Source organism: Pituophis catenifer, unplaced genomic scaffold, assembly GCF_029215685.1.
Source record: "Pituophis catenifer annectens isolate HBS135680 unplaced genomic scaffold, rPitCat1.0.hap2 SCAF_1, whole genome shotgun sequence".
Taxonomy (NCBI): Eukaryota; Metazoa; Chordata; class Lepidosauria; order Squamata; family Colubridae; genus Pituophis; species Pituophis catenifer.
The window spans coordinates 23,287,171-23,781,275 of record NW_027256881.1 but is presented as its reverse complement, the minus strand read 5'-3'; the positions used below and the strand labels follow the sequence as shown (position 1 = coordinate 23,781,275).

Genomic DNA, 494,105 nt, shown 5'->3' with positions numbered 1-494,105 from the left:
TCCCCTGACCATGTGACATTTTATTGCAATGGAAAGAAGGAAGGCTTGCCCTTCCAAGGTTTTGCATGAAAACAGCTAGCAGCCTCCTAGCTTCGGACAACGAAAGAAAATAAGCATTTTGTTTTGTCGGAGTGTGTAATGTGGTGGCAAGAGTGTGAACCACTGGTGGAATTCAAATTTTTTTACTACCAGTTCTGTGGGCGTAGTTTGGTGGGCGTGGCTTGGTGGGAGTAGCAGGGGAAGGATACTGTAACATCTCCATTCCCTCCCCACTCCAGGGGAAGGATACTGTAAAATCCCCATTTCCTCCCATAAACTGAGACTTGGGAGGCAGAGACTAGATGGGGGCGGGGCCAGTCAGAGGTGATATTTACCGGTTCTCTGAACTACTCAAAATTTCCGCTACCGGTTCTCCAGAACTGGTCAGAACCTGCTGAAACCCCCCACTGGTGTGAACTGCAATGGCCCCAAGCTATGGGTTCAGTTTATAGGCAAATTATTATTTTCCTCATTTTAGTTCCTTCTTTACAATTTGTTGTGAGGTGCACGTTATACCCAAATAAACTAAAATTGACACACTTCAAAAGCTAATTATTAAATAAAAGAACAGGCAGTTCTTCTTCAATCTTGAAACATTCAATGCTTGAAAAGCATCCTGGAATCATTACAGAAATGTTGCTTGGATATGCACCTGTGTACACAATTATGCTCCATTAATGCAACTGGGAAATGAAAGAATTTTTTATTTTTAAAGATGACCACTATAATGGGATTGGTTGTGATCCTTAGACAGGGTTTTTGATATTTTCCAGTTGGAACAACTAGCAAGTCAAGCTTTGAAGAACATTGTGGAAAGGCAATGTTTCATAGAGGGCCAAGACATTCTTTTGAACTTTTAATTATCAGGTATAAAGCTGGTAAACAGCTGCTTTTTATGGTATGTGATTGAGCAGGAAGTAGAATCAGTTGCTGAGACAAGTAACCTCCAGAAAAAGAAGTGTGGTAGGGTTGGGGAACACATTATAATGTTATATCCTATTTTAATGGGAAATTGTATCATTTTGAAGTATGGATCTGCCGGTGAAACCCTCTAACACCGGATGATAGCAGGAAAGAGGGGAGTGAAATATCCAGACTGTTAAACTCAGATTAAGCTGTGGGAATGTAGGCAATGCCAAATGATACTGAAAGACAGCTAACACGGCCAGTTCCAGTGGTGGGATTCAACCAATTCTGTCTGATTCGGGTGAACTGGTACGACCGACTGCGGTAAGCCCCGCCCACCCACACAAACGTAATGCCGTCCTATTTAGCCATGTTTTGGAGGCAAAGAGCATGCGTGGAAGGCCAAGCATGCGCGGAAGGTTGAGTGCGTGCTCACATTTGCGAACCGGTAGGAAAGGTAAGTGAATCCCACCTCTGGCCAGTTCATATTATAATCATTTCACAAAACTGGGTTATCTCTTCAAAGCCCATACATATTTAGTTCAATCTATCCTCCCATACACATTCAGTCCTCTCCAACAGATAGGACCGTTTAAGAGTGTCTTTCTTAATTCAACAGTCCAGTGCTCATAAGCATCATCTCTTTAAAATGAATACATTAAGATGCTGTTCATCTTATTCTCATTCTACCTGTTCCTTAACCTACTATCCCTGCTAGATTTGGTATCTGTTCCTAATCATTATGGCACCAAAATGCTGAATTGTGTGTTGTGAGTGACGTACAAATTTTGTCACTTTGTACTTGCATCATGCACTGGAGGGTGCAAGCTGTGATGTCACAACACATGTTTTATCACATGCTACCCTGCCACTGCCCCATGCCTGCCGGTCTTCTGGTACCTAGAAGACATAGTGTGTATGTCAAGTGTGGATGTGGACTTTAGATCACTAACACATTTTCTTGCAAGCCAGTTGCAGAAGCATGCAAGGAGGTGGCTACAACTCCTTCTAGTTTCTAATGATAATAATTGTTTCTGTTAGACTTAAGTTATGAGTCAGATACCTCTCCCAAACATGTGCTCGATAAGCAAGTCTACCATGCTATAGTATCATAAGGCAACAGTCCCCAACCTTTTTGGCACCATGGACTTGTTTTGTGGAAGACAATTTTTCCACAGACCAGAGGGAGAGGGATGGTTTCGGTTTCACTCACCGCTCACCTACAGCTGTGCGACCTGATTCCTAACAGGACAGAGACCGGTACTGATCCATGGCCCGAAGGTTTGGGACCTTTGTCATAAGGGACCTGCAATAGCTAACAGAAGCAAAAAATCTGCCTCTTCAGGAGGCAAAGATATCTTACAAGTTGGAAAGAGATGTGATGTCCTAAGCTTTAACTGATCAGATTTCTAGAAAAAAATAAATAGCACAATTGCACTGCCTTTTTGCTGTTCTCTTTCACAGCGTAGCACAAAGTGAAGTTCCTGTATTTCATGCTTATTATTTCCTGGGTTGTGTGAAAACTATTGCTTTTATTTCCTTACAGTTGTGGGGTGGGGTCTGATATTGGTAGGGGTATTTTTCTGTGCACTGTTAATATAGTATCTCTGGATCAAGAGAAAATCTGTACATTCTTTAATAAAAATGAATCACTGAAAGCAACAGACTCCTGTGCGTAATAACTACATAGGGAAGAAGCTAGGGAAAGCAGCCATGTTCGTCAAGATAGAAAACTATATCTACATTCTGCATCAGAAAAGCAGTCCTCAATTAAGGATCCCACTTTTCTTTTACAATATCTTGTGATCCTGGTCATGATAGCCTTAAAATGTACTTCCAAGCTTCTAAAGATGGCAGCCCATCTTTAGGAAAACAATAGCACTCTCTCTTCTTTATGTGAACTAGAATGTTCTGGAAATGCTCAGTTGAGTTTCTTTCCAAGAACATCTTTGCCTTGTAAGCACATTCTGTGCTCTCTTACAATATGATTTCCAGGCACTGGGTCTTCTTCTTAGTGTTTTAATAGTCTTTCTTGAAATCTGCCACATGTCTGCACATTGCTATTATTTATAGGCTGTAAAGTACTGGATTATGACAACACATTTTCCACACACTGATGATCATGGTGGAACGAAGCATCTCAAACTACATGGCTTAATGCAAGGGAAATACAATCTCAGTCCTACAATACAGTGTACCTTTGTGACTTCTTTTTTTTTCCGTCAAAGCTTCTATTCAAGTTCATATTCAGTGTTTCTTAGGGATTATATTTCAGAATGACAAAAGCTGCAATTGCAAGTCTTCGGAGGCTCGTGATACCATTACAGACACTCCACCCCAGCCTCATCACGTCTCCTTAGGTAACAAGGATGAGTCAGAAGAAATGGTGGTGTAATTAAATATTTATTTGTCATTTGACTTTTAATTCTTTTGAAATGTTTTTTCACCCAAAAAATACGTGTTTAGAGTCAAAAACACATCTTGTTTATATAAAATTTAAAATTTTATGAAGGATAAAGTTTTCCTCTTTTCTGAAATATGTCAATATGGGCTTCGTCAAATCACATTGAGTTGTGGTTTGGGCATGTATTAGAATATTTGCAAAGTGGATTTAATGTGCCTTAGTTTTAGTTTTAACTTAGTTTTAGTTACTCTCAATATACATTGGTGCTGCCATCATGCTGTGTGCCTCAATTTAACTCAGGGATAACTAGCCTATGGGTTTTCAAACAAGCACCTCAAAACAACTGAGGGGCTTACATGCTGAAATTGTTTATGCCCACTCTTGCCTCTTGGGGACATAAGTGAAATTTATCTGACTAGTTGTAATGATCCAGGCAAGTAATAATACTGGAGAAATAACCAACCCACCCCTCTTGCACAGAAGATTATCATGGGTTATTCATCTGCAGATGCAGTAGGTGGGTAGGTGGGATGAGCAACGCAGCATTGGCCTGTAACAAACAGAAGCAAACAAATTAAGGCTCCCTTGTATCCAGCTCAATTTCAAAATGCTTAAAAGTACCCCATCTAAAGGTACATAAATTTTATTAAGAATTAGCACTGGTTCCCAGGATCTATAGATTAGATTAAATAAAGTCCATTCAGAATTATTATAGAGTCTATGGCTGTCTCTCTTTTCTCTCTCTTTTTTTTTTACTAAAGCCTACAAAAGCATAGAAGTCTGTATGAAATAAGCCAAAAATAGACTTAGTTCAGCATCCTCTTTTATTGCTAGCTGTCTGTGGGTATACCACAAGAAAGATAATGAGGACAACCATCTTCTTTTTCTAAATCCACTCCCTTAAAATTGTATTTGGCAACATACTATCTCTAAACATGGTTCAAAATAGCTCAGGCCTCTGATAGATTGTTTCCCATGAGTTAGAAAACTACTTTAGCCAATAGTCATCTTGATATTGTGTGGCAGCAGATTCGTTAGAAATAACTGGTTGCCTGGTCTTCTTCCAGTGGGCACCACTGACTGCTACCACAATCTTGCTAATATTGAGGTAGGAGGAACAGGATGGGCTTCCAGCTTTTGGAACTGCTTTGTGTCTACCAGTTGCTCAAATTTTACCTCCTTGCTATATATTCAATTATAACTCTCATACATTCAACCATGGGTGTAAATGCATTCCCATGAGACACTAAACGAAACAACAGTCTGGTGAAGAAACACAGATTCACTTCTATCTTAATCCACATTACATTGATTCTTCACGCAGTCTTATGCTTACTAGTTTTCACACTTATCACCATATAGCTGTCAAATCCCCTAAAAGCTGGGCAACATAATGGAAGCAAGAATTGAAGATATCAGTAAAGTATCTTTAAGGATAATGAGCAAATACGGAATCTTGCAAACTGCAAAAGACAGTTATAGCCCTCATTCATTAGTGAATTCCTTAAGGTGTAGTATCAAAACATTTTGAAAATTCCTTCCAGGTTTTTTACAATCTGGACACGTTTATGAGGGAAACTGTTAATAGACTCTCCTATCTTACTATACCTAATAATTGTCTTAGCCTCCCCAATGCCTCTCACATCAGCTACAATGTAGGGATTGGACAACATAGAAAATGTAATACTTAGATTAAATAACAGTCCATAATAGGAAGGAGATAGTAAAATGACAACATACTATGTATTATAACTGACTTAATATGCTAAGCAAGTAAAGTTAACATCACTGAATCCAAGAAAATAAAACATGAAGACCATGAAGGCTGATGTCTATGCAGACTTGCAGCTATATAAACTAGGACAAAAAAAGGACAGAAGCCTTCCATCCTCTTCTACAAATTTTATTTTGAGGAAAGATTTTTATACTGATTTGAATTTGATTTATTCCTAAGCATTTTCAGAAATTTTAGAAAATGCTGTCACAGTTTTGCTGCTAATGCAGCTTGTATATTTTCAAAAAATCACTGCATTTTTAAAAATGCTTTGTCTGAAAATTATTCTGGAGAATATTTTATGGCAGGTAAAATGACAAACATTACCAAATAAGCATAGATCAGTATAACTTAACTTCAGCATGAGAAAGTTTTTGCAAACAAGATGCTGGATAGATCCTACAGAGTTTTTCTGGCCTAGTTACAGGTACATAACTGTACCTGTATAGTTACAGGTACTTATGTAAGCACTTTGAAAACAATGCAATGGTTGTCAAGAGTCTACATGGGTTTATCATAAATAAATATTCAGAGAGAAATATTTTCTCCTTCTTTAACAATATACCAACCAAGTTTATGACAAGATTCCATATAGTATTCTTTGTTGTTAAAAGTGATGTATTTAAAAATGGGACAGTCTAACTATGAAGGCTGCAGGTTCTACATCTCTACAAAATCTTACGTAGAGGCCAGATGGACAACTCATACATAGGATTAAATTAGTTTTCCTGCATCTTGCAGAGAATTGAATTATATGCTCCCCTTACAGCTCCACAATTTTATGATTCTATGTTTCTACCCATTTACTTACTGGGGATTGTAAATATTGCTGTAGTAGTATCTGAAGTTCTTCATTCTGCTGAGTTAGCCCATCAGTCTCTTCAATCAGCTTTGCCCTCAGAGTCAGAAAATGACTAGACAGGTGGAAAAAAGAGAGGAGTCCTTCAAAACAGTATGGACAACAGTGTTGTTGACTGCAGACTTTTGAATGGGCAACCTGTGAACCGCATGGATCTCCTACACCCCTTCCTCAGCCCACAAATAATTTCCAGAGCATCTCAGAGTAGATATGACCAAACATTGCTAGTGAAGCACTGTGGCAAAATGGGTGCCTCAGGTGTTGAGGAAGGTTAAGGCTCCTATATATCTATTAAAAAGAAAGTCTTATTTTTTTCTCTTTGGGGAAGATGAGAAGGGTAAAAAACTCAAGAGTGCCTTGAGTGAGAAGAGTGCCTCCTCACACACTTTGGATTTTTATTTTGCCCCATTACTCCAATACTATTGGAACATTATCAGTCAAACTCAATAGCCTAGAGGTGGAGTATGCAAGATGGGGACAGTTATGTGTCCTCAATAAAAAAAACATACAGCTTTTCCCTGTCATAGAGAGATGAACCCATTAAAACTGGGCAACAGAAAATCCATTTCCTGATAAACTAAACAAGTAAAGAGGAGAAAGCCAGTATTTTCTGTTCATCTTTCCATAAATTTGCCTTAAAAAAAACCAGTGGTACGACTGGGATTGAACTAGGATTTGATTAAAGTTCATTGAAACTGAAGAAATAAGTGTTCTGCTACCTCACCTCAAGAGACTACTCTCACCACAAGTCTCTCACACTTTGGCACAGATTGTTTAGCTCAAATGTGTCCAGTCCACTCCTTATATTTGCAGAGGTTGCCCTACTATCGCTAGGGGCATAGATGTGCAGATTCCATCACTTACTAGTATTTTTGCAAGGCAACAATCAGAGCATCCCACAGCTTTAGTTTTCCATCTGGGATAACATGAGCCAATGCATCCCAATATTCTGAATCTTTAGAGTTGTCCCGCTCTTCGCGTGTTTTCTTTATCTGTGGCCATTGGTCCCTAGAGGTGGAGGAAAGAGCCACTGGCTGATCATTTGATCTGACATAAACAACTTCCTACTGCGTTAGCCCTAATTCCACATCATATTCATATTCATATTCATGAGAAGACTTCAACTTAATTCTTCTATGCTATTCTCACCAATTCAAACATTTGCAGGACCAGGGGCTGAGTCACAAGGCTGTAGAATGTTGATCTCATAATGACCTGCTACTTTGACACACTATGCATTTGGTGGCTTGTCAGTGTTCAAATCTTGATGAAAACTTCATCAAATATAGCAATGATGGCATCCCCTCCAATCCAGACAGTTAAATGCATGGGGCATTTAATAGTTTACTCCCCGCTTGCCTCCAACCTTCCCTAATTTTTTATATAATTCCAGGCAGTGTATGACAGCACAAACACAAAAATATAAAACAAAACACTAGGAAATTACTAGACATTACTAAAGATAAAATCTTCATTAGCTTTCAAAAGAAATGTTCACCAGTCAACAATAGAGCTAACATATTCCAATCCTGTTAACTGATCAACTTTGGATGTTTTATTTTTATCTGTTGAATCATGAAAAATGTTGAATCATCTGGGAAGAAACATAGAATAGCATAGATAGGATTTTCTTTCTCTGTTTCAAAACAATATTTTTAATCCATTGGAGGCAGTACCATTTCTACTGAGCATCAGTAACTCCCCCAGGCCTAATTGGAGATGCCAGAGACTGAACTTGAGATTTTATGTGTGAAAACTTTGTACTTCTCCACAAAAATCTTTCCGTTTTTACACTTAGACTGTGTTGCTTCTCTGTGTCATGTAATATATGTGGGTATGTGGGTATAGGCATAATTTTGTATTTATTTATTTTGTCATGTTTATGTAATGTATATTGGAGATGGTGACCCTTTGAGAGCTGTATGCAATGAAATTTCATTTTAATGTATGCCGATTAGTGTACATTAAAAGTGACAATAAAGTTAGTATAATTTAGCCAAAAATGCCCTGGCAATATTTTTACTGCTAGGTCTCCACTATAATCACAAAGTAAAATATGTAATGTTTCATCACTTCATTACATGAAGGTGAATCAAGAGAGCACTAGTGGGTGAGATTAAGGAAATATTTATGGCCATTTGGTGAGATTAAAGAAATATTTATGGCCATTTCAGGTAGATCAGTGTAAGCCCCTCCCCTCCAGTCAGCCTTATCCGTTGTCATTTTGCTGTTGTCCTTTAGAAAGTTAGGCACAACAATGATCTGCTGGTGGCCTTTTATGCAACAGCCCTAGACTGTTCAGCTGGCAATACAATAATTGCAATCTATGGCACTTAACAGAAATAAGTATTACTGACTACATAAAGAAAGCAAAAGTAGGGAGAGAAAAACCTAAATAAAAGCGCTGCTTATGACTGAGCTTCTTTTTTGCCTGGGAAGTGTTTGTTTTTCAATCCAACTCAGTTTAATGACAGAATGGAGTATTGGAGGAAGGACATTGGAAGAAGCCTAAAGATGCAGTTGGTGATGTGCTAAAGAATAAGGTCATGCATCCTAATTAACACTTTGGAACATATGCAGAAGGGTCAGGAAAAAGGATGGAGTAATTTGGTACAGGCAGTTTTGTGTCAACTCAACGATGGTTGAACAGTACTTCAGTTCACTTAACGCTTAATAGGGGAAAGGCCCTATACTATAGCCTTTCTCTCAGTGGCATTGCTTATTTGGACAACCATTTAAATATGAGCCAGTAGTGTGCTGCAGCTGCTAAAAAAGCCAACACAGTTCTAGGCTGCATAAACAGAGGGATAGAATCAAGATCATGTGAAGTGTTAATACCACTTTATAATGACTTGGTAAGGCCAAACTTGGAATACTGCATCCAGTTTTGGTCGCTACAATCTAAAAAAGATGTTGAGACTCTAGAAAGAGTGAAGAGAAGAGCAACAAAGTTGATTAGGGAACTGGAGGCTAAAATATATAAAGAACGGTTGCTGGAACTGGGTATGTCTAGTTTAATTAAAAGAAGGGGTGACATGATAGCAGTGTTCCAATATCTCAGGGGCTGCCACAAAGAAGAGGGAGTCAAGCTATTCTCCAAAGCACCTGAGGGCAGGACATGAAGCAATGGATGGAAACTAATCAAGGAGAGAAGCAACCTAGAACTAAGGAGAAATTCCCCGACAGTTAGAACAATTAATCAGTGGAACAACTTGCCTCCAGAAGTTGTGAATTCTCCAACACTGGAAGTTTTTAAGAAGAGATTGGACAACCATTTGTCTGAAATGGTTTAGGATTTCCTGCCTGAGCAGGGGGCTGGACTAGAAGACCTCCAAGGTCCCTTCTAACTCTGTTATTCTATTCTATTCTATTCTATTCTATTCTATTCTATTCTATTCTATTCTATTCTATTCTATTCTATTCTATTCTATTCTTTGAACTTGCACCTATTCCAGGCTGTGTGTGAGCATCATATGCAGTACTATCAGGCCAACCTTTGGTTTTAATCCATTCCTCACCTTTTGGGCAAATTCAACAACCCTACCAGGACCCATTTTTTTCAGTCCAGACCTACCTTGGTATCTGGAATTCCTGCACAAATGCCTTGAGAGCCTTCAAAATGTCATCAGGATGCATATAAAGTGCAGAAAGGGACACTGTTGTAACTGTGGAGGCTTTGTCCTCCTCTTGTGGTTCTGCAGAAACCTCCTCCTCCTCCTCTCCTAGACTCTCTGCATCTCTAGATACTTCTTTGATAACTGTATCTGGCACTACAGCTTCAAAGTCCTAAAGGAAAATGAAGCATTCTGGGAGAATACTAGCCATACTGTACATCCCAATGAAATACAGAGAATATTCAACAGTCTTGAGAGAGCTGAGATGTATGTGTAAGGGAGAGTATTAAAGAAAAACAAAGAGAAGTAAGACATGAAAGAAAAGGTCAACATTTTGTGAAAAGCAACCGTAACCCAACATTTGCTGGTATTGGTTAAAAGTACAATCCACGACTGCAACTAAAACAATCCTAAAACAGAATGATTATTTTCGCCACTTCATGTTTCTCAGCCTCCATAGGGCAGAGATGGGGGGGGGGACTTTCAACTTCAATGACATCGCATAGAAAAAATCCATGGGAGGTGGGAGTAGACAATTAAGCCCGAACAGAGCTATGACTAATATGATGAAGCAAGTTTTGATGAATGGATTGAAAGTCATGTTCATTAGTTGAAGCCCCATCTTTATTACCTGTGAACCAGCCATCTTCTGAGCCTTGAAATTCCTGAAAAACTCCACCATTTGATATACATCATCTTCACTGTCAATGGACAGGGCCTGTAGGAAAGTATAAAAACCTAGCTAGTTAGGTGGTATAAGGAGTCTAACTGGACTTTAAGCTAAACTTAAAAACATAGGCTTAGACCTTATACTCCTGGCAGATTGTACAAATCTCTACCTTGGGGTAAATAGGAATAACTGCTAGAAGAAAATTAGTTACCAAGGTACCACATATAGGCCCCAATCTCAAAGGACCAAGTACATGCTTTCCCAATCACTTCTGCAAGAAAATTCAGGAACTTACGGTGAAGATGGAGTCCAGCTTCATGAGAATGCGATCAGGCCTCTCTAGAGGTTGCAGGAGACCCCGAAGCTTGCTCTCAATCAAAAAGCCCTGGCAAAGGAAACAGATACAGAAGACAAGAGAGGAAACATCAATTGTTGGCCAGACTAATTCCTAAAGCTGAATTTAGGACATGACTTCAAGAGGATATTGTGACATAACAAGGCCCCAGCCTCGGAAGCAGACATCTGCAGCCAGTGACGAACCCCATGTTTCCTCATTTTCCCAGCTCACCGACTCATCACATAGGAGCTCCAGAATGTGCTTGACAGACTTTCTTGAAATAGACCAACGTTTCTTTGATTCTGGTTCAGGTTCCACACCCTCTTTATACTCCTCTTCTGGGACCGCTTCATTCTCTTCTGGTGGTCTGCCCTCGGATGGGGAAAAGGGCTGCTGAAGTGATTGACTTGCTAGAGAAAAAAACAGAATCTGGGGCAGCAGCATAACAGAGAACTTTCCTAAATACATAAAGCAATTATATCAGATGTTCTTTATCCATTGATTTTTTTTAAAAAAAAATCAGAAGTCTAACATATGCCATTTTAACAAGTCAACATACAGCATCCCTCATGCAAGATGGCTGGGTCAGGAACAGTGCCTACATCTCTATAAATTCCATAACACCAGGCAAATTCCATATTTATTACTAGGTGCACTAGCCTAAGAAAGTTTCAGTCTTAATTAGTATTAAAAACAGCATTTCACCTTTACAATGTCACAAGTATTCATCAATTTGTAGGTACTAACTGACAAAACCCAAAAACAGGATTCTTGAGGAGGGGAGATGTTATGTGATCAGAAGTATGGGTTTAATAACTTCTCTAATTATTTAGAAAAGGGCTGTAAAAACTGAGTCCCAAAGTTGCATGCGGGCCCCGAAACACTGGATGCAGCTTCCATAAATTCCTTCACAAGTTGCCATCTTGCAATTTTTTATAAGGCCAGATTGCAGAAATTACAGAGAAGTTAATAGAGTTATCTAGCTTTCTGAACTGAAGGCAAAAAGGTGCTTCAGAGCATGTGGTAGCATGAACATGGCACTTCTCTGAAACCCTTTAAAGCAGCTGTACCTTTTTCTATGATCACCTAACTGCTCTTAAAAGCTGCCAAGTGATCCTGAGAAAAAATACAATTAATCTTTTGGCTTAAGGAGCTATAAAAAGGTGTCCATCTGTGTTAGTGAAAGTAAAGTATCTAGAACTGGCATATCCAGGTATGACTGCATAATCTGCATTATGCATATGTCACAAAATTAGTCTTCACAGGAGTGAAATTTGTAGTATTGCAATAGCAGAATTTGCCAATTTCTGAGAAAAAATAAATAAAACTCCCATCCTTCATTTCTGAGGAAACTATGCAATTGTCCTCATTTTTGTCCCCCCCCCCTCTTCCTGACTTTCATGCCTCATCAACTTCTTACTTGCTAAAAAAAATTCCATTTTTATAATGGGAAACAGAATCATTTAAACAGGCATTAGCAATGTGGCGCAACTTGCCTCAAATTACATCAATCATGCTGCCTTTCGGCTGAATTCCACAAACGTTTTGGAATTTGCTTACTATCAGGTGTGATCACCTCACGGGCCAGTTCATTGGCTGATTTCATCTTCTTAGTATGCATGATAGGTCCCACGTTGTGCAGGAACCAGGCATCTGGTTCAGACCAGGGCAACCCCAATTGCTGAGTATGGATGATACGGTCAGCATCAAAGGCTTTGCGAATCAGCGCCTTGGCCTCTTCTTCATTCATCAACCACACATCCAGGAAATGTTCAGCATCCACAATGGCAAAATGTCTGAAATAAGAAAACAGATGCATGAGTCAACAAACTTGAATCTATACTCAGAAGTAGCTTTTGATTAACACCAATACACAACAGTTTGGCTACAGATCAATAGCGAAATAGAAGTCCCAAAATTCAGATCCTGATGATGATGATGATGATGATGATGATGATGATGATGATGATGTCATCCATTCAGTCATGTCCAATTCTTGGCAATTCTATGGCCAGGTTTCTCTACATTTTCCAATCTTGCATTGCTTCTATTTATTGTTCTATGCTGTGGCTGGTGACAGATTTGATAGTGCAAACCCTAATATATGCAGCTAAATTGCCCAGATCATACAGTATATCATGCCAAACTCTACACCCAGGTTAACAAAGCATAATGGCAGCCACCTAACATGCTATATCCAAATAAACCACATATAAGACTTAATACGATTGAGTGGTTCAGACAATATGCTGAGCAAATGGCAGGATTCATACAGAAAGCTAATGGAAGCCAATATACTTGAACTGCTCTCATTTCTAAGCTTTATTGTACCTCAACAAAAAGAGCAACAACTGCGCTCACTTGTCTAATGTAGAGCAACTTAAAGAAAACAGTTGGTTTCCCTGGCATCATATGCCAGCAAAAAAAAAAAGAATAATTAATTGCTTTCCCAACAGGAAGAGGCAAGTTTTGACAGATGATTGCTCTACCTGCCTCAAGGATCAGCCACTGTTTACTAGACAGAATGCTACAATGACTGATCCAGAGACAATAGTGAAGGAAGACTTCTGAAGAGATGTCAAAAAAGCTACAAGAAAAGTAGTGAAAGGAAGCAGCTCTCATACGTGAGTTTTTAAACACACCTTGAAGTTTTGAATGCAGAGCCATGACTGACAGAACATGTCACCCGCCTCCATCCATGGGTGATGGTATGCATTGTGATTTAAAAGTCAGTTCTCTGAAAGCTTAGTGACTGGGCTCTTCTGTTATATTAGCTAAAATAACTTTTAAAAAGTGTAGTTTGACCAGAGATAGATATGCTTGGAATACCTTAAAGTGGCCTAGAGGAACTGGGCAAATTGTACTCTGACTTCATCATTACAAACATTGAGGTGGAGGATTGTGTCAGGAAAAGAAGAAAAATACTACAATACCATGGATTTGTTTGTCCGAAGGCAGTGGTAAAGGGTGCAAATGGTTCTCACAGAACCGCAAGGATGCTATGACAGCCAGAACTTTTAAAGACGAGTCTTAAGTACCACTCGTTCAGCACCTGTCATATATTGAGTCATTGAACAAATGGTTGTTAAGCTAGGACCACCTGTATGAGTTTAAACTGTCTTCATGGTGGGCTGGTGATGAGATGAAAGCAACACTGTGAGATTAGGTCTTTTAATGGTTAGGAAAATGTTGCGTTGCAGTTAACAAGTCATGAGGAAGAGTCATGTATAAAAAGAAGCTTATGTGGTTTGTGCTTCAGTATGTTGTAATATATGTGTTTGTGTGTGTACACAATTGTGACTTGTTCATCTAGGTTTACAGTTTAATTTATTGAAGGTAAACAAAAAGAAAAGTTCATCCTTCACCCCCTCCCCGCAACATGGATTTACAGGACTCTTGGTATAAAGAACACAATTCTTCATCTGTTCTGAGGGCAACATAACTGAGTGCAGAATTCTAGGCCAAGCAACAAAGCATCTCAAATTGCCTTCATCTGCCCCTCATTCCATGAGGTGCAGTCCCACCTCATTGTTCTCTGCAAGTCCTTGTACTGCTCCACAATCCGCTTATAGTCAGCTGTCAGTGTCAAGTTCTCCTCACGATACTGCTTGATCTGCTTGGCTAATTTCAGGCGCTGGTTATTGAGCACATCATGCAACCTGAGAAGCAAAGAGACAGACACATCTATTACAAAGAAGTATATGAATCAATGCCCAAACCAAATTACACCCACAACAGCCAGAGATAAAAAAAAAGGGCTTAAATCCTTTAGAACTCAAGGTTTAAAGTATTTCATCACTTTGTGGCAATAAGCGTTATTAGGCAGAGTTATTAATAATGGATTTCATTGTTCATATTTCATGGATTTTAGACACTACAATTTTACATTGCCCTCTGAGAATCTTCTGAGGATATGCATACAGGTAGTCCTCGTCTTATGACCACAATTGAGTCCAAAATGTATGTTGCTAAATGAAATATTTGTTACGTGAATTTTGCCTCTTTTTACAACCTTTCTTGCCACAGCTGTTAAGGGAATCGCTGCAGTTCTTAAGTTAGTAACATGGGTTGTTAAGTGAATCTGGCTTCCCCATTGACTTTGCTCGTCAGAAGGTCACAAAAGGGGATCACATTACCCTGGGACACTGCAACTGTCATAAATATGAATCAATTGCCAAGCATCCAAATTTTATTCATGAGACCGTGGGAATGCTGCAACGGCTGTAAGTGTGAAAAATTGTCATAAGTCACTTTTTTCAGTTCCATTGTTCCCTCCAACTTTGAATAGTCACTAAATGTTGTAAATCAAGGACTACCTGTACTTGGGTGCATTCTAGCATAAAGTTCACAATACAGGTAGTCCTTGCTTAATGACAGGTCACTTAACAACTGTTTGAAGCTACAATGGAAACCCCCCCCCCCCCAAAAAAATACTTAAGATCGAATTTCAAAGTTACAACTGTCAACACACACACACACCCCTACAGTCATGTGTTCGCATTTGGGTGCTTGGCAAATGGCTCACATTTACAGCTGTTTGCAGGGGTCCATAGTCACATGACTGCATTTTTCAACATTTTTGCTGTTTTCTGACATTTACTTCCTGTTTCTGAGGAGAAAATTCCCCATAAAACATATTTGCTTAATGACAGCTGTTTAATTCAATGACAGCAGCATTGGCTTAATGACAACCCACAAAAAAGTTCATAAAATTGGGTGCCATTACATGATGACTCATATAACAACCCCAACAACTACGACTGTAATTCCAGGCTCAATTTCAGTCACAAGCTGAGGATTACCTTTATTTGCACTTCCTTTCCAGAACAAGGAAAAATGGTGACTGCAGAAATGTCAGGTGCAAAAGTCCAGGGCCAGACGTTAAGTTCCAATTAAACTGATTGTCCCAAAGATTGTTTTTCAAGAGACAGCTGGACTTTCTTGTTTTTTCTTTGAAGACATTTCGCTTCTCATCCAAGAAGCTTCTTCAAGAAGCAGCTTCTTGGATGAGAAGCGAAACTTCTTCAAAGAAAAAACAAGAAAGTCCAGTTGCCTCTTGAAAAAGCACCTTTAGGACAACCATCACCTGGATGACTGAGAAGCTCTATAGACAATTAAACTGATTTGCTGCTCATGCCTATGCACAGGAATCTAGTCAACTAACAGTTAGTACTATTTTTGCGCTAGTTAAAGGGTTAACAGAACTCAAGAGGGTTGGACTTAATCTGCTTGTGGCAACATAGAGATTCTAGGCTGATTACTCTTTTGACTTAACCCCCAGGCTCTGCTACTCCTTCTCCTACAAAGAGGAAGCAATAAAAATATGAAGCAAGGAAGCTGTTCTGCTACTCTCACCTATTGAGCTTCCGCTTCTGTTGGGATTTGATTATGGTGTTCTCATCATCCCTCTTCTTCAGCACTTGGAAATTGTATTCTAGCTTCTCTTGGTTTAGTTGGTAGATGGCTTTCATTTGCTGGAGTTGCTGCTCCAGGATCTGGTACCACAAACAAAAACAATACACTAAGTCAACTTTGTAATAGCAGAGCTGCGCTAGTTTAGGACTGCAAAAATCAGGAGTGTAATAGGACTTTTACGGCAACAAATTTTATTAAAAGGCACGCATGCCTTTGATAAAACTTGTTAGTCAGAAAAAGATGCTTCTAGACTACTACTTTTTTTTTTTACACTGAGTGGCAAGCCAGGATTGTGATATAAATTCCACTCATGATTTTGCTACATGTGAATCAGGTGGAGCAGCAATAATGCTATCCCTTTAGTATTTTCATCACATGTCAACAACTTTGTCTACTGTATACTTTAAGGTGCCAATATGGAGCTTTCCAAGCAAACCCACTGACTAAAAATTTTAGCACCCTCGTCTGAAAACAGGTAACCAGCTTGGGAATCTGGAAAGGAAATAAAAAAGCAGAGCTATTGAGAAGAAACCAGAGATGAAAGTTCTCTTACTGAAGACAAAACACTGTATGAAGTTGAATAGTCTCATCCTTGCAGCAGAAGGGATATTAAATAGCACAATTAGAACATCATGATCCTGATCTTGAGCTGAGGAAGTTGGAAGTTCCAAATACAGGTACTTTACTGAAATCTATACATATTAATGGTTGTGCTAAGGATATCTACTTCTAGTGAACCAACCTGGCCAGTTTCTTGGTGTCCATCAGATGAAATAAGGAAACATACACTGAGGAATCTACCAATGGCAATATCAACTTCCCACTGCTCTTTGGAACAAATTCAGAGGTGGTATTCAGCAGGTTCTGACCAGTTCTGGAGAGCCGGTAGCGGAAATTTTGAGTAGTTTGGAGGACCAATAAATACCACCTCTGACTGGCCCCGCCCCCAACTATTTTCTGCCTCCCGAGTCCTAGCTGATCGGGAGGAAATGGGGATTTTGCAGTAACCTTCCCCTGGAGTGGGGTGGGAATGGAGATTTTACAGTATCCTTCCCCTGCCATGCTCATCAAGGCACGTCCACCAAGCCATGCCATGCCACGCCCAACAAGCCACGCCCACAGAACCAGTAGTAAACATTTTTGAATCTCACCACTGAACAAATTGTCCCACTTTATTCAGCATCCCCCCCAATGAGCGATTCACACCTGTACATCATGCTCCAATTTGATCTTTATAACATTGTACTCCTCAGCATCTTGCACTCGCAGTTGGTTCAGCTCCTGTTCATACTCCTCCACCTTCTTCAAGCGAGCCATCATAAAATCCAACTTTAAAAGGGGGAAAATATGTTAAGTAGGGTTCTAATTAAAAATAGCTAAAGTTTTCCCCTAGACTCCACTTGATTATATGCCGTGAAGTCAAGATCACACAGATTTTCTCCATGATGATCTGGTTCTAACCTTTGGCTCTTCTAACATACCAACACCCCCCACCACACACAAAACCTGCTGTGCTGCTTCATTGGAGGTATGTGAGAAGATCAAGAGTGTTACCCAGAGTATATTTTCCCAGCAGGGCCACCCAAGGCATGAAGGTAATTCCAGCTGCCCAGCTAAAGCAAGTAGGCACATGCATTAAGTAGCAACAATATAGGAAGATGCCAGAGGCACATAATCACTTCAGTGACAATGACAAAGGCATCAATTCATACTAAATAGGAGAAGACAGTGGTAAAAAAAAAGAGCCTTGGTACTACAGTGGTTTAAAGCACCCTGTTATTAACACAGCTGCCTGCAATTTACTGCTGGTTCGAATCTCTCCAAGGCTCAAGGTTGACTCAGCCTTCCATCCTTTCTAAGGTAGGTTAAATGAGGACCCAGTTTGTGGGGGCAATAAGCTGACTTTGTATAAATATACAAAAGTATGAAGGCTATTGCTTAACACACTGTAAGCCGCCCTGAGTCTCCGGAGAAGGGCGGCATATAAATCAAATTAAAAAAAAAAAAAAAACAAACCTATTCCTGTATTTTTACCAAGGAAATCACAATGATAGAAAATATAAAATTACTGGTTTCAGTTGGGAACTTATGCTTTGGAAATTTATGCTTGCTCTTTACAATATCAGAATTATTTTCTAAGTTCTCACATTTATTTATTATATGACTGTCTGTCTATTATCATCTATCTATCTATCTATCTATCTATCTATCTATCTATCTATCTATCTATCAGAAGCCAGCCATCTTGTGGTTCAAGGCAACTTGTGCTTAATGATCAGCTGTTGCACTGTTGATGTTTACTTGTTTGGTAATAAAATGTCTGCAAAAAAACAACCAAGAGAGCACCAGGGACTCCACACTAATACAAATATACAAATATTCTCTTCTATCAGCTAATGATCTGTTCTAAAATTTTTCTATACATTAGCATCCTATAACACCAGCTTATTCCCACATTGCCAAAGATAAAGGCAACCTCTCCTTCCTTTCAGTTTCATGCTATTTCAAAGATTTTAAAAGAATTTTCTAAGGTTTTTTTAAAAAAAAATAAATACGGTGTAGTCAGAGGCAATAACATTTACAACACATGTTTTTTGGGGGGAAAGCGCTTTTCCTATCATTGTGTGCATCTTCACACATGCACTTTGCGTAAAGTCTTCTATGAAAGACTTTTCATAAACACCATTATGAAAGACATAATCAAGAGAGCCTGATTTAAAATCAAGATTTTAAAATATAAAGTCACTCTAAATTACACTCTGGAAATCACATCTAGGCTCATTCTGCCTATACTTATTTATTCACCCTCAAGCATTGGCCATTAATCAAGCCATCAAAAATCTTGATATTGTCAAGAACTTTTCCAAAAAATATTTAATATTTAAGCTTTACAAAAGATTGTTACTCAAGTTTCCTCTGCAGGCATCTTCCCTTTTCCTCTTATATTCCAGCTGTTGCCATATACTTTTCTTTTTCATCAGCTTTTCTCTTGGGTTATCACTGCTCCCTGGATCCAACAGAACAAAAAACTCCAAATTACCTCTTGTCGGTTGAGAGCTTGAATGGCTTGCTCCCATTTCTTTTTGTTGCTTGCGAGAAGTTCACGACGCTCCAACTCAAAGGCTTTCTGGGAAAAAAACCTTAAGATTTAAATATCTATGGCGATTCTCAGTCATCCAGGTCATGGTTGTCCCAAAGGTGCTTTTTCAAGAGGCAACTGGACTTTCTGGCATTTCGCTTCTCATCCAAGAAGCTTCTTCAGCTCTGGAGCTGAAAAAGCTTCTTGTATGAGAAGTGAAACATCTTCAAAGAAAATCCAGAAAGTCCAATTGCCTTTTGAAAAAGCACCTTTGGCATAAGATTTAAACAGCTCTTAGTCTACGAATAAAGAAGTGAGCAATCTCAAATAAGGTTAGGAAAATCTCTTTATAGAGCTAACATTTAATGATAAAATTGATGCCAATTCCTACACTGTAACTTGAAGTACAATTGGGTTATACAAGTGGGCCTTTCCGAAGTGCTACTGCCAAGTAAGATCAAGTGAATCTCAAATGACAATATTTTTAGAACACTTGTTCAGATGCATGCTATACCAATTGAATCAATCAGTCAAGACTTCTGGTTCCTTCTAAATTGTTAATAGTTTTTGAAACAGTTTTCACTGGTAAAATGTTATGCTCCTTTTTCATTAACAGAATAATAGAGTTGGAAAGGACCTTGGAGGTCTTCTAATCCAACCCCCTGCTCAAGCCGTTTCATACCGTTTCAGACAAATGTTATCCAATCTCTTCTTAAAAACCTCCAGTGTTTTTATATGTTATAAAATAAGAATTTATTTAAAAAAAAAAACCTCCAGTGTTAAGAGGACCCACAACTTCTGGAGGCAAGTCATTTTACTGATTAATTGTTCTCACTGTCAGGAAATTTTGTCCTTAGTTCTAGGTTGGTTCTCTCCTTGATTGGTTTCCATCCATTGCTTCTTGTCCTGCCTTCAGCTGCTTTGAAGAATAACTTGACTCCCCAAAATACATTAATTCATTTTGTGTTGTATTCTTTTCCTATTGTGATCAGTTATTTACTGAATAAATACTGAATATTTTATCTATTCCATTCATAGTCAAGAGATTGTTTGTATTTGGCAAACAAATATAATAGTAAACTGATACAATGCATATACCTCATAAGCATTTCTCTCTCCGTTAAAGGATTAATACTTATCCCCAAATAATTGAGTTAATGTTGATTATTTAGTTGTGAATTCAGAATAGAGACCTATCATATGAATTATTCCTGTTTTTGCCTTCATATTACTCTGTATGTCACATACATAGATGGCATAATAATCATGTGCCCCATTCAGTGTCATATATGTGAGATGGGCAACCATATAAATTTAATAAATAAAAGTAAATAATAAAAATAAGACCAGGCTGCTAGTCTTAAATCCCAGTATTGACTATTCATTTTGCAACAAAAAACAAGAATCTGATAAAAACAATTTTCTTTAGTAGTGTCTGTAAGTTATTAATTTGCTATCTAGTCCCCTTAACTTTTGAAACTAAATTGAATAATTTAGCTCAACATGTAGAATTGATAAAACATTATTTCCTTAGTCTTTTACTATTTATTTTAAATTAATTTAATACTGTCAGTAGTTTATAACATTCTTCATCTATTTTAGATTAAGTTTAACATATAACAGGCTATTTATAAATTAATAAGAGACAAAATACATTTTATATACATTTATTGTTTCTTCATATAATGCTTTATATTTTCTTTCTCTTACCTCTTGTTACATGCACAACAAACAAGATTCATGTTTTGCTTAAAAAAAAAATCATACCTCTATCTGCAAAAGTTCTCGACGGTAGTTTTTAACGAGATTTCGGATCTGTTCTTCCATTCGCTCCAGCAGCAAATTAATGTCTTCATTCTGTTTCCTAAGATCCTTCACATACTGATCATCTTTACTCTTCAATTCCTGAAAACACAAAAACAATCAGAAAAGCAAAAAAAAAATATTCAGAAAAATAATTAATTGTGAAAAATAATTAATTGTGGCATTGTTCCACTGTTTACCTCTGTAAAACTGAATGCTGTTCAGCAAGCTAGATCAGGGGTCTCCAACCTTGACAACTTTAAGCCTGGCGGACTTCAACTCCCAGAATTCCCCAACCGGCTTTGCCAGGTTTAAAGTTGCCAAGGTTGGAGACCCCTGAGCTAGAAGATATGTTCAGTAATATAATCAGTCAAGGCCTAGCATCTGCATTAGCATAACATACGAAGCTTGCTTATTTGTGATCTAACTTTTTTATAGCTGAGCTGTTATAGCTTAGCTGTTATATGATCCCACAGTGTGTTTTTGGTGAGTTTCGTAGTTCAGTATGTAGTGCAAACTCAGTAAATAAGCCAATTCAGAACCAATTCAAGCTGATTATACCAATCTAGTTAATCTGCCTTCGCCCTCAAATTTCTGAGTAGAAATGCATATTATTTTAGGGCAGGAGACTACGCTACAAGGGATGATCTAAATGGACAGGGCAAGGATGAAATGGATGTGACTTATGATGAGGCTTATCCTGTACTGCAATACACCCTACTACAAAGAGACATCCTAACCCTCACAGGCACACGTTTATTCAGTACACATACACATCTATTTTTCCTCATACAGTGTAAACACACTTATGTGAACTGTATCTTCCCACCCTTCCATACAGACACAAACACATTTTCTTCTTCCTCTCTCACTAGTTCCCAATGCATTGATCAAAATTGGTGTTTTCCCATAAGCTTTTCTCTCCAACAACTGTGATCCCTTCTTTCCCAGAATTGGGGCTCAAAATCACCATGCTTAATACGGCAGCAAAAACAGTTATCATACTTCAAAGAAAATATCCTGTAGTTTGCCAAACAGCTAAACATTAATAAACTAAATGAAATCACTTGGGGGGGGGGGAGAACACAAATATTTTCAGTCGTCACAATGTGGTGGCAGATTAAATACCCTCAGCATTTATGGAAACTTTAACATTTATTATCAGAACTCAACAGCAATTTTGAAAATGGTTCTGGGGATCATAATCTCACCACTGGAAGCCACATGTAGCTTGTTGGTCATGGATACACCATTCTTTAAAGCACCAAATAAGGTGCTGTTAGCTGTTTAGTCCAATTGCTGCTGAGGATATTACTTTTAAAAATCTCATATTTCTTCCAAAGATCATAGGGCAAAAGAAATAGCTCCCATTCACATTGCCATGCTTATGCTTGCCATTTTTCCAGTAATAGTACCCAGCTGTGAAAAGCCATTCCCAGAGAGTATCATCTGGAATTTATAGTTTGTTGCGATGACAATCTATTTTATTTCCCAGGCTTTTCAACTTTTAAAAAATAGGAAATATATCAGATAAGAAGAAAAGATTTATTTTACCTTAGATATTGCTTATGAATTATAAGGAAGTGGGCCATTTTATATTTTATGGGGAACATAAAGACCACTGTTGACTTTTTAAGAGGGTGGGAAATGCACATAGGCACACAAATGGGTCATTAACAAACAAAAATATAATGGAGGGGAACATATGAGTTTCAGCTAGAATTAGTTACTGTACTCCCTCTTAACAAGGGGAAATAGAGTTGGGAGGTGTCTGAGAGTTTGCTTGTATTCTTCCTTTCAGTTATTATTTTATATATATAATACATATATGGGGTTTCTATCGAAGCAACCTGATCTACCCAAATATGGGAAGGAGCATACTGCTTCGTTTCGCCTTTCAGCCCCAATCCAGGAGCCCTCAGGCAGTCGCTTTCACGACAAACTATTTTCTGTGTTAAATTTATATTTACTGACAAAGAAATAAAGGGAGAAACAAAGAAATTGTGTGTGTGTGTGTGTGTGTGTGTGTGTGTGTGTGTGTGTGTGTTTTCTGAGGTTTTCGCGAGTGTTTGTATGAAGGTCTTTGGTTATTCGGGTTTTCTCCCGCGTAAAATTGAAGGTGTCTTGGCGACGTTTCGACAAAGTCTCATTCGTATGTATGTATGTATGTACCCGGTTTCCTCCAAAATAAGACATCCCCTGATAATAAGCCCACTCGGACTTTTGAGCACATGGCAATAAGGCCAAGCGCTTATTTCAGGGTTCAAAAAAATATATATAAGACAGGGACTTATTTTCGGGGAAACACGGTATGTATATAAAATATTCTATATGTGTGTGAGATCTTTTGAAATGCAAACTATTATAGTTTGCGCCTCACGCCTGGACTACTGTAATGCTCTCTACATGGGGCTCCCCTTGAGGAGCACCCGGAGGCTCCAGCAGGTCCAGAATGCAGCCGCGCTGGTGGTTATGGGAGCGACATGGCACTCCCATGTGACTCCCCTCCTGCGCGAGCTGCACTGGCTCCCGGTGGTCTTCCGGGTGCGCTTCAAGGTTTTGGTCACCACCTTTAGAGCGCTCCATGGCTTAGGACCAGGATACTTACGAGACCGCCTTCTGCCACCAGTAGCCTCTCACCGACCAGTAAGCTCCCATAGAGAGGGGCTCCTCAGGGTGCCGTTGGCCAAACAGTGTCGACTGGCGGCCCCCAGGGGGAGAGCCTTCTCTGTGGGGGCACCTGCCATCTGGAATGAGCTCCCCCCGGAGATACGGAGGATCCCAGATTTACGCACTTTCCACTTTGCCCTCAAAACATTTTTATTCCAGCAGGCCGGTCTGGCTTGACTCTCCCTTTTAATTTGCTTTTAAGTTTTATACAAATTGGGTGTTTTTAAATTTGTTTTTTGGGTCAAAATTATTTAATGTACTTTTAAATGGTTTTTAACTTTTGTATGATGTATTTTTATCTTGTGGCTGTTCACTGCCCTGAGTCCTTCGGGAGTAGGGCGGTATATAAATTAAATAAAATAAAATAAATAAATAAATAATCTTTCTCTTTAAAATTTCTTTCTCTAAATTCAGTGTTCTTCTTAGCATGGACCTTTCAACATGTCCCTGCAGCCATATTTGCTGAGAGCAATGTGATGCATGTACACTAAGCATGAATCCTACCTGTTGTAACTCACTAATGACCTTATTCTTCTCTTCAATCAGCAATGCACAGTGCTGCTGCTGTAGATTAAGAGCCTCCCAGAGATCCTGAGGGATGGTCTTCTGCTTGGCCTTGGCCCACTTGGCGGTGATCTCATCAAACTTATCCAAGTTGGCCTTGGCTTCATTTTCCAGTTTCTCAACCCTGAGAATAACAATATCTAGGAAGTTTACTCAAAGCAAGCTAGATGAAATTCAATTCTATTCTATATGAAGATTAAAAACTCATACATTTGTTGGGGATTGCTATGGATCATGAATAATCTGAAATGTTCCTTGGGACATTAGCTCTGTTCCTTCCTCAGTCTTTCTTTTTGGCAGAAAAACCAAGCTTCAAATTGAAAAAATTGTACAAAGCAGCCTTTTCTGTTTGTATTCTTTGTCTGCTGGGCCTTGTAGTTCATTCAAGTTCAGGCTTATGCATTAAAATGAAGTACAGATGCCATGTTTAATTTTTACTCAAAAGGAAGGATATCTGTGGGGGATGGGTGGGCATTACAATTGTTGAGGATGACAAATCATTAAAATACATCAACTACACATATATGGACAAAACACGCAAATATATACATATATAAGAGGCCTGAAAAAAATAAATAATATGAAGAGAACATCAAATGGCTTCTAAAAGCCATAGTTATTAATAAAAAGTTTACAATCTTCTTGAAGGCATCCTGCAGTGTACACACAATGTATTTTAAAAGATGCAGGGCTCTGGTTGTGCAGCTGTAGCTACCATCTTGACCATTTCCCCACCCCCACCCCCAATGCCTCAACTTAAGGAGAAGATGCTTTATTAAGACAACCCTAACACTGCTGAGCTTGATTTTTATCCTTCTTCCATGTCCTAAACACTTCACAGTTCCAAGGGATGCTAATACAGAGGTCTTACCTTTGCCGAGTCAGCTCTTCTTCCTCTGATCTCCTGTGTGCCTCCCGAGAATCAGCTGCCACCTGGATGTTTGTTACTAGCTGTGTGCCATCAAGCAACAATTTGGCCAATCTCTGAAAGAAAATATGTCAGAATCAGATTATACATTCATACAATATACCAAATTTAGTTATAGACTTAACCCATTTCAGGATTTGCAGAATATAATTAGTATTTAGGAACTGTCTCTCCCAGGTTACATCTACCTGTTCCAGAATGCAGGCAGGTCCCGTCTGCTAAGCAGTTTCATCTGACAGCACCATGGAGGCAAACATTCACTATCATGGCATCCTCTTTGCGGAACATTTCCCCACCCAATTTGAGATTGGCCCTGATCATACTGATTTTCTAGCAATCCCTTAAACCTTGATTTTGTCAGCACAGCTGAAGATCTCATGAAAGTGGGGGTCCCTGTGAAATGGCTACAGTGTATGTAAGATCTTGAAGACATTCTCCTATGGTTTTAGTTATATTTAATTGTTTAATTAAATATAATGGTTTTTCAAACTTTTATAATAGTTTGAAACTATGTCTCAAACTATTGAGACATCAAGTTCCTGTCTTATTCTGCCTTGTTGGACAGGCTATGGAATGAATAACTTTTCTCCATAGCCTGTCCAACAAGGCAAAATATGCCATGCATTTTTATTCACACATTGATTCCTTAATCCTCTACTAACCTGCCTACTGTCCTCTATTTGCTTGTGACTCCTGCTCTGTTCCTCTTCTACAAATTTTTTTGCATCTGGATCTTCCCCAAGGGCTTCCCTAAAAGAGAGAAAACAAACACAAATATCTATTTAACCTACGAATGGTTTACTACTATGGGTACCAATAAAAAGCGAATCCGAAGCAGGTTTCCAATAGGTTTATTTTTCCTGGTAAGGAAAAAGGCAAAAATAAAGATGTTAAAACTTGGGAGGGTTACTTATGTAAAAGATATCTCACCATCCCATTCCCTAAAATCCTGATATTAGGGAATTTTAGTGCATTCTAAAAGCCTTGTAGTATTCATAATCCATGATTTTTGTTCAATTTGAATTGGAGCGACCTTTTAGACGCAGGCAATGGAGGGGGCAATAGGGATGAGCCCCATTTAGTGGAAACCAAATAGACAAGGGTGGATTTGGGGGATGAGTGGGGAACAAATGGGATGAAGACCCAATGCCTGAGATTGGGATGAAGACCCAATTGGGATGAAGACCCAAATGGGATGAAGACCCAATGCCTGAGAAATGGGATGAAGACATAATGCCTGAGATTGCTGAAGCCTGACAGGGCACGAGGATTCACATAAATTCACGGTTACCTGGTGGAGGAAGCATTTATTATATCTGCAGCTGGACTGTGGTTTTGCAATTACGAAAAAGACTGGCAGATTTGCCTTTCAGGGTTCAATTCTTGCATGTACGACTATTCCCCCCCCCATCCCGCCCCCTCCATCAAACCGACCGTCGTTTCGCCTCCAGGCGGACGGCGATGCGAACGCGGCGGGCGGCGATGCGCTCCAGGGGGTCATCTGAGTTTAAATTGGCCACCTTGACACGCGGGATGGCGCCGCTGCCAACGTCCCGGCCGGCCCCGCCCGCCGCCTCCGCCTCCACGTCGACATCTGTCCCCGCTTCCCCTTCGGCTACAGCGGTGCTCATTTTGGCGGCGTTGGTATTCCACCGGCCTCAGCAACCGCCTTTTTCCGTTACCATGGAAACAGCGTCCCTAACAACCCAGAAGGAAGGCCTACCGCCTTCTACGGAAGCCGATTGAGTAGCTGCCTGCCTGTTATTCCTATAGAAATGAGATAACAAAGTCCCTGTTTCCTCTTGAATTCCTTTGCGGATCTCTGTAATTAGGCTGAATTCTGTAAATATTAATGCAGAAAAGGTTCAGTGATAACAGAAACGAGTTGCCTTTTTGGATCACTCTAATGATCACATTTAATGTGATAAAAGCCTTCCTAGTCAGCCGACTGTTCAACAAAAAATGGCTCTTCGAAGGGGAATCTAGGGATACCTGGAGATTTTGCTGACTGACACATCAAGGCCTTCTTGCTGTGGTGGTTATGCTGTCGGTTTTCTATGTTTTAATTTTGTGTTGTTAATGCAAGTCACTTGGATGCTTTGGAAATAGAACAGCATATAAGTGAAAGTGATACATGTCAATGGAAATAAATGGAATTTTCATTCAAGTCCTGGACAAGGGACTGTGGAAAATGAAATACTACTGCAGCAGAATTTGCTAGAGTAATGCTATCCATTCAAAGCCTCCTTTGTGTTATTTGTTCCTATAACAATTATTAGCAACTCCTCACTCACTATGCTGTGATGAAGAAACCAATATTACAATAATTACATTATTTGTGATTTCTCATTATACATATATATGAAAATAATACTACTTTAATTAATAGTACTATGAATTATTATAACAAACATGACTCCTTAATGGTCCCATCAACCCTTGAAGGGTCTATATTGACCACTTTGAAGAACCTTGCTATAGACAACTAAAGCTAAAGCTAAAGCTAAATCTACTTTTTAAAAAAAACCTTTTTCCCCCAGTTTCCAAGTCACAGAGAGTTTGGCACAATGATATCACTGGGAAGTTTTAGAAGGCTGCAAACAACCTGAGATGACCACTTGTTCATGGACCAGAGGTTGCCCAGCCCTAGTGTGAAAGCTAGTAAGCTTTCCTTTCCTTTTGCTCTCCTTATGATGTTATGTGTGATGTCATTCATAGTTAGAACAGGTTGCCAAGCATTTCTTCAGATACCAGATTGGAGTACTAAATTGTTTGGATAAGAGACGGTTTTGTGAACTGAACTGAAGATATCTCAACAAGCTATAAACCAAAAGCCATCTGTGGTAATAGATTCATTTTCAGTTTTATATTCCTTTTTCTGTTCTCCATGGTATAATATAATAATAACTCTCTCCATAATTAATGCAATTCTGGCAACACACAGGGAAGAGGAAAGCTGCTCACATCCTTCTCCAATTTGGTAAAACCTTCTCCAACTTGTTGTCCTTCTCTTGTGTTGGAACTTCAGGACTGGATTTGGGAGACGTAGGTTAAAAGATCAAAATACAATATTTTGATAGGTTTCTGAGAAGCTTGATGATTTGTGGAGGCAAAGTAACAGAAAATAGATATTATAATGTGAAATCTGCAAACATATGCATGTGTGTGCATATTTGGTTAACTGTGAAGGTTCCTGATTTTTATCCTTACTCTAGTAAAGGGATAATTTCTGCAATTTATCTTGAAACTGTTATACTCTTGGTAGTAATCTCAGAAGTAAGGCATAGCTTCATTTCTAATGCCCCATGTTACAACCTTTTGCTAAGAGAGAATCATAAAAGGGAAAGAGAGACCTTCCATTCTACTACTGGTGAAGCAATAAAGAAAGGATGTGAAGGAATGATTACATGAATGAAAAGAGGGACAAAGGATTTAAACTCTTTCTCTGTATTGGGGAAGAGGATATAAGATATTTTCAGACTATAATATGAATGTTATATTTGGGCTTCTGAGCAACAACTGAAAAATTTTCAATACAGTAGTATCACAAATGCATCTATGTGCCAATCCTGGCTTATCTGTACACTCTGACCTTTATCTCTCACTTAGTAAAACTGCAGAGGCTGACTTCATGTATTTGCTTTCTTTAACAAGATGCTCAATTAAGTCATAAAAAAATAATGATTTCATTAGCACAACATAATAGATTTGATTTTGACTTTAATTATTGTTTGTTTTGCAGAAAGTGGGCTATGCAAAGCCAGCCTGCTTGATTAGTTTAGGATTCAGCATGAAAAGGAAACTTAACGAACATATTTGTTTTAAAATTAAATTAAGTACATGATTACTCATTCTTTCAATGGGAAAGATGTTCTTTGATCCTCTTCCAGTTTTAAGTGTCTGACACATAACTATACTCTGATCCAGATTATTGAATGGTGAAAAATTTTAAGTATATTTTTAAAAAGGCCTGGTGGAGCAAACGAAGGATCATTTAGTTCAATATTCTACACATTGGCAGAGAGATGATAGCTCTTTTCCACTGAATTTCTTAACAAATGGTATTTATAGTGTGCTGTCTGTGATTCCAGAAGGGAAGCCAGAATTTCTAGAATCCAACTCTAAAAAAAACCACTGCTTGCAAAATGACTATGTTTTGCAAAACATAGACTTTAAAGAAAGGCTGCCATTTTAAGCAAAAAGCAACCAAAGGAATAAATTTATATAAGTGGACAAATGAAACAAAATGTTAAACAGTTATATTTACGTAGTTACTTACCAAGTACATCTAAATTATATTAAAATAACCAAAATACAATCCCCAAGGCATGTTCCAACTTTTGAGCACCCCAAATGTTTGGAAATTGAAAGTTGAAAAATTTGACACACCTTAAAAGGAGGAAGTAAAGGTAAAGTTTCCTTCAAATTGACCTCAGCTTTTGAAGACTTCATAGACTTTCTTCGCAAAGGTATAGAAATAGTTTGCAATTGCATTGTTTCAGGATTCCCACTACCCCACTGTCTTCCCAATCTATCATACAGTCCTGGGATTTCCTGGTAGACTCCCATCCAAGTTGTTTCCAGGGCTAACCCTGCTTGGTTTTTCAAGATCAGCCAAAATCAAATGTAAACAGATACATATAATCCAAGGAAAAATCTTGGTAGGAATAATTGCTTGAAAAATGACTACAGATTGCACTTTACATTCCAGGGAATCTGATTTGAACTCCAAAACTTTGCAAGCCAACAAGGAGCAAGGGAGGTAGACCTCTTTCAGCTAGAATTCTAACCATTTTACCTATGTAATAACTCCCCCCATAAAGTAGAAATCATCAGTTAAAATTCAGCATAATATTTTGATGGTGATTCACCATCCTAGCAGCAGCACAATATCTTAATCATAATTTTATCTTGATTTATGTTAATAGTAACTTGTGAGAAAATAATCAAATATTTTTCAAGCAGACACTCATTGGCTCCATCCACAGGTTTGCAGCATTTTTAAAGCTACAGAGAGATCAATTTGAAGCCAGCTATTAATATAATTTTCTATGTTAGAGGACTGAAGCTAAAGAAACCAAGAAAATGTATGTGAGGCACTTGAATTCTTTTACTGATTCATCATTTATTTTATTTATTTTATTTTATTATTCATATTTCTATGCCGCTCACTCTCCGAGGACTCTGGGTGGCTTACACCAAAGACAGTATACTAAATAGCATATTGCCCCCAACATTTTGGGTCCTCATGGGAGAGAAACCAATGAACTCATATCATCTTCTGATTGATTCTTTCAAAACTTATTTTTCTAAACTTACTTTCAGTGGATTCATTTTGCTGTTGAAGAGAATGAAGCTGGGAACATATAAAGACTGGCAAACTAATGCACCAAAACATTAATATGAAATTTTGAGTATTGGTACACTTGATGGAATTGAAAATCCATTATAAAGCCAGTCTGTTATTAATCCAACTCAAAGATCACCTGAAAAGATACAGGCTTTGAAACCAAAAATGAAACGTCCAATTTAATCTCTCTCTATGTTGAGCAATTTTCAATAACTAAATTGGGAGAGTGGAGAGGTACTTCATGAATGCTCAGAGTAAAAGCTTTGAAACTTTTTGGACTATATTCCAGTTCTCCATTCTCCATCTTTGATTTTAGAATTAATCAAGCAGTTCATTTATATTTAGGATCTATCAAGTGATCCCTCCCTCTCCAGTAATAGAATGATAAGGGTCAGTCATCTCTAAGATGTTGCTATGGAGACTAACTGCCGCCTGGAACCTTCAAAGAAAAATGACTTTGGAGTGAAGATGTCCCTTCCAAATGATCCCTTACAAGAGCTATGAAGACTTTTCCCGTTGTTCTTCAGCAACCCGCCACCGCCGCCCTCTTCGAAACAGCAACTCGCAACCATGTTTTGTCTCTTGCACATTCTTCACTCCAATTTGTTTGCCGCTTTCCCAAGATGAACCCAAATTAAGATTCAAGGTGAGTTGAAAGGGAAGGAAGGAAGGAAGGAAGGAAGGAAGGAAGGAAGGAAGGAAGGAAGGAAGGAAGGAAGGAAGGAAGGAAGGAAGGATCATACGCTGTAAAGCAAAGGCCTTGCCTCTAACATTTTTATTTTTACACTCTCTTAAAGGGGTGTTTTGTAACTGGCACCTACCATGACATCCACTTTGAGAATAGTAGCCTTTCTGGGAGTGTAATCACAGCATGATATCAAAATTCCAAATATGTGGCCTGTTTCCCCCAAAAAAACCCTATCTGTATTTTTTCCATATTTCAAAGAGTTCCATTTCTTCATATAGTTAACAAATTAAATAACCCCACTGAACATAACAGGACAATTTCCTAAAGATATACTTAGTATTTTAGAAGTAAATGTTTACAGTTGGTTGAATTATTTTCATATAATCTCAAGAGATATAATTTCATATAATTTCATATATAATTTCATATAATTCTCAACATTGACAAATGTATCTTTTCTTTTTATGTACACTGAGAGCATATGCACCAAGACAAATTCTTTGTGTGTCCAATCACACATGGCCAGTAAAGAATTCTATTTTATTCTATTCTAAGAGTATATTCCAATAGATTTGGTTCTTGATGAAATCTTGCAAGAATCTAGTCACAAAAACCTGTTGGCATAGCAATAGTTAAATCAATCAGCATTATTGTTATACTTAGTATTATATTAAACTGTGTTTTATAAGGTCATTCTTTTTCCCCCCTTAATCTTCTTAATGAAGTTCCTAACAACTCTATAGGCACATCATCTAAATAGGCTGTGAACCTCCAAACTATCTTTCTAATAAGATTATCTGGAGCAATTCTTCAAATGTGTAATTAGCTCATTCTATTATTATATATGTTACCACTACAAAACTCTTTGAAGAATATAATATAATCAGATTAGAACAAGGCTTTTAATATAATAACCTGGTATGTCAATTGCTGAGATCTAACTGTTGAGAATGGCCTTTCACTATATCTTACAGGAAACATGTATCCATGAAAAACAGGAATAGCTTATTTTCAATTCTGCACAGGAAATTTCATCAATTCTCATTCTGCATAGAATTTCCACAGATGAGATGAGTGACGTTTTTTAATTAGTATGGCAAGAGCAGAAGATGTCTGTTGCAGAGGTGGGTTTCAGCAGGTTCTGACCAGTTCTGAAGAACCAGTAGCGGAAATTTTGAGTAATTCGGAGAACCAGTTAATACCACCTCTGACTGGCCCCACCCCCATCTATTTTCTTCCTCCTGAGTCCCAGCTGATCAGGAGGGAATGGAGATTTTATAATATCCTTCCCCTGGAGTGGGGTGGGAATGGAGATTTTACAGTATCCTTCCCCTGCCACACCTACCAAGCCACGCCCACCAAGCCATGCCATGCCCACCAAGCTACACCCACAGAACTGGTGGTAAAAAAATTTGAAACCCACCACTGGTCTGTTGGCATCACTTAAAATTACTCTCCTACCAATAACATTGGCTTGTACTTGGCTTGCGTTTTTACAGTTGAGAATTTAAGCCTTAAAAAGATTTAACATATGCCATGGTTGTTAAGAGGAGATTTAATTCATACTGAAATATTACAATTGAGAATCTAAGCCTTAAAAATATTTGGCTTATGCCATGGTTGTAAGAGGAGATTTAATTCACGAATTAAAGCACTAAGGGTAAGGATACCCACATACACTTATAAAACAATGCTAAGACTTTTGAGGATTATTCAACCTAAGTGACCAAGATTGTATATTATTTTTCCCATATCAAAGAACCATGGAAATTGCTCTATTTTTGAAAGGTTTGTTTTTGTTTTTGTCTTATGTTCTCAGCGTGAATTTAATCTGCCTCCACTTTTAGGCCCAAGTCCAATTCTGTTAGGTAACTTCACACTGTAAGATCCAGCTACATTATTTCCATGGAGATATAAGATCTTCATCTTGAGAAAGGAAGCTGTCATCCAAACTATGAAATTTTATATTGCTGAATTCTACAAAACTGACCAAATATGACTGAAAATATATCTTGGTCTCTCCATTGGGGAACAGTGAAAAATATTTAAAAGGAGTTACCATTTGCTACGCAGCATGTTGGGAGAAAGCTGAAGCAAGAAAAATTGGTCACCCTAGAAACCAAACGTAAACAAATCTCAGAATCCAGATAATTTACCAACATCTGTCAGTATTAATGTTACAGTCAAGACAAGATATGAGATACATAATAAACTGCAGATTTTTTTGCTATACTGAATCAAGCGAGCAAACAAACTGAGACTCTGGGGGGGGGAAGCTTTCATGTATAATAAATCTCTGCAGTTGAGAACATTCAGCATCATCTTTGTAAAATCTAGCCTTCCTTGACACTGGCACTTTCCAGATGGGTGGAAAACTCAGAATCCTCCATCTAGGATATCCTTTGTTGTTGAGAATTCCAAGAATTGAAATATATACATCTGAAGTAAGTATAATTTGAACATACTTAATTAGATGGCTGGATGAACAGGCAGACAGACAGAAAGTAAGTAGCATTATACAAATTCAGTCTTTCATCTTTACAATTGACATGGCTTTCTCATATGAAAACAAGACCACTGAGGTCCCAATGGTGCTTTTTCAAGAGGCAACTAGACTTTCTGGTTTTTTCTTTGAAGACGTTTCACTTCTCATCCAAGAAGCTTCTTCAGCTTTTTGAGGCCATTGAGGCCATCATGGAGAGAGCCATAAGTAAAACAGCAAAGTCCTGTTCTGAATGTGTAGCTAAAGAAATAAACAAAATCTGATATTATAACATGTAGAAGGCAAAATAAAATAAGTAATGGGAAACCTGACAGTGAGAACGAAGCACCAATGATGGCACTTTTAAAACAAAAGTACAATTTCTTGAGAGCGTCTCTGAATTTGCTGATGAATTGTAATTGTGAATATGATAAAGCAAAACTGTGAAAGATAAGGATGTAAAGATATTCAATGCATTTAATATACATTCCATTAAAATTGGATAATCAAATTCATCTTAGTTTTTAACTGCCTTGTCCCCTTTTGAACTACCTTCTCAGACAATTTCCACATTGGTGTCAGTGAAAGAATCGTCACTAAAACATTGGCTTCACACCTCTGTAAATACTACAAAAAGGTCAAACTTCCCCGAGTCAAAGCAAATTCAGAGTGTCTATATGTAGTACCCTTGGCAACAAAATAAACAATTTTCCAGGATTTTTTTTTAAAAAAAACACAAAACCCTTCCCACTTAAATCTTCAGCTCTAGAGTTTCTTGAACCAATTCCATGTAGCTATTTTTCAATGTCTGTGAAGGTCATCTAGGTTCTAACAGCAATGTCATACTCACAACAATACACAGAATGACTGGGGCGGTTCCCATCTGTTTGTGTTCATGAAATATGGGGAAAGGGTGGAGAGGTTTGGCAGAGTTCCTAAGAAGGCTTGCCTGAATTTTCTCCCAGTTTTCTATGTCAGGAAAAAGAGATAGGAAAAGGCTGAGATTGGGCTACTGTACTAAAGTTCAGTAAATGCATTTAGCCCACCATCAAAAGAAGGCTAATGGGATACATGTTGTTTCTGGACCTCCAGGACATAAACACCCAATGATTCCTTGTCTCCAGCTGATGGGTTCCTAGGGTGAGGGAGCGGAAATGACTTGCACTAATGCCTGAAATACAGCCAATAGAGCATCAATCTAAATGACTAATTCTTTTGCCTGTAACTAAACATAATCCAAGAAATTTGAGTCTACAAATTGCATGAATTGGTTCTTTATTTAAAATTTTGCTGGAATATCAAAGTAGGACAAAGTTCAATAGTTATAGGCTTGTTGTTGTATGTAAGTAGAATTTGTGAGGTTTTGTTGTGGCCCACCAGCAGCCAGCAGAGCTGGCAGCAGATTCAAATAGTGAGGAGGTTGGGGAGGAATGTGGGCCAGTCCTGGAGTCTGGGGAAGGCTCGGATGAGGGCTCTGAGTCGGAGGCAGAGAGGGGGGCAAGGCCATCTGGTAGTTCTTTGCTGCCTCCGGAGTCTCGGGAGTCTGACATCAACGAGGCAGAAGAACAGCAGGAGCCTGTTCCCAGTGTGTGCATGCACAGAGCTGCCAGAAGACAGGAACAATTAAGAAAACAAGGTTGACTTGGGAGTAAGGCTTGGAGATGATTGGCCCCTCTCATAAAACATAAAAGAGAAGCGAACGGGACGTGAGCTTTTGCAGGAAGCAATTAGTTCATCTGGTCAGAAAAAGCTTTGGAAAAGTTCTGTTTGACTCTGTCTTGCCCTGCGTGTGGCAATTAGTTCTCTGGCAGCATTCCAAGGGAAAGAAGATGGGTGTTTGTAAACACTCCCTTGAAAGACTGTTTGAGAAGCCTTTCGGACTGGGAATGACAATAATTCACAGCCGTATGAATTAAAGAGGTTTGCTGGGACTAAGATTGTGCTGTATGCTTTCTAAGGAAGCCTATGTCAGAACAGGTTTACACTTGGATCAAAGCACAGAAGTTCAGCAGGGGAACATATTTCAAACTCTTCTTTCTAAAATAGCTTGGTTGATGGATACCATTTAACAAAACAATGACCTTTTAGGTTTACTGACATTGTTTCCTACATTCTTGCTCTACTACATTGTTTCAGCAGACCATAAATGCAACCCATTATTTAAAAAAAAATCTTGAGGAAGTTAATCATGTAATCTTACATGGTTGATAATTATTTTTTCTCAATAGAGGATTGACAGGAGGTCAAAGCCAGAGATGGACTATGCAAGCAAAGATCAAGAGAGCTGCTGTAGTAGTGATAAGAGCTCAGAGAGGTAAGGATGTGGTGCAAAGAATCACTCTCATACTATGCAAATCTGGTTGTAGTGTTGACCTTTGTGATATTATTCACTGTTTAAATGTGTTGTGTAAATCCATCTGGTTTTGTTATTTTATGATTCAGTGTATTGGACAACTCAGTAAATGGGGAATTGAGCAACCAGATTATGTATGATATGAGAACATAACCACTGAATCTGGGATATCTTCCATAGGTTAATTTGGAGTTCCACTCTTTTGTATGATATCATGACTATGCAGGGGTATCCAAAGGATATGGTTAAAGTTCAACTTTTTTTCCCAAAAGGAATACCGATTTAATTATGGATGGGTGGGAAAAGCAGGAAATCAATTTCATACTAATTTGACTTGAGGCCAATCTGTACCAGCAAAGCCTACCCTGCTGGACAGCTGTTGTGGGAAGGGCTGCTATGTATGCTGCTTTGAACTTCCAAAGGCAAGATGGAATATAAATATAACAAGCGAACAAGTCAATATCATAATTTTCAATGTAGCAAGGATAGAGGATTTTCCAGGATGAACCTTAACTTTGAAAATGTTGCAGGGGAACAGAACACTACTTGTCCTTTGCAAATTAAGGTATTATGTTCTAGGGCAAATGAATCAATGAAAATGTGAGAAACAAAGTGAAACCAAAGCCAGTACTAGAGCAAAAATGAGACACTGAAAGAAACTAGACTTATTTGACCGTCCCCAGCCATTGCCATATATTGCTTTTTAACAGGTTTATTGGATCACCTTTTTTAATACATTTTGCGGAAGGGCAGTGTGAATGTGTATTAGCAGCAAAACTTTTTTTAAAAAATCTCTACATTCAAATCTTAGCAGAAGGGGAGAAGCTAAAAGGTGGGAGAAGCTTTATCCTAATGATTGATGCCCTGTTTTAATGACTTGAATGTTTTATCCCCCCCCCCAGAGAAAAAGCAATGAAAATGGAGTGTTTGGTAAGTGCAGACTTCATGTTTTATAATTTTTTTTCAAGCATTTTAGGGCACAGTTCTCTGGGTTGCATCTGGTTGCCTTCTGTTAAATAAAACCATAGTTTCAGCTAAGCCCAGCCAAGTGTATACAGTATCCAGCATGGTTGTTCTTGGACAACATGCAATTCACTGACATCTTATTTGTAGTCTCCAGAGTCCTATTCCCCATTGGCATTTTTTAAAAAAACTCCTGGAAGGGTATTAAAAAGCAAATCAAAGAGGTCAGCATTTTAGAAGCTTGAGGCACTTATTTGACCTCTTAAAATGGATCCCGACCGTCAGGGATGGTTCTAACTGGCTTTACTACCGGTTCTCTTTTTGCGCAAGCACGTTGTGAATCTGCCCAGCTGAGGTGCGGCAATCCGCTCTGCTGCACCTCTCAGATGGGTGAAAAAAGAAGAAATATAAGGTCAGAATAACACGGGGGCGGGCGGGAGGGCCCAGCTCCCGAAGAAAGAGAACCGGTTCGGTGATGTAATAGCATCACCGCTACCAGCTTGGCCGAACCTGGCCGAACCGGGAGCAACCCACCACTGCCGACCATGCAATACAGTGAGCTTGTTACTTGACAAGTCATGCAAAGCCTGAAGTGGCTTTAAAGCCAATGAAAGTTCTGGATTCTTGGTTTACATTCACGCTAGCTCCTGAAGTTAGATTGAGGCATCCCATGAAGTAAGGGCTTAGTTCTCTGGGAAAGATAGAACAGGATGATTTGACTGTTGATCTGTGTTCCTATAAATAGGAAGGGGAGATAAAATGGGTGGGTCAACCCGGCCCTGGATTAACCGTCAAGCATAGGATACCAAGGAAAGGGAGGGCACCACATTTCCCCCTCACCCTTATTGCCTCTTTCTCTGCCAGACTCAACTTTAAATTTTTGTGTTTGAATTTTTCCCTTATAACAATTGTATTAAAATGCATTAAAAGTGTTTAAAATTTGCATTTTTCTATCTACCTAAATATAGGTAAATAATTTGCTGATATTGCTTACTGCTGTTTGGTATTCAATAAATCATTAAAAAGTTAAATTTAGTATAGTAGTGAATTTTTAATCTTTTAATTCTCCTTCAGCATTTATGGAGTTTTAGTGTCCCACCATTGTGGTACTGTGTTTTGGGTACTAATCCAGCCCAGGTTAAAAACAGACTAAGTTGTGTGGGTGAGTAAATCATCAAAAGCAGGGGTCATTTGCAGCTATGGTTGCACCTCTGGCAATCAGCTCTTTCTCCACAGTTCAGCTGGTAGAGTTCTCACAGCTTTAAGAGAAGGTGACCAGAGGAAGGGGGAAAAGGGAGAAACCTCCAGTAATGGCTCACTCTGTGTTTTCTCTGTTATCTTTCAGTTGAAGAAGGTGCTGGTAGAAAACCAACAGTTGAAAAATGCTGTAAGTGTTGCTCTTCTGTAAACTAATGTAAGATGTAATGCTTAAATTCTCTTATTGAAACTAAACCTAGAAACTAAACCTATAACTGAACTGAAACAAATGTACAATTTTATCCCCATCTTCTATGGCTTCCATCCTCCTCATTTTGTTGCTTTATTCTATCTATAATAAAATGAGCAGTGATTGTGGTAGGAGAATGTAACAATATATAATTTGCACACATCGTAAAAAACACAGTGATGTGGTTAAAACAATGCAATACATTTAACTCATAATCTTTATCATTTCTATTTCTTTGTGTTTCGGTTTTGTTTTTTGTTTTTTTGTACACACACACACTCCATTCATTCATTCATGAATTCTCTGGATTAGGTAGGAATGATCAAGTCTTTGTTTCTAACCCAAGGAATAAATGAACTTCTTCCTTCCTCAGTAAGGGCTCCTCCTTAAACTCTTGTTTCTTATACTAAAATTGGTTGGAAATGAAACTAACTTCCTTTCTAGAAAGAAGCTAAATTCCTTTGTGTATCTCAAACTTTTCTTCTACTCTGATCATGGTGATGGCTTGGCTTTCTGTTCAAACTATATTTACCATAACTGCTCCTTCTTTACATTTGCCACCTAGGCTATGAAAATAAGAAGCAGTTGCTTTCATTTCTGTGGGTTATACCCTTCAAATTGATACCTCAGACTTTCCTATCTGATATAACTACCAGTGGGCAAAAAAAAAAAGAAAGGGAGGAAAGGGAGGGAGATTTATCATTATTCCTTTGACTTGGGTCAGAAGAGAAAGCTAGCAGAACTTTTGTCAATAGAGGAGGAGGAGGGGGAGGGGGGAGGAGGAAGAACATCCCCTCCCCCACTCTCCTAGGATCTTAGCTCAGAGAATTTTTTAAAGATAATGAGGAGAAATCCTTGGTACATCAGTTCGAATCCCTACAGAAAAAGCAGGGTATGATACATATATACATACATATATACATACTGTACCTAAAATATATATATTTGAGAGACAATAAGGAAGTAGGATTATTGGATTGTTGTTGTTGTTGTTGTTGTTGTTGTTGTTGTTGTTGTTGTTGTTGTTATTATTATTATTATTATTATTATTATTATTGTCAGTTTGGCAAGTCAAGATTCAAAGTGAGTGGAGTGGCTGCGTAGGTTGTATATTATTAGTTGGTCTATTGTCATAGTTGGCAATGTCCAGTGTAACAGGAAAACCCATCTGGATGAAACTTTTGTGTCTCTTTTATAGGTTGTCTTCCTGAAGCAGCAGAATAAGGGTAAAGCTTTCCTCTATTTTGATTCCATAAAAAAGACACCTTCAGGCCAGGGATGGGTTCTACTTATCTTTACTACCAGTTCGCATGCACAGATTGCTGACGACGACATCCGGGGCGATGGGTGGGGCCTTCCGCCAGTTTTACTACCGGTTCTTGCGAACCAGTCCGAACCGGGGGCAACCCACCATTGCTTCAGGCATAAATTGATGTTTTCAAGTGTTCATAAAACAGTCAACCCCATAATCAGCTAAATGTTTTACAACCAGTTTTATTGTATTTTGCGTATATGACCATTGACTATTGAACAACTCAGAAATTAGTTCCAAGCATTAGTGGGCCAAGTATTTAGGCTTATCTTCTTGAATATTGGACAAACCAGGTCGACCCTTCATTATGTTATTATTTAGTAATTGTTCACTTCTTGTTGGGATCTTCAGTGTTGCAACTATTGCCAACAATATGCTTGTGAACTCTCCACACCCCCATTTTGGCCTCCCACAGGTTTTTCCACACTCTATTTTTTTTATTATTATTTTAAAGTATCATTTTTCTTGCAGAGAAAAATATTAGAAAAGAATCTGGCATGCAGCAAAACACCACCCTCTCCACAATCAATTTTATTTCCACAATTTCAGATGAGAACTAAGAACCATTACTTTTTAGAAAATAAAAAATAATAGGTTGATGCAATCCAGTGCTGCTGTAAAGAAACAGATGCCTTCACCAAAAATAAAAGAGAGGTACAACAGGATTGATAGTGAATATCACAGAGATGCCCAATATGGTGGCAAGGTGCAGTCTTGCAGCCTGTTTCAGATAAACCGGTGTTTTGTGTTTGGCTTTACCCATTAGGACAGCCAATTTATGAAAAGATACTTCTTATAAATGTAATACTAAATATCACATTTGTGATATTTGATACTAAATGATACTGATTTAGATACTAAATCATAAATGCAATGGGGAGCCACCACTGCACCCAAAAAACACTGGAAAAAGCTGGTTTAGGGAAATCAGATACCTTCTTTTTAACTTCCTTTGATGAAAATTCAGAAGCAATGCAGTTTACATAAAGCCATGAGTTTTGACTGATGGAGCCTTTTTCCTTTCCAGAAAAAGACAATGTGGATGACTGCAAGAGGTCAGTGTCAGTAGCAAATCTACAACCGAAGAGGTGAATCTCTGAGAAACAGCAGTCACCAAGTGTTCTTTTTCCCTTCTCTCTTTTTTTTAAGGTCCAAGGATAAACTTGTCTCTGAAATTGGGACTCTGTTGACTGAAATTTCATTTCTCAAAGAAGCGCGAGAACAACTGGTGAGCTTTTTGAATCAAGATGCCCATATGTCTTGAATTTATTCGTCTTGTTCATTTATGCCTCATGTTTGTAGAATATCTTGGGAGAATCCATGGACGACACACTTATACTCACTAACCCCATCTGAATTGTTCTTGAAAGGATCTGATTTCAAGACAGATGCTCTAAACTAGAGGTGGGCAACAATGGCCTCTTTGTGACTTGTGGACTTCAACTCCCAGAATTCCCTGAGCCAGCATGGCTAGCTCAGGAATTCTGGCAGTTGAACTCCACAAATCATAAAGGGGCCATAGTCCCTCATCTTTGCTTTAAACCAGGGGTGTCAAAATGGTGGCCCACGTATCAGATGCATCACATGCAGACCATGCCCACCCCAGCTCCATGAAGGGGAAAAACATTGCGATACATCACATGTCGGCAATGTGACACCATGAGTTTGACACACGTCCTCTAAACCATTAATTGCATCCAGTTTTCTGCTTCAGTAAGTGATGTGGCTCACATAAATCAAACTTTGTTTCCCACTTAACACAACTGCTCCAAACTCTCTTTGTTTTAGAGCACATTGTACAAACTCCCCAAAATGGAGCATAAGAGAAGAAATGAAAAGAAATAATAGTTTTGTAGTCTGGCACACACATCAGCCTCCTTCTCTCCCCTTTTGCAAATGCAGGAATCTGTGTCTGTTTGCTTGGATTTTTCACCTCTGCTTCAGGAGCCACACACAAACATATCTCTCTTGTCCTTTTCTTTTTGAGAGTGATAGGGGATTCCTTCAAATATCCCAGCCTCAATCTCAGTGGATGTGGTTTACTCTGGAGGAACAATGAGGGCTGTGCTGGGGAATATACTCTCAAAGGGGGAGGGCTTGCATGCTCAGCAGAAGGAAGGATTTAGTAAGATTGAAAGACTCAGAGTGACATTTATTTATTTATTGTTTATTTAATGGTTCGATTTATATGCCACCCTTCTCTGGAGACTCAGGGCGGCTTACAATGCGTTAAGCAATAGCCTTCATACTTTTGTATATACCTGCATAGTAGAGCTTTCAGCCCCCCTTAAGTGGTGTTCTTTTTATACAAAGTCAGCTTATTGCCCCCACAATCCGGGTCCTCATTTTACCTACCTCGGAAAGATGGAAGGCTGAGTCAACCTTGAGCCTGGTGAGATTTGAACTCGTAGTAATTGCAGGCAGTAATTGCAGGCAGCTGGCAGCTAAGTGCTACTTAACAGCACTTTAGTCCGCTGCTCCACCAAAGCTCCTTATATACAAACACATGGAGATGGACACACTCTAGCCCAGGGAGAAAAGAAATTACAGAAATCCCACTTTCCTCCAGCCCATCTTTCTTATTTTTAATTCTCATATGACATGTATTACTCTTCTTTGAATTCCAGGATCCATTTTTCACCTACTATATTCCATATTGCTTGGTGGTATTTGCAGTTACTCCCCTCCAAATCCCTGATCTTGGTGCTCAATTTAATCACTGTTAATCTTATCCTCATTAACATCAAAGGAATGATATGAAACAAAGTATAACAGACCAAAACTATCAGTGCCTTCAGGTATACCACTTTGTATCAGGTTTGGGGAGGTGTAAAGTGGACAATGCGGCTTTTAACCAGAAAGTTCATAATTTAAAAAGAATCCACTCCCCAAATTCCTCTCCTCTCCAAAGCAATTATTGGTTTACCCCCTAATCTAACAGTAACCTTGTTTTTGGAGGATTTGTTTTAATCCCCCATAAATTTCAGTCATCAATTCAAATATTTAACCCAAACCTAGGTGAAATACTGGGTAATCAAATGGTGAATGTCAAGTGGATTCAGCATGGTTATGATGATATAAATGTCTGCCATAAAGCTAAGTATTTTTTGCCTGTGTTGAAAGGGTCCAGCATAAGCGCCCCATATTAGCAGTGTTGGCATAGTGGTTAGAATGCACTCCTGCCCACTGCCAGGAATTTGATCCTGACCAGCTCAAGGTTGACTCAGTCTTTCATCCTCCCAAGGTGGATAAAATGAGGAGCCAGATTGTTGGGGGCAATATGATGACTCTGTAAACTGCTTAGAGAGTGTAGTAAAACACTATGATGTGGTATTTAAGTCTAAGTGCTATTGCTATTTGCTTAATAAATTTGTTTTAGATTTGAAAGGGAAGAAAGCACCACCCTTAGTTGTGATAGGAGCTGTTTCTGCATGAATAAGAGGGATGGAGAATTGGTGAACAAAGTATTTTCTCCTGAGTTCTTTGCTCTTGTGTTTCTTCTCAGAGGTGTAAGGACCCTGAATCCAGGAAAGAAACTACTAGGGCTCTTACTGAAACCATCCAGGCCAAGCTGGAAGTAGCCCATGCTAAAATAGAGGCTGCAGAGGCTAAGAAAGAAACCTTAGAAGCTCAGAAGATAGCTCAAGAAGCTAAAGAATCAGCAGAAGTAGCTCAGTCTCGGGAGGATAACCTATTGTCCTATGTTTCCAAAGTTGCTAGTTTGGCCTACCAGCAAGCTGCAGAGGCAGAATATGATTGTGCCCAAGCTCGGAAAGCCATGGCAGTAGCAGAGGCCATCCAAGTGGCTGCTTTCACTGATAGCAAAATTCGCCGGAACAACAAGGAGAAGTACCATCGAAGCCATCGGAGTCATGGGGAATGCCGATGTCATCATCACCACCACCACCACCATCATGGCCAACATGAGCGCCATAGTGATTATGAGACCCAAAGTGATCTCATCCACTCTGAACCAGAGACTCTGAGTAGCACCCGATAAAGCAGGAAAAGAAGGAAGCAGGGTTGGGTGGGGTGGCTTGATAGTTAATGTCATTTGAGGAAGCGTGCAGAATTAAAAAATTTTGTTTGAACCATGGACAACTGATTCATTTCATAGGTATGTTTAGCCTAATGAAGACAAGGTTGAAGGGGAACATGAGAGCAGTCTTCCAATAGTTGAAGGACTGTCACAGGACAGAAGGTGTTGATTTATTATCCAAAGCACCTGAGGACAGAAAAAGAAGCAATGGGTGGAGCTTGTCAGAGGGAGAGCCAATATGGAAATAAGGAGGAATTTCCTAACATTGAGAATAATTAATCAGTGGAATAGCTTGCCTCTCAGAGTTTGTGGGTGCTCCATTGCTGCAGGTTTTCAAGAAAAAATTAACAACCATTTGTCTAGAATACTATAAGGACTCGTGCCTGGCCAGGGGATTGGACTAGAATACCTCCAAGGTCCCTTCCAGCCATGTGATTTTATGATTTTAGCCTATAGCTGTGATGGCGAACCTATGGCACACGTGCCACAGGTGGCACATGTAGCCGTATCAGTGGGCATGCCAGCTCAGCTCTGGCGCACATGCATGCACCGGCCATCTGATTTTCGGGCCTTCTGGGCCCACCAGAAGTAGGGAAACAGGCTGTTTCCTGCCTCTGGAGGGCCTGGGGTGGGTGGGGAAAGCCCGTTTTTCTTTCTTACCTGGCTCCAGATCCTCTCTGTGTCTCTGCGGAGGACAAAAACAGCCTTTCCCACTCCCTTGGAGGCCCTCCGGAGGCCTGAAAAGGCCCATTTCCCAACTTCCGATGGGACAGGAAGTGACGTTTTTTGCTGTCCCCAGCCTCCAGAGACTCCTAAAGAGGCTCTGGAGGTTGGGGACAGCAAAAAACATCATTCCTGTCCCACTGGAAGTTGGGAAATGGGCCTTTTCAGGCCTCCGAGGGAGTGGGAAAGACTGTTTTTGCCCTTCCCAGATGCATAGAGAGGATCTGGAGCCAGGTAAGAAAGAAAAATGGGCCTACCCGGCCATCGCATGCCAGGAGCTGGGGGGAGGGGTTGTGTGCTCAGGGCAGGCGCATAGAATTATGGGTGTGGGTATGCGCGTGTGTGAACATCCCCCACCCACCCCTCTCCCAGCACGTGATGGCAAAAAGGTTGCAGTAGTGCTTCTATTTTTTAGATTTTATAATGAATTTATAGAGATCAAGAAGTCATGCTCCCTCCCCATGTCTGTATGTAATGGTTTTATAAATATATATGTCTATATTATTTATTTAAATGTATTGGCCACCCAACTGGGATGGATTTCAGTAGCCTACACGGAATGACTCAATTCGTCACCAGCTCACGTTCAAGTTTTTTTTAAAAAAATGTAAATAATTTTTAAAATAATTCAGGATTGAAAAACACTTTTAAGAAAATTGTTCCAAACTGCTACAGTCTAAAACAAACACTGAGAGACGGTAAAAATCTACAATTCTGTGGTTGTAACACAACACTTCTTTAAAAAAATGCAAAACTCACCCTATGAATCTTTCCAAACTTTTAGCCTCCCTGGGGGACAAAGGTTGCAAAAATGTTTATAAAACCCAAGGCCCTGTTTTGCTCTGCATTTCATAAAAGCATCAGTTGTTTATCTTAACAAAAGGCTACATCTTCCAGCCAAACAGCGCTTAGTCCCCTTCTCTAATCAAGACCAGTTATCTTAAAAAACAAGCTCAATTCTTAGTTTGTGCTTCAGGGGATGGGTTGATGATGTAGTTTGTTTGTGCCAACACCTGCAACAATTGCTTCGGTTAAGCCTCCTGCCTCCAGATCTGAAGGAGCAGAGAATGAACAATTACATCTTGAAACCTTTTTAATTGAGTGAATGTCTAGCAGGTGGGAATGTTCAGGAGGAAAATATTTTGAAAGTGGAACTAGGCCTTACAAGTTCAATTGCTAGCAAACAACTACCAAGAAATGGAGGAGAAGGAACTGCACCAGAGCAATGGTGTCTCTCCTCCTCCTCCTCCTTTTCCTATGCAAACTCAATTTAAATGAGTTAAATGATTTTAATTTGGTTTTAATGGAGTTTTAAAATTGGTTTTAAAATGAGAGTTTTAAATTTGGCCTATGATTTAATTATTTTAATCTGCTTTTAAATTCTATTTTGTACATTGTTTTTATTATGGCTGTTCACTGCCCTGAGTCCTTCGGGAGAAGGGCGGTATATAAATTAAATAAAATAAATAAATTTACTTTCCTTGCACTGGACATCTTGGTGGTTCTATAGAAAGGTTAGGGAAAAACTATAGATAGAGGCATATTATATGGTATCTTCTCTGCATATCACTCCGCTTTAAAGTATTTACTTAACCTATTGCAAGAAAGAATCAACTTGAGAAAATCAGAAATAATTTGGAGGAAGATCGGAGCTGATGGCCAAATGGAGCACAACTGATGGTTAAGGAGAACCCAAAACTTCCAGGTTATGGAACTCACCACTGGGAAAAATCTTGAAACCCAGAGCAGATAGCTGACAAAAACAGAGTGTTTTTAAAGAGTCCAGTATTGGAAAGTTTGAGGCAAATTATGACTAGAAAGAACATAAGCAAACTTTTAAACATTTGAAACATCCTGGAAACATTAGGGGACCTTTGAGGTAAAGCATATCAATTGTCCATTATTTGCTGTAAGGGATTGCTGGAGTTAAAGTGAAAAGCCATGGAGAACTTCAATTATTTCTAGAAGTACAACAGACAAGTATCTCCAGAATTGTATTTTTAAAACAATGTTCTTCCGTTTGAAAAGAAATATTTTACTCATTGACTTAAACAGTTTGTTTAATATACTTCTTCCATTCATAATTTTGTATCAAATAGTGATACTAGCCTGAGGCCTAAGTTACCATGCTGCTGAGTTTCTACAAGAGTGTTTTTTAACCTTCATGGCTTGAAGACTGACTTGAACTCCCAAAATTCTCCGCCAGCTAGTCTCCACATCACATCTACACATCTCCAAGCCACCAAGCTGTAGAGTGCACTGTTGGCAGCAGATACAGTTTTCATAGTATTACTAGATCTTAAACAATACAACCGAGAGTTTAAAACATCTAAGCGTCAACATTTTAAGAAAGGAACAGTAGAATAACTCTCTTAGCTACACATGTCTAAGGTTGACTTTTGCAAATATTTTGCAAGGGTTGAACAGGCTTTTCTGTTCCAAAGTTTCAAATTGTCTGTTACCACTTTCGGCTTTATAACCTATTCTGAAAGATTTGGGAGGAAGGGTTGCATGAAAATGTGTCTGAGGAATCAGTGATCAATCGACTCTGAGATTAGTTGAATGCATGTGATTTTTTTTTAAAGAAAAAGTGAGTGCTCAAGTGCATGAGAGTTTGTTATTAAATGTGGTAGATTGATTCCTATTCTAGGCTCTGTATAATTCTGCAATCTATGGAAAATGACTTCTGGGAGCCCATTTCCACTGGCCACTGACATTGTTTTAAGCTCACGTATACTGCCACTGTATCGCAAATATCACACAATTCATGATATATGTTCTATCAGCATGATCTACCATCTCTTTCCCTGACAAAAGAATTGTACATTTCAGCATGTACATAAACTCCAAGGGATCTGTCCCTGTCTTTTATAATTACAGTACAGTTCTTACTGTTATGCTAAATACTGCACTGTTTCATATGTAGGCCCCCTCCTATCCTATATAGATTTGTAAAAGGAAGAACTTTTTTTTTGTGCAACACAGAGAAATACAGAACATCTCAAATATTTTTATTATTCAGAATGCGACAATCATATCAGCTTGCTAAGCAAACAGGTTATTACATCAGTAGCTGCTCAGCTTCTTCCTGTATAGCATATCTTCAGCCGGGGAGCTGTCCTGCTGGTTTGATGGCTGCATCACACATAGCTTGCAATAATACGTTCAGCAACCTTTGCTATTCAAATTCTATGTAACGAATGGAAGGCTTAAGTGGCTTGGCTTCCTGTAACTTTGTTGTATACGTTAGGAAAGGTGGAGGATATAAATTGGAAAAGGATGAAATGGCGCCTCTCCCGGTAGCGTTACAGGCTGGATAGAAAAATTACAGTAGTTTCTACTGTAGCTCCTGAGACATACAAAGGCAGAAGTTTAGCTGTTCCTTTTTGATAGCATTGGCAATAAGAAAGCACAGTATCTGCTAGCAACTTCTGAAGTCTCATAATTTCTTCTCCAGTAAGTCCTTTGTTCACTCTTTGGTTGTCAAATTTGTCCTATTACTGCCTCAAGCACTTCACTCCAGCATCTTCAGCATGCCCGCAGTTTGTTTTTCCCCAGCTGGAAAAGCTACATTGGAGAAGACTATCTTCCGTTCCCTTGCAGGCCACATCATCCATCCAAATCCGTCCTTTCCCTGGGAGAAGAATTGAATAGACTCATTAGGCTACAACACAACAGCTAATGAGCTTCCATTTTTCCATCATATTACAATAGCGGTGAGAACATTCACCCTTTGCAACACCTAGATCTGTGTTTCTCAACCTTGGCAACTTTAAGACATGTGGACTTCAATTCCCCAAATTCTCCAGCCAGCCATCACTTTCTAATCATTCTGTTAGGAGATCAGACATTTTATCCTCTATCTATCTACAGTGCCCATCTATAGTATTTATCCACAGTATCTATCTGTCTATCTATCTGACTGGGCATTCAAAGTTAGAGCATTCTGGAGTGTTTCATGATTGGACAGCTACTTTTATATTTAACTTGGATAGTTTGTTTTATTCTGGTTTTAATTTTAATTTTGTAAGTTGCCTAGAGTTATACTGAGAGATATAAAAATATTATCCTGTCTTTAATTTGTTATTTCATATATTTTATTCCTTTTAGGAATAATCTGCCAAATTCACATTTTGTTTTTACTAAGATAGGGAAGGATTAGACTAAATTGCCAATCTTGATTATACCCATACGAAATGCAGCATTCTTTGCTAATGATTCAGACAATTGACCCCAGTCATGCTTACACCATTCTATGCAAGCTATGTATCTAATCTAGAGATTTACAAGCTAACATACTTGGGGATACAAGCTGGGTAATGACCTATACACCTATACACAATGCACAAGACGATGCACAAGTCTATAAATAAAATCAATTAGATCAACCAAACAAACCCAATGATAAATTGGGAAGCATTTTTAAGGCTGCCATCATGTAAACAATAACAACCTAATCAACTGTGAGTAGATAGACAGATACCATTTTGGAGACAATTTAATAGGGACATGAAAGGAGTCCCCAATCAGGCATTCCCTGGGCAATTATGTCACCGTTCAATCCTTTCAATGCAGAAGCACTGAGGTATTCCAAGCATGAATGTAGTAGTAGTAGTAGCAGTAGTAATATAGTAGTAGTAGTGGTGGTAGTAGTAGTAGCAGAAAACAGACCAAAACCAAAAAGACCTTTATTACTTGATTATTTGCTTAAGAGCGAATAACAAAGCCAAAGGGAAACAAAGCTTGAGATGGAATCCCATAGACAATATGGCCTTCTACGTGCAAAGAATTACTGAACTTATTTTTGCAAACAAGCTTTTCCAATATATTGATACAAAAAAATAGACGAGCCATGGCAGGAGTGAGTCTCTCTCTATATATATATTATGAAAGTTGCTATCTGACTCAAAATTCTAAAAATTAAAATGGGTATCTTCAATAACCATTTCTGAAAATGAATAAATGTGCGCTTTTCTGAGATAATTTTAAGCAAAATGCTCCTTTGCTTCACCAACTGGTTTCCAGCAGATCCTTCATGTCCAAGCTGCTCTGGCTTCAGGCCACACGTGGCTTGTGTCATTTTGCGGCATAAATAGGACCAAAGCCAAACCACAGGAGATGTTCAGTGATCTGTTACAGGGATGCTAAAAGTCATCCCTGAATGTCCCTCACAGGTTTTTAGGACAGGACCGCCCCATAGCCTAACAGAAAGATCTTATCCCAGGCCAATGCCAGTCTCTCCAATTCCCTGGAAGACATGAGTCAGGATTCTCCCTTTTCCAGCCTCTGACTCACTAGCTATAAAGGAGATTGTACACACAGTTCAGGGCTCTGTAAAAAAGCTCTCTGGGGAAAGTGGATAACAGGAATTAAATCCCAGCCAGAAAAAGCACAGTTTGGCTTTGGTGGGTCCAAAGGGAACAAGTTTTCAAGCATCAAAGGAGAGTAGAGCTGGAAAGTTTGTATGGAACAACCACAGGAACACCCAGCAAAGTTTGGAACTACAGCTGGACCAGGCATAATTATTTATCCAGCACATATCATGCTAGATTTCAAAGGCTGCCTGATATAACAGATTGCCATTGGTAGAAAAGTCACGATTACTACGGAGAATTAATGGGGTTCTTTGTTTTGAATGGTCAGTTGAGGGGATGTTTCGGGACTGTCAAGATACAGCCCAGGGGTGGCTTCAACTTACCTTTACTACCGGTTTGGAAGTAGTATGCACAGATTGCCAATGATGACATCCGGGGTGGTGGGCGGGGCCTCCCACCGGTTTTACTACCGGTTCTTGCGAACCAGTCCAAACCAGGCGCAACCCACCACTGATACAGCCAGTGTGCTTTCCAATGAGAGATGGGCAGGGTAGGAGATTCAAGGGGAAAGCAAATGAAGAGTTCCTTAATTCCCCCAATCAGGAGGAGTCTGGGAGCAGCTTTTCAAACTAACACATTTTATTCAAAGGCATAAGTTTCATGAACTACAGTTCCCTTCATTAGAAGGAGAACACCTACACTGATACAGAATCTCAGCCAGAACGAGGTGTTGGTTTAACCACTCTATGCATCCAATGAAGTGAAGTACAGCTTATAAAAAAACTTATGCCTGTTAATTAAATGTCTTACGCTGAAAAGCTGCTCCCAGACTCCTCCTGATTTTGGGCAACCATAGAGCAACATGGCTCCCCTCCTGTGATGTCTTTGTTCCCCGTGAGTATTGGCTGGAAGCTCCTGCAGGAAACAAGAATCTAGAGAAAACTAATATGCGACTGGAGCTAAGAATTAAGTGCCTAAACCTACAATGCCATGGGAGTATTGGAACGAGCAAGGTAAAAGTTGGTAGAGAATATTAGACATGGGGGGTGATCCTTTATTTCTTTGAAGCCCTGTTAGCTTGGCTTTGAGTAGTTTAATATCTTAGCCTACTCCCTGTTTGTTTCTTTTGCTCAGATGGCTAACTCAGACAAGCAGTTTTATACAACATTAACTTCAACTATCCTTTTAGTAAAATGAAAACCATTTCCTTGATCATTCCTGCTTTGGGTTTATAAGCTGTAACTGCATATTTTAAAACTCTTTGGACAGTTAACTCTGGGTATGAAGGTAAAAACTGGAGCCATCCCATTAAAACTTTATCCCTGGGAAAGAGAGGTTTCCTTCTCTGCCTGTCCAGATTCCAGGCATCTCCTCATCCAAGAACAGACTGTGTGTCAGGTTCCAAAAAAGCAAAAAAGACCTGTTGAGATTCTTCTAAGCAGGCATCTTTACTGTTCCTCATCTACAGACAGACATCTGGCCAAAACTAAAGCAGACTTCTTGCACCATAAAACATATATTCTGGTAACTATTGAGGAGGAGATATCTTCACCCTCTTTCTCTCAAATAAATGATCTAAACTGTATTGCTCTTGCTCCTCTGGAATGCACTCACATGGTCCTGGGAATCTGAACAACATTCCATCACACTGTGCCACTACAACCTGCTTGGGTGGGACCCTTTTATCTGGAGGAACTTTATTTATTTATTTATTTATTTATTTATTTATTTATTTATTTATTTATTTTTCGTATTAAATAGCATATTGCCCCCAACAATCTGGGTCCTCATTTTACCCACCTTGGAAGGATGGAAGGCTGAGTCAACCTTGAACCGGTGAGATTTGATCCGCTGATCTGCTGAACTAGCAGTCAGCTGAAGTAGCTGCAGTACTGCACTCTAACCACTGTGCCACCTCGGCTCTTGATAATCCAGCCTCCCCACCCCCAGCACTCAGATAGAGGAGGAGTGAGAGGATTCATAAGATTGTATGGTATCAGTGAAGAACACTTTGTCTCCCTTGCTTCCTGCTACAGTTACAGATAGCAAAGCTCAACTTGTACAACACTCTCCTTGTTCTGCAAAATAAAAAACGTTGACTGTTTTGAAATGTACTCTGCAAATTGAGCTTTTTGTTAGGTTTAGGATAAAGAATTTTGCCATATAAAGCCTGACTGCTCTGAGAGATACACCTTAAGCTTTACATGGATTCCTTATAGGCATAAAGACATTGGTGTTCTGGTATACCAGTCGATGTTCAAATCAATAGTCTGATATTTTCAACTGGTGTGAGAAAGTAATGTGGCAGCTGCTTTTCACCTATTTCTCTTTGCCTGACATGCCATCGGAAGAGAAAAATCCCATGTAAAAAGAGTGAAGCAGTGACATTTTGTGTAACCCATGGAATTCTGATGCAGCCACTTGCAAAGTTTTTGAACTGGGAAGTTGAGTAAAACAAAGAAACATGCTGCCAGTTTCCTCTTCTATTCCAAGTGACCAAAAAAAAATAGGAAATCTATCTACCAGAATTCTGTAAGTTTGGGAAACGTCTCTTCAAAAATAGCTGGAGGACAGCCATTACTTCCCTCTGTAGCACTTTTCTTTTTCTAAGATGCCTGAAAGATCAACAGATGTTTCTGGACCAAACTCTGCACCATGAGATGCTAGAATTAGCCTTGAGTTCAGGAAAGTTGTTGCTATATGATTGTTGCTAGTTTGTGCTATTGTAAATTAGCATTTACTATAGGAATCAAGCTCAAGTAAAACACATTAATTGTGTTGACTAGCAATAGCTAATAACAGCTTTCTTGTAATCTTAACAACCTATCCATAGTAGTGCACAGGTACCTCAATTATGTTTAGGCTTTACGTCTTAGGCTTCTTAGCAGTAAAACTGGATTCTCTGTGTTGACGTTTAGCTTATCTATCATCTATCCATCCATCCATCTTCCATCTATCTGATTATCAACAACCTATTTAATTTTTATGACTTGCATAATCCATTGAACTATAAACCAGTTAAAGAAGTTGAGTTTAAACAACAGGCTAAGCCACACAAAACTTAGACAAAGTTAAAATGAACTCATCTTAGCAGACCATGCAAATATATATATATATATACCAGCTCTTTCTCTGGCATGATTAAGCATGTTTTGTGATCACAGCCATGGGGCAAAGTGATTTTCTTTCCTATGCAGGCACACATACTGGTTGAAAACCGTAAAATGGCAGGAGACGGATCACATCCCTAAACATATTTCTATAAACTGGTCATATGAATATCGAAATGTCCGAATAAGAATGTTTTCTTCCTCTTAAAAAAAAAGCAATAAAAACCAGTGGGTTGGTGCTAACATTGCTTTATGCTTTGGATCCAACCGGGACACTGCCTTTTCCATCACATGGGATAGGTTTTGTGTGGAACAATTTTCCTCCAACACCTCTTGTGCCCCCCTCTCTCTGGAAAAGTATGTGGGTATCCCCTTGATCCCCACAAACACATGTGCAGTGCCAGCCCACCAGTTAGAAAGGCACCACGGGGAAAACCTCTGCATGCAGCTAAACATTTATGACAAACCATTATCTAAATTTATTATTTATTAGTTCGATTTATATGCCACCCTTCTCTGGAGACTCAGGGCGGCTTACAATGCATTAAACAATAGCCTTCATACTTTTATATATACCTGCTTAGTAGGGCTTTCGCCCCCCCCCCAAGCAGTGTTCTTTTATTATACAAAGTCAGCTTATTGCCCCCACAATCCGGGTCCTCATTTTACCTACCTCGGAAGGATGGAAGGCTGAGTCAACCTTGAGCCTGGTGAGAACTGAACTCACAGTAATTGTAGGCAGCTGGCAGCTAAGTGCTACTTTAACAGCAGTTTAATCTGCTGCGCCACCAAGGCTCCTTATCTGGGAATCTGGGAACTTGTAAAATTTTCCCCAGTTCCTGTTTCTCGTAATCTGGGACATTTAGAAAAAAAACATGAGTAATATTGGAGGATCACTACACTGACGTTTAGAGTTGTGCAATAGGCTTGCAATCTCAAGTGTCTTGTTTTCCTTAACTTACAAAAATAAAGCAATTTGTGAATGCCTTAAACATGCCAGGTTTGGAGTGAAACTTTTATTAACAGGAAGTTTTTATAGTGGGAAAATAATTAAAGCTCTCTGGGCCCCAAAGCAAAACTGTCATCTGAACTGAGCTGAGCTGAGCACACCGAAAGACAGCTAGAAGGCAGCAGAGTGAACATCAGGGGTGAAATTCAGCAGGTTCTGACAGGTTCTGGAGAACCGGTAGCGGAAATTTGGAGTAGTTTGGAGAACCGGCAAATACCACCTCTGGCTGGCCCCAGAGTGGGGTGGGATGGAGATTTTGCAGTATCCTTCCCCTGCCATGCCCACCAAGCCACACCACGCCCACCAAGCCACACCACGCCCACCAAGCCATGCCCACAGAACCAGTAGTAAAAAAAATTGAATTCCACCACTGGTGAACATGTCCTGTATCTCTTTGGGCAGGAGATCTTTGCCGTCGTATACGATACTATAAATCCCAAAGGTGCTTTTTTCAAGAGGCAACTGGAGTTTCTGGTTTTTCTTTGAAGACGTTTCGCTTCTCATTCAAGAATCTTCTTCAGTTCTGAAGTTCTGAAGAAGCTTCTTGGATGAGAAGCTGAACGTCTTCAAAGAAAAACCAGAAACTCCAGTTGCCTCTTGAAAAAAGCACCTTTGGGACAACCATGACCTAGATGACTGAGAATCTCCATAGACATGATACTGTAAGCTTATGCTCCTCCCCTCTCATTTCTTCATTCAGGAAGGAGAAGACCAAAAAGAAGTAGACAGCAATTAAGAACAATCCATCAAAAAACCACCAGAGACTCTAAGAGCTCCTCTTGTAAGTGTAGGGTGCACAGATGTGATAGTAGCATGAGAGCTTTTCCCTTCTTTGCTTCATCCTTCATTCTGTACTATTATCCTATTATTCTTTTGACCCCACAATCAGGCTTCAAAAATGTTGAGGCTCCAAAAATCTGGATGCCCACTAGACAATGTAGCAAAAAGATACAAAAACTCTAACTCAAATTCTTAGCTGCCATGAAATATGGACTGGGAAAAAGAACCACATCAGAATTTTTCTAGCCCAGATTTGATAGCTGTAGGGGTGGGATTTTGTGAAGATAAGGGCAAGGAATGGGCATCAGGGAAGTATAATGGTACCTGGCAGCGGTGAAATCCCCCTGGTTCTCTCCGGTTCGCCGAACCAGTAGCACCGGTGGTGGGAGGCTCCACCCACCCGCCGGGACATCATTATGTCCCCCTTTTTTACCATCTGTGCATGCGAAGGTTCTGTGCACGTGCATAAGAAGCACACACATGCTATGCACACCCATTCCCGAACCGGTAGCGAAGGTAAGCGGATTTCACCACTGGTACCTGGGATAGAAGTTGGGAGATGGGGTGAAGAGGGAATGGTTAGATAAGAGATCTCAAAGGTGTTTTTTCAAGAGGTAACTGAACTTCCTGGTCCAGAAAGTCCAATTGCCTCTTGAAAAAGCATCTTTGGGACAGCCATGACCTGGATGATTGAGAATCTCCAGAGACCAGGGCTGTCAAACTCCCAGCCCATGAGCCACAGGGCTGTCTTAATGCATGGGCCTGATGGACACTTGCCCATGGACCCTATGAGCATAGGGGCCCCATACTAATTTGTGTATGTTAACCCTTCAATGCACCTTGTATCATATGAATACAGCAATTGAGTATCATTGTGTTTTTCAACACCAATTTTGTTGGAAGTGCATTTACATTTTTATTCCTGTGAGTGGTTGTCGTAGGAGCCCCAGTACACTGCTTTGCCTGGGGCCCATAATGCTATTAAGACGGCCCTGATGAGCCAGATGCATCACACGCTTGCTATGCCCATGCCTAATTTAGTGAAGGGGGGAAAAGTCCCGCTACGTCACATGATGCTGCCATGACAACATGAGTTTGACACCCCTGCCATAGATGGTAAGAAAGAGCATAGTCAGCAGCTGGATAGTATTAGGTAGGGTAATAGGTTCAGAAGGGGCTCTCCCTAATTTCCTGGGCTGTAAAGGAGATGTTGGGAGAATTGTACTCTCAAACTTACAACGTTCTGTTAATGTAGCTTTACGATAAAGCAGAATTAGCCTATCTGTTTTCTATTTGATCTATCTGATAAAGCTGGCAGGAAGAGGCTACTATTGCACCTGCTTTTTGTTAATGTTGCAGATCTGGGATGGAAAACCTCAGGGACTCAGTTGATGTTAACCAAGGGACTGAGTTTTTTGCCTCTCTACTGTCCTCTGGTGGTCCTCCAGATTTGTCCAGCCTACAGCAGCCTAGTTTTATTAGCCCAATAATGTGTTGAATGGACTCAGTCATGGAGGTTCTTTCTAATCCTGATGAATTCCTTTTAATTGGAGATTGAATTGGCACTTCTTACACATTCTGAAATGTTCAAACTATTTTCCAGAGTTATGTTTTGGTGCCAGCAACTAAACAACTCCAAGCTTAAAAGGCTAAGTAGAATTGGACCTAGTTAGTACTTGGATAGGTCTTCTTTGACCTCTCAGGGACAGAGAAGTTGAAACACATCCCAGAAAATAAGAAAAAACTACTTCTGTATTGTTGCCAAACAATCCTACATGGACATTTCTATAAAACCACTATCTTTTTTTATCTTTTTATGATCCTGGGTTTATCCTAACAAACAACCCTATCTGGTAGGTCGCAGGCATCATATTCATGGGAAAATTTTCTTCAAGAAAATGAATGGAAGTGTGGAACTCTTCAGGCTGCAAAACCCAATCATTAAGGAAGAACAATTAGAAATCTCCAGAATCCCTGAGCAAGAGGAATGGGGCTTCTGGGCATCAGCTGACAAGCCCCACGCTTAGCACTGGACCGTAGAAAACCTGCTTCCCAAAAACAGCACTGAGGCAGGATTAGATGGCTGAGTTCCAGTGGTGGGTTGTCCCCAGTTCGGACTGGTTCACAAGAACCAGTAGTAAAACCGGCGGGAGGCTCCGTCCACCAACCCCAACGTCATCAGAAAGCGAGCATGCACACGCGGCCCCGTTGCGAACCAGTAGTAAAGGTAAGTAGAACCCACCCCTGCTGAGTTCATTAGATTTTTTTTCTTAGTCCCTTAGGAAAATATTCCCCCCACCCCTCTGAGTCTAGTGAAATTTATCCAAGTTGTCAAAGAACCCAGTTTGATAAACATCCTACAACAAAAGCACCACAAACTATTTGTTTTATTTGCATTAACACCCTTACACTAAATTGTTTAGATCGGTTTTCTAGACTGAATTCTACCATCAGTGCAATTTATTTAATCTCGGGAATGTATTTATTTTCTTACCTTGTCCAAATACGGCCATTCTGTAAATCTCTTCAACGCCTCGGAAACCCAGCATCCGACACACCACATCCCCATCTTTCTTGTCCCATCCATCGTCACACACAGTTCCCCAGTGTCGATCGTGAAAGACTTCCACTCGTCCTTCATGAGGACCAGAACCATTCATCAAGCGGATAATACCCTCTTCCAAAGTAACAGCTGTGCAGTCGTGAGACAGGGGAAGTAAATAAAAATATGGGATTAAAAATGATTTTCTGCTGAAAGCATTTTCTGCCTATTCTTACCAATACTGGTGAAATATGTAAAGCCTCCACATGTAAAGATGAAATATTGTAGAAATGCCATTAAGTATTTTAAGTACCACCTTAAAGAAATAAATAAAACTGTTCAGTGGTTCAATGCAATCAATTGAACTCTTTGCACAATTCATAATCAATGTATCTGTTCTTACATTCATATCCATCTTTTCTTTGAGATCTGAAGGTGATGTGTTTGAGAATCTCCCCTTACCAGTAGTCCTCACTTAACACATGGTTGCTTAGAGACCATTAGAAGTTATAATGGACCTTCAAAAAGCTATTTACGACCCTGTTCTGGAGTTCCAATGGCTGCAAACACCCCCTCCCCCATGGTCATGTGATTGTATTTTGGGCACTTGGCAACCAGCTTGCATTTACAGCCGTTTGCAGCATCCTGCAGTCACATGACCACAATTTTTGATATTTTTTGTCAGTTTCTGGCAATATATTTCTGGTTTCTGAAAAAAAACCTCCCATTGCTAAAATGGTTTGGTTTAACTTCTGCCGCATTAACTTAATGACTATTACAAAAAGATTCAGGCACAGTCACACGGTGATCTACTTAACAATCGCCACCAATTACAACCATAATTCCAGGGTCAATTATGGTTGTAAATTGAGGACTAGCTGTGTTACTCTGCCAAACAATAAATCTCTGAGATCGTTCAACTGAACAGAAGTGACAAGACAATCCATGTTTTTCCCAGCGTCCACTTCTTGTAACTTCTGCTGCAGGGGCAGGTAAAATAGCTAAGTGTTTTCTACATTTCCTTCAGATTCTGCCCAATAAGCTGTCACCATTGGCTGTTCCTGCCAGATGCTTCCTTCTAAATGATAGCACTTAGTTGGAAACATACTATAACAGTGTTGCTGCTCTGGCAACAGCTGCTCTTTACTCCAGAGTCATATCCACAGGCTCTAGTTGTGGGGTGTAGACAACTACATTCCTAGTGGGATCTTTCACTGGCCAGAACAGCAGTTTTATACAGTTTTATCTCCAGACTGATATATACAGTGGAGACATCCCAGAATTAAATATTAACCAGGACTACAAAACATTCTGGGAGGAAATACACTTTTTTCATGTTTGACCTAATAATAAATGGATTTAATTCGGAACAAAACCAGGATTAAAAGTGTCTGTCTTGGCCCCTCACCCTCACCCTGACTATTCCTAGAAGAGCAGCTCAAGTGCTAGTTAAGTGGAGGCATGAACTGTGAATTGTTAACAGATGCCTGACGGCCTGTCTTTGTTCATAGATGTGTTTGACTGTCTGTCAAAGTTACACCTACAAGCCCACAACCCAATCCCATGATCCCTTGCAGTTGCATCAAGCTTAGATTGGCTCAAAAAACCCAAATGATCTATTGTTTAATGTCTACACATGTATAAAAGGGTGTACTTTAAAAAATGTTCAGTATGTACACAGTATAGAATATACAAATTGCATATTAAAAACTATGCAATTGCAGATATTTTATGATGGCTGTTAGTCATATCAGGGGTGTCCATAGGGTGCGGTAAAAAAAGAAATCACAATAGTGGCCATGGTTACTGAAGTTCTGTCTAGGTTTTTTTAAAATGTTCATCACATATGTTAATTGAGTGGTGCAGTGCAGGGGTGGGTTCTAATTTTTTTTACTACTGGTTCTGTGGGCGTGGCTTATTTTGTGGGCATGGCTTGGTTCATGTGACAATTATTTAGGATTTAGCAGAGGTACTGGTCTACCAGGCTTTTAACTGCTTGCAGAGCTGTACCGATCTACCCATTTATTTTTTGCAGGCACTGGTCTACCCATTTATTTTTGCAGGCATTGGTCTACTCATGTATTTTTGCAGGCACTGATCTACTCATGTATTTTTGCGGGCACTGGTCTACCCATTTATTTTTGCAGGCACTGATCTACTCATTTGTTTTCTTTTAACACTGATCAGCTGTAGGGCGGCCCTTTGAAGCCCCGCAGCAAGAATTTAAACAGTTTTTTTCCCTCTAGCCATCAGCTAGGACTCCGGGGGCAGCAATAGATTGGGGGTGGGGCCAAATAATAGGTAAGAATAACGCGGGGAGTGGGGGGGACGTGGGGGGTGGGGGTGGGTGCAGGGGTGGGTGGGGGCCACAACCGGTTCGGTGACATCATATCGTCACCGCTACCGGCTTGGGAGAACTGGGCCGAACTGGGAGGAACCCACCACTAGTGTGGTGGCCTAGAGGTGGCGCTCTCACCTCATAATCAGAAGGCTGTGAATTCAAACCTAGGTAGAGATAGATATTTCTTTCTCTGGGCACAATGGGAATATATCTGCTGAACAAAACTCCTTATTGGCAACTGGAAGGGCATCCAGCCAGTGAACACTCAGTTCCATTCAGTTGCCCAGACTCTACCCTGCAGGAATTATGGGATCATAAAAAGAAGAAGATGATGATGATCAAATATGTTCTACACTTTAACAGTAACAGAGTTGGAAAGGACCTTGGAGCTCATCTAGTCCAATGCCCTGCTCACACAGGAGACCTGTACTAGGGATTCAAACCACCGAACTGCTGACCTTTCTCATCAACAAGCTCAGTGTCTTAACCACTGAGCCACCTAGTCATTATATGGTTTAGCCTCCACATCCCTTATCAACTTTGCTGCTCTTCTCTGCACTCTTTCTAGGGCCTCAGCATCTTTTTTGTATCATGGCGACCAGAACTGGATGCAGTATTCCAAGTGTATCCTCCCTACAGCAGTATAGAGCGGTAAATTCAATGTACACCCAATGGAGTTTCTCCATTGAATTTTCTTGTTGGAAGTGGGCAGTGAAAGTTGCAAATAGCAATCACATCAGTGGTTGGTTGCTCCCAGTTCTGTCCGGTTCTTGAGAACTGGTAGTAAAAACAGCGGAAGGCTCCACCCACCCACCCTGATGTCAATTTGGTGCACGGGAGCAAAGCGAGCACACATGCGCGCTCCCATTGCAAACCAGTAGTAAAGGTAAGTAGAACCCACCCCTGAATTACATGACTGCAAGATGCTGAGATGACTAGCCAAGCATGGTATGGCTTAGGACCTGGTTATCTACAGGACCGCCTGCTACCACCAATAGCCTCCCACCAGCCAGTACGCTCCCATAGAGAGGGGCTCCTCCGGGTGCCGTCAGCCAAACAATGTCGACTGGTGGCCCCTAGGGGGAGAGCCTTCTCTGTGGGGGCACCTACGATCTGGAACGAGCTCCTCCCAGAGATACGGAGGATCCCGGATCTGCACACCTTCCGTCGCGCGCTTAAGACTTTTTTATTTCATCAAGCCGGCCTGGCCTAAATCTTCTCCCCTTTTTAAATGTAAATGTAAATTTGTTTTTAAATTATGGGGTATTTTAAATTTGTTCAGCCAAATTATTTAATTCGTTTTTATTCTATTTTAAAGTTTTGTATTTATGTGTTTTATCCTGTGGCTGTTCACCGCCCTGAGTCCTTCGGGAGTAGGGCGGTATAGAAATTTAAATAAATAAAATAAATAAATAAATGGCGCACTTTCATGATCACACGACAGCTGGACCTTAAGGACCAATTGTAAGTACCCCCTCTTCAGTGCTGTTACTGAAGTTTGAAGTCTCTCTGAACGAGTAATTGTTAAGTGAGGACTACTTATGCTTGCAACTGTCCTGGGTGCGTGAGAAGGTTGAAATGGGACACAAAGACGAGATGAGGAAGCCGAGTCTCCTTTCACACTCACTTAATCTCTCCAACTTTTTAGCTCTTTTAAAAGTGAAAATGGACTTCTTTCATACTTAGAAATGTATAGCAGAAACTGCTGTTCCTGACATTCTATCTTATTGCCCCGTGAAAGCAACCATTTTATTGCACAAGTGAGTGCACTAATCTACCTCTTTCCGTATATTCCAAGAGATTCCCCATGGATTCTATTATTTTTATATATATATTTGTTTGCATAAAGCCTATTACAAACCAGATTTTTTCCCAGGGGAGAAATATAAGGAAAATACTTAAACAGTGCTTAAAGAAACAATATCTCAAACTGCTGCAGCTGTACAAAGAGAGCGTTGGCTTGGATAATTGGGACCATGTGTTTGTGAGGGAAGTGGAAGATTTATCCCTGCACAGAAGTAGCACTGCTTTCCATTTTCACAGCCCCACCTCCACCCAGGAAAAAAAACAAAACACATTTTTCCTGGGTCAACTGGGCCTCGGAAATGGACTTAAGTCTAGAATGTCAGAATTGAAATTCCTGAGGAATGTGTATGTGACTATGTCTTTGTGTGTTTATTTGTCAATAAGCCTCCTTTTACCAGGCTCAAAATTGACTCAGCATTTCATCCTTCCGAGGCCAGTAAAACAAGGACCCAAATTGTTGGGGGCAATATGCTGACTCTGTAAAACCGCTTAGAGAGGGCTGTAAAGCACTATGAAGTGGTATATAAGTCTAAGTGCTATTGCTGTTTTGTATTTATTATTATTATTATTATTATTATTATTATTATTATTATTATTATTATTAGTCATATTTCTATGCCACCCACTCTCCGAGGACTCTGGGCGGCTTACACCAAAGACAGTATACTAAATAGCATATTGCCCCCAACAATCTGGGTCCTCATTTTACCCACCTTGGAAGGATGGAAGGCTGAGTCAACCTTGAGCCGGTGAGATTTGATCCGCTGATCTACTGAACTAGCAGTCAGCTGAAGTAGCTGCAGTACTGCACTCTAACCACTGCGCCACCTCGGCTCTTATATGCATGTATGCATGAGAAAGAGATACGTCCGAATAGAGTATACAGATAGTCCTCAATTTACAACAGTTCATTTAGTGACTGTTCAGAGTTACAACGGCTACAGAAAAAAGTGACTTATGACCGGTTTTCACAGTTACGATCTTCTTTTTTTTTTATTTGATTTATATGCAGCATCCCCATGATCATGTGATCAAAATCCAGAAGCTTGGCCACTGGTTCATATTTATGACCGCATCCCAAGCTCATGTGAACCCCTTTTGTGACCTTCTGACAAGCAAAGTCAATGGGGAAGCCACATTGACTTAACAACCGTGCTACTAACTTAGCAGCTGCAGTGGTCCACTTAACAATGGTGGCAAGAAAGGTCGTAAAATGGGGCAAAGCTCACTTAAAAAATGTCTCACTTAACAAGATAAATTTTGGGCTCAGTTGTGGTCATAAGTCAATGACTACCTGTATATGGAGGAATATCTATCTATATAGAGCTCCGTTTTCACTGGCAGAGAGTTGCAGGAGGCCGTCGCAGCCAAAACCGGAGCTCGAGAACCCGTTTTCACTAGCAGAGCACTCAGACCATCACAGGCGCTGACATAAGTGATGTTGAGTTGGCCATGCCCACCTGGCCATGTCCTCCCCCGGCCCCCCAAGGTCAAACACAACCCTGATACGGCCCTCAGTGAAATTGAGTTTGATACCCCTGATGTAGAGTATCATAAAACTACAGAATCATCAAGTTGGAAGGGATTTTAGAGGTCACATTTTTGAACCTCAAATTCAACTCAACCTCACCAGCATCACCTGTCACTGGTGACCATCCACCTGTCACTTATGGACTTCAAGCAAAACAAAATTCCCCACTTAATGCAGAAGCTTGTTCCATTGGCAAACACCATGTACAGTCAGGAAGTTCCTCCTGTCTGAACCTCTCTCCTTCTAGTTTTAACCACTGGTTTTGTTCTTGCCCTCTGGACTATAGCAGACAAGTCTACTAAAAACTGAATTCCAAGCCATTCAATTCCATTTTAGCCACATAGTAACGTGTCTATCACTTCAGTTTTGGACTGCTGCTCCTCTCTGGTGGCTCAGTGGATCTGACTTGAAAAAAAACAAAGCTCATGAGAAGAGCCATGCTCTTGCTGTATGTGGTTTTGGGATCCAACTGGATTGGGGAGGGGGGGGAGAGAAGAGAACAAGCAAAAATACATAATGAGAGCCATGTGAGGCAACTTCTGATATCTTGCTGCACCACAACACAATGAGGACCCGGTTTGTGGGGGCAATAAGCTGACTTTGTATAAAAAAGAACACCACTTGGGGGGGGGGGATGAAAGCCCTACTAAGCAGGTATATACAAAAGTATGAAGGCAAATAAATAAATAAATAAATAAATAAATAAATAAATAAATAAATAAATAAATAAATAAATAAATAAATAAATAAATAGTAGCAATTACAACCAGAGCCCTGATCAGAAAATGCTTTACTGGAGAAACCATCTCCTCCTCCCTTATAAATATTAGCTGAATTCAAAATTATTATTTAAATCCTAGGAGTTTAGAAGTGTTGGGAAAATTATTTTTATGTGTTGCTTTATTTTTAAATTGTTGATTTATTATTATTATTATTATTATTATTATTATTATTATTATTAGATGTTAAATATTTATCTTTCTGTACCACAATCCTAAAGGAAACCTAATCTATGTGATAGCTAGGCATCAAAAATGATTTGATCAATCAATTGATCGATTCTTTGCACAACACTATGATTAAGGCATTATAGAATGTATTGTGTATAAAAAATACATTAGTTCCAAGGTTCAATTCTTGGGTCTCTTCCTCCCCTTTTTTTAAATCAGGAAGTGTTCTTTTATCAGTCTTGAAAATGTCTGCCATCTACTTATTTACACAATGGCTTATGAGAATGAAATATTCTTGCTTCACCAGCTTCAATCTTTACATTTATAGTAACAATCATGGCATATGGAATGTTGGACTTCGATTGTAAGAAGAACAGATGGTAAAAACAGATGTGCAGATGGTAAAAAAGGGGGAGATAATGATGTTCCGGCGGGTGGGTGGAGCCTCCCACCACCGGCGCTACCAGTTCAGTGAACCGGATAGAACCGGAGGGGATTTCACCGCTGCCTGTGGGAAAGTGAACTTTAGTTATGGGTGAAAGGACTAACTGCATGTCGAAAAATATAAATTTGTGTCATCAAGGCTTTTACAGGTGTGTAAAAATGTAGAAATTCATATGGTTCAATGAGTGATTATTTACTTATATATTTTTTATTTATCACATTTATATAGTCAACCATCTCACCTATGTGAGTCTGAGTGGTGTATAAAAAATAATGTAACAGAGATGATCTTCAAGGAAAAATAGTTCTATGTTCGGAATGAATGTAGAAAAATCTATTCTGTTAGATGACATGAATGGGAATAAGATCACAAAGGTTGAAAGAGGTGGAAAGTTAATTAAGTTGAAAGATTTTTAAGGTAAAACTGAAACAAGTTGAAACATAACGTTAAGAATTTTAAACTATGATGGGAATTTTGAGGAATATATGCAATAAAGGGAGAGAAAAATGGGGATGCCTGGACACCATAGAAAAAAGCACTGAATTGAAAATGAATATAGCAATCGAGAGAGATAGAAAAAGGAGTAGGGAGATTGAAGGAAGGGAGAAGGAGAGAGAGGAACAAAAGAAAGGGAAGAGGAGAGGAAGAAAGGAAAGGGGAACAAGAGTAGGAGGGAAGGTTAGATAGGAGGGAGGAAAGGAGGAGGGGGAGAAAGGAAGGGGAAGTAGAGAAGGAATAGGAGAGGAGGGAAGAAGAAGGTAGGAAGGACAAAAGAAGGGAGGGAGAGGAAGAGAAAGAGAAGAAAGATTGCTGTAAAACAAAAAAGGTGAAATGGAAGAAAGGCATCCCCGAACACGTTTAAATATATTAAGATAAAGATTGAATTAATAAAAAATAAAATTAAGGAGAATGTATATGATTAAGAATAGAAAAAATAGAATTTGAGGGCAAAAGAAAATACTGTTTAGAAAAATAAGAATAGAAAAATTAAGATTTGATTAACAAATATGGAAAAAGAACACTTTGGCAGAAACTGTAACTAAGTAAAATATATTTGGATATGATGAATTATATATGATATGATATAATATGGTCAATACTCTATTTCAAAAAATGGGGGGGAACCAATAAAACTTGTCAAAAAAAAAAAAGAAAAGCAAAAAAAAGAAAAACAGATTGCGACATTTAGTGATACCAGAATGAATGAGAATGGTGACTGCTGTGTGTATCTATTTAGGAGAAGATAATTTGTTTCGAAAACACAATGTATCCAGGGAGGAGAAGATAATTGCAAAGAACATAATCAAAGAGAGCAACGCTAAGGTTAAAAGGAAGAGAAAATTCAGAGCAATTATAAAATAAAAATTGCTTTGCAAAGTGGGTGGAAAAGGCTAAATAAGGAACATTCACCAGAAAGAATGGAACTCAAAATAAAAGTGATGAAATAATTTGGGATGAAATTGAAAGCGAGACAGTCCTGGAAAGACTATTTGAGAGATTAATATGGTGATAATGATGTTAAAGAGTACAATGGAAAAGAATACTATAAATATTCAACAAACATATTGAAAAGGACAGCATAAATGCTGTGGATATGTTAAAAATGGCAAAATTGCAGGAATAGGAATTATAAATGAAATAACATTAGAATAATGGATGTAATTTTTTAAAGAAGCTGCTATGTAATTTGTTTAATGAAGCCTGCATCTGTGGACTACTGGAAGAAGGCCATTACTGGTAACAGAGAAAAGTAATAAAAGTGTATGGAAGACTAGACAGGGATTACTTTGTTAAATGTAGCTGGGAAAGTATTAAGTAGAATTATCTTTGAAAAGTACAAGTTATAACAGCAATCACATTTAGGAAGTGCAGTCCAGCTTTATACCGGGCGATGAGCATACGGATCAAATTTTGCTTTTCAGTTGCCCATTGAGAAACATACGAATGTAATAAAATTTATTTACTGGTTAATTTAGTGAAAGTGTATAATTAAATAAATGGGCTTGACTTATCGACTGTTTTCCACAAATAAGGAGATAAAAGTTGGTTGCTGAATGAGATTTAAAGTGGTATTAGATGAAAACAAAGCATGCATAAGATTACATGGAATGCTTAGCAAATGGTTCCGTGTTGAGCAAAAAACAAGAAACAGATATGTGGCACGTTCTTAGTTGTTTAATGATTTTTGTATAAATGTATAAGGAATGCTTGTGGTGATATTTGTGATGTGCTCACCCGGGAATATATAGGTGTTCTGTCCCAGCTTCAGACCACATAGAACGCAGCACAAACAAAGTCCGTACAAACCTTAGTTTACTAATTAAGGACTACTAATGAGCTTTCTTAGTAGTTTTTCAAACACAAGTACAATTTAAATCAGTCTTTTCTGAACGAAGGCTGTTAATTTAACTTCATTAACAGCTGACAAGAGTCCAAGGAATAATAACTCAATTCTGAGGCACAGTCTTTCAGATAACCTTAAGCTTACTGTGGTTGGTAGAATGCCCAGAAGCAATTTGCAGGAAAAATGACAAGAGAGAAGCAAGAGCAGATCAGATGTTTCTGGAGTCAATACACAAAGGAATATGAACGAAGTTGTTTTCTGCAATTTGCCTCAGTCGTCGTCATTCCTTAAATAGGCTAGGGGACAATTAGCCCAAAGCCTTACTCTCGAGGAGACCTCCCTCTGAGGAGCCACTCCTGCCTTTTGGCAGCTCTGTGTGCCCGTTTTATTGAGAAGAGGCTCCTCCTCTTCTTCCTTTTCACTTATGGGAGCTTCTGAAGGCCCTGGCTGAATCCCCACCTCTGGCACCAAATCTTCTCCAGCCTCCTCATTGTCTGATTCGGGTGCCAGCTGCACAGGCTGCTGGCGAATCACCACATCAGCCTCCTCACTGTCGGAATCAGCTACCAGCTGCACAGGCCGCTGTGGGCCAAAACAATAGGTAGTCCTTGACTTACAACCACAATTGAGCCCAGAATTTGTGTTGCTAAGTGAGAAATTTGTTAAATGAATTTTGCCCTATTTTACAACTTTTCTTGCCACAGTTATTAAGTGAATCCCTGCAGATGTTAAATTAGTAACACAGTTTTTAAGTGAATCTGGCTTTCTCGTTGACTTTGCATGTCAGAAGGTCGCAAAAGGGAGGGGTTCACATGACCTCTGGTCGCTGTGACCCGTCATAAATGTGAACCAGTTGTCAAACATCCGAATATAAATCACGCGACCATGGGATGCTACCACAGTTGTAAGTGTGAAAAATGGTTATAAGTCACTTTTTTCAGTATCATTGTAACTTTGGTCACTAAATGAACTGTTTTAAGTCAAGGACTACCTGTATACTTTGTATACAGATAATGCCCCATTGTAGTAGGCTGAGAACGCAAATGTTTTGTAATGGATGTCCGATAGATGGTTTGATGCAATGCAGAGTACTGATCTGAAAATTAATGTGTGAAAAATCAAGAAAGTGAGATTTGACAAAAAAAAATAGAGTGAATGATTGCAAGTCACAGATAAATGACAAAATGAGATGGAATATTTGTTAAATACAGGGCAAAGAATGGAGAGATTTGAAGATATGCAAATGCAAAGTAATGAGTGGTCTGTTGTAACGAATGATGGTTGCTAAAATAAAAAGTGAAAATAGCTATGAGAATAGCTGCCATGCTGTATGGAAATGAGAGCTCTGAGTATGGCAAGAGAAACGTGAAAGCTGAATGCAGTTGGCAAAGAGCCGAGGTGGCGCAGTGATTAGAGTGCAGTACTGCAGCTACTTTAGCTGACTGCTAGTTCAGCAGATCAGCGGATCAAATCTCACCGGCTCACGGTTGACTCAGCCTTCCATCCTTCCGAGGTGGGTAAAATGAGGACCCAGATTGTTGGGGGCAATATGCTATTTAGTATACTGTCTTTGGTGTAAGCTGCCCAGAGTCCTCGGAGAGTGGGCGGCATAGAAATATAAACAATAAAATAAAATAAAATAAAATAAAATAAAATAAAATAAAATAAAATAAAATAAAGGAGGCACAGGTAGTCCTTGACTTACAACAGTTCATTTAGTGACTGTTCAAAGTTACAACATCACTGAAAAAAAATGACTTATGACTGTTTTTCACACTTACAACTGTTGCAGCATCCCCATGGGCACGTCATCAAAATTCAGATGCTTGGCAATTGACTCATATTTATGACGATTGCAGTGTATCGGGATGATGTGATCCCCTTTTGCCATTTTCTGACAAGCAAAGTCAATGGGGAAGCCAGATTCATTTAACAACCGTGTTACTAACTTAATAGCTGCAGTGATTCACTTAACAACTGTGCCAAGAAAGGTCGTAAAATGGGGGAAAATTCACGTAATACATTTCTCACTTAGCAACATAAATTTTGAGCTCAATTGTGGTCGTTAAGTCGGGGGCTACCTGTACTTAAGACTCGTGTAAAACAGGAAGAGACAGAGTTTGTAAAGAATGGGTGCTGAGTCCATGAGAAAAGAATACTACAATGAGTGACTAGTTGAGATATCTTTCTCATATAGTAAGCCTGAAAGAGTATAAAAAGGAAAAAATACTCATGATAGTAAGTTTAGAGAAAAGGAAGATTGAGAAAGCTGTGGTTGGATGGAGGCAGTGGTGGAATTCAGCCAGTTCGCACCACTTTGGGAGAACCGGTTCTTAACTTTCTGAGCAGTTTGGCGACCTGGTTGTTGAAAGAAATCATTAGGGCAGAGAACCGGTTGTTAAATTATTTGAATCCCACCACTTGATGTAGGAGATGTAATATTCAGAAAGGGAAAGGTGAGGCTTTTAAAGGACAAAAGGCAATGTATGAATTTAGTAGAAACAAGAATGGTGTGCAAAGACAGAAAATTACGAAGACATATAGTGAACAGTGTTGGTATAAAATGGTTTTTTCTGTTTCTTTTTCCTTATCTTTGCTTTACAATTTCTTACTCCTTTTCTGTGATTTGCATAGCATGGCTCCAAAGGAAAATAGCATGATGGGTACATATTGATAATCAAGTAATATGCAGAAAGGGCCACTTTGAGAGATTATATGTCCTATCAAAAGTCATAAAAAAGCCTAAGACCATACCTAGAATACTGCATCCAGTTTTTGTCACCACACTATAAAAAAGATGTTGAGACTCTAGAAAAAGTGCAGAGAAGAGCAACCAGGATGATTAGGGGACTGGAGACTGGGCATTTAAGGTATACGGTACCTGTTTCTCCAGCTTGGTCTCCCTTCTCGCCTTTTTCTCCCTTTGGGCCCCGCTCACCTGAAAATAGAAGAAAAAAGTATCATGTAGAAAATTATAAACTTAGAAATCAGTATCAGGACCATATGGCTCTCAGACATTTTGATGCCCAATAATAAGCTGCTTAAAAAGTGCTCTTGGCGGGCCCCCATTAATTGCAATGAGGCTGTCATGGAAGAACTGTGCTAGATTAATTAGACCTGTCAGTCTCCTAACCTGCTGTCCTTATTGATATATTGAAAACAAAATTGCTAAGTTAATAACCCATTTGTTACCCTAATTGCATCCATTTATTTATGTTCGACATGCATAGTTGGATAAAAAGCTAAAAAATTAAATCTTTGTCAAATTTTCTGTCCTGCAGGGCTCAGTTGCAGCTTATTTACTAGGGCTAACAAACAGTAAACGATTTGGACGTGTCCCATAATGGCACCCCAAATTCATCAGTCCAGTTGCCTCTGACCCATGAATGACATGTCACATCATTAATCGGGGTATAATTGCTTCATTCGAAAGCCATCAATGTATGGGAATGATCAAGAATGCTGCACGCTTCCTTTGAAACACTGTACCGGATCCATGTCCAAGTCACAGAATGGATCTTGATCTTTAAAAGCACTAAAGGTAGTGTCACCTATTTGTTTCATTTATTATTGTTGGTTGCACAGGCAGCAAGATATTTAGACTGGAAGTGACATTTTTGCCCAGCTACTGAGTCCTTCCCAAGGATCTGGGATAGGCAGATGTTGTATATCTGTTATCTTATACCTGCTTGACAAAATAAATAAATAAATAAAAATAAATAAATAAAGTATTGTCACAGGATGTAAGCTGTTCCAAGGAATGCTGCCTTGTGCAATTGACTGAGGGTGATTTTGTCAATGTCGATAATGCTCAAGTGGTGCTCCAGGTGTTTTGAGAGTGCATCCAAGTGCCTATCACCATTCTAGCCTTCCTTATCAATTATGATTATAAGGGTGACTATGCTGAAACAGAAAAATACTATGCACAACTGCCAAGGTTAATTTTTTTTTTCTCTCTCTCTCTGTAGTACTCTGTCAGTGCATACCTTAAGCCTGGAGAAGACTTCTGCATCATTGCATGTCAGGGAACGTATGAATCTGTCATTCAGAGACAGTTGCATAGCTGTTGCATTTATATTTAAACCCTCTAGCTGCTCCCTTTTGTCATTTGAATGTGCCGCCCACCTCCCAACAGGAAGTCAGATCAATCAATCAGCATGCAGGATGCAAATCTCCATACAACTCATAGTTGAGATTTGGGAGGTGTGCACATCAGCCCGTCTGCCACCATCTGCAACCTGCATCAGTCATTCATCAATCAACGTAGGTAGATGTCAACGCCTACTTACAGTTGTAGGCAAGTCTAAATCAAGCTTCAGGAATGTGGACAATTACAGATGAAAAGAAAATAAAGTTTAAATTCCTTACAATTATCTGCAAACTGGTACCAGGGTTTTGAAATAAAGAACAATAAAAATAAGCTAGATCAGATAATGAGGATGAATGGGTGGAGTGTCTTCTTTTAGGCTTGGCAGGAGATGCCGTTGGAGTGACAGGGCATGGAGCATAAGGGAGGCTGGCTGGAAGAGCCAAGAGTCAGAGCATCTTTGGCCAAGGACAGAGATGCTATTCAGCAGGTCCTGACAGGTTCTGGAGAATCAGTAGTATCCTTCCCCCAAGAGTGGGGAGGAATGGGGATTTTGCAGTATCCTTACCCTGGAGTGAGATGGGAATGGAGATGTTGCAGTATCCTTCCCCTGCCACGCCCACCAAGCCACACTCACTAAGCCATACCACGTCCACCAAGCCACACCCACAAAACCGGTAGTAAAAAAATTTAAATTCCACCACTGGCCAAGGAGTAAAACTAGGAAGGAACCTGTGGCAGTTGAAGCCAAAGAAGGAACCTGCAAGATGAGCAAAAATGAAAATTTGCCTCTGCCCTGGAATATAGATTGTGGCAAAGCAAGAGATTCAGGGCTGGATAACTTTGCAGGTGTGTGTTACGGAGAGAAGTTGTTAGCATTATGTACTGAAGATAAGTGTGGGAGAGGGTACAAACAAGCAGCTAAGTATTTTATATTATAAAGTAAAAATTTACATCTTTTAGTTAAGATCTGTTCGCAAATTGCATAGTTTGGTTTATTAGTGCACATATTTATGCCAGATCACGATAGATAGATAGATAGATAGATAGATAGATAGATAGATAGATAGATAGATGATAGATAGATAGATATAGATATAAATGCTTGGTCCTAAAATTCGTGTAAATACACCATGTACTAATCTTATGAAGCAATAAACAGATTTTATATACTTGTCAGCTGCATGTGTGAGTCTGGCCTCATCCTTATCCATTCTCACCCTCCAACATTATTTTTGTTGTTTTGTTATTAATAGAATAGAATAGAATAGAATAGAATAGAATAGAATAGAATAGAATAGAATAGAATAGAATAGAATAGAATAGAATAGATTTTTTTTATTGGCCAAGTGTGATTGGACACACAAGGAATTTGTCTTGGTGCATATGCTCTCAGTGTACATAAAAGAAAAGATATATTCATCAAGAATCATAAGGTACAACACTTAATGATAGTCATAGGGTACAAATAAGCAATCAGGAAACAATATCAGTATAAATCGTAAGGATAGAAGCAACAAAGTTACATTGCAGTATTCTTAATACTGCAATTAGAAAAAATGGGAACCGGCGACAAATTTTTAAATATGATTAAAACAATATACTCAGACCAAACTGCAAAAATATGGATAAACGGAGAGACAACAGACCAATTTAAAATATCTAAGGGAGTGAGACAAGGATGTCCCCTCTCTCCTATATTATATATATTAGCATTGGAACCACTGTTGAATGAAATTAGGAACGACAATGAAATAAAAGGATTAAGAACAAAAAACCAGGAGTATAAATTACAAGCATTCGCAGACGATGTAGTATTCATTTTAGAACGACCAAAACAATCAGGATTGAATTTACTAAGGAAGATAGATCAATATGGCGAAGTGGCAGGATTGAGAATTAATAGGCAAAAAACAAAACTACTAACCAAAAATTTGACAAAAACCCAAGAGAAAGAATTGGAAGAGACATTAGGAATACAAACAACAACAAAAATAAAATATCTAGGAATCTGGCTCACCAATAAGATATCATCCCTCAAAGAAGACAATTACATCAAATTGGCCAAACAAATCCAGAAGGATTTAGAGGTATGGAGTAAATTGAAACTATCACTACTAGGCAAAATCGCTTCAATTAAAATGACAATTCTACCAAAAATACTATATCTATTTAGAACAATACCGATAAACCCAGGAAAATCATACTTCAAAGACCTTGACAAAATGATATTAAAGTATTTATGGCAAGGAAAAAGAGCCAGGATTAAATTGAAACACATGCAGGACACTAAAGAAAGGGGTGGCCTGGGACTACCAGATTGGCAAACCTATTACACTGCAACAGCCTTAACTTGGATTAAGGATTGGATGACACTCAAAGATAAAAGAACACTAGCACTAGAAGGATTTGACTTGTCAAAAGGCTGGCACGCATTTCTATGGGAGGAAAAGCCCAGACAACATGAACACTTCAGGAGACATTATATCAGAGGAGCACTGGCAAAAATTTGGACTGAAATAAGGAGAAAACACTACGACAAAATCCCAAGATGGCTATCAACCATGGAGGCCCAAATCTACCCGAACACAATGGACACAGACAGGATGAAAACCTATGACGAATTGTTGAACACAGAGGGAGATATGAAAACAAGAGAGGAACTGAGACAACAGGGCACGGATATTGATTGGTGGCCGTATTTACAGATAAAATCAAGATATAAAAGTGATATGGAAAAATTTGGAATCCAAAAAGAAAGAAATGAATTAGATAAAATTATAATGCAATCAGATGACAAATTAATAACTAAAATATATAATTATCTATTAAAATACAAATTGGAAGAAGAAGTGGTGAAGGAAAATATGATTATTTGGGCCAAAAATTTTGGATATAATATTAACCTAGAGAATTGGGAAAAAATATGGAAAGTAAATACTAAGCTGACAATGTCCGTGCCCTACAAAGAAAATACGTACAAGATGTTTTATAGGTGGCATCTCCCCCCTGCACGGTTGGCAAGGATGTTTCCCAATACTAATCAGAACTGTTGGAAGTGTAAAATACAGAAGGGGACCTACTACCACATGTGGTGGTCATGCCCCAAAGTCAAAAAATTTTGGAAAACAATTCAAAGTCAGCTGGAAGAAATTACCGCCCAAAAAGTACCCCTCAGACCAGAAACTTATCTATTAGGTATACTGACAAAGGACTATAAAAAAGAGACACAATACTTGATAATACACATCCTAACTGCAGCTAGAATTGTCTTCGCACAAATGTGGAAATTGGAAAACACGCCACCAGAAGAAAAAATAATACAAAAAATTATGGAATGTGCAGAAATGGACAAATTGACCAAAGAAATACAAGGAAAAGAAGATACAGACTTTTACTTAATTTGGCAAGAATGGTACAAATGGTTAGACAAAAAAGACACGAAATAAGAGATTACCACCCAATAACACAAAAATAAAGAAATAAAAGGAAATATCGTTATATAAACATTGATACAAGATGAAAGATAATATATATAGATATATTGATATATAATTACCGAAGTAGCTCTACTTTCAAAGTTCAAGCTATGTGACTTGATTTCATTGTATAGTTAGTTTATGTCTAGTTTGTTTTAACGTTTATGTCTATATGTGTATGTTTGTTTACAATAAAAAATTTATAAAAAAAAAGAAGCAACAAAGTTACAGTCATATAAGTGGAAGGAGATGGGTGGTGGGAACGATGAGAAGATTAATAGTAGTGCAGACTTAGTAAATAGTTTGACAGTGTTGAGGGAATTATTTGTTTAGCAGAGTGATGGCATTCGGGAAAAAACTGTTCTTGTGTCTAGTTGTTCTGGTGTGCAGTGCTCTATAGCGTCGTTTGAGGGTAGGAATTGAAAGACTTTATGTCCAGGATTGAGGGGTCCGTAAATATTTTCACAGCCCTCTTTTTGACTCGTGCAGTATACAGGTCCTCAATGGAAGATTTAAGACCACCTGATTTCAGAACAAATCTGGGTGACTTACATTAAAAATAAAACAGAAAACAATAAAAAGAAACGCCTATGGATCCACATAAACATAATCCTGAACAAAATTTATAAGCAGCCTAAACCAGGCCCAGGGAAAACTGCCAAAATGTTAAGTACTTCCAGAAAACCATCAGGGTGAAAGTGAAACAGATTGGGGAGGGCGGGTGGGTAGGGATATCAACCTTTATTTTAAACTAAAAGTTTCTGTGTAGAGTTGATGTCTTCCAAATGGGTTGACACTTCTCAAAATTCCTACATTCCAACACAGTTCTATTTGAATGCTGGAAGGCCAGCACTTTTCTAGCAATAGCTCCAATGTCAAACTGCTGTTATTCACTTGGCAAGAAACACATTTTTAGTGGGCATGTTCATACCATGTGGGAAAGGGTTTTTTTATATTCAGTTTTGAATATTTAATACAACTAAAAAGCATAGCTAATTTCATATCCAGTGATAAGAGAATCAGATCTTAGCTGATGTTGAATGTGCCTGCTTGCTTGCACGCAGGAAATCAAACTATTACACTATCATTTAGGCATACATGCACACACACAAACACAGAGATTCATACATACACATCAATGGTGGAATTCAAAATTTTTTACTACCGGTTCTGTGGGTGTGGCTTGGTAGGCATGGCATGGCATGGCTTGGTGGGCATGGCAGGGGAAGGATACTGTAAAATCTCCATTCCCATGCCACTTCAGGGGAAGGTTACTGCAAAATCCCCATTTCCTCCCGATCAGCTGGGATTAGATGGGGGTGGGGCCAGTCAGAGATGGTATTTACCATTTCTCCAAACTACTCAAAATTTCCGCTACCGGTTCTCCAGAACTGGTCAGAACCTGCTGAATACCACCTCTGATACACGTATAGAGAATGAATTGGAGCTCTAGAAATTGCATCACCATCAGCATCCTAGTATTGTACAATCTCTCAAGTCAACTAAAAGACCCCATTTTAATGTAGGACATACTATATGCCATGTTGGACCCCTTTAGGTAAGTATAGAAAATGACTAGACCCTTGAGAAGGCAAATAGGTTGCCTCTATATGCACATACGTGAATGATTTGCATATTCTGGACAATCTCACAAAAGTCACAACCATTCAAAAAAGATCCTATTATTGGAAGGAAAATGGATAAAAATTGCTCAGATTTCGTCTCCCACAATCCCAGTTCTCTGTTTGGTTTTCTGTTTTTCAACAGGTGGGCTGTGGGATCCATGGTTTAGAAATCAATAGGCACTTTTATCGCGTAGCATATCAACTTTCCATTTTATTTTTTTAACTAAAAAAAAAAAAAGCTTTTTTAAAGCATTATTTTCCCTTCAAATGCTGGAGACCGTTGTTTTCACCAGGTCTGCTTTTAAGATAGACCATGGCTGGGCATAATGCAAATAACAGTTATATTATTTTATTCATGGGACGTTGCCAAAAGATACACGCTATCGATAGAAGCACAGAAGCTGAAACCTTGCCATTTTCTAGTGTCTGGAGGAACTAACTCAAGCATTATGAAATTGACCAGATGGGGTTGTCTGACTAGATCAGGTTGTACAGTTTAAGACAGAACTGGCAAAGCACCAAAAGAAGGTTAGAAGGGAGGCAAAAAAAAAACCCCACCCTTCAATTTCTGCATCTCCTAAAGTGTCTAGAAAAAACTTGATTTTTTTCGCTTTAAAAATAACCCTCTGTATTAAATATACAAAACCCAAGGCATGATAACTAGAACCCAGGCATGTTTGTATTAGAGACGCCACTTCCGAATTGTCAATTCTTTGCCATTTTTATTCTATTCTACTTTATGTAGGGGTAGAGTTAGCAAACAGGCAACTCCCTATTTTCTATCTTAATCTTGACCCTGTATTCCCTGCAGTGGTGGGATTCAAATAATTTAACAACCAGTTCTCTGCCCTAATGACCGGCTGGATGGGTGTAGCCATGGTGGGCATGGCAAGGGGGTGTGACAGGCAGCACTTGGCCTCCTGAACCCCCTGGGAGCAAAAAAGGGCTGTGGGGGAGGACGTGCCACCACCCCCCGGGCCCCATTTTGGGCCTAGTAGACCTCTCTGCAGCCTCCTGGGAGTGAAAATTGGCCACAGGGAGAGCCCTCCATCCCCCCCATGCCCATTTTGGGCCTGGGCTTCCCTGAAGCCTCCTGGGAGCAAAAACGGGCCACAGGAAGGCACCCCCACCCCCCACCCTATTTTGGACCTAGGTGGCCTCCCTGCACTTACTTGGGAGCCAAAATGGGGCACGTGGGGACTCCTGGAAGGGGTGGGGCAGGGAGGGTGGGGCCAGCCAGCAATTTAACTACTTAAACTACTTAAGCTGGCCCAAACCGGCTGAATCCCACCACTGATTCCCTGGTTGGGAGATTTATGCACTTTGGTTTTTCTTCCGGTCTGCTTCCTACAGATTGCAGAGATTATTTCTTTTCTACTCCTTTTTTTTCTATCATAAAACTAGACAGCTCAGAAATGCAGCTCTCATATTGGAACATATAAATTACTTATTATTTTGGACCTGAAGCGTTCATTCTGGATGCTATGAACGGGTTTAATTCTACTCTGGGTTAGCCCTTTGAGATTCAGTTTTTCAGACAAAGATGCACAACCCTGAGTTCTAACGCTAATTTTATTGTAAGTTTCCTTCCATAGAATCTTGCAAGACTGAAAGTATTTTGCCCTTCCTCTCCTTTTATTCTCCAAAACGCTAGGGAGGATCCCTTTTGAAATGCTTCCCATGCCTCCCCACTTTTGTGTGCTTTTACATCCCAATTTTCCAGTCTGCAGCATTACATAGTCAATACATATGCTTTGTTAAAAGTGAACCAGAATGAATGTATATGTGTATGTATGTATGTATCAGGGGTGGGTTCTAAATTTTTTTATTACTGGTTCTGTCGGCGTGGCTTATTTTGTGGGTGTGGCTTGGAGGTCATGTGATTAGGTGGGTGTGGCTAGCTGGTCAGAGTCATTTCTGGAAGGTCCTCGCACTTACGACCAGTCCTCGCACTTACGACCCGACTCATTTGTTTGCTTTTAACACTGATCAGCTGTAGGACGGCCCCTTGAAGCCCCGCGGCAAGAGTTTAAACAGTTTTTTTCCCTCTAGTCATTAGCTGGGTCTCAGGAGGCAGCAATAGATTGGGGGTGGGACCAAATAAAAGGTAAGAATAACGTGGGTGGTGGGGGGGTGGGAAGGCGGGGGGGGAGAACCAGTTCAGTGACGTCATATCATCACCGCTACCGGCTCGGCCGAACCGGACCGAACCGGGAGGAACGCACCACTGGTATGTATGTATGTATGTATGTATGTATGTATGTATGTGTATGTATATCAGGGGTGAAATGCTACCGGTTCACCCCGGTTCGGCAAACCGATAGTGATAAAAACTACTGGTTCGTTCGAACTGGTATTTCTGACAATCAGCTGTGCCGCATGGTTTATATTCACTAGAAAGCAGGGAATCCTGCTTTCTAGCAAAGCTAAATTGCGCAGCACAGCTGTTCCCACCCCCTCGCTGTTCTACTTACCTTGGGAAGTGTTCTTTTTCTGCGCGAAGCACGTGTTTGGCACATACTGTGCATGCATGCGCAGCATGCTTTTGGCGCATGTTTGGCACGCACCGCGCATGCACAGGCAGCAAACCAATGGCAATCCATGGAGGATTTCACCACTGATGTATATAGTGTGTATGTACACACACATACACACACACACACACACACACATATATATATATATATATATAGAGAGAGAGAGAGAGATTATAAAAGCAGCAATCAATGTACCATTGGCTCCAAAGCTGTCTACCATAAAAAAAACATTTAAGCAAGTAAATAGCAACATGTGTGATTTAAAACACACACACACACAAATATCTAGTAAATACCATGAATCTGAAATCTGGGTTTAATAACAAAAGATAAGATCTTCTTTGAACCCTTGTCTCCATTTGCCCAGCTTGACATTCCTGGGTCTGGGAAAAGTATTACGAACAACCCAGCTGGATTCCCTTCTTACTATTAAAGTTTATCTTGGCCTTGGGGTGTTACCCGTGTCTGTTTGCGTTGGCAGAGGAGCCAGCAGTCTGCAGAGTTCTTTCATTTCCCAAAACTTTTATCTCTCTTTCTATCCCCTGAAGACAGATTGCGAACAATCAAAGTGGCATTAAAAAAAAAATCAATGGCTAGTGACAACTTTAAAAGTAAATGTCTATGAACATTCTTAGTCACCCAGATCTTTAAAAGTAGTTGTGGTTTTTCTTGTCCAAAAGTATTGCTGAGTATGTAAAATACTCAGAAGAACTTATCTAAATCACCTTTATAGGAAGTGAGTATATTTGCTAATATTCTTATGTTATAAGGAGGAACTGAAACCAAAATAAAAACCGAATTGATCATGTTTCCCAAATTACCAATGAAGTTCAGGATATATCTATATTTCCATCCTGGGGTTCTCTAAAAATGTCAGAGTTTGCAGCTCCCAACCAGCACACAAGTAAAGAATTCGGCAGGATTCATGTATAAAAGAAACTTCTTTATATATAGTAATATAAAGCATGATGCATGTATACAATACCCATGTAGCAGAAAACAGAACCAGAACTCAGAATCCAGAATCACAGAATCTATATAATACAGAGGCTATATTGCAAGGACAAAGCAACTCTTATATACAAATCACTCAAGCTAAGCCATGCCCAGGCTCCGAGCCGTCTGGGTCACCAAATAGTCCCCACTGGTTGACTTGTTATCAGGTCTATTCCAATTCATTAACTCTCATACACTGACAAAAAACAAGCTACATAATCCCATGATGTGATTACAAAATCATGTCTGGGAGAAGGGAAATCGAAAGAACTTTTCTGACTGCTGGGAAGCACTTATTCAATCTGCTTAATTAATTCACTTAATTTTAACTTGTTCTTTATATTTCTGAATTCAAAAAGCTTCCATGCTTCACTTCCAAATATAGTGGCTTCTACAGATTGGAATATAGAATTTTATTCTAAGACATGGGAGCCATAGGCATATATGGTCCAATGACGCTACAGACTGGACAAAGTGGCAAGCGAAATGCCAAACTGTCATATGACAGGAACAGTGTAAAGAATGAGATTCTTTTGCTTGTGTAGATCTTTCTGACTTTGCCCTATGTTTTTGGTGCAAGTTAAGTACAATGAAACAGATTTAGGGAATGGCAATGAGGATACCCAGAGCATCAAAAACATAGACTTATGAAGGAATGTGAAGTGTTTTGCCTTGAGAAAACTAGACAGAAGACCTGATGACATTCTCCAAGAATTTGAAAGGAAGTTATACAGAGTCACAGATTAATCAGCACAATGCCAGAAAATAGGGCATGGAATTAATAGATCTGTGCTACTGCAAACATCCCATCTGGAATGCTTAAATTGGGAATCCTATGCAGTGCAGAATTGGACTTGAACTCTAAATGTCCCTATTTAGTTTTATGGCATTTATTTATTTATTTATTTATTTATTTATTTATTTGATCAAATTTATATGCCGCCCTTCTCCCGTAGGACTCGGGGCGGCTCACAGAATAGAAACAACACAACAATAAAATAGTGCTAAAACAAGCCAATTTAAAATCCCCAGACAATTAAAACCTCGTGGCAGATCAGATCATGTCTTCAGGTCGGCGCGGAAAGTGCGGAGGTCGGGGGCCGTCCGGAGCCCAGTGGGTAACCCATTCCAGAGGGTTGGTGCAATCACAGAGAACGCCCTCATCCTGGGGGCCGCCAGCTGACATTGTCTGGCCAATGGCACCTGGAGGAGGGCAGTCCTATGTGAGCGCACTGGGCGGTGAGAGGCCGGTAGGAGGTGGTCTTGCAAGTAATTTTATGATTTATTCTCAGGGCATTATTCCACAAAGAGGAATTATGCTAAGCAGATTCAGATCCAGATGAACTCGGTGCTCACAGGGATATTATGCATGGCAACCTCACCTTTTCAAGGGAAGCCATTCACCTCTCTTGCTTATTTCCAATAGATGTAAAATCATCTTATTTATCTGAACACTTTCTTTATTAAATAGCTGTTTTTCAACAGTAAAGTAGGGTATAAATAAGGACCCAGCACTTGCATTTCTTTATTATACAAAAATTCAAAGCCAATCTTTAGCAACATATTAGATCTCCAAAGAACTGTAGGAACAGCTGTCAAGCAAATTGGATGATAGTGGATTCAATGGACCATGTGATTGGAGGTGGAATCCTATGCCAAGAAAGAACAGCTGTGCAATTTTTGTCCCTTGCTCTTGATGGTAAACAGTGAGCAGACATGCAAAAATATGTTTCTGAACAAGATTATTTCAGTATAGTGGGGAAAAAGATCAATCCAAAATGAGTACAGGGTTGACTAGTTTCCCTATGAGGAAAGGATGTAGATTTTAGAAGTTTTTTAGTTTAGAAAATAACAATACATAACAGAATAACAGAGTTGGAAGGGACCTTGGAGGTCTTCTAGTCCAACCCCCTGCTTAGGCAGGGAAACCCTACACCACTTCACACAAATGGTTATCCAACATCTTCTTAAAAACTTCTGGTGTTGGAACATTCACAACTTCTGGAGGCAAGTTGTTCCACTGATTAATTGTTCTAACTGTCAGGAATTTTCTCCTTAATTCTAAGTTGCTTCTCTCCTTGATTAGTTTCCACCCATTGTTTCTTGTCCTGCCTTCAGGTGCTTTGGAGAATAGATTGACCATCTCTTCTTTGTGGCAGCCCCTGAGATATTGGAACACTGCTAGCATGTCACCCCTAGTCCTTCTTTTCATTAAACTAGACATATCCAATTCCACCAACCATTCTTTGTATGTTTTAGTCTCCAGTCCCCTAATTATTTTTGTTGCTCTTCTATAACACTATAGAAGATAATACTATAACAGGCAAGATGTTACTTACACAGATATGTGCAAATTGATGCAAGGTGTGAAGTACAGTAAGTGGATAGGATTTTTTTTTTTCTTGTAATCCTAGAATCAAGAGATTCCAAAAAAGGCAATTGGAAATACTAATTCATATAGCTCGTAGCAGTGGTGGGTTTCAAAAATTTTTGCTACCGATTCTGTGGGTGTTGCTTGGTGGACGTGGCATGGCCTGGATGGGCATGTCTTGGTGGGCGTGGCAGGAGAAGGCTACTGTAAAATCTCCATTCTGTCCCCAATCCAGGGGAAGGTTACTGCAAAATCCCCATTTCCTCCTGATCAGCTGGGACTTGGGAGGCAGAGAATAGATGAGGATGGAGCCAGTCAGAATTTTTACTACCGGTTCTCCGAACTACTCAAAATTTCTACTACCAGTTCTCCAGAACTGGTCAGAACCTGCTGAAACCTACCTCTGACTCGTAGACTTGAACTCTGAAAGAGGATTATAGAAACTCACAGAGGAAGAGGAGGAGGAGAGCACAATCAAATGCTACTCATCGTGATGATGGTGTTATTTCCATGCTTCAGTATATTAATTGCCAGCGAGGAACAGCAGGAGAGAGCCTTGCCCCCACCTCCCAAACCTGCCTAGGATCTTCTCACAGTCATCTGATTGGCTATATGGGAAACAGAATACTTGGTTAGGTGCACCTTTGGCCTAAAATCAACTGTAGGATTCCTTTTAAGTTCTCAGTTTTTTTTCCAGTGGGGGCATCATAGCATTCTTGAGCCAACAAATAGTTGGCTCAAGAATGCTGCAGTTTTCATTTTAGAAAATGCCTCCCTCTCAAGAAGTTTCAACAAAGTTGAATGTGTTAAATCCAGCACCTGCAAGGCCAGCTCTGACCACAAACAAATCTCCCTCACTGGCTTTCTCTTCCAAAAAAACCAGCCCTTGAAATTCAACTTCTTATCAGCACAAAAAGAGATTGTGCTGATAAGAAGTTGAATTTCAAGGGCTGGTTTTGTTTTTAAACATGTGGTTTGATTTGGCATGTATCCCCACATATATAATGAATAGGTTCAGCTGTTTTGTGTACCTAATAGCTGCAATGGGGGCCTATCAGGAAATTTTTATGTAGGGAATTCAGATTTACATCCTGGGAACCGAGCCAAGCCAGATGGTCTTTCTTTTCCCTAGTTTAGGAGTTCATTGCTAGCATGCCATCTTAAAAATCTTTCAAACACCCTCTCAAATTGTGTTCCTCATGCCCATTTGTTCATTCTTCCATCCCCCAGGTTTGTCAGTTTGCAGTACCCAGATTGCATTTTATGGGATTCCAGATGCTGAAAGCAAAAGGGGAGCAAGGAAGCTGTGTTGCCATCACCTTAATGAAGTGCTTAAAAGATAGAGGAGGGGGTTAGAAAGATGATCTATCTTACCTTTTCAGCTCCTCCTGCTGTTTTAAAGTGCTACACGAGAGCCATGATTTAGCTTAAAAGAGTAGGACTGGAAGCCTGCAAATAAATCAGAGACTACAACTCTGCCCAGCCTGTGTGTTTTTTTCAGAAGCTTCTGACAGGTTGATGTTGGAAGCAGAAAGTTGAACTGGGTGAAGCCATTTTGGTCTGATCCAGCAAGATGTTTCTTACATTTTTATAGGATCTGGCCTTCAACACCACTAAAACCTCTAAAGTGCTTTGTGGCCCATGCCACCCACTTGGGCTCAGAAAAAAAAGAGAGAGAGAAAATCCCAAAATATGCATTTAATTGACTGTGCGGTTAAAAGGGAATTGCTTGGCTCATATCAAAAGAAAATTGACTCTGATCTTATATTTTTGCACAAGTCACCTATCAAGTTGCTTGCTGGCAAGTACCAATGCACAGAGGAGAGGGAGAAGCAAGGGGGAGTGATCCCCTCCAAGAAGGATGTGAAAGCCACGAACTTAACCATAGCAACAAAATGCCACTTACTTGAATTAAAAAGCACCAACCCCTTGATTGCCAGTCAAAAAGTTAAAGAAATGTTGCCTGTTTTCCCGTTTGGTTTAATGGTTAAGGCATCAGGCTAGAAAGTGGTTGATTGTGAATTCATGTTCAATCTTAGCAATGAAAGCCAACTGGCTGATCTTGGACCAGTTACACTCTCTCAGCCCAACTCACCTCACAGGGTTGCTGTGAGGAAAACAGAAAGAGGAAGGTGGATATGTTCACCACGTTGAGTGATTTATAAAAAATAATAAAGGCAGGATACCAATACTTAAATAAATATTCTCCTAGTTTCGTCTCCATGGTTTTGTATCATGGCATCCAGAACATGGACCCTTTGCTAGATTAGATCAAGAATCCTAACCAGTAGGAAGGAAAGACTTCTGAGATGATGGGGGATTCATATGAAACTTCAGCAGGAATGGTAGAGAAGCCGTAACTTCTGTGCCTGTACATTATTATTTACAGAATACATCTAACTCCTTTCCAATAGCATATCAGAAAAAAAACCTGACATTTAATCCATAAGAAGGTAAAGGACAAATTCTTCTAGCAGTTCAGATGTGAAATAGCTGAGCTTCAGGAAGATATGTTTATTCTGAATCTACATTCTAGCTGTAAGAGATTTGTAAAGATGCAGTTCATGTGTACATATATCTATGTAGTATGAGATAAGAAGCAGCAATCACTTGCAAACAGAGCTAGCCCATCCCCAGTTCTCTGTAGATGAAGGTCATGTCATTGGGATATGTTTGCTGTATGTGAACATTTTTGTCTGGCATTTAATAGTTAGCTTCCAATAATATAGCAAACTATGTTGTTCCTAATTTATAACATGGAATCAAATGTAATATTTTTGGACAAAGCATGCTAATTTAAGTAATCAAAGCCCTCACAAAATTACAGCTGGGAATTCAATTTGCTGCCAGATTTGAACATCAAATTCCAAATGTGAATTTTTTTAGTATTTCACTCCAGGCTTTTCAACATAGGCAATAGTTTAGGCTACAGAAGGAGAGCTGTAGGCATAGGTTTTATCTGAATCAGAAATCAACAGCTTTCTTCACCTAGAGTTTTGCAGGAAAGACCAATTATGAAATTTGAACAAACACTTCTTTTGGTTAATTATGGTGGTTTTGTATCCAGTTTTGTTATCAGAACATCAACAAACAGCAAATACAATACCTGTCATTCCCCGGAGGCCAGGTAGCCCACGTTGGCCAATATCTCCTTTGTCCCCTTTTGGCCCTCGTTGTCCTCTTTCACCAGGATACCCTACATTCAAGATGAAAACAAAACAATACAAGCAGAACAAGTCTCAGACATTTGTAGAGTTTGCTTTTTTAAAAAAAACATGCATAATGCTTTACAAAGAATAATAAAAACTAGCAGCCTAGCCTGCATGCCACGTAGCTCTCCTAATTGTGGAACTACCAACTGCACTAAATAGGCTTGGTTAGTAATTACAGTTGGAGGTGGGAAATACTTCCAATGTAATCTATCGACATCCCCTGCATGGAGACCCAAACTCATTGGTAGCCTCACACTGCAATGAACAAGGACACACATTCCATTTTGCAGCTACTAAGATTGTTTCAAATGTTTATTCTAGTGGAGATGCAGCTCTGGTGGAAATATCCTTATCTTTGCTGAGTGAACAGATCTTCCTCCCCTTTGTATGTGTCTATGTGTTGACTTTGGGGCACCACCTTTGTGTGTTCAGGAAAGTTCAGGTACCAGGTCTGTGTGTTCAGGAAAGACATTTAAGCTGATAATTAAATTAGAATAATTAATCAATGGAATGGCTTGCCTTCAGAAATTGTGGGTGCTTCAGTACTGAAGATTTGTAAGAAGAGACAGGGAAACCATTCATCTGAATTGCTATAGAATCTTCTGCTTGAAGAGGAGGTTGGACTAGAAGACTTCCAACGTCCTTTCCAACTCTGTTATTCTGTTAAGCTATCACAATATTGTATTGTCTTTTTTACAACATAGTTTCTTCTGGTTTTTGGCTGCTTCCAGATCATCTTGATGATTTTTTTCCCCCATGTTTGATTTGTTTTATTTATATAACATTCAATTTCCATCAAACTGTGTGTGATCTGGGTGCAGTTATTTTTAAACAATCATAATCCACGTATTTGTTGTAATATTCATCACCATAATATTAATAATATAATAACAATAATACTTTACATCATCTTCTTTAACAACTCTCCACATTAAAACACTTTTTAGAAAAAGAAAAAACAATTACTACCAACCTGCCTTCCATTGAGGACCTGTATACTGCATGAGTCAAAAAGAGGGCTGTAAAAATATTTACAGACCCCTCACATCCTGGACATTAATTGTTTCAACTCCTACAATCAAAACGACACTATAGAGTACTGCACACCAAAACAACTAGACACAAGAACAGTTTTTTCCCGAACGCCATCACTCTGCTAAACAAATAATTCCCTCAACACTGTCAAACTATTCACTAAGGCTGCATTACTATTACTATTAGTCTTCTCATTGTTCCTATCACCCATCTCCTCCCACTTACGATGGCATGACTGTAACTTTTTTGCTTGTATCCTTACGATTTATATTGATATTGATTGTTTCCTAATATGATTTGATTGCTTATTTGTACCCTATGACTATCATTAAGTGTTGTACCTTATGATTCTTGATGAATGTATCTTTTCTTTTATGTACTCTGAGAGCATATGCACCAAAGGCAAATTCCTTGTGTGTCCAATCACACTTGGCCAAAAAAGAATTCTGTTCTGTTCTGTTCTGTTCTGTTCTGTTCTGTTCTGTTCTATTCTATTCTTTAACATTTCCTCTTTTTATATCTCCTCCTTTCTAACTTCTGTTTCTATTGTCTAGCCATTGATAGAATATATCCCATATCAAAAAATATTCAGTAATCTTGATGATTAAAAGGAGTTCACAAGAAGTGCAGGAGTAATTCTGAATTTAATTTTCCTTCAACAAAGGGATTACCAGAAGAGCTGGATAAATCCTCCTTAGGACTCCCAGGTAAGAGAACTTCTTAAACCCTGGACAGTCTCTGCTTTAAAACAGTGGCTGAACACTGTGAAAGGACTGTTCTCATATATCTCAAGGCAACTGATTCTCCACAACCTTTCTGTCTTAATTCTGCTGGGGCAGAAATTTCAGCCAATTGTGAGCAGTTAATAATGGCCTGGTTCTTTGGCCAGAACCTTTAACAACATATATAACATAAGCTTCTATTTAGCTTCCAAATCTCTTTCAGGGATTTAATTTAATTTCCCTTTACAAACATTGGTTTCAAAAGAGGGGAGAAGTGGTTTTTGAAACCTTCAGAGGCTCCCTAAGAACCCACAAAATAAACCCCACCCTCCTAATTCCACCCCTCCTTCAAGCACCAGATTTGCAAGCATCTCTCTCACGTCCCTGTTCCTGCAGTTGAAATGCATCTAAGAGTCGCTAATGATCCAGTGCCAATATAAACTGAGGATGGTTCGTAAATGCCACAATAATCTTTTAAATGTCTATTGTTTGCTAAAATAAAAACATGAAGAGGACTTGCATGCAATCAAGAGGAATTGCATATCATCAAATTAAATCAGGGAGCAGAGAGAAAAATTTGCTTCAAGAGCAAATGTGTATGATACATGATACATGCCATTATAATTCTATAACAGCAGAATTTTTAAAAACTCAAATTTTAATGCCACCTATTTTGCTCAGGAAACAGCTTTTTAATCAGACCAGTCCATTGAACCCTATGAAGGAATAACAGAAGGTCTCAGGATCTTGAGCAAAAAGGGATCTTCCCAGTCATCTTATTATCCTCTTTTAAGATAATATTATTATTATCCTCTTTTAGCAGACAATGCTTAGGGAGTTGTTGTTTTTTTTCCTTTTAGGATTTCCTAGAAGAAATCACAAGGACTGAGAGAGTTTGGGCTTTCTGGGTCTCTGCTATAGTCACTCAGTAACAGCATGGGATTCACATAAACACTTTGAATAATAACACACTACCTTGCAGTCCAGGCGTACCAGGTCGGCCAGGTTCACCTTCCATTCCTTCATTGCCTTGATCTCCTTTTGGTCCTGGTGGCCCTAGAATGTGAAAAAAGCATTGGTGTATGTTATAACTGTCAAAGGTTAGCAAAGAAACCATCAGATGTATTTGGGATTCTCAGGGGCAATCAAACTCATGAATGAACCTCAACTGAAGGTCCTACCAGCTGAGTACTGGAGCCTCATATCATCTGCGTTATCTTAATGGTTCAGCCGTCTGGAGCAACCACTCAGTTTCCTGTCCAATGCTAATCCATTTCTATCATATTCTATCAAGCTTTAGCCCCAAAGCTCTCTACTCATTTAATAACTAAGCTCCTGCTCTTTCTTTTTATAACTTGACCTTTCCCTGATGATTTGGTCTACATTCCCATCCTTAGTCCCTGTGATCCTTTTTTAGTGCTCCAGAATTTGTGGGATAGATAAATATACACTGCAGAGGATGTCATATTTTAGGAGGCTAAAACAACACTTGGATTAAGGCAGAGTGGGGAACGATGGCCCCTTTATGACTTGTGGACATCAACTCTCAGAATTTCTGAGCCAGCATGGAATTGAAGTCCGCAAGTCATAAAAGGGCCATCATTCCCCACCCCTGGTTTAAGGGGGTCAGAATCATATATTTAGAATTGTATATTTAGCAGCCTGAGGCAGGGGAAGGCTAAGGTGCAGGTTCTAGTCATTCAGGGAAACAAGAAGAGGGTGGGAAAATCAAAGAACAGCTGATCAAATCTGTCAGACTGATCTCTGTATTCCAATAGGACCATGGAGCATGCAGTACTAGCAGTGGTGGGTTTCAAAATTTTTTACTACCAGTTCTGTGGGTGTGGCTTGGTGGGTGTGGCATGGCTTGGTGGGCGTGGCTTGTCTTGGCTTGGTGGGCATGGCAGGGGAAGGATACTGTAAAATCTCCATTCCCACCCCACTCCAGGGGAAGGATACTGTAAAATCTCCATTCCCTCCCCATTCCAGGGGAAGGTTACTGCAAAATCCCCATTTCCTCCCAATCAGCTGGGACTTGGCAGGCAGAGAATACATGGGGACGGAGCTAGTCAGAGGTGGTATTTACCAGTTCTCCGAACTACTCAAAATTTCCACTACCAGTTCTCCAAACTACTCAAAATTTCCGCTACCGGTTCTCCAGAACTGGTCAGAACCTGCTGAAACCCACCTCTGAGTACTAGTCACCTAACTGACAAGGGCCAATCATTTTGCTCCATGACTTGGAAAATCCTCAGGCAGAGCAACTTGTTTCTGGTGTCAAGATACTGTCTAAGCTCCTGCTTGCATTTAAGCATTCACTCTCTTTTGCTCTCTCTTTTTTTAGCATTTGTTCTCTGCCGCCATCTAAGCTGGTCACAGTAATGAAAACATGAAAAGATAAACCAATATAAAACCATAACATTGTTAAGCTATAGAGCATAATCAGTGTAAAAGATTGACATCAGCCTTCTGAGAACACCATATATAGCAGGGGTCTCCAACCTTGGCAACTTTACGACTTGGGGACTTCAACTCCCAGAATTCCTTAGCCAGCGCACGCTGGCTGAGGAATTCTGGGAGTTGAAGTCCCCAAGTCGTAAAGTTGTCAAGGTTGGAGACCTCTGCTATATAGCACTACCACGCTTGTCACCAGTGGAAAAGGAGAGGAGCCTTACATCCTCCTTAATTCCAAAGAATTACAGTATGACAGCCATGGAAAAGTCTTATCTCTGTGTTCCTGCTTCCACACCATCTGGGGAGGTGGAATCAGAACACATTCTCCCAATCAGAGTGCACAAAATTGAAAAATTCCAGTCGGAGCAGAGATTTCTACAAGAACTGTAGAAAATCTGAACCCTAAAGAGCTTTACAGATAGTCCTCAACTTACAACCACAATTGGGACTGGAACCTCCAGTGCTAAGCAATGAGGTCATTAAGTGAATTGCACCCACTTTTATGACCTTTTTTTTTTTTTTCTGTGTTAAGCCAGTCCATCTTGGACCATTGACTTTGCTTATTGGAAGTTTAGCTGAGAAGGTTGCAAGTGGCAATCATGTGACCGTGGAACACTACAACTGTCATAAACATGCCAGTTGCCAAGCACCCAAACTTTGATCATGTCACCTCAGGGATGCTACGACAGTCATACGTGCAAGGACCACGTCATAAGTCACTTTTTTCAGATCTGTCATACTTTCGAACAGTCACTAAAAGAATAGTTGTAAGTTGAGAAGTACCTATATAGGTAATGTCTAGCAGATTGATAGGTACCTGGAAACTTACTGGAAATCAATGCAGCTCTCAAAGAATAGGTGTCATTCTGTCAAACTGTCTGACCCACTATTTCTGTGATGACGAACCTATGGCACGCGTGCCAGAAGTGACATGCAAAGTCATCTCTCCAGGCACGCCAGTCATCACCCATTGCTATTTTGGGTTCCGTGCGGGAGCACTGGAAACCAGAAGAGCAGCTCCCTGGCACGCAGATGCATGCAGGGTAGCTGAACAACTGGTTTCTGGCATACACATGCACGTCGGCCAGCTGGTCTTTGCACGCACATGCATGCCAGAAACCAGAAGACCAGGTTTCTAGTGCTTCCACGCGTGTGTGCCAGGGAACTGCTCTTTGGTTTCTAGCACTCCCCCGTGCACGCTCCCCCATGCGTGCACGCCACTCCCGTTTCGGCACTCAGTGCCGAAAAGGTTAGCTAACACTGCACTATTTGATTGTAGTTTCTAAATCATATTCATAGGCAACATCAAGTAGAGTGCTTTACCATAATCCTGTAAACCAGGGGTGTCAAATTCAAGGCCTGCGGGCCAGAGCCGGCCCACGGGGTGTTTAGATCTGGCCTGCGAGGCTGCCCTGGAAACAGCGAAGGACTGGCCCATGGTACCTTTGCTAGCAGAAACAGAGCTCGGGAGAGCTGTGCATGGCCCTGAGGTGCCCCCGACACCAGTGATGTCGAGGTGGCCATGCCCACTCTGGCTATGCCACCCCCAGCTCCCCCCCCCGGAGGTCAAACACAACCCTGATGTGGCCCTCAATGTAATGACACCACTGCTATAAACCATCTGCAGGGTGAGAAGAACTGAGCGATTGTTGTGAGACACCATGCCTTTAGTCCATTTAAAATGATAGCCAGCTTTCTCCAACTCTACTGAATTCAGCTCTACTGAATTCATCTTTCCAATAATCCCAATAATGGAATTAATTGCATGTAATTCTAGTTAAAATAAATCTTCTTAAAAATGTGAAAATATACGGAAAGCTGCACAGCAGATTTTAAGAATATTTGAACATTTTAATTCTTTATAAGTAGTGATTAAAAGTTACTTGTTCCTTAGCTCCTAGACTCACCTTCAAAATTTTACCAAAAAGGTTTTTTTAAAGCCATATTTGAAGAAAAAAAATAAAAATCCATATGTGAATGATTTGGGTGAAATACATTTATAAAAACATGCTGTGACAGAAAATCCATTTTGATATATATTTGTGTATTTTTGTGCATTTAAAAATATTACATGGTAGTCTGGATATTAGATTAAACGGATTTATGGGTAACATGTGTAAAATTGACACCATCTGGAAATAGCCCTACAAATATGAGAGAGGCAGAATGAATGATCATGTGTGAAACTGACAGAATGATATATCCATCCCTAAGAAATTAATGCCAATTCAAAACCCAAAGTCAACTCCTTGGTCATATTATGCAACATTGGCCGCTGGGAAGAAAGTGAGGGGAAAATGTATTACAGATACAAAACAAACTGAGCATTTGATGGGTTTAACTGTTCAATCAAATTGCTGGTATTTCAAGCATAGCTTAATTTAGAATTTGATCAGCATCTGAATCCATGGACCAGAACAACAATACTGGAACTATTTTGTCAAATATCCATAATTACATTTTGTTCTAGAAGAAAAGGCCAAACACATGAAGTCTCGCCACTAGGTGGCAAAGTCACCGTGAGCATGAAGCTAGTTGAAAAGGAAGCATTTCTCTCTTTAATTTTTTCATGTAGATTGAAACAGAATTTCTGTGTTCAGATCATATAGGCCGGGTGTCAGCAACCTGCGGCTCTGGCGCTGCATGCAGCTCTTTGGGCCTTCTGCTGTGGCTTCTTGTCTGATTGTGCTGAGCTGCACAATCATCAGAGGCTTTTTTTTTACTTTTAAAAGCATTTTTTCTACAATCTCTTCGGCTGAAAAAATGCTTTTAAAAGTAAAAAAAAAGGCTCTGATGATCACGCGGCTGAGCTGGGATCATCAAAGTCTTTTAAAAGCATTTTTTCTACAACCTCTTCAGAGCGAAGAGGTTGTAAAAAAAATGCTTTCAAAAGGCTCTGAGGATCCCAGCTGAGTTGCCTGATCGGCAGTGGCTTTTTTTCTTTTATATGCCTCTGACGATCCAAGCTGAGTTGCCTGATCGTCAGAGGCATTTAAAAGAAAAAAAGCCTCTGTCGATCAGGCAATTCAGCTGGGATCCTCAGAGCCTTTTGAAAGCATTTTTTACAACCTCTTCGCTGAAGACATTGTAGAAAAAATGGTTTTAAAAGTAAAAAAAAAAAAATTGGCCACGCCCACCCAATCACATTACCCCCCCCCAAACCACGCCCACAGAACCAGTAGTAACAAATTTTAGATTTCACTACTGTCTCATAGGTATTTAGTCATGGCCTTTAGTCATGAAGTGCCCTCAATTTGATAACATTGAATTACACCTGAATCCAAGAGGCATTTGCTGCACTCCTTACCTCGTATCACTGAGATATCCCTCAAAGCAATGGAGTGCTCCCAATCCTTGAGCCTCAGGTCCTCGGTCACGTTGTTCAGAATGGCCAGCTCATGTTTGAGCTGCTGTTCCATGGCGATGTGGACAAAGCGCATCTGCCGAGCATCTTCTGAGGCATTGCTGATAAGGACTTGCAGGTCCTGGATACGGGTGTGGTGGATTCCCACATCATAAGACAGAGTCCGGTTCATGCTACCCACATGCCCACCTACCTCTGTCAGTTGGTCATTCAAGCTCTCCACTTGAGATGCCAGTTTAGAGAGTAAGTCCTCATGGTGCCTCAAAAGCAAACTGCTACTATTTCCCTCTACAGCAAGCTTGTAGATTTCCATTTGTGCCATGTCATTTTGCTGGCTCAGGCTATCCCGTAGGCCAGAAAGGACTTGATCTGCCTGAGTTGCCTGGGTCTGCAGGCTCCTGAGTGCCCCTTCCAACTTCTGAAGTGAGCTACTCAATATTAGCAGAGAGTCAGAATGATTCTGAAGCATGTCCTGCAGGCTCCAAATTTGGTCCAGGACGTCTCCTTTGAAGGGTAACTGCTTCCCTGTTTTCAACTGAAGATTCTGAAAACTTTCATTTAACTGATTCACATTTCCCATTAGCATTTTCAGGTCTTCAGGAGATCGCTGAGGTCTGGAAACTAGAAAATGTAGAAAGGAGATAGCAGAAGTTAGAGATAAGAACAGAGCTGAATATTCTAGAAATGGCGGAGAAACAATTTGAGGTGTATTTTCATGATCATCAGATTCTTTTCCAGGACTTTTTAATAAAAATGGAAGAAGGTTCCTCCAAACTACCTTGATTTCTAAAACCACTGATTTAGGAGATTTTATGCTTCATACTTCACATACATTCAATGATATTTACCTTTGGGGCAATTTCTTAGCTTTTGTAGTTAGAAGGACACAATCTAAGATTTGGGTGGTATGGACAATTATAGTATGATAAAGCTAAGGTTAATGTAGATTTTAAAAATTATTATGCTAGAAGTGCTGTGAATATAGTATACTTAGATTTCAATAAGGCATTCGACAAAATAGACCACAACCTACTTCTTGGTAAGCTAGAAAAATATGGGATAGATATAATCACCACCAGTTGGATTTGTAACTGGCTGACAAATCATACTCAACAAGTAGCAATAGCAATAGCATTTAGACTTATATACCACTTTACAGTGCTTTACAGCCCTCTCTAAGTGGTTTACAGAGTCAGCATATTGTCCCCAACAATCTGGGACCTCATTTTACCCACCTTAGAAGGATGGAAGGCTGAATCAACCTTGAGCCTGGTGAGATTCAATCTGCCAAATTGCAGGCAGCCGGCAGGCAGCAGAAGCAGCCTGCAGTACTGCACTCTCACCACTGCACCAACGTGGCTCATTAAGTAGTCCTTAATGGTATTACACTTACATGGAGATAAGTAAGCAGTGGAGTACCACAAGGTACCATTTTAGGCCGAGTACTCTTCAATATTTTCATAAATGATTTAGATGAGGGAATAGAGGGGGAACTCATCAAATTCGCAGAAGACATTACTTCACATACATTCAATGGATGTATGGCTGGAATATACAATACCCCAGAAGACAAACTCAGGATCCAAATGGATAATAGGCTTGAACAATAGGCCCTATCCAACAAAATGAAATTTAATGTGGAGAAAAGCAAGATTTTACACTTAGACAAGGAAAACTAAAGGTACAAGTACAAATTAGGCAAAACCTGGCTCAAAAACAATAACTGTGAGAGGGATCTTGGAGTCCTAGTGGATGATGACTTAAATATGAGCCAGCAGTGTGCAGCAGCAGCCAAAAAAGCTAATACAATCCTTGGTTGCATAAACAGAGGCATAGAATCACAATTACATGAAGTATTAGTACTGCTTTATTAAACCTTAGTTTAATAATTAAGAATTAGTTATTAGAATAACTTAGAATACTGCATCCAGTTTTGGTCACCATGTTACAAAAAAAGATATTGAGACTTTGGAAAAAGTGCAGAGGAGAGCAACTAAGATGATTAAGGGCCTGGAGACTAAAACATACGAAGAACGATTGCAGGAACTGGGTATGGCTTGTCTAGAGAAAAGAAGGGCTAGGGGTGACAGGATAGCAGTATTCCGGTATTTAAGGGGATCAACATATTTTCCAAAGCACCAGAAGTCAAGACAAGAAGCAATGGATGGAAACTAATCAAGGAGAGAAGCAATCTGGAATTAAGGAGAAACTTTCTAATAGTGAAGACAATTAACCAGTGGAACAGCTTGCCTTCAGAAATTGTGGGTGCTTCATCACTGAAGGTCTTTAAGAAGAGACTGCACAGTGACTTGTCTGAAATGGTATAGGATCTCCTGCTTGAGCAGGGGGTTGGACTAGAAGACCTCCAAGGTCCCTTCCAGCTCTATTCTGATTGATTGATTGATTGATTGATTGATTGATTGATTGGTATGTCATATTGAGAATATGGAATAGATATAAAACCAGGTTGAGTCTGAAAATGCCTCTATGACTCTCAGCACAAGTGGCATTTTATTTACCAAAAAAATGATACCCTGTTTCCCCGAAAATAAGACATCCCTTGATAATAAGCCCAATCGGGCTATTGAGCGCATGCGCTAAAATAAGCCTCCCCCCGAAAATAAGCCCTACCCAAAAATATTTAAATGCAGAGCTGGAAATCAGGTAAGACGGCAAGAGAGCCCCATCTTGTTCCACATGCCCCAAAATAATAAGACCTCCCCAAAAATAAGGCCAGGAGCTTATTTTGGGGTTAAAAAAAATATAAGACAGGGTCTTATTTTCAGGGAAACATGATAAATAAACATAAATGGTTAACTTACTGTAAGATTTCTTTTACACTGGATCTTGTAGTTACAGTGATTATCATCTTAGTAAGGAGAAGAATTTTCTATCCCTGATACAAATCTGTGCTATCTCATTATCTGGGAATTTAGAGACATTTTGTTTTTGCTGTTTACATAGTAAAGGAGTGTTAATATCTACTAAAATGTGAGAATGCAGAGACTCTCACTTTTCTTTTGCTGATTCATACTTTCATACAAAGTCCGGGTCAGAGTCTTTTAACTTCTTATTGCAAGAAGTCTTTGATTAACACAGCTGCTAAATAGTTGTAGCAGCGGGAATCTTCTTATTCTGAAGCTTGTAAACATTTGAGTTTGTGCTGTATCACAGAATGAAAAGAATGAGCTTTTCTTCTCCCTTTAATTGGAAAAAGATGTGTTATTTTTTATTGATGTGACAAGCTGCATTAAGGGCTCTTTTTTAAAATAAATTTGCCTGTTATGTTTTTTTAAATATTGTTTTTGACAAATGATTTTTTTTCAGGTGTATTGCATCTTTAACTATAATAAATGTTGCAGTACATTGTTCCTAAGGGGTTTTGGGTGGGGAATTGATAACATATCCCAGTTCCTAATAACATGTACAATAATCACAATATTTTATGTGGGTTTTTTTTTTTCATGTTCCTGAACAAGAGCAACATGAAGTCTGAAATGTGCAGGGCCATAGAAATAAAGATTGATCACTAAAAAAGTTCGATTTTTCCCCCCTTTTCCTCTGTCTTGAGCACTGTGTTTCCTCTTCTCCATGTTCCTCTTTTACTCCATCCCATCTGTAAAGCTTTGGATGAAACATAAAAAGCCTAGCCATAATATTTTCTTGAGCCAAAGTATGGCGATTATTTAATACATAACTTAAATTCACACAACACATTCTATCCTAGAACAGGACTAACAAATCACAATTACTTATTCATAGGATATATTCATTTTCAAAGAAACTACATTATGGTTTAATATGATGACCCAATTCACAAGATTTTAAGAAAATGACTAGGTCCCACAAGATGCAAAACTGCAACCTACCGAACCCCATTTCAGCATGGAATGGTGATAGGTAATAACGGAATTAATTGAGCCACGGTGGCGCAGTGGTTAGAGTGCACTACTGCAAGCTACTTCCGCTGACTGCCTGCAATTTGGCAGTTCAAATCTCACCAGGCTCAAGGTTGACTCAGCCTTCCATCCTTCTGAGGTGGGTAAAAGGAGGGCCCAAATTGTTGGGGGCAATATGCTTACTCTGTAAACCACTTAGAGACGGCTGTAAAGCACTGTGAAGCTGTATATAAGTCTAAATGCTATTGCTATTTAATTCGACTTAAAATAAATCTTAAAATGTTGTCCTGACCCCTACCAATTTCTGGAATGTAATCTTAGTAATCCATGCAATTAAATCAAAGCTATATGTGTTATTAAACTAAGCATTGGTTTGAGGGGTCTTTGTTGCTCTCTGAACTTGGTTGTTTTCTTGCAGATGTTTCAATACCCAAACTAGGTGGCATCTTCAGCGCTGGAAGGAAACAACCAAGCTCAGAGAGCAACAAGGACTCTTCATTTCAACCCTGAGCTACAAATATTCTCCTTTATAAGTATTTAGTTTAGTTGGATTAGCTTTCCCCAAACCCTCAGCCTCCCCCCTGAAGTTGGATTCCCATTATTGTCTTCCAGCAAGAAAGAACAGCAGGAATTGAAGTCCAACAAATCTGGATTGGTAAATGCCAACCAAAATAGCTACTGATTATATTGACAGAGGAACTGAAATCCAAGATATTTAGAGAGAATCAGTTGGGTGGCTGCTTCTCTTGTTGCATCTTATAAAATTTCTGGTGGGGTGAATCTCATACTTAGTACCATTTGTATACCTAACTGATTTGTTCTAATTACTTGTTTATGATTATTACTGGGACATCTATACTCTCTGATTACAGCCCAAATGCACTGTAAGCACTTAAGGAAACGAATGGAGGACAAGTGGGAAAATATTCCAAGAGCAAAAAGAATGAGTTATGAGCAAGATCAAAAAGCTGAAAGCAGATGAAGTGTGGGGAGAAATTGAGTTCACTTGGAAAGCTGAAACATCAGAAATGGTGGGCAGATTCCAGCCTGCCATGATGGAGATAACAAGAACACTGAAGCTGCTACACTAAAGGATTTGCTAATAAAAGACCTGTAATGTGAAAAGCAGATGGCTGACCTCCAAACAAGCTAGGATGACCAAAAAAACCCACCACTTTTGAAGCCTGCATGCCCTGACCTCCAAAGAAATCCATCATATCCTGAGAGAAGACCTCCTCTGTTGTAGTATAAGCATATGTGAATATCAGTAAGGATTTTTGTTAACAAAGAATGATCTGTTTTAAAAAGAGTTGTACTAAACTTTGGTATTAGGTCTGATACTTGGATTGTGCAATATCCCACTGTAACAACCCTGGATATTCTGGGCCGTATGAGAGTGGGTGGTAGTACTGGTAAATCACATAAACCGAATGCCTTGGTAAGATCACACTTGGAATATTGCATCCAGTTTTAATCACCATGATATGAAAAAGAAGTTGAGACTCTAGAAAGAGAGCAGAGAAGAGCAACAAAGGTGAATAGGGGACTGGATGCTAAAACATATGAAGAACAGTTGCAGGAATATGCCTAGTTTAATGAAAAGAAGGATTAGGGATGACATGATAGCAATGTTCCAATATTTAAGGGGCTGTCACAGAGAAGACTGAAGAATAGGGACCAAACCAACCTATTCTCCAAAGCCGAGGTGAAATCCAGTAGGTTCTGGAGAACCAGTAGCGGAAATTTTGAGTAGTTCAGAGAACTGGCAAATACCACCTCTAGCTGGCTCCAGAGTGGGGTGGGAATAGAGATTTTGCAATATCCTTCCTCCAGGAGTGGGGTGGGAATGGAGATTTTGCAGTATTCTTCCCCTGCCATGCCCACCAAGCCACACCATGCCCACCAAGCCACGCCCACAGAACTGGTAGTAAAAAAAAATTGGATTTCACCACTGACCTGAAGGTAGGACAAGAAGCAATGGATGGAAACTAATCAAGAAAAGAAGCAATCTAGAACTAAGGAGAAATTTCCTGACAGTTAGAACAATCAACCAGTGGAATGGGTTGCCTTCAATAGCTGTGGGTGGTCCAACACTGGTGGGTTTTTAAAAAGAAATTGTTCAACCATTTGTCTGAAATTGTATAGGGTTTCCTACTCAAGCAAGGGGTTGGACTAAAAGACTTCCAAGGTCCCTTCCAACTCTGTTATTCTTTAATTTTACAACATGACATTTTGTGTACTGTAACACTGGTATCGACCAAGAGTGCTAATGATAACAGCAGTAGTAAGATCATCCAAGAAGGGTTTGTAGTAGCTACTCCATAAGAAGAGAGACTCCTCTTTAGTCATATGTGTCATATTTAGTCATTCATTTTCATTGAAAGCCAGGCTTTAGCAAGCTGTTTCTCTATCATTTGACCTATTTAATGGATCTCCAGAGAGGGAAGCAGGGCAAGACTGTCTTGTCTGGAGCCTATACCAGGGGTGAAATCCAACAGGTTCTGACAGGTTCTGGAGAACCGGTAGCGGAAATTTTGAGCAGTTCGGAGAACTGGTGGTGGAAATTTTGAGTAGTTCAGAGAACCGACAAATACCACCTCTGGCTGGCCCCAGAGTGGGATGGGAATGGAGATTTTGCAATATCCTTCCCCTGCCATGCCCACCAAGCCATGGCCACAGAACCGGTAGTAAAAAAAATTGGATTTCACCACTGGCCTATACATATTTAGCTGAAGCTGAGCATGGGGCCACTCAACAAGGAGCCTTGGTAGTACAGGGGTTTAAGGCACCCTGTTATTAAGCTGGTTATTAAGACCAGCTGCCTGCAATTACTGCAGGGTTCGAATCTCGCCAAGGCTCAAGGTTGACTCAGCCTTCCATCCTTTCTAAGGTAGGTGAAATGAGGACCCAGTTTGTGGGGGCAATAAGCTGACTTTGTATAAAATATACAAAAGGATGAAGGCTATTGCTGAGCACATTGTAAGCCGCCCTGAGTCTTCGGAGAAGGGCGGCATATAAATCAAATTTAAAAAAAAAAACACACACATTTGGCACTCAGTGCACATAATTCAGAACCAGAGACACAAATCTTAATTTCTTCCTTTACACACTCTTCCTGGATGTAACATTTCTATGCCAAGAAAACCTGAACTCCTCATCTCTGGTTTAATTATCTAACCAAGTTTGGGGGGTGATCCCATTTCTATGGTTGACCTGGCTATCTGAATATAAAGTGAGCAGAGAAAATTGAATGTTTCTTTGAGGTTTAGCTGCCTAGCGGTAAAAACCATCTCACATTCTTAAAAAAGAAAAGAAAATCCAACTGCCAGATAGCCTGCCTGCTCTGCCTACTCTTTCTGATTTTATAATAGTCAGTTTTGCTTTCTGTTTGGTAAATTGAGATGAACTCACATGGCTGTAATTAACCCTAGCTGGTGTAAGACAGCTAGGAGGAGCACTCTGAGAGCTGCCAATCATTAGCCAAGCAAAAAAAAGGTGCAAGGGCACATGAATCTTGAGAGAAATTCCAAATTGGACTAACTTAAGACTGTTTTGCTCTGATGATCTGCATTACCCATGACTGCTTCCATTCAGGTGTAGTAATCATAGCATCATCAGATCTCCCACTCTGATGTCATTCAGGAATCTGTTATAGGTCTGGCTATTCTCCGAGGCTTTGGGGTAGAGTTGAGCTTGAGACCACTCAAACAATAGTTGGGTGAAGTTGTTTATTCAGATGTTTGTTTTTAGGCTGCACAGTCTTTTTTTTTTTTTAATCTGTAATAGCAATAATAGCAATAGCCATAGCTATAGCTATTAGACTTATATACCGCTTTGCAATGCTTTACAGCCATCTCTAAGTGCTTTACAGAGTCAGCATATTGCCCCCCAACAATCTGGGTCCTCATTTTACCAACCCCAGAAGGTAAACCACCAAAGGAGTTGGGAGTTTAGTTTTAGATTTTTTTTAGTTTTAGTTCACTTAAATAAATAAGTAAACAAATATCTGTAAAATGTTACCCTAGAAAAATAAAAGGCAAGGAGTCCCTGCTGATTTTATTCCACTATGGTTGTCGACTATAGGGGGCAGCATTCAACTCCGTTTCAAGGCCACTGAGCCAGTGCTGTCCGAAGACTTTTCCACGGTCATGTGGCCAGTATGAAATCATGGACAACTGTTTCCTCCCCACCAAAGCGGTACCTATATATTCGCATTTGCATGCTTTCCAACTGCAAGGTGGGCAGGAGCTAGGTAAAGATGGGTGCTCATCCCATTGTACGATGCTCGGGTCTCAAACTCAGGCTGTTACTTTCCAGCCACCAAGCCCAGCATGTTGATCCCTGAGCTACTCTGCCACACATTTTTACTTTTTATATTTTCTGTAAAATAGTATTCTAAAGAAATAAGCTTGAGTTCTATTCCATGGAAGTCATGAATAAAGTGTTGCAGTTTATAAATTTTCTAGAGCTATAAATGCAGAATGTGCCATCCTGTTGGGTGGAGTTGTTTGTTTAGATGTTTGTTTTTATGCTGCATAGTCCTTTTTTAACTGTAATAGCAATAGCACTTAGAGTTATATACCACTTCACAGTGCTTTACAGCCCTCTCTAAGCAGTTTACAGAGTTAGCCTGTTAGGAAATGATCATTGCCTAACTTGTTGGGTTGGCAATTTATAAAACCTCAATATAGCTTTAAGAACTGCATTGCTGTATTGCATCATACTGTGTCCTGATTGGTTGGCTCTGTAGCCAATGTCCTTAAGAGAGAGCTTGAAACATGGTTAGTTTCTCTCTGCTGACCTTTGCTGACCATTATTGCTCTTTACTGCTATTTGCTGTGTTTGATACTGTTTGCAACTGTTTATTGTATATGACTATGACGACTGGTAAGAAGACTTTGTTATTGGAATATCCTTGGACTATTGTTTTACTATCTACTGCTTTATCTGTGTATGACCTGGACTGCTTATTGGACTGTGCCTTATTACTATTTCCTGAAAAGTAAACACAACTCAGTGTATCTGTGTGTTGGCTGTAGTTATTCGCAACTGCTCTCAGTCGCTTTCATGTGCACACCCTTGCTACTCTAGGGTTGCTCTGAGAATTCCTCAATACAGCCTATTGCCCCCAATAATCTAGGTCCTCATTTTACCAACCTCAGAAGGAGCCTTAAAAGTAGAGAAATATCAAGCATATCAACCTAGGAAGTTAATGACTAACAGACTAGTGTCTGGATTCATTAAACTAACTTTGTTTTAACTATATTTTGTTTGTTCATCCTAGTGACCTGTTTCATACATAATGCTAAGCCATAAACTTATTTATAAACTTCATAGTGGCTTGGTGTGGTGTCTGGCTTCTGTTTGGGTTAAAGCCTTGCCGTTGGCATCACTACATAACATCTTTGGCAATGTCAGACTTAGCAACATCCCAAAATAAGCTGAAGACACCCTCAGATCTCGCCCTTAGAAAACAGAAGTTGCCACACAGAGTTGTGGACCTGTGAACCTTTTAAGAAACTTCAAATTCAATTCATCCAAAAATGATATTTTGAGAGAAATGAACACAATTACATGAGGAGAGTAAGAGGAAATGGAGCGTGTTTAGTCTAGAAGAAAGAGGATTAAGAGCCCTGCATGTGTACTTTTTCAAATATTTAAAAAGATGTCAAAATGAAACGAGAGGATTGGCTAAAGAAGCCACTTTTCTAAAACAGTCTTTAAAAGGTTCTCCTTTTTTGGCCTGGCTTCTTCTTTAACATTTCTCCTCTTGATCCTAACCATTGTGTGAAAACACACCAGACAATAACTCTTTGTCTACCGTATCCTCATGACTTTGCCTTTGTCCCCAGTCCATGAATGAAGAGGTCATTTTAGCTGCACTGGTGTTAAGGTGGTGTTTTCCCCAATATGCTGACAGCATCCAGCAACAGTCCAAGTTGGTTAAAACCTGTTATACTTCACCATTTATAACATCTACATAAAATCAGAGAACCAGCATTGAGTAAAGTCAAAGAGCACTGAATGGTCATTGCAGAGGATGTAGGTCCCACAATTATGCTTGCCCCATTGTGCCGCAGTGTTGGGACCTGGTTTCTCATTGTTGGTGACCTGCTAAAGAGGAATGGTAGTAAAACTGATTCAATCAATCTATCCATCACTTTGCTCAACACATGCTACACACACCCTTTAGAACAGACATAGCAGCAGGGGTGGGATTCTACTGGTTCAGACCGGTTCGGGAGAACCATTAACTCTGACGATCAGCTGGGAGCAAACCAATTCATCCCAACAATCAGATGGGCCCACCCGTCCGCCTGCACTATTTTCCTACCTTTAACTTCTCAGCTGATTCACGCGGCAGAGCAGATTGCTGCGCCTCAGCTGTGTTTCTCCTCTGAAGAAACGCAGAAGTGAAGATTTCTTCAAACTGCACATGCGTGCGCAGTGAAGCGCACGATCAGTGAACTGGTTGTTAAACAGGGAGGATCCCACCACTGCATAGCAGTGAGTACGAATAGATTCAACAGAGCCAAGAGAGGGATTGGAATTTGTTGATTGATTATGTGACTCTTAGTGACATATAGATTTTTTTTCTATGATCCCTAACCTGTTCTTTCTTTTTTTTTTTTTTTAATTTGATTTATATGCCGCCCTTCTCCGGAGACTCAGGGCGGCTTACAATGCGTTAAGCAATAGCCTTCATACTTTTGTATATTTATACAAAGTCAGCTTATTGCCCCCACAAAGTGGATCCTCATTTAACCTACCTTAGAAAGGATGGAAGGCTGAGTCAACCTTGAGCCTGGTAAGATTCGAACCTGCAGTAATTGCAGGCAGCTGTGTTAATAACAGGGTGCTTTAAACCACTGTACTACCAAGGCTCTTATCTTTCTTATCTTCCAACGATGCACCAATTACCACTGTTACAGAATTTCTGTCTGCTGCAGTTATCCAAGTCCTGCCAAGAAAAGGCCTGTCCTATGACAAATGATTCTATTTTGTTTAAGCCAACTCTGTGAGTCTTTTCTTACTGTTTGGTCCATCTATTCTTGAGTGAGGTAAAACGTGTGGTTTTCATTTAAGGCATAAATGACCAGGCTCAGATTTTTAGACATTATACAAAGATCTAACACTCTGGAGAAGGCTCTGTTGCTGGGAAAGGTGGAAGGAAAAAGAAGGAGAGGACAACCAGCAGCAAGTTATAGTGGTGATGGGTGGCCTGTGGGAAGGTATGAAGGACCACAATAGCAATAAATTTTCATGGGGAAAATCTATCTACTGTATGTAGTCACTAAGAATCAACTGACTTTATGTTATGTTTTATTCTCTCCATTCACTACATAATTTCTTAATCCATCTAAATAATAAAAACTGCATCCTTAAAATACCTAGAAGCAGGTATTGCTGTTGTAAAGTATCACTTTACATTCTGGAGCATATATTCTTAAGTCACCCATTCAGAAATATTTTAGAGTATATATTTATATCTCACTTTCTCCACCCAGATGTAAACATTTAAGTCAATGTAGGTTTCAAAAGATAAATGTGGATACAATTAAAAATAAAGGCACATAATAAAAATAAAGACAAAATTAAATAGTTCACCAGGCAAATTTAGTCAGTAAAAAAAAAGAAAAAGAAAAACAGCACAAACCTGTAACATAATATATTTATCCTGAACTGTAAAGGATCCCTCAACACCCAACAGCAATGGGAAAAATCTGAAACACTTGCAATTGTCAGTCCCAGAGAGGGCTATCTTGGGCATCATAACACAGAATTTTGTCTCCATTAATGAAAAATAAAATTCCAAAGATGTAATATGAAACATATTTTATTCCTGCTTCCAAGTAAATATAGCAACTTAGAAAGCAGCCTTATGTCAACTCAGAAGATTGGTCCATCTAGTCAATGTTTGCTGTTTTTATACAAATTGTGTGCCATGATTTGCTTAACCGTGACACAGACTAAAACCTCAATTGATGGGCTCACACAACATGCTAACCCATGAATTACAGTTTACAATGAATATTGGTCATCTTTATAAAGCCTACAAAATAAAAGCCAAGTTCACACATTACTTCAAATTAGGGCTTCTCAAATTGTGGGCCAGACCACATCTATGGCTGTGTATTGTCCTCAAAATGCACTAAATTTGATTAGTTTTAATACTGATTATGTTCTGGCTTAGTTTATGAGTAATATATTGTGTGAGCTCAAAAAAAGGCAATTCACTATGTTAACCCAAGCAAAGAATGTATGAAATTGAACGTATCAATTTATCAGTGCCCTAAAACGCTTGCATTTCAAAATCTGCCTCCCACCTAGAGACCCAACCAAGAGTTTGAAAGCCCTTAAGCCAGGATCAAAAGCAACCCCCCTTTTCTATTGTGCTTCCTAGCAACTGATAGTTACTGATATTTTACTTCTGAACACAGGGCGGAGTAAGGAGGGAGATGGGGAACCTCCATAGATACATTAAAAATATTATGTTTTGATAGTCCTCACCACTGCCACAATTTTTTCTAGTTCCCTTTTATAACCACCACTGGCCAAATTCCACATAACATTAATCATGCCTATTAAAAAGTGCACTTAGTTGCCAAGACCTTGAGTTGGCACTGTCCTCCTACCCAAATGAGATACTTATGCTTTGCTCTGTTCTGGGGTTTTTTTGGGGGGTGGGGGTGGGGGGCAGGGTATCAGGTCTGTCTTGAATCTGTGGACAATCAATGTAATTGGATTAGCATTCACATTTTAACTGTGAATTAAGTTTTCCTCCTGTGGGACCTGTTCCAAACGGATGGTGATCTTGATTGCAGTCCACATGTTTTCCAGATCTATTCCATCCCTTTGACTTAAGAAAGTCTTGTTAGAATACAGTTGTGTCATTTAATTTAAAATAAAGGTAAAGGAGTCCCTGCCGATTTTACTCCGGTTGTCGTTGCTGACTGTAGGAGGTGATGCTCATCTCTATTTTAAGCTAGTGCAGTCTAAAGACATTTCTGGGGTCAAGTGGCCAGCATGACTTTATGAAGCACTGTTACCTTCCCACCAAAGTGGTACCTATTTATCTACTCGCATTTGCATGCTTTCAAACCAGAGGTGGGTTTCAGGAAGTTCTGACCAGTTCTGGAGAATCGGTAGTGGAAATTTTGAGTAGTTTAGAGAACCGGTAGTAAAAATTCTGACTGCCCCCGCCCCCATCTATTCTCTGCCTCCCAAGTCCCAAGGGGATTTTGCAGTAACCTTTCTCTGGAGTGGGGTGGGAATGGAGATTTTACAGTAACCTTCCCCTGGAGTGGAGCGGGAATGGAGATTTTACAGAATCCTTCCCCTGCCACGCCCACCAAGCCACACCCACAGAACCGGTAGTAAAAAAATTTGAAACCTACCACTGTTTCAAACTGCTAGCTGGGCAAGAACTGGGGCAACGACAGAAGCTCCATTACATGGCACTCAGGTCTCGAAATTGGGCTGCCAGCTTTCCTGCCAACAAGCCCAGCATTTTAATCACTGAGCTCACCGCACCACCCTCATTTAATTTAAGGACAAGAGAAATTTAGTAAACTAACTACCAATTCATGTAAAAAGAATCGCACACGGGGGGGGGGGGAATCCAGTCGAATTTCAAAATTAATGAAACGATATCTGGAAATCAATATAGCAGTATTTTAAAGGCTCTCTTAGATTTTTTAAAGTTGGGAGGAACTAATGCGGCTTCTAGGCAACTAGATTTTTGTGTGTTCAACAGCTGGCCAGAACTAGAATATAAAATGTAGTGACTGATTTTCAAAACTAAAAATGGGTGGAAAAAGAAAAGACCAAGGACATAGTTGGGGTCTTCAGCTTTCTCAGGAATATAGAAAGATCTCGACCCAAAACTGGCTGCATTTTAAACATAAATGGAAACTAAACTTTATTTTCTCCATGGATAGCTCACACTTTGCCCATAACTAAGCCATACGCAGAAACATTTTTTATCATATGCAGTAAAGAGCCAAAGAAATGTAGTTGTTATCCCACCACCACCACCTTTGTAATTTCTAGGGAATTTTAAATTTATTGCACATTCCACAGTGCAAGTTGTGGATGGAAGCCAAACTCAACCAAATAATAATAAAGTAGTAATTACTTAAAATATTATTAGAATCTGCCTGGCTCTGTGCCTCTGGTGATGCAATTGCTTGTTTATAGAAAAAGCAGGGGATATTAACACAACACATTTGGTTCAAATTAGGGGAGAGCGGGGCACATGCCCAGAGGATGTTCATGTACATATAAACAATGCATCAGCAGTATACAAACCTTCAGCCTGGGGTTGGCTTTTATGCTAAACAGATTGGCCAATGAGATTTGAACAACTGAGCTTGGTAACAGGCCATAAGAATTTAAGAAAAAAAGACTTAGAAACGGGTGCAGCAAGATTATGCTGTGCAAAAAGATGGAAAAGTAATAAAATACCTACAGTGGAAGATTGGATTATAAAAATACTTGAATTTGAGGAACTGGTAAAGCTGATCAATTTTGGAAGAGAAAAATCAATGAAGACTTTTTTGAAAGATTGGAAACTTTATATTGGCATTTTGTTGAAAGAAGAAAAAAAACCTGATGACTTCCGGATTTGATTATTCAAAAGGGTGAAAGAGGAAAGGAACAGAATTGAATATTCAATTATTCAATAGAAAGAAGGATAGAAGGCATAATTATATGTTTTTATTCCTTTTTTAAAACTTTTTTTGTTTTCTATACTTTTACCGCATCAAAAAGTCTTTTACGGGCATACACACATAGAAATGAGATTGCCTTCTCTTTGGAGACAGCAAAATGTCCAATTCATTGATTTAAGTCTAATTCAAGCTGTCCACTGTCCAACTGTAGGATTAGTAGTAGTAAAATATCCCAGGGAAAAAATAATCTATTAGAGAATGCTAGAAATTTACAATATTATTTAAAGAATATCTAAGTAAATGAATATTGAGATTTATTTTGATTCTGTCACTCCAATTCCCATTATAGTTGCAAGAAAACTGTGAACTAGGTTCAGCAACCCAAGATTTGTAAAACAGAATAATTATGTAAATAAACTAAAGTGGGTTGGGTTTGCATGAATTAGGAGTAGGGCACCCTTTGGGGGAATAAGGGGTGCAATCAGCGGTAGGTTGCCCCCGGTTCGGACCGGTTCTATAGAACCGGTAGTAAAACTGGAGGGAGGCTCCGCCCGCCGACCTTGATGTCATCAGGAAGCTTCTGTGCACGTGCGCGACCCCATTGCAAACCGATAGTAAAGGTAAGTAGAACCCACCCCTGGGTGCAATGAATATTTGGAAAGAACTAGGACTGGTGGGAAGGATGATGGTGCAAAATAGTGGAACCATATGACACCCAACAGTGGGCAGGGATTTTCCATTTTTCCTGTGGTTTTGATATCTTGGTTTTAAAATTGTATTTTGTCTATTTGGGATATATAATATAGTTTTTGTATATTCTCACCTCAAAATGGTTCTAAACTTTGCGACCCAGTCTTCGTGGATGGAAGATGTTTCAGAAGTGACCAAGAGGTTGTTTGGGGACCCACGGATACCTAACCTTGTCATAAACTATGATTTGTTCAATCACATCTGTGAGATGGGGTGGAGTATATAAGTTCACCTAATAAATAAATACATTTGCAAACCACAATGGTAGGATTTATACAGCAGACTAATCCAAAATCAAAAGATGTGTGGGCCCAGCCATTAACTGGCTTCAGACACAGCATGAAGACCTGTTTTCTTTAACCTTGATCTGTTGAATAAACCACAAATGATGGGTAACTCAGTACTGTGTTTTTGGTTTAGAATATTGTATGAACCCAGCCACAGTGATGCACAGATAAATCAGAACCATTTAAAAATAGGATGGCAACTCAACAATTTTGACATTTTACATGTCTCCTTAATTCAGCTGCATTTATAAAATACATCTTTCTCATCTTTCTCTTACAGTGATCCTATCTCCTACGTTATAAAGGACAACCTTTATTGCTATAATTGACATACTTTTGAATGCAAAAATTAAGGCGCTCTAACTAACTTATATGTTTCAGTGATTTCCTAAGTGAATGGAAACAGACACATGGTACAATAAAACTCTAAAGAGTTCTGCAAGTTTGAATGCATAGGTAAAGATTCCCCTCGCACATATGTGCTAGTCGTTCCCAACTCCAGGGGGCAGTGCTCATCTCCATTTCAAAGCCGAAAAGCCAGCACTGTCCGAAGACGTCTCTGTGATCATGTGGCGAGCATGACTAAATGCCAAAGGCGCACGGAATGCTGTTACCTTCCCACTAAAGGTGGTCCCTATTTTGCATTTTTATGTGCTTTTGAACTGCTAAATTGACAGAAGCTGGGACAAGTAATAGGAGCTCATCTCATTACACGGCACTAAGGATTCGAACCGTTGAACTGCCAACCTTTCGATCAACAAGCTCAGCGTCTTAGCCACTGAGCCACCGCGTCCTTCACTTTGAATGCATACTTACTCCTTAAATGCAGTTGTTTGCACATTCAAAATAAGAAAACCTTTATATTTCTTTCTGGTAAGTACTTCATAGCTGGCTTGGAGATTTGTTTTGTTTTGTTGTGTTCTTGGTGCTTTCAAGTCAGTGTTGACTGCCTGGGCTAATCCCTATAGGTTTTTTGGCATAATTTCAGTAGTGTTTTGCCATTGTTGGCTACCTAGGGCTAAGAGAGAGTGACTGGCCCAAGGTCACCTAGCTGGCTTTATGCTTAATGTGGGACTAGAACTCACAGTTTCCCACTTTCTAGCCTGATGCCTTAAGCGTTACACCAACTGGCTCTCTTGGATACTTATGTTTCTAAAATATCCGATTTCTTTTGAAATGATATTCGGTTCCCCAGACTCAGAATCTTCGAAGAGATCTCAAATATGCACTGCAGGCAAGAAGATCTAAAAATATTTTTGTGCTCCAAGACGTCTACGAAAAGAACAGTAATGAATTCCAAAAGCAAAAAATAAACAGGTTTTTGTCTTAGCTGGCTACAGGAAATGCTTAGAAGCTGTTATTTCTGCCAAAGGAGATATTATAAAGTATTGTCTGAAAGACTAGCCAAATTTCTGCACCTGCCATGTTCAATAGTTTAATATCTCACATATGACTACATTTTTGCACACAACTGTAACATATCCTGATTTCATCAAAGCACTTGAGACAGTCCCTTATGACATGCTGATTAGAAGTTAGTAAAATGTCAGTTAAATAGCATGATGATCAAGAGGATACGAAACTACCTTGAAAATCATAATTAAAAACCCACGATAATGGCTCCCTAGGCCCCTATCCTTCAATAGTATTTGAATTGGACCAAAAGTAGAGAGGAATGCTGATTAAATCTGCAAATAATACAAATTTCCCACAGTCCGAAAATATCTCCTTATTTTGAGTTTTGATATCTCTCTGTAAAACCTCTATCCATTGTTTCTTCCTACTTTTGGGTTCTAGGAGTAAAGTCACATCCACTTTCCTGTGGCAGCCCTTCAAGTATCAGAGAACTATTATCATGTCTCCTCTTAGCATTCTGTTTTAGGCCAAAGACAACCACAGTTGTGGTTCTAAACACAACTGTTCTTCAAAGGATTATGTCCCCCAAGCCCTATATCAACCTTGTCAGTCTTTTGTGTATTCGTTCCAATTCTTGCATATGTTTTTTTTTAATGGGGTCACTAGAAATGAGCATAGTAGTCCAAATGTAGTACATTATTTCTCATTATCCTGACACTATAAATCTATTGAAGCATCTGTTTGATCTTATACTAGGTGCAGAATTTGTCTCCCAATTGATGTCAGGGTAAAGTCCCTCATTATTATTGTAGTGTGCTTCCTACACACTTTAACTATCTGATTAGTAAAAAGTTCATCTATTTCCTCTATTTGGTTGGGTGGCCTGTAAAATACACCTTTGGCAATGTTATTCCTTTTTCCTTTTATATTACTCCAAATGCATTTGAAGTTTTCATCACTTTGTTCCCATTTTATACAAGTGTAGTTATTTCTTATATAGCCGTGATGGCGAACCTATGGCACACGTGCCACAGGTGGCACACATAGTCATATCAGTGGGCACGCCAGCTCAGCTCTAGTGCGCATGCGGACACTGGCCAGCTGATTTTCAGGCCTTCTGGGCCCACCAGGAGTAGGGAAACAGGCTATTTCCTGCCTCCGGAGGGGCTGGGGCAGGGGGTGAGGAAGGCCCATTTTTCTTTCTTACCTGGCTCCAGATCATCTCTATGCATCTGCGGAGAGTGAAAACAGCCTTTCCCACTCCCTCGGAGGCCCTCCAAAGGCCTGAAACGGCTCATTTCCCAACTCCTGGTGGGACAGGAAGTGACTTTTTTTGCTGTCCCAAGCCTCCAGAAACTCCTAGAGAGGCTTGGCCATCACGTGCCAGGAGCGGGAGGGGAGGGGGTTGCACACGCATGTGCAGGGCAGCGCACATAGAATTATGGGTGTGGGCCGCCCCCCCCTCTCCTGGCATGAGATGGCAAAAAGGTTAGCCATCACTGTTATATAGAGTACAACTCCCCTTCCTCTTTATTATATTTTATAAGGTCATCTTCAGTGGTGGGATTCAAATTTTTTTACTACCGGTTCTGTGGGTGTGGCTTGGTGGCGTGGCATGGCTTGGTGGGTGTGGCGGGGGAAGGATATTGTAAAATCTCCATTCCCTCCCCAATCTAGGAGAAGATTACTGCAAAATCCCCATTTCCTCCCGATCAGCTGGGACTCGGGAGGCAGAGAATAGATGGGGGCGGGGCCAGACAGAGGTGGTATTTACCAGTTCTCTGAATTACTCAAAATTTCCACTACCGGTTCTCCAGAACTGGTCAGAACCTGCTGAATACCACCTCTGTTCCTCTTCTATTAGGTCTGTACACAAAGGAAGGGGTTAAGTGTCTATGGAGATTCTCAATCATTCAAGTCATGATTGTTCCAAAGGTATTTTTTCCAAAAGGCAACTGAAGAAGCTTCTTGAATGAGAAGCAAAGTGTTTTCGAGGAAAACCCCAAGAAAGTCCACTTGCCTTTTGAAAAATTCACCTTTGGGACAAAGGAAAGGCCTGATGGTGCAATGTGTTATCATCAGTCTGCCTCTCCACCCCAGACACTCAGAGAAATGCTGTATAATATAGTACATGCCTAAATTCAGCCGGATCTGCTTCTTTCAACATTCATTGCTTAAACTATGTATTAACTGCTATCTCTCAGCATTTAAAATTTACAGTTTTTCCATCCATTTTCCCATCTTCAGTAAACATTCTACAGCAGGAGTGTCAAACTCGTGTTGTCATAGTGGCATTACACGACGTATCGGGATTTTTTTCTCCTTCACTAAACCAGGTGTGGGCATGGCCAGCATGTGATGCACCGGGCCCATGGGCTGCGAGTTAGACAGCTCTGTTGTACAGAGTACCTAAATTCATATACACTGGTACCTTGGTACTGAACTGCTTTGAAACTCATCGAATTTGGTACTCAATGCATTTTGACATGAAAATTTTGTCCCAATACTCATTGTTTGTTTGGTATTCAATGCACAAGTTAGAACTTGGCGGTGTTGGCTGCCTTGTGACTCACTACATTATTCCTTATGGGAAAAACTTGTTTGATACTCATCATTTTTAGTATTCATCATGTCTCCCAAATAAATTAATGATGAGCACCGAAATACCACTGTACTTGCTGTAGTTTTCTGCCATTTATGCATATGTTACAATCATTAATTCCATCTTCTTGTCATTCACAACCACCTTGGTTTTTGATACATTAATTTTCAGATTTATACTCCTTACGGCATTATGCCATGTCACTCCTTTGGATTCCCAGCCAATAAGAAATGCACTTAGCAAACTAATCCTTCCATAATATTTTATTCGTTCTTACTGTCTTTCAGTTTGTGTAGAAGAATAGTAACAGCATTCTTACAGAAATTCAATCTTCACACTCCAGCCAAATAAGTTGCACAGCTACCCGAAAAGTAAATCACATCCCCTATTATCACATTTTTCAAATTATAAAATATTTTATAGTATTTTTCAACATTATTACATTACATTTATGACTTCCTTCTTATTTTTCTCTTGGACGGTAGTATTTAACATTTATTTCCTTCCTACTCGTCAACATATTACTATCATTCTTTATACAATTCCCTAAAATACTCTTTCCAACACCACTTCACCTCATTTTTATCACAAATCCACTTACATCGGCATATTTAGGAAAGTTTAATTTTCAAAGCCAACAACAATTTAATTCATTCATTGACTCAAAAAATATGAAAGTAGAACCAAATTGATCTCTTCTCCATCCCTACGAAGCAGAAGTATATGAATGGAAACAGAAGTGAGAAAGCCAAAAGAACTGAATTCCAAAAAAAAAAAAAAAAAAAAAAGACCAGAATGTCTGGAAGTTGCATGACTATTGAACTTGTGAAAAAAGGAGCTTGTTTATAAAAAGGGGAGGAGGGGAAATGGATCCTCTGCAATTTATGTCATTTTCATGTTTGTTCGTAAGTATACCTGTCTTCCATTTTACTCTGCACAGTCTATTTTTTTTAATTTTAAAAACAACCTTTATTCAATATAAAAAGATAAAAATTGTACAAAACGTTCTTAACTCTAAAAAATAAAATTCTAAATTACATACAAACTAAAACTAACAAACAGGATTATCTATCTATAATATTTAAACATGTGAATATATATATACATTAACCTTAATTTCTTAATGACGGTGTATATTTGTTACCTTTAATTTCTTACTATATTTGACTTTACTTTTTTTTTCCATCGATTAATCCATTCATACCATCTTTCCCATATTTGGAAATACTGTGAATCTTCCTTATCATTTAATTTTAAAGGTAATCTATCCATTTCTGCACATATAAATATTTTTTGAATTATTTGCTGTTCTGTTGGCAACTGTTCTAATTTCCAGGATTGGGCTAGGGTTAATCTAGCCGCCGTGATTATATGTAATGTGATGTATTTTATTTCTTTTCTACTGCTTTTTTTAAGTATACCTAATAAGAAAATTTCAGGTTTTAGGTCAATCTTTTCTTCCGTTATTTCTATTATCCAGGTTCTAATTTTCATCCAAATTTTTTTAATTTTTGGGCAGAGCCACCAAAGATGATAAAAGGTTCCCAGTGTTTGTCTGCATTTCCAACTTATCGGGTTAAAATTTGCGTACATTTTTGCCAATCTAGCAGGGGCTAGGTACCACCTATACCACATCTTGTAATGGTTCTCTTTATATGTTGTTGCCCTTGTTATTCTGCAATTATTTTCCCATATCATTTCCCACTCTTCCAATTGTATATTTCTTCCAATGTTCCTAGCCCAAGCTATCATTTGACCTTTAACTATGTTTTCTGCCAAATCAAACTCTAGTAGGTATTTGTAAATCTTTGAGATTAATTTTCCCTCTTTGGTTTCTAATAATTTATCTAATTGGTTAGATTTTATTGCAACTCCTCCTTCTTCACTGTCTTTTTTGTATCTGGTTTGTATTAATAAATACGGCACCAGTGCATTTCTATACTCTGGTCCCTGAGCTCTTGCCGTGATTTTAGTCTTCCATTTATGTCCAGAACTTCTTTGTATCGTATAATTTTTTGAGTAGCTGATGTATTGGGGTGCATAATGTACATATCTAATGTACATATCCAGCCTGGGACTTTCATATAGTGCTTACGTTTAATTTCCAACCAGGTGCCAATTAGTGAGTTTCTTATTATATGGTTTTTGAAATGTTTGTATGTTTTGTTTCCAATGTTCCACAAATAAGTGTGCCAGCTTTTTAATAAATCGTGATCTTCCAATTTCAATATTCTTTGGTTATCCAGATTGACCCAATCCTTAATCCATATCAGACTTGCCGCTCTATAATATTTTTCCCAGGCTGGTAGGCCAAAGCCTCCTCTGGTTCTATCATCTTGTAATGTTTTTAAATTTATCCTCGGTTTTTTCCCCTCCCATATAAATTTTGAGATTATTTTATTCAAATTTGTAAAAAAAAATTTCTCTAATTTAACCGTGATAGTTTGAAATAAGTAGAGGAGCCTTGGGAGTATATTCATCTTTATCGCCGCAATTCTTCCTAGCAGCGATAATTTAAGTTTCCCCCATCTCTCTAAGTCTTTTTTAATTTGTTGTATTAGTTCTCCATAGTTGTTGTCTTTGATAGCTATATTTCTGGTTGTCAAGTTTATACCTAGATATTTTATCTTTTTAACTGCTTGCAGTCCCGATTGTTGTTCCAATTCTTCTACTTGTTTTATTGTTAGATTTTTGGTTAATATTTTGGTCTTGTTTTTATTAATTTTTAGCCCTGCCACCCTGCCAAATTCCTCTATCTCCTCCAACAATTTTAATTGTGTTTCTAGTGGGTCCTCTATGAAGAATACAAGGTCATCAGCAAAGGCTTGGACCTTGTATTCTTCTCCTTTTACTTTAAGTCCTTTTATATTTTTATTTAGTCTAATTCTCCTACGCAAATTCTCCAGGGTTAAAATGAAGAGCAGGGGTGAGAGTGGGCACCCTTGTCGTACTCCTCTACTTATTTCAAAGAAATCTGTTAATTCCCCATTCACTAGTAGTCTTGCCTTCTGATTTGTGTATATTGTAGATATTATCTTTTCAAATTTCTCTCCAAATTTCATATTTTTTATCTGTTGTGTCATGAATCTCCAATTGACCCAATCAAATGCTTTTTGTGCATCCAGAAAAACCAGTGCTGACTGTTTCTCTGGATGCACCTCATAGTATTCTATTATATTAATCACCATCCTTAGATTATTTTTAATTTGTCTTGTCGGCAAGAATCCATTCTGATCTGGATGTATTCTGTTATTTAATATTATTTTTAGTCTATTCGCCATTAAGTTCATAAAAATTTTGACTCTGTAAATCACTTAGAGAGGGCTATAAAGCGCTGTAAACTGGTATATAAGTGTTACTGCTATTGCTATCAGCACACAAGACAAAGAGGCACCAAAGTTCATTATGCAGTGTCCCAGTTTCAAGTATCACCACGTAAAATTACTCAGTAGCAATTAATAAGAAAGCAAGTCCTTGCTATTGCCAGTGCAAGGAGACATTGATAGATGTAGAGGTCTACAAAGATTGCATTCTCACAACATGCTCAACTAAAACCAAACAGTAAACCTAAACCTAGGTAATGGGCTTAGTTTGTTATGGGAACTAGGCCAGTGCAGAGCAGCTTTATATCTTCAAATGAAATCTCTAGGCCTTTAAAAATTATAAACATTATCCTTCTTCACAATTTGAATAAAAACATACAATTGCATTTATTTTGGATCTGAGCAGGGCAGTTAGCCATCATTCTGCAAACAAACAAATAAATCCTTCAGCAAGCCAAACCCCATCCGTATTCCAGCTGCACACTTCATAAAATTGCTGTTTACACATCCATTCATCATATTTAATCTCTTCTGTGTTGTCACTTCTGCCCATATCCAGACATATCTATCTATCTATCTATCTATCTATCTATCTATCTATCTATCTTTTTCTTTCTTTCTTTCTTTTTCTTTCTTTCTCTCTCTCTCTTTCTTTCTTTTTCTTTCCATCTCTCTCTCTCTATCTATCTATCTCTATCTCTTTCTTTCTTTCTTTCTTTTTCTTTCTCTCTCTTTCTTTCTTTCTTTTTCTTTCCATATATCTATCTATCTTGTAGCAAGCAAAGATAAAGGACAGGCAAGGAGAGGAAAGTTTGGAAGAACAACTTACATACAAGCATGTTTTTTGAAGCACTGCTTTATTTTGGCCCACAAACAGAGCCTCCCAACTGCCTCACACTTTCCACATTCTTTGGCCCAAAACTAGAGTCTTGGAATTACGGGTGGTTTAACTGAGAATCTTTACTGGAACAGGACTAGACAGAAGACAAAAAGAAAACAAACCTTTTTTTTTCTTTTTCTTTTTAATTGGACATGAAATCTATTTCAAGGAAGAACATAAAAAAAAAAACCTTTCTAGCTTTTCAGACCCTGCTGGGGGAAAAAAGGGGGGTTCATTTTGAAGTTCCAACATTTGGCACTGTGGCATTGATATCCAGCATCAAGGAATCAAACAAGGGGCTAAAGAACAAATGTAACACTCCCTGCAGCTCAGATTTCTATTGGAGACATTCTGTAACTGAGGTCTGAATGCATCTGAGAAGATAGACTTAGATGCATTGGAAATAGTAGTTGCCTTTCAATAGAAAGCTACTAACAAGATATCTCTGAATAAGGTTCAGATATTTCAACCCATCTAGCACCCTTAAGAATTATTAGGTTGCAACTCCCATTATTCCTAAACTGTCATAATGGGTTTCCAATCTAGCACATTTGCACAACTCTGGCTTGTTGGAAGATACTTTGAATTTGTGACGGGATCTTTCCTCCTTTGTAAGAAATGACAGCAGACTAATAGGTTGATGTAGAGCTGTATGTAGATGGATTTCTTGGCAAGCCCAAGTAATTGTTTATGTGGAGTTTTGGTTCTATATTATCCCAAGATTCATCTTTACAAATCCATTTCTGTCCCCAGTTTGGAAACATTTTACCTGAAGTTCCTATAATTATCTTATAATTTATTTAGTCCACATATCTTAATACAATCATGTACATGGGTTAAAGAAAGAAATTCTTATTAATGCCTTCACAATATCATGTGACACCTATGCTGGTTATGCCCATAAGTGTAAAAAATTGGCAACCTTTTACAGTGACATGATGATGTCGAACCATCCAAGCCATTGGATATAGGCATCCAAAGGTTTCCAAGATATTTTTTCATGGAGATCCAATTTTATTTTATTTTAAAAGATTTGTCAAGGTGCATAATGAGGACCTGGTTTGTGGGGGCAATAAACTGACTTTGTATAAAAAAGAATATCACTTGGGGTGGGGGGCGAAAGCCCTACTAAGCAGGTATATACAAAAGTATGAAGGCTATTGCTTAATGCATTGTAAGCCGCCCTGAGTCTCTGGAAAAGGGCGGCATATAAATCGAACCAATAAATAGATAATAAATAAATAATTTCAAATAGTTTTGAAGGGCTGAAAAAAAATGGATTGAAAACCTGTATATAAATTTTAGATTGTTAATCTCTCCCTTGCAGGTTTTATGTGATTAGCTATGATGTATGGCAGCAGCTAAGACTAGCAGTATCTGTCCATGTAGACATCACCTGTTGTTGTAAAAAGTATTCAAGATTGGCTAAACCAATGACAGCTTAGAAGAAAAACATCCAACACTGACAGCCAACTCCTGGCCAGGGAGAAGTGAGATGGAGGCAATTATCTTGAAATGGCTGAGTGAAATTATGAAGCTTTCCCCTCGACACTGTGGTTTGGAATGTTTTCATGGATTAACATGTTTATTTCGGAATTCTTCCCTTGTCCCTACTCCCCAAATTAGATGGAGGAACCAATTTCCCCTTTTTTGATTTTTTTTTCCAACTGGAAATTATACTTGGCTACCAGGTTGTTTTGAAAGGGTTCTGGATGGGGCTGGATGTACCATATGCCTGCATTGCCTTGTTAAAGCCCAACAATCATTAAATAGTCTTTAGAAGGTCGCACAAGTGGTTTTGCAGTCAACACATGAGAACCCACATGATTTCAAAAAGAATGCTGCAAATACAGAAAAAGAGCAAAGATGTAGATTTAATTAGGAACGAAAAGATTAAATATACAGTTATGTCAGAAAGCAAGAAATTGAATTATCTAGACCCGTGATGGCGAACCTATGGCACGGGTGCCCAAAGTGGCACAGGGAGCCATGTCGCCTGGCATGCACGGCGGTGCCTGATCCTCTTCCGCGTTTCTGGTGCGCATGCGTGTGCGATGATCAGCTGACCTTTGTGTTTGCGTCAGAGCTGATCTTCCATTTTCTGGTGTGAGCATATGTGCTCGCCAGCTGATTGGCGCGTGCACAAGTGTGGCACTAACCTGAAGACTTGCCGGCCGGTGCACAAGTGCGTGCTGGAAACCAGAAGTACATTTTCCGGTGCACACTCACCAGCTGATTGGCGCATGTGCATGCGCAGCAGTAATCTGAAGACTTGCCAGCAGTAAAAAAGAAGAAACTGCAGTAAAGAAGAAGAAACCTAAAGAAACCGCAAGTACATTCTCTGGTGCTTGCACGCCCCTGGGCAACTCCTATTCCTGGTCTCGGCCCAGACATGTGTGTTCCCTTTTCGGCACTCAGTGCCAAAAAGGTTCGTCATCACTGATCTAGACTGTTGTAAGTGTATATGAAACTAGCAATCAATAAATTGATGAAAGTTCTAAAAAAAAAAAGAAAAAAAATCTTATTCTAAACATTTATCATCCTACTATTACACCCAAAATTCTAAACAATAAACACTGTTCTAAATCTTTATCATTTTAACAATCAATATTTCATTTATATTCCTTTTTTTTTAAAGATGTAAATGGATAAAATTTGGAACAAAATTGATTGAGGGAATGTGAATAATTGTACTCATTTTATGCCGGACCAAACCCTTGCTCTAAAACGATGTATTTTATGTTTTATGTTTAAAAAAAAAATTGGAAAGAAAAATAAAAAAAAATGATGATAGTTGCATATTATACTCCTGTGAATATTAATAATGGAAGTACTAGAATTGTAACATTCTAAATTATTGCTATGTTGTGAGGGGGGGACTCTTAGGAGGTATTGAGCCTTGATAGTACTGTGGTTTAGTGCACCCTGTTATTAACACAGCTGCCTGCAATTTCTGCTGGTTCGAATCTCTCCAAGGCTCAAGGTTGACTCAGCCTTCCATCCTTTCTAAGGTAGGTGAAATGAGGACCCAGTTTGTGGGGGCAATAAGCTGACTTTGTATAAAATATACAAAAGAATGAAGGCTATTGCTTAACGCATTGTAAGCCGCCCTGAGTCTCCGGAGAAGGGCGGCATATAAATCAAATTAAAAAAAAAAAAGGTATGAATGGTGGGTGGAAAAAAGAATAGAAGGAATAGACTTTCACAGATTCAAGAATGAATGAGAATGGTGATGGTTTGATGAGTATTTGGTTAGGTAAGAGCCTGTTCATTTCAAATACATGATTAAAATATTGTACTCATACATATGAGTGAAAAGAGAATTAATTTTTAAAAAAGCATGATATATATTTCATGGTTTATGATGAAAGATTGAGAAAATCAATGAAAGATAAAATTTGAAAGAGAAAGTAGAAGCTGTTTGGAACAGAATAAAAAGAATTATCCTATAGAGAATCACAGAAATGCCTGGCATTACTCTAAGGTGGGGTGTCAAACTCAAGGCCCATGGGCCGCATCCGGCACGTGGAGTGCTTAGATCTGGTCGGTGGGGCCGCTCTGGAAACAGTGAAGGACTGGCCCGCGGTGCCTCTGCCAGTGAAAATGGAGCTTGCAAGGGCCATGGGCGGCCCTCACAAGCTCCATTTTCACTGGCAGAGAGTTGCAGGAGGCTGTTGCAACCAAAAACAGAGTTCACGAAGTCCATAGGCTGGCCACGCCCATTCCAGCCCACCCCATGCCCACCCCAGCCCCCCAAGGTCAAACATAATGAAATCAAGTTTGACACCCCTGCTCTAAGGGGAAGTATTAAAAAGACTGGTGGAACGAGGACCTGAAACAGAGTGCAGAACAGTGATGAAATCCAATTTTTTTTTACTACCGGTTCTGTGGGCGTGGCTTGGTGAGTGTAGTATGGCTTGGTGGGTGTGGCAGGGGAAGGATACTGCAAAATCTCCATTCCCACCCCACTCTGGGGCCAGCCAGAGGTGGTATTTGCCGGTTCTCCGAACTACTCAAAATTTACGCTACCGGTTCTCCAGAACCTGTCAGAACCTGCTGGATTTCACCCCTGGTGCAGAAGAGAAAAATCCTACATGTAAGTGTTTGTTGCAATATTGTAAAGAAATATTGGTTGCTTAGAATATAATCAACAGCTGAAATTGTAAGAGGCAGAGAAACGCAGGATCACTTTAATGGAAATGAATAAATGTTTTTGAAATGGTTAAAAAGAGCTAGACAAGGTCACCTAGCAGAGTGACTGGAATTGCAAACAAAAGCATTGAAATTATTTTAGACAAAAAGTGAAGGAATGCTGGAAGGATAATTTTAAGAAGTTTCTTTTCCAAGAATGATAGTGATACTGTATGTTAAAGAAAGAACTGAAACAATGCGATAAACATTACTGTACAAGAATAAATGATTAAAAAGAATACATGAATGCAGTAAGAAAGTTGAAAAGGAAGCAAGCATGGAGAAATGTTATGAGTATGCTTCGTTTTTGGAATAGCTATGTGATTTGCTTAAGATGTGTGCTGTTACATACCATATAAGGAATGAGCCATAGGCTTCACTCAGGTCCTCCAAAACGACGGGAAAATACTTGAAGCTCATTGGTTAAGCTGTCTGGCAGCCCTCTATAAAAGGGGATGCTGCCAGACAAGCAGATTGTTGGGTTGTACTGGTCTACTAATAAAGAGCTGTTGTCACTGAGAGAGCTGTGTCCGTCTCTTCCATCATCAAATCTAACATGTGCAAAGACTACAGCTGGGCCTAACAAGTAGAAGAATGTATTTACTGTTCTTACATAAAGAGAAAGGTAGAAAGAGAAAATGCAAAAACTGGAGGGCAGAAAGTCTGTTAAGAATGTTGGAGAAGTTGTTTGGCAGAATTCTGACTGGAAGAATATAAGAGCTGACAATGAACAAAACGAATGTAGTGGTTAAAACATCAGGCTAGAACAGTGGTTCCCAACGTGGGGCCCACACCCCATGGAGGAGGATTTGATTTTTAAGGGGGGCAATTGGAACCTTGTTTAAACCAAGTTAATGGCCTTTTAGGCTTCCTAGCGTGCGAAGGAATTCACTTTTTGAATAGTAAGAATTATATGTCGGGGGGCATCAGGATTTTAGAGATGCTTAGGTGGGGTATGGCCAAAAAAAGGTTGGGAACCACTGGGCTAGAATCAGGGAGACCATGAGTTCTAATCCTGCCTTAGGCACAAAGTCAGCAGGGGACTTTAAACCAATCCCTCTCTCTCAGCCCTAGGAAGTAGGCAATGGGAGACCAATCCAAACAAAACATTGCCGAAAAACCCTGCAGGATTTGTGAGCAACATTGGCTCAAAAGGACTCAAATTCCCCCTAAAAGCAAGTTTATGTTTGGTAAAGAGTGTGTAGTGTAGAACAGATCATTTATTTATTTTTAAAAATTCTATAGCCACCCATTTTAAACCAAACTCTGAATGGCTTACAACTAAGAATAAAATATCCCAATAAAACAAGAAATTTTTGCCATTCAGGTATAGGTGTGAGAATAAAGTTCATGATATACTTCTTGATTTGAGTATGATAAAATATGGGATATTTTATATGAAGGCAGCAATGAAGGTGCATTGAATAATGTGATAAGAGTGGCAGTTTGCAGAAATATATCTGAGAGTAAATTAAATGATTAGCGGATGAACAACACTGATCAGGAAATAGGACAAAGAGATGAATGATCTCTTAGTAATTTAATATATTTATGAATTAATGCAGGGGTGGGTTCTACTTACCTTTACTACCGGTTCGCAACGGGGTCACGCACGCACGCTCTCTTCGCTCGCGCTTGCTCTTCTGCACATGCGCAGAAGCATTTTGATGACGTCGGGGTAGGTGGGCAGAGCCTCCCACCGGTTTTACTACCGGTTCTATAGAACCGTTGCGAACCAGGGGCAACCCACCACTGGATTAAGGTGTTAATTTATACCCATGTTTTTCAAATTTGGCAGTTTGAAGATGTGTGGACTTCAACTCCCACAATTTTCTAGCATTTGCTAGAAAAGTCCATACTTCTTCAAGTTACCAGGTTTGGGGGAAAAAAAACTGGATTGCATTTTATTTTCTGTCGCAAGCCATTTGTTCAAATCTCTGAGCAGCTGGCTGTAGAGATGAACCAGTCCTTTCTTCTTTAATTGCTTTCTACTCCAGAGTCAAAACAGAGCCATCATTTCCCCTTTTTGCTCTAACATCTTACAGCCAAACACCTTTGCTCTCACTTTTTCCATACTGGTGAAAGATTAGATCACTGAAACTGGCAGCCTCCATTTTGGCTCTCTGTTTGGACTACAAAATTCAAATGGCAACCTGGGAGCTCTCTTTTTAAGAGCAAAGTATTTATTGTTGTTAAGCATAAACTGGAGAGATCTTTCTGATTCAATCATCAACCAGAGAGCCATAAGTACTTCCAATCAAGCCTTCGCCCTGCGTGAGGTAAATAACAGGCATGCCTTCAAACAACTGAAAAAACTTTATCAATTTAGGTCTTTGGTTATTCGGGTCTTCTCCCACGTAAAATTGGAAGTGTCTTGGCGACGTTTCGACGAAGTCTCATTCGTCATCTTCAGGCTGGTGTTCTCGGCTTCATGCTTCCAGGAGCAATGTGAGATCGCAGCTGTCTCTTCCTTTTAACTGCTAGTGGGGGTGTGAGCTGATTGGGTGGGAACTTAACTGATAAGGTGGGATCTTGGTAGTATCATCCAGAGATTCTAATGTTTCGCTGGCCCAGGTGCAACTCTCCTTGATCGCCTTGTATTTGCTCCCCGAGCAATTTCTTTTTCGTAGGCTTTTATGTGCATATTCTTTCTAGACAGGTTTTACCTACGTAAGCTAAGTTGTTCTACAGCCCTGGTTCTGTGAAATTTTGTGAATGAGATTTCACAGAACCAGGGCTGTAGAACAACTTAGCTTACGTAGGTAAAACCTGGCTAGAAAGAATATGTATGTAGAACAACTTAGCTTACGTAGGTAAAACCTGGCAAAAATTTTAAGTTCCGGAGCTCACAGGATAAAATATTCATATGCAAGACTATTAGACTTAGAAGACCTAGAATAATTTTATTGTCATTTTGAATGCATACATTAAAATGAAATTTCATTGCGTACAGCTCTCAAAGGGTCTCCACCTCCAATATACACTACATAAACATGACTAAATAAATAAATAAATAAATAAATAAATAAATAAATAAATAAATAAATATTATGTATATACCCGCATATATTATATGACACGGAGGTATATATTATATACCTCATGCATATATATATATATATATATATTACAAACTATTCTAAATATATATATAAAATATATATATTTTCCTTAATACTAATATTGTTCACTTTCTATGCAATGTCAAATTTGATTAACATTTTTGGGCTTAACAGTTAGATACAAATTTTGATAATTATGTCATTTTTTAATTAAGACAGGGATGAAATTATTCCACACACTCTACCCCCCTTATCATTAGCAATGAAGAAAAATTACCCCATTAGAAAAGATGCACTGTTAATTACCCAATATAAATGGAAAATAGTGAAGCAATTTCAAATTAGCTGTTTTCCTACAATCAAGTTTGTGAGAGATCACAGATTTTGCTTAGAAACTGCTTCCTTTAAAATAAACCAAATTTGAAAAGTTAGCCAAATATACAGATGAAAATTTATGAAGTGGCAAAGAACGTATTTTTTAAAAATAATGACAGTGAATTGTTTTTAATGGTTTGATCTACCCTTGGGATCCAGTTGGCTTAACATTTATTAGAGGCCCCTTGGCTTAACTAACTTGTGGGATCAGGATCTAGGCCAACCATGTTGCACAAATAGCTGTCCTCTGAATTTATATAACAATCAGCAGAAAGAAGTACATTTAACTAAAAGAAGACAGATCAAACAATGGATTATGACATGGCTGGATATTTAATATTAACTATTTAAACTGTTCATATATAACTATATTTGGAGTGATATTTGATAATTTCCTAACAGTTTCCTAATACAGTAAAAAAAAATCTACCTTCCTTCCTTCCTCCCTCCCTCCCTCCCTTTCCTTAAATGTTAAGCATTAAGTTTAAACCTTACTCTCTGTCACTGACGACAGCTATAACATGAACATACAAGAAATTAAAGTCGCTTTAGTCCTAATAAAAATGAAATGAAATGCAATCTAATGAATTTGCAAAGCTATTTTTGAACATGCATATGTTGGCGTAGTTAATGAAAATAAATATGAAATGTTGATTTCATATCAGTGATGTGTGAAACTGTGCTATGGTCCCAAATACAGAATAGTTCTTGAGAATAGCTGGACAGTATTCAACCCACATGTTTTGGATTACAACTGTAATATAGATTAGAATATCCATGTACAAAAATACACCAAAGTATGGTGACTCATGGTCTGTTGATGAACCTCTTCTGTAGAATTTTGAATTTCAAACAAATTTCAGTGCTGACAGGACTCCGTATTTTTGGGTCTCAAAGGTTACTCAAGTGTTCATATGCTAGCACTGCTTAAGGCTTCAGTCATTTTTACAGCTGCTTTTCTAAGAGCTGTTTCAAACTATGGATAGGCTCACCCCAGCTGCTGCAAAAATAATCTACTGGAAAGCAATATTATTCTTCAAATATTTTCTATTATGATTGACAATGGGTGCCCCTTCTCTTCTCAGTGTCAACTATTTTTGAAGTGCCTCTGCTTGTAGCTTTTCTTCCTGTTTTTACAGGTTATTGCTTCTAAAGCAAAGGATATGCCCCATTTCTTGCAGCATTACAAACAGTGTTGAAGGATGGTCACCTAAATAATAAAACATTAGGAAATGAATTTAGATCTGATGAACATTCTGCAACATTGTTAGGGGCTGATGCAAAGCTTTGTAATTCTATTTTGCTTAGGACAAATATAAAAATGTTCTACAAAAAAAAGCTGAGTATCAAAATATGGTCTGTCTCCCAGTTCTGCTGACATGCATCATTTTTTTGAGGAGGGGGGAGAGGCAGGGACAAAAGGAAAGGGTGCTAGAAAACAATTTCATTTATTCTTCTCAATGTTGTGTTTACACTGCATTTAATCAAGGATTATTTAAACACTGCTGTGCTTTGGAGGAAACAGAATTGCATCCTATTTCTTTGTGGATAATCCAAAATATATCGAATGTCTCCAACAGAAATATTCATAAAAGGAGCAGTGAAAGTCATGAAAAGTACAGACTTTTTATTATGTTGGATTATCCTGTAACAACATGCATTATTATTTGATATTGGAGATTACAGGACAGTTCCTGTGCTGTCAAGGTTGTATCTTATTGTGATACAAAATGGATTTTCATGTTCAAATGATGTCACACATTTTTCTACAGCAATGGAGATTTGGTTTCCATTATTATGCTTGCTTCTAAACAAGTAATGAAAATCGCCTTGGCATAAGTGGTTAAGGCATTAAGCTACAAACCAGGAGACTATGAATTCTAGTCCCACCTTAGCCAGCTGGGTGACTTTGGGCCAGTCACTTTCTCTCAGCTCTAAGAAGGAGGCAATGGCAAACTTTGCCAAGAAAATTGCAGGGACTTCTTGTCCAGACAGCTTCCAAAAATTAGAGAAAAGAGAGGAAAAAACAAATAGCGCTACTAGAATATATATACATCAGAGATCAAAGGGTATGGTTAGACAGAATTAAAAGCATCACTCTCAGGAATGTATGGATATATCATCTATATGAGCCTAGTATGGCCCAGGGAAGTGATATGGAGTCAATTGCAAAGTGCATGGATTGAGGATTCAGGTATATTACTAATAGCTCTGGTTGAAGGGTCTTAGGCAGGGATCCACAACCCCCAGTCCACAGCCCAGTACCAGGCCATGGTCCATTGGGAACCAGGCCATGCAAGCAGCAGGCAAACGCACAAGCATGCAAAGCTGCATTTGCACAAGCAGTGCACACGGAAAACCATCCTTCTCCCCCCACCCCACCTCACCCCGCCGCTGACACTGGTCCACAGAGCTGGAGAGATTATGGGACCGCTGGTTTTAGGGATGAAATTTAGGAAAAACGCTGCTACTATCAAAAGACTGATCTGCCAGACTCCCCTCCAATTGGTCCCCAATCCCAGTCACTACCCTCCATAGTCATTTGGGGTAGTTTTGGAAGTTTGTCAGTGGAATGATGAAAAGCTTGGTGGTTTTTTTTAATGTTCATTAATGGAGTAATAAATTGGAGAGTACTCCTTTTTTTACAAGTTCATCAATGGAAAAACAGAGCAATGAACAGATGTTAAAAGCTTAAAAAGTTGTTTTGTTACTTGCATTGGGGGTTTTTAATATATGGAGATTTTTTGTTAAAATTTTCTTGTAATTTGTAAATACAATTTAGGGGGAGGGAGATAGGTCTTATTGATTGATTGACCAATTACAGTAAAATTAATCAGAGTGGTGCCACTTTCCCCTTCTAGTCCAAGTGACAGGAAAAACGATACGATTGTTTCCTTCTTTCCTCCCTTGTCCAAAAGGGGCAAAGAAGGAAATCCACAGCCAGAGCCCTTAATGAACACACTGCGGTCAGACCTTCAGATACATAATCAGTCCAAAGATAATCCATATGCTCAGTTCCAGGAAGGGCTTTTGCTCAAGAGTGCCCTGCATGGAGACTGTCCAGATTTAGTTCTTGGAAGTACCCTTCCAAAATGCCTCGTTGAGCTGGAAAGAGGCTAATTAAAATCACGGAGAGAAGATGCTGCTGCTATCTTGTGAAATTTGGCCTTTTAAAATTGGGAAAGGTTAGGGAGTACTCATAAACGAAAGAATTAAACTTGTCAGGACTATAGAAGGAAGCTGAGGATTTCCCTCCCCCCACCCAAGTTATTTAGCATAATAACAACAGCTGCTTCCTATTCTTTGCTTTCTTGTCTGGGGATGAGAAAGAAATGAATTTAACCAATTAGGTCACATGAGGGAGAACTGATGGTCATCATTTCCCTACTCCTAGTAAGATGCTCTGCCTTGGTCCTCCCATTCCCCAGCCTGTTGGTGGCCAAGCTGGATAAGAACTCTGGGAAGCACAGTCCCAGTATAGCTGGAGTTTGGCCAAGGATAACTCAAATCTTTTATATTTGTAACTCATTTTTGATCAAGGAATCTGTTTCTTAATGCAGAGATTAGTTTTATTTCAGCATACAATGTCAACAGCCTTCTTTGATTTCCTTTGTTTGGGATCATATATACTAGTTTGTAAGCTGTTTACTGTGACAAGTGCCTCCTTTCTGCTTTGGATAAAGGCTTCTTGAAACTTGAGCTTCACTTCAGATTAACAGATTAACAGAGTTGGAAGGGACCTTGTAGGTCATCTACAAGGTCCCTTCTAGTCCAACCCCCCCACCCCCGTCCAAGCATTTCTTACAAATGGCAGTCCAGTCTCTTCTTGAAGCCTCCAGGGATGAAGCTCCCACAACTCCCAAAGGCAAGCTGTTGGTTGATTGTTCTCACTATCAGAAAATTCCTCCTTATTTCTAGGTTGAATCTTTCCTTGATAAGTTTGCATCCATTATTCCTTCTCTGGCCTTCAGGTGCTTTGGAAAACAGGTTGACCCCCTCCTCTCTGTGACAGCCCCTCAAATACTGGAACACTGCTATCATGTCTCCCTTGGTCCTTCTCTTTACTAGACTAGCCATGCCCAGTTCCCTGTAACCGTTCTTCATATGTTTTAGTCTCCAGGCCCACAATCGAGCTATCTCAAATGAGGTCTTTGTCCAGCTGGGACAATTTTGACAGCATGTATCTATTCTGAGGGTCAAAGCACATGATTGTAATCAGTCCCACCTGACTCTATGAATCACTTTGGAACAGCCTTGAAATGCATATGATGTTTCCTGGATTTTCATCATCTGGTTTTCCCCTTTCAGAATGGCCATAATACCACCAGGTCTTACATTTTGCTGGCCAGAGAGGCCAATTTACCAAATGGCTTTGAGAAACACATAAGCTAACTATCAAAGAACATTCCTCTGTTTTCTAATGCAATTCTTCACTGAAATGCTATTTTTTGAATACAGAGTCACTGTGGTTAGTTTCTGCTGATGGTCCCACAGTCATTTTTTTTTCACAATGGATGTTCTTGGATCTCCTCCTCCAGCCTCTAAGGTTGGTACAGTGGGAAAGATCCCTGCAACCTTGAAACTAGATATGCAGTGCTGAGATAAATGGACTAAACCATCTAGGCCAGGTTTGGTTTTTTTTTTTGCAACTTCAGTTGTCTGAGATTGTATGTAACGCCCATCAGTTCCAGCTGGTATGTCTATGATAACTGAGAAGAATGCTAGTATAGTCTAGCTATTGCTATAAAAGAGCTCTTCTTTCAATTCTGCATATTTCAATGGCAAGTCTAAATAAATCAACTGTGATGACTTAGTTGGTGATTCATGCTTATGTTTCTCCTCTTAGGAAAATGGGGCCTTCTATTCCAGGCACATTGCAATTTCATCCTCCGCCCTGGAAGGAGTATTTTTAGGGAGGTGGGTGGGCGGATGTTTTCATATTTAATTTCATTTACCTTCCTCAAGGGATAAATCATAATGGGGTGGGAGAGAGGGGAAAAAGCAAACACAAAAATAACAATTTGGCATCACAATAATCTCTCATAGGAGAGGGAGAGTTCCTGTCTTGATTCTGATTGCAATCAGATGTTGGGGGGGGGAGCCACCTTTGGCAGAAACAACAAGATGGAGAACATGTTACCCTCATCCTCTCATTACTCCATTAGGGAAAACGAAGCTGTTAATCTGAGTGGCAGATTAGGATGGTTTGGTGAATTAACACCAAACCCCCCATCCAGTGCCACTCTGACCAACAACACTGAAAAAGCTGCTTCCCGGATCTTGAATGCACAGAGAACAGATTGCCAAATTAGCCAGCTGCTTCATATGCTTTGCATGGAAAAAAATGTACTACATGGTTTGTTGTTTTATTTCTTTCCCTACTACAATCTCACGATTGGCAGTTTACATAACTGCCCAGTATTAAAACATTTATAGTCATTATCATTGGCAACATTCAGTCTCAAGAGACTATGGTATCGTGCTCTGGAAAGAGGTCCTAAAACAGCATCTGGTGTGACTAAAAAGGCCAATTCGAGAGTGGCAATCCCTTCCACACTGAGGACAGATACATTCCATCTCCTGCCCAGCCCCCAGATTTCGCTGGTTCCAGGACTGCCTCTTTGCCTCATCCTGCCGAACAAGTAGCTCTTCGAATTGGAGAAGGCCATGCTGCGTCTTTAGCCTCCAAGCTGAACGATCAGAAGTCAAGGTTTCCCAGTCATTAATGTCCATTCCCAAAGCCTTTAGATCCCTCTTGCAGATATCCTTATATCGCAGCTGTGGTCTCCCTCTAAGGCACTTTCCCAGCACTAGTTCTCCATACAGGAGATCTTTCAGAATCCGACCATCAGCCATTCTCACGACATGCCCAAGCCAGCATAGACGTCACTGTTTCAATAGTGTATAGCAACTCCAGCACGTTCCAAGACTGCGCTATTTGGAACTTTGTCATGCCAAGTAATGCCAAGGATACGTCGGAGACAGCGCATATGAAAGGTGTTCAACTTTCTCTTCTGCCATGCATAAAGAGTCCAAGACTCACTGCAGTACAAGAGTGTGCTCAGGACACAGGCTCTATAGACCTGGATCTTTAAAACATCTATAATTTATTTAATATTTATTAAAGATATTTAAAACATTTAAAACATCTATAGTACGATTTTTAAAAAACCAAGAAAATAAACAACTGTGGCCATCTCAATGGACTCTTTATGGGCAATGCTTGCAATATAGGATTGCCAGCCCCCTACATGACTTCCAAGGAGACTTCCTCTCACTTTTAGAGAAGGAATATAGAAGTAGAAGATAGCAAATATTTCTCCTCTTTAAACATAGGTCCATCTAAGTCAGCAGGCCTTCCCAAGTCACTTTCTCCGTATCCCCAGAAAGATTAACTAGATTAATATTTAAGAATGCTCATGTTTTGAATTAGAATCAGTCTTACTATTAGGCAGAGTGAGGGACCTGCCTGAGATAGCAAATGGAGAAAAGAATAGTTTTTTTCCTTTAATCTGCCCTGCCACCTTCAGATTTTATAGAAGAAAATTGCCAGGACTTAAATAAGGTTTGGTTGCCAGTCTGGCTGTAGACGATGGTGCCATCTTGTCTTTCAGCTCAGCATTGTTCCTCAGAAATACCAAGAGTTTTCATGAAAAGGCAAATCAATGCAATGACATTTCAAATGAAGTTTCACAGTAGAGAATAATAAATAAAAGAAGAAATAAGCGGATTTTATAAAGTGGCAGAATTTAGAAAGGCAAGTGGTGGGTTACTATAAAAGAAAGCAAACACTTGAGACCAATCCTTCAAATGAAAAGGAAAACCCAAGAAACCTGGTGACAACCTGGATGTCCAAAAATGCTTAGCTGTCCTGCAAAGATGGGAAAGAAAAGCAGGGGAAATGACCATCCAAGTCCTATCTTTCTCCCAGTCCTGTCTGAGCATTTCATTGCCAACCCATAGAGGAAATGACACCCAGATATATTTATCACCTTCATTTCTGTTACATGAGTTAAGAGTTTTGGAGTCAAAACAGCCTGAATCAATCTGCCATGAATTAAGAGCCGTGGTGGTGCAGTGGTTAGAATGCATTATTGCAGGTTAATTCTGTTGACCACTGATTGCTAGCAGTTCGGCAGTTCAATTCTCACCGATTCAAGGTTGACTTGAATTCCATCCTTCAGGAGTCAGTAAAATGAGAACCCAGGTTGCTGGGGGGTGGGGGCGAGGGGGGCAACATGCTGACTCTGTAAATTGCTTAGAGAGAGGTGTAAAGCACTGTGAAGTGATATATAAGCCTAAATGCTATTGATATTGATATTGCCTGAGCTGTAACCCCAACACAGCAAGTGACAGGCTGGACCTGACTTGAATGAAAGTCAGGAACCTTGAAACAAAAGCAGAGATGAAAGGAATTATGCTGTGAATAGACGGTTTATCCAGGCCAGAAAATGGTGTCTTCAGCTGGTATGAAATAGGACTGCAATCTATTGCACTCTGGGGTGCACATCAATTCAGTTTTGTCCAAGAAACGTGATGGCATAGCATACTGTATGGGCCTAGTATTTTCACTTGTGAACCATGAGATATGGCTTTGCATGATTTATTCAGCAAACAAACCATGATTTAGCATGGAGGAATTTATTCATAGATGGTTGCTTCTCCATCACCTCATGATCTGTTGGCTGTTGTCTCTCTGATCCTGTTTATTAATTTTATTCACATAACTGAGCAGATTCTGGAATGGCAGACGTTCCAGTGGCCCATATTGGCAGGAAGGAAAGAACAGGATGGACCTGTTGGGAAGGTCAACAACCCACTATTGTGTATTAAAATGGCAAACTTTTCATTGTCAGATTTAATGTCAAATGTCAGCTACTATGCTGCAATCATCCATGAATCCTGCTAGTACATTGGCTTCAGCATATACTTATAGATGCCAATTCTTGATCTAAGGGTCTGCTTTGGCATACAGCTTGGCCAGCAACACTTTCCCTTCACACTGTGCTCATGACTGTTCTTGATATGGTAGGGTTGAGGCAAGCTATTCTAAGATGAAGGGGGAAGCTTATATTGAAGGCGCACAATATGTACTCTGAATTCTGTTTGGGCTTTACCATGATGTGCTTGTCAAAATGTTGACTGCTAGTGCTCCAATGCAACAGTGGCAACAACAGATGCCTCTGCGTCCTTAACAGCATTTTGGAATACGATTTCAGGAAAGGGGAAATAAATGAAACTGCAAGTTGGTTCTTCTGATGGGTCATCATACAATATTTAGATTCCCAGAAGTTTTGGGGTCAGGGCCAGTAGTGGGATTCAATTTTTTTACTATCGGTTCTGTGGGCGTGGCGTGGCATGGCTTGGTGGGCATGGCTTGGTGGGTTTGGCAGGGGAAGGATACTGTAAAATCTCCATTCCCTCCCCAATCCAGGGGAAGGTTACTGCAAAATCCCCATTTCCTCCCGATCAGCTGGGACTTGGGAGGCAGAGAATAGATGGAGGCAGGGCCAGTCAGAGGTGCTATTTACCAGTTCTCTGAACACTCAAAATTTCCGCTACCGGTTCTCCAGAACTGGTCAGAACCTGCTGAATACCACCTCTGGTCAGGGCCCATATTCTTAGCAGAAATAGAGAGACTTGACTTACATCTTCCCAGATATTCTGGAAATGTGTTATAGTGGCAGCTTCCCAATCCACAAATCCAGAGATGGAGCATCAAATCTCTTGGGGTTGGTTTGTGGTCACCCACAAATCTCACTCAGCTTATTGCCTAAATATAGGAACCTTGCCACTGCCAGTCTGATGATAATCACTGAGCTATTTCTTTACATCTTTATCTATCTGTATCTCTACTCCAAATCCCCTTTGGCAGTGACAAGAACAGAAAGATAAGAGCAGAAAGGTTTCACTGTATGAAGACAAGGATGTTGATTAAGTAGATCGGATCGAAACAGACTGGAATGTTCAGAAACAACATGCCTTTTTTGTGTCCTTACCTCTTTGATTCAGTGTCTATTTGGTCCTATTTTTTTCTAATTATTGTAATGGAAAGTTTTTAAGCCAGTGGTTCTTAAACTGAAGATAATAGAATATTGTATAATTGTTTCTAAGGATCCAGTGGGCCTGCCAGTGCCAGTGCCACTGCCAAAAAATAGCATTTTGGGGAAGGGTTGTAGGTGTAATGATGAGTGTCATGGTGGCCTAGTGGTGAAGCTAATCGCCTCCCGTTCGGAAGGTTGAGAGTTCAATCCTAGGTAGCAGCAGATATTTCTCTCCCCCGGGGGGCAAAGAAAAAAAAGAATATCTGCAGTGAACTCCATGCGGCAGCAGGAAGGGCATCCTGCCAGTAAACCCTCAGCTCCATCCAGTCGCCCTGACTATACCCCAAGTTAGTTATGGGATGAGAGTCATAAAAGGGGAGTTATAGATGTAATGATATCATCTGAGATTAGATGTAGGGATAATTAGGTCAAAGAGTTTGAGTAAATATGGATTCCAAAATACAATTATGAAAACAAATATGATTATTATGTTAAGGAGGAAGGGAAGAAACCAAACAAAAGAGCCAATTATTGAGCAATTATGTTGGAGGCACCTGAGTATGTTCTACACAAAGAGCTATGTCCCTTCCCAATGGACAAGTTCATCTGTATATAGATTTTAAAGTACCATGCCCTGCGTAACCACAGATTGTTTTATGTGCTGGTGGGCCCCTTATGAATTATTAGTATCAAACCAGAGCATAACTATTCCTTTCACATATATAATAAAGATCAAATATATTCTTGGCTCCTGAAACAAAGCAGGGCGACATAAAGAGAACATATCAAACACGAGTACAGAATGGATCTGGAGAACTGGACGGTGATCCCTGGGATCAGAACATGGGTATTATTTCATAATGAAATTTATCCAATTCAAGATTTTGGTTGTTACCTTTAAAGTCCTACATGGCATGGATCCAAGTTATCCGAGGATCCATCTCTCCCCAATGGCACTAGCCCATCACACTCCTGCCAGTAGAAGAGGCCTGCTACAGATCCCATCTGCTAAGGAACTCCGGCAGGTGGGTTCATGGAGAAGAGGCTTTTCTGCAGTGGTCCCACCCCTGTGAAACGCTCTACCACCAGCGGTGATAACTGCTCCCACCCTTTTGGCTTCTGGGAGGGTATTAAAACTGGAGCTCCAAGGGATTGTTCACCTCTGGAAGTGGCTGACTAGATAATAAGACCTCAGGCCCATCTGTGATATCTTGGCTCTGGTTTCAGTATAGCTTTAAAATCATATACAGTGTAGTTTTAATGTTTTAATACTTTAATTACCATATTTTTCAGAGTATAAGACGCAGTTTAGTTTTTGGGGAGGAAAATGGGGGTGGTGGAAACTGCCTACCAGGTATTCATCTAGCTAGCGTCCTTAGTCTGGTCAGCTTCAGCACATTAGTTTGTTAGTTTTTTATCCCTTGCTTGGGGATAAAAAACAGCTTCTAAGGCACAGCTGAGAGGAAGCAGCAATGAGAAAAGCAGGCAAAGCACGGGGAGATCGCTTCAATCAGCTAGCGCCTAGCTAGGGCTGAAAAAAAGCTTCTAAAGAACAGCTGAGAGTCGGAGCAAAGCATGGAGATTGCTTCACTTGCTAGGGCCTCATTAAAGTACAACGGAGAGTCGAGGGAGAAGGCAAAGCTGGGAAAATCACTTGCTAGCACCTTGTTAGGGCTGAAAAAAAGCTTCGAAAAAGCTACATTCGGAGTATAAGACGCACCCAAATTTTCAGCCTCTTTTGGGGGGGGGAGGGAAGGTGCATCTTATACTCCGAAAAATATGGTATATATTTTATAATTTGTAAACTACCCAGATTCACTTTACAGGACAGAGGGACAGCATAAAAAAATTAATAAATATGCTCCGAAACAAAAAAATATTGGATGAAAATACATAGATGGATACAGGAAGTAACAGGCTTCCAAATAGAATATACACCAGAATTGTTTCTTCTTGGAATAACAAAAAGAAATATGAAAAAACAACAACATATATTATTCTACATATGACAACGGCGGCAAGATTGGCATTTGTGCAATGTTAGAGAAGTTCAGACATACCCTCTGAAGATTTAATAACTAGAAAGATATTAGATTGCGCCGAGATGGATAAAATGACATTGGAACTGAAAGGACTGATGGATTCGGACTTTTAGGTAATATGGGAGAAATGGTATAATTGGATTGAAGATAGAAAAAAAAGGGAAATATCAGATAGTAGATTTTGTAAAATTATATAGAGTATGTGATGTTATGTAAATGGTCACAGTCCTGTATAAGAGTTGAATAAGAATTGTTTAATTGTTAAAACCCAATAAAAAATTAATAAATAATAAGTACCCAATTTTTACACAATTTATTTGAATCAGCAGCAACTATTTCTCCAATTTCCTATATGCTAAACCAAGGGTAACTTAAATGCCCTCTTATTAGCCCATGCCAATCTGTTTGATAGACAGGAATGAGAAGGCAAGTCACTCCTGCTCTGCCAAAAAGTTTTGGAACTCTCTTTTTGGACAAGCAGCTGCTTCAATATTGGTCTGATTCTTACCTGCTAGGATAAAAAGTCCCACAAAGATCAGGAACACCAACAAGTAGAGACCAACCACAGCATATTTGAGAGCAGTCAAGGATCCTAGATGGCCACAGGGTCCCGAAGCTTTCTTCTTGCTGCCTGGGCCTGTAAGAAGAAAAAAATATGATAATGGATGTGATAAGTTTGCTATTTTGTAATATTCATTGTGAATACAACTAGCATCCTGACCGTAACTTCTTGGCAAGATGAAGACCAAGCAACTGCGTAATTCCAGTTTTTGCGAAATCTATGGAGAGTTTTGCTCATCCTGCAGTACATCCACCTGAGTAGCCAACTCTCCCACAGTAAAAGGTCTTTCCCAGTGGTGAAATGTAAAATTTGTTGTAAACAAATTTGTTGTTTTTTCCTATGTAGATAAAGTTGTTAAATGGCCATGGTGGGATGAAATCTCCAATCATCACTTTCAGGCCTGTCAGACATTTTGTGTTGTTTATTCTGAGATTTATGGGAGACTGGGATAGCACTATTTCGGTTTTTTGAACCTCTTCAGCCAGCCACACCCATATTTTATGACTCCTCCCTGTAAAGGTTAAATATTTATTCTTTTTAATTCATAGGTTTAAATGTATGATATTTTTGTAAACAGGGTTTTTTCCTATGTAGATAAAGTTGTTAAATGGCCATGGTGGGATGAAAAAAAAAAAGTATATATATATACTTTTAAAAGCATTTTTTCTACCGAAGGCTCTGACGATCAGGCAACTCAGCTGGGATCGTCAGAGCCTTTTAAAAGCATTTTTTTTACAACCTCTTCGGGTGAAGAGGTTGTAGAAAAAAATGCTTTTAAAAGGCTCTGACGATCCCAGCTAAGCCGCACGATCATCAGAGGCTTTTTTTTTTTTTTTTTACTTTTAAAAGCATTTTTTCGGCCGAAGATGATTGCGCGGCTCAGCTGGGCATGGGGGGTGGGCAGGGATTTTTGCTACCAGTTCTCTGAATCACCTGCTGTCATCACTACCGGATTGGGCGATCCGGTCTGAACTGGAAGCATTTCACTCCTGGTCTTTCCCTTTAGCTGCTACTGATCCCTTTCATCAGAACATGCCAAAACCTGAAGTTGGGTTTTCTACATACAGAGTAGATGTTCTACCTCCAAGCACTGATTTCCCTGTGGGACTACCATGGATTCTGGGATAGTACAGACTCAGATGAGACACAGGTCAATGTTAGTTTGACAACATGCTTCTTACAAAGATGAAATGCACGAAACAAATGTTTTCTAAAAGAACTATGATTTCACTTTAAGGGGGTGGAGGCTCTTAACAGCTCTTTCTGAGGTGCTTCCCTTGACAGACAAATGTAATTTTGGCAAGGCAGAGTCCAATGTAACTAGATCCTCTGCCATATAGGATTATATAGAGCAGTGTTTCTCAATCTTGCCTACTTTAAGGTGTGTGGACATCAACTCTCAGAATTCCAGCAAAGGAATTCTAGGGAATTCTGGGAGGTGAAGTCCAGACATCTAAAAGCCTATAGGTTGGGGAATTCTGGGAGTTGAATCCATGCGCCTTAAAGCAATGCTGGTTGGGGAATACTGGGAATTGAACTCCACCCATCTTAAAGCTGCCAAGGTTGAGAAATTCTGATATAGATCAATATCTGAATTGAATCTAGAGGTCTATTGATAACCTGTGCAGTGAGTTCAAGAGAGGTGTTAGCTTGCAATGGTGGAACTGATCCATTGTGGGGTCCATGTCACCAGTTGTAATTTTTCCAAATGCTGTTCCCTGTAGTGGACATTACAGTAACCCAGTCAGTAACAGTAACAGAATTGGAAGGGACCTTGGAGGTCATCTAGTCCAACCCCCTGCTCACGCAAGAGACCTGTACTAGGGATTCGAACCGCCAAACTGCTGACCTTTCTGATCAACAAATCATGATTAAAGCATGATTTACCAATGCTGGAGGATTCCAGTACAGGTAACATCATAACTTTTTTTCCAGCCAAACATGAGCAAAGACCATGCTGACCACACTCTCTCCCTGTTGTTTAAACCAGTGATGGGTTTCACTTACCTTTGCTACTAGTTCGCTCACATGCGCAGAGCATATTTGATGATGTCCGGGCAGGTGGGCAGAGACTCCCACCTCCACTGCTACTGGTTCTCCCAAACCGGGGCGAACCGGTAGCAACCCACCACTGGTTTAAACCCAGGAAGAGTGGCACAGGGGTGTCTTCAAGGGAACCATGATCTTGCCCAGAATAACTATCAGGACCAATGGTGGGTTGCCCCCAGTTTGCACCGGTTCTATAGAACTGGTAGTAAAACCGGTGGGAGGCTCCACCCACTGACCCTGATGTCATCAAAATCCTTCTGTGCATGCGTAGAAGAGTGCGTGCGCGCCGCCATGTTGCAAACCAGTAGTAAAGGTAAGTAGAACCCACCCCTGATCAGGACTAATATATAGCAGTTCAGTCTTGCAGCAAATTTGTGCTTTTTTTGCCCATTAAGATACCAATCCAAGCTTTTCTTTGGCTTGCCCCAGATTGGTAATGCATAACTGACTGCATCTCATCCCAAAACGGTAGCTGACCTCCAGCTTTATACAGATGTTAAATAGTGTGGGGAAAAGCACTGAGCCCTGAAGTACGTCTCCCTGGAGTATCCAAGGCCTCACGTACTGTTCCTCTAGTCTATAACTACAAGCTAAGACCACTATGGTAGGAGAGGAAATATTGCAAAACAGTGCAAATCCCAGCCCTAGAAGCTGAATCAACAAGATATATGGTTAATGGTACTGAAAGCTGCTGAGATGTCTGATTGGAATCAGGCAATTGCATTCCTCCATCCGTGTCCCAATGAGCAACCCACACTGTTTCCATCCCATAATCAGCTCTGAATCAGTAGTGAAATGTAAAATTTGTTACTACCGGTTCTGTGGGCGTGGCTTGGGGGGAGGTAATGTGACTGGGTGGGCATGGCCAACTTTTTTTTTTTTAATTTTAAAAACATTTTTTCTACAAGCTTAAGAGGTTGCAGAAAAAAAATGTTTTTAAAAGCCTCTGGCGATCCCAGCTGAGCCACGCGATCATCAGAGGCTTTTTGTTTTTTACTTTTAAAAGCATTTTTTTGGCCGAAGAGGTTGTAGAAAAAATGCTTTTAAAAGTAAAAAAAAAAAAAAAAAAGCTTCTGATGATCGTGCAGATCAGCTGGGCATGGGGAGGCAGGGATTTTTGCTACCGGTTCTCCGAACCGCCCGCCATCATCGCTACCGGATCAGGTGATCCAATCCGAACTGGGAGCACTTCATCCCTGTTCTGAATCCTGAATAGCAGGGTCACAGATAATCTGCTTCCACTGGGAGTCTGATTTCTAACAGATTGTGTGAGAATATAGAATCCAATTTCTCACCCCATTCCCTATATAGCCAAGAAACTTTGGTTCACTGAGAACAAGATAGCACTTTTCCAAACTAATGATCAAACTAGATGCAATTGGCTTCTCAGAGCTCAGTAAAGAGATAAAGAGATGTTTGCAAGATCATGAAAACTCATAGCCACCTCCATAGTGAAAAAAAAAAAGAAAAGAATGGTCAGCAAGAAAATGTTCCAGCAGAATAAATTTCAAGCTAAAGTGGGTGCCAAACAAAGCATATCAATTTACCAAGATTTCTATAGCCTAGAAAACCTTCTCTTTTCACTTTCAGTTAATCTGGTTAAAGAAGACACTGTGAGCATCTTGCTTTTTTTGGTTGTAAGCAGTTGCCAAAGACTTGACATTGGTCATCTAGAATTGGTTATGGCAATTCTGAGGTGGGACAGATCTTTCTTCTAACTCAAATTGCAGTTGGGTGGTTGAGGTAAACTGTACAAAACTTTCCTTGGCCTGAGGGAAAATAATCCATCAAACTCCAGAAGATTGCAAAGGCCCATGAAATCCAAATAGCATCCACATAAAATAGAATAGTCCCTGTGGGACACTTTTTCCTTGAAGTTATTTCCAAAGGGATCTGCCAATAGCCCTACATTAGATTCAGGGTTGACATGTACCCATCTCTCCTAGTTATCCAATGAGTGAGTCATCAATTCTTGGCATTGCGTAAACCGATTCAAATTTAGATCAACGCAAAACATAGCCTCCCTTCTAGTCTTGGTCACAAGTACAACAGGCAAACATAATTTACTCTGGGGTGGTCCAGTCATTTTTAGACTGAACCTTCTTTAAAGTATCCTTTAACAGAGGTGGGTTTCAGCAGGTTCTGACCAGTTCTGGAGAACTGGTAGCGGAAATTTTGAGTAGTTCGGAGAACCGTTAGTAAAAATTCTGACTGGCGTCACCCCATCTATTCTCTGCCTCCCGAGTTCCAGCTGATCGGGAGGAAATGGGGATTTTGCAGTAACCTTCCCCTGCCACGCCCACCAAGCCACGCCACGCCCACCAAGCCACACCTCCAGAACTGGTAGTAAAAAAAATTTGAAACCCACCATTGTCCTTTAAGGTATCCAGACAGAATATCTGGATAGGAAAATCTGGATAGAGATATTTTAAACTGAAGCACGGACATACATGCTCCATCAGGTTTGCCTTCCTTTGTGCCTTTAGCCATAATGACAGTCTATTCCCCTTGGCCGATTTTCTTACATATTTGCAAAGTACCGTATTTTTCGGAGTATAAGATGCACCTTTTTCTCCCCTAAAAGGGAGTGAAAATTTAGGTGCGTCTTATACACCGAATGTAGCCCCACCTACCCACTGGCCCCCACCCTTTGGCCTCTGCCTCCCAGCAGTTACCTCCTTGCAGCAAGCAGCAAGAAGAAACAGCTCATTTCAGCTTCAGCACAGCCTAATTAGCACAAGTTGATTGGATCGGCCTCCCGGCTCTCAGGTGTTTTGCTCTCAGCTGTTTTGCGCAGGGCTCTGCTTCTTGCTGCAAGGAGGTAAATTGCTAGAGCAGATTTTTTTTTCTTCTCTTAATCAAGCTATTTTTCTTCTCTTAATCAAGCAGAAAATGAAAATGAAAGCAAAGCAGACTGTTTGCTGTTTGCTGCAACGAGGCAAAATTGCTCGGAGGCAGAGGCAGATTTCTTTTTCTTCTTTTCCTTACCAAAAAAGGTAGGTGCCTCTTATAGTCCACTGCGTCTTATACTCAGAAAAATATGGTAGGTTTTTATTCTTCCTGTGCCCAAATCTATATTAGAGATGACATCTTCAAGCAAAACAAAGAAAATCCAGTTGCCTCTCAAAAAAACGTTTTTGGGACAACCATGACCTGGATGACTGAGAATCTCCCTAGACATCATTCATACAGGTTACTTTATTCCTGCTGGTTCTGCCTCAGGATTGTTGTGAAGTTAAGTTATTTGCTGAAATAGATTTCACAACCAGAGAATGAATATAGAATAGGGAAAAGAATAACTGAGAAATTACTTTGCTATGAGGAATTTCCAGAAATCTTTCCATCTAGAACAAGGGTGTCAAACTCAAATTCATTGAGGGCCGCTACAGGCAGGTTTGACCTTGAGGGGCTGGGATGGGTGTGGCCAGCTCAATGTCACTCATGTCGGGGGCACCTACGGTGGCTCAAGTGCTCTGCCAGCAAAAACGGGCTCCTGAGTTCTGTTTTCAGCTGTGACGGCCTCTTGCAACCCTCGGCCAGCAAAAACGGAGCTCAGGAGGGCCATATGCAGAGGCACTTCACTGGTCCTTCACTGTTTCCAGGGCAGCCCCGTGGGCCAGATCTAACCACCCCGTGGGCCAGATCCAGCCCCCAGGCCTTGAGTTTGACACCCCTGATCTAGGATCAGTGTTTGTTGTCTTTTTCTGTTGAGGAAGTACAGCTGTGTTCCAGCAAAAAAAGGTGAGATTACTTTGGCAGGTGATTCTCAGCAACTCATAAGCACAGCAACAAGCAGGATGGTCAGAACATTAGTATCTAGATTTTAGAGCCGAGAAAGGAAAAAATTGCTCACAAAGTAGTATTTAATAAGAATGATTGCAAAACATACTTTTTTTAAAAATAATGTATCTGGCACGACCATTTTTCTACAAACCTATTGCCAATAGCAGGAATCTAACACAAAAATCCTGAGCCAAGGTTGGCCATAGAATGCTGCAAAGAAGCAACATTTATTTTCAAAATGGGAAGAAAATAAACAAAGAGAAATTTTTAAGGAAAGACTGGATTTGTAACAGTTTACAGAGGCACAGTTTCCAAATCTACAAACAGTATGTTAATACATCTGGTAAAGAAAATACTTTTAATGCAGATGTTGTAAGCATTTTTTCACATTATAGCACAGAAGAAAACCCAGAAACAGAGATCCCATTACAAGCCACTGACCCTGATTTTTAAAAAAAGGCCAGTGCAGATTCAACAAACCATCCAAACAATTCATTCCAAATTGCTCCTATACAACAGGTGTTTTGTATATTAGTTATTGGTATTATTGATCGATTACAGGTAGTTCTTGACCTAAAACCATTTGTTTGGCAACGGTTTGAAGCTACAACAGAACTGGAAAAAAAAGGGACCTAGAACCATCACAGTATCCCCAAGCGTCACGTGATCAAAATGCAGGTGCTTGGCAACTGCCATGTATTTACAATGGTTGAAATGTCCTAAGGTAGGGGTGTCAAACTCAAGGCTCGTGGGCCAGATTTGTTCCGTGGGGTGTTTATATCTGGCCTATGGAGCCGCCCTGGAAACAGTGAAGGATCAGCCCATGGTGCAAGGGTGGGTTCTACTTACATTTACTACCAGTTTGCAGCGGGGCCGTGCATGCTTTTCTGTGCATGTGCAGAAGCATTTTGATGATGTCGGGGTTAGTGGGCGGAGCCTCCCGCTGGTTTTACTACCAGCTCTATAGAACCAGTAAGAACCAGGGGCAACCCACCACTGCCATGGCACCTCTGCCAGCAAAAACGGAGCTCGCAAGAGCCACACATGGTCCTCCCAAGCTCCATTTTTGCTGGCAGAGGATTGCAGGAGACCGTCACAGCCTAAAACAGAGTTTGGGAGCCTGTTTTCACTGGCAAAGTGCTCGGACCACCACAGATGCCCCCAACACGAGTGATGTTGAGCTGGCCATGCCCCCTGGCCACACACCCCTGGCCACACACACCCCAAGGTCATACACGACCCTGATGCAGCTCTCAATGAAATAGAGTTTGACACCCCTGTCCTAAGGTCATGGGATTGCCATTTGAAATCTTCCCAGCCAGCTTTAGACAAGCAAAGTCAATGGAGGAATTATTCACTTAAAAACTGCAGTGATTTGCTTAACAACAATGGCAAAAAGTTGGTAAAATCAGGTGTGATTCACTTAACAACCACCTTGCTCAGAAATGGAAATTCTGGTCCCAGTTGTGGTCATGAGTCAAGGCCTAGTTGTGAATATGATGCCTGCAATCTTGTATTGTTATTATGGTATTCTGGATTGCCAACATATTGGAATTCTTGCTGACCCTTTAAGATATTTCTTAGAGCTCTGGTGGCACAGTGGTTAGAATGCAGGCTAACTCTGCTCACGTTGCCAGGAGTTCGATTCCTTCAACCCTGCCCAGCTCAAGGTTGACTCCTTCCAACCTTCCAAAGTCGATAAAATGAGGAGCCAGATTGTTGGGAGCAATATACTGACTCTGTAAAACCGCTTAGGGAGAGATGTTAATCACTGTGAAGTGGTATATAATTCTAAGTGCTATTGCTATTGCTATATTTCTGTAAAGTAGACAATAGAAGCAACTACTCCTGACTTTAATAATTTTTGTTTGATCAATGGAAAAGATACAACAGAGACAATGAAGTGGGATTATTTAAAAAAAAAAAAAAGTTCTGAGGGTGAATTTTGTCTCTGGATAGGAAGAAAAGGCTGTAAAACAAAGAATAACGTTATAGTGATTGCAAGAAAAAGAAAAAGAACAGAGAAGATAGCTAGCCTTAGGGCACTGTTTTTCAAATGGCAGCTTTAAGATGTATGTACTTCAATTCCCAGACTTCCCCAATCAGTGTTCTTTAGGGGAATCTGCATATGCTTAATTGTGGTATGGATGGCTGGACAGTAACTACCAAGAGACTTGAACATTTTTTTTTTGAAGCAATTAAATCATTGCTGAATATTGATGCCTGTTGAGAATTAATAGAAGCAAACAAGGCAGCTATTTGAAAAGCTTAGCCATATAAAGTCCCTTGCAATTCAGTTTTGAAGTTCTAGAAACAATAATTCAGGAACATTTGTGACCATACTCAGTACGGATGAAAGCATTTCACAGTTTTATAAGGACAAAAACAAAAAAAAGAGAGAGTGAGGTTTTTTGAAGCATATCAGCTAAATTTAAAACGTTATCTCAGCACTGAGAATTTGGCTAAGTGATACGTTGAAAGATCAGCTTGTCCCTGGAATGCTGAAGCTTTCAAAAACATTACAAAAATTAAGGTTTTAGAAAGTATTTCAAAGTGCTATCTCTGTGGAAACTGCTGTTAGAGACACCATAGGACAGCAGTTGGCAGTAAAAGCAAATAGGAAGAAACTTTCCTTAGTATACAAACAGTAAAATGCCAAAATGAAAAGGGCTACCATGTGGCAGGGATTCACAGACACCGGTTCAATATTGATTTAAAGGAGAAATATATAGAAAATGCAACAAGAGATCTTGTCACTGAGCAAAAAGCCAAGTATTTGTTAAAAATAAAGAGCTAAGCTACTACTTTAAAAGTTCTGCAGTGCCATCAATAAAGAACTTTATAATGAAATGAAACAAGGAGAGATAACCTGGAAACTTATAACAAAAAAAAATCAAATGAGACCAGCAATGTAGCTCATACCATATGTTAAAGTGATTCCATATGTGAATGGCACAACCACATCAATCCAATGGGACACTGGTTCTGCTATATGAGTTATACCACATCATAAATCTGAGCAATATTTCAGAGATGCTAAACTAAAGCAAACAGAAATGCAACTTAAACTAAAGCAACTTGTAGCAATAGCACTTAGACTTATATACTGCTTCATAGTGCTTTACAGCCCTCTCTAAGTGGTTTACAAAGTCAGCATCTTGCCCCAAACAATCTGGGTCCTCATTTTACCAACCTAAGAAGGATGGAAGGTTGAGTCAACCTTGAACCGGTGAGAATCGAACTGCTGGCAGTCAGCAGAACTAGTGTGCAATACTGCATCTTAACCATGGCACCTATGCTGGAAAAAAGATTATTGCCATCTATTCTAAGTGATACCTGCAACTGTAATCTAAAATAACCCGCAAGATATGATGGACTCATGTGCTGTGAAAACAGGTGGACCAGCATTTTGGGGCATCACTGACTAAGGAAGCAATCAGTGAGTTGGATCTTCATTGACAGCTTATGAGCTACATTGTTTATCAATAATACTGTCAAGAATAATTTGAAAAAAATGTCTTTATTTACCTTATTTGTCAAATTTATATACTGCCTGTGCTGTCCAGATTCCCAAGAGGGAGGGAATGTATTCCAGAGGAGCAGAAGACAGAGCAGTTTAGATAATTTGTATGGGAGAAAGAGAATTAAGATGGATCTTCTCTAATAGTTCCCAGAGTATGTTTTATGGTGCAGACATCCTGCTTTGGTTTGGCAAGGTCTGTAGGTGAGGAACAATAAAGGAAACTGCTTAGAAGAATCTCATTGTCTCTTTCTTGGTTTTTGGAGCCCGACATCACCCATCTCACTCATAAAGTGATTCTGGATTTTGTACAATTAAAAACATAAAACCATATAAAAGTATTATTATTCAGTAAAAGGAACCAGTTAAAACAAGCATAGAATAATTAAAAAGGCAGGGAAAGCACTGTCAAGGCACTGACCAATCCCAACTTTGCTTGCTTCTTGGTGACTCCCATGGGAGTTGGCAGAGCCTGGCCTTCAGACTCTTCTGAAAGAGAGAAGAGCCTGAGGGAGATATTCCAAGAGAAGGCATTGACACATTCAAGGTTAAAGGGTATCACAGGAAAATGCCAAATCCAATTTTTGCAATGAATGACCATACATCATATTAGTGGTGAAATCTGAACTGGTTTGCCACCAGTTCGTTGGCCGCGCATGCGCTCTGTGCACCAAACACACGCTGCGCATCCATGCGCAGTATGCACCAAATGTGCACTGCATGCGTGCATGCAAAGTACACACCAAAAGGAGGCTTGGGATGGTAAGTAGAACAGCGAGGAGGGGGGATCAGCTGTGCCGCACAATTTAGATTCACTAGAAAGCAGGATTTCCTGCTTTCTAGCTATTTTAAATCGCGCAGCACAGCTGATCATCAGAAATACCAGTTCAGAGAAACCAGTAGCTTTTTTTTACTACCGGTTCGCCCAAACCGGTAGTTTTTATCACTACCCGCTCGCCTGAACTGGTGCAAACCGGTAGTATTTCACCAGTGCATCATATTCAAAAAAAGATAGAAATGGAAGTGGATTAAAGGAAGCTGGGACAATCATTTTAAAAGTTGATTGAAGCCAGCAGGCTACACCTGTGCTGTACAATAAAATTGTCCAGGGCTGAGATTATCTTAAAGTTATTTTTAATCCACTATTATAGAGCCGAGGACAGTTTTGTTAACCTTACTGGAGGAAAGCATCCTAATAAAATAGATCTAGGCCAGATTTACTTAAAGCACTATGGGGTGCTATACAGGTAGTCCTTAACTTAACAACAGTTCATTTTGTGACCGAACAAAGTTACAATGGCACTGAAAAAAGCGACCGTTTTTACACTTACTACCGTTGCAGCATCCCCGTGTTCACATAATCAAAATTAAAGTGCTTGGCAACTGGTTCATATTTATGGACGGTTGCAGTGTCCCGGCATCATGAGATCAGCTTTTGCGAGCTTCTGACAAGCAAAGTCAATGGGGAATCCTGATTCACTTAACAACCATGTTACTAACTTAACAATTGCAACAATCCACTTAATAAGTATGGCAAGGAAAGTCATAAACTCACTTAATAAATGTTTCACTTTGGGCTCAATTGTGGTTGTAACTAGTCTAAGTAATATTGCTATTGCTTAATGGAAAGAGAGGGAAATTCTGAGGTGTTCCTTATCATAAAAAGCTATAAAGCATTATATCATTATAAAGAATCTTAATGTTATAACAATTCAGTATTTGACACAGAGCCATTGAACAAGCATTATAGAGCTGTCCAGACACCCAGGCAGGGGTGAAATCCAGCAGGTTCTGACAGGTTCTGGAGAACCGGTAGTGGAAATTTTGAGTAGCTCAGAGAACCAGCAAATACCACCTCTGACTGGCCCCAGAGTGGGGTGGGAATGGAGATTTTGCAGTATCCTTCCTCTGCCATGCCCACCAAGCCACACCAAACCCACCAAGCCATGCCCACAGAACCGGTAGTAAAAAAAATTGGATTTCACCACTGAACCCAGGGATATTTTGATGGCAACACTGTCACTAGAGAAAATGACGGATCCATCTGTAAACCTCAAGGTATTATTATAGATTAGCATACAATAATTTCCCAATTTTGGCAATTTAAAAATGCATGGACTTCAATTTCCAGAATTCCCTAGCCAGAATTTGGTGGAGAATTCTGAAAGTTTTAGTCCATGCATCTTAAAGTTGGCATGGTTGGGAAAGACTGGATTAGATGCTGGATCACAACCTAGTAGATGTGAGTTTTTGAACTTCATATCATGCACTGCAGTCACACCTGTGACACAAAGCTTACAAAAGTGTGCTTAAAACATTCAAGTAGTTGTGAATCCCACAGTCGTGTTATACCTTTCTTATTCTGTAAAGATTGCTCCTGATGAGATTTGGAGATGGCATGTTGACCAGCTGAAGAGAACAGAGGTAAAAAAAAACAAGCTATGTCTGATGTGATTGCAGATATAACTGTAATTCCTGCATTATCTATAGCAACACCTGTCTCTGAAGTAGACATGCAACATGCAATTGCTTCATTGACATCAATACTGTTGGATACACTGATGGTTTTTCTTTTGGGAAACAGACTTTCTCTGTCCTTCTGACTCAATCTGAAGCCATAACCCATTTCAGGTGGCATAGTGGAAGAATGTCAGAAAGGGAAGATAGCTTGCACGCTAAATCAAAAGCAGATTTTAAAATGGATGAAAATAAACCAAGAGCAACCTTAACCAAATTTTGCAAATTATGCAAATTTGTCTGTTTGATCTCTAATTTACCTGCTTTTTTGTGATGTGTGAACAAAGCCCTAGAAATGAAACTATAGCATTTATCCTTTGCATTGACATGTTATTTTGGAATAGAAGTTTCTAGGCTGGAAGAAAGCCAAGTTAATAGGTTTTATTCTGTTGAAGATTTTTACAGACATTTGGATTTTCTTCCATGCCCTAATTTGAATTTAACATTGGTTTGAACAGATTGAAAATTAAGTGAGACTTGTTGGCTACATCTCAGAAAGGGTTTTTCCCTCACATAAATTCACCATTGCAGCTGCTGCTCTGGCTTTCTCAGAATAAATGGGAGAGTCTCCCAAAAGGCAAATTTTCACCTCATTTGGCAACTTTGAGATCTCTTTCTGACCTAGATACTGATGCCTGTTTCTAAAAACATATGGGATTATGCTGTAATGGGGACGTCCCTATGCCTCGCTTAAGACTGTGTTTCTTAACTCTAGCAACTTTAAGATGCTGGCTGGGGAATTCTGGAAGATGAAGTCCACCCATCTTAAAGTTGCCAAGGTTGAGGAACCTGGCCTAAGAAAGAATTTAATACAACAGGGATTCTCCCCTCCAAAAGGGCTTTTTAGGAAATATATGATAGGCCTGGTATGCTTAGTACAGATGGGAATCCAGTAGCTGTTTGGTGAGATTTTCCTGAAGGAAGCAACCCCCAGGCCTAAAATTTCTCAAATTCTTAAACCGAATAGAATTCAATCTCAAGAATTATCACATAATGCAGCTGCGGGAAATGAAATTATATTCACCAAACACTAATGCCTAGATTTACAATAATAATAATAATAATAATAATAATAATAATAATAATAATAATAATAATAATAATAATAATAATAATAATAATAATTTTATTTCTATACCGCCCTTCTCCCGAAGGACTCAGGGCGGTGTACAGCCTATTTAAAAACACAAACAAAACAATGATATAAAATTTAAAATAATTAAATAAGTGGCTCAAATTTAAAACCCCAATAAATTTAAATACCCCAATTTAAAACTATTGTGTTGATAGTCCGGCCTGGCGGAACAACAGGGTCTTCAATGCGCAGCGAAACACCCGGAGGTCGGAGATCTTACGAATTTCCGGGGGCAGTTCGTTCCACAGGGCTGGGGCTCCCACAGAGAAGGCCCTCCCCCTGGGTGTCGCCAGCCGACATAGCTTGGCAGATGGCACCCTGAGGAGACCCTCTCTGTGGGAACGAACAAGGCGCCGCAAGGCTCAACATGTCACCCTTTCTGTTTAATATCTACGTGAAACCACTGCTGAGGTCATCCTTCAAGATGGGGTCTTATATCAGTAATGTCCATCATCAGTTGAACTGTATCTAATCCCTAGTCTGGACAAGTGATGCTGTCAAGGTCTTGTTCCAGTGCCTAGAATTTGTTGGGGGCCGGATGGGGAAGAATAGCCTTGACTCTAAGAAGCTGGGGATGTAAGTGCATGGATTTATAGTACAAGAACTCTCCATCTTTAGTTGTGAATAAGACTATACTTTCCCAGATAGGACTGGTGTGTAATTTGAAAGTCTTCTTGGATGCCTGTTCCTACCTGAAGAGCAGGTAGCAGCGGTGGTTACAACCACATTTATGCAGCCTTTGCATAAATTTATCTCATGTCAATTTTGCCCATTCAGGAGGTCACCTATGCCTTGGGCAACTCATGCGTTGACTATGTCAATATTTCAAGATGCTAACCTTGAAGACCATTCAAAAGCTCAAAATGGTCCAAAATATGGTGGAGTGACTAGTGATGGATGTGCCATAATACACCTATGCCACACAATTGCTACATGAGCTATGTTGGTTGCCGGTAAGTTTCAATTAAATTTCAAAGATAGACATAATTAGGTGATCCTCTTTACAGCATTGTTTTCAAACTGAAATGTGAGGAGACAGACAACTAGGCAGGAAAGATGTGTAACAGGAAAACATGGAGGACAGACCCTTTTGAGAAGATAGAAATATTGGCATAGAATAACAATCAGTAGATATTCCAAACTTACATATTCAGAAGCTGTGAAGTTTGATGTATTCACTGATTGGCCAAAGGTCATAATATTCATTCATTCACAAGCAGAATGGAGCCATTTGAGAATTCCTGATTTCATATACCAATTAAATTAAATTTGTATTTAATTAATTCAATTCAATTCAATTGTAAACATTGATCTGAAAACTCATAATGCTTTTCTCAATAAGGAATAGATCTTAACCTAAGTGTCCTGCTATTTCCTGAACCTTCTTTGTCCCATAGAAAAGGATGTTAGGTTTTATACTTTCCAATTCTCTGATCTAATAGAATGGCACCTCTGTACACAATCCATACAATTTTAAGTCAAAAGATGACAGCAGATTTATTTTGTATCAAAATGAAAACACAGACTGAACTAGTTCACTGTTGCAGAAACTCTATTACTTTTCAAAGCAACACAGACTATTTCTGAATTCCATTATTTGGAGAAGGACATATTTGCAAAAAGGGGAGGAGGTACTTTGGTGGGGAAAGTTTTTTTTATATCCCAGTGCTGTAAACACACACACACACACACACACACACACACACACACACACACACACACACACACACATACAGCCTGAAGGCAGTATGGTTGGTTCCATTCAATCTCTTGTTTCAGTGACAAGTCAAAAGGATTTTATTTGCTAAAGCATTTTAATATGCTGGGTAGTCTGTTGTGGAATCATTATTTTGTTTGTGTTTTTTAATTCATTGCATTGTTACAGAATTGACTGGAACACAGCAGTATAAATACCCATTAAATTACCAAAGATGTGGAGAATTAGGTAACAATTCAAATCTGCATGATATCATGGGCATACATTGGATACAGCATACACTGGCCATCTAGAAATATTCTGCCTCCTTATTCACATCATCAATAAAATTATAAATTATCTGCCAGATGATTGCTTGGTTTTATATATATTTATACTATTATTATTAAATACATAATATTTATATATAAATTCTATACTACTTGTACTAGAACTCTTGGTTTCCCAATTGCTAGCCTGGTGCCTTAACCCTACAGTACATCAAACTGGCTATCTTTCGAATAATGGAGATAGCATTATAGTAATGGCAATGAGCAGCGTGGTGGCCTAGAAGTGAAGATGCTTGCCTCCCACTTGGAAGGTTGCGACTTCAATCCTAAATAGTGGCAGATGTTTCACTATCAGGGCGCAAAGAGAAAATATCTGCTGTGAACTCCACATAGGCGTCAGGAAGGGCATCCAATCAGTAAATGCTCAGCTCTATTCAGTTGCCCTGACTCCACTCCGAATAAAGGGATTGAAGTGTTGTAAAAAGGAAAAAAAATATGGTAATGGCAATGCAGCAAAGAACAACTTTGGACTATTTCACTTATAGGCTGGCAAAGAGCTCATAGGCCAAGTTTGTGACAGGGCTAGGTGCAAGTGGAAACAAGCCAGTGGTGAAATGTAAAATTTGTTACTATCAGTTCTGTGGTCATGGTGGTGGTGGGGGTAATGTGACTGAGTGGGTGTGGCCAACTTTTTTTTTTTTAACTTTTAAAACCATTTTTTCTACAACCTCTTCGGCTGAAGAGGTTGTAAAAAATGCTTTTAAAAGCCTCTGACGATCCCAACTGAGCCACACGATCATCAGAGGCTTGGGTTTTTTTACTTTTAAAAGCATTTTTATACGCAGCTCAGCTGGGCATGTGGGGGGTAAGGATTTTTGCTACTGGTTCTCCGAACCACCTGCCGCCATTGCTACCGGATCAGGCAATCTGGTCTGAACCAGGAGCATTTCACCCCTGAAACAAGCCCAAGTCACAATTGGTTTTAACAATGGCTTAATAATATGGAAGAAACCCAGAATCAGTTTTGTAAATGAGCAAAGTCTGCATGGCTTGTTTGGCCATTGGCCCTCCCTTCTCTCTTCCCCCCATACTTAGTTACACTTACTATGTGTATCTGTGATTTGGTAAGAGTTTGGGAAGGACAACCCTTTCCCCAAAACCACAATAAGTTAGGTAACTGCAAATAAAGTATGTGCCCCATTCTCCTTCATCATGATGGCTGCAGTGGAGTTCAAAAAGTGAAAATAGGCAGATTCCAGTTTGGCGTCATTGCAAGACAGTCAGGGAAATAGCAGGGTCTGATAAGCCCTGCGAAAACCCAGACTGACGAACCGCTGCCGATGTGTCTTCAGACCAGAACTGTCCTGCAGGGATGGGGAAGAAAGAGAGGCATCTCGGAAGATCAAGAGGAACAGGAAAGTTCCTCGAAGGTCAGAGGAAACTCTCTATGATTCGGTGGCGGGGGATGGCAGCCATTGCGGCTGCTATGAAGCTGGGGCAACCGGATTAAGCATTGAGCAGGAGGGATGAATGGAACGGAGTTTTTGGAAGCTGGGTGAGTGACAGCCAACCCATGGCTTAAAACAACAATAAGGGGAAAAAAATTAACTTTAAGACCCCAAGCAATGAAACAGAGGCTAATGAGCAGGGGTGGGAAGAAAAGAAGAGTGTGAAGCGCAATCTTAAAGGGATAAAAACCTGATGGAAAATTGAATTTTGAACAAAATTATTTGGAAACTTTAAATAACCAGAGAAATCGCCCCAAGATTGATTAAAGGATCGGAAAGAAATAAATAGATCCTTTCTTTTTTGAACTTTAAGAAAAATAAAGAGAATGGACAATAAGTTTTAAAACAGAAAAAAGGAAAAAAAGAAATGAGAAGAGCTGTTTAAATTTGAACTGGACTATAAAATTGTTTTGATATTTTTAAATATCAAAAGAAATAGAGAAGCCAAATAAGATTGCTGATGTAGACTGAAACAAAATGGAGACTTGTTTGAGATTTGGTAATTGTGGATTGCAGAGAGACACCTTCAGGAGTAAAAAGGAAAAATTGCAACTTGGTCTTTGTTTTGGAAAAGTGTGAACTTTACAGATACGAGCCATGAGAACTTTTGGGGGGAGGATTTCTTTGTCTGCAAGTGGCTTGACTTTGAGGGAAAAAAGGGGCGGGGGAATACAACGGAACTCAATACTAATTTAAAAAGAATAAAATGGCGCAGGAAATCAGAGAAATAATTAAATTGATGTACTTGCCATGGAAAATGGAAATAAGAGAAATAATTATAATGTTGTACCGGTGACTAAAATTTGAGGACATAAAAACTGAAATGGAGCACACGTAAGCAGACAGGAAAATGATGACTGAGAAGCAAGATACAGAGATTGAAAATAAAGAAGATAAAGACAATATGATTAAATATGAAGAAGTTACTGAATAAGTGGATAGTAATAATAAAAAGGAGGTTGTTAGAGATTACATTGGGATTCACAATGGAAAAAAAGATGATTATGCTGGGATTAACAGTAAAAATAAAGATGATTACACTGGGATTAACAGTGGAATGATAAAAGAAAAAGGTCGAAAAATATTAGGGAATATAGAGTTAAATAGAAGAGTCCAGGACTTTGATTTAATGATTATACTGAGATTAATAATGGTAAAATAGGAGGAAAAGAAAGAGAGGGGAAACAATGGGATAAATAGGGTAAAATAGGGGAGAGAGAAACGAAGATAGAAAGGAGAGAAGAATATGTTACAGATACTTAGAATTGAAATATAGATGGAAACGAAAATAAACGAAAATTAGATTATATATAAAAAAATATCAATGGACATAATGAATTAATTTTTATTGAGATGTTGGATGATATTATTTGAGAAAATTGATGGCTATAATAATTGGGATATTGTTTAAATATCTATAACAATTGTAATAATTTGAATATTGAATATTGGACTCCGACTGGATAGTCTCAGGGGGAGGGACTGGGGCAGGTCTTGAGAATGTTCTCTGGGATGAGTTTGATCCTGTGACCCCTGAGGTCGTGGACAGGATTCTGGGTAGACTGAACGCGACCACTTGTTTATTGGACCCGTGTCCCTCCTGGTTAGTGCTGGCTTCTCGGGAGGTGACTCGAGGCTGGTTCCAGGGGATTATAAATGCTTCGCTGGGTGAGGGTGTCTTTCCTGCCGCCTTGAAAGAGGCGGTGGTGAGGCCTCTCCTCAAGAAGCCTTCCCTGGACCCGGCAATGTTGGTAAATTATCGTCCGGTCTCCAACCTTCGTTTTGTGGCAAAGGTTGTTGAGAGTGTGGTTGCGCAACAGTTTCCCCAGCACCTGGATGAAACGACGTATCTGGATCCGTTCCAGTCGGGCTTCAGGCCCGGGTACAGCACGGAAACGGCATTGGTCGCGTTGGTTGATGATCTCTGGAGGGCTCGGGACAGGGGGTGCTCCTCTGTCCTGGTCCTGTTAGATCTCTCAGCGGCTTTTGATACCATCGACCATGGTATCATGCTGCACCGGTTGGAAGAGTTAGGGGTGGGAGGCACTGTGTTGCGGTGGTTCTCCTCCTTTCTCTCTGACCGGTCGCAGTCTGTGTTGACAGGGGGACAGAGGTCGACCCCGAGGCCCCTCATATGTGGGGTGCCGCAAGGGTCGGTCCTCTCACCTCTCCTGTTCAACATTTATGTGAAGCCACTGGGCGAGATCATCCGTGGTTTCGGGGTGGAGTACCATCAGTACGCTGATGACACCCAGCTGTACATCTCCACCCCGGATCACCCCAACGATGCCCTTGAAGTGATGTCCCGGTGCCTGGAGGCCGTACGGATCTGGATGGGGAGGAACAGGCTCAGGCTCAACCCATCCAAGACCAAGTGGCTGTGGTTTCCGACGTCCCGATATAGCCAGTTGACGCCATCACTGACTATTGGGGGCGAATCATTGGCCCCCATGGAGAGGGCTCGCAACTTGGGCGTCCTCCTGGATTCACGGCTGTCTTTAGAAGAGCACTTGACGGCCGTGACCGGGAGGATTTTTTATCAGGTCCGCCTGATTCGCCAGTTGCGTCCCTTTCTGGATCGGGACTCGTTACGCACGGTCACTCATGCCCTCGTCACCTCCCGCCTGGACTATTGTAATGCTCTCTACATGGGGCTCCCCTTGAGGAGCACCCGGAGGCTCCAACTGGCGCAGAGTGTGGCCACGCGGGTGGTAATGGGAGCGACATGGCGCTCCCATGTAACACCTCTCCTGCGCGAGCTGCACTGGCTCCCGGTGGTCTTCCGGGTGCGCTTCAAGGTTTTGGTTACCACCTTTAAAGCGCTCCATGGCTTAGGGCCTGGTTATTTACGGGACCGCCTACTACCACCAATAGCCTCCCACCGGCCAGTACGCTCTCATAGAGAGGGACTCCTCCGGGTGCCGTCAGCCAAACAGTGTCGACTGGCGGCCCCTAGGGGGAGAGCCTTCTCTGTGGGGGCACCTACCATCTGGAATGAGCTCCCCCCGGAGATACGGAGGATCCCGGATCTGCGCTCCTTCCGCCGTGCTGTGAAGACCTTTTTATTCCATCAAGCGGGCTTGGCCTGATCTCTTCCCTTTTTAAATATGTAAATTTTAATCTGTTTTTAAATTATTGGGGTATTTTAATTTGTCTGGGCCAAAAAGTTTAATTTGATTTTATCGGGTTTTTAAATTTTGTGTATTTATGTATTTTATTGTTGGCTGTTCACCGCCCTGAGTCCTTCGGGAGTAGGGCGGTATACAAATCAAATAAATAAAATAAAATAAATAAATAAATTTTTAATAATACATTCATTTAAGCAAAAAGAAAAGAAAATTGAAATGATATAGGATTATGATTTACTAAATAAGACTCATGTAACTGGTTTTTAGATAATGGTATTGTTAAATAGACAGAATTTAGGGAAATAATTGTGAATTGTATTATGTTGTGTTATTTGAACTAAGAACTTAGTTTAAATGTCAAATTGGTATATTTTCAAGATTAGAGATAAGACTTAAATTTGAGGAAGTAATAATTAAATAAAGATTTAATGAATATTATATGAAGTAATAACAAAATGTAAGGAAGTTTTAGAAATGGAAATAAGGTTTAGAAATATGAACATGTTTGAATTGTATGGTAAATAGTGAGTTTTTAGGGTAAGAATTGTGAAATGTATTATGAGGTATTAATTGAATTAAGATTTAAGGTGGATTAACAGAAGGGTAATTGCTTTATTTATTTATTTATTTATTTTATTGAATTTCTATACTGCCCTACTCCCGAAGGACTCAGGGCGGTGCACAACCATGAAATAAAACACATACATATACAAAATTTAAAATTGAATAAAATGAATTAAATAAATTTGGCTGAATTGATACCCATAATTTAAAATACCCATATTTTAAAATACAGTAAAAATTTAAAATTTACACTTAAAAGGGAAAAGATTTAGGCGAGGCCAGCTTGATGAAATAAAAGAGTCTTCAGCTCGCAGCGGAAGGTGCGCAGATCCGGAATCCTCCGTATCTCTGGGGGGAGCTCATTCCAGATCGTTGGTGCCCCCACAGAGAAGGCTCTCCCCCTAGGGGCCGACAGCCGACATTGTTTGGCCAACGGCACCTGGAGGAGCCCCTCTCTGTGGGAGCGTACTGGTCGATGGGAGGCTATTGATGGTAGTAGGCGGTCCCGTAAGTAACTTTGATCAAGTTAATATGAGTTAGTTTTTTATAAGATGGTAATAGTTGAGATTTGTGATAAGTATTATGGCAAAAATAGAATATAAAATTTTTTGTTAAAGATGAGCAAAACGTTGAACAAATTTATGACCGGATCAATGCTCTGTTCCGAAAAGATGTATTGTATGTTTATTTCTGTGTTTTAAATTTTTTTTAAAAAATTTAAAAAAAATTGAAAATAAACTAATGGTAAATGACAGCTTCAAACTGACCTACTACCCTGAACCAAGCAATGTTTTCACATACTTGCATATCCCAGTAAATTGTGAAAACATGTTACTCATAGTTTATTCTGAAATACTATAATAAATCACTAAAATAATTCTTTTTAATATCCAAATTGTGTCTCTGGAGAAAAAAACAAGGGATTTCTTAAGGAGTGATTAAGCTATGATATAACGTCCTTGCCTCTCTCCTCTCTGATTCAATATGTCTTTAATTACTGGCATAGTTTTATTGTCAACTTGTGGCCTTCGTCTTGTCACTGGCCAAACAGATGGAGCTAAGGTTTCATAATGAGGAAAATTACAATCTGTTTTTCTGATATTAATATTTATGCCAGGCCCTTAAGGAGCATGATGGAAATTGGAACCTATTGTTCCCATTCTGGAACAGAAGCAGACCTTAGGTGGTCTCTTATATAAATTTCAACATGGATCTATGATCTCTGTGAGGAAGAAATCTCTCTTTTGCCCAGTATCCTTTCAAATCCAAACCTGGATGTATGACCAGATATTGGTATAGTGGTGCTATTCGACCCACCCACCCCACCCCCAATTTAATGGCACATATGACTTCCCTTTAAAAAAAAAAAAACTTATCCCTTTCTCTCCTTTCCACAGAGGCCCAGTGGAGAAATGAAGATCAAGAGAACAATTACAGCACACCTAACCTCAGTTCAATTTTCCAGTGGAAAGTAAAGAGGAATTGGACTTCTTATTTTTTGTAAGGTAAATCCAACAAACCATCAAAGCATATGGCAAAACCTTTCATAGTTACTTGTTGCATGATCCAAGATCAGAAGCAACATGGCAATCTGTCTGAATTTTTTCTGATCTAGGAAGATGATTAGATCTGGTTTATGGACATAACCGAGCATAATCTGTAGCATGCAAAGAAATAATACAAAAAGTCAGATAAATTTTGTGGGATTAATATACTTTATGTTGTTTAATCAAATGTTACTTAGATAGGAACATCTAACATTTATGTGTTAGATTACGTTGATGATACCGACATAATCTAACACATAAAATAAAAGCTATTGAGTTCAGTTTAAAACAACCAGGAAAACCAAAGTGCCATGCTCCCATAAGAGCCTGAATCTGTGGAGGAGGGCAAGCCAGAGCTGGAGCCGAAAAAGATCGAGGGGGCGGCTTCATTGGCTTCAGAGGAATGTGAGAAGGAGCAGGAGGAGGCAGCCCAGGCCCCTCAGGATTGGGGCGGCTTGTTAGCAGGAGGAATGGGGGCAGGATGACCGAGAGAGGGCAAGCAATGGAAATCAGGAGCGATGGACCTCAGGCGATAAGCAAGGACCACACCCTCCTGATCCCTGAGCACGGAGAGTGGAGAGAAGGTAGGAACAGTGCAGGATGACTCAATGATTCAGGAGGAGAGCACCCTGCCCCTCTTCACAAAGCACACCTGGGGACTGAGATTTAAGGAGACACTGTGGGGAGGGGCATTTGTCATTGCTTCTTCCTTGCTTTGTGGACTCATTGTTTGTTCCTTGCTTTGTGAACTCATTGTTTCTTTCTTGCTTCATGGACTCACTGTTTCTTCCTTGCTTCATGGACTCATTTCCCTGTTCCTTTGCTTTGCTGGATTGCGCGCAGCCAGAGGCTGCCGTGTGTGTCTGTGTGCACGCTTTGCTCTGGGACTTGCCAAGAACGTGGGAGCGTTTGGGGGAAATTTGGAGCATTAATGAGCCACGGTGGCACAGTGGTTAGAGTGCAGTACTGCAGGCTACTTCTGCTGATCACCAGCTGCCAGCAGATCGAATCTCACCAGGCTCAAGTTTGACTCAGCCTTCCATTCTTCCGAGGTGGGTAAAATGAGGGCCCAGATTGTTGGGGGCAATATGCTGACTCTGTAACTCACTTACAGAGGGCTGTAAAGCACTATGAAGCGGTATATAAGTCTAAGTGCCATTGCTAGTGCTATTAAAGGGGAGTTTGAACTCTCAGTTGGCTGTGTGGCCTTGTCCCGGGGACATCACAGAAATGCACATCAGTCAATGTGGTTCATGTCTTTGCCTCTTGCTGAAAAATCATCAGATCAGCATAATGGACAAGGAATTCCAGATTCTGGAAACAGCCACTGAATCATGTAAGACCTTGAACTTCACTCTAATAACCATCATTTTTAATTACTTAATATGTTCCAATAAAAATTCCAACAATAAGAACAGGGGTGGGTTGTACTTACCTTTACTATCGGTTTGCAATGGGAGCATGTGCGCACTTCTGCGCATGCACAGATCACCCATGATGATGTCATGGCGGGTGGGCGGAGCCTCCCACCGGTTTTACTACCGGTTCTATAGAACCGGATAGAACCGGGAGCAACCCACCACTGAATAAGAAAAAAGATTGTCTATTACTGAAGCAGACTATTTGTTCTTACAGCAGCCTATTTTCTCCTCATTCCTAATTTACACTGCCAAAGCCCTGGCTTTCCTTATAATTAAAGTTACTACATAGCCAAATCTGGTATACCATGGGTCATAGGGATTTGCTGTACAGACTGTAGGAATCCTAATTGGCTAGGATCACAGCAAAAATCCTCATTCAAAAAAAAAAAGCATTTAAACAGCAGCAAAGAAAGTTGCACTTGTTAGAAAGAGTAGGACAAAAGTGAATCATGTAAATTTCAGTGTTATCACATCACAAAAAAATTTAAACCACTTCTCTATCTCAAAACGTCCTCGATTAAAAGTTTGGAACAGCTCTAATCAAGATCAAAAGAGAAGATCAAAAGATCAAGTTTCTGGTTTTTATTTTTCAGAAAAACCACAATTACAAAAATTGTTTTTAACAAGTGCAAAGTTATTAGCGAGACAAACCTTAACATGTGTAGCGAATTTCGGCTGTGGTAAATTGCTCGTGTCAAAGTGGTACTTTCCAGAGTCCACACTAGAATGTGCCAACAGACAGTACATCACTCTTGTAGTCATAAAAGTAGCTTAATTGTCTTGGTCTTAAGCTAAAGAAGTCCAGATGGTTTAGGTCAGAGCTACCAAATGCAAGACCTGCAGTTTGGACACCCCACACAATTTTCCGCACACTTCGTTGCTGAGAAATGACACCCTTTGAAGGTCAAAAGACTGTCCCAATTGTTCCCTACTTCATTTATTGCTCAAATTCTTGAGGAATAGTGAAATTCAAAATTCCCTGCACTTGGAAATTAGTTTCACTTATTTTAGGAAGTAGCCCATGATCTTTGAGTGACCTATTTCGGACATCTAATTTAATAGCCAGATTCACACATGGGGCTAAATTGTGATTTGTCTAAATCCATTATGGCTTAGAATGCCAAGAAAACCCAGCAAGTCATCATCTTCTTTTAACGACTCCATAATCCCTTGCGAGGTGGAGTCTGGGCAACTGAATGGAACTAGCAGAGTGTTTTAATGGTCGGATGCCCTTCCTGTCGCCAATGCGAAGTTTTGTTCAGTAGATATATTCTCAGTGTGCTCAGAGAGAGAAATATCTGCCTCTACCTAGGATTGAACTCATAGCCTCCTGATTGTGAGGCGAGAATTCCACCACTCGGCCACTGCACCACTCTTGGCCACTGCATCACTGCCAAGGAAACCCAGCAAGTGACCTGAATATATTAAAGTTGGTTATAGGACAGGATGAAAGCTCCAATGCCCGAAAATTTGGCTGCACCTTGCTTGACTTCAGTTTGTTCTCAGTTTCTTGAAAAAGAGATGGCTTAGAGATGATTAAAATGGAAGGGTCAAAACTCAATGCACATTCCCAATCTGCCAGCAGGAGTAAAATGGTTTCATAAAAGGTTTAACTTTTTTTCAGAGGTCTGAAAAAGTTGTAGATTGTTTAAGAGAATAGAAAGAATAACCTTTGTAGAGAGAGAGGGGGAGGGACGATCCACTGCTAAGGCAACAAACACATAAACATGGCTTAAATCCATACCAAGTTGGAAATTTTTGAAAATGTCTTATCACTTAATGACCAGTTTAGATTGGGCACGCTCCTAATTCACAGGAATTAAAACTTCAAGGTTTCTCTATCTGTAGTCATTCTAGAATCTAGACAAAGAGATTTTATTTTTGCACAGTGTCTTGATATGATCTACTGTGTAAGGCTACCAGGCATTTTATATTACAATTTCTAACATGTATTTTTACTCATTTTCTCTATCTTTTATTGTCAATGTTTCTGTGACACTAATGTCCCACTACCCCAGATATTTTTTTCCACCACTGTTTCAAAAATGCATTACTATCTTGGCAATGCATGCTTGTTTTTCCATTGTGCATCACTTAATGTTTTCCTTTTATTTCCCATTTATAAATTCAGTGAAATTCTTTTGGAATTTTTGTTGTCCTGAATAAGGTGTCATCTATAAAAACATAGAAAAAAAACATAGAATAACAGAACTGGAAGCGACCTTGGAGGTCATCCAGTCCAACTCCCACTCAAGCGGGAGACGCCATACCATTTCAGATGGATTAGAATGGAATAGAGTAGAGTAGAGTAGAGTAGAGTAGAGTAGAGTAGAGTAGAGTAGAGTAGAATAGAATAGAATAGAATAGAATAGAATAGAATAGAATAGAATAGAATAGAATAGAATAGAATAGAATAGAACAGAACAGAACCGAACCTTGGAAGTCTTCTAGTCCAGCCTCCCGTTCAGGCTGGAGAACCTGTACCATTTCAGATAAGTGACTGTCTAGTCTCGTCTTAAAAACCTCCAGTGATGGACCACCCACAATTTCTGAAGGCAAGCTGGCTGTCCAGTCTCTTCTTGAAAGCTTCCAGTGATGGATCTAAACCTCAAATGTGCTGATGGGAAAATTGGTCCCACTCATTGATACAAGGATGCAAATCTATGCTGATTAACAAGAAGTTTTTTTAAAAAAGGGCTTATTACACAGCGGCTTGCTATGTCAAAGGCAAATTCATACAACGGCCATTTAAACCTCATTGTACAAGGGCAAATATATATACCCATGGTGTAAGGAAGGGTTGTACTCCAGTAATAAATTCATTAGATTTGCATGCTAAGTGCCTTACATTCAGTCCCTGGCATCTCTTAATGTTTATTTACTGACATTTAGGAATAGTATATTCTGGTATTCAAATTCATACATACCGTACTACCAAACTAGAAACAAATATAGAAACAAGAGACTGCAAGCAATGAAACCTGCAAACTAACCGAAACAATACAATTATGAAAATGCTTGACCAAATAAAGATACCTCGATCCAGTGCCAAAATAATTAATTTTAGTGAATCAAAATTCAGACTTTGTATGGAAGAAGAAAATATTGAACTTCAAGAACTAATATCTGACTCACAGTGACCTAGCATCCTCCACTTATGCTGAACTATGTGCCATCTGCCTCAGCAGTTATGTGGGAAGACTGGTCTAGATTTAGTGCTCAGATGATAGGATTCCATAGTACATTCATCTACCACAGGGGAGTGGTGGGATTCAGCCAATTCGCACTACTTTGGGAGAACCGGTTGTTAACTTTCTGAACAGGTTGGCAAACTGGTTGTTGGAAGAAATCATTAGGGCAGGGAACCAGCTGTTAAATTACTTGAATCCTACCACTGGCCACTGGCCAGATCCAGCTTCTAATGTGGTTGGATCCGGCCCACGGGGCCGTCATGGAAAATGTAAGGGTCCGTCCTGTGTCGCTTCGGCCCAATCTACCCAATGCGAAGAGGAAACATTGGGCCAGTGTGGCTTTGGCCCAGTCTACCCAGTGCGAAGAGGAAACATGTCAGCAGTTTGGGTAGTGGCGTCAAGTTGGCCATGCCCACCCAGTCGGCCATACCCAGTGAGTGATGCCAAGATGGCCACACCCACCCAGTAGGCCATGCTCACTCAGCGTCCCGAGGTCAACAACAGCCCTGATGTGGCCCTCAATGAATTTGAGTTTGACACCCCTGATCTACCACTTTCACTGTTACTTCAAAATAGTCCTCTACCGAATTACACTTGGGGACAGAGCTCTGATGTGTCTGAACTTGTTCAAACATTGCTCAGCCTGGTTTTGTATTATATCACAACATGTATGTTCAGTTCATGAAGCCACTTTTCTGTCCTATGTTTCCAATCTGCCCCCAAATGCATTTTAAAATTAAATTTATCTCCCCAAATACACATTGCATGGCAAACAATATTTTTCTGAGCTGAGAACAGTGCTGGAAACTTGACAAAGTGGGGATTCTTAATCTTTAATCAGGAATTGGTTCAAGTGGTACAATTCAAGAATGTCCATATGAGAATTTGCATAAATTAGCACTCCTGGTCTACACATCAATATGCTCCTTTGATTCTTGATGTGATGCCCTTTGAATCTCAGAACTGCTTCCTGGGACTTACCATCATCACAGAGGTTCAGCTTTGAGAGGTTCTTTCCATCAAATGGCTCTTCAAGGATGGATCCATTCTCTCTTTCACCCAAAGTGTGCAGATACATGGCTTTATTCTCCATCCTGCGCAAGGCACAATAGAAGAATTCATTGAGAAACTGGTGAAGATCGATTGATCTTTAGATTATATTTTGCATGCATGCACTGAACATTCTGAGATGATACTGAAGCTTTATCAGTTCAGACTTCAACATCCACTCCAGCTTGCTTGCCTAATGTTGGGGGCATTGGCAGGAATTAATAGACATAAGAAGCATGAAAAGGGCAGCCAACACAATCTGAATCCAGTCTGAAAGTGTCCTAATCCTTTTTATACAAGAACAGACTAGAACATGGGGAAAAAGTCTAACAAGGGGAGTATATGATTGAGATGTATAAACTGAGACAAGGCATGATAGACAGGAAGAAATATTTCTCCTCTCAGTATTTTACAATTAATTCGCATCAAGTGAAGGTAATTGAAAAGAGATTTAGAACAGATATAGCAAATAATTAAATCAAGGGATTCACTGTCAAAAAATATGATGGGATAAGAGTGATGGCCACAAACGTGGGGGGTTTAAAAGGGGATTGTATAAATTCATTGGAGAAGGGCTGTTTTAAAGAATCTGTGTAATCCTTGAGTGGAAGGGTTACTTCCAACTCTTGGTATCTTCCAAATACCACTTGCTGCATGTATCCAGCTGCTTGAAAGTACCTCAGAGGTATCTGGCCACAATGGGAGTCAACATATTGGACTAAGATGATTTTTTCATCTGATGCAGCTGGACTATTCCTGTGCCTGTGTGTCTTACAGCTTTCAATTTAATGACATTTACTTCTGTGGAGACTGCTGGATTTGATCTGGATCTCCCACTTGGGATCAGAAGATCAGTGAATATTTGCAGCTGCTCTGGAGCATAAAGTTTTGGCATCCCAAAGAAGATCCATTATCAGTGATGATGGACATTTGGCACAGATAGTATGCTACTGCATGACTGACTTACTGACTGATGTATAACTATTAATAGAAACCAAACCATTCAGAAGTACAGGTAATCCTCAATTTACAACAGTTCATTTAGTGACCATTCGAAGTTACAAGGGCACTGAAAAAAGTGACTTTTTTTTTTTAAATTTGATTTATATGCCGCCCTTCTCCGGAGACTCAGGGCGGCTTACAATGCGCTAAGCAATAGCCTTCATTCTTTTGTATATTTATACAAAGTCAGCTTATTGCCCCCATAACTGGGTCCTCAATTTACCTACCTTAGAAAGGATGGAAGGCTGAGTCAACCTTGAGCCTTGGCGAGATTCGAACCTGCAGTAATTGCAGGCAGCTGGTCTTAATAACCAGCTTAATAACAGGGTGCCTTAGACCACTGTACTACCAAGGCTCTACCAAGGACTTATGACCGTCTTTCACATTTACGACCATCACGGCATCCCCATGGTCACGTGATCAGAATTCAGATGCTTGGCAATTGACTTGCGTTTATGACGGTTGCAGTGTATCGGGATGATGTGATCCCCTTTTGTGACCTTCGGACAAGCAAAGTCAATGAGGAAGCCAGATTCACTTAACAACCATGTTACTAACTTAATAACAGCAGTGATTCACTTAACAACTGTGGCAAGAAAGATCATTAAATGGAGCAACTTTCTCGCCTAGCAACTGAAATTTTGGATTTAATTGTGATCATAAGTCGAGGACTATCTGTACATGACAGAATAGACAAGGTCTCTGCATTCTACAATTTATACAGAGTGAAAATCTAGGAAAAAGAAAAAGAGATAAAGGCAGTGGCGGTATTCAGCTGGTTTGCATTGGTTCAAACGAACCGGTTGTTAAATTACCCACCCACCCCCCACTATCAAAGTGGATCCTGGGCATTGCTCTGCAATGGAGAAACGGGCAATGGAGCAGCCGACATGAGGGAAGGAGAAAGCCACTTTCTCTCTTTCTTCTCCCTGCTCCTCCTCTTTCCCTCATGCCAGCCACTCCATCCCGTTTCTCCATTGCAGCACAGCGCAGCACTTAGGATCCACTTTGATAATGGGGGGGGGGTTAATTTAAAAACCAGTTCACCCAGGATCAGGTTGGCTGTCATGGGAGGCTCATCCCACATGTGTGGTGGAGCTGGCAGATGGGGATGGGCCACGCCTCCCACAACAGCCAACCTGGGCGAACTGGTTGTTAAATTATTTGAATCCCACCACTGGATAAAGGCCAACGTAGGAAGGAAAAGACAAGAATAGGAGCATCAGCAGTTGAAGAGGTGTTCATCTAAAATGCTTGCTGGATTTGCAGGTTTGAAACACCCAGCCTTGTTTCCAAAACAAAACTGACAGATTAGGAAAACTCTGGGCCCCGTTTACACGCAAAACACCGTACCGCTTCAATTTATCTGTGCTTTCCCACTCCATTCTATTCTGCGTACAATGCATACAAAAAAGCACTATCTGATACAAATACACCTTACTTTCAACAGTAAACATTTCAAAGGTTCTGGTGCTTCTCAGAGTTCATGTTAAGTGCCAAGGAAATCGGGAAATCCAGGCTCTAGATAAGAGTCCATAGAATTCAAGGTGGGCTGGACTCAGATCTTGGATCTGAAATTAGAGCGCTTGACCCTCCCGTGGGATCAACCTGGTCATGTCCTACAGTTCATAAGAAGTAATTCAAGATTCATGAGTCTTTCAATAAATTATTTATTTATAGCATTGGCATCCTTCAGTCTCAAGAAACTATGGTATCGTGCTTTGGAAAGAAGTCCTAAAACAGCATCTAGTGTGACTAAAAAGGCCAATTCGAGAGTGGCAATCCCTTCCACACTGAGGGCAGATACATTCTGTCCCCTGCCCAGCCCCCAGATTTTGCTGGTTCCGGGACTGCCTCTTTCCCTCAGCCTGCCGAACAAGTGTCTCTTCGAATTGGAGGAGGCCAGTTTATTGGCCTTTTTTATATATACATGTATAAAATCTCACTATAAGATGAAAGACTCCTGTTTCCACCAGTAAGATTTCCTACAGAATAAAAAATAGCTGTGTCTCCTTTCCTGATCCAATTCCTGCATAAGTCTATTAAATGTGCAGACGTTCCTTTCCTTCATGCCCTTGACTAGAGAGAAAAAATGTAATTAATATCTTCATCCTTATCACACACACCCCCTTCCTCCATCTCTTTATTTCTTTGATTAATGGTCTTTCATTTTTTAAGTTAGTTATAATACAATCTCACATCAGATTGCTCCCATCATCATATTATAGGAGGCATTGCTGCAAGACAGCCAAACTGATAGGTCTGTTCAAATCAATATTTAATTTGGCTCATTTTTCAAAATCTCACATTAACCTCCCTGACTTTATCTCTATCAGAAGTTCCATTATTCCAAGGGGCGAGTTTCAAAACCTGTCGCTACCAGTTCGCTTGTGGGAGTGCACAAACTCATGCGCGCACAATGCTTCTGCGAATGCGCAGAAGCATCCGGGCATATGAGCAGAGCTTCCTGCCACTGCCACTGCTACCGGTTCTCCCAATCCGGTGCAAACCGGTAGCAATTCACCACTGATTATTCCCCATTATTACCATGCTGGCTGAGAATCATGGGACTTGAATTCTAACATATCTGGAAGGTACAAGATTGGAGAAATCCCTAAGGAGGCTTGAATTCAATTTACTACCAAAACAAAAAAGCAACCTTGCTTTGCAGTTTGTTTATAAACAGTTGCATCAAAATTGTTTGTGTGTTCTGTTTTGCTAAACTGGGAGAGCACACTATGTGCCACGGGTAACAAAACAGCACAAGTGAAATCTTGACGTAGTCAGCCCCAAACAGCCTTCTCTAAAGTGCCTCATCAAGGCATATTGGCTCACTAGGTGGTTAACTCAGCTAAGCTGAACTTCACCACTGATGAAATGTTTAGAGCAGGAGTGTGAAATTCAAGGCCCCTGGGCCGGATCCGGCCATGCTTATATCTGGCCCACAGGGCCACCTTGGAAACAGTGAAGGACTGGCCCATGGTGCCTCTGCAGCAAAAACAGACTCCTGAGTTCCGTTTTCAGCTGTGATGGCCTCCATGCTAGCCATATACCAAACCTTGAAATCCATATTGAAGATGCTTCTGAAAATTTGTTTCACCTTCAAGTAGAACAGGGGTGTCAAACTCGATTTCAATGAGGGCTGCAACAGGGTTGTGTTTGACCTCGGGGGGCTGGAGGGGAGTGTGGCCAGGGTGGGTGTGGCCAGCACGACGACACTCATCAAGGCTCCCTTTTTGGCTGTGACAGCCTCCCATGCTCCATTTTCACTGGCAGAGGGTTGCAGGAAGCCATTGCAGTCAAAAATGGAGGTCAGGAACCCATTTTCTCTGGCAGAGTGCTTGGGCCACCACAGGCGCTGACTCAAGTGACATTGAGCTGACCCACCCCGGCCATGCCCCTCCCAGCCCCCCGAGGTCAAACACAACCCTGATGCAGCCCTCAATGAAATTGAATTTGACACCCCTAGTTTAGAGAGCTGGAGATGTTGAGCACTGCCAAACCTTGGATCAAACCAGTTGGCTAAGTCTGAAATCAGCTCAAAGAGGTCATCTTCTCCTAACCCCTGGGGACGAGAATTGAGGGAGGAACTCCTTCTGCAAGACTAGAGTAAGTGTTATGAAAGGTCAGCCATACCATAATTTTAAAAGTGGGGAGGCTGTTATCTTCCCACATAAACTTTCATTTACATGCTTTTGAACCACTTTTGAACTCGGGTCTTCAACCTGGGTTGTCACTGCTTTCCAGCCAACAAGTCCAGCATCTTAACTGCTGATTAACCACCCTGCCCTCAACCCATCTATAATAGTTGAAAACTGATGGCCTAGATTCCCATTCTATGGAGGTAGAAGATCCATAAAAACTGTGATAAAGCCTGAAAGTTTTAATAAAAAACAGGAATTTCCAAATCTAGAAGAAGTGAAGGAAATGCTGATGCATCCTATGGCTGTGCCAGAGTCCTGCTCTCTCTCTTTTTTTTTCTGTTCGTCATGCCCATATGAGCTCTCGGTCCCGTCCCCTCCCACCCCCCAACACCATCAACAAGATTGATTTCACGAGTACAAACGATGAATCTCACAAATGTTAAATGCTGCCCATGCCTAGTTTCTGAGAAGTCTTTTTTTTCCCCCTGTTATTGTTGGAAAAAGAAAATGCAGGGTCAGATGGACTTTTTAGTCTCACCCAATAATAAAATTCTTGAGTTTGGAAAGTTAACATTTTGACGTATGGGGTTTGGCACAAGGAGTTAGCATTGATCAGGTTGTCAGCTGGCCCACCTGGCAACATTTTATAAAGAGCTGCCAAATCTGTCTTTTGCACCTTTCCACTTGGTTTATTCCATAGCCACTTTGCGACTTTTCTTTAAGTCCTAGCCTTCTTTTAATTTCAGCCCACATTCAAATCTAACAATCTGTTGGGTTAATGATGATAATTTACTCTTACCTGCTTCTGTTCAATGCACTGCGACTTTACGTTTTGCTACAAAAAAAGATGGGGGACTCGGATTCTTTTCCTTTGCTACCCCAATAATGGAAAACCCGTGCCTAGCCCTGGGTGGTAATTGTGAGCCTCTTTGGTTAATTTATTTTCATTTAATTGATGGTTCGGTGTACTATGCAAATCCAGAACAGTGATTCAAATTAATTGTGCTGCGCTAATGCACCCAGAGAAAAACAGCTGGCTCGGGGGTGGGGGAGGGAGCCTGTCACTTTGATCAAGGGGAAGAGAGCAGGCATTGCAAAAACCACACTTCGAATTTCAAATCACGTGGAAGATTTCTGAGGCGCTTATTATGCTTTGCTAATGGATGTTTAATGTGCTTATCCAGATTACTTCAGAGGTTTTATGCAGCATGGACTATACGTCCATGCCACTGGTATATACTTCAGGGTGAAATTAAACCTTCTGAAGTAGAGAGCCCATTGCCCCTGCTTTGGTGATAAATGGTGTGGGGTTTGCAGGGCCTTCAGGTTTTTGTGGTCTGTCCACACTTCAAACGGCAGACCCCCCCCCCAACAGATGTCGCCACGTACTTAACACCCATCGGATGGCAAATGCGTCCTTTTCCCTAATGGAAGCTCTGCCATGTTCACTGAAGAAGTTGAAGCTGCTTTAATGCCACCTCATGCCTATTATATGCCGTACTACGATCTTGAAATTGCATGTAGTGCGAAGTCCCAATGATGTTTTTTTCAAAAGACAATTGGACTTTGTTTTTCCTCGAAGACGTTTCACTTCTTCGATGAGACTGGATCAGTGGTGGGTTGCCCCCGGTTCAGATGGTTCTATAGAACCGATAGTAAAACTGGCGGGAGGCTCCGTCCAATGATCCTGATTTCATGAGAAGCGATCTGCGCATGCGCAGAACTAAGGTGTGTGCATGAGCGAAGCAAGTGCGTGATCCCGTTGCGAACCGGTAGTAAAGGTAAGTAGAACCCACCCCTGGATTGGATGACTAAGGATCTCCATAGACATGCAGAGCGAAGATTTGCCATTAAAAAAAGGATTTGGTGACTTATACTAAACATCAGTCAAGGCTTTATATGCCACCAGTAGCTTGACTCAGGGAGTTGAGCTATTCTAGAAAGTCAAGCTATTCTCCAAAGCACCTGAAGGCAGGACAAGAAGCAATGGGTGGAAACTAATCAAGGAGAGAAGCAACTTAGAACTGAGGAGAAATTTCCTGACAGTTGGAACAATTAACCAGTGGAACAACTTGCCTCCAGAAGTTGTAAATTCTCCAACACTGGAAGTTTTTAAGAAGAGATTGGATAACCATTTGTCTGAAGTGATGTAGAGTTTCCTGCCTAAGCATGGGGTTGGTCTAGAAGACCTCCAAGGTCCCTCCCAACTCTGTTATTCTATTCTATTCCTCCTTAGTTTTGAGGGTAGGATCACCCATGTTAAAAAATATTATTTTGCCATGAGTCCACCAGTTTGGTCTCGTCACCATTTCTTTTCTTAAAAAAGCTTCTTGTGGGGAAACCCAAAGAGGCAACTTCGTGGAAAATTGTGTTTTATATTTATATTTACTCCACCGTTTCTTTCATCTGCAATACAATGAAGTTGCTTCAATTAGGAAACATAATGTTTTTTTTTGTTATCTTTTGTTTTTTTGGCCATCTCTTCCCAAATTCAAGAATACCTGCTGTGAGAATGCCAGCTGTGCCTCAGATAGTGGAGAGCTTCTATTAGCAGATAGCTCTGAACTTGGGTGTCCAAGGGTTTGTCTCCATAGGGGTTAGTTCCATATAATGTGCCAGTATGGTAAAAGGAACATCAAGCTTATTTAAATACAGTATACAGATAGTCCTTGACTCATGACCATTCATTTAACAACCATTCAAATGTATGATGGTGCTGAAGAAAAGTGAGTTACTACCAGTCCTCACACTTATGACTATTCTAGGGTCTCTATGGACACATGATAAAAATTCTGGCTCTTGGCAACTGGCATAAATTTATGACGATTGCAGCACCCTAGGTCACGTGATTACCACTTGTGATCTTCCTAGAGGGTTTCCAACAAAGCAAAATCAATGGGAGAAGCCATATTCACTTATGGTGATTTGCTTCACAACAAGCAAAAAAGTTTGTATAATCAGGTAGGACTCGTTTAATGGCTGCATCACTTAGATGACCAACTGCGGTATCAGTTGAGGACTACCCATTGGGGTGAAGCTACCAATTAATCCATCTAGCTCTTGGGTGAGTAAATTGTTATTCTTAGAGTCACAGGTGGTTTGGTGGTTTTTGTGATCCATGAAGTGAGATTACTGAAAATTGTCTGTAAGACTGCCAGACATGTTAAGGTGGAAAACTGTTGTATCAATCCTAAAACAGACCTAACGAATAAGGTAAAATGCAATTGAATTTAAACTGCAAAATTCCAGATATAGCAAAGAAAGATCAAGAAACACTCAAACTCTTTGCTGACATTTTGTAGACATCTGGATTTTTGTAGCCCTAAGAAATCAAAAGAAAATAACAAAGGAACACTATCTTATCTACCTATCCACCTACTTACCTATCTACCTATCTTCTACCTGTCATCTATCTACTTATCTACAGTATCTATATCTCAGTCATGTTCCATCTTTACCTGTCATGGCTATTCTCCCCACCCTCCGAAGATTAGAGGGTGATTAAATGTAGATTTGTTCATGAATAAGTTTCCAGTTGTTTAGACCACGAGTCTCCAAACTTGGCATCTTTAAGACTTACGAACTTCAACTCTCAGAGTTCTCCATGGCTGGCTGAGGAATTTTGGAAGTTGAAGTCCACAAGTCTTAAAGTTGTCAAGTTTGGAAACCCCTGGTTTAGACCAAAGTTACACTAAGCCATAATTAAACACACCGCATTATGATTAAACATTATGTGGATTGTCAGCCAATTTCAGTTATTTTTTGCTTAAAATATTTTTAAGGCCAATTGTTTTAGTCTGTAAACCATAGTGTGGCCTAGTGTTATGTATAAACATTACCTAGCATTGGCCGTATCCCTAACCCTAACACTTGATGGCCTTCTGGAAAAGCCTGAAGTCATAGCTTTGCCATCAGGTCAAGGGATCATAGAGTAACGTAGAACCCATAAAATGTCTCTACTGTCCTTGAATGGCTATGCTCTCCCAGTGATTATATTTTATGCCTTCAATTGTTTGTTTTTAATGTTTGTATTGTTTGTATGGCTGTTTTATTTTTTGATATTTTGGAGGGGAGGGTACTATTTATATTTTAATTGTAAGCCACCCGAAATCACACATGTGAGTTGGGCAGCTATATAAATTGAATAAACAGACAAACAAACAAACAAATAAACATCTTTGCCCATCCAACCCAATCTGGCATGAAGAGCATGCTGTGGGTACCACTGGCTAGGAAATGCCAGCTAGTGGGCCCAGAAGATTCCATCTTTTCTGGCATGGCACCCATCCTTTGAAACATCATCCCCCTGAGAAATAGACTGGCCCTGTCCTTGTTGGCTTTTATAAGGTTTTGAAAACTTGGATTAATGCCAAACCTGGGGCCCTGAGATTGGTTTAAAGCCCATCTCCTGGTTGTGTGAATGATAGGCTAGATTACTGTATGACCAGCTGCTGTGTGTTTTATTCTTATTTTCTATTGTGTATTTTATGAATTTATTTTATTTATTGTATAGTATGTTAGCTGCCTAAAGTCACTTAAGTGAGATCAGCAGCTTTATAAATCAAATCAAATCAAATAACACTAGGCCATTATGTTATATTTAACAAACTATGGTTAAAATAAACCATTTCTTTACATAAGTGAAGACTCTTCTGGCTGATTTGATCCAGAATGACATTTTCCCATTTTAGTCCGTACCAGAAGGTGTAGTACCAAATATCATAGGTGGATGTCAGAAATAATCCCAAACCAACATAAATTATTGAAAATCTAATTATTTAATAACTACATTCTAAAAATATTACAATTGCTGTGAACATAGTCATATCCTTCTGGGCTTCTTGTCATCATGGAATCCAGATTCTCTAACAAATTGCTTGATAGAGTTTACAATTTTTTTCTTTTAAAAAGTAATATTAATGCTTAAAACACCATAGTCCATTCAAGTATGTTCTTAGACCTACAATCCCTTTCATATCTAATTTCTTCCCTCTCCGCTGGTTTCCAGTTCCAGTTGTCAGCATCTCCATCACAATCAGACACTGTCATTTAATCTTCCTTGCAGCCCTATTTCTGCCCCATTGGAGATTTCTATAGATGCATTGATGTTGCTGTAGCTAAGCAGTAATATTTACTTGATTTATATTGGGCTATATTTAAATTCCATCGGTTTTGGTTTTCATTGAGAAAAAAAAATATCATTTCAAGAGGCAGAATTTTTTTCTTCTTCTTTTTTTTTTATTCACCATTCTCCAAGAATGAAGTTAAGCTCTGTGGATACATCCCATTGGAAGATTATTAAAACGGAGCAGGGAATGATTGGTAGGGGAGGGCATAATTAAGGATAGGGTTAGACAGTGTACCTAGGTAGAGAAGACATTGTAATAATGTAAAGTGCCTTCTTTCTTCCCACTTAAGCCCTGTACATATGTATGAAGTTAAGCACCGTTATTCCCACTTCACAGATAGGAAAGAATAGCTAAGGGGGGGAAAGGCAATCCAAAGCTATGCTGGAAATAAGTGACTAAGGGCTTTTCTCCACAGCTGATCTGAAAGGCTCATCTTGTTTCTTCAGCTGACAGAAAAGTACATTGCCATGATTTTTGCTGTTGTACTGCCTACTTGTGTCCTACTTTCACTGCCTCTGTTTTCAATCACCGCAAATCACCTGATTTTGTAACAATGAAAAAAGCCTAGCAAATTTTATATAATTTGAGGGTGTTTGGGATGGCATTAAGATAAAACAGTAAGGATGACTTAAGCACATTTCATTCAGAAATTGGGATGAGCTCAAGGTCAAGGTCCAACTCATGAGGACAAGAGAGAGAAAATATTACCAGGCCTAGAACATCTTTGTAGCATGATTATGCACAAGAAGGGAAAGATCTTAATAAAACATCCTTCTGCCTCCCCAACCAAACCACAATCTCACTACCACTGCAGTCCGTTCCATAACAAGATGTAAGATATGCTACTCACCTGAAGGAGGTTTGTTTGGCAGTTTAGGCACTTGACTCCTCGGTTCCTCTTAGTTCCTGCCACATGACATGGTGAAGGAGAGGGGGGGAAATCACAGTGTTTCTTTTGTCAGGTTCTTCCAACCCAGAAGAAAGGGGAAAAGCCGGCTAGGCATATATAGCAGCCCCTTCCATAGTCAATTGGAGGTGAAGGGGAGGTGCTGTTGGGTTGTCTGCAGACCTCCCCACCCTTTGTGACAAAGGACTTCAGATGCTTTCTCAAAATCCAGCCCTCAGCATCTCCAGCAAAGCTGATTAATGGGACACTCACCACACATGGAGAGGCAACAAGAATGGGAAGCGGAGCAAAAATATGCACTGCTGAACCAGATGCAGGTCCAAAAGCTGAAGTGTTGTTGTGCTTTGCAAAAAGTTCCAGTTGTTTGGAGTTTTAAAAAGTTTTTGGAAAGGTGGAATGTTCGTGACTGCAACTCCTGTGGAAATATGCACTCTCTGGTGGCCAAACTCAGAAAGGCAGCTAGAATGGCTTTTTATTTTCAAAGTTAGCTTACAGATCCGTATTTGCAATCTGAAAGCTCCCAGGGAGCCATTGGCTTATCAAAGAAGGCAGCCAGTGCCAACAAAACCTAGAAACAGAACACACAGTCTCTTTGTAAGGGATTTTGCTGATTAAAACCAAAGGTCAGAGGAAGGAATGAAAAATGCTATCAATCTTTTATACAGAATTTAGCAAAGTGACAGAAAATAATCAGAACATGTATTTGCTTCCCACAAGGTGAAATCAAAATGAAGAACATTTGTTTTATAGAATGCACAAATGTAGAAGAAATAATACAAAGCCTATATCTTGTGCCAATGATCTCGAAGTATGTTGGCATAGTTAGTGCACAAACCCATGAGTAGGCTCAAATGAACTATAAACCACCAAGAATTGGATTTGCACAATATGCAAGGCTTGTCAGATCAAATTGCCCTGGTACTGATCAGTATAAAGCAGCCCTGATGTTTATCATAGGCCAAAATCACTAGAATATTTTTATGCAGACACAGAGTTTTGAAAGAGAATACTTGCACTGGAAATTTTTCCAGGGAATCCTGCACTTTATTTTGTTCGTAGTACAGATTCAACAACCTGCAGTTTTTCATATATTTTGAATTATCCACATATATGGATGTAATTCTAAAATGCCAAGGCAGCAAGGCCAGGGGTGAAATTGAGCAGGTTCTGACAGGTTCTGGAGAACCGGTAGTGGAAATTTTGAGCAGTTTGGAGAACCAGCAAATATCACCTCTGTCTGGCCCCAGAGTGGGATTGGAATGGGGATTTTGCAGTATCCTTCCCCTGGAGAGGGGTGGGAATGGAGATTTTGCAGTATCCTTCCCCTGCCATGCCCACCAAGCCACACCATGCCCACCAAGTCATGCTCACAGAATTAGTAGTAAAAAAATTTTTACTGAGCATGGCCATCAGTCTTCTGAGTTGAAGTCTACACACCTTCAAGCTGCCAAAGTTAAGAAACGTTGATCTAGAGAGCGTCATGATATGGGAAAATATGGCATAGATAGATGGACTCCATCTGTGTTTATCTCATCCCAGATTATGGTTGAGTTCTGTAATACTCCCTGTTGGATGGTACTGAGAAACAAGAGCTACTTTTTATTTCATGAATAAATCCTTTCATCACCAATTAATCGTCTTTAATCACCAAATCAGATTTCAGAACCCCACTGAAATTTCCAGTTGAGGAGAATGGCCTTGAACTGAATTTTCACATCACAGACATTACACTAGTAAATAATTAGAGGGACACAACAAAATAAGGCATACAGCAAGGACATCTGTGACAGCAAACCTAATTCTATGGTTCTTTTTCTTTTGTAATATTTTTTAGCTCTTCCTCAGAAGAGTCAGCTCTCATACAGGAGGTTGGGGGGTGGGGTTGCAATGAATTACATACAAATTCTTCACATGCTTTCATAATGTTTATTTAACATTACGCAAGTATAACTAGCTGATAGAAAATCAGGAGTCCCAGTAGAAAATATATGCTATGGTTTGCAAGTTTTCAAACAAATGTTTTAAAAAACCTTTTGGAGTTGCTTACTTTGCTTTTCACAACTATACCTGTCCACTCACATATGAGCATCTTGTGATGTGGGAGGTGTATTCGTTTCTTCTATAATTTCTATTTTCATGCTGTGAAAGCAGAAACAATTGCAATTAAGTGAACTGGCCAGTTTCTGCTATACTCTTTCCTACTAAGGATTAGGAGCTTCAGTACAATGTCCTTTCAAATGAGCCTTTTCATTGTAATTTGAATTCCCCTACTATTGGGGAGGACGTGTCCATGTAGGTTAATTGAAGCTGTTGAAGGCCAGCTTTAGCAGTGAGATGTCAGGTATTTTCAACATGTATTTTAACAGAATTTTGCAACCTTGAATGTACTCTCCTCCCCCTGCATCTTTAACCTAAAGAGAACTAGGGATGGTCCAGTCAGATGCTTTCTCAAATTCCATTCTTGCTTTCGTATTATGGACCTATTTGCCCATTGCCTTGCAGCTCTTCCTCAGGTTCCTCAAGGTTATTCTCACAGCCCAGTCAAAAACAGAAGAGTTGGTTGTATTGTTACAGTTTGAATTCTGGAGTGGTGGCTTTGGTTTTATTTTGAGCTACATATACCTTGAGTCAATCTTCTATGAACTCATGTCTTCCATTTATGTTGAACAGGAATTATCCTCTAAGACTTCTGGATGCAGGAAACAATGTCACTTTTCCTTGAGAAACAGGTATGAAGGTATTTGTATGTGAAAGGAGGCTTTTCCTCTAAAAAAAAGTCATATTAGAAATCATTTTGTGCATCCATCTTAAGAAGTTATACATGATCATCTGCGCTTATTTATTTCAATAGTCAGAGTTACAGAAATATATTTGTAACCCTGTCCAGCATCCCAGGACAGTCTGTTTCCTTCCTGGTCTTTGGGGTGTTCTTTCATTGGCAAGAAATTTTATGTGTCCTCATTGCTTTCCTCCCACATTTTCCCTCTGCACTTCCTGAACTGAGCTGGCTCTTCCTTCTGCAGTTTCTCTTTGAAGTTCAGCTGTCTGGCTATGTGGACAAAGAGAGGTTGTCAAAGAAAACAGAAGTCCTCTTCTCGCTTTACTTTTCTGCAATCCAAAGTGCAGCAGCACCACAGACCTTTGAAGAAGGACGAAGCAACATTGTAAAGTCTGTGTTTAGTTGTCTATGGAAATATCAGAAATGGTAGTTCTACTTGCTATATCACCATAACATAACGTTTCATATCACCAGATCATTCATTCATAGGTCTTTATCAAAAAAAAAAAAAAAGATTTACAACAGATATGCTATTTTAAAAATCCACATTACCAACTTATTTTTCTTCTACTTTAGGAAATATTTCCTATCTTTTCAGTCTCTATCAGGAGTCGGAGCATGATGGTATCCAATGTACATCTGAGAGATCATATCGCCTGAGATTGATAGGGCAGCCAATCAATTCCTAGATTAAGAAGTCTTGATTAAGAACCTAGCCAATGAGGTCTTTTCTTCTAAATGCTTAAATAAACTGTGGGATGCATGAATCTAGGAATTGAGTGGTGAGGTTGCCTAGAGGTAGAGCTCTCGCCTCACAATCAGGAGGCTGTGAGTTCGATCCTAGATAGAGGCAGCTATTTCTCTTTCTGGCCATGTTGAGGATATATCTGCTGAATATAACTCCGCATTGGCGGCAGGAAGGGCATCTGGCCAGTAAACACTCAGCTTCATTCAGTTGCCCAGACTCCATTTCATTTCATTTTCATTTTTCATTTTATTTGATTTATATACCGCCCTACTCCTGAAGGACTCAGGGCAGTGAACAGCCACAAGATAAAACACATAAATACAAAATCTAAAAGCAAAGTAAAACCGAATTAAACAATTTGGCCCAAGACAGATTTAAAACACTCCAATAATTTGAAACAGATTAAAATTTACATTTTAAAAAGGGAAAAAAGGGAAAAGATTAGGCCAGGCCAGCCTGATGGAATAAAAAGGTCTTGAGAGCGCGGCGGAAGGTGCGCAGATCCGGGATCCTCCGTATCTCCGGGGGGAGCTCATTCCAGATAGTAGGTGCCCCCACAGAGAAGGCTCTCCCCCTGGGGGCCGCCAGTCGACATTGTTTGGCCAACGGCACCCGGAGGAGCCCCTCTCTATGAGAGCGTACCGGCCGGTGGGAAGCTATTGGTGGCAGCAGGTGGTCCCGTAGATAACCAGGTCCTAAGCCATGGAGCGCTCTAAAGGTGGTAACCAAAACCTTGAAGCACACCCGGAAGACCACCGGGAGCCAGTGCAGCTTGCGCAGGAGAGGTGTTACATGGGAATGCCATGTCACTCCCATAACCACCTGCACGGCCGCACTCTGCGCCAGCTGCAGCCTCCGGGTGCTCCTCAAGGGGAGCCCCATGTAGAGAGTGTTGCAATAGTCCAGGCGGGAAGTGGCGAGGGCATGAGTGACCGTGAGTAAGGAGTCCTGATCCAGAAAGGGACGCAACTGGTGAATCAGGCGAACCTGATGAAAAATCCTCCCGGTCATGGCCGTCAAATGCTCTTCTAAAGACAGCCGTGAATCCAGGAGGATGCCCAAGTTGCAAGCTCTCTCCGTGGGGGCCAACGATTCGCCCCCAATAGTCAGTGATGGCGCCAACTGACTATATCAGGACGTCGGAAACCACAGCCACTCGGTCTTGGATGGGTTGAGCCTGAGCCTGTTTCTCCCCATCCAGATCTGCACAGCCTCCAGGCACCAGGACATCACTTCAAGGGCATCGTTGGGGTGGTCCAGGGTGGAGATGTATAGCTGAGTGTCGTCAGCGTACTGGTGGTACTTCACCCCGAAACCACGGATGATCTCAGCCAGCGGCTTCACATAAATGTTGAACAGAAGGGGCGAGAGGACCGACCTTTGTGGCACCCCACATATGAGGGGCCTCGGGGTCGACCTCTGCCCCCCTGCCAACACAGACTGCAACCGGTCGGAGAGAAAGGAAGAGAACCACCGCAACACAGTACCCCCCACCCCTAACTCTTCCAACCAGTGCAGCATGATACCATGGTCGATGGTATCAAAAGCTGCTGAGAGATCTAATAGGACCAGGACAGAGGAGCAACCCCTGTCCCAAGCCCTCCAGAGATCATCAACCAACGTGACCAATGCCGTTTCCATGCTGTACCTAAGCCTGAAGCCCAACTGGAACGGATCCACCCCACAAGGGATTATGGAGTTGTTAAAAGAAGATGATGATACATGAATCTAGGAATTGAATTGAGATCTCTAAAAGCTTATTTCCTTTCTCAGTTGAGGTCTTCCTTGAACCACCTTCCTGGCGGAAGGACCATATATGCTAATGACTCCCATCACCATTTCCCCTTATGAAAAGCCTATATCCCTTTTGCATTTTATGTTCCTGCTTCACCTTTTTGACAGTTCTGAATTTATTAAAAATAGAATGTCAAGGCATCAGATAGAACATAAACAAGCTAAAGCCATGATCCAGAAAGGCATTCACGTCAATGGGAATTTTGCCACTTGAATAAATGTAGATTGTCATAATAATATTCAATTCTGGGTCGCCCTGCTGGTGATGTTTACAGGAAGTCAAAGACATGCTGCATTGAATTGGTGCAGAAGATCAGCCAGAAAAACAGATGGCTTCAGTTCCTCAAAAGAGAGATGATGTTGCCAACCTTCAATTTAGCTCCTGCCAAAGGAGAAAGGAAAAACAAAACTGGAGCTCTTTTGCTTATATCCAGAAATAAAGCAGTTCCTTTCAATGATAAAACATTCCTTTGTAAAGCAGGTTAAAACATGCTAGCCTTATACCAAACCTTGAAACCCATATTGAAGATGCTTCTGAAAATTTGTTACACCTTCAAGTAGAACAAGGGTGTCAAACTCGATTTCATTGAGGGCCACAATAGGGTTGTGTTTGACCTCGGGGGCTGGCGGGAAGCGTGCCAGGATGGGCGTGGCCAGCTCAACAACACTCATCAAGGCTCCGTTTTTCGCCGTGATGGCCTCCCATGCTCGGTTTTCACTGGCAGAAGGCTGCAAGAGGCTGTCATGGCCAAAAACAGAGCCCAGGAGGGCCACACGCAGGCTGGTCCTTCGCTGTTTTCAAGGCAGGCCTGCAGGCCAGATCTAAGCACCCAGCAGGACACATGTGGCCCGCGGGCCTTGAGTTTGACACCCCTGAAGTAGAAGAGTCACCTAAACTGCTTCAAAAGAGTAACAGGTGGTTTCTGTTTGGTCTGCATGTCAAGATATGACTCTTCCTCATCCTGGATGCCCTTCCAAATGTGGGATTTCAGCTCCCAGAATTTCTGACTGCGAATCATTGCCAAGAATTTTGCATGTTGAAATTCACACATCAGTCTGATAATGCCTGGCTTGGAGGAGCCTGCTTTAAAGAATGTGCCACCACTACATTAGATCAATATTTAAAAGAGGGCCCCAAATTACATCAAATCTGCAACCTTTATAAATCTCATATATGCTGTGCCATCCTTGGTTACTTTTTAGGAGCTCTTTTTGACTGATCAGTTCCTTTTATGTACACTGAGAGCATATGCACCAAGACAAATTCCTTGTGTGTCCAATCACACTTGGCCAATAAAAAATTCTATTCTATTCTATTCTATTCTATTCTATTCTATTCTATTCTATTCTATTCTATTCTATTATTAGGCACTTTTAGCCTTAAAACACTAACTCCTTTGATTAGCCATTTTCTATAATTTTCTTATTCTTACTAAATAAATCACTTAAATAATAGTGATATGTTTTAAACTGCCTGTTGTTCTGCCTTACCCTTTACAAAAGATTAACTCAGTATCTGGGTTTGCACAGTACCCTAAATCATAAACTACGCCTAAGGGTTGGTTCATACAACACATTAAATTATCAACCTTGCCCAAAAAATAAACTATTAAGGTTAAAATTACAGCATATTATGCAAATATAACCATAAGGCCTTAAACTGACCTACATGTGAACCCAACCAGAGTAAAATTGGAGCTTTAGAGCCAGATTGCTACATTGGGGCTGCACAACATTTTATTTTCTAGGCGGATAGCCTAGAAAATGTATATGGGATTTGCAAGCTAGCTTAGAATGTCTCCCCACTGTATCTAAACCATACTATTAGAGGATTTGTGTTTTGCCACCTGGCAGGGAGCCAAGTTAAAAAAGGCAGCTTTACTATTTATCAAGACAAATATCTTGCAAGGTAGAGGAATAAGAGGGGAAAATGGCAAAATTGGGCATTCTAACAACCTACATTTAATTTTATACAATGCATCCTTTATAATAGAGGTACATATTTTGTTTTGGTTCAAAGTCTTCTCTTGGTCTTTGAGGATCCTGCCAAGGGCTACACTCCAAAAACTGAAGTAGTTTCTTTGCCTTTTAATATTGAAATGAAATGTAATTTATACAGTGTCTTATTTCCAGTCTCGTTGTGGTGTGAGCCCACTGCAATATGGACTGAAATTTTTGAAGCTGGCTTAAGAAAAGGCCAAGAGCATTATGGGAGACAAGCGGATTAGGCTGCAGGTCAGAACTGTTCTCAGCCTGATTGCACAACTGATCATCATGGTATCTCCGAAACAACCCTGAAATGTGTTTTGGAATGAGTAGACCACATTCTTAGGATGACCAATAAAAAGAAATGTCAGATTGGAGGCTTGAGGGAGGGAAGTGTTTGGAAGTATTGCCGATGAAATGACTCAGTGACAGGCCTTTATATTCCTATTTGTATATATTATTCTGGTTTACACTATCTATCAAGTCAAATAAAGACCTAGCAGCTTTGCACAATATGATAGTTTGGAAATTATTAACCTAGGTTACATTTTTGTGGTATAGTGTGTTCTGTAACCCCAACCCATTTGGCTAACTAATAGTTCATTTCAATATATGGCGTAAATCCAGAAAATTCAGCAAGGATGTTAAGTGCATTATGAAAACACAGCCAGTTTGTGGTTTATTCGATGCAATTCTAGCCTCTGTGTTTAAAAGACCATAATTTATGACTTAGGGTGTAGTGCAAAACCAGCCAATGTTAATGTATTCAATAAACTAAGTTTAAATAAATCATGTCCTAACAAGTTGAATCCATGAGGGGAGATGTAATTTACCAGCATTTGCTTTATGTATGGAAGAATCCAAATTCAATCCAGAACATCACTAGTTAAAATCAAGTCATGGTGGTGATGCAAAGGATATCTGACTTTTTAGATATCTACCACAAGTCAATGTAGACAATCCCAGCAAAATGGACTAAGAGCAGGGGTCTGCAACCTTAAACACTCAGAGCCATTTGGACCCATTTCCCACAGAAAAGAAATTACCGGGAGTCACAAAACCTGGGTGGGCGTGACCAACTCGATGTCACCCACTCCCACCCAGTCACATGACCACCACCACCCCGCCACACTTACCCAGGTTTTGTGACTCCTGGTGTTTTCTGTGGGAAACAGGCCTCTCTCTCTCTCTGTCTCTCTCTCCCTCTCTGTCTCTCCCTCTCTCTCTCATCTCCCTCTCTCATCTCTCTCTCTCTCTGTCTCGTTTGTGTGTGTGTGTGTTCCCTCTTGAACCATTTCCAAAAACAGGCGAGGGTTGGTGGTTTGTTGTTGATGGTTTTTTGTTTTGGGTGCTTTTTACCATATTTAAATCAAGAGTCATTTCAAGTTCCCAGGTAAATGAAGCTCTTTCATTCCCCTGCTGTGGCTCCCTGTCAGCTGAATTCACCACTGGCTGGCCCCGCCCCTCACCCTCTCCTTGCCTGGCCTGAGAAGGTAAGGGCGACAGCGGGAGATAGAGACTCGCTCCATATTCCAGAGTGGGCGCAAAGTGTCCCTGTACTTGCCATATCTTGCAGGCGCTTCTTCCAGCCCTTGCTGCGCACACCTTGGTTGCTCAGGGAGATGCACGACTTTCTCTGAGTGATTGAAAGAACTAACTTGAGGTACAAAGCCGAGAAATCAAAACCAGATTATTCCCAATGCTGTTTTGTCTCTGGATCTTTCTTTCCTTTTTTCACTCCTGAAGTCCGGGGCACCTCAGAATCATTTTTGGTCAAACAGAATCTCTTCTCTTTTCCATCTCACCTTCCACTATTATGTTTGTGCCCTTTTGTCCCGCTCATGCATAACATACACTGAAATGCAGCACAAAAGACTCCAGCACACTTCATTGAATTATCAATATCCCCATGTCAAAAAAACTGAATAAACAAGAAGTTCCTGGTTGATAGGGCTATTGTTCCCTAGAGACTAATATTCCAGTGTATAAGAGAGGGAGAGGGAGCAGGTATCCAGGATCTTTTGTAACCCCAGCCAACCTGACTGTGGAGGACAGTATCCAGCAACCATATGAGATAATAGGTAGTTTTTTCAGAACCAATATGTGGGCACACTAGTAAAATAACTGTTGCTTGCCCCTTTACAAAATAACTGCCATCGGAGATATAACTTTGTCTGTCTGCCTTCACTTCACAGAATCTCCATATTATTACAGTTTTTTTCTCCTCTCTTTCTAGGCAGATATACATGCTTCTAAATAAATTATTGTCCTGTAAATGCCTGGTTTTATTTGTTTTAAAAAAGCTCTGGGGCTCATTGGAGGCCAACCTGCAGTCCTGGAAATAAAGGTGAAGATGCAGATTAGCAATTTTCTTTAGAGTATATCTTCCTATTTTTAAAAGAATGAAATATGTTTTTTTTTAAATCATAAGGAAGCATTTTGGACCCTGGCAGACACTAAGGGAGTTGTACAGTTGTCCATTGTAGCCATGGATACCATATGCAGGATCTCAGAATTAAACTTTTTCTACACCTGAAAATATTCTGCTAGGACCATATATGCATATACATGAATATTAAAGAGCTAAGCCTGCTCTTTCCATGCCCTACATTCGGTGAAACACATTCTGCAATTTTCTATTGACTATTGTAGGTAATTACATTTTTCATTGAACTGCTAATCAAAATGTTCAAGGACTAAATCATGGGTACAAAAAATGAGAGTGTGAGGGATGTTGGAATGGTATCTGGACAATTGTGAGTCAAAATACAGAAGCATGTATTCTTTGACTAAATCTAGAAGCATGTAATATGAGCAAAAAGTAATCTGTGGGAATTTATTCAATACATGGCTAATGATCAGCTTAACAAAAAGTCATGTCAGAATGACCTGTTCATTTGAAAACATGCCTAATGAAAGAAGTCGTGGCAGAGTGGATGAGAAAACATTCCAGTCCAGTCCAGCACTATTGTATCAAAGATAAGCAAAGAACATCTGGGACCACACAAGAAATGTGACCCAACCATCAACAGCCAAACCACTCATTCTGATGCATGGACACTTTGCAGAAAGTTGGAATCTGAAGTTAAATCAGATGCACCATTCTGTTTTATATGTCAAAAATTAGAAAGAAGAGGAAGAACTAGTTCATTTGAATTTTTTTTTTCATTTAAAATTCTCTATCAGTTCTGCTCAGATTATCAGTGGTGGCTTGGCCATCCTAGTCCTATGGCAAATAATCCAAAGCAGTGGTGAAATTCAATTTTTTTTACTACTGATTCTGTGGGCGTGACTTGGTGGGCATGGTGTGGCTCGGTGGGCGTGGCAGGGGAAGGATACTGCAAAATCCCCATTCCCACCCCACTCCTGGGGGAAGGATATTGCAAAATCTCCATTTCCACACCACTCTGGGACCAGCCAGAGGTGGTATTTGCCGGTTCTCTGAACTACTCAAAATTCCCGCTACCGGTTCTCCAAACTACTCAAAATTTCCGCTACCGGTTCGCCAGAAGCTGTCAGAACCTGCTGGATTTCACCCCTGATCCAAAGGCAGATAGGGCTTTGTGACCCATTGTTCCAATGGTAAATGACATTTAACCATATATCATGGGAGAATAAACACTATGTATAGATGAAGAATGGCGAATGAAATTAAATGAACTGTTTTTCTGAGTTGACATTTTGTGTTTAACTTCTCCATTACTATCTAATGCAAATATAAACATTCAACCTGTCTACAACAGGAAAATACTAGGGAACATTCCTTTCATTCTATCAAGAGTCAGATTCTTCCTTGCTTACCCTGAGAAGATAATGGCTCTCTCTGGACAGTCTGGAGACTACCCTGTATCTACCCTGTTTCCCCCAAAATAAGAGATGGAAGCCCAATCGGGCTTTTGAGCACATGGCAATAAGGCCAATCGCTTATTTCAGGGTTCAAAAAAATATAAGACAGGGTTTTATTTTCGGGAAAACATGTTATGTTGTGCTGGAATTGAGAAATGAACTAAGGAGCAATTGTTCTGTATAGTTGAATCAATAAATCTATGCAATCATTATTGAAATGCATCCTGTTACCATCTGTGATTAGTGTGCCCACTGGCAACAAAGATCCCAAATTGCTTAAGACTAGCTAATTCAAAAGTGCTATACATTTGGCCCACCAGCATTTCGATTGTAGCCCCCAAAGTGTGCAAACCAAATATCACCTCACTTCTTTGCATTTTTGAACAAATTGGGAGTGCTAAAGAGCAAATGTATTCCCTTTACTTTCCCTGAAGCCGTGCAGAAAGGATCCAGGCCCCATCTACTAATTCCTGGATCCAATAAGATGTCCTGGATTTGTATTGCATGAGGATAGAGTGGTCTTGTGAACTAAACAGACAAATGATGGACACAGAAGGTTAACTACCTCATAAGGAAAAAATGAGTTAAGATAGCAGAAGGATTAAGAATATGCATTTGAATATTTTAGCTTTTCAATTTCCGTTCTAGCCAGTAAATAATCTATGGATCACTCCAAGGAAAAGGGATAATAGAATGAACACATATAGAAGAGAACTCGGGGCCATAAACTGCTTGTAAATTCATAAAAACCAACCAACCTTTTTTGGAATCTTTGGGTAATAGATGGAAGTGGAAAGCAAAATCAGTTATTACAGACCTGTGGATTAGCAATTGCAGAGAAAATTATGTAATTTGCATTTAAATATTGTAGAAAGTTAGCACCCACCCCTCTGCTAGAAGAATGAAATATTTTGAGAAATATTAAAAAGGCAGAATATTATCTTTTCCTGGAACTGTGTTTCTTTTTACAGGCAGGAAGCAGACTTAATAGCCCTCATCTTTTTTAATAGCCCTCAACAGATGTCAGCACTTAAGAGATAAAGAGATAGGTAGCTTTATTCATAAGCAAATTCCCTGCAGCAAGGTCTGAACAAAGGTAGGATTAGCCCTCAGCCATAATAGGAATTGCCCAACACCCTTTCAGAACACAAGCTCCTTCACTGCATCATCTCACTTGCACCACACCCTCCAAACTTCAACCAAACCTGGGACAACTTACAGAGCAGCTGTGACCCCTACAACAGCCAATAGAATACATGTTCTTGCACAGGAACAGGAAGCTCAAGTTCAAAGCCCAAGAGAAGATATAAAAAAACCCTTCGTCTCAACTCCATGTGGTCAGCTTCCCAGAATCACACATGCTTAGTGGTTCTGCTTCAACAATAAACCATCTTTCCAATCAACCTCCATGTTTCCAGTGTCTTTCTTCCAGCTTGGAATTGAACTAGATGGATATTTCTTCCAATAATATAATGTCATTTCTCCCTTTCTAATTAAAGCACAAACCAAATGTTATTATCATTCAAAACTCTTTGTCCTCAAATTTTGCCATGAAGTTTGCTGTCCATTTAAAAACGATCATACGTGATAGATCTGGTCAAAACTACATATATTCATGGACATAATATATAGAATTGCCATATTTCAAATCCTTCCTTTTTAGGTCCCTGTAATCCAGGGGTGTCAAACTGAATGCCCGGGGGCTGGATCCAGTCCACAGAGTGCTTAGATCTGGCCTGTGGAGCCACCCTGGAAAAAGCAAAGGACTGGCCCGTGGTGCTTCTGCCAGTGAAAACAGAGCTCAGGAGGGCCATGTGTGCCCCCCACCCCCACCCCCGGTGTTCCATTTTTTCCTGGCAGAGGGTTGCAGGAGGCCATCGTAGCCAAAAGCGGAGCTCGGGAGCCACTTTTTGCTGACAGAGTGCTTGGGCCACCACAGACACCTCCCTGACATGAGTGACATCATGTTGGCCATGCCCACCCTGGCCATGTCCACCTCGGCCTTTCAAGGTCAAACACAAGCCTGATGTGGCCCTCAATGAAGTCAAGTTTGATACCCCTGCTGTAATCTCTTAATTTGTGGTAGAGTCAGGGCAACTGAATGAAGCTGAGTGTTTACTCAGCCGGATGCCCTTCCTGATGCCATACAGAGTTCACAAAAGATATTTTTTCTTTACAGCCTAGGACAGAAACATCTGCTGCTACCCGGGATTAAACTCTCAACCTTCCGAGTAGGAGGTGTCTTCATCACTAGGCAAAATTACAAAAAATGTGCAATAGATGTCTCCTCTAAAATATGTGCATAGTTCCCTTAAAAATACAAAAGTATTTAATTAATTCTAATTTTAATTAATTCTAATTCTAATTTTAAAAATATTGGGTGATTAAATGAATTTGACATATTTGCAAAAATGAAGCAACCCAAATTAACAGATTCACCCGTTTCTATCATGCATTTGTCTTTTCCAGCAGCCATCAGGGAGAGCAGGAACTCAAAATATCCAGGAGATGGCACTCCAAGGCCAGCTGTTTTTCCTAGACTGAGACCAAGCATCTGCAGTATTTACTTACATCAATGCATATCCTAAAAAACATACCCTAGTCAGTCCTGTTGCCTGTTGGTGGTTTATAGGATTCTAAATCACATTCTTCTTAATGACATGAAGACTGCTTGAATAGGTTGTAAGCCTAACACAAAGTTCTCTGCTAGTTTCCAGAGCTCAACTACATTGAGACAGCTGCTTACTGTTTCGGCTAGCATCAGAAAGAGACCTACTTAGGCATTGTGGTTTACTCAACAAACTGTAGTTAAGAACTCAGGCTGTGAGACTGGTATGTTAAGTGTCATTGAGAGAGACTCAACCCCAAAGGACTGTATGGAAAAATGCTTGGAATTTAAATCTTATAATTCTTCAAAAAACATTTCAAAGCAGCAGTCAATCTTTATTTGGTTCAAGACTCGTGGACTGGTTCTTCTTACAATCCATGGTACTTTTATAACTACTCTGAAAGCCATAATCAACCACAACAAAACTATATGATTTGATGCAAGAGATTACCTGTGTGGAATTCTGTACAGGTTAGAACCTGAATGAAATTGATAGAGAAGTTCTGATTGCAAACATGTGAATTATTATAATCAATGAATCAGTCAAAAACTCAGAGAAAAATTGCTCTGTGGGTCAATATACTCTTCTATTGACCAGGGGTGGGTTCTACTTACCTTTACTACTGGTTCACAACAGGATCGTGCGTGCACGCTCACTTTGCTCATGCATGTGCAGAAGCTTCTGCGCATGCACAGATCGCTTCTGATGACGTCAGGGTCAGTGGGCGGAGCCTCCTGCCAGTTTTACTACCAGTTCTATAGAACCGGTCCGAACCGGGGGCAACCCACCACTGGTCTGGACAGGCCAGATAAGTTCAAAACAAATCTGAGGAAGGTCTAATCTGACCACTGCAATGACTCAGTCTGCGATATTTGCTAAAGCCATTTACAATTGTATTTATATAACATGCTATTCCCACATGAAGAAACTGGTTCTGGTGAGTTCTCAGCATGAATCAGCTCCCAAAATGGGTACCAGGATGGGAAAATGGGGTTAAATTGGTCCCTACCTACAATTTAACCACTCTTCCATTCTGCCTGTCACTCATTTTCCAGGCCAGGAGAAAAAAAGTGCTATTTTAAGAGTAGATCTTGTTCTCCCCACTTCTTTTACTGGTCTGAAAGAAGGGTGACAAGCAGAACAGAGCAATGCAACTAATTAATATGGCAGGAAAAGTGAGGAGAATTGAATAACGGACAGCTAAAAGCTGCTTCTCCCTTCTTGTTTGGCAGCCTTTTTTTTTTTTTTACATATCACCAGCCATCTTCTTGAAGGCCACTAGACATCTGTCAAAAAGCACAGTTATCCATCACCTCCATTGTGCTGATCTAGAGGGGGAGAGTGCATTCTGCCCAATAAAGCAAGACAGTAACCACCTCCATTTCCCTGCCATAGTACCTGATATGCACTTTCTGAGGTAAAGTGTGTAGTATTTACTGCATGGATGCATTCTGTCTACTAAAGTAGGCAATCTCTTGCTTTACCAAGCAGAATGAACCCTCCCTGCCCACCCACCCCCGTTCCCCAAACCTGCAGGCCACAAGCATTCCAGTGCCTGATCTGCAGGAGGCAGGCAATTTTACTATAAGACGGGAGAGAGAGGAAGCTTTGTTTGGTAAATCCACCTCCTTCCATGTGAATAGAAGTGGCAGCTTCTGCTTGGCAAGTTCAATCTGTCAGAAATACAAATAGAGAGATCTATAAATGAACACACAGATATAGATATCGGCTAGGTTGGGAGCAGGTTTTAAGAGAAGAACCAACCGTTTGTCACATCTCACCTCATCTCTCAGAAAAAGAAATTTTTTTTTTTTGCTTTTTCCTAATAACACATGACACCAGAACATGGGTGTCAAACGTGTGTGTCATTTTGCCATCACATGACATATGACTTTGTCATATGACTTTGTAGAAACACCGCTTATGGGGGGGCCAAAAGCCCTAATAAGCAAGTATATACAAAAGAATGAAGGCTATTGCTATAAGTGCATGGTAAGCCGCCCTGAGTCTTCGGAGGAGGGTGGCATATAAATAAATAAATAAATAAATAAATAAATAAATAAATAAATAAATAAATAAATAAATAAATAAATATTGCAACGTCTTTTCCCTTCGCAGAGCTGGGGTGGGTGTGATCTGCGCGTGACACATCCGGCCCGCAGGCTGCTAGTTTACCACCCCGCTCCAAAGGATTCCATCAATCACTTTTCTTAAATTGTCTCAAGATAAATTCATGGGGACAGCATCAGTTGCTAGTCTTGTTTCTGAGGCATAGGAAAACTCACCATGAAGGCAGCACCCAAGTATGCTGGTACCTTTGCGTTGTCAGTGGATGGAAGGAGATCTCATTAAATGTCTTTGAAGATCTCTAGATCATCCAATGAAGTCCTTCAGCATTTCCAGCTCCAGCTGAGAGTTACCAGGATAGAGAAAAAAATATATGTTTCTGGCATCAAGCATCTTCTTATTATCATCTCAGGCTTTTAATTCAGCAAGTTGATATGCTCCTGCTTTATTGAAGCTATTTCTTCTTTTTAATTCTAAAACCTTTATTGAAATACTACCTAGTTTCTGGTTATTGCTGCTGCTGCACTAAAGTAGTTTATAAAACCCCTGGGACAGTTTAAAATCATTTAAATTACATTATTTCAAATAGCTTAGACTGTTAACAGCTTCAAGAAAAATTAAACAATTGTTAAAATTCCCTAGCTGATCTCAAAAAGCCAAGCAGGGTCTGACCTGATTAGTTCTTGGATGGGAGATTACTAGTAAGCTCCAAAGCTAAAGGCTAGATTGAAAAGTTGAAAACACCTCTTGGAAGAAGCCAACAGCAAACAGCCTCTGCATTACTACCAAGAAAACTATACTATATGTTCATGCAGTCTCAAAGAATCAAGAACAATTTGAGGGAGCCTTTATTTTTATAATGTGGTGACTTATATGCTTGTTCAATTTATGGAATGTGTTAAGCTTTGTGGCAATTGCTACGGCATTGTGATTTTCCTTTCTTTTTTCTTTTTTTTTCTGGTTTACTTTTAAAAATGGGTGTGATTTACACCCCAGTTTAAGTCCTCCCAGTGACTTATAGGGTTTTTCCACAATGCAGCCTTCAGAAGCTTGTCTTCTGTGTGAAAAACAGAAACAGAAACAGATTAACAGACCTTGGATCTCCAACCTGCTTCTCAAGCAAGAGACTCTATACCATGGTCCGTCCAATCTCTTTTTAAAAACCTCCAGTGATGGAGCAGCCACAAGTTCTGAAGGCAAGCCATTCTACCAGGAATGAAGTTTAACAAATCCTTTTTCAGGTTTCAATCCAATTCTTCTTTTTAACCAGAGTGATGGTTTGATGTTCTGTTTGGATCATATTGAATACAACTCCTATCCTATTTAAATTCTGCTTCTTATGGAAGAAGGAAGGGAGGGAGGGAGGAAGGAGGGGTTCTGACCTAGGCTCCCTTAACGAGTAGGAAGCAGGAATTGGTCCTGGCAAAACCTCTTTTATTTACACGACTGTGAATTACATTCATTCACAGTCAACAAGGTTTGTCCAAACAGTTTTTCAAAGGAATATTTCTCAACATACCTTATCTCGTTTGGCAAGCTGCCACGTAACTTGTTTCCAATCGCAGTACAAGGCAAAACTTGGCACAGAGTTTCTCAGAGTCATGGAACGAATGGTTTCCTGCAAAAGCCCACTCCCTGTTCTCCCCTCTTTTATTTCCTATGGGAGGGGCCAATCATCTCTAAGGTGTGGCTTTACTCCCAAATCGACCCTGCTTTCTGAGTTGTTCTTGTCTTCTGGCAGCTCTGTGCATGTGCACACTGGGAATGGGCTCCAGCTGTTCCTCTGCCTCACTGCTGCCTAACTCCCTTTCTGCCTCCAATGCAGAGCCCTCGTCCAAGCTTTCCACAGCCCCCAGGACTGGCCCAAGCTCCTCCCCAAATTCCTCACTGTCAGACTCTGCTGCTAGTTACACTGGCCGCCGGCAGGCCACAACAGGAAGGAAGGAATTTTAAACATGTATCCTGTCACTTGAGCTAGAACAGAAGGGACAGAATTCTTGTCAATTTCATCTGTTAAAAACATAAAAATAAACACAGGTCTATCCTTGCACTATTTCATCTCTGGTTCTAAAGTAGCACCAGAAAATATAAACAGTGTTTGTGTTAACTTCTAGATAGGGTTGGATTGAGGATAACTTCATGCAGCCTTGCCCTCTGAAATAGTGGGTGGCTCAAGTTGGGGTAAACTGGAAATATGGCTATGCCTAGATGTCTTCTATGGTCATCCAACATTGTTCTGCCTAAATAACAGTAATGGGAACAAGTTTAAAACTGCAATAATAGCTATGAAGAAGTTCATAGTACAGATTCACTAAGTGGCCCTTAGTGAATCTGTAAACTTCACTAAGCTTACTGAAGAGCACTGAACTAAAGCAAGTTTTCAGTTCTTCAGATAGCTTCTAGAAGGTTGGGAGGTGAGAAGGAGATTGGACAAGATCTCAGCTGATTATCCACTTAATATTTGTGCAATGGTGAATTTGGAGGTCCTATAGCCTGGAGCTCCAATTTCATCTGTCTGTCCCAGATTAGGAATGTTACCACTATCTCCAGATCATGGTCTCAGATTGGATTCTGCCACACTCAGAAATGAACTGTTCAGTGAGCAAATTATGCAGGTGGTATCTTCCCCATCTTTATTCATCCCACCAATCCAATATAAAAGTAACTATCTGAAATTCATACTCTGAGTTGATTAGCCTCTTGATTAGTTGACTGCCTTTTTTAAAGAGGAAAGCAAAACATGTCCCCTCTGTAATGTACTTCCTGCCTTTACTGCCAACTTTCAGATGCTTGCATATGCAGGGACAACTGGTCAGCATTAGCTGACAGCATTTCTTAGATATCCCTTGTTCTAATAATAAATCTGCATTCAATCTCCTTGGAAGATCTGTCTGCCTTGTCCATTTCTGATAGGGCCTGTCTTCCAAAGGAGGAGACTATCATAGTTCAGATAATTTTGACTTTCTGAGGGTGCTTATCTCCCAAGAGATATTAAGACTTTGATCCAATTTCTAGTGAGTTGATCTGTATCTAGGTTCCAATTTCTTCCCTTTCTTCATTGCCTTTAAGCAAAGCAGGAGACCACTGAAAGTTTGTCTTCTGGAGCAAGCTCAGCATCGTCCAGTCATTGCCCTGGAAGGAGGATTTGATGTTTGGATGGATGGATGGATTCCTCGAGTCCTCAAGACCCCTGCTGCCACTGACAGCTGCTACCCGTGTCCATGGAAACAATTCTGGGCAGCCCAGGAGGAAGGTAGAAGCAGACAGTCGAGGGAGGAATCTGACTTAGAAAGGATCACACACTCCAGACTCTGGAGCCCGTAGCATGGTAGCTAGCAGTCATTCAGGGTCAGGGTGTGAGCGAGTCACAGGGATTTTTAGCACTTTGAGTAGAGAACAGATAGGAAATTAAACAAGAGACAACCCTCTGATCTACCTACCAAATAAGGTGAATTTGGGAGAACACCGACCCAGTCCTCATCCTCTAGCCTTTATTGAAAGCAGAGGAGGTGGTATACAGAAGCAGGCAACACGATCTGGAAGATGTGAGCACATAACAGCAGCAGATGGGTGTGAACTGCTTCTGAGAGGCTGGCTATGAATCTTGAAACGTGTTCTTGAAAAAGGGATATTCATCAACTCTGCCGTCTTTTAAGTGACAACTCCAATTCCTTACTTGTCTGTGATCTTCCCGAGTGAACACATCATCCACTTACCTGGCTTTATTCTCAGAAAGCCCTCTCAGCACCGACAAGATCTCCAGAAGTCTGCTAGTCAGACTGAAATTCAACAGGAAAAGAGAGATACTTAGATTCCAGAATGACAGGTAAGCAAAAGAGAAAGGGAGGGAGGGTGGATTGCTATAGGTCAATGTATCCAAAACAGAGATGAAATACCTTCGTTCATTATTTCTGCTTATATCCTTATGAACTGCTATTTGAGATTTTTTAGTAATGTTGTGTTAAATTGCATTAACTTTAGAGAGCCTTATGAAATTCATGTTCAGTTTAAACTGTATGTTCTTTAGAGGGCAATGGGGGTGAAGCAGTTGGTGTTTCTCTACAAAGTTCTAAAGACAATGGAAAATATATTTTTAATACGAGAATTAGTAATTCTATTAGGGTAGATGTTATGAATGTAACATGATACCTATTGTTTATTATTTGTCCAGTACTTTTGAGTTTTCATAAAAATTGCAGTCCTTAAAATAATAATGAAAATGCTACAGCAACTAAGAGCATGACAACACAGTCCTATGCATGTCTGACTCAGAACTAAATCTAAAGGAGTTCAATGCATTCCTTTGTTGTTCACCTATTTAGTAAAGATACTGCAGTTATAAAATCGTAGTCAAAGTCCTCTCATCCTCTCTTCTTCTTCCTCTTCCTCCTCATTACAGCAAGCTATATTTTCAGGATCGGTAAAGATTATAATAAGTTCATCATGCATGAGAAGGGATGTAGACAATATTAGGATAGTAACTGTGGACTTAGATGAGATCTTCATTCACCAGATTGTGCTACAATGTGCGTTTTTGTTCACTATTTCTAGGGAAAGAATTGAACCATTAATTGAATCAGGAAGGTGACGCTAGGCCCATAAGTTGAGAGGAAAGCGAGCGTGATGTTAGGAAGCACATAGCAGCTTTGCCAAAATAGAGAGGGAGCTTCTGCAAATGTCTCTGAAGAAGATCCAGATTTGTTCTTTCTTATTTCTCAGTGTAAGAGAGAATAATTTGCAGGACAACAGTTTCCAATTGAATATTAGAGTAAGAGAGAAAAAACTCTTCCTAATAGTAATATCAATTAAGATAATGGAATCAGTGACTGAATGTGGTTATGCAGAAGCCTAGAGAGAAATCTGTCAGAAATGCTTTGATATGCATTCCTGCACTGAAAGGGGTTTGATTTCTAGAAGCTAAATGATTCACAATTCCATGGTTTTATAAGCCTAGGAAAAATAGCAGCAGACAAGAGTTGAACAGAAGAATAAAATAGAAGAGGTGAAAAGTTTGAAAAATACTTTTCAAATTGGCATCCTTCAGCCATGTTCCCACCTCATTCCCACCTCACATAATCAACATGGACCACAGGCTGGGTGATAGGAGTTGCAGTTCAATATAACTAGAAAGTGTTAAGCTGTTTTATGTTATTTCATAAAATCTTTCAACATTGTTAATCCACAAGTCTTATTTGATGATTCACTTTCCTGAATATGCAAATCTCACCTGATGACAAATAGTCTTGTACTTTGCCGATTTTCAAGAATATGGTTTTTGTTGTTGCTGTTTTATTAAAAAAGCATTTGATTGGAAGGGATTTTAGTGAAAAAATATAATAAAATGTAACAAAATAAATTTCCTAATATTTCTTTTAAGTTAATGGATTCATATTCATATTATTCAATGTCCTTCCTGTCAATGACTACTTCAGCTTCAACTACAACAATACACGAGCAAATAATAGATACAAACTCAAGGTAAACCGTTCCAAACTCAATTGCAGAAAATATGACTTCAGTAACAGAGTGGTCAATGCCTGGAATGCACTACCTGACTCTGTGGTTTCTTCCCCAAACCCCCATAACTTTAACCTTAAACTTTCTACTGTTGACCTCACCCCATTCCTAAGAGGCCTGTAAGGGGCATGCATAAGTGCACCAGCGTGCCTACTGTCCCTGTCCTAATATTCCTTTTTACTTACTCTTTTCAGGTATTCAAATTATGTTTATACTGTTACCTGTTATCTTATATATGCTTGACAAATAAACTTATGATTAAAAACTTATGATTATAACAAAAGCATGGATCTTCTAATTGTATCACCCTTACTATGAAGGACAGGTAGGAAACCCAACCAAATAAACTAGTTCTACTTTATTGAAAAGCTACATTAATAGAATCTTGCAAGTGAAAAACCACAATTCTCCTACCATGTTCTTTGTAACCCAAGAAACTAGGGAAGGTTCATTCCAAGCTTCTTGCCCACAAAATATCCAGCTGGAAGTTATGCTGCCTCTTATCTGACCATTCCCTAAGCCATGTCATGCTCATGAGCAGGATTTCGATTACCCTCCTTTTTGGAAACCCTCCCTATTTTTAGAGATTATATTAAAGTTAATGGGTGTTTGCTGCCTCACAATGCAGTACACCATATATACTGCTCAAAAAAATAAAGGGAACACAAGCAGAAGACATCCGAGATCTGAATGAATGAAATAGCCTTATTAAATACTTTGTTCTTTACATATAGTAGTTTATACACTGCTCAAACAACTAAAGGGAACACAAAACTACTGTATGTAACGAACAAAGTATTTAATAAGGCTATTTCATTCATTCCGATCTCGGATGTCTTCTGCTTGTGTTCCCTTTATTTTTTTTGAGCAGTGTACATAGGTAATTGGGCTAGGAAAAGACTTTGGGATATCATACAAGAGTTTTGGGTGCTGCATCTTGTTTTACTGCTTTGGATAATCTCTCTCTTCTAATGGGAGGGGGGATTACACTTACCTATTGCTCTTTAATAGCACTAACCCACATAAATGCTTCCATCAATCTTTTGCAACAAAGCACTTTCTAGATGCAATCAATCTATTTTTCCTAGATTTCCCAGACCTATAGCCAGACTGAAAATATGCTAGTTCTTTAGATGCTATAGTAGGCTGCATTTTTAATGATATTTTTCTATTTAGGTTCTGCAATAACAGTATTCAGATATATAAGATGATACTTTCTCCTTTTGTGGATAGGCAATAAAAGCCAAATAATTTTAGAACCCATTTGAATCTGTAGCTAGTGAGGCTTGAGGATGGTTGCGGTTGGTCCTTTGCTACAAGCTTCAATGCATCTTAGCAAATGACTCCATCATAGCTGGGTGAGCTAAACAGGAGAATCCTTGATTTTGGCCTGCTAATGGCATTTTTACCACTCGCCATTCAACTGCATCATTATTTGTGACTAAAACTGATTAGAGGGTGGTATTTTTTTTAATGTTGCCTTTGCTTCGTTTCGAGTGGCATTTGTAAATCTCAAAGCTGGCATCCTCCTTAGTTGCATGCTTGGTGGAAGTAGCCCCTGTTCCATGCATATTAAAGTGGAGTTGTCTGTAGCAAAATGGACAAATTATAGCAAGCCCTACCTCATAGCAATGTTAGTGTGCAAACATCTTCCTTATATACCTAAACTGTGATACTGCTGTGGGAAGGGCATATATAGTGATGCCACTGGACATGTTTCATGCCTCAAATGTTTCTTGCTTGCTAGCCAAAAACAGGCCAGTGAGATTAGCACCAGGAACAACACCAGAAAAACAATCAAGCAGTAAACAAGATCTTAATCAGAGAACTACCAACTCCGACAGACAATAGTTTAATCAAGGAACTACTAAGAAGAAAACAACACCTCCACCAATACTGACAGAGCAAGCTAATATATATAGTAGAGCAATGGTGGGATTCAATTTCTTTTACTACCGGTTCTGTGGATGTGGCTTGGTGGGCATGGCATGGCTTGGTGGGCATGGTATAGTAGGCATGGCAGGGGAAGGATATTGTAAAATCTCCATTCCCACCCCACTCCAGGGGAAGGTTACTGCAAAATCCCCATTCCCTCCCCACTCCAGGGGAAAGTTACTGCAAAATCCCCATTTCCTCCAGATCAGTTGGGACTTGGGAGGCAGAGAATAGATGGGGGCAGGGCCAGCCAGAGGTGGTATTTACCGGTTCTCCGAACTACTCAAAATTTCCGCTACAGGTTCTCCAGAACTAGTCAGATCCTGCTGAAACCCACCTCTGTAGTAGAGCAATCCCCACTCCCTTCTAGCACTGAAGATGTTACCTAGCCAGGTAACAAAACATCTGCAAGAAAACAACCAAGCTCAGAAATCACTAAAGATTCCACAGTTCCTCTCTCTTCCAGTGATGATCTTCATCCAGTATCAAGCACGTTTACCTAGAAATGACTTCAGAGGCATTAAATACATTAGTGTGAATTGCCAGCTTTAAAAGGTGCAAACTGAATGCATGACAAACGTGTTGTTGCTCATTATATAACCATGTGAAGAAGACAGCCTGAGTTTTCCAGAAGCTCCAACTGTCCCAATTTTCTGATCATTTGCACTTGTTAGTTCTGCCTCTATTTTTAAATATCGTTTTCACAGTTTGTAGGCGATGGGAGATTTCTAGTATCATTCCTCTTTATGACTCAGCAGCCTCCGTAGCCCTTTGAATCCTGGCGCAATCCAAATGCAGAGGCTGCAAGCCCCATAAAACCCAGCCAGGCTGATAAAAATTTGAATGCAGTGGGCAGCCTGCCTTCCCACACACCGTTGAATAGTTACTGAGGCCCTTTCTCATGACACAGAAATATATTTGTTGTTTCAGGTTTCTTTTAATATATATTTCATCCAGATAATAAAAGTGGTTTGGATTTCATTGGCATTTGCTGGGGATGGGGTCGAAATATGCAACCTAGTGCCTTTGGTATAGCTACAGTGCTCAGACAAAAATCTAGGCCTTCCCTTGTGATATTGCATTCAGTGTCTCGCAGATTTTCACCCTGAATGTTGCTGCTGCTTTGAAATCTAGAGCTCACTGCACCTAGACCATGCTGGCCCATTCTAATGTCCTCAAAATGCATTGGACTGTACTTCCCATATTCCCAGCTAGCATGCCTTGGTAGCTTGACGTGATGGGATCTGTGGTCCAAGATCTACAGTATGTAGAATGCTAGGCTGAGGTGAGCTCAGGACAGAAGCAAGAGTTTCAAATGTTTGTTTTATTCATTTAAACCAGCTAAAAAAGTTTACATGCCGCCTAAAGGCAGCTTTCATAAAAGATTATGCAACATTCGCCCTTCAGAATAAATAAAAGTACACTTCATAAAATGTCACATTGTACTCCTAGCAATAATACCATTTTTCATCAAAAGTAGTTTTTATAAAAAAAATCCAGTGGCCCCAATTGTTCATTTCTATTCATCTCTCCTTCTCCACAGGAGTTATCTAGGAAGAGGCCTTAGGCTTGTGAAAGTTCCCCTATGATCCAAAGTAAACTATTTAATGCTATATCAGGCTGTGATCAAAATAAGGAATAAACGGGAAATGTTTCCCATCCCAAAGAGGGCTGATTTGGACTTCCTACTTAGCCCATCAGTGATTAGGCGACTGGTGGCTAAACCATACGATGAATGGTTGTGGGAACTGGGTATGTCTAGTCTAAAAAGGAGAAGGACTAGGGGTGACATGATAGCAATCTTCCAATATTTGAGGGTCTGTCACAGTGAAGGAGTTGACCTATTTTCTAAAGTACTTGAGGGCAGAATAAGAAGTAACAGATGGAAGATTATCAAAGAGAGATCCAACTTAGAATTAAGGACAAATTTCCTGATGAAACAATTGATCAGTGGAACAGCTTGCCTTCATCACTGGAGGTTTTCAAAAAAAAGATTAGGCAGCCATTTGTTCAGAATGATATAGGGTCCTGTTCAAGTAGGGGGTTGGACTAGAAGACCTCCAAGGTCCCTTTCAATGCTGTTATTCTAAATTAAATTTCCCGTACCACTCACAGCCTGCCAAGCGCAGGAACTGCCAACATCCTCCTCTCACTCATAAATAATCCCTTGCAAACCCCTTTATACCATGTTTACTAGCTTTGATTCAAAATGGCTGATTTCTGACCCAAGCAATCTTAAAATCCTTCAGAGCAAATGGTCTCCAGTGCTTTGATTTGTTCAGGTAGCAGCTCCAGCAATGATTGGCTATAACAGCTGGCATGTCCTCTCCTCTTCAGTGGCAGTGGCCTGCCTTGTGCAGCCATTTCAACCTAGGTTACTTGGCTGCTATATTTTTTGGTGACCAGCTAATGCTGGGTTTTTCTAAGCTTGCAGATGACCAGATGCTCCTCCATTTAATCAATGAAATGCCATCAAACCTAATGCTCCCTTTTGCCCTAATAATTCCAAGGGGGCACATTTTGGATTGCTGCCCTGAGTGAAGTATTTTTCCGTCCTCTTATCTAAAGCACTGCAAAGCTTCCCTTCCCTTCCCTTCCCCTCCCCCTTCCCTTCCCCTCCCCTCCCCTGTCTCCCCTCCCTTCCCTCTCCCTCTCCCTTTCCTCCCCCCTCCTTTTTAAACCATTTTTAAGTTGAAAATTAGGACTGTTGCAACTCAGTTCCTATGAAGCTGAGCTATGAGTTCTTCCTTGCTAAAAGTTTCCATAGATCTACCGAGGAGCCTAGGAACAACAACATATTCCCTAGTGTTTTGATTATAGCAGCAGAGCAACAATGATTTCATGGGTTTCTGTTCCAAAGGGTGAAGGCATCCATGTGTGCAGATGTCTAGGAAGACAAAAGAAAGACAGAGACTAGTGAGAAGGGGACAATCTCTAAAGGGAAAGGCAGGCACTGGGAAATTCCCCCTATCCAGCCAGAAACAAGCAACCCAATGCAGCATTGCCCAGAGTCTAGTCCTTTATATGAGGCAGATGGGAGAAAGAGGGACGAGAAATGCAGACACCGGTTCATATAAAACTGAGCTTGCATTTGAAATACTACCATTGTAGGAATTCTTTCCGGGTGGCTTTTCCTACTGTACAGTTTGCTTATCAAAAGTTCTTGGATTCCTTTGTTGTTTATTAATTAGTTGCAGTGAATGTTGGCAGGGACAGGGGGAACCAAGAGTGATACTTAACCTTCATGTGGCATGCTGGTAAGTGACAGACACCAGATACCCACAGAGAGAGAGAGAGAGAGAGAGAGAGGGAGGGAGGGAGGGAGGGAGGGAGGGAGGGAGAGAGAGAGAGAGAGAGAGAGAACAGCTATGATCAAAAACAGCACAAAATTTTGGATACAACATAGAATTAGAAAAATGGTTAAAAATTTGGGAGAGAAACTACAAACTGACAATGGCCACGGCATATAAAGAAAACCTTTGCAAAAATGTTTTACAGGTGGCACTTGCCGCCAGCAAAATTGGCCAAAATGTATAAGAACTTCTCCGCAAATTGTTGGAAATGCAACCAGACTCCAGGAACATACTTCCACATGTGGTGGACATGTAAGAAAGCAAGGCGTTACTGGGAGAAAATCCATAAATGGCTAGAAATGATAACTGAGCAACATATTGAATTCAAACCAGAAACGTGCCTCTTAGTATATTGTTGGAAAGTTATGATAAAGCAACCATTTACTTAGTGTTACATATATTGATGGCAGCTAGAATTATATATGCTAAATATTGGAAAATGTGAACACCCCACCGGATGATGACATAATTAGGAAAATTTGGGATTGTGCTGAAATGGACAGATTAACTTTAAAAATTAAAGATAAAGAAAACTCGAAATATTACAGGACATGGAATAAATTTTATGAATGGATAGAGACAAGAGGTAGAAATGAGAGGGAAGTTAATGAATGTCAGTACAACGAAGATGTATAAAACTATGAATATAATATGGAAAAATTTGTAAATAAGCTAGAAACTTAATTGAGGTTTCCTTTATTTCCTTTTTTTTTTTGGTTGTATTGTTGCAATTACTGTTAACATAATATAGTTATAGTTATTAGCATGAATGTTAAGATTTACCATTGATCTCTCTCTGGCTTTGCTTTATTTGCATTGTTATCCTGACATGGCACTGTCTTTTCAATAAAATAAAATAAAATAAAATAAAATAAAGAAATGGCACAAAAATGTAGGTGAGCCTGGTGTAAAAATTTAATTTGATTCAGCATCTAGGAGTGCAATAAAATAAAATGACAGAAGAAAAGGGAAAAAAAGATGACCAGCAGCACGTTACAGCAGCAATGAGTGCATCGTTGGATCAGAAGGACCAAACTGGGGACGTGGGTCCTAGAGAAAATCTATCTTTGTGGTTATTATAATCCAACATTGTCTTGATGGCACATAATCAGAAATAAAATAAGGATTTAAAACCTATTCCATTCATTTCATAATAGGGTCAAGTTATCTCCAGAACCATTTTTTTTACTCATTACATTGGCCTATTCTACCAGATCCATCAATTAAAGAATTTTGACTAGTGGGGTCAGGAACAGAGCCTTCTCTGTGGTTGCCCCTGTCCTTCCCCCAGAGGTGAGGTAGGACTACACTCTCCCGCCCTTTCAGAAGTAACTCCCTTGTGGAATTTCTCCTGAAGGGCCTCTTCCCATCTTTTTAACTTTATTCGATTCTTGTTTTAACTGCCTCCATGTGGCAGATAGTATTTAATATAATATATATTGTATAATATTTATGTGGTTGTTATGTATTGGTTGTACACCATCCAGATTTCCTCTGTGAGTGAGATGGGCAGTTTCCAAATTTGATGTATAAATAAAATGCATTTTGTCCTCCATCTTTTGGAGCTTCAGTATGGTCTATATCCAAGATGCAGGATGGGCTGGGAGCATAAAAATGACTCAGGGTGTTCAGGTTATACTCATCAGTTTTGAACTGTTATCTGTAGGAGTGAGAGAGACATTTTTAGACTTGGCTTCCAGCAGCAAATATTTTTAGCTGACACTATTCACCTTTGTAAGCCTCTGCAACTTATTCTTGATCTAAGAGATGTCTGTCATTTGTCCAAGCCTCAGCCTGGACAGGCTGAGGCCTGGAGGTACAAATATATTAATCAAGCTGGTAGGGATCAGATTCTCTGACAGCCTACTTCTGTATTAAGAAATAGAAATGTCTCAAACTTTTAGAATTTTTTTTTATCAGTTTCTCGATTTCTGGGAGACCTTTAGTTATATTGCCAAAACAGCAATAATAGAACCTCAGTAGCATTCCTAGCAAGTGTAATAAAACTGTACATCTGATTTTCTTAAAATGCATGATAATAATATTCTTGAATTACATCCTCTTAGAAAAATAATTACAGTATTCCCAAGTGGCGAGAATCTATCCTTTGGAAAGGAAGATCAGGGTTTTTAAAAGTGAAATTAATTTCAAAATTGTAAGATCTTTTTAGAGTTGCTGAGAGGATCATAATGGAGGTAAATGTGGTTTTTCTGATTGATCCTCCTCTGGGGGTGATTGTCTTAAATTCAGGGTATTCTTACTTCCGGGTGTAAATAGTACAATGTACGTAAATATTACTATTAATAGTCTCACTATAAAATTATTCCCTGTCATGGACAGCTTAATGTTACCCATTATTACAGTGAGACAAAATTATCCAGAGAGAACAGGCGTTTTTAAAATACTTAGATGACACAAGCAAGCATAAAAATACTATTGTAAAAAATAGAGGAGCTGGCCAGAGCATTCTAGAAGTCGAAATCCATACACCTAAAAATTGTCAAGGTTGAGAAATATTGATCTATAAATTCCAAAGGTGCTTTTTCAAGAGGCAACTGGACTTTCTGGTTTTTCTTTGAAGACATTTCGCTTCTCATCCAAGCTGAAGAAGCATCTTGGATGAGAAGCGAAACGTCTTCAAAGAAAATCCAGAAAGTCCAGTTGCCTCTTGAAAAAGCACCTTTGGAACAACCATGACCTGGATGACTGAGAATCTCCATAGACATTGGTCTATAAGCATAAGCACAAGCTCTCACTGATGAGTAGCTATTGATATTAGAAACTATTTTATTGGGTTCATTAAGAATTGGCTTATTTTATCTGCCTAACAACAGTGTGAGATTTTATACTGCCAAAATAATGTTATTTGGGGTATTATAAATTCTTGCTGATTAATTATTACATTCATCTGAGAATCAGTCTCAACTCAGCAATCCCTAAGGCTGAATAAAGATTTACATACAGATCACCTCAGTGACAATCTATGACAACTATCCACTCTATTATTGCAAGCAAAGATGGCAGATTTCTACTGAAATATACAGCATTCACTTTTTATCTCACAATCTAATCTCTGGCACACTTGATCACAATCATTGATCTTTTCATCTAACCACACTCTTCCTTCATTCCATCTTACAACAAACTTTAGGGAAGTTCTTTAGGGGAGGGTTTAATTCTTTAAGAGAGTTGTTTTGCTCTTAAGGTCTCATAGACATTTGTACCCCATTTTTTAATTATTTCCCCAATCCATTTTGAACTAAAAGGAAGACAAAGACCATGGCCTTAGGGCAGATATATATATTTGAATTTATTTCATTAGCTCTATATTCTCTCAATTTCAAGGGAAATCAAATAAAAGATTTTATCAAAAGTCTGGTTTTAATTGACTGATCAATAGCCCTGAAAGGCAGATGTCTGAGTCATCATTCATTGCTGCTTAATAATACAAATGAGCATCTTACTCAATGCAATCAGACAAGGCAACTGACAACTTCTGTTCACAAGTGCCACTTTTGACACTTCCCTGACAGTTCATTCCACGTGACTGGCCTGTCTTGTGCACTCCAATAACCTGAGTGGGCAAGATATCAATTACATACTCTTTGTATAATTCTACTACAAATATATTCTGAGTGATAGACATAAATAATGGCTAGAGGGAAATCAAGGTTACAACCAAACTAATTGGAGTGGTGAGCCCTCCTTGACTCTATGGGTAAAATGCAGCTTTGTAGCATCTGTTTTGTTGGTTACTAGCACCTCTTGATCTACCAGCTGGAACCAACTGCAAGATAGGATCTCAGTCCAATAGATGTGCACTTACATTAAGAAACAGACTTTTTCTGGATCTGAAATATCTTTTGGTTACTGGAATAAAACCAACAATCCTCCCGCATAAAAATCATGCCAGGTTCAAAGGACATATTAGGAAGGAAATGTTTATAGGTTGTGTTTGTTGTTGACAGAATCAAAAACTGTGCTGATGTAGTCTAGAGATCATTCTCAGGTTAGTGATCAGACCTAGATTTTCTTTTTGGCCATATATGCTTAGTAATCTTGTCACATTTTGGGTAAGCATCCAATCTCTTGCCTAAACTCAAGCATGAGATCTATTCTGGCTTCTTTTTGTAGCTGAGGCAACAAAAGAATCTATTTTCTTCTTTAGTACTGTTTTCATTACATTGATGAGCATCAGTCTTTTTCAGCATTAGGTGGAGATCTCGGAAAATAACAAAGGAAATAGAAAAGGAAAGAAACTGCAACTGCTGTCACTAAAATGATTATTTGCCCTGCTATCATGATCCTCATGTAGGCAAAAGATAGAAGCAGGGCCGGATTTAGATGAAAAGAGGCCCTAGGCTATTCCACTTATGAGGCCCTTTCACCTATAGTGAAAGTGTAATTTTAATTTTGCTAACAATTTGAATGTAGGGAATGTAGGCCCCTCTTGATCTTGAGGCCCTAGACTGAAGCCTAGTTAGCCTATAGGAAAATCCGGCCCTGGATAGAAGTTTTACTCAAGAACAACTGTAAGATACCAGGCTGGGGTGTTACAACATAAATTAGTATCCTCTTGTTTTGCAGAAAACAACACAAAAAAGGCTCCTGTTTAATGGTGCACATCTTTATTTCTATAGGTTTTAATTTTTCTTAAATATAATATTCTCCAATCCATTCAGGACTTTCAGATCCAAACTGCACCATCTTAAAACAGATAGCCTTCATTACCACTGATGAATCTCAATGAAGTTTTGAGCACAGTTGGTGTTGCTGTGGTTATTGAGAAAATAAGAGTACTTACAATTTACTTCCTTTTCTATGAGCCGTGGTGGCGCAGTGGTTAGAATGCAGTACTGCAGGCTACTTCTGCTGACTGCTGGCTGCCTGCAGTTTGGCAGTTTGATTCTCACTGGCTCAAGGTTGACTCAGCTTGTTATCCTTCTGATGTCAATAAAATGAGGAACCCAGATTATTGGGGCAATATGCTGACTCTGTAAACCGCTTAGAGAGGGATGTAAAGAATTCTGAAGTGGTATATAAGTCTAAGTGCTATTGCTATGGGGATGAGAACTGTCTGTAGGCAGAGGAAATGAGTCTGCTTTGTGAATATGATTTCCCCTGTAACATTTAATTAATTAAAATTGGCACATTGTATTACCAATAATGGCCACAGGTGTATTCTTGAGGGTTATGCTGGCCAAGCTAGTTCTGAAAGGACCATAATTTTCTGCCTCACCATGCATTTTGCTTCTTCAGGAATCCTGGAATTTTGACATTAAGCTTCTCAGGTTAGAAGACTGGAAAAGACTCCTATTTACACTATATCTGCCATTCAAAGCAGATGCCACTTGGCCAACCAAAGTTGATATCTGCAAGCGTTCATACCAGATAAGAATTATGTCATGGGTGCATGTGTGTGTGTGTTTAATACTTATAATTACCTAGGGTCACTTATGAGAGATGGGTGGCTATATAAATCATAATAATTAATTAATTAAATCCACAAGATAATGTGTAGGAAACATTTCTCTTTGTTTTACAGTAAAGGTTCAGGTTCTAGCCTTCATGATTATAGGAACAAAAAGAAAAACAACATACAAAGCTGCTCTATTCAAGGGTAATATCAGACCTGGAAGCCATCTTTTGTATTGGGCCTTCAGGCCTGCCACATTTACTGCTGTGGGAAATTGGGAAGGGGGATTGTATGGAGCATGGGTGATGTATAGTCATAACATTCCTTTCTCAGAAAGTCAAGGCCGCCTTGCCCTGCACCTGGGAGGCTGGACCTGGGAGGCATCGCCAGTTGGGACGGTTGTTTGATTGGATCATGTGATGCACTTGTGGATGTTGGGCAGGGACTTGAACTTTTCTTTGGGTGGGGAAAACCTGGAAACTTTCAAATTTGGGTTTTCCCAAGTGTGCCAATATGACATCTCTAATAAAATGTAGCTTTGAAGAAATTCAAGCCTCAGAGTTTTCTTTCATTGGAACCCTGACAGGTAAATCATGTCTTCTAGAAGCATCACCTCCAACTAACAGCAACTAGTCAAGGTCAGTTTACAAAAGATGTTTTGCTAGTCCTGCTTTCTTAGATCATTCTGCATGCAAAGTAGGTACTTTGCCATTGCAAGTTTTTTAGCAAGTGAACAAAGTGCTGGGTATTTTCCAGGAACATGAAGTTCAAGCATATATTCTAACATATGCAATCACAAGTAGGTTCACTACTTGTTTTCTACCGTTCTCATCTGCCACTTCACTTCCTGGAGCTCTTCAGGAAACAAACAGCTTTCCTTGAATTAGCCAGCAGGGAGAGATTACTCAGGAGCAATTCTCTCCAAGACTACAGTCTTCCTTTCACCCCAAGAGGTGACAAGAATCTTGAAGAATTGCCCACCAGAGCCTCAAAAGCTCTCTGGAAACTCAGTAGTTCTATTAGATGCCTAGGACAGATTGATTGCAGAGATGTCTTCTCCCTATGCAAGTTGGTGGCTTTGTTTCCTTCTAAAGCAATCAGATGGTGATCTGACTATGATAAGGGACAGATTTCAATGTTTCATCCACTCAGATCACATTGTATCTGCCTAATGATAAAAACCAGATCAAGTGTTTAGCGTTCTACATGAGTCAGATTCTTAATATGTGTAAAAGTGACCTTGAAGAATATACGAGGGAGCCATTAATGGGGAATGGGGAGGAACAAGCAATTATTAATAGACTGGACAGTCCACAGTTAAAAAGAAGCCTGAGAAAGAAACTCAAAATAACCCCACCTTGATTTTATTTACTGCAAGATAGGGCAAACATGGATATGCTGTCAAAATTCTGTTATTATATCCTGGGACAATAAAGTAGCATTCCTGGGATCTCTGTCTGTCTGAAGGGCTAACATGAGCTCAAGAACAGAAGAGAATGGACTCTATATTACTGAGCAGTTCAAGTTAGATTTGGTTTAAGTGGATAGCTTTGTGGGAGTTTAACCATTGTTTTGGCATTCTTTTAGCATGTTGTATGAACAAGGCCATCCTCTTAAGCCATAATATGATTTACATAAGATCTTATGTAAACACATAATGAAAAAAATATGACATATAGCATGTTGGATAAATCCAGGAAGAAATGGCTCTTTGGGCATTTATTTATTATGAACAATGTATGTGTGTATCCTTATGTATTTCTATCCTAAGATTCTGAAAAGTGTACAACAACGAAAACAATTTCAAAAGATGAGATGCAATAACAATACATGAAGGCTCACCAATCTAACTTAGACATAAAGAGTCCTTTTAAATAAAATAATGCCAGCACAGAATAATCCAGATGCTAATTCTGAGGACAGAATAGTCTAGAAAATGGGCCCCTCGAAACAGAGATGACTTATTTTCTATTCCATACACCCATAAGTTTATTTATTTATTGGTTCGATTTATATGCCGCCCTTCTCCGGAGACTCAGGGCAGCTTACAATGCGTTAAGCAATACCCTTCATACTTTTGTATATACCTGCTTAGTAGGGCTTTCACACACACCCCCAAGCAGTGTTCTTTTTTATACAAAGTCAACTTATTGCCCCACAATCCGGATCCTCATTTTACCTACCTTGGAAGGATGGAAGGCTGAGTCAACCTTGAGCCTGGTGAGATTTGAATTTGCAGTAATTGCAGGCAGCTGGCAGCTAAGTGCTACTTAACAGCACTTTAGTCTGCTGTGCCACCAAGGCTCCTTCACATCATGATGGTTACTTGAGCAAACCCTCTATGGAGGTCCTCACAGAACAGATAGGTTCACTATAGACAGTATTTTACAGTATTTAGTTGGGCAGGTGTTGCAACATCTACCTTCCATGGGAGCTCTCCAAGGTCCTGCAGAACCTGCAGCTCCTTGGTTTATGCTCTGCTGCTTGATGCTGGACAACCCTGATTCAAAGTTGTGTTTTCCAAACAGAACCAGAAGACAGTGCTGTTTTATACACACACATCCACACATGTAAGAATAAAATCCCTGAACTTCATTTAACAACCCCCCTCCCCATTTTTCCCAATTGACAGCATCAGTATTTATTGCTGTCTGTACTTACTTGTTTTTGCCTGCCTGCCTGCCTCAGGCTGTTCTATGCTGTTTCATCCTCCCCCTTGAAAGGCTTTTGGCACTATTCTCTGTTCTCTGGAACAGCCTAACCAGGCATCCTAATAATTACTCAAGGATTTAAGGATGCCAAGTTCTGACAGCCTCCTTCTTCCAAACATGTCCTTGGCCCACAGAAATTATGTGGAACTACTGCAGTCCATCCAAAGGAACTGCAGCAGCAGCAGCAGCTATTACTGCTACTGACAAAGTCTCTTGGTATTTGGGGGAGAGGGAGGGAGAGAGGAGTAAAGGGTGAAATGTTTACCCTGAGAAATAGCCCTTCAGACTCAACACCTTCTCCATTTTAATCTCGCTTCAGAACATTTGTGCCAGCATCGCCCGCTCCCCAAATGCACACCTCTTGCTTGCTGTTTCACATTCAGAACAAAGACCAAAAATAGCCTGGAGGAGCAATCTGCAAGCAATGGAAATCGAGCCCCAGAGATCCCTGCCCCACCAACTGCTCAGAAGCAGACTCTGCTGCTGTTATTAACGCTACCGTGGTTTTCCATTCCTTTCTTCATTTTCTGGCTCAATGACTTGTTTGCATTTGCATGGACTCCTCTGGTGGCTTAACCTGAAAAACCAGGTGGCATTTGCTTAATTAATTCAACAAGGAGGCTGCCACTGGAACCAAGTACCTTCTCTTGGCAATATTTCTTCTCTTCTTTTGCTGACAAAAGTGGCAGAGTCTCCTTCGCTCAAGGTTGTAGAAAAGAATAAACAGGAAAAAGTATTCATCTCACTCCCCCCCCCCAAACTCCGTTCAATACAGAGTGAAAAAACCTTTGGTGCATGGTGATGGAAAAGTTATTTCCATCAAATCCTCTGGGGCAGCCATTTCAGAATGATGGAAATTCTATGCAAACACAGGCAAAAAATGCCAGCTTGGGAATTTCTGTCTTGTCGTCAGTTGTGGAAGTAATGATTCTTGGTAGTTTCAGCTTATACATAAACACAAACATCAAGCTCTTTCAACCCCACGGAGGCTGCACACAGAGAGAGGTGAGCTTCCCTATTTCCAGAAAAGTACATCCTTTTTCGAGCTGTATCTTCCATGGAATTTTAAGAATACCCATTCACATTCTTAGAGAGTATTCAAACAGCTGAGGCCAAGAATCCTGGTAAACAAACTAGTAAGATAAGTTCATGGTATTATTATTATTATCTTAGTACAAAACCCCACTTGCAAAGGGGAAGCTGAGAAATTCACTTAAGAAAATCAAGCAACTTTACGTCTGTGTTAGATTTTAAATCAAAGAGTTGTAGTCCTGTGATGCAAGGCTGAACTGTATTCATATTTTTCTGTGATGTGGCCAATAACAAATGCTCTATTAAGAGCTTACGTATGGCTGCAGGAGAAGATACAATCAAAACAGAAAAAATGAATGAGAAACATTAAGAAAGGCTCTACATATCTTCTCCTAAATGACAATCAAATCTCTTAAATAGGAATGGGAATAGGGCCAAGAAGACAGAGGGGAGGGACATTTATACATGATGGAACAATAACAATAACAATAATAATGTCATTGTACGTGTATACACAGTATACCCATACAACGAAATCCACTTAACACCCAAAGACCAGGTTCAACACACATAACAATCCCCAAACACACTCCCACCCCCCACAATTCCCCACCCCTAAACCACCCAAACATCCACACAACAGACCAAGTAATGCCGTCCAACAGCTCACTGATGGTGACCCTTTAGTTCATTGTTGAGTGCAATTATAGCTCTGGGATAAAAACTATTCAGAAAACGTGTGGTCCGAGTTTTAATTGTTCTGTATCTTCTGCCAAAAGGCAACAGTCCAAAAAGATTGTAAGCAGGATGGGAAGAGTCTCTGAGAATGTTATGCAATCCACTGAGCTAAGGTTGCAGAATCCATGCTGGTCTTGAGACCATACCAGGCTTTGAATGACGTGTTAAGGACCATACCCACAAACTGAACAGCCAGTCCATGGAAAGGGTGAAATTTATCTTTGGCTCTACATCATGGGAGGGTGCTTTGCGGCCTTCAAAAGGGATTCTGGCAAACAGCATATAGCTCCATTCCCCTAAATTCTTTATACTTCTGTTCTAGCTCATTCCTCTGTTTTAACCGGTACTAAATCCCATGTTTATCTTTTTAATCTGTTCTGAAATGCCAGGGACTGTAAAACACATTTACCAAACAACCAGGAACAGGGATGGCTGTTTTAGCTAAATACATTTAATTCGGTGAGGTTGCTCCTGGATAAATTAAGATTGAATAAGATTGTACATTTAATTAATAAGATTTATTCTCAGGTGCTAATATGATTTCAAATTAGATCTTTTGTCTCTCATCATCTATAGTCCTTAGATTTATACTGGCCCCCACTAATGCCCATAAAAGTTAGGTGACCATGTTTGCACTGCAAACATTCCTATGATCTCTAAATAGTAGGAACAAGATACAGGATATTTAATTTTTTTTTTTGCTGACACTTAATGGCCCCTGGAGTTTTGCAGCCCATACACTGATAGATCTAGAGTAGAAGTTCTAGTAAGAACCTCATGAACATTATATAAACGTTTTGGAGATACGTTTGTCAACTACCACCATTCCCAGTCATGACAGCTAACCTTGGGTAGATCACAATGGATTTTCTTTTCTCAACAGTTTTGCTTTTGTGATCCCTTTAGATAGGTAAGCCGGGCATTAAACCTGTACATGTATATGCAAGGCGGTCCTCCATCATGGGGCCATAACCCCTCCTGTCTTTTTGCCTGCTACAAGAAGGCATTCTCACACTGATAATTATGTCCATTACATCTATCTGCACTGCAGATGCCTGCAATTATGGTGTCAGCATGAGGGATTGAGTTTGTAATTCTGGGAGTCCAGTGCCCCCCTCCCTCCAGTGAGATGAATTGTCTCTTTAGTCACAATAAATCCTATTCTTGCTAGTCATATACAACTTTAGGTGGCAGAGTGTTGAGACTGTGAACTCAGATAAAACTTGAGTAAATAGGACTTAATGGTCTATTTGCTGCAACAAGAGGGATTTTGCCAGCTTGGGAAATGCATTGTTAACTTAGAAATGATGCTGCTCTATTAAACCACAAATAGAATGTTCATCAAAACATTTTGGTACAATGCAGTGTTCTTACTTAAGATAATAGCTATTCGTTTTATAATACTCTGTCCCTCTTCCATTAGTTTTCTTTTTCTTTTCCATGCCAGTGAGTGGCATGGAAAGATGAGTGAGTGAGCATGGAGGATAATGGGTACAGAGAGTGGCCTTAAAGGACAGAGGGAAGATTACTAAAACAATGATCACATAAATGAGGCCTGAGTCTAGATAAAAAAAAATAATTTATCAAAAAATCTCAGATATCCCACCCCAAAATTTACAGCCAGGTAAGAGAGAGAGAAAAAGGGAAGCATTTTTAGATTTGCAAGATTCAGTTACAATGGCTGTTGTAATAAAAGTAGCTTTAGGTCTGCATGGTGTCTGTTTCTTAGTTTTTACTTTACAGGGCCAACAGCCAGTCAATATAAAACATGCATTGAGCGATCCTTATTGTGTTACTTTTGCAATCTCAGAATACATGCTAAATCAACTTTAAAATGTTTTGTGAAGCCAACCAGTACTGTATGGGTGTGTGACAGTTCTGCTTGTGACCTCCCCCCAAAAAATTTTTTTTAAAAAAAATGTGCTGCCAAAATAATCATAAGACAGATATTGCTTGTTTATGAAGAAAGGGGGGCTAGAAAGAGAATAGAATACACAAAAGAACAGAACAGAATAACAGAGTGGGAAGGGATCTTAGAGGTCTTCTACTCCAAACCTCTGCTGAAGCAGGAAACTAGACCATTTCAGATAAATGGTTGTCCAATTTCTTTTTTAAAATCTCCAAAATTGCAGATTGGACAGGAAATTGTCTATCATTGCTTATTGTTCTACCTGTAGATGCCTCAGATATTAGAGATGGGAGACTGTAACAATTCATAAAATGAAGAGCAGTATGGGAAATGTTGCTTTTCCACTTACAAAACTATACTATAAATCTTCTGACCAATTGATTGAAAACAGATTCAGAATAAGCCAAACAAAGTTTTTCACAAAAATGAACTATTGTTTATATATCCAGGCTGCTTGTTGGATTTTAAAAGACGATTAGATAATATTCTGGTTGTTAATTGTGATGGTTTATGCTGGTCTATCATTGTAATGAAATTTGATTGCATGATTATACTATATGTACCTCTATGTGCATGAAAGAAATGAATACAAATAAATGGGGACAGTAGGACAGGGATGGTAGGCACTCTGGTGCGCTTATGCACGCCCCCTTTACGGACCTCTTAGGAATGGGATGAGGTCCATGGTAGACAGTTTAAGGTTGATGCTGTGAGGGTTAGAGGATGTAACAATGGACTCTGGTAGAGCATTCCAGGCATTGACCACTCTGTTGCTGAAGTCGTATTTTCTGCAATCAAGTTGGGAGCGGTTTACCTTGAGTTTGTACTGATTGTTTGCCCGTGTATTATTGAGGTTGAAGCTGAAGAAGTTGTTGACAGGTAAGACATTCTAGCACAGTGTATTGTGTTTAGATCATAACGCAGGCAGCGCAGTTTCAGATTGTCCAAGCCCAACATTTCAAGTCTGGTTAATTAACTTGTTTTTCTACCCCACCACTAAGCTCTTGATGAACTCCCTAGTGAAGCTGCTGTCTACAATCCTCCTGCCCCATTCTCCCCACATCCCCCCTTTTGGAATAAGCCACAAAAGCAGCACAAAATGATACCAGAGATCCATTTTTCAGGGGAAAGTGGGCAGAATTTGATGGCAAATGAGAAATCAATTCTTTCTGGGGATAAAAATTCTGCGGCAGATTATTAGCGAAAGCTGGAGTGGACAGAATCATCTCTTAATCTGAATCAACACCAATTTTTCTAATTAAATAAATGCTGGTGAATTTTAGGATTTTGTTTTGTAGAGAATAGGAAGAAAGAAATATTTTTGTTTGTTTTAAATTACTATGATTATGCTGAATTTGGAATGATTCATTTGGAATCATTCCAAAATCTTATTGTAAAGTTTTCAATATTTTAATTTTATCTGGACCCTATAACATTCTAAAATCAAAATCTTATTTAGCCTTTTGCTGTTTGTTTTAGGTTCTTTAAATTCTTAAGTTTATGATTAACATGTTCTTTTGTTCAAGACTGAAGGCTCATCCAGCATTTTCAAACTTGACATTCCAAAGGTCTCTGATAACTTAACAGTTAATGAGCAATTTCTGAAAATGAGTGTAAAAGTAAGATTTCTAACTTAAGTGTTCTTTAAAAGGCTGTGCAACAATTGCAAACAAGATGGCTAATCTTGTTACCTCCTCATCCTCAAACCTGCAAAAAAACATTGTCCTGTGGTCTCCTGATAAGGAGAAGCCATTCAGGGCACATATAGGTGATCTCCCATCCTCTTATCCAGATAAGTTCCAAGGAACTGGTCTACTCACTGGTTCCTTGATCTTTGCCACAGTCGTCAGCTCAACTTTTGAAGAGCTGTCTTTAATTCACCATGGCTTCCCCAGAAGTCTAATCATTCCTGATCATCCAATCAGTTCACTCCTCCATCCTCAACTTTCCTGCTACATCCCAGTTCATTAGATCTTCATCTGAAAATCCCAATATTTTTTTTACACTGATAATTTTGCTAAGCACTTCACATCCTTTCTCCCACTTGGAATTTCTTTATATCCCCAACAGAAGGATATTCCCAAATTGAGTATCTCTGGTGTAAACACCTTCCTACAATTGCTGCCGCACTATTTCCTTATATTTGATTTTCTCTGTAATGAGCTCTTCGCTCATTACTGGCATAATCTTAAATCCAACTTTTTATCAGATCTTTGAACAACCACTTCATTGGCTGTCTAAAAACAGTGCTTATTGCTTGTATGAAAATATTTCTGGATGAAAATACTTGATGTGTGTTAAATACTGAACACAAAGTTAAAATATTTTGGGACATTTCATGACCTGAAATATTTCAGGAGATCCATCCCATTGATTTGCATTTGCAGGCCAGGTGCAAACATCTCAACTGCTGCATGAATATGATACTGTATGCTAATGGCAGCACATTGTCTCCAATGACTGACACTTGTTTAAGACAGTGCCATGCTTTTCAGATGAAACTGCCATTGGAAAAATGTTAGAGAAGAGGGCATTTTTATTAAGCAGCCACTAACCTTACAAATGCTGACAAGCATGAGATGAAATTCTATGTATGTGGAGAAATGAAAGAGGGTTTCAGACATTACTTGTATTAGTCCTATCGTTTCATTGCAGTCCTTATATTGTTCAATTTCACAATACAAGAAGGTGCTGGAGACAGATTATCACTTTAGTGACAACAAAGAAGACACCATTCAAAACTGCACAGGAGAAGGCAGTGGTAAACTACTCCTGTCTTTTACTAGGAAAAGCATGTGGACAGGCAAAAAAAAGTGATTATCAATACAATGCTGGACATGGCCCCTCAGGTGGGATAAGGAAGAACCAAGGATTTTTTGAATACTAATGGTGCTTATGATGGTACTAGATTAAGTCTGTCTGGACTTCTAGTTGCTGACTATACCACAAAGAAAATCTGAAGCTGCAAAAACAGAATTATAGTGAAAACATATAAAAAGCATCAACATGGGAAAGCTCAACATGATGAAAGATGAAATAAATTGACTACACATTGACATCCTGGGCACCAGCAAATTGAAACTCACTCTCTCTCTCCCTCCCTCCTTCCCTCCCTCTCTCTCTCCCTCCCTCTCCCTCCCCTCCCCTCCCTCCCTCCCTCCCTCCCTCTCTCTCTCTCTCTCTCACACACACACACACACACACACACACACTCTCTCACACACACACACACAATTCCCAATCCAAAACAAAAAAAATAATGGCAATGTTACCATAGGAAGATACCTTAGGTGCAATGACCAACAAATATAAATTAAGGTTCTTACAGACACTTATTTAATATGACAAGTATTCAAGTTTATACCCCAACCACTGATATTGACATGTGTTATGATCAAGTTCAACCTGAAACTTGAAAAATATGCAACCAAGATATGTTGCTTGTGTTTGGACTGGAAGGTCAAAGTTGGTAATAGCAAGGAGGAAAAACACCAATTTCTAGGGAAAGGAAATTAAGCTAGAGGACAATTTAGCAATTTCTGCCAATCCAATGATTTCTTCGTTCCCAGTGTATTCTTTAAACAACCAAAACAATGCCTGTATACGTGGACACTACCGGACAGAGCACATAGAAATAAAATTGACTATATTATTAGTACTAAGAGATGAAAGAGCCAGTCATAACAAATGTGGCCAGGGGCTAATTGTAGAACAGATCACATACTGTCCAACCAAAGAAGAAGAACAAAGCCAATATGATATTGAATATATAACCATCAATTTCAAGAAGAACATAAGGAACTGCTTTGAATCTCACTAATAGGAAACCAGAGGAGCTGCAGAGTGAAATCAAATAAGTCTTAATGAACAATGTGAAAGAGACTGCCCAATATGAATAGAGCAAAATAAATTACATGTTAGAACAATTTGGAAAAAGCCCAAAAGACAAGAAAAAGCAAAGCCAAGAAAGACAGGAAAGATCTTGAGAATTTCAGAGACCTCTTAGAACAGACAAGAAGCAATACATGGGAGATGAAAAAAACAGAAACACAATAAAAGCTTTTTGAAAGATTTCTGGACTCATAGGGGGGTTTGAACCTCAAATTAGCATGCTAAAGGAAATCAATGGACCAACAGTAAATGATTCAAAGGAGATTAAAAAGTGTATAGGAAAATTCTGTGTAATAGGAAAGTCAACATTCAAGATAACTTAGACATATGCTGTGCTTATAAGAACCTCTAGTACTGGAAGTTAAATTCTGCACTTTGTGCTGAATAAAATTAGGAAAATACTATGGGTAGCCAAGGAGACAAACAAATAGATAATAGAACAAATCAGTCACGGAATAAGCGATCTGGCTCAAGTTGTAGTGATGCATTTTGGACGCATTATGCAGAGACTCAAAAACCCTGAACTCATCGTATTGCTTAGGAAAGTGGAAGGAAAGAGAAGAGGACAAGCAGCAAGGTGGATGAACTCCGTGACAATGGCAATGGGTATCACATGCTTTGAAGCAAGTTGAGGACGGAGCTTAATGGGGAAAAAACGACATATCCATTGTTTCTCAATTTTTAAGATATGTGGACTTCAACTCCCAGAAATCCCCAGCCGACTGGAGAATTCTGGAAGTTGCAGTCCATGCATCTTAGAACTGCTGAGGTTGAAAAACGCTGACCATGGAGTTAGCTTAGTTAACAAAACTAATCATATTTTTAAAAACCCAATCAAACCAAGAGAACGAGTAACTCGGAACACGATCCCTCGCGGATTCAACCGAAATCCCTTAACTTGTAGCGCTTCTTGGCTTCTGATCTCGAAAATCCAATTCCTCTCATCCCGGCACCAACCGAATCTTTTGGACTACAAATCCCATCACCCTTCACCATGATACAGAAGGCTCCCCCTAACCACAACACCACAGCAAAAACATCCCGCGCGTTGTCTATGGAGATTCTCAGTCATCCAGGTGATGGTTGTCCCAAAGGTGCTTTTTTTCAAGAGGCAAACTGGACTTGCTGGTTTTTCTTTGAAGGCGTTTCGCTTCGCATCCAAGAAGCTTCTTCAGCTCAGCCGCTCCCCACTATCCTGTCAGAGCTGAAGAAGCTTCTTGGATGCGAAGCGAAACGTCTTCAAAGAAAAACCAGAAAGTCCAGTTGCCTCTTGAAAAGAAAAAAAAAAAAGCAGCTTTGGGATCCCGTGCGTTATTAGAACAACGAGTCGGTAGACCAAGCCTTTCAGACGGCCAAACCCCCAGCTCCCCCACGCCCAGGTTCGCGGGGGGCGTGTCTAGCTAGAGGTGGGGGGAAAGGACCGCCTCCTGCTTGGTCGCCACCCTAACCCCCTCGCTCATGCGCAAAGCGAGCGTCAGCAGCCGCCTGCGAAGGAGCCGCTATTGTGCCGCCGCCGCCGCCGCCGCCTGCGTGTGCTTTGTCGCTTCATTCATGCCCCCTGCTGGTGCCTCCCACTCCTGGCTGCGCCGCGAAGGCTGAATGAACGCCAGAGGCGCCGCAGATGCAGAGCGAGCGAGCGAGCGCGCGCCGCGGAGCTTGAGTTTGGAGAGCGGGCCGGCGGCCGGCGGAGGGTCAGCTGAGCCATGTACGGTAAGGGAGGACGGGGCGTCCGTTTTCTTTCGCTTTCCCCCCCCCCCCCATCACCACCCCCAGGACTGGCTGCTTGGATTTCCCTGGCTGGGTCCAGTGGAAGGTTTCTTCCCCTCTCCCCCTTTTTTTAACCTCTTGCCATTTGAGCCGCGCCGGTCCTTTCCGTTCTCTCGCCCACCCCTTCCCCCGTTTCCTTCCCGGTCGGAGGCACTCCCTTCTGCACGGCATTTTCGAGAGCCGCTTGCTCCGGAGGCGTCTTCGTGCCTGGAGATTTCCCCTTCCCCGCCCGATACTTTCCTTTGACGAGCTCTCCAGAGAGCTTGCGTGACCGGGCTTCTTTCCCAGCGCTCCGTTGCATCCTTTGAAAGGGGAGCGTGCGTGGTTAGGAGTTGTGGGTAGCCGGTGGACTTCTGGTGGGGTTTTTATGGGCACCGAACGGTCTCATTCTGGATGTTTTCAGGAGCCAAGTTCAGATTAGTCTCAATTGCAGCGGGCTGCTTTCGAAAAGCGTCCTTATTTCTGACAGCCGGTCGGACAACTAAGGGTATATTTCTTTCTTATTCCAGCAGAGGCCAGAGGTTGAGAACTGAAAACTGTTTGGGAGGCGGGGGGGGGGGGGAGAATAGCGTTTGCCTCTCCTATGATTTTTTTTTTTAAGTAAATATTGGTCTAAAAGATAGGTGTGAAGCCGGCTTCTTAATTGAGGTGTCATGTGTTGAACATTACTGCCTGGGGACATGTCCTTTATGATATCCCTCTGACCACAAAGATCTCCACCTTGGCAAAGTTTCTCTGTCAGGAGGTGTTTTATGTTTGTTTAGCTAGCGGGTAGGAGAATTCCCTCTGTGAGCCATGATCATAAATGTGAAAACAGCTGAGCTACTTCTGGAAAGAAAAGAAATCCTGCATGAACCCCCTTTTGAGCAACATTGGAAAGCCTTTCTCCAAATTGCTTCCTTCCAAGGAAAGAACTACTGTCTGTTTTCTCTCTTTCTCATGCACACACCTAATTCAGAGCTCTGGTGACACATTGGGCCCAAACAGAATAGACGACAAACACACAGAGCTGCCCAGAGAGATGCAAAGTAGCATCAAAGACTATATAGCCTCTCTTTGTGGTCTTCATCCTGTTAACGTGCTTCATTGATAGCTAATCAAACAGCTTGCAATTTATATGGAATGACTATGGTAGATGTGCTGCAGAGGCAGTATTTACCTTACTCTCTTTTTCTCCTGCCTGTCATGTGTTATCTAATTCTCCTGGATTGCTGTAGCGCACTGGCTGCAGTTTTACTGGGCAATTACAGTCTGTGTCTGCAGCTGGTACTGTGTTGGTGCAAGCAGGAGAAGTGAGCATAGTAGAAAGTTTTGAGTACAGGAAAAGCTTGATAACTGCATTTTAGAAGATCCAACTTACAGGTGTGTGCATATATAGAACACACCCATGAGCAAATGAAGTGGAGTGTACCAACCACTCTGTCCCTCCCTTGCATCCTGAATACGCAAGAACTACTAGCAGGCTCCAAGAATCAGTATAGATGGAGCTGTTCTCTAGTGAGGCATACTATTCAGTGGCTGCCACTGTTAGTTGGTGCAGCATCAGGAGTGCGGTGAGTGTTGGGAGGGATTCATTAAACATAGAAGAGTGCCGTCTCCATCAAGTCAGGCACCAGGCTTTGCTTGGCATGACAAGTCTAATAGAGCCCAGTTTGAAGGAAGGGGATTCTGTTTGAGGAGTGAAGTGTGTACTTGAAGCATCTTCAAAGCTTAAGTTAGCTATTTTGCTCCTCAACCATTCCCTTCAAACCACTCAGTGGGGAGGGGAGGCAGATTTTCAGCTGTGCCCATTCCAGTACTGACTCTGAAGCCAAAAATTAATCCCTGGTTGTGCATCCATGGTCAACACATACCTAGCTGGGTTCTGCTGAATGAAACTCTTAAACTTTCCTCCTTGCAAACACTAGCCTAACAGAGTTGTTCTGTGGCCAGTTTCAGTATTGCTCTAAAGTTTGTTTATAAATTCTAGAAAGAAAGCCATGTTAGTATAGTACAGAAAAAATAAGACTCCTGTACATTTTTAACTTTAAGCAGTTTATTTTTATGTAAGTGTTATAGATCATTGGCCACTTTGTTTAACTAATACAATATACCGTACCACCCATGAAATTTTATGTGATAATAAATTAGCTAGTTTTCAAGATCTGCATGATTATATTGCTGTTTTTTTTCACAGTAATTCCAATTCAGATTCAATTACTGTAGTTAGTTTGTTGGTTTATAACTATAATTTATATAGTTTGGATTTTGTGGTATGGTTTTATTTACTGGTTCTTCTTTGGTGACATGAACCAACAGCTTTAGATAGCTATAGAAGAAAAAAATTTCCCTGTCATTGCACAAGAAAATCTTGGCTATTATTTTTCCACATACCGCAATAGACATTTCTGCACGATAAAAATATGTGGCAAATCTTAAAAAAATATTAAGGTTATTTTTAAATATAACCCAAATCTGATTTACAAACCAATTTTATAAGGCAGGGGTCCCCAACTTTTCTGGCACCAGGGACTGGTTTTAGAAGAAAAATTGACTTCCGAAGGGTGGTGGTGGTTTTATGTGCAACCTTGATCTTGCACATGTGTAGATGAAGCTTCACTCGCTTGCCCGCCGTTTGCATGGCCCGGTTCCTAACAGGCTGTGGACCGATACCAGTCCACGGCCTGGGGGTTGGTGACCCCTGTTATAACAGACATGAGACAGATATTCAGTTAAGACAATATGCTAAGATTAACATTTCAGCTTGAGCTTAGTTTCATTGACAGAAAGACCCATGTAGAAGAAGAAAATCTGTGAAATGTATGCCAGAATTCTCCAAAATCTGGTTTACCTTTATAGGTGAGCACCGCACAGATTCTGCTTTCTCCATAAAATCTAGAATCATTGGGCACATATTTATCAAATGCTCTTTGCTCTTCAAATGCCTACACAGCTCTTAGCTGTTCAGTGAAAGGTACCAATAAACAAAATACATATATGTTTTGTCTGTGACTTGGTTTCTTCTTTCTCTTTGGCTCTTTTCTGACAGAATTCTAAATTTGCATGGATTTTATCCCCCTTTAACCCTGTTAAAAGCCCAATGATTTGGCAAGGGTCCCAAGAGATAAATCCTTACACTTATAGGGCTGTTTCACTAAATCCCTTCCTCTTCCATTAATGTTGATTCTTAATGTTGAACATGCCAGATTTAAAAATGTGACAAGAGATTATTAAATTTGTATCCATCTGTTTTTTTTTGCATCAGCGAGGGTAAAAGGACATTTGTGTCATTTCCTGCTCTGGATGGGGGTACTTTTCTTGCAGGATTCCTGCCTGAACCAGTAACCCCCAAAAGAAAAATTGGTGGAGGAACATTGTGATCAAAAAGCATCCGGCTCCAAATTTTCAGAAGTGATGAGCTGGTACCTGGTATCTCACAAGATTTCTCATTCACAGCTTTTCTTTGTGGGGTGAGTGGGTATAATCAGCTTGCATTGCGTCCGTTGTCTTGGGCTTTCCTTAGCAAGATGGGAATTTGGTCTGTTTCTGAGTGATTCTTGCAGGGCTACTGGTTAGTCCTTGCTCTTGTTTTCTTACTTTTCAGAGTTAGATATTTAAAATATGCAGTATTTGCATTTGTATTTATTAAATTTTTATACCGCCCTTCTCCCGAAGGACTCAGGGCGGTGTACAGCCATATTAAAACAACATATCACAAAATTTAAAAAACAGTTTAAAATATATTAAAAATTTGGCCCATTTATATTAAAAACTACAAACACCCAAGAAAATTAAAATTCAGTTTCTAGGCCAGCCCAGTCTGTTGGAACAAAAGGGCACGGTGAAAGGTACGTAGGTCGGGGATCATGCGAATCTCCGGGGGCAGTTCATTCCAGAGGGCAGGTACCCCCACAGAGAAAGCTCTCCCCCTGGGCGTCGCCAGTCGACATTGTTTGGCCGACAATGGGTTGTGCTTCTTCCAGTAGGCAGTTTCACTTATTTGCTACACAGGAGTTTAAACAAAGTATGGGTCGTGCTTCTTCCAGTAGGCAGTTTCACTTATTTGCTACACAGGAGTTTAAACAGCGAAGTTTCTGTGGCCATGATCAGGTGGTAAAATGGGAATTCTGATGTATTTCTAATTCTTAATGATTCTTTGCGGATGATTCTCCTGAGGAGGTGAAGAAAAGACTGAGGGGAGACCATACAGGCATGGACATGCCCTGATGCTCACTGTACCGTGTTTGATAATAGAACTTTTCATGTGATGCTAATTAATTTTTAGGGAGACAGCTGCCTTTCCAGAGGAAAGATTGTATACAAACCATGGAGAATCTATTTGAAATGAAAAAGCCTTAGTATCCAAGAAAATAAAAAGGATTCATTGGCACGCATAGCTGTGGGTTTGTCAAATTTCAAAAACTTTCATTTCCTGTGAGCTTACACAGATGAAGAAAAGCTTTTTGTATCTTTTTACCAATAGGGTATCCAGCAGTTGTTGACAAAGCATCAAAATGGACACTCGCAGAAGTTGCAAGGAATAAAAGCCTTTTTTATTCGTCTTTGATTAATGTGCGTATTTATAGCATTTATGCTTATTTTTCTTCAGGAGTTCAAGGGGATCTCAGATTGTCTCCTCCAAACAACAAGTAAGTTGGAGTAAGCAATAGGGACTGGCTGTGAGGTTTATGATCAAATGAAAATTTGAACCTGGGTTTTTCTGAGCCCTGTTCTGTACCTTAATGACACTACCCTTGATCTGTATCTTTAGTTGCATTTTTTTCAATACTGCCTTTAGCAGAGACACTGCCTTGTCCCTTTGCTTTGAGATGTCTGAGCTGTTCAGTAAGAAATGTCCAGTTTTTGATGGATTGGTACACATCTTGTAGAATTTTTCTCTGCTGCATCAAGACCTTTTTACTTCCTTGTTGATACAGTCTTGATTTACTAAGCATCGTATTGTTTATCCAGCTTAATTTATTAACTGCTGACTTGATTCCTGGATATGCAAAATGTTTAAAATAAAACTGGGAACTCTTATAAGAGATGCATGTTCTTTGCAAAAGATTTTGCACTGAACACATGCACCATTCCCTGATCAGGCTTGCTATGCCATTATATTATCTGGGAAAGTGCCCTTTATTAGTCCTCCCTTGAACAAACATGGTAAAGCTCACATTAAAGAGTAAGATGCATGGTGACCTTCTTATGCAAAAATCCTTGTTCGTCATTTATGATTTCTCACTGGGGAACCCACAGGGTCCCTAGAAGATAGCTTGAAGATATAGCTACTGAGCTGGGTTGAGTGTCTGTCTATGTATTAATTAAATGCAAGTTTGCACAGCTGAAAGCTGGGTAGTGTTCAATTATAGATGACTTGGCAGAAGTATCTGTCCAAGGAAAACAGCCCTGATGGAACATCTCAGTTAGTGCTGCATCATAAGATGCAGATGATTAGGAGTGCAGTTGGGAGTATGGTTTCTTCCCCATTTCTCTTCCAGATGGAAGGACTAAGTGCTAGTTATCAGGTAGAGACCACCATAGAAAAGGTGAACAGTAAATTAAAGTTTTCTGCAATTTGACCCAAGCGGTATAGAACAGGAGCCCTCTGAACATATAAAAAGGAGAATTTTTCTACTTTAGTGAAAACAACATCTTGTAATCTTCAGTCATAAGTCTCTATGTCTAATGAGACTAACCAGACTTGGCTCAGAAGCACCTAGCTCTATATTTTATTAGCCACTTTTAATTCCATGAGTAGGCCATTAATTTAAGGGGCATATATATTCCTTTTTTCCCCAATTTTCCTGTTTTGTTTTAATCCGTAACAATGGCATGCATCAAGAATGATTACCATGCATGCACCATTCTCACAGCTACCTGAACTCATATTTGTTAACCCTTATTAAGATGGATATGAGAATGGAGGAACATTTCCTTAAGTGGTGGTGCATCCTTGCCAACTTACTTGCTGCACTTGGAAAAAAATGGAGACCAGTTATCTATAAAAGAGGAGGAAGAGAGAGTTTAAATAATGGTTTAAAGTTCAAAGATACAGTCATGGATACATAAAAGAGAAATATTCCTAGGCCCTGAACCTATATGACTGCCATAAATGGAACTGGGTTTTACACAGACAGGAAACCTTGTCATTTATCAAAGAAAGTGGTAATAAGGAGGTAAGCTGCTTTTATGAATCTCTCTCTATATATAGGCAGGCAAATATGTCCTTTGCATACAGAAAGCTGTACTGTTTTCCATCAACCTCAAGTAAAATAGAAGATGATGGCTGCTTCAGAGGGGGGCATTTGAAAATACAAAGATACTCTGTATATGAACAGTATTTTAGTCATTGATTATCATCAATGGTATTAACAGTTGGATTCTCGGATATTGCCTTTTATTGCAAAGCTATTATCCAACCTTGTGGGTAAAATGCTTGATTTGGCAGCCTTTTGGAGGCATTTTTATCTCTTAAGGCTGATTGATTTCCCACATAAAGGACACGGATAAAACAGATGTGCTTTATTCAGTCCTGAATAATCTTTTCATCTCCAGGTCCATTCATTGGTTCATTAAATCTTGATGCCACCTAGCTAGTTGCAGGTTTTTATTTTTTATGTTTTGCTCTAAAAGAGATACAGAATATTACCTCAAGCTTCCCATGACACTGATACCTGGGACCACGCAATTCTATAACTTGTTCCAGGAATTCTCAAGGACTGGTTCATCTTATCATGTCTCTTGATCAACTAATTGCATTTGTAGTATACAAACTGATGCTGATCTGGATAGACTGGAGATCGTGTCTGAGGTATTTGGGGGCCAGGGAGCTTATTCTTAGTGCCTTTTAACATGCAGGAAAAATCCAACAAGCAAGAGAACAATAAAGCGAGCATGAGTAATAGAGAACAGTTCTGCCAATGTTTATCTGCTTTCCATCATTCACTGCCTCCCCCTCTTTGCAACCTGGAATAATTTGAAGGACAGCTTGTCTCATTATCTAACTAATAACGTGCAGGTGGGTTGTTGAATGATTTTCCGGATTCAGGAGGAGGAGGCTGAAGCTACCAGAATTTCTGAGCTTTCATGAGCCCAGAAATTAACTACTGTACTGTATTAGCTACTCAGAAATTAGCTACTGGGTGGGAGTGAAGAAGGAAAGTTAAGTTAGGAATGCTGTTTCAGTAGTTGCCGTGGAAGAGATAGGAGCATGGCCCAGCCAATTTTACTCTCAAGGTTTCTGATGTGCAGCTTTTATTTATTTGCTTGCTTGCTTTTCTTAGAGTTTCCACATCTTTTGCAGCCAATGAGAGTTCCAGAAGGGTAGCTGCCGGGTTAAATCTGTCACAGAAACTTCATCTGTGGTTTCTGTGGCTTTTTGAAGATTGCTGGCTTTATAGAAGCATCCACTGTTATGATAAGAGGTTGTAGGGTTGTTTTTTAATAGTCTGCCTGACCAAATGGGACATGAAAGTTAATGCATTCTAACACTTCTAACAACACAGAGATGAGTGGCAGAAGAATGCACGACTGATTTAAAAAAGAAAAATGGGGAGAGAAGAATGAGAATGCATGACACTCTGCCCATGCATATTCTTTCTTGGCTTTTTTCAAATAAGTATTGTGTTGTGTATGGTTTGTTTGGGTTAACATGTGCAAACCAAATCATTTTGATTTGTAAGCCACCGTTCACGGATGAACACAGCCAATTTTTAATTTAATTTAATTTAATTTAATTTCCAATTTATATACCGCCCTTCTCCCTGAGGACTCAGGGTGGTGTACAGTTGTGGTTTATTCAGGAAAACATAATGGAGCACAGTTCTTTACATTTTAAGGTGGGCTAAATCAGTGGCAGGAAATCTTTTGGGAAGAATTCAAGGGAAGCAGTGGGAAAGATATAACATATGGGGCCCAACTTAGATAAGATTTTGTTGTTCTGTATTTTGAAAAGGGGATGTTGGTGGTGCTTGGGTTAAATCTTCTTTTACAGCGTATAGTAGCATTATTTTCAGCCTCAAATGCTGAAAATAATTAAGGTAGTTTTCTGCTAATCACAGAGTTTGGGAAAGGGAGCAGAAAAGATGCTTGAGAGTTGTCTGTCTCCCTGAGTTCATAGGTTATTTAGTTACATTGTTTTATAGTAGATTCCCCCCCTTAATATTTTATAGCATCTTCTAGCACCATCCACCCATGAATCTTGTTCTCATAAATGTTATTTTTACAAGTCTTACAAAGAAAGTTGTAAGTAAGAGTCTCATAGCTTTGGCCTAGATTTTTCCTTTGCGTCCCTGGGATCTTTCCATAGAACCAAATAATTGGTTGGATCAGACACATCCAGTTAGATGGTAAAGGGGGGGGGGGACGACAAATTCAACATTATTAAAATAAAGAATTTATTTTTATTTTGGTGCATTAGTAGTGAGATTTTTTGCTCCTTTTCTTACATCCTGCCCTCTAGTGTCAAAGCATGTCAGTTTGGTCATGACCATATGTTGAAAAACTGCCAATCAAAGAAGATTATTTTAAACCAGAAGGGCAAAGAGTATGACCTAATAATAAACCAGATGGGCAATGATCTAACCTCCTTATGTCCTTGTAGCAAACATAGTCTAGTGCACAATAAAGTTCTCAAATCTATTTTACATGTTGCTGCTTCCATTCCAAAGGTTGGTTGGTACCAAAGCTAGTAGAATTTAGTGAATAGGAACAGCCTACTTTATACTGCTAGAGTTCACATATCATTATGTGTGAACCCAGAATAATGAGTGAATCTAGTCTTTGTTGCTATAAGGACTAGCATGATATCAAGCTATTATGCTAACAGCCATAGTTAGAGTTAGCTTATAGTAGTAAAGTCCATCTGCTTTTGGATTCACTGAAAATTCTTTGGATCATAAAGTAACATGAATGCAGCACCTGTATGCAGTTTATTAAAATAGTCAAGCCCATTTTCAAGATTATAGTTGTGTGATAAAAAAACAGACACAGTTATTTTAATAAGCCACAAACAAGTACTGCACTTAGGCTCTCATGTGATCTGAAATATTTCTTCCTATACAAATTTGAAACATCCAGAGTCTTACTTAGCATTAATTACACTGATAACCATCAGTTCTCCAGTATTTTTCAGCTGTATACCTGTATCTTTCATCTCAAGATTATACTTTTTCCAAGTCACAATGCCCTTAATTTCTGCTGTTGTCATTGAGACTATGCTCTGTTCCCAATAAATATATGTTCTATATTAACTTCTAAGCTTTAGGTTAAAACATTTTCTGCATCTCTTTAATAATTACTCTTTTCTCTTTTTAATAAATTAAACTTTGTTTCTATAATTAGTGATATTAAAATATCCTGAATGTTCTAGAAAAGTAAAGAGGTTATTATTGGGGGTAAGGGGAGGTTCACCTTGTAAAAAAATAGAGATTTTTTTGGGGGCTCCAGAACCATTTTTAAAATATGTATACAGTATTAAATGTCTGTTTTCTAGTATGTGAAAGAGCAAAGAAAAATAAAACTTAGGTATTTTCCAGTTTCATAAAGTTTTAGGAAATATGCTGTCTATAAAATTTTCTGGGATACGGAATTCAGAAGCAGGTTGGAATATACAACCTACAAGAAGGTTTTCATAGTATGTGGATCAAATAAATACATTAGGAAGAATTATGGAATAGAAATCTGGTCAGGATTGTTAATTCTTGATTAACCATTGATCAAGGTATTAATACAATCATGAACATGTGTCATACAGGCATATTCCTAGCATATTCAATTTAGTTTATTTTAATGTCAACAAAAAAGTAAAATTCAAGCATTCTTGGAAAGGGAGCACACCAGTTTTCTGGCTGCTTTTTAAAAAATATATTTTCTGATCCAAACATGGATCCCAAGTGAAAAAAAAATTTAAGCATATTTATCAGCTAGAATCTATTGGACCACAAACATTTGTCCAAGTCATCCTGTCTCCCCCTTATAAATCACCAAAAGCATCAATATCCAACATTCTTTGCTCAAGTATTTGGGGATCTGTATATTGTATTTTCACCCCTCTCAAACATTTAAAATTCCCCATTACTTAAATCTGATCTACTATCCAGGTCCCATCAACATATGATGCAACTCTGCCCGTAGCTTTGTCTTTATGCACCCATCCTTGCTTCATTTTACTGCATAAACTTAGTGAACATACTCTAGACCTTAGAAATATAGCAGAGTTATATCTTAGTGATACAGAGGATGTTATGGATGTAAGTGACATTCTCTAGCATATCTACTTTTGAAGAAAGGATCAGGAATGAGTGGTATGGGAGCCCAGAGAATTGCTATTGCCAGTTGTTGGCACCTGGCTGTTATATCTCTGTAGGTATTTGTTTTATTAAGTAAAATGTCTGTTGTGGACACCTTGAGACTCCTGACTCTAATAATTAAGGATGTAAGTCAGACAGTGTTAAGTAGCATTCAGGAGTAATCGTTTTATTTATTTAATTCTAAGTGGCAAGCAACAAAAGAAGGATTAGAAACAGAAACACAGCAATATAAGGATATAATACTAGAAATAAACACATAACCCTGCATGGGGAAACAGAAATATTATTTTTTAAAAATCACCGAACAAGATGACAGTCACTCTGTCCCAGGGCCTGCTGGGAAATCTAAGTGCTTATCTTATGCAGGCCAGCTGGATTGGGGCCATGCAAACTTTTAGGATGGGCAGCCATGGAGAAGACACTTGTCCAGCATTCTGCAAGATAGTATTGTCTCACAGATGGTATCTGGAGCATGCTGGCCCTGTGAGATACTACTAGAAAAACAGAGACATCCTATAGAAATATGGGCCTATCAGATCATCCCTATCTTCAAATTATTTTCTTAATGGTGAACAATAAAAGAATTACCTTAACTTTCCATCTCTATTCTGGTATAGTCATGTACAAAATAGGGTTAAGGCTGGAATAAACAAAGGCCAGTCTATGATGGAAGAGGAGGAGAAGACAACAATTTTGGGTACTCCCATTGACCCTTGGGACTTGTTACTTTGGTAACCCTGGTCTATGCTAATTATTCCCAATTTTGCTTCCAATGGCCCTGAAACATATATCCTTGAGTTATAGATATACAGATAATATAATTTCTTGCCTGTTTATTTCTCTCTTTCTCTTTCCTGTCTCCCCTTATTTTTTGCCTGCCTTTAACCCATTTTTCCATTAACTTTTTATATTTGCTGATGTTTAATAAATAAACATTTAGCTCCATTTTGCTAGCTTAACTGAGTAACATGTGTACTTGCTCAGATTTGAACATAAGGAATTGACTGTGCTGAATGCAAATTTAAAATGGAAATTACCTATGGTAATTTTCCAACAGCCTCAAGCCAGGAAAAATAATAAGATAGGAGTACTGGAAAATAAATTGCATTTTCTTTAATCGAATGTGTAAAGTGCTGGTTATACTAATTTATTTTTCCCCTTATGCCTGAAATAAAGAAGATAAAAAATTGATTGGGTTGTCTAGTGAATTGTACCTACTTTTCCAGGTCCTTTGCAGCTTAAATGGCAATAGGCAGTAAAGAAGGATGGTCTCATGATTACAAATAAAATGGATGAAGAATCGCATGTTGTTAGGAGTTTCAGATCCAATAATCTGATTTTAGGGTCATAAAATTCAATGCCAGCACTTTGAATTTGCCAGAGAAACAAACTCTGCCAAATGGATGATTAATTTATGATCTTCCATAAGATTGGCAGACTAAATTATGGCCCCCAATCAGTAGTGGGTTCCTCTTACCTTCGCTACCGCAGAGCATCCGTGATATCTCGGCAGGTGGGCGGAGCCTCCCACTGCCGCCACTACCGAACTGGGGTGAACCGGTAGAAACCCACCACTGCCCCCAATCCATGGAAGGCAACTTTTGCAAGGTTGCCTGGCTATGTGATGATCTCAGGGGGAAAGAGAGATTACTAAACTCCCTCCGCCATAGAGGCCTTAAGAAACAGAAGAACAATTCTTAGAAGGAAGCACCTGAATCACTGAAAATGCTTCCTACATATGTTGTCTTGAAAACTGTTTAAAAGAAAATGCATACTTAGATCTTGAGTCATCAAAACAGGAAGCAGTTCAAGCTCATCTCTGCAGTTATGATCCCAAAAAAGGTAAAGTTTCAAAGCAGACTGGACTCCGGATGACTTCATGGAGAAATCAGGTTAGTCTTCTTGGCAGCAACATGGAAGTGATATGCCGTTGTTTACTTCCAGGATGTTATTTTTTAAAAAATATATATATTATGGTCTGTCTTGTAGTACTGGGATTTCCTGATGGTTTCCCATCAAAATGCTCTCAAATTAAATCCTGCTTAGTTTTTTTTTAAATCAACCATAGAGTGTCTTAGCAAGATATTGTATGTCACGTTACTGTCCATCTAGTTTAGTGTTGTTTGTTTTGGTTGGCAGCAGCTCTCCAGGGTCTCATTGAAAGAGGGGTGGTGGTGTTTCTAATTCCTTGCCCTGAGCTGTTTTTTTAAGGAATTGCCAGAATTCCATTTGTTTGCTTGTTTATCATTTTGGAGCCACCCATCTCCCTCATAGACTGACTCTCTGTTCCCTCATCTGCCTATCTGAGCACATGTGTATCTTCATACACACTAAGATACATTGACAATAAGTGAATCAGGTCATTCTCAGATTCTTCCAGTCTAGTAAATAGCATCAGGGTACTTAGATAATCCAAGAGTCTGTTTTTTATTTCTCCACACTGATTCTTGTCTGATTGGAGCAATTGACTGTTACACTCCAAGGATGATAAAAGCTCTCTGCAGGTTGAGTGCTCCTATTTAGCAACAGCATATGGGAATAAAGATAGAGGGAAACCACATTCTCAAAAGGCATCAACTTAACAGTTTGATGTCCATTGTGCTGCATAGCAAGATGGAGCCCTTATGTACTAACAGCAGTGCATTGGGGCCATTTTTTCAGGGGTTACCAAGAGAACCGTTGCCCCAACAGCTCTGTGTCACTCTCGGCTATGTTCAAGTTGGCAGTGGTTTTCTTACAGTCTTGTTCTTGAAGACAGTTGGAAAGAGGGCAAGGGATTCAACAGCTGAATTTGGCTGCTTAAAAAATGGGAATTGTTGAGCTTCTCATTTCAAAAAAGAACATTTTGTTCTCCAGTTTTGGTGTCCCAGTTCTCTAAGCACAATTATCAAAATAATTGGTAAAAATGCCATGCTTTCTAAATTGTCAGTTCCGTTTTCTGTTTATCATATTTCCTTGACGATTCCTTCTTGCCTTGAATCTTCTACAGATTTTTTTTTTAGAATTCAGTTCTGCCAATGAGCCATTTTATGACTTTAAAGGCAGCCTGCATGCTTTGTGCCTGAAACATACTCTCAACATTGCTTAGCTCACACATGAAGTTGGGGGTGGGCAACATAGACCCATAAATACCAGTATCCCTATGATCACTCCCTCCATGCCTGTCAGATTCCTTATCTTGATTTCTATTAATTTTTAAAGCCTTTTAATTAGTAAAACAAAAGGCAAGTGGAAAATGACCGTGTTGGAAAACCAAATGTAAATGCCATCTGCATTTACAAGAATATCACCAGCCCTTACATAAACTCAATAGGTTTGCCTAAAAATAAAAATGTTATGTACCTGCAACTTGCTACCTTATTTGAAAATAAGTCTACCTGGCCAGATGTAAAGGATGATGGAGCTGACTTTGGCGAAGGAAGGGAGAAACTTACAAAAGGGTTTACACAGTCTTGAGAAACGGGGGGAAAAGAACTTCATTCAACTTGATTTTGTTTACACATAATCCTCAAGTTACGACTATTCAATTAATAAACTTTCAAAGTTTATTTGGTGAAAAAAGTGACTTATTATTAGTCCTTATTCTTATGGCTGTCGTAGCATCCCTGTGATCATGGGATCAAAATTTGTGTTCTTAGCAATCAGTATACCTTTACAATGGTTCCAGCATCCCAGGATCCTGTGATCACCATTTACAGCCTTCTCAAGTGGCTTCCAACAATCCAAAGGTCATAAAATCAGGTGCAACTCACAACCACATCCCTTAGCGATGGAAATTCTGATCCCAATTGTGCTAGGTTGAGAACTACCAGTTGTATAAGATGGGATGGAGAGAAACTTCACAGGCCTTTAAAATTCTATGTTGTTGCCGCCAGAATTTCATTTGCACAAAATTGGAAACAAAGATTTGCTCCATCAAATACGATGATCATAAAAAAGGTGCTAGAATGTGCAGAAGCAGATAAATTAACAATGGAATTAAAAGACCGAGAGGAAATGATTTATTATGAGACATGGAATAGATGGTATAACTGATTGGAGAAACAATCCAAAATTAATGTATAAATGTATAAACATAAGAGAAGATTGTGTAATAGATAGGTATAAATTGTAGTAAATATAGAAATTAGTAAGTAATACATAAAATGTATGTGTATATAGTTGGTTATAGATATTATTACAGATGCCAGTATCGGAAAGCTGTAAAAATGTAGCAAGGATGTTAAAGATGTAAATGTTGAATAAAAATTATCTAAAAAAAATAAATAAATTCTATGTTGTTCTACCTTACACAATTTACACAGTTTGGTCTAGTGGTTAAAGCATCAGGTTAGAAACCAGGAGACTTGAGAACTCTAGTCCCACTTTAGGCATGAAAGGAGGCTTGGTGACATCTACGAAGATTCTCAGTCATCCAGGTCATGGTTGTCCCAAAGGTGGTTTTTCAAGAGGCAACTGAACTTTCTGGTTTTTCTTTAAAGATGTTTCACTTCTCATCCAAGAAGCTTCTTCAGCTCTCAAGTTCTTGAGGCCGGTCTTTAGGCCGGTCACTCTCTCTCAGCCAGGGTTCTTCTTGTGGGAAAAATAGAAGGAGGAAAGGGAAGTATGTATGTACTCTGCCTTGAGTTATTTATGAAGTAATAAAGGTGAGAGAAAAATGAAATAAATAAATAAATCAGGAGATCTGATTGGCTGTGCCCTTTGTATTCCCCATTTGGGAAAATATTTGCCAATATTCTCAAAACATGAAATTTACTCACAAAGTGAAAAAAAAAATACTTGGAAAATATGCAAACTTTTATTGGACATCTACCCACATAGGCTTTGATCAGATTGGGTCCATTTTATTGCAGGTTCTTTTATGCCTCTTCAATTAAATACAAGAATCAGTTTATAAGATGACACAATAATACATTATATCAATATCATATCAATATCATAATATACACACATAAAATCAGTAAATATATCAAATTCAAAAAGCTAAGGGTAATAATTTCGATTTATAGATAATGGGCTGAGGGAAAGGATTAAATTCTGCTTACTTATCCAGGGATAATTCTTATTCACCACAAGCCTGCAGTCAAATGTTTTTTTCTCAAGCAAGTTATTACTCAGTCTATCTGTACTGATAACAGCAATATTCTTCATACCTGTCTTTCTGTCTGTTCATTTGAAAACCCTGCCTTTTACTGTCACTTCTGCTTTCGTAACAGCTCATGCTTTATGGATTATTTTAATTACACATAATTTTTCTTCATCTGAAAATATCTTTTGAATTCTTTAAATTAACCTTCTTTGTCATGATGCTATTGCCATATGTTAATTCGTTTTTTAAAAAAATCAGACCTTTGTTCAGACGTATGCATCAGTCCAATTTATCTTAGTTTTACTTTTGCTTTACTTTCCACCTTCAATATTCAGAATAAAGGTTCATTTTTTAAAAAATAGAGCTTTGAAAATAACAGGAAGGGAGGGACGTTTTCTGGTTTACTGGTTACATACCTTTTTTGTCCTAGATGAGATGCTTCATGCAAGTAGTATTGAGATGAGTTACTGAAGTCATTCAGCATATATCCCACTCTCTGATAAGATTATATTCTAAACAACGCACATGGAAAGGTGACAGCTCCCCATCCTTTCCTGCATAGAAAAATGGATGATGTAAGATGGCCCCATCCTCTAATCCAGCGGTCACCAACTGGTGGTCCGTGGACCACTGGTGGTCCACGAGAAAACTTTGGTGGTCCGCAGAAAAATTATTTCCATTTTTTTAATATTGCACTAAATCAGGGGTCCTCAAACTACAGCCCCTGCGCCGGATACGTGCAGTGAACATTTGTGTTGCTGCAGAGAGTCTCCCCCTTCGGGGTCTTTTTGTGTGGGTTGGAGGGGGGCAGAAATTCTGACTGGGGTCTGCTTCAGCCTCCTGGTGCAGGGCTTTGGGCGAAGGCTAGAGGGAAGTGCTACTGGTGACAAGGAGTTGGAGGGCCTCGTTCCAGTGGGATTGCATCATGACCTGGAACTGGCTGACCACCTCAGCCTGCTGAGCCTCCAGGTGCCAGTACCTGGCCTTGCACTCCTGCAGGTCTTCCCTCTGCTTGGAAAGCCTCTGCTCGTAGTCCTGAGGTACTTCTGCTGAGCCCCCTTCTCGGTCAGATCCAATTTGAACTGAGCCAGGGCTGTTTTGACAACTCTTTCTCATGGTGGCTGCTTAGCTCCAACAACTGCTTCCTGTTGGGGCCCTAAGGAGCCCGGGAGGGCAAGCAAGGAGTGACTGGCAGGAGTGGGGTGAGTAGAGGCCGGCAAGGCACCCCTCGATGTGAGTGACATCAAGTTGGCCACGTCCACCCAGTCACATGACCACCTAGCCATGCCCACCCAGCCAGTCATTAGGCAGATCATATTAGTGATCCGTGGGATTTAAAATTATGAATTTAGTGGTCCCTGAGGTCCAAAAGGCTGGGGACCCCTGCTCTAATCCATGGTCAAGTTGTATGGATGGTAGCTAAAAGATTAGATTTAATTCCTATGATAGATTATGTAACTCTAGGTTGCTATAATGGTTCATATTTTGGCCATCTCTTTAATGAAGGGTGTCAAACTCAAGGCCCACAGGTCAAATCCGTCTCGCAGGATGCTTAGATCTGGCCTGCGGGGCTGCCCTGGAAACAGGGTCAGCCCGCAGTGCCTCTGCCAGCAAAAATGGGCTCCTGAGCTCCGTTTTTGGCTGCGATGGCCTCCTGAAACCCTCTGCTAGCAAAAACGGAGCTCAGGAGGGGGTCCTCCCGAGCTCCATTTTCACTGGCAGAGGGTTGCAGGAGGCCCTCACAGCTGAAAATGGAGTTCGGGAGCCCGTTTTTGCTGGCAGAGTGCTCAGGCCACCATAGGCACTCCTGACACAAGTGCTGTCGAGCTGACCACGCCCACAAAGGTCAAACACAACCCTAATGTGGGCCTTAATGAAATTGAGTTTGACACCCCAGCTGTAGAGTAAAACTATATTGGTTTGTCTTGGCAGCAGTGATGTACTCTTGGAAGTGCCTTAGGAGTTGCCAGCAAAGGTCCTGGGACATTTCCCTCCTCATTTAAGAGGAGCCCCAGTTTATTCCAGTATGTGGGACTTTCATATTATTTCAACCTGTCTCCAGGAAGTCTCTTATTACAAGAAGAATCCCAAAATGCAGTCTGGTCGTATGCTTCTACCTCAATTGCACAGGCTGATCTGCTGGAGTCCAAAAGTGGGCTCATACCTTCATTTTGTAAAGTCTCTGCAGACATTTTCTCCTCCAGCCATGGTTCTTAGTATGTTTTGTCAACAGCCAACTGTGCCTTGTCATTCAATGGAGCTGCAGAGACTTATTTGGAAGTTCAAAATGCATTTAATGTGTTTATTATAATAAAGTAATGGCTCATGCAGGCATCAAAGCGGCTAAATAAAGGTTGCAATCCCAAGTGGCAGTGGTTATAGATGAATTACTGTAATTATCCTCTGTTAAATCAACTTCCCCAGCTCTGAAACATCTATTTTTCATATTTTTATGGTATCAGTCTGCTTGCAGCGTCTTGGCAGGTAGCAGTGCCTGGCTGCTGACCTCATTTGAATTCAAAAGCTAAGTAACATCATGCCTGATTAGAACTTGGATGGGAAATCTCCAGGGAATCCCAGAGCTGCAGGCTACATTTGGAAGTGGAAAAACTTTTAGAAGAAAATAGTGGAAAATCGAAAACCTCTGTATTGTTACCAAGAAAACTTATTCTATTTAGCCATTTGATATAGTGTGGAGATTCCATCTGCTGCTTTGATCAAATGCTTGAGGTGCCAGCAGTGGGCTCCAGATCTTCAAGACATTAAACTAGGTATCCGTGTTTCCCAGTCTGATGACATCTAGATTAGGTTTAACATATTTTTTTTCACTACAGTGTAGCAACCTCCTTGTTGAAGGAACCCTGAATGATATACCATAAACAAACAAACAAACCAGCAGTCAAGCCCAGTTTAAATAAAACCACTATCAGTAAAAACAACATTCCTGATAAAAAAAATTAAAATGAGGTTCCTTATAAAAATGGTCTGAAAGACAATCCTAGAGTTTTAATATCCTACAAATATTTAGTTAAGCAGGCAGTTCTTTAGTATTGGCAAGGAGGCACCAGGTGCAATTCCCCAATTCCTTAGCTAACATGTCCTTGAAACCTGAAACCCTTGCCAGATGTGAGCATAGCATTTCTGTACAGTGTAACTATTCACTAAATCTGCATTACTATTACTATTAATCTTCTCATCATTCCTATCACCCATCTCCTTCCACTTACAACTGTCTAACTGTAACTTGTTGCTTTATCCTTACGATTTATATTGTTTCCTAGTATGATTCAATTGCTTATTTGTACCTTGTGACTATCATTAAGTGTTGTACCTTATGATTCTTGACGAATGTATATTTTCTTTTTATGTACACTGAGGGCATATGCACAAAGACAAATGCCTTGTATGTCCAATCACAGTTGGGCAATGAAGAATTATATTCTATTCTACAGTTGACATGCTTCAAGGCTTTATGCATGTTGTGCTCTTGGGAGAGCATCACTGTCTATATTTCATTTTCCTTCAATATCTACAAGAATACATCTAGTATTCTTGCTTCGTAGCTTCTCTGTCTTGCTGAAATGTCATTAGACATTTGAATGCCCCAATAGATATATTTGTAGCATATCATTTTGTAGATATGGATTTTGGTGTATTTGATGTATACTCTAAAACTGTAAATTATTTTACTTAAGAATCTTCTGGCTATATGTTTTGAAATTCTAAGATGTGTTTCATTTATTGCAAAAGAGGATATATTTTATAGATATTTTCAGTGCATATTGACCAAAGTCCCCCATTTTCCCCTGAATAATTCTAGTTTCATTTTCTCCTAACCCTTTTCCACCCCAAACATTTGCTCTTATGGAATCACTGTTGGCTTAAAGAAAGCACTATGTTTGTAGCAGTTAAATTGTTGCCAGAAGGAAGCAGGGAGTGGTCATTTTCCATCCCATCTTGGACAGGAAGTGTATTTTTCTCTCTGTATAGAAGTTTTACCTCTTGACCAGAGTAAGATATACTGATGGAGGAGTATACATATCTGTGTATAATTGGAACTGTAGTCTAACTTGATTGGAAAAGTCAGCCATTCAGTACTCAAGTCTCAAAATACTCACGTGGTTATTTTTTTAAAAGAATAACTTTACAGATACACGTGGTTATTTTTTTTAAAGAATAACTTTACAGATAATTGTTGATTAAATGTTATTAATAATCCCTTGCACATATTAAATTTATAGGCTCTAATGCATCTTTTTGAATAAACTCAATTTGCAGCTTATGAATTATTGATGTGGCTATTTTCTTATTTTCCATTCTCTTTCTTTGTCCAAGCTTTGCAAGGTAATACTTTAACACTATAATTTCTTGATCTGCTGCAATGATGCATTGCCATGCTTATCAGCATTTCATCTCTCTCTTTCCCTCCCTCTCTCTTTCATCTTATGCACAGATAGGTTTCTCTGCAGAATTTTATTTCAGGCCACTCTAGCAACCCAATGTTGCTGTTAATTAAAAATGCCAAGGAAAGAAAGATCAACTGACAAACCAGTTATTTAGACAATCTTTTCTGCCTCTTCTAAATGATTCTTGCAGTACCTCCTCAGAAAAAGGCTGAGTCATAGGGAAGGTCAGTCTGAGATACAAATCGATGCTCATTGTTTGGTTGTGCATTTTAAAGCAGAAGCTCCCATTTCTTTTGGGAGCAGTGGGCATATTTAGAATTTTGAAAACACAAGGGTGGTTTTGCAAAAGAATTTATGGGTAGATGGTAACCAGTTACAAAGGGCCTTTCCCTCAGTATCAAGTTATCATAAAATCCACCCATACTTGAGTTGGCTGAAAAATATGATATGTGTTGTTCCAATGCTGATCCATATCTTTCCTCTGCTCACCTGTTCCTTGTTATTGGAGTCAGTGGACTCCAAGATAACAAAGCCTGATATACCTTAGAGACTATCCTTATAGAGTACCCAGTAAAACAAAAGTACTAATTTATCAGAATGTTACTTGCCATTCCTACTATCCTCCTCCCGTTGGCATGCTCTCTGTTATTGCTATTTATTTTTGTCATTTTTCTGAAAGATGCACAGATCTCCAAGCAAAATATAAGACTGTATCTGCCCCTAGTTTTATTTCATAAGAAAGCTAATGGGATGGTGCTTGAAGCTGGTATAGTGCTTGGTTTGGTTTTTTGTTTTATTAGCAGACTTTTCAAATGTAAAACCCGAGTGAAATTGGGAGCATCAAAGAAGATGTCCAGAGAAACATTGGCTCCATCTAGATCAGGGATGTCAAACTCAATTTCATTGAGGGCCACATCAGGGTTGTGTTTGACCTGGGGGGGCTAGAGTGGGCATGGGCAGTTCCACATCACTCATGTCAGGGGCACCTGTGATGGCTGAAGCTCTCTGCAGCGAAAACGAGCTCCCAAGCTCCGTTTTCAGCTGCAAGGGCCTCCTGCAACCCCCTGCCAGAAAAACAATCTCTCTTTTCACTGGCAGAGGCACCACGGGCCTTTGCTGTTTCCAGGGCAACCCCAGCCAGATCTAAGCACCCCACTGGCCGGATCCAGCCCCCGGGCCTTGAGTTTGACACCCCTGGTCTAGATGCAACAGTGGTGGTCTCACATATTTTAAAATGATTTAGCCCGGCGTAAGAGAAAGGTACCGTAGATAGGTCTCAGGCTCATTGGGGTAGATGGATATTTCTTTAATTTAAGCTTGTATTGTTGGCCATTAAATCTGGGGCCTTTTGGATAAGAATCTGGTGAACCCAAGGGCTGTTTCCCACAGTTCAGTTAAAGCAGTCTGCTTTCATCTCCGAGCCAACATAAAGATAATGGTTATAGTTTTTGCTGTTCTCATTGCCATATTGTATTGTGTTTGTTCTAGTTTGCAGCCACATGACAATATTTTTATTTCTTGTGCAGAGAAGCTGCCACCCACCATTCACCTTCTAATAACACTAACCAGCAGGAAAATAATCTGCCAGTCACAGCAGTACTTATGATTGATACAGTAATGGTTGAGCAAATATCTTGATTTATGGGCTTAATTTGTCTGAATTTGCCTTCCATTTTCCCTGGCCTGAATCAACCCAAACAGCTTACAAGCATAGGTTGCAGCATTGGCTCCTTTCTGTTGTTTCATTGTGCATTCTCACCACAACTTTGAACAATGGATAGCACTCATTAGCCAGGCTGCTTTTGAACACAGGTTTAATGTTTTTTGCAGAAGGGTACTAAACAAGTTTTCATTTAGAACTTTTCTGGAGAAGTGCCAAACCTCTGTTCAAAAGGAGCCTGAGTGGCATAGGAGGCTAATGCCTCCTACTAAGGCAGCATTTAACATCCAGCTGCCTGCAATTACTGCGAGTTCAATTCTCACCAGGCTCAAGGTTGACTCAGCCTTCCATCCTTTCTAAGGTGGGTAAATTGAGGACCCAGTTTGTGGGGGCAATAAGCTGACTTTGTATAAATATACAAAAAGTATAAAGGCTATTGCTTAACGCATTGTAAGCCGCCCTGAGTCTCCGGAAAAGGGCGGCATATAAATCAAATTAAAAAAAAAAAAAGCATCAGCTGACAGCTAAGAATGGGGATGGGAGTTGTATAAACTGGATCCTTCTCTATGGTGCTCCACTGAGCAACGTCCCTTATTATCTACTGCTGTTTTGGCTGCTGCTGAATAGAGATTTAACACTTTTCCAGAATTGCAATTGAAATTAGTTTACTGATCTTCTGAAATAATGTTAAACTCTTGTTCAAAAGCAGTCTGGACAATAACTAACAAACAATAGTTCTGGGAATTGAAGTCCACAAGTCTTAAAGTTGCCAAGGTTGGAGACCCCTGCTCTATATGGTATAAAATCCATGTAGGAGCTTAGGTAGGAGCTTACACCATATAAAGCAGAGAGACCCATCTTTCTCCTATTTCATCTGATACTTAAATTCCTACTGTCAGTTCTTACTTAAGATAATCCAGGTCCATTTCAAAGATTGGTTCAGAAATCTCATTGAACCTGAGGGGTCTCCCGAGAAAGTGACATCAGGTCTGCTGGCTTCTCATCCCTCTTAAAGAGAGTTGCTATATATTGGGTAATTTAAATGCCCTACTTTTCTCTTCTTCCTCCCATTTTTTACGAATTCTAATTGGTCTTCCTGTATAGTTGGAAAATGTTCAACATCATTTGAATCGCTTTAGCTAATCCCTGTACTTGGTGGAAGCCTTAATGCATGCCTGCATTAAATAAAAAATCAGTGTTCAAGGACTTCGTATGACATGGTTGGGCTTCCATGCAAGCCAGACACCTTGGTCCAGTGTTTGTCCTTTTGCTCCAGGTTCCCCCATCCATTCTATCCTAGAGGGAAACGCCACGGCTTCCTTCCTGACCTCAGGAGACCTAGAACTTCCTCTCAAGAAGCACCTCTGTGACTCAGCAGAATTCTGCTTGCACAGCGAAGGCTGCTTCATTTACATCAGTTGCTGCCAAATGGACCAGGCTCTGGCTTGGGTACAGAGCTCTCTCTGCTGGCAGAATTGCCAGCAGGTGCAAAAACAGTCTCGTCCCAGCCAGCTTTTTCACACTTGCTTATCTAGCATAGCAAGAAGTAGGACATGTTGGAGACTCATAGAGCCTCCTTCATCTCTCCTGAAAAAGGCAAGTGATGACCTCTGCTAGCGATCCCTTGGCGGTGAGCCTGGCATGGTGCTGGAAGGCGATGCACTTGACCAGAGGTACCTGTTTTTTCAGTCTTTGCTTTTGTGTGGATGAATGTTCTGAAAGAGTGATTAAGGGACTTCAGTTATACACAAGTCTGGTTCCTTTCTCTCTTTATTTTTAATCTCTTGCCTTTTGGGTTGTCCTATTGAGGAGAACTGAAATGGCCCCGGGGTTTGAAGCATCAATAAACATATTGGTGAATAAGTGCATTGTCTGAATGACATCCTGGTCTTAAGCCTTAATATCATTTAATTGTTTGGACATAAATTATATAATGTTGAACTTATATTGGATTTTACTTGTGTTTAGAGTATGGCATGATATTTGAACCCAGCAAGTTGGGTCCCTAGTAAGCAGAATTGGTACCATGCAGATACCACATTGCTAAATGAGAGTAACAACAGAAGGTCTCTTACTTTTCTTGGGATTGCAATATCTAGAAGTAGAAGCCCCTAAAATTTACAGAATAATGAAATCAGAAACAGCTTTAAACAGTTTCTACCATGTTGGCTGATGTGCTTGTAGGCATCAGTTGTCGTAGTTTGACTCTGGCTGCTGGACAAAAGTCAGGAAGATGTGTGCAGCCTATTTTAGCCTTTTCCTACAGCACGGGTGTCAAACTTGCGGCATCACGTTGCCGTCACATGACGTTCCGCAACACTTTTCCCATTTGTGGAGCTGCAGTGGGCATGGCCTGCGTGTGACGCATCCGGCCCGTGGGTCACCAGTTTGACACCCCTGTCTTACAGTATAGACAATTTATATAGCCAAGGAAGAAATTGAGAGATGTTACTGTTTACATTTGATTATTGATTATTGTTAAAGTATATTGCTGGGATTGATTATCTTAGTAATAAATTATATTCAGGAAAAAGCTTTCAAATGTTAGTAAGAAATAGATGGCTATATCCAAAGGGGGAGGAGGGAAAGATTTGCTTATTCTGAGGAAGCTACACTGTCTGCATCTTTCCTTATAAAAGCATTTAAGAACAGCATTGCATAGTAAGAGGCTGTTTCTCCTACAAATGAGAGGGTGGGATTCAGCCAGAAGTACTGAAATGTTGGAGTGTAGGAGTAGAAATGGAGCTTTTGTAAACTTACACAACAGTGCTTTGATTTTTCCTTGCCTTCTCTTAGTCACACAAAACTCTGTGCATCAGCAAGAAATCTCCCAGAAAGGATTTTTCAAAGCTATAAATGGATCTGTTTGCATCAGTGAAAAGCCAGTGTCTGAAGTGCAGGTTGATAAACATCGGTCATAATTTAACTTTGAAACAAAGAAATATATTAACTTTCCAGTTTTATAACATCTGGCAGCAATTAAAAACAGTGGCTCTTCAAAAGTCTTAGTATCCATACTTCAAAAGTATGGAAATAGTAACTAGGGGAAGAATTTCATTTCCTCAGAAACAAATATAAGGAAGGATATTGAGTAAATGTTGAGAATAGGCTACTGATATCTATGCAACAAAAGGGTAAATGCAGTCAGTGGCTTCCTGCTTAGCTTTCTGGAAAGGTCACTCCATACTTCACGCCTGGGAGGAAGAAAAAAACAATTGTAACATTATACTCTTAGATTAATCATGAGTTGCAATTGATTGGAAGCCTGTGTTTAAAAGTGCACTGGGTACTGGGAAGGCAAAAAGTTCTTTGTTGTTGTTATACCATTAATCCTATTGTACAGCCTGGTGGTTTTCCTACTTTCTAAAGTTGAAATCACTGGCAGCTGCTGTTACAGTTCCTTGCTTCTTACCTGCTACTCCTTCACCCACCAATGTACCCCAGTCTACCAACATGGAATGGATGTTCGTTTGCTGAAAGTCATTTAAGTTGCCAGATATAACAGTGGTTTGTATTGCAGATATGGCTACCACTTCCATCTTCAATAGAACTGAGTCTACATTGCTCCGTGTTAAATTCCGTTCTCTGTTCTTCCATTCTTAAATCTATCAAATGCAGAGGCTGTTCAGGGGTTAAAAACAATACCAAACTCTTGCATCTGGTTATCTTTTTCTTTAAGAGGCAGAATAAATGTCAATATTTACCTTTTCCTTGCAGAGGAAAATCCTACTGTGTTGACACCCGTGGACTCAATGTCCCATCTGCTTCGGCCTGCGGGGAAATCAGGCCTGTCCAGGGAGGAGAAAAGGAAGAAGTTTGTTGTTAGGAAAATGAAACAGGGTCTTTAAGGAGCCCCAGTAGTGCTAACATGTGGGCGATGCCCTTTGCCAGGCAAATAGTTCCCAGGGATTCCTCCCTTGGTAAGCAGTCCCAACCTCATAACGAAGGCAGAAGGCGGCATTATTTAAAACCCCAATGCCTGGAGATCAAGAGGCTTCCATGAGGCCACTGAGATGGTCCTAGTCCTTGGTACAGCATATCACGGGCACAGAGTGGGCTGGGCTTGCTGACGGAGCAGTTCCTCTGTCTATCGGGTTCATTTAACTCTTTGTCACAAAAACAAAGGGCGAGACTTTAGCTGTCGCTGGCTTCATGATCCCCTCCGAGCAGCAGATGGTGGCTGCAAGTAAATCGGGGTGGGGGTATGTGTGGGGGGGTGAGGGTGGAGGAAGGGTAACATGCAGTATATGCAGATTGTGGGTCTATTTGTGGTGGAGGGTACTTCTCTGTGTATGCCGGCACTGGCTTTTGTTTCTTTTTTTTTTCTTTAATTTATTATTTTGGTTGCCATCAATGACTTCGACGTTTGGTGTTGGACTCTGGTGTTACTCATTGTATCAGTAAGCTGCTTTTAGAGGAGCAGATTTGGTTTAGCACTTCTGCATAATTTTATCATGGGACATCCATCTGCAAGGTGGGGGGGAAAGGAGAGGTCTCCTCAGAGTCCTTGTTGAAAGGAATTGGAGCTTTGCAGCCTGTGGAAGAAGTTCTCTTTGACCGTAGAATAGATCATGCCCCCCTATGAAATATATTTCAGTCCTTCAAATAAGTTTGCTCTTTGGCTCTCAGAATCAGTTATCCAAGGGTTCATCTGGTCTTAAAACAGGTCAGGGTTTTTTGAACTTCGCTGTAAAGTCTGTTTTCCCTGTTGTCTATGTTGAGGGGGTGTATGGATTTGATCAAGAAAACTTTGGTGCTTATAAAGGTGTGGATCAGTGGTGAAATCTAAAATTTGTTACTACTGGTTCTGTGGGCGTGGCTTGGTGGGGGGGTGTAATGTGACTGGGTGGGCATGGCCAATTTTTTTTTTTTTTACTTTTAAAACCATTTTTTCTACAACCTCTTGGGGAAGAGGTTGTAAAAAAATGCTTTCAAAAGGCTCTGACGATCCCAGCTGAGTTGCCTGATTGTCACAGGGTTTTTAAAAAACCCTCTGACGATCAGGCAACTCAGCTGGGATCGTCAGAGCCATTTAAAAGAAAAAAAGCATCTGATGATCACGCGGCTCAGCTAAGCATGGGGGGGGCAGGGATTTTTGCTACTGGTTCTCCAAACCACCTGCCTCCATCGCTACCGGATCGGGCGATCTGGTCCAAACTGGGAGCATTTCACCCCTGGTGTGGATCAACTAGACAGCTTTTTGGATGGCGCAGCTGGACTGCTTCGTGGTTAGTAATATTGTAATAACTACCTTTCGAGCACCATTAGTGCTCTGTCCTAATTATTACCTGGTTACATTGCCTGAACTGTAATGTTTTATTAGGAAGTCCTCACTATCAGCCTGTATGTTGGACTGTTGCTGTCATTCTCATATATGAGCTTGTAGAGGGAAATAAAATCGAGAGTGATATTATCTTGTAAAAAGTTAGCACCCACCCCTCTCCTAGGAAAATGAAATATTCTAGGAAATGTTTAAAAAGGCAGAATATTATATTTTCCCTAAAGGAGAAACATGTTTCTAAAGACAAACTCAGAGCCTCAGCTCCCTGCCCCCTCCTGCCCCACTGCCCCCCCCACCCTCCGGCAGATATTTTGATGCTAACCTATCTACAAGACAAAGGCTGGGCCAACTTATCTACAACATGATAGATGGCCCAGGACATGATAGAATTAGCCCTCACTCAAGATACAAACCAGGACAAAGCCATTAAGCCATAATAGGAATTGCCAAACCCCCTTCATTACATCATCACCCAGCAAGATTCAACCAGGCCTAAGACTCAAGTTACCCTACAACCTACAAAGTTATCCCTTTATAGCACCATGGGAGTCTGACAACCAATCAGAATACATTTCTTACACAGGAACAGGAAGTTCCAAGGCGGGACCCAAGAGAGAGTATAAATCTCTCTCCATCTCTCACCCATGTGCTCATTTTGCCCCAGACCTCAAACCATGTGGTCCTGTCCACCATTAAACCATTTTTCCAAGCAGTCTCCATGTTTACAGTGTCTTTCTTCCCACTTGCAACTTAACCCAGATGGAGAGTTCAAATTATATAAAAGATAGTACCAAGTTAGAGGAAGCGTGGCTGATGGCTACCAAATCACACTACAGCTAGTCCTTAACTTACAACAGTTCATTTAGTGATTTTTCAAAGGTATAATAACATTGAAAATAAGATCACGTGATCAAAATTCAGACAGTTGGCAACTGTTTGTCGGTTACAGTGTCCCAAGGTCATGTGATCACCTTTTGTAACTACTAACAACAACTGCAGTTATTCACTTAACAGCTGTGGCAAGAAAGGTCGTAAAATGGGGCAAAACTCACAAATGTCACACTTAGCAACAGAAATGTTGAGCTCAATTGTCATAAGTTGAAGACTACCTGTATTGCATAGGTCAGGGGTGTGTCAAACTGGCAGCCCGTGGGTCAGATGTGTCATGTGCAGGCCATGCCCACCCCAACTGTGTGAATGCGTGAAACATCATGTGACGGCAACGTGACAGTGCGAGTTTGACACCCGTGGCATAGGTGATTCTTGAATGTGTGATTTATGCCTTTCTTGCATACCAGTGACCGAGTTCTTGAGTGTGTGATTGACCAATACTACCACTGCAACTAAGACAGGCAAAACAATCACGGTACACAAACTATATCATTAATTTATAGATTTTAGCATAGTAAAATATGATGGTAACAGTGATAACCACTAGTTTGGATGTCTTTGGGTGGGAATTGTAAGGCTAAGAAAAATGCCTCCTTAAAAATATATCTCCCTTTGTAGGAACATGGGAACGTCTGTGTTTCTTTTTATGGTTGATTGGGAGTTACGGGTTCAAGGCACTTTTTCCATCTATGGCGATTCTCAATCATCCAGGTCATGGTTGTTCCAAAGGTGCTTTTCTAAAAGGCAACTGGACTTTCTTGGTTTTTTCTTTGAAAACATTTTGTTTCTCATTCAAGGAACTTCTTCAGCTCTGAACTGAAGAGGTTTCTTGGATGAGAAGAGAAACACTTTCGTGAAAAAAGACCCCAAGAAAGTCCAGTTGCCTTTTGGAAAAGCAAATTTGGGAAAGGCATTTTTTCCTTTCTCCTTCCCCTTGTAAAAGCCATCTGGCTTCCACCAGAAAGAACAAAGTCTAACTTTGAAAAGAAGGTGCCATTGCTGTCACAATTACATGGTAAACCCATTCCTTCAGATTGTGAATAATTTCTGATGCCATACTGATGTTTTTTGGACATGCTACTGATTCCACAAAACTCTAATTGCTCATCAAATGCAACCTGTTAGGAAAAGAGATTAGCAAAGAGGTTGAACAGCTGCTTTGCCTATAAAAATTCACAAATTCAATCCTAGGTTTAATTTGAAAACCCAGAAAAGCTGATGTTAATACCAACATTCTTAAGATTGATCAATTAGTGTTCTGACTGCAGAGAAGGCAATTTTGTACAGTTACTTTCAACTCAGCAGTAGATTAGACATTCTTCTCCCTGAATCTATCCTAAGGAACTATTGTTGGCAATAGTGAAGAGTAAAGCTTCTGCGGCTGTTATGTATAAGTTGGGTTGACAAAATCAGAAATGAGGTGATAAGCTGGGAAAGCCGAGGAAAAATCATAAAAAAGTGAAAGTTAGAATATTTTGGACATCCAGAAATATACAGCATAAAGGTAAAGGTAAAGGTTCCTCTCGCACATATGTGCTAGTCGTTCCCGACTCTAGGGGGCGGTGCTCATCTCCGTTTCAAAGCCGAAGTGCTAGCGCTGTCCAAAGAATCTCCGTGGTCGTTTGGCCAGCATGACTAAACGCCAAAGACACACAGAATGCTGTTACCTTCCCACCAAAGGTGGTCCCTATTTTTCTACTTGCTTTTTTTACGTGCTTTCGAACTGCTAGGTTGGCAGAAGCTGGGGCAAGTAACGGGAGCTCACCCCATTACGCGGCACTAGGGATTCGAACCACTGAACTGCCGACCTTTCTGATCGACAAACTCAGTATCTTAGCCACTGAGCCACTGCATCCCCATAAATATACGGCATGCGTTTCACTTATTATTAGTCCAATTTATATGCCGCCCTTCTCCATAGACTCAGGGCGGCTTACAATGCATTATAGCAATAGCCTGCATACTTTTATGTATGTACCTGCTTATTAGGGCTTTTGCCCCCCCCTAAGAAGCCATGAAGAACATCATGGCTTCAAAATCTAAGGGACTGGTTTGGACAAAACTCAGCAGCACTTTTTCATGCGGCTGTTGATAAAAATAGGATCGCCTACATGATCGCCACATGGCACAAGAAGAAGAGCTTCTGCATTGGGAAACAACAGAAATTGTAGTTCCTTCCATGTCCCTTTCTGAACATCCTAGAAAAGCTCTGCCTTGTCCCTTTAGAAGTGGAATGCTGGATTAGATGGTAATGAATCTCAGCTCCCAATGCAGGCTTTCTTTTTTTTTTTTTTTCCTTTAAAAAAAAACCCTCTTTAGGGTATATTGATTATGCTGGTTTGGTAATTTGTGTCAGTTTTTATGGAACTGTAAAAAAAATAGAATGGGGATACTTAGCTTCTCATGCAGGAGAGGGAAGGAGGGAGGTGAGTCCCATATTATGTAGATTAATTAGATAATGTTTGCAAATTGTGTTGAACATGGCAAGAATGAGATAAAAGCTAGGCCTTATTATGCAAATTGCTAGCGGCTTTTGGTAGCTGGCAAGGGGCCAGAAGGGCTTTTCTCGTTTTCCCATCTTGCTGCTTCTCCTTGATGAGAAATATCCTTCCCTTCCAGAGAAAAAGAGACTCTGTTCACCGCTCGAGGCTTCCTTCACTGCATCACTACCCCAAATCATTTCAATTTTGCCTGACAAAGCAGGAACTCCCTCTGCAGGCTATTTCTGCAGTGGTATAACATTACTGCTGTCTGTGCTTTGGAAAAAGTGAGAATTAAGACCTGCTAAATCATCTTTCAAAGCTGCTGTGAATTTGGAGTGCTGCAAGGCTTGGGGTATTAATTGAAAGAGGTGTTTAAAATGAATCCACCACAAGCTCAGGAGGTAAATATTTGCTAGAGGTTAAATTCATCTAAAAATGATTGCTATGTAGCTTCAGGTGGATGGGTTGATTGATTTTTTTTCTTTTTTTTTTAATTAAAAAACAAACTTTATTATAAACATAAAAAGATAAAATACCATATCGAGTATATACAGAATACATTTATATTAATCCGAACATCATTATTTCCTCACAACAAAAATAGAAAAAGAAAACAAAACAAAACAAAAAAGAGGAAAAAAAATGTAGAAAGTGACTGTTACTTTATCACATCCTTTATCTTGATTGATTTTTTCAAAAGGCAAATCTTGTCTCTTTTTCTGGACTCCTCTTGCCATGTTCTACTGGAACGCAGATCCCATTGTTGGAAGAAATATCCATCTGGTTCAGTTCCAAGTAGGGAGAAAGACACTGGAAACATGGAGGCTGATTGGAAAGATGGTTTTATTGATGAACAGGACCACGTGGGTTTGAGGTCCTGGACAGCTGACCACATGGAGTGGAGAGTGAGGGTTATTTATACCCTCTCTTGGGCCTTGCCCTTGAGCTTCCTGTTCCTGTGCAAGAAATGTATTCTATTGGCTGCTGTCAGACTCCCATCCTGGGAGTTTGTCTGAGATAAGTTTGGTTGGAGTGTGCTGATGCAATGAAGGGGCTTGTTGTGCAATTCCTAGTGTGGCTGAAGGCTAGCCCTACCTTTGTTCAGAGCCAGATCTTGCTGCAGGCAGTAATGGATTACCAAATCTGGGTTTCTAAAGCTGCCTCGGCTCAATATCTGCTTTGGGGTGGGAGGCTCTGAGTTTCTGTCTCCCTCAAGATTTTTATTTCTCTTTTAGGGGAAATATAATATTCTGCCTTTTTAATATTTCCCAAAATATTTCATTCTTCTAGGAGAGGGGTAACTTCCCTCACCGTTTTTCCAAGCAGCCTTAATGGATCATATATCATTATTTTTTGTTATTATGTATGGATTTGCTATGGCATCAAAGACTGGAACAGTCATTCTTTGTGCAGACAGGAAATACGTGCATATATAAAACAGTAACTGAAAAGTTCTACGCAGAGCACTGAACTCTTATTTCCAAGCTTTACTATTCAGCCATAGGGACTAGAACACGTGTCTGTAAAATTGATTGCTTTCTCAAACACCTTGAGGTTTAGTATAGGCTGTGATGAGCAATCAGGGATTGATTCTCATTAAACATGAGAAGGATTGGAAGTACTCTGTGGGTATGGGGCTGTTCTCTGGAGGGATATGAAATTTGGGAAGATGCTGGGAATAAGAAAATAATTTTTAAAAGTCAAATTGAATACAGTGATATCTAAATTCAGAGAAGTTTGGGTTTATGATATGGATTTTTTTAAAAAAATTGAGTGTAAAATTCAAGTATTGCACCTCCAACTTTATTCTTGGCATTAGAAAGAATGCCATTGGCTTATCTGTTTATCCCAGTAGTTTGAATATTTTCAGTTACAGTTGGTAATAGTTGAGTACTTGGAATCCTATAGACATATAGAGGAAAAATGCTGACATTAAGTATGAGAGCTTAAGCCTGTAGGGTGACATATTAGACATAGAAATGAAGAAGTCTAATTCAACCAAGGACACATTCTAATTTGTCAAAGACTGCATTTAAAAGAGATAATATAAAAGACAAGTCAGAACCCATTCAGGGTCACATATGATCAATGATCTCATACATGATCATAATAAATTGTTTGATCATGAATTTCTGAACGTAAGTGGCAAAAATTGAATTTCCCAAAACTTTATGGTATCATATTGGGAGTAAATACAACACATATTATATGGACAACTTTCAACATTTGTTCTCTACAAGTGTATTTTCAAATACCGTAGAAAAAATGTTAATCTTGTCTTTAATAAAGTTTATTAATAATGGAGCTATATATTATCAAATGCTTGGCTGACTAACAATAATATAGGATGAGAGGCTGGATAGTTGTAAAATAAATCAATACATAGCGAATGTAGCCATTCTTATAACCGTTAATCCTTCTGAAGTGTCTTCTTTCCTTCCCGCCCCCATAAACACTCTTTTTCTCAGAATTATTTATAGTCTTGGGTCTTGATGGAGTGAAATTGCACAAGTAATGGCATCACATGGGGAAAAAATGGTTTGAGAACAGGATAGATGGTACTTCTGCCTGCCAATCTTTCATTTCCTCACTAGTGATTTATAGCATCTTCCAGAGTCAAATAGCCATCATTGTGCAAGAATAACAGTAATGTGGATAGGTGTTTTATTAATTCAACATGGCTGGTGATGCTATGAGAGGCTACAGAAATTGCTTTTATAGCTTCCTCTATACTTGATAATGTTGCCTTAAATAATACTGAAATACATATATGTTAGAGAAGAAATAACAACTTTGATTTACTCAAAGGGAGGAGAAAAATGACTGAAGGTGTGTGGCCCACAGCAGTTCCTGTGGAGCTCAGGGCTCCAAGGGGAATTGGGGCTTGGCTAAATGTGCTGGCATGGCTGGCTGTGGTATAGGGATTGAAGTAGCATTTTTCAGTGCCACCGGAGCTGAAGTCCAGGCCTGGGGGGCAATGGAAGCTGACTGGAACTGTTGAAGAGTCCAGGCCCAGTGCTGCCATCACTGAGTGTCATTGTACAGAATGACCAAAAGGGCATGGATTGGGGGAGGGAGGGAGTGAGATGGGGGTTCAGGCACCCCTGCAGTCATGAACACTGCTGGGCTGGGTTGAGCCAGCTGAAGCACCCCCACCTTGCATGCAGCCTGCGCCAGGCCTCTCAGGGCCTCCCCCATCTCCCTGAGGCATTCCTGCACACTTTACCAGGGACTCATCTACTTAATGACTCACAGTTCTCATTTAATGCCTGCAATCCAGAATGCCATGATTACAATTGTTGAGTGAGGTAATCTTGTGGCATTGAGGAGTACCTATACCTTTGGGTTCTGCAGTTTGTCATCATCTATTTAATGATGCCATATCTCTACTTTCTATTCTCTTTGGTTTCTGCCTCCAAACAAACAAGTAGCTGACTCTTTTCTTTTTTAATACAAAGCAACCTCTTTATAATGAAATCTTGCTTTACTTGCCTTTGACCTTACTTCCCATGATCACTGAAAACATAATTAACTTGCTCCATTTTATACTGCCCTCTCACAGGATTCTGGGCGATATTCAAAACAGTAAGATGTTCATTACACTTCCAAAACATTACAATTAACGCTTCTTTGAAAAATTAACTATAGCTATGTAACTATTACATAAGAACTATATTGCTTGAAAAAAGAATATATATATCCTATATTAAAAATAATGAAAAATCTACTAAGGATTAAAGCTAGAATAAACAATAAGAGTAGAATATTCTGACAGTTCCTGGCTGTGCCAGGCCTTCTTCCCAAGGCCACTCCATGCCAGCATCCAATTCTCATGATACTTTGGAAGCCTCTTTCAGCAAATTGCACCAACATTCCTTCTTGAAATCACGTGAGGCTTCTGAACTATCGGGAGAACAATTCCTGCCATTCTCCATGCTGGCATCCAACTGGTCTTATTGCATGATTTGGAGAAGTTAAGCCCTGGGGGCGATGGCAGTTGGCTGAGACTTCTGCTCGCTGATGAGTGCAGGGTTGCCAAAAAGACATAGATGGGGAGTGAGGGCAATAGGCAGATAGAGGAAGTTGCAATTCCCCTGCAATTGTAAGTGCATGCAGGCTGCCAGGTGCCCAGATTTTGATCACTTGACCAAAAGTGCCAACTACCATAACTTTGGACCCAGGTCATAAATCCATTTTTCATCACTGTCGTAATTTCAGACAGTCACTGAACAAATGGTTTTAAGTGGTGGTGCAGTGGTTAGAATGCAGTATTGCAGGCTAATTCTGCCGACTGCCATCAGTTCGATTCTGATCAGCTCAAGGTTGATTCAGCCTTCCATCCTTCCAAAGTCATTAAATAAGGACCTAGATTGTTGGGGGCAGTATGCTGACTCTGTAAACCGCTTAGAGAGGGTTGTAAAGCACTATGAAGTGGTATATAAGTCTAAGTGCTATTGCTATAGTTTCTTTGTTTCTGTAGTTTGTATTCTGCCTTTCTGTCCATGCAACATTCAAGGAAGCTTGTGACAGTTGCAAATATAACATATGAACCATTTAGAGAAAAGCAATACAATTAAAATAAGAGTTAAATTAAAATAAATATAATTCAAATCAATTCAGTTAGCAATTGAACGCTTGTTGGAAGAGATTGCTCCTCATTAGTTACCTAAATTCATGGACAAAAGGTATAAAATGCCCTCCTAACCTTGGTCTCTCCAATCTATGTTAGAACTTGAACAGGATGACATTTTGGAGCACATATTTAACTGGAAGGTGATTTCAGCCTATTTTGTCTCTGAGGAATTGGAGCACAACAGCAGCTACAATATCCTACACACTTTGATGGCTTCCTTACTTTCTGATGAATGCCCCTTCTTTGCTCCAAGGTTTGCCCTTTCGTGGACTGTAGGACAAAGTATTTTTCTCACAATCATAATAGGGATGTTTCTTCTTTCTTTATCTCTACCAAAATGCTACCTTTGCCAACCTGGTGCTCTCCAGAAATTTTAGGAAAATATTAGCCAGTCCTATGTCCTCCAAATGTTTTGAGACAGCATCTCCCAACATTTTCAGCAATGGAGATCATTGAACATGCTGCCTAAGGAATTGTGGAGATTCAGATCTCAGCATATCGGAGGGTGGGAAAGTCCAAACATCTCCATGTCATCCAAGTTCCAACGTTGCCTAAGGACAAAGACAGAAAGGATGCTAATGTTAATGTTGTGAACAAGGGCTAATGGATGATTTCTTTGCTTAAGAAGAAAGATGGCAAGCTTGTTATTATTGTATCCTGGAAGCATTCTGGACTGTCTTATATAAAGAATGCATGTAATTACAATTAGGAAGGAAAAAGGAAAGTAACAAGGCAAAGACTGTGAAGCAACTCCCTGAAGCATTTTTTTCTTGTACTCTGTCTCAGCTATTTTTCTATTTTTGACTGGTGAAGCTTCTGTTACTCTCCTTGACTCATAAAAATGTAATGGGAACATATATTGACATCTATGAATTACCTCTTGGTAGACTGCAAGTGTTTACGGCATTTATATTATCTGTTTGAAGCAAGAAATACGTTAATCTATCAACTCTGGAGGTCCTGATACCTCATCCCCTGCTTTGCACAGATGGGTGATAAGGTTGATTTGTTATGCTGTATATTTATATTGTTATGTTGCATCAGTTTAGGATAGAATGACAAAGTAGACACCTGTGCACATTGAAATGTTCATTCCCAATCATAACCCAATATTCTCAATCAAGGAACTACCAAAGAGAAAACCACCAAAACTAGCAGGGCAAATTACTATTTAAAAAGGGGGAGCAAACCCCATGTTCAGCTCATACAGATGATGTTATCTAATTGGGTTATAAAACATCTGCAAGCAAACAACCAAGCTCAGAAAACACCAAGGAATCCACAGTTCAACCCAGAGTGGCATATGTTCTCTTCTATTTAAATTTGCTTTTATTTGCATTTTATTTGCATCTGAATGAGGGCACAACTTGAGGGTCAAAGGGTCCCTACTAATTCTAGGATTCTGCAGCTTTATGGTTGCAAGGGGAATGATCTGTATAACTAATTGAAAACAAATCTAGGTCTCATCGCTACTACTCCTTTGTTATGTGGAGGATTTAATTTCTTTTCTGTTTCAGGTGTATGTGGCTGTTGTGGAGCATTGCGTCCCCGTTACAAGAGACTTGTTGACAATATCTTCCCAGAGGATCCAGAGGTAAGTGAACCTTACCTAAAAGTCTTGCACAGACAGACATTCAATTATAGTGGTTTATATGTATAGTCAGGGCCCCATGGCTTATCCCCCTCTTCAGTTTATTTATTTATTTATTTATTTATTTATTTATTTATTTATTTATTTATTTATTCATTCATACACACACACACACACACACACACACACACACATACACACATACATACAATCTATATGACCGCCCATCTCGATAAGTGATTTTCTGGGTATTTTACTTCATTATGCTAAGCCCGTGATGGCGAATTTATGGCACGTGTGCCACAGGTGGTACGCAGAGCCCTCTCTGTGGGCACGCGAGACGTCGCCCCAGCTCAGCTCCGTGCGCACCTCCCGCCAGCCACCTGGTTTTCAGGTCTCTGCCACGCATGTGCAGGGGTGGGGGCGGGGAGGTCACACACACATGCGCAGAGGGGGATGCATGGGCACGGGGGGGTCATGCGCGCATTGCATTACGGGTGCACGTGCTTGTGCTTTCAGCACACGGTGACAAAAAGGCTAGCCATCAATGTGCTAACCCATTCAAGAAAAGAAAAATGCAAATACATGCAACAATGTTAAGGATCAACCCTATCTCAAAACTGACAAACAGCAATTATCAATTCATTTTTTTTTAATGTATTCTGAGTTTTCTCAGTCTTTGAAAACTGACAGAAAACTATATCCAAGCTTTTCTTCATGTTTAAATAAAGCTGCTGGATCTTACCTCCATGAAATCAATCCTCTTCTTCTCTTACTCTGCCAGGCTCCACCAATTTGTCTAGTCCACTTTTTAAAACAATTTATTTACGTGGCCATTACCAAATTAGACAGCAGATCATTCTGCAATTATTTTTATTTTATTCTATTTTATTTAAATGATTTATATGGTTATCCATCCTATGACAGTGACTGCAATAGGTTATGTATTATGTATATTTTGTGTAATGTTGTATAAATGAGTAATTCTTCCTGTTAGTCACCTTAAGTCTCCCCACATTTAGTTTCATCAGATGACTGTGAGTTGTAACACAGTAGCGGGAGGAAAACTTTTCTCTGTCCATATTTTCATATTTCATATGAATTATATATGTTATGTATATAATATGTACCTCTGTTACTTTTTTTCTTACTTACCTTCTGCAGTTTTTCACGCGAAGGCCCCAAAGCAAATGGGGCTACATGACTTCATGTGTCACCCCACCGAATATGCAAGAAATGGACGTGCTTATCAAGTTAACCTGATTCTAGGTTAAGAGATCTCATGTGACCGTGCAAAGTTCTGTATACAATGCATATATATACATACATACACATACATACATACATACATACATACATACATACATATATATATATATATATGTATGTATGTATATATATGTAGGTCTTGGTTATTCGGGTCTTCTCCCACGTAAAATTGGAAGTGTCTTGGCGACGTTTCGACGAAGTCTCATTCGTCATCTTCAGGCTGGTGTTCTCGGCATCGTGCTTCCAGGAGCTGGAAGCACGAAGCCAAGAACACCAGCCTGAAGATGACGAATGAGACTTCGTCGAAACGTCGCCAAGACACTTCCAATTTTGCGTGGGAGAAGACCCGAATAACCAAAGACCTACATACAGACACCCGCGAAAACCTGAGAAAACATATAAATATATATATATATATATATATATGTGCGCACACCCACACACACACACACGAAACTTGGAAAGTTAAAACTAATAAAACAGAAGGAAACAGCAAAAGAAATACATTCACATCTCTCTATCTACTTTCATATTCCATTCTCGGTTCTGAATTAAAGTGCAGAAAATACACAAAGAAGAGATCTGAGAGAATTGCCGAATCCCTTAAAAAAAAAAAAAAAGAGGAGCTATTCTTTTAAAGCTTGTAGGGTATATGAGTGCATGAGGACAACAGTTATATAGCCATGTGTTACTATAACACATTTATTCTGCCCCAGCTACAGACGGCAAAGAACGCAGCATACACAAAGTCTGTACAAAACTTAGTTTACTAAATTAAATCAGTCTTTTTCAAACAAAGGCTGTTAATTAACTTTCTTAACAGCCTACAAGAATCCAAACAATAAATAATCGTAATCTTACTATGGTTGGCAGAAAGCCCAGAAGCAATTTGCAGAGAATTAAGATCAAGACACCAAGGAGAGAGAACTAAGTTGTTCCCTGCAAATTGCTTCAGTCAGCATTCCTCCTTAAATAAGATAAGGGAGTGGCCAATTAGCCCCAAGCCTTACTCTCGAGAAGACCTCCTCCTGAGGAGCCACTCCTGGCTTTTGACAACTTTGCACACCCGTGCATTGAGAAGAGGCTCCTCCTCTTCATCCTCTTCACTTAAGGGAGCTTCTGGAGGTTCTGAAGGCCCTGGCTGAATCCCTGCCTCTGGCACCACATCTTCTCCAGCCTCCTCATTGTCTGACTCTAGTGCCAGCTGCACAGGCTGCTGGCACAGCATCACACCAGCCTCCTCGTTGTCAGAATCAGCTACTAGCTGCACAGGCCGCTGATGGGCCACAACAATATTTCCTTTTGCTTTGAAGAAGCTGCAGTCATCTAGAAGCAATGTCTTTTATCTCTTTATTCAGCTAGCCATGTGATTCATCGGTACTCATGTGTCTACTAATTCATACCCAAGTCTATACTTGGCATAGAGTACTTGCTGGTTCACTTTTGGACTTTTACTAAAGGTTTTGGTTGTAGTAAAATCAGGCTAACTCTGAATTTTCCCACGCTCAAAAGATACAGAAAGGTTCACCTGCAGCTCATAACCCCCACTGTGACCAATCCATTTCCAGCCAATCAGAGCTCACCAAAATGTTTTGAGAATGTGGGTAATTCACATATTTTTTCAGGTTGCCTGGCCTTGGGGTGCTGGTAAAAATTGAATCCAGGTCGCTCTAGTCTTTATCAACTGTCATTCCCCCTCCCTATTTCCCATCATATATGCACACAGCTTTATTGTCCTTCCATCTTTCCTCCCCCCACCTCCAGCCTTTGATGGCAGGATGCCTTTGAGGTGCCAAGCTGAACCAGGCAGCACTGACAATGTGTGCTGGGTAGGGGATTAATATATTTAATAATATAAGCTTACGTTTTAGCATAAAAATGTTCTTTCAGGATGGGCTGGTAAAAACCAACATGGAGAAGCTGACTTTCTATGCCCTCTCTGCTCCAGAGAAGCTGGATCGCATTGGAGCTTATCTGTCAGAGAAACTGATCAGAGATGTGGGCAGGCACCGATATGGGTAAGGGATGCTGTGTATTTTCAGAAATGCTTTTTAAAATGGTTCTTTTTTTTAATCTCCATTCTTTGTCATTATGAATCCTTTCTGCCTATAAAAATATAAGTTTCTGGTTTTGGATATATAGATCCAGTTTCTATCATGCCATCTTATCAGCTTATCTAACTCAGGTTTGTGAATGCCAACTATTAACACCTCTCAACAGCAGCAGTGCTCAAACCATGGCCTGAGCTGTTCGTTTGTTTGCTTGCTTGCTTTTAAACAAATGTATATAGTTGCCCAACTCCCACCCAGCAACTTGGCAGCATACAACATTCAAAGTCCATAGATAAAGGATAGACATGGTTAGATTATTGCAACGCGCTCTACATGGGGCTACCCTTGAAAAGTGTTCGGAGACTACAGTTGGTCCAGAACGCAGCTGCGCGAGCTGTCATGGGTGCACCTAGTTACACCCACATTACACCAATTCTCCGTGAGCTGCACTGGCTCTCTATTGGTCTCTGGTCACAATTCAAGGTGTTGGTTATTACCTTTAAAGCCCTACATGGCTCAGGGCCAGGTTATCTTCGAGACCGCCTTCTACCGCATAGCTCCCAGCGACCGGTAAGATCCCACAGCGTTGGTCTCCTCCGGGTCCCGTCAGCTAAACAATGCTGGCTGGTGGGCCCGCGGGGGAGGGCCTTCTCTGTGGCTGCCCCAGCTCTCTGGAACCAGTTACCTTCTGAGGTCCGGACCATCCCCACCCTATTGGCCTTCCAAAAAGCGGTGAAGACCTGGCTCTTTCGGCAGGCCTGGGGCCGTTGATCTCGCTCTTGTGATCTGGCGAGATCCGGCCATGAATGGTGTGAATGAGTTTTTAATGTTTTTAATTTTTCAATGTTTTTTTATAATGGTTTTTTTTAATGTATTGTGAGCCGCTCTGAGTCTTCGGAGAGGGGCGGCATATAAATTTAATTAATTAAAAAAATTAATTAATTAGATTGTGATAGATTCACAATCCCTCCCCCCCCCGAGTTTGCCAAATAATCTACCACAGCCTCCACACATTCATGTTCAGCCTCATTTTCCCAAATGTTCCACAGTCAACTGGTTTGTGAGAACAGAACAGTGTCTGAAAACTGGTTTACCAGTGATAATTCAAGTGGCAGCCATACAAGTAAGAATGTGTGTACTGAAATTTATAAAATAGACAATAATGGAATGGCTTCAAGTTCAACCGTGAGCCCATGTGTCCTATGCAAAATGGAACTATGATAATCAACAACCCCAAAAGAAAAATGTGAATGGGATTATGAATAACTGAAATATAAGATTTCATTGGCCTGGAAATTGATATGACTTTAGTCTTGTATTCAGGGATCAAAACATCCTTGACCAGCAAATTTATGCTAAGACTTCTTGTTGCAGCATGAATTACATAAAATGATTTAAGTGATAAAGAAAAACATGCGATAAATATTTTGGTTCAAGATTTAGTTTCACTCTTTTAAAAACAGACAGAATTAGAAAGCATGCACAAATCCAACCATAATCATCTTATTGGCCCCCAAATATTCTTTAACTATCACAGTTAAAGAATAAAATAAAGGGAGAATGCTGACTAAAATTGAATGATCTTTGTATTTTGTAAATGCTTATTTAGTAGTTCACAATTGCAGAAAGTTTGAAAAACACTGAAACAGATTTTTCACAGATTTCAATTTGCTGAACCTAATTGAAGTTTATACCTAGAACTTTCCTGGAGGCAAAGCCAGTTCCTCCGTCATTACTGTGCATAAAAGCCCTTTATTTAATTTTGTATCCAACCTTTTCATTTAGTAGATGGACAGAACTGTTTGACCACCCAGTGGTAATGTATCAAGCAGTGTTACAGCATAAACACATACATACATTATTGTTTTGTTCTACTTTCCACCAAGAATTGACCTGACTTAACAAGGAAAAACACAGAATGCTGTTGCAATTGTAAGATCAACCTCAACTTTGGGGTCATGTTCAAATGTTTGTTTCTGTTTAGCTTTATCTGCTTAAAAAAATACTACCCCGCAGTCCTGAAAAAAGCAGAACTATAATATGAACTAATTTTTAATGATGACGATATGTCACAGCGAGCAAGTTTTGTAATGAATCATAGAATCATACATTTGGGAGGGTTGCTTAGACATCCTACTCAGTGTAGGAATCTAATTTAAAAGTCTTCAGCAGATGATTATCTAGCACTGTTTCAACATCTCTCACTACTTATCTGAGTAATTAGTTCCAGTGTTCAAATACAGTTACTATTACCAAATTTGCCTAACAATATCTCCCTTCCTATATTTTAATCCAATGTTTCTCTTCATCTCAGCAAGATGTATGGACAACTCCAAGAATTCCTGAGCCCATGCATGGATTGGGAAAAGGAATAGAGTTTTATCTTCTTTCATGTAGTTTAAGAATACTGTCATATATCTTCAGTATTTTCATCTCAGAGAAGAAAGCTATTGGACATATTATTTTTCAATTAAGTTTCACTTAGCAAGCATGGTTAATAGAATAGAAATCTTTATTGGCCAAGTGTGATTGAACACAAAAGGAATCTGTCTTAGTGCATACACTCTCAGTGCACATAAAAGAAAAGATACATTCGTCAAGAATCATAAGGTACAACACTTAATGATAGTCATAGGGAAACAGTCAATATAAATCGTAAGGATACCAGCAACAAGGTTACAGTCATACAGTCATAAGTGGGAGGCGATGGGTGATAGGAATGATGAGAAGATTAATAGTAGTGCAGACTTAGTAAATAGTTTGACAGTGTTGAGGGAATTATTTGTTTAGCAGAGTGATGGCATTCGGGAAAAAACTGTTCTTGTATCTAGTTGTTCTGGTGTTAAGGCATCAAAGTAGAAACAGGGAGACTGTTAGTTCTAGTCCCACCTTAGGCACAAAGACTGCTGGGTGATTTTAGGCTAGTCACTCATTCTCAGCCCTAGGAGGTAGGTAAACCACTTCCCCCCAAAAAAACACCTTGTCAAGAAAACTGCAGGGTTTTCTCCAGGCAATTCTGAGGGTCGACAATAACTTGAAGGCACACACAGAGTTTCAGTTGGAACTGGTAAAATGCAGCTATGTTGAAGAATTCCTGGGTAGTGAAGAGAATGTACAGAACTTACTCATAGCTCAGCCATCAAGTTCTTCCTGTAGCAGTGGGAGCTGCCCCTCTACACCCCACTTCAGTATTAGGAACCCCACTGGTCAATCTAGATATGACTGTGAGACATCCGAGAAAATCATTTTCTTTTTATTCCTGTAGTGAGGCACAACAAGGAAGGGGTAAAAGGGATGGTAGCTAGAAGAGCAAATGACTCTTATTTGTCTTCTTTAAAAGTGGGTCCATCTTTTTTTAAAAATACACCAATTAGACAATTTTTAAAAAATTAGAAATGGGCAAATTAGCAACTAGCTTGGGACATAGGAAACTGCATTATACAATAATGAAGCACATCAAGCCTGGACAAATTGCTTGCATCCCTTTAGATTCCCAAGCAGAAAAAGATTTTATTCCATCTCCTGCTATCTTGTGATGCCAGGGGTTGAAACTACTCTTTTCTCAATCCATTCTCTGTCCCTGAGCTGCAGTAATTCATTCCCAGCGATCAGAATGAGTACTTCATGGCAGACACAACAATACAGAAAGAACAACTGTATTGTTGCATGGTATTTCACAGAATGATGTGTTCAGTGGAGTCTTTTCACAGTTGCTAGTCAACCAAGGCTGACTTATGCATGGATTTGCAGCAGTCATTAGCTGAATATTGGATTTTATTGGGAGGAACATGAGCTTAGGATGCAAAAAAGGCGCTCTGTCATGATTTTCTGGGCTGAATATGTATCCTGGTGAAATGAGCAAAATATAGTCTTGTGATTTAAATAACTTTTCCATAATAGCCTGGGATGCTTTCCAAATGTCGATGGGGATTATGGTCCACTACACTTGGAAGACACCGCTCTGCAGAAGGCTGCTTGAGTCTTTTAACAGGTCCTAAAGTGATAGTGTTTTGCTTCTTGCCACAATTTGACTCAGCCGTCTTAAGTCAATTCTATATCTGTATTCCTTCTCTTAGCACTTGCCGGTCATTTCACAAGTACAGCTGTTTTTTGAGGAGCTGCTGTTTATTTGAAAAAGAGGTACATCCATGTATCTTGTGTGGGCGTGTTGTTGCCAAGAATAAACTGCTGTTCCAATTAGAATTAACGGATGAACAGATGGTACACGGTCTGCAAATAGTTTTGGGCTGGAATCCCTTTTTTAATCTAACCAGCCCAATCCAGATACATAAATATCCCTGTTATAGTCCACACTATGAATGGCTTTTATTTGCCATAGATAAAGGGGGAAAGAGGAAGAAGCAACATTAAGGCACAAAACAAAATAAAATTAAAAAACATTCCAAGTCAAAGAAAAGTCTTTTCAGCTGAGCTATTAGTGCCTTCAGATTTGTAACAGAGGGTTAAGAAATTATTAATAAGACATTATTAAGATTAATAATGACAGATGTTAAGTTGTTGGGAGAAAAGATTAAGTCCAATCTACCTCTTAGATAACATTAATAGGTAGCAGCACCTGGTGGATCGTATCTGGACTAGACAGTCAAATCTGGTTAGTATTTGAAGGGGAAACAATTGAAACATTGCAGAGTTGCAGACTAAATGTACGTAAAAAACCATCCTCCTGAAACAGTACATCAGTTTGTGTCTACTATACTCTTCCTACTAAAGGAGAATATTTGTAGCTCAGGGCTGACATGAGGAGTCCTTGGTGCTCTCTGAGCTTGTTTGTTTTCTTACAGACGTTTCATTACCCAACCTAGGTAATATCATCAGTGCTAGTTGGGTAATGAAATGTCTGCAAGAAAACAAGCAAACTCAGAGAGCCCCAAAGTCTCCACACTTCCTACAATATAGGGTCTGTGTAGTCACAAGTGCTGATTTCAGCTGAAGAACATATTTTCCATTTACATCATAGTGAAAAGGTTAAGGCTGCTGAGGTAGGAACCAGCTGTTTCCAGGCTAGTGATGGCTGTTATGTAAACATACAATCACTATACAAGATACTGGGTGGTGTGCCAAGTATTTGTTATTTGGAAGGATGAGTGGAAAAAGTCTAGAATTTAAACACTTGAGAGAATATAGAAGTTAGGTTATTTGTGTGCTCTAAAGCTCGATTGTTGTCCTTCAGACTTTTCATTCCCAAACTAGGTAACATCATCAGCATATGGAAGGTTGAAGTTTGTTGCCTGTTTATATGTGGTAACTTACCTTGCCACTCTTGGGTAAGGTGTGGTCTCTTTCTTGATAGTTCTTTTATTGGGGTATTATTTCTTCCCTGATAATTTATCTGGTGCTGTTTCCTGCTATTCTGGATATTGATTGCTGAAGAGGATATACTCTGGGTTGTTTGTTTCCTAATTTTTTGGTTATATCTTTTTTAAAAAATTTATCTTTTACCTCTATATGTCTTTTAATGGCTGATTTGTCAGAGTGTCAAGCTTCCAGGAATTATCTATCATTTTTGGATTTGAGTTTATCTAAGATGTTGACAGTTTTCCAGTTGAAATTGTGGTTGGTTTTGTCCTCTGATTCCGAGATTAAGGAATTTTCATGTCTTCTGATCGCTAGGTGATATACCATCTTATGCCTGTCTGTGGCTGTTACAAGCCATGTATTGTTTGCTGTAGATGACTTCTTTTGTTTGTCATCTTTGGAAGCCATATTAGCACCAGAAGCTTCCACGCTGCCAACTCCATGCGCCTGGGAAAATAGGAGGGGGGATTTAGGAGAGTGAATATAGTTAGACATAATAGCATTCTTCCCTTCGGTCAAGGTCATGGTGTTTATGCATCTAGAGGAGTGGTTGCAGGGATGGCTCAAGTTGGGACAGATGATGATTGGACCATGTGACAGACTGATGGGTGAAGGGGCTGGATTTGGGGTTTTAATTTACTGAGGGAAAACCCTCAGATTCGGGTTTTCCCAGATGTGCCAGTATACTTACTCTAATAAAATGAAACTTTGAGAAATGCCTGCCTTGGAGTTTTTACTTGGAGTTGGGGACTTTCTGGAACGCTGACATTGTTTCTTCTTTGAGTAGAAGTCTTTGGGTTTGCTTTAGGTGTTTTGTATAGATTTCATTGAGTTGAATGCTACAGTGATATAAGAAAGTGCTGGGAGTCACTGAAAAGTACAAGTATAGTAGAGTTATCTTTTTCATAGGCTATGATGGTTGTGTTATGTTAGGTTGCATGGCTAGGCACTTTTTAATGATAATTCTATTTCTGTGTGGAGCTCCAGAAATCCCCAACCAAAATCATTTCAGGTGAATACTGAAGCTAAGGCCTAACTAAGCAAAGCCTCCCACTCAACATTTTATGTCCAGTCAAGATGCATGTTCTGCCAAGGCCCTATTTTTCTTGCTTCTGCTATCTTCATCTTTCTTTCTTTCCTTGTTTCATTTAAAGTGCTACAAGGATGATTTAACATGGTTTCAATCATTTGCTGCAATAGCAGCACTGACTGTTAGTTATCGCAGTGCTCTTGTTTTCTCTTCTGATGGGTGATTTATTTTTTTCCTGTTGGCCTGACTGAGCCCTAAGGAGGGCAGGCACCCCTGTGTTTTCTGTTGACGTCAATTACAGTAGAGAGCAGAACTTGGGTCCCCTTTGGCTTTGTTAAATGAAAGAATATATGCTGTTATGTTGTCCCCTGTGCATAACTTTCATTGCCCACAACCAAGGTAATTCTCATTTTTAGAATGTGTGAGTGCCCTACCGAGATAGAATATAAATCAAATCAATAATAAGACTTCTAATTCTCAGGTTTAACTGAGAAATATGCATAGGAAAGTGAGACCAAATGAATAAATACAACTGCAGTGTTCACACAGGATGCAGTGCCCAAACAAGCCAGGGACTCTGGAGGCTTCATGCAAAATACTAAAATGTTGCTTTCTCACAACATCCTGAACCAGAGATAGGAGCAGACTGCTCTTGGGTAGGCAATCTTTAATATGTAAGACTGATTCTGCATTTTAGCCCATTGTGCTCAATCCCAATGCCCGGGCATTCAGTGTTGAATGCCAATTTAACCTGTAATAAGGCTTTTTTGTCCATTGAAGTGAATGAGATGACTGACCTGGTATGTGTTATTTTAAGGACTCTCCTTTTAGGAAAGGTTCCCATTTGTGTTTTGAGGATGGCACCAGCTATGATCTTAAGGCAGAGATGGTAGAGTAGTTGTAGTCATCGAAGACACCCTGATTGCTTTAATGCTGCTGCTTTGTAGATAACCGCTTGTGTGAGTCTCCTGGATGTAGGCATTAGACAAGAATCCTGCTGCTATACTGGCCTTCCTTCACAAGATGCCTGATGATGACACATCTGGATTGGCAGTGGAGTTTCATGGTATAGGTGGACTTTAATCTGCCTTCCCTGGGCAAGGGGTCAAAGGGAGCTTGGAACATATTGACCACCAAGGCAACTATGGAGCAGCTATGGAGCCACTACAGTGGCCCTGATTTATAGCAACAGTCACAGGTTAGTTCTGTTCGTTACCTTAGGGCAGTGGCAAAATTATCTGTGAACTTTCTCTGGCCCTGGATCCCAGAGAATTCCCTGGTTCTCAAAGAAAGGGAATTCTTCTCTAAATTCTTTTCTTCTCTAAAGGGAAGAAAACAAAGAGAGAACTTGATGGAGTAGGGCAGTGGTGGGTTGCCCCCAGTTCGCACCGGTTCTATAGAACCGGTAGTAAAACCGGCAGGAGGCTCCGCCCACCGACCCCAACATCATCAGAACGCTTCTGCGCATGTGCAGAAGAGCGCACGCGCATTGAGAGTGAAGCAAGCCCCATTGCGAACTGGTAGTAAAGGTAAGTAGAACCCACCCCTGGAATAGTGGTAAGAATCTTGATTAAGGATTACCTCATAGCAATCAGAACAGCAAATATAATTATTTCTGCTCATGTTGCTTCTGCAGATGGCTGCTCAGTGGCTTTGTTTAGGGTATCCCAGCTCCTCCTGGGAAAGGAAGGGCAGAAGGAACATCTGCAAGGCTGCTCTAAAGCGTATTCTAGGCAATTATGACATAAAGTCATTCAGGTCCTCTGCCAGTCCCGTTGTGGAAAAATTTTGGAGTTGACTGAGGCACAATCTAGCATGGACAGGTTCAGACTGTTTGGGAGAAGATAAATGTTGTTGTACCTGAAGAAGTGGACGGGGTCCTTGGGGTTGTAAGTACAGTCACCTACGTAATAGATTTAGGGCCTTCATAGTTTATACTTCCCAAGTGATGATATGTGTGGTTGAATCCAGGCAGCTTTTTCAATCAATCTTTTATGCCAGTTTGTACTCATTCCTGAATCAGGAGGCCCTGCTCAGTGTCGTGCCCTTGTCACTATCTAATTAGATTATTGCAGTACACTCTTGCTGCCTTTGAAAACCACCCAGAAGCTGCAATTGATCCAGAATGCACTGATACTGGTAATTTTGGCTGCACCTCTGTATATCTATATAAGCACACTACTTTGTGATCTGTATTTAGGATACTTCCAGGTGCTGGTTATTACCTATGAAATGGTTCATAGCACAGGGCTGGGTTATTTGCAAATATCTCTGCAGAGCCTTAATATTTAATGTACTGAATGTTCTTGCTGTCAAATAGTAACACCTAAAGAGACACAGAAAGTACGCCTTTTCTGTCAGAATGTCTGTCCTGTGGAATAGTATACCACCCAAGATTCAGATCTTATTGACCTTCTATAAAAACTTGTAAACCTGGCTTTTCCCCAAGCACTGGGTCAAAATCATTGGATTAGCCTGTCCTATTCCATATTGTGGAACTGAAATATGGTATGGTTTGACCTCAATTATGTGGCTATTGGAGTATGTCTTTTGTGTTTAATTAGTTTTTTATGTTTAGGCAAGCTCCTGGGAGTCAGTACTTAGAAGTTGAATAGCTAGATACATCACATGAATAAACAAACAGTTCAGTCCCATTTTAGCCTAGCCTACAGCGTCACACAAACTCTTCCAATGGATTGGAAAGAGTAATTTAAGATATCAGGCCCAAACCTCTGCTCAGTGCAAGAATCCAAATTAAACCATCCATGATGAATGGCTGTCTAGAAAAAAAAAGTCAAAAGAAACCCTTGCTATTAAATGATAAGAAAAATTAATAAGAGGCTTTTATAATAAGTCAACCCTTGAGCCATCTTAATACTGTCTGCACTAATTGGCAATAGTTCTCCAGGTCTGCAGGTAGGGAATATCTCCTCTCCAGTTCTTTAGAGATACTGAAGACTGAACCTGGGATTGTCTACGTGCTCTAACACTAGGCTACAATTTTGCTTCCAGTGAGTCCCTTTCATTTACAACAGTAATTGGCATATTTGAGATCTTGACATTTTTACTGTTCAGTGAATTATTGCACACTAACTAAAAGAGTGGAATCAGATGCATAGCTAATCTTGGAAGGTTAATAGGGCTGTCCTGGTTAATATTAGGTTGAAGGACAACCTATGAATTTTGGGGTTGTTGAACAGAACCAGAAACCTGTAACTCTACCAAATTACTTCTATAACTTTGCTAAAAAAAATTGCATGAGTGCAGTCATCAAGAATTTAGCATCACTTGAGAGACTCTGTACCTTTTTGTTAATATGTTTGAAGAAACTGATGTTTTTCGGCTTCTGATGCACGCAATTCTTCCTTCCAAACTAGTGCATGAATTAGGATGTGATTATCCACTAACTTTTTATGCTTCAAAATCACTCTAGCATAGTTCAGGGTTCCCAAACTTCAGTATTTGAGGTTATTCCAAGACATGTTTGGAAAGAAAAGAGTTTATAAAAATACATGTTGAAATATGTTTCTACAGAAATAAAATGGAACAATTTAGGATGAACATCTGTGAAAGTACTGTAGGTTAAAAATAGACTGATTTGTCAATCCACATTAAGATAACTGGCAACTCTATGTTGCTGCAGCACATGTTTCCTCCATTTCTACCCACCCACACCCACCCACACACATACAAACATTGATGTACTGTATTCATTACGTGTCATACCTGGCATTTTGCTTTTGAGTTTGGAAACCTTGAAGTGATCTACTTCAAGACTCTCTACAATCCAAATAATACACAGTGGCAGTATGTGTCATATTCCAATTCAACCTTTTCCCAATCCCATTAAAAATGAAAAGCACTAAAGTGCTCTCATGGAAAAAGGAGAAACCTGCACCCTCCTGTGTTTGGTTATTCCAGTTTACAGAATAATCTTCAGAAAAAAACAAAAACCTCAAGCGCTGCCCTTCCCTCCTTGCATCTTTGCCAATAATATTAAAAGAGATAATCGGTGAACTCACCCTTTTTTGTATATGTCCTTTTGGGGTTTTAACCTGTCCCCACCTCTCTCCTACTGTTTTCATGTGGTTGGGCCAAACCATGATTTATGTGTTCTCTTCCTTTTGCAGCTTGTTGTGTCCCAAAAGCCTCTCCTCCTGTAAGGAAAAAGACACATACACTAAGCTTCAAGAATGTTTCAGGATCTGGATTTTTCAGACAACTGCTTTTATATTGGCAGCTGGATTTACACAATATTCTAGCCCAGGCTTGATGGGGTTGGGTACTGCTGGTTCAGTTTGTGGCTTAAGCATTCTGGGTAAATGCAGGACATTGGGAAATATTTTGTGAACTCAGATTAAAATCTTTTATACTTTGTGTTTCCCCAAGACCTGAAAAAAACTAGATTTTAATTTTAAGTCAGCTATGACTTAAAATTGGCTGATTTGAGGCCAGACTCTATTGTAAATGAATAATGGAAGGGGAGCATCAGGAAGGGAAAGTTTGAATAACAATCAAAATTCATCCCCATACCCTCAAAATTGATTTCACCTTGGCTGGGCTACTGGAAAGTTTGCCCGTCTGTGACAGCTTTCTCTAACTTTAACCTTCTGGATGATTTAGATTTTAGTTCCCATAATTTTAGGACGACCTCTTATTTTGGATGTACTTTTATACCAACCTATCCACAGGTATGTGTGCATTGCAATGGAAGCCTTGGATCAGCTATTAATGGCCTGTCACTGCCAAAGCATCAATCTCTTTGTGGAGAGTTTCTTGAAGATGGTGGCTAAGCTGCTGGAATCGGAGAAGCCTGACCTGCAAATCCTTGGCACCAATTCGGTAAGCATTTCCCTTGGACATGGTCTGGAAGAGACTAACAATGATATTCCTAGGATATTAAGATAGCCTCTCTCCCCCCCCCCTCCCTCCACACATCTAGGAATAGGAATTTAATAAAGTATCTAAGCTGTTGAGCATTGAATTTGGAAGTTTCCAGTTCAATTCTCACCTCACAAGCTGTTTCAAATAGTAATTTACTTAACGCTGAATAGAATAAGACATCCAAACAGGAGATCGATTTATTGTTTCCAATGGAGGACAGAACTCAGAACTCTTCAATCAGGCTGCAGGCAGCTGTCTATAATTAAGTGTTATTCCTTTGCTTGGCAAGGAGCCTTATTGAGTATTTTTGTTCTGCGCTCTTAGGGTTTGGAGGCAATACATCTTCTGATCACTCCAGCTGTTCTGATGGGCCTATATATGATCAGTGTCAAGTGATTCTTAGCTTACTGTCTCCTGAGGCTCACATTGCATTTGTTCAGCTTGAGCAACTAAGTCAAGTTGTGGGCCATGACACCTGATCTTAGGAAATGATTCTTAGCATCAGTCTAAATGACCAGCTTGACCTGGGATGGGAATGAGCTGCTATTAGCTATCATCAGCATATAGCTGATATCTCAACTCAGAATAATGGATGCCTTCTGACAGTGGTTTGATATAAGTGTTAAACAGCAGTGAGGAAAGATCAAACCCTATGGGCAGTGGTGGGATTCAAAAAAATTTACTACCGGTTTTGTGAGCGTGGCTTGGTAGGCCTGGCATGGCATGGCTTGGTGGGCGTGGCTTGTGCGCCTTGCGCACAGTCACTCACACCCTTGTTACCTCCCGGCTGGACTACTGTAATGCTCTCTATATGGGGCTCCCCTTGAAGAGCACTCGGAGGCTCCAACTAGTCCAGAATGCGGCCGCGCGGGTAATTATGGGTGCAACTCGTTGCGCCCATGTAACACCTCTCCTGCGCAAGCTGCACTGGCTCCCAGTGGCCTTCCGGGTGCGATTCAAGGTGTTGGTTACCACCTTTAAAGCACTTCATGGCTCAGGACCTGGGTACCTACGAGACCTCCTTCTGCCACTGATAGCCTCCCACCGGCCAGTTCACTCCCACAGAGAGGGACTCCTCAGGGTGCCGTCAGCCAAATTATGTCAGCTGGCGACACCCAGGGGGAGAGCCTTCTCTGTGGGAGCCCCTGCCCTTTGGAATGAACTGCCCCCGGACATACGCAAGATCTCTGACCTCTGAGTTTTCCGCTGTGCTCTTAAGACCCTGCTCTTTCCAACAGGCGGGGCTAGCTTCATAATTGAGTTTTAAATTCGGAATTCTTAAATTTTTGGGTTGTTTAGCTAATTTTGACCTTAAATGTAATACTTTTAATACTTTTTTAAATTTAAATTGTGATATTTGTATTGTGTTTTTATCTGGCTGTACACCGCCCCGAGTCCTTCGGGAGAGGGGCGGTATAGAAATAAAATTATCCTTATCCTTAGGATAAGGATACTATAAAATGTCCATTCCATCCCCACTCCAGGGGAAGGTTACTGCAAAATCCCCATTTCCTCCCGTTCAGCTGAGACTCAGGAGGCAGAGAATAGATGGGGGTGGGGCCAGTCAGAGGTGGTATTTACCGGTTCTTGGAACTACTCAAAATTTCCGCTACCGGTTCTCCAGAATTGGTCAGAACCTGCTGAATACCCCCTCTGCCTATGGGACTCCACAAGCGAGAGACCAACAAGTACAACTACCTCCTTCAAAGCAGATGGAAATACAGCCCCTTTCAGCAAGGTGTGGACTGTTAATCCATCCAATTCTTCCCAACAACTCAAAGGGGTTAGGAGATGCATGAATCAAATTCACAAGTGACATAGTTCATACCATAAAGTACAGGCTAAAATAATACTAGATAACATTATAAGGTATTGTCATATCCCATTGTGCCTTTAAAGAGTCAGGTTTATGGAAAATTTGAGTGACTGACAGCAAAGTGTTGTGCTAAGAAATCATAATAACCAAGGAGCAGATCCTCCAATAATTTCTAATAGGACAACCTTAAATAAGACTGCTAGACAACAACCCAGTAACCAAAAAAGTAGAGAAATACAAGGGCTTTACTATTTATATTTCCATGATATAGACTTAGACATGAACTTACACACATGTTCCGCCACATTACCTTTCATATTTCTCTACTGGCTCTTCAGCCGTCTCCTTGCTTCTTCACCTCCTGGAGCACTTGTGTAATCCTGAAGAACTCTTAGGGGAGTGTCCAACAGCAAGAGGCCACATGGGAGCAATCTTGTTGACAGCTCTAATCACACACACACACACACACACACACACACACACACACACACACACAATTGAAGGGATCAAATAGGTGCTCAATGGTTGTCTATATTCCCTCTCCACATCATTGGCATGTCCAAAGTTCAATCCATAATCATCACACCAAGCAAATACTCCATACCTGTGCTCCCCAACTCCTAAATATATACTTTTTTTTCAAACCAAACCAAACTTTATGCTTCATAATTCTTGTACTTCCCCTCCATTCTATCTTCTGTTCCTCTCCCCCAATAATTTAATTCTTACTCAGGTTCTCCAGGTTTAAAGCAACCTCCCTGCACAAAGCTTGTCCACAGAGACCTCTCACTCAAGGAACAGTTACAATGAACCACAACCATCCACGGAGCTGCTTCTAAATGCACAGCTCTTATTGGGTTTTTCAATGACCAGTTGGAATTACTTACTTTCTCCTACCTCTCCCAAAGGACCCACAATGACCAGGGACCAGTTTCCTTAAGCAACCACCTCCATCAACACAGGAAATTTGACCAGATACCCTTATCTCTACTGCCACCAAGTCTCCTTCATTCTATATAGCTGCAATAATGATGATCCCCATCTCAAATGGCCTTCAAGAGTATTGCCATGCTGCACAATTGTATTCTTTAGACATCTTGCACCCGAGTTTCCATGTAGGTATCTCAGGACACACTGTTTCAGTAACCAGGACTTTAATTACTGTCCTATGCAATTACTTACTGTAATTTAATTACTGTCCTATGCAACTATGCAATTTATGGTGAGCCATGCTGTTTTCAGAAATCACACACTTTTCTAGCATTCTTACTATATAAAAATCTGTATCATTGTCTATCTAGATCAGGACTCCCTACACACAGTCACTCATGCCCTCGTTACTTCTCGTCTGGACTACTGCAACGCTCTCTACATGGGGCTCCCCTTGAGGTGCACTCGGAGGCTCCAACTGGCGCAGAGTGCGGCCGCGCGGGTGGTGATGGGAGCGACATGGAGTTCCCATGTGACACCTTTCCTGCGTGAGCTGCACTGGCTCCCGGTGGTCTTCCGGGTGCGCTTCAAGGTTCTGGTTATCACCTTTAAAGCGCTCCATGGCTTAGGACCTGGTTATTTACGGGACCGCCTACTACCACCAATAGCCTCCCACCGGCCAGTACGCTCCCATAGAGAGGGGCTCCTCCGGGTGCCGTCGGCCAAACAATGTCGGCTGTCGGCCCCTAGGGGGAGAGCCTTCTCTGTGGGGGCACCTATGATTTGGAACGAGCTCCCCCCGGAGATACGTAGGATCCCGGATCTGCGCACCTTCCGCCGCGCGCTTAAGACTTTTCTATTTTATCAAGCTGGCCTGGCCTAAATCTTCCCCCTTTTAAATGTGGAAATTTTAAATTTTTAAATTTTAAATTCGTCTTATTTATAGGGGTATGGGTAAGGCGTTTTAAATTGGGGAGCCATTTTAGATTTAATTCTGTTTTAAACGTATTTTAATTGTTTATATTGTATGTTTTTAACTTTGGCTGTTCACCGCCCCGAGTCCTTCGGGAGAGGGGGCGGTATAAAAATCTAATAAATAAATAAAATAAATAAATAAATAAAAGATTCTACTGATTTCTGAAAATACCTTAATTGTCAAGGGCAAAATTATTCAAACTTTGTCTCACCCATTTTTTGGAATGCAGTATTATACATACCATTGATAAGCCATTTTTAGGCCTTCATCTAAGGAAAGCTGCATATTTCCCACCCGGATGTTCATGGTTAATGAGCCTTCCCTGGCAAGATCAAATGGTCTTAGTCCCAATGGGGCAGGGCAGAAATTAGTGCAACATCCCTCCCCTCTCCTTTCATGGCCAAAAGGGTTTCAGAAAGAAGAAACCATATCCAGAAAGAATGTTAGGCAGAGCATAATGATATGGAAGTCTTGCCTTTCCCATCAACTGACTAGAAAGGCAGTGAAAATAGAAATGAAAAGAGAACCAATAAAAATTGATTTGGTGTGTGGCAGCAGACAACTGTCTCTGCTTCTGTTAATTGCAAAATAAAGCCTCTCTCATCTGGTTGGCCAGATGCAAGTCCCCTAATCCGAGTTTACTGTTTGGGAGGGAACAATTGTTTGTATCAGAAATGAACTGGAGTGATTTAGAGGTAAGAGCGTCTTTGAAGGGAGAGCAGTTAGATTTGGAGAAAGTGTTGATAATGTGCATCACACCTGTGCTTTTGCTTGAACTGTAAAGATTCATTAGCAATGAACAGCCTCTGACCTTTCCAGTAGAGGAGGAGAGGAGATGACAAGAGAAGTATAGAAATTCACTGTAACATAAAATAATTTCAGTTCATTTAACTTAATAAGGGTAAATGGGAGAAGAAAAGTAAAAGGACAAGTTGGGTGCTGTAGAGGCAGGAAGATCTGAACAGCATTTGACTAGACCTTAATTAGATGTCCGCAAACATTGGAGTCCATGACACATGAATCACTTGCTAGCCATCTAAACAATGACAGATGTTCCACTCAATGAATAGAGAAATCATGCAACCTGAACACTCTCCTTTATCCCTATGATTTATTTATAAGGGTATCCAGGAGACCCGGGATAACTCATAATGATGTACAATGTCTGTAATATTTGCTAGCACGGTACTATTAAATTAGAAGGGGAAGGATCACAATGATGAGAAATATACAACAAAAACAGGTTTAAGAACATGTGTATCTATGTGTTGTGTCTGTACACATACACAATATGCTGTTTGTTACTGAAGAACTGCATTCATAAAGAAGACTATTTACTGTGAAAAAGCCAAATATTCATTATGTGCTACTGTATGTGCAACATCATCTGTGATTAATCAGTTTAAGTACCACTCAGCTCCAGACTGATTCTGGGCAATGTACAATAAAACCAAACTAAATAGAAAATACAATAATTATAAAAGAATATTTTTTAAAAAACCAACCAGTTAACCACATCCACATCTTCAAACAAACTCACTGATACAAGTATTCAGCCACCCTAATCCAAGACCTCCTGTTGGAAAAGAAGAAAATAAATATAGGTCATGGAAAATCTTCATACAGAACATTAGGAATTAACCATGCTACCCCTATCATTTGCAAAAAGGCTTTGAAGCACTATAAGTCAAGGGGAAGACTTAAGAGACTACACTACAGTCATTGTAAGCCCCAGATGTTTGTGTAGAGATTGAGTCATTCAAACTCAGCTATGTGCCAGTTAGACCATATGCAGATAAGCAAAGATTATATGGTCCTTGAAAGATTCTCATACGTAGATATTAACGTTTTAACCAATAACAGATCATGTAAACCATCATAAAAAGGAATCCCAATTAATATGCAGATTATTTTTAAATTTTTATTATTAACTTCTGGCACTTTTACTCAAAAGGAGTACAGTTGTCTGATTCCCCTGAAAATGAATTCTCCCTTCAAGCTCAAACAGGAAGGGTTTTTCTTTTTAAGATGGCAGCTGTTGCAATGTTTTTCTGCCTAATTTTTAAGAAATCCTGCTTTCCTCTCCCTTCAAAGCATTTCCTTTAGAATGATGCCTGCTTTGAAAAATAGTCACTTGAGCTAAATAGAGACAGTGTTTATCATAATACGCAGAGCTGAACAAATCTGCTTTATGAATTGTCATGCCTTCCTCGTTCCATATGTACACCCACATTCTTTTTGTATATTTTTCTTCATACGTTTAAATTCATTTCTCATTCCAAAAGCTCCTAAGGCAAGGGAGCTTTGCCATCTGCCAAGACGGATATCATGAATAGGCATGGAAAATATGACTGCTTTTTGATTATGTAAAATGCTAGCACCAGGTTAACCCCCAAATGGGAAGAATGGTGGATATTTTTTCTTTAAAAAAACCTACTGTATTTTGTCTTCAGCCTAAGAGAGTCCCATTGTAATCTATAAGACTGGCCCTTTTCTGTGGGTGAAGTTTTGCAGAAACAGCACCTGCAAATCGTGAGCTAGGACAAGTGGAGATTATAAATGCTGTTTTTGGAAATTATGACTTAAATTCATCCTTTATAGCTACTAGAGGAAAAATAATAAAAATTCAGTTTCGAATGGAGTCAAATGATTATCATAAAGCAAGGAACATGCTTTTACCAGGCCTGGCAATTCACCTAAACATTTGTCAAGGATCCTCGGGGATCCATTAAACATTTGTCAAGGATCCTCGGGGATTGGAGAAAAATTCTAAAATTCTAAACTAAATCGAGGTATGCAAATGGAAATAATTCACATTCAACCAAGAGAGTTACAAACATAATGAGTAGTTAACAAAACATCAAAAACAAAAGTATTGTGTAAAAAAAAAAAAGATCAAATAGTTGTTATTTGTAAGGAGAAAGAGAAAACCTTTATAATATAGGAGTATATGGGTACAGATAATCCTCAATTTAAGACCACAATTGGTACCAGAATTTCTATTGCTAAGAAAGGTAGTTGCTAAGTGAGTTGCGTCCTTTTTTACAACCTTCTTTTGATACAGTTATTCAGTGAATTACTGCAGTTGTTAAACCAATCATGCAGTCGTTAAGCAAATCCAGCTTCCCCACCAGTTTGCTTATCAAAAGTCAACTGGGAAGATCATCAATGGTGATCACATGATCCCTGGGATGCTGCAATTACTTGCCAGTTGCCGGGCACCCAAAGTTTGATGAGAAAAGGCCAGGGATGCTTTGCGAGTTGACAGGGTGACCCACCCAAAACTGTGACAGTTGTAAATGCAAGGACTGGTTTTAAGTCACTTTTTTCAGTGCCATTACAACTTCAATAGGTCATTAATCAAATGATTGTAAATCAAGGACTTGTAGAGATTAAAAGGAAAGAGACAAAGTTTTAAATACCTATCTTCACTGTTCCTGTTTAAAACACATTTGTACAGATGGAGGTACCTTATTTTGCTCATATTCATATCAACAATCTTTAATTAAAAGATTCCTCAAGTCTTTTGCTACTTTATTATTTTTCAGCCAATAAATGCAATTCATTTTAAAATATTATTCCAAAGAAAGATATAACATTAGTTACTGTACTTAAACTAGCAGCTAACTACAAATTGAATTTCTCCCATTGCTTTGTTTTTATATGTCCTGGGAAGATTGGATGATAAAACTGCAATAATATAATTATTCAAGACTATTGTATACTGTCTTTAATTTCCTTCTCTGTCTTGGTTGTTCTGAGAACTCCTTCCTGCAGCTGGAGAGGTACCAGGATTTCAAAAATTAGATGGCATTGTACATACATTTTTTGCATAGGCAATATTTAAAATTCATTCAGTAGAAAATGTTCCTGCTGTTTATGAGAAGAAGCCATAAACTATTTTGATAGTAAATGAAGACATTCCAGAAAAATATGCATGCATACATTTTGATCTCTTCATAGGAGAGGCTGCATGATTCATAGCTGAGAAGAGTGAAAGTGAAGAAATTTTGCTTTAGGTTTCAAGAAAACTGAGGCATAAACTCCACTGAACTCAGTGAGACTTAGGGATACATGAGAATTCCAGAAATTGAAATCAATGTTTCTCTTATTTTAAATCTTAAGAAGCCTTTTCCCATGGTGTAGGGTTAGAGTTTAGTTTAGTTTAGTTTAGTTTAGTTTCGTTTCGTTTCGTTTCGTTTCGTTTCTAGTTTAGTTCATAATTCCTCTTCATTTTATTCCTTCAACAACTCTGTGCTTTAGATTTGATAACTTCAGAGTCACATATGCAAGGATAGAATATTATTTGTTCCCTGATCAGTAAATTTAGTACAGTATGCTGGTAAAGGAATAGATTGGGATTGGACTGGAGAGATTTTATTTCCTTTCCACCTATCTCACTGTGGGGCTACTCTAGGAGGCTTTTAACAATAAAAACAGAGAAATGAAAAGAAGTGTAAACATAATAGTAAAGTAATGGAACAATAGAATAAACAATGAAAAAGAAAACAATGATACAGCGATATGAGAATAAAAGATGGGCAGTTGGGATCCATGTTCAAATTCAGTCTCAAGGTGGGAAACTTCTTAGGTGGCACCAGGTTTGTCTTTATCAAATAATTTGCAACATTATTTATATTCACCGGGTTTATTTTTGTTTTTTTACTCTTAGGTCAGTTCTCTCATCTATTCTCCCCAAATCCATCACTCACTATGATATTCTCCTATTGGATCCCTTGGCTTTACATTTAAAATGGTGCAAAATTCCAGCTAAAAAAAATGGTTTTTTTCCCCTCCTGTCTGACACTTGACACAAACTGTCATATTATTGTCAGCTGTTCCCCACTGAACTCATGGAAAAATAATCCATACCAAAACTAGGGTTCTATATACTGTATCTCTTAACCATAAAAAGGCCAATTGAAACTGAAACGTCCATACTCAAGAATCATTTCATCCTTTTCCTTCAGATAACAAAATGCTTTGCTGGCCCTGCCTCCATTAAGTGAATTCTGGAGAGAAGACCTCCTCCTGTAAGAGACTTTGAGAGCCACTAAAGAGCCTCAGATAGGAGAAATTTAATCCAGAGTTCATATAAAGCCTCAGATGAGGTAGAGCTGCATAGATTAAAAGCTGCTTGATCCCATCAGTCTAGGAAGCATTGCTCAGTTTGGAGTAATCTGTTGCCCTTTATCTGCGTTGTGTCCAATATCACATTTTATCCCTAAACTCAAGTCTGGTGTGTTTTTAAACATAACTTTCAATGTGAACTTGAATTTTGAAGAAGATAAATCCCTAGTACCATATGTCTCTTATATAAGTGCAAGTTGTGGCTTGTTTTGCTGACCACTACCCTGCTTACATATTTTTTGTTGTTGTTGAACTAAAAGCCTCACAAGGACAGACATTATTTGGTGATTTTAATAGATTGGTTCATGAATGCAGTATTTTTAATGTCTCCTTTTCTCTGTTCTGATGCTCCTTTCTCTTCTCCAGTTTGTGAAGTTTGCAAACATTGAAGAAGATACTCCGTCTTATCACAGGAGCTATGACTTTTTTGTCTCCCGCTTCAGTGAAATGTGCCACTCCAGCCATGATGACATGGAGATCCGGACAAAGTAAGTAGAGACTAAAGTGCAGCAAAGAGCAACAAAGATGATTAGGGAGCTGGAGGCTAAAACATATGATGAACAATTCAAAACACACTGACAATGTCTCCTCGAATGGTGACGAAATGTTTCCAACCAAATTGCCAAGTACAGAGCTCAAACTAACAGCCTAACTACCAACCCGAGCTACTAATATTCAAGCACATTTCATACGATGAGCGATTGCAAGAACCGGTTATGTCTAGTTTAACAAAGAGAAGGATTGGGGTAACATGATAGTAGTCTTCCAGTATTTAAGGGGCTGTCACAGACGAGAGGGAACCAACCTATTCTCCAAAGCACCTGAAGACAGGACAAGAAGCAATGGATGGAAACTAATCAAGGAGAGAATCAACTTAGAAGTAAGGAGAAATTTCCTGACAGAACAATTAACCAATGGAAGTTGTGGGTACTCCATTATTGGAGGTTTTTAAGAAGACATTGGACAGCAATTTGGAATGGGATAGGGTCTCCAGTTTGGGTAGCAGGTTGAACTAACTCCAAGGTCCCTTCCAACTCCTCTTCTGTATTCTATGGACCTAAATGGGTGCTGGTGGCTTTAGCAGCCTAAGAAATTCTTGATTTTCTACTTTTCTACTCCTTTTGTCTTCCCGACCGCTACTCAGTAATGGTGTTAACCACACAGTTAACCAGATCAAAAACTTAGTGTGTCCTAGGCTTGGTTACTGATGACCTTGATTAGATTTTTGAAGGACGTAGCTGTGTGCTGTGCAAATTTCCTTCCTAGGTTTATTTTATGATTCACTGGTACTGTGCAGACTCAGAAAATGGATAAATTCAATAATAAGGTTATATATATTCTGCAGAAGAAGCCATATGGTACCTATACACAGCATGCTAAGCTCTTAAAGCAGGTTACAAAATTCTTCTTTTTTTTTTTCATGGTGTGCCCAGCTATTTACATAGATAACGTTCATACTATTCCCTTTCAGGGTAAGCAACATTAAGCCAAGCATAGAAAAGGAATAAGAAATAACCAAAGATACTATGAAAGAGAAAAAAGGAAAAGGGGAAAAAAAGCTAAATCTAGGTTATAACAACTCCATTAACTCCATCTTCATATATGATCTGTTCTTGCAAGCTTTCCACCACATACATATACTGCTGTATACATTGCCTTTCATTCTTAAACCTCTCTTTTTTTGAAGACCTCATCAATTCCATCTAGTCCAAGGATGAAATTCAACCGGTTCTATCCAGATCGCGCGATACAGTAGGGCCAATTATGCGAAGCCCCGCCCATCCGCCCAGATGTCATGATGTCCCTTTTTTGTGACAATTTTCGGCCTCTGCGCATGCACAGAAGGCTTTGCGCATGCGTGGACGGCTGCGGGTGCAAATGAAGCGAGCCAATGCGCGGTGCACGCACATTTGCAAACCGGTAGGGAAGGTAAGTGAATTTCACCCCTGATCCCAACTGAATAGGATAATTTTTTTCTATCATGTTGTCATGGCCTATGTGAAGCAGCGTAAGGAAGTAAAGTACAGAGAGGTATAATAAACGGGTTTGATATATATAGTTGGTTTCAATTTTCTTTCCTTCCCCATGCCTTTAAGCTTACTTTTTCTTACTGCCTTTCTGTGCTTTGCATAATGCAAATTATCTAGTGTGGTGAACATGTATGTACTGAATGTACGTATCAGTGGTGGGTTGCCCCCGGTTTGGACCGGTTCGCAAGAACCGGTAGTAAAACTGGCGGGAGGCCCCGCCCACTGCCCTGGATGTTGTCATTGGTGATCTGCGCATGCGCAGAAGCTTCTGCGCATGTGCAGAAGCAAGGTGCAGGCGCAAGAGCGCACGCGCGTGATCCCATTTCGAACTGATAGTAAAGATAAGTAGAACCCACCCCTGGTACATATGTACTGTATGAAAATATAAACCAGATAAATATTTATTTATAATTTTTACAAATAAGGAGTGAACACACAGAATACTCCCCCCTTCTCCTATGTTCCCCACAACAACCCTGTGCGGTGGATTTGACTGAGAGAGACAATTGGTCCAAAATACCTGGCTGGCTTTCATAGCTAAGGTGGGACTTGAACTCATGATCTCCTGCTTTCTAGTCTGATGCCTTAATCACTAGACCAAACTGGTTCTTATACATAGCTTCTACAATATGACCAAATATTATACAATATAACCAAATTTACATGATATATATTGTATAAAATACATTAAGAAAACTAAGATCATGGCATCTGGCCCTCTCAATTCCTGGCAAATAGATGGGGAAGAAATAGAGGTAGTGACAGATTTTATTTTCCTGGGCTCCAAGGTCACCGCAGATGGGGACTGCAGCCAAGAAATTAAAAGACGCTTGCTCCTGGGGAGGAAAGCTATGGCAAATCTAGACAGCATACTAAAAAGCAGAGACATCACCCTGCCGAAAACAGTGCATATAGTCAAGGCTATGGTTTTCCCAGTTGCAATGTCTGGCTGTGAAAGTTGGACCATAAGAAAGGCTTAGCACCAAAGAATTGAGGCCTTTGAACTATGGTGCTGGAGAAGACTCCTGTGAGTCCCTTGGACTGCAAGGCGATCAAACTGGTCAATCCTAGAGGAGATCAACCCTGACTGCTCTTTAGAAGGCCAGATCTTGAAGATGAAACTCAAATATTTAGCCACCGAATGAGAAGGAAGGACTCACTGGAGAAGAGCCAAATGCTGGGAAAGATGGAGGGCAAAAGAAGGGACGGCAGAGAATGAGGTGGCTGGATGGAGTCACTGAAGTAGTCAACGTGAGCTTAAATGGACTCCAGAGGATGGTAGAGTACAGGAAGGCCTGGAGGAACGTTGCGCGATGGGTCGGACACAACTTCGCAACTAACAACAAAATTGTATAAAAACAAACTAATATAAAACATAGAATGCAATAGCGTAACAACCATATTTCCAGAACAGGCAAACCACCTAACTCCATTTTAGTAAAGTGTAGCATGCTACACTGATCTATGTGTAGCAACTAATAATTGAATATTGCAGAAAACCCCATCTTTCAATCAGTGGAATTGAATAGTATCTTCCTAAATTCACTTTGCATTCATAGTAGCTTTCTAGAGTCACTTCGTAAGTCAATGCAGATATTCAGTCAGTGAACATAATTTCAAACAGTGTTATGCCTTGGAAAAAATCCTTTTTTTTAATGACCAAACTCTCATGATATTTTCAAGATTTTAGATTTTTTAAAAAAGAGAGAACAATAAGCGCCATCTAGTGGTATAAATAGATGCCAAGTTGCCACTGCAGCCCTTCAAACATAACAATTCTCAAGAGAGGAAAATGTGCTTTTGTCTTCCAAAAATAGACATAGAAAGACATAGAACTGGTGTGTTGGAGTCTTCCCCGCCACACCATTCTACCCCCATGCAGTTCATGAGTGCATCTGTGGGATGAGTTCCCCCAGTTTTCACCACCATTGGTGATGTCCATCTTTGACACCACAAATGTTATCTCTAAAATGTTTCCTGTGACTCAGTGCTTGGAACCTAGATAAATTTGGGGACAGCCAACAGTACCTGCATTTTGGGGAGTTTAGACACTGTTCTAAGGGCAAGCAAAAGCAACACAAGAAACATTAATCCTTCTTTGTATATCATATGTTCAGCATATTTCTGGAGAGGCTGCCTTCAATCCTCAAGTTTCCTAGGGCACATGGCAGTCTAGAAATTCTGCATGATGGCAGAGGGTGTGTAGTGAATATGTACGATTTTAAATAGTGGTGACGTTAATCCTAAAACAGGATTTTAGAAAAGAAACTATTTAGACTGTGAAGTCTATTCTCCTGCTAATAAAGGCCCTCTTTTTATCTCCTGTATGTCCCTTTTTTAAATATTCAGTAAACTTTTATTCTACCATATTAGCTTTGGGTCTCCTATTTTCCTTTCCCCACTGTAATTGTGCTTTCAGTATCTCCCGTTTTAGACCGCCTGTTTACATTTATTATTAGATTTTTGTCTTGCCTCTGTTTTAGTTCAACTCAAGGCAGCAAGGCAGTATTATATCTAATATTCCCACCTCCTATTTTCTCCACAACACATATGAGGAAGGTTGAACTAAGAGAGAATGACTGGCCCAGAATCATCCAGCCAGTCTTTTATGCTAACGGGGAGCAGCAGAATTTATCTTCTGATTTCTAGCACAGCAGCTTAACACTACATCAAAGTGGTTCTCAAGTTAGTCAGAATTAACCAACCTTTTTCTGCTTTTGTCCCTCCTCTAAAAGAGAAATTTGTCAACAAGAGAAGTCAAGAATTTCTTGAACCATTTCTGGTGGAAGCTTTCCCCCCCACCCACCCCCCCCCCCAGAGATGTGATGGTGGTTATAGTCCTGCATCGCTAATAATTCATACCATTTTAGAATTTCTGAGGTTTGCCTTTGGAAATCATCATCTACATCTTCTTTTTGTTGAGCAACAAGCAAATATCAGTTACAGCTTTTATTCATTCCTCCATTTATTTTACCCAGTTGCTCTCTCTTGCACCTACTTTAATTTTGGGGCAGAGATAGGTAATTTAACATACATCCTCCCTTTCTGTTGCTTTGGTTTCTGTGAACAAATTATATATTTCAGTTGCTGATGTAATAGATATTATTAGAGCACACTTTCACTCATTTCTGCAATTCACAAAACTTTGTCTGGGTTCTTTATTTCAAGAGCGTTGTCTTCAACTCCCATGGGTTGTAACTCAAGGAGTTGACATCTGCACATCTTAACATGGCTGAGATTGAGAAACATTGCTCTAGACTCCATCCAAGAGAAACATTTATATCTTCAATTCTCAAGTATAGTTAAGTATGGAACACATTCTTGACTTAGAATTACTAGACACCCTCCCCACCTCAAGCTCACCTAAAAAAAACTATTTGCTTGCTTATTCTTTATATTTCTTATACCCTCTTACTCTTCAAGAAGTAATGTTACAATAAACTATAGTAGAGAGTTGTTCAATTGAGCACATAGTCCTTTCAAATACTGTATTTTTCGGAGTATAAGACGTTCCAGACTATAAGACGCACCTACTTTTTTTGGTGAGGAAAACAAGAAAAAGAAATCTGCCTCTGCCTCCCAGCAATTTTGCCTCCTTGCAGCAAACAGCAAACAGCCTGCTTTACTTTCATTTTCATTTTCAGCATAGCTTGATTAGCAAAAGAAAAAAAAAAATCTGCTCCCAACAATTTACCTCCTTGCAGCAAGCAGCAGAGGCCATGGAAAACAGCTGAGAGTCAGGGGACAATCAACTTGTGCCAATTAGGCTGTGCTGAAGCTGAAACGAGCTGTTTCTTCTTGCTGCTTGCTGCAAGGAGGTAAACTGCTGGGAGGCAGTGGCCAAAGGGTGGGGGCCAGAGGGTGGGCAGGGGTACATTCAGTATATAAGATGCGCCTAAATTTTCACCCCCTTTTAGGGGGGGGAAAGGTGCATTTTATAATCTGAAAAATATGGTACATAGCTTTCCTAAGTATGTGTTCTCTTTCTCCTGTTAAACTTCTCTATCAAACTCATAGTATAGTAATCTATACCGATATTGTAAGTCCTATCTTGTTAAATCTTTGTCAAGGCAAGTTGAGGAAGAATGAATGGAGTTTTTCCAAGAAAGAAAGACGAGATCCATGGCCTAGAACCAAATCCCTGAGTGAGTTTGACAGATGAATCAGGCCTGATACAAAAAATGTCATAATGGCGTGAAGTGGTTCATGCCGTTTCTAATTCATCATGGCCAGTGGTGGGTTTCAAAAATTTTTATTACCAGTTCTGTGGGTATGGCTTGGTGGGCATGGCATGGCTTGGTGGGCATGGCAAGGGAAGGATACTGTTAAGTCTCCATTCCCTCCCCAATCCAGGGGAAGGTTACTGCAAAATCCCCATTTCCTCCCAATTAGCTGGGACTTGGGAGGCAGAGAATAGATGGGGGCGGAACCAGTCAGAATTTTTACTACCGGTTCTCCGAACTACTCAAAATTTCCACTACCGGTTCTCCAGAACTGGTCAGAACCTGCTGAAACCCACTTCTGATCCAGACCCAAAGTATTTGCTGTAGGCTTAAAGCCTATTTGCTTGTGTGCCCAGGACGCTATGAAATGAAATAAATAAATCTTGCTTTTTCAAACTTGGGTGTAAAATGTACACAGATTGTTTCCTGGTGATGGTGCCCAGCATTAATTTAGTTTATAGGCAGAAAGAATAGATATAACAAAAGCATTTCCTAAATCGAAGAACTTGAAAATTGGAAGGAGAAACTTTGACTAAGTTGAACTTCCACTTTCATTTCAACAAAGGTTTTCCAAAATTTAATTTATATATCTATCTATAAATCTACTTAATCTATTACTTATAATGGTGGTAAATATCTTTGCATCTTGATTAATTAAAGAGATGGGCTGATAGGACTCAATCCTTTCTAAGTCTTTATCTGGTTTAGGGATTATAGATATCACCGTTCTATTCCATGACAACGGAACTTCTCCCCCATGTAAAATTCCATTAAATAATTTTTGCAATTTTGGTATTATTATTGGTTTTCCAAAATTTAAAATGTTCCCCCATGGTATCCAAACTGTATTTGAAAAATTCCTGATTAGATTTTCCTAATTAGCTTGACTTCATTATTAAATTGTTCTATAAAAAACCTAGTTCCAATGTTACATTGAAATTTAGATACAGTAATTTAAATCCGTTCCATTTATCTTGTCCTCAAGAACTGAGAAGCACCAGCTTTACACCCATCAGATATTCCAAGCATGCTGTAATATCTTCATCACTCTGCTATTTTCTATACTGGTTCCTTCCATTTTAATTAATGAGTCTTGTATTCCTATCCATCTGCCATTTGTAGCAATTTTTCATGTTAGCTGAGATGGGTGGGATTAATCGCTAAAAATAACAACTGAGGAATATGAATCTATTCAATCAGTAGGCCCCCTCAATCTTCCAATTTTCCATTCCTGCAATATCGCAAGAATGATTAAAACAGAATTCTGGATGTGATCGTCATTTTATCTGTGGAAGTCATAGTCACCAAAAGGGCAAATTTCATAGAGAATCCCCCTTCCCTTTTGATAAATATGATTCTTCCTATAGTACAGGGGTGTCAAATTTCATTGAGGGCTGCATCAGGATTGTGTTTGACCTTGGAGGGCTGGAATGGACATGGCCAGGGTGGGCGTGGCCAGCTCAATGTCATTCGTGTCGGGGGCGCCTGTGGCGGCTCGAGCGGTCTGACAGCAAAAACGGGCTCCTGAGCTCCATTTTTGGCTGCAACAGCCTCCTGCAACCCTCTGCTAGCAAAAACGGAGTCGGGAGGGCCATGGGTCGGTCCTTTGCTGTTTCCAGGTCGGCCCCGCAGGCCAGATCTAAGCACCTGCGGATCCGGGCCCCAGGCCTTGAGTTTGACATCCCTGCTCTAGTAGAATCTGATGCATATTATTTACTGCTAGCCAGCTCTGTGTCAGCCATAACCCCTTTTAAAAGCAATTCATGTTTCCTTGCCCTCCTCTTCCCCACCTACCAAGCACTGTGGGTTGCTGCTGTCTTAGATCTATTTTTGCATCTGCCCACTATCATGCTCCCTGCTGTTTCTAGGATGAATTGTGTCCTACAATTAATCTGCTAAGGGTGTGTTTTAATTGTTTCGTCTTGCTCTGACAAATATGGAAGCCTGGAAAAGCTTTTCAGAAGCCGAGGGATAATGAAAAGCCAAGGCTAAGGGTGAAGGTGGTAGTTTACAATATAATAAGCCAGGGGGTCTTTTGATGTAGTCACCTAATTAGTGACTAACACTCTTCAGCTAGTTGCCTCTTATTAATGCTGTTGTTTTTATTCTTTTCTACATGTTTTGGAATTGAGGGTTGGGGGCAAATGTCCTCCTCCCTCATATTAGGGTTAAAATTCTGTGCCACCTGGTTTGGCAGGAGGTTCAGAACAGATTAATGTGAAAGGGTTATTTCAGTTGAGTTTTAAATTTACTGATGAAATTCACTACCATGCCATACATTTGAGCAGATGCTTAGATTTTTATCCTTATTTTGAGGGAGAGAGGAGAATGTTTGTTTGTTTGTTTTATGTTTGTTTGTTTATTTGTTTGTTTGTTTGTTTGTTTGTTGTTTGTTTGCTTGTTTTATTAAATTTATATACCGCCCTACTCCCGAAGGACTCAGGGCAGTGAACAGGCACAGAATAAAATACAATAAATACAAAAGTTAGAAACATAATTAAAACCAAATTAAATAATTTAGCCCAAGACAATTAAAAATCCCAATAATTTAAAACAACTTTATGTTATCATAAAGTACCATGTTCCAGAGCAGATTATCCAGTTCAGGAATACTAAAATAGCCAGGTGCAAGGAAATTGACTGCAAAATACAGAGTTGTCTCTCTTGTCTTCACATCACACATCCCCTTTTTTCTTACTTCTTTGATGGGTAGACTGCCAATGGATGAACTCAAAGTAACACATTCCATTATTTACATGCTCAAATTGTACATGCATAATGCTCAACTTGGATCTGTTATTCTTACATTGCATTAGTAATGTAATATTAATGTTCATTTTTGATATATATGTTAGTAATTATTTCTCTAGCTACCAGTCACCCAAAAGTCCTAGAACAGCATAGATTGTTTTCTCTCCTACTCCCCTTACAATGATTTCATCAAATTCACTAAGCTAAGAGAAGACTCTGGACCAAGATTAAAATGGCCAGCTAAATTATGTATAGCCTATAGAAAAATAACGATTTGAACTGGAGTGTTCTGGATCTTTGACATTCTCTAACTGGCCTGCTGCTACCATGATCATCTTTGTGCATTGAATTTGCTTATTTCATTGTTTGTACTGTTTAAAAATAATGAACAGTTTTTTGCTGTGGCTCTTGATGTCAAAAATGCTTTTTAAAAACTTTGTTAGAAGCCATTGTTACCACAGGGTCTCCCTTCTAATTGCTGAAGAATCACTCCTATCTCCCAAGCACCGAAGTTTTCAAACTTCCTTGGTTCAAAGTGCCCTTAGCAGTTCTCAAACTGTGCGCTGTGACATCCTGGGGTGCTGCAGCTAATTCACTAACAGTTCTGTTTATTAAGTAGTAAAATATCCCACAGTGCCTCTATGCATTCAGTGTGGCACCCTAGGAACCATTGCCCGAGAATATACAAGTTCCGTATCCTTCAGGAGTCAAGCATTACAAAGAGATACAAATAGAAGGAAAACCCCATTTCCTGTTACCTTCTTAAAATTAGTCTTTTACTCCTAAAGGATCCGGATGTCTGGCATCAAAGGACTACAGGGTGTGGTTCGGAAAACAGTTAATGATGAGTTGCAGGCAAACATCTGGGACCCTCAACATATGGACAAGATTGTGCCTTCGTTGCTCTTCAACCTTCAGCATGCAGAGGAAGCAGAAAGGTACCTGGAATTGTTGGTATTGTTCTTGCAAAATTAGACTTTGCTATTCGTGAAAATCTAGAATTGGAAATACATCAGACTTGCCTAGCAAATTTGATACCATGAACCCTATAATGAGTAGCTTGGTCTCCACAGAAAGTACTGTAATTATTTGTCTCCTTTAGGGTACATGCACGACAACATCTGCTCATCAAAGATGTAGGTTACCTCCAAACTGATTTAATCTTGGATTCATTTGTTTCGTGCCTGAACTGTAACATTCCTACTACAGTCTCTTGCACTTTGTCTTTTTTCATGTTTGTCTCTATGTTTATATCACTTAAATCACTAGTTAAATTAAATTAAATTACTAATTTAAGTGATTTTGTGATGCATTTAATAAGTAGCAATTATATACCGCTTCACAGTGCTTTACAGCCCTCTCTAAGATGTTTACAGAGCCAGCATATTGCCCCCAACAATCTGGCTCCTCATTTTATTGATCCCAGAAGGATGGAAGGCTGAGTCAACCTTGAACTGGTCAGAATCAAACTGTAGAATTGCATGCAGCCGGCAGGCAGCAGAAGTAGCCTGCAGTACTGCATTCTAACCATTGCGCCACCGTGGCTCTTAGTAGGTTTATATTGTGACTTTCCTCTAGACTTTCCTCCATCCACAAAATAGCACACAGTTTTATCCTAACACCATCTTTCTGAAGAAGTTCTTCTAATCCGTCTATTAAAGTGATTTAAATTTGCAGCCTTCTCTGTATTTGGTGGCGCAGCAGACTAAAGCACTGTTAAGTAACACCAGCTGCTTGCAATTACTGCAAGTTCAAATCTCACCAGGCTCAAGGTTGACTCAGCCTTCCATCCTTTCGAGGTAGGTAAAATGAGGACCCGGTTTGTGGGGGCAATAAGCTGACTTTGTATAAAAAAGAACACCGCTTGGAAGGGCCCGAAAGCCCTACTAAGCAGGTATATACAAAAGTATGAAGGCTATTGCTTAACGCATTGTAAGCCATCCTGAGTCTCCGGAAAAGGGCGGCATATAAATCGAACCAATCAATCAATCAATAAATAAATAAATAAATAAATAAATAAATTTCCAAACAGTAAATTGCAGAGTATAACTTCTTGTATGAAGAATTTACCTTTATCTATCCTGACATTCCCACCATTCTGCTTTATCAAAGTCATGAACTTATAGAATTCTAGAAGATTTATGAAACAGAAATAGTTCTATTCATTCTGACATATATCAGAGGTGGACAACCTATGGCTGCAAGCCACAAATAGTTTCCTAGCATTGTGTTGAAAGACTCCCTTCCCAGAAGCCTGGAATGTAACACTGACCTTTGGAGTAGATGGTCAAATTTTAACCGCATGATTTCTCATGATTTTGTCTGCAAAGGAGAGAATGGGACCTATGAAACACTGGAAACCCTTCCTGCTGCGATCCAGGCTTTCATATAGCCTGCCAGTACAAACCATGTTCTCAATTTTGACAGGATCATTCTGACATGTTAGCATGCTGTAAGGCATATGTAAATAATTGAGATTTTCTTTAAACTAACAGGAGAAAATGTATAGTAATTCAGGAATAGACTAGTTAGAAACCAGAAATTTCCACGTTCAGTCCTTGACAATTTGCAGGCTGCCTTGAAAGAGGCTTTGACTGACATCCTGGAGAGCGATTGTGCTCAGAGTACACAATTCTGGCCGGCGAGACTTAAGAATTTTTTGTAAGGATATGCCTTACATTCCTAAATTCCTATTTTGGTGTGATTCATTGTCCTGACACAGATTGGTTTGCATTCATTAGATCAATTTTAGCACAGAGACAAAACAATGATCCAGAGGAGGCCGTCTTCCTGATCTCTGCATGACTCATCAAGTGTCTGTATCATTCTCGAGATGTGGATCATATGGAAAGTTGTGGCTGTTGTCTGCAGAGAAATGAACATTTCCTGTACTGTAATCTTTTCCCTCTAATAAAATCTTTATTAAGGGAAAGTGTGCCTCCAATTTTCATTCCATGTGCAGAGAGAAAGAAATGAGCACTTCAGCCCCCCAAAGTCTCTTTTTAAGCAAAACTAGGGGGGGGGATAAGGGACGCAGTGACTCAGTGGCTAAAACGCTGAGCTTGTCAATCGAAAAGTCGGCAGTTCAGTGGTTCGAATCCTTAGTGCCGCATAACAGGGTGAGCTCCCATTACTTGTCCCAGCTTCTGCCAATTTAGGAGTTCGAAAGTACGTAAAAAATGCAAGTAGAAAAATAGGGACCACCTTTGGTGGGAAGGTAACAGCATTCCGTGCACCTTTGGTGTTTAGTCATGCCGGCCACATGACCACAGAGACATCTTCGGACAGCGCTGGCTCTTCGGCTTTGAAATGGAGGTGAGCACTGCCCCCTAGAGTCGGGAATGACTAGCAATATGTGCGAGGGGAATTTTTACCTTTACCTTTTAGGGGGAAAAAATGCTACTTGCATTTTGTCTGTGAAATGGATGTTTGACATTTAAATTGTAGCTGCTTCATTTTCCCTTCCTTGTTTCCTTTAGCCGTTCTCCCTCACCTTTGCAAACAACGGAGAAGGAGAAAGAGAACCCAGCAGAGCTGGCTGAACGATGTTTGCGGGAGCTTCTGGGTCGGGCAGCCTATGGCAATATTAAAAATGCAATCAAGCCTGTCCTCATGTAAGTCCCTCGCATTGTGTGTTCTACAGCTGCCTTGGTTTCCCCTGGGAGATGTTTATCAAAACTGTGTGCATTGAATTTCTTCTTCCTCACACTTAACGACTCATGGGCAGAACAATGATGATGATCACTATTAATTAATAGTATTAATTAATATTAATACTAATGTTTTCCTTCAAGTGTTTTTCCAAGAAATTTGGGGATATTGCACAAAGTGATCTCATTTTACTCCTGTAAATTGTAACAAGGCTGTGAATTGGTCTAAGGCTAGCAAAAAGCTTAATTCCACATTAGGCTAAATCCCAGTTTAGCACGTGAATGGTGATCCCTTTAAAATAAATCATCTTAAGACCTGTTGTTATGGCTGTGGTTCAGCCAACATGCTAAGATGACAGTGGCTTCTTACAACTTCCTCAGCCATAAATCAATTTTAGCCTCTTCTGTCATGTTACATTAAATCCAGTCATTGGTTCTCTATCAGTGTTAACAGTATTTGAGCTACAGTGCAAATTATTAACGTTAAAGCCCTTCTCCTCTCCTAATTAGTCTCCAGAGTACTGTATAGTCATCATCATCATTTAACGACTCCATAATCTCTTGTGGGGTGGAGTCTGGGTAACTGAATGGAGCTAGCAGAGTATTTTAATGGCCGGATGCCCTTCCTGTTACCAATGTGGAGTTTTGTTCAGCAGATATATTCTCAGTGTGCCCAGAGAGAGAAATATCTGCCTCTACCTAGGATCGAACTCACAGCCTCCTGATTACGAGGCGAAAGCTCCACCTCTAGGCCACCACACCACTCTAGGGTAGTGTATAATAAACCTTATTAAAACAAGGATAGGAGGAAAAGCCATCTAATACAACTGAATTGTGGCATTAAAATTAGAAATGTATAATTTTTAAAGTCCCATTGCAATACAACTATTTTTACTCCTCTCTAATGCTAAATAAGGAAGCAACTGATCCAGTGACAAAGGAATTGTTCTAGGACTGGGGCTGTTCTAACCAAAGGGCTCCTATTTCTAGATCAGGGGTCTGCAACCTTGGCAACTTTATGACTTGTGGACTTCAACTCCCAGAATTCCTCAGCCAGCGCATGCTGTCTTTCATTGACTAGTTGTGGACTCATTCTCCAGAAACATCTGGGTGGTCCCTGTAGTAAGAAATATAATGGATCATTATTTAGAACCAATTTTGGTTTGCTCCAGCTTAAAGTTCTTCATGAAAATAACTGCCTCCGACCCCCGGGCAGACTGACCTACAGCCATTATTGGCTTAAAACATTAAATTCTAAACTCTCATCACAGGTGAGAGGCCTTTTTACATTATAAAAAAAATAGCCAGGTTTGGTTTCATTTGCTAATTTAAAGCTGTTGATCTGTGAAAATGAATGCCTTTCTAATTTAGATGATTAGTCAATTATATCAAGTCTACTAAATTTGTATCTCTTTATTTCCTTCTTATTTCCCAAAAGCCACTTAGATAACCACTCTCTTTGGGAGCCAAATACCTTCGCAATCCGTTGCTTTAAGATCATCATGTACTCCATTCAGGTGAGATCTGCATTAAGAAGGCATTTCTATTTTTCTATTCCTACAGTGTAACAAAGTTTAGTTTAGAGCTTAAACGTCAGAGCAGAACCTCCCTTGATGAATCATCAGCAACCTAAATACTATTTATTTGATTGATTGATTGATTGATTGATTTTTACCCTGCCTTTATTACTTTATAAATAATTTAAGACAGCTCACATAAATAGTGCTCCCTTCCCCTTTCTCTTAATATTTTCCCCACAATAGCAATGTTTTATAGTTGGTTGGATTGAGAGAGAGTAACTGGCCCAAAAGACACCTAGCCAGCTTTCATGACACTAGAACTCTCCATCTGTTTCTAGGCCAACATTTTAATCACTACACCAAATTTTGCATGACCCATAGTAGAAACAACACTGTTTGTTTGTTTATTTGTTCGTTTGTTTGTATTTTGAAAAAAAATATTTTATAAACAAACATCACAATACATAATCATCTGTTGTGTCTCCTTCTTGTTCTCCAATGTTAATCGTTTCATAATATCATCATTTCATTTATTGTAACATTTCTCTCACTTTCTTACTTTGCTATTAGTACATTTATCTTCTCTCTCCTCTTTCTTCTTCCCATGTTTTATTACAACATTATCCTATATATATTTCTTCTCTAGCCAATGGTAAAATTGTCTCCATATCTTAAAATATTCAGATTTGTTTGTTTGTTTGTTTGTTTGTTTATACGATTGATATGACCATATATCTTAAAAGACAACTCTGGATGGCTCACAGCAACAATAAAATTCCAGGACTATTTTTTTTTAACCATAAAAACACAACCAAGACCCTGTGCCTTGTTCATCCCCTTGAGATGTTCCAACAACCCAAGACATCCTCACTCTAGCCTAATGCCTGGATAGAAAGCCAGGATCATGATGACCTTCCAGAAGGCTAAAATATTGGGCACCTGCCAGATCATGGGATGAGAGTGTTCCATAAAAGAACAGCACCCACTAAAAATGTGGCTTCTGAGGTTTCATTACATGATAACATTTCAGGCAAGTGTTGCCTATTGAAAAATGGCTACCTATCCAATCTGATAGGAAGGGGAGATGCTTTAGGGAGAAACGGCCCTGCAAACAATTTAGCACCATGCCATGTAGGTCTTTAAAAATAATAACCCCCATATTGAATTGCACCTAGAAGGAAACTAAGAGCCCATGCAGCTCATACAAGAAGTGCAATATGGGTGAATCTAAAAGTGCCCAGCCTCCATGATTCAGTATAGAATCTCTTTCCTTAAGGAGGTTTAAATGCTCTCATATACTTTTTAGATTGAAAAAAATTAACTATGAGATATATGAACTAGTCTAGTCATGCACTATAACCGCATATGCGTCCATGTTCAAGTGGTATGACAAAAGGCTCTAGGTATATACTGATTTAGGCACATAAAGCTTTTCTGCATCCAAGCCAAAGGCGAAGGAAAAGTTACTCAACATGAACTTTCTGTGCATCTCCTGCAATCCTATGATTGGTATTGTAATCATGAGTCTTTTCATTAAATAGCGAAGTATTCTAACCTGGAAGGGAGAGATGTGCAGTGATCTGACATATTTATACTTAATGTTGAGTGTGAAGACTTCAGCACCCTTATCATTGGCTTCCATAACTCAACCTCTCAGATTCCTCTTATGGTATTTATAGCCCTTCGTGTTATTTCTGGATCTGCTCTAGTTTTTTTTTTTCTAGCCACAGCATTCCCATTTAGTGATTCAGCAGCTCCTGAGCCATTTGGATGCGAACAGCAAAAGTGCTGCCACTGTGCGGGCAGGGATAGTTGAGGTCCTCTCAGAAGCAGCCATCATTGCAGCCTCTGGATCTGTTGGTAAGCAGCCTGGATGACCTTCAATGTCAAATGTCAAATCTTTATTGTCAGTGCACAACATATGTACAATGAGATTGGTTGAGCTCCCTCAGTGCACACACCCCCAACACAATACAACTCACAGTGAAGATAGAAAATCCTAACCCAATAAATCATATTAACAAAACATGTGAAGATGTTATACATTGCGCTGGCCCTGCAAATCCATTGTACTATGTAGTTATGACATTATTTCGCATTCAGGAGTCTGACAGCCCACAGATAAAAATTGTTCTTCAGGCTATTTGTGCAGCTGGCTATACTTCTATATCTCCTTCCCAATGGTAGAAGGGTAAAGAAGTGGTGACCAGGGTGAGAGTCGTCCCTGAAAAAGGGTTATCTCTTCAAGAATCAAAGTTCTTAAAATTCCAAAAACTGAATTTCCCAAAAGGCTAGTTAATGGATGGATCAACCTATTTGGAGACAGAAACCTAGATGGGTCAATTAAAAAGATGGATCAAGAATTGTTCTTTAGGAGATATTTCAGAGTAGCTAAAACTAGACTTGTAAGAGCAGCCTGATGGATGAACTGGATTTTTAAGATGAAAATAAATACATATTACTTTTAACAATAGGGACCTTTTTTAAAAAAACAGTGATGCGATTTATAGGGCAACACAAGTGAAAGTGCCAAAATTGGAGAACTAAAAGGAGAACATCAACTCTGTCCAGGAATTCTCATTTTTCCATCAAAATACCCTGGATAGTTCAATTGGAATATAGATGTATTCAAATCCTTAGGCAACATTTCTGTAACATTTAGTTCTGTGGCATTGGAGTCAGTATGCACAGGAATCCACAAATATTCTTAGAATAGAATAGAATTTTTTATTGGCCAAGTGTGATTGGACACACAAGGAATTTGTCTTGGTGCATATGCTCCCAGTGTACATAAAATAAAAGATATGTTCATCAAGAATTCATTCTTCCAAAGATATGTTGTGTATTGCTTCTAGGACCAACTGTGCTGGAGGTGTTCAATACCCTTCTAAGGCAGCTGCGGCTGAGTATTGACTATGCCTTGACGGGTAGCTATGATTGTGTCATTGCTGGTGGCACCAAGATCATTAAGGAGCATGAAGAAAGAATGTTCCAGGAGGCCATAATCAAGACCACAGGTATGCTAAATCCAAGCATTGGCACCATTTTTGCTTAGCAACTAGGAAGACAGGACGATTGGCTTTATCTAGCACTGCAGATGCTTCCTTCCCCATCAAAGATTTCCATTAGTCTTGTAAATTGAAATGAATCCTGCCAACTCTTTATTTTTTTTTTAGTAATTTAGCAAAGAGACAATGATAGGAACATAGAAGCAGTAATTTTTCTTGAATGCTGCATATCTTGCTTTGATTCAGAGAGAAGGAAATCAAAGACATATGCATATAACATGCATTCACCAAAACACATAAGATCCTGGATGAGAATCTTCTGAAGCTTCTCCCACATCATGAACCTAGGAGCTTGTTTGTTTGTTTGTTTATTGTTTGTTAGTTTGTAAAGGATGAAAGTTATGATTGATCACCACCACTGCCAGTACATCAAAATTATACTTTAAACTGATATTTCAGATTCTTCTGTATCTTTATGTATAGGAAACTAGCAACTACATAATATTAATTGTCTCCCAAACTCAACCAATTTCTACAGGTCCCTTCCACTGTGTAATTTTGGCAAAGCACAGCTCAGATGTGAAAGTTCCATCTTTTGTTAGTAGGTACAGATCTGTCAGTTATGTGTCTTTGGTGTTGGAAGGAAGGAATAAATGCACTAATTTTTCTATAAGCATTCTCAGAAGAAAAAAATCTATCTAAGATTTTTAATTAAACTCCTTCACTACTGTTGATTTTTCTCATTACAGCAAAACTTGAACCTTCATTAAACTCCTCTTTAATTCTTTATCTTGTCATTTAGCTGAATTAGAATTGTTTTTCTTAACACCCATTAGCCCCAGACAGGATGGCCTTTAGGTCATGATTGAGAAATCCTGAATTAGAGTCAAGTCTGCAATCCTTTGTGTTACAGGAACTGTTTTATTAAATTTGCCTCTGTTTAGCTACTTTAAAAAAATTAACTCAGCCCTTTTCCTCCTTGATTGCTGACGGCACAGTAATAATTAGCAATAAAAAAACAGTTTGAAACAATCAGCCTGTGCCTTCGGAAATCAAGTAAATTCCATATTAAAATAATGAAAAACCATGCCGAGCCATTTAAAGTCCCTAAGGGACTATTCTAGTCCTACAATGGAATCAGAATCTTTCTAAGAATGGGTGAGGGGCTGTTATTTGGATGCACGCTGTGTTTTTGCATGGCTCACAGCTCAGTATAACCTTTTGGGAATTTTATAGGGCTAATTGGAGTTTCTAGACCAGTGTTTCTCAACCTTAGCCATTTTAACATATGTGGACTTTTATTTCCCAGAATTCCCCACCCAGCATCTCCAGGTAGAAGGATTTTGAGAAGCACAACTTGGGGAAGACCCTGGTAAATTGTTGTAAATCTAAACAGACATTTCTGAGCTAAATGGTCCAAGATGAACTGTATCTAAGATGACATTACATTTGCTTAGTCCAAGTTTTATGCTAGAACAGGGGTGTCAAACTCAACACCCAGGGGCCGGGGCTGACCCTCAGGGTGCTTAGATCTGGCCCGTGGGGCTGTCCTGGAATGAGCTCCGGAGCCCATTTTCGCTGGCAGAGCACTCAGGCCACCACAGATACCCCGACACGAGTGACGTTGAGCTGGCCACGCCCACCCTGACCCCCCAAGTTCAAACACAACCCTGATGCGTCCCTCAATGAAATCGAGTTTGACATCCCTGTGCTAGAACTTTTCTGCCAGACAAGAATCGTTCCTTGAAATTTGCACCAAAAGGCACATGGAACTCTGCTGCCTTTATAATGAATAGACATTTAAACAGTTCTAGAGCAGTTCGCTTGATCTGGAAGCAAGAGTTCAGTGTGAATGTTCTTATTGCCTTCCAAGATGAAACTCCAGGGGGAACCTAGGGCACAAACGATGTCACCAATAATACTTAGTTGAGTTTTAGTTAAAAAAGCAATGGCAAGTTCTCTATTTTTTCCTAGATTTTTCACCTTTAGATAGTCCAGAACTGTGCTAATTATGGGAAACTTTGGGACCAACCCACTGGCCTTGAGATTGGTGAAGAGGGTAAGGACCTAGCCCTTCTCTTTTCCCTTTTAATCAGGTCTTTATATGGAACATACATGGTTCTTTGTGCCATGCTTTGCATGCCTCATATTAAATTTGATACAGTTTTGATACAAAAATGGTGTGACTCCCATAGCACAGGGAAAGTATTGCTTTGGAGTTGGTAGTGAGAGCTCTGAACTACCGTATTTTTTGGAGTAAAAGACGCACCTACCTTTTTTGGTGAGGAAAAGAAGAAAAAGAAGTCTGCCTCTGCCTCTGAGCAATTTTGCCTCATTGCAGCAAACAGCAAACAGCCTGCTTTACTTTCATTTTTGTTTTCAGCATAGATTGATTAGCACAAGGAAAAAAAAAAATCTGCTCCAGCAATTTACCTCTTTGCAGCAAGCAGCAGAGCCCTGCGCAAAACAGCTGAGAGCAAATCAGCTGAGAGTCGGGAGGCTGATCCAATCAACTTGTGCTAATTAGGCTGTGCTGAAGCTGAAAGGAGCTGTTTTTCCTTGCTGTTTACTTGCAAGGAGATAACTGCTGCGAGGCAGAGGCCAAAAGGTGGGGGCCAGTGGGTAAGCGGGGCTACATTCGGTGTATAAGACGCACCTAAATTTTCTCCCCCTTTTGGGGGGGAAAGGTGCATCTTATACTCTGAAAAATACGGTAATTTCAATGCTGTGTTAAACTTGGTTTTTAATCCATACAAGTAAAGTCAATTCCGCCAATAATGTATTGTCTTTGATATGACAATCTCACCTTCCATTGTCAGTCATATGTAGTATACTTTGTAAGTGGAAGGATTACTCTATGAAGCTGCTTACTGCCCCACTTCGTCCTTGCTTCGTGGCAAAGCTAAGGGAGGGTAAATTTGTGGCCTTCCAAACGTTGCAGAACTGCATCTACTGTCACCCCAGCAGTTAGTGGATGAAACAACAACAGCAATATTTGGTGGACCATACGCAGCCATCCATTTCTGCTTTTAAAGTTAGGTACTAGAAAAGATTTAGAAGACTGGTACTTACTAAACCATGATGCCTGGATTCCCTGATCTTTGTTGTATGGAAATAAGAATAGCACTTAGACTTATATAGTGTTTCATAGTGTTTTGCAGCCCTTTCTAAGCAGTTTATCAAGTCATTATATTGTCCCCAACAATCTGAGTTCTCATTTTACCGACCTCGGAAGGATGGAAGGCTGAGTCAATAATAGAGCAGCTTCCTTAGTAATGAGGGCAAAGACCCCCACACACACACACACATACACACTTGCTTATAATAGTGCTCTTGAAAGTCTGTTGGTTCTAACACTGAGCAGATTAAAAACTATTCTAAGGCTGCTCTGTAGTTTCCACTAAGTCCCAAGTAACAAATGTGATGGGCACCCTCACATTAAAATCTACAACAGGAGTGTCAAATTCAAGGCCTGCAGGCTGGATTCGGCCCACGGGTTGCTTAGAACTGGCCCGCGGGCCCGCCATGAAAATAGCGAAGGATCGGCCCATGGTGCCTCTGCCAGTGAAGACGGCACTCAGGAGGGCCACGCATGGCCTTCCCGGGCTCCGTTTTCACTGGCAGAGGGCTCCAGGAGGATCTCCCCCAGGCCTGCCCAGGCCACCACAGGTACCCCTGACTCGAGTGATATCGAGCTGGCCACGCCCATGCTGACCACACACATGCACACCCTCTGAGGTCAAACACAATCCTGATGTGGCCTTCAATGGAGTTTGACACCTCTGAGGTGTCTAGAAGGAAAGCAGAAGGTAATATTTTTTTACTCTTCACTTTTATGCACTGCATGGCCAGCAGAGGTCACAAGAGACTTGGGAATCCTTGAACACCTGAGACAGAGAGAGATAGAAGGAAAAGAAGAAATTGTTCATTGATTTCCTGAAGTTTGGGGGTTATAAGCAGGCAGTTCTTTGGGGAGGGAGAGATTTTGAAGCTTTCTCAATATTCAGCCTTGAATATTCTTCATATTAAGCATGCATCCTATTAATCCTGCCCAAGAGTCTGATCTAATTTATCTCAACCAGTTCTCCATAGTTTTACATCTGGCCCAGAAGCCTCCAACCTTAGCAACTTTAAGACTTGTGGACTTCGACTCCCAGAATTCCTCAGCCAGCAGAGCTCCTGATCTGGCCCATCAGGCTCGACTCATTAAAAAAGAGAGTGGAGAATCTGGAACCATTTCCAAATTGGTCCCAGTCTCTTTATTTTTCACAGTTTCCTTCACTCTATCTTCTTCCTTAAAAATACACATATTTGTATATATGATTACAGTATATACATAGATACTCATACAGGTAGTCCTCAATTTACGACCACAATTTAGCCCAAAATTTATGTTGCTAAATGAGAAATTGTTAAGTGAGTTCTGCCCCATTTTACGACTTTTCTTGCCACATTGGTTAAGTGAATCACTGCAGTTGTTAAACTAGTAACACGGTTGTTAAATGGGAAATCTGGTTTCCCCATTGACTTTGCCGATCAGAAGGTTGCAGAAGGTAATCGCATGACCCTGGGACGCTACAACCGTCATAAATGCGAGTCAGTGGTCAAACATCCAAATGTAAATCACATGACCATGGGGATGCCGCAACAGCTGTAAGTGTGGAAAAAATGGTCGTAAGTCGCTTTTTTTCAGTGCTGTTGTAACTTCAAATGGCCATTAAGTGAACTGTTGTAAGTTGAGGACTACCTACACATTAAACCATTGAGAGCAGTGGTGGGTTCCTCCTGGTTCCACCCGGTTCCGCCGAACCAGTAGCGGTGACGATATGACGTCACCGAACCAGTTCTGCCCTCCTGCCCCCCTCTGCCCCCCCCGGCGTTATTCTTACCTTTTATTTGCCACACCCCCAATCTATTGCTGCCCCCTGAGTCCCAGCTGATGGGCTATAAGGAAAAACTGTTTAAACTCTTGCCATGGGGCTTCAAAGGGACGCCCTACAGCTGATCAGTGGTAAAAGGCAGTTTGGTGGTAGACCAGTACCTCCAAAAACAAATGAGTAGACCGGTGCCTGCAAAAATAAAAGGGGAGACCAGTGCCTGCAAAAATACATGAGTAGACCGGTGCCTGCAAAAATAAATGGGTAGACCAGTGCCTGCAAAAATACATGAGTAAACCGATGCCTGCAAAAATACATGAGTAGACCAGTGCCTGCAAAAATAAATGAGTAGACCAGTACAGCTCTGTAAGCAGTTAGAAGCCTGGTAGACCAGTACCTCTGCTAAATCCTAAAGAATTGTCACATGACAATCAAGCCACACCCACAAAATAAGCCACGCCCACAGAACCGGTAGTAAAAAAATTTAGAACCCACCCCTGATTGAGAGGTGTGTTTAATTAATTAAGTGCTTTAGTGAAAGCACTTTATCGTTGAAACGTTGATTGCCTTAATTTTTCTGCTGCATCTTTATTGCTGAACCAAGATAGTTCAGGAAAAGGGCCATTCAAAAAAAAAAAAATGAAGAGCCTGGCAATCTAGGTCAGTCCAAAGATCCAGCATTGTGTGGCTCTCCGCTGTTGATCCAGCATTGCATTCATATAGTGGCCAAGTAAGATTTGAAAGTAGTATCTCCCCAGCAACTTGCACAGCAACTCATAGAAGGACCTGATCTCTTTTCCTTGGGCATCCATCTGGTTTGTGGCTTTTGATCCTTCTGATAGGATAAGGAGGGGTTTTTCCTGGCAGTAAGAAAATCTTGGTGAAAATCTATACTTCCTTGCTGGTGATTTTTTATTTATTTATTTTTGTCCTTTCTAGATTGGGTCCCCACACCAGCTCCGTGCCTTTCCTCACCCCTACTAGACTATCTTGCATGCTTCTCCTGCTCTGTCTTTTCCCAGGTTCTTTTGCCAGCACTCTGCCCACCTATCAGAGGTCGGAGGTCATGCTGTTTATCATGAGCAAAGTTCCACTTCCTTCTCTGCATCACCCTGTAGACATGGGCAAAGCTGGGTGAGGATAACACTCTTTTTCACTCTCTTTTATTCCCCTTCTTTTTCGTTTTCCCCCTCTCTTGATTTCCTTTCCCTCAGTCTAGACTTCCCCAGCTTGGAACCCTCTAAGTATGTTGGATTATAATTCCATTATTATCGCACTGCGATTGACTGTGCTATCTAATAATTATAGCTGTATTATTAAACACTGGAGGGCAGGGGTGTCAAACTCATGTCGTCACGGTGGCGTTACGTGACGTATCGGGACTTTTTTCCCCTTCGCTAAACCGGGCGTGGGTGGAGCCAGTGCATGACGCATCTGGCCCGTAGGCCGGGAGTTTGACAGCCATGCTATAGGGGATGCCAATTTGGGGCAAGTTATTTTACTTTCATCCTTCTGTCTGTTTTTTCCTCTTCGTTTCAAGATCATTTTTAATAAGGTTTTTTTTAAATAATAATTTGCCATCTTAAGTGTCACAATGCAAAAATTGAATGGGAGGATATTTTAATCTTAAAGGGTTTATAATTTTGTCCAAAGAATCTCCTAATTCCTTGTCCATCTTCATGTCCATCACATGTAATACAAGCAGTTACTCATTAATTTCAAAGTCATGTTTCATGTATCTCTGTTTATGTAATTATTTAATTGAACAGAAAAGTGCAGGGAAATTGTATGTTTCAAGAAAAACTTTTTACCTACAGCATGTTTCCTAAACTCCCATAATCTGTAGCCAACATGCTTATCTTAAAGACAATTCTTTTAAAAAGGCAGCAGTAGAGAAAATAGAAGAAGGAGCTATTTAAAAGTATTTTTTTCCACAATACTGAAAAATCTGGATTTTTTAAAATTAAAAATAATTTTGTTTCTGAGTTGTGGAATCTATACTTATGCTGGGCTGCAACAGATTATCAAAAAATATAGGCTTCTGAGGAAGGGAATTTATTTCTGGGCTGTAACTCTTCTAGTTCATATAACTGAATGCTCCTTGATATCAATATCTCATCAAAAGCCCATATAGATCAGTGTTTCTCAATCTTGGCCATATGATTTTTGGACTTCAACTCCCATAATTCCCCAGCCATCCCTGCTGGGTTGAAGTCCACATGTCTTCAAGTGGCCAAGGTTGAGAAACATTGATATAGATCCTTGTTAGCTTTCTCTGAATATGAATCAATGATAATTTATATGAATTTCTATTATAGCCAGAAAGGGATACAAGCCAAACATAGAGCTATCTGTTAATTGGACTTTAAGCCAAAACACAATTTCTTTACTCTTACATCACCCCAGACAGTATTATTAACATATATTAACATTTTCTGAGGAAAATACTTAATATTCTGTCAACACAGCAGGAATTTTCACTAGAAAATTCAGTGGCCAGATTCAGAGATTGTCATCATCATTTAAGTCAAAGATTGGGAATCAACTCTGCTTAACAACCTGGAAAGCTCTGATAAGCAGTGCAAAATTTAAACGAGGATGAATGAATTTAGGAAGAACATTCTAGCAAGTAGTATGGATAGATGGTATTGGAGGTTTATGAGGAGGTGAGTGCCTTTACAATTAGTATGATGAGTTAACTATTGCTGCTCTTGCTATTATTGATATAGTTGTGGGCACTGGCATGCAGAAGATAACTGATTAAGGGAGAGTTGATTATTATTGGACATTTGTTGATTATTTCCCACAAGACTAATAAAAGTAAAGACTCCTTCAATTGGAACTTGTCTCCTAATTTGTCAGTAGTAGTTGTCTTGGCAGCAATACGAAAAGAGGTCACCTTTGCCCTCTTCTAAAATGGTTTTCAATTTTCCAGTCTACTCTATAATCCTGGCATTTTTTGATAGCTTCCCATATCGTTACTAACCAGGTCTGTTCTACTATCCAGGCTTGGATTGTTGGGATTAAACCAAAGTTAATTAGTATTGCATCTTCCAACCCTAAATAAATATTTAATTTTTGACTAGAAGAGTAATTCTGTTATTGGCTGAGCATAGGCTGAGCATAGGCCACCTTTCTATGTAATGTGTCTTGTCAGAGAATTGTGAATCCCTTGGGGGTGGGCAGTAGGAAACATAAAAAACCAGGAAGCATCAACTCATTTCTGAATAGATTTTTACATGTTGAAAAAGAGTCATGTTTGAGTAGCTTGGTGAAAAAGCTGATTTAGATATGCCAATTCATAGTAGAATGTCTATCCCTTTTTAATATCTAATGGCACATTAGAAGTCCATGTTGTGAAGAGTTTATCCATCCAATTAGAAATTCCTGGCTCTTTAGATCAAGATGTTTTTCTTTCTTGGGGTTGGGTTGCAGAGGGGAAGGTGGGGGAAATGACTCTGACCAATATTAACTTTTTCAAAATTTATCCACAGTGCTTATGTTGCCAGAGAAAAAAGTGTTTCTATTTCTCAATAATGTAAAAAGCAATTAGTTGAACAGAAATTGGCAATGGGTCATAGACAATTGAGCAGAAAAAGCAGTAATCTTTTTGAACAGGTTTATATGAGAGAAGTTGTAGCAATAGCTGTTAGAATATTTTGCTGTACGGTAGGCCATCTGTAGTTCCCACATCCCTTTTCTATAACCCATGGAGTTAAAGTAAGGGTCCCCAAAGCTGGCAGCTTTAAGACTTGTGGACTTCAACTCCCAGAATTCTCCAGCCAGCTATGCTATGCTTGCTGGAGAATTCTGGGAATTGAAGTCCATAAGTCTTAAAGCTGCCAAGTTTGAAGACCTCTGAGTTAGATGAAACCCTAGTTTAGAACTGCTGGAAATCAAGGATACAAACTCTCTGTTTTTTCAAAACATTGAAAGTGGTGGGAAGGACCAGTTGGTATGACGACATTCCTCACTCTACTCCATTCCCATTAGCACATCTGCTTTGATGACCCTTTCCTCCTGTCTGCTTGCTTCACCCACATAACCACAGCAGGTTCAGATTTTCTCCACCCTGTGGCTGGAGGAATGTTATTTTGCTGCCTAATGATACATCCTTATAAGAGGTTGTGTGTGTTTGGTTATGTTTCATACACAATTTCATTCCCAGCTGATGATTTTCTTATTCATCCTGTCCTGATTTTGGTTGGCCTTTAGTTTTGTAGGTTGTCTTTTTTTCCATGCGGCTTCAATCTTGAGTGTTTATCTTTTTTTTCTTTTTTTTAGGGAAAACAGGAATCGATTGACGCAGATCATGTTGCTAAAATCTCTCCTGCAGGTATGTGAAAGAGATGTTCCATTTTCATGTGAGGTTTGCAGAGGAAAAATAGATACCTCATTTGTATAAGAAATGATGTACCTTTTGGCCTACTAAAATTCACATGTCTGTAACCTTTAACTGGGCGAAATGGTGCAACATGGGACAAAACCTTCTGAACCGAGGAACCTCAAATGGGCTAACTTACAGAATGTGTCCAAAATCCAGGACCTCTGACTCCCATGCAATTGAAATTTTGGGGAGTTTATTAAATATTTATGGCATAACATCATAATCATAAATTTTAAATAAATACTAGTACATAATGTCATAAAATAATTCCTATGGTCAATTCTTGATGTTTGACTGCTACGCAGTTCAGCATGAAGTATTTTCGATACATCTGAATATCTCCCTGAATTTTAAAGAACTTTTCCAGTACATTAAAAGCTCTGCCTTTGTTGGAGGCAATGAGGAATCTAGTAAGGAAATATTTCTGAAACAATGACCCAAGGAGTCATGGTTTTTCTAATAACACATTAAAACTAAACTAGGGTTAACAAAAGACAGTTACTGTATTTCTACAACTTGCTGTGCCTACCACTTCTCTCCCACATGCTAAACTACAAATCATCCAATGCCATTTTAACCTAGACTAACATGTGAAACCAACCATGGCATGGCTAGTCTAGTGAAGAGAAGGACCAGGGGAGACACGATAGCAGTGTTCCAATATTTGAGGGGCTGCCACAGAGAGGAAGGGGTCAAGCTATTTCCCAAGGCACCCAAAGGCCAGACAAGGAATAATGGATGGAAACTGATCAAGGAGAGATTCAACCTGGAAACAAGGAGAAATTTTCTGACAGTGAGAGCAATCAACCAATCGAACAGCTTGCCTTCAGAAGTTGTGGCAGCTTCATCACTGGAGGCCTTCAAGAAGAGATTGGATTACCATTTATCAGAAATGGTGTAGGGTCTCCTGCTTGGGCGGGGGGTTGGACTGGATGACCTACAAGGTCCCTTCCAACTCTGTTAATCTAATCTAATCTATTTCCGACACACAAATTAAATCTAGACAAATTAAGACTTTGAAAAAGAAATTAGGAAGAATGGGAGAAGGTTGTTTTAGCAATATCTTGGCTGCTCTAGCTGTCATTATTATTGAGTGCATTGCGAACAAGCTGCTGAGTATTGATTAATGGAGAGGCTCTCTATGGAACCTACAGGTTTCTACTGGTTTCCAGTGCAGTAACATGCTCACAGCCCTTCCCAGCTCCTTCCTGGACAGGCTCTTGTCAGCTACGTTAATGGACGATGCGGAGATTCGCCTTTTTGTTCTGCAGATTCTCATCAGCTTCATTGATCGCCATGCAAATAAGCACAAATTCCAGACAATCAGGTTTGCGGTCCATTTTTTTTTCTTGTGATAGAGAGGAGATGTTATATGAGATGGGAAAGTATCATAGATAATTTTGCTACAAACCATGTGAATACATATTGCTCTCCTTCTGTCTTCCTAAGTAGAAACTGCTTGATATCCTGTTCACTGTTGCGATGGCCTTCTAGCAAGTCTAAAGATTGTGGCATTTATTTGAACCAAAGATTCATTCAGCAATTCTGAACGCACAGATTAAATATAGCTGTATCAGAAAGAATAGAAATATATGCAAAGAATATTTATGCAAAAAGATTTTTTCTTCTTCCCTAATATTGCTCAGTGGTAGAATTTCCCTTGAAATGCTTTTTCATCATGATTGGCCAAATGAACAATGCTGTCAATTGGTAATCACATAATAACATTGTGACTACATGCTGTCATTCTTCCACATTGTCTACATGATGATGGTGGTGGTGTGGAGAGCACCACACATATTTGTCCCAGTTACGTAGATAAGAATTGTTTTGCAGTTGTTGTTCTGAATTAAAATTCGTGAGGGATTAAGGCTATGACTTATTTTGAAATACATGTATCCTTCCTTCACAGGGTTTATTGTATAATTTGCTGGAAATTTGCTTTGATTGATAACACCACTGTAATTTTACCATTCCCTTTGATGATTAGAAAGGGTAGACTATGGAAAGAAAAAAAAATGTTGTAGCATTAGAGAAGGTAAAATATAAATGAATTTTTATGTTAAGGAGACTGGAAGCTGCTTCTTTACGAGTTTTTCATTCTATTCCTTTCCTTTCTCTATTTCTTTCTTTGTGTTTTTTTCAGTAATTACTTTTCTTACTTTTAATACTTTATTTACTTTTAATAATTATCAGTAGTTTATTTATTTAATTTATATTGTTCCTATTCTGTTAAAATTTTCCTTGATAAAAAAAATTATACATAAAAATGCAATTCCACCACTCCTTGAAATATCCTGTGAGGTGCTAAAAAGGAGGAGAGATGGACAATCTTCTCCACCCTTTTGTTATGGCCTGCTTCCATGTACACATACCCCTATTTAATTTTTTCTCATTTTTTTTTCTGCACAGCACTATCAGTGATATCTCCATCCTGAAGCTGAAAGTGGACAAATGTTCACGCCAAGATACTGTCTTCATGAAAAAGGTATTGAGGGCTTGCCAAATACTCTGTTAAAAAAAAGAGGGCTTGATTGGTTGTAGTCACTAGCAGTAGGGGTGTCAAACTCGATTTCATTGAGGACAGCATCAGGGTTGTGTTTGACTGTGGGGAGGTGTGGCCAGCTCGATGTCACTTGTGTCACAACAGCCTCCTGAAGCCCTCTGCCAGCAAAAACAGAGCTCGGGGGGCTGCATCAAGGGTGAAATGCTCCCGGATTGGACTGGATCGCCTGATCTGGTAGCGATCTTGGCTGGTAGTTCGGTGATCCGGTAGCGATGGCAGAGCAAAGCTCCACCCACCTGCCTGGGTGTCATTACTTCCTGGTTTTAACCAGCAAGTAATGTGTTTTTTAGCTTCTGTGCATGCACAGAAGGTTTTGTGCATGCGTAGAAGGTCTGTGCACGCATGTGATGCACACACACGCGCGAGCAAAGCTTCCGAACCGGTAAGGAAGGTAAGTAGATTTCACCCCTGGGCTGCATGCACCACCACCCCTGAGTTCCCTTTTCACCGGCAGAGGCACCATGGGCTGGTCCCTTGCTGTATCCAGGATGGCCCTGTGGGCCAGATCTAAGCACCCCTTGGGCTGGATCCGGCCCTCCCTTGAGTTTGACACCCCTGTGCTAAAGTAATATAAAAGCACTGCCTTCAATACTTCAATGAAATGGCAACCTCCTCATAAAAAGCTATGTTATATTTGTTCACAGCACTCCCAGCAGCTGTATCGACACATGTATTTCACTTGCAAGGAAGACAATAACGGTCGTACTCACTATGAGGCTGTCTACAGTCTACTGGCACTCATCAGCATTGAACTGGCCAACGAAGAGGTGGTAGTGGACCTCATCCGGTTGGTTTTGGCCATACAGGTATGTGCGGGCTGACGAATCTTTCATCTCCCTAGCAGGAAGGATAGAAAGGAACTTCCAAGGAAGACAAGATTATATTGCGATTCCTGGCATTCTGGGGACCGCGGGGGCAAATTTGATCATCCTGGCCCCCAGTCCTAGGGAAAGGGGCTTCCTCCCAGCATATAGAGGGTTTTCTCGCCCTCCGGGACACCAGGACTGAGGAGATACGGCCGTCAGAAGGCGCCGCGGGGTGGCGGCAGCAACAACAGCTGTTCAGCGGTGCTTCCCCCCCCCACTATGGTCGGCGGCGGTCGGGACGGCGGCGGCAGCTTTGCAGCAGCGGCGGCAGCGAAATGGGGGTCTCCCCGGCTCTCCGGTCTCTCTGGGGTCTTTCTTAAGGCCCCTGGCGTTTCTGGAGCGTGGTGGGAGCCTTGGTGGAGACGGCAGCGGCTGCGGCACTGGTGCCTACGAGGCTTGGACTGCCTTGGACGCTGGTGGAGGCGAGGGGGCAGCAGCCGAATGTGGGGAGAGGCAAATTGCCAACAGCCCGGACCTGTCAGGGGCTGGCTCTACGGACCCATTTCCTGGCCGAATCCGGAGGCCCCCCTGAATTGGGGCTGCAGACGGGGGATAAAAATGACTAAAGACCAGGGAGTGGGAGAGGCTGGAGGATGGCTGAGGGCTGGCCGTGGGCTGCCTCGGGCCATACCCTCCCCCCCTTTTTTGGCTTGTGTAGGCCTTATTATAGTCATTACCCCAGCTGCCTTTTGCCTCGTAAGCCACTTTCTCCATCTTTCCGGGTGTCATCGAACTCTGCCCCTGGTCTTACTATCTTCTTCTGCCTTCTGGACTGGCCTATTCCATCCGCCCCGGACTATGACAAACGGACAGCTTGAAGTGGGTTCCCAGGGAGTCTGGGTTACTACTACCATCCCTATCAGAGGGGACAGCTTTTGAACTTCTCCATAGCACATTCCATCTGGCCTGACATCGTGAGAGGATGTCTGGGAGGAACATCCCCTAGATTTATCGGAATGGCATGGGACTCCTCCCACTGTCGTGAGAGGACAGTGGAGTCGTTACCCACGTTTTTGTTGCTGCCTTTTGTCCTCAGGACCCTTAGACTTATGGAACCCTGGCCAGACGCCATTTTCACCCTTTCCCATTCTGTGGATGTATTCAACCATTGAGCTTCTTGCGCTGCGAGACTCCCCCCTCTCGCAGGTCTGGCCCTCCACATTATCGAGGGCCTACCTCAATGACGGGCTTTGGAACCCAGAGAGGTGGCATGCCGCGAAGAGGGGGTTGAGGGGTTTTTTAAGTAAATTGGGTAAATTTTTAAGGGGTCCCAGGGGGGGAAGGGAAAAATTGGAACTAGGGTTGTGGGTTTGGGGGAAGACCCACCAAGGGGAGGGTCAGGCCTGGCCACTATGCACGGCGGAGGGGATGGGGGATCCGGAGGTGATGGGGGGGGGTCGAGCTTGTCCAGATTGTGTTTCTATCATCGGTACTGTGAGTGGGAGGGGTAGATATGGCGGGAGCAGGGGGCCATATCATGTTAAGGGAGCGCGCACCCGCTGTCTCCGAGCGGTAGCGTGCTCCGGCCCCCAAGGCTCCACTCGTTCTCCAGGTTGTACAGACCCTCAGAGCCCGGGCCTTCGACTGATGTTGTGCAACGCCAGGTCCGTAATACATAAAGCCCCCCTCATTTGTGATCTGGTTCAGGAGGGGGGAGCGGACCTGGCGGGTATTACGGAGACCTGGTTGGGCCCGGAGGGAGGGGCCCCTCTGGTAGAAATGTGCCCACCAGGCTTCCTGGCATTCCATCAGCCGAGGTCACAGGGGAGGGGCGGGGGAGTAGCGGTTATTATTAGAGAAGGCCTTAGGCCGAGGGAGGCCACTGTTCCTCAGACGGCCGGTTGTGAGACCCTCCTTGTGAAGTGGGGTCATGGGGTTCAGAGGGGTTTGCTGATCACGTACCTGGCTCCCTGCCACGTGGCAGCAGCCCTGCCCGAGCTACTCAACGTTATCGCCGCGGTGGCGGTTGATACCCCCAGACTAATGGTCATGGGGGATTTCAACCTGCCGTCCGTGGGTGAGATGTCTGAGGTGGCTCGGGAGTTCATGGCTTCCATGACGGCTATGGATCTGGCCCAACTAATTCATGGCCCTACGCACATGGGGGGAAACACACTGGACCTGATTTTTGTCTCTGGACAGTGGCTGAGTGATCTCGAGATAGGGGACATAGTCATCGAGCCCTTGTCATGGTCAGATCACTCTCTCCTTCGCCTTGACCTTCGAACCGCTGCACCCCGCCGCAGGGAGGCGGAACCGATGAGATGGTACCGCCCCAGGCGCCTGATGGAACCTGATAGGTTCCAGACGGAGCTTGGGCCAATTCCTGAGGTTCTGGCTCACGCCTCGACTGGAGACCTAGTGGCCGCCTGGGATAGGGCGGCCGCTGGAGCTCTGGATCGAGTCGTGCCTTTGCGGCCTCTGACCCGGCGTCGATCTCACCTGGCTCCTTGGTTCACTGAGGAGCTGAGGGAGATGAAGCGCCGGAAAAGACGCCTAGAGAGTAGTTGGAGGGCCAGTCGTACTGAATCTGACCGGACACTGGTAAGATCTCATATTAAGAATTACCTAGTGGCAATAAAAGCAGCAAAATGCACTTATCTTGCTACTCTTATTGCGTCATCAGATAACCGCCCGGCCGCCCTGTTTAGGGTGACCCGCTCCCTGCTCCACCAGGAAGCGAGGGAGGACCCCTTGGAAGGAAGAGCCGAGGATTTTGTTCAGTATCTGTATGACAAAATCACTCAGATTCGGGAAGATCTGGACTCTGACTGGGTAGATCCAGCGGGGATGACGGGGGCAGGTCCTGAGAATGTTATCTGGGATGAGTTTGATCCTGTGACCCCTGAGGACGTGGACAGGATTCTGGGTAGACTGAATGCGACCACATGTTTGTTGGACCCGTGCCCCTCCTGGTTAGTGCTGGCTTCCCAGGAGGTGACGCGAGGCTGGCTCCAGGGGATTATAAATGCTTCATTGGGTGAGGGTGTCTTTCCCGCCGCCTTGAAAGAGGCGGTGGTGAGACCTCTCCTCAAGAAGCCTTCCCTGGACCCGGCAACATTGGCTAACTATCGTCCAGTCTCCAACCTTCGCTTTGTGGCGAAGGTTGTTGAGAGTGTGGTTGCACGACAGCTTCCCCAGTACCTGGATGAAACGACGTATCTAGATCCGTTCCAGTCGGGTTTCAGGCCTGGGTACAGCACGGAAACAGCATTGGTCGCGTTGGTGGATGATCTCTGGAGGGCTCGGGACAGAGGTTGTTCCTCTGTCCTGGTCCTATTAGATCTCTCAGCGGCTTTTGATACCATCGACCATGGTATCATGCTGCACCGGTTGGAAGAGTTGGGGGTGGGAGGCACCGTATTACGGTGGTTCTCCTCCTTTCTCTCCGACCGGTCGCAGTCTGTGTTGACAGGGGGGCAGAGGTCGACCCCGAGGCCCCTTATATGTGGGGTGCCACAAGGATCGGTCCTCTCGCCCCTTCTGTTCAACATTTATGTGAAGCCGCTGGGCGAGATCATCCGTGGTTTCAGGGTGGAGTACCATCAGTACGCTGATGACACCCAGCTGTACATCTCCTCCCCAGACCACCCCAACGATGCCCTTGAAGTGATGTCCCGGTGCCTGGAGGCCGTACGGATCTGGATGGGGAGAAACAGGCTCAGGCTCAACCCATCCAAGACCGAGTGGCTGTGGTTTCCGACGTCCCGATATAGTCAGCTGGTGCCATCGCTGACTATTGGGGGCGAAGCATTGGCCCCCACGGAGAGGGTTCGCAACTTGGGTGTCCTCCTGGATTCACGGCTGTCTTTAGAAGAGCACTTGACGGCCGTGACCGGGAGGATTTTTCATCAGGTCCGCCTGATTCGCCAGTTGCGTCCCTTTCGTTACGCACGGTCACTCATGCCCTCGTCACCTCCCGCCTGGACTATTGTAACGCTCTCTACATGGGGCTCCCCTTGAGGAGCACTCGGAGGCTCCAACTGGCGCAGAGTGCGGCCGCGCGGGTGGTGATGGGAGCAACATGGCGCTCCCATGTAACGCCTCTCCTGCGTGAGCTGCACTGGCTCCCGGTGGTCTTCCGAGTGCGCTTCAAGGTTTTGGTTATCACCTTCAAAGCGCTCCATGGCTTAGGACCTGGCTATTTACGGGACCGCCTGCTGCCACCAATAGCCTCCCACCGACCAGTACGCTCCCATAGAGAGGGGCTCCTCCGGGTGCCATCGGCCAAACAATGTCGACTGGCGGCCCCCAGGGGGAGAGCCTTCTCTGTGGGGGCACCTACGATCTGGAACGAGCTCCCCCCGGAGATACGGAGGATTCCGGATCTGCGTACCTTCCGTCGCACGCTTAAGACGTTTTTATTCCATCAAGCTGGCCTGACCTAAACTTTTTTCCTCTTTTTAAATGGAATTTTAAATCTGGTTTTAATTTATTGGGGTTTTAGAATGTCTCAGCCAAATTTATTTAATTAGTTTTATCTCTATTTTAAATTTTGTATCTACATGTTTTATTTTATGGCTGTTCACCGCCCTGAGTCCTTTGGGAGTAGGGCGGTATACAAATTTAATAAAATGAAATGAAATGAAAAATATCTCAGGTGGCAAATCACAAACAGGTTTATAAGGGCTACTACTAAACTTAAATATGGAAGTCTGTAGAGATTCTCTGTCATCCAAGTCATGGTTGTCCCAAAGGTGCTTTTTTCAGGAGGCAAGTGGACCTCCCTGTTTTTTCTTTTGAAGACGTTTCGCTTCTCATCCAAGAAGCTTCAGCTCAGACAGAATAGTGGGGAATAGAAGGATTTATATTCCTTGCTCATTTTAGCTATACAGTTTGGGATGAACACCCTTTGAATGGTGTGGGAGTAGGAATGGATTTCCAGAGGGAAAAAATTGCAGACTAAGGAACCAGGAGCACTACTCAGGTGACCCTGAGGACACAGACAAATCTCCAAGTAGCCTCAACAACTCTCTAAAAGGATGCAGATGACCATCTGTCTGCAAGGAATATAAATCCTTGCATTCTCACTATCCTGTCAGAGTTGAAGAAGCTTCTAGGATGAGAAGCAAAACGTCTTCAAAAGAAAAAACAAGGAAGTCCAGTTGCCTCCTGAAAAAGCACCTTTGGGTTAGATATGGAAGGTGACTCTGTTTTGGAGATACCTAGCAAATACTCTTATAAAATTTACTAGCAATAACTTAGAAGCCTGTCCTTTCACTAGCATTACTAAATGGTGGTGCAGTGGTCAGAATGAAAACTAACTCTCAGCACTTCAAGCTGCATTTACTCTAGTGCTGACATAAGGAGAAGCGGAGGCATCTGGAAAGGGACGTTTGACTTTTCACCTACTTATTTTCCCTGGAGATAATATCCCCTAGGAGATGGGATGGGAGAGGGGAAATTCCTTTGAGCTGGAGCAGTAGATTAGGGGTAGAGTGACTTGGAAGATGGCCAATGAGTGCAGGGGAGTGGGGAACGGGAAGGGAGGGTTTTGGGTCTGGAAGTCAGTGTTGGCTACGATGGAGTCGGAGTTAGAATGTCGTGCTTAATAAATGGGAACTTTTCTTCAAAGACTTTGTTTGAAATGCAATTTATTTGTGACGACCTTGAAACTTGACACTAACTCTGCCCACTGCTAGGAGTTCGATCCTAACCAACTCAAGTTTGACTCGGCCTTCCATTTTCCGAGGTCATTAAATGAGGATCCAGATCGTTGGGGGCAATATGCTGATATTGTAAACCACTCAGAGAGTGCTGTAAAGCACTGTGTAGTGGTATATAAGTGTAGTGCTAGTGCTAATGACAATAGCCTTAAAAAGCTGTTCCAGAATTTTTAAACAATGAAAAACTATTCCTATTCAAATGCTAACAGTGACACTGAGATCAGCAAAACAATTTATATTTCTTTTACAATTTTTTCCTGTTCCAGACTTTCCCTTAATTAAGCAAATGTGTACCTCACACACAGTAATGAGTATGCCTAGGTTTGTACAAGTAACATCTTTTTTGTGCAAGGCTTCCACTTTCTTTCCACGGGCAATTCAAGGTGCTAGTTAAAGCATATCACATGGCAATGGAATATGACACAAGGCCAGGTTACCTGCAGGACCGCCTTTCTCTACCAGGCCAGATAGGGTGGGCGCATTTCCTTGGCCCTTCCCCGAAATATTGCCATCTGATGGGAGCTAAGAAATGTTCCTTTTCTGTGGCAGCCCCTGTGGCAGCATTCTGATGCTGCCATAAAAAGGAGGAGACGAGGCTTGACTTTTCACCTACTTATTTTCTCTGTAGATAATATCCGCTAGGAGATGGGATGGGAGGGGGGACATTCCTGTGGGGTGAGGTCAGAAGCTGGGGAGACTGACTTGGAAGATGGCCAATGAGGAGATGAGAATTGGGGAACGGAAAGGGAAGGGTTTGGGGGTCAGAGGGTTAGTATCAGCTACGACGAAGTCGGGGCCAGATCTGTCGTACTCAATAAATGGAATATTTCAGCAAAGATTAATTGTTTGGGAGTGTAATTTATTTGAGATGACATCGAAACCTGACACCCTGCCCTCTAGAATAGGGGTCTCCAACCTTGGCAAGTTTAAGACTTGTGGACTTTAACTCCCAGAATTCCTCAGCCAGCTCTCCAAAGTTGGCTGAGGAATTCTGGGAGTTGAAGTCCACAAGTCTTAAACTTGCCAAGGTTGGAGACCCCTGCTATAGAACACTCTACCCCCTGAAGTTCAGCAGGCTTCGACCCTCCTAGCCTTCCATTAGGCTTTGAAGACTTGGCTTTTCTCCTAAGCACTGAGATAAGATTGGATGACTGCACATTAGAAGTTTGACTTGGTGCCGGGTTTTTGTTGTTTTTAATGTTTCAATGTGTTTAGTTTTTTAGTTTTAATATGGTTTTACATGTTGCTTTAACTTCTGATTGAGAGCCACCCAGAATTGATTAGAAGATGGGCGGCTATATAAATCTTTTAAATAAATAAATATTTAACTATCCCATATGCCACACACACATATTTACTCTTCTTCACATTGTACTTGGACTCCATCTGGTTATTGGAGATTTATTTATTTAATGCAATTTAATACAATTTAGAGGCTGCCTGAATCTATATGACTCTGGCCGGCTTCTGTTTTTTAAAAGTAGGAAGAATTTAAAAAGAAACCAACCGCTAGCATCCAGTGTGGGAAGAGGTCAAGTATGCATGTTTTTTTTTTTTTACCCCAGCCCTTTTTGGATTCATCAGATTCCTTGAAGAAGCAATTTGCAAGAGTTTCTTGCATGTACTTTATATAAGGAGTTGGATCTGTTATATAATTTGTGCCAATTACTGTAAAATGCTCTTGAATGCTAACAATATATTGTAATTTGAACCACAAAGATAAAGCATGTGAATTTCAAAAAAGAAAAAGAAAATATTTAATAAATAAGGGTAGTTGGGGCAGTTTTGATCTGTTAAAATACATTTGATGAAGGCATTAATCTAATGCATGCTCAGATTCAATAATGATTGTACCCACAGAACTAGACTTGTAGGGATCTCAACCATCTCTCTCTTCTGGGTCTACACACCTCAGCTCCTTAGTGTTGTCATCACTTGTTTACTAGAAGATATCCTCGTGTGTGAGCTAGGGATCCAGAGTCCTTGTGCCTTACTGGAAAGTAAAAAAACCAAATGATATATTACAGACACTCCTTGTTTTGTGACCACAATTGTGACTGGCAGTATCATTAAGCAAAGCAGTTGCTACTTGAAACCATCACTGGGCTTATGACCTTACTTCAACTTTCCTTTGCTTTACAAACTTGCAAAGGTCATAAATGCAAGGACTGACTAGTCACAAAGTTACTTTTTCTTCACCATCATAACTATGAGCAGTCACTAAATGAGGACTATCTGTAATAAAAAGGAAATAGATTTTATAGCGCCACTCCTAGCCCTATATGTACCTGGGAAACACAGCCCCTTTGCTTTGAAAGAGATCAATCCCATCACAAGCACAAAATTCAGAAGTGGTTTCCAAATGAAAACAAAATTAGATATGTTCTTTTCTTCAAATAAAGCAATCGGTTTGACCATTTCTACTTTTTTTTCCTTGCTGTGGAAAATAGTATATATTTCTGTTTGCACTTACTAATCTTTATAGACTATCATCATTTATGTTGCCAAAATTCAATTTACTCTTTCAAATTCTTAAACCTTAAAGGCAAAAAACTTTTTCTGATAAATTAATTTAAAAAATGATACCGAAAGAGGGATCAGTGCAAATAATAAATAGAAACAGAATTAAATTTAAATATGCACGTCATATGAAAAGTGATCTTATGCAATACTTCCATCTAATTTTTATCCATCCTTTCAAAGGTAACATTTTTTCTGAAACAGATTTTCCTCCATTCTTCTCTTGGTTTTAAAAAAAGATATATTTTTTTTCTTTCTCTCTGGTGGAATTTGCGTGATTGGCTTTATATACCTTCAGGCTCTGATGCCGATACAGATTCAGTGTCCAAGATGAGTGAATGTAGACTGAAACTCAGATGTGTCTGGTTGTCAGTGAACATGGGGGTTGGGGGAGCTTGCTTGTCCTTTCACTAACAAGGCTGCTGTCCTGTTGGCAGGAACTGGCCCTGGTGAACGAGGATAACCTGCCCTTGTACAGCCGCTGTGCCCTGTACGCCCTTGGAGCTGCCTACCTGAACCTGATCAGCCAGCTGACCACGGTGCCTGCCTTTTGCCAGCATATTCATGAGGTCTGCCACTTGTCCTTACCTTTGCTTATCTTTCCTTAACCTGTTGTTGTTTTTCTACCAGGAAACTTCCTTCAGCTTGGTCCAAATAGAGTGGATGACAATTCTACCCTGTTTTCCTGAAAATAAGACATCCCCTGATAATAAGCCCAATCGGGCTTTTGAGCACATGTGCTAAAATAAGCCCCCCCCCAAAAAAATAAGCCCTCTCCGAAAATATTTAAACACATGTGCAGCCGGTCCCTGCCATTTCCTCTGTTTAGGGCTAGGGAGACAGAGCTGGAAATCAGGTAAGACAGCAAGAGGATCCCAGTCTTGCTCCACATGCCCCAAAATAAGACCTCCCTGAAAATAAGGCCAAGCGCTTATTTCAGGGTTCAAAAAAATATAAGACAGGGTAGGAGTTACAGTCCAAAACATTTGGAGCACACAGAATCATAAGAATATGAAGTCCCTGCACTCCATACTCTGTAAAAAACAGCGGGATTTTTAGGGAACCCTCAAACACGACTTTCCCTGTTGTGATGCCCAGCCATGTTAGATGAATTACCTACAGCCTCAAAATACTCACATGTATGAGACATTTCTGAACTAAACCCATCCAGCCAAAGCCTCGCTGGACATTTCCTGAAAAGTGTGATTGTCTTTTTTCTGTATCTCTTCTTAATATATTATGATGCAGAATCATCACACTAAGTGGTTTCCTGCCATTGCATTGCATCATTGCCTGTCTCATATGTAAGAAAGAGATTCTGAAGCACCAACTTTTATCAACTTTCAGCTAGATGTGATTAAGGACTGTGTGTACAGGTGGTTTTATCAACAACTGCATATTGGAAATTGTTACCGGGCTCCCAGATTTGATATACTGAGAACTCAATTTGCTAACCCAGTAGTACTAAACAAGAGATTCCTGAATAGCAGTGCTCTCCTGACTCTAATTCATTCTGTGCATCTCTTAGCAATGATGGCATCCAGTAGTATTTAGACAAACATTAGAAACTAGTGTTGATGACATCACAATCAGTTGTACCTGTGGTTATGTCACAATACCTGCTCATACTGTACTTACCATGGCCATAGCTCTGAGCAACCCAGATCAAGGGAGCTTATTAGGGCTGCCAGGCAGAGCATCCAAAGATAATACTGATATCTGATCAGATAAAATCTGATATTTTTTTACAGTGGGAACTGACCACACCAAGTTGGTAAGAAAAAGTCTTGCATTTTTCTTCTCTCCAGGTTATAGAAATGAGGAAAAAGGAGGCTCCCTACTTACTCCCTGAAGGTGTCTTTGTAGAGAAACCCAGGTATGAGAGCTGTTGTTAGTTCAAAACATGTTGATTATATCCCTACTATAATTTAGATTAGTGCTTTTCAACCTCAGCAATTTTAAGATGTATGGGCTTCAGTGTCCATAATTGACTTGCTGGCTGGAGGAATTCTGAGAGTGGGTCTGCACCACATTGATAAGATTGAGAAACCTTAGTTTAGATAATGATGCTTTGAACAAGTGGGCTTTTCAACCCACTTAATTATCCCATCATTTGCCTTCAGCTCTGTTTTTCACATGTGTCCTTCCTTCCCTGGAGACCAGTTGCTGGGTAATATGGGTACCTGGGGAGTCATTGGGACAGTCATGTGTTGTTTCTCTTGTTTTGACCCAAAGGTTGTCACGGAACCTGGATCACCTTGGCCCCGAGATTCTCTTCCGGCAGAGCAAGATCAGTGAAGTGCTGGGAGGGAGTGGCTACAATTCAGATAGGCTCAGCACACCTTACATCCCTCAGCTGACAGGTATGAGGGCAGTGGGTCATATATTTTCTCTACTCAAGAATTTTATCATTATTTTTAGAATCAATTTCTGTTGAGTTTTGACTTAAAAGTATTCCAAAGAGCCAAACTGATGATGGTTGATTCTTCATTGTGGTCTTTGTGTTTCATACAGCTGGGCTTTGCACTCAAACACAGCTTTGTGTTTCATTTATCCCTCTCGACTTTAATGTACTTGCTGAAGGAATAGCCTTCTGCTATCTCCAAATCTAGGAGGCCCTAGCATCTTCACCTACTTGGTCTTGATAGGATTGAATCAGAGACAGTTCCTTTCCAGCCAGGCCCACATAACCTCTAAACATTAGAATAGACCCTCAACAGCCTCATTTGGCCCGCCTAACATTGGCACATATAATTAATGAAATCTCAAACTGGCATATATCATTTCACCCAGCCATTCCCTGTACATATTGAATAAAAGGTGAGAAAGAATTGCCCTGTGGTAATCTGCAAAGGAGGGACCCAGGGAGTGGCCTTTTTCCACCCCCTCCCCCAACTGTGTGAAGCACAGAGAAACACAATGAAGATTGCTTTCTGTAATTCTGGTTCTTCAAGAATAAGAACCAGAGTTCTTATAATGAGCTGCGGTGGCACAGTGGTTAGAATGAAGTAGTGCAGGCTACTTCTGCTGCCTGCTGGCTGCCTGCACTTTAACAGTTCGAATCTCACCAGACTCAAGGTTGACTCAGCCTTCTATCCTTCCAAGGTCAGTAAAATGAGGACCCAGATTGTTGGGGGCAATATGCTGACTCTGTAAACCCCTTAGAGAGAGCTGTAAAGCACTGTGAAGCGGTATATAAGTTAACATATAAGTTAACAGAATAAAACATATTTTATTCTGCTATGATAACAGAATAAAAAAATTGGAAGGGACCTTGGAGATCGTCAAGCCTTCTAGATTTCTAGATTAGTCTCCAGGTTGTAGAAGTCATCTCTGTGTTTACACAACCCACTCTATCAACCACGGCTTCTTGATGGAAAATTAGCAAGCTGAATTCAATTCCTTGCATTTGCCCAACATCTGAAGAGAGGACGAGAGGCTTTTTAGCTAGTACAATGAAATGAAGATTGTCTTTTCCTGCTTAGAAGCATTCCAGAAAATGCTTTTTGAAGGCACAGAATTCAATTATGCGGCCTACTTGAAAAACTGCAGTTAAGAAAAACAAACTCTACTCCTTCTATATGTAATAGAGCACTTCAGGACTAGCAAAAACCAGAAATAAACCTATGCAGACCAGCAATTTTGGATAAATTATGCGATGTGTTCATTTTGCTTCAGCGTTATTTATTGTGCAGGATTTGAGTTGCACAGCAACATTGCTTTATTTTTAACTCTTACATTTACAGGGTACCCATTGCCATTCTTTCCTACCCATATTTAACTGAACATTTGCAATTTTCCTCTTATAGTTTTCTAAACTCTGTGGGTCTCTCACCCAAACAGAAAAAAAAAAGTGAAACAAAGTTGTATGGTCCATCAGCCTCAAGAACTATGTGTTGCTGCTTTAGAGTGTGATATTTATCTTACTGGGAGGGGCACAGATCTGAGAATAGGCAAGGATAGGAAAGTCATTGTCCCTTTGGATTCATCCAGCACATACTAGTTTAGAAGCAACGTTCATGGCTGCTTTGCACAGTCACACTTGTTCTTATGTAAACATTGGTTCAGATTTGGAGGGAAATATCCTCAAGGGTTTGTAATTTTGCCAACAGATAAGCCATTCTGAAAGCAAGGTATGCTAGAAAACTTCAAGGAAAATTGAGGACTTTATAATCATAAGTAATTCCCCAAAGCAAAGCACTTGCCTTGGCTTTAAAATTAGTTATTATTATTGTTGCAAAACCATGGCACCTTTCATGGTCACAAGTTATCCTATCTTTCAGGAGTGTTCTATGCTTGTAAACTTCCTGATTGCTTTTGCTTAAAACAGTCCTCTGAGTGGTCTCGGTGATACAACGAACATGTCACAGTATTTTTGAATTAAAGGATTACAAGCAAAAGGGCTAGGAAATAAAAGCAAGATCTCTTTGTCATGGAAATGCATGTGCAATGCCACAATTTAAATGTTAGCAGCCCCTTCACTATAACTATTTTGGCTGCCATTGTAGCCAAGAATCTCAAAGATAGCAGACCCAGGAACAGGGCCGGATTTTCCTATAGGCTAACTAGGCTTCAGCCTAGGGCCTCAAGATCAAGAGGGACCTACATTCAAATTGTTAGCAAAATTAAAATAACACTTTCACTATAGGTGAAAGGGCCTCATAAGTGGAATAGCCTAGGGCCTCTTTTCATCTAAATCCGGCCCTGCCCAGGAAGCTGGCCTAAGAGGAATCAGTATGCGACTCCTTGATTGGATTCACGCAACATGCCAAACTAAGCAAAAATTGGATTAGTTAATGATTCAGTCTATTGAGGGAACTCATTATCTTAGTATTTTATGTGAAATGGGCTACGGTGTTGAGTTGTAAAATGGTTTGTGCTATTGCATAATAGATGTTCAAAAGAAAAACACCAATTGTGTTTTGTTAACTCATATTAAGAGTTTAGCATGTTGTGGAAATCCAGTCTCTCTAAGGCAGGATGTGTTTATTTATCGATCACTGTCACAGGACTATTTGAGGAAACCAGGGCCAAATAATTCCTCTCGCATTATCATTCCCTACAAAATGCTAGACACATAACCTTTCCAGCTGGGAAAGAAAATGATTTTATCTCCCTTTCTCCTTTTAGATGAAGACAGGCTGTCTAAGAGGAGGAGTATTGGAGAGACCATCTCTCTACAAGTTGAAGTGGAATCCAGAAATAGCCCTGAGAAAGAAGAGGTATGCCATTCTCAATGTTCCCTTTTTTGGCTAGGCTCAGCAAACATAAATTGAATGAGAAATGGATGGTTGGGAACTTATTACCAGCCCTGTGAGGTTCTCTTTGCTTTATTCTGAACTTCTCTTCCCAACATCATACTTTTTGAGATGCTATTTTATTTTATATCTATCATGGAGCAGTATTTTAAAGACCTAATGATATTATGTACTGGTTTATTGGATTCATTTGTCCAAACAATAAGAAATGGAGGGCTTTAAAATGGATAATCTGTAATAGGACCTTGATTGGGAAACGGTTTACTTCATCCCATATGTTTGTTTATTGGTTAGTTCTGTTGTGTTCCAGACTACATTATGTTGAATTAGATTTCCAAGTTCAAATTTTTAAGGCAATATGAATTGCATCCCAGGTACCAAAGGAACATGGACGGTGTTGGTAAATCCCTACTTATTATCTTTGGAAATTCTGGAGAATACAGGATGATTACAAGAGGGACTAATGTTCCTAATTTTAGCAGGAGAGCAACCTGGGAAAACTCTAAAACAGATCATAATCTATAAGAGATTAAGTGTGTAAGGATCTTGAAAAAGGTACAGTGTTTACAAGAAATTAACCTGAATATGCACTGCTTATAACAATAAGCAATGTCAATTATCTTTTTTGTAAAGTAATATTCATAGTGAGAACACTATGGACATAATACAGTATAGCTTGAGTTCATTTCTTTGCTCAAACATTGCATTGCTCAACAGGGGTTGCACTACTCTTGCAGTATTCTTCAACAGTTTCGTTAATAACTTGCTTAGTTTATAGATTAGTGAAAACTTGGTGGAATGCCTGATATTTCAGATGACAAAAACAACATTCAAAATTATTTCAAAAGGCTAAGGAAGAGAACTGAATAAAATTTAATAGATAAAAATCCAGAATTTTTCACTTCCTTAAGTGAAGAATGCACTCAAACTCAAATGCACAGGGGTAGATTCAGGTTATACCCATGAACATTCTAAGAGGTTGCACAAATGTCAAAATGAGCATTACAGTGTATCATGACACCCTCCGTGCCTTTTGTATATATGTCATATTACTGCACATTCATTAAGGCAGATCTTACCTTGTAACATCACAACACTTGTTTTGTCATCCTGATGAAACTATTGGATTTTCCATAAATCTAGTATCATAATATTATATGGTAAAAGGATCTGGATATTAAGTTGACCACAAGTTGAATTTGAATCAGCACTGTGATATGTCTGTTGAAAAAGCTTTTGAAACAGCAGTGTGATGTGCTGTTGAATTAGACATCATTAACAACAGTGTCCTAGGAAGATAGTTCCATTGTATTCTGCATTATTTTAACCCAATGTTGAGTACTCTTCCCCTTTCTGAATAACATGTTTAAGAAATATTCAGAAAAAAATAGTACAATTACAGAGGAAGTAGTAAGGAATAACAGAATCATAGTGGTGGAATGGGCCTTGAAAATCTTCTAGTCCAACCCCGAGCTCAAGCAGGAAACGCTATACCATTTCAGACAAATGGTGTCCAATCTCTTCTTTAAAACTTCCAGTGTTGGAACATCCACAACTTCTGGAGGCAAGTTATTCTACTGATTAATTGTTCTAACTGTCAGGAAATTTCTCCTTAGTTGTAGGTTGGTTCTCTCCTTGATTAAGTTCCATCCATTGTTTCTTGTTCTGCCTTTGGAGACTAATTGACCTTCCCTCTTCGTTGTGGCAGCCCCTTCAACCATTGCTATCATATCACTCCTAGTCCTTCTTTTCATTAAATTAGACATACCCAGTTCCTGCAACCATTCTTCATATGTTGTAGTCTCCAGTGCCCTGATTATCTTTGTGGGCGATTAATCCAGAATAATCAGAGTCCTGAAAATGCTTTCAATGAGGTGCTGAGGAAAATGTTTATATCTATCCTTGAGAAAAATGACAATGGGAAGATGCACTAACATTGTTCAACTATGGATATCACGCTTAAGGCCAAGACCATTCTCTATTATCCCAGAATGCAGAATATGGAATAAATGTTTTAATTTAGAGAAAGATAGATTCCAGTTGAATATTAGGGGAAAATCCTGGTGGTAGAAGGAATTCATCAGTGGAATCAGTTCTCCAAAGAGATGGTGAGCACCAGTTTGTTGAATGTGTTCATATAGAAACTGAATATCCTGTTGTGGATGTTTTAATTAGGATTCTTGCACAGATAACAAATTGGGCTGAATGGTCTAAATGGCTTTTCAATTCTGTTGAGTTGATGGAAAGTTAATCTAAGTGAAAATCTGTATAAGTAGCAATAAATCAGGAGTCTGGCAGCAGCTTTTCTGATTCACAGATTTTAATAAACGGCATAAGCTTTTATGAGTTGCAGCTCACTTCATCCGATGCATAGAGGTGCTGCCACATTGCTTCTGAATTTTTGGTAGGTCAAGGATAAGAACTTTTAATTCAAGATAACGCCCCCACCCTTCCTTCAAACTGGTCAGAAGCCCACTCTGGGTAATTATGAAATGCCAAATGTTTTTTATTCTGGCATGTAAAAATGAAGCTTATGTACTTTCACATTGTTGCTCTTGTGCTTCTCCATCTGTTTTTGTTCTGAATCTGTCATACTTTTATGTTCTTAGCTGTAAAACAATTCATAGAAGTATGAGAATAAATCTTTTAAAACAAATGCTTTTCATTAATTAAACAAACTCCACAGTACAATTTAAGAAAAAATAATGGACTGCTTATCAAATCCTAACCAAATGTATGAAGATGGATTCCCTAGTACAGGGGTCCTCAAACTTGGCAGCTTTAAGACTTGTGGACTTCAACTCCCAGAATTCTCCACCCACCAATTCTGCCACTTGCCCAAAACTCTCCTCCTTGCTGCATGCCAAACTTCTAAGTGGCCCAAGGCATAGCTGGCTGGAGAATTCTGGGAGTTGAAGTCCACAAGTCTTAAAGCTGCCAAGTTTGAAGACCTCTGCCCTAGTAAGATAGTTGAGTGTCTCCAATGCCTTGGGCCATCTAGAGGTTTGGCATGCAGCAAGGAGAGTTTTAGGCAAGTGGCACAATTGTTTAGAAGAGAGGTTTAGTTAGAGGGGTGCAAAACAGACAAGAATATGGAAAAGGGGATTTATCATTTGTTTATATTCTTAGGGTAATACCCAGATGATTCATTTGATGAGGTAGTTCATTTTTTCTTGATGAAGTTTCTTGATGACTACTATTCCTTTAAAGTAGGATTTCTTTCTAAACCTCTATTAGATTTTAACATATCTAATTTCTAACATATTCTTTCTCTACCCTTGTCTGTTGTGTTCTTCCCATCAATCCCCCAAAGAGAGCACCAGCTGAAGAGATCACTTATGAAACCCTCAAGAAAGCAATTGGTAAGTCTCTTCATAGCAGTCTCTGCATACTATTTCCGCTAAAACTAGATTGACTGGGGGGGGAGGGAATTTTGAAAATATCTGATCTAATTAACGCCTTCCATCCTTCTCCTATTCTATATAGCAGTGATGGCTAACCTTTTTGCCATCGTGTGCCAAAAGTGAGGGGAGCGCGGGGGGTTTGTGCGCATGTGTGCCCACACCCATAATTCATTGTGCCCTGCCCCCCCGCACATGTGTGACCCTCCCCTGCGCTCCCCCCGCTTTTGGCATGGTGGGCCCGATAGGCCCGTTTTTCGCCCTCTCTCAGGCTCCAGAGGCTTTCTAGGAGTCTGGGGAGGGTGAAAACTGCCTTCCCCATCCCCTCAAAGACCCTCAGGAGGCTGGAAACAGCTTGTTTCTTGATTTGCGGTGGGCCCAGAAGGGCCGAAAATCAGGTGGCTGGCGCGCGCATGCGTGCTGGAGCTGAGCTAGGACAACACTCACGTGCCCACAGATACGGCTCTGCATGCCACCTGTGACACCCGTGCTATAGGTTCGCCATCATGGCTATATAGGCATCCCAGAATAACAGCCCAGCAATTAGAACCAGCTGGAGGAAACTTTAAAAATTAAGACAAATTCTGCTTTCAGCTTAAGCCAGGAAGCTGAACTCAAGTTTAAATGGGCAGGATTTTAATCCTATCCCTCCCCAATCATTAATTTCTCTTGCTTTCTTGGTAGTTGACAGTGTCGCTGTAGAGGAACAAGAGAGGGAAAGGAGACGGCAGGTGGTTGAAAAATTCCAGAAAGCTCCTTTTGAAGAAATTGCAGCACATTGTGGGGCCCGAGTAAGTATCAGGTTTTCCTATTGTGTCCCCTCTCTCCTGCTCTGCCTGCCTATATTGTTTCCCTTGGTGTATACTGAGGAACAATCCTCGTACGGAGGATAGCATTTCTTGAAAGAAGTAGGAAGTTGAATAATGAAATCATACCACATACCAATAGAAGATAAGTATGTTTTATTTGTGTTGTAACTTATCCTGATGCTTCTTCATGTATTGATTCAGCTTGTTAAAAGTTAAATAAGATAATTTTTCTTATTTTGCTTAGTCAGGCAGATCAGTAACAATGTTTTACAGTTGTAGAATGCCCCAAAGTAAAACATCATCACGTTTCCTCAATTATGATGTCACCTCTGTCTCATTGTAATCCACTGCTAAGACAAACTGAAAGAGTTTTAGGTGTTCCAGAATGGAAGTGATGTTTTTTGTGCTAGGTCAGCACAGACAATCTATGCAGACAATGTAGGGCAGTGTTGGTGAACTTTAACGGGAGTGTGCACACACAAGCCCACATGCTGGAAACAGGAAGAGCAGCTGGTTCCTGGTGCGTACATGTGTACGGGCCACTTGGTCTTCTGGTTTCTGGTGCACTGTGTGCGCGAAGACCAGCTGGCCGGTGTACATGCGCGCGCCGGAAACCGGAAGAATGTCAATGAAGCGCCCCCCCCACTGCAACCCACCACCAAGAACAAACCAGCACAGCACCCCACTCCCCCCAGTTCTGCCAAGGGAGTGTGACCACTTCCTCACTGGCACACCTCTTATCCCAGCGCCAGACAAACCTCCCTCCCAAAACAGGCACATAAACAGGAAAAAAAAAGAAATCCTTTCGGTCCAGTTGCACTACTGGTCCGTTTCCACAGATAAAAGGGTTGCCTTATTCTGGAACTTCTTTTCAACTTCACAGTCTTATAGCTCTGCTCCCACCCCACTAGTGATCACATCCGGCTTAGCTTCCCACGGAGCAGACAAAGACACTAAGTCGGCTCATGCGAAAACAGCCCGATCCTGAGCCACAGGCCAGACGTGACCAAACACCCACCCGTCATTTCAGCCAGATGCACAGCAGGGATGCCCAGGAGGCGGGTGCACGCCTCCTGTTGCTGAGCCACCAAAGGCTTGGTCAGAGCCAGGAATAGGATCTTGCTGCCGGGGGAACCACCGGTAGAAATTGTACATTACCATGGTGGCTGCAAGTGTTTTTCCCAGCCCAGTCAGCAGGCAGAGCAGTGTGTTAGCCAGGAGCACTTCCCATGATGCTTGAACCTAGTAGGCACGCTCCTGCAATGAACATCCACAGAGCACCTGGAATCCCGGAGCGCCTGACGGAGAGGGCTAGGTCAGCAAATCTGCTGCCTCACCTTCTATGGCTGTAGCCAACAGTGCCACCTCTTCTTCCTCCTCTTCCACCACCGGCATATGAGTCGGCTGCACTCCCCATGCTTGGAAGAGCATGGCCTGCCAGCTTCTGCCTTTCATTTCAGCAGCAACTGCGCAACTCCTCCCGCAACTCCTCTCAATAAATAGCGGTGCCATCTTGACAGCCGCCAAAAAACTTGCCAGCTTCAAGGAGGGCTCTGATTAGCCAAACCCAAGAAGGTGGATCGGTCACGTGCTACATTCTTTTGCCTTTTTTTCCCCCATGAACAAAGGCGAATAAACACATCCCAGGATAATGCTGCAGGATCCAGCCCACCACCAAGAACAAGCCAGCGCAGCCCGCACCCCAACTTCTGCCAAGGGAGCTCAACCACTTCCCGGCTAGCTCACCTCTTACCCCAGCACCGGACAGACGTTCCTTCTGTGCGAACTCAGCTCCTGCACAGCCCTGCTGCCCCAGAAGAGCAGCGTTAGCCACAGGGCAGCGGCAGGGCAGCCAGCCAGGGGCGAGGGGGCGGTGGCGGTTCTCACGTTGCTGCTTCTGGACGGGATGCTGGAGGAGGAGCCGCCATCAGGGAGGCAAGCTGCCCCAGGAGGGTCAAAGGAGAGCGCAGCTCCTCCTGCATGGAGATGCTGCTGAGGACCCAGCTCACCAGTGGGGGAGTGGCTGCGGGGGCCGGCCAGTCGCTCCTGCCCCTTGCCCTGCAGCTTCTGCTACTGCTGCTGCTCTTCTGGGGTGCCTGAGCCGGCCGCGGGCTGAAGGGCTGGGGCTGTACAAAAAGTCCGCTCTGATGGGGAGGGAGGGAAGCCCCAGCCCGCCCATCCTGGCTGACAGCTCTGCTCCCCTAGGAAGCGCCCGCTGGGATCCCCTCTCTGCATCTTTGGGCATGCAAGCTGTCGCCCGTTGCTCTTCCGGGTTCCAGCGCTCCCACGCGCAAGAAGATCAGCTGGCTGGCTCACCGGAACCTAGAAGAGCAACGGGCGATGGCTCCACGTGCCCAGAGAGATGGCTCTGCGTGCCACTTCCCGGCATACGTGTCATAGGTTCACCATCATGGATGTAGGCCATATGGAAGAAGCAGCTTGAAATGAAGCGATTTTGCATTAGCATTCTACGGTATTATTAAAAGAGTATTTCCCCCTTATTTTTTCTCTTGGATACTGTCCAAGGATAACCTCATGCTGTACGATAATCTGTTTTGGGGGCACACAGTCCCAAGTATCTGCTCAAATATTTGAGCAGGTAGAAAAGATGTCTGCATAAAATTTGTTTCCTCCAGATTTGAACCCTAATCTTCTACAGCAATAAGGCCAATGTGGTGTTTCTGAAAGTTCTAACCCTGGACAAGTTAAAGAAAGCAACTTGTAGAATTCCTCAAGCTACTGAATCTTGTTTTGAAACACATTTGCAGAGTTCTTTTGAAGGTCAATAAAATGCTCTTGCTTAGAAGGAGCTTATGTAAGTCCTGACAAGTGCTTCAGAACACACCAGTAATCTGCAAAGTCAGATATCTAGTCACTCCTACAATCCAGGCCAATATGTCTATGGAGTGTAGTGCCAAAGGATGTCTTTGTGTGTGTACCCAGAGCAGTGTGAATTGGCCAATAGGTACTGAGCAAATTCCAGCTTCTGATCAAGTCAGCTGCATTGTTGATAAGTGTGCTAGATTTTGTCTAGGGCAGCAGTCACCAACTGCTGGTCCATGGACCACTGGTGGTCTGTGAGAAAATTTTGGTGGTCCACAGAAAATTTATTTGCATTTTTTTGTATTGCACTAAATCAGAGGTCCTCAAACTATGGCCCCTGGGCCAGACACATGCAATATACATGTTGCTGCAGAGAGTCTCCCCCTTTGGGGTCTTTTTGTGTGGATTGGAGGAGGGCAGAAATTCCAACTTGGGGTCTACTTCAGCCTCCTGGGGCGGGGCTTTGGGCAAAGGCAGGAGGGAAGTGCCGCTGGTGGCAAGGAGCCGGAGGGCCTTGTTCCAGTGGGACTGCATCATGACCTGGAACTGGCTGACCATCTCAGCCCGCTGAGCCTCCAGACGCCAGTACCTGGCTTTGCACTCCCGCAGCTCTTCCCTCAACTTAGAAAGTCTATGCTTGTAGTCCTCAGTGAGGTGCTTCTGCTGAACCTTCTTCTCAGTCAGATCCAATTTGAACTGAGCCAGCTGTTTTGTCAACTCTTTCTCATGGTAGCTGCTTAGCTCCAACAACTGCTTCCTGTTGGGGCCCTAAGAAGCCCAGGCAGGCAGGCAAGGAGGGGCTGGGAGGGGAGGGGCGAGTGGAGGCTGGCGAGGCGCCTCTCAACGTGAGTGACATCGAGTTGACCACACCCATCCAGTCACATGACCATCTAGCCACGCCCACCCAGCCGGTCATTAGGCAGATCATATTAGTGGTCCGTGGGATTTAAAATTATGAATTTAGTGGTCCCTGAGGTCCAGAAAGGGACGCAACTGGCGAATCAGGCGGACCTGATATAAAGCCCCCCTGCCCATGGCCGTCATATGCTCTTCTAAAGACAGCCGTGCATCCAGGAGGACGCCCAAGTTGCGAGCCCTATCCGTGGGGGCCAATAACTCGCCCCCAATAGCCAGCGATGGCACCAGCTGGCTATATCGGGACGCCGGAAGCCACAGCCACTCGGTCCTGGAAGGGTTGAGTCGAAGCCTGTTACTCCCCATCCAGATCTGCACGGCCTCCAGGCACCGGGACATCACTTCAAGGACATTGTTGGGATGGCCTGGGGTGGAGATGTACAGCTGAGTGTCATCAGCGTACTGATGGAACTCCACCCCAAAGCCACGGATGATCTCACCCAGCGGCTTCACATAAATGTTGAACAGAAGGGGTGAGAGGACCGACCCCTGAGGCACCCCACAAACAAGGCGCCTCGGGGTCGACCTCTGCTCCCCTGCCAACACCGACTGCGACCGGTCGGAGAGATAGGAGGAGAACCACCGCAGGACGGTGCCCCCCACTCCCAACCCCTCCAACCGGCGCAGCAGGATACCATGGTCGATGGTATCAAAAGCCGCTGAGAGATCTAACAGGACCAGGATAGAGGAGCAACCCCTATCCCGAGCCCTCCAGAGATCATCCACCAACGCAACCAATGCCGTTTCCGTGCTGTGCCCAGGCCTGAAGCCGGACTGGAGTGGAGTGGATCCAGATAGACAGCTTCATCCAGGTACCCAGGAAGCTGTCGCGCCACCACACTCTCAACAACCTTCGCCAAGAAGGGAAGGTTGGAGACCGGACGATAGTTAGCCAAAACAGCCGGATCCAGAGCAGGCTTCTTGAGGAGGAGCCTCACCACCGCCTCTTTCAAGGCGGATGGCAAGACACCACCAGTGCCATTGGAATTGCAGAGCTGCTTGTGAAAAGGGATCCACTCTAGGTTGGGAGAGGGGGGAATTGTAGTAAATTTAATTTAAAGGATTTTGTTATAGAGCCATAAAAAAATTAGTAGAACTTGATGCAAACTCTTATGAAAAAAAATCCTTTGTTTTTTTCCTCTTGGCAGTACTTAAAATCAATGTGATATTCTTATTGCAGGCAACTCTACTACAGAGCAAGCTCAACCAGATTTTTGAGATCACAATACGGTAAGGGAAGATGACATAACTTTCTCCTTAGGGATATCCAGGCAGCAGATTGCTAGGAGAAAAAGCAATGTTAATGGTTCATCAAAACAGCAAGATTGGCAATAAAGGACCTGAATAGATGTGAAGTAAGGAAGGATGCTTTAGATCCTCTGTAGGAATCCTCTTGAACCAATTGGCTTCTTCCTAAAGAACACTTGCCTTTTATGGGATCCTACAGCAACTAGTTTGCTCAAGGAAAATCTCTATTTATTTTTGCTCTTTGTAGCATCTAGTAGCAATGAGTTCCACCAAGTACTCGAGCTTCTGCAATAAGCATTAGTTACCCAAAGGTTTTTTCATTGTAGAGATCACAGCCCCAAAAAGCCAACTTTTCAGACTTTCCCTTGACCAACATGTTGGTATGATATGATTCATAATCCACATGGGATGGGAAGGTAGGAAAGCTTTCCTCTTTCCTCAGATAATGATTTACTGCTCTTGCTTCTTGCTCTTCCTTCCCAGTTGGCGGAACAAAGTTTCCCACCTCGTGCTGTAGTTTAGTTTTTGGGGCAGTTGCTATTTTCTTCTTCTCAAGCTCTTAGATGTCTTGTGCCTTCCTGTCCCTACACACTTGTTCTCCTGTCTTCCTGTCCCCTTGCATTGCAGACCCCCTCCCAGTCCCTCTGGAACCATCACAGCTGCTTATGGCCAGCCTCAGAACCACTCCATCCCGGTGTATGAGATGAAGTTCCCGGATCTGTGTGTCTACTGAGAGCCAGACTGCATGCCAAGACAAAGCTGAGCAACAAATCCTCCTGGGCCATGCTGAATGCTATCATGCCGCCTTTGTGAGCCGCAAGGAGCTCCTGGGGCCAGGGAGCAACCACTCAACATCCCTTTCAAGCAAGAGGGTTGGACATTTCCCTTAGAATCCACTCACTTGTACTTGGTTTCTCTCCCTTCTTCGTGCTCAACCCGTGTTCAGTCATGGCAAAAGCCACAAAGTGCATCCCCCAGAGCCTTTTATAGACTGTGGGAAAAGGTGGCAATTTCTTTTGCTTCCTTTTTCTAGAAGCTGTTTTAATAGTGTTGAAGAATTGAATGTTTCCCCTCTCTGGTAAAAGCGTGTATTGATAATCCATTACATAAAATGAATTTATTCTCTGCGGGTCTGTCTCATTTATGTGTGTGCTTCCTTGTTCAGACTAATTCTCCTGGATTTTTTTCCTCTCCTCTCCTCTCCTCATAACTGAAATTTTACTCTTCATTTCAAATTTTGTAATGAAAGTAAGGGCAATTTTTGGTGCCCAGGTGTGTACTTAATCTTTTGGAGAACATGATGGTACAAGCCCATGCCACATAGGTAGACATGCAGATGTATACTTTTAGCAATATTAAGAGTACTTAGTGCTCTTCTTCCATTAACATGTGTCAAACCTCATGATGGCAGGAAGGGTTTTTAGCAAGGTGGGGGAGAGGTTTAAATAAACCCAGATGGCAGCTACAATACACGCGCTGCTCCTTTTCTTAAACCCATCATCCTTTTTACAGGTGATACTTCACCTTCACTGTTGCAGGCTCCATCCTGACTATTGGTTGAAGTCCCACATGCTATTAAATAGGGGGGAAGCATGATTGAGGGCTTGCATACAATCCTGGGACCTCAAGTTGCCCTTTTCTAATTTTTAAAATGTGCAGAAAACTGTTCCACTCTAATGAAAAAGAAAAAGAAAATACTGACTCATATTGTTTGGGAGGAACAAAGAGAAAGTAAACTACAGGGAGGAGCTGCAGGAAATGTGCTGCTCATTAAATGTTCAGCTGTGGCAAAAAATACCAACTTTTTAAAACTAAAGGAGGTTTTTTTCCTACAAAGATGATCATCCATATGGAGAAAAATGTTCCTTACAGCCTTGTGGTATCTCCGAAGGAGTGGAAGTTGCATGTGACCAGGAATTACTGTCCTGTCCACTGGAATGTATTCCTAACCAAGATTACACAAAAATTGTGAAATGTATATTATGATGTCACAACACCTCTGACCTTTCATAATTAGTGTTGTAACTTTGCATACAGACAACAAAAAATTTGCATCACATTATGATCCATATTTCACTGCTTGTTTCTATGCCCTTTCCTGCAGTCCCCTGTAGGCCTACTGTAATATTTGCACACAGTAAATCTGCCTGGCTGCCTAGCATAATGTCATTCTCTTCATTCTATGACCAAAAGCCTGGAGATTCCCTCAGAGAGGAAAAGAGATTAAGAAAAGTGAATTTTTAGATCCTTGGGAAACATTTTCCATCCCTTGAAATGTTATTTTTTGCCCTGAAACATCAAAGCAATTCAGTAGAAACTTGTTAGATTTCCTACAATAACAATTTCAATTTCAGATATAGAGCTATGAATTGAGTTAGTGCCAAAATGTAATGATGGGATTCAATAATAGTGCCCATACACAAGTTCCCAGTTCAATTCTTTTTTTTTTTATTGCAAAAGTTTTACAATTACATTTTCACCCCTTCCCCCCCTCAACCCACCCCAAACTTCCCAACCTCATCCTCCCTAACCCTCCCTAACCCTCCCCTCCCCCCGGACTTCCACACAATATACTCAGATCAAGAGAAAAACCCCCCTTTATATAAAACTTGAACCCCTCCATCCCCCTTATAGTTTTTCATCTTCATTACATTAAAATATTTCTATCTTAATATAACATTTTCAAATAAAAGCTATTTGATACTTCCTGGTTTGATATTTGTTCTGGACATAATCTATCCACTTTTTCCATTCCCATTCATAAATCTCTTGTGAACAATCTTTTAAATATGCTGAAATCTTCGCCATCTCTGCAAAACTGGCCATCTTCAAAGTCCATTCCTCGATAGTGGGCAAAGCTTCATTTTTCCAGTATTTACCTATCAATAATCTCGCTGCTGTTATCATGTACAATATCAACTTTGTTTCACCCAATGTAAACCCCTTAACTATACCCAATAAAAACAATTGTGGAGAAAATTGAATTTTTTTCTTCAAAACATTCTGCATAACCCACCAAATTTTTATCCAAAAAGCTTTAACTTCCTTGCAAGTCAAGTTCAATTCTTGACTGTCACCATCTGTAAAGAGATTCTGTTCTGCTTAAGATTTTAAGAGCAGGTGTGTCAAACTCAAGGCCTGGGAGCCGGAGCCAGCCTGCAAGGTGCTTAGATCTGGCCTGCGGGGCCACCCTGGAAACAGCAAAGGACTGGCCTGCAGTGCCTCAGCCAGCAAAAACAGAACCCGCACACACACACACACACACACGCTCCATTTTCACTGGCAGAAAGCTGAAGGAAGCCATTGTGGCCGAAAACGGAGCTTGCGAGGGCCATGTGTGGCCCTCCTGAGGTCTGTTTTCGCTGGCAGAGGGTGGCAGGAGGCCAAAAACGGAGCTCAGGAGCCCGTTTTCGCTGGCAGAGGGCTCAGGCCACCACAGGCGTGCCTGACACAAGGGAAGTCAAGCTGGCAATGCCCACCCTGGCCCACAAGGTCAAACACAACCTTGATGCAGCCCTCAATGAAATCGAGTTTGACACCCCTATTTTAGAGCAATCTTTTGCTAGAAGGCTCTCTTCCAATCTAATTTTTCCAGAATACCAGCCAAATTTTACCCTTATAGGTTTTTTGACTGCTAGGCTATAGATAGCCATCATGTTTATTTACTAAGAAAGCCTATAAATTTTTGCTGAGTTAGAAGAATTTATGTAGATAAAGAATATATAGAAGATAGTGCTATTCGTTGCAACATGCCAGCTTCTTCTTCAGTCATCTGGTTTTAAGTGACCATCTTAAAAAAAAAAAGTGGCCTGCTTGCCATGTTTTGAAATAAATTCCAAATTCCATCGGCCTCAGCCATCATGTCCAGTCTTCAGGGGTTGTGGAAATCCTACCTTAAAGATATAAGGAAATGATGTATTTGTAGACTGATGACAAAATCTGGGCCAGGGGCATTCTTTCATCTATAGCTCTTCTGCAGACTAAGCATAAAACTCATTTAAACAAGCAGGTTAGAAAGGAGCCAAACAATAAAAAGATATTCCTGCTAAATTATAGCTCCCCACAACCCTAAGCCAGCAGGTCAATGGTCATAACATCCAAAGGACCAGATGTTTCTTATTTTTAGACTAAGAAGTTTTCAGGATCAGCCTTTTATCATTGTAAAATTGAGCGATATACTGTGGGGGTTCAGTTAATATTGAAATAGGATTCAAATACGTTGCATGGAGCTTTGGCTCTGCTGGACAAAACTGCAGTAGCCATCACGTCGATCATGAAAGACTTGCATGTGACTTATTCGCCATGGCTGCACTTGGGAAAACTGGCAACAGCTAGTTAAGTCACCCAGTTCACCTCTTCATTAACCAGAGTATATTAGCTAAGCCAGGTCAAGAGCAGACACTGTAAGGACTACCGTATACTACTTCGTTGCTGTAGGGTTGCTTGATTATTTATGTCGGTCTGACGTTAATCCCTTCTTTATGTGGGTGGTGGCTCCTGGAGAGGACACGTTCTGGTCTTTTTGTTTCATTTTTAGCTTTTTTAATGGTCTCTTTTGAATGATGATATGGCTTATTTTTACGTGCTTATTGAGAGATGATTTATCTGAATACCAAACTTTTAGGAATTCCCTAGTGCGTGTGTGTTTGTTTTGGTCTAGGATGCTTACAGTTTCCCAGACTAATTAAGGGGGACATGCCGAGAAAACCACACCCCAACAACACTGGCTAAGCAAGCTACTGTATATAAACAGAGACTGAATCCCTTACTCGCACTGATGGTACTATTTAGTTGGGTAATAAAACATTTGCAATCAAACAACCAAGACTCTGTAATGTGGAGAGGAATTATCATGTACTTTCGAAGCTTTTCCTACTATGAAAGTCTCAGATCTTTGACTCTCATCCTGGAGTCATGTATCAGCCGGTCAATGTCAGGTCCTGTGGTCTCTTGACCATAGCAGAGTCATGAAGTCGTAGTACCAGGTTTTGAAAAAAACTGTGGGCTCGCCGTTCCCCATGGGGAGCTGCTGCATGGAACCTAGCATTAGGTACTGTGGAAATAGGCCACTTTTGGGGTACCACTGCTGACATTATTAAATAATAATAAAGCTTAACATCTTTACTTATATATATCGCTAAATAAATATTGTAGATAAGTCATATTCAATACTCAAGTCTCTCAGATAACTATTAGAAGTCAAGTGATCTAAGAAGATGCTGATCCCTTGATTAGCCCAAACATTCCAGTAAAACATCTTTCATACTATTTTCAAATTTGCGTTATCCCACAGTTTCTCATGTGATTCAGAAATGAAATGTAACCTCTTACAAATAAGAAAATATGTCTGGTAGCTTTTAAAGTTTAAAACAAAGATCCCAGTTTAGTATTCCTGGGCCATAAACTTGCCAAGGTTTCAGAAGTGTTACACATTCATTCTCCAAAAAGGTCCAATGAGGGGAATAATCATAAAACAACTGGTTCAACAAATAGAAATATTAAAATCAAGGCCCAATGATATAGTTGACAATCTAGCATGTTAAAACCCGCATTATCATGTAATAACCTTAGTGTCAGCATTCCAGAACAACCCAACTCCAATTAAAAACTCTGAGACAAGCTTCATCTCAAAATCTTTATTTATTGGAATAGGTATACTGGCATATCTGGGAAAACCTGAATCTGAGAGTTCCGAGCTTTCCCTCAATAAATCAAAACCCCATATCCAGCCCCTGCACTCATCAGTCCATCACATGGCCCAATCACCATCCATCTCAACTTGAGACACCACTGCAACCACTCCTCCTCCAGATGCAGGAGCACCATGACCTTGACCAAAAAGAAGAATGCTATTATGTCTAACAAAACCCTCTATCAAATCCCCCCTCCTACTTTCCCAAGTGCAAGAAGGTGGCAGCATGGAAGCGTCCGAGGTTAATATGACTTCCAAAGCCGACACTTAGTTTGACCAAGGATATTTAAAGGTCTTTATCCTGCAATAAAGACTTTCTCATTAACTTATTTATTGCATAGATAACTAATAGGAATCAATATCAGAATCCCTCTTAGAATATCCATTAATCTTAATGTTCATTCAGATAATACTGACCTTACCAAAAGATTTAATAGGAAGTTCAACCATTCAGCAATTTATACTGCTGAATAAATAATTGAAATCTCCTATCCACTGAAATTGCATTTATATATTTAGACATGTTTAATTCCCAACCATTTGTTGAGGTATAGCCCACCGCTTCAAGGTAAAGTGTGACTCTGCACTAGGAATAGAATAGAATAACAGAGTTGGAAAGGACCTTGGAGATCTTCTAGTCCAACCCCCTGCCCAGGCAGGAAACCCTACACCACTTTAGACAAATGGTTATCCAACATCTTCTTAAAAATTTCCAGTGCTGGAGCATTCACAACTTCTGGAGGCAAGTTGTTCCACTGATTAATTATTCTAACTGTCAGGAAATTTCTCCTTAGTTCTAAGTTGCTTGTCTCCTTGATTAGTTTCCACCCAGGAAGAGGTGGAACATTTCCAAGTTAGATAATATTTCATCCTGTTTGTATGGCTAGATCTAAGAAAGCTTGAAATAGCATAGATTTTGTAATTGTGGTATTTAAGGTACCCAATATGCATTTTATGTTGGGGAGCAGATTGCATTAAGTATTAGCTGAAGCTGTTTTACTGTTGATCTTCCCAAAGGTCATTTATAGATAAGGACAGAGTTGGTTTATTTTTGAATAAAGTTATCTGAGTGCCCTTTTCAAATAAATGTTAAGTGTTACCAATTTGGATCTTTAAGAGAGTAAAGTTTAACAATATTTAAAGCATGAGATTGAAGGAAAAAGAAATTGAAATATGATCCTTCCTGAATGGCCACACTACTTAGTTTATCCATATGGAAGATTTAATGTTACTTTCCCAGATCTTGCATTTTGTTTTCCCTTTCTGTTCCTTGCATTCACTTACATCAAATCTTATGCTTAGATACCCACCAGCCTTGAAAACCTTCATCTAAATATTTTGCCATAATATTTGAAGTTACAGTTACTCAAAATTCTTTGTTTTTAATGCAATTCAGATATTCCCCAAGATGGTGGAGTTCTGGTTTTTTTCTTACTGAGGTAAAGTAGCATTTGAAACTGAGTCAGGAATCAGGAATGTCTTCTGTGAATTTCACTTCTGGTTGAGTTTTTTCATATCTTTCAGAAAGCTGCTGCTTCATTTTGCTGACCTGGAGGAACACAAGTCCGCCATTCTATTTACAAGGAGAATAGAAAATACAGGTTATCTTTCTGCACATGAAAATTTTACTTGACAAATAACTGCCAAATTTCACATTAAAAGGGAGGGCCGACTTGGCTGCTACATTTTACCAACTTAGCTAACCTGAAAATAGTTAAAGTAGCATCAGACCTAGTTACTACTTGGATGAGAGACTGCAGGAAGACTCAGGTTTAGGCTGGACTGGGGAATAAATAAAATTTAAAAAAACCATGAAAGAAAACAGCGGTGACAGACCACTTCCGTATTACTGCCACAAACCTGCAAAGATGTGCTTAGGTAACCAATCAGAAGTCAAACCTGACTCAAGGGAGTCCTCTCTTCGCAAAGTCAGTAGATGCCTCCATCTCTTGTAGCATTGTAGCATTTATTTAAGACAGACTTAAGTAATATTTCTGGGTCATCAAGCCATTGGTATTTTGCTGGGACACTAATGGCTTCCAAACAAGGCAAATGCCAGGGACAAAATAACCAGTTATCAGAAAGTACAGTAATGAGGGATGCAGTGGTTCAGTGGCTAAGATGCTGAGCTTGTTGATTAGAAGGTCGGCAGTTCAGCGATTTGAATCCCTAACGCCGCGTAACAGAGTGAGCTCCCGTTACTTGTCCCAGTTTCTGCCAACCTAGCAGTTCGAAAGCACATAAAAAATGCAAGTAAAACAATAGGGACCACCTTTGGTGGGAAGGTAACAGCGCTCCGTGCGCCTTTGGTGTTTAGTCATGCCGGCCACATGACCATGGAGACATCTTTGGACAGTGCTGGCTCTTCAGCTTAGAAATGGAGATGAGCACTGCCCCCTAGAGCTGGAAACAACTAGCACGCATGTGTGGGGGAACTTTTACCTTACGGTAATGAGGTTGCTACCGTAATTTCCCAAGCTTTTCAAGTTCCTCCTCTGCTATTCCATGTTATCTTTAAATAGTTCACATCATCATTTCCATTGCCCAAAACTTCAAAAGCCATTTGAAAATGAATCACGCTTGTCTTCACCTCTGCTGACATCATATTGAGAACAAAGAGTGTAATTGAAGTCTCACTCCTTTTTTTTATATATTAAAAGGGGTGTGGCTTTGATTGTGTGGTTGTGGTCTTCATATTGACTTGTTTAACACACAAACATACGTGACACTCCTCAGAAGCCCCTGCAATATATTAAGCTTCCTGATAAATGCAGGCCAGCTTGCAGGTGCTCATTTGTTTTAGAAAAAAATATATTTATTTATTAAATCTATCTGTCATTCATCTCACCGTCTAAGGAATTCTGGGTGGCTTACATAATAATAAAAGCATGAATATAAAAACAAACATAAAACAGACTAAAAACCAGAGGTGGTATTCATCCAGTTCGGATCGTTTCACCCAAACCGATAGCGGAAATTGCAGGTGGACCTGCCCACCTGCCCCGGCTCTATGACATCCTATTTAGGCACATTTTTTAATCCGGGTGCATGCACGGAAGGCACGCGTGTGAGCAAAGCGCATACACGGAAAGCCATGTGCATGCACGGAAGGCAAACACATGTGCAAACCAGGCATGCACACGGCAAACCTGTAGTAACATAATCTGAAACCCACCTCTGCTAAAAAACCAAGTGTGTAAACAGTATTGGAATCATCTGTCTTATCCCATCAACCATCTTCAGCATAGATCGGCCCTATTGAGGCCTTAAACCAACAGTCAAAGCTAAGTCTTGATGCCCTTTTAGAAGGCCAGGAGGGTGGAAGTGAATCCCACCTTTTAATTTAGTTCTGCATTTGGTTTCAACTGTAGTTGAAATGTGGATTAACGAGCGTAGTTATCCATCACTGCGCACCCAGAAGCCAGAGAGACTTTCAAACTGGTGAAGATTTTCAGAAGAGCTCTTACCTCTCAACCTTCAACTCTAGGATGCCATCCCTGAGCTCCCACACCACTGCCCCATAGCCTGTGGTGGGATTCAGCCAGTTCTCACCACTTCGGGAGAACCGGTTGTTAACTTTCTGGGCAGTTTGGCAAACTGGGTGTTGGAAGAAATTATTAGGGCAGAGAACTGGTTGTTAAATTACTTTAATCCCACCACTGTCCATAGCCCTAAACTGTGAACTACAGGCTGCTACTGGAAAAGCATCTGGCTGAAAATTATGGTTTTATACTAAATTTCCAGTTTTGGGCATTTTGATGGCCAAGAAGTTTTTCTTTGCACTGACAGCTTAGAATGCTGAAAAATTTGGCAGCTTTCAAGTTGCCAAAATGCATACCACAGGTACTACAAACACAGGGGAAGATCTAATCATTTCCCTCCTTATCTTCCTTCCTTCCTTCCTCCCTCCCTCCCTCCCATCCTCCTTTCCTCCTCCTCCTCCTCCTCCCTTCTTCTTCTTCTTCTTCTTCTTCTTCTTCTTCTTCTTCTTCTTCTTCTTCTTCTTCTTCTTCTTCTTCTTCTTCCTTCTTCCTTCTTCCTTCTTCCTTCTTCCTTCTTCTCTTCTCCTTCTCTCTCACTGTCACACACACCACACATTTTTTTTCTATAGGGTGGGATTTGTGATGGGTTTTTGTAACTCCTACAGCAACCATAAATCAGGAGGCAGGGCATGGAGTCAATGGTGATTTTTAATTTTTTTTGGTCCTCTCACCTTGGTTAAGATGGAGGCAGCATCAATTGCTTCATGCCATTTCCTGCCTATTCTAGTTCCACTAGAACAGTGGTTGGCAAACCACGGCTCGCGAGCCACATGCAGCTCTTTGGCCCCTTGAGTGTGGCTCTTCCACTCATGATGCCCTGGCCGGCTGTGGCTGAGCCAGGAGTGTGCGGACGCACAGGGAGACCCTCCTCAAGCGAGCGCCGAAGCTCAGGAAAGGTGCACGCAAGGTGGGCAGCAGTTTGCTTAAGGAGGGTCTCCCCACGTGTGCGCATGCTCCCAGCTCAGCCACAGCCAGCCAGGCATCACGAGAGTGGTAGGAGGAGGAGAGTACAGGAGAGAAGCTGCCCTGTACCTACCTTTGCGCCACATTTGCACGTAAGGCAGCCTTTGCTTCCTGCCGCTTCAAGCTGGAGTTCGCAGCCTGGGCGGGGGAAGTGTAAACGGCAGCTACCTTGAGCAAGCCGCAGCGCTATTATGCAGGGCTCCGAGTGATTCTTTACCTTTCTTTATCTTTCTTTGATTTGTATACCGCCCTACTCCCGAAGTACTCAGGGCGGTGAACAGCCAAACAGTAAAATACATAAATACAAAATTTAAAAACAGGATAAAATCGAATTAAACAATTTGGCCCAGACAAATTAAAACACCCCAATCATTTAAAAAACAGATTAAAATTTGCATATTAAAAAGAAAAGAGGGAAAAGATTAGGCCAGACCCGCCTGGTGAAATAAAAAGGTCTTCAAAGCGCAGCGGAAGGTGCGCAGATCCGGGATCCTCCGTATCTCCGGGGGGGAGCTCATTCCAGATAGTAGGTGCCCCCACAGAGAAGGCTCTCCCCCTAGGGGCCGCCAGTTGAGATTGTTTGGCTGACGGCACCCAGAGGAGCCCCTCTCTATGAGAGCGTACCGGCCGGTGGGAGGCTATTGGTGGTAGTAGGCGGTCCCATAGGTAACCAGGTCCTAAGCCATGGAGCGCTCTAAAGGTGGTAACCAAAACCTTGAAGCACATCCGGAAGACCACCGGGAGCCAGTGCAGCTTGTGCAGAAGAGGTGTTACATGGGAACATGATTGGAGAAGCAGCAGAAAGAGCAGCCAGGGCTGCGCTTTCAGCGGGTAAGCAAAGCTGCCTCTGCCATGAGGAACTTTGGAGAAAGGGTGGGGCAGGCTGTGGGAGCAGCCTGTCTCTTAGCTGGCGAGAATGGCCACAGCCTTCCCCCGCCCTCTCTCTCCAAAGTTCCTCGCGGCAGAGGCAGCGTTGCTTACCTGCTGAAAGTGCAGCCTTGGCTGCTCTTTCTGCCGCTTCTCCAATCACTCGGAGCCCTGCGTAATAGCGCTGTGGCTTGCACAAGGTAGCTGCCGTTTACAAGCCCGCTCGGGCTGGGAGACAGGGAAGCCCTGGACTGCCTATTCTTGCCAGCAGCCCCCCCCCTTGCCCCCAGCAACAACAATTCTTGTGCTGCCACTTCTCCGGCAGAACCCCCAGACCAGCTGGCAGGGCAGAGTGGGCGGGAGGGGAGAGACAGAATGGTTTTGTGGCTGGATAGGAGTGGCTGGGGGGGTCATGTGACGGTGAGTGAGTGACATCGAGTTGGCCATGCCCACCCAGGTTTTGTGGCTCCGGTGTGCTTTTTTTCTGTGGGAAAGGGGTCCAAGTAGTTCTTTGAGTGTTTAAGTCTGCCGACCCCTGCACTAGAACTAGGATGATTCCAAATCAGCTTCAAAATGCTTTGGAGAAACTGAAGAGTCAAAACTTGTTATGTGGAAGATCTTTTGGTTGGTTCTCAAGCACATCTGTGGCCAAGTGAGGTATTCACAATATGGTTCCCCACCAAATTTGGTCACTAATGTAATGGGGGTGGTAGGAGGGAAAATTAAATATTTAGAGATGGCATCCATTTCCCTTGAGATATGTATCTAAAAGTGATTTGGCTTTGCCTGCTTTTTGCCTACTCACTTCTGAACTAACTCTTGGCTTACAAAGACAAATATAGTCCAAATATAGTCTGTCAGCTCCAGTGTGCTGCCGGCATGGAGCTGCCATTCATGGAGGGAGGAACGCATAAACCTCATTTCAGCCCAGCATCTGCTTCGTCAAGCCTCCCAGGAACTGACAGGATTGACGGGAGGGAATAGCTGGGGATGACATCATCATGGCCAGCCAGAAATAACAAGGGGATTAACTGTTTAGATGCTGGTTGTAAATACTCAAGTGATTTAACTGTTTAAATGCTGGTTGTGAATATTCAAGGATTAAACATAAACCAACTTCTGGGTCACATGGGAGGGAGCAGCGCGCGTGATTGGTTGGGTGGTGATAACTAATGGATAAATGGTGGTGGGAAGCACAGGGCAGTAGCCTAACAAGAATTTCATCTGTGATTGTCAGTGAGTGCCAAGAAGTGATTAAACTAAGGTAGCAACCATCCAGGTTTGTCGCCTTTTATTTCCTTCTGTTCAGAACCTGACATAGTCTTTTCCCCCTCCAAAAATAAGCCTCCTCTTAATTTATCATTCTTTTTTAAATGTTGACACCATTTGTATCCCTGCCTGCTGCAAGGCTGAAGACTCTGAAATGATGAAGATTGCACTCCAAGTGACCAAAAAGACAACCTCAAAGGCTTGGTTAATTTGCAAAAAAATAAAATAAAAATGTATTAGTAGTAGTATTTTATAACTTTAATCCTTTCATTTACAGTATTGTACAGCTGGTTTAAAATATAAAAATAATCTGTCCCTCTGAAAGATAACTACTCCTTTAGCTCTTCTTCCTGCTTACTTGCACAAAATGGCAGATGTCACCTTAAAGATCTGCCACCCACGCTTCCCACCAATTATTGGTATATTCAAAACCAGAAGGCAAACGTGAAAGTGTCTCCTAAGCAGCGAGTTTCTAATTTAGCATTAATAAGTAAGAACAATGAAAATAAATGATATTCGCTAATAATATTATCATGAAATATGTCAGAGAAATTCATAGGTGAGGTGCCCAGGCCCTTTTCCCCATTGCTACAATGCCAGGATGTGGATGGCCCTAATCTCCCTCACCCTTACTGGCCTTTCTTATAAGCAGTTTTGACGATGGCATTCTTAAAAAGAGTCACTAGAGGAGTGTGACTGTGCTCTGAGGTCATGAAGCCGCCGTAGCGCTTCTTCTTGGGCGGGGCTGGGGCGTTCCACCGAAAGTGGTGCATCTTGTAGGCAGTATTATCATTTTTTATTTTTCTCAGCTGCTTTCCTTCCTAGTGGCTTTGCTGCTCTATTTTTAATCTGGGTAGTAGTCTTCTTCGGGGTATTCAATGTCCGAGTTAAGGTGTGTTCTGAAATCCTCAGGATAATCTACCACAGTTCCCTCCTCTGCTGCCACTCTTGGTGTGGGGACTGGTCGCTTCTTCCTGCCCACTGGCTTCCCCCATCGGAAGTGCTCCATTGCAAAGGACCTCTTGCCTTTTCGCTTTTTACGGGACTCTTGGTGGCTTTCCGAGTCTCCTTCCCAGCTCTCTTGGGTTTCTGAAGAAGCCAAGAAGAGATCTGCAATTAAGTCACTTAAAAGGTTCTTTCTTTTGTTGTCTAAGCGGCCGCCGTTGCTGTTACTCTTCCCAAATTTGTTCCAGTGGATGTACTTCTGAATATTTTCAGAGAGAGGCTGCATGTGACCATTTCCTGGATATACTGGAGACTCATTTGAGAGGCCCATTCTGCAGGCCCTGAAGCACTCCTGCAATGGAAACAGGAGACAAACAGGGAGATACTGACTTCAAAATTACTGTACAAAGTTTCAATTCAGCCTACAGCTCATTCCCCTTCCCTCTTTTCTCAGAGTTAGTGCCTCAGTAATGAGAGTCAGACACACCAGCAGATCTGTCAGGAGTTTGTTAATTTGCAGGCAAATTTTTCTAAAGCTCAACTGTACCTATTTAAATTTAATTCAGTTGTATTTAGAATCTTCTTAGCACATGAATTATGTATTCCTTTAAAGCAGGAAGCAACGTGAGAGAAGGCTTTGATCTAAGAATAGTTGGTACCACCATAAAGTTGACTGAATCTCACCTAGCCAGTCAAACCACTCTTGGCCCATCTGCTTTTGCATCCTCCCACTGAAAGAATTTCCTATATGTTTCACTTGGTCAGGAACCAGCAAAAACTGCTTTTCTCAGTGATGATAGGTGGCAAAAAAATAAGGAATCTTTTTTTGGGTTTCTATTTCCCACTTACGAATTTCCAGCCATTGTTGGAAATTGGATCCTAGACAGTGGTAGGATTCAAAAAGTTTTACTACCGGTTCTGTGGGCGTGGCTTGGTGGGCATGGCATGGCTTGGTGGGCGTGGCAGGGGAAGGATACTGTAAAATCTCCATTCCCTCCCCACTCCAGGGGAAGGTTACTGCGAAATCCCCATTTCCTCTCGATCAGCTGGGACTCAGGAGGCAGAGAATAGATGGGGATGGGGCCAGTCAGAGGTGGTATTTACCGGTTCTCCAAACTACTCAAAATTTTCACTACCGGTTCTCCAGAACTGGTCAGAACCTGCTGAAACCCACCTCTGATCCTAGACTAGATGAGATAAATGGTTTGAAATCCTAAATGAAGTTAAATACCAAGACAAAATTACTCCTGTCAATGCTTCATATATCCACTGGATTTACATCCTTTGCTTCTTAAAGAACATTCAGAATGAGATCCTTTTCTCCTCTGTAAACATCCTGAGCTTCCACGCATCCCTTTCAGACTTACCAGCAATTTCCACATTATGAAGCCCTCCCACCTCTATTTCATTATAAATGCCTCATACCCTCACTATTTTCCCCAGCAAGGAATAGTTATTTTGATCTTTCATATCTGCAAAATTACTGGCTTTGCTACTACATCAAGAAGTTCAGTCTTTCCGTAATTCAGGTCAGGGTTCTGTTTTCCATTGGGAGGGTATCCTCACCGCATACCTCCTCTTCCCATGCTCAGTTTAACTGTTTCATTTCCATGTGAAACCAAGTCAGATGCAGTTTCAGCAATCAGTTTCCAATGTTCTGGTGTTTAATGTGTGTACGGGTTTAGCACTGCCTGCCACCACCAGTTTGTTACATGCTGCCCAGGGGCTGTCATTTGGAAAGATTTTGCCACCATTCTGCTAACATTTGGGATGTCCCTTGAGGTTTTCAAATACATGCAGGCTTGCCACCATGCTGATCATAAGGGTGCCCTTCCCTTCCCAGCATTTCCATCAGCCTCTCGGATTTTTTGTTGTTGTTGCAAACTACCAAATATGCACAACGATGTGGTAGAAGAGCAATATTTTTCTTTTAGTTGGAGACAAGGGATTTCAACTGATTTGTTCTAGTTCAGGAGGCAGGGTTCAGTTATCAGCAACCAAAAAGACATTTATTGATTGACATCTCCGTGAGCTCTGGACATGCAAAGATATGGATCTGCTGTGCATACTGACATAGATCTGAAAAAGGTAATTATTTCAGGGTTTTTTGGCTTTAATTTTAAAATGCATTCTAAAGGTTTAAGAAATGGAAAGACTGGTGGTCTCGAAAAGAAGATCAAAGATAATACAGTAGGGAAATGAAATTCCCATTATCAGCCATTCAGTGGGTAACTCAGCCTAGCTTGATTCTGCTACACTCTCTTTCCATAGTCTCTTACATCAGTGGGTTCCCCTTCTATAGCTGGATTATAGCACCTAAACCCATGGACTACATTCCCTTCCACAAAGGGGATTCGTTGATTTCTGAAGAGTGGGGTTAAAAACAGATGGATTAAACTTCAGCACAGTTTACCATTTTGCCTCAAGTGACAAAAGAAATGAAATGAAAACAAGAGATGTTTATTCCCTCTCCTCTAATGAAGTATCACATCATTCTCAGATTTCATGCAGAGAGAGAGAGAGAGAGAGAGAGAGATGACATATAAATAGGAGGAAGAGGAGGAGGAGGAGGAGGAAGATGATGATAAATAGACAGGCAGGCAGGCAGACACAGACAGACAAACATTGAATGTGATCTCTGGCTGCAAAAAGCTTCCTTGCGCTGCTAAGGATCTTTTCAAACAAACACATTGCATCATCATACTTCCCAATTTCACATTTTTAGAGACGGCAGGAGTGAAGACAAAAGGAAACGCTAAGAAGATGTACTAAGAATGGGGACAAAAGAAGATACTCTCCAGATGACTGCCACTGTTGCTGGCAAAATGTCAGGAGATCTGTTGCCTAAACCACGGTCACTAAACTCTGAAGCTCAACATTGCACTACAGATGTTGGCCGTGAAAGACTAGACCAGTATATAGATAATAAACATGATTTTAAAAGATATTATTTGATTTTAATTATGTAATGTGCCCACAATCATTTGCCATCTGGATTTTTAAAAAAATTAGCATACACGATTCTCCCTGAGCTTGGTTGTTTTCTTCCAGACATTTCATTATCCATACTAGGTAACATCATCAGTGCACTGCTGAAGTTACTTAGTTTGGGTAATGAAATGCCTTCAAGACAATAATCAAGCTCGGAGAGCATCAAGGACAATAATCTCTATTTAATCCCCTTATAAGCAAGTGAGTATCACCCATAAGGTTGGGTAACAAATTCCATACCAATGTTACAAGGCATTTTCTTGGCTTTATCTGAATTTAATTCACAACCTTTTCATTGGATGGTCTAAGTCCGTGAGGGCGAACCTATGGCACAAGTGCCAGAGGTGGCACACAGCGCCCTCTTTGTGGGGACGCGAGCCATCACCCCAGTTCAGCTCTGCTGTGCATGTGTATGTACCTCCCATCAGTCAGCTGGTCTTTGGGCCTCTGCCGCGCATGCACGGGGGGACAGGGTGTGTGCAGGGGAGCACACGCAGATGCACGGGGGGTGGGGTGCATGCACGGGGGCTGCACATGCATTGCATTTTGGGGGGTTGGGCATGCACATGCGCATTTACACACAGATGCGCACATTTTGGGCACTCGGTCTGGAAAAGGTTAGCCATCACTGGTCTAAGTTCTGTGCCATTTCTCCCAAATACAGCCATCTAAGAAAAAGAGGGTCCTAGGTGAACAGTCCACTTACCATCTTCTTCAGGTCTGGGTCTATGTTCCAAGACCAACAGAGGATATGCACTCCTGCCACTGAATGGATGAGCAGAACTCTCATGATGGCACAAAGACTACTCCACTGGGAGTTCAGCATCTTCAGAGAAAGAAGACTGTTTCTGCTGAGACAAAAATATTGGCCACCAAAAGAAGCAAAGTAATATAGATTAAGGAGAGCCAGCAACAAAAGTGAAGTACATCCCTAAGTGATAATATCCAAATGGGGCCCAAGTAGCCGTTTTCCCTCCCTTGTGTCATCTGATGTGTTAGTGTTACAAGGTCTCAGGTGTGAAGGGGGAGCAGGTGTGTTAAATTTGGTGTTATCACTCTCACCCTCTCATACTAGTCACTGGAAATTCAACATGGCGCCTCATGGCAATGAACTCTCTGAGGATCTGAAAAAATGCATTGTTGCTCTACATAAAGATGGCCTAGGCTATAAGAAGATTGCCAAGACCCTGAAACTGAGCTGTAGCATGGTGGCCAAGACCATACAGTGGTGTAACAGGACAGGGTCCACTCAGAACAGGCCTTGCCATGGCCGACCAAAGAAGTTGAGTGCCCATGCTCAGCATCATATCCAGAGGTTGGCTTTGGGAAATAGACGTATGAGTGCTGCCAGCGATGCTGCAGAGTTTGAAGGGGGGGGTCAGCCTGTCAGTGCTCAGACCATACGCCACACGCTGCATCAAATTGTTCTGCAGGGCTGTCATCCAGTGATGGGATTCAGCTGGTTCAGGCTGGTTCAGGCGAACCGATAGTTAAATTGCTGGCTGGCTCTACCCCGCCCCTTCCACGAGTCCCCATGCACCCCATTTTGGCTCCCAGGTAAGTGCAGGGAGGCCTCCTAGGCCAAAAACAGGGCGGGGGTGCACCCCCCCATGTGGCCCATTTTTGCTCCCAGAAGGTTGCAGGGAGGCCTCCTAGGCCCAAAAGGGGTCATGGAGGCGTGCATCCCCCCCCCCCCGCAGACCATTTTTGCTCCCAGGGGGGTGCAGGTGGCCGAGTGCTGCCTGTTATAACCCCTGGCCACCCACCATGACCCACCATGGCCACGCCTACCCAGCTGGTCATTAGGACAGAGAACCAGTTGTTAAATTATTTGAATCCCACCACTACTGTCATCCCAGAAGGAAGCCTCTTCTAAAGATGATGCACAAGAAAGCCCACAAACGGTTTGCTGCAGACAAGCAGACTTAGGACATGGATTTCTGGAACCATGTCCTGTGGTCCAATGAGACCAAGATAAACTTATTTGGTTCAGATGATGTCAAGCATGTGTGGCGGCAACCAGGTGAGGAGTACAAAGACAAGTGTGTCTTGCTTACAATCAAGCGTGGTGGTGGGAATGTCATGGTCTGGGGCTGCATGAGTGCTGCCGGCACTGACGAGCTACATTTCATTGAGGGAACCATAAATGCCAGCATGTACTGTGACATACTGAAGCAGACCATGATCCCTCCCTTCAGAGACTGGGTCGCAGGGCAGTATTCCAACATGATAATGACCCCAAACACACCTCCAAAATGACCACTGCCTTGATAAAGAAGCTGAGGGTAAAGGTGATGGACTGGCCAAGCATGTCTCCAAACCTAAACCCTATTTAGCATCTATGGGACATCCTGAAATGGAAGGTGGAGGTGCGCAAGATCCCTAACATCCACCAGCTCCATGACGTTGTCATGGAGGAGTGGAAGAGGACTCCAGTGGCAATTCTGGTGAACTCCATGCCCAAGAGGGTTAAGGCAGTGCTGGAAAATAATGGTTGCCACACAAAATATTGACACTTTGGGCCCCATTTGGACATTATCACTTAGGGGTGTACTCACTTTTGTTGCCAGCAGTTTAGACGTTAATGGCTGTGTGTTGCGTTATTTTGAGAGGACAGCACATTTACACTGTTATACAAGCTGTATACTCATTACTTTAAATTGTAGCCAAGTGTCATTTCTTCGTGTTGTCACATAAAACGATATACTTAAATATTTACAAAATGTGAGGGGGTGTACTCACTTCTGTGACATATTGTATATGATAAACCCTAATAAAGTTGATTTGCTTCTGCCTTATCCTGTTGTACAAGTCCAGCCACCATGTTTGGCAACCATAGTGGAAGTATGGGAACACAGTCTATTGTGATTTGTTCAATAAGCCATTGTTAAAACAAACCATTCCTTAGAGTAATAATGTGTGAAACTAGCCAGAGATGGTGGTGCTAATGAGTTTCCTGTATTTGCTGCTTTCCCATTAATAGAAATACAACCTTCATGAAAGAAAGAAAGAAAGACTACTCGGTATGTTATTTTATCCAAAAATCCCAAGTCCCAATGGCCGAAATTAACTATTACTATGATTTATGATGCTATAACTATGTCCACTACCTAAACCCCCACTAAACCATGCCTAGTTACAGCTGCTAATTCCACAGAAATACAGGAATGAAATTTATCACAAAAGAAAAAGAGGTGAAGCTAAACTTCTTGTGTGGTCAGCTAAGACCTTCACTAGACTATTTGTACTATTCCACCACCACCTTGTCACTTTCGACAAGTCTCTGCACAAATAAGCCTATTTTCTATGTACATTTCTATGTACATTAAAATTATTACAAATCTCCTCCAGATGTTGGGCAAGACTGTGTCATTATTCTTAGCAGGTATTTTCAAGAATGTTCCTATAAATAAACACATACGTTGCAGGGGAAAAATGGTTTTGATTCCCCCCCCCCCAATCTCTCATTTCAACATTTACATTTCAACTTTCCCCCTCTATTATTTCAAGGTCTGCTGAAACTTTCACAGACCCATGTGGCTCCAAACAGAAAGTAACTAGGCTGCTCTCCAGGGATATCTATCCTTCTACTACCAAGTTAGTTTGCTAGTTCATCTAGAACAGGGGTCAGCAACCTGCGGCTCTGGAGTCGCATGTGGCTCTTTCATCCCTCTGCTGCGGCTTCCTGTTGCTGGTCGGCTCCACAATTGGTAGGTCTTTCATTTAGGACAGGTAGAGGAAAAAGGACACCACACTAGGAGGAGACTCTATGGTGGGGGAACTGGACTTCCTGTGAGCAGAGGAAAAAGGACGCCGTGCTAGGAAGAGACTATGATGGAGGAACCGGACTTCAGCTCCAGAATTGAACGGGGGCTTCGGGTTGTGTGTTTAAGGTTGCCAACCCCTAATCTAAAAGATTCATATTTCAATAACAGCATGCCAGTTCAAAGATGAAATCCAAAGAACTTCATTGTATTCTGGAAGGAAGTGTCTTTTTGTGAGCTGTTCAACAACAACAACAACAACAACAATTTATTATTACAGTCTTAGACCAGAACAAATAAAAGCACTCAGTATATATACACTTAAAAATTATAGTATAAAATAATAAATAACAACTAAAATCTATAATAAAATCCAGTGTCAGTTATACATGGTCTGACTATACGATAGTTGCAATCCCTAAACTGTGTTGCCCGTTGTAGGTTCAATGCTAAAAGGGAAATGACTAAGCAGTGCAAAGGGTTTGCCACAGTTGTTATATAACATCGCTATGGTGGAGAAGACACGTATTTGCAATGAATCCCCAGCGCTGCTGCGCAGAATCTGGCCACCTGTGCTGTAGTTATAGACTGTTCATCCTGAAGCAGCCACTGAAGATAGGTAGTGTTGGAATGGCTAGGATACCTAACAGTTATTGGCAGAATATGTTTTTCCTAATCTCCATATAAAAGGAACATCTAAGGAGCATGTGACCCACAGTCTCCACCTCTCCTGAGCCGCAGGAACAAAGTCTTTCCGTGAATGGTATCCTTTTATACTTGCCATACAGGACGGCCAATGGAAGCGCATGGCACCGTTCAAGTGCAAATGCTTTCCAGTGGTTTGCTGATTCCAACTGAGTAAGATAGCTGGCAGGAGCAACAACACATCTAATGGCATCTGAAGCCAGAAACAGCAGAGCTTTCCCTAAGTCTGCCTGCCTCTCAATGTCCTCCACCCTTTGTCACAAGGTTTGTCTTGCTAGATCATAGTCCATCTTGAGTATTAAAGCTGGGGAGAAGCCTAATTTGGCAAGGTTGGATTCCACAGCCTTGATCCATGATGAAGAGAATTTGTCTTGGAGGATTAACGGAGCAAGACCTTGCAGAAAGAAGTTACGCTTTAGCTAGGGATTTAAGGATGCTATACAGATTCTTGCTTTGACTTTTATCAATCCTGTCTCCAAGCGCAGAAGTGCATTTGAGACACAACGTGGCATCTCGAGAATTGATCTAATGAATTTGGATTGAACTATTTCTAATGATATAAAACATGAAGCTGACAGTCCGAGCAAGGTCCCATAAAGGAGCTGTGCTAGCGACTTGGCCACAAAAAGCTTAATAGCAGCAGGGACATAGTATACTCCCTTTGTACTGAAAAATGTAAGAATAGTCCTCGTTAATCTTTGGCCCAAGGCAGCTGCACATTCTCCATGTGCTTTTCTTGAACCATTGGCCTGAATGACTACCCCCAGGTATTTGAAGATGGCTACCTGCTCTATTTTGTGGCCATTTAGATACCATGAATAAAGTTTTGGCCTTTTTGCAAAGGCCATGAACTTTGTTTTCTCATAATTTATGTCCTGTTTATTGTAATTACAGTACTGGAGAATGGCTCACAAGGCTCTTTTAAGGCCTACTGGTGTCCTGGAGAGGATCACAGCGTCATCTGCATAGAGCAGGAGGGTGATGCTTCAGTCACCTATGGGGGGGGGGTGATTTGGATTGTTTAGCCATTTTACCATGTCATCTATGTAAAAGTTGAAAAGCGGGGGAGGAAAATGCAGCCCTGTTTGACTCCCTTTTGAGTTTTAACTGACTTTGAGAGGGACCCTTGTATATTACACCTCACCTTGAGGGGTGTTTTAGTATGTAGGGCAAGTAATAGATGAAGAAGCCCGTGGTCAATTGAGACAGCTTTCTAGCTTCTCCCATAGCTTAGTCCTGGTAACTGTATCAAAGGCTACCTTGAGATCTATAAAACCAGCATATAATGATACAGGTCTATTTGAGATGCATTTTTCAATCAGGTGATGAAGCACTAAGCACTGACCGGTGGTGTCTCTCCCCTCTCTAAACCCAGCTTGCTCTTCAGCGATCAAATTCTCAAAATCCAGCCACTCCTTTAGTTTATCTTGGAGGTGTTTGGTGTAAAGTTTGCTGATTATGTTTAGCAGACTTATTGGTCTATAATTGGCAGGGTCAACTCTCTTTCCCTTTTTAAAAATTGGGACAATTGCCAAGCCCCAATCTTCTGGGACATAGCCAGTAGAGTCGATATAAGTGAATAGCGCTACCAAAACCTGTATCTACCACTCCAAATTGTTCTTCAGTAATTCAGCAGTAGTGGAGTCAGCTCCTGGGGCCTTCCCAGTCCTGAGTTGGCCAATGAGCTATTTGATTTCGGACTCTGAAACTGGGAGCCATTCAGGTAAATCCTTCATTGTATACCTTATACTCTCACTGGATGGGTCTTCGTGCATTCTCCGAAAGTGAAGTTCCCAGGTTGTAGGAGGTATGTGGACATCTAATGGGATATGAATTCTGTCAGAATGACTAGCTATTAGATGCCAGAATAGAGAAGAGTTCTTTTGCTTTGCTGCCACAATAAGCTGTTCCCAGGAGGACCTTGTGTCTTGTCTCTTCTTAAGAGCAATCAATTGCTTATATTGTTTTTTGAGAGTAATAAGATGTTTAAGACTTGTTTTATTACCATCCCCAGTCTCACTTTTGTACATCTTATAAGCCAAGGTGAGAGCTTTTTTGGCTTCTACATAATCCTTGTCAAACCGTGATTTGGAGACGATAGAGGGCCTCTTAGCTGAAAAGTTCTGGTCATGTACTAGTATTGGTTGTAGCTTATGAACTATGTTTTTATATAGTTCTAGTAAATCTTGATTCTCAATGTCTTTTTCCAGGCCTGGCCACAAGTAGTTCCTGGCTAAAGTCTTCATCCAAACAATTCCTGGATGCCCCTTGTGTAGGGAATCCAGCAACTTGGAGCGAAGACTGGATGGGATGATGACCCTGCTGCCCCACAGCACACATCCCTTGTGGGCTGACAGTTCATTTTTTCAAGAAGCATAGTGCCTGGCTGGGCCTCTGGCCACTCGCTTAACACCCAGTTGAGAACATGGCTAAGCATTCTGTCTGTGGTGGTTTCAGCTGCAACGTCCCCTGCATGTAGGGGTGCTTCAGGGAGGTCCTGGATCATCAGAATACGACAAACTGGGGCCGGATCCGGCTCAGTCTGTGGTAGAGGCAGTCTTAAGTGGCCCATTTTCTTGCCCAGCTTGTGAACTAGCCAGTATGAGTATGCAGCCATGAAAATGGACCATCATAGCATTCGCAGCGATAGGATCTGCAGTGTCTGTTTGTCTGCTGTGAAGAGATCAAACAGAAATTTGCGGTCTGTAAAGATGGTGAAGGTTCATCCATATAAGAAGTTCTTAATTCCAGCCACTATGGCAACGGCTTCCTTGTCTATCTGGGCATAGTTCCTTTCAGCCAATGATAACGTTCTAGAATAGTATGTGATGGAGGCCTCTCTACCATCTGGCATCCTGTGGCTTACTACTGCCTCAATGCCATATGGTGAAGCATCACAGACTAGTGTTATTGGTAGGGTTTCATTGAAATGAACTAGGATGGAGTCTGAGGATAGCAATGATTTTACTGCCTTGAACGCTTTGTCTTGAGTGTTTGACCAGACCCAGGATGCTTGTTTGTCTATATTGTTTCTTTTTTTATATTAAAATGTTCTGTCACATCTACATTCACCATCACTTTAGCTCTTTGGTGTGTATAAATTGCCTTTATCATATTTGTAAATTTTTCGCCAAAGTCCTTGCATTTTAATTGTTGCAACATAAATTGCCAATTTACATTATCAAATGCTTTCTGGGCATCCCAAAAGATTAGTGCTAATTGTTTTTCACTATGTATTTCATAGTACTCCAATGTATCCAAAATTATTTTAACATTGTTTCTAATTTGCCTCTTAGGTAAAAACCCATTTTGATCAGAATGTATAAACTCAAACAGAAATCTTTTTTTTTTTATTGAAGCAAATATTTTATAGTCTGCATTTAATAGAGATATTGGCCTATAGTTCTTTATTTGTGTTACATCTGAGTCTTCTTTTGGGCTCAAAGTAATGTAAGCTTCTGTCCACGTATCTGATATCTTGGCTTCTAATAGGACCTCATTATACACCTCTAATATTGGCAAACTCAATGCATCTTGCAGGTCTTTATAAATTTCTGCTGGTAAGCCATCTGGACCTGGTGTTTTATTATCATTTTGTCTTTTGATCTCTTCTGTTAATTCTGCCATTGTTATTCTTTCATTCAACATGATCTTCACTATTTCGGAAACTTTTGATAAATTAGCTTTTGTCACCGGAGCGGGGCAGCAGTGACGAGCAGGGCTCCACAAAGTCTAGCTGATTTCTGCCTGCCTGGAGGCTCTTCAGAGTCAAATGTCACCTTGTAGGGGTGACAAGAAAGGAAGGGCTTCCGTAGATTGCAAGTGGACGGTGGTCCACTTTTTCTGGATCCATGAAAATCTTCCTGACAGGTGGAGAAGAAGACGGCCATTACTGGCCTAACCAGAGTTCTGACAGCCATAACAAGTAAGCATGAAGAAAAGCGGAAAAGAAAGAAACAGTGTATCGGATTGGGGTAAGGATTGCATAATTTCTACCCAGAACCTAAACTAAATTCACCAAAATATTTTTATGAAGAAGGGTGACTCCAAAGAAGGGAGACACAAAGCTGCCATCTGCTGGCTAAAGTTGGTATATACAAGAAAAAATAACTTGAACTGGTTAGACTCAAGAAAAGACTGATAATACTTTGTTTTGAGAACTGCTACATCTGGTGCTAGGGAATAGATTAAAGACTGTTTTTTGTTTTAGAAACTACTGTGGGAAAAGATTGGGACTGCTATAGAAAAGAATTCTTTCTAGGTCTTTGTGGATTATAACTAGTTTTGGTTGATGGATGCAAAAGTGAAAAGACAAATACTTATTTTGCAAAAAATTGGGGATACAGCCCCCAAAATTGGGCCCTATGGATTACAAATATTAATGGATAGAACATAAAAGACAAATACTTATTTTGCAGAGGTGAGAAGAAAACTTTGGGTTTAGCTTGACATATTATTATTATCTCTTTAATTCATTAAACATGAAACTCAGTCAACTGAACATTTAAAAATGTCATAAATATGATTTACTGGTGCTAATGGTTGATATAGGTTGCTGCCAGTGTCCTAGGTACCAAGATATCAACCAAGTATCTTCTTAAAATATATGATGTTCCGAGTAGCGCAGTTTTTTGCAGTTCTGCTGGTGTTATTGCAGGAAGCTGCAATTTCTTGATGTGTTTTACAAAATTCTTGAACATGGTACCAAGTGCCCCGATGACAATGGGTATCACTGTTACATGTTTCATCCATAGCCATGTAGTTTCAATACTTCATGATTTTTTCCAGTTCTTTTTCGTAGACTCTGGAGTATCCTAGTACAGCGATGCCCTCAACAACCGTGATATCTGGCGTGTTATGTTCCAAATGACAATCCATCTGTATTCGAAAGTCCCACAAGATCTTCACTGTCTTATTATTATCTCTTTTTTTCATGAAACATGAATCTCAGTCAACTGAACATTTAAAAATGTGTAACAAATACAATTAACTGGTGCTAATGGTTGATACGGGTTGCTAGGTATCAAGTATCTTTAGAAACCAAGTATCTTCTTAAAATATATGATGTTCCGAGTAGTGCAGTTTTTTTGCAGTTCCACTGGTATTATTGCAGGAAGCTGCAATTTCTTGATGTGTTTTTTAAAATTCTTGGACATGGTACCAAGTGCCCCGATGATAATGGGTATCACTGTTACATGTTTCATCCATAGCCGTGTAGTTTCAATGGCCAGGTCGTGATATTTTGTGATTTTTTTTTCCAGTTCTTTTTCTTCAATTCTGGCATCTCCTGGTACAGCAATGTCAATAAACTATGCTTCGGCCCTTCTTTCTTCTTTCTTTCTTTTATTAGATTTAATAAAATCTTTTATTCGGCCCTCAACAACCATGATATCTGGCATTCAACAACTGTGATATCTGGCGTTATCATCATCATCATCAGCATCATCCCTGTTTCTTTCTTTCTTTTTGCTTTTTTATTCCTCTTTTTTTTCCTCAAACATTGAACTACAAAGACTGGGGATGCAGCAGGCCCTATGGATTACAAATACTGATTGATAGAATATAAAAGACATTTTTAAGAGCTTGTTTGTCCAGTAGGCAGTGTAGTAGTTTTGCCAGGGCAGCCTTATGCGGTAAGAAGGAGTGGTAAAAATTGAGCAAGCCCAGGAATGCTTAAAGCTCCCCCTTGGATTTTGGTATGAGTGCTTGCTTAATTGCCTTTAGCTTTGCTTCAGATGGTGGATTCGGCAGCATCAATACGGAAACCCAGGAATTCTCTGGACTCCACGCAGATCTGGCACTTTTCCCTCTCAAGTTTTAGGCATGCCTCGTGGAAACATTGGAGTAATGCATGGAGACGTGCCACCAGGACTGTCACTGATTCCCCCATGATCAGGACATCATCAAAGTATGGGCAAATGCTGGGAATGTTCTTCAGTGTTCATTCCATAATACTTTGAAACAACCCTGGTGATATGCTTACCCCAAACTGCAAGCGGCGCACTTGGAATGCACCTCTGTGTGTGACTATTGCTTGTGCTTCTGTGGTAGCGCTGTCTACCAGCAGCTGCTGGTGGACCTGGGAAAGGTCTAGCTTAGTGAAGATTCAGCCTCCCTGGAGCGAGGAGAGGATGTGGTTTACCACTGATACAGGGTAGGCATGCTGCTTTAGTGCCTTGTTTATGGTGCACTTTTAGTCTGCGCAAATGCGAACGTCCCTGTTAGGCTTAACTGGGGTCACTATGGGAGTCTCCAAATGGCTACAGCTTGTACCAGCTTGTCTAGTTCTGCATCAATTTTAGGCTTCAATGCAAAGGGAATCCAGTGCGGTTTTAATTGGATTAGTTACTGCTGGATCGAGGTTGATTGAAATGGGTGCCCCTTTGTATTGACCCAGCTCAGTACTGAATACGTCAGTGTATTGTTGGCATACCACTTCTAGAGCAGCTATTTGGGTTTGATGGATGCCCGTTACCCTGAGGCCCAGGGCCTCAAACCAGTCCAGTCCTATGAGGTTGGTGCACAGCCCCTCTATGACCACTATGTTGAGGGGGCCCTCGAACTCTCTGAATTATATTCTAATGGTTAGCTTCACCCCTTATGGAAACACAGTGATTCTGGAAGTCAGTTAGCATTAAGCTCAATGATTTGAGTGGGACTCACCATAGGCTACGTTTGGTGTTTTGGCTACAGGAGCTGGTGTTTGTTTCTGGTGGCCTGAGAGTCTTCATTGCCCCACCGGCAGCCTCATCCACCATGACTTCCTTCAATGCATCTTGGAAATACAGTTTCTCCATGGCGAATAGGCTATAATTCACTATTACACAGGCCGCAAATAAGCCTGTCTCTGAGATGGTCTTCCAGAAAAGGGAACTTGCATTGGCGTGAAGCTTGGTGAAGGGCTGCCACAAACTCTGCTGCAGATTCCCCGGATCTCTGTTCATGTTGCTCGAATGCATGGCACTGGGTGATGACCGAGAGTTTAGGCTCAAAATGTTCCCTTATTTTTTTTCTTGAGGTCTGTGTAGGCCACTGTCTCTATGTTTGCCGGTGCTATCAAGTTTTCAGCAATATCAAACGTGGCTTGTCCACAGACACATAACAAGGTTGCTAACCATCTGTGACCTGGTTAGCCCGGAAATAGTTGTCTACGCAGGACACATATGAGTTCCACTGTTCCAGGTGAGTAATATCAAACTCATTGAGTCTTCCTAGTTTAGCCATTTTGAGAAGGCCCCTATGGTGCTGGTTAATGCCTGTACTGCTGCGGTTGGAGCTGGGCCGCACTTAGGGGTCCTGGGGACATATCCCTCAGGTACATCTGGCTTCCAGTGTGTCTTACTGGCAGGCAGGGCAGGGAGCATGGTCCCACCAGGCCTCTTTATCTGGTCTGACACCCAGTGATTTAAGTCTCTTGGTTAGCAGCAGCTCTCTTGTCTGCAGCATCCCACCTTCATCGCCACTATTGTGTAGTGGGCTTCGGTAAACAAGAAGCAGACCAGCATAGATACAACAGTGTTTATTGGCTCCAAATTGGAACTAAGGAACAGCAGGCAAATGCCTGTAATTTATACTCTGGGCCTACAGGGCCTTAACCAATCATAATACTTGAAAAAGCCTGCCCAAATATGACTGTTCTAAATTTCCCTCCAAAACAGTTGGAGTTAACAGTTAGGGTCATCTAAAGGTTAGTTTTACTTTATCAGGTCTTAACACAACTATATATATTCAATACATAACAGTTCCCACATTCAGGCTCTTACATGCAAGGATCTTACACATCTCCTCCATGTAATAACCAAATTGAATTTTTTAAACCTCCAAAATAATGGAACTGCTTTTGATTTGCATAGCAGCTCCATGGAAGAATTACTCATCCTCAATGTCAAAAATGTGCATACAACCCACTTGGGATATTTTATTCGCAACTGTCTATGCAGGCAGAACTCCTGGACAATTAAGCAGAGAGCAGAAGTTGTCTACAAAAAGAGCAAGCAAAACTATGCATGTGAAATAAGCTCTGACCACTTACCACTCTTCAATTGGCTGGGAAAGAAGCAAATAAAAGTGGATCAGATCTGTTGTAAAGGCTATCTGCAATATAATAGAAACTTAGAAACAGGACATGCCATAGATGGCAACTTGATTCCTTGCCTCCAAAGCTACCTCCTGCCGTGCCCTGGTCTGAGTTTTTCCCTTCTTGATATTTGTCAGCTGGGATCTACACTGCAAAACTTTAAAGACAATGCTTCTTCATTTACACTTGAAAGAAAATGAATGAAGCAATCCTTGCCATCCGTTCAGATAGAAACTTACGGGACCAGTATCTGAAGAATTAAAGTGCAGCCAAGGCAAGAGCATTACTTACCTGTTACTGCAACAAGAGTTCTCCCTCTTCTCTCCCTCTCTTCCTCTCTCAGTCTCTCTCCCTTTCTTCCTCTTAACATCTGCAAGGTTTCAGCTGCAACCCCAGCCCCTTTTTATACCACACAAGCTGGTCTTTACTGCTAGAGCAACCTTCCGGAGAGACCTTTTGAAGCAACAATAAAAGGGGAGGTGTCCAGGAAAGCTCCAGGTGTACAAAAATGGGAGAGATTAGCAGGAATCCACCAAGACAATGTAAGATACATGGGGAAAGGCTCATGAAAGGCAGCTGGAGGTGAAGGGAGGATTAGCACCCCAATGTGAAGAGGACTATCAGAAAGAGGCAGCGGAAAACTTGCCCCGTTTTTAGCCCCTTAAATTAGTTCTGTGGATCAGGAGTAGACAGGTGATTATTATTTTTTAATTAGAAACCAGACACCCTTTAGTAATAATGGCATATTGGTTCATGGAGGTTTAACACACTATTGCATGCATATTATACACATCTGTTCAATACTATCTCTCCTTTTTTTTCTCCCTTTCCAAATTGCATTTTGTAAAGTTCTTTTGTTCAGTTTGGCAAGACAAAAGAGCCTCAACTGGCGGTCCATATGGTAATGTTTGTGTACCACTATGGTCAGATGGATTTCAGATGACATGACAGTAGGATGCCATGTCTCCCAAGCTACAGTCATCTTAAGCACTCCCCTCTAAAATTCCCTAGTTTTTAAATGATGCCTCCATCCCCCGAATTATAACTGCAATCAGCTCTAAAAAGCTTTATGGAATTCCCTTCCTGTTCATCTAAGGGTTTCCAACTTTTATTTTAGATTTCGACATTAATCTAAAGACACATTTCACCAAAAGCTATATTTGAAACAAATTAGATGGGCCTTTGTTTAGAAAGACACCTAAAGAATTTTGGCTGGATGAATTCACCGAAGCAGTTCATGTGAGCTTAAATAGACTCCGGGAGAGGGTAGAGAATAGGAAGACCTGGAGGAACATTGTCCATGGGGTCTCAACTTCAACATTTTTTGTTGAAGTCTTAAGGGCATAATGTGCAAGTTGGACATTAGCAACCCTTTTTATGGATTAAAGCAGCCTTTGCCAACCCAATGCCCTCCGGGTGAGTTCAACTAACATTTTCAGCCAATATGTGTGAAAGAAGCAGGATTATAAGAATCTTTCAAATCATCAGGAGAATATCAGGTTGAGAATGACTGTTTAAGGGCCACAAGAGCCCAAAGCAATGGAGAAATGTACTGTATGTAAGCACAGGAGAAAAATAAACAGTTTTTTTTTTAAAAAAAAGAAAAAATTATCTTTGTAGAAGATAAATTAAAATAGAAAGTAGGGGAACACATAAAAAGGAGGTTGTACTTTAATCACACTCACAATCTGATTTTTCAAGTTGCCCCCACCCTGCCCGCACACACCCAGCAGTAAAATACAAGAGAAGTTCAATTTTGTATATGTGATTTCACTTGTGAAGTTGCTTATTAGTCATCTTTCGCCTTAAAATACATGAGTCATAAAAATGCTTACATATGGCTAAGACTCTCACAGGTTATTATCACTGCTACCCTGCACCAAAAAAAAAAAAAATATCCCATAACCTTGGAGAGAAGTTGAAATTTTAGAATGAAATGATAATTTAGTTTAACTGACACTGATTTTCAGAGATAGATGGCTGACTGCTTGAGATCATTCCTTGCAGAAGTTATCTGTAGGGAATTCGTGCCAGTGGAAGATTCACTGCCAGCATTAGGGGCTTCCAATTTTAGCAGCCTGAACTATCCTGGGAAACATTATGTTTTGATGGAGGGCTATTTGGATAGTCAAAACGGACCCAATCAAAGTCCAAGCTGTTGTCTTGAATTTCACCTTTGCACATCTCAACAGAAAGTAGTTTGGGTGTCTAACTGGTAGTAACAAATCAGTTTCAAAAGGATGACATTCCGAGCAATGAAGAATTTCGATATGGAATGCGGAGATAGAGAGTCACGTTTTAACCACTTTGACAGTCTCTGTGCAAATTGGGTTCCTGCCCTCCTGCTTTTCTCTTTATTTAGCTTTGTCTGCCATCCTTCTGCTTGATCGCTTCTATTTTTAAAGTTTGAGCAGAAAAGAGCAGGCAGATTTTCCTCCTTAGTACTTACTTTTCTTATGCCTGGGCTACAATTGTCATATTATTGATGACGTTCCCTAATTGGATAATGGAACTCTGAAAGCAAACAACCAAGCTCAGACAACACCAAGGACTCCACAATTTAGTAGTTTCTGTAATGGCAACAATATCATTTCTGCCCTCATTTACTTGAATTTCTAATTCACCCTATTTATTCCTCATACTCTGTGCATTGGTGTATAGACATTTGAGTCCATTTTGATTGACCCTGTGTTTACTGTCTACATAACCTATGTTGGGCCTGCCTGCCCCTACTTTCTTGCCACCTGTTTGATTAGTGCACATGGTATGGCACTCACTATTAAATGCTTGGTTTTGCTTGACAGCAAAGTTGATTATCTTACCCACACAAACATCTATGTTACATGCACTGATAACCCTATTAATTTTAGATTGCTGGGGACAGAAATGTTCCTTATCAATTAATTCTCTGTCCCCGCTGTTCAGTTTAAGTGTTTAATTGGGTGTAAATAAACTCCACAATCCAGTTGAACTTCATGCATTCAGTTCAACTCCAGCAGATGCAGAATATCTCACGAGAAAACAAGAATAATGAGGAGGAAAGATTGTTTACACCATTGATAACCTAAGGCTCCCAAATCTGTGGTAATAATAAGAGTTACTGTTATAGCTGTTGATGAATGGTTGCAGGAACTGGGCATGGCTAGCCTAGTGAAGAGAAGGACCAGGGGAAACATGATAGCAGTCCTCCAATATCTGAGGGGCTGTCACACAGAGGAGCGGGATCAAGCTATTATCCAAAGCACCTGAAGAACAGACAAGGAATAATGGATGGAAACTGAACAAGTTGTTGATCAGCCTTTAAATAGGGAGAAATTTTCTGATAGTGAAGACAACCAACAGCTAGCTTGTTTTCAGAAGTGGTGGGAGCTTCATCATTGGAAGTTTTCAAGGAGAGACTGGACTGGCATCTCCCAGAAATGGTGTAGGGTCTCCTGCTTGGGAGGGGGGTTGGATTAGATGACCTACATGGTCCCTTCCAACTGTTAATCTGAATAGTGAAAAAATATTTTTATCTGGATTAGTTTGGGAAGCTGAAGGACACTAGTGACTTCCACTAGCACCTCTGTGCAGAGGTGCTGCATAGCAGCATCAGGACTAGATAGGACCCTGGGGACCCCAGCTTGAGACAGTCCCTCCTTCTCTTGTAGTACACCTTGATTTGAAAGACTGCAAGACCCAGCCTCACATTAACAAGGAACCATAATCTATCTAATGATTTTCAGCCTTGGCAACTTGATGGCTTCAATTCTCAGAATTTCCCAGCTAGGCATGGGGAATTCACAGCAATTAGGCAAACACCATGAACCTTATGGTTATTAAGCAAACACTGTGGTTGTTAAACAAGTCCATTTTCCCCAATGGGAACCTGAAACCAGAAGGAATTGTTGGAAACTGGAAAAAAACATAGAAAACCTCAGTCACATGACTGTGTGGGATGTTGTAACGGGTCATAAATGTGTGTGTGTGTGTGTGTGTGTGTGTGTGTGTGTGTGTGTGTGTGTGTGAATGGCTGTAAAAACTCCAAAAACAGGTCAAATAGCTCTGGGGAGGTCAGTCATAAATTAGAACATTAAGTGAGGACCACTTGTATTTGGTTTGCCTTAAGGGTTCAGAGCTGTATGGAATCTGGTTTCCTTTAATCCTTTGGGGGATTGCAAAATGTCCGGGTGGTGGAATTCTTGTAGGGGGAAACTAGGATCATGCCCACCATTTTTTGGAAAGCCGCTGTCTCACATGTACAGTTAATCCTCAATTTACAACCACAATCGAGTCCAAACTGAAACATTTTTTTTTATTTTTTTGCAGTAGCCCTTAACAGGATGAAAAGGCAACAGAATTTGACAGATTTTTTCAGTAAGAAACCAAGATCAGAACCAGTTGTATCAGAATTGGCCTTGAATGATACAAAACAGTCACAAGCAAAATCACTCCAACTTGGAGAAAGCAGCACGTCAGTTGAAATAGATAGTTCCAAAATTGAAAATAGTCTTCCTGAATGCTGGACAGTGCAACAATATAACAATTTAAAAAAAATATGATAGACTGGTAGTTTCTAACAAAAAGTTAAATTCCGAGTATTGTGCAAAACATGACTTCATAAAAGAGAAAAGTGATCATCTGTCAAAGAATAGAAATATTTTCAGATTGAGGCATCAGGGAAAAACAAAGAGATACAACAAGCTTCTTTAAGAAAAAAAAATGAGAGAACATTTTTCATAAAAAGATCATAAAGTTTGTAAAGAGAACTTAAAACAATGTGAGCAGGATTCTATGACAAAAGCAATAGATAAGATGACTGAAAAATATTTATCTACTACTTGTAGAGTAGTTAATACAGTTTACTGTCTGGCACAAAGATGTAAACCATTTTCAGACATAGAAGATGAAATAGAATTGCAAATTAAAAATGGAATAGATATGGGAATAGGATTACATTCACGTAAAACTGCAGTGAAAATAGATTTTATTGCAAAAGAAATTTAAAAAAGAAATACTAAAATTATTGAAAACAATCTGAAAATATGTTTGATTATTGACGACGCCTCAATGATATCTTGCAAACCAGTTGTTATACTTTTCTTAAAAGTTGAGGATTCGGTTACATCATCAACCATTTTTTTTGAGCTAGTTGAATTAGAAAAACAAAATGCAGAGACAATATGCTCTTCAGTTATGGAAAGTTTAAATAATGTTGGGTTTACTAAGAACTACCTAGAAAAAAAAAATAATAGGATTTTGCTCCGATGGTGCCAGCATTATGCTTGGGAGAAAATCTGGAGTGAGCACTAGAATAGCAAAAGAGTTTCCAAACATAATAGCACCGGGCCTGGTAGCTCAGCAGACTAAAAGCATTGTGATTAACATCAGCTGTCTGCTATTACTGTAAGTTCAAATCTCACCAGGTCCAAGGTTGACTCAGCCTTCCATCCTTTCTAAGGTAAGTTAAATGAGGACCCAGTTTGTGGGGGCAATAAGCTGACTTTGTATAAATTTACAAAAGTATGAAGGCTATTGCTTAACCCATTGTAAGCCACCCTGAGTCTCCAGAGAAAGGCGGCATATAAATCAAATTAAAAATAAAAATAATAATAATAATAATATGGCACTGCTTAAACCATCACCTCAAACTTATTTTAGATGATTTGATAAAAGAAATAAAGCAAGTAAATCATTTTAAAATATTTATTGATAAGATATATACTATTTTTCATCAATCCAATAAGAACTAAACTGAACTTACCAAAATATCTGAACAACTTGGAATTGAAATAATAAAGACTGGTAGGGTTGTGGGACCAAGATGGGCTGCCTGTAGTTTAAGGTCAACCCTAGCTATGTGGCATGCTTATCCAACACTACATCTGTATTTTCATTCAAATGAAAAGTACTTAGGTATGGCTGCCCGTCTTGAAAATATATATATATTATGACTGATTTGGCATTGATGATTGACATTCTAAATGAAATTTCTCTTCTTTCAAATGCATTCCCTTCAGCAAAGGACTAGGTGGATTGCTGTGTGTGAAGGGGCACAGGGAGTGAGCTATATCTTTGCTCTTGGTTGTCCCTGACTGATAACAAGGTCCTCATAAATTTCATGCAGAAATTAAGGGTTGATGCCTTTCTAAATGGCTTCTTGAACATATTGCTCAAATTTGCGGCAAGCAGGACATATAGGGGAAACATGAGAGAGGAAAGTGTGCAACTTATTTTATTTCCTTACAGCCTAAAATGAATAGGACGGAGATCCTGTTTTCGTTCAGGATTTGCAGTATTTTGAAGCAAAATACTTATAGCTTTCTTATAGTCTACTATTGATCATCTGGGGCTCTTATTGGCTTAGGGTCTTCCTTGTTTTCTGCATTCTGAAGTTAAGTGTAGCAAAGTTGGTGATACATTTCCCTAGGAATTTTTTTTTCAAGGATTAGTGTAAGAAGATTGTGGTTTGGAACCCTTTTCAGAAAACATATCCTAGTTGTATTGGCTGTAGCTGATAATTGAAGCCAGCATCCAAAATGTTTATCTTCTCCTCGGTGATCTGCTTGTCTAATAGCCCATCCAAACTGATTCAGCATAAAAGCTAAATGGAGCATATAGGCACACAGACTTCTGAACATGAGTAGTTAAGAGAAGAATAATTGTTCCCACCCATTCCACAGCTCATATATCTCAAAACATTCAGTTGGTCCCATGTGAAATTGTCTTCAAGATTAGGGCAGCCCTTCATCCCATTCTCTAGTATAAGATATGACTCACTGAAAAATTAAGAGGAAGACTTCTCCACAAATAGCTGATAAGAAGTAATGATTGTTGAATGAAGTAAAAGTATACGGAGTTCATTAGTCTGAAAACAATGGGAACATTCTGCATGGGATCACTGTCTTCTCAGACAAATAAGATCTGAAAGGCAAGATGTTGCTTTGTGAAGGAAAGAAAGTGCTACAATCACACAGTACTTTCTATGATTTTCTAAATGAGCCATTGCAACATTATTTGACAATCACATACAGAGTATCTGCAGCTAAAGAAGGAATCGAGTTTGTGGCCTTTGACCTTGGCAATGTCAAGGCTTTCCAACTTTGCTGATTCAAATATCAGGGCCCATCAACACAAAATGGTCTTAGGAATTAACAATCACAGAGTCAAATGAATAGAGGAATGAACTTGAAGGAGAATCCATAATTAAGCTGCATGGTGATTTTGTTTTCCTCAGCAGCTCCCATTCTAAGATATAAAGTAGCATTCTGATTTTCTTGTCTACCTTGCTGCTTTAAAGAATATGCTTTATGTTTACATTAATCCCTTATACTTTTCCTCAACTTTAAATTCTGCCAGTCAATTTATTTGTTCACAGAGTCATCCCTCATTATAACAAAGTCTCACTTGTATTCAACTAAAAAGTAAATGGGCATGTTTTTTAACATAAAAGGAGGATAGCTGTCAAAGGGTTGTAATGATTTCTAACAATTTGCAATTTCATTCTGTTCTAATGAACAACAAAAGAGTGGTGGTCATAAGTTTACTATTATTATTTCCATTGACAGATGGCAAGAAGGTATCGCCCTATTTTTTCCTGATTCATTCAGCAGAACTGGAAAGAGTCAGGACGTCAACCTCCAGAGCGACTCAAGGACAGATTGCTCCTTTTAAAGTGAGTTTAGGATTCATTGCACAGCCATTACATTCAGCCCTCCCTTTCAAAAAGAAATCTTCTGATCTATCTAGGGCATTATGTCAGGGTTCCAAGTAATACCCCCAATGAAATCAAATTTCCTCAAAGCTAATTTTTATTAGAGATGTCATATTGGCACATCTGGAAAAACCTGAATCTGAGAGCTTCCGGGTTTTCCTCACCCAAAAGAAAGTTGAAATCCTTGCCCACCACCCACATGTCCATCACATGCGACCCAGAAGAGCACATAACAATCATTTGTAAATCCGGAATATTTTAATAAGAATAATTGTTTGAAAGCATTCAAAGCAGCAAGGATTTTTCTCATGTTTTTAAAACTTCTATAATCCAGATTCCGTCAGGCATTCATGTAGAAGATGATGGTGTGTCCATGTCTTGTTCAGAAGTCTTTCCCTTAGTTGTTCTTAAATGGTTGGAAATAATTTGAAATATATTGGCATGGTAAAATCATTCAATTATTTTTTAGCTTTCTGCAGATAGTAACCCACAAAATACCATTCAGTGCAACCTTTGTACATGGTTTCTACTTGGGAGGAGAGGAGGATATGAATGGATCTAATAACTCTTATTTATCAGGTTGGTTTATGAAGTCACCTTATTCCTTTTTCTGCAGCCACAGATTCCTCTGGTAAATATTATGGCACATTGTCCCTCCATTCCACCCACAGTTTTAAATCCATGGGTCTCCATAGACCATTTTGCTTCCAGTGTTAATGTAATGGAAGTCCATGTCCTTATCACTTTTCTTCTTCCTCCAAATGCTTCTTTCTCTTCTAATGGTATCGTTCCTGTTAAATCACACCAGCAATATCTGAAAATATTTCAGACTTCCTTTCTTTTTTTCAATGTTTCAAGAGTACTCAAATCATTGTCACAGTGCTTTCTTTCAGAGGCAGAAAATGGGATTTGTGGGATGAGAAATTGGTCTATATTTTATGTCTGTCTGTGTGTGTGTGTTTGGTTCTCAATGAGACTCATTCCTAGAGTCAGAAAGCAGATAACCTTGAGGATGGGATGTGGAGGGTAATTCAGTCCCAAGTCTCAGGTAACTGCCTGTGGTTAAAGCACCATTTCAAATTTTGGTACCTTTATTATTTTTAATCTTTTTTGTTACTCCAATGTTTGGTATGTATGCAATCACCAGTCATTCCACAAATTCCCTTTAGTCTGAAATTGTTTAAAAAAGGGGAAACCTAATTGGAAATCCAATTAAAATCTTATGCATGAGAAAGTTATTTGGTAATCCACATAACATCTGATGTATTGTTCCACCATGGTATTTGTACATTCCATGGCCCCATTCGTACTCGGATGAAAAGCTGAGCTAAGTCCTTGGGAGGATCCAATGGACTTCAGGAACTCCTTCCAGACCTTTGTGGTGAATTGGACCCCTCTGTCTAAAATTATTCGCCGTGGTACTCCATGCAGCCTGTATATCTGCTTAACAAACATCTTAGCCAGTTTTTTGGCTGAGGGTAGTCCAGAACAATCAGTGAAATGGGCTTGCTTAGAGAACAAATCAATCACAGTCCAAATAACTGTGTGGCACCCACTTTCGGGAAGTTCCACTATAAAGTCCATGGCAATCTCTTCCCAGGGGCAACAGGATTTGGCCACTTGTTGGAGGAGGCCAGGAGGCTTCCCTGGTCTCATTTTCATAGTGACACAAATGGCACAACTTTTAACATAGTCCTCTACATCTGTTTTCATTTTTGACCACCAAAACTGCCTCCGAGCCAGATGGAGGGTTTTTAGGAATCTAAAGTGGCCATCCAGTTGAGAGTCATGACTCCACTGTAGTGCCATTAGTCTCAAACTGTTGGATATGTAGAGCTTGGATCCCTTCCATGCCAATCCTTCTCTCATGGTAAGAATGTCTCAGTTCTTTGACATGATATGGCTTTTGTTGATTTGATGAAATCTTATACCTTCCTGTAGTATCTTAATAAGGGATACTGTAGGATTTATGCCAGTGGTCAACTGAGTGGATACACTAACTGGGTCCCAGTCTTCTGTTTCTGATAACCTTTTGGCTCTTTTTTATTTTTTTTAAAAAGTACCAAGCAGCTAAGTATAACTTATGAGGAAGTCATGGTTTTGGAAGGATCTGAAACACTATAGAGGGTAATAATCTGGAAAGAACAATATGAGCATCCATAAGTCTTGAACAGTAAGATCTGGAACAGGGGCAATTCTTTTGTAATGGAGATAAAAATTGCAATTATTATTGTACATTTCTTATAATTATCATTCAAATGAATAACAGTTTAATACAACTCTCTCTGTGACGTTAAGGGAGGATTTAAATTTTGATAAAATAAATAAATACGTGTAACACTCCTGTCTAGTGAAAGATCTGATTTTGGCTTCTTTTGATTAAACAAAATCCCAGTATTAAAAGTCCTAGGTATCTTTTATCCATATTTGAGGTTTCAGTTCACTGTTACAGTCTTATGTTAAATCATTTCACACAGTAATGTTTGTGAATGAATGAATATCAGTGAAAACCATTGAAAATTACAATGGAAATTCTCATGAACATTTTTGGCCAGGAAATTTAAAATCTGGACCATAGCATTTTGGTTTCCGAGAAAGCGTAAGAATTTAAACTTTATTTCTTTCTGGAAATAACTTTGAGAGCCTGTGTGGTATATATTGGACTAGGATAAGTTAACTAGGATAACTAGGATGTTGGATTGGATACACTTGGGTTTAAGTCAACCTTATCTATGGACACTCATTGGATGATTTGAGTCACCAGTCTCATTCAGCCCAACCAGCCTCAAAGTGTTGCTCCTTTTTAAAAATGAAGGGTAATACACACATAAGGTATCTAAAAATCAAATTTGAAAACTGTGACACTAATCTGAAAGACAATATAGCAAACAAACAAAATAATTCATTGTGTATCCAGATCTAACTATATATTGGGACATCATCTTGTATTATCAAAAAGGCCCTCATCTTAGATTATTCAAAGTGTGACCAATTTCCATCACATACCAAAGATGGACCAATTTCCATCACATACCAAAGTCCCCATGAAGGAGATCCAGATAATCTATTTCATCTAAGGTCTATTTTCTCAGTCACTTTCCCCAGAAGAGGGAGGTTAGATACTGGATGAAAATGTCCCAGTACAGTACAGTCCAGGATTCAAAGTCAATTTGACAAAGGTTGAAAAGATTCTTTTACATGCCCCTAGAGGAGGGTCTCAGAGCCCCCTTCACCAAGAGAGCGTGTGTCACCTGAAACAAGACCATGGGACAACTATCTGCAGATGCAGTAATACTGACCCTTTGCCACCCTTACTGACACAAGATAGGCTTAATAGTGGTTCTAACCAATGTTTAGTTGGGTTCAGTCTTTATTAAGAACCAGTAATGGTCTAGACATCTCTTTTCAGCAGCCTCAATTCTCAGTGAACCCTGAGGAGTGATGGGGCTTATAGAAGGGAATGGTCACATGGGTATGATCTGATCCAAATCCTTGACCACCCCACTATTTGAAGCAGTGACCAAGACTTAAATTGGACTGTGTGGAATAATTCTCAGCTCCACCTGAAACCCTTGGTTTGGTTGTCCCTCAGTGATAACAAGGTCCTCATAAATTTCATGCAGCAATTAAGCCTTGGTGCCTTTCCAAATTGCTTCTTGAACATATTGCTCCGATTTGCAGCAAGCAGGAAATATAGGGGAAACCTGAGAGAGGAAAGTGTGCAAGTTATTTTATTTTATTTTATTTTATTTTATTTTATTTTATTTTATTTTATTTTATAGAATAGAATAGAATAGAATAGAATAGAATAGAATAGAATAGAATAGAATAGAATAGAATAGAATAGAATAGAATAGAATAGAATAGAATAGAATTCTTTATTGGCAAAGTGTGATTGGACAGACAAGGAATTGTCTTTGGTGCATATGCTCTCAGTGTACATAAAGAAAAAATAAAATACATACATGAAGACTCATAACATACAACACTTAGTGATATTCATAGGTTACTAATAAGCAATCAAATCATACTAGGAAACAAATAAAACAATATAAATTGTAAAGATAAAAGCAACGTGGTCATAGTCATACATGGGAAGAGATAGATACTAGGAAGGATGAGAAGAATAATAGCAATACAGTCTTACTAAATAATTTGACAATGTTGTTGGAATTAGTTGCTTAGCAGAGTGATTACATTTGGGGGAAAACTGTCCTTGTGTCTAGTTGTTGTGGTGTGCAGTGCCCTATAGTGTTGTTTTGAGGGTAGAAGTTGAAACAATTTATGTCTAGAATGTGAGGAGTTATTTCCTTATAGCCTAGAATTATTAGGATGGAGATCCTGTTTTTGTTCAGGATTTTGAAGCAAAATACTTATAGCTTTCTTCTATTGATCATCTGAAGCTCTTATTGGTTTAGAGTCTTCCCTGTTTTCTGAATTCTGAAGTTAAGTGTAGCAAGGTTGGTGATGTATTTCCTTCATAATTTTTTTCAAGGATTAGTGTAGGAAGATTGTGGCTTGGAAGCAATCTTCCTACACTATATGTCTTCTCAGAAAACATATCTAGTCATATTGGCTGTAGCTGATAATTGAAGCCAGCATCCAAAATGTTTATCTTCTCCTCGGTGATCTGCTTGTCTAATAGCCCATCCAAACTGATTCAGTATAAAAGCTAAATGGAGCAAGTAGCTGAGCCCTTCATCCCATTCTCTAGTATAAGTTATGATTCACTGAACAATTATGAGGAAGACTTCTCCTCTAGCAGCTGATAAGAGGTAATGATTGTTGAATGAAGTAAAAGTATATGGAGTGCACTAGTCTGAAAACAATGGAAACATTCTGCATGGGATCAATGTCTTCTCAGAAAAAATAAGATCTGAAAGGCAAGATGTTGCCTTGTGAAGGAAAGAAAGTGCTACAACCACACAGTACTTTCTATGATTTTCTAAATGATGCATTGCAACATTTCTTGACAATCACATGCACAGTATCTGCAGCTAAAAAAGGAATTGAGTTTGTGGCCTTTGACCTTGGCAATGTCAAGGCTTTCCAAATTTGCTGAATCAAAGATCAGGGCCCACCGACACAAAATGGGTCCTAGGAATCAACAGTCATAGAGTCCTGTGAGTGTGAAGGGAGGAATCAATTGGAAGGAGAATCCATAATTAAGGTGCATGATCACTTTATTTTCCTCAGCTCCCATTCTAAGAAGATTTAAGTAGCACTCTGACTTTCTTGTCTACCTTGCTGCCTTAAAGAATATGCTTTATGTTTACATTAATCCCTTATACTTTTTCTCAACTTTAAATCCTGACGGTCAATTTATCTATTCACAAAGGGTCATCCCTCATTAAGACAAGGCCTCCTTTGTATTCAACTAAATGTGAGTGAGGATGTTTGTTAACATAAAGGAAAGGATGGTCATTGTTAAAGCATTGCAATAATTTCTAACAATTTGCAATTTCATTCCATTCTAATGAACAGCAAAAAAAATGTGGTCATGGGTTTATTATTATTTTTTCCAATTACAGATGGGAAAAAGGGATTGCCCTGTTTTCTTCTGATTCATTAAACAAAACTGGAAAGAGTCAGGACCTCAACCTCCAGAGTGACTCAAGGACTTTTAAAGCTGAAGATCTGATTGACTGAAGTGAGTTGAGGATTCATTGCACAGCCATTAAATTCTCTTTTTCAAAAAGAAATCTTTTTGATCTATCCAGGGCACTGAGAACTTGTGAACTATATATGTTCATAAATTTCATGAAATTCATGGATTTTTTTTTTCCAGGATACTTGATAAAAAAGCATTGCTCTTCTATGACAAAATTACTCAGGTTTTAATTCATCAACAAAATGAAGCCATCATCCTTTTTAGCATCAGGACTGAGCACTGCAAGCAGATACAATCAAATTAACTCAAAAACACAAGAATACATACAGTATATGTTGCATTTCTGGTGTTTATTAGACCTTCTGTTTTGCACTTTGGTAATGAGTCTGATTATGGTGACTTAGACAAAAACTTAATTCAAAGTCTTTCAAACATAAAATGTACTGCAATTAAATATTTGCAATCTTTTTGGAGAGATGGTAAACCAGAGAGATGGTAAACAAGAAATCATATTTATATATTTATTATAATATCTATTTCTGATATTTTGCCTCCTGCCATGCCTACGAGGCATTCAGGTAAATGATGATGGTGCTTCAGGTCAGGCCTAAAAGGTTGGAAGTTGTTACTTATTATTAAAAATACATTAATAGTATGCAAACATTCCACTCGTGTTATTGTTTATTGAAATGTTAAGATCATGTGAACCAAAAAAGAACATGAGCAGTCTGGGCATTGACATCAGCTGGCTTCTTTTGTATCCTTTCCTACGCCATTCTTCTCCCCTATCATTTTGAAATCAGTCTCAGTCTTGTCCAGAAAAACGTGCTCCTCTTTCATAACATCTTTTAAAACCTGTCTGTTTAGAGGCAGACACATTAGGACCATTATTCAAAAACATTTGTCAATATGCCTATTGTTAAAGTATTGTGCTTCATTCTGTATCAGTAAGTCAATTTTAAGTGTTCTCCTTTAATTGTAATCTGTAATTCCTTCCGGTTTCTATCCTATCAAGCTTTTTTTTTTAAAGATCAAAACAAAAACATTTTCCTAGAGAAAAATTATTAGCAGTTCTACAGCAGTAATGCGTCCCAGATTTTTTTATACTGTACATTCTTTAAGATAGCAGATTTGAGATTTCTAGATTCAAAAGTTGTTGTGTGTAATGCACAAGGAGCAGGAGCAATTCCTGATATCCTGGCAGCTTTCCCATTGACTTTCCTTATGGGAAGCTGGAAGAGTGCATTGGAAACCTGCCTCCCTCCCTCCCTTCCTCTCCCCCTCCCCTCCCCTCCCCTCTCTTCCCCTCCCTCCCTCCCTCCTTCCCTGTTCCTTCATCACTCTCTTTCTGTATTAGCCTATTAACTACTTTAGCTGCTTAAAAAGGGTGGAGCTACTCAGGTCTTATCTGACTAGTATGATTTTGACCAGAATTGTCAGCCATTGTAAAAACCATGAGTGTTTAATGATTATTATTGGTGCAGGAGAGGTGTTGTATGGCACTCCCATACAAAACCTCTCCTGCGTGAGCTGCACTGGCTCCCAGTGGTCTTCCGGGTGCACTTCAAAGTGTTGGTTATCACCTTTAAAGTGCTCCATGGCATAGGACCAAGATATCTTTGAGAGCGCCTGCTGCTACCGACGGCCTCCCATCGACTTGTGCGCTCCTAACAGAGAGGGCCTCCTCAGGGTGCCATCAGCCAAACAATGTAGGCTGGTGACCCCCAGGGGGAGGGCCTTCTCTGTGGGGGCACCTACCCTCTGGAACCAGCTGCCCCCAGAGATAAGGAGAATCCAAGATCTCGGTGCCTTCCGCCATGCCCTTAAAATTTTCTTTTTTCAGCAAGCCGGGCTGGCCTAACACTTTTTTTAAAATGTTTTTAATTGTTTTGTCATTGCTTTTAATTATGGGGCTAAATATATATATATATCTTTTTAATTGTATTTTAATGTTTGTAGTTTATGTTTTTACTTTGGCTGTACACCGCCCTGAGTCCTTAGGGAGAAGGGCGGTATATAAATTTGATATAAAATAAAATAAAATAAAATTATTGAGTAGGAGTCTCTCTCTATGTGTGTGTTTGGTTCTCAGTGAGACTCATGTCTAGAGTCAGAAAACAAGGTACTTGATGATAGACCCCTTTCCACGTGAGTCTTGACTCACTCTCAGCCCAGGCCAACAGTGTCTGGTTCACTCTCAGAAGACGAATGTGATGACCTTTACATTCAAACAGGTAATTTACTTTTTGCATATCTCCTCAGGAAGCTGCAATGACAAAGGGGAAAAGCAGAACCATCAAAAAATCCATATACAAATATCCAAAATGAACTCATTTTAGAAAGAAGGAATGCACTGATATGAAAACCACCAGGAGCTGCAGAGGAAAGACAAACAATATTTAAGCTTAATAATATAAAGTTATAATGCAACTTTTTTTTTTGTTTGTTTAGAGTCCTGGATGCACCTTACTGTGCATTTTTCAAGAACATTTGGATAATATCAGGTACCAGTAAGCCCTTTAAACAGCAGAAGATAGGACCTAGCAAACCTTGGCTGTTTTTGCAAAAAGCCAGAGTCAAAATAGGGTCAAACTTAGTTTGCAGATAGTATTGTATAGTTGTTTTTTTTTTTTTTTTAATTTGATTTATATGCCGCCCTTTTCCGGAGACTCAGGGCGGCTTACAGTGCGTTAAGCAATAGCCTTCATACTTTTGTATATTTTATACAAAGTCAGCTTATTGCCCCCACAAACTGGGTCCTCATTTAACCTACCTTAGAAAGGATGGAAGGCTGAGTCAACCTTGAGCCTTGGAGAGATTCGAACCAGCAGTAAATTGCAGGCAGCTGTGTTAATAACAGGGTGCTTTAAACCACTGTAGTACCAAGGCTCTCTATAGTGGGCTTCAGTAGGCAAGAACCAGACCAGCAGAGTTACAACAGCATTTATTGACTCAAAACTGGAACTGAGGAACAACAGGCAAATGCCTGTAATTTATACTCTGGGCCCACAGGGTCTTAACCAATAATAATAATAATAATAATAATAATAATAATAATAATAATAATAATAATAATAATAATAATAATAATAATAATAATAATAATGATAATAATAATAATAATAATAATATTTTATTTCTATACCGCCCTTCTCCCGAAGGACTCAGGGCGGTGTACAGCCAATTTAAAAACACAAGACACAACAATGATTAAAAAATTAAAATAATTAAATAGATTTGGCCGGTTTAAAACCCCAAAAATTTAAAATACCCCAATTAAAAATCATTATGTTGATAGCCCGGCCTGGCGGAACAACAGGGTCTTCAATGCGCAACGAAACACCCGGAGGTCGGAGATCTTACGTATTTCTGGGGGCAGTTCATTCCACAGGTCTGAGGCTCCCACAGAGAAGGCCCTCCCCCTGGGTGTCGCCAGCCGACATAACTTGGCCGATGGCACCCTGAGGAGACCCTCTCTGTGGGAGCGGACTGGCCGGTGGGAGGCTACTGGTGGCAGAAGTCGGTCTCGAAGGTACCCGGGTCCTATGCCATGGAGCGCTTTAAAGGTGGTAACCAGCACCTTGAATCACACCCGGAAGACCACTGGGAGCCAGCGCAGCTCGCGCAGGAGGGGTGTCACACGGGCACAACGAGTTGCGCCCATAACCACCCGCGTGGCCGCATTCTGGACAATCATAATACTTTAAAAAATCCACCCAAATATGAATGTTCTAAGTTTCCCTCCAAAACAGTTGGAGTTAACAGTTAGGGTCATCTAAAGGTTAGTTTCACTTTAGCAGGTCTTAACACAACTATATATATTCAATACATAACAGTTAGGATGGGCCTGCAAGCTAGATTGAAAACAAGAAAAAAACATCTAGGAACAAGACTATGGCTTCTGTATCGTTGCCACGAAAACTGCATGAATGTAGTTGTAGTTGCTCAGTGGTTAACTTTACATTTAAGTTATTTATAAGATAATATGATGTTGCAACTGTGTTTTTTACTTTACTTTGTCAGAAAATCAACTTGGAAAACCCACCCTACTCTTATCACATAGAAAGGATAGAGAACAGAGGTTGCATCTAGCATCCAGCCAATGGATCAGTTGGGGTAATTCAAATTCTTTTTTTTTTTTAATTTGATTTATATGCTGCCCTTCTCCGGAGACTCAGGGTGGCTTACAATGCGTTAAGCAATAGCCTTCATACTTTTGTATATTTTATACAAAGTCAGTTTATTGCCCCCACAATCTGGGTCCTCATTTTACCTACCTTAGAAAGGATGGAAGGCTGAGTCAACCTTGAGCCTGGTGAGATTTGAACTTGCAGTAATTGCAGGCAGCTGATGTTAATAACAGTGCTTTAGTCTGCCACGCCACCAGGGCTCTTTGAGCAAAATGGACTCTTTAAAACTCTGGGAAAAGAAATGCAGAATTTCTTTGTGGAATTTTTGCTGAATAAAAGAAGAAAATGAACTTGTGATATATGGCTTTGACAATTAGAAAGGGTAGAATGGTAAACAATGGAAAGAAGGAAAATATGTTGTAACATTCAAGAGGGTAAAATAAAAGTGTATGTGTAACTACTGTTAGAAGCTGCTTTTCAGAAGCTGTTTTTCTTTTCTCTTTTTTCAATTATTTATTACTTTTTCCCTTTTCTCTTTCAAAATTTTTGTTGATTTTAGTGTTCAAACAATTAATAAAATTATGTGTACAAAAAGGAAAAGTGTAGAATTCCTCAAGGCAAGCTTGTTCTAGGCATTTGGGTTGGAAGGGAAAGTGGCAGGTTTCTATCAATTGCACACAGGTAAAGAAAATAGAGTTTTCTATCTCACTGTTTCTTTTGTGTATCTGTAGAAAAAGAAGAAAAGAAAGAAAAGCTCAGCCACCAGTGAAATGCAAAAAAGCTAAAAGAGATTCCTAGTTGCAGATTCTTTGAAGAGAACTGCTCAGTAGCTCAGGGCAATATGACCATGAAGGGCATCAATTAATGACTGAAGAAGAGTGGGGGGTATTGACCATTCTGCAAAAGAACCTAAAATGAAATAAGGCACAACAGGTGAACCAGACAGCACTGCCTGCATCAGATTCAGCACACATCAGAAAGCACCGCTTGTGATGTGCAGCATGAAAATATGGATGGAAGTGATCTTCCCAGTGAAGGAGGTAGATGGCTTCTCTCTTGACTGAGTTTTATGTTTAATGAATAAAAGAGATAATAATAATTTTATTGCTTTGCTGCCTTGTAGTGGTCACCCAGATTTTGGGTAATATTAATCATGGCTGGGAACATGGGTAGAGTTTCATTAGGCTTGGCTTGCAGAAATCAAAGCAAATTAGTTAGAATAACCAAAATTCACAGGGATTCCTACCCCACTTAAATCTGTCTTCTTCCGTCATGTGGCCTCCTCAGTAGAATAAATCTTTATTCATGACTGTTAAAGATTTTCAAGTTCTTTAGCCTGCTGTGGTTTTTAATGTGTGCAATGTATAAATATGTATCTCTGCCCACAGACATTTGGAATTAAGTGGCGTGGAAATTTGTAAATATTAATGAATCAAATAAGTAAATGGTATTGGTCAATTAATCAGTTACATTGAATGATATTTCCATAGTCAAAACCTCAAACACCTTTTTCAAAAACCAGAAATATGTGCTTAACCTCACTAATTGCAATTATCACTTAACAATTCAATCATCTTTTGCTGATTAAACTATAAATGAAAAATAGCTCTGCTTTGATTTGTTTAGAAAGGAATGCACACACTGTTTCATTTCTAGGTGACTTGAGGGTACTAAAATAGAAACCTCCCCCCAAACAGAGGAGAGGAAAAGGCAAATATTTCAATATGATGATGAATGTTTGGTTGCTTTAGAAAGAAATGATATTGTCCGTTATTAAGACTGATAGATCTTTGCCAGACATTAGAATTCAAAATTTGTTTAGAGAGTCTATCTGGATGCATAACTCTGCAATTTGCATCCTTCATCTGCGTAAAAGCAGTTGCTTCTATCCAAGCATAAAAACATCACCAATCTCAGAATTGCCAGTAATAAATCTGAGCATAATCCTTCACCCAGCTTCATTCTACCACACTAGACCCCTAAAATAAATGGGATTTTGGGCAGTGGAGAAATCCAAATTTTTTTCTACTGGTTCGGTGGGCATGGCTTGGTGGGTGTGGTGTGGCTTGGTAGGCATGGCTTGGTGGGCGTGGCAGTGGAAGGATCCTACCCTACCACTTCAGGGGAAGAATACTGCAAAATCCCCATTCCCTCCCCACTCCTGGGGGAAGGATATTGCAAAATCTCCATTCCCACCCTACTCTGGGGCCAGCCAGAGTTGGCATGTGCCGGTTCTCCAAACTACTCAAAATTTCTGCTATTGGTTCTTCAAATTACTCAAAATTTCCGCTACCAGTTCTCCAGAACCTGTCAGAACCTGCTGGATTTCACCCCTGGATTTGGGACTTTCCACTGATAGAGGTGATCTGGAATACCGGTAATCCTTGATTTATGACTATAATTGAGCCCGGAATTACAGCCATTGGTATGCCAGTTGTTAAGCAGGTAATCATCTGACCGCACACAATTTTACACCCTTTTTTGCAATGCTCATATACTGAATGCCATGGTCATAAAGCAACTGCCATGATTGCAAAGTGCCTGGGCATTTTTTCCCCAAGTAAACACTGGTTTCTGGCAGAAAATAATGAACATGGCTAACAATGTTGGCCACATCTCAATAGGGGAAGACTGTAGTTGTAGCCATCTGATGCTTGAGTCCACTTTCTGTCTTTTAAGAGCATGTTTCTCCATTTCTCCTTTAAGGAAGTATAATATTTTGCCTTTTTAATATTTCCCAAAATATTTCATTCTTCCAGGGATGGGTAGGTGCTGACTTTCTACACCTCCAATCTCTTTTTTCAGTGATAGTCACAGAATGGCTGGTATTATCTGAAGAACTCTAACATCACGAGATGTACCTGGAAAAGTGGGGCTCATTACGCCCTCAAAAAGATCTTCACATTTCCATCCTCTTCTCTTGAAGAAACTGGGATTTCATCTCAACTAATGACAAGCCCCAGCATCAGATGGCCACAACTACAGTCTCCCCCTATTGAGATGTGGCCATCATTGTTAGCCATGTTCATCATAAGTATCCCTAAGAACCCTTGATGACAGTACACCCATGCAATAATATAACAATGTATGCAATTCAATTGTGGCTTCTTATAGACACCTGCAAGGTGTGGCAGTTTCTAGGATAAGGGTTTATTGTTTTATTTTATTGTTGTCTTATTAGCAAGGCTAGTCTCGCTAGCGGAGGTAACTGGAGGTTGTATGATTGGAGGTTTATTTATTTATTTATTTGTTCAACTTGTATGCCGCCTTTCTCCGAAGACTCAAGGCGGCTTACAATGCATTTAAAAACCATATATAAAACATTAAAAGTTAAACCATTAAAAACAATTAAAACCCATTCACACCATTCATGGCCGGATCTCGCCAGATCGCAACAGCGAGATGAACGGCCCCAGGCCTGCCGGAAAAGCCAAGTCTTCACTGCTTTTTGGAAGGCCAATAGGGTGGGGATGGTCCAGACCTCAGGAGGTAACTAGTTCCAGAGAGCTGGGGCAGCCACAGAGAAGGCCCTCCCCCGCGGGCCCGCCAGCCGGCATTGTTTAGCTGATGGGACCCTGAGGAGACGAACTCTGTAGAATCTTACCGGTCATGGTGGCCTAGAGTCAAGAAGAACACTATCAATGGTCTTCTGGATGTTGAGATTTCTAGGAAATTATTACATCCAGTGCTGTTAGATTGAAGTAAGCATTGATAGGCTGGGGAAAAAGCTGGGGGAAAAGCTGGAGAAAAACCATTCAACTCCCTTAAGAAAAAGTGCAAATGCAGCTCTGGCTTGCTTACAGTGCCATCTGTTGCCAAGCAAGGGAAATTGCTTCACAGGGGAGAGGAATGGCAGACTGACAGCTGACTTAGAAGAATAGAATAGAATAGAATAGAATAGAATAGAATAGAATAGAATAGAATAGAATAGAATAGAATAGAATAGAATAGATGGAAGGGATCGTGGAGGTCTTCTAGTCTAACCCTCTGATCAGGCAGGAAACCCTATACCATTTGTTTGAGGACCACAAAAACTGGGAGCCTATACTGTAGTATAAAACATTAGGATTGTGCATACTTCAGATTTTTTCCCCCAGAAATTGTGCTTCAGAATGTGCAGGAACTCAGCATCTCTCAAATAGGAACACCTCAACATTATTCCAGAGAATAGAGTACCATCTGGGGGAAATGTATAGCATAGTGTTTCTCAAAAGTTGTTGTTTTTGCTACTGCTGCTGGTGGTGTTGTTAGCATATGGTATTATTATATTAGCCAGGAGACCACAATGCTATTGCAGAATAGTAGTTTGGCTGCCAATTTATCAGCTGTGTTGTAGGACACGCTTATGTGCTAAGATGCGCCAGAGGTGGCGCCAGAAAGAAAGATGAGTGGCTCTTCCTGAAGCACCATCCTAAGTCCTCTCCCTTCCCCAGACCTGCCTCATAAACAGGTGCTGCAACTAGGAAGATTCAGAGCCAACAGGAATCTGACTGACTGCATGGAGCACCAATTCGTCTCCCTACCAAATGGGACTTATTATCTACTTGCATAAAATATGCTTTCCAACTGTTAGGTGAACAGAAGCTGAGGAGAGTGATAGGAGCTCACCCGTCACACAGAGCTAAGACTTGAATTGCTAAAGCAAAGACCATCTCCAGCATCATTAAGCCATTGAGCCACCGTGCCTCCTCAACTTTGATGACTTCAGATGTACAGACAAGGTTAACTAGGGAATTCCAGGACTTGAAGGCCAGACATCTTAAAGTCACTCAGGTTGAGAAACAATAGTGTGGCAGCACATGAATCTAATAAATATATCTCTAGAATTTCTTAAGAATGGGGAGTAGAGATAGTGTGTTTAACTCTTCACTGAAAAGCAATAAGGAATTAAACACCCTATTTAGTCCTACCATTTTGTCCATCATATATTCCTCTCTGTTAACACTGTTTTCCCACAGCCAAATCAGCTGTATGGCTTTAAAATCATTGTTCACACTTAGTGCCTTATTAATCCTGCCTTATTAGTGTATTCCTTAAAATGATGTTAAATATTACATTATCAAATGCAACATGTTCTTCAAGAGATGGCTTTTCTTTCTAAAAGCAGTTTATCAAACAAGCTTCTTAAAGAGGAATGTTGTAAAGCTGAAGAAAAGGCTAACCAATGTGTAGACGTGAGGGGAATATATGAAAGAACTCCTGAGATCTCAAAGTCTTATTTTAAGAATAAACTCCTCAGATTCTTAGCAGTATAAAGATCTATAGGTTTATGTTCTGAAGTCAGGTGTGTGTGTGTGTGTGTGTGTGTGTGTGTGTGTGTGTGTGTGTGTGTGTATGTTTAAATCATGCTTCTGCTTATTTTATCACATAGTTTCATAGCTTCTACTTGAGAAGCTATCCATACAAATGTTCTTTTGTTATTACTATCCCAAGGAAATAATGTTTCAATTGTCCTAAATTTATAATCCTTCAAAGAACCTGGCTCTCCACTACAGGTCTGAATGGAAAAGCAGGGGAAATTATATCCATAGCTGAGCATAGTGAATCTCTGGCAAAAGGCATTTATTGTTACAGTTATTTTTAAAACAGAAGCCTGTGGGGTCAAAATCAGCACCCCTGACCACTTTTAGTTAAGCAATACCAGGCTTGTAATACCTTGGAGTTAAGAAACACGATGGAAAGTGTTACGTTGGGTGAATGAGGATGCAGCAAGCCAGAGTAGTTAGTGACAACAGCTCTTTATTATATGGTGAGACTCCAGCAACTAACCCAGGGAGCCAGCTCCCTTTATATACCTTGCAGCTGTGGTGGTCAGCCAATCAGCTGATGGTCAGTTAATTCAAACTTCCCGCCAAACAAACCTATTTACATAACACTCCTCCCCTCCCAGAAGTCACTTGGGGTGTTATTTACATACAAAGTCTCTCAGGTGACTAGGGCGTGTTCGAGTCCTAGTTGACCTGCGCAGTTCAGTCGGAGGGGCGGCGTCGAGCAGGTCGGAGGGACTTTCTGTTTCTCCCTGCTCCGCCAATGAGGCCTCCGGGACCTCCTCGTGGGCGGCGACTTCTCCGGCTGTTTGGACTACCTCGATGGGGCGGCGCTGGATACCAGATTCCTCAGCTAAGTCCTCCGCTCCACTCGGGCTTGTAGTTTGTGTTTCTGGTTGGTAGTTGTGGTCAGAGATGGGGTCGTCTAATTTGTCGTCGGTGTCTGTGGTGATTCGTTTTCTTAATTGGTCAATATGTCTGCGCCAAACTCTCCCGTCCCCCATGTCTACCCTGTATGATTTGGGCCCCGTGATTTCTGTGATTGTCCCGGCCTCCCAGAGCGGGCCCTGTCCATAGTCCCTAGCGTGTACCGGTGTCCCTATAGTGAACTCTCTAAGCTTCCTCTCCCCCCGCTTGAAGACCTCTGGGGAGTAATTGGGGTTGAGCCTATCTAGTATTCCTCGGAGTTTCCGCCCCATTAATAGTTCTGCCGGACTTCGGCCTGTGGCTGTACAGGGTGTGGAGTGCTGAGCTATTAGAAACTTGTCTATCCTCTCCTGCCAGTCTCCGGGACTTAAACGTGAAAGGGCTTCCTTTGCTGACCTCACAAATCTCTCAGCCTGTCCGTTACTAGCCGGATGAAATGGGGCCGAAAGGATATGTCTGATCCCAAGCCCCGCTAAGTAACCCTCGAACTGTGTTGCGGTGAATTGTGGCCCGTTATCTGACACTAGGATGTCCGGTAACCCATGGGTGGCGAATAACTGTCTTAGCTCCCTGATGGTTGCGTCGGTGGTAGTGGCCTTCATTAGCTTGATCTCCAACCATTTGGAGAATGCGTCTACTACGACCATGAAGGTCTGTCCGTGAAATGGGCCTGCAAAGTCAATGTGTATCCTGGACCAGGGTCCCTGGGGCTTTTCCCACTCCCTCACGGGTGCTGTTGGTGGATCTGATCTGGACTCTTGGCAGGGTTGGCATCTCCCCACCCACTCGGTAATGTCTATATCCATGCTGGGCCACCAGATGTAGCTCCTGGCTAGCCCCTTCATTCTTACAATTCCCGGGTGCCCCTCATGCAACAATGTTAAGACTTTTTCCCGTAAACATAAAGGAATAACAACCCGATCGCCCCATAGCAAGCAACCCCCTTGCATTGTCAATTCGTCCCGTTTTCCCACGAACGGTTTAAATTCCCCGCTCCCAATCTTTTCCGGCCACCCCCTCATGACCCAACTTGCGACTGTCCGGATCACATGGTCTTTTGCATGTGATCCGAGGCTCTTGCAACCTCGGCTGATGTTATGGGCCCAGAGTCCAAGACGTCTATCAGCAGGATGGGGATGCCGGGTGTGGGGTCTTCTAGGCTGTCGGGTAGTGGGCATCGGCTGAGTGCATCCGCGTTGCCCATGTCCGCCCCTGGTCGATGTACCAGGCGATAGGAGTACGCTGCGAGGAAAATGGCCCAGCGTGTCATCCTGGGCGATAGTGCTGCTGGTGTTGGTCGATCTCCCGCGAGGAGACCCAGGAGCGGTCGATGGTCGGTGATTAGTTCAAAATCCCTCCCGAACAAGTACTCGTGGAATTTCTTTACTCCCGAAACGGCGGCGAGGGCCTCCTTGTCAAGCTGGCTATAATTTCGCTCGGCGCTTGATAGAGTTCGGGAGTAGTATGCGATGGGTGCTTCTAGGCCATTCGGGAGTCTATGGCTCAGGACGGCTCCCACCCCGAACGGGGACGCATCACATGCTAAAACAAGGGGAAGCGTTGCGTTGTACTGTATTAGAAAGCTTTCAGCTGATAACAGTTTTTTAACGCCGGCGAATGCCCTGTCTTCCGCCTTCCCCCATTTCCAAGTGGCTTTCTTGGTTAATAGTCTATGTAGGGGTTCTGCCACTGTTGCCTTGTCTTTTAGGAAAATGGCGTAAAAGTTTAATAGTCCCAGGAAGGCCTGTAACTCTGCCTTGTCTTTGGGGGTGGGTGCTTCTCTGATTGCCCTGATCTTGCTCTCTGTTGGGTGTATGCCGGTGCCATCTACCCTGTATCCTAGGAATTCGACTGAAGGGACTGCTATCATGCATTTATTTCGTTTCACTCTGAGTCCTGCGTCCCTGAATTTCCTTAGGACTTCCCTCAGCCTTTCTCTTAGTTGTTGCTCATTGTCGGCGGTAATGAGCACGTCATCAAAATAGGGTACCACCCCGGGGATACCCTGTAGTAGCCGCTCCATGGTACTTTGGAAAAGTCTGGGGGCTACGCTTACTCCGAATTGCAAGCGGGTGCACTTGAAGGCCCCTCTGTGGGTTACGATAGTCTGTGCCTCTGCGGTAGCGCCATCTACCGGCAGCTGCTGGTACGCCTGCGCAAGATCGAGTTTTGCAAAGATCTTGCCGGGGCCCAGGGAATGCAACAAATGGTGGACGATGGGCACTGGATAGGCGCTCTGCTGCAGGGCCTTATTAATTGTGCATTTATAATCAGCGCATATGCACACTGATCCGTCCGGCTTTACCGGTGTCACAATTGGGGTCTCCCATTTGGCGTGGTCGACTGGAACGAGCACCCCTTGTTTGATTAATTTGTCCAGTTCAATGTCAATTTTGGGCTTCAGGGCGAACGGTACCCGCCTAGGCTTTAAACGGATGGGTGCAATATTGGAGTTGAGATTAAACGAAATTGGGGTCCCCACATACTTGCCAAGCCTTTCGTCGAACACGTCCTGGAACTCTTGCATCAGGTCCTCCTTCAGGGTGCTTCGAACGTTCCTTACTCCGGTGAACCCCATGCCTAGGGCTCTAAACCAGTCCATGCCCAGGAGGCTTGGGAGGTTGTCGCTGACGATGGTGAGGGGCAGTTTCTCGGTAAACTCCCCATACTGTACTTGGAACTCGCCTCTTCCTTCGACGGGTATGCGGTTCCCCTGGTAGTCCTTCAATCTGCGTTGCTGTGGCTGGAGCTGTTGCTTGCGTGCGCTGGGGATGACTTTCTTTAGGTTCTCCCAAGACATGATGGATATCGGTGATCCCGTGTCGATCTCCATCTGGCACTCCCGTCCCTCGATCTCAACCGTGGTGTAGGTCTTTTCTCCGGGCGAGGTGCAGGTCTGTTCGATGCGTATGGTGTAGGCCCCAGCGTCTTCAAATTTCACGCCCTTCCGGTTTCCGCCATCTCTGTTGGGCCTTCGGTGTGGCGCCGGCTCTGATTGGAAGGGTTGGCCACGTGGTTTGTAGCTCTGGTGTGTCTTGGATCTGCAGACCCGAGCGATGTGGCCCCTCTTCTCACAGGAACCGCAAACGGCATCCCTGAACTTACAGTTTTGTCATGAGTGGGACCCTCTGCAGCTGGTGCATCCGTCTCTGGGCTTCCTGCAGGCTGTGCGGGACTGTTCGGTGTGGTAGACCTCTTCTTCAGACTCCCCCTCGCTCGCGGTGCTCATGGCCTCTCGGTGCACTGGCGCCATCTTTTGCATTGTTCTGGTTAGGTGGGAGCTCTTTAATCTCTCTGCAGCCTTTACTGACGACTCTTGCGCCCTGGCCTCGTCTAGCGCGATGAGTAGGGTCAGGTTTGACCTCGCAAGCAGCCTTCTCTGGAGCCGGCTATCTCTCACTCCGCAGATTAGTTGCTCTAGGAGCATCTCATCCAGGTCTCAGTACTCACATTGGGTTGCGGCCTTACGCAGGGCAGCGACGTATTCGCTGATTGATTCGCCCTCCTGCTGGAGCCGTTGCCGGAAATCATAGCGCTGGACGTACTTCGATGGCGTTGGTGCATAGTGGTCTTTTAGCAGGGTCTGTAGCGTCGACCAGGAAATGTTGTGGACCGAATTCGGCTCCGACAATGCTTTGGCTGTGTCGAAGACCCTAGGCCTGCAGTGGCTCAGGAACAGGGCTTTCTTTCGAATGTCCGGTAGCCCTTGCATGTCGTTTGCCACCATGAAACACTCGAACTGAGACATGTAGGATCCCCACTTCTCTTCCTTGGGGTCGAAAGGCGCTGGCGGGGTATAGGCAGACATCGTTTCGGGATTCTCCTGTGCTCCGCTCGCTCGCCTGGCTGGATTCGGATGCGGTCTCCGGTCCCCTTCTCCGAACGGGGCTTCAGCTCTTTTTCCTCGAGTGTGGCTTCAGCTCTCCTCTGCTTCTGGCCTCAAAATCCCATCCTCGTCGCCAATGTTACGTTGGGTGAATGAGGACGCAGCAAGCCAGAGTAGTTAGTGACAACAGATCTTTATTATATGGTGAGACTCCAGCAACTGACCCAGGGAGCCAGCTCCCTTTATATACCTTGCAGCTGTGGTGGTCAGCCAATCAGCTGATGGTCAGTTAATTCAAACTTCCCGCCAAACAAACCTATTTACATAACAGAAAGTTACAAAGGGACACAGAAATGAGGACTGTTTTAATCACACGGGGGACTAACAATGGCAAAACACACAAGACAACACTCACCCCAGAGGTGATTTTACTTCCTCTGCTTGCTCTGGGCTCATCACCAAATTAGATTACCTTTCCTTCTTCTTCATCGCCCCAGCCCACCCCCTTCTTGAATACTTCCCTCCAAAATTGGACTGAGGACAATCCCAGTTCCTCAGTCAACACTTTGCATTAAGGCAGCCTCCATCATATACTGCTGCCTGCTGCCATCTTTCCTTGGAGCTGTCAGTCCAAATTGTTATCTGCCTGAGGGCCTCTTTACCTTGAGGCCTCTTCCTTTAATTCCTTGTTCTTCTGGACCTCCTCAGCATGCTTATCCTAAAATAAAATAAAAAAAAAAAACATCACAAGATGTGGCTAGAGCAGGAGTGTCAAACTCAATTTCACTGAGGGCTGCAACAGGACTGTGGTTGACCTCAGGGGCTCAGGCAGGCACAGCCAACTGAGGGGGCGTGACCAACTTGACGCCACTCACTGGGTGTGGCCAACTAGGTGAGCATGGCCAAATTGACGCCACTCCCCAAACTGCTGGCATGTTTCCTCTTCCCACTGGGTAGACTGGGCCAAAGCCACATGGGCCAGCCTCTTACATTTTCCAGGACAGCCCTGGATCCAACCACATCGCAGGCCATTGCCAGGCCTTGTGTTTGACATCACTGGGCTAGAGTCATCAATTTAGTGGGATAGGCAAATTCATGCATAGGGCTCCCATTTTTTTTCCTTTTAACACCTTGCATGGGGGTGGAGTCAGTGATTGAATTGAGCTGAGTGTTTACTGGCCGGATGCCCTTCCTGATACCTATGCAGAGCTCACAGCAGATATTTTCTCTTTGTGCCCAGAGAGAGAAATATCTGCTGCTAGGATCAAATTCACAGCCTCCTGATTGTGAGGTGAGAGCTCCATCTCTAGGCCACCATGCTGCTCATGCAAAGGACTCACATGGCTTCCATTAATCTTCTTGAGAAGCTGCACATCTCTGAATATCAATAACCATGAAAGAAAAATAGGGCCACGACTATCATGTCCCTAGAGACATTTAGTTGGCTACCATAGAAACATAATTATTGAATTCACACAAGATATATCTGATGGGCCTTCAGAGACTATTAGCATTTTGAACTGAATATAAAAATCCTGAAAAAGGAGTGATCCTGTTTTTCTTCACACACATTGTGGTCTAGCATACATGTCTTGATCCAGTGCAACTCACACCTTCCATCTCCATCCTTACTAGTATTGACCCCTCACCTTCTCCTGAAGACGTTCCAACATAGCAGCTAAATGTGCCTCCTGGTTCTCCTTTTTGGACTCCATTTTCTGTATCAGCCTCTCCTTGGCAGTTTTGATGAAATTGTTGTTGATAGTTTTTCATGAAACTGAGGCGTCAAAACTTGTTATGTTGAAGATCTTTTGGTTGGTTCTCAAGCACATGCTCATTTTCAACCAAATTGTAGCCAAGTGAGGTATTCACAGTACAGTTCCCCACCAAATTTGGTAACCAATGTAATGGAGGTGGTGGGGGGAAAGGAAAATATTTAGAGATAGCTTCCATTTCCCTTGAGATATGTATTTACCATGTTTCCCCGAAAATAAGACCGGTTCTTATTTTCTTTTGACCCCCAAAATAAGCGTTTGGCCTTATTTTTGGGGAGGTCTTCATTTTTTTGAAGGTGGAAAGTGTGGTCACCTCATGGCTGCTGAGCCCTTAACCCCAGCCCCCAGATCAGCTAAGCTGATTGGGAGCTGCCACTCATTCTATCTCTCTGGGCACCTGGAGGTGTTTCTTGCACACTCTTGCCAGCCGTGGCCCTGCCGTGGCACCAGGCAACCTCACAGCCAAGGGCCCCTTGTCGAGTCCCCATCGCCATACCTGGGGATGGGTGGGGCACGGAGCTGCAACCATCGGAGCTGGCAAGTCGAATGAGAAGCGAGGCTGCGGCAGCGGGACACGTCAGGACAGCACCAGCCAGCTGCTCGTCAGCAGGCCGCTCTCCTGGCTGGGTTTGTCTGCGAGTGGCACTGGCAGGTAATGAGGTGCATGGCTGGCGTGAAGAACAGGGAGGCAACGGCAAGATTTCCTGTGGCAGCACAGCACAGCCGCTTGTCAGCTGTTCGCCATTGTGTCTGTGTACACACTTCCAGCCATGCTTCCCAGGACTCTGAACTATGCTGTCAGCCCGGCCACGCTACTGCGATAGAATGTCCCATTGCCATCGTCATCTCCCTGTTCTTTGCGCTGGCTGTGCACCTCATTAACTGCTGGTGCCGCTAGCATCCAGACCCAACCAGGAGAGTGGCCTGCTGATGAGCAGCTGGCCAGTGCTGTCCTGACGTGGCCCGCCGCTGCCACCTCTTGAAGCAGGACTCTGCAAGGCTTCTGCCATTGCACGCACAAACAGCAGCACCACCATGAGCTTCATTATACTGGCACAGCCGCAATGGGCAGGATGCCAGTTGTGCTGGTATTATGACACTTGTGGAGGTGCCGGTATGATGACGCTCGCAGCGGTGCTGCCATTTGTGTGTGCAATGGCACAAGGCTTGCAGAGTCCTACTCCAAGAGGCAGAGGCAGCACAACAAATCTCACAGAAACTCATTTCTGGTGGAGTTTGGGGGAGAGAAAGAAATACTTCTATTGCTTCTGCTGCTTTCTTTGCATGAAGCCAAAAGCAGAAGCAGCAGAAGTCCAAGGGGCCCTTGGCTACGAGGTTGCCTGGTGCCGCAGCAGGGCTGGGACTGGCAAGGGTGTGCAAGAAACACCTCCAGGCACCCAGAGAGATAGAACGAGAGGCAGCTCCTGATCAGCTCAACTGATCCACAGGTCGTGATTAAGGGGTCCAGCTGCCATTAGCTGATCAGGGAAGGGAAGGACTGCTTTGTGTTCTGGCCACACTCACCCCTTCACTAGGGCTTACTTTTGGGGTAGGGAGTATATTAGGCTTACCCAAAAAAAATTGAGCTAGGCCTTACTTTTTGAATAAGTCGTATTTTCAGGGAACGCAGTAAAAGTGATTTGGCTTTGTCTGCTTTTTGGTCTACTCACTTCTCAACTAACTCTTGGTTTATAAAGACAAATCCAAATATAGTTTTTCCCCCTCCAAAAATAAATCTTCCCTTAATTTATCATTCTTTTTTTAATGTTGACGCCATTTGGCAGGCTGAAGACTTTGAAATGATGAAGATTGCACTCCAAGTGACCAAAAAGACAACCTCAGAGACTCGGTTAGTTTGCAAAAAAAAATGTATTAGTAGTAGTATTTTATAACTTTAATCCTTTCATTTACAGTATTGTACAGCTGGTTTAAAATATAAAAATAATCTGTCCCTCTGAAAGATAACTACTCCTTTAGCTCTTCTTCCTGCTTACTTGCACAAAATGGCAGATGTCACCTTAAAGATCTGCCACCCACGCTTCCCACCAATTATTGGTATATTCAAAACCAGAAGGCAAACGTGAAAGTGTCTCCTAAGCAGCGAGTTTCTAATTTAGCATTAATAAGTAAGAACAATGAAAATAAATGATATTCGCTAATAATATTATCATGAAATATGTCAGAGAAATTCATAGGTGAGGTGCCCAGGCCCTTTTCCCCATTGCTACAATGCCAGGATGTGGATGGCCCTAATCTCCCTCACCCTTACTGGGCTTTCTTATAAGCAGTTTTGACGATGGCATTCTTAAAAAGAGTCACTAGAGGAGTGTGACTGTGCTCTGAGGTCATGAAGCCGCCGTAGCGCTTCTTCTTGGGCAGGGCTGGGGCATTCCACCGAAAGTGGTGCATCTTGTAGGCAGTATTATCATTTTTTATTTTTCTCAGCTGCTTTCCTTTGTCAACCTTAGTGGCTTCGCTGCTCTGTTTTTCCTCCGGGGAGTCAAGTTCGGGATATTCCATCTCCCAGGAAAGGTCTCTTCTGAACTCCTCAGGATAACTCTCCTCTGATTCGTCTGCCACCCCATTTGGATTGACTCTGACGGGTCGCCTCTTCCTGCCCACTGGCTTCCCCCATCGGAAGTGCTCCATTGCATAGGACCTCTTGCCTTCTTGCTTTTCACGGGGTTCTTGGTGGCTTTCCGAGTCTCCTTCCCAGCTCTCTTGGGTTTCTGAAGAAGCCGAGAAGAGATCTGCACTGGAGTCACTGGAAAGGTTCTTTCTTTTGTTGCCTAAGCTGCCGCCATTGCTGTTACTCTTCCCAAATTTGTTCCAGTGGATGTATTTCTGAATATTTTCAGAGAGAGGCTGCATGTGACCATTTCCTGGATATACTGGAGACTCATTTGAGAGGCCCATTCTGCAGGCCCTGAGGCACTCCTGCAATGGAAATAGGGGACAAACAGGGAGATACTGACTTCAAAACTATTGTACAAAGTTTCAATTCAGCCTAAAGCTCATTCCCCTTCCCCCTTTTCTCAGGGTTACTGCAGGGGTGGGCTCCTGGGCGTTCGGCTGTGTTGGGAGATCCTCTAGCCAAGGACCGCCAATGTTCAGTGAACCCCCAAATGCCACCCCTAGCTGGCCACACCCACCCCGCTCATCCCGCCCCTACCAGGAGTCTCCACACAGCCCATTCATCATTCCAGGTAAGTGCAGGGGCTGCATGGAGGGTCTGGGAGGGCAAAAAATGGGTTTACTGGCGGTTTCGGAAGTCCAGAAAGAGGCCTGTTTCTCACCTCCAGACAGCCTCCAGAGGGCCTCCAGACTCTGGGGGACCAGTTTTCACCCTCCCGGAGGCTCAACAAAAGCCTCTGGAGCCTGGAGAGGGCAAAAAATGCCCCCCCCTGCTGTGATGCAGGTGGCCGACTAGGCCATGCCCACCATGGCCATGCCCACCCAGCAACAGGGCAGCAAACCTGTTGCTATAGGATCTGAAGCCCACCCCTTGGTTAGTGCCTCAGCAATGAGAGTCAGACACACCAGCAGATCTGTCAGGAGTTTGTTAATTTGCAGGCAAGTTTTTCTAAAGCTCAACTGTACCTATTTAAATTTAATTCAGTTGTATTTAGAATCTTATTAGCACATGAATTATGTGTTCCTTTAAAGCAGGAAGCAACTTGAGAGAAGGCTTTGATCTAAGAATAATTGGTACCACCAAAAAGTTGACTGAATCTCACCTAGCCAGTCAAACCACTCTTGGCCCATCTGCTTTGGCATCCTCCCACTGAAAGAATTTCCTATATGTTTCACTTGGTCAGGAACCAGCAAAAACTGCTTTTCTCAGTGATGATAGGTGGCAAAAAAAATAAGGAATCTTTTTTGGGTTTCTATTTCCCACTTACGAATTTCCAGCCATTGTTGGAAATTGGATCCTAGACTAGGTGAGATAAATGGTTTGAAATCATAAATGAAGTTAAATACCAAGACAAAATTACTCCTGTCAATGCTTCATATATCCACTGGATTTACATCCTTTGCTTCTTAAAGAACATTCAGAATGAGATCCTTTTCTCCTCTGTAAACATCCTGAACTTCCAGGCATCCCTTTCAGACTTACCAGCAATTTCCACATTATGAAGCCCTCCCACCTCTATTTCATTATAAATGCTTCATACCCTCACTATTTTCCCCAGCAAGGAATAGTTATTTTGATCTTTCAAATCTGCAAAATTACTGGCTTTGCTACTGCATCAAGAAGTTCAGTCTTTCCGTAATTCAGGTCAGGGTTCTGTTTTCCATTGGGAGGGTATCCTCACCGCATACCTCCTCTTCCCATGCTCAGTTTAACTGTTTCATTTCCATGTGAAACCAAGTCAGATGCAGTTTCAGCAATCAGTTTCCAATGTTCTGGTGTTTAATGTGTGTACGGGTTCAGCACTGCCTGCCACCACCAGTTTGTTACATGCTGCCCAGGGGCTGCCATTTGGAAAGATTTTGCCACCATTCTGCTAACATTTGGGATGTCCCTTGAGGTTTTCAAATACATGCAGGCTTGCCACCATGCTGATCATAAGGGTGCCCTTCCCTTCCCAGCATTTCCATCAGCCTCTCGGATTTTTTGTTGTTGTTGCAAACCACCAAATATGCACAACGATGTGGTAGAAGAGCAATATTTTTCTTTTAGTTGGAGACGAGGGATTTCAACTGATTTGTTCGAGTTCAGGAGGCAGGGTTCAGTTATCAGCAACTAAAAAGGTGTCAATTATTGCCATTTATTGATTGACATCTCCGTGAGCTCTGGACATGCAAAGATATGGATCTGCTGTGCATACTGACATAGATCTGAAAAAGGTAATTATTTCAGAGTTTTTTGGCTTTAATTTTAAAATGCATTCTAAAAGCTTAAGAAATGGAAAGACTGGTGGCCTGGAAAAGAAGATCAAAGATAATACAGTAGAGAAATGAAATTCCCATTATCAGCCATTCAGTGGGTAACTCAGCCTAGCTTGCTTCTGCTACACTCTCCTTCCATAGTCTCTTATATCAGTGGGTTCCCCTTCTATAGCTGGATTATAGCACCTAAACCCATGGACTACATTCCCCTCCACAAAGGGGATTCGTTGATTTCTGAAGAGGGGGGTTAAAAACAGATGGATTAAACTTCAGCACAGTTTACCATTTTGCCTCAAGTGACAAAAGAAATGAAATGAAAGCAAGAGATGGAAAGTTCATTCCCTCTCCTGTAATGAAGTATCACATCACTCTCAGATTTCATGGAGAGAGAGAGAGATGACATATAAATAGGAGGAGGAGGAGGAGGAGGAGGAGGAGGAGGAGGAGGAGGAGGAGGAGGAGGAGGAGGAGGAAGATAATGATAGATAGACAGGCAGACAGACAGACAGACAGACATTGAATATGATCTCTGGCTGCAAAAAGCTTCCTTGCGCTGCTAAGGATCTTTTCAAACAAACACATTGCATCATCATACTTCCTAATTTCACAACATTTTTAGAGACGGTAGGAGTGAAGACAAAAGGAAACGCTAAGAAGATGTACTAAGAATGGGGACAAAAGAAGATACTCTCCAGATGACAGCCACTGTTGCTGGCAAAATGTCAGGAGATCTGTTGTCTAAACCACGGTCACTAAACTCTGAAGCTCAACATTGCACTACAGATACTGGCCGTGAAAGTCTAGACCAGTATATAGATAATAAAGCATGATTTTAAAAGATATTATTTGATTTTAATTATGTATTGTGCCCACGATCAGTTGCCATCTGGCTTTTAAAAAAAATTAGCATACACAATTCTCCCTGAGCTTGGTTGTTTTCTTCCAGACATTTCATTATCCAAACTACTGGTGAAGTTACCTAGTTTGGGTAATGAAATGCCTTTAAGACAATAATCAAGCTCGGACGGCATCAAGGACAATAATCTCTATTTAATCTCCATATAAGTAAGTAATTATCACCCATAAGGTTGGATAACAAATTTCATACCAACTTTACAAGGCATTTTCTTGGCTTTACCTGAATTAAATTCACAACTTTTTCATTGGATGGTCTACATTCTGTGCCATCTCTCCCAAATACAGCCATCTAAGAAGAAGAGGGTCGTAGGTGAACAGTCCACTTACCATCATCTTCACTTCTGTGTCCATCTCCCAACACCAGCTGTTGTCCCAACAGAGGCTAGGCACTCCTGCCACTGAATGGATGAGCAGAACTCCCATGATGGCCCAAAGACTACTCCACTGGGAGTTCAGCATCTTCAGAGAAAGAAGACTGTTTCTGCTGAGACAAAAATATTGGCCACCAAAGGAAGCAAAATAATATACATTACAGAGAGCTAGTCTGATGTAGCAGTTAAAGCATCACGCTAGAGACTGTGAGACTGTGAATCTTTGCCCCGCCTTAGACACAAATCCAGTCTGGTGACTTTGGGCCAGTCACTTTCTTTCAGCCCTAGGAAGGAAGCAATGCCAAATCACTTCTGAAAAACCTTGCCAAGGAAACTGCAGGGGATTGTCCAGACAGTCTATAAGAATCAGACATAATTGAATGGAAGGGGAAAAAATATGGGGTATAAGTAGCATGAAATGATGGGGTGCATGAGCTATTAAAGGTTTGGTCCAGATTTATCCTAGTCTTACTACCTAGTCCTGGTTTACTTCATTTCTTCTATCTGCATTACTGATGGATAATTGCCATCAAATAAGGATTAGCTCCTGTCTAAAGTAGCAAAGTCCTGCTGGCACATTCTTTGGTACCTGCCTACTTATTTTAGGTAAGAATAAGAGCTTGCAGGCTGCAACACTAACATCCAGTCTCAAGCATAATTCATTTCCATTAATGTCTTCAGACTCACGGAGACCCTGGGGACATTCTTGGAAAAATAAAATAAATGGTTCAGAGTCAGCATCCCTGTCCTTTGTTTAAATATGGTAAAATATTATCATATTTTATATCCATATCCACCCTGACACCATTATTGTGACAATGTCTATCACATGCTATCAGAATTCCAGATGTGCTACTGTATTTGTCCTAAAAGGCAAAGAACCTTTGCTTTAAATGCTAGACAATTCCAGCATTAGAGGTTGGCACTTGTAGAGATATGCATGTTTCCTATTCTCTTAGTACAGACAAACTGAACTCGTTAACATTATATTTTTCCACTAATTTGCTTAACCTCTCCCACACAGGCTTTGCTGACACATATATGGTAAACTCTAATAAAGTTGATTTGCTTCTGCTTTATCCTGTTGTACAAGTCCAGCCGCCGTGTTTGGCAACCACAGTGGAAGTATGGGAACACAGTCTATTGTGATTTGTTCAATAAGCCATTGTTAAAACAAACCATTCCTTAGAGTAATAATGTGTGAAACTAGCCAGAGATGGTGGTGCTAATGAGTTTCCTAGAATATTCTTTAGGTATTTGTTGCTTTCCCGTGAATAGAAATACAACCTTCATGAAAGAAAGAAAGAAGACTACTTGGTATGTTATTTTATCCAAAAATCCCAAGTCCCAATGGCTGAAATTAACTATTACTATGGTTTATGAAATTAACTATTATTATGGTTTATGATTATGAAGGGACATGGTGGCTCAGTGGCTAAGATGCTGAGCTTGTCGATCAGAAAAGTCAACAGTTCAGCAGTTTGAATCCCTAGTGCCGCGTAACGGGGTGAGCTCCCGTTACTTATCCCAGCTTCTGCCAACCTAGCAGTTCAAAAGCACATAAAAAATGCAAATAGAAAAATATAGGTGCCGCCTTTGGTGGGAAGGTAACAGTGTTCCGTGCACCTTTGGCATTTAATTATGCCAGCCACTTGACCACGGAGATGTCTTCGGAAAGCACTGGCTCTGCAGCTTTGAAATGGAGATGAGCACCGCCCCCTAGAGTCAGGAACAACTAGCATATATGTACGAGGGGAACCTTTACCTTTACCTATAGTTTATGATGCTATAACTATGTCCAGTACCTAAACTCCCACTAAACCATGCCTAGTTACAGCTGCTAATCCCACAGAAATACAGGAATGAAATTTATTGCAAAAGAAAAAGGGGTGAAGCTAAACTTCTTCAGTGGTCAGCTAAGACCTTCACTAGACTATTTGTACTATTCCACCACCACCCTGTCACTTTCGACAAGTCTCTGCACAAATAAGCCTATTTTCTAGGCTTAAAATTAAAATTATTACAAATCTCCTCCAGATGTTGGGCAAGACTGTGTCATTATTCTTAGCAGGTATTTTCAAGAATGTTCCTATAAATAAACACATATGTTGCAGGGGAAAAGTGGTTTTGATTTTTTTTCCCCCTCTCTCATTTCAACATTTACATTTCAACTTTCCCCCTCTATTATTTCAAGGTCTGCTGAAATTTTTACAGACCCATGTGGCTCCAAACAAAAAATGACTAGGCTGCTCTCCAGGAATGTCTATCCTTCTACTACCAAGTTAGTTTGCTAGTTCATCTAGAAGATTCATATTACAATAACAGTATGCCAGTTCAAATATGAAATCTGAAGAACTTCATTGTATTCTGGAAGGAAGTGTGTTTTCATGAGCTGTTCTTAGTGCATGCACGTAACTCTGAAATTTATGAAGAAGCTGTGGGAGAAACTTAAGCATGCAGGATCCAATCTGGGTTGGTCACTGGGACCAGAGATTTAGTCTTCTAAGTTTTTTGAACTTTTGCTCGAGCTCCTCAAGTACCTTCTCTCTCACCCAAAAGTGTTCTCACCAGAATACAATCTGGTGAGAGAGAAATTCCCTGAAGATGGGCTCCAGCATGAGCCCGAAAACTTGGAAGATTAAGAGCTGCCTTTAACCGACTCAGATTGATTAACCAGGGACGCGGTGGCTCAGTGGCTAAGACGCTGAGCTTGTCGATCGAAAGGTCGGCAGTTCAGCGGTTCGAATCCCTAGTGCCGTGTAATGGGATGAGCTCCCATTACTTGTCCCAGGTTCTGCCAACCATGCCGGCCACATGACCACAGAGACGTCTTCGGACAGCGCTGGCTCTTCGGCTTTGAAACAGAGATGAGCACCGCCCTCTAGTCAGGAACGACTAGCACATGTGTGCGAGGGGAACCTTTACCTTTAAGACAGACTCAGATTGGATCCTGCAACATTATCCTGGGACATGTATATTTGCCTTCATTCATGAGATGTAAGGATCTTGGCAATTGAAGGAGATACCGGCTTGAAACTGTTTAATTAAAAAATGAATAAGAACACAAAAAGCAGAAAATAAGAAGGGAGAAAAAGAAACTGAAATGTGCATAGAAGGTTATAGTTGCTTCAATAGTGAGATGGATGGCATATAAATTTAGTAAAATATTTTTTTAAGTAGAGAGTTTGCCAAGTATTCCACACAGTCAGACTCAGTACATTCCTCTTCCACAGTGAAACTGCAATAGAGCAAGAGAAAAGGCCACAAACGGAGGACCAAGACCTCTGTGAAAAGAAAGCGGCTCATTGGATCCAAGGATATGATTCCGCAAGGAGATCTTTAGTGAATAGGTTTTATGTTGGACTTCAATAGCCTCCTTAGGCAGCTCTCATTGATTTCAATGAGACTTGTCCAGAAAAATTCTGCAGGAAATTGGATCCATGGTATTTAGAAGAATAATTAGGCATCACCAAATTTCAAGAGAATCTTGCTAGGTTGAATTTCCCTCTTCTTCCCATACTATTACCATAATGTTCCCACATTCAGGCTTTTACATGCAAGGATTTTACACATCTCCCCCATGTAATAACAAAACTGGATTTTTTTAATCTCCAAAATAATGGAACTGCTTTTGATTTGCATAGCAGTTCCATGGAAGAATTACTCATCCTCAATGTCAAGAATATGCATTCTCTTTCTTCAGTGAATTAGATGCCCTTTAAGATACCTTACATTCTCATATTTTCCTCCACATATGTTTTAAGGGATAAATATTCCCTCTTAGTAAAATTAAACTGTTATTTCTCCTAGTTGCAAAAAACAAGCATATAGAGAGAGAGATAGATATAGATGTAGATGTAGATGTATATATAAAACTATAACTATAACTAACTATAAATATATAACTATATATAAACTAAAATAGTTTTAGTAGTCTATCAAACACTAATTGTATTTTAGAAGAACTGTCATCCCCAGAGCTTATACATTCTTGAATATGGATTTGAAGCTAGAAGAAAGGATAAGTAAAGAAAAACTCTTAAAAAAGAGTTTTAAAAAACGCAATTAAAAAAAACGCAAATGGATTTTATTCTTGAAGAGATACATAACTACAAAGTCATCTTTCTCAGAAGGTTTTAGTTTCTGCCCCGTTTAATTCTAATTATTCAACCCACTTGGGATATTGCATTCACAACTGTCTATGCAGGCAGAACTCCTGGACAATTAAGCAGAGAGCAGAAGTTGTCTACAAAAAAAGAGCAAGCAAAACTATGCATGTGAAATAAGCTCTTGGCTGGGAAAGAAGCAAATAAAGGTGGATCAGTTCCGTTGTAAAGGCTATCTGCAATATAATAGAAACTTAGAAACAGGACATGCCATAGATGGCAAGTTGCTTCCTTGCCTCCAAAGCTACCTCTTGCCGTGCCCTGGTCTGAATTTTTCCCTTCTTGATATTTGTCAGCTGGGATCTGCACCGCAAAACTTTAAAGGCAATGATTCTTTGCCTACACTTGAAAGAAAATGAATGAAGCAATCCTTGCCATCCGTTCAGATAGAAACTTATGGGACCAGTATCTGAAGAATTAAAGTGCAGCCAAGGCAAGAGCATTACTTACCTGTTGCTGCAACGAGAGTTCTCCCTCTTCTCTCCCTCTCTTCCTCTCTCAGTCTCTCCCTTTCTTCCTCTTAACATCTGCAAGGTTTCAGCTGCAACCCCAGCCCCTTTTTATACCACACAAGCTGGTCTTTACTGCTAGAGCAACCTTCCGGAGAGACCTTTTGAAGCAACAATAAAAGGGGAGGTGTCCAGGAAAGCTCCAGGTGTACAAGAATGGGAGAGATTAGCAGGCATCCACCAAGATGACGTAAGATACGTGGGGAAAGGCTCATGAAAGGCAGCTGGAGGTGAAGGGAGGATTAGCACCCCAATGTGAAGAGGACTACTAGAATGAGGCACTGGAAAACTTCCCCCATTTTTATCCTCTTAAATTGGTTCTGCGGATCAGGAGTAGACAGGTGATTATTATTTTTTTAATTAAAAACCAGACACCCTTTAGTAATAATGGCATATTGGTTCATGGAGGTTTAACACACTATTGCATGCATATTATACACATCTGTTCAATATTCTCTCTCCTTTTTTTCTCCTTTTCCAAATTGCATTTTGTAAAGTTCCTTTGTTCAGTTTGGCAAAACAAAAGAGCCTCAACTGGTGGTCCATATGGTAACATTTGTGTACCACTGTGGTCAGATGGATTTCAGATGACATGACAGTAGGATGCCATGTCTCCCAAGCTACAGTCATCTTAAGCAATTCCCTCTAAAATTCCCTAGTTTTTAAATGATGCCTCCATCCCCCGAATTATAACTGCAATCAGCTCTAAAAAGCTTTATGGAATTCCCTTCCTGTTCATCTAAGGGTTTCCAACTTTTATTTTAGATTTTGACAGTAATCTAGAAGCACATTTCACCAAAAGCTATATTTGAACCAAATTAGAGGGGCCTTTATTTAGAAAGACACCTAAAGAATTTTAAGAAATATGAAAGAATATGAAAGACTTTTGATAAGTGTAATATCTCTTGGATTTTGCACATGAGCTAAATGGTCACTCAGGACAAAACAAATCCAAGAAATCTTGCTTAAACTGAATTTTGAGAAATGACAAGGGACAACCCACCATATTTACAAATATTTGTGAAATATTTTAGCATATCTATGTTAGAATAATGTAAATTATTTAGAGTACTTTAATAAAAAAAAACATGAAAAAGAAAACATCTAAGGCCTTGAGTTGACAAAAAATAAATATCGGGATGATGATGATGATGATGATGACGACAATAATAACAATAATAATACCAACAACTGGCCTACAAGAAAGCCCTAATGAAAAACAGAAAAGAAACATGGCAAGGCAACAGACAAGTCACACAGGTCACACAGACTGACCACAAGCAAGTAGCAACAATGGAGCATTGGAAGATCTGTAAGAAATGCCATTTGCCTGCAAGCAAAGACTGGTGGGACCATAAAATAGGCAAAGTAATGGAAAATGAAGAAGCTAACATTCTCTGGGATTTCCGAATTCAAACAGACAAGCACTTTTCACATAATACCCCAGATTTAACAATTGTCAATAAGAAAGTCAAAAAAAAATCTGGATAGTAGACATTGTAGTACCAGGAGACAGCAGAAGAGAAGAGAAAGAAATGAAGAAGAATCACAAAAAGGAAAGACCTGCAAATAGAAGTAGAAGTAGCAAAAGAAAGCAATAGTGATTGGCACCGTGGATTCAATCCCAAAACATTTGGAGCACCTCTGGAACACCATTGGCAGTGACAAAATCATCATCAGTCAACTGTAGATGTAAACTTTACTTGGAACATCTTATATCTTGTGACAATACCTTTAACACCATCAAAAAAAAAATCTGCCTTTTCCGGGTCCTTGGAAACAATTCAATAGATGTATAAAAATGCCAATTCTAGTCTAAACATCTGGATGACTGTGCAACCAATTACAATAATGTTAGGCTTACAGTCTGGTTCTGATACTAATGGACTAAGAGTATAATCATAGGCTTGTCACACAACCCAAAAATTTGGCTTCCAGCAAAACATTAGCAAAAGCTAGGGGTATTTTCTGTTTCCATTTTAGCAATAGAATGATGTACTCAACTGTTCTTTATTTAAAGTAGGCTTAATTTTAAATTGCTGGCCAGCATTGTTAAACAGTGACACATCGGCAAACATTCAGGGGAAGTGTATCCCTCTATCATTCTTTTATTTTATTTACCTTCCAGAATATAGGGATATTGTGTTCCCTACAAAGATGAATTTAGTGACAAAACAGGAGGTGCCTGTTGTTTTGATTAAATAGAAATGGGAAAGTGAAGAGATTCCAGAATGAGAGGATCCTCATAGAAGAAAAGAAGATTTAAGTGCTGCCATTTATAGAGGGGTAAATTAAAAAGGATGTTGAAGGGACAGGGAAAGAAAAGAAGTTGCTGAGTCTATACAACCTACTAGATTTAGGCTAGAATAAGGACAAAAAGTTTGAAGCGTTGCATTTTGGAAACCTAAAGTAAACTGAGAAAAAAATATGAGATGGGTTAACAGACGGTGGCAAGGATTTGTTTACTATGGCCCCATAGGGCAAACTCTGTCAAATAGGCTTCATTGATGAGAGATGGGGAGAATACATTTGATTGAAATTTAAGAATATTTCAGTAATGGAACTAACAGAGAATTTTGATTATGGAGTGTTATAATGCAGATATGCATGGGTGGGTGTCAGTGGTGGGTTCCTCCCAGTTCCTCCCGGTTCTGCCGAGACGGTAGCGGTGACAATATGACATCACTGAACCGGTTCTGCCCCCCGCCCCCCCCACCCCCCACCCCCCCTACATTATTCTTACCTTTTATTTGGCCCCACCCCCAATCTATTGCTGCCTCTTGAATCCCAGCTGATTGGCTAGAGGGGAAAAAACTGTTTGAACTCTTGCCGCGGGGCTTCAAAGGGCCGCCCTACAGCTGATCAGTGTTAAAAGAAAACAAATGAGTAGACCGGTGCATGCAAAAATAAATGAGTAGACCGGTGCCTGCAAAAATAAATGAGTAGACTGGTATAGCTCTGCAAGCAGTTAAAAGCCTGGTAGACCAGTACCTCTGATAAATCCTAAAGAATTGTCACATGACCATCAAGCCACGCTTGATACAAATGGAAGAGATGGGCTTTGCTAAGAAATTCTGCCAGGCAATTGAAGCTATATACTCTAAACAAAAGCTGCAAGCCTTTGCAGATGACCTGGTCTTTATTATTGAAGAACCATTAATGTCAATAAATTGTTAGAAAACATTGGAGAGTTTGGGAAAGTAGCTGGTTTGAAAATTAATAAAGATAAGACAAAGATAATGACTAAAAATATGTTGAAAAAGCAAAAAGAACTAATGGAGATTTCAAAGATCCAGGTCACGAACAAGGTAAAATATTTGGGGATACAACTGACAGCAAGGTGTAGTTCTCTTAAGGAAAATAATTATAATAAGGTTAAGCAACAAATAGGACAAGATTTGGAAAAATGGGGAAACTTGCAATTATCTTTGATTGGTAGAATTGCAACTATTAAGATGAACATTTTGCCTAGAATCTTGTATCTATTTCAGACAATTCCGATAAAGCTGGATAAGGAATTTTTTACAGAATTGAATAAAATGATACTGAAATATATTTGGCAAGGGAAAAAGGCAAGAATAAAAATTAAGTTGTTGCAAGATGCTAAAATGAGAGGTGGTTTTGGCTTGCCTAACTTTGAACTTTATTATCAAGCAGCTAGTTTAATATGGATCAAAGAATGGATATTATTAAAAAATACCAGATTATTAAACTTGGAGGGACATGATTTGTTGTTGGGATGGCATGCCTTTTTGTGGTATAAAGGAACTAAAATACAGGGGTATTTTAGAAGACACAAAATACGTGAAGTCTTATGGCTGAACTGGGAGAAGATTAAAAAACATCACTATTTGAAGATTCCGGTCTGGATATCTACAACTGAAGCTTTTTCATATTCAGTGACGTTTAAAGGGGAACAAATTATCAGATATAAGGAATTATTGGATGAAAAAGGTGAACTTAAATTAAAGCAAGATATAGAAGATCAGGGATATAAGATGGATTGGTTTTCATATATGCAAATACTTTCTAGATACCAAGAAGATCTCAAACAAGAAGGTTTTTATAACAGTTTGACTAACTTAGATAAGATTTTAATGGGTTCTGATGATCATGTAATTACAAAAGCTATATGGCTATTTATTAGAGGTAAAATTGGAAGAAGAACAAATTAACGAATCAATTATAGCATGGGGGAAGAATTTTGGTTATGGTTATGATTTAGAGAAATGGCAAAAATTGTGGTCACATAATTACAAAATGACAATGTCTACAACATACAAGGAGAATCTGTATAAGATGTTTTACAGGTGGCACCTACCCCCGACGAGGATAGCCAGAATGTTCCAGAATAAATCAGAGAAGTGTTGGAAATGTCATCAGACCCCAGGATCTTATTACCACATGTGGTGGCCATGCGTTGAAGCAAGGAGATATTGGACTAAGATATACACATGGTTGGAAAAAATGATAAAGAGACATATTGACTTTAAACCAGAGATATTTTTATTAGGGATCATACCGGAGACATATAACAAAGAATTGCAATACTTAATTGTGAATCTTTTGACAGCAGCCAGAATTGTATTTGCTAAAAACTGGAAAGAAGAAAAGTTACCTAATGATGAAGAAATTATTAAGAAAACGATGGAGTGTGCTGAAATGAGTAAACTGACATTTGAAATAAGAGAGCAGGAAGATAGACAATATTATTTGATATGGGATTTATTTTATCAATGGATAGAGAATAAGAATTGGAGGTAATTATGATATAAATGGATGTTGAAATTTTTGGAAATAAGCTAGCATGTTTAATGATAAATTGAAGAGAGGAGGAGCACAAAAAAATGTCACCAACCGATACTCTGTCTGTACCTGTTTGGAATGATAATGTTTTTATGTTTGCTTTTGTTCTTAAAAAATAAAAAAATTAAAAAAAAGAATTGTCACATGATCATCAAGCCACGCCCACAAAACCATGCCCACAGAACTGGTAGTAAAAAAATTTAGAACCCACCCCTAGTGGGTGGAGGTGGGAAAATCTTTTAGGCAAATGTCTAATGGGCCTCTCTAACTCAGTTATTTTATTATTATTTTTTGCTCTACTGACTTTATTTGCAAGCCTGGGGTTTCATTCTCTTCTTTCCTTCTTTGTTTCTTTAAAGCAGTGGTAGAAACGAAGCAAGCATACCAAGAATTTTGACACTTTGGAAAAGCAGAGAATGCTACCCTTTCAAAAGGAAAAATGGGGTTAAGAGAAATATAAACCAAGCCAAAGTGTAAACTTCAAGATCTTTTGCCTCTAATCACACCCAGGTTATAGGGTCCTTGACCAAATAATTTCTTTCAGCAGGTGAACTAACTACCTTCTTATTCGTAAGACCACAGGCTGCTAAAAATCACATGCCAGTAAATCCAGGAACCATCTTGAGTGGAACACAATGCCACAGTGCCTCCTGACTTTTGCTGGGGATAGGATCAGAGGTGGTATTCAGGCGGTTCGCACCAGTTCGCGTGAACCATTGGTGGAAATTTGACCAAGGTCACCGAACCAGTAGCGATGGCCAGCTGGTCATGCCCCCAAACTGGTCCCCCGGTTGCTGCTCGCTCGCCCCACCTGCCATGTTCATCGCCGTCATGTTCTTCACACACAGGCATCCCATTGCCTTGCAAGTCAAATAGGATGCGCATGCACAAAGAACATGGCAGCAACAGCAGCAGCTTTTTCCGTGACCTCTGATACTTTTCAGCAGCCTGCAGCAAGCTGCCACCTCTTTGAGAGCCACTTTGCAGCTGCGGCGGCTGGCTGGGGGCCACTGAAAACTCTGGACAGCTTGCATTCCAGACTCTGGACCAGCCGCCGTGGAAGGTAAGCAGCCCAAACAAAGAGGTGGTGGTGGGGGAGGAAGCAGAGCTAGGGCCAGGGCTGCTAAAAGAGGGGAAAGGAGGCAACTGGCAAAGGGAGAGCAGGGGGTGGAAATTTTCCTACCTTTTCCTATGGATGTGGCTAGGTGGGGGGTCATGTGACTGAGTGGGTGTGGGTATGAGTGACATTAAGTTGGCCATGCCCACTCAGTCACATGCCTCCCCACCTAACCACGACCACCAAACCGGTAGCAAAAATTTTTGAAACCCACCACTGGATAGGATCCTAGAAATTTGAGCTTTGGAGAATCAGAGTCTAGGACCCTCAGAGTCCTTGTGGGTGACTAATTATTCCATCTTGTTTTTACACTTTAAGGGGAGCTTTAATTTAAAGATTGAGAAAAAGAGATATGGGGTGTTATGTATTGATACTTTTAAGCGGGAGTTTCAAACCTGCCTATGTTTCTGATTGGCTGACAGTCCCTCCAGGATTGTATATAAGGAGGGCTGCAGCCTCTGAGTTTTTGCTGAAGTCTCACTGTAAATTAAAGAGCTGTTGTCACTTGCTTGGTTGTGCCTCTCGTTATTCCTGAACCACTTCATGGGGGAATCATGGGCGTATCATACCACAGTACAATGCACCAGCCTCTAACATTGTTTTCATTTCCCCAAATACCAAAACAAACTTCATAAGTCTTCTTAAGGCATAGATGTGATAGGCAGCTACAATCTAGCTCCTTGTTTGGAAATATGCACATCTGTCCAGAAAAAGGTCAAAAATAAGCAAGACCTGTAAAGAGCCTCCTGAAGGAGGGGAGATCTGAGAGGCTGTCAGGTGGAAGTCTAATAAACTGTTTAAGCTCAGCCTTCATGCAACCATTCTATGAATGAACAATCTCCATGACAGCCCAAAACTGAGAGTGCCCAAAACATGTTCTCAGAATTCCAAATGTTCTCATCAACCCCCAAAGGATGAGAGTTGAAAGTTTCGTCCTCAGATTTTTGTTTTAAAGATCTGAATGGCATAAGATTGGAGTACCTAAAGCAAAACAAAGGATTCAGTGTGATTAAAGTCCCTCAGGATTCAGTCCAGATCTCTCCAGTCCCTCACATTGGCCAAAAGAAAGCAGCAGGATAGGGGTAAATCTCAAATTCATCCTCTCCTATAAAGCAGAGGTCTCCAACCTTGGCAACTTTAAGCCTGGAGGACTTCAACTTCTAGAACTTCCAGAATTTGCTGGCTGGAGAATTCTGGGAGTTGAAGTCTGCCAGGCTTAAAGTTGCCAAGTTTGGAGACCCCTGCTATCAAGGACATATAGTTTCTGGAAGCAATATTCACTCACAGTCCTCATGGGAGGGTGTATTAAATACCTCTACAGCAAACAGGAGCTGAGAAAAAGGAGCTACTGAGCAGAAAATGATTATAAATTCTCATTCTGGAGCAAGTTTAAATCATAGGCTAATTAAATGTCTTAATTTTTTGTTGAAGTCTTAATGGCATAATGTGCAAGTTGGACATTAGCAACCCTTTTTGTGGATTAAAGTAGCCTTTGCCAACCCAATGCCCTCCGGGTGAGTTCAACTAACATTTGCAGCCAGCATATGTGAAAGAAGCAGGATTATAAGAATCTTCCAAATCATCAAGAGAACATCAGGTTGAGAATGACTGTTTAAGGGCCATAGGAGCCCAAAGCAATGGAGAAATGTACTGTATGTAGGCACAGGAGAAAAATAAACAGTTTTTTTTTTTAAAAAAAAGAAAAAATTATCTTTGTAGAAGGTAAATTAAAATAGAAAGTAGGGAAACACATTAAAAGGAGGTTGTACTTTAATCACACTCGCAACCTGGCTTTTCAAACTGCCCCCACCCAGCAGTAAAATACAAGAGAAATTCAATTTTGTATATGTGATTTCACTTGTAAAGTTGCTTATTAGTCATCTTTCGCCTTAAAATACATGAGTCATAAAAATGCTTACATATGGCTAAGACTCTTGCAGGTTATTATCACTGCTACCCTGCACCAAAAAAAAAAAAAATCCCATAACCTTGGAGAGAAGTTGAAATTTTAGAATGAAATGATAATTTAGTTTAACTGACACTGATTTTCAGAGATAGATGGCTGACTGCTTGAGATCATTCCTTGCAGAAGTTATCTGTAGGGAATTCGTGCCAGTGGAAGATTCACTGCCAGCATTAGGGGCTTCCAATTTTAGCAGCCTGAACTATCCTGGGAAACATTATGTTTTGATGGAGGGCTATTTGGATAGTCAAAACGGGCCCAATCAAAGTCCAAGCTGTTGTCTTGAATTTCACCTTTGCACATCTCAACAGAAAGTAGATTGGGTGTCTAACTGGTAGTAACAAATCAGTTTCAAAAGGATGACATTCCGAGCAATGAAGAATTTCGATATGGAATGCGGAGATAGAGAGTCAAGTTTTAACCACTTTGACAGTCTCTGTGCAAATTGGGTTGTTGTTGTTGTTATTATTATTATTATTATTATTATTATTATTATTATTATTAATTGAATTTCTATACCGCCCTTCTCCCAAAGGACTCAGGGTTCCTGCCCTCCTGCTTTTCTCTTTATTTAGCTTTGTCTGCCATCCTTCTGCTTGATTGTTTCTATTTTTAAAGTTTGAGCAGAAAAGACCAGACATATATTCATCCTTAGTCCTTATCTCTTACTACTTACTTTTCTGATGCCTGGGCTACAATTGTCATATTATTGATGATGTTCCCTAATTAGATAATGGAACTCTGAAAGCAAACAACCAAGCTCAGACAACACCAAGGACTCCACAATTTAGTTAAAATTTGAAAAACATTTATCCTTCACTTCTTCATCTGCAAATATATTTTATCCTTGTCACATAATATGAGAAATATGTACATGTTAAACTTTTGATTTAACACAGTAGTTGTTTAAAATCAGTAATCAATTCAAGGCCGTGGTTTGTTATTGGCTGACCAAAACTGTCTTCAGCTAAAACAAAGATGAATGGATCAAAATCAAGATTACTTGTCCACAAAAATTACTCTGGCTTGTACCAGCAAACATGCTTAAAACAAACCATTTTGGGTACTGATACGCTTCATGGTATAACAGCCTATTATTCAATGCTGAATAATTAATAAATTAAGAATTTGAACTATTCCCCTCCAGATCAAATCATAATTAAAAAAATATACGAATGTGCAGAGATGGACAGATTATCTATGGAAATGAAGGAGAGGGAGGACACCGAGTACTATTTAATATGGAATAAATGGTATTCCTGGTTGGAGAGTAAACATAAAACTTAAGGGATGTTTTTGTTACGAGATCGAATTGTAAATAGAAGTCAAGATAATTTAGATAAAGATGTAAGGTTAAGATAGAGATATTTAGAAGTAGAATTTGTGTAAAGAGGTTAAATAGGCTAGAGATACCGATGCAGAAAAGTTGTTATTAGTATTGAAATTTTGATATATATATTTTTTGGTTGTTTATATTTTTTGGTTTGTGTGTGTGTGTGTGTGTGTGTTTCTTGCTTTTTTTGTGTATTATGTTTCTTTTTGTACTGTGTATTTTAATCTTTGGAAATTTAATAAACATTATTTTTTTAAAAAAAGAATTTGAACTATTACTTCCATGCTTGAGTGCTTATATGGGATAGGCATATTCAGCACCCTAAACTTGGCACTCTAATGTCCTTATCGCTTATTTATTCTTAAATCCATTTTGCCTAGAAAAATAGCCCAATCAATCCAGCTACTGGAGTAAGGGGCTATTATGAAGGTAGACTGCATGCCAGACTGGAGGTCATACAGAAAATTAAATACTTATACTCTTTAATGTTGCTGAAAATTGAAAAAATATTTGGTTTTTAAACAAAGGCTAGAGAAGCTGGGGGAAGAGAGTGGATATGAAATAAAGGCTCTTATCTCCCCAATTACCTCTGAAAAAAAGTTTAGAACCCCAAGATGGAACAATCCAAAAACTTGAAAGAAAGGATAGTGTCAGCGTTCCAAATTAGGCTTTCTTCCAGCGCTGACATAACAAGATGAACTTTTACCTAGTTTTGTATGTTACAGATAGTGTTTCCTGGGAGACGAGGATGGGGGCCACATTCCTGTGAAAAGAACCTGCCGGGATGTAGAGATGGATCTGTATGATGGCCAATGGGACATTGGGGTTGGAGAGCAGAAGAGGAGGGGGTTGGAAGGAGGGGCCAGTTTGGCTGCAATTTGAATCAGAAATGTCGGATATTGCTATTCTTAAAATAAAAATGATTCATTAGACAGTTTGCACTTGAGAATGAAGTTTATTCAAGATAGCACCGAAACCTGACAGATAGTTTTGTTTCAGGAAGTCTTCTATTTCTGCAAAAGTTGAATAATCTGTTGAACCAGGAATATTGCATTAGGATTTACATTTCTGTTGTTATGTGCCTTTAGTTGACAGTTCTTTATTTTTTTTTTTTTACAAATTAGCAAACTGTATTTCACATCTGCCTTTCAATGCATCCCAGAGTGTGCATGAGAATATTCCCCTTTTTATTTTCGGTGACTTATATTAATTTGAAACTGCAAGCAGTTCTGCAGCATCTTCTGCCAGAAACATTGTATTTTTTTCAAAAATAAAATTATTATTTGCCTGCAATCTGTAGTTGAACAATTTCTTTGTTGAACATCCGCGTTTTGAATGCATAAAATTTAAAAAGTTTTACAGTTTGTTTGTTTTTTTTAAAAAAAACAAAGTTTGTTTTTGTTTATCTCATATGAGATTGGTTTATCAGCAAGAAATGGCTGAATCCTCTAATACAGGTCTTAAGCCACAAGGCCAGATTCATTATAAATATTGTTTCCTCTTTTTTTCCCTTTTATTTTTATGTCTGACAACAGATATAAATACTATTTCAAATAGTATTTGAAAATACTATTTCATAGGTGAGAGCTGTTACCAGGTCAAACCCTGTCCTCTTCTAATCTTTTCCATATTCAACAGACAACTACACTGGCAGTTGTAACTTACTCTAACACTGGTGCTTGGAAATATGCTGTTCAGGCGTGGGTTCTACTTACCTTTACTACCGGTTTGCAATGGGAGCGCACGTGTGTATGCGCAGAAGTTTCTGTGCATGCGCAGATCATCAATTATGATGTCCGGGTGGGTGGGCGGAGCCTCCCGCCACTTTTACTACCAGTTCTATAGAACCGGACAGAACCGGGAGCAACCCACTACTGAGGCTGTTTTAAGAAACATAAAGCAGACTCATACTACAGAGCCTCTCCTCCAATAGAGCTTTGAGAAATAGACTGCAAAAAATCCAGATGACTCACAGAGGTACGAAAAGAAAGATAAGATTCTACATTTATGCAAGAAAAACCAAATGCACAGGTATAGAATAGGTGGTACCTGGCTCAATAGTAGTAACTGTGAGAGGAAATCCTAATGGACCATCACTTAAATATGAAACAGCAGTGTGCTGCAGTTGCCAAAAAAGCCAACGAAGTCCTAGGCTGCATTAACAGACGGATAGAATCAAGATCACATGAAGTGTTAATACCACTTTATAATATCTTGGTAAGACCACACTTGGAACATTGCACCCAGTTTTGGTCGCTACGATATAAAAAAGATATTATTATTATTATTAATTAAATTTCTATACCGCCCTTCTCCAAATAGGACTCAGGGCGGTGCACAGCCAAGATAAAAACAAAGCATACAAAATTTAAGAACAGTATTAAAATAATTAAATATTTTGGCCGAAATTAAGATAACCCAATTTAAAATCAATTTAAAATTTAACTCAGGCCAGCCCAGCTTGTTGAAATAAATAGGTTTTCAGGGCCCGACGAAAAATCCGGAGGTCTGTTATTATACGTAACTCTGGGGGAAGGTTGTTCCAGAGGGTGGGCGCCGTCACAGAGAAGGCTCTCCCCCTGGGGGTCGCCAGCCGACATTGTCTGGCGGACGGCACCCTGAGGAGGCCCACTCTGTGCGAGCGTACTGGCCGGTGGGAGGCTATTGGTGGCAGAAGGTGGTCTCGTAAATACCCCGGCCCTAAGCCATGGAGCGCTTTAAAGGTGGTCACCAACACCTTGAAGCGCACCCGGAAGACCACTGGGAGCCAGTGCAGCTCGCGCAGGAGAGGTGTCACATGGGAGCGCCTCGTCGCCCCCATAATCCCCCGCGCGGCCGGGGGATTATATTGAGACTCTAGAGAGAGTGCAGAGAAGAGCAACAAAGATGATTAGGGGACTGCAGCAGTGGTGAAATCCAATTTTTTTTACTCCTGGTTCTGTGGGCATGACTTGGTGGGTGCGGTGTGGCTTGGTGGGCATGGCTTGGATACTGCAAAATCTCCATTCCCTCCCCCTCCTGGGGGAAGGATATTGCAAAATCTCCATTCCCATCCCACTCTGGGGCCAGCCAGAGGTGGCATTTGCCGGTTCTCCAAACTACTCAAAATTTCCATTACCGGTTCTCCAGGACCTGTCAGAACCTGCTGGATTTCACCCCTGGACTGCAGGCTAAAACATATGAAGAACAGTTGCAGGAACTGGGCATGTCTACTTTAACAAAAAGAAGGGCTAGGAGTGACATGATAGTGTTCCAATATCTGAGGGGCTGCCACAAAGAAGAGGGAGTCAACTTAGTCTCCAAAGCACTTGAAGGCAGGACAAGAAGCAACGGATGGAAACTAATCAAGGAGACATCCAATGTAGAACTAAGAAGAACTTTCCTGACATAACTTTTAATCAGCAGGACGACTTGCCTCCATAAGTTGTGGGGGCTCCAACATGAAGGTTTTAAAGAATAGATTGGACAATCATTTCTCTGAAATGGGTATTGGGTTTCCTGCTTGAGCAGGGCGCTGGACTAGAAGACCTCCAAGGTCCCTTCCAACTCTGTTATTCTGTTATATTAAAAGAGACACAGGGGAAAAAATGAATTATTTGCTTATACTGAGTTCCATTCTCCTGGATGTTTGCATGCCAAATCTGACAGCCCTAACAGATCTTTATTAGATTGAGTGTGGCATAAAATCATAAAGTCTTCTAACTTACAAGTTAACCATTTCCTCTTAGCCAAGGTACTGCAAATGTTGAAGCTAATAAGGAGAGGAGGGTGCCTGGGTAAAGGCCACATGTTGTTGACATAGTAGTGCTGTAAAAGTAATGGGGGTGTTGGATTACTCAGCCATGTAATTGATAGCATTTGGGAGAAGAACAACATTATATTAAGAGATAGGCATTGGGTGTAAATAAACTTCACAATCCAGTTGAACTTCATGCATTCAATTCAACTCCAGCAGATGCAGAATATCTCAAGAGAAAACAAGAATAATGAGGGGGAAAATATTGTTTACACCATTGATAACCTAAGGCTCCCAAATCTGTGGTAATAATAAGAGTTACCGTTATAGCTGTTATGAGCTAGAAAAATCTGTCTTTCGGTCTATTAACAGTTTATCCAGGCTGGAATCTAAAAAGATTGTAAATCTGCAGGATTCCATATTGGTTTGTCTTTTTTAAAAGGCTGGAACCTTCCATCTTCAACCTTTACTTTTCCACATGAGATTCTGCCATTCTCTCTCAGCTACTCCCATGGGTCTGCCTCTCCCTGCTAATTATTAATTTAACATAGAATAACAGAGTTGAAAGGGAACTTGGAGATCATCTAGTCCAACTCCCTGCTCAAGCAGGAGAGTTTATACCATTACAGACAAGTGGCTGTCTAGTCTCTTCTTCAGTGATAGGGCACCCACAACTTCTGAAGGCAAGGCATTCCACTGGTTGATTGTTCTCACGGTTAGGAAATTTCTCCTTAGTTCTAGGTTGCTTCTCTCTTTGATTAGTTTCCATCCATTGGTTCTTGTCTTACCTTCTAATTAATTAATAATTAGTTCTCCTAGAACTAAGGAGAAATTTCCTGACAGAACAATAAATCAGTGGAAAGGCTTGTCTTCAGAAGTTGGAAGCTTTTTTAAAAAAAATAAAATAAAAAAAGACTGAAAAACTATTTGTTTGAAATACTATAGGTCTCAAGCTTGAGCAAGAGGTTGGACTAGAACAGCGGTCCCCAACTTTTGTGGTTTGCTGGCCTGGCTGGGGGGGGGGGCAGGGGAACTGGGCCACATGAGTGGCAGGGCGGCGCGCATGTGTGCAGTTTGACTTGCACAAATGGCAGGATGGGGCACATGCATTCAATTGCCCACCAGCCCGCCATTTGCGCAAATTGAGCTGCACGCGTGCAAGTCGAACTGTGGGTGCATGCTCCAGCCACTCAAATGGCCCAATTCCAAATAGGCTATGGCCTGGTAGTGGACTGTGGCCCAGAGATTGGGGATCCCTGGACTAGAAGACCTCCAAGGTCCCTTCCAATTCAGTTATTCTGTGACATTTTGCACCATATCCTTCTCTCCTATCTGGGTCCAGTTGCCACAATCTTGCATCACTTACCCAGTTTTGTGTGTCTCTCTCCCATTTGCCTACCTTGACTTCCAGCCCAGGATGTAGTGTTCCTTCTTCCTTCCTGCTCTCCAACCAAGGAACTAATACCCTGTCTTGGGTCTACATTTTAATTCTCTTCAGTCTTCCTCCAACTCTCACTATTAGAGTTGCTCTGTTATTATAAGGTACAACCACCGAAGGAGTTTCACATTATATGTCAGTGTATATCTTTGTGATTGGGTTGTGCATGCATATAGAAAAGGAGTGGGACGTTGGTTGCAACACTACCCCCATCCCCCTTCCAGATTCAGACCTCCTTCCCAAAGACGCCTCTGCACCATATTTTCCCCTGCCGGTAACTATCTAAAGGCAGAATACAGTACATCACCACCTTTTGTGCTTTGAATAATGTGTCATAGATTTCACTTCAAAATATAGAGGGACCAGGAGAAAAGCTAAAAAAGGATTTAATTGTCTTCAGGCTTCATTTAAAATCTTTCTTCTTTAATCACTTAAGCATCCTTGGAATGCCCTAGCAACCTGAATTGTACCCTTTCTCCATGGAAGTTGCCTTGTCTTGTCTCCAGATCATGATTTATGGAGCCTTATCCTGCTATTTCCCATACCACAAAACATCTGGCAGCCACAAAACACAACCAAAAGAATAAGAATAAGCCATTATAATGATGGTACCTCTCTGCAGGACATAACCCAGGACTGGTTTTCATTGAGGGTTGCAAGGGAAAGAACCCCATTATGAAAACCCATGGAATTCTCCCAACATTGCACAGATAAAAACTGACAATCCATGAAATTACCGTAGTGCAATTTCCCATCGATTTTTATCCCACAGCTAAAGGATTGATGGTGATGAGAAGTTTGTCAATGTTAATACTTCATCATTATCAACAGCATTTATATGCAATATTTATATGTCACCTTTTATCATCAGTTTGCAATCATCATAAAATGCTAGATATTGAGGAGGGAGAAGGAAATTCCTGGAAAGGCCAACCTAAAAATGATCTTTTTTAAAAAAAAAAATCCTTGCAAAAGAATATTTTAAAAAGATAAAAATATTCTTCTAATTACAGGTATGTCACAAATCCTAGCATGGAGGGAAAAGAAGATTAATCACTAGGTTTTTAAACTTAATCTGATATGTGTTGCAAGGGTACTTTTAAAAACAGCATTTTAGATTTTCTTGAAGAGCTTATTTCATCTCCACTGCTTTTAATTGCTAATCTCCTGTTTGCTCATGTTGTTCTGATTTTATTAATATTTTATCAATATTGATTTTGTTTTTTATAAATGCCCTATCAGTTATATACAGAGTAATACATTTTATAGATAAATGCATAAATAAAAAAGGATAAGATCTGAAAAACTGTCTAGGTAAAGATATTGAGAAACAGAAAGCAAATAGAAATTAAAGCAATTTAAATACATTAGAAGTTTGTTGACTATTTCTTCCAACATTTCCTTGCATTCAACTGAGCTTTGTAGTGAAGGGAATCCTCATGAAATTTAGAAAACTCCTCTCCAAAATGCTTAAGAGTTATATTTACTGGGCAGAGAATAGCTTTGCAAGAGAGGCTGAAGTTTTTGATTTTTTTTTTCTACCATTTCCCCAAAAACAAAGTATGTTATCTTCTAACCCACATGAGGATGTGGGTTTGAAATTACCGGGAAGCATAGACTGATAGAACTGAATGGCACCAGGTTGTGATGGTTGTGCTACAAGACAGCGCAATATTGTTCTCAGGACCTTTCCAGGGGAAAAGATAGGTTTCGTAAGCTTCCACGGCATCTTAAGGCAAGCTAAATCTTTACAAAGCATCACATTACACATTACATTACACATTACACTTCATTTGAAGTGATCGTGTTACAAAGTCCATCTTCAGCTAATTCTTCAAGGCTAGCAGGTTGGCCCCTCAGTCTCCTAAACTCTGTGTGATCATATTTTAATTATGTCACTTGGAAATATGAGTTCCCCTACCACTACAGCCAAAGGTAGGGGGAAGATATAACATTGGAGAGTCAACTGGACAGGTAAAGAAAAGTGGGAATAGATATTTTATGCCTATTACTTCTTCTGATTCCCATTCCCCTCCCCCATCCATAGGTTAGTTACCTGGTTGCTTGCCTCAGGGCAACTGATATTGATGTTGAATGCCAGGTCAGTACAGAGTAAAGCATACAATATTGTTATAACCTGATCTGATATGTACACTACAGAGAAGGGTGGAAAAACAGGGAAGAGTTAACCTCTCCCTGTATGGCCACCTGGGTCTTTTGTTATCATCAGCGTTGACTTGTAGTTCTGGAAGACGGAGTCTATTGGGATTCCATTTCCCTTTTCAGGCCTTCTGTCCAACTGAATATCATTCCTGAAGGTTTATGCCCTCTGTATTTGTCCCTTTAAAAGAAGCAATGATCAGACCACTCCTAAAGACATTAGAGGGCTGATCTCTAACATTTAAAGGTTTACAGAAGCATGGTTTTTAAATTAATCCAGTTGCTGGCGCATGATATTGAACTAGATTAGACAGTCGTCCATGGTCTTCTCTGAAGAAGAGTATCATATTTTGTATGATCCATACTTTGGAGCAGTGGTGAAATGTGAAATTTGTTATTACCGGTTCTGTGGGCGTGGCTTGGTGGGGGGGTGTAATGTGACTGGGTGGGCGTGGCCAACTTTTTTTTTTACTTTTAAAAGTATTTTTTCTACAACCTCTTTGGCCAAAGAGGTTGTAAAAAAAATGCTTTTAAAAGGCTCTGACAATCCCAGCTGAGTTGCCTGATCATCAGAGGTTTTTGTTTTCTTTTAAAAGCATTTTTTTTTTTTGCTTTTAAAAGAAAAAAAGTCTCTGACGATCAGGCAACTCAGCTGGGATCGTAAGAGCCTTTTAAAAGCATTTTTCAAACAATCTCTTCAGCCAAAGAGATTGTAAAAAAATGCTTTTAAAAGGCTCTGATGATCCCAGCTGAGCCGTACGATCATCAGAGGCTTTTTTTTATACTTTTAAAAGCATTTTTTCAGTCGAAGAAAAAATGCTTTTAAAAGTAAAAAAAAAAAAAGCTTCTGATGATCGTACAGCTCAGCTGGGCATGGGAGCGGGGCAGGGATTTTTGCTACCAGTTCTCCGAACCACCCACTGCCATCGCTACCAGATCGGGTGATCCAGTCCAAACCAGGAGCATTTCACCCCTGCTTTGGAAGATGAAAATGAAAAAATGAGCTTCACACTGCTTTCCGTGCTATCACAATTTAGTCTGGTTTGTAGATTTGTAATTCATTGTAAATTCTGCCTGATTAGAGGTTTTTTAGAACTCAACTTTAAAACAGTAGTTAGTGCATTGGCTATTCTTAATGTACAAAGATGTGAAATTGATTAACAAGAAATTACCTCAAAAGATTTGTTTCTGGGTATATTCATGTTTATGAGCATATTCCAAACTAAGCTGTTCATGGATTGCCTCAGGAAACTGAAATTCTATTTGTCAGATGTAAATGCCTTATTCTGTAATGTGTAAATAATATATGAACGGGGTATCAGGGGTTAACTTATTCTTCACTGCTTAATGTATTCATGATTCACCACTCCCACATCTGGCTCCACCCATTGTATATATAAGGAGCTGTTTGTCCCCATTTACTTGCTTCTACCTATGAATATTCAGTGAATATAGAATGCCTATTGTAAATAAAAGGAGATATATTTAAACCTTTAACTCTTACTAAATTTATTGAGTCTGATCCTGAAAAATATTGCAACAAGCTGGTAGCAGAGGATGGTTAATTGACTCAATAAAAAAATTAAAAATGTCTAAAAAAGATAGGCCCAACACCAGGGCATACAGCAAAGAAATAGAAACAGAACAAGAAATAATCAACGAATCCACAAATGCGATTTCGAGAGAATCTGAAGAATACACCACTGAAGACGAAGAAATAATAGATGAAAATGATGATGAGGAGGAAATCGAAATAGAGAATAACGAACTCAGGTCAGAAATATTAAAACTATTGAAGAGCCAGAAGAACGATGAAAGCCTCATCGCGAACCTCCAAGATATGCTGAAGAACAGCGGAGCAGCGAGAGAGAAGCACATCACTAATGAAAAATCAAAAGACACCAAAATAGTGAGTGATATGACTACAGAAAATATTGCTGTGAAGAAGAAAACCGGTGATCCCGCGCGAAATTTTGAATGGCAGCCATCTTGGTTTCAACAGACCTCCAGGGTGAGCGAAGCAGAGCCAATCAGAAAGCTCAATTCAAAATTTCTGGCGCGAAAAACATCAGACAACGAAAATGAAAAAGAAGACTCTAACACCTCTGAAGAATCAGAATCGGAAAGTGAAGGGGATTCAACAAACAATCAAATAAAATCAGCAATGAAAACGCTTTTTGCTGCTTTTGGACCAAAACTAAGAATTACAAAAAAGCTAACGAAGAAGCGAGCGAGCAAGCCAACGCCTCAAGACCTGCCCGCTCCCATTCTAACTACGAGAGCGACGACGCCCGAACCCAGAGAGCCCTGCCGATACCGCCCCACACCACAGACCGAAGCAAGCACCAACGCCGTCAAAGGAAGAAGAAGAGCAGCCGCCATCGTCAAGACTCCCAAAATCGAGCCAGAGACCAATTCGTCTGAGGAGGAGCAGAACGAGCGAGCCGCAATGAGGAGAACCTCTCACGACGACTCCATGGAAGAAATGAACAACGCGCATGCGCAAGACTACGCAGATGGTCCGGGAAGACATGAACTGGCGAGGAGACCGTGCAGACTCGTTGCGAGCATCCCCACGCCGTTTTGTAACTTTCTGCATTTGCGAGACCACGGACTACCTCAGGTTGTAAGTAATGGACATAATAATGTCGGAAATTTACCCAGTGACTTCCCAAAGCTAAGGATAGATGGCATTAATTTGCAAGAATGGTATCAGCAGCTCCAGGTTGTCTTTATGAAGGAAAACTTACTGTTTTTTATCACTAGTCCCCCAAAAAGACCTTGGACTCTAAAAATAGACTGCTTACACCATAGAGCATTTTTCTTATTAATATCTAGCATGTCTCCTGCAATGTATCATAGCATTAAGCAAAATATGACTGTATCAGAAATTATTCAATGCATGTTCAATTTGTTTTACAGTGACAGTGTAGCTACCACCACAAGGATGTCTAAAGATTTCTTTTCATCTAGGATAAAACCAGGGGTTTCCATAAGTGAACATTTAGTATCTTTAAACAAAATAAGAGCTGAGCTGCATTTAAGGGGGGAGGTGATTTCAGATCAAACAATGAAAAGTGTTATTATCAACTCACTTGATCCATCATGGGACAATTATATGTCACATTTAGACACAATCAATCTAGGATACTTATCCATAGAAAGTCTATCCAATAAATTAATAGCAGAAGACAATTCAAGAAGAAATCGTTCTAACAACCACATAGAACACAAACCATATAGGAAAGTAGCTTTCCAAGAAAAATACAATGAAACATTTAAATGTCACAACTGTGGATCCAGGGAACACAATAGAAGAGATTGCCCCAAAATTTCAAAAGAAAGACATAGGTCAGAATATAGAAACAAATACAATTATAGACAGTCTTCCATGGATAGACATAGATACAGAAGCCCACCAATTTACAAAGACAATAGAGGGGGCAGAGATAATTCTAAGGATAGAAAATCTGGTTCATTGAATGGATTAAATAAACAAGACAACACTAACACACAGCAGAATGAAAATAGTAATTGGCTTATTGATTCTGGAGCAACTAATCACACCACTAATAACAAAGATATATTGTCTTCATTTGTAGAAGATAAATTTGTAATAAAGGTAGCTAACCAAGAAAAGGTTCAAGTGTTAGGCAAAGGGAATGTAATACTGCCAGGTCTAGGGAAAATAGAGGGGGTATTGCTAATACCTGAAATACCTCATAACATACTAAGTGCCATAAAACTAAGTAGAGATTCTGATATTAACATAGTTTTTTCTAAAGGAAAGGCGACTTTAAAGAAAAATGAAATAGATATAGGCACTGTAATAATTAAAGGAGGCCTACCTTATCTAATAACAAAGGAAAAATGGTTACACAACATTGATTCAAATATGGAAGATTGTATTGAAGTAGATGATGGAAACATTAGCAACAGTGACAATGATGAATGTAAAATATCTCATGATCACAAAGATGTACACAATGAAAAAAAACCAAAAATAGGTAAGCCAATTCATGATGAGTGTGCTCACATCTTACATAGGAAGTTAGGACATGCCAGTTTTCCTGTAGTACAAAAAATGACTGAACACGCAGAAGGTGTCAAAATAAAAAATTGTGAAAACTATTTGGAATGCTCAGTATGTAAATCTACAAAACTAAAGACTAGCCCCAGGCCAAGAAAATCCACCAGATCAACCAACCAAATTTTTGATTTAGTACACATGGACTTAGTTGGTCCACTAACTCCATCAATCACTTATAGAAAACGTTACTTCTTAACCATAGTAGACGATTATAGCCGTTATGGATTTGTCTATACATTAAAACACAAGGACGAAACCTTCCAAAAATTTAAAGAATTTTATAAACGCATAGAAACACAACACAATATCAGAATAAAACAAATTATGACAGATAGGGGATGTGAATTCATGTCTAAAGAATTCTCCCAATGGTTAAAGGACAAAGGAATGTTACATTACACGTCTAGTCCATTTTCTGCGTTCCAGAACGGGATTGTAGAGAGGAAGAACTCAACATTACAAACCATGATTAGATGCACATTGGAAGATGCTGGCTTAAGCAAACAATTCTGGTCAGAAGCCTTACATTATTCCAATTATACACAGAATAGAACCTGGTCCAGCATTGTAAATAAAACACCATATGAAGTAATGTATAATAGAAAACCAAAATTGGCACACATGCACATATTTGGGGTCACGGCAGACGTACACATACCTAAGCAACTGAGAAGAAAGGGAGAAAACGTATCCAGAAGACTCAGATTTATGGGATATGAGACAGGTACTAAAGGGTACAGATTCATTGATAGCAATAACAAATTTATAGTCTCCAGAACAGCTGTGTTCCATGAACAGGCCAACTGGTCTAAAATACATCTTAATGAAATATTTCCAAGTGACAACAAAGATACAAAATCTCAAGAGAAAGAGACCATAAAAAAACAAAACATCAACAAATATAAAAACAAAAACAAAACATGGACAAATAGCCAACACAAAATAAAGACAGACACACTAACAAAAAAGGAAGCAAGATATTTGCATGATAACAATAGTAAACCTGAAAAAACAATTAGAAACACCAGAAATCAAATGCCAAATAGATATAAGGACTATATAATGCATATGGATGATGAGTCAAAGACACCTAATACATATGAGGAAGTGTTAAAACTCCCTCGTGAAGAAAAAGAAAAATGGGAATTAGCAATGAAAAAAGAAATGGAAAGTTTACAAGGACTAAATGTATTTACACCTGCAATCGCACCAAAAGATAAAACAATTATTGGTACCAGGTGGATATATAAAATTAAGAACTTAGAGGGAGGTAATACCCTATACAAAGCTAGACTAGTTGCACAAGGTTATGCACAGAAATATCCGGAGGATTACACTGACACGTATTCCCCCACAGTAAGAACTGAGAGTGTCAAAACAGCTCTAGTGGTAGCATCAGCACTTAATCTCGATGTATTCCAATATGACATACAGACTGCGTACCTACACGCAAAACTAGATAAGGAAATATATATGTAAGAGCACCTCACAGTCAATACACTAACAGAAATGAGACTTGGTTGTTAAACAAGAGTTTATACGGGTTAAAACAATCTGGTAAACGATGGTATGATTGCTTAGTAAAAGTACTTAAAACCATGGACTTCAATGCCACCACTGCTGATAACTGTTTTTTCCGTTAAAAAGGGTGATGATTACATGGAATTTGTATTGATTTATGTGGATGACATTTTATACATAGGAAAACATAAAGAGAGAAGAGAAACTTTTGTAACTAAGCTAAATGAACATTTCTCATTGAAATCTTTAGGCAAAGTAAACAAATATCTTGGTGTTCAAATTAATAAAACAAAAAGAGGATTCAAACTTACTCAGAGAGATAAGATCATAGAGCTCTTAAACAAATGCAATCTAAGTAATGCCAAACCTTGCGATACTCCTATGCAAACTGACTTTCTAAGAAATACTGATGAATCATCCCCTGAATTCAAAGATAACACATTTTATAGATCAGTCATAGGTTCACTTCTTTATATATCTAATTGGACAAGACCAGATATCACTTTACCCCTCAATTTATTATCCAGACATGTCAGCAAGCCAACAATGTATCACTGGGAAGCTGTTAAAAGAATATTAAGATATCTGAAAAGTACACTAGACTTTTGTTTAATGTTGGAACCTAACGATAATAAAGAACCAAAGTTTACATGTTATGCAGATGCAGACTGGGCTGGAGACACATCATGTAGAAAAAGTACATCTGGTTATATATTCCTCTTAAATGACTGTCCAGTTTACTGGTACACTGGTAAACAAGAATTAGTGGCCACTTCAACGACAGAAGCAGAATATGTTTGTTTATCTAAAGCTGCAAATAACCTTGTATGGTTTAATGATTTGATTTCAGATGTTTGGAAAAAACCTGCTTTACCTTTTGTTATGCATGAAGATAATAAAGCAGCTATTGAAATATCCAGATCTGACGCCATTGGACAAAGGTCCAGACACATAGACATAAAATTTAAACACGTGAGACAATTATCTCAGGATGGATTTATTAGAGCTGTGCATTGTGAGACTTCAGAGCAATTAGCTGACATATTGACAAAACCTTTACCTGCCAAGCAGCATAAATACTTAACTTCTAAATTATATGTTTTGTACTGTCCTGAATCTGAATGTAATTGGTGTTGTATAACGAATCGGCATTTAGAGGGGGATTTGTCAGATGTAAATGCCTTATTCTGTAATGTGTAAATAATATATGAACGGGGTATCAGGGGTTAACTTATTCTTCACTGCTTAATGTATTCATGATTCACCACTCCCACATCTGGCTCCACCCATTGTATATATAAGGAGCTGTTTGTCCCCATTTACTTGCTTCTACCTATGAATATTCAGTGAATATAGAATGCCTATTGTAAATAAAAGGAGATATATTTAAACCTTTAACTCTTACTAAATTTATTGAGTCTGATCCTGAAAAATATTGCAACACTATTTGTAGCTACTGAATATTACTCGATATAATCTGTCATTATGCTATGTAGACCAGGGGTGTCAAACTCAAGGCCTGGAGGCAGGAGCCAGCCTGTGGGGTGCTTAGATCTGGCCCAGGGGCCACCCTGAAAACAGCAAAGGACCAGCCTGCAGTGCCTCTGCCAGCAAAAAATGGAGATTGCGAGGACCGTGGGTGGCCCTCCCAAGCTCCGTTTTCGCTGGCAGAGGGTTGCAGGAAGCCATCACAGCCGAAAACAGAGCTCAGGAGCCCGTTTTCGCTGGTAGAGCACTCAGGCTACTACAGGCGCCCCGAACATGAGTGACATTGAGCTAGCCATGCTACCCTGGCCACACCCACTCTGGCCCCCCAAAGTCAAACACAACCCTGATGCAGCCCTCAATGAAATCTAGTTTGACACACCTGATGTAGACTATTATTGCTTTGGACATTTTTTTAAAATGTCCAAATGTTTAGGGCCTAGGTACTTACGGGACCGCCTTCTGCCACCGGTAGCCTCCCACCAGCCAGTACGCTGCCACAGAGAGGGACTCCTCAGGTTGCCGTCGGCCACACAATGTCACCTGGCAACCCCCAGGGGGAGGGCCTTCTCTGTGGCAGCACCGGTCCTTTGGAACGACCCAGATCTCCGTGCTTTTCGCCGTGCCCTTAAAACTTTTTTATTTCATCAAGCTGGGCTGGCTTGACCACCCCCCCCCCCCTTAGATATTTTTAATTGTTAAATTGGTTTTAGTTGGGATAATTTTAAATTTTATTGGGCCAATATTTATTTATTTTTTTTTTATTTATTTATTTTATATGCCGCCCTTCTCCGGAGACTCAGGGCAGCTTACAATGCGTTAAGCAATAGCCTTCATACTTTTGTATATTTTTTTATACAAAGTCAGCTTATTGCCCCCACAAACCGGGTCCTCATTTTACCCACCTTAGAAAGGATGGAAGGCTGAGTCGACCTTGAGCCTGGTGAGAATTGAACTCGCAGTAATTGCAGGCAGCTGGATGTTAAATGCTGCCTTAGTAGGAGGCATTAGCTTCCTACGCCACTCAGGCTCCTACTAGTTTAATTCTTTTAAAAAATTAAATTTTGTATGCGCTGTTTTTATCTTTGGCTGTGCACCACCCTGAGTCCAGCAGGAGAAGGGCAGTATAAAAATTGAATAAAATAAATAAATAAATAAATAAATAAATAAATAAATAAATAAATAAATAAATAAAGACAACATAAGGAAAAATCTATAAAGAGCATGGATTTATAATTTTTCTCAAATGGCCTTGGTTAGTAGCTGCAGAGGATGACAGCCCAATTCTCTCTAGACTCATTTCTCCCAAAGTTTCTGGCTCCAGATTTTAACTACTGTATATAATGTAAGCAGAGTCCTTTGGAAAGTTGTCCTGTCATAGAGAGTTCCACAAGATTCTGGAGTTATGACTAAAAAAATATCGGCTTACCAACTTGGCCAAATCTTTATCAGATGAAGCAGAACAGAATGATATCAATAACAGCTATATGGGTGCTCTGTCTCATCAGCCTACCTCTCTCGTGGAAAATTCAACACACACTCGAACTCATTTTCTTAAAGCTATTTTTCCACCAGATAATTTTTTAAAAAAATTTCAGACAATTATAGCTCTTCCCCACTATTGTATGAAGGACACTCCTATACCACCAACATTTCATGAAAACGAGCCACAATAATCTTCTTATCTGATGGCTTCAAAATCCAAGGAAGATGCTCAGATCATCTCCAGCATCCAAATTCTGTGTGGCCATGATGAAAATAAGGTATAACTGGTCACAAAAATAACCACTTCTGTTTTATTCATCATTTAGGTTTAATTTTTAGCTGTTATGTTTTAGATGATATATATATTTATTTTATAGATTGCAATTTTTTAGAATTACACTTGCACAGCAGGGGTGGGTTCTACTTACCTTTACTACCGATTCACAGCGGGCCACACACATATGCGCTCTTCTGCGCAAGCACAGAAGCGTTTTGATGACGTCGGGGTCGGTAGGTGGAGCCTCCCGCCGGTTTTACTACCAGTTCTATAGAACCGGTGCAAACCGGGGGCAACCCACCACTGTTGCATAGGTAATTAACATATTATTATAGTAGTGTATGCTCCATTTTTATCTGTTATTTTACATTAGTTATGCTAGCATTTTATCTATTTGATTTTACTTTTGCATTGTATTTTTTTAAGTTTTACTAGTCAACAATATTTTACTGTTAGTCAATAATATTTCATTTCGTATATTCAAGTACCTAGAATGCACATACATATACTGTAGAATATAAAATAAACTAATTAATATTTTGTAAAATCAACATAGCAGGTTAATTTTTTATATTCAGAGTTAAAGCATTAAAATCTGCAATTCAATATATGCAGGCACAACAGCTCCCTTTATCATAAACATTTTAAAACTGTCTCTGGTGCTTCTCCTACCTTTCTTTGAAGGGAATAAACTTTAGCTACTCTTTCTTTTCCAAGGGATTTGGCAGGTAGCATGACCTGGTTAGCCTAAAGGTGCTGTTTACCACCTTTAAAGCGCTCCATGGCATAGGACCCGGGTACCTTCGAGACCGACTTCTGCCACCAATAGCCTCCCACCGGCCAGTTCGCTCCCACAGAGAGGGTCTCCTCAGGGTGCCATCGGCCAAGTTATGTCGGCTGGTGACACCCAGGGGGAGGGCCTTCTCTGTGGGAGCCCCATCCCTGTGGAATGAACTGCCCCCGGAAATACGTAAGATCCCCGACCTCCGGGTATTTCGCTGTGCACTGAAGACCCTGTTGTTCCGCCAGGCCGGGCTATCGACATGATGATTTTAAATTGGGGTATTTTAAATTTCTGGGGTTTTAAATGGAGCCAATTTATTTAATAATTTTAAATTTTAAATTGATGTTTGTCTTGTGTTTTTAAATAGGCTGTACACCGCCCTGAGTCCTTCGGGAGAAGGGCGGTATAGAAATAAAATTATTATTATTATTATTATTATTATTATTATTATTATTATTATTATTATTATTATTATTATTATTATTATTGGCTTGGAAGCTAAGCAGAGCTTGTTCATTAAGGGAGAGAATATTAGATCAAGCGACCTAAAATGAGGACCTGCACATACTGAATAATACAGGTAGTATTGACTACAGCAATTCATTTAGGGACTGTTCAAAGTTGCAACGGCACTAAAAAAGTGAGTTATGACTGTTTTTTACACTTACAACCATTGCAATATCCCCATGGTCCCATGATCAAAATTCAGATGCTTGGTAACTGCCTCAAATTTATGACGGTTGCAGTGTCCCAGGGTCATGTGATTCCCTTTTACAACATTCTGACAGGCAAAGTCAACAGGGAAGCCAGATTCACTTAACAACCATTCTACTAACTTAACAACTGCAGTGATTCACTTAATAACCATTTCACTTAGCAACAGAAAAGTTGGGCTCAGATTTGATCCTCAGTCAAGGACTATCAGTATTCAATGGCAGGAAAGAGAATGGCAAAATACTTCGGGCACTATTGCCAAGAAAGTAGCATGGTCACATTCATGTAGTCACCAAAAGTCAAGCTTGCCTCAAAAGCATCTGTAGCTTTTTTACTTTTTAAAAAGATAAATTTCCTTGTTTGCCTCTTTATTGTGATGTTATGATGATATGAAGCATCAGCTCTTCTTTTTCCAAAAAAAGGCAGTGTGACACATAAAAACAGAAGGAACTTAAACAAACACTTGGGCATAAATCCAGGAGAACATCAACAATGAAAAGGTCATTGGATTAAAACTTTTTTTATATATTTCTTCTAAGACTACATCTAGCTGGAAAAACAAGTGTTTAATGAGCTTGGCAAAATATCACTTTAGTTGGACTTGACATATACAAGCTAGGATGCAACAGCCAGAATATTCTGTATCCAAATATTCCCGCTTACATTTCCTTTCCAATATTGAAAATAAGCTCTGGCATTTTCAACTAAAAGGACAGAAAAATAAGATTAAATTATTTTTAGTGATATAATGATTTTTATTTTTTCATTCTGATTTACATTATGTCCTTCCTATAGAACTTCAAGCATTCAGAGGATAAGTGAGAGGGCAAACAAGCTCCCTTAACTGGATTTTTTTCTGCAAGATCTGGAGCTGTTTCCACTCATGGCAATTCTGTCACTGATGTCAACTTCTCAATACAGAAGCTCACAGTGAGGCCACTGTCTGAATTTTTGCTACTGATAATTTTTCTCTTGATAACCAGAAAAAAGAATTTTAACGGAAGAGTGAAATACACTTCTCAGGGCTATTTCTGATCTCCCACTACTATTTATTTATTTGTTTGATTGATTGATTGATTGATTGATTGATTGATTGATTGATATGCCGCCCTTCTCCGGAGACTCAGGGCAGCTTACAATGCATTAAGCAATAGCCTTCATACTTTTGTATATACCTGCTTAGTAGAGCTTTCGGGCCCCCTTAAGTGGTGTTCTTTTTTATACAAAGTCAGTTTATTGCCCCCACAATCCGGGTCCTCATTTTACCTACCTCGAATGGATGGAAGGTTGAGTCAACCTTGAGCCTGGTGAGATTTGAACTTGCAGTAATTGCAGGCAGCTCGCAACTAAGTACTACTTTAACAGCACTTAGTCTACTGCACCACCAGGCTCTTCATTACTACTAATAGTTTTTATTTTATTTTTTTTTAGGAAACTTTTAAAGCATGGCTTTTCCAATCTGGCTTTGGAGAGTAACATAAAAGTGGGAGGTATATCTGATTTGGGATGGATCAGAGCAGGGGTGAAATGCTACCTGTTCAGACGAGTTCAGCCAAATCAGTAGCAATGATTGCCATTGGTTCGCTGAACTACCTATATGTTTATATTATTCTCTAAAACCATGAAGACTAGAATCTTGCTTGACTTTAATCAATTACAACTTGTTTTGTGCTACGCACTTGCAAAATCAGATTCCAAAATACTAAAGTGCCCATTAGTGATGATTTAGGCAATTAAGTAAGATGGTGAGTAGATAAAAGAGAGACAACAACTGGTCCTTGACCTTTCCCAAGAATTTTTCCATTTGACTAAAATTCTCAAAGAACCATTACATTGATTTCACTTATTTTCCTTTTTCTTCTGGATGCTGCACAAACAACTCAGAGCACAAATGGAGGATAGAAAAATATCGATTTCTGCTTCCCTTGAGAGATAGAATCACCAGCTTAATTTAGCTGAAGTGGGTAGTTACCAGCATGGATGTAGAGAAAGGACCTTGATCTCAACATTGCATTGTGAGTTGTTAATTAAAAGCAGGAAGAAATTGCTGGACTAAGAGCTTTTCTGATTCTCATGGCCTGTTTGTGCTGCACAGCAGCCATTAGATTTCATTAGTTTAAGGGTAAACTATGAAAGTTGGAGAAACACCAGCTAAAAATCAGGAAAGTTGGAGGTCAAATCTATTTTGAAGCCTAAGAACAATATGACAAAAGTCTTGGGAAAGGACATAAATTAGCACCCTTGAAAGACTGGAGATACAGTTTTTCCTTTTAAGAGAAAGGTGATGGTAATGGATTTTATAGGGGGGGAATTTAACCTAATCACTTGCAATTGATGGAGGCTGATCATTAATCATAAAAAGGAGGCAGCTTTGGAACTCCCGAGCTGCTTAGGGCAGCCAAAGTAACTATCTGCACATGCATGTGTGTCTCTATAAGTAATACATTTAAAGTGAAATATGTCAGATGTGATTAAGTCTCTAAAACCATACCTTGGGATATAACGCTGGCCATGTTTAAATACTCCATGGAAAATGGTCTGTGTCTAAGACGATTCTGAGCATTCCAAATAAAACTGAGGAAAGCAATATGTAAATAATATCATACATATATATCCATCACACTATTCCCTTTCATTATAAGCCACATTATACTATAAAATTCAGCTCAAGAGAAACAGTAAAGGAAAGTGGGAAAGGGGTTGTTGCAAACAGGGAAAGAATATGCCTGTTGGTTCCCCCCCTCAACCCCCCCCCAACAGGCCAACTGCATGGATACAGATTTGGGGCACTGGAATTCAAGTTTGTATTTGTATTTGTATTTATTAGTTTGTCAAACATGTACAAGATAGCATGTATAAATATAAACATGGATATGAATGAAAGAAATGAATACAAATAAATAGGGACGGTAGGCACGCTGGTGCACTTATGCACGCCTCCTTTACGGACCTCTTAGGAATGGGGCGAGGTCCACGGTAGAAAGTTTAAGGTTGAAACTGTGAGGGTTAGAGGATGTAATAAATACTCAGATAGAGCATTCCAGGAATTGACCACTCTGTTGCCGAAGTCGTATTTTCTGCAATTGAATTTGGAGTGGTTTACCTTGAGTTTGTACCGATTGTTTGCCCATGTGTTATTGAGGTTGAAGCTGAAGAAGCCATTGACAGGTTAGACATTGTAGCAGATAATTTTGTGTACTATGCTTAGATCATACCACAGGCGATGCATTAAGTTCTGTAATGAAGGCTTCCTACTTTGTAGATTGTGATCTTGTACTGATGAAGTGGCTTATACATCCTAGTGATGCTATGAGCTGTGCGATTGGAAATGCACGTTGTCAGAAACTCAACTGCAACAAGTTATACCTAAAAGTTCAAATTACAAATCTTGTCCTTCCCTCTGAGGAGGAAATGGCAACCATTCCAACAGCCCACCAAGAAAACCAAATACTATAGACATTCACAATCAAGACATCAACATGATCCTGAAAGATGAAGTGTTTTGAGCATCAAGAAAAACAAATAATTCAGTACTAGGTGAAATAAAACCAGATTGTTCAGTGGAAACAATAATCATTAAGCTAGATCTTAAATATTTTAAACATAATGAGAAGGCACTGATGCTTGGAAAAATTCAAGCTCACAATAGATAAGATGACTAGATTCTATCACTGATGACTTAAGCAGGAGCTTATAAGAACTCGAAGAGTGCATTTTTGATAGAAAATCCTGGCAAGGTGATATTCCATTATCACAATTAGTTGGAAATGACTGAATAGCAATAAACCTATGAAAGAAGAAATGATTTTTCAGGATAGTAGATCACACTGTAGAGGGCAGAAGACTGTGATGCTAAAAGTTAGAAAAATAGCTGAATCATAGAGATGAGCAACTGGTACTCTATATGAATATGCGCCCCCTCTTAAGTTTTAGTGCAGCCCTTCAAATAATTCAGCAGAACAGAGGTGTCAAACTCAAGGCCCGGAGGCCGGCCGTGGGGTGCTTAGATCCGGCCCATGGGGCTGCCCTGGAAACAGTGAAGGACTGGCCTGCAGTGTCTCTGGCAGCAAAATGGAGCTCGGAGGAGCTATACACAGCTCTCCCAAGCTCTGTTTTTGCTGGCAGAGGATTTTAGGAGGCCATTGCAGCCAAAAATGGAGTTTGGGAGCCCATTTTCTGTGGCAGAGCGCTCAGGCCGCCACAGGCGCCCTCGACACGAGTGACATCGAGCTGGCCATGCCCACCCTGGCTACATCCACTTCAGCCCCCCGAGGTCAAACACAACCCTGATGTGGCCCTCAATGAAATTGAGTTTGACACCCCTGATATAGAAGATCCACCTATACAACAGAAGGAAATTCTAAACAAAACCACTCATAGATCAAAATCATATTGAGGCATTAACTTTATTAAACATACTGGAGACTTACACAACAGTTTCCAACTTCTAAGTTTCCTAAACCTTTCTTTCTGGATATATAAATACAGTAATCCTCGACTTATGACCACAATTGAGCCCAAAAATTCTGTGGCTAGGCAAGGACAGTTGTTAAGTAGGTTTGTTAAGTTAAGTAAGTTTGCCCCATTTTACAACATTTCCTGTTAAGTGGATGCAGTTGTTACGTTAGTAACACAATTGTTAAGTGAAACTGGCTTCCTTCCTTGACTTTGCTTGTCAAAAAGTCAAAAAAAGGTGATCACGTGACCCTGGGACACTGCAACTGTCATAAATATGACTTGGTTGCCAAGCAACAGTCAGAAATGTGAAAAATGGGCATAAGTTTTTTTTTTCAGTGCTGTTGTAACTTTGAACAATCACTAAATGAACTATTCTAAGTTAAGGACTTCCTGTAGACCAGTGTTTCTCAACCTTGGTAGCTTGAAGATGGGTGGACTTCAATTCCCAGAATCCCCCAGCCAGCAGCACTGGCTGGGGGATTCTGGGAGTTGAAGTCCACCCATCTTCAAGCTTCCAAGGTTGAGAAACACTGCTGTAGACTCTCCTTTACTCCTTTACTCCTTTACTCCAGCCAAGTTTATCCATATTCTCCTCATGCCTTTTTTTTTCCCCCTCTAGATCTCTTTCCTCTCCTAATTTTATCCACCTGGTCTGATGGGGAAAAAAATCTTCAAATGTAGAAGTTTGAAAACATTCAACCAGTTCAGTAATTATAAACTGGCTTAGATAGTAAAGGAAGTGTCTGTATCAGCTCCTCTTCAGCTGGGTACTCTTTCAGTATGCCATACTACAATTCCCATGATCTTTTATCATGATTGTCATGCTTTCTCTGAAACAATGTATTCTGAACTTGTAATGCAGATCTGTAGATCAGGAACCCTTCCAAACTGCAGATGGGTAGACCATAAAATATTTTGATTTGATGTATTCAATTTAGCTACCGCCCAATTCCAAACTGACTATGGGTGGGTTTTATTAATACATCTGCAAAACAAAGAACTATTTTCTAACTGCTCGATTCTGAGCGCCAGCTGAGCCTCAAATAGAAAAAGAAGTATGTCCTGTTTCTTTAAAAATGTAGTAACATATATCACAGTGATGGCTGGAAGTGATGACGGAAATTTCACTCCAACATATTGGAGATTGGGGAAGATCTTCATCACTTTTGTAACTTGCATCAAATCTCTTTGAATTTACTGAATATAGACCCCCTTCCACGTGAGTTTGACTCATTCTCAGCCCAGGCCAACAGTGTCTGATTCATTCTCAAAAGACGAATGTGATGACCTTTACATTCAAACAAGTAATTTACTTGTTGCATGTCTCCTCAGGAAGCTGCAATGACGAAGGGGAAAAAAACAGAACAATCAAAAACTTGATATAAAGCTATCCAAAATGAATTCTCGTTTTAGAAAAAAGGAATGCACTGATATGAAAGCCACTAGCAACTCCAGAGGGAAGACAAACAATATTTAAGCTTAATCATATCAAATCATAATGCAACTTTTTTTTTTTTTTTTTGCTTACAGTCCTGAACGCACCTTACTGGGAATTTTTCAAGAAAATTTGAATCATATCAGGTACCAGTAAGCCCTTTAAACAGCGGATGATAGGACCTAGCAAACCTTGGCTGTTTTTGCAAAAAGCCAGAGTCAAAATAGGGTCAAACGTAGTTTACAGATGGTTAGGATGGGCCTGCAAACTAGACTGAAAACAAGAAAACAAGAACATCTAGGAAGAAGACAATGGCTTCTGTATCATTGCCGTGAAAACTGCATGAATGTAGTTGCTAGAAGAAAAATTCAGTGGTTAACTTTACACTTAAATTATTTATAAGATGATATGATGTTGCAACTGTGTTTATCACATACATAGAATTTTTGCTGAAAAAAAGAAGAAAATGAACTTATATGGCTTTGACAATTAGAAAGGGTAAAAGGGTAGACAATGGAAAGAAGGAAAATATGTTGTAACATTCTAGTGGGTAAAATAAAAGTGTACGTGTAACTGCTGTTAAGAAAATCAGAAGCTACTTTTCTTTTCTCTTTTTTCAATTATTTATTACATTTTCCCCTTACTTTTCTCTTTCAAAATTTGTATTGGTTTTAGTGGTAAAAAAATTAATACAATTGCATGTACAAAAAGGAAAAGAAGTGTAAAATCCCTCAAGGCAGCAGCATCGTATTCTCCATTTGGCAATCAACGGCTCACATTTATATCGATATAAATATATTCTTTATAGGACCTTCTTTGTGTAATTATAAATCTCCCTACACCCACTGTTCTGTAGGTGACTTGTCTGTTTACAAAATGAAAGCTTTATATATATGTATATACTGTATATATATATATATATATGTATGTATGTATGTATGTATGTATGTATGTATGTATGTATGTATGTATGTATCAGAGGTGGGTTTCAGCAGGTTCTGACCAGTTCTGGAGAACCAGTAGAGAAAATTTTGAGTAGTTCGGAGAACCGGTAGTAAAAATTCTGACTGGCCCCGCCCCCATCTATTCTCTGTCTCCCAATTCCCAGCTGATCAGGAGGAAATGGGGATTTTGCAGTAACCTTCCCCTGGATTGGGGAGGGAATGGAGATTTTGCAGTATCCTTCCCCTGCCACGCCCACCAAGCCACACCCACAGAACCGGAAGTAAAAAATGTTGAAACCCCACCACTGGTGTGTGTGTGTGTGTGTGTGTGTGTGTGTGTGTGTGTGTATAAACTGGACTTCCTTTTTCATTGAAAATGTTTTGTGTTATGTATTGTATATAGTGTATAAGTTGTCAGTTGAAGTTCTCATTCTGCTCCTCTATTGGAGTGGAAAAATGCTTTCTCCTAATCGGTTGCGTGGCTGATCAGTGAAATATAAAAGGAGCTGTGTCAGCCAGGGAGACAGTTTTGCCTCACAGGGAGTATTGAATAAAGAACTGTTAGAAATCACTCCGGCCTCGCCTCCATTCTTCACCCAGAACTTAACATTTTGCTTCCCATTATATAATTCCCATTTACCAGAAGATGCATTCGTACCTCTAACATCCCAGTGGGACCTTTGTAGACTCAAAGGCATCGTTGAAAGTAAATATGATACTGGCAGTTGGTGGTCTGTGTGCCACGTATTTAATTGTTTTAAAACACTCCAGTAGGATAAAGCCTTTTCAGCAATGCAGCTTTAAGCCGCCTGGTTCCCATGCAAAAACTGGTTAGAAATGAAGAAAACATCAGAGATATCTTTCCAGGTTTCATTCCTTTCCTCGGCTTTGTCCACCATGATAACTTGGTGTTCCATCCAGACCCCGCTTACTATAGCACCTGTCCTCTCCTTTCCGTTGGTGGAGTCTCCTTCTTGGTGGCGCAGTGGTTAGAGTGCAGTACTGCAGGCTACTTCTGCTGACTGCCGGCTGACTGCAATTTGGCAGTTCAAATCTCACCAGGCTTTCCATCCTTTTGAGGTGGGCAAAATGAGGATCCAGATTGTTGGGGGCAATATGCTGACTCTGTAAACTGCTTAGAAAGGGCTGTAAAGCACTGTGAAGCGGTATATAAATCTAAATCCTAGTGCTAGTGCTACTTCTTTACTTGGTCACCAAGAAAATAAGTACCAGCTTCTTTCCTTTTTGGAGGCAGGGCCTTTGGGAACATATGGTTTCGACTGATAGACCTTTTGTAGGACCCTCCTGCCTAGTCTTGATTCCCCTCTTGTATTTGACACATTCTCTTCAAGTAGATCCACTGGTAAACCAGTTAAAAAGAAGAGCTGAAGGGAAAACTGTTTGAACTCTTACCAATACAACTTGGTTAAGAAAAAAAACACAGTCTTATCCTTTCAACATTCCATTCGTGAGCTTACAGGACAATTAAACTCGGACCACACGTTTTCTGAATAGTTTTTATCCCAGAGCTATAATTGCAGTCAACAATGAACTAAAGGGCCACCATCAGTGAGCTGTTGGACAGCATTACTTGGTCTGTTATGTGGCTGTTTGGGTGGTTTAGGGGTGGGAAATTGTGGTGGGTGGGAATGTGTTTGGGGATTGTTATGTGTGTTGGACCTGGTCTTTGGGTGTTAAGTGAATTTTGTTATATGGGTATACTGTGTATACACGTACAATGACAATAAAGTTATTATTATTATTATTATCTACAAAGGGAAGGAGAGGCTTCACAGTTTTATGCTTGTTCTAGGCACTTGGGTTGGAAGGGGAAGTGGCAGATCTCTTATCATTTACACATGGGTAGAGAAAATAAAGTCTTCTGTCTCGCTTCTGTCTTCTGTGTATCTGTAGAAAAAAAAAGAAAAAAAAAGCTCAGCCACCAGTGAAATGCAAAAAACTAAAAGAGACTGCTAGTTGCAGACTCTTAGAAGAGAACTGATCAGTAGCTCAGGGCAATATGACCAGGAAGGGCATCAGTCAACAACTGAAGAAAAGCAGGAGTGCTGACCATTGTGCAAATGAGGCACAACAGGTGAACCAGACAGCACTGTCTGCATCAGATTCAGCACACATCAGAAAGCACCGCTTGTGATGTGCAGCATGTAAATATGGATGGAAGTGATCTTCCCAGTGAAGGAGGTAGATGGCATCTCTCTTTTTAAAAAAAGCTGATTTTTTTTTTCTCGTGATACCTCTCTAGTTTGTCTTTTTCAACATCTTTCCAGCTTTCTATTCTTCCTTCTGAGATGAGAAACGGCAGAAACAGAGATCAAGGTTTTCATGAGCCTGGAATGCACTACCTGACTCTGTGGTTTCTTCCCCAAATCCCCAAAACTTTAACCTTAGACAGTCTACTGTAGACCTCACCCCATTCCTAAGAGGTCTGTAAGGGGTGTGCATAAGCGCACCAGCGTGCCTACCATCCCTGCCCTAATGTTTTATTTTATTCGTATCCTTTTCATGTATTTATAAGTATGTTTACACTTGTATCTGTCATAAAATACATGCTTGACAAAATAAATAAATAAACAAACAAACAAACAAACAAATAAATAAAGTTTTCACTTGATAGTTAGCTACATAATAAGTTTAATAAAAAGAATAAAATTGTGGAACTGACCTTGAAGCTAAACAAAGTCAACTGTAAAGAATGAAAGGTTGGCTAGTTTGACAAATGTGACACTGCTTTCCTGCCTGGGAAAGAGAAACAGCTTGATCCAGCCAGCATAATATTTTCTGCTGCTGCTAAAATTCCAGAAAGTCAAGCTGAGCCTCCAGTGGTCATCATTTTTTGTCTCAATTTACTTAAAAGAGCATTTCTCACTATTTATAGTGCTACGAGAGGATCAAGTGCAATAAGCCCCTCGTATTTCTTTGAATCAGCCTACCTTTTCAAACAGCTTCTTTTCGCTTAAGGTAACCAAGAGGCTGGTAGAATTGGCTGTCTTGTTCCTTTCAGGAATCATCTTTGTATGAAATCAAATATAACCAACCTGTCTCTTTTCTTCTGGAGATGTTTCTAGGTAGGGCAGGCCACAAACTGCAAATATGCCTCTAAGGATGTTTTACCTAGTAGTCTCCAGGGGGACAACATACTTCCTAAAGATTGGAGAAAGATCTTCTCATTCATTTGAAGGAGGGACTCTATCATATATCCTACTGACTGAACTTGTTCCCCTTTCAAGCACTAAGAAGCTCTCTCTGAGACCCAGCAGGATGGTGATCCAAACCCTTATTTTCCTGGCTTAACTGAATTGCTACTTGCTGAAGAGATCTCTGACAGCTGATAGCAATAGTATTAGACAAGACAGTGGGCATCAGCAAGCCCTGGCCTGCCCCATTTCAGGGAAGGAAGGAAGGAAGGAAGGAAGGAAGGAAGGAAGGAAGGAAGGAAGGAAGGAAGGAAGGAAGGAAGGAAATCACTATGTGCATGAGAGTGTCCCATATAACTCAATGAAGTAGTTCAATAATTTAATAGTGTTCATCTCATCTGAACATTACCATTACAAAAAAACAAAGTTTCTGCCAAGAGAATATTCCCAGTTTTTTTCTAACAGAAATATTTAAGTAGGAAACATATTACAAAATAACACTATTAATGCAAAGCAAATGTAAAACATTGCCCATGTGTTGCAGGTTGGAAAGGATTTGACAGGGAGCGAATAACTGATAATTATCACGATTTTTACATGGCTTTTGAGAAAAGCAATGCGATGGTGAAGAGGGATTCTGAAAACACCTGTTCTTTAGACCTGCTTTTATCCCTGGGCCAGCTGAGATATTGCAGACCAGAGCTAGGGCTATGTAAATTCCCCCTTGTGACTTACTTGTAGGTCAAACTATCCTTTTCAGTGTACACAGAAGATCCATGGATTTACATGATGGGCAGGCTACGTGTTAAAATGTTCCCAAACTAAATTATATCCATATTGTTCATTGAGACAAAAGTAAATATTCTCTAAAGGATCCTTCTGTTTTTGTTTTGTTTCTTTCCCAATATCCTTACACACAACAGGAAAATCTGCAAGACGTGATTGCCTATTAAGGATGAAAAACACAGCTGTAGGCTTAGATTCTCATGCCAGATAAGCAGGTAAGCAAGCTTTCTATTGTGACAAAAAAAAAAAAAAACCCACTATAACCCAATACTATTTTTATTGCTTTGCTGCCTTCTAGCGGTCATCCAGATCTTGGGTAATATTAGTCTTGGCTGGGAGCATGAGGAGAGTTTCATTAGGCTTGGCTTGCAGAAATCAAAGCAAATTAGCTAGAATACCCAAAATCCTAAGGCTCTGATGAGGCTCCATAGTCATTGAGGCTGGGTTGGATTTGAGGAGTAGAAAGGAAAAGAAATGGGAGACTGGAACAAGAAAGTTCACAATGAAATTCAGAAGAGCATTAATTACACATTGCAGTTGCCATCTTGATTATTTTTATCTCCCCCTATGGATACCTTGACTTAGGTCCAAATTATCCGCAGAATAACCTAACCCTAAAGATTATATTTTACATTCTCTGCTTTTTGCAGGTCCGACCAGGGTTGAAATCCAGCAGGTTCTGACAGGTTCTGGAGAACCGGTAGTGGAAATTTTGAGCAGATCGGAGAACCAGCAAATACAACCTCTGGCTGGCCCCAGAGTGGGGTAGGAATATGGGATTTTGCAATATCCTTCCCCCAGGAGCGGGGAGGGAATGGGGATTTTGCAGTATCCTTCCCCTGGAGTCGGGTGGGAATGGAGATTTTGCAGTATCCTTCTCCTGCCATGCCCACCAAGCCACACCACACCACACCCACCAAGCCACGCCCACAGAACCAGAAATAAAAAAAATTAGATTTCACCACTGGGTCCGACCCCAGTTAATGAAATGGAGATGAATACCAATCCCGACAGTCGGCAACAACTAGCGGAGTAAAATCCATAGGGATTCCTACCCCAGTTAAATCTGTCTTTTTCCATCATGTGGCCTTCTTGGTGGAATAAATCTTTATTCATGACTGTTAAAGATTTTCAAGTTCTTTAGCCTGCTGATCGCGTGGTTTTTAATGTGTGCAATGTATAAGTATGTATCTCTGCCCACAGATATTTGAAATTAGAGGTAATGGTGTGGAAATTTGTAAATATTAATGAATCAAATAAGTAAATGGTATTGGTCAATTAATCAGTTACATTGAGTGACATTTCCATAGTCAAAACCTCAAACACCTTTTTCAAAAACCAGAAATATGTGCTTGACCTCACTAATTGCAATTATCTCTTAACAATTCAATCATCTTTTGCTGATTAAACTATAAATGAAAAATAGCTCACCTTTGATTTGTTTAGAAGGGAAGGCATGCTGTTTCACTTCTAGGTGATTTGAGGGTACTAAAATAGAAACCTCCCCCCAAACAAAGGAGAGGAAAAGGCAAATATTTCAATATGATGATGAATGTTTGGTCGCTTTAGAAAGAAACGATATTGTCGGTTATTAAGACTGATAGATCTTTGCCAGAGAGTAGAATTCAAAATTTGTTTAGAGAGTCTATCTGGATGCATAACTCTGCAATTTGCATCCTTCATCTGCGTAAAAGCAGTTGCTTCTATCCAAGCATAAAGGCACCACTGATCTCAGAATTGCCAGGAATAAATCTGAGCATAATCCTTCACCCAGCTTCATTCTACCACACTAGACCCCTAAAATAAATGGGATTTGGATGTTCCTAATTTCCACTGATAGAGGTGATCTGGAATACCACTGATAGAAGTGACTTATGACTATAATTGAGCCCAGAATTATAGCCATCAGTATGCCGGTTGTTAAGCAGGTCATCATCTAACCACACCCAATTTTATACTCTTTTCTGCAATGCTCATATAGTGAAAGCCACAGTCATAAAGCAAACACCACAATTGTAAAATGCATGGGCACTTTTTCCCCCAAAAAACTGGAAGTAAACACTGGTTTCTGGCAGAAAACGTCATTTAAAAAGCCAGTTTGGTCTTGTGGTTAAAGCAGTAGGCAAGAAACCAGGAAACTGTGAGTTTTAGTTCAGGTCTTAGCCATGAAAGCAGAGGTGGGTTTCAGCAGGTTCTGACCAGTTCTGGAGAACCGGTAGCAGAAATTTTGAGTAGTTCGGAGAACCGGTAGTAAAAATTCTGACTGGCCCCGCCCCCATCTATTCTCTGCCTCCCAAGTCCCAGCTGATCGGGAGGAAATGGGGATTTTGCAGTAACCTTCCCCTGGAGAGGGGTGGGAATGGAGATTTTACAGTATCCTTCCCCTGCCATGCCCACCAAGCCACGCTCACCAAGCCACACCCACAGAACCAGCAGCAATTAAGACTTTGAAACCCACCACTGCATGAAAGCCCTTGGGCCAGTCACTCTCTCTCAGTTCAAGCTCCCTACCTTGCAGGGTTGTTGTTATGGGGAAAATAGGAGAAATAAGGTATATTGGATATGTTTGCTGCCCTGAGTTATTTGTAAAAATAGTAAAGGTGGGATGCAAATAAATAAATCGTGGTCACATAACCATGGGATCTTGCAAATAGTTGTAAATCCAGGCCAGTTGCCAAGTGACCAAAATATGATCACATGATCAGGAAGGGAAGCAACCATCGCAACTTCAAATCTGGGTTATAATAACTACTTTTGGGAGGGGGGCGTCCATCATAACTTCAGTCATTAAGCAACAGGTCCACCTGTACCATGATGTACTACAGATCCAGGATAGCCAGATTTCACTGGAGATTATATCCCTTTTTTATTAATTCCCCTAATTTATACTTTCTCCTTAAAATGCTATTCTTAGATTCTGCTATTTTCTTTTGTTTCTTTTCTCTTTTTTTCCTTTTGCCCAGCTTCTCACTATCAGAAGCATCTAATTGCAAGATCAGAGCATCACAACTGTCCTTGCATTCTCTGCAGAAATTCTTGGCAATGTTTTAGGTAAGCTTTCACTAAGAGTTGCTTAAAAAGGGAACAATTCAGGATCCATCAAACTTCAGGCTGCCAATGCATAATTAGCCCAGCAGCAGCTTTTAAGGGAGTTAGTCAGAGGACTTGAGCCCTAGTTTTTTGCTCAGGGAATGTGCCACATTGATTTGTTGAAGCAAAGTGGGGGGTTTTCCCCCAGTAATTTTATCCATTCTGAAAGAATTATTTTTCCCATCTTCAACAACTCTATTTTCCCCATCTTTTAAGGATAGCAATGCTGTGTGGACTATGGATGATAATAATGCAAAGCCAAGCTTGAATAGGCCTTAATCCTACATAACTGGCCCTTGCCTCCATGGCCACCAGGGCATCAAATGGAGCAGCATTTAAGGAATTTGTGGGCACTTCCAAGATGACCCTTGTTAGGGAAAATGAACCCTGGAAGTCACCAGAGAGTGCTACTTTTTGTTCAAACAAGAATGAAAATACTCTTCTCCAATATAGTACCTTCCAAATGCCTTCATTTTTAAGTCCCATAAGCATCAGTATGCATGTTATCTGGTATTTTTGATTGCAGTGATGGGACATGTAGTTCATTACATCTGGAGAGCTCTAGGTTAAAAGCTGCATCTGGGTAGAAAGCAATTCCCAGAAGTTCTCAGTTATTTTCACCTATACATCTCTTCACCACTGAAGGTTTGAGGTGCTACAATGACAGTGTAAGTCACTGTTTCTCAACCTTGGCAACTTTAAGATGTAAGGACTTCAAGGCTGGATGGGGAATTCTGAGTGTTGAAGTCCACCCATCTTAAAGTTGCCAAGGTTAAGAAACACTGTTCTACATGATCTCTAGTCATACCTAGCAAGTTTTCTAGGACAGATTGAATCAGGAATCTTGCATGAGAAAAGCATGGAAGCCCTGTGCCACTTTCACCCTGGGTATACTGTAGGTTAGAGTCAGTGCTATGCATTGACCAGTGTTCGCCCATGAGATCTAGAAGATGGAGATTTTGTCTGTTTCTCCTATGTTCATCCAACTCAACTAATTTAGGTTATGTTAACTTTAGATTTTTGTGTCGTGACATATTGTGCAAACACAACCTATTTGTTTAATTTATGGTTCAGTTGGCCAGAAAATTCAATAACCAGGTTAAGTATAAGAACTCAACTTTAGTCAGTTCTCAACCATCATGGCATACTATTCAAATCTATGCTTTGGACAAGGCCACTAAGGAGAAGTACATTTTCCCCTCATCTCTCTTTTTCAGTGATAATCACAGAATGGCTGGTATTATTTGAAGAACTCTAACATCATCAACATACCTGGAAAGGTAGGAATCATTACACCCTCTAGAACAGGGGTGTCAAACTCGATTTCATTGAGGGCCACATCAGGGTTGTGTTTGACCTCGGGGAGGTTGGGGGAACGTGGGGGGGGCGTGGCCAGCTCGATATCACTCATCAAGGCTCCGGTTTTGGCCATGACAGCCTCTTGCAGCACGGCCAAATGGCCCTCCCTGGCTCTGTTTTCACTGGCAGAAGGCTGCAGGAGGCCGTCATGGCCAAAAACGGAGCCTGGAAGGCCCACAAGTGGCCCTCCCAAGCTCTGTTTTCACTGGCAGAGGCACCACAGGCTGGTCCTTCGCTGTTTTCAGGGCAGGCTCTTGGGCCAAATCTAAGCACCCTATGGGCCAGATTCCAGCCCGCAGACCTTGAGTTTGACACCCCTGCTCTAGAAGATCTACCTCACATTTCCATCCTCTTCTCTTGAAGAAACTGAGATTTCATCTCAACTAATGACAAACTCCAGCATCAGATGGCTACAACTACAGTCTCCCCCTATTGAGATGTGGCCGTCATTGTTAGCCATGTTCATCATAAGTGTCCCTAAGAACCAGGGGTGAAATGCTCCCGGTTTGGACCGGATCGCACAATCCGGTAGCGATGGAGGCAGGTGGTTTGGAGAACCGGTAGCAAAAATCCCTGCCCCCCCACATTCCCCAACTGAGGCACGCAATCATCAGAGGCTTTTTTTTATTATTTTTAAAAGCATTTTTTCTACAACTTCTTTGGCCAAAAAAATACTTTTAAAAGTAAAAAAAAAAAGCCTCTGATGACCGCGCAGCTCAGCTGGGATCAGCAGAGGCTTTTAAAAGCATTTTTTCTATAACCTCTTCAGCCGAAGAGGTTATAGAAAAAATGGTTTTAAAAGGAAAAAAAGCCTCTGCCGATCAGGAAGTCAGCTGGGATTGTCAGAGGCTTTTTTAAAAAAAAGAAAGCCTCTGCCAATCAGGCAACTCAGCTAGGATCATCAGAGGCTTTTAAAAGCAGTTTTTTTTACAACCTCTTCAGCCGAAGACGTTGTAGAAAAAATGGTTTTAAAAGTAAAAAAAAAAAAAAAAGTTGGCCATGCCCACTCAGTCATATTACACACACCCCCACCAAGCCACGCCCACAGAACCGGTAGTAACAAATTTTACATTTCACCACTGCTAAGAACCCTTGATGACAGTACACTCATGCAATAATGTAATGATGTATGCAATTCAATTGTAGCTTCTTATAGACACCTGCAAGGTGTGGCAGTTTCTAGGATAAGGGTTTATTGTTTTATTTTATTGTTGTCTTATTAGCAAGGCTAGTCTCGCTAGCGGAGGTAACTGGAGGTTGCATGATTGGAGGTTGTGGTGGCCTAGAGTCAAGAAGAACACTATCAATGGTCCACTGGATGTTGAGATTTCTAGGGAATTATTACATCCAGTGCTGTTAGATTGAAGTAAGCATTGACAGGCTGGGGAGAAAGCTGGGAAAAAACAATTCATCTCCCTTAAGGAAAAGTGCAAATGCAGATCTGGTTTGCTTACAGTGCCATCTGCTGCCAAGCAAGGAGAATTGCTTCACAGGGGAGAGTAATGGCAGACTGACAGCTGACCTAGAAGAATAGAATAGAATAGAATAGAATAGAATAGAATAGAATAGAATAGAATAGAATAGAATAGAATAGAATAGAATAGAATAGATTGAGGTCTTCTAGTCCAACCCTCTGCTCAGGCAGAAAATTCTATACCATTTCAGATAAATAGCTGCCAATCTCTTCTTAAAAACTTCCAGCGTTAGAGTATTAACAACTTCTGGAGGCAAGTTTGATCAGACCAAGGGGGCTGGAAGGGTGGTAGGGAACTCTCAAAGCAGCTGGACACTCTCAAAGTTATTAGGGATGGTATTCCCACCGAGAGCTCTAGCACTAGGAATGACTATGTGAATTGCTCTGACATGTCTTTAAAGAAGCATTCCCCCATGCCTTTGGAATTCCAGCAAAATATGCATGAGCCACGGTGGCGCAGTAGTTAGAGTGCAGTACTGCAGTATTTCTCCTGGCTGCTGGCTACCTGCAATTTGGCAGTTCAAATCTCAACAGGTTCAAGGTTGACTCAGGTTTCCATCCTTCTGAGGTGGGTAAAATGAGGGCCCAAATTGTTGGGGGCAATATGCTGACTCTGTAAACCGCTTAGAGAGAGCTGTAAACCACTGTAAAGCAATATATAAGTCTAAGTGCTATTGCTATTGCTATTACCTTTCAATAATCATTGGTCATTGCTTAGTGTTCCCTGGTGGTATACCAAAGTTTTTAATTCAATATAGAGCATCCACCAAGTCACTAACATATAGTTATTCACTACAATAACTGTCAGTTTTCTCTCGCATTACAGCAAGTTTAAGGTTCATTATATGGTTTTTGGAATTTTATTCACTTAAAATACATTTCCTAAAGATTGTTCTCTGGTTTTTCAAGTTTGGGATGGGCGGTATTCCCCTTAGTGTATTCTGATATCTGTTCCATAAGAATTGGTTAAAAGTGCACAGAGGGCTCCATGTGCTTCCCAAAAAGTTCTTTGGTGTGTTTTCCTCCCAAGACTTTTAAAAGGTTTTATCAGATTATAATTTTTAGATGTGTCCTAATGATGAAAGGGTTGAAGGACTGCCGACTAATCACATTAAGTTGATTACATTTTAATTAGCTGATATGTCAATGAATGAAATTAACAGGGCACTCGGCCCAAAATACAGTCTTTAACTCAGCAAACATTGCAAATATAAATGGCTTGTATACAACATCCCAGAAAGGAGCTGCTGTAAAAATCTCTATGGCTGTATTTGCACAACATACTGACTTCACTGAATTATGGTTTCATAAAATAATCCAATTATGTGGATTCACACAACATGCTTGAGGAAGTCAGTTTACATTTTAGCTGTTGCATTTGCACAACATAATCCGTTTGGTTGCTGTTATCTGTATGTACATAGATTGTGTACTATATTTACATTAGGAAAGATAAATGTGACTACACTCAGACCTTGAGTTACAAATCAGACAGTATTTTAGCCAAGTTATGGTGTACAGAATCAGCCTATGTTCTTTCTACTCTACTTTAGAGAAGACATAAGCATTATGTTCACCAACTTAGCTTCATCTCTTATTTTATTTGTACACTGGTTCTCTTGTTTGAGGACCACAAAAACTGGGAGCCTATACTGTAGTATAAAACATTAGGATTGTCCATACTTCAGATTTTTTTTTCCCCAGAAATTGTGCTTCAGAATGTGCAAGAACCCAGCATTGCACAAACAGGAACACCTACACTATTCCAAACAAAAGAGCACCATTTGGGGGAAATGTGTAACGTAGTATTTATCAACGCTGGTTCTTTTTGCTGTTTTTGTTGTTGTTAGCATATGTCATTGTTATATTAGCCAGGAGACCACAAAGCTGTTGCAGAGGAGCAGTTTGGCTGCCAATTTACCAGCTGTGTTGTAGGATAGGTTTCTCCAACCTTGGCAACTTTAAGACTTGTGGACTTCAACTCCCAGAATTCCTCAGCCACCAAAACTGGCTGAGGAATTCTGGGAGTTGAAGTCCACAAGTCTTAAAGTTGCCAAGGTTGGAGACCCCTATTGTAGGACACGCTCATGTGCTTCCCAAGGTGTGCCACATGGGGGCGAGCTGAGTTCACATCAGAAAGAAAGATGAGTGGCTTCTTTCTTTCTTAAGAATGGAAAGTAGAGATAGGGTGTTTAACTCCTCAATGAAAAGCAATAAGGAATTAAACACCCTATTTAGTCCTACCATTTTGTCACTCATATATTGCTCTCTGTTAAAATTGTTTTCCCACAACCAAATCAGCTGCATGGCTTTAAAATCATTTGTTCACACTTAGTGCCTTATTAATCCTGCCGTATATTCCTTAAAATGATGTTAAATATTACATTATCAAATGCAACATGTTCTTCAAGAGATGGCTTTCCTTTCTAAAAGCAGTTTATCAAACAAGTTTCTTAAAGGGGAATGTTGTAAAGCTGAAGAAAAGGCTAACCAATGTGTAGACGTGAGGGGAATATATGAAAGAACCAATGGTGAAATGCTACCGGGCGAACCGATAGTGATAAAAACTACCGGTTTGGGGGAACCAGTAGTAAAAAAAAGCTACCAGTTCCTCCGAACCGGTATTTCCAACAATCAGCTGTGCCGCACAATTTAAAATAGCTAGAAAGCAGATAATCCTGCTTTCTAGTGAATCTAGATCGCGTGGCACAGCTGATCCCTCCCTCCTCACTGTTCTACTTACCTTCCCAAGCCTCCTTTTTCTGCCGTTTGGTGTGCACTGTGAATGCGCGCACAGAAAACCGGTGGCAAACCAGTTCAGATTTCACCATTGGAAAGAACTCTTAAATCTCAAAGTCTTATGTTAAGAATAAACTCAGATTCTTAGCAGTATCTATAGGTTTATGTTCTGAAGTCAGGTGTGTATGTGTGTCTTTAAATAATGCTTCTGCTTATTTTATCACATAGTTTCATAGCTTCTACTTGAGAAGGTATCCATAATAATGTTTCAATTGTCCTAAACTCATAATCCTTCAAAGAACCTGGTTCTCCACTACAGGTCTGAATGGAAAAGCAGGGGAAATTATATCCATAGTTCACCATAGGGAATCTCTGGCAAAAGGCATTTATTGTTACAGTTATTTTTAAAACAGAGGCCTGTGGGGTCAAAATCAGCACCCCCGACCACTTTTAGTTAAGCAATACCAGGCTTGTAATACCTTGGAGTTAAGAGACACGATGGAAAGTTACAAAGGGACACAGAAATGAGGACTGTTTTTATCACACGGGGGACTAACAATGGCAAAACACACAAGACAACACTCACCCCAGAGGTGATTTTACTTCCTCTGCTTGCTCTGGGCTCATCACCAAATTAGATTACCTTTCCTTCATCTTCATTGCCCCAGCCCACCCCCACCCCTTCTTGAATACTTCCCTCCAAAATTGGTATTCTTACCACCCCTCCAGGATTTGGATTCCATCTTCAGAATCAAGGACCCATGTGGGAACAAAAAACAAATCGTCTCATTGTTTGGGGGGTGTCTTCTCATCCATGCCCACCCTCTTCCCTCCCCAGATACAGCACATTTCTTCTTCACAACTTCCTTTTCCCCTGATGTCCCCCTCCCTCCCTGAAACACACGAGATGGCTTCTCCCATCAATTCTTTACATTCACAAACAACGAAAGCAGAGGACAATCCCAGTTCCTCAGTCAACACTTTGCATTAAGGCAGCCTCCACCATGTACTGCCGCCTGCTGCCATCTTTCCTTGGAGCTGTCAGTCCAAATTGTTATCTGCCTGAGGGCCTCTTTACCTTGAGGCCTCTTCCTTTAATTCCTTGTTCTTCCGGACCTCCTCAGCATGCTTATCCTTTAAAAAAAAAAAAAAAAAGACATCACAAGATGTGGCTAGCTAGAGTCATCAATTTAGTGGGAAAGGCAAATTCATGCATGAGACTCCCATTTTTTTCCTTTTAACTACCCTGTAATCCCTTGCATTGGGGTGGAGTCAGGGTGATTGAAAGGAGCTGAGTGTTTACTAGCCGAATGCCCTTCCTGACACCTATGCAGACCTCACAGCAGATATTTTCTCTGCACCCAGAGAGAATATCTATTGCTAGGATCAAACTCAGAGCCTTCTGATTGTGAGGTGAGAGCTCCACCTCTAGGTCACCATGCTGCTCATGCATAGGACTCACATGGCTTCCATTAATCTTCTTGAGAAGCTGAATATCTCTGTATATCAATAACCATGAAAGAAAAATAGGGTCATGACTCTCATGTCCCTAGAGACAGCTAGTTGGCTACCATAGAAGCACAATTCCTGGATTCACGCAAGATATATCTGATGGGCCTTTAGCAGCTATTAGCTCTTTGAACTGAAGATAAAAATCCTGAAAAAGGAGTGATCCTGTTTTTCTTCACACGCATTGTAGTCTAGCACACGTGTCTTGATCCGGTGCAACTCACAGCTTCCATCTCCATCCTTACTAGTGTTGACCTCTCACCTTCTCCTGAAGACGTTCCAACATAGCAGCTAAATGTGCCTCTCGGTTCTCCTTGTTGGACTCCATTTTCTGTATCAGCCTCTCCTTGGCAGTTTTGATGAAATTGTTGTTCTCCTCAATGGCTTTCTGGATGACCTCCCGTTCATGTTCCCGTTTTCCTGCCAAATGCTTCAGGAGTTCTGCTTCCTGGTACTGCACCCATAGAATAATATGAGAATGATATACATATATAGGGTGCATTGGCCAAAGGACAATGCAGCAGATCCTAGATTAGATACAGTAGGCTCCAAATAAAACTCAGCTAATAAAATCTATGCTTTACTGGGCTATTTTGCATTGATAACAAGACTGGATCTGATGACTTGATAAAGAAAGAAATTCCAACACCTAAATGACTGATGATACAAAGACAGTGTTAAAAAGTCAAAAATCAGTAGTGGGTTTCAGTAGTCTGTTTGCTGTGTATGTCAGAGTTGGCTAAATTCTGCACCGTTGCCTCCTGCCCTGGCCCAAAACCAAAATTGGAGATGTTTATTGCTAAGAGCTTAGCTAGATGAACACAGCTGGAATATGTCATGGCACAAATATCAGTATATATGTGTGAAGTATGCATCATTCCCTTTATAAGAAACTTTCTATTTTACCTGGTTTAAAATTGGGGATAGATGGCATTCCCAAATGTTGTATCGCTATTTCCTTCTTTTCCTTTTCTAAAATCTTTTGTTCAACCTGACTATGGTGGTTTAGGATTATGTGAACTGTAGTCCAACAGTACATAGCTAAATTGATAAATGGCTAAGGAGACGGATTTCCAATTGCGTTATAGGGATTTTGACATTTGTTAATCTCAGTTTTCCATCCACATTTCTTTTTTGTAATCTGTGTTTATCAAGATACATTTGGGAAGTCTTCTTTCACCTGCTGAATGCTTAAATACAGCAGGAAACCTGTTCAGTGTCACGTATGCTGATTTTTTTATATCCCAAGTCTTCTCTTTGGTCAAAGTAACACTGTTGGGACAAAATCTTTCAATTTAACTTATACCAGTTTCCCTTGCAGGTCAGGATCTCACTTCCCTCTATGTATCCTAAGGGCTATTTTATAAAATACTATTAACCAGCAGCTCAGACAGGCTGGCCTGGCTTTTAATTTGTAAAATGTCAAGTAATTGTAATGAGATGGATCAGATATGACCTTTCAAAGATCACATAGTGCAAAAACAAGTAACCTATTCACAGCAGCACAGCATTTTTTTTAAAAAAAATATTGTCCGTGACCTCATGATAACACTTGGGATAGATTGCTTCCCCTAGTTTTTTGGGGTTTTTTTAAAGAGAATTTGCCCAGAGTTTTGTTTTCTGCTTCTGTCAATATAGCAAGTCTATGTGAAAACTAGATCTGAAAGAACCTCATTTCTTTCAATTCCTACTAGAAATCAGTGGCAAACCACGGCACCCGATTCATTTATACAAAATATCTGCATGTTTTATTTGTACATTTTTTTAAAAAATCTCAAAGTGGTTTACAAAATAATTCAAACAGAAACCTGCTTTAAAGCACTATCAAGCATCTCCACAAGGAATGGTCAAAAAAGTTAAGATGGCATCCATGATCTAAGTCTCAGCTGCAATGCATATAAAATAAGTAGGGCTTTGATCACACCTTCATGGCCACCATCATGATTAAAAGCCTGGAAGAAGAAGAAGAAGAAGAAGAAGAAGAAGAAGAAGAAGGAGGAGGAGGAGGAGGAGGAGGAGGAGGAGGAGGAGGAGGAGGAGGAGGAGGAGGAGGAGGAGGAGGAGGAGGAGGAAGAAGAAGAAGAAGAAGAAGAAGAAGAAGAAGAAGAAGAAGAAGAAGAAGAAGAAGAAGAAGAAGAAGAAGAAGAAGAAGAAGAAGAAGAAGAAGAAGAATGCCTTTGCCCAGTGAAATCCAAACTTTAATTTGTCATGGGTCTACAGTTCCCATGTATATTTATATTCCTGCCTTACATATTTGAAACTTTTCCTGTTCTTGTCCTTTTCCTGATAAATTCTATGCTTATGTAACCTTGCAAAAGTTTTCAAGTGAAGATCAGGGAAAGATACTTGAAGGTATTATTTGTTTGTGTCTTGCCAAATAAAGTTACACCTAGAGGCTGGAAAAAGAGAGGTTTATTTATTGCTATCTGAACGTATCAACTACATGAATGAATCTGTTACATGGGTAACGCAGAGACACAGAGGGGTTTATCAGTCAAAGACACCCAAATATGAATACTTTAATTTATTTTAGCCATTTCTCCTTTGGGCAAATTGATTTTTCTACTCAGTTTTCAGGAGATTGACTTGATCACCTCTGGTTTCATTCATGATGATCCAAACAAGGCCTGTCTTTACAGGGGAACATTAAAGGTAAAGGTAAAGGTTCCCCTCGCACATATGTGCTAGTCATTCCCGACTCTAGGGGGCAGTGCTCATCTCCGTTTCAAAGCCGAAGAGCCAGCGCTGTCCGAAGACATCTCTGTGGTCATGTGGCCGGCATGATTAAACGCCAGAGGCGCATGGAACGCTGTTACCTTCCCACCAAAGGTAGTCCCTATTTTTCTACTTGCATTTTTTATGTGCTTTCGAACTGCTAGGTTGGCAGAAGCTGAGACAAGTAATGGGAGCTCACCCAGTTACGCGGCACTAGGGATTTGAACCACTGAACTGCCGAGCCACTGCGTCCCTTTTAGGGGAACATTACATTATGCATAAGCTTTGTTGAGAGTGGGGTTATCAAAAATGCCTGTTAACAGTAATCTGAGAAGCCTCCTGTGATTTAACAAAGCTACCATAGAAAAGCCCCTTTCTTGGGAAGTCACTCCAAACTTCAAATGGAAGTTGTAAACCTGGATGTAATTTCCAGCCTAAACAGTAGATATATTGGAAGCAAACAAGGAACCCAGGGCTCTAACAAAATATTTCCTAAAGCATTTCCAAGAGGAAAAGAGTGGATAGGATCACTTCTTATGATCAAAGGGAAAGGGAAAGAGTTAACTAGGGATCTAAGCTGAGCCAAGAAAAGGAATTCAGTCATTTCTTTCCCCCACAGTTGTAGTCCAGAAGCTATTCATGACTACCTATCAAGGTCAGGCAGGAACAAGGATGAATGAATAATGCCTCCTAATGGATTATCAATAATTTGTAAACAGGAAAGCATCACCACTTTCTTTCTTCCTGAGATCAGCCCATTCCCCAGAACTGCTTTGTAAGCAGTTGAAGAGCTAACTAACATTTTGTTTGAATTCCTTTCCTCCTCTTTGTTCACAGGAGAAGCTAAAAATGGCTCCCTTCTATATACATTTATGTAAAGCTCATGCCTAAGACTTCAATTATTATGCTTATTTACAAGACTGTATTATATTGCATGTTATGAACAAATGGAATTATTTCTTTTACACTTCACCCATGAATGACATTCATTTGAATTAGACATGATTTTCTTCTATTATTTTATTATTTTAGTGAATATTGAATGTTAATAAAACAAGGCAAGTGTGCTTTTAGAGCATATTTATACATATTGATACCCCCAGGCTTTTAGTCATGGGGGATTTCAACCTGCCGTCCATCGGTGAAGCATCTGAGGTGGCTCGGGAGTTCATGGCTTCCATGATGGCCATGGACCTGACCCAGTTAATTCAGGGCCCCACTCACATAGGAGGAAACACGCTGGACTTGGTTTTCGTCTCTGGTCAGTGGTTGAATGGCTTAGATACAGGGGATATAGTTATTGAACCCTTGTCATGGTCAGACCATTCTCTCCTTAGACTTGACTTCCTGACCGCTATGCCCCACCGCAGGGAGGCGGAACCGATCAGGTGGTTCTGCCCCAGGCGCCTGATGGATCCTGATAGGTTCCGAATGGAGCTTGGGCCATTTCCGGAGACTCTGGCGCGCGACTCAACGGAAGACCTGGTGGCCGCCTGGGATAGGGCGGCCGCTGGTGCTTTAGATCGGGTCGTGCCTTTGCGGCCTCTGACCCGGCGCCGAATCTGCCCAGCTCCTTGGTTCTCCGAGGAGCTGAGGGGGATGAAACGTCGGAAAAGACGCCTAGAGAGTAGTTGGAGGGCCAGTCGCTCCGAATCTGATCGTACACTAGTGAGGTCTTATATCAGGACCTACTTAGTGGCGATAAAGGCGGCGAAGTGTAATTACTTTTCCGCTCTTATCGCGTCGGCAGAAAATCGCCCAGCTGCCTTGTTTAGGGTGACTCGCTCCCTTCTCCATCTGGGAGCGCGGGAAGACACCTTGCAAGGTCGTGCTGAGGATTTTGCGCATTATCTGCACGATAAAGTCGCTCAAATTCGGGAAGGCTTGGACTCTGACTGGGTAGGTACAGGCGGGTTGTCCGAGGTCTGTCTTGAGACGGTTATCTGGGATGAGTTTGACCCTGTGACTCCCGAGGACGTGGACAGGATGCTGGGGAGGTTGAACGCAACCACATGTTTATTGGACCCGTGTCCCTCCTGGTTGGTGCTGGCTACCCGGGAGGTTACACGAGGCTGGCTCCAGAGGATTATAAATGCTTCCTTGAGTGAGGGGTTCTTGCCTCCCGCCTTGAAAGAGGCAGTGGTGAGGCCCCTCCTCAAGAAGCCCTCTCTGGACCCAGCTGTTTTAGCAAACTATCGTCCAGTTTCCAACCTTCTCTTCTTGGCGAAGGTTGTTGAGAGTGTGGTTGCGCGACAGCTCCCGCAGTACCTGGATGAAACCGTCTATCTAGATCCGTTCCAGTCCGGCTTCAGGCCCGGGTACAGCACGGAAACGGCATTGGTCGCGTTGGTTGATGATCTCTGGAGGGCTCGGGACAGAGGTTGTTCCTCTGTTCTGGTCCTATTAGACCTCTCAGCGGCTTTTGATACCATCGACCATGGTATCATGCTGCGCCGGTTGGAGGGGTTGGGAGTGGGAGGCACTGTTTTATGGTGGTTCTCCTCCTATCTCTCCGACCGGTCGCAGTCTGTGTTGGCTGGAGGGCAGAGGTCGACCTCAAGGCACTTGGTTTGTGGGGTGCCACAAGGGTCGGTCCTCTCGCCTCTCCTGTTCAACATTTATGTGAAGCCGCTGGGCGAGATCATCCGTGGTTTTGGGGTGCAGTGCCATCTGTACGCTGATGACACCCAGCTGTACATCTCCACCCCAGACCACCCCAACGATGCCCTTGAAGTGATGTCCCGGTGCCTGGAGGCGGTGCGGGTCTGGATGGGGAGGAACAGGCTCCGACTCAATCCCTCCAAGACTGAGTGGCTGTGGCTGCCGGCGTCCCGATATAGTCAGCTGGTGCCATCGCTGACTTTGGGGGGCGAGACATTGGCCCCCACGGAGAGGGCGCGTAAATTGGGTGTCCTCCTGGACGCACGGCTGTCTTTAGAAGAGCATTTGACGGCCGTGGCCAGGGGGGCTTTCTATCAGGTTCGCCTGATACGCCAGTTGCGCCCCTTTCTGGATCGGGACTCCCTATGCATGGTCACTCATGCCCTCGTTACTTCCCGCCTCGACTACTGCAACGCTCTCTACATGGGGCTCCCCTTGAGGAGCACTCGGAGGCTCCAACTAGTGCAGAATGCGGCCGCGCGGGTACTTATGGGGGCGACACGGCGCTCCCACATGACACCTCTCCTGCGCGAGCTGCATTGGCTTCCAGTGGTCTTCCGAGTGCGCTTCAAGGTGTTGGTTCTCATCTTCAAAGCGCTCCATGGCTTAGGACCCAGTTATTTACGAGACCACCTTCTGCCTCCGATAACCTCCCACCGGCCAACACGCTCCCACAGAGAGGGTCTCCTCAGGGTGCCGTCTGTCAGGCAATGTTGGCTGGCGACCCCCCGGGGAAGAGCCTTCTCTGTGGGGGCACCCGCCCTCTGGAATGACCTACCCCCAGGGATACGACTAATCCCGGACCTCCGGACCTTCCGCTGGGCCCTGAAGACTTTTTTATTTCAGCAAGCCGGGCTGGGTTAAAAATTTTTAATTGGGTGAATTTTATGGGTAACGGGGTTTAAATTGGAGAAGCCTAAGATAATTTAATTTTGTTTTAATGTATTTTAATATTCGTATTGTGTGTTTTTAATTCTGGCTGTTCACCGCCCCGAGTCCTTCGGGAGAGGGGGCGGTATAAAAATTTAATAATTAATTAATAATAATAATAATAATAATAATAATAATAATAATAATAATAATAATATTTCCCCGCTCAATGGGGAAATTTAGCCAAATGGTAATATTGGAAAGCTAAGCTACTGTAGTGCTGAACTGGAGAGCTTAAGGCTCTGAACTAGGAGCAGCCTTTGACAGGGTAACTTTTCAATGATTAGATTAAGCAAATGCTTAAATATCTCAACTGTAATAAAACGTGTATATGAATAGTATCAATTAAGAAAGAGGTTGAATTTGTACAATATGCTTAATCTGGTTTGCATAATTTATTTTTCACATTTTGGAACTGCTCATCTCCTTCACAGAGGGACAATATATTGAACCCTAAACTAACCAAAGAAGCTGGGTTTATACAACACTTTATGGGGGTGGGTGGGAATCCTCTAATCAAGATTAAAATTAGTCACATTCTATTAATGCAGTGGTTCTCAACCTGTGGGTCGCGATCCCTTTGGGGGTCGAACGACCCTTTCACAGGGGTCACCTAAGACCATCGGAAAACACATATTTTCAATGGTTTTAGGAATAATTTTATGGTTGGGGGTCACCACAACATGAGGAACTGTATTAAAAGGTCGCGGCATTATGAAGGTTGAGAACCACTGTATTAATGGAAACACTAAGCCCTTACCTGATCCATCTAGTACATTGAGTGAACTCAGCCAGGGAATGCAAAATTGTCACTTTTTCAAATTCATTGTAATGTTTAGTTAGAACACAGGAAATTAGAAACTATATATTGTCTTCTACAGCAGAGTTCCCCAACTTGGGACTCTTCCAGGTGTTGGGCTTAGTTCCACAGTTCCCAACCACTATGGCTCTGTGAAGAATTCTATAAATTGATGTCCATAATTCTGAAGGCATCCAAACAGGGGAGATTTTTTTTCTGGAGTAATTTGATATAATCCTGAGAACCATCTTTATTTTTCTAGAACAACATTTCACATTTTTCCTGGCATTAAAAAGAGTGGGCAGATTCCCTGTTGGTTTATTCAACATAATCAATTTGTCCTCTACAATGTCTAAACTATTTACCAAGGTTGATGCCATTGGGAAAAGCAAAGACTAAAGCCCTACTCTACAGAATGACAGGGAGAATCCTCAAAACAGGACAGTTAATTCAATGGATTTTGAATGAGTGAATAATATGCTTTACTATCCAAAGCGGTGGCCTGCTGTTACCATAAAGCCCATTAAATTTCTTAACCGCACTGTGGATATCATGCAGGTGCAAATTATTTCTCACCTTACGTCGTTCCTCAGCAGCTTCTAGCTTCTTCTGGATCTCCTCCAATGAAGGGTCACGCCGCCGAGGCAGGGAGGCATTGAATTCAGGGATTCCATCAAAGGACGGTGGCTTAAGGATAACCTCAAAGGATTGTCCTGAGGTGCGCTTGTTGAGTTCAATGACCTCCATGTCAGATATGACACACCAGGTCAGGTCTACAGTGTCTACTAAACAAAAGGGGGAGAAAAGCTGAAGAATCAGTGTGCCAAAAAGCAGTTAAACTAGCAATGGGCAGAATTACTCTAGGCCACAGAGAAAACTATAGGGAAATCTGTATCTCTCAGGGGATCTGAAGTTTCTCCTGCAACATTGAGGTCCTTTGGTACAGACATGATGGGATTCATCAGCAAAGAAGTAGGCATGAAAGGAAAAAGTTTCTAAGTTTGGAAATCAGTGTGTGCAAAATCCCTTCTTTGGTGCCTATTCTTCCATCATGCTGGCAAACGACACTGAGCCAGAGATAAAAATGAAGCAGTATATTTCTTCTTAAAGACTGAATTCACATAGCTCACTTTATTGGCTCAGCTAGAAATCTAGCAGCTGCACTAGAGCTACATGAAAGTTGGTTAGCTTAGCTGTTTTTTCCACACAGCAAAAAAAACCCCAAAATAATAACTTTCTTAGCAAGAATATTAGTTTCCATTTACCTTCATATTTATATGACGGTTTATTTAAAGGATCTGAGAGAAAGCAGGAACAGAAGAGGGACACCAGGGGGAGCTCTTTCATTTTTTCTTTGTAGGCTGTGTGAAACAAGAACATTAAAACACAATTACAAAAAAGGAGGCTTTATTAGCAATTTCCCTGGCATTTGTTCCTGGCCTGTGGGGAGTTTTTCCCCGCTTTCTTGCTCATCTCATGGCAGACATGAAAAGTAATGGAGGAGGTGGGGGAGAGGGAGAGTTGTTATTGGCTTCATTTTCAGATGCTGAGTTCTCCTAATGCTTCTATACAAAATTCATAGTACAGTTGAACTTGAAATGCTGTGTGTCCACGCCTGGTGATTGCATCTCAAAAGGAAGTTCTGGAACTGGGGAAAGACAGGAAACATGCAGCCATATAGACAGTAGACAAATCAATTAGTTAATTTGGTGCAGTGGTGGGCTGCAACTGGTTTAATGACCGATTCTGTAAGTGTGCACTTGGCGCGCATGTGCGTCTAACGCGCCCGCACACAGAGTTCAAAATACAGCAATTTGAAACTCAGTTGCTTACCTTCTAAGGCAGCCCCGGTAAGTAGAACACCGGAGGCGCAGAAATCAGCTGTGCCGCGCGAATCAGCTGATCCAAAAAGAAGGAAATATAGGAGAGGATAGGGCAGGGGCAGGTGGGTGGAGCCAGCTGATCGTTGGAACTACCGATTCATCTGAACCAGTCCGAACCGGCAGCAGCCCACCACTGATTTGGTGCCCCATGGTGTTTAGAAGTTTTCCAGCAAATTTGCAAGGAGAGAATTTAAATAGATGATTGATCTGAATTCCTCTAGGCATGGGAGGAGGAAAAAATCCCTGAATGATTTCTCCATTTCCTCTGAGCTATGCCAATTTTATTACTGCTAAAATATCCCATGGGAAACATTTACTCTTGATATCTTCCTTGAGGATTTAACTAAAGCATGGGAAGCCAGGGAGACAGCAGATCTCTGATGTGAGTATGGAAGAGTGAAAGACACAACACTAACACGTGCTGTCTCCTTTTTTGGCTACTTTACAACTAAACCAGTGCATGAGCACTATACTCCAGTTGAGAGAATTTCACTAGGATTCTCTTTTCCTTTGCAAGGATTTGCAGAAGCAAATTTGCCAGCATCAAATTAAATAAGAACTGGTAGGAGAAATTGGAGAATTTCTCTATTGAGACAATTTTTCAATGAAAGTCAAAAAAAAAAAAAAGATACAGAAAAGAATTCTTTGCTGCCAGCTAGTGTCGATCTGATTGCTCTCTAATTAGTTTAGTACAGTGACTGGTTGGGAAATTTTGGGAATTAAAGTTCATGCATCTTCAAGTAACTTCAAGATGAGGGCAGCACATCTTTCCCCTTCTGTCTTAGTCACTTTTTACAGAGGCACGATTGAGAACATTTTAACAGGCTGCACCACTGTTTGGTTTGGTGGCAGCAGTGTCTCAGATAGAAAGTCCATACAGAGAGCGGTAAGGACAACCAAGAAGAATACTGTTTATAAGCACTATATGCTTAGAGCTCAAAGCATTGTCAGAGACCCCACACACCCACTTTATGCTCTGTTTCTGTTGCTCCCCTCTGGGAGGAGGTTTTGAAGTATTTCTAGCAGGACTACCAGATTCTGTAACAGCTTTGTTCTCTATGCCACCCGTCCGGTAAACTCGCAAGATTCATTTTTCTCGCCATGTACATGTATACATCTGGACTAGACTGTGTTGTTTCTCTGTGTCGTATAATATATGTGGGTATATGCATAATTTTGTGTTTGTTTGCTTCTTTATGTTGTCATGTTTATGTACTGTATATTGGAGGTGGTAACCCTTTGAAAGCTGTATGCAATGAAATTTCATTTTAATGTATGCCAATAGTGTACATTCAAAGTGACAATAAAGTCGTTCTGTTCTATTCTATTCTATTCTATTCTATTCTATTCTATTCTATTCTATTCTATTCTATTCTATTCTACTCTACTCTACTCTACTCTACTCTACTCTACTCTACTCTACTCTAAACACTAGATTAATGGCCCTTTGTGTGGGCACAGTGTGTAAACCAGTGGTGAAATCCAATTTTTTTTACTACTGGTTCTGTGGGCGTGACTTGGTAGGCGTGGCAGAGGAAGGATACTGCAAAATCTCCATTCCCACCCCACTCCAGGGGAAGGATACTGCAAAATCCCCATTCCCTTCCCACTCCTGGGGGAAAGATATTGCAAAATCTCCAGTTCCACCCCACTCTGAGGCCAGCCAGAGGTTGTATTTGCCAGTTCTCCGTACTACTCAAAATTTCCACTACCGGTTCTCCAGAACCTGTCAGAACCTGCTGGATGTCACCCCTGGTGTAAACAGAGCCATTTTCTCTCATATGAATTCTTTTTAAATTTCCCAACCGCCAAATTTAGGTATTATCTGATAACAGAAAACTGCATCCATGTGAAATCTGCTGCCCTATCCTGTTAGGCTCTGTGTCTTCTCCCTTTCCAAATGTCACCATCCAGTGGGAAACCTTCCTCCCATCCCACAAACGATGCAGAGATAGGATGGCCATGTGGTTGGAGAGGTAGCAACTTTCCCTGTTATATGGAACATCGTTTAGCCTGGAAAAACCAAAAAGGTTGGTTCTCTTTGCTGATCCAGTAAGTCTGCTGAATGGCTGTCCAGTAGGCTTACATGGCCAATAGTCATACAAAACTCCAAAAGCCCAATAATCACAATCTCCAGCTACAGTATTCCTACAGGGAAAAGAGGGGAAATAATAATATAGAAGAAAAACCAGAGATGGAAGAGTGGTGCCAAAACAAGTCTTAATTGGCCAATGGACACTGAGCTGACCCCATTTTCCTGTGCCACTGAAAGCATGGGCATTGAAGTCAGTCTAAAACGGGATCTCCAACCTTGGCAACTTTAAGACTTGTGGACATCAACTCCCAGAATTCCTCAGCCAGCTTCAATTCTGGGAGTTGAAGTCCACAAGTCTTAAAGTTGCCAAGATTGGAGACCCATGGTCTAAAGGGTTACCCTACTAAAAGGTCATGCTACTGTAACACCTGCAGAGCTAAGAGTGGCATACGGCAACATTATAAGGATATAGCAGAGTAAAGGTATTATTGGGGATATATACTATGTTCAAAGGCCAATGGAGGAAAGCTCTGAAAAGTGAGCATTCCCATACCTGCCAGTGTCATGGTTTCTGCTGTTCTTAGTATCCTGCTGCTTTGGTGGCTGTCAAGGGGGACGATTGCAACCGGTGGAGAAGAGCCTACCAGCAACCTGAGGAGACAAGCAAAAGACAAAGCGACACATGAGTGAATTTCAGTTTGCTTCTGTCCTTTTAAGGAAACAAGGGATTTGCAAGGGGATACAATCTGCAAGACACTACAAGTCAAAAGGGAATTTCCCACAAAGATAGAATAGAATAGAACAACAGAGTTGGAAGGGATCTTGGAGGTCTTCTAGTCCAACCCCCTGTTTAGGCAGGAAATCCTACACCACTTCAGACAAATGGTTATCCAACATCTTCTTAAAAACTTTCAGTGTTGGAACATTCACAACTTCTGGAGGCAAGTTGTTCCTCTGATTAATTGTTCTGTCAGGAAATTTCTCTTAGTTCTAGGTTGCTTCTCTCCTTGATTAGTGTCCACCCATTGCTTCTTGTCCTACAGTAGTCAATAGTTTGACTCCCTCTTCTTTGTTGCAGCCCCTGAGATATTGGAACACTGCTATCATGTCTCCCCTAGTCCTTCTTTTTATTAAACTAGACATGCCGAGTTCATGCAATCGTTCTTCATGTTTTAGCCTCCAGTCCCCTAATCATCTTGGTTGCTCTTCTCTGCACTCTTTCTAGAGTCTCAACATCTTTTTTACATCGTGGCGACCAAAACTGAATACAATATTCCAAGTGTGGCCTTACTAAGGCATTATAAAGTGCTATTAACACTTCACGTGATCTTGATTCTATCCCTCTCTTTATACAACCTAGAACTGTGTCCTAGCCTAGAACTAGATCTCAAGCTGTTCACCTCAGCAGCTTCACGATCCTTCCAGCAGGCATTAGATTCAGTTCAGCTCTGTATCATCTCCCCAATTTTCCTATGTTCCATTTAAGCATAGATTCCTTATTTTAACTCTGAACAACAAAGGACCCAATCCTATTTTTGTCTAGTATAATATGTTGTGAAATGGCCCAGTATTGGTCTGCTGGAATATGAATAGTTTAACTCCGTGTTTCTCAATGCCCAGAATTCCTCCATCAGCATTTGAAGCTGTTGAAGTCCACATATCTTAAAGTTGCTAAGACTAAGTTTCAATAACTGATAACCTCCAGTTGAGGGATGGCCACAAAGATACAGGACCCAGAAATGCAGGGCTTTTGATGTGGAAGTGCTAAACGTCTTCAACTCTTAGATGCAAACCAAAATTACATGCATTTCAGAATTCTGTGACTTGTTTCCCTAGTTGTTACTTGATGCATTTAAAGATCAACAAGTCAAGCGTAAAAAGGGCTCTTTAATCTTTTAATTTCTGCCTATTTGGCCAGTTGAAGATCAATCTTTTTTCTATTCCATGGAGAAACACAACATGGGGCTGCCCTTGAGGACCACTCGGAGGCTTCAGCTGGTGCAAAATGCAGCCGCGCGGGTTGTGATGGGAGAATCCCGATACTCCCATGTTACACCCCTCCTGCGCGGTTTGCATTGGCTACCGGTTGCCCTCTGGGTGAGATTCAAGGTGCTGGTGTTGACCTATAAAGCCCTACATGGCTTAGGACCAGGATATTTGGCGGACCACCTACAGCCAGCAACAACATCCCATCACCCGGTTCGCGCCCATAGAGAGGGCTTACTCAGGGTGCCGTCGGCTAGACAGTGGCGGCTGGCGGCCCCCAGGAGTAGAGCCTTCTCGGTTGGGGCGCCCACCCTCTGGAATCAACTCCCCTTGGAGCTCCGACTAGCGCCCGACCTTCACACCTTCCGCCGGGAATTAAAAACCTGGCTTTTCAAATCCCTTGACCTGGTCTGATGATGGGGTTTTAAGGGTTTTAATGGGTTCATTTTAAAATTTTTAGATTTTAGTCTTTATTTTTATTGTGGCTTGTGTTTTATTGTTGTGAGCCGCCCTGAGTCCATTGTGAGATAGGGCGGCATATAAGCCGAATAAATAAATAAATAAATAAATAAATAAATGAATGAATGAATGAATGAATGAATAAATAAATAAATAAATAAATAAATAAATAAATAAATAAATAAATAAATAAATAAATAAATATTTCATAAAGGTAGCATTAAATCATCTTCTTTTAACCACCCCATAATCCTTTGTGGGGTGGAGTGTGGGCAACTGAATGGAGCTAGCAGAATGTTTATTGGCCGGATGCCCTTCCTGTTACCAATGTGTTGTGTCTCGGGATCAGCTTGGCTGCGCTTCCGGGTTGCAATGGCCCCAGCCGGTGGTTTCTAGATTCTACCAATAGGTGGCTGGGGCTTAGGACCAATGGCTGGCCGGGGTTTTAGGTCCAATCAGCTTTGTTGGCCACCTACTCCACCTAGTGGCCAGCCTGGAGTGGAAGCCCAAAACAATATATATTCCCGGTCTGTTCCTGGCTACAGTGAAGCTTGTTCTAGTCTTTTTTACTTGCTTTTAATATGGAATAAAAGAAAGTTGAAGTTACTTGGTGTCGCCTGGCTTCATTGGAACCCACTACATTTCACAATGCAGTGTTTTGTTCAGCTGATATATTCTCAGTGAACCCAGAGACAGAAATATCTGCCTCTACCTAGGATCGAACTCACAGTCTCCTGATTGTGAGGCAAGAGCTCCACCTCTAGGCCACCGCACCACTCATAAAGGTAGCATTAAATTACTTCTGCCTTCTGCCTTCTGCCACCGACAGTCTCCCACCGGCCAATACGCTCCCACAGAGAGGGACTCCTCAGGGTGCCATCGGTCAAACAGTGCCAACTGGCGACCCCCAGGGAGAGAGCCTTCTCTGTGGGGACACCTGCCCTCTGGAATGAACTGCCCCCAGAGATTTGTATGATCCCTGACCTATGTACCTTTCGCCGTGCCCTTAAGACTCTACTGTTTCAACAGGCTGGGCTGGCTTAAGAACGGATTTTAATGGGTGTTCTGGTTTTTAATATAGGGCCAAATCATTTAATCTGTTTTAAACTGTTTTTTAAATTTTATAGATATACATGTTTTAGTATGGCTGTACACCGCCCTGAGTCCCTCGGGAGAAGGGCGGTGTAAAAATGTAAATAATAAATTAATAAATTAATAAATTAAATGCCTTTGGCATATGTTTAGACACACTTCTCGTCGCCTCAATCATCAGCAGTGTAGTTTTCTCTTTGTTTTATCATGCCATCATTCCATCACCAGAGTCTGGAACCAATGAGTGTCTAGATGGTGAACAACAGGCCATGACTCAATCTGAGCAAAACAAGAGTGACTTCCCAGGTAGTACATCTCCTGATAAATGTAGTGTGCATCAAGGGAGTCTTCCTGGACTGATGGCTCCTATCAAAAAGCATGTGGCAACTGTGGCTGGAAGGGCTTTTGCACAAATCCATCTTGTGTGGCAACTGCACCCATTCGTGGACTGGGAGGCTCTGTTCATAGTCACTCATGCCTTGGTCACTTCCCAATTGGACTGCTGCTGCTCTAGGAGTATCTGTCCTTGAAAAACACTCAGAAGTTTCTGCTGGTTCAGAATGCAGTGGCATGCACTGTTCCAGGTATACCAAGGTTCTCTTGTGCTACACCGCTACTGTGCCAACTGAAATGGTTCTCTGGGTGCTTCTGGGTGCAATTCGAGGTTCTAATTATCATGTTTAAAACCCTACATCAGTGATTCTCAACCTGTGGTCCACAGACCCCTGGGGGGCCATGATGTCATCATAAGGCAGGGGTCAGTAACCCGCAGCTCTGGAGCCACATTGGCTCTTTCATCTCTCTGCTGCAGCTCCCTGCCACCGGTCAGCTCCACAATTGATAGGGCTTTCGGTTAGGACAGGTGGAGGAAAAAGGACACCGCTCTAGGAGGAGACTCTATGGTGAGGGAAAGGACACCATGCTAGGTGGAGAACCGAACTTCCAGTTGGCTCCAGAATTGAACGGGGGACTTCTGGTTAGGAGCTTTGTGGCTCTTGAGTGTTTAAGGTTGCCGACCACTGTCATAGGGGGTCCGTGAAGGCTTGAAGAAATGTTATGATTTAAATGAGGGTGAAAGTGATTTAAATCTTGAGTTAAGTCTTGGCGGTCCGTGGCCATGGCCTGTGGCCACAAAAGGTATTTAAAGGGAGTCCGTGGTGAAGAAAAGGGATAGATAACTTGCAGGATGGCCTCTCTCTGAGGGTTTCTGTCCATCCCACCAGGCACAATAGAATGTGGGTATTCCAGGTCCCCTCTGCCCAATATTATTTGGTGGGACCTAGGAGATGTGTCTTCACTGTTGTGACGTTTGGTATGGAGCATCCTGACCTCTGAGATCAAGAGGGCCACAACTCTCTTGGCCTTCTGGAAGGCTGCGATGACCGACATGTGATGTTTCAGGTGCTTGGATGGGATATTGAGCCAATATAAGTGTAGTTGCATCATGAGTCTGTAATGCTGCCCTGGCTATTGTGTTATGGTTACTTTAATATTGTTTCCTTTTTGTGTTTAGAGGCTTTATAATATACTTTTCTGGATTTTTATTAGCCAGCCATGGCTATGTTCAAGAGGCAGCCGTACAAATTCTGTAAATCAATAAAACTCATGTGAACTATCAAGATTAGGTATCTGGATTTCATTCAGTTGCAGAGATCCTTTTTAAAGAAGTCGAAGAAGCACACTAAGCAATGCTGACTTGGGGCCATTTGAGAGTTTGAATCAGTCTTGGAACACATTGGCACCGTGTCTGGGGTGACTCCAGTGCATGAACACAGCTCTCACAGCAGGGAGGGAGAAGGCAGCTCAAACAAAAGGACTTTTTCAATAGAAGAAATAACAGATGGAACTGCTTCACCCAGAAGCAATTTAAGATGCTTCTGCCTTTTAAGAAAGTTGTAGTGATCGTGAAAAGGGACTGGCAAACAAAGCCCATTGGATACAGATATGGTGCTGAGCCATAAAATGGCCTAGTATATATGCAAATTCAGATGGTTGTAATTTATTCATCAAACCATGGTTACATGAATCAGATCATAATGAGACAGGGAGGAGGAATAACAAGAAAATTGGAAACACATTTTTTTTAATAGTAAGCCAGTTTAAGATGTTGGAGTACTTAAATTTTCAGCTGAAAGAATCATTCAGTTCTGTGTGGACACAAGAGATGTTTTAGATTCAGTCCTTCTCATATAATGTAGACCAGGGGTGTCAAACTTGATTTCATTGAGGGCCGCTTCAGGATTGTATTCGACCTTGGGGGCCAGGGTGGGCGTGGCCAGGGTAGGCGTGGCCAGCTTGACGCCACTTGTATCAGGGGGCGTCTGTAGTGGCCTGAGCGCTCTGCCAGCGAAAACGGGCTCCAGAGCTCCATTTTCAGCTGCAACGGCCTCCTGCCGCCCTCTGCCAGTGAAAACAAAGCTTGGGGCAGTACAGCCCCCCCAGCTCTGTTTTCACTGGCAGAGGGCAGCAGGAGGCCATCGCAGCTGAAAATGGAACCTGGGAGGGCTGCACGCGGCCCTCCTGAACTCCATTTTTGCTGGCAGAGGCACCATAGACTGGTCCTTTGCTGTTTCTAGGGTGGCCCCGCAGGCCAGATTGAAGCACCCTGTGGGCCAGATCCGGCCCCTGGGCCTTGAGTTTGACACCCCTGATATAGACTAATGCCCTGCTTCCAGCAATGACTAGTTTGATCGTATATGCATGGATACTTCCAGATGCTGCTACAAGAAACTCTGGAAAAAAGCAGTGTTCCATACGTTCATTCTTTGTTCATTTGATTTGACCCAGATTTTGTGAAACCATAAGGATCATCCCACTAATTACAAGACGCAATAGGATGCAGCAGTGAAGATGAAGCTTTCCAGTTTACAGTGAGTGTAGGTTGGAAAATGAACTCTTAATCCATTTCTATAAGCAACACATAAATTGGACTTTGAACTACAAGGGCTTTGAACTACAAGGCTACAATAAAACTACAATAAAACTAGAACTACAATAAAAACTTACCATTACTTATTATTAGATGGCTTTTTCTCAACCATTAGAAGATATGTAATTCTCAGTCTTTCAAAAAAAAAAAATCTTTAGAATCCCATTTGTGAAAGAATTCCATTTGCCTGGAATTCTCAGCTAAGTCTCATTGAGCAGGGGTCCCCAACCTCTGGTCGGTGGCATGCCAGAAACGGGGCCACACGAAATCCATGGGATGCAGGGCAGCATGTGAAACCACGCCCCCTCCGTTCCACGGAAAAACCTCTCTCCATGGAAACGGCCCCTGATGCCCAAAACGTTGGGGGCTACTGTCGTTGAGGACAGAATATTTGCAGCAGGTAAGTACAAAAGAATGATGGAGTACAGAAGTAGAGATCCAAAAAAGGTAGTTAGATTTTAGCTCATCAATTCAAAAACTCAAATTTGCTAAACCGGAGTGGGCCGGGGGGGGCATTTCCAGGACTGCTTGCTTGCTCCCAAAAAACATTGTGTAAGTCAGTTTTAGACCTGAGTATAGGAACAATGCTGTATTTATTTCCCAAAACCAATGAGGATTGCTCTTGCGAAAGGAAGCACATGTTCCAAATTGCTTCCTCCCCTCTCCCCATGATAACTTCCCAGGAGTGGGCCATGACACTGAGAAAGACAAGGGTGCCTCTTAGGATTCATGCTAGTTTAAAAATGTTTTTTTTTGTTTGTTTTGTTTTTACCTGCTTGAATTACAACACCCAAAAGTCCTCTTGCTAAATCTTAAGCCTCTAGAATTTGACTGGGGATTCCTCCAGGTGAAAAAAGTGGAGTTTGCACACCACCTCAGAAAAATTCCTGCTGCTCCGCTTGGAAGACATGTTCTTCATGCAAAACTTCATTCCTCTGACAGCATCCCAAGCCTCTCTGTCTCTGTCCCCACCTCCTTCTAGCCTCAAAAACCTCTTCTTCCTTCATGTAAAGGAAATCCCTGTTTCTACAAATGGGGTCATCGCAGCAGCCCCCTTCCTTCCTTTTCATTCAAGACCTATTAGCAGACATGATTCAGTCCCCAAGATCCATGGCTCTTCTTTCCTTTGTTAGGAGATCATGCGCTCAGCGTTTTCACCGGCAGCTCTGGGGACTGGCTGCGATCTGCCCCCAGTCTCTCTTCATCACTATCCCTTTATTGCTAAGCCCCCGTGCTTTTGTTCCTGGGAAAGAGCTTTGGATCAAAAAGCCGGCTTGGGAGGTGTGGGGCTGGCTGGGAGGCGAACCCACAGAGTGAGCCCTAGGCTTTTGAAATGCTGCTGTCTTACCAATGGCTCCACCAGGCATGCTGTGGTGCTTTGGTCGATAAGGGAGGGAGGGAGGCGGAAGCCACAGCCCTGTACTGTATAATGTGGGATGAGCTCACAGCAGCTGAAAGCAGGCAGGGAGGAGGAGAAAGAGGAGGGCACGATAAGGACCTGACACTGCAGCCTTGTCCAAAAAGGACAAGCTGGAGAACTTACAGACATTTTGCATCTGTACAAAATGGGCTTATTTCATTAACTATCGGACACCTTTCACTCTCCTGAAACTAAGTGCTCATATATTTCCAAACACAGAGACATAACCCAGAAGGACCCTGCTATCTCCGCTGTGACATTTTTAATGTCATATATATAAATCCTATATATTTCTTCCCTTTCGTGATCTTTTAAATTTCTTTCTTTTTTTAACCCAACAACCTTGCATTCGTACTTTTTAGATCTTTATGCTGCTATTCCCTTCACTGAAATATTTCCCTTTACTTTGTCTTTATTTTGATTTTGCTCTGTGCCTTTTCTTTTATCTTTGACTTTGTTCTTTCATTTGGTGGTTGTACGAACCTTCTCAAGAGCTGTGGTGGCTGGACCGCAGGGTTAGGTAATAAAGAAGCGAATCGATTTCCACACAAAAGTGATTTTAAAAAATTTAAAGAGAAAACAGCTGTTGCTCCCCCTTCAGTAACTATTCCATCCCACACCCATTTAAGATAAATGCCATGGAAGTGGGAGAGGCCTCTCAGCCTTCATCTCCAGATGTGGGAGAGAAAGAGAGAGAGAAAAAAGCTCACATGCTGATTCCTATTTTTCTAAAAATATAAAATAAAATCCACCATTACTAATATATACCACAGGCTCATCACACAGGTATGAATGTCTGTTTTCTCTCCTTTAAACATTTCTGTTTCTATTTTTACCAATAACTTGGCACCTCTCCCTTTTCCAGGTAAGACACTGCCCACCCCTGACAAATAATTGCAGTTTTTGTTCGGCATTTGAAGAACTGACTAGGAGGGAGAAAAGATGGAGGGCTGGCCTTCCTTTGGATACCACCAATGAAATCAAAAGGAAGGAAGCAGTGATGGAAGGAAGATGGCTCTCCTGCCATGAGGTTACCTGTAGCAAAGACATTATCTGAAAATATAAAGGAAAGGGGAAGAGAGCAAAGGGTTGGTGCTGTTGAACATGTTATGCTTACTTACCTCATGCCACAGAAATCTGATTTTATTGCTTTTACCTACATGGGAGGAATTTCAGTGCAGGCAGGAAAGGTTACATTTGCAGTCCACCTGCATTTGATAACATGTGACTTGTTGGGAAACCTATACCAATCAAAGCATCCCATGTGTGCACTTGTCATTTCCAATCATTCTTTTCTGCCCTCGAGCTATTTGGAAAGCACTCTGCACATGATCCCAGGGTTTATCATTGTAATGCTTCACATTTGCCAAGGTTGTCTGATGATGATTAAAACAGAGTCCTCGGGAAGAAAACCCCTCTGACAGTTGACTGATATTAAGCTCTGATGCCCTCTCATCTTTTATCCTAAATCAGAGCAACTTCAAGATATGAAAAGCATAAAATAGAAGTGGGCTGATCGGCATCAGTGAAATCTGGGGTGAAAAAGGGATCATGTCATGAATTGGGAAAGTTCCAGCCAGAAATGGAATCAAAAGGCTTTGGAATAGTCTGAGGATGTCCGTAGGCAGTTGGAGGTATTTTTTGGGATTGGGGGCAGTAGGCAGAGAAAAAAACTAAAACAATTGCTATAGAAAGATTCAGCCAATAAATATTAACATTTAGCCGAAGGAAATGCACAGAAAGAGCATTTCCAAATTAATAGTGCTAACTTTGTACCGATATTAGAAGACTATAAAAACTCCACAATTCTCCCTTTGGGGAAAAAATCCGCTAGGTTGTCTACCAACAAAACCAAATTTGACCATTCCTACTTTTAAAAAAATGGTTGTTGTTTTTTTAGACACAAAGAAGTCCAAATGCTTTTCTTTCAGGGGGGCGGGGTGAAATTAATATTGGATTTGCTGGGTAAGAACAGGCTTAGAAAACTACTAAACTGACCCTCCCTTTGACCACAGGAAATTTATGCAGCCATTCCTCCTCTGGTTTCTCAAGTTTCAGCAATAAGTAGCCCAGGTTGAAGACAAGAAACTTTCTATCAACATAAAAATAATAAAGAGAGAAAGCCAGGATGTTTCAGAAACCTGAATTCCACATCCAATTAACTTGGCTATTCTTTCCTGCCCCCTGAAAGCATTCTGCCATAAAAGCAGCCTTGCCCATTGTTAGTTTGTCTGGATCATGGTGAGTTCGTTGCAAATTTGCAAGAGAAGAAACAGCTGCGAAGAGGAAGAAAGAAATGTTCTGTAACTATCCACTGCCCCCCCCCAAAAAAGTGCCTCCATCCAGAGCAAAAATGGCTAGATGCAAAAGATCTCCAAAGCAACTCTTATTTGTCCCTGTGATAATACCCATGTTCTCCTTTTGAGGAAAACTTGTGGCATTTAAGATTAAAATATAACCTCACAGAGAATGGGGGCATTGTCTCTAAATGAACTCTATTTCATGAAAGCTGCTGTCATATAAATGTTTGTCTTTAAGATGTCACCAGACTTTACTTGTTACGGTCTGGGAGCTGTTTTCCACAATGTCGCTGATCTAAAATTACTGATCTCTCACAGCCCAACATCCCAAGGGCTTCAGATTTTATATTGCATCACAAGACACTAAACAAGTTATGTGAAATGTATTACACAAATTACAAGTAATAGGAAGCAGCTATTTCTTGGTATGGAGATTGTTAGAAATGCAATGATATAAAACAAGGAAGTATTAAGAAGGAAGGGGAAGGACAAGGGACTTTGAAGACAAGGGAGAAAAAAGAAAATAAATCTGTTTTGATGACATATTCAGTGTCAGCACAGAAAGAAAAAGAAAACAGTACTAAATATTCAGAGTTGGAAGAATGAGGTCACCGATAAAAGGAAAGCAAGAGACAGAGACAGAATGTGTTTATGAAAGTACTAAAACAGACATTATTATGTAAGATATGCAAAGGCAATTGAAGATCTGAATGGGATGGGAAGACCAGAAGAAACCAGAGTCTTAAGTGATGTTTTCCAAAAGCCAAGAGTAATATTCATGTATCCTGCCCATCACAGTCTTGTCTATACCTAGTCTCTTATTAACATTCTCATTTGGAAAATCCAGCTCTCAAGACAGCATTTCTACACTTGGTAAAAAATTTATTCTTTCCTCCATCTGCCCAGCCCCAGTTCCTAATGGAACCCTTTCTTAATCCTGCTGTACTTACCTTTTTTTAAGTCCAATGCTTGGTTCAGCCGCTCCCAGCTTCTCGTTTGCTTCTGTTCAGGGAGTGATGCTAAAAGATCCACTTAGCATCCACCAGGCTGCCAAGTTCACACCATGACATCATCTCTGAGCCAACTGATTGGCTAAGGTAATGAGGCAGCTGATTGGGCAGCATCTTCTTGGGAAGAAGGAATTGCCTGAGTAATCTCTTGATGAGCCAGGTGGGTTAAGGATGATGTCACACAAAAGATGTGATTTTCTTCAGATGAAGAAGGAAACGCAGTAGCCCTCCTTCAAAAGGATGCATCATAGGAAATCTAAGCCACCCACACCACAGCTGTCAAGACAAGCCTCCATCCTCTATGGCAACCTAGCTATTGTTATCCAAGCTAATTACAAGGGAGGGGGAGTAAAGCTTGGACCAGAAATTTGCATTTCTACATCTTTATCCAGGAAGAATCTCTACAAAATCAAGACTGTTTGGATGTTTGGAGAAAAAAAATGAATTTTATTTTACAATTTAGGGGGAAGTTGGCTGAAGTGGGAGTGGAGATTTTTTTTAAATGCATTTAATGACTGAGTTCACCCCAGTTGCTATATTAAACTAAAATGGGCTTGGGTAATTCATTATTCAGCATCTTGTGGAAATCCATCCTTTGTCTTATCAAGTTGTATGAGCCAAACCAAATCAGCCATAATAAATTAATCTGAGTTTGGCTTTTAATTTTTTTGATTAAAGGCTGAACCCACCCAGCCCTAGTATGTAACATTATATGTATTGCAGGATGAGAGCATAGGAAATTCTGGGTGAAGGACATCTCAGTAATCACAGCTCCACAGCAGATCTATTTTAAGAGCATTTGTCAGAATTGCTACATACAGTATATGAGTTTCTGTAACATGATTTGCATACCTGCTAAATATGGTTATTTATTTTTTACGTACATCAATTTATATGACTGCCCAACTCATCAATGTGACTCCAGACAGCTAACAGGAACTAAAAAATAATAAAAATACAAAATATATTAAAGAAATAAAAAACACTGTTCCAGCAAGTCTTCGGTTTTTCAGAAGATGAGCTGAGTTAGGGCCAGGTGAACTTCAGGTGATATGGTGTTCCAGACAGCAGGAGCAGCTACAGAAAAGGTACACCTCCTGGGTCCCGTTAGATGATAATCACTAATAGATGAAACTCAATGCATGCACCTCCAGCCCAGCTTAATGGGAAGAGTAGAAGCCATGGGAGTAAGATGGTCCCTCAGATACTCTGGTCTCATGCTATGTAGGGCTGGATCAATCGGTCATTTGAATCTCATCCAGTGCAGAACATGGAGCAAAAGTAGAAACAAGGGCAAAGTGAGATAGCCCCATAATTGTCTGTGTCACTGGATTCTGGAGCAAATGAAGGTTCTGGATGTTCTTCAAGAACAGCCCCATGTAGAGTGCAGTGTAATAATCCATTTGGGAGGTGACCAAACACGAATGATGGAGCACATTGGCTCCTGCTCCAAGAAGGGGCACAATTGGTATACAGAATGAAATTATGCAAAGGACAAGAGCTTTGAATCCAGAAGGACCCACAAATTGGACACCAATGTTGTCTGGGGTAGTGCAACACTATCCAGAGCTAAGGGTGGAAAAATTCCAGGAAGTTCTAACATCCAAAGTCACTCCACCTTGCTAGAGCTGAGGTGAAACCTGTTCTTCCCCATCCAGGATCCCATATTCTTCACACACTGAGCTTCCACACCATCACTTGGTCAAATGGGACAGAATATACAGCTGGGAATAACATCTCATCACTAATTTCATATAGATGCTAAACGTAAGTGGGGAAAGTTAAACCCCGAGGCATCTCACATAAGAGAGCCTGTGAAACAGATCTAGCTGCCTTCATCCAACACTGACCTTAATGGAGCCCAGAGGAAGGAAAAGAATCAGCATAATACTGTTCTCCTAAGCCCCAGAATTGATCCAGACGGATAGCATAGTTGATGGCATTAAAAGCTGCTGAAAGATTAAGGACAGCAAGAATTAGTACATTATCCCATCCTGGTCCCACATTCCACAATTGCGACCAATACCATTATATGAAAGAGATACTGGGGGGATATTCACGGTTTTTGTTAGTTCTTATTGTTTAAGAACTTAAGCATAATTGTGTAAAATACAGGGCACTGGTACAAAATGTCAAAATTCTGAAAACATAGTATTTGTCAGTCAATCTCAGAAAAAAATGGCTTTTATTGTTAAATGTATGTATATATGTGTGTGTATATGTGTGTATATGTGTGTGTGTGTGTGTGTGTGTGTGTGTGTGTGTGTGTGTGTGTGTGCAAGTTTTGGTGTATTCGGGTCTTTTCCCGTGTAAGATTGAGAGTATCTTGGCGACGTTTCGACGAGGTTCCACTCGTCATCTTCAGGCTGGTGTCTTCAGCTTCAATGAATAGAGGCAATATATTGCAGAATACCTTATTCATAACAGCCAGTTTGGTGTTGTGGTTAAGGTATCAGGCTAGAAACTGGGAAACTGCTAATTCTAGTCCCACCTTAGGCACAAAGCCAGCTGGGTGATCTTGGGCCTGTCATGCCCGTGTTGGCGCCTGAATCTGTGGAGGAAGACGAGCCAGAACTGGAACCCATGGAGATCAAGGGCGTGGCTTTGTTGGCTTCAGAGGAATATGGGGAGGAGCAGACCAAGTCAGGCCAGGGCCTTTCAGGATTGGGATGGATGGAAGGGAGGGAGGGATGGGGGCAGGATGACCAAGAGAGGCTAAGCAGTGAACATGAGAGTCAGAGCCCAGGCGATGAGCAACGACCACCTCCTCCTGATCCTCGAACACGGAGAGTGGAGAAGGTCGGAACAGCACAGGCTGACCCAACTATTTGGCAGGAGACCACCCCTCCTCTCTCCACAAGGCACACTTGGGGACTGAGACTTAAGGAGATGCTGTGGGGAGGGGCATTTGTCGGGAACAAACACTGAATTCATAGAGTGTTGTGTGCTGTTACCGATGTTGGACGTTTCCTGGACATCTTGCTTTGTTCCTTTGCTTCCTGGATTAATTGACTTGTTCCTTTGCTTCCTGGACTAATTGACTTATTCCCTTGCCCTGCTGGATTTCTTGTTTGCAGCTGTTGTGCTCACAGTGTTGTGCTGGATTACATGCAGCCAGAGGCTGCTGGAGGTGTGTTTGTGTGGGTGGGTAGGTGGGTGGATGGGTGGGTGTGATCACTTTGCTCTGGGACTTGCTAGAAACGTGGGAGTGTTTGGGGAACATTTTGAGCAATATAGGGGCAGTTTGAACTGTCAGCTGAGTGTGTTGCCTTGTGCTGTGCCATGCCCCAGGTCATCACAGGGCCAGTCACTTTCTCTCAGCCCTAAGAAGGAGGCAATGCCTAACCACCTCTGAAAATTTTTGCCAAGAAAATTGTAGGGAAAATTGTCCAGGTAGTCTCCAAGAACTGAACATAATTGAATGGAAGAAAAAAATTATTTATGGGAAATTTATTACCAACAGTTTTGTTTTGACTTCAGCAACTCCAGCCATCTAGTCAGTGATTCAGAGGTTCTCTGTAAGATCTTTGAGAACTTTTGTGAGATTTGGACAGAAACATATGCTGTTTAAATTCCAATTCCTCTTTGACCTCACTCATTTTTCCCTTCTTAGCTTACCAGGTCAAGATTGCCTTCCAGAATAATTGGAATGTTCATGTTCAAAGGCAGAGGACCAGATTAAAAACGTAGAGGAAGATTACTTCCTTTCATGCTCTATTTAACTTCTCAAAACTATTTAAAGGGCTGTTTCTGGAAATCGAGCAATGAACTAGATGGATCTAATCATCTAGCAAAGTTCATGTAGTCTTTAGCTACCATAGCTACCCCTATTTTACACACAAGGATACACTATGCATCCCTTTTCCCCCCCCCCCAGGTCTTTATACAAGATTCAATACATAACACCAAATGGGGAGCCATTTGTGGGTTTTTTTATTATCTCTCTAGAGCAGCTGCACTGCCAATATATCTGTCTGTTCATCAAAACATTTCTGATCATTAAGAACATTTTGTGAAGTTGTTCTGATATCAGCCTGTATTGAAAAGCTACGCTGAAGATAATCATTCCATGGCATTGTTAACACTGACAAGGATGTAGGCAATGCTCAGGCTTAGACTCCAACTTAAGCACTTGATTCAGAAACAAATTGAAAGCTAAACTCTTTGAGTTAAACACAATTGTTCTGTTCACATTCCCTGCTATGACAAAAGAAATCAACCACACTCCATCTTAATGTAATTATCTAATTCACAAAAAGTACACAAATTGCCCAATTCCATTTTAGCCAATTCTAAAATGTTCTGCAAGCCCAGCTGGAACATCTGTGCTTAATTGTAACTCTACTAATCATTGCTTATTTTTTCTTCTTTTCAGTCTTAAGCAGTGTGGAAACTTGATTCTGTCCCATGATCTATGGGAGCCAGGAAAAACTCTATCTTGTTATTGCAACTCAATATGAGTGCTACAACTCAGAGAGATCAGGAGGCTTAATGGTTAAAATGTTAATGAGTCTGGGGCAAGGCAAAGTCCAAGGCAAATCCTCACTCAATGATAGGCAGTCCTTGACTTATGATCACAATTGAGCCCAAAATTTCTGTTGCTAAGTAAAACATTTGTGAGGTTTGCCCAATTTTACGACCTTTCTTGCCACAGTTGTTAAGTAAACCACTTCAATTGATAAATTAGTAACCTGGTTATTAAGTGAATCTAGCTTCCCCATTGACTTTGCTTGTCAGAAGTTCGCAAAAGGTAGTCACATGACCCTGGGACACAGCTATGGTCATAAGTATGAACCTGTTGCCAAGCATCTGAATTTTGATCACATGATCATGGGGATGCTGCAAAGGTCATAACTCTGAAAAACAGTCATAAGTCACATTTTTCAATGCCGTTGTAACTTTTGAATGGTCACTAAACAAACTGTTGTAAATCGTGGACTACCTGTCAGGATTCCAAGTGATGACCCCATTTCAAAACAGAACTCCAAGGCAGATTCTCAAAGAACAGTTTTTATTTAGGAGACATCATCTTGGCATTAACTGGTGGAAAGCCAACTCTGAATTTTCCCGGGCTTTCCACCTCAATAAAACTGAAAGTTTCACTTTCTTCCAAAACAATAAATCACATTGTCCAATCCGGGCACTGGCTGGTTACCTGGCAACTCCTTCCTCCGCCTCCAGCTAGCCAGCAGTTGGAATGTCCTTGACCCAAGAATGAAGTAGTTTGTTTTAGTTACAAATCCCCATCCCCCCCCCACCTTCGGCTCCAAGCTTTGTCAAGCCCAAAGCCACGTGAAAGAATCCCTAATAGAAAACTATAGAAAAGGAAAAAAAAAACTTCACAGCCAGAAGAGCTTCGGGGTTGACACTACCTGTATAGTGCTTGCTGGATGACTTTGGTCTGATCTCTCTGTCTAGTCCAGCCTACTTCACAGGACATATTTGTTGTGAAGGTCAAATGCATGGTAGCTTCAGTGGATATCACCTTTAGCTCCTTCAGTGCTGTCAGCTGATCAGCAATAAATCCAGACAAAGGGCAATATTTGTTCAAAAGGAAAAATTTTATTTATCCAGTTATAAGGATTTTAGCCAGTGGTGGGATTCAGTCAGTTCGCAGCACTTCGGGAGAACCAGTTGTTAACTTTCTGAGCAGTTTGGCAAACTGGTTGTTGAAAGAAATCATTAGGACAGAGAACCGGTTGTTAAATTACTTGAATCCCACCACTGATTTTAGCCTAGTAGTTCCACTTTGAATGGCTCCCCACTTGAATGTCATTTTATAAAATAATCAACTCTCTTTCAGGAGTATATGGTCAACCACATTACATCACTTTAAGCCATGGTTTTTTAAGGATGTTTTACTGAATGCATCAAAACTGCCTGGGCTTAGCTAAGTCAGAGCTAAGCAGACTGTAAGTGTACTGTAAAGTGTGAATTCATCCTCTCTGTGCTGAACGTATCATCTTGACATTGTACATTATATAACTGAATAGCCCTCCTACAGCTAGAAACTAGACATTAGGAACAGAAGTCCTTTCCCTTAATAGATTATCTTCTTTTCACAAATGTTCTGCCAAAAGATCCAGATTGTGTAACTTGATGCATCATGGCAGCTAAAAACTGAGAAGAAGAGGAAGAAGAGGATGAGAAAAAGATGAAAAACCAGCCTTGGAAAGTTGGGACGTTGAGCTGCCAGGCTGAGGTTGACCCAGCCTGCTAGCCGCTGCCAAACCCTCCTATACAGAATCCTTATTATGTTGTCTTTCTTTTAAAACCTTCTGTCTCCACCCATCTTTTGCTGTGCTGTTCCTGATGCAGAAAAGCCGATAGGAAGGAAATAATGGAATACTGCCAAGATCTTTTGGCTAATAACTTTTCAGACCTTTCCTTGCATGCGTTTAACCACAACATTCAGATTCCCTGGAAATATCTTTGTCTTTGTGGTAGTCCCATAGTTCCCTCAACTCTATCCCACAAATAAGACAAATTATAAATCATCCTTAACCACACCTGTGTTAAAGTAGCATTTCTCCTCTTATTCTAACATTCAAGGCAGTCTCGAGATGGGTAAAATTTGTTAAGTTGTTCACCTATTACTGCAGTGTTAAGGGTGGCCCTGTTCGGCAAGTTAGCAGATGATGTAATGGTATGTGGGAAAGACCTTGGGAGAGAGGAAGAAGAGACCTCGCATTGCTAATGGTCTAATGCAGGGGTCCCCAACCCCCAGTCCGTGGACCGGCACCAGGCCACAGCATGGCAGAAATCATGCCGAAGCCCCATCCGTGGGATGCAGGCAACATGCGAAACCACACCCCTTCTAGTCCACAAAAAAGCCTCTCTCCACGGAACCAGTCCCCGGTGCTCAAAAGATTGGGGGACACTGGTCTAATAAGCAAAATTTGAGTCTGAAAGAGGGTTGGGAGTGAAGAAAGCATCTCAGAAGTGACCCTCCTTTGTTTTCAGGAGAGTCAAAGTAAGGGAGGGAAGAGATACTTTCAGAGTTGCAAGATTATTGCTGCAAGATTACAATAAAGGTAGTGTTAGTACTCATGGTTGGTGCTTCTTGTCTAGACTACCTCAAAGGGCTGAGAGAGGGAAAGAGTCATGATGCAAATCCTGACTTTAACTCGTCTCTGTGGATGCCACTACTTGGAAGGGAGCTAGGGGACTGGCAGTGATTTGGAATAGATACGATAGAGACAGAATAGGGATCAATGGCAGGAAGCACCATTTTTATGCCAATCCAGTTACCTGCCAACACAAAATTGGGTGGATAGCATTTCAACTCACCAATGGAGAAATCCTCTAAGTGCTCATTGAAAAACCCTCTTAGATTCTTATTGTTATTTTTTGCAACTGATTGATATAGAATCGTATGCTTTCTTTAAGATACTGGACAGCAAATCACATTTTTATACCTTGGTTGCTTTCATACGAATGGTTATTTCAAAGAGAATTACTGTATTTTTCAGAGTATAAAACACATTTTTCCCCCTTCTAAAAGAGGGTGGAAATGTTGGTGTGTCTTATACACCGAATACAGCCATTTTTGGCCTCCCAAAGCCCTGCCTCGCTTGTCCCATTTTTGCTAAAAACAGGCCTGTTTTTGCAAAAAACGGGCCCATTTTTGCAAAACATGGGGCACGCACAGGGTTTGGGAGGCCTGAGGAGTGCTTCTGGGGGCCGGGGGGGGCAAAACCTTTTTTTTCTTACTTACCTCTTCGAAATCTTGGTGCATCTTATACACCCGGTGCGTCTTATAGTCCGAAAAATACGGTAACAACTGATCTAGAATCAGAAGTGGGTTCCACTTACCTTCGCTACCAGTTCGGAACTGGGAGCGCGCATACGTGTGCTTGCTTTGCTCGCGCATGGCCCTTCTGCGCATACGTAGAGCATCCGTGATGACATCCGGATGGGTGGGCAGAGCCTCCCGTGGCTACCGATTTGTCCAAACTGGGGCAAACCAGTAGAAACCCACCACTGTCTAGAATGAGATGCTAGGGTATTTTCTGGATCTGGCAGACTGTAAATGCAGTGTTGAGGATACTGCACTGATTACATCATTTCTTGCTGGAAGGAATTAAAAGAGTTTGGGGGAGGGTGCCTTTAAAATGAGAAACGACCCAGTGCCACTATCATATGACTCACTACCGGTATTATGCAAACATTAGCTGTTGAGATGATATCAGTGTCTCTTCCTCACCTTCAATAAGAGTGGGATGGGTGCTTTTCTGTATGGCTCCCAAGACAATGGGATTTCCTGGTCAAAGTCCTTTGTCCAAAGGTATTTTTGCAGGCTCGTTGTGAAAAGTCAAGGCCTTCATATTGGATTAGAATATTGATTTATATGGTTTTTTTTCCAAATTACAGCATCAAACAAATTTACATTTTTAAAACAAGGATTAAAGCATGAACAATAAGTTTAGATAACAAAATGACACCTTCCAACAAACATTTCTTGCAACTAAGCACGTTACCTACTATCTTTCTGCCCACATCTTAATATTTCTCATTTTTTTTCATCTTTTGTCAATATTTTACCAACATTTTATTTTTTGCTGCAGGTCCATTTTCATTGCATCATGTAATTTATCTGTAAATCATTTGGATGTTCCAGCAACAAATTGAAACTACATACAAAAGAACACAAATGTTTGCATCCCCAACCAACTCCCCACTATAGTTGCCACAATAATTATTTCTAAATTTATCCATAAACTACATTAAACAATCAAAGGGACATCACAGTTTTGCCTTACCTCCTCCATGTTGTACCATTCAACTAAGCATATTTTGCTTTTACTGTGTTGTATTAACAACTTACCTTCAAATCAATATTTGTGCCAAATAATATCATGGAGGAGGAATGTTTATATTATTTATTTCATTTTTCATGATAGCACAGGAACTATACAGCTGCTTTAGTTCTCTCTGCTCTTCCATTCTTTTAATATTGTTTTTATGGGATGGTTATTGTTCTACTCCTTTATATCCCCCTAGTTATTATCATCAATAAGCTTCATTTTGTTTCATTTTATTGTTTTCATTTTCCTTCATCCCATTTTTTTAGAATTAACTTTATCCTAGGAAACTAATCTCTTAAAAACCTTGAGTTTTTAAAGGAGAAACAGCTTGAACAAATTCCAGCCACCCAAATCCCAGGAAAACCTCAAAACAACTACTATAAGACTGACAAGTAAATACCGACTGTGGGTTGAATCTCAGTATGTGGGGATGATTTATTCACCCCAAATAACCCCCCTGTCCTTCTAAGTTTAACAGAAAATGAACCTAAAGACCTATAGAGCTATAAAAAATGAACCCTCTCCTTGGAAAGTAGACCCTTTGTCAAATAACCTACTGAACAGCTCCATCACAGAAGATCTGACCAAGAATTTAACAGCCACTCAACCTGAATTGCTGGTAAAATGGTGGGGTTTTTTTTCTTTTTAAAGCTGACAGTGTGTTTTCGATCTATCTGAATCTTATAGCCACCGACAAAAAAATATGATGCTATATACAACCTTTTAAGTTACTCTCCTGACTGCTGGACAACTGAAAGGCTATTTTTATAGCTGGGGAAGGGGCAATTTATTGCTCCTTGGAGAAACTAAAGTGACCACAGATCACAATGAAACACACTTACTCCATCCTGTCTGACATTTCATCTAATTTCTCTACAACCAACTTGGATCAAACTTCTTCTTAGAAACAACATTAGCAACCGACACCGATAGTCAGCCATTCTCGCTTTGTGGCAGTTGCTATGAGCACTAGTCTCCATAGAGACTCAGAAACAACAGAATGGCTTCCTAAATTCATTAATTGCAAAATTTTAATTAAATTCAAAACTTCAATTATCCTACTCCTGCTACTCAAAATATCTGGAGTCCTTTTAAACCTACCCGAAGCATGTTTTTTGTGACTTGAACATCAAAGTTTGGCTATCTAACATAAAACAAAGGTGCTGTACCAAATCTTATTCAAACACAATTACTTTCCAAAATATCAACCAGAAGATAAGATAACCTTGAACACAGATATCAGTTACTTGCTCAAGGACCATTTAACTCTCTCAGCTCCAGTGTCCTCCCCAAAGAAAACTTGCAAAGTTACCCAGCTACCAAAGGAATTCTGCTTCAAGAGTAAGATTCTCGGTCCAGTTATGTCTGACTCTAGGGCTCGTCTCCGTTTCTTGACTGAGTGAGCCAATGTTGTCTGAAGACATTTTCTGTGGTCATGTGGCCAGCTCATGGCTATACATCAAAGGTGCATGGAAAACTGTTACCTTCCAACCAAGGGAGTACCTATTAATTTACTTGCATTTTATTTTTATTTATTTTATTTTATTTTTATTTATTTATTTATTTTCATCAAGCATATATTAGATAACAGATATAAGTATAAACATTATTATGAATACATGAAATGGATACGAATAAAAGTGGACATTAGGACAGGGATGGTAGGCACACTGGTGCACTTATGCACGCCCCTTAAAGATCTCTTAGAAATGTGGTGATGTCGACAGTAGACAGTCTAAGGTTAAATTTTGGGGGTTTGTGGAAGAAACCACAGAGTCAGGTAGTGAATTCCAGGCATTGACAGCTCTGTTACTGAAGTTGTATTTTCTGCAATCAAGTTTGGAGTAGTTTACCTTAAGTTTCTATCTATTGTGTGCTCGTGTATTGTTGTTGTGGTTGAAGCTGAAGTAATCATTGACATGTAGGTCATTGTAGCAGATGATTTTATGTATTACGCTTAGGTCAGACTGAAGAAGGCAAAGTTCTAAATTGTCTAAGCCCAAAATTTCAAGTCTGGTGGCATAAGGTATTCTGTTGCGATCAGAAGAGTGGAGGACTCTTCGCGTGAAATATCTCTGGACTTGTTCAATTGTATTAATGTCCAATATGCAGTGTGGGTTCCAGACAGATGAGCTGTATTCAAGAATTGGTCTAGCAAAAGTTTTGTATGCCCTAGTTTGCAGTTCAATATTACCGGAGAAGATACGCAAAATTAGGCTAACAACTCTTATTGCCTTTTTGGCAATGCTATTACAGTGAGCTCTGGCACTTAGATCATTTGAGATGAGTACTCCAAGGTCCTTGACAGAGTGAAGATTTGCATGCTTTCAAATTGCTAAGTGGGTAGGAGCTGAGGCAGGAATGGGAGCTCACCCCATTGCGCAACACTCAAGACTCGAACCCAGGTTGTCAGCTTTCCAGCTGACAAGCTCAGCATTTTTAACTGCTGAGCACACCCACTCTTTCATGAGTAGAATAGATGACCTAATACAAGTTCTATTACTGTAAACTCTGATGATGAATTGCTTGCGAAATTCCTATCTGCCAACATTCACTCTTGTACCTCTACCTCATTCTTCTCCTACTTTGCCTGATCGTGCATCCTCGCTGGACTACAGGAGCCACTGACCCACAAACATCACATTTCCTCTGCAAAAATGCAAATAATATTAGCTGCTATTCCAGCAGCTGCTCTGGGCCACAGTTCAGCAGCAATTCAGCTGGGGATGCTTCCTTTATACCTCAAGAAGTCCATTCCAAGTTTTCCAACTCAGGTATAGCAATATGTATATCCTCTCAACCAGTTCCTGATCACACTCTATAGATAGTCCTCAATTTACAACCAACCACTTAGCAATCATTTGAAGTTATGATGGACCTCCCTGGGATTACTTACGGCCCAGTTTCTAAGTTCTAAAGGCTGTCCCAACCCCATCCCCCAAGGTTACATGACGGGTGCTAGGCAACCAGCCCATATTTATGCCTGTTTACAGCATCCCATGGCCACGTGACTGTGTTTAATGATGGTTCTCCCAAAGCCAACATTTATTTCTGGGTTTTGGCAAAACTGGCTTATACAGAACCACTGGTTTGATTTAATGACTGCAATAAAATAGGGTTGGTCACATGGTTGACTCATTTTACAACTGTTATGACTTATGACTATGATGGACAAGGTTTCATTACAGTCATAAGTCGAGGACTACTTGTACTGACAAACTGAAATGTAGCCAGTTTCAACAGCCAGCAGCCTGTTTTTTTTCTTCAGGAAATATAGAAGCAAGAATTTGTGACTTTGAATTGTTTTATTCCCTTTCACTTCCTGTAATTTGAAGAAGGGCATTCCTAGAGGGCATAACTACCTTGATCTCATCCAAACCTTAAGCAATTACTTCTAAGCCAACAATGTGTACCTTCCTGGATATTACCTGAGTAATCGGGGTTTGTCTTCCATTGATTAATGTCAATATTCCCCTCCAAAGCACCCTCCTAGCTAATTTTTCAAAACAGTACCTCCTAGAACTTATTTTGGGATTCTATATAGGATTTGAGCTTTGATTTTAGCTGATAGTTTTAATGCTAGACAAATGAGGGACTTAATGACAAATTCCTACATTATAATGCATAAAATGTATCTAACAACCTACTTCATCTTGCCATTATTATACGGAAGATAAAGGCATAACAAGAGGAGTTTGGGAATAGACTCTTTTAGCTATTCAAATTACTGCAGCTTGCTCAAGAATCACTTAAAGACAGTGGTGAAATCCAAATTTTTTTACTACCTGTTCTGTGGGCGTGGCTTGTTGGGCATGGCTTGTTGGGCATGGCTTGCTTGTTGGGTGTCGTAGGGGAAGGATACTGCAAAATCTCAATTTCCATCCCACTCTGGGACTAGCCAGAGGTGATATTTGCCTGTTCTCCGAACTACTCAAAATTTCTGCTACCGGTTCTCCAGAACCATTCAGAACCTACTGGATTTCACCACTGCTTAAAGATAATGCTATTCCTGTACTAAGGACTCTTACAGCCAAACCCTCAAAATTCTGCATAAGTAAAGAATGTACCATGTCAAGGCCAAAGTGGCTACTTTTAAGATGGCTTGTTTGAGGCATGTATTCATATTACTATCCTGGCCCAGTCTCAGGCCCCTTTTATCTGACCACTGCCTTGGTAGCAGCTTTTCCTCCTATCCTTCAAAGTCATTCCCTCTGCTGCCTACAGATGAAGGTAGTTCCATGAAAGTTAAAGTAATAGCAGCAGTATTTTGACAGCACCAGTCTCCACACAACAGGGAGGCTTCAAGAAGAATACATCCCTCCCTTTAAAAAAAAAATCACGTGTACATTATTGTGATAGTTTGGGCTTTTCAAATAAGACTTTTATCAGCCCCAAATTGAAGACTAATTTCTATACTCTATTCCTGTGATGGCGAACCAATGGCACGTGTGCCAGAAGTGGCACGCAGTGCCCTCTCTGATGGCACGTGAGCCGTTGCCCCAGTTCAGCTCCGCTGTGCATGCGCACATGCCTTCTGCCAGCCGTTTGGTCTTCAGGTCTCTGCTGTGCATGCGCGGGGGACAGGATGCAGGGGCATGGCACACATGCGCAGGCACAGGGCACATGCAGGGGGCACATGCGAATGCAGGGCAGCAGGGTGCATGTGTAGGGCACATGCAGGGGGCCATACGTGCATGCGCAGGGGCGGGGCACATGCATGGGGGCTGCGCATGTATTTTGGGGGTTCGGCCTCGTGTGAGTGCATTTGCGCACTCACGCATGCACTTTCAGCACTCAGTCTGTAAAAAGTTAGCCTTCACTGTTCTATGCTGAAAAAATAACTATTCTCTTCCCTCAACCAACTGGACTCCAACATAGCCATCAGGGCTTGGCTGCACATTGCCAAATCAGGAAACTTCAAACAAATTATTCAAAAATGAGAGTGTTGATTTTCCCCAAGCAATATAGCCAGCAGGTATGTGAAATTGGTACCTGTCCCACTGAGCTAGTGAAAGTATTTAAATATCTCGGCATCTATTTCCACTTTCTGGATATGGCAAACCTGACAGCTCACAGTCTGATCTTACAAAACTGCCTTGGTAGTCATGAGATTAGCTGGCTTCAATGGGAATATATTGCTCCAGGTAGCCATTAATATCTTCAGTGCTAAGGTGTTGAGCCTACTGTTCCTTGGTGTCCAATTTAGTGCACACTTCAACTTACAACCATAATTAGGATCAGAATTTCTGTTGCTTAACAAGACGGTTATTAAGTGAGTCATCCCCAATTTTACAACCTTTTTAAAACAATTGTTAAGTGAATCACTGCAGGTGTTAAGTAAATCACACATGGGTTAAATGAATCTGCCTTTCCCCATTGACTCTGCTTGTCGAAAACAAATTGTAGATGGCAATTACATGACTCCAGAAAACTGCAACTATTGTAAATACGTACTGTCTGCCAAACACCTGAATTTTCACAATCTGACTGTGGGGACGCAGTGACAGTAGTAACTGCAAGGACCCGTTGTAGAACTGTCACTAAACAAATGGTTGCAAATCAAGGACTACCTGTATTTGCATTTTGAAAGCCATCTGATCTAGGGGACTGGAGGTAAAACATATGAAGAACAGTTGCAGGAACTGGGTATGTCTAGTTTAAGGAAAAGAAGGATTAGGGGAGACATGATAGCAGTGTTCCAATATCTCAGGGGCTGCCACAAAGAAGAGGTAGTCAAGCTATTCTCCAAAGCACCTGAGGGCAGGACAAGAAGCGATGGGTGGAAACTAATCAAGGAGAGAAGCAACTTAGAACTAAGGAGAAATTTTCTGACAGAACAATTAATCAGTGGAAGAAGTTGCCTCCAGAAGTTGTAAATGCTCCAACACTGAAAGTTTTTAAGAGATTGGATAACCATTTGTCTGAAATGGTATAGGGCAGTGATGGCTAACCTTTTCTGGACCGAGTGTCCAAAGCCCCCAAAATGCAACGCATGCGCACATGCGCTCCACCCTACGCATGCGTTCGCAGCCCCCTGCACACGCCCTGCCCCCCGCGCATGTGCAGCAGAGACCCAAAGACCAGCTGGCCAGAGGGAGGCATGTGTGCATGTGTTAGGTTCAGCTTGTAGCTTACTCCTAACTTGTTGGTCAGGCAATATATCTGTTTCTTTAAGAAACAACTGAGCCACGTAATCAGGGTTTGCTGAACCCTGTAATTAGGCTACAGTGCATAAATAAGCAGCGCAGAGAAGCGTTCTTTGTTCCTGATTGTTCCTGATTGTTCCTGTTGCTTCCTGCGTCTTTCTGCTGATTGGTGTTAGACTGGATTGTTATATGGTACTGTATACCGAGAGTTACTAAAGTCTGTTTGCTTTGGTAAGGAAGATACTTACTGGACTGATATTACTGTTTATGACCTTGGACTGTTTTACCTACACCGAGACTGCTTATTATCTTGTATATAAAGTATTTTTCTCACACGAGCTGCACGTTTATCTCCTTCCCTGTGTGATTCTGCTCTGCTCGTTGCACAAGCAACAAATACTTTTTACACACACCCTAACAGCATGCATGGCGGAGCTGAACTGGGGTGACGGCTCACATGTCCACAAAGAGGGTGCTGCGTGCCACCTCTGGCACATATGCCATAGGTTCGCCATCACGGTTATAGGGTTTCCTGCCTAAGTAGGGGGTTGGACTAGAAGACCTCCAAGGTCCCTTCCAATTCTGTTATTCTATTCTATTCTTGATCTAAACTCATCAGAAGTTTATTATGGGTCTCTCAATCCAATCAGAATGTGATTTTTTTGGCTAAAACGTGGATGCCCCTTTCTAGCGCCTCAAATGAGGATCTGTCATCTGAAATACTGGCTAAAATACAGCAATTGGGGCAAATTGCTGGCCCGACTGGTTTTCGTAAATAAGGATACTTCCACTTGGAAGATTATTGCCAACAATTTGTCCTTCTGTGGCTTTTCTGCTCTAGTCCTGCTACGATTTGGAAAAGGCAAATCCATGCAAAAACCTGAGTAAAGCATCCTTGAACTAGATAAAGACAGATCTGAAAGTCCACCCTACTGTCTCAGGGACTTCTTCCATACTACTTTCACATACCCCAATTACCGCTATATTTCTGCTACTCGGAGAAGAGAAAAGCAAAGTTTAATGCTTTACCCCAAATGCTGGGAGATACAACACAATATGCCCAATGCACAATGTTTCTGCATGTTTTCCAACTCTGCAATAACAAATCAGTAAGACATGTTTTATTTAACTGCTTTCTGTGTTGTGCTCAGTGTGAGGAGATCAAGCTGATATGAAATTAAAAGTTATTTACTTTTTACCTGCTGACTTCTCCACTGCAATTCCCAGGAATGAGGCAAATGAGGAATTTGCTCAGTTGCAATGCATTTCATTCTTATGCAGGTTAAGGGTGCACTGAACTTTCACATCTATCTTTTATTTGTCTTTTTAAATTATTTTTATGTTATTCTATTTTTTGCATCTTTAGAGATTTATTACTAATTCCCTGTATCCTGCTTTTTTTGTGCATTGTTTTATTGGCCTCTTGCTATAAATTAATGAATTATATTCTTGCATGTTTTAGTATAAATTATCAGATCTGCTGAGCAATTGTGGTTTTTAACAGTGTAGTTGCTCATTATTGGATTGATTACTGTTAACTGTGTCCTCTAATGTGATTAATCTAGAAAGCCTTCTGCCATTGCATTTTTTCTTGTATTAATAATTTATTCAAATATTTATCTTTCCTCTATCGCAATATTAAAACTAAAATAAACATTAGATAGGTCTTAATACCATATCTTCTATCAGAAATTTTTTTTTCCTTTTGTCCCAACGGTGCTTTTTTCTGAAGAAGAAGCTGAAGAAGCTTCTTGGATGAGAAGCGAAATGTCTTCAAAGAAAAGTCCAGTTGCCTCTTGAAAAAAGCAGCTTTGGGACAACCATGATCTGGATGACTGAGAATCTTAATAGAATTTTTTTCCTTTGAAAAACATTTAATTTTCTGCCCAAGAAATTGGTTTGTGTAACTATCTGGTTCACACACAGGCACATATATAAACATACAACCTAAGAAACACTAATAAGATTAACCAGTTGTTTTTTCATTATTTGCATAAAAACTAATACCATCCCAGCATGATTAGAGATCAAGGTTTCTAGTTATTTTTTATTTATAAATGGGCACATTATCAGAGGTGGGTTTCAGCAGGTTCTGATCAGTTCTGGAGAACCGGTAGCGGAAATTTTGAGTAGTTCGGAGAACCGATAGTAAAAATTCTGACTGGCCACACCCCCATCTATTCTCTGCCTCCCAAGTCCCAGTTGACCAGGAGGAAATGGGGATTTTGCAGTAACCTTCCCCTGCCATGCCCACCAAGCCACGTCCACCAAGCCACACTCACAGAACCGGTAGTAAAAAATTTTGAAACCCACCACTGCACATTATATTATATGAGCCGTGGTGGCGCAGTGGTTAGAGTGCAGTACTGCAGTATGTCTCCTGGCTGCCAGCTGTCTGCAATTTGGCAGTTCAAATCTCACCAGGCTCAAGGTTGACTCATCCTTCCAAGGTCGATAAAATGAGGACCCAGAGTGTTGGGGGTAATATGCTGACTTTGTAAACCACTTAGAGAGGGCTGTAGAGCACTGTAAAGCGGTATATAAGTCTAAGTGCTATGGCTATAAAGATTTGGATATAAAAAGAAAAATGGCAATGTGTATCATTTTTGTTGTTGTTCAGTTGTTAAACTGTGTCCAACTTTTCGTGACCCCATGGACCACAGCACACCAGGACTCCCAGCCCTCCACTGTCTCCCGGAATTGCCCAAATTCATGTTCATTGCGTCGATGACACCATTTAACCATCTCATCCTCTGCCTCTCCTTCCCCTTTTGCTTTCAATTTTCCCAACATCTAGGGCTTTTCCAATGAATCCTCTTCTCATTTGGTGGCCAAAATATTTGAGTTTCATCTTCAGCATTTGTTCTTCCTAAGGATGTCAAGGTGGATTTCCTTTAGAGGTATCATTTTTAGATTTATTATAAAATATATGCGCTTATTATGAACTTCTTTTATTCTATTCCGATGTTTGCTTTTTTATTTTTATTGATCAAGAAAGGTCCTAATAAGATATCCCATCTATTGACTTTAGTGCAACAAAGATGATTAGGGGACTGGAGGCTAAAACATATGAAGAACGGTTGCAGGAACTGGGCATGTCTAGTTTGATGAAGAGAAGGACTAGGGGAGACATGGTAGCAGTGTTCCAATATCTGAGGGGCTGTCACAAAGAAGAGGGAGTCAAGCTATTCTCCAAAACACCTGAAGGCAGGACAAGAAGCAATGGGTGGAAACTAATCAAGGAGAGAAGCAACTTAGAACTAAGGAGAAATTTTCCAACAGTTAGAACAATTAATCAGTGGAACAACTTGCCTCCAAAAGCTGTGAATGCTCCAACACTGGGAGTTTTTAAGAAGATGTTGGATAACCATTTATCTGAAGTGGTGTAGGGTTTCCTGCCTAAGCAGGGGGTTGGACTAGAAGACCGCCAAGGTCCCTTCCAACTCTGTTATTCTTTTCTAACAGAAGTACAGCTAATATAGATATCATACCAGGACTTGAGTATTTTTAAACCTTAGTATTTGTCCTAGCTGTACAATATGTGTTCCTTTGCTTTCTTTTTTGAGAACATTTACCCCTAAAGCAATATTTTTCCATATTTGTATTCTGTGCTCTTTGGCGGGGTCAAAAAGTTCAACACTTTTTTGGGGATATTCAAGAGGAGATTGAGATCTAGAATGGAGGAAGGCTCACATCCTTTGGTAAACAGGATTCCAGGATTGTTATTTAGCACATTTTCCAGGGGTGAAATCCAACAAGTTCTGACAAGTTCTGGAGAACCAGTAGTGGAAATTTCGAGTAGTTCAGAGAATCGGCAAATACCACCTCTGGCTGGCCCCAGAGTGGGGTGGGAATGGAGATTTTGCAATATCCTTCCCCCAGGAGTGGGGAGGGAATGGGGATTTTGCAGTATCCTTCCCCTGGAGTGGGGTGAGAATGGGGATTTTGCAGCATCCTTCCCTGCCACACCCACCAAGCCACACCATGCCCACCAAGCCACGCCCACAAAACCAGTAGTAAAAAAATTTGTATTTCACCACTGACATTTTCCCTTTATAAATCTGGACTGGTTTTGAACAATGACCATGGTTCACTTTCATTTCTACACATTTGATGTATTTTTTAAAAAAAACATAGAAAAATAATTGATTTCTTAACCAGCATTTCTTAGCTCCTCTTTTCCTCTGAAGAACTGCTGGTTAAGAAAGGAATTGCTTTTCTGTATTTTTTTTTTTAAATACATCAAATGTGTATTTCTTTAGCACTTCAGCACTTTGCTAGATGCAATGGAAGGGAATGAGGAGGTGGATTCCCAGGAGGGAAGGGTGCATTCCAGAGGAGTAAAACTTAGTCTGGATATTATGTCAAAATAATATTTTCACATAATAGAGAAAAAGGTTGAAGTCAGCCCCTCCCTAATAGTTTATGCAGAATATACAGTAGAGGCAAATAGTGGAATGCTCAGTTTGACAAACCTTTGTAAGTGTGAGAATTCCTCTTGGAAAAATTTCCATGTGTTGCTTTTGACACCTGGTCAACTTTACAAAGGGGTTGTTCCTAAGGAGGGATGGAATATCAACTGTATATGAAGCGTACACAAGAAGAAATAGGGAGGTAAACAAAATCAGCAGCGATTTTTTTTTTATTTTAAATCGTGGAGCATTGCATTAAAAACCACAGCGTTTTTTAAACATGCATGCAATGTCAGCATATATTGTGATTCTCCATCTACCATATGGCCAACTTTCACACCTCCCTGGGAACACGACTGGGCGTCAGCCAAACAAGGTAGGCCTGACTTAGAAACTGATGCCATGTAGGTCAGAAGTACTTTTATTGTAATAGTAACAGAATGGGGTATGGTAGCCTAGTGGTTAAGACACTGGGCTCGTTGACTGGAAGGTTGGCAGTTTGAGACTCAAGTACAGCGTGATGGGGTGAGGTCCCATTACTTGCTCCAGCTCCTGCCAACCTTCTCCTGCAGTTCAACAGCAAATGCAACTAAAATAAATATGTACCACTTTGGTGGGAAGGTAATAACATTGTATACGCCAGCCACATGACTACGGAAGTGTCTTTGGACAACGCTGGCTCCCTTGCCTAGGAAACTGAGATAAGCACCCCCTTCTAGAGCCATGACTGGACAGGGGAAACCTTTGCCTTTTTTTATAGTAACTTTCAAGTCTGAATGTGCTTCCCATTCACTCACTTTATCTTTGTGATGCTATGTAGGAATAACCTTGGGAGACAGGAGGAAGAGCTGCAGACTAGACAACATCATGCAAAAGGCATCTCAGCCTGCAGAAATAGGAGGATATGTGGAAGCGCCTCAGAAGAGACCCTCCCTAATTTTCTGGAAAGTAAAAGTAAAGGATGGGAGAAATACTTTCAGACTTGTAGGAGGATTCTGTCACTGTAACTTCACAATGAAGGTAGTCTTAGTACCCATGGTTTCTGCTTCTTTTTGGACTACCTCGAGAAGCTGACAAGGGGTTTGTCTGTTTCTTTCTTGGCCCGAGCTCAAGCTCCTATTATCTGACCATGTTTTGGCGGTAGCTCTTCTTTCTGTCTTCAGGTTCATTCCCTCTGTTCTCTACATTGGGACATTGTCCCACCCAAAGATAATCCAACTTTAGTGATTTCATAATTATGCAATTTCACAGAACCAATGGAAAATTCCCACATGATTCTCCCCAATTGTATAAATTGCATGCACTTTTCTCTAGCAGCAGCCAGGAAGGAATAATGATAGTAGCACAACTGCCCAAAAAGCTGTTGGGTTTGTGTAACCCCAAAACTACACAAATTTATAAACTCATAAGGGATATCAGTGGCTGAATATTTTCTCTCAATTCTGATTACTGGAGAACAGACGACATGAGGCCACTCTTACTGAGGTATGAGGTCACTATTATTGTCATTAATCATTTGACTTACTTTACAGTATATCCTGTCTTTCCTCCAAGATCCTAAGGGATCCACTCCCTCCTCCCATGTTTTGTCACAAGAATCCTATAAAGTAGATTGGGTTGCATAATAGTGACTGGTCTAAATTCAGCCAGCTTTCATAATTGATGATAAAATTGGCCTTTAGTTTCTCCTGTCTCAAACTCAACTATTTACTATTACACCTCACTGGCTCTCGTTTCCTGTTTGGGAATTTCCCACTGGTACAGCGGACAGTGTGGGAATGGAAAGCTGATTGAGAAAGATCTTTGATCAATCCAGCACAGAACTTAGCTTTCAAAGGTTTAGCTTTAGATGAGGATTTCATTCATCTAATATTTCTTAATTACTTTTTCACATCTATGAGAATTCAAATATCGCCAGACTATAAAAATATTTTAAATGTCATTGAAAATGGATGGACGTTTGTGCACAACAGGACCAACATTTCTGCATTGTTAGAATTTAGCACTAGTTGCGGCCCCTTTGCAGTTAAAACCGCAAGCCCGCAACACGTGTTCGGTTTTCCTTTGTTGAGATTTATATCACAAAAGCCGAGGTGTCAGTAAAGAGCACAGGCAGTGCCACTGCACGAACCAATATGGTTGAACCTCTTTTCAGGAAAGAAAGGGAGAAAAAGGCATTAAAAGGAGTGGTTGTTAGACAGTTTAACTGAAATGGAGAATTTAGATAGAACTGTATTTAATGATTGCATAACCATAAATCAGAAAATGAACCGCCTGAAAGAGGGTATAGAACACCACATAAAATCAGTACACAAAGGAGACCGTATTGCAGAATAATTCTTTGTTTTCCCAGTTTCAACATTCCAAAAAATTTTCTCCACCAGTAGTGTCAGAAAAAGAGTTCAATTATACAAAGTCCTTAATTTGAATTTTCCAAAATTTTCTAGTTTTGCATAAGATACTGAACTATACATTTTAGAAATACCCAAAGCAGCTTCCAGAAGCACAAAGGAATTAATTCTCAGCTAGCCTTCGACATCTGTCCGATAGGAAGGTGAACTATCCTGACTGGGTAACGATGACATAATATTCTCCGATCAGAGCCAATGAGAACTACTGAGTCTATTTCTAGCCCCATAAATCTCCTTCTGTGCTGGTGCATCAGGAGGAGGAGATGAGTTGGTGATGGGAGTTTAATTGCTATATCTTTTCTGCTATTTTAGAGAGAAGGAGGAATTCTACTAGATGATTACATGAAGAAAGCCTCTAGCTGTCCTCCCTCCCAACTCCGCCTCAGCCCTCCATTTCCATCTCCTTCCTTCCTGGTTTTTCTGTAGTTTTTCTATAGTGAAGCTACAAGACATCTGATTTATCTCAGTTGATGCTGTCATGGTCATCTGTAAATTGCTAAATCAAGAATCCGTTATCTGTGACAGAATGCAGCCACCTGAATTGGTAGGAAATAGGGATCAAAGTGCTGCATTCTGCAACTGTGGTGACTGTCAATGTACAATAGTCCTTGACTTACGACCATAACTGAGCCCAAAATGTATGTTCTTAAGTGAGACATTTGTTAAGTGAGTTTTGCCTCACTATTTGCCATAGTTGTTAAGTGGATCATTGCAGTTGTTAAGTTAGTAACATGGCTGTTAAGTGAAGCTGCCTTCCCCATTGATTTTGCTGGTCAGAAGGTTGCAAAAGATTATCATACTCCTGGATACTGCAACTGTCATACATATGAACCAGTTGCCAAGCATCCAAATTTTGATCATGTGACAACAGGGATGTTGCAGTAGTTGCCATTGTAACTCTGAATGGTCACTAAATGAACTGTTGTAAATCAAGGACTATCAGTATTTCATGTAAGTCAAGAACTATCTGTATTTCCGTTCACCATTCTGAGATTGAGCCATAAAGTTCTACATGTTTTGGACCAGGCTACCTGAAGAACAAATACTTTATCAGCTAAATAAACTACTTGGCACAACTCAAATCCTCTGGCGGTTTTGCATTTAATTCTCATATTCTGTAATTTGGGGTTTCAAAATATGGCAGCAGTCAGATATTGCTGCCTGCCAGCAATTCTAATAAGGTTTCACTCCCCTCCTAAGATTAAATTAGGAGTTCTAACAGGATTAGACAGACACAGCACTGGTGGGGTTAGGGGATAGTTAATGTGTTCAAATTAAGAAAAGATCAAAATCCATGCTGAAGCAACACCAGCCAATTATAAAATTTATAATTGGTATAAAATTGATAATTGGTGCAAGAACTCTGTATGTAGATAAAATTATTCAACCATAGAGGTGAAATGGGGAGGGATGAAGAGAGGGAAAATGTAGCTGTTTCATCAATGTCTATTCAGGTTTCTTGGTATGAAAAAGAGTTCTTAGATATGTACAGTAGATCTTGACCAATGAAGAGGTAATCTTAGACTGAGGCAAAAGCCTCAAAAAGTTTTATGGGAATAAAGGTCCTCAGGTTTAGAAGTACATGCCTAATTCACAGAACCTTCTAAACCATAATAGACAGATTTATACCACACAACACATTTACCTTGGTTACTAAATCAGTCAATTTTTCTCATTCCATTCTACACTGAGCCTTCAAGCTGAATTTGCACAATATAGCATTCCATTAAAAACCAGATAAACCTAACAAGCCTAGCATGTTTTGGCTAGTGCAGTTGCTAGGTCTTCAATTGACCTGATGCTGTATGAACCCAATTACTGTTATTGGGATCATACAACAAGCTAATCTAAAACCAAATAAATATCTTGTGACATTGTAGCAACTCAGCTGAACACCTAGACAGAACCTCCCCTCCTAAAAGCCCTTTGATTCACGCTCAGACCTGGCTTCCTGTCCTTGGATTAGTTCTCATTGCCACAAACTATTTTCTAGACAGTGTCTCACTTGTTATTATTCCCCTTAACCTTGGCATATGAGAAATACAGTGCTTCTATATCTTGTCTGACTTCGTGACAATTACTAGGTAAAAGGGTTTTTTTTTTAAAGTATAATTGCTATAACATAATCTCCTGGGCATCTGCCACCCAAATAACCGGAGGTTTAACCCTTCTATCTTTGGAGATAGACCAATCTCATGGGGTATAGACAAAATTAAACTTTATTTAAAAAAGAAAAAAAAACTCCAATGAAGCAGCCCTTTTAAACTTTAAATATTAACAGTTCTGAGAAAAAAGGTAATTTACAGAGCTCCCAAATTTCAAGGGAAACAAGACAATTGCTCCTATCAGACTATCTGTTAGGATTGAGCACTTCGCTGTTCAGCTGCAGGATCCTGGATCCTGAGTTTATTTTCTTGCAGAAATTTCATTACCAAACTAGGTAACATCATCAGGCACTGTTTGGTAATGAAACATCTGTGAGAAAACAACTAAGCTCAGAGAGCCCCAAGGATCCCACGGTTCAATTCTGGGCTACAAATATTCTCTTCTATTCATGTTCAGCTGCAGGTTTACATGGTGATCATTTAATGCCTGTAAAGCTAGATTCTTGAACACAATCCAAAATACATGACAACTGTGGGAATTATACATTAATCATTTTATTTAGAGACATAAACACAAGATTACAATAAAGATTTAGCTCACTCATATCAAATCAAAATGCTAATAGCAAATTTTTATCTAAACGCTTACCTATTTCTATAGAAATAAACAAGACTCCTGAAACAAGAATTGCCTCTGCTTCTCCTTTACCTCTTAAAAGCCAGTTCTTTCTTCCTTGGTCAGCGGTTACTCCTTCTCTCTGTTCTCCCAGAGATTTGCTGTGGCAGAGAAGAATTAGAGGATTTGATTCAATATGTGACAACGTCCACATCAGATATTGTTGGAAACCTACTTCAGCTAGCTTGCATTTAGACTGGTCAGCTGTGAAGACAGCTCTGAAAGTTGCTTTGGCCTATTCTGCTGCCCAGGAAATTTTAGAGCAGTCCAAAATTGAACACCAAGCCAAAAATCTTACATTATATGAGATTTCAGAAATAGTGCTACAGTTAGTAAAAAAAAATACTTTTTTTAAACCCAAAAAATAGAGGGCACCAATCTGTATATAATGCATTGTATACTGTAGCGGGAAAATTAATGCACAGCATGTATTCCAGGCAAAGCAGCTCCATTACTCCATTACTCAGGAGTAATAAGCCAATAATAGCTTCTTCACTTTTAAAAATAAAGGTGCCAGGTATTGAATCTGGTTCTCAACTTAAGAAAATGTGGCAAGTCAACTGTACAGCCAAATTCCTCAGTTGCCTAATGAGACATACAGTAATTCAAAATGCCAGAAGGAATG

General features: G+C 40.7%; 6 protein-coding genes across 10 annotated transcripts; 1 reads left to right on the top strand and 5 right to left on the bottom strand.

Annotated features, from left to right (window-relative positions):
- Positions 1-3,836: 3,836 nt before the first annotated feature.
- DRC1 (dynein regulatory complex subunit 1) lies at positions 3,837-26,693 on the bottom strand. The gene is made up of 17 exons (XM_070947040.1): positions 26,497-26,693; positions 25,725-25,812; positions 25,006-25,118; positions 24,075-24,258; positions 20,865-21,002; positions 19,059-19,145; positions 17,225-17,347; positions 15,959-16,098; positions 14,128-14,262; positions 12,164-12,399; positions 10,835-11,013; positions 10,562-10,651; positions 10,228-10,314; positions 9,557-9,768; positions 6,847-6,990; positions 5,935-6,037; positions 3,837-3,899 (listed from the first exon to the last, which is right to left on the bottom strand). The coding sequence occupies exons 1-17, from the start codon at positions 26,691-26,693 to the stop codon at positions 3,837-3,839; spliced, it is 2,319 nt and encodes a 772-aa protein (XP_070803141.1).
- Positions 26,694-47,451: 20,758 nt separating this feature from the next.
- Positions 47,452-173,552, bottom strand: SCARA5 (scavenger receptor class A member 5). Its single transcript, XM_070947028.1, has 9 exons — positions 173,545-173,552; positions 162,851-162,963; positions 135,467-135,595; positions 92,418-93,095; positions 87,632-87,712; positions 84,794-84,883; positions 69,474-69,530; positions 57,128-57,325; positions 47,452-48,053 (listed from the first exon to the last, which is right to left on the bottom strand). Exons 2-9 carry the CDS (start codon positions 162,960-162,962, stop codon positions 47,917-47,919), a joined length of 1,482 nt encoding a protein of 493 aa, XP_070803129.1. The 5' UTR covers position 162,963; positions 173,545-173,552; the 3' UTR covers positions 47,452-47,916.
- An 18,975-nt stretch (positions 173,553-192,527) lies between these two features.
- Positions 192,528-331,072, top strand: EFR3B (EFR3 homolog B). Of its 4 annotated transcripts, none has more exons than XM_070932186.1 (23): positions 192,528-193,256; positions 253,952-254,028; positions 257,185-257,312; positions 268,383-268,533; positions 277,794-277,915; positions 287,220-287,369; positions 289,911-290,045; positions 291,520-291,598; positions 293,332-293,461; positions 294,457-294,618; positions 300,509-300,620; positions 303,771-303,822; positions 305,028-305,200; positions 306,286-306,361; positions 307,084-307,245; positions 315,929-316,060; positions 317,300-317,367; positions 317,727-317,854; positions 320,622-320,713; positions 324,063-324,111; positions 324,835-324,941; positions 329,878-329,927; positions 330,573-331,072. In XM_070932186.1, the coding sequence occupies exons 1-23, from the start codon at positions 193,250-193,252 to the stop codon at positions 330,676-330,678; spliced, it is 2,448 nt and encodes an 815-aa protein (XP_070788287.1). In that variant the 5' UTR covers positions 192,528-193,249; the 3' UTR covers positions 330,679-331,072. The 4 variants fall into 4 exon arrangements, with proteins under 4 accessions (XP_070788287.1, XP_070788285.1, XP_070788286.1 ...); XM_070932184.1 differs by having other exon boundaries at positions 293,326-293,461; XM_070932185.1 differs by lacking the exon at positions 192,528-193,256 and adding an exon at positions 217,593-217,642 and having other exon boundaries at positions 293,326-293,461.
- A 12,050-nt stretch (positions 331,073-343,122) lies between these two features.
- On the bottom strand, positions 343,123-347,040 carry LOC139319243 (pro-opiomelanocortin-like). The gene is made up of 2 exons (XM_070947015.1): positions 346,921-347,040; positions 343,123-343,575 (listed from the first exon to the last, which is right to left on the bottom strand). The coding sequence occupies exons 1-2, from the start codon at positions 347,038-347,040 to the stop codon at positions 343,123-343,125; spliced, it is 573 nt and encodes a 190-aa protein (XP_070803116.1).
- Positions 347,041-390,254: 43,214 nt separating this feature from the next.
- On the bottom strand, positions 390,255-398,864 carry LOC139319235 (pro-opiomelanocortin A-like). Its single transcript, XM_070947004.1, has 3 exons — positions 398,788-398,864; positions 394,128-394,284; positions 390,255-390,926 (listed from the first exon to the last, which is right to left on the bottom strand). The coding sequence occupies exons 1-3, from the start codon at positions 398,862-398,864 to the stop codon at positions 390,255-390,257; spliced, it is 906 nt and encodes a 301-aa protein (XP_070803105.1).
- Positions 398,865-446,047: 47,183 nt separating this feature from the next.
- On the bottom strand, positions 446,048-493,494 carry STMN4 (stathmin 4). 2 transcript variants are annotated; one of them, XM_070946991.1, is made up of 6 exons: positions 493,454-493,494; positions 458,281-458,378; positions 455,075-455,170; positions 454,386-454,594; positions 446,967-447,158; positions 446,048-446,329 (listed from the first exon to the last, which is right to left on the bottom strand). In XM_070946991.1, exons 2-6 carry the CDS (start codon positions 458,291-458,293, stop codon positions 446,270-446,272), a joined length of 570 nt encoding a protein of 189 aa, XP_070803092.1. In that variant the 5' UTR covers positions 458,294-458,378; positions 493,454-493,494; the 3' UTR covers positions 446,048-446,269. The 2 variants fall into 2 exon arrangements, with proteins under 2 accessions (XP_070803092.1, XP_070803081.1); XM_070946980.1 differs by lacking the exon at positions 493,454-493,494 and adding an exon at positions 468,864-468,918.
- Positions 493,495-494,105: the final 611 nt, after the last annotated feature.

Bases quoted from the DNA above. Each gene is read 5' to 3' on its own strand.
- LOC139319235 (XM_070947004.1), bottom strand. From the start codon at position 398,864: ATGTTAAGAGGAAGAAAGGGAGAGACTGAGAGAGGAAGAGAGGGAGAG. The intron at 394,285-398,787 runs GTAAGTAATGCT...TTTTTGTCTCAG, and splicing joins AACTCTCGTTGCAGCAACAG to CAGAAACAGTCTTCTTTCTC. The intron at 390,927-394,127 runs GTAAGTGGACTG...TTTCCATTGCAG, and splicing joins ACACAGAAGTGAAGATGATG to GAGTGCCTCAGGGCCTGCAG.
- EFR3B (XM_070932184.1), top strand. The intron at 291,599-293,325 runs GTGAGATCTGCA...TTTTTTTTCTAG, and splicing joins TCATCATGTACTCCATTCAG to CCACAGCATTCCCATTTAGT. The intron at 300,621-303,770 runs GTGAGGATAACA...TCTTTTTTTTAG, and splicing joins GTAGACATGGGCAAAGCTGG to GGAAAACAGGAATCGATTGA.
- STMN4 (XM_070946991.1), bottom strand. The intron at 454,595-455,074 runs GTAAATGGAAAC...CCTTTTGTTTAG, and splicing joins ACCGTCATATAAATATGAAG to TAGACACTGTAGACCTGACC. The intron at 447,159-454,385 runs GTGAGAAATAAT...CTATGGGTGCAG, and splicing joins CTGCTGAGGAACGACGTAAG to TACCAGGAAGCAGAACTCCT.
- SCARA5 (XM_070947028.1), bottom strand. From the start codon at position 162,962: ATGGAGAATAAAGCCATGTATCTGCACACTTTGGGTGAAAGAGAGAAT. The intron at 93,096-135,466 runs GTAAGAATCAGA...TACATTTTCTAG, and splicing joins GGGACTTTTTATCCTAGCAG to TTTCCAGACCTCAGCGATCT. The intron at 57,326-69,473 runs GTACCGTATACC...ACGACTGCACAG, and splicing joins AGACCAAGCTGGAGAAACAG to CTGTTACTTTGGAAGAGGGT.
- DRC1 (XM_070947040.1), bottom strand. From the start codon at position 26,693: ATGAGCACCGCTGTAGCCGAAGGGGAAGCGGGGACAGATGTCGACGTG. The intron at 21,003-24,074 runs GTAGGATTCATG...TTGTGTTTTCAG, and splicing joins TCATTAGTGAGTTACAACAG to GAATTGAAGAGTAAAGATGA. The intron at 9,769-10,227 runs GTAATAAAGATG...ATTTTCCTTTAG, and splicing joins AGAAGATGGCTGGTTCACAG to GACTTTGAAGCTGTAGTGCC.
- LOC139319243 (XM_070947015.1), bottom strand. From the start codon at position 347,040: ATGCTGAACTCCCAGTGGAGTAGTCTTTGTGCCATCATGAGAGTTCTG. The intron at 343,576-346,920 runs GTAAGTGGACTG...TTTCCATTGCAG, and splicing joins ACCCAGACCTGAAGAAGATG to GAGTGCTTCAGGGCCTGCAG.